This window comes from Lynx rufus, unplaced genomic scaffold (genome assembly GCF_022079265.1).
Source record: "Lynx rufus isolate CCGP_SWC_20201006 ecotype Redwood Valley unplaced genomic scaffold, mLynRuf1.p SCAF_2, whole genome shotgun sequence".
NCBI classification, from domain to species: Eukaryota; Metazoa; Chordata; class Mammalia; order Carnivora; family Felidae; genus Lynx; species Lynx rufus.
This window is the reverse complement of record NW_025814834.1, coordinates 214,943-773,369: the sequence shown is the minus strand read 5'-3', so window position 1 is coordinate 773,369 and position 558,427 is coordinate 214,943. Positions and strand designations below refer to the sequence as shown.

The following is a 558,427-nucleotide window of genomic DNA, read 5'->3' as shown; positions in this document are numbered from 1 at the left end:
CTGCGGGTGTGCAGTGGCCTCAGTCCCTAGGACCCCTGGGATGGGTGTCCCTGAAGAGCATGGCTCCACATACCCCCACGTGACAGCCAGCGAGTCCCCCGCCTGCCTGATGTCTCTCTCCCAGGCACCTGCCTCTCCTCAGGACCCCCAGAGCTCTCCACAACCACGGCCTGGGAGCCCTGGCTACAGGCCCTGCCCGCCCCCCGCCACCGCCCACCCACCTGAGCTCCTGCCCTGTCCCCAGGTGGCCAGTCTGAAGAAGCAGCCGGACCAGGAAGCACCTCGGCATCAACAGGCCCGCCTCGGCCAGGCCTTGCGGGCCAAGAAGTGAGCCCTGCTTGCCCAAGCCCCCAGGGTGGCCCGACGGCCCCAGCGCCGACCCGACAGCGCATCAGAGCCGCCATGGGGAAAACGGACGTCTCACGCTGCTCAGAGGACTGTGATGCCACGGCCCAGAGCCCACCACGCCTCCCCCGGGGTCCTATACCAGCAGGCGCCCCGCGATTCCACAGAGCACCGAGCTCCCCCCGGCCCTTGGGACCTCCGCCTCTGCGCACCCTGGACCGGCCTCCAGGACACTCCTCGCAGGCGCCGCCCTGCCCCTGGCCCTCACCCGGCCTGGCACTCTGTCTCCACTTGGGACGCACTGATCTGGCCAGACCCTGGTCACCAGGCCCCATCAGGCCGGCTCCCGCGGCCACAGGCTGCGTTCCATGCCTTCAGCTCTATAAACATGGGGAAACACGTGGAAAATATTTCCACCAACTAGAGCCAAAAACATAATGTCCTGCGAGGCCCAGCCACCACTTCCCTACGTCCAGAGGCCGCGGAACCTTCCGTATCCAGGAAGTGCAGGTCCGTCACAGTGGCAGGTGGCTGGAAATGACTCAGAATCAAGTCCCTGTGACTCGCCGGCCACGGGAAGCACTGGCCGTGAGAGCTGAAGCTGTTACAGAATCCCCCACTTTTCCAGCCTATAAACTCTGGGAAAATTCCTGGGGGAACCGGCCCCAGTTGCTAGGGAGACCGAGGTGGCCATCTCGGGCCTCTGTGGGGTTCGCCTGTCGGCATTTTTACTCATTTCCCCCATGAACGTCGGCCAGAGTGATTTGTTTTCCTCCCCAAATGGCCTCCCCTGTTTTGCAAGCGGCACGTTTACGATACGCAGGGCACCGGCCAGCCCGGTAAATTCCTGCGTGCACAGGTGCTGGCTGCCCTCCAGGACTCCTGGGGGCGGGCAGGGCCGAGAGCACACAGCCCACCTCCCTGCTGCCCCTGCACCTCGCTGCCCGAACGTGCGATCGCCGTATGTCTGTCTCAAGATCGATCCAGGGCTTAAAATAGGCCATCCTGTCAAGACCTTGCTTTCCGCTTGGATTTAGCAACGTGTTCCCACAGCCGGTCACGCGTACGAAAGCAGCGGCTAGAAGGATGGGAGCAGACGGGCTTCATTCCGCCCTCAACTCAGCCTGCTCACCGGTGGCTGTGTGGCTCTGAGGCCCAGCCCAGGCTCGGAGGGAAGCGCCGGGTGACCCACTGGCAGTGGCTGCCTTGGGCCCGGGGGGCCGTACTGGTGCTATCTGCGGCCCGATCCGTGCCACCGGTGGAGGCCAGCGGGCAGGAGCACCCCTACTTCAGAAGCGTGCTCTGCCACAGGGGAGAGGCTGGGGCCCTGACAGGGGACGCGTGGCCCTCGGGGCCTGGCTTTTAGTAGACAGACGCCCCCCAGCAGAAGGACCCCAGGGCCGGGCCGGGCGGGGGTGTGAGGAGGGAGGAGCAAGCAGCCGGAGACCCGAGTCCGTGCGTGTCTGCGGCACCCGCTGGCGTCGTAGGTGCTCCCAGCACAGAAGAAGCAAGTGCACGCTCACGGGTGAAAGAGGAAAACGTATCTCAGATGCGGAAGGGGTCGGGTGACTTCTCATTAGTAAAATGAAAGCCCCCATGTTTTGACCAACATCCTGGTGACTTGGTGTTCTCCTTGCCCCCGGCTGCACATGCGGGACTTTCACAGCACCTGTGAGACCTCTCGATTTTTGTATGTTGATAGTTCAACCCATGTAGGAGATGCTAGTTTTTACTCACTCAACATAAAGTCATACACTTAGGAAAAAGAGGATTTTTCTAGTGGAAATAAATTGGTGTTTCCTTGAGCATCTCCAGCACAAGGGCCTGTGCGTCTGACAACTACCCCGGAACCCGGAGGAGCCTGGCTCTGTCCTCCCAACGGCGCCCTGGGACACCTGTTGACGGGGGACTTCACGGGGGCTTCCCTGACCGGGCTTCCACGAGGTCTTGCTTCTGGACCAAGGCCACAAGGCAGTCCGCAAGAGGTCAGAGTCAAACCCAGAGGCCAGCGAGGCTGCAGGCACAGCGTCCTGCCGACTGGAGGACAGAGACGGACTGGGGGTGCTGAGCAGGGCGGGTCCCAGTGCCTGGGGTGCCGGAACCCTGCCGGGCATCCACCAGGCTTCTTCCCTGACCACCCCGCACGGAGGCCTCCAGCCTGTAAGAGGCCCCGCAGCCCCCACATCAGTTTGGGACTCATCAGCCTTGGAGGAATCCTAGCTCCGCCCCTTCCAGCTGTGTGGTTCTGGACAGGCTCTCTAGCCTCAGTTTCCTCATCTGTGAAATGGGCGAGCCCACCCCCGAGGGGCACGGTGAGCCCTCTATGAGGTATCGCCCACACTGACACCGGGCGCATCGTGAACCCTCAGCGACAGGGGTGGGGGCACCATCACCACCCTGTAGCCACTGCAGGTGGGGTGTACGAAGGAGGAGAGCAGGGATGCCACAGAGAAAGGGCCCCCCGGGAGCCCAGGGAAGGCCGTGATTCCCACCAGACAGACGAGGCGGCGGAGGGAGAACGAACACCCTGAGGACACGGGCCCCAGCCCCCCGCAGCACCCCAGCTCTCGAGGGAGGCAGGGGCTTCACCTGGGCCACAGCTGGAGCAGGAAATGGGCCAGCTGGAGCCAGGGTCACTGATATTCCGGCTTCTAAAACATTAATTTGTTCAACTAACTGCAAATAAAAACTGTGACGACGAAACCTATGAAAAAGAAACCCGCCACCGCCCGTACTCCGTGACAGCAGATCCTCGGGTAAAATCGGAACATTGCCGATGGTTGGGGGCTGCTGCGCGTGCCACGCTGAATACCCTTCTGAAAAACTTTCACTTGACGTTTTGTCATGAGGCTTTTCCCCACGTCATGAAAAATGCCACAGAAGCTTGATTTTATCAGCTGCCAAACCTCTCAGCAAAGGGTCATGCGGGGGCCACCTGAGAGCCCTTCTGTCGCACCTGTCCCTGGCGCTTGTGGAACACTCAGGAAGCCAAGCCGAGTCTCTGCCCTGTGCCCTGGGGGACAGCGGCGGGGCGGGGAGGGGCGGGGGGGTGGGGGAGGCTGCCGTGGACGGCAGAAGGCATCGTTCCTCACCCAAACCACGGAGAGAGGCCCAACCTGAGCTCACCCGTAACCATCTTTGGCCTCTCCCTGCAGATTCTCCAGCTCGAAGGGTTTCTAATTCCTCTCTAGTTTTTTCAAAGAAGAAAGCAGCAGTGAACTTCCCAGGAAGTAAACGTTGAACCCTATTCTGATCATTTCTCTCCGATAGATAGCAGGACACCCGTCAGGGGTCCAGGTGTGGGGGGGGGGGCTCCCTGGAGGCTGTGCCCCCTTGCTGCACGCGGGGGGGCGGAGCCGAGTGGGCCCAGGACCCAAGGACCGTCCCTTCCGCTCATCCTGAACCAGGCGTTCCCACCTGTGACAAGACCCCGTCCAGCCTCACAGTGAAACAACCAGGTAGGGTGGGCTTCCGCAAGGGCGCAACCCAGCCTGAGCCTCGGGCCCTGTAACTTCCTAGCCTTGCTCCTGGGGCAGGTGAGGGTTACCTGGGGCAGGGGCTTCTGCCTGCTCTGGGGAGATGTGTGCCCAGCTAGCTGCCTCTGGAGAGAAAGCGGTGGGAGGCACAGCCAGCCGGGCCCTCTAGGGCCCCGGCCGGAGCCCTGCTCAGGGAGCCCCACCCAGCCCTGTAGGGACAAGCCCACCAGGCCAGGTGCGCTGTGGGGAAGGACGCACCACCTTGCCCCAACAGAGCCCCAAGTCCTGGGGTGTCCCGAGGTCGGCTCCAGGGCTCCCCCATCTAAATTGCACACATACTCAGGCCCTAAACTAAAATGTCACAGGCCTGTTGGGGAGGCTCAGGTTTCCTGGCCGCAGAACATGAGCTTGCTTGATAAAACGATTTTGGTGTTGATAAATGTGGACTTTCTGTGGCAGAGACAAAGGCGCCCTTGAGTCCAGAGGGGAACCTAAAACGGCACATTGCTGAAAAGTATTTCCTGATAATATTTTTAGCACCTGAAAAAAAAAAAAACACACTTTTTTCCTCTTTTTTGCTGCCTGTGGAGGTGTGTGTGTGTGTGTGTGTGTGTATGTGTGTGTGTGTTTGAAATGTAATGCCCAGCAGTGGTGGGGCCTCATGTTAACCCCCAGTCTCCCAGACCAGGCTGCAAATAGGCAGCAAGGCCTGGGCCCCAGGTAAGCGTGGCCTCACTGGGGCCGTGACCGAAGAGTCGGCCTGTGGCTGGCTCCAGCCTAGACCCACAAGCACCTGCCGTCCAGGGTGGGGCCCGGGCCTGAGCACCTCACAAATCCACCCAGGGGATTCAGTTGAGTGCCCTGGTTGGGACCCCCTGTCTAGGCCAACCACTCCCACCATGTCTAGAGAAACAGCCCTTCTCTGGGGCAGCCCTACTCCCTACAAGCCCCCAGGTGGACCCATAACCTAGCCCAGACATGGGCCTTTACTAGGATCCCTTGGGGCAGAAGGTCAGCAGTGAAGAGGGGCACATAGGAATGTGTGCGGTGTTGTATGTGGGAGCACATGTGACCGAGTGTGGGTGTGGAAGTGTGAGTGTCGTCTCTATGTGTGAGCATGCACGTGGAAATGGGAGTGTGTGTGTGAGTGGGGATGTGCATGTGTAAGTGGAGGGGAGCAAGTGGGGACGTGCCCCTTCTCCCCAGGTTCCTGCTGACAACGCCGTGAAGATTCTGTTCCCAGCACAGCCCCGCAATTCGATGTCCTCTCTGACCTTTCCTAGAGACGGGAGGCCTTGACCTTTCTCGTCCTTCCCTGGAACCACACGGTTGTCCTGCCGTCCAGGGTTCTCTGAGGCAGGAGCCCGGCCCCAGGGCTGGCCTTCTCGCAGTTGAGCACAGGGGAACCGGAGAGAAGTTGAAGGGGAACCTCTCTCGGGCCAGTGCCCCACAGGGGCTGCCTCCTTGAACGACGAGGCCGCCAGGATACTGGCCGAACGGGACCTGTGTAAACCTTTGGCCCCCAGAGTCACACTCAGAGGACCTTTCCACTACTTCCTAAAAGTCACATTTACTATTTCTTGCTGACCACAGAGCAACACCTGTTCACTGAAGACGTCTTAGGACACACAGAAAAAACACGGAGCCCAACGTAAAAGCGCCCAGAAACTCAGTGGCAGCTGCTGCTATCTGGTGGCTGTTTCTGCTGACCTCTGACGGGAACACCGCTGTCTTCAGGGGCTCCGGGCTGGGCCTGCACTCGCACATTCCCTAACACTAGGATTCTGAGAGCAAGGGGGGTGGGGGAGGGCCTCAACCCCAGGAGTCAGGCCCTGCACCTGGGGAGGGACCAGGTGTGCGGCCAGTGGTCTCAGAGACGGGAGAAGCGCTGGGATGGCCACAGCTGGGGATACGGAATCTGAATTTGGGCTCTGGAGGCCCTACTGCGGTCCGCCAGGCCCACTAACATCCGTCCACTTGCCCCCCCCCCCCCCCGGCCCAAGAGGACCAGCCTTCCCTTAGAGCCCTCCTTACCCTGGAGTCTGCTAGAGACTCTCTTGCTGTGAAGTTCCCTTAGGGCCCTGAACCCATCAGAAAACCTCCCGGGGGGTTTCTCCCTGATGGGTCAGTGCAGGATGCAAACACCTGTTTAGTGCCCTGAATTCCCCCAGGCCAGGGGTCCTCACATAAAATCAGACCAGGAGCACCCCCCCCCAACAAGTGTTCACAGGCTCAGATCTTGGGGAGCAACACGGGGATGGCCCCTGGCCACTTCCATAAGGGTATCCAAGGCACTGCTAAGCCAGGGTGGCCCCGACCGAGGACACTCTGCGGTAGAGCAGCGACCCAAGCCCAACATCTCAGGCAGGCAGGCCTTAGGGTCTGTCTCAGAACTGCGCCGTGAGCAAGGCGCCTCCTCTGGGCTCGCTCCAGTCTGGCAGCTGGGAGCCCACGGAGGAGGAGGAGGACGGTCCCCGCCGCAGGAGCGCGCCCGCGAAGCGCTCACCTCGCCAAAGCCTGGGCCGGGGAGCCCCTCCCCGCCGTCGCGGGGCGGCCCCAGGCGCGCAGCGAGCGCCCTCGCCCTCCCGCGGGGCCTGGCGCTTTAAGAGCGGCCTTATTTGCATGGCCCCGCCCAGGCCCCGCCCAGGCCCGGGGACCGCCCGGGCGGGTATTTAAGCCGCGGCCCCTGGGGCGGGGCCGGCCCTGAACGCGGTCCCGCCCGGCGCCTTCCTTCGCGGAGCGGCGACCCGAGCGCGGCCCGGCCGAGCGCGCGGGAGCTCCCCGACGGCGCGCCGCGCCTCCCGCACCGCACCCGGCCCCGCAGGCTCCGGCCCCACACGGACCGCGAGGCCCCTCGGTCCCCGCTCTGTCCCCGCTGCGTCCGGCTCGGTCCCGCTCCGTCCCCGCTGCGCCCCCCGCTCTGTCCCCACTGCGCCCCACTCTGCCTCCACTGCGTCCCCGCTCCGTCCCCGCTCGGTTCCGGCAGTGTCCCCGCTCTGTCCCCCGCTCGGTCCCCGCAGTGTCCCCCGCTCGGTCCCCGCGGTGTCCTGCTGCGTCCCGCCCGCCGATCCCCGGCGATGCTGCGCGGCGCCGCCTGGGCGCTGCTCCTGGCCGCCGCCCTGGGGCTCGGGGTGCGCGGGGTGCGCGGCGCGGTGGCCCTCGCCGACTTCTACCCGTTCGGCACGGAGCGCGGCGACGCTGTCACCCCCAAGCAGGACGACGGCGGCTCGGGGCTGCAGCCGCTCTCCGTGCCCTTCCCGTTCTTCGGCGCCGAGCACTCCGGACTCTACGTGAGTAACCTCGGGCCGCGGGGGCGCCGGGGCGGGCGCTGCGCCCCCGCCGCTGCCCGCCGCCCCGACTCGCGCCGCCGCCGCCAGCAACTTGGCACCGCGGCGGCCAGAGGTGGAATGAGGACAGCGCTTCCTCCCTGCGGCGGCCAAGGCCGGACAGCGGCCCGCGGGAGAGGCGGGCGGGGGTGGGGTTCGAGCTGCGGCCCGGCCACCTGGGCGAGCGGAGCGCGGGCCCGGCCTCACCCGCCCCCGGGGCTTGGGCAGCGTGCGCACACCGCGTCCGCCCAGCCACTGGCCCCCCGCAGAGCCCTGGCCCCGTCCCGGTCCCAGACGTCAGTGTGACGGCAGCCACGTGCTCCCTGGGGCCTCAGTCTCCCGAGCGGGGCACCTGGCCTGCAAGTACCCTCTGGCAGCCACCTAGACCCCGCCCCGCCCTCCTTGACGCCTGAGGCCCCCTGGCAGGAGGCTGGGACCCCTGGCCAGGTAGTCAGGGCAGGGCCTGCGTCTGGGCAGAAGCCCCCCTGGGTGTGGCAGCAGCTGGGCGGAGTGTCCCCGCCAGCCTTTCCCTCCCTTTCTCCCTTCCTCCTGAGTCCAGGAGCCACTTACTCAGGCCCGTGCCTCCCGAACGGGACTCCCAGAGGGAGCTCTGGGGCCAGGCACTCAGGACAGCAGGAGTCCTCAGGGCGAGGGGCAAGGGCGAGGGTTCTGTGTCTGGCGCTCCCGGTGTGGGAGCCATTTGTGGGCCACAGAGGGAATGAAACGTGATGGCTCGTCACCGCATTGCTCTGTGGGTGGGCCACTGGGCACCTGCCGTCCCCTGAATAGAAAAGAGTTAGGCCGGCCGGATGCACTGTTACCTCTACAACCGCCGCCCCAACCACGACCTCAGCCACTTTCAACTCCATCCACTGCCACTTCCACCACCTGTCCTGCCATCTACCCGCCCCAGCACCCCCCGCTGGGCCACCACCTCCCCCTTCACCACTGTCACCCACTCCATCGGCCCCTCCTGACATGACCAGCACCCTCCCCACCACCTTCAAGGCCACCCGCACCACCACTCCCATCTTTTGCACTATTGACACCCTCACGGGGCCCTGTCCGAGCGGCCACCACCAGCCCCTCCACCACCGTGGCCACCGTCATGTGCTCTCTCCCCCGGCGACCACGGCACTCCCCATGCCCATGCGGGAAGCTTCCGCACCTTGGCAGCAGCATTTGGTGACATGACAGTGGTAGGAGGGGGCCGCCGTCCCCTCCGTAGGCCAGGACTGACTTCCAGAAGTGCGTCGTCTGCAGGGGCCGGAGCAGCTTGGAAATGGGAAAACTCACGCTGGCACCATTTGAACAGAACACCGTCAAAATGCTCCTAAAGCATCTGGGCCAGGCTCAGCTTTCCCCCTCACAGTCACGGGTGAAAATATTCTTAAAACGGTTGACCTTCTTAATAGCCTCACCAAAAACATCTACTCTTACCAAAACAACTGGGAGAAATGGTTCTAAAGTGGAAAGATCTACTAGGAAAACAAACAGTTTCATCAGAAATGAACATTATGGCCGCTAACAAAACATATATCTCCGTGAGAGCTTTCTCCGGAAACAAAGATAATATTGGAAAACCAAGTGTCCATGTGGACATAAGTAGCCACGCTGTGCCTTCTCTTCCCTCAGCGAGAAAGACCGTGGGATTCCAGAGGGTGCCATGCCCGGACAGCTTGCCTGACGGCACCGGGAGGGCGCGGGGGTCCCGCACGAGCAGGCCGGTGGGTGGCTCCGATTAAAGCTAAGTGAGAGAAGGGAAGGTGTTTATTCCAAAGCAGGTGATCTGGCCAGTGCCTCCCATGCCTACCTGGTGGCTACGCCTGGATATCAGAGGGCAGATGGGGAAACTGAGGCTCAGAATGCAGATTCAGGGGCCTTTAGACCACCCTGTCCGGCTGCCTCCTTAGCATTCCATCTCAAACTTAGCAGGACCCAGACAGAGGTCCTGCTTCCTCCCTAGGGCCACCGTAGCCTTTTGATGCCTCCCTCCTTTCCCTTGTCCCCTCCTTGTTGGAGGCTTAGAAATACATCCCACTCCTCAGCGCCTGCATGGCCACAGCCCTGGGCAGGGCCACCGTTCCCACCCGCCTGGATGCATGTAGGTGCCTCCTCGCTGGCCTTTGTCTCCCGGTCCTGCCCCTCGAGCCTGTGCATCAGGCGGCTGAAGCAGCGTTGTTACCAAACGTGAACGAGACCCTGGCTCTCCTTCCAGCCCGTACCTGCTCCTGGCCCTGAGGCTGGGTGGTCTGGCCCCCTTGTCCCCACCACACCCTCCAGCTCTGTCTCCTGTGCTGGCCCCTGACCCCACCTCAGTCGTTGCCATTTGGTGTCCCCTTCCTGCGTGTGGACGTGTGCCCTGCGAGCCACGGAGGGATGACCTCACAGCACATATGTCCGTATGTCTACGTTTACATCTTATGGTAGCCGGCTGTGGACACAGGCCCTTGCACATGTGTCTGTGCACACAGCTCACTCGTTTCCTGGCTCTGTCCACTGAGGGGGAGCGACGCTGCGACACCCCCGTAGTGCCAAGCACTCCTGGTGCTCAGATCCTGCTTGCCAAACACCAGTTCTCCCTGGAAGGAACCAGACTCTCTGGAGATGATGGAGCCCTGGCAGGGCAAGTGCAAAATGCACCTGGAAATCAGTCACACGCAGGAGGAAGAAGAGTGCTCCAAGAACGGCTGGGATGTGTCCAGAGGACACAGAGGCCATCAAACAGGCTCCCTGGCCATACGGGGGTGGGGGGGGGGCAATCTGAGCATTAAAATAATGGTAGTAATAGGTTTTAAGCCATTGGATAAAGGGGGAGCCAGTGAGCTCGCACTGGTAAAAGGAAGTAAACGATTAAGTGTGTAAATGGGAGGAAGTAGTGTGGACGGCCTCACATCAATCTCTAGCTTCCCGACCTGGGTCCTGCGTGTGCGCTTCCAGGAGAGAGCACTCTTGTCTGCCCTTCACTCTCCAACAGCTCAGGAAACATTGCATAGAGACAAACGGACAGACAGAGGGGGGAGAGCGAGTGCACGGGGCAAATCCGAGCAGTGGGAGCGTGTGGATTAAGAGTGGGAGGACATTCCTGGCTGCGACCTTGCAGTAATGCTGTCAGCTTGACTTTACGTCAAAACTGAGCGAATGCCTCCTGGTGAGAACACCCTTGTGTCTGTGCCCAGAGCACCTGGCCACACACCTGGCCAGCCCCACTGGGAGGCAAGCCTGGCCGGCTGGGAATGAGTCCGGGGTCCCCACTCCTTAGCTCTCGGTGACCGTATGAACTTTGGAGCTAGAAGCGACCAGCTCACCAAACCCTGTCCTTCCAGACAACTCACCATGGAAACCTCGTGCACTCCTTCGCCAGTGACTTGTTCCCTCGTTCATTTATTCATTCACTCATTGATTCATTCCAAAACCTTGACTGAGCCCTTGCTCGGAATCGAGGAGTCCAGATGCACTAGCAGCAGTGTTTTGGTTTTAGTATTACCATCATCCTTGTCTATTTTGTTCACCGCGCTATCCTGGCTTCCGAAAGAGAGCTAGCTCCTAGAAGCTTCTAGGTCAATGTTGTTGTTCTTCTTCTGATCAGTGGGATGGTACAGGTATAATCCCACCATCCAAAAACAACACTTTTAACATTTTGGTGAAATTCTTCTTGATCTGTTTGCAAGCATACCTAGGGTCCCACGAGACAAACCTGGGGCTCCCATTTCGTGCAAGTTTCTATTTTGCATATTTCTTTCGGTACTTTAGGCTGTGAGCATTTCCCATGCCTTAAATTTATAGAAACATGCTTTTAGGTGACAGTGTAATATTCCTTCCTGTGGCTGCATCATAATTATTTAAGTCGACTGCTCTGTTGACTGTTGCCCCTGTGGCTGGTTTCAGTGTCTCCCGTGAATTGACGGTGCGCTGGTGCGCGTGCACCCTATACACGCCTTGTTACGGGTCTCTCGTCCTTTCCTCACAATAAATTCCCCCAAGTGGGCTGACTGCGTCCGAAGGAATGTCTGCTTACTGCCCCGGCCATTCAGAAGGGCATCCTCTTCGACACCTTCCTCTGCTGGGTCAGGTGGCCGCCTCACCTGGCCTGGCTCAGCCCGGGGGCAACTGCTCTGCACCCCCCCCCCCACCTCCCTCAGCTCCAGCAGCCATCAGGAGCTGTGTGCACCTGCAGGGCACGACCCCAGCCTGTGGTGCTGCCGGTCGCCAGGGGGCATGGTAGAAATGTAGATCCCCGGGCCCTCCCAGAGGCTCTGATTCCAGAGGCTTGCATGGGCCCGACTCCGCATTTTGACCAGGGGTTCCTGGTGCCTGTCCAGAGTCCCATCTGAGAAACGCTGCTCTTCCTGAGGAACCCACTGACCTGCCCTCCTGCTCACGGCTGGCCCTGGACACGCCTAGCCCCGCAGGCTTGGGTGTTGACTGCCTCCCATTTACTGGTACAGGGCGGCCAGGACAAGCCTCCCCAACAGGGCCCTGGGCACGGGTGCTCCTTGTGATCTGTGATGGGGGTGGGGCAGTGAGTGGGCCCCAGGACAGAACAATCTGGAAGAGCCTGAGCCCCAGGGATTCTGCTGCTATGGGTCTGTGAGCAGGCAGCTGGGTGAGGGCACCCGGCTGGTTTCACCCCATACCTGGTCTCCAGGGAGGCCCAGCCTTAGGGCCTCAACATCCAAAAACTGGTTCTTTACAAAGTGGGGCAAGTTGTTCATTAAACACCTACTGTGTGCTTAGCCACTGCCCCGCTCCCCAGGCCCGAGGGGACTCAATAGGTCCAGAAGTCTGAACTGCACAGGCCGAGTGTGGGAAGGAGGAGTGAGAACAGGACGGGGTCCAGGCTCGGGTCCCTGACCCCAGCCCCTCCACACCGGGGGGCAGCCCAGGACCACACTGTCCCCTGAGCTGGCCTCGGGGTGGACCAAAGCCAAACGCAGTCCCTCGAGCCTTGCTGGCTACTCTGGGCAGAGGGGGCATGGGCAGAGGCAGCTTCAGAAGCTTGCTGGGGATGGGGTCTGGGGTGGAGCTGGGGTCCCGAAGGAGCAACTACTGTCCCCAGAAGTGAGTGTGAGTGGAGGGCAGGGACACACCAGCTGCATCTCCAGCTGTGGTGGCTGCAGGATGACAGTGGACCCCATGGTGGTCACAGAGATGCAGGGTGGCCCAGGGGTGCAGGGTGTCCAAAAGGAGGGCCCCGGTATCTGAGGAGTGGACCAGGCTGAAAGGCAACATGGTCTCCAGAGAGACGGGGAGGCAGCGGCTCGGGCTGGTAATGGATGCCGAGGGAGGGCAAGGGTGCCCAGATGCTGTGGGACTGTATTCCACGGGGAGGCGTGTCCAGGAGCCACTGGGGAGCTGGGCTCTTGCCCTGGGGGGGCACCTGGTCCTGGTGTACCAGAGGAGAGGCGGGGGGAGGCTTTGCCGGGGAGGGGGAGGCGGGAGCTGCCATCTACACAAGGATGAAGGAGGGACAGGTGCTGGGACACCCGGAGAGGCAGCCTCTGTTGGTGGGGGAACAAGGGCCTGGACTGTGGGGCCCCCCAGGAGACCAGAGGGTGGCCACAGGGCGGCCCTGGAGGAGGACAGAGGAAAGGGAGAACACAGCAGGAAGCCCAGTCCCGGGGCCCGAGATCCAGGCGGGCTGGGCCTGTGGGGGCAGAAGGGACTACTCCTCCAACACCAAACTCTGCTGTCCCAGCCTCGGGGGGACTCCCTCCTGCCCCAGTTCTGGTGGGGGCACTTCCCCCGGAAGTGGGCCCTGGGGCCACTCCCTTGAGTCTGCCTGTTTGCCGAGGCTCAGCCCGGGGCGGGCCTCCCCTCCTTCCTGGGTTGGGCGTGCGGCAAGTTCTGGGTCTCCGGGGCTCAGACCTGACCTTGCCCGGGAGCCCCAGGGGCCCTGCCCACTTGCTGCCCTGCAAGCCGGACTCCAGCCCCCAACTGTGCCGTGGGAGGAATCCTAATTACCCAGAAAGCTGCCAGGAAATAAAAAACATGCCTACATTTTTCAAAACAAGCTTATAAAAGGCCTCAGGGGCTTTATTGTTTTATTTTTGGCAGAGAAGTCAAAGCAGGAACCAAGGCCCCGCCCGTTTGGATCTGATGTTTGCAGAGCAGGGGTGCTATGGCCTCGGGGGTCCCTGGCTCCCCTCCAGGCCTGCCTGGCCCGCTCAGAGCAGCCCCTCCACCCAGCAAGGGTGGCACTGGCGAGCCCTCAAACTCCCGGCTCAGGGACCCGCCAAACACACGTCACATACTTTGGGCTGCAGGTCGCCTCCGAGAGGCTCTCCAGGACATTTCCGCTCTTTCCTGGTTTTATCCAAGTCGGAAATGCCACCGGTGCTGTCCTTCTGTGCTTCTCAACAGGCGGCGTGGGGGGGGGGGGGGAGGGGGCTGGTCCTGCAGAAAAGGCATGGGCGCCCTCTGGCCAGCCCCCACACCGCACTGCACACCCAAGGCACACACACACGCTCATGTGCATATACACACTCGTACACACTCATCACCTACACACAGCCACACACTCATGCACGTACACACACATGCTCATATGCATATACACGCTCATATATGTACACACTCATACACACATATACACACTCATTATATACACACTGTCATCATACACAATCACAATACACACTCATAAACATGCAAACACTCATGCACATGTACAGTCATACACACACTCATCTCATATACATCCTCGTACACACATACACGCTCATTCATACATACACACACTCATACACGCATATACACAATTATACACTCATACACACGTACATATTGATACACATGTACACACAGGTACACACTCATATACACAATCACCACACGCCCTCACACACACACATTCATACACAAATACACATCCTCATACACACATACAGACTCATCACATACACATTCATACATATACACACTCATACACACATATACCCTCATACACATGAACACACTCATACACACTTGTACACATACACTCACACATACTCATTACATACACACACTCATACACACACATACTCATACATACTCATATACATGCACACACTCTTATACATATATACACATACGTATTCATACACACAAGCACATTCTTACACATACATATACTCATATACATACACACACATCATATATACACACACATACACACTCATCACATACATATGATCACCCATTCACCCTCATAAATGTACACACACTCATACACACACACACATACATATTCATACACACATATACACCCTCATATATACACACTCATACACATACTCATTACATATCCACCCTCATACACACACACTCATACACAATGTACACACTCATACGCACGCTCATCACATACACACTCACACACTTATCACATGCACACACACATACACACATTCATCACATACACATTCATACATGTACACACATATACTCATACATACACAGTTATACACACACTCATACTCATATACACTCATCACATACACTCATGCACATACGCATACTCATGTATATATATACACATACTCGTACACACGTGTACATTCGTACGCATACACACTTATACACACACTCATACACATACATATTCACACACACTCATACACACATGCACTCACACACACAATACACGCATGCACACAGACACATGCCCTTCCCCCAGGTCAAAGAGGGGCCTCTCCACCCCAGGGCCACCTTGCAGTTCACAGAGTCACTGCAGTTTCCTGTTACATGTGGCTTCGGGGCCTCCCTCAGAGCGACCACCAGCAATTCCTTCCCTAGGACCATGAGCCAGCTCAGAGGGGATTGGAACACCCCCTCCGCTGACTGACCGCAGGCCTCCTGCACCTGCCTGGGGCAGGAGAGTGCGGGGGGATGGCGTGGAGGGTGCCACTGCCAGTCACCCACCCCTGCACTCGGTTCTGTGCTCCACGCAGGCCTCACAAGGTAGCCCGTGTGCAAGTCCCACCCAGGGCTGGGACCCCCAGTGGCAGCCTTGTTCTCAGCAGCAGGTGCCTGGACACCAGAGAGACAGCCGCTGTGTGGGAGAGGAGAACTGACCCCAAGGCCTGGCTTAGGGACACCACAGGGTGGCCGCAGGGAGGCCTGGCCGGTGGGGTCTGCAGGGAGGGGCTGGGAGCGACAGGTCCTGCAGACCAGTGCAAGCAGGTGCCCTGTCCCCACTGCTCCTGGGGTCTCCCTGTGTCTCTGTGAGAGTGCCAGCGGGCTGGGCAGTCCCCTCATCCGGCCCCAGATCCTCATGGCCAGCCAGTCGGGGGTGGCCGTTCCAGGCCCCGGGCTCCAGCAAACACTCAGGCCCGTGGCCACGTTTCTGGGGATTCGGCGGCCCAATAGTGCCGGTGGGTCCCCCTTCTCTAAGTCACAGGTGCAGATCAGACCTAAATGATTCATCTAGGACATTCACGTGGCGACAGGGGGGCATCTGAGGGGGAGTCTGGGCCTAATCCTTTCTCCTCAGTTTCCATGTCTGCATCGCATGTTTCATAAAGTACTACTGCACGTAGAAAAATAATAATAAAATTGGAATTTTGCGGGAAGCGGCATTTGCCCCACCCTGAAGGAGGGGAGGGACCCCGGTGTGGGGTGGAAAGCGGCGGCCACACGGCTCCCCGCACCCCTCGGCTCCCTGCTCTAGTTCCGCCACACCCAGCCCTCTGGTCCAGCTTGCCCACTCCCCAAACCCTCACCGGACGAGCAGATGCTCTCATCTGGGGAAAGGAAGTCCAACAAGGTTCCTGTCCAGGTGACAGCGCCTGCCAGCAGCCCGCTTGCTCAGCCCCTGGGCCCCCACCGCCTTCTCGGCTGTGGTCCTGGCCCGGCCCTGCCCTGGCAGGGAAACAGGGCCGGCTTGTTCTGCCTCCTTCCTGGACCCCTGGGCTCCAGGCCCACACCCGGGGGGTGGGGGGGAGGCGGGCAGCGTCAGTGTGGGATGGGGGCACACACCACACACACCTGGGGGCTGGACTTGGACTTCAAAGACAGGAGGAAACTCAGTGGTCTGTCTGTAGGAGCCACAGTGGGGAGCAGACCAGCTAAGGGATGCAGGGAGGGAGGTGCAGGCCAGTCCCACCCCGGCAGGTGGCCCATAGCTGCCTGCAGCTCCAACCCGACCCAGGGTCCCCCGGTACCTGCTGCAGTGGCCTCTGTCCCATCCGCAGTCACCTTGCCCACCTGTGACTTCTCACCCTTAGCTCTCTTCCTAAACGCATGTGCCACAAAGGCACAAATGCAGTGCAAGCCCCTAGCCCCGGCCCCTCGTGGCGATGCCCTCACCCTCCCCCCCCCCACCATGCACCCCTAAGACCGTGTGCAGACTCGGTCTGACGGAGGCAGGCGGAGCCCGTTCTCTTGCACCTGTCTCCTTTGCTCCAAACCGTGCGGACGTTCGCCCACCCACGTTTGGCGCGGCGTCTTGGTTTGTCACTGCTGATAATTACGTGAAGAGATCACAAGTGGTTTATCTGCCGCACCGTGGGGGACATTTGGGGTTCCTACTTTTAGACTATTTTTAACAAGGCTGTTTATGAAACTCTGGAACATGTACCCGGGTGTCCGTCCACAAGGGCACGTCTCACACGAGAGCGAGAGCGTTGAGCCGGGGGACGCGCCTGTCTTCAGCTTCATTAGATGTGGCGGCGACAGGCGTCCCCACCGCATGACACCCTAGCCGACGCTTTTACCCATCTGGCAGTTGTGCACTGGTGCGTTAATGCGGTTTGAATTTCCTTTCTCTTCCACGAGGCTGAACGCATCTTGTGCGTGTTCACCGACTGTTGGATTTCCTCATCTGTAAAGTCCTTCCCCTCTTTTCTACACAGTTGCCTTTTTCCTGTTGATTTGGGGGAGTGCTTGACAAACCCAGGTCCCAAGTATCGTAAATCTCTCCTCCCATTCTGCGCCTTATTTCACCCTCGTTAATGGCGTCTTTGGGTGAGTAGACGTTCTTCATTTTAATGTAATAAAATGTGTCCAGGTTTCTTTTTATGGTTAGAAGTTTTTGTGCCGGATTTTAAAAACCACCCTCAGCAGTCAGGAATATATTCTCCGACAGCGTTATTGCCGGATTGTTTTGTTGTTCACACTGAGGCGGCTAACGCACCTGGAGCTGGGCTCCGTGTGTGGCACGAGATCGAAGGTACACGGGTTCCCATCTTACAAAAGAGGAACCACCCTGTCCCCCTTCCCAGCGCTCCGCCGCGCCCCCTCTGTCCAAACGGATTGTCCTGCGTGTGGGGCTGCCTCCTGGCTCTCTGTCCCTGAGCCAGCATCGCCAGGTTACCGCGGTGTTGTGGGAGACCTCAGTGTCTGTCACAGCAAGCACCTGCCTCGTTCTTGAGAGAGTCATGGTCACTCTTGGCGTCGCATTTTCATTTACAGTTTAGAATTGGCTTATCAAGTCACACGAACACACACATACTCGCTGGGATTTTTTGACACTGCCTTGAGTATATAAATCCGCGTGGGAGAACTGGTATCTTTACAGTACTGAGTCATACGGTTCAGGAACACGGTGTGCTTTTATATTGATTTAGGTTGTCGTGAATGTTTTCAATCCAGTTTTAGAAGCGATTGCGGACAAGTCTTGTGCATCTCCCGTTTAACTTATTCTTAAGCACTTTATATTTTTACTAGTGTCAATGCTGCATTTTCTTTCATTTCTTTTCTGCTTATTGCTGGTATGTAGAACCACAGTTGACTTTTTTACATTTTCTAATTTTATCTCTAACAACCGAACCAAGCCTCTTATCAGTTTTACTAAACTATTTGGGGATTCTTTCAGATTTTCTCCAACCATGTTCGTATCCTACACAACTCATAGCAGCTGTGTTCCTCCCTGTCTGATCCTTTACTTTTTGATTCCTTTTTTTTTTTTTTTGCCTTGCTGTGTTGGCTCAGGTCTCCAATGTGGAAATGGTGTTAGAAGGCTCCTTGTCTCGTTCCCAGTCTCAGAAACCAAGTCTGTATGTCACCACTAAACATGATGTTTGTTCTTGTTTATTGTGAAGACACTCTTTACCAGATGAAGGGTGTTCTCTTACGTTCCTCGTGTTCTGAGAAGTTTGATCACAGATGGATGCTGACTTTATTAACTGCCGTCTCTATACCTAGTAAGGTGATGATAGGACTTTCTCCCTTACTCCGCTAAGTGGATCATTTACATTACTTAAATTAGTTGGTTTTCTAATGTAAAGCCTAGCTTGTACTCCTCACAAAAATCCAACTTGCTAATGATGAACTGTTTATCCTATTCATACATCACTGGGTTCAGTTTGCTAATTTATTGAAGATTTTGGCAACGTTTTCGGTGAGTGGAACTGGCCTGGTTGCTGTTCCTGCACGAACTGGCCCTGTTAATCTCAGTGTCATGATCGTGCCCGTCTCATGAAGTGATTCTTCTGTTTAGAAGGGCGGGTGTGTTTCTGGAGTTACCCCCTACATGTCAGCTGGAACTGACTGGGGCTGCCGTCTGGAGCAAGCTTTCCTGGGAGAAAGTTTTGTGCCGATTCAAATTTCTTTAACGATTATATTTTTTAAAGTTTTCTATTTCTCCTCGCATTCGGTACGTTGTGTTTTTCTAGGAAAATTTCCATTTTACGTACAATTTCAAAGTTGTTAACGTGAGGTTGTCAAGGCCTAGGATTTGCTGTGCCCTCCTTACTGGCTCATGTTAGCCTGTTTCAGATTGTGGGGTGGGGGGGACGCTGGCAGGACCCTGGACTCCTGGGTCAGAAGCACAGACCCATGGTGCAGCAGGCAGCACAGAGCAGTCATCCACATCAGGGTCCCTTGCTCCCCGAGTCCCACGGGGCAACACAGGGGTCTAGGTACATGCTCCCCCCACTGTGGGTTTGTGTCACGGCCAAGAAACACTGAGCTTGGGGAAGCCTGCCCTCTGTGCACAAGGGAGACACTTCATCCCTCAAGCTGGTCTCTGCAAACACAACCCCGAGCCGCAGCCCGGGGACGGCAGACGGAGCCTTGCGTTCTTGGCATACCCAACAAAAACACGAAGGCGCTGAGGACCCATGGCAGATTGCCTCTCTCCACAGTCCGCCTCCTCGGCCCCACACGTTCTTGGCCCAGCTCAGATTTTCACATGAGTCTGCCATTCCAACAGTCAATCTGATCAGTTGGACCACAGAGGCCGGGACCGATTCTGTGTGATTTGCCTCATGACGCGTTTCCCGCGGGCTGCCCCCCACGGGGCTCCCAGCAGCAGCGTGAAGCCCTGCGGTGTGGACTGCACCTCGCCGCCGGGTTGCAGGTGCAGCCGGCTGTGCGTGAGTCCCGGAGAGGCTGGCAGGGGCTACTTCGGCCAGGGTGCGGCCTGAGGCCAGGCTACTCCCCCTTACGACCCACACGAGGAGCTCGGACCGCTGACCTCTGGTGCCACCACCATAATTACGGGGACAGCAAATGGGCCAAATAGGTGATTCCCCTTAGGGCGACCATCTCATCCTGCTTTACCAGAACTTTCCAGGCCTCGGCACTGGAAGGCCCAGGAACCCCCTCGGTCTCAGGCCGATGGGGCACGGTTGGCCCCCTCATCTCCACCCTTGTGGAGGGACATTCCGTGGCTCACCCTCCCCCGAGGGGCACAGGCCACTACGGTTTGGGATCTGCCGCTAACCTGATCTGGATCTCTGCCTGAGGTCTGTGGGCCGTGTCCCCAAGCTCCTATGGCCTTGCTCGCCACACACGACATAACCCAAGGCCAAGTGTGGACTTGTGTCTGAAGGACCCAGACAAGGTCGCACGACACGTGTGGTAGCCCGTGAGAGGCAGGGGCCCATGTTGGGAGTCAGGCCCAGCAGGATAGTTGTGACTGGCCAGGTCCACTGTTTCTGCTGCAAGCAGGGGTGCAAACCCAGCACAGGCCGCGGTGCTCCCTGCCTTGCCAGGTGCCGGATCCAGGGGGAAAGAATCGTCACTGCTTCTGACCCCCGAGCCCCCAGGCCTGAGGTGGCCCCTGCCGGTGCCCAGGTGGGTCTCCGCCTGCACAGTGTGCCCATCTCAGTATCTCGTGCCTTCTCTCCACCCATCGCCTGCTCGCACACAGACCTTTCACCTGCAGGCTTTAGGAGAAAAAAAGCAATGGGGGCATCTGAGTGAAATTTATATAGACTCGTCACACCCCTACTTCGGCCCCCGTGGACCACCACAGATGACAGTGAGGGGGTACGCAACCAAGTGACCTGTGTCTCCAGGACCTAGGGACGTGTTGGTCCACCAAGAAAATCCAGGTGGCTGCACCAGAGTTCAGTTTGAACCCCGAGGCCCCTTTCGGCCCGGCGGCACCCGGCAGGCACCCCCAGGGGCTGGCCTGTCCTGCTATTGGTAGGGGGAGCTGCACCATCGTGCCCAGGAGCAGTGTGGGCGTAGGCCCCAATTTTCAAAATAGGCCCGCACAACCCCATATCAGTCTCCTCCCTTTTGTCCCGGTCATTACCCAAGGGCAACCAAGAGGAAGCAAATCCTGGCGGGGGACGGCCACATCCAGTGAGCAAGCTGCCCAGACCAGGGCCACGGGGTGTCAGGGGCGGAGGTCTTTGGGGTGGGGTCTGGGGAGGCTGATCCAGAGCTCGGCAAGGCCCGATGCCAGTGGATGGTGGGAAGCATAGAATGGTCCCTGGACAGTTCTGCTGCTCAGTGGCCTGTGACACAGAGGGAGCATCTCTGTCGGGCACAAATGGCCCAGGAAGTTGACAGTGATGTGGCCGGAGCAGGTGGTTGGGCTGCCACAGCAGCACTGTCCCCTAGATGCTGGGCCTGGGGGCCCACGGTCCTTCTCGGCAAGATGGAAAGTGGGCCAGCTTCCATGGGGACAAGCCCGGTGTGTGGGAGGGGCTTCCGCACCAGCAACACAGAGGCCTTTCCTTTCACTGGGTCCCTGCCGTGGCCGTGGTGCCATTTCCGGTATAAGGAGGGATCCCGGGGGCAGTGTCGGCCGGCGAGAGGCCTCCATCGGCAGCTTGGTCCCCATCAGCGCCATCAGGGAACGCTCCTCCCTGTGGACCCCTCTGAGTGACCCAGACTGAATCCAGTGGCCGCACCGTGCGCCCACGTTAGCAGGCCCCAAAGGTGGGCGTCTTTCGTCTGCCAGGCCGGGCCCTTCCGAGCAGCAGGCCCGATGACAGATGGCAGGCTTTCTCAGCGGAGGGCCACGAGCGAGTATGTGGGGCTTTCGGGCCGAAGGGCTCTGTCTGGACACTGAACTCTGAGCGGCCATAGGCGGAGTGGGGGTGAGCGGCGCCCCGGCGTTCCGGCAGAGCTTTGTTTACAAGACCAGACTAGGGGTCTGCAAAGGACAGCCTAGGGACTGGCCCATCGTCTGTTTGCGGATGGCCTGTGAGCTAAGAATGCTGTTTATATTTTTAAAGGGCTATAAAAACAAAAGCACAGAACAAAGAAAAATATGTGATAGAGACCGTATGTGGTCCACAAAGCCAAACACGTTTACTAACTGGCCCTTCGCGGAACAGCGTGCTGACCCCCAGCTAGACCATTTGCAGCAACTCAAAGGTCAGTAAAAATCTGGCGTGCCTGGTCAAGAGTCCCTCCTCAGCCAGGGTGACCGCGTCCGATCCCACCCGAAGCACCGGCCGACCTTCCCACAGGCTGTCCTGCCAGAGCTGGGGCTCCGGGGCGGTTCCCCAGGCTGCTGCCCCCCCGGGGACACCATCGGGCCCCAGCTCGGCCAGAGCAGTGGCAAGCCAGGCAGGCTTTCTGGGGACCCTGGGTGACTCGAGGGCCCACTGAGCCGGCACCTTTGCTTTGGGCACCGGCCTGAAAGACGAGGTCCCCCAGGGGTAGCTGCCATTTTTTCACGTAAAGCCGAGATGCCTTAGCCTCTGTGCAATTTCCCCTTGGCCGCCCAGCCCGTCGGGCCCTTCCCGAGCTCGTGGGCACGTTCAGAGTCATGAGCCCCCATGGGTCACCTTGGCTTCTGCAAGCTCCCAGCTGGGCCCTGCCTCGGGCAGGGGGAGCTGCTGCATGGGAGCGCCTCTTGGGCCCGCAACGCCCGGACTCCACCAGTTTCTGCACAAGAGCCTGCAGACAGGGCTCTGCGGTGTCCTCTTATCTCCCAACTACAGTGGTCCCTGAAAGGAGAAGCCCCAACCCTTCCTGGCGGAACAGCAGGCAGCAACTACACACTTAGACACAGAGGCCGTGGGACTTGAATCCCGGCCACGGGGTTCCCTTAAGCTTCCTGTCTCCACTGCAAGTTTGTCTTCCCCTGAGTCAGAGGCCCATGCTCTGCCTCTAGAAGCCAGGTGGGCGGGTGGGGGGTGGGGAGGGGGTGGTGTGCACAGGGGAAGCTGCTCGCTTGTGTGGCCTTTAGCTTCGGGTGATGCCCAAGCCCCAACCCCTGCCCGCCTCCCTCCCTTCCTCCCTCCTTCCGTCCACTTTATTGAGATATACTTCACATACCCTACCTTTCACTCTCTTACAATGCAATGGGTTTTCATAGATTTCAAGTATTTGTTCGTCCATCACCACAATTTTAGAGCATTCTCCTTACCTCCAAAAGAAACCCTGACCCCGCGCTTGTCACTCTCCAGCCCCTCAATTCTGCCCTGACCTAGGCAATCACAAATCTACTTTCGGTTTCTATTGATTTGCCTCTTCCATACATTTCATAGAAGGGGGATCATACAGTTTAGTTTGTCTGGCTTCTTTCACTTAATATAATGTTGACAAAGTTCATTCGTGTTGTGGCAAGGGTATTTCATTCCTTTTTATGGCCAAATAATATTCCATTTATCTTTATCCATTCGTTAGTTGACGGATACATGCGTTGGCTCCATTGTTTGGCTATTGTGAATAATGCTGTTATGAACATTTGCGTATAGATTTCTGTGTAGATGTGTTCTCGGTTCTCCTGGATATACATGGATGTATACCTGGCATGGAATTGTTGACGTGTGTAGTTATGTTATGTTTAACCTTCTGAGGAACTGCCAGACTCTTCCAAAGTGGCTGTACTATTTTACATTCCACTAACAGTGTATGAGGGTTCCAATTTCTTTACACCCTCACCAACACTTGTTACTGTCTCTTTGTTTTCGTTACGGCCATCCTAGTGGGTGTGCAGTGCTGTCCCATTGTGGTTTTGACTTGCATTTCCCTGATGGTTAATGATGCTGAGCATCTTTCACACTATTTGTGTACCTTCTTTGAAGAAATGCCTATTCACTATTCAAGTCCTTTGCCCATTTTTTATTGGGTTGTCTTTTTTCTAAGACTTTATTTTTTTCAGAAGAATTTGAAATTCACAGCAAAATTGAGAGGAAGATAGAGATTTCCCATATATACTCTGCCTCCACACATGCACAGCCTCCCCATTATTAACGTCCCTACCCCAGTGCTAGCTTTGTTATAACTGATGAACCTACACTAATACATCCCAGAGTTGTAAAAGTATAAGTCCTTCCCCTCTCTGAAGTCTCCTGCCATATGTGGCTTTTTCCTTAAAGCAGCTGAAGTCAGGATAGAGGAGGAAGCAAGGATCCAGGGACACAGCAGAAGACAGTGACTCTGCACCAATAAGCAAGGCTTTGCAGTTGTCACTCACGCAGCTCAACCAAATGGACTTCCAATGTTTCGGGTCCCCTCAAAATTCTAAATCCTTAAAAAAAAATTCTCTAAATCCTCATTGTTAAAACCATTTATCTCAGCTTTGGGAATCTTTACTCAGTCATCAGGGCCCTTCTGCTTTTTCATTGGGGCGTTAGAGGGTTGCTACCCCATTGTCATGATAACAACCAAAGTTCTGATCGGATGGCTTATTTCAAGCCTAGCTCTCACCGCTCTGCTTTATTACAGGTAAGACAGTGGGCACCCTCACTTTCCACCCCCGACTCACACTACACCTCACTTGTGGAAAACACTATCTGCTGGGATCCTGGGGCATCTTCTCAGTTTCTCTTGTCCCAGTCCACGGAGGCCCTTGTCCATCCTCTTCCAGAAAGTCAGTTCTCTGTTATGCTAACATCCTTCCTCCTTTATTTCTTCTTAACCCAGTTCTTTAGAAATTTTTTTCATTTCATCTAAAAATTTAAATGTATTGTTATTATAAAGGTATTTACAGTATCTTCTTGTTATCTTTTTTGAGAGTGTCAGAGTATGAAGCCATATTTTCTTTTTCAGTCCTGATACTGGCCATCAGTACCTTTTTTTTTACTTAACCAATTCCAACAGAAGTTTATCTATTTTGCTGGTAGTTGAAACAAACCAAATTTTGGCTTTGTTGGTTCTCTTTTTCAGTGTTTGTTTTCTAGTTTATTAACTTGTGCTCTTAATTGTTTGTTTTTCTCTTCCCCTGTTTTGTTGTTGTTGTCGTTTCTTTCCTGTATGTGGATTATTTACTAAATTTTTGGTTTCTTCACTAAGTATACACACTGAGATAAGCATGCAAGGGTATAAATTCCCCTTTTAAGTTTGCTGGCACCTCACCCTCATGAGTCTTTTTTTTATTTAAAAAAACTTTTTTAATGTTTATTTATTTTTGAGAGAGAGACAGCATGAGCGGGGGAGGAGCAAAGAGAGAGGAAGACACAGAATCCGAAACAGGCTCCAGGCTCTGAGCTGTCAGCACAGAGCCCGACGTGGGGCTCGAACTCACAAACCGCGAGATCATGACCTGAGCCAGAGCTGAAGCCGAAGCTCAGCCGACTGAGCCGCCCAGGTGCCCCACACCCTCACGGGTTTTTTCTAAATAGCACTTTTGTTATCTTTCGCTCCCAAGTTATTTATAACTATATTTCTTAATTTCCATATACATAGAAATTTCCTACCTTTTGGGGGTTAATATTTTGAGTGTAATTGCGCTGTGGCCAGCGAACAAACTATTTTTTGCAATCACTTGAAATTTGTTGACACTTGCTATGTGATCAGTATATAGTAAATTTTTAAAAAGATATTTGTATTATCTATTAGGTCACTCACTATTTTCATTGCTCACATCTTCCGTATCCTGCCAGATAATTTTGTCTGCCTAGTCCATTTTGCTAAGGAATGTATGTTGAAATGTTCCACAGTGGTTATGAGTTGACCTATTTCCTTTTGTCAGTTTTTCACTTATGTGATAACTAACGTTGTTATTAGGCATGTAAAAATGCAAACTTGTTATATCTTCCTTTATTACCAAGAAGTGGCCCTTTTGGTTTCCACCTATACTTTTTGCCTTATGGTCTATACCAGGTTTCCTTTGGTTAGCATTTGGATAGTATGTATTTTAACCGGAACATCTAATTCATTTTTATTTAAAGTGTTACTGACGGAGCTGGGTTCAATCTAAGATCTTCTGTGCTGTCTGTCCCACTTGCTTTATATTTCCTTCTCTCTCCTTTCTTGCCATCTTATACATCAAGTATTTTAATCATTCAGTCACATCCCCTCTATCGGTTAGGATGATATACACTGTTCCTATTCTTTTGGTGATTATCCTAGATAGTACTGTATTCATTTTTACTTACCAATATTCACTAATAAGTGAATGCCTTTACCCTTCTGGAAAATACAGTGACCTTCAAACACTTATGTATTCTCCCAATTTATAAGCTATTATCATTAATCTTAATTCTACAGATTTTTTTTCACACAACTACACAAAGCTTTATTTATATTATTTCTTTATATGGTCAATGTTCATTTAGATTTATTCTCATGCCTTCTGGTTTAATCTGTTCTGGCTGCTATGATAAAAATGCCACAGACTGGGCAGTTAAAATTTTTTTAAATGTCTTTTTGTGAGAGAGAGCTAGAGCATGAGGAGGGGGAGAGACAGAGAGAGAGGGAGATACAGAATCTGAAGCAGGCTCCAGGCTCCGAGCCGTCAGCACAAAGCCCGACCCGAGGCTTGAACCTGCAGACAGTGAAATCATGACCTGATCTGAAGTCGGACGCTTAACTGACTGAGCCCCCCAGGCGCCCCTAGACTGGGTAGTTTAAACAACAAACACTATTTCTCACAGTTCTGAAGGCTGAGAAGTCAAGATCAAGGGGCTGGAAGATTTAGTGTCTGGTGAGGACCCACTTCCTGGTTAATAGACAGCATCTTCTCATCGTGTCCTCACATGTCAGAAAAACAGAGACAGCTCTTTGGGGTCTCTTTTATAAGGACACTAATCTCCTTCATGGGGGATCCACCCTCATACCTAGTCTCCTCCAACAGGCCTCACCTCCTAACACCATCACAGTGGGGGCCAGGTTTCAACATAAGAATTTGGGGGAGATACAGACATTCAGTTCATAGCACCTTCTTTCACCTTCTTTGCCCTTTTCCCCTCCTTGCATCTCTGACTTTACATTTCCCTTTGACTTGGCTTTGTTTATGTGGATCTGCTATTTAGTTCCTACTTATTTATTATTTATTTCAATTATCTTTCTTTTGCCTTCAGTAATGAAGGATATTTTATCTGGGTATAAAACTGCAAGCAGATTATTTTCTTCCAGCGTATTCAAGACACAATCCCACCATTTTCTAGTCCCCACTGTTGCTTATGAGAAATCAGCTGCCACTCTATGGGAAAGACCCTTGATGATAATTCATATATTTCTACTTTTATAACTGTCTCCTTATCGTTGATGTGCATTTACAGCAGTCATTTGTTGTTGCTATATTTTAATTCTTCCAGCTAGGGAATCACTGGGATTATTGAATATGTGGCCTGATGTCTTTCATCAGTTCTGGAAATTCTCAGCCATTGCCTTTATATACCTCCCTACCCTCTGGTGCTCCAAACCATACCTGTATTTGACCATCCTCCTGCTTCACATAAATCTTCTTTTCTTTTCTCTACTCTCCATGTCTTTGTCTCTGTTCTAAATTCCAGATGGTTTCTTCTGACCTGTATTCTAGGTCCAGCTCACTAATTCTTCCTTTAATTGTGCTCTTAAATTATCTATTTAAATCTGCTCTTAAATTATCTACTTAGTTCTTAATTTGTTATTTACTTAGTTTTAGTCCTAGAATTTCTATTTAGTTCTTTAAAATGGTTTATTAAAAAGTGAATTTCCATTCCTGATTATTTTTTTTGTCCCAGACTTTGCTTTAGTCAATTTTTTATATTGTGGACAATACACATAATATAAAACTTAGCATCTTGACCTTTTTTTTTTTTTAACATTTATTTATTTTTGAGAAGAGAGAGACAGAGCATGAGCAGGGGAGGAAAGAGAAAGATGGAGACAGAGAATCTGAAACAGGCTCCAGGCTCTGAGCTGTCAGCACAGAGCCTGACGCAGGGCTCGAACTCATGGACTGCAAGATCATGACCTGAGCTGAAGTCGGATGCTTAACTGACTGAGCCACCCAGGTGCCCCTACATCTTGACCATTTTTAAGTGTACAGTTCAGTGGTATTAAGGACATGTTGTTCAGTCATCACTACCTTCACCTCCAGACTCTTTTCATTTTATAAAACTGAAATTCTGTCTACACTAGACACGCCCCCACCCCCGTCTCCTCCAGCCCCTGGATACCCCCATTCTATTTTCTATGAATGTGACTACTCTAGATCCCTCATATAAGTGAAATCACAGCATGTGTCTCTTTGTGACTGGCTTATTTCATTGAGCATAAGGTCCTCAAAGCTCATCCATTTTGTAGCACATGTCAGAATTTCCTTCCTTTTTAAGACTGAACCATATTCCATCATACGGATGGACCACATTGGCTTATTCATCCATGCATTGGTGAACCTTGGGTTGCTTCCACCTTTGGGCTGTCGTGCAGAATGCTGCTATGAACACGGGTGTACAAAGATCTCCTGAAGACCCTGCTTTCAATTATTTTTGAGTATCATTGTGGATGAATTGTGTCCCACCCAAAATTCTTATGTTGGATTCCTACCCCCCAAGGTGATTGTACTTGGAGATAGAGCCTTCAGGAAGGTAAATTGAGGTTGTATGGGTAGGGCCCCAATCTGATAATAAGAGGGACAGACACCAGAGAGCTCTCTCCCTTCTCGTGTGCACACAGAGGAAAGGCAGTGTGGAGACACAGTAAGGAGGGAGCTATCTACGAGCCAGGAAGAGGAGCCTCACTAGAAACCAATTCTGACAACACCTTCATCTCGGATGTCTAGCTCCAGAACTACAAGAAAACAAATTTCTGTCGTTCAAGCCACTCAGTCTGGTATTTTGTTATGGCAGCCACAGCCGACTAATACAGATATATACCCAGAAGTAGAATTTCCGGATCATATGGTATATCTATTTGCAATTTTTTGAGAAACTGCCAACTGTTCTCCACAGCGACTGTGCCATTTTACATTTCTGTCAGCAGTGCACAAGGGTTCCAGCTTTTCCGTGTCCCTGACCACACTTGTTCTTTTCTAGGTTTTTTTATGGGAACCATGCTAATGGGTGTGAGGTGTTAGCTCATTGTGGCTTAGGTTTTCATTTCCCTAATGATAGTTATGTTGAGCATCTTTTCATGGGATTATTGGCCATTGGTAGATCTTCTCTGGAGACAGGTTTATTGAAGTCTTATGCCCATTTTTTAATCAGGTTGTTTGCATTTGTTGTTGTTACTGAGTTGTAGGAGCTCTCCATATGTTTAAGATATTAAGCCCTTATTAGATACATGATTTGCAAATATTTTCTCCCATTCTGTGGGTTGCCTTTTCATTCTGCTGATAGAAACAAATATTTTTAATTTTGATGAACTCCAGTTTGTCTGTTTTTTTTTTCTTTTGTGGCCGGTGCCTTTGGTGTCATATCCAAGAAATCATTACCAAAGCCAATGCTGTGATGCTTTTATCCTATGTTTTCTTCTGACCTTTATATGTTTAGCCCTCATGGTTAGGTCTTTGATCCATTTTAAGTTAATTTTTGTATCTGGGGTGAGGTAAGAGTCCAACTTTATTCTTTTGCATGTGGACGTCCAGTAGTCCCAGCTCCATTTGTTGAAAAGACTGCCCTTTCTGTTGCCCCCCTTGATGAAAATCATTTGCCCATATATGTGAGGGCTTATTTCTGGGCTCTCTATTCTCTTCTATTTGTCTATATTTCTGTCTTTAAGTCAAGACCTCACTGTTTTGACTGCTACAGCTTTGCAGTCTATTTTGAAAGCAGAAAGTATAAGTCCTCCAACTTCGTTCTTTTTTCAAGATTGTTTTGGCCATTCTCTTGAAGAAATTTAAAGCTTGCACTTGGAACACAGTAAACTTAGTCATTTTATAGTCTCTGGTCTGATAATTCTGATATCCAATGTTTCTTGCATTTCTGCTGATTCTTGTGAGTGGTACCTTGTTTCCTTATGTGCCCGATTATCTTTGTGACCTGGGTTTTGTACTTGAACAATTATTTACAGTAATAGCTTGAGGCCTAAGGTGATGCCAGCTTCCACCAGAGAGGGTTTTCTTTGCTTCTGGAACCTCAGGATGCTATCCATTGGGAACTGAGAATCCGAGCCTTGATCCGAGTCCCGGTTCAAGGGGCCCTGGATCGCTTGGGTGAGGGGACGGCAGAGCGTGAGGCCGCATGAGGACTGTGTACTTCAAGTTCACCCAGCTTAGTGTGGGGGCTTACCCCCAACCCTGAGTGAGTGCCGAGCTTTGATGTCTCTCTCTCTGTTCCTCCACGAGGCTGCAAAACTTTAGGTCTTGTTTGCAGCCACTGCTCCTCAGTGTGCAGGTGCCCTCACTTGGGCGGGAAGGAGCTTTGAGAGCCGGGCTCGCCTTCGGTCCCTCCCTGTCCTCAATTTGGAATCCAAGCCCTGAAATACTTCACTTGCTCGATCGCTCTCGGTGCCTTTAAGAAGAGAGCTGTGCTTCTCTGGGTTACTGTGCCACCCTCACCTAAAGGGCAAGTCCAGAGTCTTTTCTGAAAGCATAGTTCTGACCACGATCTTCCCAGGAGCAAATCCTGACAGTCTAGGGCCCAGCTCTGTGCTCACTAACTCGTTCCAGGCTGCCAGCATCCCAGAGGCAATAACTAGTGTTATCCCCATGTCACAGGTGAAAACCCAGAGCACAGAGAGGTGAAGGCTGAGCTGCCTCCTGGTTGCGCGGCTAACTGCACTGGGACCAGTTGCGTCTTGCCGCACAGACGCTGCCTGCCGCCCCCCACCCCCCCTTCTGCTTAGGAGCCTTCTGCAGCTCCCTACTGTCTGAAGTCCTGAGCACAGACCCTCCCCACCAACCAGACACCCAGGCCTTTCCGGCCTCCCCTCAGCCCACCTCACGCGGCTCCAGCTCACCTGTCCGGACCTGGATCCAAGGCCGGCAGCCTACGGCGCCTCCCAAGGTGCCTGGTTAGAGTGGGACCCAGGACCCTGAGCGCCCCAGTTGCCCAAGGCCAGGGCCCACAGCGGGAGCTCCCTGACCCCACAGCAGCAGCTCAGGTCTGGGCGCCGTGCGGCGCATCAGGTAGAGCAAACAGGTCAGAGCCTGCGCCTGAGCGCGCAGCCTGTCCGCAAGGGGATGGGACGGGCCGAGGGGTCCCATATCAGGGACCAGGAACTGTCAGGCCGTCCTAGGGTTGCCCGGTTCAAGGCCGGCTCCCCCTTGGAGGGCGCCTGGCGGGTGAGGCAGGGGAGGCCGCCGGGCCCACCCACCTGTCCCCAGGTGCCCACTGGCCCCCCGTCTGGCTTCCTGACAGGTGAACAATAACGGAGTCGTCTCCTTCCTGAAGGAGGTCTCTCAGTTCACCCCCGCGGCCTTCCCCATCGCCAAGGACCGCTGCGTGGTGGCAGCCTTCTGGGCAGACGTGGACAATCGGCGTGCAGGTGACGTGTACTACAGGGAGGCCACGGACCCTGCCACGCTGCGCAGAGCCACAGAGGACGTCAGGCGCTACTTCCCCGAGCTCCAGGACTTCTCCGCCACCTGGGTCTTCATAGCCACCTGGCACCGTGTGACCTTCTTTGGAGGCAGCTCCTCTTCCCCCGTGAGTTTTCTGTCCTGGGGGAGGGAGGACGTCGGTCTGGGGTCCAGGCTCTCCCTCCAGGGACCCTGCCTTGCTGAGGTGGGTCAGACATAATCACTGGTGCACGGCCGAGAGGGGAAAACTGGGCTCAGGGATGGAAGTTACTCTCCCAGGGTCGCAGAGTCAGGTTGGAGGAGGGCAGAGCCCTGACCTTCCCCAGCCCCCACCCCCCTGGAACCCATCTGCCTCTAGGAAAACGCCAAATGCCCCGATACAGGAGTTCACACGCTAGGGAGATACCGATCATGTATTAGAAGAGTCTCCTCTTGGAATGGTTTGAAACTCAACAGGTTATGCGGGAAGTTTATTCTGTTTTATCCTTTATTCTGCGATAATGCCAGACGACGAAGGCACTGGGGACCCGTGTCTCCTATGCGGCACATTCTAGACGCCAAGGGCCGAGAAGCACTCAGCCAGCACAGCCCGTGGGACTGCTGTGCCAGGCAGAAGGTGGCGGCTTAGCCACAGGAGGCTCCAGGGCTCGAGGGACAGGAAGGCTCAGAGCAGCCCCGAGGGATAGATGTGTCTGCACAGTGGACCGCAGGGGACAGGCACGGGCACAGCAGTCAAGGGCAGGGCCTGGTTTCCCGTCTCTCACACACACACACACACACACACACACACACACACACAAGTGGGTGGGCAGAGGGTGGGAACAGGTGAGGTCTTCACTCGGCGTGGCGGTGCGGGGTCCCCAGTAGCGGCGGCTCGGGAACACAGCGCAGGTGGAGAGCGCTGGCCGAGTTCTCCAGCAGCGGGGGGACCGAGCACGCCCGGAGCGAGGCAGCCGCTGAGCGACGCAGCCGCTGAGCGACTGTGGTGCTCGCTTCCTAAAAGGAGGACGGTCAACAGGGAAAGATGGGCTTTTTCTGTAAATATTACTACGGATGAGCGTTCACGCTGGTGAACTTCATTCATGCAGAGCCCACTCATCTTTCGCTAAGTTTTGTTTTTTCTTATCACCAATTTGTAAGAAAAACATCTGTGTAACAAAAAGAAAAAAAGAACCAGAGATTCCACCACCAAGAGGTAACTCCCAGTAAACACTTCCTATTGTATACTGACACCCACTTGAAGAAATAAATAGAGCCACGGAGAACACGCCGTTTTGTGGTTTTGTTCGCTCAACAGCGTCCGCCTTCCCCACGGCATCGCGGAAACCGTGATGTCACCTGTGCCCTCTGTTTCCTGAGCCCCTCCTGTGTTGCCAGAGAAAACCTTACTGCTCTCCGGTGTCCGGGCCCAGGGGTGCGAATGTCTGAGCAACACAAGAATTCTTATAAGGGCTCAGAGTTCTGAGTTTGGGCTGGGAGCGGGGCCGGGCGCTGGCGGACCCGGAAAGCCCTCCTCTGGGAACAGGCCGCGTGACAGGAAGGGAGGAAGGGACGTAAGCCCCACGCCCGGCCTCGCTCTCCTCGCACACCGGGCCTCAGCAGCTCGCGAAGCCCCGCCGCTGGCCTTGCTGGCCCTAATCTCGCCCTCCGTCCCCCCTCGGCTTTCCCGCCTTCGTGGCCGCGGCGTCCTGGTCGTATTAGCTCCAGGTCTGCCATCCCGAAGGGGAGCACTCGGTCTCCCTCTTGCCAATTCTTACGGAAGTAAGAAGATGGACCATACGATGCCGTGTCGGGCGGCACCTGTGCCCCGAGGCGGGCACCGCGCGGCCCCGCTAGACCGGGGACCGTCTCCCGGCACGAGGCTCCAGCAGGGAGGCCGCTGCCCGCAGAGCTCTGACGCGCCTCTCAGACTCGTGGCCTCAGACGTGCGAGTGAGCCACGTGTGGCCGCGCGGTCTCCCTGGGCCCAGCAGGACGCCCGTGGCTCCCCTCCCTCGCCAGCGCCACGGGCAAACGGGGAAGGCCTTTTCCTTTTACTCCAGGCCTTTGGCGGCCAGGGCTGGCGAATCTGTTCGGTGTGACCGGGCGGTCGCGCTCTGCTGTAACGCATCTGCTCACGCGACCCTTGCCAATCCTGTCACCTTTCTCGTCTTTTTCTTGCTGGCCCGTACAAGTTGTGCTTGAATTAAAGGCACCCACAGTTTCACCGGCCACCTATGTTGTAGAAACATCTTCCACTTTGCTGTTTGCTATTCAGTGTGATCTTACGGCACTTTTTATACACAGAAGTTTCTGTAGTCAAACGTACAAATCTCCTTTCTGGCTTTCACGGTCGACAGACGTTATGCTTCAAGTCCTTCCCCGACGCAGCTCTGCAGACTCGAGTGCCCATATTTTCCTCTAGGGCTTTGATGGTTCCATCCATGACCTTACTTGACGTGGGCTTTATTAAAGTGAGGTAAAGATGTAAAGCTCCAATTTTATCCTCTTTCAGAGAGTTTCCTACTAGTCCCGAGATCACTTTTTAAACAGCCCCCCTCCCTGCCCGATCTGAAATAACGTCTCCTATACATGCTACTCAAGCATAGTTTCATGGAAGAAAATTCCATGAAAAACAAGAATTACTAAGACCACTTTTTCTTGTTTCCTTTTTTTATCTCCCTCCCGCCCCCCCCCCTTTACGTTTTTTTGTTTCACACAAGGCAGTGGTGCGGATCTGGCCCAGTCAACGCTCACCCTTGTGCCCCAGCCACCACAGGGTGCAGCGTCTGCTCCTGGCGTCCGTGGGCCCTCATGACCCCTCGGTGTGTCTCACTCACCAGGCGACAGATATTGGGGGTCTGGCCCGTGCCGGGGCCTCAGACGCTGGGGACACGGTGGAGGACGGGGACGAGGCCGTCAGCTTGACGGCAGATGGCTGACCACCCGGTCGGGAACACAGCCGGTGGATGAGGGCAGTGCGCGAAGGGATGCCGGAGGGGGGCAGGGCCTTGCGGCGTGGACACTGGGGTGCAGAGCCCTGTTCAGACCTCCCTCCTCGGCAGGTCAACACGTTCCAGACTGTGCTCATCACTGACGGCAAGTTCTCCTTCACCATCTTCAACTACGAGTCTATCACGTGGACCACAGGCACACACGCCAGCAGCGGGGGTGACACCACTGGCCTGGGAGGGATCGCGGCCCAGGTAGGGGCCCGGCTCCCCACCGCCACGCCTGTCACAGCTGACAAGGCGGGCGGACCCTCCCTGCACACAGCCAGTACCGTGAAGAGGCCAGTGGTCCTCCGTGCACTGACTGTCCCAGGGGCTGGCCCATGGCCCACAGAACTGTGGCCGGCAGGAAGTCTTAAGTGTGGAGGGCGTGGTCAAGTGCAAGTCCCCGAGGCCAGCCAGGGCTCCTGCACTGTGTGAAGGCCCCCACCTCCTCCCGGGCCACCTACTTTCTCCTGAGCTCACACTTGCCCCTGGCCCCTGGTCCTTATGGGAGCTGAGACTCCAAGGGAGTGAGCCCCGCAGGTGTGTGTGTGGGGAGCACGCCAGTGCTCAAGGTTGGTGGCTGGAGGGACTGGCGGCTGGGGTCAGGATCTGGCTGGGAGGTTGCTGATCGGGACAAGGACAACATGGGGGGTGGTAGGGGTACCCCTAAACCTGTAAAGCTCCAGAGTTACAAAGCTGCCTTCCACGTGATCTCTTTGACCCTGGCCACTGGGAGGGGGGGCGGGGGGGAGACGTTATGTGGGTCTCAGGAGCCTCAGGGGGACCTGGGGACCCAACTGGCGCCTGCCCCCCACTCTCCCCACCCCAGGCTGGCTTCAATGCGGGTGACGGGCGGCGCTACTTCAGCATCCCCGGCTCGCGCACCGCGGACATGGTCGAGGTGGAGACCACCACCAACGTGGGCGTGCCCGGGCGCTGGGCGTTCAGAATCGATGATGCCCAGGTGCGCGTGGGGGGCTGCGGCCATACAAGTAAGAGGATGGAAACAGCGGCTCAGGGCTGTGGGGGCTGGGGTGGCTCAGGGAGTCGGTGGGGGGTGACAGGAGGGGACCGGAGCAGGGAGGAAGGGATTGGGATGCTGGGGACAGGGAGGAGGGGGCAAGAAGAAGGGGGCTGGATGCTTGACGGGGGAAGGACAGGATGGGAGAGAGGGCGGGGAGGACGAGGCTGGATGAAGGGGGTGCTGGACGCTGGGGACAAGCAGGCAGCTGGAGGGCATGGCTTTGCCCACCCCCTCCCCCAGCCAGGAACCTGGGCTGGTACCGGCTCGCCCCTTGAGCCCCATCTTTTCCTGGGGAGGCTTTCCTATTCCTGCTCTGGGCGCCGCATGGGGGAATATGCTGGAGACCACGGAGAAGCCGGGGTCGCCCGTCCTGGGTCCAGGAGCTGGCACTCTCCCCTCATTCTCCCCCAGCCTGTGTCCTGGGCCGGGGAGGGGCACCTGTCCCCAGGATCGCCTGGGAGGCAGGCGCCCTTTTCACTCATCTCCCCCTGTTTGCCAAGGACTTGATGCTTGGTGGGATTTGCTGCCTGTTTCACACCCCCCGCATCTGCCTGACCAGAGGGATCTTCCCGACACCCAGGGGGCCTTCAGGCAATGACCACGCATCAGACGGGGCGGGGTGGCGGGTAGGGTCCATCTTAGGGCAGACAGTCGGGACTAGCCAAGGAAGGATTTGTCCCAGCCCCTTCCCCTGTGTGGCGCTGGCCGAGGTGCAGACTTTCCTGGAACGTGCTTAGAAATGGGAGAGGGTGTGTAAATGATTGATGTGGCCACTCTGAGGGGAGGACTAACCACAGGCCTGCAAAGGCTGAGGCCACAATGACGCCCACGTGGGGACCGCCTTCGCGGACTCACCTCCCACCCACAAGGAGACCGAGGCCACAGAGAGGACCCTCTTCCCACTTCTCCCAACCTCGTAGCTCGGCGAGCGAACCCAGCGCGGGTGGATCCCACCCAGACCTTCCAGGGCAACAGGCGCGCACTTTGCAGGGACGGGGGCAGGAGCCGGGGAGGGCGGGTGTGCACCCCAGCGGGCAGGAAGACTCACCAAGGCCTGAGGATGGTGCCCCGGTGAGAGATGCCTGGGGAGGCCGAGCCCACCCACTCACTGGAGCACCAAATAGGCCCCAGCCAGAGCCTGAGCTCAGAGGATGGGGAACCCACAGGCCAGGGAGCCCAGGAGCCAATAATTTTGCCCCTTCCCCAAAGTGGCAAGCGGGGCACCCAAGAACACAAGCCCTCCTGCAGCCCCTGGGCGGGCCAGGCCAAGCCCGCGGCCTACTCTGCCCATCTGGGCTCTGGGCGGTGGTGTTTCGGGGGTGGGGACACCGCTGCGTCTCTGATGGCAGGGAGGTCTGTTGCTTGTCACCCGCCAGTAGCCAGGGGCTTAGGCTGTGGTTAGGGATCAAAGTACGGGTGCAGGTGTGGGCTGCCGTGAGCGGTGCGGCGTGGACGCGAGTGTGGGAGCAGGTGTGAGAGCAGGCGTGTGTCTAGCTGTGGCCAGGCCCATGCTCCCCACCAAGGCTGCAGGCTGTGACCCTGAGAAATGATCTTCAGAAGAGGGTCTGGCCAGTCCCTCGGGGATCCTTTTCCCACGGTGACGTGCTTCTCTCCACGATCCCAGGCTCCTGGGGGAGTAGACGGAGGAGGCAGGGCTGGGCCTTCCAAACTAGTGTGCACAGAGGCCCACAGGAGCCCCCTTGCTTCCCCGCGGCCACGCTGCGGGCCCAGGAGAGGGAGCCCGTGCGTGTCAGTCCGGGTTGCCTACACACGGGCCGTGCCGGGACGGGAGGGTCAGTTCACACGCGAGAGGCAGCGCCTCCACCGTTGGAAGGCTCACTCCTGAGGAAGGCCGGTCCAGAAACGGCTGGTGGACACAGCCACCACACAACGGCCGGCAGAGTGACAGTGTGACCGAGTGAACGGAGGAGGGGTACGGGTGAGGGGCGGGGGCCGTCCGAAAAGATACCCTTAGCTCTGATGGTGTTCTGGGCCACGAGGTCCTTCCGGGAGTGTCCCCCGCTGGCTCTCCTTCATACCACGCCAGATCTCCCGGGGCCCTCCTAGTAACAGGAGATCCGAGACCTGGGGGTGCTCTCGTTACCTGCAAGCTGTGCTTCTTCATCGCAGATTTCAGTGGCCCTACTTCTCCAGAGGGGTACGGCCCCCTGAGCTGAGCTCTGTGGGCTGCACGTCCTGCGAGGCCCTGGCATGGGGTTGGGTGGCCCTCGGGGACCGCTGGAGACCCCCTGGCCAGGAGGCCATGATGTGAGAAACCCTGACTTCAACAGCCCTGAGTGTGGCCCTCCTGTTTCACGCGGGGAGACCCGGAGGGCAGCTGGGCGTGCGTTTCCGTAACTATCAGGGGCGGCCCTGGGAGCAGACTGCATCCCCTCAGAAAGGCCCGAGGGACCCCCGCCACCGCCTCTGGCTCCCACAGGGGTGGGTCCCCCTCGTCCACACCTGCAGACGTCCTTCTCATCAGGCTCACTCATGCCCGCACACCTTCCTGTGTCGCTAGGCACCCTTGGGCCTTGAACCTTGTTAGTTCCTCAGACAAGTTGATGCATTAAAGAGATAGGAAGTGCTGTGGGCTTAAAGGATTCTGGGAAAGCCTGGCCTCCAGGGAAAGCCAGAATCACAGCGTAGGAATCTAAATGTCAGCAGGACAGACGGCAGGTGCACTGGGCACCCTGGGAGACCTGGGAAGTGAATCGTGGATGCTGGGTGGCCAGCAGACCACCGGCGATCCTTCAGAGACGGGCCCTTTGGGTCAGGGGAGGGAAGGGACGGCTCGGCTCCCTCCTGTGTCCACAGCCTCCGTGTGCCTGGCCCTGCGTCCCTGCCTCAACGGCGGCAAGTGCATTGACGACTGCATCACGGGCAACCCCTCCTACAGCTGCTCCTGCCTCTCAGGCTTCACCGGGAGGCGGTGTCACCTGGGTGAGTTTCACTGCAGCACAGCCAGGGGCCCCAAGAGCCCAAGGTCAGGGTGTCTGTCCCCACAGTGTGGGCGATGGAGGGGGACCACACAGAGGCTCCCTGACAGAGAGCATGGCAGGCGGGGCTACGGCTGCCCCGTCTCAGCCGACCCCCCCTGAAGCGAGGCCGGGAGGGCGCCCGGGCAGAGTCTCCCCAACCTGGCTTCGTCCACTGAGGCCCCAGCCGGCCCTGTTTTTCAGATGTTAACGAATGTGCTTCCCATCCATGTCAGAACGGCGGGACCTGCACACACGGCATCAACAGCTTCAGCTGCCGATGCCCAGCCGGCTTCGGGGGGCCCACCTGTGAGACAGGTGAGAGGAACGCCAGCGGCTGCAGGGCACCCCGAGTGGTCCTGCCCGGCCAGGGACACGTGGTCAGCCCGGTAGGGGCACCGGGTCGGCATCCGCAGAGGGCTCGGCGGTAGACTCGGGCAGCCCCGGGGCTCGTGGGGGCAGGAGCGGAGACTCGAGAGGCAAATCCAGAGCGCCTCCTGGGCCCTGGTGCGCACACCAGGGATGACACGTTGGAGCAGTCGGTGCCCGGTTCCAGCCGGGCCACAGGGCCTGCACGAGGGCCGCCCCAGGTGCTACAGGCCATCACTTGCCTCTCAGCTCTGGACTGGCTTGGGGCGAATGTGGGGCCTCCTGAGGTCAGACAGGCCAGCTGTGGGGTGCAGAAGGGCACAACCCCCCACCCTCTTCCTCTCTGTACCCCCAGGACCCCAAACCCCAACAGCCCCCAACAGAAGGGGAGGCCCCCAGGTCTCACAGGCGAGGGTTGGGGTCCTTCTTGAGACCTCCTTGTTGCTGCACCCCACCTGCCTCCCTCCTTCCAAACACCACCCCCTGCCCTTCCTCCAGCACCTCTCTGGGGTCCCTTCACCCTGGCCCTTTGCCTACCTGGTGCCGGAAGGGGGGCCCCCACTTCCACCCCCAGTCTCACTGTGGGAAGCTGCTAGGGGAGCCCAAGAAAAAGAGCCTGTTAAGATCAAAGCACCGTGATCCCTAACGCCCCTGGGCTGGACCACACACCCATTCCCCTATAGAAGAAGAACCATTTTTCAGGGAGACTTATAGCCACAAGGAATGTCTCAAGGTCTGTGACTCCAGTGCACATACACGTGTCTGGGCCCAGGGAGGCCCCTTGGAGGGCCTGGGGCTGGAGCCGGTGGCCCCGCGCCTCAGATTCCTCACGGCCAAGACGGTGACACCGACGAGTCCCAGGTCCCCACCGACGCTCGCTGGTCTCAGGACCCACCTCAGCCACCAGGGCACACGACAGCAGGGACACCCAGCAGCGTCCAGACAGGGACACCTGTGCTGTTCACCATGAGCCTCCCCTCCCCACGGGTGCCCAGCCCTGCTGTCTGGTGGAGTCAGGGTCCGGGAGACGGGGGTCACCTGGTGCCGTCAGCCATCAGGGCCCCTCCACACCGCCGTCTCCTTCCTCCCACTGTCCCCCACGAGGCCCGGGAGGGCCACGTGCTCCCGATGTGTTTGGCGCCCACACTGAGTCGTTTGGGGAATGCGCTGTCATCAGGACATGTGTCATGGCTGAGGGAAGGCAGTGTCCCCCCACCCCCGGGTCAGCCACCGGAGCTCAGGGGCCAGCAGCCACCAGGGAGTCTGAGAGGCCAGCACGCTGGGTGGAGGTGGCCAGGAACAGGTGCCACCTCGGCTCACCCCCACCTGGTGGGGCTGACAGCCTCTGCGGCAAGACATGCCTCCTCCCCCCCTCGCCCCTTCCCCTAAGGGCCATTCTCCTCCTGCACCCCTGCCCGCTGCACCCCTTCAAGGCTCTGGCCCAGAGGAATCCCTCCAGCCAGTGCCCCAGAATCCCACTCTGTGCTGGCAACTGAGAAGAAGAACCACAGGGAGGGTGGAACCTGGGCCCACTCACCCCTGCGCCCCCCACCAGCGCGCACAGCCTCCTTCCACCCCAGATCTGCTGCCACAACCCCCGCGCGGACGAGCTCGAGGCCGATGGGTGGGGACCGTCCGGGCCAGGCCCCCCACAGCCAACACCCTCCAGAGCCGCCTGCAGGGTGGGGCTCCACGGGACTCCCCCCACCCCCGCGGCCACAGCGAGGGGTCCGACACCTTCCCCCTCTGCACGCGCAGCACTGTCTCCATGTGACACCAGAGAGTGTGAGAACGGCGGCCGGTGCCAGGCGGAGAGCGGCTCGGCGGTGTGCCTGTGCCAGGCCGGCTACACGGGCACGGCCTGCGAGACGGGTGAGTGGCCTGCCCGGGGGAAGGGAGAGGCTCCCGCCCGGCCACACCAGGTGCCGGGGAGCCAAAGGCTGGCTCGAGCAAGCTCCCACCTCCTCTGCCCGCAGATGTGGACGAATGTGCCTCGGGCCCGTGCCTGAACGGAGGCTCGTGTGTGGACCTCGTGGGGAATTTCACCTGCCTGTGCTCAGAGCCGTTCGCGGGACCTCGCTGCGAGACAGGTAAGGGCACGTGCCCACAGCCCCCGGGCCCCACAGCGACGGCGGTCCAGCGCGGGCACCCAGCCCCTTTACCTCACTGTCCAGATCGGCTCCACTGCGGTCTGGGGTGGGGAGGGTCACCTCCCCAGCCTGCCCGTGCCAGCCTGTCCCCAGAGCTGCCGTTGTGGCCCCGACTCTGCCGCCCACGTGCCGTGCAGGGTCCTCTCCAGTCCCCATGTCCATCCGTAACATGCAGGGAAAGTCGGCCACACCCTCAAGGCCCCTCCTCCAGCTCAGGAGATTCTTGGCTTTTTCACATCCTTCTTTCCGACTCCAGACCGCTCACCGTACAAGGGAATAAGCGACGGGAGTCGGAAAGAAAACTGATCTTTACTACATGTGATGAAATTTGCTGGTTTCTATTTCCCATTGTTTTAAATGCTGATTACGACTCGGTAGATCAATGTAAAAAACAACCAGATTTTACAACCCACAGAATAAATCCAGGCTGTCAGCGTCTGACATTGCTCTGACCTCCAAAGGGTCTTGCTCGGCCACTGTGCCAACGAGAGCAGTGTGCACGGCATGGGCAGCTGCCCCCAGGGGGCCCAAGACAAGCTTGTCAGGTTTCCTTGGAGTCTAAAAACTTAAGAAGGAAATGACATTTTGCCCACAAGTAAGATGCAGGTGGATGCTCTGCCCTCCATCAGTCTTTGGTCAGACGGCCACACATAGGACGGGCCACGTCCTGAGGACAGGGTGAGGCTCTGCAGTGCAGAGGGGAGGAGGGGAGGGCAGCAATCTCATCTGTCTGGTTGCTTAAAATCACTGTGAGGGGTCACAGCTCACCTTGCCCAGATTATTATCTAAATATCTGTGTATTTAACTAAACTCATGTCGGAAAACAGATTAACGATTTTAAAAGATTTCGCAAAGAAACCACATTCGGTATGGGAAGAATAGCGCAAATACAAGCAAATAACGAGGAAGGACAGAACCGACACCTCCATCCCTAATGTACGCTCATCGGTCACGCTGCAAGATGCCAGCCTTGACGTCCTAATCAGATTCAGCAGGAAGGTGACCAAAAGGTGGAGGTAATTTTAAAAAACAGTATCCACTCTTCTGCTTCTGGCCAAGGGAATTTCCCTCACCGTCCACGACTGGAAAACCGGACAAGATACACGAAACAACTATTTTTGGCCTCTGGACAACAGACGTCCTGGGACTGTTCCCCTGCGAGGAGGGACTGAAGTGCAGTACACCCCACGACTGCCCCGAGTCTGCCTGCAGGAAGCCCCCCGGCCCGTTGCAGCAAGGGATCCAGGCTCCAGCGGTTCCCTGGAGTCTCGGAGTCTCGGAGACTGGGACTCGAGTTTGGTGGTTGCAGTTTGTGGGGAGAATTCCACAAGGGGCGGAGCTGCTAAGCAGGAGGTTGGAGGAGATGTGAGAAGCGGCTCTGAGGATGCGCAGAGGGGGCCCCGACGCTGCTCAGCACAGTCCGGGTGGGAAGGAACCCCCTGGAAGGAACCCCCGGGAAGGAACCCCCAGAAGTGTGAGTCAGACAATCCTTGGAACTCCACAAGGCTCAGAATAACCCGCTTCTCTACAGCCAGGGTGCAGAGAGCTCTTCACAGCCAGGGCCGACGCTGAGGAGGGTCGCCGGTGGGGATCATCTTGCTGGTGTGGATACATAGATGCTAGCGTAAAGGCTAATCTGACCTGTCCTAACAAACACTGAAAGAAAGTCTGAAAGGCTCAAACCAATGACAAGTAGTTTAACCACATGCCAGAATCAAATCCTATACTCCTTAAAGGAATGTAACAGAATCCAGGACCCCAAAATGCCCAGCCAAAAACTACCAGGCATACTAAGCATCAAGAATATATGACCCCCAGGCTCAGTCGGTTGAGCCTCTGACTTCGGCTCAGGTCAGGATCTCTCGGTTCGTGAGTTCGAGCCCCACGTCGGGCTCTGTGCTGACAGCTCGGAGCCTGGAGCCTGCTTCGGATTCTGCATCCCCCTCTCTCTTTCTGTCCCTCCCCTGCTCGCGCTTTGTCTTTCTCTCTCAAAAATAAATAAACATTTAAAAAATTGTTAATTAAATAAATTAGAAAAAAAGAATATTATGACCCACAGCCAGAAGGAAAATAGATCAACAGGAACAGACGGCAGAGACGATGAAATTAGCAGATGTGCACGTTTAATCATCTCATGTGAACATGCTCTGTACGCTCAAGGCTGTGGAGGGGAAAAGACACAGTGAGAAGAAGATACAAGGAACTTCTAGAGGTACAAAACGTAAAATCTCTGTATTAAAAACACACTGGACATATTAACCACAGGTTAGACACTGCAGAAGGGAAGATCCGTGCACTGGAAGCAACGACCCAACAGGCAGCACAGGAAGGAGAGAGGCTGCGACCAAGGCCGAGTCTTCAGTGACCCGTGTGACACATACCAGGCAGTGTAGGGTCTACACATGCGGGGCCCAGAAAGATGGAGGGGCTGCAGGGGCACAGAAAAAGATCGAGGAAATAACAGCCACGTATTTTCTAAGTTGGATGAAAATTAAAACCCACGTATCCAGGAGAAGCGTGAAGAAAATCACACAAAGCACATCGTAATCAAATTGCTGAGAACAAGTAACAGAGAAAATCTGAAATGCAGCCCGAGGACAAAGACCGGACACAGGACAAAGAGAAACAAGAATGGTAAAGACTTCTCATCAGAAGCGGCGCCAGCCTCGAGACAGCGGGCCGTCCCCCTAGCGGTGTACACACAGGAAAACTGTCTCTCAAACATGAAGCAAAGACCTGTTAGATAGCAAAAACAGAGAATTCAGCACCGGCGTATCTGATCTATAAGAAATGGGGGGTTTTTTAAGTCTATTTATTTATTTTGAAAGAGGTGGGGAGGGGCAGAGAAGGGGAGAGAGGTCCGGGGGAAGAGAGAGAATCCCAAGCGGGCTCTGCGGGGTCAGCATGGAGCCCGACCCAGGGCTCAAACTCATGAACCGCAAGATCATGACCCGAGCCGAAACCAAGAGTCAGATGTTTAAGCGACTGAGCCACGTAGGCACCCCGCCTGCCACCCATTTTAAAAAATAAAGTTTTATTGGAACACAGCCATGCCCATTCACTCATGTATGTCTATGGCTGGCTGCTTTTGCATTACACTGGCAAGTTGAATATCTGTGGTCGCATGGCTCTTAAAGCCAAAAATACGAGTATGTGGTGCTTCACAGGAAAAGCTTGCACACTCTGCTTTAAGCTATTAAGGTCATACATTTATTTCTATAAATGCTACAAAGCCCAAAACATACTTTTATTTTTTGTGTTAAAATTATCTTTGAAGAGATTAAAAAGAAGAGAAGTATTTTACAATTATACCTTGGAGATACTGTGGGTTCAGTTCCAGACCACTATAATAACATGGATATGGCAATAAAGGGAGTCAAATGAATTTTCTGGTTTCCCAGTGCCTATAAAAGTTATGTTAACATTACACTGCAGTCTATTAAGTGTGTAACAGCATCACATCTAAGAAAATATACACACCTTGATTAAAAACTACTTTGCTAGGGGTGCCTGGGGGGGTTCAGTCGGTTAAGCATCTGACTTTGGCTCAGGTCATGATCTCGCAGTTTGTGGGTTCGAGCCCCACGTCGGGCTCTGTGCTGACAGCTCAGAGCCTGGAGCCTGCTTCGGATTATTTGTCTCCCTCTCTCTCTGTCTCTCCCCTGCTCACGCTCTGTCTCTCTCTCTCTCAAAAATAAATAAACATTAAAAATATTTTTTAAAAAACCTACTTTGCTAAAAAATGGTAACCATCATCTGAGCTTTTAGTGAGTTATAACCACTGATCACAGATCACCATAACAAATATAATCTCAATTTAAAATTTTGAAATACTGCAAACTTACCAAAATGTGGCACAGAGACATAAAGTGAACAAATGCGATTAGAAAAATGGCCCCAGGGACTTGCTTGGTGCAGGGTTGCTACAAACCTCCAATTTGTAAAGAACACAGTATCAGTGAAGCCCAGTAAAACGAGGTATGCTTGTACATTTACCCACATAGTTAGCGTTTCCAGAGCCCTTCATTCATTTGTGTAGATCCGGATGTTCATCTGGTACCATTTTTCTTTAGTCTAAGGAATTTCCTTTAACGTTTCTGCCTGTGCAGACCCTGCTTGGGATTCTCTCTCTCTCCCTCTCTCTCTGCCTCTCCCCCCTCAAAATAAATAAACTTCAAAAAAATAAATAAAACAGTGGTGGAAATAAAACAGAATCCTAAAAATACTCAATCCAGAAGGCAGGAAAAGAAGAAAAAAAGGAGTAAGAAATACATGGAACGAGTCACAACCACCAGCACGATGGCAGGTTTGATCATACTGCTAGTTCTGTTAACATGTGACATGGGTACACACACCACTTAAAAAGCAGATGTTGTAAAACTGAATTGAAAAGCAAGACCCGACTAGATACTGTCTACAAGAAACCTACTATAAATATAAAGACACAGATAATTTGAAAGTAGTGGAGTGGGTTTCTGGTTTGGGGTAAGATGGAGTAAGCATGCTGAGCCCGGTTTCTCCCACTGGATGCAGCCATAAATCCTGGACAGAATGCGTGGAGTAGCTCTCTGAGGACTCGGAAAAATAAATAGTAGCAGGCGGACTGGGGAAGAGGACCAAGCTTCGAAGCACCACAGAACCAGCGGTGAATTTACCATTTCTTTCCTCTGGTGCCTCCCCTGCCTGGACTCAAAGCATCTCCCAGGCCACAAGTGAGCATCAGATGGACAGAAAGAGCTCCAGGAGTAGGCACTAGTCGGGCACGAGAAGCAGGGCCAACAACAGCAGCAATGGGCGGGGGCGGGTCCCTCAGGGGTCCAAACTGACAGGAGGAAACTTCCTCTCCACCTGGAGGTCCTATGACTCCACAAGGATGGGCAACTTCCATTGCTTTTCTTTTTCTCTGTCCACCCACCACTTGGCCCAGACTTGAGAGCGCACTCACAGGATGGAAGTAGCAGAATGGGGTCAATAAAAGCCCCAGATTTCTTGCCAGAGGACTCAGGGGTCGCCCCAGAGCACTGGGAACTATGGGGAGATTGCAGAGAGGGGGATCTGGGTTCAGCAACCCCATAATCACTTCTGAATTCCAGAGCTCCTTAAGTTGGGCAATTCGATCGAAAATGTTAAAAACAATACCATTTATAATAGCTTCTCCCAAATTGAAAGACTTAGGCATAAATCTGACAAAACACGTACGGGACTTGTATGCTGAACACCACAAAATTCTGGTGAGAGAAACTGACGATCTAAGGAAATGGAGGGACATCCCATGTTCATGGATTGGGAGACTCAACATAGTAAATATGTCAGTCCTCCCCAAGGTGATCTATAGATTTAACATGATTCCAACCAAAGTCTCAGCAGAGTTTTGTAGCTATGCATAAGCTGGTCCTAAAATTTATATGAAAAGACAAAGGAATTAAGACAGCCAAAACAATTTTGGAAAAGAATAAATGTTGAAGAATCACACTACCTAGTGTTAAGACTTAACTATAAAGCTACAGTGATTAAGACCCTGTGGTATTGGCAAAGGGATTGACACATACATCCCTGGAATGGAAGACAGGATCCAGAAGAAGACCCACACATATATGGCCAAGTTTTTTAAAAGGTATGAAAGCAATTCAGTGGAGAAAGGATTATCTTTTCAACACATGGTATCGGAACAATTAGACATTCTTGTGCAAAAAATGAACTTCAGCTTCAACCTCACACCTTATACAAGATTAGGTCAGAATGAATCATGGACCTGAATGGAAAACCTGAAACCATTATATTCCTAGAAGAAAACATAGGACGAAAATCTCTGTGACCTAGGGTTAGATGAAGGTTCTTAGGTAAGACAGCAAAAGCGTATCCCAGCAGAGAAAGACAGAAACAGTGGTCTTCATCAGAATGAAACACACTTCTCTGTGAAAGACACGGTCCAGAGAATGAGGAGACAAGCTGCATGCTTCAAGAAGTCCTGTCTGACAAAGGAGTGGTGTCTGGAACACATAAAGAACTCTCCATGCTCAACTGTGACCAAACAGCCAACCAATCACAAAATGGGCAAAAGACCTGAACAAGACATTTAACCATAAAGGATGCCCAGAAGGCAAAGAAGCGCATGAACAAACGTGGTGATCTGTCATTATCATTAGCCATTGGTGAATTGCAAATTAAAGCCACGATGAGGTACCACCACAAAGCTATCAGAATGGCTACGAGAAAAAGTGCTGACTGGTGAGGACACAGAACTATAGGAACTCCTGCATATGTTGGGTGGTGATGCCAAATGATTTAGCCACTGTGGAAACAGCCTCGCAGTGTTTCATAAAGTTAAACGTGCACTTATAATATGACCCAGCAATCCCATTCCTAGCTATTAACCCTAAAGAAATAACAACTATGTTCACACAAAATACACAAATGTTCATAGCGTGTCTATTTATAATCACAAAAACCTAGGAATCCAAATGTCCTTCCCCGTTCATGGAATACATGATTGCTGATCATACAACTGAGACAGATCTTGGAGGCCTGATGATGAGTGAAAGATGCCAGTCTCAAAAGATCACATACTGTTCATACGTAATCTTCCACTTCTCTCATTCTTAGACAAAACTGTGGTGATGAACAAATCAGTAGTTGCCAGGGGCTCAGGAAGGGAGGGAGTCTGTGACCCTGAAAAGATAGAACAAGGAAGCACTTGAGATGACGGAGTGCTCAGTGTCCTCATTGTGGTGGGGGCAACACAGATCTGTACATGTGTTAAAAGTCTACATCGAGCAAAAGCCAACTGTACCATATGTTACTTAAAAGATAAATTCTGAACCACATGAAGAAATCAAACATCTAAACAACGAAAAGGAACAGGTTGGCAAACACTGATTGAGAGAAGCTGGAGTGGCTATCTCCATGTCAAACAGATTGAACTCTAGAGTAAGGAACACTGCCGGAGACAGATGGCTCTTTTATGCCTAAGGTGTCAACCCATCAAAAAGGCAGAGCATCTGTAATGTACTTGCACCCGTGAACACTGAACACATATCAGGACAAAGGAAGCGAAAGCAAGGAGAAATAGATAGATCCATAACTACCGGGGTGGCTCCAATACACCACTCTCAGTGATTCACAGAAATCAGTATGGACCTCAAAGATGTGAATAGCACCGTCGGACCACCTGACCTAAGTGACATTTACAAACCCCCACATCCTTTCCAAGTGCTCATGGAGCACTCACTATGACAGACCATCCCGTAGGACACAAAATAAATCTCACCCCATAATCCAGCAATCGCACTACTAGGTATTTGCCCAAAGGATACAAAAATGCTGATTGGAAGGGGCACATGTACCCCAATGTTTATAGCGGCACTATCAACAATATCCAAGCTATGGAGAGAGCCCAAATGTCCATCGACTGATGACTAGGTAAAGAAGATACGGTATATGTAGACAATGGAATATTACTCAGCCATCAAAAAGAAGGAAATTTTGCCATTTGCAAAGACATGGATGGAGCGAGAGTGTATTGCACTAAGTGAAATAAGTCAATCAGAGAAAGACAAATACCAAGTGATTTCACTCATCTGGAATTTAAGAAACAAAACAGATGAATGTACAGGAAGTGGGGGGGGAAGAGAAGAGAGGGAAACAAACCACAACAGACTCTTAACGACAGAGAACAAACTGAGGGCTGATGGAAGGAGATGGGTGGGGAGTGGGCTAGATGGCAGATGGGTACTAAGGAGGGCACTTGAATAAGCACTGGGTGTTGTATGCAAGGGATGAATCACTAGGTTCTACTCCTGAAACAAATATTGCACTGCTTGTCAACTAAAATTTAAACAAAAATTAAAAAAAAATAAAGTTCAGTCAGTTGGAAAGGACTGTGTTCTCTGATTACAGTAGTTAAACTAGAAATCAACAAAAACTGTATGTGGAAAATCCCAACCATGTTACTAACAGAAATGTGTGATTAGAAACATTTGTTTAGAGCCTCTGGCCTTAGCTGTGCACACCATGGGGCGCTTACTCTTGCTTCCCCTTCTGCTCCCCACAGAGGGGGCTCAGACGGTGACAGGCAGCTAGAAAGCAGTTTCCAGAAAGCGAGCCTCAGACTCAAATCCCACTTGCACTGAGACCTGAGCACTGTGGGGCCCGAGCAAGGAGGCCCTTGGCCTCACTCTCCACCCCACCCCACCCCGCCCCGTGCTCTCCGTGTGGCCTCTGGTGACCTCTGTCTTTCTTTCAGGAAGCCACCCAGTGCCCGACCCCTGCCTCTCAGCCCCTTGCCAGAACGGGGGCACCTGTGTGGATGCAGAGGAGGGCTACGTGTGCGAATGCCCCCAGGGCTTCACTGGCCTCGACTGCAGGGAGAGTGAGTCTGGGCTGGGGCTGCCGGGGCTGTGGTTCAGGGCAAGGTCCTCCTGTGGTAGTGTATGCAGGGAGTCAGGTAAGTGTGCATGCAAACACCCACGAGGGGGTGGGGGGAGGGAAAGAGAGAGAGGGAGGGAGGGAGAGAGGGAGAGAGAGAGAGAGAGAGAGAGAGAGTGTGTGTGTGTGTGTGTGTACACAGCAGCACTCATGGGAACAGGGGAGGGTCAGGCGTAGGAGGGGGTCAGGCGCAGGGGAGGGTCAGGAGCAGGGGGAGTCAAGTGCAGGGGTGGGTCAGGCTTAGGAGAGAGTCAGTTGCACAGGTGTGTCAGGTGCAGGGGAGGGTCAGGCGCAGGAGGGAGTCAGGTGCAGGAGAGGGTCAGGCGCAGGGGAGGGTGAGGTGCAGGGGAGGGGGAGGGTCAAGAACAGGAGGGAGTCAGGTGCAGGGGAGGGTCAGGCTTAGGAGAGAGTCAGGTGCACAGGTGTTGTCAGGCGCAGGGGAGGCTCAGGCGCAGGAGGGAGGCAGGTGCAGGAGCGGGTCAGGCGCAGGGGGAGTCAAGTGCAGGGGTGGGTCAGGCTTAGGAGAGAGTCAGTTGCCCAGGTGTGGCAGGCGCAGGAGGGAGTCAGGTGCAGGAGAGGGTCAGGCTCAGGGGAGGGTGAGGTGCACAGGTGTTGTCAGGCGCAGGGGAGGCTCAGGCGCAGGAGGGAGTCAGGTGCAGGAGAGGGTGAGGTGCAGGGGAGGGGGGAGGGTCAAGAGCAGGAGGGAGTCAGGCGCAGGGGAGGGTCAGGCTTAGGAGAGAGTCAGGTGCACAGGTGTTGTCAGGTGCAGGGGAGGCTCAGGCGCAGGAGGGAGGCAGGTGCAGGGGAGGCCTCTGCCTTCCAGCACTCCCACATCGGAGGCTCTTCCCTCCCTTTGTCTACGGCAGGAACCCCTGAGCACTGTGGGTGCCGCAATGGTGGCAGATGCCTAGAGGCCAACACCACCCTCTGCCAGTGTCCCCCAGGGTTCTTTGGGCTCCTCTGTGAATTTGGTAAGTGCCCAGGGCTGTGGCGGGGGCACCCCTTCCGCCTTGCCCCTAAAAGTCCCCCAAACCGGAGGATAGGTGGTGGCTTGGGTCTGGGCCCACAGCATAGACCCAGACCCTTAACCAGGGGTCCCATGATCCCCCGCTCCCACCCCAGGGTGTGGGGCTGGCCACCTGCTCCTTCCCAAGGACTCCAAGTCCCCAGGGAAACACCCGGGCCTCTTCCTTCCCTGCAGAAGTCACAGCCACGCCCTGCAACATGAACACGCAGTGCCCGGATGGGGGCTACTGCATGGAGTACGGGGGGAGCTACCTCTGTGTCTGCCACACTGACCACAACGTCAGCCACTGTGAGCTGGGGGCGGGGCTACCGGCGGCGGGGGGGGGGGGGGCGGTGTTAGGAGGAGGAGTGGGGGCACAGCAAGCCGAGGCCACCAGAGGCCCTGTGTGTGACGCCACCCCCTACCGTGTCACCTTCTGTAGTCTGGGCCAGGCGTCCACCCCTCCACCACAGAAGTTCACAGCTGGAAAGTCATGTCTAGATGCTTGCGAGCTCTTCCCTGAGCCCCTGGCTCGGCTATGAAAATCCTTCACACAAGCCTAATTCAGTATGTGTGATTAAATACTTACTCCTGTGTGTGTGTTGGTATACAGAGAAGTCATGGCTTACGTACGTAACGTATAATTACACGTGATGACGATGGTGGTGCTCGTATAGTAACATCTACGTACCACAACTCGTCCTAGCTCATACAAGAGGTAGGATGAATTCTGGAAAATTTGAGAATAAAAGAATTTCCAGGGAAGGGCCTTAGAGCCTGATGTAAAGAATTAAGACCCCCCCACCCCACAATCCCACAAATTGTATATTTTAAGTGGCCTCGGTTCCAGCTGGGAAGTCAGGGTGACCACCCTCTGTCCCCCCAGCACTGCCATCACCCTGTGACTCAGACCCCTGCTTCAACGGAGGCTCCTGTGACGCCCATGAGGACTCCTACACTTGCGAGTGCCCCCGAGGGTTCCATGGCAGGCACTGCGAGAAAGGTGGGGAGGGCAGGGATAGGAGGGCAGGGGAGGGGTGGAAGGGCAGGGTGAGGAGGAAAGGGGAGGGGCCGGAGGGCAGGGGATAGGAGGGCGGGGGGGGGGGGGCCCGGAGGGCAGGGGATAGGAGGGCGGGGGAGGGGCCGGAGGGCAGGACAAGGCACAGAGGCCCTGCTCGCCCTGAATCATCTTGGTCACTCACGCTCAGTGTTTCATGCCAGCACCATCTCCCCACCCAAGTGTTGCTTATTTGGTTCGTAGTTCTACTCCGTGGCCTCCTGGCCACTCCCTTGGTTTTCCTCGGAATAGGCTTCATTTCCTGCTCGGCATTTTTTTGAATGGATTTTAGAATCCTTGATTTTTTAATTTAATTAGGATTTTATTAAATCTAACTGAACCTGGGAAATGTCAACATTTAGCCACTTAAGAGCGCATAAGAACACATAAGAGTTGTATAAGAACGTGGTGGGTGGGGCACCTGGGTGGTTCAGTCGGTTGAGCGTGGGACTCTTGATTTCGGCTCATGATCTCACCGTTCATGAGTTCAAGCCCCATGTTGGGCTCTGTGCTGGCGGCACGGAGCCTGCTTGGGATCCTCTCTGGCCCTCTCCCCTGCTCGTTCTCTCTCTCCCTCACAATAAGCAAACAAAAAAGAACGTGGCAGGCATCGCTGTCCTCGCCCGTGCCCAACCTGGACTGTCCTTTCCGTGCAGGCAGAAGCCAAGCTCGGGGCTGTACAGCGGCACCCCTCGGTCAGAGCCGGGCCGGCCCGGGGCCTCTGTCCCGGTGCTCAGTGCCTGGGCCACACACAGCCCTCTGGGCCTCTGCTGCCCTCAACTGTCCGAACAGAGGCCTCGGTGGCTTTACCTGGAAGTCTCTTCCGCTCTCAAGGGGGCCCCGAGGGCAGGTCCTTGCCACTCTGACCCAGGGAACCCCCACAGCTTTGGCCTCCCCTGTAGGAGGAGGGGGGAATTCCCAAAGAGAAGCCCCGGGCTCAGCCCTCTGCACGTGCGGTTGAGGTCCTGTGCCTTTGACAAAGGCGCCCCAGAGGGGGGTTGCGGGGTGGCTGCTCTCAGCGGTGGGGTGGCTGGAATCTGGGCATGCAGCCATGAGGCCGTGCAAGGTGTGGGGTGGTGGGGAGAGAAGGGCTGAGTGCGGCGGGCAGGCCCCCTTCCCGCTGCACACTTTTCCCAAAAAAGTGAGGGAAGCTGAGGCTCTGACTCCTCCCGGGGCCTGTGAAGGTGCCACTCTTCAGGGTGGAGGGACCCACGTGCCATTCGATTCACATCCGTAAATCGTGGACGCCTCAAGCGCAGGCATGGGCATGTGGGCCCCTCGGGGCCCTGGGAAGCTGTCGGGACCCAGAGAACATGCGTCCGTGCCAGAGCAGGCACAGAAAACAAAAACCAAAATGGACTGCTGTGATTCAGGCCTAGATCAAGAAGTGAGCAAAACTCACACCTAGAGGAACGAGAAAAGGAGGAGCAAATAAAGCCCACAGCCAGCAGCAGAAGGGAAATCATAAAGATTAGAGCGGAAGTAAACGATATAGAAACAAACAAAACAGCAGAACAGATCAATGAAACCAAGAGCCGGTTCTCTGAAAGAATAAACAAAGTTAATAAACCCCTGTCCAGACTGGACCCAGATAGATAAACTCATGAATGAAAGGGGAGAGATTACAACCAACACCACAGAAATACAAACAATTATAAGAGAATACTATGAAAAATCATATGCCAACAAACTGGGCAATCTGGAAGAAATGGACAAATTCCTAGAAACTCACAACTACTAAAACTCAAACAAGAAGAAATGGAGTATTTGAACAGGCCCATAACCAGCAAAGAAACTGAATCCATAATCAAAAATCTCCAAACAAACAAACAAAAAATCTCCAAACAAACAAAAGTCCTGGGCTAGATGGCTTCCCAGGGAATTTTACTAGACATTTAAATTATTTTAATGTGTATTTATTTTTGAGAGGGAAAAGGAGACACAGGATCTGAAGCAGGCTCCAGGCTCTGAGCTGTCAGCACAGAGCCAGACATGGGCTCAAACCCACAAACCACGAGATCATGACCTGAGCCGAAGTCGGATACTTAACCAACTGACCCACCCAGCCGTCCCACTAACAGACACTTAAAGAAGAATTAATACCTACTCTTCACAAACTGTTCCAAAAAATACAAATGGAAGGAAAGCCTCCAAACTCATTCCACGAAGCCAGTATTACCTTGATTCCAAAACCAAAGACTCCACTAAAAAGGAGAATTATAGGCCAATATTTCTGATGACCATGGATGCAAAAATTCTCAACAAGATACTCGCAAACTGAATTTAACAGTACATTAAAAGAATTATTCACCATGATCAAATGGGATTTATTCCTGGGCTGCAGCGTTGGTGCAATATCTACAAATATCATGTTGGTGCAACATGATACATCACGTTAATAAAAGAAAGGATGAGAACCCTATGATCCTGTCAATAGATGCAGAAAAAGCATCTGACAAAACATAGCCTCCATTCTTGATAAAAACTCTCAACAAGGTAGGGAGAGAAGGAATATACCTCAAACACCATAAAGGCTACATACAAAAGACCCACAGATAATATCATCCTCAGTGGGGAACAACTGAGAGCCTTTCCCCTACCGTCAGGAACAAGACAGGGTTGTCTAGTCTCACCATTACTATTTAACATTGTACTGGAAAGCTTCGCCTCAGCAATCAGACAACAGAAAGAAACAAAAGGCATCCAAATCAGCAAGGAAGAAATCAAACTTTCACTATTTTGCAGATGACATGATACTCTATGTAGAAAACTCGAAAGACTATCAAAAAATTGCTAGAACTAATACATGAATTCAGCAAAGTTGCAGGATATAAACTCGACAGACAGAGATTGGTTGCGTTTCTATACACCAATTAGCAAAGCAGCAGAAAAAGAAATCATGAAATTGATCCTATTTATAATTGCATTAAAACCAATTAGACACATAGGAGTAAACCTAACCGAGAAGGTAAAAGATCCATACCCTGAAAACTATAGGACACTTATGAAAGGAATTGAAGAAGACACAAAGAAATGGGAACGTATTCCATGCTTATGGATTAGAAGAACAAACATTGTTAAAATGTCTATACTACCCAAAGCAATCTACACATTTAATGCAATCCCTGTCAAAATACCCTCAGCATTTTTTGCAGAGCTAGAACAAACAATCCTAAAATTTGCATGGAACCAAAAGGGCCGAATAGGCAAAGCAATTCTGAAAAAGAAAAACAAAACTAGAAGCATTATAATTGCTGTATTACAAAGCTGTAGTCATCAAGACAGTATGGTACTGGCATAAAAACAGACACACAGATCAATGGGACAGAGTATGGATCCACAACTGTATGGTCAACTCATCTTCGACAAAGCAGGAAAGAATATCCAATGGGAAAAAGACAGTCTCTTCAACAAATGGTGTTGGGAAAACTGGACAGTGACACATAGAAGAATGAAACTGGACCACTTTTTTACACCATACACAAAAATAAATTCAAAGTGGATAAAAGACCTAAATGTGAGACAGAAAACCATCAAAATCCTAGAGGAGACCACAGGCAGCAACCTCTTTGACCTTGGCCAGAGCAACTTCTTGCTAGGCACATCACCAGAGACAAGGGAAACAAAAGGAAACATGAACTGTTGGAACCTGGTCAAGATAAACAGCTTCTGCACAGCAAAGGAAACAGTCAACAAAACTAAAAGGCAGCCTATGGAATGGGGGAATATATTTACAAATGACATATCTGATAAAGGGTTAATATCCAAAATCCATAAAGAACTTCAAATTCAACACCCAAAAAACAACCCAGTTAAGAAATGGGCAGAAGACATGAACAGACACTTTCCCAAAGAAGACATCCGGATGGCCAACAGACACGTGAAAAGATGCTCAACATCACTCATCGTCAGGGAAATACAAATCTAAACCACAATGAGATACCACCTCACACCTGTAAGAATGGCTAAAATTAACAACACAAGAAACAACAGGTGTTGGTGAGGATGCAGCGAAAGGGAAACCCTCTTGCACTGCTGGTGGGAACGCAAACTGGTGCAGCCACTCTGGAAAACAATGTGGAGGTTCCTCAAAAAACTACAACTAGAACTACCCTACAACCTAGCAATTACACTATTAGGTACTTACCCAAAGGATACACGAATACGAATTTGAAGGAGTGCATGCACCCCAATGTTTTATAGCAGCATTATCAACATTAGCCGATACAAAGAATCGAACTATAGAAAGAATGCAAATGTCCATTGACAAACGGATGAAGAACATGTGATATATATACACCTACACAATAGAACATTACCCAGCCATCAAAAAGAATGAAATCTTGCCCTTTGCAACAATGTGGATGGATCTAGATGGTATTATGCTAAGTGAAATAAGTCAATCAGAGAAAGACAAATATCATATGCTTTCAATCCTATGCGGAATTTTAGAAACAGATGAACACAGGGGAAGTGGGGGGAAGAGAAAAGAGGGAAATAAACCATAAGAGACCCTTTTTTTTTTTGCAATATAATTTATTGTCAAATTGGCTAGCATACAGCGTGTAAAGTGTGCTCTTGGTTTTTGGGGTAGATTCCCGTGGTTCATCGCTTACACACAACACCCGGTGCTCATCCCAACAAGTGCCCCCCTCGATGCCCATCACCCATCTCCCCTCTCCCCCACCCCCCCCATCCACCCTCAGTCTGTTCTCTGTATTTAGGAGTCAACCATAAGAGACTCTTAACGATAGAGAACAGACTGAGGGTTACGGAGGAGGAGGGTGGGGGAGGGGCTAGATGGCTGACAGGCATTAGGAGACCACTTGGGATGAGTCCTGGATGTGGTACGAAGGGATGAATCACTGAATTCCCCTCATGAAACCAATATTGCACTGTATCCTAACTAACTAAAACTTAAATTAAAAAAAAAAAGAAATTAAAAAAAATGGACCGCTGTGGATCCCAGTGTCGGGTCACCTGCAACCGGGCTCCTTGCTGGCTGTCGCTCACCTGCCGTGCAGGAAGCAGGGCTGCAGTGTCTGCTGCACTGTGGGGCCAGATCCGCACCAGGAAGGGCCCAGTGGGCCCCAGAACCTGGGCAGAAAGAGAGGAAGGGTGGGCAGGGGGCCCCCAAGGGCCTGGGCCTTCTGGGCCCCTGGGGCCCGCAGGCCAAGAAGAGGTGAGCAGGGTCTCACGGGGGCCGCAGGGCTGGAGGCTGGCCCCTGTTCACCCACTTCTGTGTGTGTGTGTGTGTGTGTGTCTCTCTCTCCCCCCAACCCCATGCAGCCCGGCCACGCCTGTGCAGCTCGGGGCCCTGCCGGAACGGGGGCACGTGCAAGGAGGCAGGCAGCGAATACCACTGCAGCTGCCCCTACCGCTTCACCGGGAGGCACTGCGAGATCGGTGCGCTCCTGTCAGCTGGAGTCAGCCTGGAAGGGCTGGGGGGGCGCAAGGCCCACCAGCTCTGGGGTGTGGGAGGGCCAGGGGAGGGGCGCTGGGCGGTGGGTGCAGGACACCCGACACCCGACTCTGATGGGGCCCCTTCGTTTCCAGGGAAGCCAGACTCATGTGCCTCGGGCCCCTGTCACAATGGCGGCACCTGCTTTCACTACATCGGCAAATACAAGTGCGACTGTCCCCCAGGCTTCTCCGGGCGGCACTGCGAGATAGGTAAGGCGGGTAGAGGCCAGCGGGCCAGGGCACCTGGGGCAGCATGTCCTCCCAGTGGGCAGGGGTGGCCCCGCTCTGGAGGAGTGGGAGGCAGAGCTCCCGTGGAGCCTAGAGGCCGTCGGGGAGGTCCCAGTGATGGTGACCCCTTGTGTCCTTGCAGCCCCGTCCCCCTGTTTCCGGAGCCCCTGCTCGAACGGGGGTACCTGTGAGGACCTAGGCACAGACTTCTCCTGCCGCTGCCGAGCAGGGTACATGGGACGCCGGTGCCAGGCGGGTGAGAGGGCTGGGGGTTGGGGTGGAGGGACGGGATCTCTTCCAAATCCCGAAAGAGCAGAGGAGGGGAGGGGGAAGAAGGAAAATCCGACGGGCGGCCAGCCCTGGAAGTCAAGGCACTTCCACCTGGAAGGGCTGTGCAGGGAGAAGGGTCCTAGGCCCTGTGGCCCAGCGGGGCAGAGGGCAGAGTGGCGGGGCAGAGGGCAGAGGGGAGGGGAGAAGGGTCCCAGACCCTGAGGCCCGGTGGGGCAGAGGCCAGAGCCGGCGGAGAGACCTCCGGCAGACGAATCTCAGTGCAGGACAGGGCCGCTGTGTCCTTACAGAGGTGGACTGCGGCCCCCCAGCGGAGGTGAAGCATGCCACGCTGCGTTTTAACGGCACTCGGCTGGGCTCGGTGGCCCTGTACAAGTGTGACCACGGCTACAGCCTGAGCTCCCCCAACCACGTCCGAGTCTGCCAGCCACAGGGCGTCTGGAGCGAACCTCCACAGTGCCACGGTGATCCGCAGGCCCTCCGGGGCAGGGTGGGCGGGTGGGTGGGCTCAACCGGTGAGGTCCACAACCCCCTCATCGGGGCCACCCAGAGGAGCACAGGAGCCACGGTTCTGACCCTGGTCCTCCCCTTCCTCCCTGCAAAGTCAGGTCACGACCCTGGTGGAGGCGCTGATGACTGTTCACTAAGGGCCTCCCTGTCCTCAGAGCGAGGTGTCCAACTCATATGCCTGCTGTGCAGATGAAGCAGCTCAGACCAGGAGGTGGCCCCAGGGCAGGGTTCTCCAGGGGCAGATTGGGGATTCAGGGCCTATCTCCTGCCTCTGGCCCTGGCCTCCCCCCTGGAAGCAGACCCTCCTTTGAACAAGGCCCCCAGGACACCCACAGCTGGTGGAGGAGGTCCGCTCCAGACAGCGTCACCTCCAGGCTCCCAGAGTGCGCCAGGTGCATGGCCTGGGGGCGGCCCCTGTCTGCCTGACGCCCCTGCAGGCATGGGTCACTTACACAACTGCATGTGTATTCCACTGCATCCCTAACCCTGTCCATCAGAAAATCTGTGTGATGTTAACACATCTTCACAAAGCCAGGAGTTTTAAACAAAGTAGCTCAGGGACCATGACAGCACCCAGAGATGGGGTGGGGAGGGGGGGGCGGCACACAGTGCCGCTCTCTCCCAGCACCCTGCAAAGCCCATGCCGTGCGACCCCACACAGGTGAAGAATTCTGGAGGATGGATGGGGCTGCCTAGCCCCACGTGTCTATGCTTTCCTCCTATCCTTCCAAGCGCACGGGGCCGGTGGTTACTGTCTGGGAGAACACCCCTCTCCAACAATAACGGCAATAAAGTCCAGACAACAAATATTTAGGAGCAAAAGAAAGAAGGTGGACGAGCATAGAGATAGGCATGGCAGATATACAGAAGAGAACATGGCACTGGTCGTAAAAAAACAGGGTCGATAAATCATTTTTAACAAAAGAAAGTGGAAAAAAGAAGACTGAAGAACCCTAATAGTGGAAACAACGGTCACAATTTACAAATGGATGCAGATGAAGTTAATGAGTTGATGGGTCCATTGGAGGAATTTTCCCCCAGAGAAGCAGGGAGGCGTGTGCAGATCAGAGAGAAAATGCAGGCGCTGTGGAGGGTGGAAGCAGACGTGCCAGCACCGAGGCAACGGGAGTCCAAGACGAGAGAAAAATAAAAACACAAGGAGACGTGTGACCAACTGTGGAGCTCAGTTTCCAGAATGACAGGTGAGCCCCACGGCCTGACGGGCCTGGAACATCAAACGGGAGAAAAGAGGAACATTAGCGCATTACAGCCAAATTCAAGATTATCAGAGACAAACAGAAAAAATCCTTAAAATAATGACCACGTGAGCAAGCATGATGGGCTGGCATCAGGGGTCGCAGACGCAGGGCAAGTGCTCGGCACCCGCCAGTTCTCCCCCACGGCGCTTTTACGAAGTGCACGGGAAGCCAGGAGCTGGTCTGGAAAGCAAAGAGAGATCTCATACTCTCCCAAGGCTGCGGTCTCCAGTCTAGCTGGAGGGAGAGGCCTGTCCCAACCCTCAAGCATCTAAAGCCAGTCGGGGACTGGCACTGACGCGCACAGTGCACCAGGCCCGGCCCAGCTCACTTCCTGAGGATATCAGAGATCAGCTCCTCAGCCTAGCTGCCCAGCGCAGAGTGGAGCAAGCCCATGCTTGGTACGGGGTAGGTATTTTCTGCTTCGGGCTCTCCGGTCTTGTACACAGTATGTGTAAGAAGCAAGAGATCATGACGTATCCTCTCAAGAAGAAACAGGCCTGCGGATGACCCACACGTCTGCATTAGCAGACAAGGACTTTAAAAAAGCCATTATAAATACGTTCAAGAGAAGCAAAAGAGTGAGAGAACAGCACATTTGAGCAGAATAAAGAAAACTTCTTAAAGTAACAAAATTAAAAGTGCAACATCTGAAGTGAAGACTGATTGGATACGCTCACCCATAGGACGGATACAATGGAAGAAAATCATGGACCTCAAGGACAAGTCAACAAAACGATCAAAACTAAAGATCAGAAGAAAAAGCGAACTATGAATTACTTATAAATGAATTTTCAGCATTTTTTAATGCTTATTTATTTTTGAGAGAGACAAGAGCACGAGCAGGGGAGGGGCAGAGAGAGGGAGACACGGATTCTGAAGCAGCTCCAGGCTCCAGCTGTCAGCACAGAGCCCGACGCGGGGCTCGAACTCATGAACCCCACGATCATGACCTGAGCCGAAGTCAGACGCTTAACTGACTGAGCCGCCAATAAATGGTGTCCCCAATAAATGAATTTTTAAAAAAACAACAGAGCATAAGAAATCTCTGATTTGGAAATATCGCGCAAACAAGCACACAATTGGGAGTCCCAGAAAGAGAGGGCAGAAGAGGCAAAAGAAATATTTGAAGAGATAATGACTGAGTATTTTCTAAAAATGAAGAAATATGTCGACCCACAAATCCAAGAAGCTCAGCAAGTACCACAAGATAAATATTGACATAAATAAACTTAAGACCTAAAAATTTTTATCTAGTCAAATTATTCAAATGTGAGGGCATAATAAAAAATATCCTCCTACAAAAACAGCTTCAGAGGCTGACCAAAAAAGAGTATTGGGGGGTGGGGGGGATAGTTATTCAAATAGTAAGATAAACCTAGAATATTCTGTAAGCAATAGGAGAAGGGAGAATTATCACATACTATAGTAAAGTCTGTCACTATCTAAAAGGAGATAGAAAAAAAAGCAGAAAAAAGTGACAGTTAAGATCATGATAGAAAAAATACAAGTCAATACGAAGGAGCTAAATTTGCCATGTAAGAGATTGCCAGATCTTTTACAGAACAAAACGAAACAAGCTATACTTTCGTAGATGAGACACTCCTAAATCAGAAGAACAACAAAAAAGTACAAGTATGGAAAAAATATCACGTAAATACACATACAGAAATAAAGCCGGTTTAGTTACACTACTATCAGCCACAATAGACTGTCAGACGGAAAGCATCATTAAGAACGAGAGGGTCGGGGCGCCTGGGTGGCGCAGTCGGTTGAGCGTCCGACTTCGGCCAGGTCACGATCTCGCGGTCCATGAGTTCGAGTCCCGTGTCAGGCTCTGGGCTGATGGCTCGGAGCCTGGAGCCTGTTTCCGATTCTGTGTCTCCCTCTCTCTCTGCCCCTCCCCCGTTCATGCTCTGTCTCTCTCTGTCCCAAAAATAAATAAAAACGTTGAAAAAAATTAAAAAAAAAAAAAAAAGAACGAGAGGGTCTCCTCCAATAATTGGTTCAATTCACCAAGAAGATCGTTATAAACATTCCAGCGTCTAATGCAATAGTCTCAATACATACAAAGCAGACATTAACAGACTGCACGAAGAAACTGACAGATTTACCTCAACACTGGGAAATTTTGAACCACCTCCCTCAATTAGTTCGGGTTAAGAAGCCAAAAAAACAATAAGCAAAAAGAAGGTCTGAATATTAGCTAACAATTTGAACTAATTCATTCCCTGAACACACAGAAAATATTACGTTATTAAGAAGAAGAAGATAAATTTTAAATCTCCATGTTTAGATGTTTTTAAAGATACTTTAACTAACTTATCGGTAGAGGAAATATGGACAGTTACAAATTTTAAGTGAATATTAACGATCATTTTCTATATAGAAACTTGTGTGATGTAGCAAAAGCAGTGCTTCAGGGGAAATGTACAGCTTTATTTTTTTTAAGATTTTATTTTTAAGTAATCTCTACACCCAGTGTTGGGGCTCAAACCCACAACCCCAAGATCAAGAGGTACGCACTCTACTGACTGAGCCAGCCAGGCACCCCTAGAAATTTACAGCTTTAAATCCACAATAAGAAAAGTCCAAAAATTAATGAATTAAGTGTCTGAGTTTAGAAGTTAGGAAAAGGACAACAAATGATACAAACAAAGTAGAAAGAAAAAGGTAACACAAGAGCCATAATTAATGAAACATAAGTCAAAAGTACAGAGAACACTAAAATCAGTTCTTTGAAAAGCCTATGAAAATGGACAAACTTCGATCAACTGATCAAGAAAAACAAAGAGCACAAATAAAAATCCTTATAAATGACAAAAATTACATAGCCATAGATATAACAGAGATTAAAAAGATAATGAGAATGCTATCAACCAGTCTATACAAATAAATTTGAAACCTTAGCAGAAATGGACATAGTCATAGAAAAATATAACTTACCAAAAAGGACTCAAGGAAATGTAGAAAGCCTACATAATTCTATAAAGGTCTAAAGCTATTGAAGCAGCAGTTAAAGCATTTTCCCACAAAGAAACTCCAGGACCAAACAATGTTATAGGTAAATTCTACCAAATTGCCAACCAATAGATCATTGCATCATCATATAGGCTCTCTGGAGAGTAGAATATAAAGCGTATGTGCCAACCTATTCTATGAGGCCAGCATAATCTCGTTGCCAACACCAGATATGGACAGTGGGAAAAAGTAAGCCATGAGTCTGTTAAACATACGGACATAGATGCAGAAACTCGATGGTCTATGAAGACTATACATACCATTATCAAGCTGGGTTGTTGCCATGAATAGTTCGATATTGGGAAAACCTGCTCTATTAACCAACTGAAGGAGAAAAAGCATGTACGTATCTAAATAAGTGCATAATAAACATTTGGCAAAATTTATACCCATTCATGAAATAAATTCTTACCAAATAAGGAATAAAAATGTACTTCCTTACCAGATAAAAATAATACACACACACACACACACACACACACACACACACACACACACACCTGCAGTGCCATGTGGTATAAAATATATAGGATTTACTGGAGGAAAAGCTTAAAAGAGAGAAGGAGCAGAATCCACATAACCCCCAAAGTGTGCATCGTCCCACAGAGAGGTGTGCTTAGGCTGGGCACAGCCAGACTGGTCATACTGTGTGTGGCCAAGCTAGAAGACTTCACACCTTTACAGAGGAAGGACTACAGGTTACATCAAGAGAGCTGTGGAACATGAGTGTCCTGACCCTTGTTATACAGAGGTAGGATCTGGAATTCAAAAGCTGTGCTTCTGTTGATCTGACTCAAACACACTGAGCGGCCAACAGGGAGAAGGAAATTAGCTTCTGAAGCAGTTTTACTATGCTTCTCCTCAAACCCCAAGTAAACATTATCCTAAATAGACATTCCTCTTAAAATTGGGGACAAGGATGCCCACTGTCACTAAGCCTCATCAAAATTATATTTCAAGTATTAGCCAGTGCAATAAAGAAAAAGAAACTAAAGTCATGAGACTACTAAATAGGGAGTTAAAATGTCAGTATTTGTAGCTGATAAGGTTGTCTTTAACCTGCAGGCAAACCACTGAAAATGACAGGAAACGTAGTATGTTTAGTGGATATAGATTATTATAACACAATTACATTTTAATACCTCAACAATCGAAAATGTAATTATAAAAAAACCTACGCAGAGAAAACCAATGAAACTGAAAGGTGGTTCCTTGAAAGGCTTGATAAAATTGACAAACCTCTAGCTATACTGATCAAGAAATAAAAACGAAAAATTAGCAATATCAGAATTAAAGAAGTGTCATCACTAAGGATCCTACCAGCATTTAAAGGACAACAAAGAGATATTGTGAACGACAGTAGGCCAATGTACCTGGCAAGGGAAAGAAAAGGGACTACCTTGAAAGACACAAATTACTAGAAATGACAGAAAAATAAATAAAAAATACGAATAGCTCTGTATCTACTAAAGAAATTTAATTCATAATTAAAAACCTTTCTGCAAGAAAATGGCAAGACTGGATCGCTTCATGGATGAATTCTAACAAACACTGAAGGAAAGAATAATACTAACCCTACACAAGCTTTTTTAGAAAATACAGGAGAAAGAGTACTTCTCGATTCATTTTGTGAGACCAGTATTGCCTTGATACAAAAGCAGACAGAAAGGTTATTTTAAAAAATGAAATGAGAGACTAATATTCCTTACCAACATGAGCATAAATATCTTAACAAAGTATTACTAAATCAAACCCAGTGTTACATAAAAAGTATGATATATCATGACCAAGTGGGAGTTATCTCAAGAACACAGGTTGGCTTAATACTTGAAAAATGTAATTCACCATATTAGGATAGGAAGAAGAAAACCATATAGTCATTTCAACAGAAGCAGAAAAATCATTTCAAAATATTCAACTACTGTTTAAGACTCTTACTAAGCTAAGAGTGGAAGGGAAGATCTTTAACCTGATGAGGGCATCCATGAAACACCAACTGCTAACAAAGGACTTCACGGTGGGAGACATCTGGCTGCAATCAGTAACAAGGCAACTGTGTCCGTCTCACCAATTCCTTCCAGCATTGCCCAGGAGTTCCCAGACGGTGCCACAGCCAAGGAAAGGAAATAAAAGTCACATCTACTGGAAAGGAAGGGGACATGATCATGCACATAGGAAATCCTAAGAAATTCTACAAAAGAAGCTATAGAACAAATAAGCAAATTCAAGTGGGTCACAGGACACAGGACGACATTACAGAACCTTGATATTTTCATATTCTGGCAGTGAACACTAGGAAAATAAAATAAAATGAACAATATTGTGTTTAACAGCACCAAAAACATGATACATTTTTACATGTGTGAAATGAATTGTAGACATAAATGTAAAAGCTGAAACTATAAACTTCGACAAGAGCATTGGAGACCGTCTTCTTGACAGCTGGAGTAAAATGGTTACGCATTTGGAAAAATATTACATTGTCCCCTGCTTTTCACCACACACAAGAATTCATTCCAGATTAAGGACTTAAATGTTTTTCTAAAACTATAAAATTTTATGTGGAAAGTATAGGTATCTTTTGGCCTTGGGATTAGGAAAGTTTTCTTAAGCCACAAAAAAGCACTATCAAAGGGGCACCTGGGTGGCTCAGTCAGTTGAGCGTCTGACTTTGACTCAGGTCATGATCTTGCGGTCCGTGAGTTCGAGCCCCGCATCGGGCTCTGTGCTGACAGCTCGGAGCCTGAAGCCTGCTTCGGATTCTGTGTCTCCCTCGCTCTCTCTCTCTCTCTCTCTCTCTCTCTCTCTCTCTCTCGCTCTCTGCCCCTCCCCCACTCATGCTCTCTCTCTCTCTCTCTCTCTCTCTCTGTCAAAAATAAATAAACATTGAAATAAAGCACTATCAAAGAAAAAAATGGACAAATTTGACTATATAAATATGAATTTAAAATCATCAGCCCTAAGGAAGAAAGTGAAATATAAGCGACAAACCGGGAAAAGATGTATTTACATAATAAAACTGGTTTCAAGAATACATAAAGAACTCTGTGAATGAATAAGAAAAGAATGATCAACCCAATAGGAAAACTGGCAAAACACCCGAGTAAGCCCTTCATGGACGAGGAGATACTGAAAGCCAACAAAAACAAGGAGAAGTATTAGTAATCAGTGAGCGGCACATCAAAAGCTCACGGAGGCAGTTGACAAACCTAAGAAGCCATCTGCTGGTGAAAACGTGGATGGGCAGGATTTCCTAGCAACGGCTGGAGGGAGTGTAAGTCGGGGGAACACTTTGAAAAGGGTCTAACAGTCTGCCTGTCCAGCTGACCATGCGTATAAGCTGTGTGCCCGTGATTCCACCTGTAGGCTTAGCACACTTATACCAGGAGCTAGGAAAGGGAAAAAAAAAAAAAAAACAGAAGCAGGTTTCTATCATAACAAAAAGTCCACAACCAACCCAAAGGCCCAGCAAACGGCACCGGACAAAGTATAGTGTGGTCACACCACGGATCCCACCGCCGCCCCCATGTTCACGCAGCAGAAAGCAGAGACCCCGGAGATGCGGAGGCCCCTCACGCCTTCCAAGAGAAGAGTCCCTATACCCCAGTATCTTATCAGTAAAGTTCATATGTAGCACAAACAAACCATACATGTTTAGGTGATTCATAAAAATCGAAACACGGAAGGGGTAACGAGATCGTGGCCCTGAAAATTCCATCCCCGGGGGTGGGCAGGGGCACGTGCCGGTGAGCCGGTGGACACTGTAGCTCCCAGGCGTCATTACTTACTCATCTGCATTTTGAGCAGGAACAGTAAACTTTAAGAAGTTGAAAATTTTGAATTCGGAAGTACACTTCCCAGTTTAAAAGAAAAAGTGAGCCTGTGGCAAATACTTCAAAGGGAGGGCCCCGTCCCCATTGCGCCGGTTTCACATGGGATTGCTGTGTATCAAACGAACAAGATTGGGCCTGGCCACCCGAGAGCCACTGGGGTGAAGTCCCACGCCACCTCTGCGAGCCCTCGGGTCATCATGCGCGCCTGCTGTCCCCCGGGCCTGCTGCCACTGCTTCCTCTCCAGGGCGTCCCCCCCCCTGCCTGGTTTCTGGCCTCTCCAGGCACTGAGAGGTGCTGGAGACTTCCGTCTGTCTCCTCGAACAAAGCTGATTTATGTCCATCTTATTCGGCTTCAAGCCACTGCCTCCAATCACAACACTGCTTTATTCTTGGGGTCTCTCCTGGTGCCTGTGCACCGGGGCGCCCCTCCCTCGGAAGCTGGTAGAGCTGCACGGGGGCTCCTGCCAGGTACCTGCGCGTCTGCAGCACAGGGCGCAAAGGGGCCCACTGTGAGCTGAGTAAGACTGCGGGGCGCAGCCCCAGCCCCTCCTGCCCAGGCTGCCGGGCCCACCACTGCCTGCCCTCGGACCCCTGCCTCTCCGACTTCTAGAAAGACAGAGGTTTACAAACATCTCTGCCCCCACCTCCCCAGGGAGACGCACAGCGCAGCTGAACAAGCTGACCTTGACCTCCTCTCGCAGCCCCTCCTTCTGCAGCCTCCGCCTCAGGGGTGGAGGCGGTGGGGTGGAGAGAGTCACATCCTGACCACCCCTGGTCCTGTGCCCCAAGCCAGCAGAGGGAGGGGAGAGGCCTTTGGGGTACACTGACGGACGAGCCCTGTGCCCTCCACACCTAGGTAGGACTCTGACACCGCCCCAGGGAGGGCCAGGCCCAGGATGCCTCCGGGCCCCTGAGAAGCCTGGAAGGGAAATGCTGGAGTGACCTGGGGGTGAGCCTTTGCTGGGCAGACAGCGGAGAGGGTGGGTGTCAGGCTGAAGCCGCAGGGCACGCGTGGAACCCTGGGTGTGGTGGAGGCCCGTGGAGAGCCCATGCAGGGCTGTGTCATCCCGTGCAGGGCCCATGTAGGGCCACGCAGCCTCCTATCCTGTCTCTGCAGAGACAGACAAGTGCCCCTGTCTCTGCAGAGACAGATGAGTGCCAAATGCAGCCTTGCAGAAATGGAGGCTCCTGCAGGGACCTCCCGGGGGCCTTTGTCTGCCAGTGCCCCGCAGGCTTCACTGGAGTCCACTGCGAGACAGGTAGGGGCTGCGCTTGGGTGGGTCCCCTGAGCGGCTGGGCCCTCACCCACGATCGCGATGCCCCGGACACCCCGGGCAAACCTGTTTTCAACAAGCCTAGACCCTGGACCGCTGAGAGGGCAGAGGGAAGGGGCTGGGGCCCATGGCCCAGCTGGACAGGCCCCCTGGTGGGAGGGACCCCAGGGCTGAGGGGGGTTTGCCCAGCCCCCCCACCTGGCATCTCTCCTCGGTTCCCCTTCCCTTCTTCCCGCTGTCCTCTCCTCCCTCCCCCAGACACCCCCTTGCGGCTCTGGCCGACTCTCTGGGTATTCTCCAGAGGTGGATGCCTGCGACTCCAGCCCCTGCCAGCACGGAGGCCGGTGTGAGAACGGTGGCGGGGCCTACCTGTGCGTCTGCCCAGAGGGCTTCTTCGGCTACCACTGCGAGACAGGTAGGGAGGTGGGGGCAAGTCCCTGCTCCCTCTCCAGCGGCCCCAGCTCCCCCCGGGAGCCTCGGGCTGGCCCCTTGTCCAGCCCGGACGGGCGGAGCTCACCACAGCCCCAGAGTCCTCACGGCTCCTTACGGCTGGAGACGCTCCCCACCTTTTCCCCCTTCATAGGACTTGCCACTGTCTGGAGCCGCCTCGTCGATATAACCCCAACTTGCTGACCTCAGCTCTCCTCCTGGGATGGGTGTGTCCTGGGGGCACATCCTGGCCTATCCTGTTCTAGGCCCCAAGCCAGGCCCGGCCGGGGGCACCGCACTGTGTAGGGTGCACGCTGCAGGGCAGCGAGGGCTGTGCTGGGGATGAGGTGTGCCATCCACGCACTGCAGGGCGGCGGTGGGGAGGGGGCCCGGGCGGAAGCATGGCGGGACCGTTTGCGGCCAGGGGATCTCACCGCGCAGGCTTGGGGTGGGCGGGGGCACACCCGGAAGAGCAAGGTTAGTGGCTGTGATGGTGATGAGGGGACACGTTGGTTGTTTGCCATTGTTTCCTGAGGCTCCACTGGGAACCTGCTGACCCTGGCCCTGGCCTGGGAAGCCCAGGTCCACTCGGTGCCCGCAGCCCTGGCGCAGAGGGAGGCTGCAGAGGGCTGGGGCCCATGGATGCCCGGCTGCCAGCTGCCCCCCCAGGAGGGGCCAGCACCGCGCTCGCCCCCGAGTCACCGCCTGCCAGCCCACCTTGGCTTGGAGCAGCAGTGGGACAGCCCGGCTCAGGAGGAAAGACACACTTGCCCAGCCCCTCAGTGGGACCTCCAGCAAGCCCTGCAATCCCCGTCAGACAATGTCCCCTCCTTCACTTCCTAAATCCCTGCCTGTGATGGTACCAGCCACCTCCACCCCACAAACACACCCACACAGGAAGGACAAGGGTCCCGCTGGCGGAGCTGCTAAAACCCCAGCGTTCACCAATACTTTCCCCTCTCCCAGTGAGCGACCCCTGCTTCTCCAGCCCCTGTGGGGGCCGCGGCTACTGCCTGGCCAGCAACGGGTCCCACAGCTGCACCTGCAAAGTGGGCTACACGGGCAAGGACTGCGCCAAAGGTGAGGTGGCAGAGGCACCGGTGTGGGGGGCGGGGCCTCCCTCACCCCTCAGAGGGCACAGGCGCCCCCGGGGACAGGCCACAGTGCTGAGCGGCCCCCCAGAGCAGAGTGTCTAGGCAGCTGCTTACCCAGGCTCTGCCCAAGAAGCAGGGAGGGTTATAAAAATACTCCGGGAGGCATAAATGCAGTCGCAGGTGCGCACGCACCTGAGACCTGGGAGGCACTGGCCAGAGGCTGAGAGAAGAGGTCCATCGCAGGCGACAGGAGCTGGCTCCCCACCCCTGGCAGCTGCCCCACCTCCACCCCCCAGGGTAGCAGGCCCAAGAGCCACCAGGTGAGATATCTGACTGGGGGCCAGGGCTTCCGTGGCCGACAGCTGACCACCCCCTTCCCTTGTTCTCCACCGAAACCCTGAAGAGCTCTTCCCGCCGACGGCCCTCAAGGTGGAGCGAGTGGAGGAGAGTGGGGTGTCCATCTCCTGGCGTCCGCCTGAAGGTCAGGCCGCCAGGCAGATGCTTGACGGCTACGCGGTCACCTACGCCTCCTCGGACGGTGCCTACCGCCGCACAGATTTCGTGGACCGGAGCCGCTCCTCGCACCAGCTCCGGGCCCTGGCAGCCGGCAGAGCCTACAACATCTCCGTGTTCTCCGTCAAGCGCAACGCCAACAACAAGAATGACATCAGTAGGCCGGTGCTGCTCCTCACCCGCACACGTGAGTGCCCGCCTGGACGTGCCTGCTGCCACCTGGAGAGGCACACTGGCCAGGCACCCCGAGGCACCACGGGGACCCTTAACCTGTTCCCTGGGCAGTGGCTAACGGAGATAAGAGCCGGTGGCTTAGGAGTGAGGCTAGGGGAGAAGTGGGGGTCTCCCTGAGAAGGCACCTGTGACGAGCCAGCGCATGTTGGGGCGTCCAGGAGGCCACCCCAACATGCTGAGGGGGGAGACGGCAGCTCGGAGGGGCCGGGGAGGGAGCCTGCTGGTGGCGGGTCTAGAGAAGGGGGGGGTGGGGCAGAGAGGGTGCCTCTAGTGCCGTTGCAGAGTAGCTGGAAACCTAGCCGAGGGAGACCTCGGGGCCTTAACTGGCTTGCCTGTTTCTGGGCTCTACGGGGGAGGAGCCAATGGTGGGCAGGGGCCAGGGGACCCTGGGGACTTTGGAAGGGGGTGCTGGAGGCTGGAGGGAGGAGTATGGATCAGGCAATGGTCCCTTGGGCAGCACTGAGGGGCCGTGAGGGCAGCCAGTAGGGGTTCAGAGTGTGACCAGCACACAAGGGGCTCCGTGCCCGCCACACCAGGTGCTGGCACAGGTCAAAGCAGGCGGGCGGGGCCAGCCACAGGAGCGCCGTGAGGCCAGACAGCCTTGGCCCACCGGTGGGGACTCTGGCTGGGTAAGGAGGGAGGTGAGGACGCTCAGAGGCATGGAGAGGAACTTAGCGGGAGAAGGGAGGGTGCCCTAACATCACCTGCCAGCCCGAGCCAGACACTAACCCTGAGGACATTGAGGGCCAGGTGAGAGAGGAGAAAAGAAACTCAGGACAGGTGTGTCGTGGGAAAGCACAGCCAAGAGGCACCTGCAGCGAACTTGGGCAGCAGGAAGGCCGAGCGAGCTTGCGGGGTGGAGTGGGCTCAGCCTGAGCTTGGCTTCAGGAAGAAGTGGCACCCCTCCCCCTCCCCCATCCGAGTGGGGTCTCCCCAGGAGATCACGGTGGGCAGAGCCAGCACTGCCCGCCAGACCGGGCACCGCACCTGCCCAGGGAGCCAAGGGCTCCCCTCCCAGCTCCCGTGCCGAACCCAGACCCTTCCCTGCGGCAGCCCAGAGCTTTCCCGGCTTCTATGCCCGCTGGCCCAAGCGTCACCCAAACGTTCACGGTCAGTGTGACCAAATCAGACAGACACAGGGGAAGGGGATTCCCAGGGTCCGTGCATGTCCAAACGTGTCTGAGTAGGCAAGACTGCAGGCCTCCGGTGGAGCTGACTGCACCGCCCACCCCAGGCTGGAGTCCGGGGCCTGACTTCCCCTAGTCCCACTGTGGCCAAGGGGTGCACTCAGCAAGCCCAGGTGGGCCCGCACCTCACTTGGGCCACCTCTGTGACCCCCAGCACACTTCCTGAGCCTTGTCTCGTTGTCTCAAGCCCCTGCCCTCCCCTGGAGACGAGGAGGTGCCAGCATCAGCTGAGGGGCCCATTGCCCCCCAGGACCCCGCCCCGTTGAGGGCCTTGAGGTCACCAACGTGACAGCCAGCACCATCTCAGTGCGGTGGGCTCTGCACAGGATCCGTCACGCGACGGTCAGCGGCGTTCGCGTGTCCATCCGGCATCCCGAGGCCCAGGAGGACCAGTCCACCGATATGGACAAGAGCGTGGACAAGTTCACGTTCGGGTGAGAGCACAGGGCCGGCCTTCCCTTCCCTCGGGGCCCCAGAGCTTCCTCCTCTCTCCCTCTGTGTCCTTACCCTGCCATTCCCCAGCTGCCCAGCCTGCCGTGAGAAGCAGGGATGTGTGTGTGTGCGCTCCCCCCGCCCCGGGTCCCCCAGGCACCTGCCCGCCCTGCCTCATCACGGGGCTGCAGAGACTCTCGAAAACTCTGGGAGGTGCTGCCTCCCGCACAGATAAGGAGGGAGACTGGGCCTCCTGGAGGGCAGCACGGCCTGAGTCACACAGGCCCCTCCCCTGAAAGGGAGACGCAGGGCACCCCTGCAGTTGCTTTACATTTTTATGCTGTTTAAATAATATGGTCAAACCTTAAACTGGGCACAGAACCATCTTATGCCGAATGATTACAAATCAGATGCAAACGGAATTACAAACTAGCTCCGAGCGGCTGAGGACTGGAGTGTGCTCGGACAGCCCGCAGCGAAGGCTCACACTCCACGGCCTCAGCCCCCAGCGGCCCCGTGGGCCTTCACCAGCCAGAGGGGCTTCCGAGACCTGCTGGGGATGGTGCTGGAAGACAGGAGGGTGGGAAGGAAGACTAGCTGGCCGCGGCCTGGGGTCCCTGTGCCTGCAGCGCGCACACAGCTCTGGTAGAGGACAGGCCCACCTAACTGCCCACACCCGGCAGCGGCATCCTGCCCAGAGCAGCCACAGGCCACGGCCATGGGGAGGGCTGTCCGGAAGGCAGGCGCTGCAGGGGTCGGGGCAGGAGAGCCAGGCACAGCGCTCAGTCCCCTCTGCACCACCGAGCCGTGTTGCTTCTAGTTTGCGGACTTTCCAACACCGTGTTTTCTATGCCTGCTGTGCTGGAGACAAGACTCTGCTCTCTTTGTCTCTTAAGTGTTGCCGTGACCTTTCGTGATGTACATCCTGCCCACTTCCAAAGAACAGTGTCACAAAAACACACGTGGGGCCCGGGTGGGCACTTGGTGAGTCAGGGTCCCCAAGACCACCCAGCTCGGTGAGTCACTGGGGGCCCCCCCAGACTCAGCACAGGCCGCGCTCCCGGCTGGGATTCACAACACAGAAATGGTAGGGCGCGCAGGAAGGGAGAAGTCGGGGGAGCAGGCCTGAGCTCCCGGGCGCCCTCCCTGTGCACTCACACAGGCCACCACCAGGTGCCTGTGAGAGATGCAGCGCCCAGGGTTTTAATCGGGGGCTGGGCACGGGGCCCCCCGGGCCTGGCGCAGATTCCGGGTGCCCGGGCGGAAGCGGGTGCTCAGCTCGAACCACGCCGGACAGACCGCACAGACGTCAGGGGGCAGCGAGGTCCTCTGATCCGTGAGTGCCAGCCGCGGGCCACCCGGCGGGCGGGCGTTCCGAGGAGGGCAGCGGGGCCTGCCGGTCAACCCTTTCTGCACAATGACCTCCAAGGGCCCTCCCTTTTCCGGCCTCTCCTGTCTGAACACCAGCCTGGGCACTACAGCCGCCTCAGGCAGGCGTGGGCTCTTCTCGACCCTTGCCCTGTTCTAGACAGACAGACCAGGGAGGAGCTCCCACCTGAGGAGCACACAGGTCTCAGCCCACAAATCTGGTCCTTGTGGAGGCCCCCCGGGCCACCTGCAGGACCACTCACACCTCTTCCCCCACCTGTGTGGGAGGAGTCACAGTCTGTAAGGGAGTCTCTCCCCCTCCCCTCCCCTCCCACAGGGCCCTGCTGCCAGGAAGGAGATACACCATCCACGTGACTGCCCTCAGTGGGCTCGGGGGACAGGAGCCTCCCACCGAGAGTCTGGCCTCGGCCCCGCTGCACGTGTGGACGCGTGAGTACAGTGGCATGAGCTCGGCTCTTAAGGGCACTTTGCCAGCCATCACCTCCCTCCAGCCCCAGTCCTACCAAAGTGGCCCTGGTGCCCCAGAGGTCTCTTCCCCTCCAGTGCCAGGGAAGGCGGACTTCCCAGGAAGCCCCCTGCTTGCGCATTCACCCGGCACCCGGATGCTCCTGGGCTCCTACCAGATGGGAGTCACAAGCCAAAGGCCAGAGGGGCACACCGGTGAATGCACACGCTGTCCACTCCTGATCTCCATGGTGTCTCATGGGCAGGAGACCTGGCCCTCACCAGCCCTCCCAGCGCAATGCGTGGGAGGGGGCTAGAGTGCCGTGCGGTCCACACACAAGGGGACCAGTGAACACGGGGGATGAGTGGTGAGGACGGAAGGTCTGGGCGGGGCCTTGCCCAGCGGGGAGGCATATGGATGGCCCCCGTGGGGCAAGGGTGATCACAGGCTCAAGTCCTGGCACTGACCCTGAGGCTGGGACCCTGGCCCATTCCCTGCCTGTCTAGCCCAGCCCCTCTTACGTGTCCCAGGAGAAGGTGCATATGGCCAGGCTTAGGGGATCAAAAGGAGGACACGCTGACAGGCTGCGCAGGCATGGGGGCCTCCGTGGGTGCACCGGGCAGCATTCTGGGGTGCATCTCGGGCAGGAGGACGTGCTGCTACAGACACCCCTCCACACCATCCTTCGGGACCATAAGGTTGTCCGTAATGACCAGACTTGGCTTCGCACAAGGCTTCGGCAATCCACGTCAGATCTGTAAACGTGGCGGTGGCAGGAGACCCCGCCGGCCCCCGTCACCTCCCTCCCCTGCTCTGTGCCTATCAGGGCCCCTGCCACCAGCAAACCTGACCGCCGCCAGAGTCACGGCCACCTCTGCCCACGTGGTCTGGGACACCCCCACTCCAAGTACCTTGCTGGAGGCATACGTCATCAACGTGACCACCAGCCAGAGCACCAAAAGCCGCTACGTTCCCAACGGAAGGCTGACGTCCTACACGGTGAGGGACCTGCTGCCAGGGCGGCGGTACCAGCTCTCGGTGACAGCCGTGCAGAGCGCAGAGGGCGACCAACTGCACAGCGAGCCTGCTCACCTCTACATCATCACCTGTGAGTGCAGCCCTACCAGGGCGGGGGGGAGGGGACGGCCACACACACAAGGCCCCGTGGTCTGCTCAGGACCCGTGGGGCCATGGTGAGTGCAGCCTGGCCCCTGGTGCTCCCCGTGGGCCACCAGCAGGGCAGCGGCCTGGGCTGCCATCCCTGGGGAGTGGTGTCCTGGCCCAGGAGACGGCTCAGCCCCAGGACCCTCTCCCAGCACAGACCACAACTGACCCACGGACATCAGACAGACAACCTCAAAACAGGACTGTGTTAACGCAGGAGAATTGGGGGTGTGAAAATCGGTGGGGGAGGAAGGACTTGTGTGCGGTTGGCACAAGGTCAGTACACTAGGAATTTGGAGACACAAGCATCTTGCTCCTCACCTTGTCCCCGGGGCGTGGCCGTGCAGCCAGGCCTCACCCGTGAGGAGCCGATGGACAGAAGCATGGGAGAGAGAGAGGCCCAGGATGGCCACAGGAAGGGGAGCCTGGGGGAGGCCCAGACAGATGGACGGTGGGAAGAGCTCAGGAACGCAGAGTCTCAGAGAGGCCACATGGAGGACGTGGCCCGCAGGGTCGCCCAGGTCCCTCACAACCCTGCTCACGTTCTCAAGCTGTAGGAAGACGGTACATCCGGACAGGTGCTGCAGTGAGGGCAACGAAGGGAGAAGAAAGAACAGTGGGGTGGACAGTGGCTGAGGCAGAACAGAGCCCCAGAGAGCAGACACGCGGGCACCACGCAGGAGGTGGACGCTTGCTCCGAGAGGTTCACACCCAGCACGGCTGCATGCACCTGCCCAAGGGAGGGCTGAAGGGCACAGTCAGGCGACAAGGACCCACGGAGGCGCCTGGTCCTCCCGCTCTGGGCGTGTGCAGGGTGGGGGCCTCGCTGAGGTGTCCCGTCAGGTCTGAGTGGCTGGCCGTGTCCTGCAGAGCGAGAGCCTGGGCCCAAGGTGGGCCAGGACAGCTTGTCCCGCGAGCCCTGGGATGGGAAGCGGGTGGAGGCGGGGGTGGGCACGGACAGGGCCCAGGGCTTCTCGGAAAGCCGTGAGCCTGCCGCGAGATCTCGGGCATGCACAGGCCCCTCTTCAGTCCTCCCCCTCCGAGGGGCCGGGAGGGTCAGGCCTTGTGCAGCCACCCGCTCCTCCCACCCACCTGCAGCCCCAAGGGACGGCGCTGACAGACGCTGGCACAGGGAGGGACTCCATCCACGGGTGCTCAGAAACAGACCGCCCCCCGTGCGCCTGCCGGAGCACCTGCTCAGTGACCGTGACGCCCCCGAAGCTCAGACCCCGGCCCCCAGGTGCAGCCTCAGCCGCCCCCACCCGGAGCGCGCGGCCCCAGCCACAAGCCCCACAGTGGTGACGCATGGTGACTCCCTTGGCAGGTTCTCGGAGCTTGTGGACGGCAGAGGGCGAGTGAGTGCCAAGTTTGGTGGCTCACCTGGCAAATCGGTCACCGTGAGATCACGTGAGTGCCTCAGCCAGCCCCTGTAGCCTCACTGCCACCTCATCCGGCCCTTGTCCCCAGCACCCTGAGAGCTTAAGGACAACCCTCCCCACCCAACCCCCAACCCCGACACCTGACGCCACCTTCAGCAGGGACCTGGCGCAAGGCCAGGCCCTCACACCTGCACAGGCTCACAGGAGCCTTCCTGACCCGGAGCCGAAGTGCAGGTTGCTGGCAGGGCTCGGGGGCACAAGTCGGTCTGAGGCACAGAAGCTGGCCTCGCTTCAGGAGTCCCCGCGTGGCTTGCGACACTAAGCAGGAGAGTGTGACGCCATCTAACTCGTTGCTGCTCCCAGCACACCGGCCTCGCCTGGGGGCTTCTAGAAGTGCAGGGCCCCACCCAGAGCTGTGCAGCTGGAGTCTTTTAACAAGGAGCCAGGTGACGGCAGGCACATCAGTCAGCGGACTGCACCTCTCCGCCACAGTAAGAGATGGTGTCCCGTGTTCCAGGCAGAGCCTTGGGTTCAGATCCTGCTCGGCCTGGATGGGTGGGATCACCCGTGACAGGCCGGCAGGCCTCTCTGCAGGGCCCCAGCAGCACAGGGCATGGGCGATGGGCCCCGATGGCCTGGCCCCTTCTCACGTGCTTCCGCAGGAGCAGGTGGCCAGGAACCTGTCTGCAACGGGTCCTCCCCAAGACTGTGGCACAGCAGGCCAGGAGCCACACGCCCACTGGCTGCCCTGCCCCGAAGGCCCTCAGGACGCTGTAAACCAGGGCCCGTCCTCATGGATTCCCTGGCAGAGAACCCGATTACCAGTTTAGTGAGGGTTTTCAACCAACACAGACACTCCTGGGCCAGGGAACAAAAGGGAGAGTGATGAGCGGGTGGTGTCGCAGCCCTGGCGGCCAGCAGAGGAGCAGCCGGACGGCTGGCCGCACACAGCGACCAGGAGCAGGAAGGGCCCGGGCAGGTGTCGGGGCAGCTGCGCAGGCTGGGCTGTGTCTGGACACCCTCCTAAAGCCATTAAGCACACAGGCAGGGACCCCTCAGAAAAGCAGACTTACACACAGGGGTGGCCAAGTACAAGGTCCGCCTGAAGGTGGACGGGGGTGGAGAAGGCACCACAGCCCTCCAGAAGCAGGGGTGGAGAGAGAAGAGAGCAGAATTTGACCACAGGAAGGACAGCACAGCATCAGCCACCTGGAGGGATGGGGCCACCGGGTTGGACAGGACATTCGGCCTAGCCTCAGGCCACCGGTGACCTTCACCAAAGCAGCTGTGAGGTTCAGCAGGACGGGGAGGAAAGCTCTCCTGCTGGAGGGAGTGCAGGGGCCCGTGGGACTCTGCCCAAGTGGGGGAGGGGGCAGCAGGGAAGTGGGCACCGAGCGCTCACCACGGCCATCCCTGCACCCTGAGGCAGAGAAGCAGCTCAAGGACACCCAAGAACAATCCTGGGCACGAGGCAGCAGGCTGTGTGGTCAGCACACCGGGGCATTCTCGTTTCTCCTAGAACCCACGGCTCTGGCGCAGCTCGAGAACACGGAGGAGGCCCCCAAGCGGGCGCCTGAGCAGGTCGGCCTGGCCCTCCAGCTGCCTGAACGCAGCAGCGACAAGGACTCGGAAAGTAAGTCAGCAGGAGTGGACTTTCAGAGCTGACCACCTTAGGCGGCCTTAGGGCCGGAGGTGAGGAGGGGGCCGCCCACAGGGAAGAAGCGGGAGACACAGAGCTGCCCAAGGAGCAGCCAAACACCCCGTCCTGGAAAGGGTGGGCGAAGCTCACCACACGGGCCGCGGCGCCCACAGCTCTGTGTACAGAGAACAGGCTGGGAGCACACTCACCCAAACGACCCAGGCCTGCCCTGGAGGGACAGCCCCTTCCCCCCCCAACAGAAAGCACAGCCCTTGCTTCTCCAGAGGACCGTGCCGAGCAGGGCGCAGAAGTCCCGGAGGGGCAGCCGGGACAGCTCCGAGACACACGTCCGTCACCCAGACTCAGACCCCGGCCCCACCTTTCCTCCTCGCTCTAACCCCTGGGGCTGGGCCCCTCTGGGGACCGTTCCTGCAGGACCCAGCGGCCCTTTCTCCCAAGTCACACCACAGGCCCAGGCTGGGCCCTCCCACCAACCAGACCCCAAGGAAGGCGGGAACGGTGAGCCAAGTGCCCTCTGAGATGCCGCCTCCGAGGGCGCGTCTCGCCTGCAGGCCTGCCCCGGGTGACCCAAGGACACCCGCACACATCAAGGGCATCTGCGCCAGAGGGTGTGTGTGCCTGGAGTTGCCCTCAGCCCGAGGAGCCCCGAGAGGGTGGTCTGCATGACCCCGCTAGTTGAGGTGGGTGCAGAGTAAAGTAAAAATTATGTTGCTGTTGTTTTGTAAGTGACATAAGCACCCGTGTCATCAGAGGGTCTGTGTTAGTCAGCCCTTTTCAATATGAGACGCTGCGTTTCATAAAACCCTGGAACCAGAGAGACGTGAATTACCGCTCCTTCTCAAGGCGGGGGTTCACGCTGGCCCCGGACGTCACTGCCATCTGCAGTGTTTGCTAACGAGAGCCATGCAGGCAGGCGGGGGAGGGGCAAAAGGAGGGTTCAGGTGATCAACAGGAAAAAAAATCATTCACATCCCCGAGGTGTGCAAAGCTAATTGTGGCTTTTGGTTCCTGTTACACCTATTTGGGGACCATGACAGCCCCTTTTATTTAGTTTAATAAGTTACCTTTTGCTAAGATAATGAGTGACCTTTAGATGTGGAACCCGACCCGTGAACTAGAACACGAACAGTAACCTGTATCTCGCTGTCGTACTGCCAGCCAGCCATGCCCCTGGACTCCGTGTTAAGTCCCTTTGCTCTGCTGCAGGGTGGGCGGTGGGGAGGGGGCCTCGCACATGCCCACGTTTGCCTCAACAGTTGAGGTTTTTTAGTTACAAGGTGTCTGCCGTGCACATCCTCCCGGACTGTCCGTAAGGTCGGTCAGAGCTGTCGTTCGTGGCCACAGCTCATTCACGCACGAGTGAATCCGCCGCGGCCTTGTCCGCTCTTTGCCCAGAGGGCACCCAGGTCGTGTTGGGCTGTCACTGGCAGCGTCACTATCAAGTCCCCACACGTATCCCCTGGCGCACGTGCAAGAGTGGAAATGCTGGGCTTGGGATGTGTGAAAGCCCAGGTCACTCACGAGGGCGAACCTGTGTTCTGAGTGGGGACGTGAGTTCATACTCCCTCCAGCTATGATCGAGAGTGTGGTTAAGCCAGTCTCCCTAAAACTGACCTGGCAGGGTTTCCAGATTCTGCCAGTGGAATGGGGATGAAGCACACCCCTTGGGATCTGGATTTGTGTCTTGAATGCGGATACGGTCAAGCGTCTTTTCATTGGTCTTGACCAAAGGCTCTGGGTCCACCGCTCTGTTCCACTGTTTTGCCTTCCTGAAGCCAACACCACGATTTTAATGGCGCTATCTTTGGTAAGACATGCTATCCCTCAGGGCCCACCCACTCACTCCGACCTTCAGTGTTGGCTATTCTTGGTCTTCTGTCTTTCTATAAAAGTTTATAACCGGGGCACTTGGGTGGCTCAGTAGGTTGAGTGCCAGACTTCGGCTCAGGTCATGATCTCATGGTTTGTGGGTTCGAGCCCCGTGTCGGGCTTTGTGCTGAAAGCTCAGGGCCTGGAGCCCGCTTCAGTTTCTGTGTCTCCCTCTCTCTCTCTCTGCCCCTCCCCTGCTCGTGCTCTGTCTCTGTCTCTGTCTCTCTCCAAAATAAATAAACATTAAAAAAATTTTTTTTTAAGTTTATAACCATCTTGTGGAGTCCCACAAAGCACTTGGGATTTGGCCCTACATGCCTGAAAATGCTCTTAGTAGCTGTCACATTTGAAAGACAATTTGAGTGGGTATAAAATTCGAGGTTCAAAGGTTGTCTACCTTTCAGTTCTTCAAACATTAGTCCCCTGTCATCTGTCCAGCACTGCTGTCAATGGGTGTCAATCTTATTCCTGTTTCCTTGTAGGATATCTGCTCATTTTCTCCGGAAGCGCTTAGACTTTTCTTTCTCAAGGAAAGGAGGATCCCCAGAGAGCCCTAGACACCCAAAGACTACAATTAACACTCTTGATTGGTGTTTCCTCACCAGGCAGCTCTCCGGGTTAGGGGTGCACCTTTGAGCTCCCAGGGAAAGTTCATGGAGAGGAGGAGGATCCCCAAGATCATAACCTGCCCCTACAGAGGTCTGGAGTGGCCACTGAGGCTAGTCAAATTCTTCCTGTTTTCTCCAAATTCTCACCCCAGCAAGATTTGGGGGTTCTCCCGGTTTTATCCCCTGCATACCACAACCACAGACAGGCAGGCAGTCTCCATCCTCGGGTGACAGCAGCAAGGGCAGAACTTACACCTCTTTACTCTGTGACTTGTCATCACGTAGGAGCCTCCCACTGCCACCACCCCGGAGTACAGCCATACCCATTCCCCACCCCGTTCAAAACAGCCACCTCTGTTAAAGGGGGCGTAGGTCACAATAAACTCGGGATTCAGTGGGCTGACTTCACAAGATGAGGCTACAGTGGGCAGTGCCCTGGTGAAAATCCCACTGCTGCATGAACTGCAGGCTTAGGGCCTCAGCTGCCCAAGAGTGGAGCGAACATCAGTCAGTCTCTGCAGCCTGGTGTCCCGATCACAAAGGGTGAGGGTAGCTGGCAGAGGCTCACGGGCTCTGCACGGGCCTGCGCACTGCCATGTTCCGTAAGCTTGCCATAAAATATCTGTGGACATGGTGTATAGAGTCTAAATTCCATATGGAATTGGAAGGGACCCGGAATAACAAACGCCATCTTTAAAAAGCAGAAAGACCCATACACCCCGTTGTCAAAACTTACCACAGAGCAACGGTAATAGGTCAGTGTGATACTGGCACAAGGACAGGCTTATAACCAACAGAACAGAACTGAAAGCCAAGAAAGAAACCCATACGTCTGTGGTCAACTGATTTCAACGAGGAGGCCAAGACCATTCAATGCGGGAAAGAACAGCTTTTGACACATGGGAGCTGGGAACCCTGGAAGTCCACATGCAGAAGAATGAAGTCAGACCTCAACTTCACACCATACACAAAATTAACCCAACAGACCAACTACTTAAATCTAAGAGCAAAAACTGTAAAACTCTCAGGAAAAAACACAGGGGTAAATCTTCATGACCTTGGATTTGGCAAAAGACTTTAGATAGACACCAACAGCCTGAGCAACAAAAGAAAAAAAAGGCAGATTGGACTCAGCAAAATATAAAGCTTTTTGTGCTTCAAAGGACGTTATCAGGGAGAAGACAGCCCAGAGAATGAGAGACAATATCTGCAAACATATACCTGAACAAGGCATTTGTATCCAAATATATAAAGAATAATTTTGCCTGAATAAAAGATAACCCTAGTAAGAAACAGACAAAAGGATCTAAACACTTATTTCTAGAAGGAAGATACACAAATGGCCAAGAAGCCCATGAAAAGATGTTTGACATCATGAGGCATCAGGGAAACGCTAGTCAAAACCACAGTGAGATGCCACCTCACACCTGCAGGATGGCTAGAACGAAAAGATGACAATGAGCACCGGTGAGGATGTGGAGAAACTGCTGGTGGGCACGTAGAGTGGTGCAGCATGACAGGGGAAGGCAGGTGCAGCACGGGGCGGGGGGGGGGGGGGTGAGGGGAGGACAGGTGCAGTGCGTGGGGGGAAGGCAGGTGCAGTGCGTCGGGGGAAGGCAGGTGCAGCAGGTTGAGGGAAGACAGATGCAGCATGGCGGGGCTGAGGGGAACACAGCCCGGCAGTTCCTCAAAGAGCTGAACAGAATTATATGACCCAGAAAATTCCACCACTCCTAGGTATGTACCCAAGAGAAATGAAAACAGATGCCCACACAGGGACTTGTGCACGAATGCTCATAAGAACATCATTCACCATCCCCAAAAGATGGAAACAACCCAAATGTCTACCAACTGGCGAACGGATACACGGAATGTGGTCCACACAGTGGAACATGATTCGGCCATAAAAGGGAATGAAGAAGTACTGGCACGGGCTACGACATAGGTAGACCTTGAAAACATCGTACTAAGTAAAAGAAGCTAGTCACAGTAGACTCTATATAATATGGTTCCACTCACACGAAAGTCCGGGATAGGGAACTCCACCGTGAAAGCAGAGTCAGTGGCTGCCTGGGACTGGGGGTGCGAGGAGAGGCGAGTAGAGGGGGTGACCGCCTGGGAGTACCAGCGTAGCGTGGGGGATGACAGCTAAGGGATGTGGGGTTTCTTTCTGAAATGACAAAAACACTCTAAAATTGACCGTCGTGACAGATGCACCTATCTCTGAATATGCTAAAAACTATAAACTACACACTTAAAATGGGTGAACTGTATGGTATTTAAATTATATCTCAATAAAGCTATTATTAAAACGTAACGTGTAGACCAGCGTGTTCAGTACCTCTTTTGTGTAGAAAAGTGGGGAAGTGATATATGAACACACCTATTTTCTTATATTTAAAAAGAAATAAAACTAACAAAAATGGTTGTATGAGGAAGGAAATAAGAACAAGGAAGCAAAGGGATGGTGGTGGATGCTAGACTTCCCTGAATGTATCTTTATAGTTTTTATTTTAGAACGAAGAAAGTGTTTTTTTCCCAAATGACACACAGAAAAAGCAACACCTAAAAACTGAAAACAAACTGAAATAAATAAACCTATTTACCATGTTGATGGCATAACCAGGCAGGAAAAAAGTATCATTTCAAGTGATTTTAAAAACAGGATATATTTAATAAGAAGAATTCTTATTATGAGAAGAATTGAGAGAAATTTCAAGCTGTACTCAATGATCTCAATGTCAGTAGACACAGTGGTACTATTTAGAATTGTTACACGTACACCGTGGGATAACGAAAATAATTATGTCAATGCCACCAAGATTTGCAGTGTAGAGAGACACAATATAAAATCAAAGAAGTAAAATCCCTGTGTTTCCCTTCTTAACTAAATATTGATATAAACTCACAATTTGTTTACTTTTATTTTTAAACCTAAGTTCCTAGTTCCGTCCACTGAAAAGGCCTGAAGCACTGACACCCCAGGAGCAGTGAGCACCTAGGCCGCCCAGACTGTGGGCTCTAGACGCCACCCTCCGATTAAAGGAACCAGGGGTCTTTGGAGAAGCGGCTGATTCCAAGACTGAAGCAGAATATGGACAAAATATACCCAGGACATACTTGTAAAACAAGCAAGCTTTCAAAGACAACTGGGGTTTTATCTCCTGAGCACAAGAACAGACCTGAAAGGCTCCCACAGGCAGAGGACGGAAAACCGGGGCATCTGGATAACCGAAGACTCATGGCAGCTGCAGACTGAGTCCCATCAAATACAGAAGCATCCCTGAGTTGGCGACGGCACCGAGAGCAAGCACCATGTGCTGGTCCCTTTTAGAGCTGGCTGGGGACCAATGCTTACTCTGCAAGTGTACAAATAAAGGGCAGGAATGAAGCATCTGTCTGGCCTGGCCTATGTGGACTGTAGTTCAGGGTGACCAGGTAGTGGGCAAGGGAAAGCAGGTCCTCACAGAAGGCCTTCCAGCCAAGGAAGGCAGAAGAGTTACAGTTGGGGTTTTTAGATGCGGCCCTAGTGAGATCACGGAACTGGGACTCGAGATCTCCTGACGCTCAAGCCGTCAGGTGCAGAGCCTACCAGAACTTTCTCCTGGATTAATCAGGCTGCCGATGCTGAAGGAGTGATCCCCACATCGCTAAAACTGGAGACAGAGACATCACACGCCTCCTGGAGTAGCGAAGGGGGAAGGGGGAAGCAGTCCTGCAAAGACCACTTGAAACCGAACCCTACCAAGCCCTCTCTCTGATGATCAGTTTACAGGAAATGTGGGGATCGGAGATGAGTTCGTGCCACAAGAAAGCAATAAGTAAAGTCCAGGAGGGAGATTCTACAGGACAAATGACCTGGTTTCTTTAATAAATGCAGACGGGGGAAAGACGAAAAGTTACAGATTAAAAGAGAGATACATCAAACTAAGGCAGTGTGTCCTTAGGACTCCTAATTAGATCAGACCAGCTGGAAATGACATTTTTAAGATGATCAGGGAAAACCTGAACAAGGACTGCGATTTCTTACAGTACTAAGGAGCTACTGCTGATTTCGCAGAAATAGCGTTGTGCTTACGTAAAAATTTATAAAAATCTGTACCTATCAGACACCTGCTATATTTATAGGTGAAATGGTTTCTGTGAACTGCTTCAAAATTCTCCAGTGAGAAATGGGAATAGATTAAATGAGATTGGCAAGATACCAAAGATCCCTGAAGCTGGGCGATGGCTCATGGGGCTCTTCATACTCGACATTTTATAGATTTCTAAGTTTTCAACAATAAAACTTTCTTGTAAAAGCTGACGGCTCACCTTTAGCACACCAGGAAAGGCAAGAAGACAAGTCCCAGAGCAGAGTCAGGGGAGGAAGGAGGAAAAGTGGCGTAGATACAGGGAGGAATGAGAACCGGCCAGCACAGAGCCCCCAAGGGCCAGGAGGGCCCAAGGGAGGTGTGAGGCCTGCGGTCAGCACCCGGCCGCGAGGAGGTCTTGAGAAGGGGGCGTGGGAGGAGATGCAGAGGGGACGGACGGGCCTTCTGCTACTGGAAGTGGTGGCTGTGCACAGTTCTCCCTCTTTCGTGTTCCTCAATTTTTTAAGTTAAAAAGGAAAACAACAGATCTTGACAAAGCTAAAGAAAAAGAAAACAAAAGACAGGTCTAAGGGAAAAAGCCGGGCCTGGCCCTCCCGGGCAGCAGCACGGACACCCTCTGCCTCCAGCCGCCAGCAGTCCGGTGAGGCTGCAGGGGAAGACACCGGCATGGAGGCCTGCAGAGGGCTGGCTGGGGACTTGGGGACAGGCGCTGGAGGACAAGGAGCGGGCTCCAAGTGCAGGGTGGCAGCGGCGGGGACCACAGGCCGGAGCGGGGCTGGAGTGTCTCTGTACCGCGGGCCCCAGAGTCATCCCCCTCCCTGGAGGTGCAGGGTCAGGGACAAGCACACCGAGGCCAACCTTCCCACCTCTGCTCTCGGACCGCTGGAAAGCGGACCACCCCCAGGGCCCAGGAGCGCTGCGGACGGCAGGAGGCAGCCACGGGGCGATGTTGGCAGCCCTTCCTCTGGGGTCCCGGCAACTAACTGCTCATGGCTTGTTCGCAGACACTCCTGGGAACTGTTCAGAAAACCCCTGTCAGAACGGAGGCACCTGCGTGCCAGGTGTGGACACCCACAGCTGTGACTGCAGCCCAGGGTTCAAAGGCAGACGCTGTGAGCTGGGTAAGTCGGGGGGGGCCGCTCCCTCCTGTGGGGACCCAGGTCTCAGATCACCTGTCACAGCCGACTGTGATGGGAGCCCTGGGCCCAGGGTGGGCTTGCCACAAGGACCTCCGACCTCCAGGTGCCAGGACGGGGGCCCAGCTTTGGTGCCCCAGACTCCGGTGCCCAGGTAGGGACGTTGAGGCGCAGTGGGTTCCGAAGCCCCAGGGTGAGGGGTGCTGCCCAGAGAACGGGGGAGGCTGGGGACAGTCAGAAAGCAAGGGACATGGAGCATTCCCAGAGCCAGACACGGCAGCGGGGGGGAGAAGAGCCACCGGCCTCCCCCACGAAGAAGAATCTGGGACTGAAGGTGGGGGGTGGGGCGTGGACGAGGTCTCCACAGCAGCTGCTCAGCCCCGCGGCCGGGCAGAGCCGACAGCCTGGGGCTGCCAGGGGCCAGGGCGACCCCGCACTTGTGGGAGGCGTGCGGCCTCAGCGCCAAGCCTCGGCCCTCTCCCTCCCTCTGTGCCGGCAGCCTGCACCAAGGTGCCGCAGCCCTGCACCAGGCTCTTCTCCGAGACCAAGGCCGTGCCCGTCTGGGAAGGAGGAGCCTGCCACCACGTGTAAGTTTCTCTCCTGCTCTCACCACATCTGTGGGAAGCTCCCGGCTTCCAGAAGTGCTTTCACAAAGCCCAGCTCACCCACCCTTAGAAGCCCCGAGGAGCTCTGGGGGCCGAGGTCACACAGGGGCTTGCACCCACTCCCCCCACGTTAACACGTCAGGAAGCTGAAGCGGACGGCGGAACAGCTTGTCGAGTCCGTGCAGGGAACCCTGGTCCCCTGGCTCCTGACGCCTCGGACCTTCCTCTCCCGCACCCCTCAGTGGCATCACCCCACCCCCTCACTGGATGGCAGGGCAACACGTACATCGATGTCAGGAAATGACGTCCCCTCCTCTCTGCCTCCGAGCCCCCGGGAAAGATAAGCAACCGCACAGGAGAACGCAAGTCTCCGTCCTGCCATTAGGTCATGACGTTCACGCCTTGGCTTCCCCATCTGTAAAATGGGCTGCAGAGGGAGAGCTGGCCTGGCTCATCTCACAGGACCTTTCTTGCTAACACCCTGTGGCCCTTTGGGTCATACTTACAATGCATTTGGTTAACAAACACACTCGGCACATGCCCGCGAGCAGAACTGGCCAAAGTCCTGCCCTCGCGATCCTTCCACTTTCGACGAGACAGGACACCAGCAGCAGGAGCATGTTATGTAGGGCTGGGGAAAAGATGAACAGGTGGGGCCAGGAGAGCCAGGGTTGGGGGACGGGGAGGGGCCGGCTGCAGCATCACACAGGGTGTCAGGGGAAGCCTCGTGGAAACACGACATTGAACAGACACGGAGGGGGTGAGGGATACCTGAGGGGCGAACATTCCAGAAAGTCAAAATATCAGTCGCCAAGGCCCTAAACCAGGAACATGTCTGCCTGTCTGAGGACCGGCAAGGAGGCCAGTGGGGCTGGAGGGGAGCCATGGGAAGTGGTGGTCAGGTGGGCCAGCAGGAACCCAGCAGGGTTCCGGAGGCCCTTGGAAGGACGCTGGCATGTGTCCTGAAACGGGGAGCTACTGAGGATGCCGAGCAGAGGAGTGACCTGTTTGGTTACGTGTCTAAAGATCACTCTGGATGGGACGCGGGAAGGCCAGGTAGGTTTGCTCTGAACGTGGACAGGAAGCCAGGCCTCGCACACGGCAGGAGCTACAGGGGTGCTGAGCTGCACTGGCGCCCGTGGACCCATGTGCGCAGACCATGTGAGTTTGGTTCTGCGGAACGGCAGCCCTAACCTGCAGCGTCCCCCATCTTCCAACTGAGCCAGAGACCCCAGTGCCTGCTAGGCCCACCCACCTGTCAACAGCTCTCCATCCTCTCACCTTAACCACGTGCCTGGAAGTGACTTTCTTGTGTTCAGCACGTGGGGGTCTCGCTTTACATCCAGTCTGACGCCTCTGGTTTTTACTGGGGTGTTTACACCATCTACACGTTGCCGTGATGACCGGCGTGACTGGGTTTAAATCCACCATACTGCTGTGCGTTTTCTATTTGTCCCATCTGATCGCCGTTCCTTTCTCTCTCTTTTCCTGCCTACATTTGGACCAATTACTTCTTAGGATTCTGTTTTACCACTGCGGTTGGTTTACTGGTAATACTTGTTCGGTCGAATGTTCTGTGGTGACTATGCCTATGGGATCCACAATATGTATTTTCAACTCAGCACAACATACCTTTAACTGCTGCCACACGAGCTCAGGGTGATGGAAGGCTCCGGCTACGGCAGGCTCACTTCCCCTCGGGCCGTCAACGACCGTAGCTGGACGTTTTACTTCCACAGTCTGAACCATACAGTACAGTGTGCCAGCTCTCAAAGGACAGTTACCTTTTTAAAACCTGTTGAGAGTCAAGTCTCTTGTTCTCCCTTCCGTGTTCATCCCCAGCACCTGGTATTCCTTCCTACAGACCTAAGACGCCCTCGGGCACTATTTGCCTGAACAACTTCCTGTGGCCCCTCTTACAGTGCAGGCCTGCTGGCGATGAACTCTCTCTGCTTTTGTCTGGAAAGGGTTTATTTCACCTTCGTTTTTGAAGGATGTATTTGCTGAATATAGAATTGCTGGCTGACAGTTGTGTTTTTCCTTTTGGCGCTTTAGAGTGGCCCCTCCTTGTCTTGTGACTTGCATGGTCTCAGGAAGACTGCACTCATTTTTTTTTTTTAATGCTTATTTATTTTTGAGACAGAGAGACAGAACTCAAGTGGGAGAGGGCAGACAGAGAGAGAGAGAGAGACAGAGAGACAGAGACAGAATCTGAAGCAGCTCCAGGCTCTGGGCTGTCTGCACAGAGCCCAACACGGGGCTCGAACTCACAAACCAGGAGATCGTGACCTGAGCCGAAGTCGGACATTTACCAGACTGAGCCACCCAGGCGCCCCAGGCTGCACTCACTCTTCTCCCCCAGTGTGACGTGACACCCCCCCACCCCCACCCACCTCGGCTGCTCTTATTCTCTTCTGCCGTCTCTGGGAAACTTGAGTGTGCTGCATTTGGACGTGCTCGTGTACATGGTTTTGCTCTCAGGAGTTTGTTGGGCTTCTTGGATCTCTGGGGTTCGGGCCCTTATTCTTCAGGTATTCTTACCGTCCCTCCATTTCTCTCCTGTCCCGTGACTCCAATCATGCAGGTGCTAGACTGACATAGTCCCTTCAGCTCCCCAAGGTGCTTTTCATCATTCCCAGCCTTTCTTCTACTTCACTGTAGATCGATTCCACAGCTGTGCCTTTGAGCTCCATGATCTTTCCTTCCGCACGGTCTCACCTGCCATCAATCCCACTCACTCAGCAAAATCTTCACTTCGTCATCTCTGGAAATCCAATCCAGTCTTTTCACATGTCTTTCCTCTCCATCCTCACTGCTTCTGTATTCCTTCAGATCACAGAACGTATGGGAGCAAATCTGTGACACGTTTTATGGTCCTTGTCTGGTCTTCCTGCCATTGTGCTCCCGTCTGAGTGTCTTTCTATTCAATTATTGTTTGCTGTTCACGGGTCACATTTTCTTGATACTTTGTATGAGTCTTTGAATGTCTTGTAATTTTTTGTTGGATGCTGGACATTGTGAACTTTATGTTACTGAGTGCTAAGTTTTTTGTGTGTGTATTTCCAAGAACCTTAGTTATGTTCTACAAGGCAGCTGATTTTAGTTTGATCTTTTTGAAGGCTGTTTTAGGGTGATTTGTGTTCATTTTTCCTCCTTCTAAACCATGGTCTTTCTGGAGCTTCTAGTTTATGGATAGAAGATTGCTCTAGCTCAGTTGTTCAGCTTCTCGGTAGTTCCCCCTGCCCAGCCTCAGGGGACTCTACCACATGTGTGCACAGCTTAATTTTCAAAGGGACCCTTCTCCAGGCTTCAGCTCGTCCTCTACATAGCTCCCTCCTCCCCAGTGCTCTGCCCCACAGACCACAGCTGCCTCTACCTCCTCAATTCTCACCTCTGTTCCCTCAACTCAGTGTCACCACTGCTTGGCTCCCGCGCGCCCCCCCCCCAACTGCCACCACCCTGCAGTGCACCACCCCCCCCGCCGCCACCCTGCAGTGCAGTCCAAAACATGCCTCCAGACTGAATTCAGGGGTTACAGGGCTCATTTCATGTGTCCCTTGTCTCAAGGACCACAGTCTTGCACTGTATGTTTTCTAACATCTGAAAACTGCTGCTTACATTTTGTCCAGTTCTCCGGTTGTTCGTATTGGGGGGTTCACTCCAGATCTTGTCACTCCCTGATGGCCACAAGTGTGAGACTTAACCAAAGGCTTTAAGTCCCAAGGGCTCTCCTAGACTGAACACGAGTTGGAGGTCTGCCCATCACACTCCCTGGATCTCCCTTTCCAACAGCTCTGACATTTGAGAGCTTTAACAACAAACACTTTCCTGTTCATTATTATCTACAAATCTGTGAGAGGGAACACGAATAATTCCCGTTTCACACAAAACTGAGGCCTAAGTTCCAGACACACACTCCAAGTAGACTAGTTAATAAATGGGAGGCAGGGCTGGAGTCTACACTGTCCGTGACAAGCACCTGCATCTTCAAGGCTCTCAAACTTCTCCAAGAACTGCCCCTAAGACAGAAAAGTCGTACTGTATCAAGGCCTCAGCAAAACACGTGCTTGAAATTTCTCCTCTCATGTCTTAATATCGTTATTTTGCCCACATTTCTCAAAATGCACATTTAAAACGGGTGTATCTTATGTAAATTATGCCTCAGGGCAGTCAATTTTTTTTTAATTATATGACTTTTATGTTGGACATTTTATTACATCCACGTGAGATAAAGTTTTATTTAGAAAACAATGACCTGTCCCTCGAACACGTGCACGGTCACTGCGGGCCCGTGAAGCCTAGGTGAGGCAGCTGGGCAACGTCCTGCTCTAGTTTCTGGCTTCACAGAACCTTCTTGTGACACAGGTATAAGAGAGTCTACAAGGTGCACCAGGACATCTGCTTCAAAGAGAGCTGTGAAAGCACGAGCGGCAAGAAAACCCCGACCAGGTGCCATCTCAGGGAGGAGGCCCACACAGTGTTCTGCGTATAGCTCACAGGGTAACGGGGCAAAGGTGGCCCTGGGGACAGAGCGCTGTGGGCTGCCACAGTCCTGTGGGCTGAGCCAGGCTGTCTTGTGTGTTTGTCCAAATGTCCAGCCCCGTATGGACACTCCACTTAGAAACTGGGTGCACGTACGTGTGCACCTGAACACGCACAGACTGGTCAAGCCAGGCATGGTGGGTGCGGGGGAGACCACACAGTGGGAGCTGGGGGTCACACGGTGGGTGCTTAGAGGGTCTCTGGTTATGCATGTTCACACAGTACCTGTGGTTCACACAGTACCTGTGAATTGGGAAGCAGGGGACATCACTGACAGGTGCACATATGTAACTGCAAATACAGTAAATCTCTACTTTTTATTTACTCACAGGCAGGTTCTTTCCCCAAAGGGCCCCAGGGACTCACAGGAGTTATTACATAACGTACTGCCCGAGTACATTACGTGCTTTCCAAACAGAAGAGTCCTCACCCCAGTCGCTCCGACAGACCAACCAGTAACCACACACCTTAGCTTTTGCATTACTGACTGTCAGGGAAAGACCGCAGTGTGCAATTCGACACCTGCTTGGCCAAATATGTGTCTGTCCCTTCCACTCTCCTTCTCCTCCCCGTGACTCACAGCCGGTCAAGTGGGTGCACAGACACTAAAATGCTCGTCTCTGCATCAGCGCCTCGCTAACGGTGTTCCAAAAATGGAATATACCTGAGCCCAAGAAGGGACCCCAGCAGGCAGCCTGGGCTCCAGGTACACAGTTTCTTTTCTGTTAAACCGCCTTTTTCTATTTCAGGAAACAAAGTAACAACAGTCCGACACTGAAGAAATCTTAGGTACAGGTATGTTTCCCACCACGGCTGGGTGGCTGCTGGAGCCGCTGGGAGGTGGGAGGGGCTGGCCCGGCAGGCGGGCTCCGGGAGGGCTGCCATCTCCTCGGGGCCCAGCTGTACCCTGTTACAAACCCCCAGACCAGGGGGTTCAGAACTCTCTGAGGGGGGCTACAACGGGAGAGAAAAAACAAATACTCAAGGTCTCCGAATACACATAAACCTGGTAGAGATGCACCTGGGGGTGAGCACGAGTCTCACTCTACCTCAAGCAAATGGAGAAACCCCTCCCAGCCCCCCAGCAGCAGCAGTAGCAGGGGGTAGGACTGACGGGGGCTGCCGTGAGGGGTGGCGGCAGGTGGGGAGCTGGGAAGGGAGGGTGGTCAGAGGGGCCTGGGGAGACGCAGACCCGGGGCGCAGGGGTTCAAGGGAGGGCTCCCAGACTCCATGAATGGCGATACGTTGAAAGAAAAAATGGGGTGAGGGACCTTGATCACGTAACTTTGGGGAAGTCCTGACGACTCCCTCACTGGGCAATTCCCAATGGACGCAGAAATCCTGAGCGTTCGGAATCCTGGAATGAAAGAAACTCTCTAGCCCTATTCTTGTTTGATCTGGCATTTCCCAAACTCCCCTGGAAACTCCACGCCACCCGGCTTACTCGCCACCCATAAACTCTGTCCAAGTCTTCCTAACAGTCAGGGACATATTGGGTTGAACCACGAAGACCCGGCTACAGCCCAGAATCAGTCCCACGCTGAGCGTCACCGGGAATAAGGTGGCACCCACCCCCCACCCCCACCCCCACCCCCACCCCCACCCCCACCCCCACCCAGGGCAGCTCACTCCTCCTGCTCCATAAATGAGCCTCCCGAGTCCATCCTCCCGGCGTTGAGAGGAAAGTGAGGCACCTCAGGGAACAGGCAGCTTCAGCACAGGCTATACCGTCTTAGGGACTGAGGAGATGAAGCAGGAATGTTTCTCAGAGCCTTTCCAAACAAGCAGAAGCAAAAGAGCCTCGCAGGGGAGGCGCCACCACAGGAAGCGCGTCCACCCCAGCCAAGCGGGGAAAGCCGAGGCTGGGGTCCGCACAGCGCGGCCTTGGCAGCCGTCCCCGGGCCGACTGCTCAAAAAGCCTCTGCGTTCAGCTCGTCTACCCAAAGGCACCATTCCCCTCCCATTTCATACCCCACAGACACACAATGCGACACACGCCCCACGGCTCGCGAGCAATTTGCTACCAGGACAAGAACCCGCAAGTACAGCTTGGGTCTGAAACCTTTGTATCACAATAAGTCACCTGAGAGAATACCACCTTTCTCTAAAACTCAACAAGTCCACTAGTATAAGAACAGATCAGAAACCCTCAATTAACTCCCAGATCATCAAATACTAGCTTCCAGGACACCCATTCTTCAAACAATGGAGAAAACACCACCAACAGGAGTTCATTTCAATCCAGAGCAACAAGGGACAGCCTGTGTCTTCAGAGCCAAAATCCAAGGGCATCGCCTAACGGAAGGGAGCAGCCGGCGGCCTGCGGTGCCGCCCGAACACCCCTACCGCGGGGTCGTGCAGCCAGAGCTCCTCGGCACACCTGGCCTCCCCCTGCTGAGTGTCGGAGAGCTCAGCGAGGCTCTGATGCGACAGGAACACGGGGCCACCCGGGGGCGGGGACCGAGCACCGCTAAGGGAACAGGAAGCTGCGTTTTAAAGAGGTATGGGTATCACTCTCCTCACGCCCCGTTCTCTTTCTCCTTCAAAGGATTCAGGACGTCATTGTTACACTCCATCAACCTCGCGAGCTTCCAGAGCCCAGAAAGACGGGGCTAAAAGTGGACTGAGACGGGCGCCTGAGACATCAGGTCCTGGCTAGCGCCCGTCCCCTCTGCAGCTTCCCTCCCCCGCCTCTACGAGACAGACGGCCAAGGCCACGCCAGGGACGCCCTCTGGGCTGAGTCACCTCCAGGCTCCGCGACGCTTCTAGCAGCCCGTGCTGTAAGCCCGGCTGCCGTTTCCTACGGGGACAGCCCAGGCATCGGCCCGGATAAGCGAGGCAGCCAGCCAGGAACGCTCCTGTGACATCCAGACACCCGCTCTGGGACTCCGAGGTCGGGGGGCAGTTCTCCCCCGGAGACCTCACAGTCACGCTGAGGACCAGCCGCTCTCAAGCCCCCCAGGCAGAGGCGGCGGCGCCAGGAAGGGGCCGCGATGAGGCGCCACCGCGAGGGAAGCCGAGGGCTGGGTGCCCGCCGGACCCTCCTCCACCATCGCCCCCGCTCGTCTGCTGCAGGCGCAACCCGGCACCCGGTCCAGCAGATTGGAAAGAGAAAGTACAATAAATACGAAGATGGGGTTTACACACTTCCAGCCTCCAACCCTTTCCCAAACAGTGACTATTTTTGGCTCCGTGGACCAGACGGTCTCCGCGGCAACGACTCAGCTCCGCGTTCACAGCAGCGCTGCCACAGACGTGTGACCGGACGGGTGTGGCTGTGTTCCAGTAAGACCTCATCTACCCACTTGGCTAAGCCCCGCTCGATCGGGTCACCCAGGCCTCAGCCTTGCGCAGAGAAAGCCATGCCCCGATGACGCACCTCGGCAGCAAAGACCCCAGAGCTGCACGGAAGCCCCGCGCGAGCCCCCCAACTCGGGAAGCCGAGGGGGTACCCACGGCGCACAGCAGGGGCTCCTTCCTCCTCTCGGGGCCGGGTGCCACGGAGACCCGATCACGCCGGAGATGCTCAGCCCGTGCCTTGAGCGACACTGCTGTAGGCAATCGGCTCGCGGCTGTTCACACACTTCATCTCTGCAAGCAGGGGGCCGCGCAGCCTCGCCACATATGCCTTCCAGAGTCTTCTACCAGCAGTCTTCTCCCTGAGGAGGCCAAAAGCAAGCAAGCCAATCCACCTCGAGTCGCGTACATTTTAGGAGCCGACCCAACATGAACTCGAGCCCCTGGGCGCCTCCCACACTGCCCCAAGTCAGCATTCCAGCACAGAGAGGGCTCCTTCCCGTCATCTTTTCTAAAAACACTTTTTTGAAGAGTTAGAGTATATTTTAGGCTTTTTGTTTTCATTAAAATTTTGTGTGCATATGTCTGTGTATTATGCGATTTGTCCTTTTCAGAAAGGAAAGACGGTCATTTCAAGAGCGTCCCCAGTGACCCAGGCCCGCCTGGAGAAGACGGGGGAGCTCATTGCGGGCTCCGGCACTGGGGGAGTGAGAGGAGACCACGTACAGACACGCGTACTGCTGACTTCTGCTGTGTCCCTGGGACCTGTCGCTGTGTGCCTACGGAAAGCTACAGCATCACCAGCAAGTGGCGAGATCAAGTGATATCACTGGAAAAGTAGATGAAACTTTCTACTGCGATGCTAATGACCTCAAGCCCCTCAGCCGTGAGGCGAACACTAGCGTGTTTCAGTTTTTAACTCAGAAACGTTTGTTTCTACAAGAAACAGTCTACTGAATCCTGAGCTTGGTGCCGTCTTATGATGAACTCGTCGTGATGTTTTACAAATCTAGTAAGTCTAGTAAAAACATCTCCTGATGCTAAAGGAATCACAATTCATCCTGGAAACATTCTAAATGAGACACTGCTTTTTTCACACAGTTCTTTCACAAAACTGTAGCGTCTTCCTCGAACATACACTCAAACTCCACCTGAAGAAATTAGTAATAATGCAAATCAGAAAACTATCAGGTGCGTAGAAATTTATTTCTGCATCAAAATGCAAGGAGCAATCATGAACTGCTAGGTTAGCCATTCCAGTCATAGAAATTTGTAATTCTACTTAGTCCCCCAACTGGACACAAGAGCCCATCTGAGGGAGAGTACTGGTCACTCGGACGCCGCAAAACAGAAGAGTGAAAACGCCAGCAGAGTGAAATGCTCTCGTTTTCACATAACCTTGCCCACGGCCGAGAACCCAGTGAAGACAAAACCTTCCTCCCGCCGCCGCACGTGGGCCGCCACAGAAGCAATCCCTCACCCATCCTGCTGCTCTCCCTCCGGCAAACCCAGGGCCAGCCACCTCCAGCAGCTGCCTTGGCAGGGACGCTCCGGCCGGCCAGCTACTGCCACGACACTGGCCTCCGACACCACCCAGGGACTCACTGAGCTACTTTCCTTCCGCCGAACGTGGCTCTGCATGGTCACGCTCACACATGAGCCCGGAGGAAACAGAAGTACCTTGGTGCTGAGTCCCCACAGCAAACAGAGCTCAGACTACAAGAACATTCCAGTGCATGGGGGAATGGAACGCAAACACGCAGCTACTGACTTTTCTCTTAAATACAAGAAATGTAACAAACATAAGCCTGCTTACAGTCCACCGGACCAGGCTTTAGAGCTGCTCCTTGGCCACAGCCCCGCTGACACCCCAGCTGGATGGGTCTGCAGTGAGGCCGTCACGGGCCTGGCAGGATGTTGAACGGCAGCGCTCGCCTCCACTAGATCCCAACGGCGCCCTCCCTTGGTCCTAACAACCGAGACGTTCTCAGATGCTGCCAGACGTTCCCTGGGGTCAAGATCGCCACAGGTGGGAACCGCTGCCCCACAGGATTCCTGCACAGTCTCTGCTGGAAAAATAAGGCCGAGCACCAGAACTTTCACATGGTTGTTAAAATGCTGCCAAGACCTGGATTTTGGTTGCATCACCAAAAACGTCTTCTGCGTCACCAACCCCGTGCCGGCTCCCCCGAAGGGAGGGACACCAGGACGTTCTGAGGTGCACCAGCCCTCCCTCGCGGAGCCCAGACCATCGGGGCCGGGCCTCTACCTCAGAGATGACTTCTATCACATTCCGCTCTTTAAATCACCCCTGAGGCCCACCGGGTTCCCCGAGGGGACTCCCAGCGCCATGCTGTCGTGGGGCCCCCTGAAGGAGACCAGGTCCCGCCCCGCCAAAGACCCCGTGTGACTCCTCTTCTCCTCTGGTCTCAGGAGCCACTGTGTGAAACGGGCGATAGGGAGACGACATCAGACCGCCCCAGCCCCTTCCTGTTCTGGCGCACCCCAGGCCACATTCCTGTGGCCGCCAGAGCCTTCAGGCCTGGATGTGGCCCACCGGCCGTGAGCTCGGCCTCGCAGGGAAGCCAGCTTTCCTGAGAGGTCAGGGCCAGGGCCTCGTCCTCACAGACATAGAGAGCAGCCCCCCAACCCTCCACTGGCATCAAGAAGCTGTGCGAGATGAAAACACACATCACTAACAACTCCCTTTACGCTGCCGGATGCTGAATGCAGTTAGGAAGCAATATGTGTGGATGGAAAACACGAGTGTTTCTGTGGGAGACCGGCTACTTGTTTTCATAGAATAAAGTGCTGTGATGTACAAAAGCCTCCCTGCCTGCTCATAATTGTATCTTTATCACTAGAAGGAAATATATAATGACTCGAACCAGAGGGAGGAACCCCATTCCCCACAATCATGGAATCATCACCCACGTATGTAACAGAGAAAAAAACAAAACCGGATGTTGAGATACTCAGTCCCCCTGAGTTTAACAGCTCAGAGTAACTCTCATTCAGGATGGAACAGGGGCCTCCCCACAGAGATCCGACGACAGATCAAACTAATGCAGCTCCTTCTCAGTCTGACCTGCTTCTCAGGTGATTTATAACAATGTTTTCACTAGAAGACCAGTTTTAGAAGGAAAAATAACCTGAGAAGATCCAAGTGAAGCTCTCAAGAGCTCTGAGAAAATTAAAACATTCTTGGATATCTATGGGCTCTTCACTCCTGTCCTTCCATCACTCCTCCTCCTCTTCCTCTTTCTCCTCCTCCTCTTCCTCGTCCAGACTTAAGCTTTTATGGTCAGGCATGGGGCTCTCGGACTTCTCTTCCTCCTCCCGAGCAAAGAGCTTCTTAAAAACTTCAAACTCCTCAGCAGAAGAACAGGCTGTCCTGGCCAGAAACTCAGCTTCTGACACTCTGAGGATGTCCTTGAGTAAAGGATTGGGGACCTGGGTCTGGCCCTTCTTATCAGGGGTTTGGTACCGTCCTAGGCGCTCGAGGAACACATGTCTCTGCTTGATCTTGGTGATGGAATATTGCAGCAAGTCGGTCCTCACCACGTCCGCGTGCTTAACCCCCATCCTGAAATAGGCATACTGGAGACACAGACACAGTTAGGAGGCCCAGGCACAGTGACTTACAACCGGCCCTTCTACGGTCCATAATCGCCTCAAGCTGTCCAAACGCACTCACAAAGAGCCACCCAACTAACAGTGGCAGGACACTCCATGACGCCCGGCAATTGTGTGACGGCTGAGTTTTCAAAACATTTTCAAATTCATATTGAGAAAAATTTAGCAGAAAATAAAGGGACAAGGGAGATAAATTCAGTTCTGTTTTTCTCAGGGAAAAAACCGTGAGTATGGAAAGAACAGGCAAAAAATTCAGAAAACATCTAACAATTTGACCTAAGTTGTCATAATTGTTACCCAAAAGTTGGGACAACTGTCACAATTACACTTCCAAAATCAACATGCAGAATAGGTTCTAAAGAAAGGAAGATTTTCAGCTCTTTTTAAATTAGCTATTTCAAGCAGAGGCCCCGTTTGGCCCCCAGGAGTGAGACTGGGTGACCCCCCATCAATGGCAGAAAAACTGCAGAACAGGTCCTACATAAAGGGGTGAAAGACCAGAGGCCGATTCTCTCTGGCTCCTGCAAAGAGGATCTGAGCCCCTCACCTCATCCACTCACCCTCAGGGCGCCTGAGGCCTCCCTCGGAGGAGCGGCCCCTCCCTCAGCTGAAGCACTGGCTGTCCCTTCCCGAACCCCCGACCAGGCACCCTCACCTGGAACTTGTACTCCAGTTCACCGGGGTCCTCCTGAAGAACATACGGGCACCTGTGCAAAATCCTGGTCACCTGCTGTACCGTGAAAAGACATTTCTCCTTGAGAACTCCGACGATGCTGTCGATGTCCCTCTGGTGCATGGTGAAGATTTCAGGGCAGCAGAGAAGCACCGTCTTGAGTTTCCCTGCAGAACATAAAAAAGGGCAAGTGCATAATTTCAGGATAGTCCAGAAAACCAAGGGCTCGCTACACCCAAGCCAGCATTTAAAACACGGACCAGGGTGCTCTCCTCCATGAGTGACAGCGTCCGCTGCCTGCCCAGGAGCACCAGAACGACACATCTCCTCACCGACTCTCTCTCACTTCTGAGACTCACCAACCTTCCCTCCCTGATAGAAAGAGGGGGCCTCTTGCTGGCCTCCCGGCTGAAAGCCGCTAACCTCACATTCTCGGCTTCCTCCTCTCGCCCCCTTCCTCTAAAGAACTTCACGGTGGGGGAGTGGGGGGTTAGTGCACCTGGGTGGCTCATTTGGCTGGGTGTCTGACTCTTGATTTTGGCTCAGGTCATGATCCTATGAGATACAGCCCCCCATCGAGCGTGGAGCCTGCTTCAGATTCTTTCCCTCTGCCCCTCCCCTGCTCATGCACAATCTCTCTCCAAAATTAAAAAAAAAAAAAACTTCACAGGGGATTTACGGAAAGATGAGACAGTAAGATGAGACAGTAGTTTCCCCCACACTGGGGCTTTGGATTGATGTTTCCTTCCATAATAAAATACAAGCACTGACAAGCAACGTTCCTAAGATCTGGGAGCCTAAACTCCATGAAGAGGACTTCCATGATAATAATTAATGTAATAATAAGAATACTCATGATGTGTAGCCATAAACACTGATGTCCTAGTTAGTGAAGTGACCATATATTATATCCAAATTAGGGCAATTCTGAGTGAAAGAGGTCCTATTAACAAATGTATTAGGGTAACTGGTAACTGAGATTACCCTACGCAAACTGGGGCATATGGTCTTTTTTTTCTTTTCTTTGAGGGGGGAGGAGTGGGGAGGGGCAGATAGAGAGGAAGAACATCTTTTTTTTTAATATTTAAAGTTTATTTATTTTGAGAGAGAGAAAGAGAAAAAGGAGGGAGGGGCAGAGAGGGACAGAGAGAGAGAGAGAGAGAGAGAGAGAGAGAGAGAGAGAGAATCTCAAGCAGGCTCCAAGCTGTCAGCACAGAGCCCGACGTGGAGTTCGAACTCACAAACCACGAGATCATGACCTGAGCTAAAGGTGGACACTTAAACCGACTGAACCACCCAGGCACCTCTGAGCTTTGTAATTTATAATCATAACATACAAAGTCTTAAATTTAGCCTTTTAGATTATACCACAACAGGTAATCCAGTAAGAGAAAGAGAGAAGACTACCTTCTTCCTTATCTTCTAGAGGAAGTCCGTAGAGATCCTCTGAAATAGTAGATCCCTAAACCTTCTGTCGCCCTCAACAATATATTACCAGTAACAGTCAAAAATGACAAAAAAGAACAGTGGCCCTCCGCTGGTCAAAGTAGGTAAAGATCCTTGGAGACGCTCATGGACCCCTAACCCCCTTCTCCTAAAGGCCCATAAAGAGATCCAAGGAAATTCAAGAATCCTTGGGGCACCTGAGTGGCTCAGTCAGTTAAGTGTCCAACCTCAGTTCAGGTCACGGTCTCGAGGTCTGTGACTTCGAGCCCTGTGTCAGGCTCTGTGCTGACAGTTGGGAGCCTAGAGCCTGCTTCAGATTCTGTGTCTTCCTCTCTCTCTGCACCTCCCCTGCTTGTGCTCTGTCTCTTTCTCACTCTCTCTAAAATAAATAAACAAAAAAAAAAAAAAAGAAAGAAAGGAATTCTAGAATCCTTGAGGTGTGAATCCTGTTGGGGACAGGGGAGGGGGTGGGGGACGTGGTGGAGGTAACAGTCACTCCTCAGTTTCCTAGGAGTTTGGGAAGATCTCGTCTTCCACAGCAAATCAAGACACCTTGTTGGAATGCACGTCTTTACCAGGGACTCTATAAGCCTTTGGCTCTAAGTCATACAGACACAAAGCACTAAGACCACTTCACGTTCAACATCAAAAATGCCGTATACACACATGTGTCAGTATCACATACTGACATCTATCTGCTGGGCATGAGCATGTAGTACGTGCTCTAGATGCCAAGGGCCCCACGGTGAGCACACCAGACAAGAGTCCTGGCCTGTCCCCCCTTCCCTCCGGCAGTGCCATCCACAGAGGTCACTCCTCTTTCTCACCTCCAAACCAAATCACGTGTTATTCTCAAGGACGTTCCCCAGAAGCCCCCCTAGTCCATCCCACCTGGGCTACTCGTCCCCCAACCCCGAGTCCTCGGCGTCGTCCACGAAATCAGCACTTCCTGTACCTTCTCCAAGCCCAAGCTTCCGCAGGTAACTGGAGCGTTTCCTCATCTGCATTATAGGCAGCTTCAGCAGCTCAGGGCTTTTCTTTAGGGCCACATACACAGGCTCTGGGTTCAAACCCAAGAGTATTAATTCTGAAATGATGTCCAGCAACTGTTGGGGGGGCACACTTGGCCACACACTGAGCAATTCATTAACGTGGATGTCACTGAAACCCATGTCCAGGAGGGCACTGATGACGTTCTCTCGCTCTAAGAACCCTCCAGCCACAGGAGTCCTCTGCTTCTCAAGGGGGTCCGGGGTGAGATCTGTCCTGCACTCTGGTTCCCGCACATACTTTTTGGGTTCCACGCAGGATACCTTCTGGAGGCCCCCTCCATTGGAGGCTGTGGTCAGTAGACACAACAACGATGCAGACGTCCTTTTCTGTTCTCCGAGAGGAGTCTGCCTAGCAACACGCGCCCAGGTGAGGGGGATCAGGCGGTGCCAGTCAAAGACCTACGAGACAGAGTACCAATGGGGAATAAATTCCTCACTACCCCAATGTAACAGACATCACAGGGCTCCTGATCCAGGTTACCTCGTGCCTCGGTGCCACGTAAGCACAGCAGCCTTTGTAAGCAATCTGCAGAATCGTATCTGAACCTAAAAAAGCCTGCAGAGAAGGAAGTTCACGTACAGAGAGCAGAGTACTGCGAGGGCACAGAGGTCAGAGAGCCAAGCAAGTGTCCGTCGGCTTTTGTCGGCTTTTGTCACTGTAAATGAGGGGGCAGGGAGGAACAGAACTAGAAAGGGTGTCTGTGCGTGGGGCACTTTTGCTCTACCCCTAAGGTTCAGTGCTGGGGGGGGGGGGTGTGCAAATTTAACTGAAAACAGACGAACAGGAAGATAAAAACCAAAGTTTATTCATGGGCATGGAGCTGCTCACAGAAGGGGTAGCTTTCTATACGGTAAAATTAGGGCCTAACTTAAGGAGGAGGCAGCGTCTATGGGAAGAACAAAAGGGGGATAAGCAAGTTTGTAACAATGTTTGTTTACGCAGATGCAAGTGGTCTCTCTTTTTCTTCTTGGCCATAAAACTACCCAGGAGAGAAAAACATGAAGCCTGTTTTACCAGTGAGATAAGGGAATCTCCCAGAAACCCTTCTGCAGCTGCTGTATCCTAAATACAACAGTTGAAAACAACTTCCGTGCCACCCCTGGGGGTCTGCGTTGGCGTCCACACCTCAAAGATGTGGACCTCACACTAGTGTGCAGATTCATCGACCTAAGTCCACTCCGCAGAATCAGCCTGACGGCCAAGGTGCACACACACAACTCCCGCCCGCCTCGAACGGCTCGGCGGTGCGGGCCCACGCGAGGCAGACCCCGCAGTCGCCGCCCGCGCACTCAACACCCTCCCCACCCCGACCCGCAGCGCTCGCAGGCGTCCACCGGGGTCGCCGCCCGGCCGCCCGCCCTCCCCTCCGCCGGGTTCGGCCCCGGATCCCACCCCGCGCGACAGCGCGCCGCGGCCCACGCGGGGCACCGGCCCCCGAGTAAGGCTCCACCCGGCGGCGGCTCGTCTGCGACCGCGCGGATCCCCGGCACCGGGCGCCACCTCACCTGCCTGCCGAGCGCCGCCATAGCGCGGAGACGGCAGCGACCCTGGCGCCGGAAACCGGCCCTCACAGGTCCGCGCTTCCGCCCTCGCGAGCCCTCCCGGCCGCCCTCCCCCTGGCAAGCGAGGGCGCGCGAGAGGCGCGTTCCGCCGCGAGGGTTCCCAGTCCCCCGGCCTGCCCTCCTCTAGCGGGGACGCCCGGTCGTGCGGACACGGAGCCCCGGTGTCTTTCAGGGCATCCTCCGCCCTCCCGAGCCCCGAACCTTCGTTTGTACGAGCTTCCTCTTTTTTTTATCTAGCACTGGCTTCTGGACTGAGAAGGGCTTGGAGCACCTGCTCCGTGCCCGGCACTGGGCTGGGCGCCGCCACAGGTCATGTGACGAAGGACGTTGTCCAAGAGAAGGTTGTAATCTGTGTAGAACCAAAGCATTGGTTGTTTTTCTTGTTTGTTTGTTTTTTTACTCCAGTTTTCTTGCAAAACTACCCAAGTGTCGGCCTCTCAGGATAAGAGAGATGCTTTTACACCCAAAGCCTAAGAAAATCCCCGTGTGCTGCCGCCACTCCCTGGAGGGAATCAGTCAACGAGCCCCAACAGGTAATCCGGCTGGAGAGAGAAAGTCGTGGCCGAGATGCAGGCCTCGCTCTAGGAAGCCAACAGCATCTTCAGTCCTCTGAAAATGCCGCTCTCTGGAATCGCACCGGGAACACAGAGACAAAGATCTGCTAGCCTGTCTCAGCCTCAGCCTCTCTCTGCAAAGAACGCTCTCAAAACGTCAGACCTCCTACCGCCATCCAGAAGGATGAGTTTTATTTTTCCTCAGAAGTAACAGTCCTTGGAGAGCTAGGACTTTTCCCTCTTAGCCCATTGCACCCGGGTCTGAAGAGAACATTCTGTAACCTCTTACATGTTATAAGTGTCATGTCTACTACAAGCAAAAACGTGGGGCTTTTTTTTCACTCTGGAAAAGAGTTATCAAGAAACTCATTCAAACGCAGAAGAGTAAACATTACTTTTTATTACACACTTTAAAAAAAATACACACCTAAGAACCAGGCCTTTGTGGTCCTTGATGGAGGAGGGCGTGTCCCCCTCCCCCTGTCAGTCTCTGGTGACAGCAGGGACTCAGGCAGCAGTTTGTAAAGGAAGGGGATAGCAATATCCCATATCCCCACAGTTGAGAACGAACCACTGCTCTCTGGGTGTCCCAAGATACTGGAAGACAGTTGAGTGCTCCCTAATGAGCCCAGGGCTTCACCAGAGCTGTGTGACCCCTGAGCATCTTCCGGAGGACAAGGCAGAGGAACCGTCAACCTGCAGAAAGGGGTGACGTGCTGGAAGAAGGGTGGGGGGGGGGGCCTCGGGGTTTTTCGTTTTCTTCTCACCATCTTAGCAAAGAGAAGAATGAAAGAGTTCCCTCTTACTCCCAACCACTCCCTCCCCTCCAACACAGATAAAAAAGAAAGGCTGCTTTTCACGTGCTCCGTGAGCATCTGGATTCTGCTCCGGAGGGGGATGGGTCAGAGCCATCGGAGTGAGAGACAGCCCGGCCTGTGAACCGGATGGGAAGTAAGACAGGCTGGACGCCCCGGCCGAGGTGGGGCCTGGGCTGGACGCAGGCTGTCGGGGAGTGCTGCCAGGGCGTCTGGGTGGACAGCAGGGCCCAGGTGGGCTGCAGTGCTGGGGGGTGGGGGGGGAGGGGAGAAAGAAGTGCTTGAGCATCAGTGCCCACCCGGCCTCCTTAGACTGAGCAAGCTGCAGGGCTCCCGGCTCACCCGGGGGAGGCACCCCCAAACTGACAGAGGCTGAGCCCCTCTCCAGCTGCAGCAAGTGGGCGTGCACAGACATAAAAATAAGGAAAGGAAACGCTTCCCACACTGGCGTTGTGGAAGAATTCAGACAGTCCAAGTCAGGATAACTGTTTACTACAAAATTGCTTTAATTTGGAAAATGTTCAAGAAAATAAGTTAATGAAATAGTCTGGTCAGTTGCTAACCAGTTCTACAAACTCCACACATCCGATGGGCGCTTGTCCAGTCAGAGGAGACAAAAACACATGTGTATCTACAAAAGCAGAAAGACTAAAAAACTTTACGCCTTTCCGAAGTCCACAAGTGAAAGCCCTTTAACAGTACAAACTCAACCCGGGACTAGAACGCTTTCCCGAGGTCATGACAAAAGTGAATTCCAAGTCTATTTATAAAACTAAAATCTTACAGCATCCCTGGCTTTTGTTCTAGCATTTTTTTTAATGCTAGAGAGCTTTTAGCATTTTGCATGTGAGCTTTTAGAACGTGAACTGGGCCTAGTTCTTGAGAGTTTACTTTCTCTGAATGGAAGAGGCCCGAAAACAATTCAGTCCCCCAGAGTGATACAGAGGAGCAGGGAGCTGGTGTCCGCTCAGCAGGGTCCGCCCCTAGGGCACAAGGCCCCGCAAGGCTCTGGGGCCACTTCCCTCGCGCACCTGCTCTCCATCTCCAGACTCAGCGCCGACAGACCTCCACTTTCTGAAGAAAGAAGAAGACGTTGTATCATTCACACAAGATTCTAAGACACTTGCTTCTCGCTGGGAGAATCCCTAGCCGCAGAGACATCAGGGGCCTTCAGAACCGGCCTGGCTCTGCCCGAGTCCCGGCCCCTGCCGAGCTGCTGCGCGGATTCTAAGCCTGGGGCCGCCAGCACCAGCTTGGTCCGCCCGCTTTGAGCACTGGCGACCAGACGCGCTGGCTGCTGCCCAGCTGTGCAGCCAGAAGCCTTCTCTGAAGAGCCAGGGCTCCTGGGTCCCCTCAGAGCATCCCACTCCCACCATCTGCAGCCTTACCCTTTCCTTTAGCTGGCTCAGGCCACCACCGGCCCTTTGCCCCCGATCCTTCTGTGGGCGCCTCCTTGTCAGGGGCTCCCCCGGGTGCTCACCCACCTTCTAAGGCCCCGGTGGTGTTCAGGGGCCTCTGGAACAGAATCAAGCTCCACTTTTTCCACAGGTGACAAGCCAGCTACAAGGCCTGACATTTGTGTCCAGGACAGCATGGAGGAGGGAGCGTCCTCCTCAGACCCAGGAAGGCAGCCTGGGGAACCTCCTTGCCTTCCTGGCACACCGGCCATGCCTCTCACCTGGCTTGTTCGCTCGACACACCTCATCCCAGGTGTAGTCAGCAAGGTTCACAGGCTGTGTCACCCAGGGGTCTGTCACCAGCTTCTCCAAGGTGGTGCGCTGCTCGGGGATAGGCTGCAGCAGCCCAGACACGAGGTTCGTGAGATCTGGGGACAGAGAGACCCACCCCACGTGTGTGGGTGGATCCAGGCCAGGCTCAAGTAGAATATGTCTCAAAACCACAGGTCCTGGGTGTGCCTGCCATGAGCACCTCTGAGCCCCGGAACCTCCATTTCTGACAAGAACCTGGGGTCCCTGGCACACGGGCCCAGCTGCGCCCCAGACAGGCTGCAGGAGACGCTTGTCCCTCTGAAATGGAAGCATGGAGCTCAGGGTCCCGCCTCGCTCACCTAACCAATGTGCGGAGCTTCGTCAACTCGACCTGTTCTTGGGGCTCTGGCTGTGCAGAGCTTTGAACGACACAGGGTTTGTGGGACGAGAGGAGAGGGACGTGGCCAGAGCAAGCCCTGCGTTGTCCCCCCCCAAAGGAAGCACAGGCTCCGGGAAGAGCCCCAGCCTTGGGTCTGGATTTGGGCCCCATTTCCTGTAAGAACGTGGGGTCCCCTCAACCAGGGCTACTCTGAGCCTCACCATCCCAGAGGGTATCCTGAGAACCTGGTGAGTGAGCGTGTGGAATGGGCGCTGTGGGTGTAACAGCTTGTGCTGCGAGCGGCGTGGTTCGTGGGAATCCGGGACTTCAGCAAAGCTCTAAAGATCCTCCTCCAGGCTGTTAGGGACTCAGTGTCCCCACACCTCCCCCCATCCCTGTCCCCCACTGGGACAGTGTCAGGAGGTGGAGCCCTCGGGAGGTGACGGGGGCGGGGGGTGTTATATGACGTCTTTCATTTGAGTGTGCGGCCCTGTGATAGGGTCAGTGTCCTCGCAAGAAGAGAGACCGAGAGTGGCGTGTGGGCACTCTCTCTCATCGGGAACCGAGTCCGCGGGCACCCTGATCTTGGCCTCTCAGCCTCCAGACAGAAATGGATGTCTGTCTGTCGTGTAAGCCCCAATCCGTGGCGTGTTTTCGTGGCGGTGCTGACTCTGGCTTCCAACCTAAGCGGAGTTAGGCTGGACCCCAAGCTGGTTCCAAACGGACTCTGTGCACGAGATGTTCATGCTCGTCACCCCGCCACTTGTAAGGATAAACGAGTGCCGTAGAGTCACAGGATGCCAAGCCTGGAAGGGACCCCGGAGCCCACGGGCCAGCAGTGCCCGTGAAACTCTTACCAGCCCCCTCCCTGGGGCTCCTCCGCTTGGGGTGCCAAAGGGGCCGACTCCAGGCACAGGAAGTCACTTCCAGGCCACTGAGCCCACTGGTCCTTCCCCCAAATGCACACCACCCCCTCCCCCCCGTGGCCCCGACAGGAGCCGGAGGTGCGACAGAAACCCGCAGGCTTCCCAACAGCTGCTAGGGGGCCGAGTCCCACCACTGCCCCCAAGTGATGAATGTCTGACCCCAGTGCTGACCTTACAGTCACTGCCACAGCCAGGTTCCCAGGCTGCTAGCGTCTGTCTCAGAAGCGGGCCCCCCGGGACCCAAGGGGGATTCTCCTGCACATAATGTTATCATGACGGTTTAGTCATGGTCACGTTACCCTTCTGTCCACGTCGGCATTAGCGGCACAGAAAGAGCAATGAGGTCGTCAGCGCGGACAAAGGGGCGCTGTGCCCGAGGCAGGGGACTGAGCCGTCTCCGCGGCACCTGCGGCGCAGGCTCACCTTCTGACACCAGGTATGGCGGGTGGATCACGGCCTCCATGGTCTCCTCCAGCTCGCAGAAAGGGTTCTCCTCAAAGATCAGCGTGTACAGCGTGACCCCCAGTGACCACATCTCCAGCTCCGGCCCCTTGTACCTGCAAGGAGGTGGCGGCCACATTCGGGGCACGCCCGGGCTCAGCCCAGAGCCACAGGCCCGCCCCACAGGACGCCCCCGGCGCGTCCTACAGCCCTCCTCAACTACGCCCTCAGCTCCGGCTCCAGCCACGCGCTGGGGAGGGAGAGAAAAGCAAACCTTCGTGCTCAGGCAGCTGAGAGATGCCCACTGCCAAACGGGAGGGTGTGCGGCATGTGAGGGTGGAGCACCTCCTGATGGGAGGGCTTCCTGGAGGAGGTGCAGAGAAGGCCCAGCAGAGTAGAGGCTCTAAGCTGCACGGGAGCAGGAGGAGGGCCAAGGTAACAGCAGCGACCCAGAGGAGGGGGCGGGGGGGGGGGAGGGGGTGGAACAGGGATAGTGCTTTGTCGCCATGTTTCATCATCGTAAGGACCTAACCTGGCTTCCACTCGTGGGCACCTGTGAGATGCCAACACTCCGCCAGGCATTTTATGGGACCCTGCCCCAGGCCCCACAGCTGGCCCGAGAAGCAGCGCCTCCACGTGACACAGAAGGTGGGAGCTGCCGCTGAGCCGGCCCCAGAGCCGCGTGGTCACGGGGGTCTGGCACTCGGGGGACGGTCCGGCCCGGAGAACAGAGACGGAGTCAGTCACACCACGTGGCTGAGAGACACTGGTGAGCGGTAAGAGGGTCCAGGACGTCAGGGCGCAGGAGAGCGAGTTGGGGGGGCCCTGGACGCTGAGAGGTGCCGGGAGGACAGGCCTCAGGCAAGTGCGGGGTGAGAGACTGCACAAGCCAGAGCGAGGAAAGCAGGTTCGACACTTTTTGTTTTGTGTTGTTTTGCAAAGAAAGATTTCAAGAATACTGGAGACTGAAGACAAAAGTCCAACGGGGTACCACAGGTGGCAGTGAACATTTTCTGTAAAGGGCCAAACACAAACGTTTTCGGCTTGTGGGCCACCCAGCCCCTGTCGCCGGCACGACACTCTGCCACAGCAGCGTGAAAGCTGCCACAGACACTGCATAAGCAATAAAAGTCTGCATATAAAACCCAGCGGCGGGCCGGTTTGGCGGAGAAGGATGCAGAGACAATGAGGAAGGAAGCAGAGTCCCTGAGGACGGGATCTAGAATCAGAGCTCAGCAAACCCCTGGTGAGGTGAGATGGGGGAGCACGCAGGAGGGCGCCCGCAGGCCAGAGAGGAGGGCGCAGGCACGGCGCAGGGCCGGGGCCCCCGGAGAAGGCGGGATCGCCCTCGGGCGGGCACTGAGGTGCGGCACCACCCCGCGCTTCCCTGTGGGAGCTTCCCAGCCCGGGTGCAGGGGGTGGGGTGGGGGGCAGACAAACCACAGAGCACATGCCGTGATCCCACGGACAGGACGTGCAGCCCCCGCTACAACTCTGACGACCTGTTGGCCACCACAGGACAAGACAGCAGCCAAGAGCACGCTTGGGGGCACCAGGTGCTCAAATTACATCTTCAGAGAAACTCCAAGGCCCTCTTAGACTATCCCCCTTCGATCTTCCCTCCCGTCTGGTGGCTCCAAGTGTGCCGGCTGACAGGGGAAGGGCTTAGTGAGCACTGGCTGGAGCCCCCTGTGGCCCGCAGGCTCCGGGGCAGGAGCAGGAGGCCTGGCCAGGCCCCAGGCCACTCGGTCCTCTGCACCAGTACGTCCCATTGCTCGATCCCCAACAGTGGTTACTAGAATAGCTGTTATTCCTGTCGTCACAAGGAATAAGCCCAACTGAGGAGAGACCCTCTTCATTCTTATGCTTATCTTGATCTTTCATGTTTTCTAGAACTCCAGACCTACACACAAGTTGAGAAAAGACCACAACAGATCCTGCAGCCACCGCCCAGCATCCCGTAACCAGCCTTACTTTGCCTGCCTGCCCACGGACCACAAAACGCTCGTAATCAGTCGGCGGCCCTGTCACCAAGAGGCGCAAACTGAAACAGTTTCCCACCTAAACTCCCGCGGGTGGCAGGGCCCCGACGGAAGGCGCGAGGCCGGGCTGCCGCGCAGCACGTACGTACGGGTTTCCCAGGAGCACCTCGGGCGCACAGTACTCGATGGTCCCACAGAACGTGTGAAACAGCCTGCCCTTCTCCAGGTAGGCAGCCGAGCCGAAGTCGATCAGCTTGATGGTAAAGTCCTCCGCGATCACGATATTCTCGTCCTTGATGTCCCGGTGAATGATGCTCTTGGAGCGCAGGTAGGCCACTGCCGACACCAGCTGCAATCGGGGCCACAGGGACTTTTTAGAAAAGCAAGTCAGGTAAAACATGCATTTAAAATAAGGATTAACCGCAAAGAAAGAAACAGTAACGAAGCTAAGAGCCTATTGTCTGGTTTATCAAGCGTGGGTGACAAGAAAGAAGGCTGGATGCTGCGGACGCCGCCCAGCTCAGCGTAGGCAAAGCAGGTCCAGGTGGGGTGCTTGGCGTGGCCGGCCTGTCCCACCGCTGGCAGGAGCACCAGCACCTGATTCTTCTTTAAAATCTCGGAGCGCCTGGGCGGCTCAGCTGGTTAAGCGTCCGACTTCGGCTCAGGTCACGATCTCACAGTTCATGAGTTCGAGCCCCACATCGGACTCTGCGCTGACAGCTCGGAGCCTGGAGCCTGCTTCAGATACTGTGTGTGTGTCTCTCTCTCTCTCTGCCCCTCATCCAGTTGCGCTCTGTTCTCTCTCTCTCTCTCTCTCTCTCTCTCTCAAAAATAAATGTTAAAAAAAATTAAAAAGCAGGCGCCTGGGTAGCTCAGTCAGTTGAGCGTCTGACTTCGGCTCAGGTCATGATCTCACGGCTCATGAGCTCGAGCCCTGCATCGGACTCTGTGCTGACAGCTTGGAGCCTGGAGCCTGCTTCGGATTCTGTGTCTCCTTCTCTCTCTGCCCCTCCCCCACTCGTGCTCTGTTTCTCAGGCTCTCAAAAATAAAATATAAAAACGTTAAGAAAAAGTTAAAAAAAATAAATGAAAAAATAAAATTTCATTATTATTATTTGTGACAAGGACACTCTCAACATAAGATCTACACTAAACCAATTTCTGAGTCTGCACTACAGTATTATTAGCTATGAAACAGGACTTAGTCATCTTGTGTAGCTGACACTTTGTGCCCCCACCAGACAAACACTGATTCTCAAGTTCTCTCCACGCTGAGAAGCCTTCCCAGCAGACATTCACTCACCCCTCAATACACATCGTGACAATCTCAGGAGGAAAGACAGACCACGAGCAGAAGCTACAAAGACGCACGGTGGGCACCTTACTGAGGGTGGTCTGGGCGTTCAACGGGAGGAGGCCCTGGAGAAAGACGGAGTCTGACACCGTCGGTCCACGGGGAAGGAAAGGACCCTGCCCAGAGTTCACGCAGTGCGTGGGGGCAGAGCTGGGAGCGGAGGCCAAGTCTCCAAACTCCTACTTCTGGGCTCTAGCAGCTTCCCAGAGAGCAGCACCGAGCATCAGCCACACTGTGTGGGGCTCTCACGGAGGCAGACGTAAAGTAAGTCCACTGGAAGTGGGCTTCATTCCAACAGGCCTCATGCAATAGTTCCTGCTCTGAAAGGGTACGGTTGTGACAATATACTGTAGGTCCTCCCTCCCCCTCGCTGCATAGGAGAGCTGGCCGCTGAGTGCGGTGGATTTGGAGCTGAGAAGCAATTCACTGATAACTGGCTCTCTACATACATACGCTAATATATAATGGTATTTCTCTATAAAATCATGAATCCATACGCACATACATATGTAGCACTTACGCATGTAAATTTACAGAAGGGCTATAGATACTTCTTGAAAAATTATAAAGTAGAGGACACTATATTTACCTATGTCAGTTGCCCCAGAATTAACAACTGAGAGACACCAGCTATTAACAAGTGACTCCTGTTGTCATAGGACTGCCTGCCATGAAGATTTCAAAAACAAATCTTTGCTATGCATTAAGGTAGATGGGTATGTAATCTTGCAAAACAGGAAGAGGGGAAAAGGGGACGACGGTCTTTGAGCAGAATCATGATGCCTGAAATTTATAAGTAGGTGCCTGAGAAAGTTAATTTCAGAAATCCAATAGCTTCTGGGATTTTATAGCTCTAGGTACAAAATGTCAATTTATGGAAGCTGTCATTAGAAATTAAGTCATCACCAGGAAACAATCAGAGAGCAAACCTGGGACTTGTTCACTCCCCTCTGCCCCCGGCCTTCCAGATTATTTCTCCACTCTTTCCAGGGTGCTTGGAACAGTCTAAAATGAAATCACCACCGTCTCCTCAAAACCAGAATTACTGTCTCCTCTCCACCCCCTCCCCAACCTCTCTGTCTCCCAGCATGCCTTTCTATTTCGCTGATCAGTCTCCTGTTCCAATAAAAGAATAAACGGACAAGATCAATACATAAACAGATATAAAGAGACCAAAACAAACACTGTAAAATGAGATTGCTAGAATCTCAACCTTTACTGATTACTTTAACTGACTGGACAGCTACTATTTATCGAGCATTTACAATGTGCGGGACACCGTGCCGCACAAGTGCCTCAGAGGCTCTGATCTAACCCTCCTAGCCTTCCCATGCCAGCACCATCATGATCCCTGCTGCACAGATTAGCGATGGTTTCCTGCTGGGAGACGAGGATTCAGATCAGAGGCACAGGCCTCAAACCTTAATCCAACAGCTTTGCTGGCCAAGTTTTGCAATTGGCATGGGTACTGTAGGAATATTCCTGGCTAAGTTTGCAATTGGCATGGGTGCTGTAGGAATATAAATAAGCTTCCATCTCCGAATGGTCCAGGACGGCATCTGGCCTCCAACGTATATCTTATTATGTATCTTACTCCGTCAAATCCAAAATCTAAAGGCTAGACCCCAGCTTGCGAGAGAAGTGCGTGTGAAGCCACATCTGCGCGGCCTCAGAGCCCCGTGCCCAAGCCCGTCACCTCCCCAGCACGGCGCCAGCCTGCTCACCTGTCGGAAGATGTAGCTCGCCAGGGGCTCGTCCAGGCCGGGGTGGCGGTCGATGAACGCAAAGAGGTCCAGGCCGGAGCCGTGCTTCTCCATCACCAGCTGAAAGAACTCTTGGTTTTCAAATACGTCCACCACCTGCAAAAACACAAAGTCAGGTCTGGGCCTGCCGAGACACCTTCAAGACCACGTATTTAAGAGCTTCTCCCACAAGCAACGTCGGGACACCGCTAAGTGAGAAACAGCACTCCACCTTGATGATGTTGGCGTGCTCCACCCTGGACAGAATCGCAATCTCCAAAGTAACTTTTCCAAGTTTGGGATCCTCAATCCAACAATCCTCCAACACCTTCTCCTTCTTAATAAACTTCACCACCACCTGCGAGGAAGACAGAGGGGAGAAGTGACCGCCAGCGTGCCTCCGCGTCCCCTCAAGCCTGGTGCCCACTGCTGCGTCGCAGTGCAGGGGAGGGTAACCTCCACGCGTACCTCCCCTGAATCCAGGGACGGGAGAGAGGAACCTAGCAGTGACCCCCGCCCGGCACGAGGGACACACAGGCACACCAGCAGCTGGCCAGCAGGGCTGAGGACACCTGCCCACTTAAAGTGGATGCGAGGGCATGATGGAGGGGCCGGGAGCTGAGGAGCCACAGCCTGGGCCAGAGACCTTGCAGCAGGTGCCCCTCAGAGGCCCCAGCACCCCCATCTCTCAAGTGAGGACAGGTGCCCTGACCCAGGAGACGAACGAGGAGGCCTGAGGACTGGGAACACGAAGGCCACCACTCACATGAGCTGGAGCCCAGTGGAGTCCAGCAAGCCTGACGGACACAGGCCAACACAAGAGAAACAGCATCACTGCCCAGGACGATGGCAAAGGTCACGGGGAGGAGACGAGCACTGTGCCGGTGAGGGCCGGGCGCGTGGCCGAGGGGCCAAGCGGGGAGCAGAGACGGCCGGCGGGAGACCCCACAAGATGGCCCCCGAGCCCCACCTCACCGGCTCATCGGCTGCGGGGGGCACGGCCAACACACAGCGTGCCCAGTGCACCGGGCGAGCAGGGAAGCAGGTAGGGAGGCTCCCCGAGAAGGGACAGCTGAGGGGACCCGCCGGAGGGGCAGCGAGCGGGAGGGGAACACGCAGAGGCAGGAGGAACAGCAAGGAGCACGTGCAGCACCCGGTCAGCCCTCACGTGACCTCGAGGAAAAGGTGATGGGTTAGTGCTGGCCATCAGTGGTGACAAGTGGTCAGATCCTAAGGATCCTGTGGAGGGAGGGCCCCGTGATCCGATAGGCTGGAGGAGACACGTGAGGGAAGGCAAGAAAATGAGGGAAGCAAGGCTGAAGCCCTGTGCACCCAGGGGCGCGGCCAGCAGGGGGGGGGGGGCACGCAGAGGCTGTGGCCATCCCACCACAGGGTTCGAGCAGACCAGCGGGAAGCCTGCTGCCACGGGCTGCAACACACACGTGAGACGGGGTTCAGGGGAAAGTACAGAGCGAGAAAGAAGGAGAAGAAAGAATTAACAGAACAAAAGAATACATTCTCTTAAGGTAAAGAAAGCTTTAAACATTCAGATCAAAGTCTCACCAAGCATCAAGCAAGAATAAACAACACACACGCGCGCGTGCACACGCACACACACACGCAGAAATACATCCTGGTGAAACGTATGAAGTCCAAAGATTAAAAGAAAAAATTCCGGGGGCGCCTGGGTAGCTCCGTCAAGCATCTGACTCTTGGTTTCAGCTCAGGCCATGATCTAAGTTCAAGCCCCACGTCGGGCTCTGTGCTGTCGGGCTCTGTGCTGACAGGCCCCAGCACGGAGCCTGCTTGGGATTCTCTCTCCCTCTCTCTCTGCCCCTCTCCTGCTCGCTCACGTGCTCTTTCTCTCTCTCTCTCTCTCAAAATAAGTAAACTTCAAAGAGAATTTTTAAGTAAATTAAAAAAATCATAAAGGAAAAACATCAGATGGCTCTTCAAATAAATGCTAGATGACAGCAGACGTGGGCTCACACGTTCGGAGAGGAATAGGGAGGGCGCATCGCCACTGAAATGGAAGGGAAACAAATCAGAAAACATGTAAGAACTCAAAGTGTCCTTCCTAGGAAATTAGTAACGCACATTCCAGCAAAAGATAACTAGGCACGAGAAAGAGAAGAGACTGGATATAGAAATGACACCAATTTAAGAAAAGGAGGACAGGATTTGCACATGGAAAACCACGGCATGCGGCTGAAAGAAACATGCTGGTCTGAACACGCGGAGAGACACCGCGGGTCCTGGGTCACAAGAGCCACTGTGTCGGGATGGCAGTCCTCCCGTCCTGTCCCGCGGACTGAGACTGCAGAGCAGCGCTTGGCCCTCGAACGGGCACCTCACCCGTGCAGGGCTGTTTTCCGATTGGCTGCTTTCCTTCATCGTTTGCTGGCCTAGTAATATTTAGGCTGACATCTGTGTTCTGAAAGGTGAAACTACTCATGTGTTTCTTTTCAAACCAAGAGAAGGACTCTCGGCAGCTTCTTTCCTCTTCCTTTAGGCAGAGCGGTCCAAAGAAAGCCCTGTGGTCTGTCGGGTCACTGACCCAACCAAGAGCGAGACCCGCCTCACGAGGACTAGACAATGAAGCCCCTGCAAACACAGGTGGCAAGAGCGGCCCGCGCCACCACCAACCGCTCTGCAGGGGCCTTGTCACTCAGTAATGGCTCCACGAGACACCTCCAATCTGATAAGCTAGAAATACAGCACAATTAACTCCCAGGAGGTACAAGAAGACAAGTTCAAAGAAAACAAAACAAATATCTGGTTAACAAAACAGACACTTCTTTGGCAAGTCTCGCAAAGACGAGAGAGGGCAAACACAAGAACTAGGATGGCCGAGCGAGCAGACGCAGCTGCACGTCACCTGCACACGGATTTGCACACGGAAAACCACAGCATGCGGCTGAAAGAAACACGCAGGTCTGAACAGGCGGACAGACACCGCGCTGACACGAAAGCGCTAACTCCACAGGCCTCGCGTCACGCTGATGTCAGAAGAGAGGGAAAACTCATGGATGGAATATAAATGAAAAAGAATCCCAAGTAGCACTATCAGCAAGCCAAATTCAGCAATGCGGTAAGAGAATATTGTAACAGAACCAAGGGCTGATTCTGGAAAACACAAGCTGACCGGTGTTACTGACCAGAGAAACCAAGGGTGTGATCGTGTCAGCCACTCACTACCAGACAGAACTCAGCACTCGTTCTTCAAGCCAAGTCTCAGCGAGCTGCAAACAAATGAAACACCCTCCCCAGAAGGATCCATCGAGAAGGGAACGGAGTGGCCGCGATGGCAGGGACGCAGCAAGCGGCAGCCTGCTCCTGAGCCGCTCACCTGGAGCTCTGGGGGACCCACGAAAACACGTCAGGACCGCAAGGGTCTCGCACAGACACACGATGTGTCAACCCCAACATGTGCTGGTAACAGCCAGCAGGTCAAAGGACCCCCTGAGTACACGGTCTCCCAGAAACCAGTAGGTGGCACGGGGACACCTGGGCAGTGTCAGTGTTCACAGGGACAGGCAGGACGGTCACCATGTCGATTCCCTCAAATCACAAAACGCTGGGCAGCTACACCCGCAGTCTCAACAGGATGTGGGAGGAGGGGCAGCGAGGCCTCGGCTCAGGTGGACGAGGAATAAGTAAGAATGGCCACGCCCACTGAGACCACAGAAGGAAGCCTGGCGTGTCCCAACCTGAAAATCAACAGACATCAGCCCCCGAGGGAGAGGCACGAGAGAAGCCCACATGGCCCCGAAGCGGCGGGCAGGATGGCCAAGGGGGGAACGTGTGCGCTGCCTCGGGTGCTCTCCGGGCCAGCCGGTGTGCTCAGTGCTTTCCACGGAGGACGCCTCCTGCCCCGTGCCACGGCACTGAGGCCACGGACGCACCGGAGCGGCCCCGTTGCTGCGCACGGCCCAGGAGCCACAGTACCTCCTTATTCTCCTCTCTGTCCACCGCGGTCCACACGAAGCCGAAGGCCCCGCTGCCCAGTGGGCTCAGCGTGCTGTACTTGCGGGAGTACGCGCCCTCGCAGGCGGCCAGCCCCTCCACCTCCAGAGCCGTCGGAGGCTCCTCAAACCAGGGCTTGCTCCTGAGCATCTGTGAATGAAACGGACGCCCGAGGGGCCACGTGTGACCAGCAGCAGGCAGGCTCGCGTCATCCGGTCCCCTGTCCCCCCTCCTCCCGTGTCCTGGGGGTACCTGGCCTGAGAAGTGCCCTCCCGGTTAGCCCAGATGGGCACACACACCCGAGCGTGTTTATACCCCGCCCTGCACACGGGGCAAACTCAGGTCTAAGATTCCACGTCTGGCTTCCGACTTACCCACGAACTTAGAAGACAGGCCCAAAAAGGCACAACAGGACCTCCCTCCCGTCGCAGAGGAAGCAGAGAGAAAGAGAGAAAAGCCGGGCAGCACCGGTTCCCACACCACGCGGCGGGTGCAAGGTGGGAGCTGACCGCAGACACCCACCTCCCCTGTGCTGGGTCCAGAAAGCTCGCACATGGAGTGGCTGGAGCTGGGCAGGCTGGCCAGGAACAGGCGGGTCCGCGCGGCCGAGTCCCCGTGGCTGCGTAGCAGGTCTTTCACGAGCCAGCAGCAGAACAGGGTCGCAGAGCCCTGGAGCTCCACCCGCTTCACCTCAAACTGCACACCTGGAGGGGAGGGAGGGTCACCACGACAGCTCCACCGTGCACCGGGCGGGGCGGGCAGGGGCACCCACACTCGGACGACGGGGGAAGCCTGGAGACAGCTGCCAGGAGTGTGAGCGGCCTCAGTGGAACGCGTACGTGCCTATGGTGGTTCCTGCAACCACACGTGCGTGTACGTACAAAGCCCACGTGGTTTGGATACACGTCTGTGCATTTTTACACGGCCTCCAAGGTACACGCCAAAACAAACGGGGTCATCTTGGGGGAGGCGCTCACAGGTGGCTTTATTTTCTTTTTGTTTGTGTTTTCTAGTACATCTACAGATAACACATGTTACTCGTAGAACCTTTTTAAGGTTAGGGAAAAAGCCTTAGTAATCGACGCTGTGAAGTCAGCAGTAAGGAAACGACTGGTGAAAATGATGTGGATCTGCTAAGAAATCAGGAGATAATGTGCTAAGAAATCACGAACATAATCGACTCCCAGGGGCAAAGTGAAGGGGCCCGACAAGAACATTGCCTCCTAGCGCACACAGCGCGTCAGGCGCCAGAGCCCCAGCGGCACACGCGGGGCCACGGGGCACCTCGCTGCCCAGGGTGACCATGGAGGTCGGGGCCGGCAGAACCCGTCCCCCGGTGCACGGAGCAGCTCCCAGGAAGGGACCGCAGGCTCCACCCTTCCCTAGCACGTGCACTCGTCACCCTACTTTTCAAGAGATAAGCTCTCGCTGCGGACCCTTTAGCGCACCATTTCTGCCCAAACTATTCAGGGGGTGCAGCCACGTCAGACTCCGGGACGAGGCAGTCCCTGCACCGGCCATGCTGTGCTCCCACAGCAGCCGCCCGCCACGTACTCAGCCACGAGCCGTCTCGGTGGTAACAGCTGCCGGAATAGGTGCCCTCCTGGATCTCATGCTGCAGAGGGGCCCCGGGCATCGCCGGGCTGTCCCCTTTCACAGGCGTGGAGGTGACCTGGAAGCTCAGCCTGGGCTCCTCCAACGGGCACACCTCCACGGAGCCAGCTCCCGGCGTGGGAAGAACGCAGGTTGGGTTCTTTCTGCTGCTCACTTTGTAGGGTCCTGAGGACACCACACGGGTCTCAGAGGGCTCGGCCGGGCCGCGCCCCAGACAGCTCTCGCGAGGCTGCTGAACTTCACCAAGATGCAAGCAGGTGCCCGTCAGGAGCAACAGCTCTCTGTCGTCCAGAACTTGTGACCCGGGCCCGTGCGGACCACTCAGGTCTGCGTCAGAGCCCGCCAGCGAAGGAGAGGCCATCTCCACGAGCTCTGACACGGTACAGGAACGGTTCAAGGACGTTCGGTCTGTCTGTTCACCGAAAAAGAGTTCCTTGAGATTCCAGGAAAATGAATTCCCATCGGCCTCCCGGGCCTGCACCGCATCCAGGACCCCGGGGAGGTCTGTGGCCAGTGCGTAGTAAGCCGCGGAGCTGCCCACACGGCTGCGTGGGCCTCCACCTCCCGGGTCACACAGCGACACAGGGGCAGAGAATAGGGGGCGCTCTGTGTAAGAGACGCCCGGTGGCCCCACGACGCTCCACTTGGACAGCTGCTCCTTAATTAGGCAAGTCTGCAGCTCATCTCGGTCACTCTCCCCTGCCCACGGCTCATCTAGCACAGGCTTCCAGAATGAGGGTGGCGCTGCCCTGGGGGCGCTTCCGGGCTGCGTGTTCTGCTCACCCCCATACCTGGGGTAGCACGGCAGGAGGCGCTGTCCCGCCGGCTGGCCTGCAGCATGGGGCACGGGCATGACAGAACCAGCCCGATGGTTTGAACCACCGGCACTGCTCACACCTGCCCCCTCCAGCTGTGCCTCCTGGTGCGGGCCACACACCCCAGGGTTTCTGCTCCCACCCTCTGCTGGAGCCGGGCCTTCAGGGTCTTCACGTGAAGCAAACGTCCACGTGTCCCTGGGGCCAGACCCACTTTTTCCCTCAAGGTCCCGTATGAGGCTCTCTGGGGCTGCACGCTCCTCCTTCTCCAAGACAGTGTCCTGCTGGGCCTCGGGTAAGGACCACTGGCTATGCGCTGGCGGGCATCCTTCTGGGAGGTTCCGCTGGTCCTTGGACAATGAGTATTCCTGGGTTGTCGGGCTTCTTTCCAGGGTGTTCTGCTGGTCCTTGGACAATGACTTTTCTCTGAGGGCTGCCAGGCTTCCTTCTGGAGTGTTCTGCTGCTGGCCCTCAGGAAGTAACCACTTACTGAAGGCTAGTGAGCTTCCTTCTGGGATGTTCCGCTGGTCCTCAGGCAAGGACTGTTCCTGGGGTGGTGGGCATCCTTCTGGGATGTTCCGCTGGTCCTCGGGCAATGAGTATTCCTGGGATGGTGGGCATCCTTCTGGGATCTTCTGCTGGTCCTCAGGCAGTGACTGTTCCTGGGATGGTGGGCATCCTTCTGGGATGTTCCGCCGGTCCTCAGGCAATGACTGTTCCCGGGATGGTGGGCATCCTTCTGGGATGTTCTGCTGGTCCTTGGGCGATGACCGTTCCTGGGCTGGCAGGCTTCCTTCTGGGATGTTGTCCCCTCTGAGGATTGTAACACAGATGATGTAATCACTTAAGAGCCACAGAAGAACCAAAAGTAAAGACCACACAGATCCTCCTCTATTAAAGACAAGTATAAAGCAGTCACCACCATAAGCTATGAGCAGCTCACGTATTCTCTAGATAAATCCTCATTTAACAATGATTTAGCAAAGACAGCCCCGAACACCCAGGACCCTACGTTCAGGGCTCCGGTCAGCATCGTCGCTTCGCGGGGAGGGAGCCTCCCTGTAGCCGTGCGGCCCTGTACGATGTTGACCTGTGATCGGCTACAAATGCTGTCAGATGTCACAGCCAAAGACAGACGGCTCTGAGAGGCTGGCACAAGGAGGGGCCGTGAGAGCAGGGCCTCACAGGGGTGGGAAGAGCTGGGACACAAGCCCAGGAACTTCGCATGGAGGCAACCGAGGGAGGGGCCGCCTCCAGGCAGGGGGGCGATCACAGAGCCAAAGGCCCCAGGTGAGGACCCCCGCCCCCACAGCTGGCCCGGCCACTGTGGCCCCACGTGACAGATGACGCTGAGCTCCTGCCCGGGGCCAGCCGAAGCCCGACGCCAGCACCAAGATGCACAGGAGGTGGCCGTGGCCGGCCTCGCTGGGGCGTGTGCGCCGATGATCTGGCAAGCGTCACCGCAGAGGTCTGTAAAGAGGCACAGGTTAGGAAGGAACCCACACAAAAGGGCAGGTCCCACAGAGGAGGGAACCGTGAGTGGGGTTCTGGGAACAGCAGCAGTTTTCTGGGGAAAACGAGGGCACGGGCAAGGGTGTGTAGAGGCCAGGCAAAAATCATCTGCGTCTCTGGCTATATCTCTCCATCTCTGTCCATTCACCCAGGCCAAGAGACCAGCCTGGAGCTGGCCCCCAGGAACCGGCACGTCCTCTGCAAGGTCCAAAAAGGAGGCAGAAGGTCTCAATCCCCTTTCTAAGCAGTGCGGGCACCCTCGGAGGGCACGCAGGGTCAGGCCCCGGGGAAGGGTAGGGCACCCTCCCGTGTGGGCACGCGGGGCGAGGCCAGGGGCAGCACTGTACCCGCGTCCCGCCACCATAGCTCCCAGCAGCCAGGTTTCATAGTGTCACTGCATTCCAGCCAGGGTAAACTGAGGAAGTGACAAGGAGGCTTCTGGGGGAGCCTTTAAGTACAGAGAGGCTCCTGTCCCCCTCCCACCTCCCCTCCACCCCGCTGCCCCAGCTGGCACACGGCAGGGCGCGCACCAGTGCCTCCGGGTGGTTCACGCAGGGTCACAGGCTGGTCTCCAACACAACAATCCACTTGGTTGTGTTAGCAACTGCCTCCGGGGCTCCTGGGAGAGCTGGGAGAATGAGGAGCAGGCACGACCCTTGGTCCCCAGGCACCGAACACTCCCAAAGTCATGCTGCAAACCTGCCTTCCCACTTCCCAGTCTCACCGTGTTTGCTGATTTAGCCCATTTTCTGCTACAAAGTATTTCTTAGGGATGATCCTTAGCATTCCTTTTGCAATGCTTATTTATGGAGTGAGTGATGAGTGACTGAGGGAGTGATGAAGGAGTGAATGACAGAGTAAATGCAGGAGGGAGCAAGGGAAGGAGTACGGGAGGGAGGGAAGGAGGGAGGGAGGGAGGGAGAGAGGAAGGAAGGAAGGAGTGAAAGGAAGGAAGGAAGGAGGGAATGAAGGAGGGAAGGAGGGAAGGAAGAAGGGAAGGAGGGAAGGAAGGAGGGAAGGAAGGAAGGAAGGAAGGAAGGAAGGAAGGAGGGAAGGGAGGGAGGGAGGAAGGGAGGAAGGAGGGAGTAAAGGAGGGAGGGAAGGAGGGAAGGAGAGAGGGAAGGAGAAAGGGGGGAAGGAGGGAGGGAGGGAAGGAAGGAGGGAAGAAAGGAGAGAGGGAGAGAAGAAGGAGGGAAGGAAGGAGGGAGGGAGGAAGGAAGGAAGGAGGGAGGGAGGGAGGAAGGAATGAGTGAAGAAAGGAAGGAAGGAGTGAAGGAAGGAGGGAAGGAAGGAGGGAGGGAGGAAGGAGGGAGGGAAGAAGGAGGGAGGGAAGGAAGGAAGGAGAAAAGGAAGGAGGAGGGGAGGGAGGGAGGGAAGGAGGAAGGGAGGGAGGAAGGAGGGAAGGAGGGAGGGAGGGAGGGAGGGAGGGAGGAAGGAAGGAAGGAAGAAAGTAGGGAGAGAGAAAGAAGGGAGGGAGGAGGAAGGAAGGAAGGAGAGGAGGGAAGGAAGGAGGGAGTGAGGGAGGGAGGGAGGAAGGAGGGAGGAAGGGAGGAAGGAAGGAGTGAAGAAAGGAGGGAAGGAGTGAAGGAAGGAGGGAGGGAAGGAAGGAAGGAGAAAAGGAAGGAGGAAGGGAGGGAGGGAGGAAGGGAGGAAGGGAGGGAGGGAGGAGGGAAGGAGGAAGGGAGGGGGGGAAGGAGGGAGAGAGGGAGAAAGGAGGGAGGAAGGAAGGGAGGGAGGGGAGGAAGGAAGGAGGGAGGGAAGGAAGGAGGGAGAGAGGAAGAAGGGAGGGAGGGAGGAAGGAAGGAAGGAGAGGAGGGAAAGAAGGAGGGAGGAAGGGAGGAAGGAAGGAGTGAAGAAAGGAGGGAAGGAGTGAAGGAAGGAGGGAGGGAGGAAGGAGGGAAGGAGGGAGGGAAGGAGGGAGGGAAGGAGGGAAGGAGGGAGGGAGAGATGGAAGAAGGGAGGGAGGGAGAGAAGGAAGGAGGAAGGGAGGAAGGAGGGAGGGAGGGAGGGAGGAAGGAGGAAGGGAGGAAAGAAGGAGTGAAGGAAGGGAGGAAGGAGTGAAGGAAGGAGGGAAGGAAGGAAGGAGGAGGAAGGAAGGAAGGAGTGAAGAAAGGAAGGAAGGAGGGAAGGAAGGAGGGAGGGCAGAAGGAGGGTAGGAGGGAGGGAGGGAGGGAAGGAAGGAGGGAAGGAGTGAAGGAAGGAGGGATGGAAAGAGGGAAGGAGGGAAGGAGGGAGGGAGGAAGGAGGGAGGGAAGAAGGAGGGAGGGAAGGAAGGAAGGAGAGAAGGAAGGAGGAAGGGAGGGAGGGAGGGAGGAGGGAAGGAGGAAGGGAGGGAGGAAGGAGGGAAGGAGGGAGGGAGGGAGAAAGGAGGGAGGGAGGGAGGGAGGGAGGAAGGAAGGAAGGAAGGAGAGGAGGGAAGGAAGGAGGGAGTGAGGGAGGGAGGAAGGAGGGAGGAAGGGAGGAAGGAAAGAGTGAAGAAAGGAGGGAAGGAGTGAAGGAAGGAGGGAGGGAGGGAGGAGGGAAGGAGGGAGGGAGGGAGGGAGGAAGGAGGGAGGGAGAGAAGGAAGAAGGGAGGGAGGGAAGGAGGAGGGAAGGAGGGAGGGAGGGAGGGAGGAAGGAGGGAGGGAGGGAAGGAAGAAGGGAGGGAGGGAAGGAGGGAGGGAAGGAGGGAAGGAGGGAGGGAGGGAGGAGGGAGGGAGGGAAGGAAGAAGGGAGGGAGGGAAGGAGGGAGGGAGGGAGGGAAGGAAGGAGGGAAGGAAGGAAGGAAGGAAGCAAGCAAGCAAGCAAGCAAGCAAGCAAGCCAGGGGCAGTGACAAGGACAAGCACACCTACAGGGCCTCTAGGAGGGACGTCAATTTAGCACTACAACTTGAGCTCAGCACATCCAACCCGAGAGAAGCGTCGGAAGCGGCTCACTGGCGGGACTCGCTTGTCGCACAACCTCGTCCCAGAAAATGGAGCGTGCGGGGCCCAGACGGGAGCTTGGGGCAGAGCAGATGAGAGCCACCGCCGGGGTCCCCCACCCCGGGACTCGCAGGCCAGGAGCCCAGCGGCTTGTAGCAGCGACCACCCCTGGGGCCAGGGGGTCACGCCTCAGGAGGCCCCGCCGGGGGAGGGTCCCCCCGTCCACAGATGGGCACGTGGCACAGAGACCATCCAAAGCGGACCCCAGAGCGAAGTAGCGGAAAGCCAGGGAATCCAAGCCAACGGCAGGAAAGCAGCGAAACCGCAGAGCTCCCCGGGAGGTGACGCGTGGAAAGGGCTCGGACGCACACGTCTCACACACACACGTCCAGGACAACACGCACGGGGTGACCCGGTCTGTGCCACAGGGGCAAGAGCGGCTGCCCACGAGCACCCGCGGACGCGGAGGACACGCTAGGAAGGTGCCCCGCTCCGAGGACGGGGACGTGGCGGGGCAGCCCCAACGGCTGACGGCGGCTCCCGCGGGAAGAAAACTAGTTGAGAAACTCCAAAACGCTGTGTACCGTGGGACCACGATAACTAAGCAGGGACGAACGGTGAGTTTCTCTCTATGCCTTTCTACATTTTCCACGTGTTCTAACGTGGACTTGACCGCTCTACATACAGTATTTCGTTATTTAAAAGAGAGCAGACGCAAATGGTTTTTTAAATGAGGAAATCCTGCTATGTTAACTCCCTGGAACCCCACCCACACAACGGGGCTGGGTCTCAAGGCCACCACCGGGGACCACGCCGGGGACCACGCCCAACGGCCGACTCCGGGTGCTCGAGCAAGCACTCGGTGGCCAGGAGCTAGCGGCACGCTCCTCGACCGCGCCCGCCTACCGCCGCCCCACCCCACCTCCAGGGGACTCACCTCGGAACAGGCGAAGGCGGGAGGGCAGGAGGGAGGTGGCCTCCTCCGGGGTCTGCCTGGCCCCCGGTCCCTGCGAAGGCTTCTCGGCTTCCCGCTACCTCTAGGGTCTCGCCTCGTGGCAGCTCGTGGTCTCCGACAAGCGAGCCGTCAACCCTGGAATCTGGCAGCAACAGAACAGACCGTTTCCCACCTGCTGACCGAGTCTCCCCCCACGGGACTCGTGAGCAGGGGGGGGCCCCGACCTGATCTCGGAAGCCGTGGCGAGCCTACGTCCGCAGCGTGTCCCGGGCCACCCCCTCGCCACTCCGCAGGTGCCCAGTCGGGGCCAGCGGCCCCCACTCTCCCTGCTGCGGTGTCCCAGGCCCTGCCCTCAGCCGGCAGGATCCCACCACCACCACCCCCGGGGCTGCAGCGCGTCCCTCCATCTGCCGAGAGCCCCCCGAGGGCTCTGCTCTGACTCCAGGTAAAAGCCCAAATCCGTACTGTGACCCCCACGGCCCTGCGGCCCGCCTCCTGACGCTCCGCCCAGGGCCTCTGGCCCCCGTCCCTGGAACGCCACTCCTGCCTCCTTCGGTGCCTCACCAAAAGCCACCATCCCAAGGGTCCCTCCCAGGCTCACGGACCCTGAGACTGTACGTCCTCCCCCCGCCTCGCTCTTCCTCCTGAGGGCTGGTCACCTACGCGTCAAGCCTATACTTGCGTGTCACGGCCTCCCCACCAGCTCCCCGGCCCGGTGCCTGTCCACCCACATAGGGCCGAGCACACAGCACGGGGGGTGGGAGCAGGCGGGCTGTCCCTGTAAATGGCCGTCTGGATCGGGGCCGTGGGGAAGAAGCCCGGCCCCCGGCGGTGGAGGTGGCCGGGCCGGCCGCATCTTTCCAGTGGACATTCGGACAACAGCCGGCAAAAGCAAGCATCCCCACGTGCCCAGAAATGCCACTTCCGAGAGTTCATCCTGAGGAGGCACAGGGAGAGGGGCAGAAGCGACCCCCGCCCCCTGACCTTCCACAGAGAACGTGCGTTAGACACACACACACACGGGAGAGACGGCGGAATGGTGGGAAAGGGAAGACTCGGAACTAGCGACGGAGAAAAGAAACTGAAAAAGGGCCGTCTGTGTAGACAGAACGCAGGTGCGACGGAGGAAGCCAGCGTGGGAACAGTGGAGACCCCAGCAGAGCCAGCAGCCCGACAAAGCACCTCGTGAAACAAAACGCCACGAGGTCACCTCCAGTGCCTGGAAAGCAACCCTCAGGGCACGCACCCCACTCCCAGCCTCGGGTCCGAGCCACGCGCTGCAGAAACCCCCGCTGGGGTTCAGCGCCCAGAACACAGAGCGCTGCCCCACGACACAGCGGCTCCCACGTGGCCCCTCCACTCCCTTGGTGACTGTGTTAGACCCCCGTATGTGAGCGCTCAGACAGCAAGTCGGGCCACAGGCGGCAGCACGGGGACAACGTGTTCCAAGGTACCCTGAGCCTGCCCCGTGCGCACGGCATCACTACCACGCCACCCTCCAAGAGGGCCACGGAGCCCTGGACACATGCGGCCGCCTGACGCCTGCTGCTGCCCAGCAGCCCTCTCGTTTCATTTCCGGTGTCCCCTCCCACGGGACGGCAGAGACCAGGGAACGTGAGGACCGCACCCTGTCAGCGGGCAGTGAGGGAGCGGGCGCTTGCAGAGTGGGGCCCTGTGGGCTGGGAGCAGAACGGGGCGCAGCTGCTCCTCGCTCCTTGTCAACGGAAAGGTGAGCACTGAGGAGGCTGCCGGGCGGTCTCGTGCTCTGCGGTCCCTGCTCCTGGTGCCCCGAAGCCAGAGAGGAGCCCTGCCAGGGCGGGAGCCGTGCTCCCGGCCTGTCCTCACACACCACGGCACCTACGATGTTCACGTCTTGGGGCCTTGGGACATTTGCTGAAATAACACTAAACGCTAAACTAAAAGTACAGAGGAAAAACACAACGAGCAAATAGGCCTAGAACTACTTAACTTAGGGGTTAACGCGATAGGCTCCACAGATCTACTCGTAAAACACCACCAACAAGCTACCCCCGGGACCCTCTCTACGCTCACGGCTGTCAGACTCACGACACGTCCCATCCCCTGGGAACACAGAAGGCCCACGACAGACAGGGTCTCCACGAATGCCCGGCGGCCACTCGCTTACACTCTCCATCCCGCCCAGCACGCCCGTGCCCCCTCCCTCCGAGGTGTAGAGCTGTGTGTGGCTGGGCAGCCACGGACGCACCTGGGAGGAAGAGGCTGGGCCGACCCTTGGCCTCGCCGGCCGGGTCCCAGCCCTGGTGGGGGTCCACAGCACTCTCCCCAGGCTCACTCTGGTTGCCAACGTCCAAGCAGTTGGTCAGGTTTGGCCGTGGTAAGGAACTGTCATATGCGAGCTCCATGTAGTCGTAGAAACCGGGAATCAGAAAAGTGATATTCTAGAAAAGAAACCATGACATTTCAGATCTGGTGAGGATCCACCCTGACCCACGGGGCCGGCGCACCATCCGGTCTGCAGACAAAATGAATGCGACGCGAGCACATCTCCGGGCAAGGTGAGCAAAGACCCCAGGTCGTATTCCTTTCAACAGACCCACAAAGCCCCTCTGACACTCAACATGGAATTCGTGACTTTTCCTCCCTTTTCTTACGAAAAAACAAAATCAACAACTGAAGCTACCAATACCAACACCTCCATGTCTCCCGGGCAGATGTTCGCCCCATGTTTTCCTTAGGCATGAAAGCCACGTGTGCAAATCTCACGTGTGCAAACGTGGCTCTCAGGGAGCGATGGGTGCCCAGGATAAGACAAAGGACCTGGGGCGCCTCTGCTGTGCTGGCCAGCGCCTCAGCATGAGGGTCCCAGGCCCCGGAGCTGCAAGGACACGTGCCCTCTCTGAACCCGTGTGCACCCCCTACTCACAGCCGTGTGAATCCGGAACACGGTCTAATCCAGAGGCAGGTCCATCCACCCCACACGCAGACCCTACAAAGACGGGACGCCCTCGATGTTCCTGCGGGAACCCCTGGTCCAGAACTCACACTGACTGTGCTTTCATTAACTTCAAACTAAGTTTACCTTCGTTTAACTAAGTTTCAGCTCACTTGCTCCTTAATATTTCTAATTAGAAAACAAAGAGGGACCTGTGTTTGGACCTTGTCACCGGGTCTGAGAATGACAAGAGGGAACAACGTTCCCTTCCTCTGCGGCAGCGTGTGGTGAACAAGGTGCTCCGTGAAGGGCTGCAGGCACCCAAGGGCCGAGCCGGCCGGGCGCACCGGCACAGCGGCCACTCGACGTCAAAAGCGATGCGCCAGCCGGCAGCCTCTCCCTCCCCCGTGACCCTCCTCCCACTGAGCAGAGGGCCCGTGTCCCCTTTCCGGGACCCAGGAGGACCTGGGACCATGTGAGGAGCATGTTGTGGCTGCCTGAGATGCTCACCTGCCCTTGGAGCCCGGCCACCACACGACACGCAGGGGCTCTCGACACCGCCCCAGCCACAGAGCCAGGCAGCCAGACCCACGGGTAGGCGCGCCTGGGGACGACGCCAGCCCCGGCTGACACTACGTCAAAGAGAATAGGCCATCCCGCCGAGCCCAGCCCAAAGGGCCCATCTGTGACCTGAATATGAGATTGTCGTGTTTTAGGCACCAAGCTCACAATGGTTTGCAGCAACAGATACAGACTCTCAGCACGGTCTTAGATAGAAACTGGCAGTTGGCATCCCAGCTGGGCCTGGCTCTTGGTGTGTGGAGATTTCCGCCTCCCCGTGTTCAAGAAATTCAGAGAAAGCTCCGTCCAAGGAAGAAGTTCATAAACACTTTCCTCTGACTCTGACCGCACAACAGACCCCCCCCAAGATGGCCCCCAGGGCACAGGAGGTGAGACAAGCCCCGAGCTCCACGCGCAGAGAAAATCCCCACAGGTGGGACACACGCTCTGCTCGGGACAGGTCTCAGGGTGACAGCCCCTCCCTCTCCCAGGGCAGCACCTCGAGACAGCCCAGGGGGTCATGGAGGGCTCGGCGTGGGGTCCGGAGAAAGGAGTGCAGACAGGGAGCACGCTGCCCGGCACCCCCCAGGGGCAGCCAGGGGGCCGGCCCAGCAGACAGGGAGGTACGAGGCCTGTGGCAAGCACAGGTCCTCACTGTGGAAATGGACCGGCCCCCTGCAGGGGCACGCAGGCTGGCCACCCACACAAGGCCCACCTTGCCCAGGAGCTCCGTCTTCCCGTAACCGAACAGCATCAGGGCAAAGCTGTGGTTGATGCCATAGATGGTCCCGTCGGGCAGGAGGGTGATGAGGCCGCTGATGGTGGAGAACACCCAGACTGACGCCGAGTAACCCCGCTCAGGCACTGCCCTGCCGTCTTCCACCATCTCGCTTCTGGGCTCGGATTTCAGTTTTAAGCTCAGAGGGAAGGTGGTGCCATCTTTGGCCCTCCCGACAGACCTCTGAATCTTGAGATTCTGGAAGGAACACGCACCACTGAGCTGACAGCAGCATCGCACCCAGCCCCAGCTTTGAGTCTTTGCAGCCTGAGAAGTGAACCCACCCACATGTGCTGGGGAGCACCCCCGAACATCACACTCCCCACACCGGCCCTCCTTCCCTGAGCTCCCCGCACCCCGCCTTTGCCCCAGGCAAAGCGGAAGCTGGCCAGGAGCTGTGACCGGGGGCGAGGGCACCCCAGCACGGCAGCCGCTCACCACTCCAGAAAGGCCCGAGGGCAGCAGACACCAGGGCAACCAAGACGCGCGCGAGGGCTGGCGTCTGGGAGGGAGGGCCAGCGTTCCTCCCCGCTCTCCACCTCGGACCGCCAGTATCCCCAGGGTGCCCCCTCTGCGGACGGCCCCACCCCTCACTCCGTCCCCCATCCTTCGGCCTGAGGGGCAGTGGCTCCCTGCTGTTGCTGACTACTGGGTGGCCACGCCCCATCTGCCTCGTCGGCACCTCCACCACCCACGAGAGCACATCCTTGCTTTACGTTTCCCTTCTTGAAGACTTGGAATGTATCCAGTTTCAAGGAAACCTCGACCAAGGCAGCATCCTCACCAGGGGCTTTGAGACTGTGCGCCCTTTCAGGTTTCAAGATGAGGCCCAGGCTTCTGTGCCCACCCCTCGCCCTATCCCAGCCACCCCTTCGAGGGGCCACCTGGGAGACAGAAGATGTGAAGGGGCCCACGTCGTGGGCACCCCCCTGAACGCAGGAGGGGAGCTTCACTCAGCAGCACTGAACCCTCAACAGGGTCGGGACTCCACACGCCAGGCTCCCTGTGCCAAGGCCGTGGGCCAGGCGCCAGGTCCCAGGGGGCCCCACAAGGAATGAGGGGTGCAGCACCTGTCTCCACTCGCTGCCGGGGAGTCGGGGACTCTAGTTCGAGGCAATTACAAACGTGCCTTCTAGAACATACTTCTCTTGGATGCGTGCCTGCGTTCAGACTGAGCAGGTGCTGACACGCGAGCTCCCAGCGGGGCTGGGCCAACAGGCGCCCCCCACCCCCCGGCCTTGGGGCAGGGGAGAGGACACAGAGACAATAAGGACTAGGGATGGGGGCAGGGGGTTCCCATTGAGCTGGAAAGCTGAAAAATAGCCGATGACTGCTCAGGGGGTTCGGCTCTTGGCCTGAGGCCAGCCAGAGAACCAGCGAGCGCCTTTGGGTGGCCTGAAACCACCTGCGAGTGCCTATGGGTGGCCTGAAACCATCTCTGATTTCTTACAGCGGCAGAGGTGACTTCAGGCAAAAATCAACCGTCCAGTCTGATCCTGCAGGTCACTGGGGTGTGACATGAGGTGAACTCACTGCAGTGTGGGTCACTGGTGTGGAGGCTGCACACTAGTACGAAACGGGGCTCCTGGGAACTGGGAGGATTCGGTCGGCATCAGAACCTCCCCCCGACCCCAGACCGCCACTGACCCCAAAGCTGCCGGCCCTCCCCCATCTGACTGCCATCCTGCCTTGAGGGGACACCTGCCATCAGCCCGTTCTCCCTGTCCCTCAAGACCCCAGACCTGTCAGTAAAGAGAGGCAGCAGGCGTTCCCTACCCCAGGCTCCAGGGAGAGGACCGAGGGGACAGGGCAGTGAGTTGGAGAGCCACACGGGCCCTGACCGGGTCAAGGCTTCTGAGCCCAGAGAGCAACAGGGGAACGGGTGCCACTGAGCACAGGTCCCAGCCTGTGTGGCCAGGTCACGGATTCCAGTCTGGGAGATGAACGGTCACCAGTCACTGGATAGACAGACTCCCTGCGGCGGCCAGAGGTCCCCGGGGTCCTACCTGTGGGACGAGCTCGCCGGGCGGAGGCAGCTGCACAGAAGGGATGAGGTCTGCCATGTGCTGCCCGAGCACCTCCTCCCCGGACGCGTACCCGTACAGGAGAGGGAAGAGGCTGTCGCACGACGTTATGGTTCCCTAGGAGGAAATACCAGCATTTTTAAGCCTTAGGATAAAACTCCTGGCACCTCAGCTTCAAGCTCCACCAAACGCCAAGTCTCGAGCTTGAAAGTTCGCACCGCGCGCGGCAGAAGTGTGCGAGGCGCGCACAAACCCTCCTGAGGCCCAAATTCCTGACTTCTCGAGATGTTCCGCAGAAGCCGGCACAAACCACACCCACAGCTCACAGCCCGGGGCTGTGTACCACACGCGGTGCGGAAACAGTCCTGTGAGTGGTTCTGATTATATCCCAGTAGTACACATGAGGAAACTGAGGCACAGGGAGATTGGATTCCTTGCCCAAGTGCACACAGTGGGGGGTGCAGCGGGGCCTCCCACAAGCCCCAAAGGCACACAGCAGGCCACAAGGTGAGCCGGAGCTCCGGGAGCAGCGCCACAGGGTCAGGTTACGTGCAGCTGAGACGCCGCGGGCACACTCACATCGCTCTGGAAAGCGACCCAGGCCGAGACGCGCTCCACGGGCTCCAGCATGACCACACAGCAGAGGCTGCGTTCCCGCTTCACCTTCTTCATCCACACAGAAACTGGAACCTTCTCCCCACTGCGGCTCACGATGTCCACCTGTGGGGACAGACGGGCCTGCACCTGGCCCTCCCTGGACCCCAGGCCCGTGGACGTCTGCGGCCTCTGCTCACCTGCCCCACGTCTCGGAAACGAACCAAAGTATAAACAAGGTTTCGGACACTTAACCTAACAGTCTCTGAGCCAACGTTCTATGGGAAGAGAAGGGTTTTTGGCAGCTTCGTTCAACACCGCAGGGGAGACAGCGTCCGTAACTTCTCGAGGAAACAGACACCAACGTGCGGTGAACACGCCAACTTTTTCTTCACGACAGCCAGGTGGCCTTTCAGAAGTAGCGGACCACATCTCACTCCCCTCGGTGCCCGGGGCCAAGGGCTCAGCATCTAACACGCAGTTCAACCTGTCAACTGCCAGCTGATGCGCCACACGGGGAGGACCGAAGCCCCCGGGAAACCTTGGCAGCCCCGCCAACGAACACCGACACACAGAGCTGGAGATTTAGGGGTGGGGACCCCGAGACGAGAGCATCCGCACCGCATCCTGCAGGCCCGCACACCGCTGACTGGCCTCCTCCCCCATCAGGTGGTACCGCCCTCACGCCAGCCCAGCTGTCCCCCGCACCAGCACCGAGGGGGGGACGGCCGGTGACCGACCGTGTTCGTACGGCCCCGGCGGCACACGCCGGGCACTCACCACCGTGCCAAACACAACGGCGGCGTGGCCGTCGGCCTCCACGTGCTCTTCGCTGAGGGCCTTCACCACGTCGGAATCTGGCTTCAGGAAGAACTGCGTGAGCTTCTGGCCGATCAGGTCATGGCTGCTGTACCCCAGGAGCTGGCAAGCCTTGTCGTTGGCGACCAGGATCTGGGGGTCACGGAGAGGAGAGGGCACGAGCATCACCGGCGGCGCCTCTAACCCCCGGGAACAGCAGACGAGGCGGCACGGTCCAGCATCCTCCTCCCAGTGTCCTGCCCTGGCGGTTCACAGCAGTGACGCCTTGGGTCCTCAGAGGCCTTGGCCACAGAGGGGGACACAAGAAATGGCAGCGCCACGACCGGGCGCCTCACGTCATCAAGACTACGTGGACGTGTGGGGACTTAGGCCATACTCCTGCCCACCGAACAATTTCAGTTCTCTGTGCCCCTGAGCGCTCTGCTCTCACGTGGGGGATGTGTTCTCACTCTCGGGCGGCCAGTGCCTTAGACAGCACGAGCGCGCGCCTCGCCCCCTCCCTGGGGTCTCCACCTTGGTGAGAGGACTGTTTGGTGTGGTTGAGTCTTGTTTATGTCGCTTCTGCAACTACACAGGTGAAACCCAACGCTTTTCTGATCGCACTTAACGCAAACACCTCTGTTTGAGGCCACGGGTTGAAGACACGGGCTACACGCTCATGGCAGGGTCACAAATCGAAGCAAATACCTCTGTGGTCTTGGCATCCACGGTGAAAACTGCCTTGTTCGGGTTGGACACGGGGGCCGGGAGGAGGGGCGTGGACCGCCCCGAAGACAAGCCCCGCAGCAGGGAACAGCAGGACGCGCCCCCCAGGGACCCGGCCGCGTCCGACCGCTCCAGTGCGGCCAGGCAGTGCGGCTTGCTCGCGCACATATTCTGGGCAGCCAGCGAGGACAGACAGTAGGAGCTCCATCTGCCTTCTGGAAAGAGAAAGAAAGGAAGCCTTAGACCTGCCAGGAGCGCACTCCTCAAACACACCGCCACACACAGCCCCCGCTCTCAGTTCCTGCCAAAGGCTCCAAGGGCTGGTTTGCACCCCAGGGTGCGTCTCAAACGTCCCCAGAGCCCAACAGAACAACACCTGGGTGTGTCTAGCCATGCGGAGTTGCACCTATGGGGAGCAGGCCCAGCCTCAGTGGTTCTGTGTAAACACACTCTGAGGTCCCTGTCCACCCAGCCCCCCAAGGGGTGCCCTCCTGGGTCTGTCCTAACGCCCCTCGATCCCAGAAAGTCTCCCAAATCCAAGAGCTGCCTGGCTGTCCCGGCCCCTTCCTCCCTCCCTCATTCATTGGTCAGGTTCACTCACGACCCCTCCAGAAAACCCCCTCCCGGTAACAGGTCCAGTGGCTCCCAAGATGCTCAACCCCGTGGCCAGTTCTCAGGGCTCCTTCACCCCCACCATCAGCAGCCCTGGGCCAGGGGGCAGCTCCCCAGCTCTTAAACCTCTGCCCTTGGCAGAGCTCCCTCCCCCCTCCACCTGCCTGAGCTCTCATCACCCTGGAACCCTGGGGATCAAGCTCACCGCCTCCGCTCCGTCCCAGCCACTCCTTGGTGGCTTTAAATACACTTCACCTAGGAATGTGCTGCGAGGCCCCTGCTTACACCCCTGCCCTGCCTCTCCTTTCCCATCTCAGTAAATGTCAGCTCCATCCTTCAAACAGCTCAAAAACCAGGCAAAGACAAGTCTTCCCCCCCTTTCCCCTCCTTAGCTCATGGGCCCACCCCAGACCATTCTAGGAGCCTAGAAACTGCACAGCCCAGAGCCTCGGCCCTCCTCTTCCAGGCTGCCCCAGGCCCGGCCTGATCTCCTTACAGCACCAGACAGGCGCTGCGGCCCCAGCTCCGCCCCCTGCTCCCCAAGCAGACACCCACCCATGCTCCCTCCCAAGGCCGAGGGCGAGGGCGGCTACCTGCCTGCCTCACAGACCTGCCCAGCCCACCCCCACAGAACCTCCAGCCCTCACCTGGAGGACCGAGCCTCTGCTCCCCTCTGAACAGCCCCACCCTGTGCCTCCGGGCCAGCATGTGAGCCCCCTTCTTGGGCTCCAACCCTCCTCCTCCGTGGGACTGTTCCTCACCTCCACCTTTCCTCCAGCACCAGCCCTTCTATCAACCTAACAGACTCCCTGTGTCCTAGCCCCGGGCTGCAGGCATGCACCTCTGTCTCCCAAAGCACCCCCTCCGACAACGAGCCCCTCGGGGGTGTCTGGGCTCTGGAGGCACCAGTTAACTTGGGGAAACATGAGTGAGTGGGTAGCAGGTGCCTCGACCTCCTGCCCCCTCCCCCCACCACACCGGGCACCATCTTCTGCACTGGAAAGCTAGCTGCCCTCAAGCCCGTGTTACTCGTCTGTACCTGGGAAGAAAGCATGAGCCTGCAGCCCAGCAGCTGGGAAATATTTACCGAACTAAAGCCGCAAAACTGTATCTCACTCGCAAGGCAGCCCAGCCCAGGGTCGCGCTCACACACGCGCCGCAGGACAGGCTCATGCCTAAGAATCACCGCGGCGCAGCAGAGGCTTCAGCCAGCACCGCCGCCGCACACAGAGCGCGTCCTCTCAGCAAGAAGAGAGAGCGTGGCCAGAGCCCAGAGCGCCCCCTCGCCTGCGTTTTCGACACCGCCACCCACGATGCCCAGAAGGGGCGGGTACCGGAGAGGGCCATCCTGCTCTGGCACAGCTTCGCCAGCCCATTCCTTCTGCTCAGGTGTCTGTGCGCCGAGGACGAGGACCTGCGGGGCTCGGAGGTGGTCCGCACGGCAGGGCTCTCGGCGGGGCCTCCGCCCTCCATCGGGGAGCTGGCAGGCCAGGAGAACAACTGGAAAACAAAGCGAACGCCATCAGCATCTGCAGCACAAGAGCCGAGAGGCAACCGATCCCCCCGCGAGGCTGAGAGCAGCTCAGCCCCACGGCCTCCCCCAGCTTACAACGCGAGCCCAGAAGGACCGAAGTCCTGCTAAGAGAAGTCCTTTGGGAGAAACGCGGGGGAAGAGATGGGAAAGAAAGAAGAAAATGAGGAGAGAGCAGAGCAGGCCAGGAGGGACCTCCCAGGAAGGCCCAGGCTGCAGCGGCACACCGACTACAGATGGCCCCAGGCGAAGGGCGTTCCCGACGACAGGAGCACCTGCCAGCCAGCGAGTGAGGCTCTGTGTGGCCCCAGCTTTCCCCGAAGCCGCTGCATCTGACCAGCCACACCCAGAATCATCCATGGGGCTTCCAACAAAATAGCAACGCAAAGCCAACATACAGACTCTGGAGATGGGCCTGGCACCAGACATTTGTGTTGTTGACTTCTTATTTTTAAATACTTGCAAGCAGTCGTAAGGAAAGCAAATACAGAAAAATCTCCTGCGTCCTTCACCATTTCCTCCAATGGTGACGTCTTGCAGAACCACTGTCTGGAGGTCCAGGCCAGGGTATGTGGAACCTGCTTCCAAGACCCTCGTGGGCCTCTCCCCCCACCAGTGCTCCCTCGTGGGCACACACAGGCCCAAGGACTGGCTGAGGGGCTTCCTTTCCAAGGAAGACCAGGCTTCAATAAGCAGGCGGGGGTGCCCCACAGGATGGACCTGCTATGGAAAGGGAAGGCAGTTGCCCCCCCCCCACCACCACATTGCGGCTCCAAACTCCAAGGAGGCCCCGCCCACACGTTCTATTCTGGCTTGAAGGCCTTCGTGAAGATTCACCACCAGGAGAGGAGGGCAGTGACTTTCACAGTTAACGGCTTTGAGCCCAATCTATAATTTTGCATACAGTGGTAACAGCATGGGATCTCCAGTATGTTCACGTTCCAGGCCCCTCAGGTGTTAGGGCCCGGCCAATGCTCACCTCAGCTGCCAGCTCCTGAGCACGGTGGGGCAGGGGCCCCCTAGACAGACAGAAAACTGAAGGCCCTCCTATCACCAGCATGGAAGGCTGCTGACATCAAAACATGCCAGCGAGCCACAGAAATGGAGGTCGGGACAGCAGAGGAACAAAAAAGACGACAAAACAATCAATTTCACAAACAGACTGATGTTGTGATTGATGTCGGCACCCGGTGAAGATGGGTGGGGGGTGAACGCTGCTCCCCGGCACAGCCCCCTGGCCTGCCAGCATCAGCCCCTTCTGTGCACAATGTGAGCAACGATAATGCACAACTCTCAGCACGCTTGTGACGACCCAAGGGTCTCAGCTGCTACCGCGAATTAGAAATGCCTAATAGCCTTGAGCTGTCAGTTTGGGAGTTGGCGTAATTAGGGGCAAAGTGGCACCTCTATGACTTGCCATGTACAAAAACTAGTTCCAGGTGAATTTAAAAACAAAACATAAAAGTTCTAGGGAAAAAAAAAAGATGACGCATACAGTGGCCTGGGTAACTTGAGCGGGCCCTGTATCCCAGACCAGCTAGAGCTCATTAAGAATATTGCTGCTGCGGCATCTCGGAGCTACCCAGAAAGACACGACCTTTGAAAGATGCACACGAGCTGTACAGAGCTGTAAGCAGGTCACCCTAATGAGGCAGGGGCTCCCCGAAAGGACGCCAGGGCCCCAACAAGGGACAGTGTGGCCCTAGCTCAGGAGCCTGGGCCCTGGCAAAAGCAATCTTCCTGGTTGCTTCCAAGATCAAGAACAAGCAAATACCTTCTCTTCCAACAAAAAAGACAGGGAAACAGGTACCTTCGGTGAGAGTCTACAGAAGAATCAAACAGATCCAGACCCACAAGAACATCAGATGTTAGAAGTACCCAGGTATATGTTTAAAACGTAAAAGATGTGAGTCAAAAAGTGAGAACAAGAGTTTCTCAAAAATAACTACATACTGAAAGAATCGATTTCAGCATTATACAAATGAAGATATAATTTAAAAACTTTCCCACAAAGATCTCTAAGCCCAGATGGCTTCACTGGTGAATTCTATCAAACGTTTAAGAAGGAAATAACAATACTATACAAACTCCTCCAGAAATTAAAAACCAGTGGAGCACATCCAGCCCAGTGTTTGAGAGCAGCATTACCCTGATACCAAAACTGGACAAAAACATCGATAGAAAAGGAAACCACAGGGACACCTGGGTGCCTCAGTCGGGTGAGTGTCTGACTTTGGCTCAGGTCATGATCTCACGGTCCATGGGTTCGAGCCCCATGTGGGGCTCTGTGCTGACAGCTCAGAGCCTGCAGCCTGCTTTGGATTCTGTGTCTACTTCTCTCTCTGTCCCTCCCTGGCCTGTGTGTACTCGCGCGCGCGCTCTCTCTCTCTCTAAAATAAATAAATATTAAAAAAAAAAAAAAAAAGGAAAGGAAACCACAGACCAAAAACTCTTGTGAACAAAGATGCAAAAATCCTCAACAAAGTGTTAGCAAATCCACCAGGCAATAAGTAGAAAGGAGAATACGTGACAATCAGGAAGCGTTTATCACAGGAACAAAAGGCCAGTTTAACATTTGGAAATCAGTCAGTGTAATTCATCATATCAACAGGTTAAAAAAGGAAAAAAAAAAAGGAAGAAAAATCACACAATCATATCATATCAACAGATGTTGAAAAAGCATTTGACAAAATCTAACACCCCTTTATGGGAAAAAACACTCGACAGTTAGGAGTTGAGAATGTCCTCTACCTGATCCAGAGCATACATGAAGAACCCACAGCTAGCGATATGCTTGCCTTCCAAGGTCAGGAGCAGGGTAAAAACGTCCATTCTAGCCTCTTCTCCGGCGCTGTCCTGGAGGTCACAGCCAGGACACAACGGCAGAAAAAGAAATAAAAGGCACGTATACTGGAAAGCAGAGCATAAAGCTGTCTCGATTCACAGAGGACATGAGAACATACATAGAAAATCCTAAGGATTCATAAAACTAATAACCTGATTATTTTTAAAGAGGGTGGAGGATGTAGGTTTTCAATGGACACTTCACCAAGGGAGGCACATGAATCACAAAGAAGCACATGAGAAAAACATTCACCGTCATTAGTTACCAGGGAAATGCAAGTGAAGCCCTTAAGGAGCTACCATACACCAGCACCGGGCACTAGCACAGACAGGCCCCGCCTGTAGGGGCAGCAGGCCGAGCAGGGGCTGTGGGGGACCAGGGGTGGGAAGGGCAGGGGTGGACTCAGAGCACAAAGGGGATTCTGAGGGCGACGGAAAGGCCCTCAGACTCAGCTGTGGCTGTGACTGTGAGGTTGGGTAAGCCTCCCGACACTCCTGAACTATGTACTTAACGTCAGCACGTTTTATTGTCTGTAAACTCTCTCAATAAAGTTAATTTTTAATGTCATTGGAGGAGTAAGACAGGCAGGTAGCCACAGCTGAAAAGAAAATCCGAGGATTGGAAGATCTATGTGAATAAATAACCCCGAAGCAAGGACATAAAATCATGAGAGAGAAGTTAAGAGATTCAGGCTGAGATGATCTAACAGGGGGGAGAGTGGAGAGGAAGAAACATCAGAGGAGGTAAGAGCAAGTGAGCTTCGGTAACACAGAAATGAATGTACAGGTCCACACCCCTGAGGGAGGGGGCACCTGGGCCTGCCAGGTGTGAAAGATGGACAGGAAGCTGTGCTCACCGGGCGGGTGTGTCTGGGCAGGAATAACCAGACCCATCAAAGGCGCAGGCGGGTGCCCAGCCGCAGGCCCGCGAGGGCCCGAGCCCCGGAGCCGTGTCCCGGACCCGCGCCTGCGGGAGGGCCCGTGGCTGGAGGAACCCAGCCACCAGCACACGGGGAGGCCGAAGTGGCTCCACCTCCAGACCAGGACGGTCACAGCAGAGCTGGCCACACGCCAAACGCGCAAAGCGGTGTCCAGGATGTGAAGGACTTAACTTGTCAAAGTCAAAACACTAGGCTTTTAGAAGACAATTAGAAAGACCGTCTGTAAGTTTTGGGCAAGGAGAGTTTTCTTCAACAAGACACACAAAGCTCTACCTGCCACAGAAGATTGAACATTTAGCATTAAAGTTGAGAACACCTGTTCACATACAAACACACACATATAGACAGACACACACACACACACACACACACACACACACACACACCAAATGATAGAAATAAACCACAGGTTGGGAGAAGATATTTGCCACACATATATCACCAGAAAACATCCAGTATAGTTTAAAAGGTCAATCATTTAAAATTTACAAAATTCTAGGGCACCTGGGTGGCTCAGTCAATTAAGCGTCCGACTTCGGCTCAGGCCATGATCTCATGGTTCGTGAGTTCGAGTCCCAAGTCCGGCCCTGTGCTGACAGCTCAGAGCCTGCTTCAGATTCTGTGTCTCCCTCTCTCTCTGCCCCTCCTCCCCTCCCAAAAATAAACATTTTTTAAAAATTTACAAAATTCTAGAAGACACACCCAGTTCTATAGAAAAATGAAAACAAGGATTTCATTCAACAAGAAGAGGAAGCCCTAATGGCCAATAAACCTATAACAAAAGTTTAATTTTATAAGCATAATCATGACAATTGTACACCGACTACATCAGCAAAACGTAATAATTCTAACATAGAGATGCTGTCCTCTGAGAGCACACGACCTGGCTTCATCAACCTTCAAACGCTCCTGTTTTCACAGGTTTAACTCAAATGCCAACCAGAAACACCTGCAAGTCCAGCCTTATGTTTTCAGGATCACTTTTCTGGGTTTTGCTTTGTCCTCTGTACCTGCTCTGAGCAGAAGATACAGGAAGTTGAACCAGAGAGCACCTGACGGTGTCTAAGAGTAATTCCACTGCTGTTGCTAGTTTTGATTTCAGAAGGCATGAGTGCCCCCCTCCACCCCGGACCCCCGAGACCAAACAGAAGCAAGAAGAGATTTGCAGGGAGCCTCTGGGAAAGTACCCTTTGCTCTTATGGGTGAACCTTTGGAAACAACCATCTTTCTCCCACTAGAACACAAGCTGGGAAGCAAACAGCTCCAACTGATCCCACCACTGCTGTACAACCGGGTGCAGAACCGGCCTCAGGGAGAAGCCAACATGATGGAGAGCAGAGCAGAGGATGGCAAGGATGGCATTCTGAGCCACTGGATAAACCCACCCTAAAATCCTCCTTCCTCTGGACTTCAGGTTTGGGGCCAATAACTACTCGGAGCCTTTCCAAGACCATCTGTGTCTCTCCCCTGGAGGCATCCTAAAGAATATCTAGGGTGACAGCTGCTGCGATGAGGCGGGGAGGGGGAAGCAAAAGACACTTCCCAGACCTGAAAGGGCAATAAAGGCTTCCCGGAGGAGGCACCAGCAGAGCTGAGCACTGAAAACTGTGATGAAGAAGCCTTCCAGGCAGACAGAGGCACCTTAAGACAAAGATTCCCACAGTACCCCGGGGAGTTTGGGACACAGGAAAGTGGGTGGAGATGGCCTGGAAAAGTCAGGCATAACTCCCAGGGCTTCCTAAGCCTGCCCAAGCAGTCTGGACTTCTTACCAAATATTGTCTACGCTTGGGAGTAACATGACCAGATTGGCAGTTTACAAACATCACTCCAGGAGCAAAGGAGGTGGGGGATGGTGGGGAGGCAAGTAATACAGGCAAGAAATACAAGGTCTTACATTAAAGCAGTGGCAGAAAGAATACAGGAGTCCCCAAATATATAAAACAATTACTCACAAACATAAGCAACCTTATTGATAAGAATGTGGTAATTGCAGGGGACTTTAACACTCCACTTACAGAAATGGATAGATCATCTAGACACACGGTCAATAAAGAAACAAGGGCCCTGAATGATACATTGGATCAGATGGACTTGACAGATATATTTAGAACTCTGCATCCCAAAGCAACAGAATATACTTTCTTCTCGAGTGCACATGGAACATTCTCCAAGATAGATCACATACTGGGTCACAAAATAGCCCTTCATAAGTATACGAGAATTGAAATCATACCATGCATACTTTCAGACAACCTGGAAGAAATGGACAAATTCCTGAACACCCACATGCTTCCAAAACTCAATTAGGAGAAAGTAGAAAGCTTGAACAGACCCATAACCAGCAAAGAAATTGAATCAGTCATCAAAAATCTCCCAACAAATAAGAGTCCAGGACCAGATGGCTTCCCAGGGGAGTTCTACCAGACGTTTAAAGCAGAGATAATACCTATCCTTCTCAAGCTATTCCAAAAAATAGAAAGGGAAGGAAAACTTCCAGACTCATTCTATGAAGCCAGTATTACTTTGATTCCTAAACCAGACAGAGACCCATTAAAAAAAGAGAACTACAGGCCAGTATCCCTGATGACTATGGATGCAAAAATTCTCAATAAGATACTAGCAAATCGAATTCAACAACATATAAAAAGAATTATTCACCATGATCAAGTGGGATTCATTCCTGGGATGCAGGGCTGGTTCAACATTAGCAAATCAATCAATGTGATACATCACATTAATAAAAGAAAAGAACCATATGATCCATATGATGCAGAAAAGGACTTTGACAAAATTCAGCAACTTCCTTAATAAAAACCCTCGAGAAAGTCGGGATAGAAGGAACATACTTAAACATCATAAAAGCCATTTATGAAAAGCCCACAGCTAACATCATCCTCAATGGGGAAAAACTGAGAGCTTTTTCCCTGAGATCAGGAACACGACAGGGATGTCCACTCTCACCGCTGTTGTTTAACATAGTGTTGAGAGTTCTAGCATCAGCAATCAGACAACAAAAGGAAATCAAAGGCATCAAAATTGGCAAAGATGAAATCAAGCTTTCACTTTTTGCAGATGACATGATATTATACATGGAAAATCCGATAGACTCCACCAAAAGCCTGCTAGAACTGATACATGAATTTAGCAAAGTTGCAGGATACAAACTCAATGTACAGAAATCAGTTGCATTCTTATACACTAATAATGAAGCAACAGAAAGACAAATAAAGAAACTGATCCCATTCACAATTGCACCAAGAAGCCTAAAATACCTAGGGATAAATCTAACCAAAGATGTAAAAGATCTGTAGGCTAAAAACTATAGAAAGCTTATGCAGGAAATTGAAGAAGATATAAAGAAATGGAAAAACATTCCATGCTCATGGATTGGAAGAATAAATATTGTCAAAATGTCAATACTACCCAAAGCTATCTACACATTCAATGCAATCCCAATCAAAATTGTACCAGCATTCTTCTCGAAACTAGAACAAGCAATCCTAAAATTGATATGGAACCACAAAAGGCCCCGAATAGCCAAAGTAATTTTGAAGAAGAAGACCAAAGCAGGAGGCATCACAATTGCAGACTTTAGCCTCTACTACAAAGCTGTAATCATCAAGACAGCATGGTATTGGCACAAAAACAGACACATAGACCAATGGAATAGAATAGAAAGCCCAGAACTAATACCCACAAACGTATGGCCAACTAATCTTTGACAAAGCAGGAAAGAACATCCAATGGAAAAAAGACAGTCTCTTCAACAAATGGTGCTGAGGGAACTGGACAGCAACATGCAGAAGATTGAAACCAGACCACTTTCTCACACCATTCACAAAAATAAACTCAAAATGGATAAAGGACCTGAATGTGAGACAGGAAACCATCAAAACCCTAGAGGAGAAAGCAGGAAAAGACCTCTCTGACCTCAGCCGTAGCAATTTCTTACTTGACACATCCCCAAAGGCAAGGGAATTAAAAGCAAAAATGAACTACTGGGACCTTATGAAGATAAAAATCTTCTGCACAGCAAAGGAAACAACCAACAAAACTAAAAGGCAACCAACGGAATGGGAAAAGATATTTGCAAATGACATATCGGACAAAGGGCTAGTATCCAAAATCTATAAAGAGCTCACCAAACTCCACACCCGAAAAACAAATAACCCAGTGAAGAAATGGGCAGAAAACATGAATAGACACTGCTTTAAAGAAGACATCCGGATGGCCAACAGGCACACGAAAAGATGCTCAACGTCGCCTCCTCATCAGGGAAATACAAATCAAAACCACACTCAAATATCACCTCACGCCAGTCAGAGTGGCCAAAATGAACAAATCAGGAGACTATAGATGCTGGAGAGGATGTGGAGAAACGGGAACCCTCTTTCACTGTTGGTGGGAATGCAAACTGGTACAGCCACTCTGGAAAACAGTGTGGAGTTTCCTCAAAAAATTAAAAATAGACCTACCCTATGACCCAGCAATAGCACTGCTAGGAATTTACCCAAGGGATACAGGAGTACTGATGCATAGGGGCACTTGTACCCCAATGTTTATAGCAGCACTCTCAACAATAGCCAAATTATGGAAAGAGCCTAAATGTCCATCAACTGATGAATGGATAAAGAAATTGTGGTTTATATACACAATGGAGTACTACGTGGCAATGAGAAAGAATGAAATATGGCCATTTGTAGCAACGTGGATGGAACTGGAGAGTGTTATGCTAAGTGAAATAAGCCATACAGAGAAAGACAGATACCATATGTTTTCACTCTTATGTGGATCCTGAGAAACTTAACAGAAACCCATGGGGGAGGGGAAGGAAAAAAAAAAAAAAAAGAGGTTAGAGTGGGAGAGAGCCAAAGCATAAGAGACTCTTAAAAACTGAGAACAAACTGAGGGTTGATGGCGGGTGGGAGGGAGGGGAGGGTGGGTGATGGGTATTGAGGAGGGCACTTTTGGGGACGAGCACTGGGTGTTGTATGGAAACCAATTTGACAATAAATTTCATATATTGAAAAAAAAATAAAGTTGCACATGTAAAGTGAAAAAATAAAAAAATTAAAAAAAAATAAAACAAAGCAGTGGCAGAAAGATGGAGACAGGAACACACAGACAAAACTTGGCACAGAACTGACCTAGATACACTGGGTGATGAGCACAGAAGGAAAGGCATCAAGACGGCATCCCAAGTTTCCCGCTCAGGCCGCTGCCATGCTCTGGGAAAAGAAAAGCCGGTGAGGACAAGGTTCAGGATAAAGCCAGGTTTGTATGCGACACCCAAATGGAGATGGGGGAAGCAGTGGGCGTTCATGCCACAAATACCCGCTGGCAGGCACTGTTCTCGACGCTGGAGAGCAGCCGAGAGCAGGAGGCGGCCCCTGTTCTCCCGGACTCGCCATCCAGAAGGGGGAACAGGCAACACGAGGTAAACAAAACACTCGCGGCCAACTCCGGGGTGGACGGCGCGCCGGTGGGGTTAGGCCCCGGCCGGGTCCCAGGGCCCTAGGGCCCCAGGGCGCCGCAAACGGCGGCAAGGCGGCAGCGGGCCACCACCAGCCGCAGCCACGCGAAGGGGACGCAGGGCTCGGGTGCGGCTCGTCCCCGGGCCGCGCCAGGAGCCAGCGGGTCGCGGGCCGGCTCTCTCCAGTGCAGGCATCTCACCTGGGGCCTGCCAGGGTCTCCCAGCCAAGTTCGCTTCACCCGCCGGGAAGGAGCGCATCCTCGCCTCCGGCCCCACCGGCCAATCGCAGAACGACTCGTGCCGATTGACAGGCCCTACGAGCCAACCACGAGTGCTTGTGGGCGGGACTCGGCGAGCTTGCGCGGGGAAGCCGGCGCTAACGGTTGCTAGGGACGCACCGGACTCCCTTTACGGCGCCGCGGAGGAGCCAAAAAAGACGGCGCCTCCGCCCGCGGGGTCTGACCGACACCGTTTCCTCGGGTCTCCGAATCCGGAAGGGTGAGCAGTGCGCAGCTCGCCTCTCTGCGGCCTCGGAGGTGGGGGGCGCGGGGGGGGATCCCTCACGGGCCACGCACGCCCGAGGGGCCGAGGGACCGAGGGACCGACAGAGGCTGCGGCTCACAGTGGGCTGGGTCGACGTCCTGGACCCCCGAGAGGCTGTCCCCGCACCTGCGGGTGGAGCTGGCCCCCGGTGCTCGGGCCCCGGCCCCTGGCCTCGGCTCCGACTCCGGCACGAGAGCGGGCGCCCTGCGCTGAGCGTTAACTGGAGGCCATCCCTTCACACGGACTAAATCCGCGCGGCGACATCGGGACGAAATTGGCCACTGTACAGACGCAACCTCTGAGCCCCGGAGGGGCCGGCACGCCCTCGACTGGCCCGCACTTTGCAGCCCCACGCAGAGACCCTCGATGAGCCCCAAGCATTTCCCAGATTCTTCTCTCCGCTCGCCTGCAGCCACGGCTCCGTGCATGAGGCCCCGACCGCCCCTGTCTTCTTCCCCGCTCCTCGCCTCCAGAAGCCTCCGGTGCGCTCTCAGATTACCTGTCCCTGGGAGGTGAGGCTGGCTACTCCTGGGGCTGAGGCCCGCATGGCCTCGCGAGTGGACTACAACTCCCATGAGGCGCGGAGACTGCGCAGGCGCGTCGGGGGGGTTCAAACCTGGGCTGGGATTCCATTGGCTGAGCAGCACTGAGTCGGGAGCCCTGATTGGCTGAGGGGCCTGAGGCGACAGATTCCGGAAAGGGGAAGAGCAGCCAACATGGCGGCGGAACGCGGCGCGGGCCAGCAACAGTCGCAGGAGATGATGGAAGGTGAGTGGCTGCGTGGGGCGGCGGCCCAAGGGCCCCGCGGGCGGGGAGGCAGCGGCCCGCGCCGGTCCTGCCTGAGAAAAACGGGACTTCCCGCCTCTAGCCGTGGCCTGGGCCCCGCCGCGCGCCCTGACAGCTGCCAGCCGGCTCCGCGGGGCAGGGTCGGCCCGGGACCCCGGGACCCCGGGCCGAGACTGCGGCAGTCAGGAAGGCGCTGGCGGCCAGGAGGCGCCGGACCCACGGCCGGTGGGAGGGGAGAGCGGCGGCGCAGTAGAGTGGGTGGGGACTGACGACGCGGTGGTTCGACAGCCCCGGCGTCCACCAGCTGGCGGGAGCCTCGTACCGAACCTCTCTCTGAGCCTGGCCCATGGGGTCGGTCCCTTGGGCAGCTACCTGGAAAAGTAAGGCGCACGGCCCCATGGGACCTGCCCCAGTCGGCTCGTGGGTGAACGTGGTGGAGGTGGAGAAGAGTCCTCTCTTAAGCAAATGTGTTGTGGGGAACGGGTGGCAAGGAGCCGAGAGGTTGAGTTCTGCAGAGGGGATGCCTGGTTTAAAAACTATTCTAGTTCCAAAAAGACTAAATTCAACTCTTTAGCTTTGTTGAAAAAAATCACATGCATATTGTGTGTGCATATAGTTATATACACACAGCAGTTGGAGAGTCAGTCATGTTTTCCTAGTGCTTATATGCTTTGGGCTCTGCTGGTTTGGAGGGGAAGTGGGGATGAGGTCAGAGCTCCAGAAGAGCAGCTACTGTCTGATGTGTAAACTAGTAGGTAAGAAGGGAGGGGGGGTGCGAAGAGGAGCTGGCCTGTTTGGAGTGATGGCTGCCCAGCCAAAGCCACCTCTGAGCTGAGCCTTGACAGATAACTACAAATCACCAGGTTGGGGAAAGATCAAAGATCATTTCAGGAGAGAGAAAGACAAAGGCAAAGAGCTGTGAAAAGAATGCGGTCTGCCTGGAAGAAAATTTGACCAAGAATAACAGTCCTGTTGGAGGAGGGTGGCAAGAGAGGGTCATGGTGGACCTTGGTGAAGGGTCTTGGATCCTTTTAAGCAAGAACGTGCCTCTTCCTGTCTGCTCTCCTCGACTCCCCGCGTCCCAGTCTACTCCTTTCTCTTCAACTGTTTTCCATGTCTTGGTAAAAGGAAAATACAAAACCTAGGTGATCCTCTCTCTCCCACTCCCAGCCATCCAATTAATCAGTTCTGGTGACTCTATATCCTTAGTATCTCTTAAGTCTTCGGTACCTCTTCCGTTCCCTCTGCCAAGACTTTGAACCACCCCATTTCCCAGTGTCCCAAAGTCACCTTATATTCTGATCTACTGTCCCATGCTCCAGACCCTCTGCTGCCTTCAGGATAGAGTCCCAGGTTTCATTAGCTAGGTCCCTGCCACCCTGGTCTCAGCCACGCCACCCCATCTCCCAGTAGAACTTGCTCTCCCTTCGCCATGACCACAGAGTGCCCTGTGCCTGGTGATCACTAGTTTACTTAGTGTTGACTGCGTGTCACACACATGCTGACTGCTGCTTTTGTGCCTTTTCAACTTTAGCCCTGACAGCGCCTCTGGTAAATGGGTCCTAAACTAGCCTTCTACAGATGAGGAGAGTGAGGCTGGAAAAGGAGAGAGCCTGCCAACGCTATGTCTCTAAGGGCAAATTGAAATCTCAGCTGGAGCCAGAAACATTCCAGAAACTTGGAGTCAAAGATCAGATTTGGATTTTAGAATCAAGTCAGATTCTCTGGCAATGCAGAATGGATTCGACAGAGCCAGAAAAGCCACCGAGAGACCAGTCGGGAGGCCTGGCAGTTGCCAGGGAGGGGAAGAAGGAATGGATTTGGAGGTTTGGGAGCTGGATTTCGTAAGGACTTGGTTTTATCCAGCAGTCCTTTCCTGGGTACTGTTTTCCTAGGCCCAGGAGGAGACAGAAAGGAGAAGTAGAACTCCTGTCCTCAAAGAGCACACCCCTCTGTGGATAAGCCGTAGGCAGGAAAGAAAATGCTTTCAGTATGGTTGATAACTCCCAGTAATTCATTAGTGTTTCAGCTCTTCCAGATTCCAAGACAGGTCATGGAAAATGTTAGGAGAAAGGAAAATGATGTGACAGTCTCCCCAAAGAATTTTTATCAGTCTGCTATACTTAGTCATTGCCTTATTTATTAATTCAAAAGATATTTATTTACCAGCCTTTCAAAACTCTCGGCTGGTATCACTGTGTGCTGGTGTTTGGCATCAGTGACCTCTATGTGGGGCAGTTGGCACTACTGGCTGTCTTCTCCTTTGTCATTACAGCCCCCCCCCCCTCCCGCCCACAGTCTGATTTGAGTTAGTCTTGATTTCTTTCAGAACGTGGGCCTGTGACGGGGCTGGTTTTCTTGGCCAAATGGATAGTGGAGCGTGGATGAAGGTATGTGGTGGGAGGGTCACACGGTCCCCTGTACACGGATGTCCAGGCTGAAAGTGAGCCGCGCAGGAGGTACTTCATTGCGTCGCTGTCAGTACGTTCGGTCACAAATGACCCAGGGCCTTCAGAACACCTGGTAATTCTTCAGTCTTCTCGAGGGCAGGAACAGTATGTTACTCATCTTCGGACCCCTGTGTCCTCCCTGCTCTGCCTTCCCCCACTCAAGTTGTCCCCACCTCTGTGCGCTGCAGGTGGCGCCCAAGAAATGGAATACAGGTGTTTGTCGAACTGAATTCAACGAACGATTCTGAATGAAGTCTTTTTGAGTTACAACTGGATATCAGTCTATTCTGTGTTCTTCAGAAGGTCACATAAAGTGGCCGTGACTTCTTACTGATGTGTGTGCGTTCAGTTGACAGGCGAGTCGAATCTGAAGAGTCTGGCGATGAAGAGGGGAAGAAGCAGAGCGGCGGTATAGTGGCAGACGTCAGCGAGCACAGCCTGAAGGACGGAGAGGAGCAGGGGGAGGAAGACCCAGAAGGTACCAGGCCGAGTTAAGAGCCTTTCACTCACCAAGGGCGGGAGCGGGGCGGGTGCGGCCATGTGGCACGCGATCCACCCGACACCCACCCCACGGTGGGTGTTGGGGAGGCAAGGGCGGCGGGAGGACTGCTGTGCGAGAGGGGGTTCGTTTGGCGAGCTCTCGTTCCGCTGATGCAGCGTTGGAGGCCCTCTGGGAGCTGGGGGCCGTGTGCTCTGGGGGCGTGCGCCCTCTGTGCTACTCCCTTAGTGAGCTGACTCGTGGACGGCATCCGCAGGCAGGATGCATCTCTTTGGGATTGCACTGAAGGCAAACACGACTACTAATGTTACTGGTGCCAGCGTGGCATCTGGAGCAGGATCAGAAAATCGCGTTATTAACCGTATATTCGGAAAGCAAGACGTGAAATAAATATTTTGGCTGGTGATGCTTTTGTTTCCTATCGTAGTAACGTACACTAATTTCAGAATAGCACTCTTAGTATTTTGGAGAAGTCGTTTGAGTCCTGCTTCACCATACTTCCAGGCAGGAATTGACTCCTAAGATACCTAGATGTTTGAAAAATTGTCTTAGGTGGAAACTATCTCCATAGCCTCCTATTGTTTTAGTGGTTAACAGCAACAAAATTAACTTACAGATGAGAAAAGTAAATTCTCAGTCCATAATGGGTGGTTTTTCACCCTACCAACCATGATCTTTGGTTAGAAAGTAGATTTACATTGAAAAGAAGAGAGACAGGGGCGCCCGGGTGGCTCAGTCGGTTGAGCGTCCGACTTCGGCTCTGGTATGATCTCAGATCGTGAGTTCAAGCCCCGCGTCGGGCTCTGTGCTAACAGCTCAGAGCCCGGAGCCTGCTTCGGATTCTGTGTCTCCCTTGCTCTCTGCCCCTCGCCTGTTCGCACCCTGTCGCTCTCTCCCAAGACTACGTAAGCATTAAAAAAAGAAGAAGAAAAAAAGAAGTGAGACAGAGCATAGGAGCAGACAGAAAGATGTCCAAGGTATGTTATTAGGTGAGAGTAGCAAATTACAAAACAGTATGCACGTTAAAATTTTATTGTTAAAAATATTAGTGGGGCGCCTGGGTGGTTAAGCGTCCGACTTCAGCCAGGTCGCGATCTCACGGTCCGGGAGTTCGAGCCCCGCGTCAGGCTCTGGGCGGATGGCTCAGAGCCTGGAGCCTGTTTCCGATTCTGTGTCTCCCTCTCTCTCTGCCCCTCCCCCGTTCATGCTCTGTCTCTCTCTGTCCCAAAAATAAATAAAAACGTTGAAAAAAAAAATTAAAAAAAAAATATTAAAAAAAAAATATTAGTAATATGTAAGTTTTAACATACTTAACAGAGAAAACACATCAAGTTTCAGTTGAGGGTCTCCGAACAGCAGGTGTGAGAGGGTCTTGTACTTTCTGCGTCTTCTAGATTTATATACAGTGTGTGGACTTCTAAGGTGTTAATAGTCATGTACTACCCTTATGATAACAAGAAAACACAAATTTATAAGAAAACAAGACTAATTTTTAAAATAACATTGTGCTCTGTGCCAGTGAGGATGATTGGTAACTATGGCAACCTAATTTTAAGGCAAAAGGAGATTACCATGAAAGTATCAGCCACGTTTACTTTGGAATGCCAGAGTCGATATTCTGGAAGTGATGTGGGTGGAATACGTACACGGGAGTGATGGATGAGAGCTTTCGTTACCGTCTTAACTGAGTCACAGACGACCGAGAGAGTGGGAGCGTCGCCTGCTCTCGGCGTCTGAACACCTGGCGCTCATGGAGAACCGGAGAGGCGGTGGGGCCCTGTCATGGGGCTCCTCTCCCTGGGTGGTGAGACCTGCTCCCTGTGGCCTGCCCAAGGGCTCGTGGTGACAGAGTAGAGGAGCTGGACTTGAGCGCAGCTTGTCAAATCCAGAGTTCCTTCCTCCAGACCGCTGGCTGATTAGAAGCGCTCTGGGAATATATATTTTTATAAGTCCTTAAGAGAAACCAGGACTCACTCCCACTTGTATTTGTCTAAGTGCTAAGTTCAAATAAAACAAATTCAAACATGTCGACTGTTACCTTTCACTTATTTTCCCTAGCTTTTTTTTTTTTCAAAAGATCAATAAATACATGGTACATTTGGGAAAACATTCTAGGCTGGCGACTGTTTCAGAGGTTAAGCTGATGTTTTGAGGGGCCTGCCCTATGTGCTGGATGGACAGACAGAAGCACTTTACGCTGTGTGAGCACCTGTCCTGAGGAGAGCCCGGGCCCAGTTTCCACCCACGGGCCCTGCTCCATTGTCTGCACCTGCCCTGGACTCTCCTGGCGCCCTGCTTTGGACACTGGGTGGCCTGGACACCTGCCTTCGTTGCAGCTTCCTGAGTTCATGGACACTGCATTTGTGCTGCCTTGGGCTGAGGGGTAATTTGGCTATTTCTCTTGGTTTTGCCCAACTCCTTTTACTTCGTTCCTAGGTTGGTTGATATCCTCTAAAGTTACAGCAAGTGACTCTGGCTCCACTTGCCCCCTGTGCTGCTGCCTTTTCTCACGTTCTGCTCTGCCACACCCTGCACTGAGGTGACATACGCACCATCTCCCCCAGCAAGCGGGCTCGGCCTGCGGAGGACACCGCGAGGCTCTGCTTCGTCCTGCCCTCGGAGCACGCCACCGCTTTGACCGAGGGGTCTGCGCGGGCTGCGGGCTATGACCTACGACCTGTGCAGTGCCCGTGATTATACAGTACCACCTATGGAGAAAACCCTTGTGGAAACACTCTTGCTTCCGGGTGCCGTGGAAGGGTAGCTCACCATTCTGGCTTAGCTGCGAAGCACTTCATGGATGTAGAAGCTGGCGTCACGGGTGAAGATTATAGAGGAAACGTGGCTGTTGTACGATTTAATTTTGGCAAAGAAAAGTTCAAAGTCAAAAAGGGTGATCGGATTGCACGGCTCATTTGTGAATGGATTTTTTTATCCAGACATAGAGGAAGTTCAGGTTTTGGATGACTCTGCGGAGTTCAAGACGTTTGAGTTCTACTGGGAAGAATTAAAATTTGTGCTAAGAATAGAAAATGAAAAGACATTTTTTTTTTTTTACAGAGTTTTTGCTAAAAGTGAAAAAAAGACTCTAGTAAATGTCAAACCATACTAAACGACATACTTTTGAACTGGCCGTTGTGGATTGTTGTGGAACAGGCACAGTTAGGAATCTGAACTCAGCCGGTGCCAGCCAGTGCTTACGCTGCTGGGTCCGGTCCGAGTGGCGTGCACCTCTCTGCTGCCTCCAGTCAAGGGGCCAGACTGAGCAGCAGACGGACCTTGGGAGGCCTGAGGGCTACAGCCGTGAGCCACCACAGAAGCCAGCACAGCTCCCCCACAGGGCAGAGGCGGCGGTAGGAGCCCGGCAGGACAGCACTGGGAACGACCGATTTGCGGGAGATCTGGGAGAGCGGAGGTTACACACTCCCACAGGAGTGTCACAGCCAGGCGGCCCAGTTTCTTCGACCAAAAATTGCAAGAGCAGAAAGGGACATTAAAGAAATGTCATCCAGTCACAATATATGCCCTTATTCAGATCCTGATAAAAGCAGACGGGGCGGGGGGGAGGGGAATGGGGGGAACCGTAAGACAATTGATGAAATCAAAGAACGACTGTTACTTTTTTAAAGCATCGAATCCTTTCAGACACGCATGCTTCTGCAGTTCAGAGGAAATGAAGAGGGCTTCTTGGGGCTCTCCTCGGGCACCGGGTGGGCTGGCCTTCTGCTGGGCCGGGCCCCCAGTGGGGGAAAAGCGTGCTTCCCTTGTTAGGGCTCTCCGGTCCGTCTGTTGAGCTGTGCTCTGTTGTGTTTTCCTCTTGGCAGACGAGGGTTTAGAGATACCGGGCCACTTTCGAAAGCAATAAAAGGCACATCCTAGCACATCTGACATGCCCCGCATGGTCCATATTCAGATGGTCTGACATGTGGCCACAGACGAGAAAGGAAAGGTCAGGGAAGAGCAGGTGCTGCCAGCTGTGCAGTTCTGGGCAGCCACCACCCCCACCCCCGTCCCCCCGCCACCGTCCTCCCTGCAAGCAGCTTCAGACTACATTTCCTTCCCTGGCAAGTTCGCTGGCACAGATGGAAATTTGGAGACTTTTGCCAGTCACCCAATTCAGGAAAGTCAGAATGCTTGAATGGTGACCATCATCGGAACTGGTGTTAAGCCGGCCACACCATCCGGGGCCCCCGCACCACCCATTGGCGTCGCCTCTGCACTGATTCAGCTCTGTGAGCCAGGCAGCCTGAGTCCCGGCTCCACTGACATTCGGGCTCTGAATGGGCTTTTTTCCTTATTTTTCCAGAAGGACAAGAGCTGCCCGTGGATATGGAAACCATTAACCTGGACAGAGATGCAGAGGTAATGCCACCTGCTGGAGCCAGCCTCAGGGGGCCTGGTGACGGACCGCTCTGGCCGTCAGGGTATCTTCTATGGAGGTGCTGGATTAGTAAGTGATTACCCTAGGCGAGGTCGTCTGAGTCCCCTTGGTCGGGTCAGATTCTTTCTGTCCTTGTTTTTAATACCCGTGACTGAAACCCATTTCTGTGTGACCAGAGGGCTGGGCAGCAGACGAAACGCCCTTGGCTCCTAAATGCCACCAGCGGGTCAGGTGACGACTTTGTAAGTCGTGGGGGTCCTGGCCATCCCGGCATCTGAAACACACTGAGCGTCAACAGCTCAGTGTGCAGGAGACCGCCAGGGAGGGCAGACTCATCACAGCTCCTGCCCACGGGGCTGCTGCGGGGTGAGAGAGGGGCTTTACGTACTGCTCATTGTTTTGTAAAACTGCTGAGGAATATCTCACAGTGCTCCTGCACGTTGCTGTGGCCGGTCCGCTGCAGGCTCACCAGCCCTTCCTTGCCCGCCCCTCCGCCCGCCAGGCCGGCCTCCTTTGGTCCTAGTCCAGGACACGGGTCTTCAGGCGGCTGAGCCGGATTTCTTCTTCGTTTCAGGATGTTGATCTGAACCACTACCGCATTGGGAAAATCGAGGGATTTGAGGTGCTGAAGAAAGTAAAGGTATGAGGGGCTCTGTCCTTTGTCTCCTGGGGACACACGCACCCCGGAGCCTGTCCTACCCAAGGGACACAGGCACGTGCATCACTGAGACTCGGTTCTGCAGAAGGGGCTAGCCTCTGTCCAGAACTGACATCAGCACTTGTATCCTAAGCGTGGCCGGGTTTACAGAGGCCGATGGGCTCTTCCTGATGCCTGGTAGTGGTCCAGGGCAGGGCCTGCCTGCCGTTCAGCACACCCCAGCCTGTGTGGTCCTCAGCTCATTTCAGTTAAGTTTGTTCAAATTCAAGCCCTGCAGAGGTCGGCCAGTGCAATCCCTGGCCAACGACCCCCTCACCGAGGAGGTGCACTCCATGCGGGGCCTGCCTCCAGCCTCCCTTTGGGTATCTGCCCGTCCTCTCCAAGGTGGGCACATTTCTAGAAAACAACAGAAGGATGAAAACCGCATGCCCTGTCCCACGGAAGGTTTGTCCTGTAACACAGTTGGCACTTCCTCGTGACCTCCCTGCTGCCTATGTCACCTTGTCCTTTTTCATCCCTCAGAGTCTCTGCCTCCGTCAAAATTTAATTAAATGCATTGAAAATCTGGAGGAGTTACAGAGTCTTCGAGAGCTGGACCTTTATGACAACCAAATCAAGAAGATTGAGAATCTGGAGGCGCTAACACAGTTGGAGTGAGTCATGAGTCCAGGGGACAGCTGAGGGGCCTGTCCAGTCTCCCCAGAACTGCCCTGGGCCCCATGCTCAGTCCTGGAGGGCCACCTTTGCCACAGGGTCCCAGCCAGCGCCTGTCTCCATGGGTGGCGTTGGCTTGCCCACAGTCCCAACCTGCAGGTTAAACCTTTGATTGCGGACTCCAGGCCGGTCCATCTAGGGGCCGGCGCGATTGCTGCCGTCGGGGCGCCTGGAGAGTCGGGGTGGGTCGCTGGGTGGTGCCTGGCCCACCGGGTGGGGCGGTGCCTTTAGGTTGGTTGCATTCAGAGCTCTGTTCCACCTGTTCTTACTAAAAAATTAACGCTCTGCTTGTCCCAGGATTCTAGATATTTCTTTTAATCTGCTGAGGAACATTGAAGGAGTCGACAAGCTGACACGACTGAAGAAGCTCTTCCTGGTTAACAACAAAATCAGTAAAATCGAGAACATAAGCAGCTTACACCAGCTGCAGATGCTGGAGCTGGGGTCCAACCGCATCCGGGTAGGTGTGGGGTGCGGCTGGCGGTGGCAGTTTCGAGATGTGTGTTTGGCTGTGGGTTTCATACCATATGATTTTATTTTCCAGGAGAAAAGTGCCAACTGCAGGTCAGTGTTCACAAGAGCGTGTGCTCACACCACTCGGTCTGGCCCTTCTGTGCGTGTCTCTCACTTGCTCTGCATCCAGGTCACGACCTAACCTTAGCAAAGCGTCCCTGTGACATTCTGCCCCAGGTGAACGGGTCAGCCCCAAACACTTTGCTTTTGAGTTGCTGAGGCTGTGTTCTTTGGTGGCCCTCTCTGAGGCGACAGTGCCCCAAGCACAGCAGAGTGGTGGCTTGCAGTGACCTGACCTCCACACGGGGGCCGTAGGAGGCACATTGCACCTTCGGGTGCTTGGCCAGCCCGTCCTCCCTGGACAGCCGCGTACCAGCGGAACACGCCCCATGGCAGCCTAACATCGCGCCATTTACCAGGCCCTGACCTCTGGGAGCACTGGGCAGAGCAGGCAGGAGACGCTTTGGGAAAACGGTCTGGGGTGCTATAGGAGCAGTCCTTTACCCACCTGACTCATGGGTGCTGGGCACTGCCCGTGGTGGGAGCCACAGATGGGGTCACAGAAGGACTGACATGGGGGGGGGGGCCTGCCGGCAGAGAAGGGGAAGGGTCACCAGGACGTGATGAGGGTACCTGCCAGCCAGAAGACCCCTCAGTGCTCACCCCACATCCCAGTGAAGCCATGCTACCGAGCCCGGGGCTTCCCACTGGCCTTGTTGAGCAACTAAGAGCCGGTGTTTCCAAGCACTTCTTCACCTGCCTCTGTGTTGGGAGTAGCCCTGTGCCTGGCTTTGTGTCTACGGCACACTGTGATCCATCCCACTTGGCCCTGGAGAGCTGGGCAGGATGCAAACCAAGGAGGGCCTCTTGTGACGGTTGTTAGCAGGGACATGGCCCACGTATCAGAGCACCATGTTTAAAACTAAAGAGTGAAAAAAAAAAGAAAAAACAAAACAAAACAAAAAAAAAAAACTAAAGAGTGGCCCGGACGTCAGCCCTTTATATCAAGTATATCTCTGTAGAATGTTTGTAGGCAGCACGGTGGCCCAGGAGCCAGGAGCAGCTGGCGGGATCCTCCTGCTCTGTGCAGGCAGGAGCAGCTAAGGATCCATCCCCCTGGATCCTCCCCCCTCATAAGCACCCCCAAGCCCCCCAAGTCCCGCTGTGAGGTGCAAGGGGGGGTGCGGTCTGCACCCAGTGCTCATTCAGTGTCTACGGGAAAAGCTGGCAGTGAACTCAGGAGGAGGGAAACCGGTCCAGGCAGTCAGTGCTTGCTAGAATGCCTGCTCTCCGCAGGGCCCTGGAATTTACAGTGAATAGAGGAGCACAGGATGCTGGCAAGGGGGGAGGGTTGTGGAAACTGAGGCAGGGGACAGAAAGCCATGGAACAGAGGCGCCTGCTCTCAGGAATCCTGGGTGGCATCCCAAGGTCAGAGCTGCTTCTGGGGAGACCTCAGCTCTTGGAATGCATCGTAAGGAACCCTAAGTGGGACGACAATAACCTATCGACTCAACTTCAGCACTGAGAGGGACTTGAGAAATGTCCTCATCTGTGGGTTTCAAACTGTGTACCCTGACCTTGAGCTCTGGGGGTGGGGGGGCACCCAGGAGACAAGGCCTTGGACTAGCCACCTTTTCGCATTCTGTACTTTCAAGTGAGACTTCATGGGAGAATTTCCCGAGTGGATAAGTAAATTGCCCACGTCCCAGGGCTCAAGTCCAGATAGCTGTATCTCCTCTCCCGGCACCTTTCCCTCTCCAGTCTCGCTGGTCAGCCACACGGTGCTAACTGCTTCTCTGTCTTTTTCGTAGGCAATTGAAAATATTGACACGTTAACCAGTTTGGAGAGTTTGTTTTTGGGGAAGAACAAGATCACTAAACTTCAGAACCTGGACGCACTTACCAACCTGACGGTCCTCAGTATGCAGGTACTGACCCACCTTTGCTCCCATCTGGCCAAGCCCCGGCCGGCGCACCGCTGCCGAACAGCCTTCACCTTTGTCTGCCACCGCGTCCGGGATCGACGCTACTTTTACCACCAGTGAGCAACCGAAATGTTAGGTTTCAGAGACTTAGACGTACGTGTGTGTTATATGCACACACAGCTAAAAGTTCCCTCCCTGGGCGGTCTCTAGCCAAGGGGGCTTCTTGAGAAGGCTGCGTGTGCATGCTCTCAAGCCTCCTGGAGTGTCGGGCTCAGTGGTGGGAGCACTCCTTGCACACCCGCACAGAGAGCACAGCCCTGGGAGGGACTGGCAAGCACGCCCAGGTTCAGGTTCAGGCTGCCTCTTCTGCTGGAAGCGAATGAGTGGAACCGGACCCTCGAGGTGAGGTGCAGGAGGGCATTCTGGCTGTGGCAGGTCCACCAAAACCACCTGTGCCTTTTGTGAAGCAGACATTCTGCAGACTCTTAAAAAAGGAGGGCCTTGGGGGCGCCTGGGTGGCGCAGTCGGTTAGGCGTCCGACTTCAGCCAGGTCACGATCTCGCGGTCCGGGAGTTCGAGCCCCGCGTCAGGCTCTGGGCTGACGGCTCAGAGCCTGGAGCCTGTTTCCGATTCTGTGTCTCCCTCTCTCTCTGCCCCTCCCCCATTCATGCTCTGTCTCTCTCTGTCCCAAAAATAAATAAACGTTGAAAAAAAAAAAAAAAATTAAAAAAAAAAAAAAAAAAAGGAGGGCCTTGTACGTGAATTTGAGTCACAGTATGTCCTGAAAGAAATGAGAAGTGATTTATTTTAAAGCATTCGGTATATTTGACATTTTTGAATTACTGAATTAACTGGGGTAGGCCTTCCCCGGGCACACCTAAAAGAGTGAATTCCTCGCCTAAAAGCCCCCAGCCTTCACACACGCATTCTAGCCAGTGCAACAGCCTCGAAATTTTGATCTTTTTCTCTATGTGAGTTCCCACCCAGCGCACTTAAAGTGTCAGCTCCTCAAGAGGAGAGCCCTCCTTTCCTAAAAGCCGTTTTTTCCATACCCTCCGTGCTATCCTGATGGTTGTTGCTCTCCCTGTCACAGAGCAACCGGCTGACCAAGATGGAAGGTCTGCAGAGCCTGGTGAACCTTCGAGAGCTGTACCTGAGCCACAATGGCATCGAGGTCATCGAGGGCCTGGAGAACAATGTAAGACATCCGCTGGTCCGGGGCGGTATGGGCATGGGGACCGGGCAGCCGCCAGCCTAGGCCTGGTCGGAAGAAGACTCGCTGCCTCGAGGGGCTCGTGGTAGAGACCTTCCCAAGTCTGAAAACAGAGAGCTCCGTCTTCACACTAGCACGTGCATAAAACACACACAGTGCTCCCCCTCCCCTTGGGGGAGCACGGAGCTGGCGCTGCATGCCGTGCGCACCATACAGTCACCAGCGGCACCGCAGCCATTTGGGAAGAATTTTGGAACACAGACCCCGCGCGTTCCTAGGTGCCCCGTGCTGCAGAGGGCTGGCAGGTGCTGGCTGCCGTCTCTCCCCCTCCATTCTGGCCGCCGTACTCCGTGGCAGCAGCCTTTCGGCACACGGGGGCCACGGGGGCCACGGGGGCCACGGGGGCCTCCAGGCCTCAGCTGCTCTGAGCTGAGCTCCTGCGCGTTTCCTGCTCCTCCCTGCTTTTCACCAGCCCTCGTGAGGCTAGGGAGGGCCTGTCCGCCTCCCACGGACGGCCCCGTTCTCACTCAGCACAGGACAGCCTTAGATGTGCTGAGCGGGGAGGCGGGCCAGCGCTGGCCCCGGCCCTTTCCAGCTGCCTGCGGGCAAGCCTGCTTTTCCTCACTGCGATACTCAAGACAAATAAAATACTTTTTCTCTTTCAGTTTTACTGAGCTTTTTTTTTTTTCTGTTTTATTTTTAGCAAAGGTAACCGTATTGGTCACTTTTGTTACCGTAAACACAGCGTTTCAATCTTAGTAAAGGCTCCGTTGGCCTCAGCCCCTGGGCCTGGTCACCGTTAGTAACGTCTTAGAGGGAACGCCACATTCTGAATTTCCTTTTACCAAATTTTAGACAAGGCAGAATGGGCCTCTGGTAAGTTTAGTTGTCTTCCTCCGCCTTGCAGTCAAATTCAGAGTTTACCAACCTGGCGTGTAAACTGGCTGTACGCTCAGGCAGCGCAGGGTGGTAGCTGGAGGCCTGGTTCCGAGACGTGGGACTGTGTGCGGAGGCCATGGCGTCAGAGCTGGCAGGGTGTGCCCACCCCGCGCGATGACCAGCCTACGGGGCCCGCGATCGTGGAGAGCTGGGGGTCTCCCCAACTCCCAGGTCTCCCCAGGGTGGGGGAAGTGTGTCTGCAACAGGGCCGACAGAGTGGCAGGTCCCTGGGCCAGCAGGAGAGGAGCTAGAGCTTAGAATTTTACCAGCAGGAGTGGGCACTGTGGTCAGGGTTGAACTCCAGATCATTCTTGGGCCTCTGCAACAAAACAGAAAAAAAAAAAAAAACGGTTGTGGTTTTGAAGGTAATTATGTGATTAGAATATTTATCAAGGTCCAGTGTGACAGTCTGCTCGGGCTTCGTTTAGTTCGAGGTCAAATACTCGTCTGTATTTTCTCTCTCAGTTTATCTGGAAGTTATTTTTGTTGTGGGAAGTAAAGAATTGAGTGTATGTTTTTCCCAAATGGCAAATCCCCCGTCCGAGCACCAGAGACGCCTTGCCCAGCATTCGGGCGCTCCCCGACCTCTGTGTCTGCTCCTGGGCGTTGGGTTTTCGGGCGCTGGCGACCTCTCACCCACTGCTCTCTGGCGCCGTGACCGCGGCACTGTGTGTGGCCCCGTGTGCTGTGCTCGCTCCCACCCTGCCTGGCTCCTCTCTTTATTTTTTTATTTTTTTAAGTAGCTCTCACCGGTTTGCTTTTGGATGAGCTTTCAAAACACTGTCCAGCTCCCCAGAAAAAACAAGACAGTGTCGAGCACATAACTGAGTCCCTGCGCCAGTGCTGTGCACCGTGATGCCCCTGGTGCTACGCCCTTGGACGGGGCCCGCGCCGTCATCGGCCTGTCGTGTGTCTCCTCGTGTGCACCCCGTGATACCGAGCATTGCAGGATGGGGTCAGAGGGCCAGAGACCACCGCCGTGGAGGACCCGGCCCTCTTCTGCCAAGTTCTCCTAAGTCCCCGCTTGCTGCGGTCCCACCAACCGCCCCCCAGCTCCCATAGGCAGGAGCCTCCTGGCACACTGCAGTCACGTGGCAGTCTGAGCACACACGACGTGCCCAACACAAGCTACTCAGAGGAGCTGCTCATCTGCGTGCCCGTGCCCAGCTTGCATGTGACCTGACGTGGCACCATGTAGCTTCCTGGAAACTGACTGGCCAGTGCTCTTGCTGGGTGATGTGGGTGCGGGATGGGCGGCGGGCCCTCGAGGAATCCGAGACCAGGACCAGAGCGCTTCTGAGTCAGCACCGCCGCTGGCTGGGGACTTCTGTGTGTGTTCGTGGATTTCTTTTTATTTTATTGAGACGGTTTTTAACCTTCCCTTAAAACTTGGGAGGACCAGGACTCGGAATCCCATGAATACAGTAGAAAATGTAGGAAGGAATCCACAGTGAGAAATGGGCAGACAAGAAGGGAATGGACTTCTTTGGGCGGCTGTGAACCAACTTCTAAATGTTTCCTTTTTGATTTTAGAAAAACTTCGCCAACTGGTTTGATTCAACATACTTCAGCAAGCGGCGGGAGCTTTAACAGACTTCATTTTTACTACAATGTTATTCAACTCTGTTAAATCTTTAAACCCTGAACTTTAAAAAAATATCACTCAGGCTTAGCTCATATGTGTTAGAAAAACCGTATCTGCTGGGCATTCTTAGGATAGGGGATTGTGGGGTACACGCTAAAGCAGATGTTGTTGAAAACAAAAATACCGTTCTGAGGACTCCTTTTGATACATCGTGCGTGTCCTCAACAGAAACTAAATAGATGTTGCTACAGTGGTTACCCCTTCTTCGGGGTCCACACCAGATGCCCCCGTGCAGCCTCCCGGAGCCCCAGGCCTCCCCTGCTTCTAGGGAGGTGTCACTCTGCTCTTCCTAGGACTACACAGCCCCCTGGGACACCGATCCTTGTAGATGGGAGTCTGGGAGCCTGTGGCGGAGACTGTCAGATGCCAGTGTTAACGGGGGCTCTGCCGAGGTGGTGGTGAGGGTCTGTGTGCGAGTAGAACGGGTGGGCCGCAGGGAGTGGCAGGTGACCCCGTCCTGTTAGCCTGCCCCTGTTCCTTGAGGGTAGGGAGGGCGGCTCGCCCCACGGCCGTGAGCACGGCACCCGACAGCATGTGTGTGGTCACACGGTCATTATTGAACTGAGGTAATCCAGGAACAATCTTATTTCCTTATTTTAGAACAAACTCACGATGTTGGACATTGCATCAAACAGAATCAAAAAGATTGAAAACGTCAGCCATCTGACAGAGCTGCAGGAATTCTGGGTAAGTGGAATGACCGCCGGGATTGGTTCTGCCTCCGCTGAAGTGGCGCCACCGAGCGTAGCACTGAGTGCGTGCGGAGCGCCAGCCCCGGGCGCCTCCTACGCCGTGAGGTGGGGGGTGCTGTCGCAGAGTTTACTCTTGGCTGTGTGCGCCGGCATCACCCAGGAGCGGAACTCGGGCCCCACGTCATCCCAGACGCACAGACGCGGGCTGTAGCGGCATCCGCGTTTTCACAGATTCTGGGGATCGCAGCGCACAAGAAGATGTGAGAGGCCCGGGTCTGTAGGGTGAGAGTTGCCTGTGACCGAGAGCTTTCCAGACCCGGCCCGGGAGCTAGTGCGTTCAGTGCAGATAGACCGCAGCAGCACAGGAGAAGCCGCAAGGCTCTCTGCACTCAGTCCTCCCGGGCTCTGCCTCGTGTTTTCTGAGGCCAACAGGTGTGGGTTGGGGAGTGGTATCCCAGAGCCGGGAGGAAGAAGTAGGAAGAGAAGCAGCACGTCGCAGGTCCTAACTTCTTGACTCCTCTAAAGCGTTGCACGACAGTCACCGAGCTGAGGGCCGCAGTGTCGGGATTCTGTGGCGTGCCCTCCTGACGTGTGTGCGCTGCCTGTCCCCAGGCTGGGGGCCCGTGCACGGATCGTGGCACACGTTTCACCCTGAGATCCTTTGAAGCGAGCGTTGTCCTGGGCGTGCTCAGCTGACCAGGCTGTGCGTGGAGTCTGAGACGTGACTCTTCCTTCCATAGCCGTGCTGCTGACTCTGCTTATGTCGTCTTAAAAACTCCTCCAAGTTTCCCGACAACACAGGTAGCCTGCTGTGAAAACGACCTTTGCCCCTTACCGATAGCACTGGGTCTTGGGTCCTGTCAGGTTGTGGTGCCAGAGCAAATCTGGGGAGACCAGAACCAGAAGTAGAAAGGTGGGAAAAGGGTGTCAGGCTGGAGGCACCGGTGAGCTGCCACGAGCCTGGTGGGTCTAGCGTGCAGCCCACCCCCGAAGGAAGGTGAGGCTGCGGATAGGCTGGTTGGATCAGAGCAAAGAGTTTTGGCTCTGGAGAGGTGGGGGAACCACACAGAGAAACCAGACAACCAAACGAGTCCAGTGGCAGGGGACCTGGGTGACAGGGAAAGGGCTCCTGGCAGAACATTTCAGGAGGTTTGGGAAACCAGCTGATACTGAAGCAGTGTTTCTGAAATGTGTGATTGCTTCTACATGCCCTGCCAAGGGACAAGAGCATGGGACATGGGGTGCTGAGACCACAGGTAGAGGCCAGCTGGGCACCCTGGCCACCGGGAAGGCAGGCAGGCAGGCTGGCACTTGCTGGAAGGTGGATAGTGCCCTGCCCTGTAACACACAAAGCAGATGAAGACAGTCAAATGAGGCAGAGCCTACAGTGCCTGATGGTGTCCAGACTGCTTCCTCTTCTGATCTGCTGATCATAGCAACCCTGCGAAGCAGACGGTATTATGCCATTTTACCAATGAGGAATTGCATTTCAGGAAGGGAGGTTGCAAACTGGGAGCTCTCAAACTCTTCTGTGCTCCTATCACATGTAGGGTTCGCTTAGCTATGAGCTGGTCTCTGAGAGAGAACTAGGAAGCCAGGCTTAATAAAATTTTAATCACCCAAATCCTATGTTTATTGACGTTCTGCTTGTCCTGCCAGTTACTGAGAGAAAGATGTTGGAATATCCCAAACATAACCGTGGGTTTGCTTTCTCCGTTCAGTTCACCGGCTTTTGCTCCTTGTATCTTTAAGGTTTTTATTGGTTGCATACACATTTAGGATCATAGTGTCTTCTTGAGGCATTGTCTTTTCGTCATATGGAATGTCCCTTTTCCGCGCTGCCCTCTTTGTTCTTGTCCTGAATTCTACCTCCCGTGTTAATCTGGCCGTTCTATCTTTCTCCTGTTACTGTTTCCATGGGTATCTTTCTCCATCCATTTACTCAACCTCTGTCTTCATGATAGGTAAAATACGTCTCTCGTAGACAGCACATCGGTTTTGCTTTTTTATCCAGTCTGACCATCTCTGCCTTTTAAGGGCAGTATTTACCCTGCTCATGTTTAGTACAATTACATTCACTTACACTTTGTGCAATGGTTGGGTTTAGGTCTGCCATCTTGCTATTCGGTTTTTATTTGTCCCATGTGTTCTTTGTTCCTTTTTTTTCTCTTTTCTTGCCTTCTTTTTGGATTAGAAAAACATTATTTTTGGTAGTCTATTTTATTTTCACTATTGACGTAATTTGCTTATATCTGTATGCTGTATTTTAGGAATCACAAAATATATTTTCAATTTATCACAGTCTGCCTTCAAATGATATATCGTGTCACAAATAATGTAAGTCCCTTACAGGAGTGTGCTTCCATTCCGCTCCAACAGCTGACATTGCCCTATGTTTTACTTTTCATAGATTTAAGCCCCGTGACATGTTGCTGTATCAGTTATCTTTTAAGGAAATTTAATAACAAAATCCACTTATTTTACCATTTCTGGCATGTTTTAATTATTTTATGTGGTTTCCATTGTGCCATTTCCCTTCCATCTGAAGAATTTTAATAATTTTTTATTGTGCAGCCTGTTGTAAACCAATTGTTTCAGCTTTGATCTGTCTGGAAAAGTCTCTTTATTTTGCTTTCATTTTTGAAGTATGGGATTACAGCTCTACAATTCTAGTTTGCCAGTTTGGGGGGTTTGTCTACAGCACTTCATACGTGTTCCATTGTGCTCCAGCCTGCACTGTTCCTGATGAGAAATCGTTAGTCATTCTCGCCCCTTCTGTGTGACATGTCTCTCTCCCTCCAGCTGCTTTTTTTTTTATATATAATTTTTTTAATGTTTATTTTGGAGAGAGAGAGACAGACAGCGTGAGTGGGGGAGGGGCAGAGAGAGAGAGAGGGAGACACAGAATCCGAAGCAGGCTTCAGGCTCCGAGCTGTCAGCACAGAGCCCGACATGGGGCTTGAACCCACGAACCATGAGATCATAACCTGAGCTGAAGTCGGATGTTCAACCGACTGAGCCCCCCAGGCACCCCTGTCTCCCTCCAGCTGCTTATTTATGTTCTATCGTCACTTTTGTTTCTTGCAACTTGAAGGTCACGTGCTGTTGAGCCTTGGGGATCTGTGAATTTATAGTTTTCAAAATCAGATGCAGCAAACTTCTGAAAATAATTTCCTCCAAAATTTATTCTGCTCCCCTTCCCCCAGTTTCTTCCTAAAACTCCAATTATGCATATGTTGTCCAGTGCTTTGTCACTGGGTCACTGGCTTTTATGTTGTGTGCTTGCGTTTGTATGATTTCTGTTCCTATGTCTGTAAGGTCATGATCGTCTGCAATGTTCATATGCTGTTAAGCTCTTGGAGTCAGTTTTTTAGCTCAGATGTTACATTTTTCAACTCTAAAAAAAAGTTTGGTTCTCTTTTTATAGATTCTGTTTCTCTCCTTAATGTTTGTGTTTCCCTTGAAGCCTTCCTTTTTCACATGGCTAGTAATTTTTGTATTAGATGCTGGCCATTAGGATGTTAAGTTATTGGGGCACCTGGCTGGCTCAGTCAGTAGAGCATGCAATTCTTGGTCTCAGGGCTGTGAGTTCAAGCCCCACACTAGGTATAGAGATTACTTAAAAATAAAATCTTTTTTTAAAAAGATGTGAAGTTATTGACTCTGGATTTTTTTTTTTTTTTTTTTTTTGCTTTCCTTTCCTTTAAAGTGTATTGGCCTGTATATCTGGCAGACAGTGAACCTGATCCTTTTGAGGCTCACTTTCAGCTTTATCAGCGTGAATCTACGAAGCCTGTCCTCTAAGGCTACTCTGCTCTGTTTCTAGGCTGTGACCCTTCTTGGGTCTCTAGTGAATGCCCTGGGCATTTAACGAGGTCTCTGCCTCTGATTGGTGACGGCGCAAACATGTCCTTTCCGTGCATGAGCTCTGGCCTTGCCCAGTTCATTGCTTCTGGCGCCTCGTGGCTTCTATGCTGTGGCCAGTCCTGTAATTTCACGCCACCATCCACACTCAGTTGTCAGTCCAAGATTCAAGGAGACACTGGGTGCCCTTCTGGAGCTTTTTTCCTATACAGCTCACTCCTCTCCAGAAATCCCAGCTGCCTCTGCCTTCCCAAAACAGATTCACTGTCTCAACTCACTGTGGCCTCCAGGCTCTACTTGGGTTCCCCTGTGGTCCACAGCATGCCTGCAGACAGAAGGCCAGAGGCACACAGAGCTCACCTCCCTCTTTTCCCTGCTCTCTGGAGTCACTGTCCCGTGTCACCTGTTGTCCAGTGTATGCAAACAGCAGTTTCATGTTACTTGTCCTGTCTTCCAGTTTACGACAGAAAAGTGGAGTCCCGCTCCAGTCCTTCCCTCGCTTGAAATGGAGGTCCTGTGACTTCATGTAATTTTTCACTTTTCTCTCACTCCTCCACGGCACACCGTGAGCTTCGCGGGGCAGAGGAGTCTCTCTATTTTGCTCAGTCTTGCCTCACCAACCCCTAGAACAGTGCCTGGCACACGCTCGGTTGAATGAGAGGCAGGAATTTAGGAGAGGAAGCTTGGGTAGCTGGGTGGAGACCAGCTGTGGATAACATTGAAAATGACGCCGTGCAGGTACGTGAGCTGAGGGTTACTGTATTAAAAATGGCTCCTAGAGGGTCACCATTTGAAAATGGGAGGTGGGGGACAGAGCACGAATAGGCATGTCACAGAATAAGAAGTAACAGTTGCTCGTAGATACATAAAGCGTTTCCTACTTATTAATTTTTAGAATACACTGAAACAGTGAGATGTGGTGTTTTGATGGTCAGGTTGACAAAGCCTTTGCTAGAATGAGGCGTGCGTTGTGGCGAGCACTCCCTTGGGCGCCGGCAGGACTCTGGTTGACACGTGTTCTGTGGGGCATTCAGAGCCTTGGAACTTTCACATCTAAGACCTAACAAAATGATGAGAAAGTCAAAGATTATGTACAAAAATACATAGACATCAGGATTTGGGTTTGTTGTTTTTTTTTACAGTGGAAATAGCTTTGTTGTATTTTCTAACGATAAAAGTATTTCTGTTCGTTGTAAAAAAGAAAAAGATCAGATTACAGAGAAGAACGAGAAATCTGTTTTTTCCTTGGTTTTCAGCGTTTAGTGTCAGTTTAGAAAAGGTCATAAACCCAAAACTTATAAAAACAATTGTCCAGATTTTCTTCTGAAACTTTAAATTTGTATCATTCATATGTTCTCTCCAACTTAGGGAATAATAAATTATGATATGGCCACATGATGAAATATTATGCTACTATAAAGCAAGGCTTCCAAATGACATTTGTAAAGGGGATTTATTTTTTTTTTTTTCAACGTTTATTTATTTTTGGGACAGAGAGAGACAGAGCATGAACGGGGGAGGGGCAGAGAGAGAGGGAGACACAGAATCGGAAACAGGCTCCAGGCTCTGAGCCATCAGCCCAGAGCCCGATGCGGGGCTCGAACTCACGGACCGCGAGATCGTGACCTGGCTGAAGTCGGACGCTTAACCGACTGCGCCACCCAGGCACCCTGTAAAGGGGATTTAATTACAGGAAAATGCTCATAATGTTGATGGGAAAAAAGGAAGGTGCCAAATATTTGGGGGCAGATCCGGGTGTTGGTGAACTCAGTACCCGTGGACGCTCGCACACAGAGAAAGGCCAGAGGAACGTGGGTAGAAACGAGAAGCCCTGCTGTCTGGATTGCACACATACAGCGGTTTCCTTTTTCTCTCTCTACTCTGCGGTTCCTCCAAGTTTTCCATGGTGAGCACGTATGTCTCTCGCGATTGAAAACCAAAGCATGGAAAAGTACATTGGAAGAGAAACAGAGGTGAAGCTGACGCCAGTGCCTCCCGCCAAGATCGGCTCTGTGGCTCCCAGAGAAGGCTGAAGAAGACAGAACAGAACATTAACAGCAGTCTTCCTTTTGTGGCGAGACCGTGCATGATTTTTATCTTTTTCTTTTCCTCCCTTGCTGTATTTCCCACTCCTCGGCAATGAACATTTTTATCTTGGGAAGAAAAAGAGAAGGAGGTGTATTTCCACGCATGCTTGTCAGCAGGGGCCGAGCAGGTGAGCCACATGGCCGCCTTGTGTGCTCCATACTGGCGGGAGTGCAGGGGCCAGTGGAGGCCAGCGGAGGCCAAGACCCTTCTCCTGCTGCCCCACAGGTGACTGAGGCCATGTGAGCAGACCTGGCAGGTCGTAGCGGGGTGAGAAAGAAGGGAGTGAGTTCCAAATGAAACATCGATGGTGAGTCAGCAGAAACCGGTCACCAGCTGAGGGAAAGGCGAAGGTCACGGGCAGGGAGATGTGTGGGGCCGAGCAAGAAGGCAGCAGTTGAGCTGGGAGCTGTCTAGACAGCCTCCCCTTCACCAGATCATCCCGGCTCCCAGAAGTCGGCGTGGACGAGCCCAGATACGTAGCGTGCTGCGCAGAAGTTAGTGCGTGCGTGTATAAAGTGTATAAATAAGAGCGGGTACACGTGTCCCTCCTTTCTGCAGAGAGAAACCCCAGAAGCATCAACCTGCAGAAACGGTCGCCCGTGGGGCCCGAGGGGAAGGTGGAGGGTGTAACAGCAGACCGTGTCTTCTCCAAACACATCATTTTGCAGAGTTTTGGTTTTTGAAAGTGCTTTATGCATTTTTTTAAACATTTTTAATTTACGATTCTAAGTGGACTGAAACAAACGACTCAATATTTCAAATTCCTACAATAACGACACAGAAGACAGTGACGCAGGAAAGAGTTCTCTGACCATACGACCTTTGGGAGCTGCATCCTAAGCACAGAAAGAACTCCTAAAGGATCTTGAATGTCCCTTGGTGGTTTTATTAGTGATAATATTGGTGTTATGATTTTGAAACTATTTTAAATATGTTCCAGGATAAATATACTAACGTGAGTAGGATCCTTCCGAATACTCCACATACAAGAAAATAGGCACAAATACAAAGTCACACTAGTGTGGCCTGTCGTGTTGGATTTGGATCTGGGGCCAGGTTTAGGCATGGAGGAAGGGCCGTCAGTCTTCCCATCTCGCACAAACAGCTATCACATGGGCAGGCATAGGGAGTAGCTGTTTCCAGGCCATGGGCTCGGGGCGACCACCGTGTCCACACCGCGGCCCTCAGCCAAGGGTGCTCGCCACACACAGGTGGGCCCAGACATAGAGCTGCGGTTTCCCCAAGCAAAGGAAGCAGAAATCGGAGCTTGGGCTCCCGGGGCTGAAATTTTCAGGGCAGGCTCGCAGCGGGGTGATGGCCACACGGAGACAAAGCCAGAGAAGTCAGCCTGAGGATCCCTCAGCCGAAGAATGAGCTGCACATGGGCAGCAGGCCTGTCAGAGGACAGCTGAGGACGTCAGGCCGGGCGGAGATTCCGGATGCCACGCAGCGTGTGGAGGCACCGCGTTCCAACCTGCCAGGGTGGGACGGCTGTGCCCGACACCCCAGAAAGCGCATCGACAGCCCAGCACAGCCACACGTCAGAGGCACATGCAGCACTCTCCCGGAGCCTGCGACCAGGCCTTCACAGGACCAGGAGGCTTCGCAGAACACCGCTCTTTAGAGGAGGACAGCAAAACGCGGGCTGCAAGAAGTGTGGCATCCACAGCAGCCAGTGTGCAGAGAGGCAGGAAAGTGCCACCCAGAACAAGGAGAAAACATCCATAGAAACCACAGGAGATGACCCATGATGTGTCCCCCTCACTGAGGTCCTGGCGTTCGTGCCCACGTGACCCCTGCCCACAAGTGTGTGTGGGCCTTACCAACTCATTTCCAACAAAACGTGGCAGAGGCCACAGGAGCCCACCCCTGCGCTTGGGCTATGAAGAGGCTGCCCTCGGTCCCAGGGACTCTGTCTGGCTCTCCCTCTTGAATCCGTACCTGAATACGAAGTAACAGACACCTCTTCTGACGCCAGCAGCACACAAGGCACACGTCCCCTTTCTTGAAATGCCCTACAGATTGTCCACAAATAGGTGGTTGTGATATTCTACCAGTTACTTACAAGATGTACCTTGAGAATTCTTCCACACCTCTGTTTTCAAGATGTCACTGAGTTTAGGGGAAATTAAATGTAAATCTTCTATATAAACATCAGCCACAAAAAACCATCGTAATGGGAAATACGTCCTGTGAAGTTAGGGTCTCAAAAACCACAAGCAGTCTGCTGGGAAGATGTCGAGCAGGGAGACCGTCAAAAGCAGAATTCCAGTCGTGGACTCAGGCCGCCTCATCACCGGATGCTAAAATCACTGAAGAGCTGGATGTCTGCCGTGTGTTGCCCCACGTAGAATTTGCTAAATGCAAAGGGCAACTTCGTCCATATGACCAAATTTACCATCCCTAACACCAACAGCCTGATGCTGTGTCTCCCCGCCCCCCATGTGAGTCATCTATAAAGCGTACTTGCCAAAAATGTTTATTTGCTCTAACCAAGCATTCAGACCTAACTTTGAGTTTACAGGAAACACGGGGGCTAGAAGAACACGCTAGGTGACACCAAAAGAGAGCCAGAGGGTACGTCCAAACGAGGGGCATTCCAAAGGAAACTTAACTGAGTTTCTTCACAAAGTCAATTTCATTTAACAGAAGAAAAAAAAAAATGTGAGTTGAAGGTGGGAAATGTTCTAGATTAAGAGACTAGAAGTTGTACCTTCTGGGGAGACATTCTCTAAGGGTCACACCCCACCCTGTTCCTTTACGCCCCGGTTGTAAAGAACGTAACGGGGAACAGGAGGTGCCGTGTTTTCCCTCAGTGAGTATAACATCTTTGCCCCGGCCTGGGCTCAGGAGACTCCGAACTGTGTGTGGAAACAATACAAGTGAATGGTTTTGCGCTCCATTTTGGAAACGTGAAGATAAGACTCTAAAAGTTATCTGTATCCAAGACATCATTCCAGTGTTCCAGTGGGGAGGAGTGAAATCTCCAGTTCCGCACCGATGGGATCCTGGAGGAAACTGGCCTGAGGCCGACTGGATCACCCGAAATGCTGGAATCTGGACTTTATAGAGATAGTCTCCCCCCCCAGAACTGGCGGCATGCTGGTGTCCGCGGGCACCGTGACGTGCAGGACGGCAAGCGTGCGGTGGGCAGATAGGAGAAAATGTGTGTTTTGAACCAGAAGAGGACCGGGCGCTGTGCGGCCGCCTGTGCCAGAGCTGACAGCCTGAGTCCACCACTGTGATGTTATGAAAGGGTTTTTAAGCAGACTGTGTTGCAAAAAACCTTATTTCTTCTAAAGAATGCTGTACTGCTACTTTTATTTTGCTGTGTTAAGGTCAAAGCGTAGGTACGTGTGTGCACCTTTTCGGTGGCTGTCCACTTGGCGGTGGATGGACTGCTTCCCCGGCACTTCTAATCGTGCCCACTTTGCATTTGGCCGTGTGAGCGGCTCACGGGTGGGGAGATTTATGCTTCATCGAATAACACTTGAGAATGCGTCCTGAAGGAGCTGTTGTTCTCCAGCGTCCCCTCCAGGGGATGCACCACTCAGGCCGACGGCAGAGCGCCTTCTCAGTGTCCGGGCCCTCTTGCAGGTTTCCGTCCCTTCGCGGGGCCGAGACCTGGGTTTTGGAAACCTAGACTTTCCGAAGCAGGTGGCACCCTCGGCCCACAAGAAGTCCTGTGAAAAGAGGGTTCCTCGCCCAAGTAGGTCTGGGAGTGCGCGGCTCACGGGGAATTAGTGCGGACGTTCCGGCCGTGGCCGCCGAGCGGGTAGCGGGCTGGCCTCCAGCCACAGGCAAGCACAAGATGTGGTCTGGCTCTACTCGGGCGGAGCACGAGGCTGTGGCCCCGGGGAGGCGTGGCAACCGTGGAGCCAAGAACAGGACCCGTGGTCAAAGTTTATGGCAAGACAAGGCATCAGGCACTGCAGAGGGGGTAGCCGTGCAGAGAAGGGGCCCGGCACACCGTGGCCGAGGCCCGAGCCGTCTGGGCCCAAGGCCGCCCCGCTCAAGGCTCACGCGGCGGCCATGCCGGGGTGCGGTGCCCACGTAGAGAGAGCTTGCCTACACCATCAGCATCCAGGCCAAACTCCACAGAGGCCGTTCCTGACGGAAGGACCCCAGGCTCAGATTCGACCTACCGCAGACCACCCTAAATAAAGCCGAAATCAAGCTCAAACTATCTCCAGAGGTGGAGTTTGGAGGTCGGTCCCCACCGAGTCGGAGGGACCCTGACAAAGTGTGAAACCGGGTTCACGCAGGGCGTGCTGAGCAGCTGGTATTAGAACAAAAAATCCACTCTCTTCAAAGAATCCAGTGTCGATAGCACGTTATCCACAATGTCTAGCGTTTGGTCTAAAATCACAGATCTGTAAATAGGAAAATATGATCTGTGCTTAAAAAGAAGTTGTCACAAGAAACCAAACCCTTGGTGCCAATTAATCTCTGGGCCTGGAGGGGGGGTGTGGTGTCTTGTTCTCATGCCCGCCTCCAGACGGCGCTTCCTCCTCCCTAAAGACCTCCCGCCACGCAGCCTGGTGTGCTCACTCCACCCCGGGGGCCTCACCCCTCCCTTCCTTGAAGATGTCAGGACTCGCTCCCACCCAGCACTGCCCCTGCCACGCGCGGTCCTTGCTGCTCTCCGAGTCCGTGTAGGTGTCCCAGGGGCCTGGCGCCTCCTCACCCCCCCGAAAGTCACGGTTGCTGACACCCCCCCTGACGGACCCCGAGCCCTGTGGCTGCCAGCTCCGTGCAGTCCGCTCCATCCGCCAGCATTCCCATCTGCTTGCTGCCCCATCGAGACCATCACCAGGGACCCCGGCCCCCTCTCCGTCTCTCGCCTTCTTAGGTGCTCACCCCCACACCACCCCTACATCAGGAGGCTGCTATCGTCACCCCCTTCTGCTCGACCGGCTCACCCTGCAGAAGGTGTTAACTTTGCCTTGGCTGAGCCCGCCGTGCTCCCCGCAGTGCCTTCCTGCCTTTCGAGCAAGCTTAGCCCATCTTCTCCGGGTCAGCTTCCTCCGCCCTCGCCGGACGTCCTTGCGTGGAGAGAACCTCACTCTCGGCCCCCCATCACGGCGGATGTAGGTGGTTCTCTGCGGCCACCTCTTCTTCGTTCAAGGACACCCGCCAGTGACGCCCCTGCCCCAGCCCGTAAAAGCGTTTCCACCCGTGCACAGACGGGCTGCAGCCTCTCCTGTCCTGAAGGCTGCCCTCTCTCCTTGACCATGACCCCCTCCCCCCAACCCACCCCCCTCCGCCATCCCTGCCCTCCTTTGCAGGCAGCCTGCTCAGGAGACCTCTCGTCTGGCTGGCTGTCACTCACCTCCACCCTCCACCCTGGGACTCACTCAGCAGCAAGCTCTCCCCGTGGCCTAGGACGGGCACGCACCCCCAGCCACGGTGTGGCCCACCAGCCAAGATGGTCTAGCGGTCGGGGCCTGTGCTACACCTGGCGTGTTGGAAGCTTCCCTCCACCAGCAGACACGTGGCTGGATTCAGTGTCCCTCGCACCCCTCACTCTACGCTAGAGTGCCTGCCCGGGGTCCGGTCTTGGGCCTTCTCTCTGCCTAATGAGCCTCTCCAGTCCAAGTACCCCCGTCTGCTCCCAGCACCCATATTTATATTCCCAGCCCGAGTCTGTCCTGGGCTCCGGATTTGCAGCAACAACTGTGTGCCCAGTGCAGGACGTCGTTGGCTGACTACCCACCCCCAAACCCAGCAGCACGTCCTGAGCCCGTGAGCCTCCCTCCCCAAGCTGTGCTTCCTCCATTTTGTTCAACAGCCTCCCAGTTCTTTGAGCCAAAAGTCTCAGAATCTTCCTTTGTTTCTCCTTATCTTTTACACATCACATGCAAGACGACGTCTTCCCTCCCCCTTCTACCCAGAATCCAGCCTCTCTGCACCGCTGCTGTCAACACCGTGCCACAAAGCCACCATCATCCCTGACCAGCACCATTAACACCACTTTCTAATGTGCAGCACTCTCCACACGACCGTGACCAGATTCAAGTCCATAACCCTTCCAGGGCCGCCATCTCAGTCCTTCAAAGTCCCCACCGCCACCCCCATGTCATGTCACTGCCGAACCCCAGCTCCTAGAACAGAGCCTGGTACGTGGGAGGTTCTCACGCATTCGCCCAGATGCTGAGCCGCCGTGTCAGTGTTTCAGACCCGAAGGCAAGGCAGTGTCCCAGAATTCCATGCCGACTAACGTGCTCTTGGCTCGCAGCGCTTGAACTCCCCTGGCGCTCCCGCCGAGGGGCCACAGGTGGGTTCCTGGAAAGGCTCCGCCTCCTTCCAATTGCGTGCGCGTGGGTCGCTCCTCTGTATGCAGAGGTGAAGATGAAAGGGGCCACGCTGTCGCCTCCACCCACCCCGGCTCCCGCTGCAGGTTCACAGAGGACAGACCTGCCCCTGCCCTTCGGGAGGAGCGCACCTGCCCTCGGCCTGTGTGCGCTTGGAACTGGGGGGTGGGTCAGACCAGCAGGCCGTGAGGCTGGTGTGGCACCCCCCTGTTAGTGATGCCTACGCTCCCAGCGGCTTTCCGGCTTGCGCCTCGTTTAAACTTGGTCATCGGGGCCACCTGGCTGGCTCAGTCGGTGGAGCATGCGACTCTTGATCTTGGGGTCACGAGTGTGAGCCCCACATGGGCTGCAGAGATCACTTAAATAAAAAGAAAACTTTACAGTTCCTGTCATCCAAAACCCTCCAATGACCTGCTGGAGTCAGGTTGCCCTGCTTGTCAGAGCCAGCTGTGCCTCACCCCGGCGCCGCGGTCTGGGACGCGGCATGGGTAGCGTAAGATTGGCCACGGCGGGGTGTTTACACCACAGAATCTGGCGGACACTACCCATCAGGGCTCTTTGAAATCTCTTGGAGCTGGTTGCTGAGGGCGCCTGCAGGACCGCCCGGCCTACGCCCTCGCCTCCGCACCCCCCGGGGCGGATGGCTGTATCTAGCCTTCAGAGACTGTCCCGCCATCTGTGTTCACGTGGTCCTCTGCCAGATTCTTGGGGAACTGGCAGAAGCCAGGGTGGCTCACCCTCTGAGCCTCCTGTCTCGCCCCCCACGGAGGAGCCACCACCATCCACAGGACAGGTGTGGACTGAGCGTCATAAGCACGTGCTGTGACAGGCACTCTAAATCCAGAGGCCCACCATGCCCTCGTCTTGACGCTGGTTCAAAGAGAGAATTCTCCCTGGCTCTGGCGGGTCCTGTCCAGGTGGGCCTTGGCAGGATCAGGAGGGTGAAATCTAACCTGCTTTGAGCCTGTAACTCAGACTTCTGAGCCCCTCCTCCAGGTTCATATCCTGGGGCCATCATGTCAGCCATGCAAGGTGAGCGGTGGCTGGGCATTTACGTCACAGACCCCAGCAAGGGGCATCCCAGTGGGACAAGCCAGAGGCAACTTCGGGGACAGATGGACGTTTAGTCAGCGTGGCTGCTGCCCTGCTGACCACGTCACAGGCAGAGCGTGCCGTCAGGCCGTGGGGATGACTGAATGGGTCTGAAACAGAAACCGAACCTACTGTGACACGTTGCCAGGAGATGGGGCGGGTTTGTCCTCGGTGTTGCTCTGATCGTTTCTCCGCTGATGTTAACTTGGATTAGCCCCTTTCGTGGTGATGTGGCCCAAGTCCTGGGCATGAGCAAGAGCATTTCCCTTGGGACGCTGCTGGAAGGTGGCCGGGAGGTACCGAGCGGTGACAGGGTTCCATGAGGGCACCAAGAAGACTTAAAACCAAGTCACACTGTCTTCAGAGTGGGGAGGACGGGAGCACATCTGTGGCCTCGTGCCCAGGTGTGGGGGTGGGAGGCTCGGGCCCTTCAGTCCTACAAGCTTTTCTAACGCACTTGTGTGTGTGTGTGTGTGTGTGTGTGTGTGTGTGTGTGTGTGTCCTCCAGATGAACGACAATCTCCTCGAGAGCTGGAGCGACCTCGACGAGCTGAAGGCAGCCAAGAGCCTGGAGACGGTGTACCTGGAGCGGAACCCCCTGCAGAAGGACCCCCAGTACAGGCGGAAGATCATGCTGGCCCTGCCCACCGTGCGGCAGATCGACGCCACCTTCGTCCGGTTCTGAGTCCTCCCGGCTCCTCGCCCGGGCCCTCTCTTCACAAGAACTTCCCAGCCACGGTTTTTATCTGCCCGTTGCTCCTCGAGCCGTCACTCTCAACAGTCACAAACCCAATGGCAATAAAAAGGCACTGAGTGATAACCGCCGTGTGTGACGCCCGCGCCGCTCCGGGATGCCGCCACGCGGTGTTCTAGTTAGACGGTCATGGTCCCACCTGTGGTGTTCCCGCCACATCAGTCTCCTCCTTCCTCTCCGGGAGGTCTCGGCCCTCATGAGAAGGGCGGGCCGGTGGGTATGAGGGCGCTGCCCAGGGTGGGGGCACTCGGTGGCCGGCCTGGCCGCCAAAGCTGCTTGGTCTTAAACACCAGGTGATGCCTCAGTTTTTCTAATTGCATGTATTTAAAAAACAAAACTGGGCACAGGATGGCTCAGCCCTGCGTGCTGCAACCCTCCCGGCTCCTAGATGGTCGCAGCCATGCACCAGGCCCCTGCTGACCGCTGCCCGGGCTTGCCCTGCCGACCCAACCTCAGCTCTTCGGGGCCCGGACCGCCCGCAAGAGGAGACGCTTCCCACACGCACGGCTGCCCGTGCCGCTGGCAGTGTGGACCTGCCCAAGTCTCTGTTCAAGACTTTCTCCAAAGAGCCCACTTCCTGGCAGATTCTGACATCACTTCCCGGTCTTTCCGCGTCATGTTGGCTTGTTTCTTAGAAAATTTACGTCAACACTCACCCAGGGTCTCTCGGGGTCTCAGATTTCCCTTCTGCAGAAAAAGCACTGAATCATGGTCACCATGGTCCCTTCTCCAAGGTTCTAGAGCTGCCCTGTCCAGTATGGGGGCCACTTGCCATCACGTGTGGTTGCTTCAACGTAAACTTAAATTTGTTAAAATGAAATAAAAGATTCAGTTCCTCAGTTGCACTTGGCACATTCCAGGTGCTCAGTAGCCACGTCTCACTAGGGAGACCCGTTCCCGTCGTCACAGAGAGTTCTGGAAGGTCCTGCTCTAGATCCTGATGAGTAGCCTGCACAGGCCACTCTTGAGAGCCAGGGAGCAGGTCAGAGGTCTCTGAGCGACCAGGTGACCCCTGCCAACATTCGTGGACCTGCCAGTTGTTGGCCTGAAGTTTAAGGTCACGTCTAGTTCCCAACTCACCTTCACCAGGATAAATCGTGTGGCCTGTCCCTGTGAGTGCCTGCCCACTGGAAGCAAATTTCTGGGAAGGGGTCGAGAGGGCGCGGCCCCAGAAAGGGTCTTCAGGTTACAGCCCTAGAAGTAAGAAGAAAGACAGTCTAGACACAAGCATTCGGGACTTGACTGCCACTGCTGGGAGCATTATTCACAGGCATCATCCACCCAAATACAACCCCGTCAGATGAACCACAGAACGATGGAGGTGTCATTTCGGAGCAGCAGGCCACACCCGGCGGGACCTTCATTCATGAGCACACAGCTGACAAAGAGCCCTCTGTGAAGCAGAGACCGCATTCTTGCCCGGGCACGAGACGCGCCCCGAAAAGTGGGCCATGTGAGCCACGAGGTCACCGCTTTTTAATCTGGGAGCTAGAGCGTCGCGGGTAGCGGCAGACGGCACATGTGTTCACCATGGCATGGAAGAAAAGGAGCAATCGTTTATAAACACGTGCATGGGGAGCCATGTGGTGAAAGTAGCTGCGAACAGGATAGCTTTGTCCTCACGGGTAGGAAAAGAAACCCAGAGAGCCTCGGGCAAACAGGACAGTAAGGAGATAAGCCTCAGCCTCTGGTGTGGATGAGGTGGGGACACGTGCCCAGAGCCAGTCCCAGTCCCACTAACATCCGGCCTCTGTGCTTTAACAGACCCAGGAAATGTACAGGGGTGAAGGGGGGGAAGGGTGTGCAGAACCGGCAGTCCCAGACCAAGCGTCACTTGAATATTTGAGAAGCTCATTAAACTTAAGATCCACACTGAACCATGAAACTTTGGACAAGGGTCGAGGGAGGCAGCTTCCTGCTGGATCCTAAAAGCTACAGACCAGGCTAGTGGGGTCCCGGCCCCAGACGGTGCCGAGCAGCATTGCTGTGTACAGGACGCCCCCTGCGTGGCCCGGGGTCAGAAACCTCGGAGTGACCGGGAAAACGGGTGGCGGGAGGAAGTGCGGGAACCCCTCTGTGAGCCGCAGTGGAGGAGAGCATTGATGGCCGCAGCGCAGCCACAGACACGGTTTTGATGGGTTCGTCTACGCAAAAATAAAATCCCTGTAGAGCACGGAACACCACGGGTAGACCACAGACAGCAGGTGAAGAGACGTGCTCCCAGTGTTTACAACTGGCAGAGGCCTGATCAAAGAGCCCACTAGAAACCCGCCGAAGGCGACAGCAGGCAATCCAGGGAAGCCAGAGGGCCCGGCGACCACCCCCGGCGCGCCGGTCTTCGGAGAGGCACACACGGGATGGGCCGCTGCTGTGCCCCTACCCAAAATTAGCCGGGTCGAAAGCTCCCGGCGTCGGGTGTCCAGGAGGGCACCGCACGTGGGCCCCGGGCGCAGTGCCGTCACGGCCCAGGCAGAGGGACCCCAGGGGCACCCTGAACCTCAGAAGCGCACCCAAGCTGGGTCTTTGGCTACGGTAAACGTTCTTCGGCCGGAAGCAGCTCGCGGCGCCCGCTGGGCAACCCCGAGGAGGCTGCGGCCCCGGAAACCACGTGTGCGTGAAGGAGCGCCGTGCGGGGGCGCGCGCGCAGGCAGGACGGCCTGGGGGGGCGCGCGCGGACTGGAGGGCTCTCAGACGCGCAGGGAACGGCGGGAACAGCCAGGAATGAGGCGCAGCCGGGAGCCCCTCCTCCTCGCGCACGTGGTCCGAAACAACCCCTAGGAGGCAAGTTTGGAGCGAGAGGGAGGGAGGTGAGGAGACGGCACAGACACCGGCAGACGCAGACGTGGCCATACTGCTGATCCCACGGGGGGGGGGGGGGGGGGCGGAGTGTGGCTGCAGGGAAGAGACGCGACCGTGCGCACTCGACGCCTCCGCCCCTGTCCGTCGGCCTTCCCTCTTTCAGGTGCTTGGGATCATACAGCGGTGAGCCAGACGACCCTTTGTTTCTTCTCACAAGATTTTTAAAAACCCGCCCTTGGGAACTTCCCGGGGAGCGGGCGTAGGTTCAACAGCCACCGGAAGACAATTGTATGGTTAGAAGGTGACTCCACGTTTGGGAGAAACGTGCCTTTGGCCAGGCTCCCTGGTGGCAGGGGTGGGGTGACCTCGCTGAGGGGCAGAACCGGTCCAGAGCCACACTGGGGGGTGGGGGAAGCAGGCCGAGGGGGCAGCAGAGAGGAGGAGGCAGAGCGGAGGGAGGGGAGAGTGAAGCCTCGGGCAGAGCATTCCGGAACCCCAACCCCCCCGGGCTCGGGGCGCTTGGCGGGAAGAGCCTGGATGGGGAGTAAGCGCTGGCAAGACCCCAGCAGGCTGCAAGGGAGAGGCACAGAGGGAGGGGGAAGCAGGGAGGGGCAGGGGAGGTACCCTGAGGTCGGGGGGGGGGGGGGGGGGGACGGGCAGACAGACACGCTGGACTCAAGGGTGGCGTCCTACTGCAGCAGGAGGCGAGCAGAGAGGGCGGTGGCCACCTGGGGGAGGGGGTGCTTGCTCTGTGCAGAGGGAATGTTTGGGAGAGAGGTGGAATCTGGGAAGGCTCTTGAGGGGCAGGGATGAGTCCTGGATGGGACAGAAGGGTCCTGGGGAGCAAGAGAGGGTCCTGGGGGACGGGGGAGTCCTGGGGAGGAGAGAAGGGTTCTGGGGGCAGGGGTGAGTCCTCAGGGGGCCAGGAGAGGGTCCTGGGGGTAGGTATGAGTCCTGGGGGAGGGGGGCAGGAGAGGGTCCTGGGGGTCAAGAGAGGGTCCTGGGGTCAGGAGTGAGTCCTGGGAACAAGAGAGGGTCCTGGGGGACGGGGGGGGGGGGAGTCCTGGGGAGGAGAGAAGGGTTCTGGGGGCAGGGGTGAGTCCTCAGGGGGCCAGGAGAGGGTCCTGGGGGCAGGTATGAGTCCTGGGGGAGGGGGGCAGGAGAGCGTCCTGGGGGTCAAGAGAGGGTCCTGGGGTCAGGAGTGAGTCCTGGGAACAAGAGAGGGTCCTGGGGGACGGGGGGGGGGGGGAAGTCCTGGGGAGGAGAGAAGGGTTCTGGGGGCAGGGGTGAGTCCTCGGGGGGCCAGGAGAGGGTCCTGGGGGCAGGTATGAGTCCTGGGGGAGGGGGGCAGGAGAGGGTCCTGGGGGTCAAGAGAGGGTCCTGGGGTCAGGAGTGAGTCCTGGGGACAAGAGAGGGTCCGGGGGGGGGGAGTCCTGGGGAGGAGAGAAGGGTTCTGGGGGCAACGGTGAGTCCTGGGGGCAGGGATGAGTCCTGGAGGGCAGGGGTTGAGTGAGCGGATAACACATAGGATACAGGAAGACTGCGAACCATTCGTGGCCCACCCCTCAGACTGTGTGCAGGACGGGTGACCGAGGAGAACAGAAGAGGCACCCAGCTGGCAGTCACTCCAAGGGCCATCAGCCCAGTGATTTTGTTCAGAGCAGCAGTGTGCCCACCCCAGGGAGGAGGCACATTTGGTTGTAAACCAGCTGTCAGATCTGCTCCCTTTCCAGGCTGCCCCACGGCAGGGGCGGGGGGGCGGGGGGGGCGGGGGTGGAGGGGCTGGGACTCGTGCTTAGCTGGTGGCACCTGCCGTCTGGAGGGGAGGGACAGGTGCAGGTGGCACAGGCTGGAGTCTGGGCCTGCAGGTGCCCCACCTCCCTGTTCTTGTGAGGTGACGAAGATCCTTTTTCAGCCACAGTTGGAGGTCTTTTCCCCCTGCTTCCACCGATGTATTTCTGAATGTTCAACACATGAATATAAAAGGTTACAGTCAGAAAAGGCCAGTGTGCAGTGTGGCAGATCCGGGCCCTGGGCTCTTCCTGGCACCTGGGACCCAACAAAACACCTGCGCTCGTTGCTTGCTTGCTTTTTTTTTTTTTTCTTCTTCTTAATTTTTAGAAAGGGCCAGAATAACGCAACTTGGAAAAATGTCAAACCGTGAAACATGGTGTAAAGTGAAAATCTAAGCTTCCCGCTCTTGAAGGTGTCCTGCGTGCATGTGTCCCTCCAGGGCTCCAGCCGCGGGGCGCGGTGGCCCCCCGCGACCTGTCCCCGCTGCCCTCCTCAGGTAGACATCCCTGAGGCCCCAAGAGCAGAGAGCCGGGAGCCCCTGACAGCTGGCCTCCTCCTGGAATGCTCCTATGCAGTGTCTGGCCGGAGCACGGGGCAAAGTTGTCTCCGGCTGGGAAAACTCTGGGCCACACCAGACAGAGGCCCTGGGGGCTCAAGCCGAGCTCCCCACCCCCCGGGTGTTCCTCCTGTCTCCGCCTGCCTCACCCCTTTCCTGGGCTCTGGGGCATCCCATCTCGGCGTCTGTGTGGGAAGCGCTTGACCCTCAGGCTCAGGGGGTCCCAGCTGTGGCTGGGCCCTGCGTGTGGGAGCTTGACCCGCTGAGCAGGGTCTCCCTGGGAGCAGAGTGGGGGTCAGAGATGCAGCCAGGACGAGGGTGCGACTCGGGGGTTTCAACAGGTGTCTGGTGAGGAGGGCTGAGCGCGGGTGAGCGGGATCCTGGGAGAAAGGCCCAGAGCAGAGAGGGCCCGGGGGGGGGCCCGGGGCCCTCCTCCCTGCACCGAAGTGGGCCCTGAGCTGACGTGGTAGCCTGAGGCCACACCCAGGAAGTGGCAGAACGGGCTCTACCACCTGGGGCCCCCATGTCCCACACGGGCGCCCTGCCAGGCAGAGACCACAGCCCACATCTGTGGCCACCCCCGCCGGATGCCACCTCTCCCTAACATCCCACAGCAACGGCCCGACAGCTGACATGGGCCCTGGCATCCCTGAGTACAAAGGGGAGCACAGTGGCATTTGCATGTGCGCTGGGTGAGGGCCCTAGGAAAATAGGCTGCCTCTGTTTGCAGACTCAGAGCCCCACACCCCCTCTTCAAACAAAGGCAGATCCCATTCCAGGAGCTGGGGGGGTGGGGGGGGGAACTTGCCCCAGCCACTCTGCTTCCGGGCCCATTTGCCAGGCGAGGGGAGGACATGTGAGTGGCCATCGCCCACCCCCACGCCGGGCAGGGTCCCTCCCAGTTCTCTGCCTACGGGACTGGCCCGGACTCAGCTGCCCAGACCAGGCTTGTGCTGAAAAGCTGGCCATGACCTCGGAGGCCTCTTCTGGAAGCCGCCGTCCCAGGTGGGAGCCTTTTCTGATGCAAGGGCCATGGGGAGGAGGGGGGAGAGGGACTCCAGGGAGGCTGGGTGAGCACCCCCGGGCCATCAGGGCTCCAAATGCCCTGAACTACGGGTTAAGCCCCGAGGTCCCCCTGCTGCCCAGAGGCCTGCCCGGGCCTCGGGGGTGAGAAGAGCCAAGGCTCGGTGTGGCTCTGGGCAGGGCGCCTCCAATCGGAGGGACGGCCAGTGGAGCCACCACGGAGGAGGTCACTGCTGTGGCCCATCCCCCGTCCTCTCTGCACCGAGCGCTCGCCACAGTGGGGAGGCTGCCAGCTTAAGATCCCTGAGACTTCTCCTCCAGGAGGGCCTCGTGGCCCACACTGTCACAATGCCAGGCCCTGGCTCAGGGCCGTCTGGCACCTCAAGGACTCCGGGCTGCGGGCTCACACCTCCGCCTCCCCCAGGTTATGTGGCCTAGACGAGCTCTCCCCAAAGCCCCCCGCGGCTTCTCCACCTCAGCCCTCCCCGCCTCCGTGGGCCTGGTGGTGGCCGTCAGTGCCTCACCCGCGCTGGGGCGGATGGCTGGCCCCACTCAAAACCACCCCTTCTGGGCCACAGGGTTCCTCTTGTTCTTTGCCAGCCTGTCAACTGGGAGAGTGGCATCTGTCCTCCCCACGGAGGGGTCCTGAGGCCAGATGGGGAACACACAGGGTCAGCGTGGCCGGGCCAGCCTCCCCAACGGGTCCAGGACCCTCCCCAGCCCCCGCCACTGGGAGGAGCTGAGGCCTCGAGTCTATTAAAGGGTGTCACCCACTCCTCCTGCTGGGCAGCAGAGCTGAGCCCACCCCACTGGGCCTCCTCCGGCCCCCACCACCCCGGGCATTGCTGGGAGGGAGGGAGGCACACGCTGGACAGGTGCACAGACGGACAGCTGCTGGGCCAGGCCCCTGCCCCCTCCCTCCTCCTCCCTGGCCGGCCCCTGGGGAACCTGCCTGTGCTCTCAGGAGGGACAGTGCAGCCTGGCGCCGGCCCCGGCGCCTGCCCCAGCCTGTGCCCTTGCCTGTGAAGTGGGTTCACGTGGGCCGCACAGTGGTATGGGGACCGAGCCTCATGTGCCTGCTCTGCCCCGTCCCCACCCCGGTGCTGTGAGGTGCAGGAGTGGGATGCTGCGGAGACGGTCCCCGGAGGAGGACAGTACCGTCCTGATCGACGTGGCCCCCGAGGCCGAGAAGGACCACACTTACGGGAGCACAGCCCCCACCTCAGAGGTAAACCTCGAGAGGCAGCGTCCTGCGTCCCCTCCCGGGGACCCAGGCCCGCGGTCCGCTGTAGATTTAGGAGGTCTCTCCCTGCCTGGGCCTGAGCCCCCAGCCCCTGGTTGGACTCAAGGACCCTGAAGACAGCGGCTGCAGCCGGAGCCCCGAGCCTGTGGGCAGACGCGGCACCCACAGCCCGCCTCGACGCCCGGACCTCCTGCGCCCTCGAGCTGCCCCAGTGCTCGCGGTCAGGTCACCGCCCAGGTCACCGGTCCTCGGGGATGTGCAGACGACCCGGGGGACGGGCTGGGTGCAGGCTGGGCTCGGGCTGGACCGGGCCGGGACTCAGCAGCGGGAAGGACAGTGAGAGGGAAGCATCGGGCATCAGCAGGTAAACCAGAGACGCTACTGAAAATGCCGTGGAGCGCGCCCCGTCCGCTCAGATGTACACGCAGCGTTGGGGAGCAGCCTGGAAGCAGGCACGCTCCCGACAGCCCTTGCCCCACGGCAGGGTCGAGGACGGCAGCTGTGTCCACGCTGTTTTGTCATCTAAAAACGTAGACTGGGCACATCGAAGGTTATCAGTGCTCGCTCTGGCGGGGGGCCGGGGTGGGGGGCGGGGGGAGGGAGTGGCTTGTGGGTGCGTGTGGCAGCACGTCTGCACGTGAGGATGGTCAGAACTCAGAAGTGACCCTGGAGGAGCCACAGCGGCCCGAGGGCAGACGCGCTTTAGAGTTCAGGTCGGGTCAGCGTTACTGTTAGCGCAGGGTTCAGCGTCAGCGAAGGTTACGTTCTGCTGGGTCCCAGGCTAAGGTTAAGCTTGCGGTCAGTCAAGGTCGATGATTGGGGTAGAGGACGGGGTCTCCTGGGGCTAGTGAGTGTAGATGCCTCTTACCAAGGGCTCTGGTCCCCGGCAACTTCAAGAAACCCAAGCTGATTCCACTCTCTGGGTGCCATGACTGCCTCTGGGCGGTGCACAGAGCACTTCCAGCCCCCGGAGGCCCTCGGTCGCGGGCTCCCCTGGGTCGTGCCCAGGTCACCTACAAGCCTGACCGTTGCCCACAGCCCAGCCAGGTGCTTGGAGGCCCGTGTGGTCTGCGGGAGGCTGGAGGGGACGTGGGGCTGGCCTCTCCAGCTGGACATGCCAGCGCCTGTGAGCCCCTCTGCCCACACTCGGTGGCTGTGTTCTTGCTTGTCCTCCTGTGTCCCAGAGGAGGAGGGTGCGGGGGGGGGGGGGCGCGAAGTGCGGAGCAGTTGTCAGATGCTGCCATCTCTCTTCCTTTCCTTCCAGCAGAGTGGACACCGGGAGGCCGCCGGCAGGGTGGGGAGCCCCTCCAAGCCCCGAGTAGGTGAGCCCCTCCCAGTGTCTGCCAGCTGTGCCCGTGTTGGTCCTGGGGGTGGGGACGCAGACGGGATGCCCACGGGTGGTGGCAGGTCACCGTCCTCAGCAACCAGGCCGCCCCTCCCTCGCCCGGCACTGTCTCCTGAGCCGACTCGGTGCCAGCCGCCGTGCCGGGGGTGCGGGGAGGGCCTCGTGGTGAGCAGAGCACAGCCAGGGAGATGGTAGGGAAGTGGGGGGAGTCCGCCCTGAAGGGGGGTGGGCTGAGAGGCTCTGGAGGGCCGGGGGGGGGGTGGCCCGCCTCTCTCCTGCTCTGGCCTCAAGACAAACGCAGACTGTCTCTTGTAGCCCACACCTTTTCTAACCTCAAAGTCCATTAAGCTCCACTTATCCTCACCCCCCGCCCCCACGGTACCGTCTGCCCTGAGCCCAGAGTGCCAACCACCCCCTGCCTGGGCTCCCTGGTGCCACCTCGCTCTCCCTGCGGCCCAGAAAGTAGACACCGACCAGGACAGCTATTATTAAAAATAATAAAATAAAACAGAAAATAACCAGCATCGGCAAGGATGTGAGGAGATTGGAACCCTGTGCACAGCTGGAGGGAAGGTGAATGTACAGCCGCCGTGGGAAATGGTGTGGTGGTTCCTAAAAATTAAACCAAGAGATACCATGCGCCTGGGGGCCTCGGTGGGTTGAGCAACTGACTCTTGGTTTCAGCTCAGGTCGTGATCTCACAGCTGGTGGGATCGAGCCCCGCGTCGGGCTCTGTGCTGACGGTGCGGAGCCTGCTTGGGATTCTCTCCTCCCTCTCGCTCTGCCCCTCCCCCGCTCATTCTCTCTCTTCTCTCTCTCTCTCAAAAGAAATAGATAAACTTTAATAAAAATTGAAAGAAAAAAAGAAATACCATATAATCCAGCAATCCGACTTCTATGTGTATCCCCGAAAGAATTGATGGCGGGTGTTTTGCTTGTTCCCCTTTTGTGGCTTTTGTGAGGACCGCAGCAACAGTGGCCATTCGTGCACAAGGTTTCACGTGGATGTGCTTGATTTTCTTGGCCATGTACACTTGAGCGGAATCACAAGGTCAGATAGTAACTCAACGTTAAACTTTTTTTAGTGTTTATATATTTGAGAGAGAGAGAGAGAGAGAGCACATGCACGAGCAGGGGAAGGGGCAGAGAGAGAGGGGGATGCAGAATCGGAAGTAGACTCTGGGCTCTGAGCTGTCAGCACAGAGCCCGACGTGGGGCTCGAACCCATGAACTGCGAGATCATGACCTGAGCTGAAGTCGGACGCTCAACCGACTGAGCCACCCAGGCGCTTCAAAGTTGAACATTTTTGGGAAACCACCAAACTATTTTCCAGAGTAACTACCACTTTACAAAGCACAGCAGTTGCGCGACATCCATCCTAACCTGCCTGTTGTCTATCTGTGTGCCGACTGCCCTAGTGAGGATGAAATGGCATCTATCTCATTGTTTTGACTGGAAAGTCCCCAAGGGCTGATGATATTGAGCATCACTTCATGGCCTTATTGGCCGTTTACACACCTTCTTTAGAAAAATGTCTATTCAAAACCATTGCCCATTTTTAAATTGGGCTATTTGTTTTTTTAATGTTGAGTTAGAAAAGTTCTCCCTTGCCAGATATACGGTTTCTAATATTTTCTCCCATTCTGTGGGGTATTTTTCACTTTCCTGGTGATGCTTCTGAAGCATATGTGTTTTTAATTTTGATGAAGTCCAATTTATTAGTATTCTCTCTTATTGCTATGCTTTTGGTGTCATGTCTAAGACATCGTCACCTACACCAGGTCATGAAGATGTACCACTGTTTCCTCATCAGGGCTCTATCATTTTGGTTCTTATACTTAGGTCCACCATCTTTCTCTGGTTATCATAACTGCACTTTGTATATGGTGTGAGGTAAGGGACCAAAATCATTCTTTTCAATCTAGGTATACACTTGTCCCAGCACCATTTGTGGAAAACACTTTTTTTCCTATTGAATTGTAATGTCCCCTTTGTAAAAAATGGATTGACCATAAATATGTGGGTTTTTCAGAATCTCAAATATACCATTCATCTATATGTCTGTCCGTAGACTGGTACCACACTGTCTTGGTTATTCTAGCTTCATAGACAGTTTTGAAGTCAAAAAGTGTGAGCCCGACAGCTTTGTTCTTCTTTTTCAACATCGTTTTGTTCATTCGGGGTCTCCTCTTATTTCCAAATAAATTCAATCTTGTCAATTTCTGCAAAAAAAAAAAAAAAAACCCAATAATAATAAGCCAGCTAGGATTTTGATAAGGATTGTGTTGACTCTGTAGATTAACTCTGGGAGTGCTGCCATCATGATAATATTAATCTTCTGATTCATGCACGTGGAATGTCTTTGCATTTATTTGCTCTTTAATTTGTTTCAACGATATTTGGTGGCTTTCAATGTCTAAATCTTGCACATCTCTTGTTACATGTATTTGTAAGTATTTTGTGTTTGGTGCCGTTCTACACGGAAGTGGTTTTCCTCATTTCATTCTTAGCTGGTTTATTGCTAGTGTATTGAAACCCAGTTGATTTCCATATGTTGATCTTGCATCCTGGAACTTTGCCAAACCTGTTATTAGTTCTACTAGTTTGGGACTTTGGATTTCCTGCATACAAGATTGTGTCGTCTCTACATAGAGACAGTTGCGCTCTCATATTTTCCTGTGTGTTTCCATTTGGGTTCCCTCCCTGCACATCAGCACTTCCGCCCAAGATGATCTTGTGCAGACGGAAGAATTTCCTTCAGTAATTTAGAGCAGGTGTGCTGGAACTAAGTCTCTGATTTGTGCTGTTGCAGAACGTTTTCATGAGCCTTCGTTTCTGAAGGACATTTCCGCGGGATCAGGAATTCTGGCGTGTGGCATCTGTCCCTCAGCAGGTCAAAGATGCCATCCCATTGTCCCTTTGTTCCTGTCGAGAGATCAAGTGTATGTATCACTCTTGTCCCCCTGAAAAACAGTGTGTTCTCTTTACTCTTGCCGCCTGTAAGATTCATCTTTCCTTAGTTTACAGCGGAGGTACGCTGTATCTTGATTTTCCTGAGCGCAGCTGCTTTATCCTGTTTGGGAGTCGCTCTGGAGTCAGTTCTTTCATCAGGTCGGGAAATTCTTGACCGTTTTTCTTCAAAGACTGCTGCTCTCCTACCCTCTCCTGGTCCTCGGCTTGCAGCGCATTGGGCCTTTTGACCGGGACCCCACCCTTCAGGTACCATGTTCCGTTCTTTCCGTCCTTTTTACTCTGAGTCCAGTTGGGACGTTTTCTGTCCTTGCTGAAGGACCGGTCTGTCCTTCGGTCCGCCAGAGCTGTCTTCCGTTGTGTCAGGTGCTGCGGCATGCTGTTCTCGAACGTCTACCTGATTCCTTTTCATAGATCCGAAGTCTCCCTTGAAGTAATCCCACTCTCCAACCATTGCCCGTCCTGGACTCCTTTCTCGGCTTTACCTCCATCACTGTTCCTCCTCTCGGCCCTGTTCTGCGAGTTCCACCATGTGGCTCGTCTCCGGGTCTGTTTCTGCTGATTTTATCAACTCTGCCCCCCTCCGGTGTGCCCCTTAACTCCTGTGGTGGAGTCCTGGCTCCTGGGGTAGGAGCCGGAGTGTCACCTGGAAAGCCAGGGCCCCCACCCGCTGCCCCCATTCTGCCGCCGGAGCCCCAGCGCCGTGCCTCCTCTGGGGTCTCTGCGCGTCGGCAGCTCCGGAGCCACAAGGGCTCTGTCCTCTCTGTCGTCTCCACATGACACCCCTCGGGCCCCAGGCCCCCCTCCGCAGCCCCCAATTCTGACCTCACTCATCGCTCAGCAATGCCTCTTGGGCTCTGTTGCCCCACCCCGCAGTTTAGAAACAGCTCTTAGGGAGAACCCCCAAGTGGGTCTGGGCTCACCCCTGTGCTCCCCTGCTCTCAGATCTCAGAGGCCTTGGCCCTGCGCCCGCGGCTGTCTGGTGCCAGAAGACCAGGGGCTTGCCACATTGTGTCCAGCCTTTGCAGTCTCTGTGGCCGGGAGGAAATCCTGTGATGGCTTACACGTGAAGTCCTTAAAGCCCCCTGTGGGGGGTTGGCACCTACCTGCGGGAGTGGGAGCCACACAGGGATCTCAGGAGCAGGCCCCAGCCCGTCTCCAGCCCGTCCCGCCAGCCGGCGCCCCCGGTGCTCCCAGCCCTGGGCGGGACCAGAGTGAGGGCCCAGAGGGAGACACCCAGGAGCAGGGCGAGTGTCTGAGAGCTCGGGTCCCACTTCCCACTTGGAGCCTGGGTGTCCTGGCCGGAATGCCAGCCCTGCCTCCGTCCCTGTGGTTTCTGGCAGACTTCGTCCTCGTTTGGGAGGAAGACCTGAGGCTGGGTCGGCAGCAGGGTGGCGCCGGCCGGGACGAGACGGACACGCGCGGTGCCTGGAGGGAGACCTTTCTGGATAACCTCCGCGCCGCTGGGCTACACGTGGACCAGGTACTTGGGGTCCGTTCTGGGCACTGCATCCGTTCAGTGATCCACCACCTTCCCGACAAAGCCCGAGGGCGTGGGGTCCAGAGCCCTGGGACGAAGCAAGAGCCCAGTTCCTGCTGGGAGCCCGGCCCCTGTGCCAGCCCCCTGTGCCTATGGGACCCCTAGCACAGGCCGGCCCAGCACCTGCCCCGGTCCCGCCCCACGCTCGCTCGTGGGAGCCAGAGCCCGTCAGACCCACCGGTCTGACCCACCTCCGCTGAACCGTCCCGGTGTCACACTTGTGATGATGACTGTGTGTTTCTAGAACTGAGCAGCTAAAGCAGCCCCTCCCTCACTGTGTCCCCTGTGCCAGTGACCCCACTTAGACCTCTTCCAGCAGTGGCAGGGCACCCTCTCGTCGTCTCGTCCCCGAACCCTGGCTGGGCTCGCTGCACGTGTGTCCTCCGCCCTCTGCCGTCCCCAGGAACGGACTCAGCCATCGGGTGCCCTCTCCCCGCCCAGAGCAAAGCAGCCCCGAATTTCACATTAATCACATTTTCGTGTGTTGCTCGTCATGTTAGCACCAACTTTATGTTGCAAACAGTACGGCTTGGTTTGTTTGAACTTGATGGAACGGACTCGGGCTCGGTGTAACCCCTCCTGACACCATGCTTGTGAGCTACACCCATGTACTCGCTGTGGGGCTGCTGCCCTTGCCCAGAGAACCCCCGCGTGAATGTGCCCCCACTTACCTCTCCGTTCCTGTGGGAGGACGTGTCGGATTTGCTGACCTTCCCCACCCCTGAGGCCCCTCCAGAGGGCTGTAGCTGGTGGCAGACATACCCACAGTGGGATGGCGGGGGGACAAGAGCAACACCCTCCCCCCTTTGAGTTTGGGTCCACCTGACAGTCGGTGAGTGGGGATGAAAGGTGTCCCCCCCCCCCCTTATCTTGGAGAAAGCTTTGGCTCACGGGTGTGGCCACATGAGATTGCAAAACCTTTTCCCAGAATGGGCGGTCTTACCTTCTAGTGGGGGTCACAGGAGAACAGCCACAGGGGACAGCAGTGGGCGGCTGCCCCACCACGGTGACTGACGTGCCCCGAGTCTTCAGTCTAGGTGGCAGCTCCCGGCGCACAGCACAGCCAGCCGGTCGCCCGAAGCACCCATCCCGCCCCGGGCGTGTCTGCTCCAGTGGGCCCTGGGCGGGGGCTGGCCATTGGCATTCAGGGAACCCTAAAGGCTGTGACGCAGGGCAGGCTGAGAGCACCTGAACTAGGCAAGGTTCTGGAAACCAGGCCCCAGACCGTGTGCACCGGACCGGGGTGCCCCAAGTTCCCTCTCAGAGACCCAAGAGGGCCTGCGACGTGTCTCCACATGTGCGCACGCATATGACAGTCACGCGCATGCACTAAACACGTGTGCACACATGTGCACGCATAACATAGAGGCCCAGCGGCCCGTCAAAGGACAAGACCATCGTTCAGTCTCTGCAAACCAAAAGCTGACTCTATTGCCTGCTGACATCAGGAGAGTGGGGCGGGTCAGCCACAGTCTCTGGACGAGGCAGGCTTTGGGGAAGGGTGTGTTTGGTCCTGCCAGTTCCCAAGGGGCGTGGCTGGCGCAGGCTGGGTGCCGTGTCCCTCCGTGGCCGCTGGGCTGGTGGCTGAATGGGGGCGGTCACTGCCCGGTCAGCTTTCGGAGGCACATTCAACAGGCAAGTTGTCATTTATGGAACAGACTTAAAACCGGTGCTGGTTACTTGTTACCATGGCTACAGAAGCATCTGTCTTTCCCAGGAGTGTAAGTGGACACACGTGCACGCACTCCAAGCGTGCACACACACACACGCGTAGGTGCACACGCCCCTCAGGCTCTCATGGAGCCCTTGGTCTCTGCAGCGTGCTGTCCAGGGTGAGAACGGAGCAGTGCACTACGTCCTCCTCAGGGCCCCCTGGGCCGTGCTCTGCTACTACGCCGAGGACCTGCGTCTGAAGCTGCCCCTGCAGGTGCCCGGGTGTGCCCGGGGCGGGGGGAGGGGGTCCTCCGCAAGCGAAGGTCACTCACGATTGCGCCCTCATACCACGGCCGATACCAACACCCCTGGAGGCTCCCGCTCGGTGTCCGCGAGGGTCCCTCCCACCCGCATCACTGTGCCCCAAGAAGCCTTGGTGGGCAGAGAGGGTCGAGGTACCGGGCTCGGGGGGTAGGGAGTGTGCATAGGAGCCAAGGCTCTGAACTGGCCGCCTGGACTCCTCCAGGCCCAGACCCCAGAGCCCCCCCCCAACCAGAAACCACCCACTGGGGACAAGCCCCAGCCTGGGGGACACGGGGCGAGGGGCAGCACTTTCCAGGTGACCTCCGGATGATATGCCTGGGGGCTGCTCCCGCTGCCCACCATGGCCCAAGGCCCAGAGAGCGCCGGGGGCTGGCCCGGTCGATCCGCGCAGGCTCCAGAGCCAGGGGAGGGCGGGCAGGCTCCCTCTGCCCACTTTCTAAACCCACGCACCCCCACCCCACACGTGGTGCCCGCCTCTGCGTCCGAATCCGCTCAGGAGTGCAACCGTGCCCTCCAGGAGCTGCCCAACCAGGCCTCCAACTGGTCGGCGGGCCTGCTGGCGTGGCTGGGGCTCCCCAACATCCTGCTGGAGGACGTGCCCGACGTGCCCCCTGAGTATTACTCCTGCCCGTTCAAAGTGAGCAAGCTGTCAAGGTGAGACAAACGTCCCCCAAACCCGCTGGGCGCTTAGGTCCGTTTCCCTCTCAGCTGTTGGTCTGTGGTGGGTGGGCAGGTCCCTGCTCTGCACGGTCTTCAGGGCTCAGGCTCCTTGCTTCTGAGGCAGAGACAGGGGGCGCTGTCTCGGCTCGGGAGGCGCTGTCCGCATGCATGGGACAGCCCAGCCGCACGGCCACCCCAGCCACGGAAGAGGGGAGTGTCCAGGGGCGGTGGGGACCCCTGTCGGTGACCAGCACCGAAGCTTCGCAGGTGGTCTTCCTGCCCGTGCCGAGCTCCCCTCCTTTCGGGGGGAAGCCAGCAGTTCTGGGGCTTCCCAGGATTCCGCGGGCCCAGGGAGGGCCCCTGGCCGATCGTCCATCCGCACAGGCCACCACCAGGCACCACCCACGAGGCCATTGACCCCCTGCTTAGAGTCTCAGGGGGAGTGTGGAAGGCTACGGGGCTCCTTGGTGAGCCTGGTGCTCCCACACGGGCTGTCGGGGGGTGCTTCCGTGCTGTCCGGGGACCCGGCTGTGACCTCCTGCCCCCAGACTGGAAAAGGCAAAGCAGGAGTTGATTGTGCTCCCAGGTTAGGGGTTGTCTTCCCAGCTGCGGGATGAGGCTGTGCGTGTGCGCCCGTGTGCACCATGTGTACTCGTGTGTGTCCCGTGTCATGTGCCCGTGTGTGCTCTCCTGCGTGTGCGCAGGTTCTCAAGTTCTGCCCTTTTCCCGCGCCCTCAGGTTCCTCGGGAGTGACGACCAAGAAAACTTCTTTACCAGCACCGAGCGGCACCAGATTGTGAGTGTGTGGCTGTGGGCCTCAGACCTCCCGGCCCCGAGCCGGGAACAGAGGGGAGCCGAGCCGTGGACGCAGGAAGACTGTCCCGTGACCGGGGCTACCCCCCACCTCACGGCACGGCGGGGGCCCCGCTCGGCACGCCTCGGGGCCCCCAGGACCCTGAACGGACGCCACAACTGTGGCTTGCGGGGCAGACGGCCAGAGGCACCAGGCCCGGGGGAGGGGGGGTGGTGGTGTGGGTCCTGCTGGCTGGTGAGGAGGGGCCGAGGGCCAGAGCACCGGCACAGCCACAGCACCCCCGACAGAGGCCCTCCAGGAGGCCTGTTCCGGTGGCCTGTGGTGGGGAAGACGCCACGACAGGCCTGCCCCGCGAGTCCCCCGCTGACCACCAAAGAGCAGGAGGCCGTGTGGGCTGCCCGGGGGCCAGGGGCGGTGCCCACCCCTGACACAGGCACCCGGGTGGAGGCTGTGACCCTGAGTTGGGGCCTGGGTTCAGATCCAGACTGGACTCCTGTGACTGTGGCCAAAGTAAAGTGGGGCGTCGGGGACGGTGGTATGTGGGAGCCAGCCACGTGCGGAAGGGCTGGACCCACAAAGTCTCGTCACTGCTTGTCGGCAGAGGGCTCGGCCGGGGATCAGCGGGCCGGGCTGGTCCTGCCTGCTGGCACGTGACAGGTAACCGGCACTGTTCCCACCACCCCTAGCTGTTTGCGATCCTGGCCAAGACCCCGTATGGCCACGAGAAGAAAGGCCTGTGCGGGATCGACCAGCTGCTGGCGGAGGGTGTCTTTAGCGCGGCCTTCCCCCTGCATGATGTGAGACCAGGGGCTTGATGGGGTGGGGTGGGGCCCTGGCCTGGGCATTAGGGTGGGTTCCTGGTTGAGGAGGACCGCCGGGTCTGGCCGTCCACCTCCGGGCATGTGGGGCAGCGGCCCCCTCTGTGCTAGGCAGCTGTGGTCAGACGGGCGGCCCAGGCCACGCTTGCCACGCGACAGGGCCACACGAGGGCCTGTCTGAGGCTGCGGTGGCCAGATGCCACCCTCCTTGCCATGTGACAGGCCCAGTAGCCCTCCCTCCCTGGACAGCTTCGGTCTTGGGGAAGACGGGGAGGTCTTCTGTGCCCCTCTCGAAGCCAGGTAAACTAGGGCGGTAGCAGGGAGTGGCACCTGTTGGCCTGACCAGGGTCCTGGCAAAATGTCCACCGTGTAGGTCTGGAAGCTGTTTTCCGCCCGGCCCCCTGCGCAGTACCCACCACGAGTCCTCAGAGCTGCACAAAGAGGGTGGGGCCTGCAGGGCTAGGGCAGGCCGGTACCCACAGCTGTGTGACCGTGGGGACTGTCCCTCCTCCCCAGACGCTGCCTAGGGGTACATAAGGCAACAGGCGGGATGGCGAGTGCCGCCTGGCTCTGGGAGGCACTGCTTTTCCACAGGCACAGCCCGCCCCACTTGCCCTGTGGTTGCTGTGGGCTGCACATCTCTGGGTGGCAGGAGCCCCTACCCAGACATGCCTCCTGGTGTCTTCCAGACCCTTCCCTGCCCTGGCCCCAGGCCCCAGGAGCCCTGGCTGAGGGGCTCAACGCAGATAGCCCTTCCTCAGAGGCCTTCCTGGCCCCTCGCCCCCCCCCACCCCTCTTTCCTTCCTCAGGCAGCCCTCCTGAGCCCCACACCTACGACAGTGCCCGGTCGGCCAGCCTGGGTCTCCCCACCCGACAGCTTCTTGTCCACAGGGCCCGTTCAGGACACCCCCAGAGGGCCCTCAGGCCCCGGGCCTCACCCAAAGGCAGGTTCTGTTCCGGTACTGGGCTCGCTGGAGCCAGTGGAACAAGTACCAGCCTCTGGACCACGTGCGCAGATACTTCGGGGAGAAGGTGGCCTTCTACTTCGCCTGGCTTGGTGAGTCCTGCCCCCCCGGGGAGAGCCACCTCCCCCTGGAGGAAACCCCCTCCTGGGGAAACCCTTCCCGATCCCCAGCCTTACCTGCCCAGCGACCACCAGCCCCAGTACTATTCCTGTGGCTCTTCTGGGCCCTGACACCCCAGCAAGGGACTAGGAACACCCCTCCGCAGGTAGGGCCCTCCTGACTCCGCCCCCAGTGTCCCCAGCCCACCAGATGCGGCCCACGAGGCCCTGGGCCGCTCCAGGAGCTCCCGACCAGCTGAGGTCACCCCTGCCTGGGGTCCAGGGCCAGCCACCCTCTTCTCACCTGCAGGCAGACTGGCACCTTTGGAACGACCTTCTTCCCTGGGCAGCCCGGGGTCCTCGGCCCCCTCACAGGCTCACCCCCATGAGCATGGCCCTCTCCCCACTGTTCTGTGCCCCAAAACTTCTGAAGTCCTTTCTCATCCCTAAACACAGTACCCGTGCCCTCCAGCCCCGGGCACGGGCAGCCCTTCAGTCGTGCATGCATGCATCTGTTCAGGCCTCAAGCCACGCTGGGGATGCTGTGCAGCACGCAGGGACTCTGCTCTCATGGAAGGCACCAGCCATGGGTGACACAGAAGGAGAGGCCACCCACAGCCTCTGTGGCCCCAGAGAGGGCTGGGAGGGTGGAAGGGTGCACCGGGCCCAGGCATGCAGCCCAAGGCATAGCATGTGTGCGAGGACCCCAAGGGGGCCGGGGGGAGCGGGGTCCATGGGACAGCAAAGCCAGGTTGGAGGGCCGCAGACGGCACGAGGACAGGGTCTTCATCTGGGTTCCAGACAGGCCGGCCTTCTACGGAAGTCCCTCTGCCCATGCAGGATGGGGCTGGAGGCAGACCCATGGGAGACGGTGGGGTGACCGCTTGAGGGATTGGGGGTAACAGGAATCTGGCCACAGTGGGTGGGCTGAGGCAGAGGGAAGCATCCAGAATGGACCGCCATCGGTCTCCCAGGGTGGAGTGCAGTGAGCGGTGTGCTTCCCACGATGGGGCCGTCCATCCCAGGCATGGTGCTTAGAGACCAATTGGACTCGGGAAAGGGGTGTCCAGGAGGTGTCGCCACACTGGGCTGGGGCTCTGGGGGAGTCAAGTGCCGAGGCCAGGAGCAGGGGGCTCTGCTCAGAGCTGCCAGCAGAAGGTCTGACTCTGCTGGCGGAGCATGGGTTCCCCGGGGACAAGTGTGGCTGTGCAGACCCCACCCACTGCTTCGCTCTGCGCTGGGTACACGGGCCCACTCGGGGCACCGACGGCGGACTCCCAGGGTCCCTCCGCCCAGTCCCGGAGGGCCAACTCCAGTGTTGCCCTGCAGGGTTCTACACGGGCTGGCTCCTGCCGGCAGCGGCAGTGGGCACTCTGGTGTTCCTGGCGGGCTGTTTCCTGGTGTTCTCAGACATACCCACGTAAGTGTCATCTCCCAGCCCCCGAGCCTTGCCCTGTGTCTCCTGAGGCGGGCGTGTGGTTCAGGGACCCACAGGTGCCAGGCCCTGTGCAGAGCTGGGGATGGAGGTGAGCACTGAGCATGACCATGCCCTCCTGTCGTAGAGGACACCGTGGACCTGGCTGGAAGGCTGACAGGTGCACGGGTGTGCTCCCGGATTGATTTTATTGGTACTTACCCTCGCTTCTTGTAATAGTATAAGCTTTTCTTATCAATAAATGGCCTTGGGTTTTACTTCATTATGGAGCTAAAATTTCAAAAAGTTATCTCAAAAATTATCAGCGCATAGGAGCACCTGGGTGGCTCAGTGGGTTAAGCATCCAACTTTGGCTCAGGTCATGATCTCGCAGTTCATGGGTTCGAGCCCCACGTCAGGCTCTGTGCTGACAGCTCGGAGCCTGGAGCCTGCTTCGGTTTCTGTGTCTCCCTCGCTCTCTGCCCCTCCCCTGCTTACTCTGTCTCAAAAATAAACGTTAAAAATATTTTTAAAAATTTGCATTGCATATATCTTAAAGCAATTTTTTATTATTTTTCAATGCTTATTTTCGAGGGGGGATGGGGGTAGGGGCACAGACAGGGGAACCGAGGATCCAAAGGGGGCTCCGGGCTGACGGCACAGAGCCCAGCACGGGGCTCAGACCCACGAACCGTGAGATCGTGACCTGAGCCAAAGTGGGGCGCTTACCGACCGAACCACCCAGGCGCCCCTTAAAGCCGCTTTTTAAAGAAACGCTGAGCCTGGCGAAGGCAGCTGGGGGGAGGCAGAGGGCAAGGGGTGGGGCTGGCGTGAGCCTGCTCCCCTAGGGCTCCTGCAGCCTGTCCTCGTGCCCGGAAGGCAGGAGTTGTGCAGCAGCACCGATCACTTTGAGATGTGCCCGCTCTGCCTGGACTGCCCCTTCTGGCTGCTCTCCGGTGCCTGCACCCTGGCCCAGGTACGAGGGTGACGGGGGAGGGGAGGGCCCCGCCTGTCGGTAACACCAGCTCTGGCACCGTTGAAGGCAGGCCCGCTGTGGCAGCGCTCCAGCTGGAGCCGTGCCAGCTTTAGCTGCGTTGTGTTGTGGCGCATGAGTAGCCAAGGTCGCCTGGAAGACTCCCCGAGGCAGACAAACCCCGAAACTTTTGGGGCACAGACCGCCCGAGCGGGAGGCGGGAGGAGGGAGGCTCCTTGGGTCCCGGACCCTGTCCGCCCACACGTCAGCACCGCGCACTGCCCGGGCACGTGGGCTTTTCCACGGGGACGGCGGCCCTGTGGCCTTGCCTGCGCGCCACCCACATTGGACCGGGCGCCCTGGTGCCCAGGATGGACCCGCAGCCCAGACACACTTTTGGTACACCCCTGGGACCCCCGTCGGAATCAGCTTCCCAGGGCTGCTGGATGCCGAGGGGCTTAAAACACCAGAACCGTTTTCTCACAGCTCTGGGGGCCCCAAGTCCGAGACCAGCGGCCGCAGGGTCTGGTTTCTTCTGGGGCGTCTGCTCCACGGCCCTCTCCTAGTGCGTGGGGCTGCAGGAGTCTTCGGTGTTGGTTGGCTTGCGTCCCCCAACCTCTGTCCCCGTCTTTCCTGTTTCCCCTTCTTTTCTAAAGCTGTCACTGGGCTTAGGGGCCGTCCCGAGTGCTCCCACCCAGAGGTCCTTACCTTAACTATATGCGCGAAGGCCCTCATTGCAGATGAGGTTACGATCCGTGGTTCCAGGGGGACGTCACAGTTCAACCTATCACCGTCCGCCCTCTGGCCCCCGAAACTTCACATCCATCCCGTGTGCCAAATACGCTCGCCCCAACCCAACGTCCCCCAAAGTCTCAGCCCGTAGCAGCGTTGAGGCGGAGTGGGACGTCCCGCGTCCCGTTCCCTGAATCGCGGCGATCAGGGGCCACCCCGGGGCGACGCCCTCCCCGTCCGTGGGCCTGCGCGCGGAGAGACAAGCAGGGCGACGGGCAGGCACAGGAGAGGTGTTGCCTTCCAAAAGGGAGCACTCGGCGGGACGCAGGGCCCAGGGGTCCCACGCGAGTCACAGCCGCGCCCGCCCGCGCCCGCAGGCCGGCCGGCTCTTCGACCACGGCGGCACCGTGTTCTTCAGCGCGTTCATGGCGCTGTGGGCCGTGCTGCTGCTGGAGTACTGGAAGCGCCAGAGCGCCACGCTGGCCTACCGCTGGGGCTGCTCGGACTACGAGGACATCGAGGTGGGTCCCCGGGACCGGGGCCGCTCCTCCCCGCGCGCGCGGGCCGCTGCTGAACGCGGGCTCCCTTCCAGGAGAGGCCACGGCCCCAGTTCGCCGCCTCGGCCCCCACGACGGCCCCGAACCCCGTCACCGGGGAGGACGAGCCCTACTTCCCGGAGAGGAGCCGCGTACGCCGCGTGCTGGCCGGCTCCACGGTGGTCGTGATGATGGTGAGGGAGCCCCTGCCACCCTGCCCTCCCCTCCCCGACGTGAGCCCCGTGGGGCACCTTTCGTCACCCCTTCTCCCCTTGAGGCTGGGAGCCCGAGGCTGCTTCTGGGACCCACGAGACTCTCACGGCTCCCAGAAGGCCCCAGAAGGCCTCTGTGTGCCCGGGCTCCAGACAGGGGACCACGCCCGGGGCCACGCTCGGGGGTCCAGGCTGTAGGAGGCGGTGTGTGCCAGGTGGGGGCTCTGGGAAGGTTTCCCGTGGACGCGGGCCTGGGGCAGCCTTCAAACGTGGGGGGAGCATCCAGCACGGGGGCCCACCCCCCCCTGCTCTCCAGCCAGAGGGGCTTCCAGACAGGACCACCTCCCTCTCCCTCCCCTTCCGAGACGTTAGCAATCCCCAACGTTCGGTTGCCGAGGGCGCAGGGTGGGGGTAGGAGGGACGGCTCCGTAGCATCGAGGGCCCAGAGCGACGCACGGCGGCCTCTGGCCATCCACGTGGTGCCCACCCTCCATTCTGAATGACCTTCCTCCGCACCCTCCCCCTCTGCCCCCCAACTAGGATGGGCGGGGACCACGGCCAGCTCTAGAGGGCCCTGCGGTGCCAGGCCGCCGCACGGGGGCTCACGCACTTGCCTTGCCCCACAGGTGGCCGTGGTGGTCGTGTGCCTTGTGTCCGTCATCCTGTACCGGGCCATCATGGCCATCCTCGTATCCAGGTCGAACAACACCCTCCTCGCAGCCTGGGTGAGCCTCCACCGCCCGCTCCCGCTGGGTGGGGTGGAAGGCTCTGGACCGCCCCTCCCGCGCTCCACTCTGACCCGCCAGCTCCCCTCAGGCCTCGCGCATCGCCAGCTTCACGGGGTCGGTGGTGAACCTGGTCTTCATCCTCGTCCTCTCCAAGATCTACGTGGCCCTGGCCCACATCCTGACGAGATGGGGTGAGTGGCCAAGGACGCTGGGCGCTGACCCTGGGACCCGCCCAGCCCTGCCGGCCAGAACTCGACTTTCTGTCCTACCTATGGGCCCTTCTGTCTGAGCGAGGCACCGACGGGGCATGTGGGACCCTGCCCAGGGGCCTCACACATAGCACTGAGTGGGGCCTCCGTGGGCGGAGAACGGGAGACCCTCACAGCTGAGCTACCCCTCCGGGGCCCGGGACATACCCAGCCCCCTCCACTTTCCTGAGCCCCTTCCCTCTGCTCTGCCCTTCCTGCCCCTCTCTCCATCCCCTCTCTGCCAGCCTCTCTCCTCCTTTCCCTGACCCCCATCTCCTAAGGACAAACGCTAATGAACCAGTCTGTCCGTTCCACACAAACTGCTTACCTGTTACCAGCCTGGCCTAAGAGAGGGACAGAGGACTCACCTGGGGACGGTGGTGTGGGGACAGCAGTGGGCAGGTGTCCAAGGAGAGGCTCCAGGTGTGGGGACAGCAGGGACGGGCTCTGTTGCCCCGAGTGTTTCTGCAACAGCAGGCTTCGTGCGTCCCCCCTTTCCAGCCACGGGTGTCCCCCTCGACTAACATTGTATGTCCCCAGCCCCGGACACCTCCTCCGCCCAGCCCCCAGGCTCTCTTCTGTCGCTCCAACCCCTTGTGCCCACCTGTGCGCACCGTGGTAACAGCGTCGGTGCCACCTCCCTTCCCTTCCCCCAGCTCCTCCTCTACCAATGCAATGTTTTTAAGTGACTTTGAAAATAGACATTTAGGAGTGCCATACTCCACCCCATTCTCGAGTGAGTTTCCTTAAAGCATCCGGCAATGCGACCTTCTCCTCCCTCCCTGGCTGGCCTCACGCGGGGGACTGAGCGAGGCCCCCGCCCTGTGCCGCAGAAATGCACCGCACGCAGACCAAGTTCGAGGACGCCTTCACCCTCAAGGTGTTCATCTTCCAGTTTGTCAACTTCTACTCCTCCCCCATCTACATCGCCTTCTTCAAGGGCAGGTCAGCACCGCTCCCTCCACTCTACCCTCCTGTTCCCCCCGGTGGGCACGGGACGCCGTCCAGACGCCCAGGGAAGGGGGCTGTTGGCACAGGAGCCGAGGGTGGGACCGGGGCCAGTCCTGGCCTCGGGCCTCTGAGCAGACTCGGCTTCCGGCCCACCTGGTGTTCCTCCTGTCAGGCGGGCGAGGGGGCAGCAGCCCCTCCTCACTCATGGCCTCCGGGCCCCAATTCTCCTCCAGGTTTGTGGGACACCCGGGCAACTATCACACCTTATTTGGGGTCCGCAACGAGGAGGTGAGTGTGTGGGGAGGCCAGCACCCGCCAACGGAGGCGGAGACCCTGGGGCGCGCCTCCTGAGTCTCCGGGGCCTCGGACCTTCCTGCCCCGCACGACCCCGCACCGCTTGCACACCTAGTCACAGGTCCTGCTCGTGCCTCCTGTTCCCGTGTGGCTCGGTGCACACCTGAGCCGGGTTCCAGCCCTGGCGAAGGACCCGAACCACCGTGGGGGAGCGGGGGTGCAGGGGCTGGACACCCTCAGGGGCTCGGTGCCCGTGGCCAGGGCGGCCCTGGCTTCTCCCCGCGGCCAGCCCCGACCCCATTAGCACAGGCTGCTGCGAGAGCCAGGCGTGAACCTGGTGGACGTGGAAGTGGGTTTGGTGCAGGATGAAGCATCGCTATCGTGTGGGGTCCCCCAAGCAGACCCCAAAAACTCAGGGGCAAGCAATTGTTGTGGGCGTTACCCCAGCAAGCATGTGAGGGGTGGGGGCGGGGCAGGAGAAGGGAGCGTGCCTGCATTTGAGGGAGGGGTCACTGCTATGAGCCCCTGGGTGCGACTCTGTCCTGGACCTTCTGGGACATTGGAGGAAATATCCAAATGGTCCTCGTGCATCCGGTTCCTCACCAGGGCAAGGCCAAGCACGCCCGAGCCCAGAGGTGCAGGCAGCATGAGGGGCGTGCCTGGGACGGTCCACAGGTAGCTTCCGAGCTGGGTCAGGGGACACGGGTGGGGGTCTGATAGCTCCTGCTGAGCTCATCACCTAAAAGACCCGCTTCTCCTTTCTGAGAAAAAGAGGGTCTCCTTCCTTCCCGCAGGTTTGGGCTGGGACCCAACCCAAGAGCTGACCGCAAAGTTGCCACCTCTGAGGGACACCCTCCATTTTCCATGAGATGGGAGGAGCTTCCTAGGGACAGGCAGCTGGGACCCCGACCTGGGGGCACGACTGTGCACGACACGCCGTATCAGTGAAGCGGCATTCAGTTGTCAGTGGGAAAAGTTCCCAACTCAAACTGGCTTAAGCAAAACAGGGAGTGCCACTGGCTCTGGTACCGAACACATTCAGGGCCCCGTGGGCTCAGGTATGGCTGGATCCAGGTGTCTAACCAGTGCCGAGCTGCTTTCCCCATCGCTGGCGTGCACTCAGGCAGGTTCTCCTTAGCTGGTGGGGGAGACCCTGCAGTTGGCCTGACACCCTCGAGCTCAGTACCCCTGTGCCGCCTCAGGAGCCCCCGTAAGAGCCCCAGCCCGACTCTCACTTGACTCGGGTCACCGATTCGTGGGGCCTACATCTTGAGTCCTCCCTGGAGGCACAGGTTAGGGTGAGCCCCACATAACCCACCTTTGTGTGGGTCCCCAAAGGAAAGCTGGGGTGCTACAGGGCAGCACCCCCGTCATCTCTATGCACAGTCTGCCAGCTGGATCTGGGGGAGACTGGGGGGTGGTTGCATGAGGTCGAGGAGAGGGAGGGACAGTCTCTGCAGTCCTGGGTGTGCTGTGGCATGTCTGAAAGGGAGAGGACGGCGTGGGAGGGGACGCCTTCGAGGCACAGAGAAGGGTGGCGGAGATGAGCCCGGTCCCTCCCAGAGCTAACCTGAAGCCTTGCTGCTGTAGTGTGCGGCCGGAGGCTGCCTCATCGAGCTGGCACAGGAGCTCCTGGTCATCATGGTGGGCAAGCAGATCATCAACAACGTGCAGGAGATTCTCGTCCCGTGAGCCACCCCACCCTGCCCTGGGCAGCAGCCAGGGGCCGTGGGATTTGGGAGCGTCTGGGAGAGCAGCCCCTGGCCCAGCCCCAGCCCGGAAGAAGAGGTGGAGAAGGCGGGTCCAGGCCCCGCCGGACCTCGATGCCTCATCTGCAAGGGAGGGGGAGGGTGTGCCCCAGCCACCGCCCCGTGTGGCGCGTGGTCGCCGGGCAGGCTCACGAAGGCCTCTGGCCCTGGGCCGGCTCTGGGGTGGCGGGGAGGCCTGGGTTCCCGGGCCCTGCCCCACCCGTGCTGGCCCATCACGTGTGCAGCCCACTCTAGCCGGGCCGGGGCATTCTTGAGCATCCCCAGCCTCGAGGCCAGCACCAGAGGGAGCAGCGAGAGGCCCCAGGCTTCAGGTGCCCCGACCAGGGACGACTGGGGTTCCATCTCCCCGGTGCCACCCCACTGGCACCACCGTGGCCCTCCTCAAGGCAACGGGGTGCCCCTCCCAGGCTGGAGCCGACCCGGACACCCTCCCGTCGGCCCCTGCACACCTGATCTTCCCCCACTAGCTGACTCCCCTTAGCTGTGGGGCCGTGACCAATCCACACCCCCCACACCCCTGGGTGTGGCCTTGCTTCTCTGGGCAGTTGGTGCCCTGAAGCTGAATGTGAGATTACAAGGGCAGCATGCACCTCGGTGCCTGGCGGGGACAGGGGCTGGACACCTGACAGTGTGGCAAAGCAACAGACACACCCCCCCCTCCCCGAATATGATAGAGCGACGCACACATTTGCCCCCACTGGCACCGCGGTGTCCTTTGCCCCCTCCCGACCTTGACTTAGCGCTCGGAACCTCTCTGCAGTTCCCCAGGGCGCTGTGGGTGGGGGGTGGGGGCGGTCGGAGGGGGGGTTGCCCCCATGGCGGGGTGGGGGGGGGGGATGTAGATGCTCTCAGCCAGTGAGTTCCACGAGATCTTCACCCCTGTCCTCCCTATGGCCCAGGCCCTCCTCCCCCTGCTGCCCCTCACCCACAGAGCAAGCGTGGCCAGGCCTGGGAGAACAAGGGCCATTTTCCTGGATGTCTCCTCCTCTAGGAAGCTACAGGGCTGGTGGCAGAAGTTCCGGCTGCGCTCCAAGAAGAGGAAGGCGGGGGCTTCTGAGGCAGTTGGCCAGGCACCTTGGGAGGCCGACTACGAGCTTCTGCCCTGTGAGGGTCTGTTCGACGAGTACCTCGAAATGGGTAGGAGCCATGTTAGCGGCCACGGCCTCGGCCGGCACCGGCGACTTGGGGGGGGGGGAGGGGCAGCCATACCCCGAGAGGGGCTCCAGCCTGTGTTCCTCTGGGTACATCTACCTTGAAAGATGATGTGGACGTGGGGACAGAGGGTCCCTGGTGGAGCTGGGCCTGCAAAGGTTCCGGAAGGGAGATTGTGGGGTTTGGAGAGGGGAGATCTTGAAGAAGGATGGCCGAGGGTGGGAAGGGACGGTGCCCTGGGCACGGGGGTTCAGAAGAGGGCCTGGGGGCAGTGGGTGGGGTGCTCCTTAATCTCCCCCAACCCTGGGAAGCATGGGCCAGGGCACATGGAGGGAGTGAGGAGAGGTGCACAAGAGACCCGGCCCTGGGGGCGGGAGGTGGTGGGCTCGAGGAGCTGATTTTCTTGAGAGCTTGTCGATGCCCACACTCTTCACTGGACCCTCAACTGTGCCCTAGCCAGGTGGTGCCCATGCCTGCGGCTCATTCCCCACGTGGGGTGGAGCGCTTTCGGAGGGCAGGGGCTGTGTCTACTATGGGTAGTGGTCCCCTGCCCGTCCAGGGTCTTACCCAGAGACAAGGGAGGGGAAGCCATCACGGCACACTCCTACTCTAAAGCACTGCATCTGAACCCAACACACTGAGGTCTCCGGAAGCCAAAGCAAAACGAGTGACAGTGGTGACGTCGTTCTTTGCATAAAAGGGAGCAGGACAGTTCTTGGAGAGTCATGCTTTTTCATAGCATGTGAGTGGGGTTGATGGACCTCATGTGTCCCTATTTCACTGGACAACAGGAAGTGGGACCCAATGCTCTCCTTCAGGATTTCACATGAGACCCAGGAACCCCTTTCAGGAAGCTGTGGTGGGGGTGGGGGTTGCACCCGGCTGGCTCAGTCGGTGGGCCGGTGACTCTTGATCTTGTGAGTTCGAGCCCCAGGTTGCATGTTGAGATTACTGAAAAATAACCTAAAAACAACAAAAGCCATTCCCTAAAGCTCCCCGACCTCCAGAGGGGTGAATGGTGAAATCGGCTCTGAAATCAGAAGGTTTCTGTTTCCATCGCTGCACGAGCCCCCAGGGTGTCTGAGCACCCAGGTTGGAGAGTTCCAGAGTCCCTGACCTCAGAGAGCCAGGGGAGGCCCAAGCTCGGCCAGAAACGCCTGCAGCGCTGTGGGAGCAGTCAGGGGAGAACTCCCGGGGGCGGGGGCTCTGCAGCTGAGTCTCAGATGAGCCGAGCAGGAACAGCAGGTGTCCCCAGAGCCTCCGGAGAGGAGGGCCTGCGAAGGGCTGGCGGGCGGGGCAGTGGCACCCACTGGGGGCAGGCGCGGGTGGCTCTGCTCACCGGCCTCAGCGGGCGGACAGGGCTCACACAGTGCGGGCCGGGGGCCCTCGCCCACAGTGCTGCAGTTCGGCTTCGTCACCATCTTCGTGGCCGCGTGTCCGCTCGCGCCGCTCTTCGCGCTGCTCAACAACTGGGTGGAGATCCGCCTGGACGCGCGCAAGTTCGTCTGCGAGCACCGGCGCCCGGTGGCCGAGCGCGCGCAGGACATCGGCATCTGGTCCCACATCCTGGCTGGCATCGCGCACCTGGCGGTCGTCAGCAACGTGAGCGCGCGGGCGGGGCGGGGCGGGGGCGCCGGGGCCGCGCGGACGGGCCCGCGCTGACCAGCCGCCCCGCGCCCAGGCCTTCCTGCTGGCCTTCTCGTCCGACTTCCTGCCGCGCGCCTACTACCGGTGGACCCGCGCCCCCGACCTGCGCGGCTTCGTCAACTTCACGCTGGCGCGCGCGCCGCCCGCCTTCGCCTCCGCGCACAACCGCACTTGCAGGTGGGGCCGGGGGCGGGGCCGGGGAGCCGGTGGGGGCGGGGCCCGGAGGCGCAGACCCGCGTCGGGGGGGCGGGGGCGGGGGCTGGGGGAGGGGTGGGGGTGGGGAGGAGGTGAGAGCGCAGGCCGGCGTCTGGGGACACGGCGACCCGGGCCGACTTGGTAGGCAACACTGGGCCCCTGGGGAGGCGCCTGTTACTTCCATTGCCATTCCCTTCATGGGCATAGGTTTATTTCCCGTCTCTGTTTCTTCTCGGTTTTGGCAATTTCATTTGCAGAAAACTGCATTCCAGCTACTTATTTTATTTTTGTTATTTTTTAAAATGTTTATTATCTCTGAGAGAGAGAGAGGCAGAGCGCGAGCGGGGGAGGGAGATGCAGAATTCGAATGGGGCTCCAGGCTCTAAGCTGTCAGCACAGAGCCCGATGCCGGGTTGGAACTCATGAACCGCAAGGTCATGACCCGAGGCGAGGTTGGCACTTAACCGTGAGCCACCCAGGCGTCCCTATTCCAACTACTTTTAAAAACAGAATGACACAAACTTGTTCATAGTATTCTACGATGATTTGCTTAAGCTCTGTTTTGGTAGTTATCTCATTTTCTTTCCAGATAGTTTTCTTTCCTCTTAAAAAGTCAATCTTCTGAACTTGACATCATAGCTCATTTGCTTTCAGTCTTTCATTAAAAAAATTTTTTTTAATGTTTGAGAGAGAGAGAGCATGAGCGGGGGAGGAGCAGAGAGAGGGGGAGACATAGAATCCAAAGCAGGCTCCAGTCCCTGAGCGGTCAGCACAGAGCCTGATGCGGGGCTTGAACCCACGAACCGTGAGATCATGACCTGAGCTGAAGTCGGATGCTTAACCAGCTAAGCCACCCAAGCGCCCTTTTCTGTCTTTCATTTTAATAAATGTATTTATGTCTATAAGTTTACTTGACCCTACTCCTTAAAAGCCTCATTTCGTTGATAATACCTGTCCCTTCACTTCTGAATCTCTTAACTGCAGTTGTTATCCCCCTACTTATCTGTGAATTATTTAGAAAAGTTCTCCAGTGTGGAGGTTTGTTTTTGTTGTTTTTTTCTTCTACTTATAAAAAACCATTCTGGTTTAACTGCTTGGTGATCAGAGAACCTGAAGAGTCCATATGATACAAATCTCTTAACATGTGTTGTTTTCCTTTATGATCTGCTCACTTGATTTTTGCTGGTTCAAGTGAACTTGAATCTTGTATTATCTGTTTTAAAGTAAGGCTGTCTATAAACCTCTGAGGTAAGGCTTCTTAACTTTCTTGTTTGGATTTTTTCTGCACCCCCCACCTCGCTGCGTTATCAGATTCTGATACAGGCGAAGTGAAAATCTTTCCAGGAATGTAGAGTTATCAGTTTCTTCATGTAGTTCTGTCACATCTTGCTTTATGTATCGTGAGGTTCTTAGTTGCATAAGTTCTTATTTGTGATCTCTTCTTAGTGGATACTTTTTCCATTCATTTTTTTTTCCTTTTTCTTCTCTTGCTTTCTGGTGGATGACTAGAATTTTTTTTCTTTATGCTCATTTAGAACTGATGGTGTATATTTTTATTCTTTGAGAGATTATCCTTACATTTTTAGCATACATTCTTAACTATATAAACTTTCCTATCAGACTAAAGGAATTCACATGCTTTTTCGCCTATTTAGCATCCACCACTCCATCTTATTGTTATACAGAGTTTTAGTATTAAAAAATAAAAACATTCTAGTCATTTGTTAATCATGTCTATATGGTATGTTTTGGTAGCTTCTGCGGCTACAGGGGTTTCTTACGCTTTGCCTTCCCTCTGAATTCACTTTCATTCTTGCAGAAGTACATCCTTGACTAGCGCTTTTGGGAATGGTGTGTAGTTGGCAAACCCTTTTGTATGTTGCCTTTTATATCGGAAAATCTCTCTTTGTCCTTCCAATAGCAGGTATACAGTTCTCCATTGAGCTATCTTCCCTTAGCTCTTTGGGACTATTACTCTCTTGTGGAAAGCTCTGGTAAGCATAGAAGGTTTTCCTCATCTTCCTTGACTTGTGTTACTAATAGGTCTCTGCCATCGTAGAGTTTATTTAAAAGCTTCTCACTGGAAATCAGTTACGTGCTTTTGATCTGAAAGGTGATGTCTGTCTTTAGTTCTGGAAACCTCTCCGTTTCGGTTTCTTTTTTTTTTCTTCTTTTAATGTTTATTTTTGAGAGAGAGAAAAGTGTGAGCAGGGGAGGGACAGAGAGAGAGGGAGACACAGGATCCGGAGCAGGCTCCAGGTTTCGAGCTGTCAGCACAGAGCCCAGTGCGGGGTCCGAACTCATGACCTGAGCTGATCAGACATTTAACCGCCTGAGCCACCCAGGCGCCCCGTGGAAACCTCTCCATTTCATTTTTCAAACAGAGCTGCTCTCACTTTTCTTTGCATTCATTCTCCGCTTCTGGAACTGCTATGTTGGAGCACCTCTGTTCTCCCTTCACCTCCCAAGGGCACCGATACGTCTTGCAATCTTTTGGCTCTCTGTGTTGCGTTCAGGGTGACTTCATATGATCGTCTCCAAGTCCCCAGTCTTTCTTCTGTTGTGCCTAGTTAGGCCACTTAGAGTTTATTACGTGCTTTGAGGATTTTTCCTTCAGTAACTTTTTTTAATGTTCAAGAATTGTTTCTTTTTCTACAAAGCTGGCCCTAATACTGCTTTCCATGGAGGGTCGCATGGCAGTTTATGTCAAAATGGAACGCCGAATCTAACCGGAAATACAGGAAGTTGTCAGAGGACGACAAGATGACAAATTGGAAATAGCAAGCAAAACTTAACATCAGCTTATTCTAGTCAGCGAGAGCCATGCAGGACAGGTGTCTGGGCACAGCTGACTGATCTCCAAATGGCAGGTTTTCAGTGTTGACGAGGTTGACATCACCGGCGGAAGCAGATTCATCGTATTATCACATCCATGACACTGACAGGGCATTTGCCACTCTGGGGCCCAGTGCAGGCTGTAGGGAATGGGACAGTCCAGCCCATCCATCCCTTTGGAACCCCGGAACCCCAAGAATTAAAGCCGAAGGCACTGTTCAGTACCGTTGAGGAATATTCCCTCCTCCAGGCACTCTCAGGCAAGCCAGGCCCAGAACTACACGATCAGGGAAGGAAAAAGTAGAGAAGCTACGAAGGGCCCCTGCCAGCTCCTCAGCTGACCCTCAGCCCCAGCTCCCCACACTGAGTTCCGTGTCTCCTGCAGGTATCAGGCTTTCAGGGAAGATGATGGGCAGTATTCTCCAACATACTGGAATCTTCTGGCCATCCGCCTGGCCTTCGTCATAGTGTTTGAGGTTAGCCAAGTTCCTAGTTCCCGCTGGCTCCCCCGACTGGCTCTCCTGGCCTTAGCAGGACACCCACCCCTCCCCCAGGATGCTTTGCCTAATCCCACCATGTGGGGGGGGTGTGTGTGTGTGTGTGTGTGTGTGTGTGTGTGTGTGTGTGTTGGTGGGGGTAGGGGTGGGGAGGTGTGCAACCAAGCTACTACCCGGTCACAGGGCCACTCTCCTGTGCACTGTCGTTTCCCCGTCTTGGAAACTTTGTCAACCCCTGCCTGGCCTAGGTTGTGTGGATACTGAACTGCTCTGGGCACTGCTGGGTCCGGGGAGGCTCCACAGGCCGCGAGACCTGGGGCAGGTCTCCGTAGCGGTGGCTTCTGCCTCCAGGGCTTTCCTTTCCTGCACCTGCTCCTCTCCAGCTCAGCTCACACCTGGGGAGCAGGTGTGCACCCGTGGCCCCATTAAGGCCACCGCAGGCGTCTGTCCTACCGAGGGGTGGGCGCCCTCCCACTGCTCGTACTGTGTCCTGCCCCCAGCACGTGGTGTTCTCCATCGGCCGGATCCTCGACCTCCTGGTACCCGACATTCCTGAGTCCGTGGAGGTCAAGGTGAAGCGAGAGTACTACCTCGCCAAGCAGGCGCTGGCTGAGAATGAGGTGAGCCCTTCTGCCCCCCGCTTTACCTTCCCTCATCCACCGGCGGCACGGTGCCCGGCCGAGCACTCTACCCTGGCCTGTGACAGGGTAGCCAGTCCAATCACCCCTCCTGTACCCTTCCCTGGAGACAGGCTCTCTCTGGAACAAACGGAGCAAAGGACAACTACTCCCAGAGCTCAGAGAGGAGTTTGGGCCCACAGCCTACACTGCCAGGAGGTGGCCAGGCCTCACAAGTCCCTTCTCTCTGAGGTCACGGGGGTCACCCCAAGCCAGCAGTCCCACCTGGAGGTGAGGGACTCTGCCGCCACGGAGATGTCAAAGGCTCACTGCGCTCAGAGGCCACAGCCCACCTTCTGCCCCTTCTTGGCCCAGAGCCGTGGTGCCCTCGGTGACCCTGGGCCTCTGCTCATGAGCCCTAGCCCCTCAGGTGCCGGCTGCCACCCTCCCAACCCCCTGCCCGCAGCAGCACCTGGAGCTTCCCTGCCACCTCCCTCCCAGCCCCCAGGGCAGGTGGCCCCGCACCAGAGATGCTGGCCCCGACACTGTGGCTCAGGGCCCTCCCCACCCCCAGCTCTCTGCATGCGGGGCACAGCTCTATCTCCCATGTGCCACCGGGAGAATCGCACTGGAGACTAGAACTATCTATGGGTCTCTAGTTATCACTCAAAAGCATGTTGAAGACACCCCTGGTTCCGCAGAACCGAGAACCGACATGCCGCGTGATAAAACGAGTTCTAGCACACTACATCTGGTTTTGGGTTTTATTTTAGAATTTATAAAATTCCAGTGTCATCCATATTCATAAGCCTTTACACACGTTTGCATATAATCTCCAGATTCCAAAATTAAGGCCAAGGGACGGATCATAGCTATGGAAACACATAATATGGAAGACATTCAACAAAGGAAATGGACACGCACACCCCACCCTGCCCAGGGCTGCCCCAGCAGCAGGGGCGGCCACAGGAGACCAGGCCTGGGCAGGGCCACCAACAGTCTTTACCAGCAACAACCAAAAACAGAGCACGCGAGATCCCAAACACAGTTCAGGGGAAGGGGGGATTCGTATCTACAACATTTAGCGATAAACGCAGATGTGCAAAAACTTGTGAAAATTTAAAATTTACGTTTGGGGAAGGGCGGGGGACGTCGAAGGATGCCGTAGAAAAGATGAGGGGCAAAGAGGGCTGGGCAGACGCCGAGGGAGCCAGAGGGGCAGGCAGAGGGAAACAAGACGGCCCGCGGGAAAGGCTCCAAGCCTCATGCAGGTGGAGAGGCGGAGGGGCCCGCCCTTCCCAATCAGGCTCCCCGAGAGGGGAGGGGAGGGGGTGCCTCCCCTTCCTGCGTCTCCTCACAGGTCTACCCTGGGCACACCCAGGCCGCCTGCTGGGGTGGGTGCTCTCTCCTACCCCCGCGGCTCGCTCCCACAGATGGGCACGCCGGAGGCTGCCGTGGCAGACGGAAAGCTGGCAGGGGCAGCCGAAGGTACACTTGGGTCGAGCAATTCTCAGTCTACTTAGAATTTCAGAGTCTGGAGATCACCGGGCTTGAGCTACCGAGTGGAGAGTGAAGGACGGGGGTGCAGGGGCGGCGCAGGGTGTGCACCAGACACGAGCTGGCCCCCAGGAACTCCAGTATCCCAGGCGGGGTGACCCGACAGGGCCCCATCACCTCCGTGCGGGCAGAGGCAGAGATGGGGAGGCCAGGGGGCCGACACCAAGGGCCATCCTCGTTCCCTCACGATGCGACACACGGGCGCCTCTGTACCGCCCGGGGCCACCTCTCCTCTCCAGAGCTGACCTTCAACAGTCCGCTGGGGGGCAGGGCACGTTGTGGTCGGGCCAAGGCCCGTGGTCCGACACCCACAGTCACCCAGCACACACCTGAGAAAGAGCGGCCCCTCCCTCACCAGCGCCGGGTCCTCCGGTCCAGGCCAAGCGACCACCTCTCTCTGCCCCAGGACCACGATGCCTGCCTCTCTGAGACAGCTCCCGGGGGCTCACACGCAGCACCCCAGCGTGCGTCAGAGGACAGCCTGGCTGAGCCCCAGCACCGGCTTCCCGCCCCCAGGGCTGCAGCAGACGCGCCACCACCAGAAACATCTACGCCGAGAGGCTGAGCGCCAGGGTGGCACCACCCTAAGCACGAGAGCAGCCACACTGGCTCTGAGGTAGAAAGGAGGACGCTGCACACCTGGCCTGGGGCGAGGGGGCCACAGAGCGGCGGCTAGTCTCTGCTGCCACTCTGCGGGCCGCCCCTCTCCCTGTCCCCACGTCTCTCAGGCCACACCAGGCCACCACGACAGCCACGGCTGGCCCAGACGGAGACACACGGCCCTGCCTTTGGGGTCTGCTCACCACGCTCGGGGGCGGAGACGCTTGGCTGCTTTCGGACCCCGACACATGTGAGGCCGAGACAGCCCAAGAACCCAGTCACCCTGCTGCCTCTCGGTCCCCTCTGGCTCCACCACGGCTCTCCTTTGGGCCCAGGCACTCCCAGTGTGCAAACCGGGTCTCCCTCACCACCCTGTGGTCTGGGCCAAGTGGGCTTTTGACAGCTGGAAGGTGGACTGCATTCTGGAAGGAGGGTCTGGATGGCAGGCAAAGGGAGGAAAGGAGGTGGGAAAGGAAGAGGGCAAACATTTTGGCTTTTATAAAGTCAAGGAAATTTATTTCCTGAGGTCATGACACAGGAAGTAGACTCCGCCACAGCTGTGGAGCTCTCCTAGCGGAGGCCAGAGCCTTACGGACATGCTGGATGAGCCAGGACGCTTACGGGGAAATGTCCAATTACCTCGGTTAGTGTTCACGACAGTGGAGAGCCGTCCCAGAGCGAAGGTGTCAGGGAGCAGATCCTGAGCGCACGCGGGGTGCTGGCGCGCCTGGCTTCACTGCGAGACCTCGGGGAGGGGGAAGCGTCAACAATTTATAGAGGCTCCAGCCGCCGGGTCAGATTGAGACAAACCACGTGTTGGTGGGGTTTGGGTCAGCAGGCTGGAGAGATTTCTGCTTTTCGGTCATTATCGCTTGGGGCCCCATGGCAGGGTCTTGGGGGCCACCTGAGCCCCAAAACTGGGAAATTCTTCAGAGCTGCTCATGTCAGGAGCCTGTAGGGGGGAGAGGGCACAGCCTCAATAAGAGGTCCCGCGTGAGCCGCTTCCCAGCGAGAGGCGAGTGCCGGGGGCACCCCCACCTCCAACGGCCTAACAGTGTCTGACCTTCTCGCTGCTGCTGGCGGTCCAGGGAGCGTCCCGTACCACAAAGCCCTTGGATGGCGCCTTGGACTCCTCGTGGGCTGGCGGCTTCATGTACACCTGCAACGCCTCGCTGTCGACCACGTCAGCCAGCTGTGGGCACAGGTGGGGGCGTCAGTCTGCAGCAGGCACACACGACGACCACGCCTGCCTGGTCTCAAGTGTTGAGGGCTCGCTTAGGGGGACGCCCTGCAACCGGCGTGCCTCTGGGAGCGGACGCACGTACATGGCCTGGCTGCTGCCCCAGGCCAGTTAGTGGCAGGCAGGGTGCCCCAGGCACAGGCCTGCTGCCCACCCATGACTCACGTATTCCTCCTCTAGGTTGAGAATGTGGTCGATGGCCTCCTCCACGTTCTCTGGGAGCCCCGTCACAGTGACGCAGTTGGGATCTGGGGCCCCACTCTGCGGGAAACGAATGTCCACCTGGAAAGACAGCACACGCGGCCGCTGAGGTGTCTGAGGACACTCCATCTGGAGTCTCTGGACCAAAGGGTCATGGTCATGTGTGGCTGAGAATGGTGGACCTCTAGGGAAGTTTTCCCAAATTAACCTTGTGTTCGGGAGCCAAGGTCCTGTATGTCAGAGCTAACACATCACGACAGTACAGGACCCTGCCGCACCGAGGGAATGCCGTCTCCTCCAGGCCAGTGTGGGACGCTGACCGACGGTGTCGCGTATACGCAGCTGGGACCTCCACATGACCTCACCAACTCAGGGACGGGCACCAGCGCCTCAGAAGTCTCCTGTTCCAGACCCCAAGGGCGGTCAGCAGCCGAGGCAGGAGACCTGTGGTCCCAGGCACTCACTCCCCCCACAGCATGGGAGCACACACCCCGCTGCACCCACCATGCTTCCAGGACTACACGGCACCCTTCGTGGTGGGGCTGGGGACCCACCTTGAATTCATCCATTATTTTGCGGATGGCTTTTCCACGGGCACCAATGATGCGGGCGTGAACACGGTGGTCCAGCGGGACGTCCTCAGAAACCATCTGCTCAAGCTCACCCACGATTTTCAATATAGCGTCCCGGGCGGCTTCTGTATTCTTTTCATAGCCTGTGATGGTTATTTGGTCCTGGGGCTAAGAAAGGAGAGCGCAGTCAGAAGAGGGGATGCCCCTAGAGACCCCGGGCTGGGAGCCTCAAGCCAGCAGATGCGGCTCCACGAGGCGGCAAGAGGCAGTGCTGGCGGAGTGAGGCAGGCCTCAGCTTGAGGGGAAACACTGACCCGCTCAGGAGAGAAAGAAGATGGGGGAGACCGCCAGAAGCTGATTTAAAACAGGTCAATGATGCCCATTAGCTCCTGCGCCCCCGCCTCCCCCCAGACGTGTACGGGAAAAAAAAGGACACGCGGCCACAGAGATGGCTGCAGGCGAGGAGGGTGCCGCGTCAGGGACCACACAGGGCACGGGGAAGGTCACCTCGGGCCCTGCATCTGGAGGCGTCTCTCTGGAGACAGACCCGCCTGGAGAGAAGGGGCGGGACACTGCGGCTGCACCGCACAGCCCCAGCACGCCCCTGCGCAGGACTTCCCTCCCACAGCACACGTGGACGGGTGACAGCACCACGCATGCACAGCGCGAGCAGAGCCAACACAGGACTCAAAGCGAAACGACGACAAAAAAGAAGAAAAAAATCACACACGTAAGCTATGTTCTCTGAGACAAAGGAAAAGTTACACCCACGAAAGAATGGAACAACAGAAAAGGACCAGAGAACAAAAACGCCTGGAAACAAAGGAGCGGACGCTTCGAGGTCTACCCAGAAGAGAGAGAGGCCAGAATGAGCAGGCGGAAGCAGAGCAGCAGCAGGCCCCACGGTGGCAGTGCAGGGGTGGGGGGCGGCGGGCTGTGCCTAGAACCTGCCTGGCGGAGTCCAGAACCCGCCAGCAGCCGCGAGCGCGGTGCCAAATGCAGACACAGAACAGACTGCAAACGGAAGCATAATTCTCACAGGAAAATGCTGTGTATCAAAATCGCATGGCCACCCAATCCTACTTGGCTCTGAAACACTAGCCCGAGTGGCTTGAACCCTAAACGATGCCTAAAAAAGTCACGTTTCCTTGGGAAAATTAAAGAAAATAGAAGGTAGCGAAGGTGCGGAGTTTAAAGGAGCTCAATTCTCAGGATTCAACATCAAAAATTAAAGTTAAAGGGACGCCTGGCTGGCTCAGTCAGCAGAGCAGGCAACTCTTGACCTCAGGGTCATGAGTTCAAGCCCCACGTTGGGCACAGAACTCACTGAAACAGAACAAAAATCACAAATTAGCGTAAGAAAGATCAGGAGCATAAACATGTTTGTTAGAAATGCAGCGGGAACAGAAGGATGCACCCGGGGAAGGTCAGGACCAGGCAGGAGGCGCAGAGGAGAGGTGGGGGCTCCAGAGGGAGCCCTGCAGGCCTGCCTGCCTTTCTGAACTCAGGTTAAGTGCGTGGCTTACAGACTCGGGCTGAGCAGAGGAGGAAGGTGCAGAAACAGGAAGTCTGCCACAGCACGGGAACACGGGGCTGAAAAGGCCAGAGTCTGCAGAGGCATGTTGGGACTTGCTGACCAGAAGGTTCTAGAGAACCATTTCTGGGTGCCTGGCTGTGTACCATGGCCAGAGATGCAGGCAGAGACCAAGGCTCCCACAGTGGGCAGTGCTATGCTGGAAGGGGGCCCTGATGGGAGCGGAGAGGAAGACGGGCTGGGGTGTGATAGGCAGGGGGAGGGTGCCCTCTGAAGGACCGCACCTGTGGGTACAGATGCAAAGAAGGACTCAGCCGGAGCCAAAGCCTGCCTGCCTACCACGAACAACCAGGCGGGCGTGGGAGAAATGTTCTGCACTCACGCGGCAGCCAAGCACAGGGAGACCTCGCCCAGCTGGCACAGACCGAGATGGGGCCCCGACGCCCAAGGCAAACTCAGACCCTCAGAGACCTGCCCCTCTGCGCTCCACCCTCCCCGCTCACGGCTCCCAGGTCAGGGTGAGGGTACGAGAGTCCACCTGCCCCAAAGCGTTCCAGCCACAGAGTCTGACCCAAGCAGGCATTCTTACCTGGTTCCCGTCATCCTTATCGGGAAACTGGATGTTCACATCATGTTCCAAGCGGATCTGAGTAATCACTGCCCCTTTCCTCCCAATAATTTTGGGATGGTATTTGGGGTCCACAGTGACGCTCAGCTTAAAGCTCCTTAAAGCCTGCAGGTGAGACAAGGGTGGAGTTTGGGCTTGACCTTCACCACGTGCAGCCACACGTCAACCCCACTCTGTCCTCGACCCCAAAGATCTCCTCAGTGACAAAAGCAAGATACACTTTCCCGTTAGCCTCTGTGCACTGCCAGCTGGAGGGCTGACCCGGAACGAGTGTGCACACCCCTCACAAGAGCATCGTTCAGGCGCTGACAAGACTGGCACCGTGCGTGGTGGGCTCTGAGCTGGCTCTCCAGTGAGTTTCATGGGGACGTGATGAGGAAGCATAAACACGTCCTGGGGTCTTTAAAGCCTGGGGTATGAAAGCAGGCCAGAAGGAAGAGGGGGCACGAGAGTGCTGAAGGATGGCCGGCCTGGGACATCTACGGCCAGAGGCTAGACCACAGGAACCAGGCCCCAGAGGTCTGCGGACCCTTTGCATCAAGACTCCAGAAAGTCCTCCTCCTCATGGGAAGCCCGTTCCCTACAGAATCTCTAGCAGGGCTTCAGAGCCTGTAACACCCAGCCTTGCCGTGCGCTTAGGAAGCCCTTCGAATGCCAGCTCTCCAAAGCCGGGAGATGGGTCCCCAAACCTACTCAAAGCAGGGCAGCTCCGGAGAGAAGGTCCGCATGGGCCTGCTGACACCGACCCTGGACCACACCACTCACATTCGGGGTTCTTTTCCAGCAATAGCTCCCAGGCCTCTCCAACCTTACCTTACCTATCGGGTTGGGGACACCACACGTGGCAGGGTTACTTTGAAAAAAAAAGTGCTAATTAATGGGAAATCTAACTCTGCCCCTGTTACACTGAAGAGAAAAGTGCCATGCTCATAACGCTGTGTCTGATGGAAGGCTCCCCGGGTGGCCAGGTCCCCCTGCAGCCATGCGGCCGAACCGCCTGCAGTGTGGCCGGGGACCGTGGCTCTGGAGGACACCCCTGCGGGCCCGGCTGACACCCACTCGGTCCTCCTGCTCAGCCTGCAGCTCCTTCACTCGCTCCAGCAGCCCAGCCTTGGCCCGGTCCAGATTCGCAGCGAGGCCAGTGATGGCGATGACGTCAGACTGTAGTTCTGGTGCCGGCACGTGGATGTTCACCTGCAGGGGACACAGATCTGATATAGGCGGGGGTCCCGCACAAGAACCGGGGACGGAGGACTGCTACGGGGCACGACCAGGATGAGGCGCACTGCCGAGGGGCTGAGCCGCCAGGGGCCCGTGGGAGGGCTCGCTCCCAACACTGGCTCCTGGGGAAAGACTGCAAATCCCAGTACCTCAAACTCATCCATCATCTTCCGGATCCCGCTCCCCTTCTGCCCGATGATGTACCGGTGAAGGTCAAAGGGCACCTCCACTTCGATGGTGACGGGAACCAGTGCCTGCAGAGAAGACAGGGTCGGGCCTGAGAGCAGCTGGCAGGGAGCCAGTGACCCTGTGAGAATTACAGGGCGCTTCCTGGAACCTTCTATGATGTTCTACCTCAACTGAGAGCTTCACCCAGACTTTTAACTCAACAGAAAACACAGGAAGAGAATCCAGAATCCAGTTTTAAGGTTAACGCCACCAGAGCAAACTTTCTGGCCCTCACCCCAAGCCTATGCCCTTAACCGTGGCAAACCTCTTACAGAAACAAAACAAATCCAGGAAAAACAGAGCAACTGGAGAGAGACCGGTGGGGCTCAGGGACAGAAGCTGGCCTCACTGACATCAGGAACAGACTGTAGCCAAGCCTGTGTGGGTTGCTGGGTTAACAGCGGGGGACGTGGGCTCCCCTGCTCTCTCTCTACCCTAGCCCCTGACCACCTCTCCACAACCCCTTCACTTCCACATTCCACTGTTTTTAAGCACCACCTGACACATGACCTGTTTCTGCTTCTTGTCTGTCCATTCCACCTAAGCACTAATCTGCACACCGTGGAACACAGCATTTAGAGCAGCGCCCAACAGGGAGGTGGCTCTCAGGTAGGTGCCCCCCACACAAAAGACTCCTCCTCACAGACCTGAGATGGCAGTGGTTATCACTAGGCCACAGAGGCTACAGATCACGTTGACCCCGCTGTCACTGAAACCTGCCGGTTCCACATACTTGCCCAGCCCCCAGTGCCGGGCTCTGTGCCCGGGTCCGGTCCAGCACAGCCCGCGGTGCAAGCCAAGGTGCTTGGGGCAGCCCCACCGGGACGAGGTCCAGTCACACACTGCATGAGGGCACACCCACCTCGAGGGCTTCCTTGGCGGCCTCGCACTTTTCCTTCCGGCCAGAGATGATGATGATGTCACATCTCCTTGGGGAGCCAGGGTCGGTGTCTTTGGTGTCCCTCCCGTCTCCAGCATCGTCACCGTTCTCCTGGACTTGCGGCTCCACGCTGTGAACTGGGGAGAAGGGCAGGGCAGCTCAGAGTCCTGGCGGGAGAGGCAGGGCAGACCGGCGCCAGCCTGGCTCGCAGCCTGGCCTGGGTGGCAACAAAGGCCCCACAGTGAGGCCGGGAGTGGAGCGCTCTTCCTCGGAGGCTGGAACGTGATGCCCGGTGAGCCCAAAGGGTACGGAGCCTAGAAACTGAGCCACGATGCTGGGACACGGCAGCGAGAGGGACGGGGGAAGCCTCCAGCGGCCTCGTATGTCAGGAGGCAGGCAAGCCTCAAGAGTGAAGGGACACGAACACAGGAGTGGGCTGGCGGGGGACAAGTGTGGACCCAACACAAAAGCAAGGTTCGCAGAGTGGGATGGAACCCAGGAGTCTGGACGACATGAACGCGAGCGAGCGAGCGAGCATCAGGCAGGGCCGTGCCGCACAGACCAGGGTAAGAGGTGGACGCTGCAGAACTGCCGGCACCGGAAAGATGTGACCATCGACCACGAATTCGGCACCAGCACACGGAACGCCAGCTCCGCGGATTCTGGGGGATGTGCCACAGTTATCGCTAATGACGTTAAGAAAACATCCTTATTCTTAGGAAGTAGCCACTACAGACAAAGAACGAGTCTGAAAATTACACTCCAATGTCTCAGAAACAACAACTGTGTGTGCATAGAAGAGGAGGTGCAAAACAAAAGAGACTGAATTTCAATAATGAACATACAAAATATGTCTTTATCGGGTACGATGTTCCTTCAAATATACTCCAAACAGCCCATGTTCTAAGGAAACAAGAGCTTCAATGGCCACGAGAAGCTCCAGAGAGGACAGAGATGGGCGGCGGCGGCGGCGGCGGTGGGGGGGTTCGGGTGGGGGGGGGGGGTCGGGGAGGACCCAGGGTCGGTCATCGACCAGACGAGACCGGAGACAGCACAGTGGGCTGCAACCTAGCTGGGAGCCTGGCGTGACCAAGTGAGGTCTGAGACACAGGCAGGACGCTGCTCTCATTGACCCCACAAGCCAGTCACCTCCTGGCTGCCTAACCACCCTGCCGTGCTCCCAGGACACAAGCAGGACCAAGTGACAAGCAGGACATGGAGCTGGGGGAGGGGTGTCACAGAAGGGCAGCCAGTGGCCACCTTTACTGGAGCCGCCTGCCTCACAAGGGACAAGACCCGCCAGGTAGGGGTGCTTGGGGGAGAGGCAGCTGCAGTGGACAGAGTGGGAGCAGCCCCGTCACACACATCACTTGGGAATCTGTAAGTAGCCTCAGAACCAAACCCCTGCATCAGAGGCCGCAGCTGCTTTGCCGTCCTTGGCCTTGTCACCCTGCCCGAAGGCCACCTGGTCACCCTGGGACCCGGGTGTTCCAGCAGCACGCCAGCACTGACACACGACGCAGCACACGTGATGGCCACCTGACGCCCACCCTCCGTAGGGGAGGTCCATTCACACACCCCCTGGCTCCCCACTCAGCACAGAGCTCACCGCTGAGACCCACCTGGGTTCTCCTCTCTGTCTGGGAATTTAATCTGAACGTTATAGTCCCGAGTAATCTGCTGGATTCTAGAACCTTTGGGGCCCATGACAGATCGATGGAACTTCTGGGGTATGGCACATTCTATGGTCACCTGGGCTTCCTGGGGAGGGGGGGGTGGGCAGGGGGACACAGCAAGAAAGAAAAAAATAAAGGCAAAGGTTAACTGCTTAGGCTCGACGCGTATTTTCACCAGCTTCCACTCAATCCTCTACAGAGACCCCCAAATGCACAGATGCACGCCCCCCCCCACCCCTTTTCCAAGTGCTCAAAGTACAACAGGGTGGACAGAGGGAGGGTGGGGGCAGGACTGACAGGGAGGCCTCTTTCTGAGACATCTCCCAGTGACTAAGTACTGATGACCTGTCTGTACAAAACGGCACCAGCACTCACTGCTGCCCAGAGCACGTGTGACCATCTCCTGTCTCCATGCACAGAGCCCCCACCCCGAGCACAAAGCACGCGGCACTGTTAGCCACTGTCCCTGTAGGGTGACTGCACTAGCCAGGTGACATTCAAATGCTGTGGCTGTGACTCTGTGAGGAGGCATCAGGCTTAATGGTCAGGACAGTACTTCCAAGGCCCCAGCAGGGGAGGGCTGGGAGGAGCCCTGGAGGGGGGGGTGAGGCTCTCTAAGGGCTGGTTGAGAAAACCCCACAAGTTTCCATGTGGATTTGCTGACACGCCCTCCCCTGCCATCTCTTTTCTTCCCGTTGGGAAGGAGAGGCAGAGAGAAGGAAGCCGGTTCCTCATACAGATTTCATTTCATAACGTGTTTTTAAAAGCTGCTGCTCAAGGGCAGTGTCCTGCCAAGAGTAAAGCCAGAGAGGCTGAGAGTCCAAGACTGAGAACCAAAGAGCCCCAGCCTGACTGGAGCCCTGCCACCCTCCCAGGCACCTACCAGGTCCTCGATGATCTCCTGAATGCGCTTCTTGGCCGCCTCCACACAGTCCTTGGCGCCCTTGAGGGTGACCTTATCACTCTGCGTGCCAGAACGTGGGAAGCTAACCATCACCCCACCATACTCTTCAGCAATCTCCCGCAAGACCTGGCCTCGTCGGATGACAAAATGGCGGTGGTGCTTGGGGTCCACCAGCATGCAGTCCTCCACCACATTATCCTGCAGCATTGGAGGAAAGGAAAGGGAGAGGACTTATGTCAACCACGCCGACAGGATGGACAACCAAGGGGCAGCTCCCACTGGGCCTTACCAGGTTCTGAATAAGGGCCTCCAGCTCCTTCTGTGCCTCCCTGACAGCATCCTCCTTCCCAATGATGGTGATCAGGTCCTGATCCTTGTCCTCAGCCGTTGGGAATATGATACGGGCTCCAGTGTTGTCACGCACCTTGCGTATTTTGCCACCCCCTTTGCCAATGAGGAACTTGTGGTATTCCGGCTTGGCGCGGATGTCAACAGTGAAACTCTTGGTTTGCTGTGGAAACCAACCGCAGATACATTGGTCTGATGCTACTTGCCTGGTCCCCTGGGCAAGTGAGAAAGAGGGCCTAGAGAACAACAGCGTGGGGCTAATCGAGCCTCACGGAAACTAATGGATGGACTCCCAGACAGGAAGTACTTACATGCCATCTACCATGACCACAGACACTCAGATAGCCAAGAGCATGTGGATTGAGAGCCCCAGTCCTGCTGCTTCCCCAAACTGACCGAACCCCCGCCAGTGCTCTCCATCTACAGAGGGGACTTGGTGAGTGTGGCCTCGGGGTGCTAGGCAAGTAGGAGGCAACTGCACAGCAAGTAAGCCCACAGCACTCCCGGTACTCCCAAGTCGAGCAGAATGCTCCCTGTCTAGGCTTTTACCTGCTCTCGCCACAGGGGAGCCCTTCCCAACAGGAAGGCCCCATCTCAATCTCGGAGAGACCGAAGCCAACCAAGGCCCTAGTCTGACACCAAGAAGCCAGGGCTCAGCAAAAGCCCCGACACGACGACCTTGTTGAGGATTCATCTGGAGCACACACTCTGCCTGGCTGACTCAGACCCATACAATGCTTCCCCCTTCTTCCTTGTATCCTGAAACTTGGCTCACAGGCATGAAGAAACACAAGAGGAGGGGGAAAAAAAAGAGGGTCTACCAGCATGCTAAACAGAGTAACAAACAAGTGAATTCTGTTATCTTTTAAATGCTGGTTTCACAAAACATCCCTGAGAGAATCTTCTACTCTTCAGACAACGACATTGGCAAACAGCACCATTATTAAAAAACCTATGAGCAGGGGTGCCTGGGTGGCTCCATCAGTTAGGCATCCAACTCACTGTTCGTGAGTTCAAGCCCCACGTCGTGCTCTGTGCAGACAGCTCAGCTCCTGGAACCTGCTTCAGATTGTGTCTCCCCACTCTCTGCCCCTCCTACCTCCACCTGCACTCTCTCAAAAATAAACCAACGTTCAAAAAAAAAAAAAAGCTAATGAGCAAGGTGAGCCCAGCTTAGCAACACGATAAAAGATGACACACTTAAACCAGTGGGGTCACCCAAAAACACAAGGTCGGTTAAACATTAAAACAAACAAAAAACAACCACTAGGGGCACATGGGTGGTTCAGTGGGTTAAGCATTGACTCTTGATTTTGGCTACAGCAGTGACCTCACAGTTCATGAGCTCAAGCCCTGTGTGGGGCTTTCCACTGACAGTACAAAGCCTGCTTGGGATTCTCTCTCCCTCTCTCACTGTTTCCTCTCCCCCCAAATAAATAAACACTAAAAAAAAAAGAAAAAAAAGAAAAAAAAGAAAAAAGCTAACCAAAAAAATCTAATACATATGCTTAAAAAACGAAAAACCATGCTACCATGTCAACAGATGCAGAAAAATCTTCCTACAAAACCCAACACCTGTTCCCGTAACGACTCTGAGCAAATCGGTAACAGACGGGAACTTCCTCAACCTGATAAAGAGCAACTTTGGAAGACAGTGTAACTCCCACTTCATGGTGAAGGACTGAGCACTTTCCCCAAAGGCTGCCAACAAGGCAAGGCTGTCTGCCCTCCCCACTGCTACGCAACGCCATACTGGAGGCCCGCGTGGCGCATAGGACAAGACCTACGGGCGTATAGATCAGAAAGAAACCCAACTGTCTACGCAAAGACAACATGTTCTACACATAAAACTCACAACAAAAGCTACTAATACTAGTAACTGAACTTTAAAGCAGATGCACAAAACAAAGCCACTACAAAAAAAAACTTATTTCAATACATGACACTAGCTGGAATTTGACACTGATTTAATTAACAACAATGCTACAAAGCAAAATAGCGAGAATATGAATCGAACAAAACACGAAAGAGAACCACATGCTGAACATAACAAAACACCAATTAAGAATCAAAGACTTAAAACAGACTGGAAGACTGAATTCCCGGGAGGTCAGTTCTCCCCAATTTGGTCTACAGATTCAACACAGTCTCGGTCAAAATCTAAGCAGGATTTTCCCCTACAAATTGGTAAGCAGTTTCCAAATGCAGAATGGCAAAGATCTAGAACAGCTAAAGTGGTTCTACAAAAGCACAAAGCTAAAGGGCTCTCCCAGCCCCCCGACCCTATGGTGTCACTGGGACGCACAGAGTCCGGCAACAGACCCACACGTGGGTTTTGACAAAGGGGCAAAGGTGATTCAATGCAGAATTTAAGGTGATGGCCAAAACATTTTCACTGCAGTGGTGGTCATGTCAGTGTGTGTATGCTTGTCAAAACTCAGAAAAGTGGATTTTATGGTCTACGAATCCTACTTTAAAAAGCCAATACGCCAAACCGCAACTTTTCTACATCGTTCAGGTCGGCATTCGACCTGCCAAGGCCCTTTGTTCAGCAATGGCAAAATCAGAGACATAAAGGTGTAATGAAGCAGTTTTCTGACCTGCCACAAAAACAGGGCAAGGACTTCTAGCAAGGGACAGACACGGCACCATCACTCCTGGGCGTGGGGCTCACCTTCTCCTCTGCCAGGTGCAGGAGCTGCTTCTTGGCCTTCTCCACATCCGAGGCGGGGCCCCTGATGACAACTGTGTCACTCCCCGAGCCCTCCACAGGGAAGTGGATGTGCACCCCGCCGCACTCCTCCATGATGGAGCGGATCAGGCGCCCCTTCGTGCCGATGAGGGAGTTGTGCAGCCTGGCGGGGATGGAGACCTCCACTTCGGCGATGTTGGCCTGGAATCACACACGGTCCGTGAGGTGTGGGACACAGGACGGCACGCCCGCCGCCCAGGGACCCGGAGCCTGTGTGCATGAGCGGGTACATGAATATGGGTGTGGGATGGGGCGGGGGCAGTGGCTCACACAATGTGGAAGGGAAGCCTCCGGGTTACACCGTCAAAACAGTGCTTTCCTCCTTTGGTTCTCTTGGTGCCCAAGCAGAGATACACCGATACGCCCGCGGGTCAGCACCTATCCTGCCTCTAGTCAAGGTGACACAAGGACCAGGTTTAACTCCCACAAGGACACAATGGTGTTCAAGACACTGGAGACAGGGAGGAAGGAAGGTGAGCCTGCTGACTGCCCCCTGGCCAAGTCCCAGCGTCAAGGACACAGGGCCGACAGGTCAGAGCCTGAGGGGAGGGAGCAGCGTGGAGGCAGAAGCCCCCGTGAACTGGACATTGCTCCCATACTGACGTGCGGAGGGAAATGGCCGAGGCTTGGGAAAGAGCCCCGGATCACTAGAGGGAGCAAACCACAGCACACAGCACTGTCCACATGCCAGGACGTGGGCACAGGAAAGCCTCACTTCAGTAGTGGGAAGTAATGCCCCAGACTAGGCACTGCTGTGACGCCACCTCATGTGTCTCAAGAGCAAGTCCACAAAGGAGCAAAGTATTTCAAAGCACCTTAACGAAGCTGAAAGACACTTACAGGAATGCCAAACTATCCGGCATCCACCGAAGTAAACCTCCTAACTTCTGGCATCCAATGAAAAAATAGCAGATAAGCAAAGAAACAGGAGAAAACTACCTCACTGAGAAAAGCACGGAAAACAGCCCAGAAATGACACAGACACTAGAACCGGTGGGTTGAGGGGCGCCCGGGTGGTTCCGTTGAGCATCCCGCTGTGGATTTCAGCTCAGGTCGTGACTTCACGGTCCTGATATCGAGCCCCACATTGGGCTCCACGCTGGGCAGTGGAGCCTGCCTGGGATTCTCGCTCTCTCCCTCTGCATCCACACCTCAGATTAAAAAAAAAACCATAAAAAAAAGAAGAACCGGAGGAGACCGATAACACTACAACAGGCATTTTCACGACCCTGCATATGGTCAAAAAGGCAAAGAAAGACTGAAGGTGTCAATGTAAAACCTCCAATATTCCAACTGAACCCCTATAGGTGAAAATGTCCAAAATGACAAATACACTAGGTGGGATACAGACAGATTACACACTGCAGAAAATTAATGAATTTAAAGAAACCAATGGAGGAAAAAACACCACTTCACCTTTCCACTCAAATAAATAGCGTACCAGTGAACCACAGGACAATCTGGCTGCCTATCACCAGGTAACTGGAGTCCCTGAAGGGGAGGACAAAAAAAAATATTCAGAAATAGTGACCCCAATTTTTCCAAATTTGATGACAATGCTAAACTCACGTATCCAAGAAAGCTCAATGAACTCCAAGACACGCGAGGAAAAGGACCCCCAGACATGTCGTATGTCGCTCAAAGCCTACGAGACGCTCCTAAAAACAAGAGCCAAAGAACGTGTGTGGAGGAGCAAAGTAAAGGAGGACCTCAGACGTGTCCTCACAGACACTGTGGGAGGTGCCAAAACAGAGTCAGGTGCAGAAAGAAAACCTCCAAGCCAAGGTTGCAGAGCCCCCGGATGCCCACCCTGCCACTGGGGCAGCCTCCTGGGAAGACGGGCTGGCACTTTCTTACAAAACTAAATACATTCTTGCCACATGACCCACGTTAATACTAAGGGAAAGAAGCCAATGTCCAAACAAGAAGGTGCCGCAGGGCCACAACGCAGACCAGGGAGGCCGGGCAGCAGCGCTGGGACGCGGGATTCTCAGCACCTCCAGCGACACTGCCATAGCACGAAGTGACCCGGAGGAAGCGCACGTGGAACGTGTGCCCGGACAACTCTGAAACCACCACTAAAGTAAAAGCTATAATATCCAGTAAGCCATAAAGGGAGATCAAAGGAAAAACAAAGTTCTATTAAATCCAAAAGCAGGCAGAAAAAGAGGACAAAGACGAGACACACAGAGAACAAGTTCAAGGCGGTGGACTGAAACGGAACCGCACAGAACAATCACATCAGGGGTGACCAAGGGCTGTGGAGGGCCAAAGGAACTTGTTTATGGGGACAGTTTGTTTGGGAAGATGGAAAGTTCTGGAGACTCATGGTGGTCATGGGTGCACAGCAAGTGTGAATGCACTTAATGTCCCGGGGCTGTACACTAAGATGGCAAATCTTGTTTACGTGAATTTTAACAGAATTTTAAAATTAAAAAAATTCACATTTCCTCACACTTACTAAAAATATGGATTAAAACATGGATTAAAACAGGATATCTACAATTACTAATGTAATTAGGTACAATTAAAAGGCAGAGATGGTCAAATTGAGTAAAAAAAAAGCAAACTGCTTAAGAGAAAACTACTTTAACGAGAAAAAGTAGATTTCAGAGCAAAGACTACTACCAGGGTAAAGGAAGATGATTCTAGAATGACACGAATTACAGGCATCAGGAATGCAAAAGAGACCACCACAGTGAAAACACACTATGGGAATACTATGCAAAATTCTACGCTAAAAAATTTGACGACTCATTAGATAAAAAACCCCTTCAAAGAAAAACTACAGGTCTCAGACCAAAAGGAAAATCATCAGTGCATACAATGACAGTATTGCGCGGCCATTAAACAAAACAAGGTGCTGACACACAGAGCAACACGGATGCTCGAGGTGAAAGCAGCTGGAGATGGGGGAGCAGACGCCAGGATTTCTTTTAGACGGAGATGCAGGAAACCCACTCTAATCCCCTGTGGCCGAAAGCAGATCAAGGGGATGGCCAGGCAGAGTAGGGGGCGGGGGCTGGCATGGAAGAGGGAGGGACTGAAAAGGAGCAGGAGGACATTTCTGGGGTGCTGGACACGCTCGGCATCCTGACTACGGAAAGGATTCCATGGATGTACACGTGTCATAACTCACCAAAGCGCACACTTTAAACATGCAGTTTTTTACACGTTAACTTTTCAGAAATTGAAAAAAATTATTGTAATGCCTTCACGACCTGATTTCCAAGCACTCAAGTCCAGTGCTACCGCTCAGACCAGCGGGGCACACCGCCATAGCCAGGCGGCAGGTGGCTGCTCGGAGGCCAGCACTGCTGCGGGGAGGGCCGGCCTGCCTGACCCCGCGTGCCTGAACAGCAGGCTAGCGCCGTGGGGGCTGCTGAGACAGGACCACAGGGAGCCTGGCTAGCGTCCTGTCACAAAACACCCCATTACCAGGTCTTTCTGGATGGACAGGATGCGGCTCCGGGCAGCCTCACAGTTGGCTCGCTTGCCTGTGATGATAATGGTCTCTGAATTGCTATTCTCTGCTGGAAGGTCGATCTTTGTGTTGCTTTCTTCTCGGATCTACAAGCAGATGGGACACCATGAAAAGCAGACGTCCCAGGTGAGACAGCTGGAGCCCAGGGCTGGAAAGGAAGGCTCCCTCCTTCAAAGCTCAGCCGGAATGGCAGAGGGCTTTGGGGGTAGGCTGAGGAGAGCCAAGGTTCAGGGGACAAACTGGCTGGTCACCTTTTTAATGTTTGCGCCTCCTTTCCCAATGATGTTCTTGTGAAATTGTTTGAAGATCGGAACAGAAATTGAGTAACTATTTTCCACCTTAGAGACAAAAGGAGCGGCACAATTAGCCAGCATACTGGAGTGAGGTATCCCATCATCCATGAAAGAGTATGAAATGACAGGTCTCATTATGGGAAAACACACACTTGGATCCTCCTGGTCTCCTGCTATCTGACCTCTGACCTTCAGAGGCTTGTCACAAGAATGGGGGATAACTTACTCAGCAATTAGCTAACTGGGCAAGCCACAGTTAACTGATGCAAAGCCACCTTTATAAAAAGTGGCTCGCAATACAACCTGCCATCTGTTCGATGCAAGTTCCACAATCCAGAAGCAACGGAGTGTGCCAAGTGTCCTCAACCGACACTCTGGGTACGAGGGGGTTCTGGCCACCTCCAGGACCAGAGCTGGCCGAGGGCCAGTGGAGACCAGGACACCAGGCTGGGAGAAGTAAGCCCAGAGCACACCTCAAGGTGACACACAGACCCTGCCACTCTTGGGAACCCCACCACTCCAGGGCAGCGTGAATGTGCTCAGGGCTGGGAGAGCCCCCATCAGTGATTGAGGCAGCTGTCCGCTCGGTCCCAGCCCCATGAAGGACCACACAAAGCATGAGCCCACCTGGAGTCCTCCCGTCAATAACGACCCTCCTCGGCACTTTCCAAACTACCTGTTCCCATTCCAGCTCTCAAGAAGGTAACAAATCAGTAACTGACTCCCCACACTATCTGCGGACATCCCGCTCCTTACCAGATGGCACACGTTATCTAGATACCCCAAGACCCCTCCAGGACACAAGGAACCTGGCACCCCACTTTAATTCCACGCAACACTGAGGCCCTAACAATTTCTGCCAGTCTAAGCACACGGGGTTACCAGAGACGGCATCACTATGGAGACGGCAGACCAATCCAGGGTCCAGGTGTGCTCCCCAAGCAGAGGTACTGACGGGACAAGTCCCCCAGGCCTCTCCGCCACCAGTAACATTGTATCACAACCAAGGAGGGAAAACACCCCCTACCAGGTCTGCCACCATCTTCTGCATGTATTTGGTGCATTTTTCCACCTCATTCTTGGGCCCTCTGAGTTGGACGATATCACTCTTTTGTGCTGGGTCTGGAAAGTTGATGATAACCTGGGACAAATCACCACAAATGCAAGTTCAGTTATTGGTAATGACCGGATTCCACAACAGTGCCAATCAATCCCTCCTAGAGGACTCGAGAATGCCTTTGGGAAACCCTTACCTCTGGGAATTTGTCACGAATTTCACGGATCCGTTCACCCTTCTGGCCAATGATGGTGCGATGGAATCTCTGCTCAATGATCAGATCCTTGGTACGCTCATTTTCCTAAAAACGCGGTTTGAGGAGATGATGTAAACAGCAGGAGGCCCCCCGGGGGCCTGGGGAGCTCCAACAGCCTCGTAGCACCACAGGGAGTCGGCAGCCAGCAGAGTGCCCTGGAGAGGACACCCACTCTCTCTAACAACATGGGCTGGGTGTCATTTTCCTGAATGAAGTACGATTCCACAGCAGAGTTCAGGACCCCTCAACCAGAAGTGCCAGTGCAGTGGCCTCAATCCATGGGGATGAGAACAAGAGACCATGAGGCACAACGCCCTGCAGGCAGTGATCCTTCCAGAACACAGTGTGGTTCAACCACTGCCACACGTGGATAATTAAGAAAGGTTCAACACCAGACAATAAACCTGCATGGTTCTGGTTCTCACCTACCCCAGCGTCTCACTAAAACACCAAAGAATACAAAAGAATAAACAGAGGTAGGATAAAGAAAAAATACTAGCAGCTAACCATTCAAAATCTTGGGGGAGATTCTGGATCAGACTGGCACCAGGCTGACAGAGAAACACGGGTTCAGTAATCCCACAGAAGCACCAGATACCCCAGACCAAGGGACCCCCCCCCCCCCGCCCCGGGCAACAAGAGAGCTGGCTGAGTAAGGGAAGAGCTGGAACCCTCTGCTGAGCTGTGAGCTCAGGGATGGCCAGAGAATGGCAGGAGGCCGCATGTGTCGGCTTGCAGCTGAGGAAAAGGAAAGGCCTACTGCCCAAAGGGGGCCTTGAGGGCAGGCTCCAGGCCTGGGCACCAGAGCCAGGCAGTGACAGGGTGAAACAGACATGCAGCTCACTCCCTATCCCGATGAGGCACGCACACTGCCCTGCCCGAGGCTTCCTGACGTTCTGCAAGTGTTTACGCTGAACCGTAAACTCTCACTCAGCACGTGCCTCCTCTGGATGCTGAAAGGCATCCCAGTGACGCTTCGGTGCAGCCCAAACCAACAGTCACAGCTGCATGGCTATCTGCATATGAATCACACAATCAAGATAGACACACCAGCGCTGACAGCTTAGACAGGGGAGTGCAGAACTTCAGTCTGGCAGCAGGAACAAGCCCCGCCAACCTTTAGAGTTGCAGATAACCACACAGCAGGAATTTTCAACCTTGGCTGCACATGGGAGTCACCTGGGTGCTTCTAAGAATCCAGAAAATCCATCACAGTCCCTGGAGTCAGTACTCAAAGCATCCCAGACTCCCGGGTTTCCCCAAGGCCAAAAGCCCTGCTGCAGAGCCCCAGTGCCTCCAGCACAGCACCTGGGCCCCTGCAGGTCAGAGCCACTCCTAAATTGAGCGAGTCCCATTCTCCAGGACCACACATGAAAACAGAGGCACAGAGGGTACCCTGCAGAGTCACCCAGCAGGCACAGGCGCACCCCTCCCCAGCAGGGCCTGGCCGCAGGTCTCACCATCCGAGAGGCAAGCTCCAGCAGCTCCCGCTTGGCCTGCTGCACACCCTGCGGGTCCCCCTCGATACGGATCAGGTTGCTCTTCTCACTGTCAGGAGGGATGCGCACGGACACCTTGTACTGGTCTTTGATTCTGTTTACTTAATAATACAACAAGAAACACGTTTTAGACTCAGAATCTATTATGTTCCACTAGTGATTAACCACCTAGCGGAACAGGACTAAAGCCCCCACTCACCAGTCACCCAACAAGTAAAGAGGGTGATTAAGCCTTCAGTGCAAGACTCTCCATTCTCTCAAATGTGTTGGGTATGGTCTTTACCTAGACGGACCATGTGGGTGTCACCCTGAGGATGTCACCTGACGGACAGCTGGGGCCTCTCAGTGGATGAGGTTTCCCTGGCCTGGGCTATGGCTGGGGCTTTAGAATACTTAAAAGATCCCAGGGGTTTCTAAGGTGGAAGCAAGTTTGGGAACCGAACCACTGTGTTCTCACGTCATAAAATTACTCTCAAAAAAACAAAAATAACCGAAGGGCACCTCCCAATGACCACCTGAGGCCTCCACGGAGGTCAGGCTGCTGCCCAGAGAGACCCCACCATCAGCTGGGATCCAAATCAAGACTTCACTTCTTTGCCAAACAAGTTGAGTTCAAAACCCTCTGTCATCTTCTTTGAACAGAGACCCAAGCCCCCACACCCTGGAGAGACCTTATCCCCAGAAACAAGGCCTGCATTTTGCCCAAGCTCCTTAGGGGTCACAGAGGAGGGCTGCGAGCACACACAGAGACAGCCAGGACATGTGCTATTTCAGGGTGAAACCACGTAGGACAACAAGAGCCAAGGACTCAGAAGCCAGGTGGGAGGTTTCAGATCGTGAAAGAAAAGGAGGGGAGAAACAGAACCAGAAAGCGAAGAGAATTAACCTGAACCGCACTGGGGGCTCCACACTCCTGGGGAGCAGACACGGGCAATTTGTGTCAGAGCTACGAGTTCTTACGTTAAGACACCCCAGAGTTCATCCACACACACACAAACAAATCGAGTTACATTGTGCGCGAGGCTTCAGCAGTATGTGCAAGGAAGCTCCATCAGGAGGTGTTCTGTGTCTATGGACTCTCACTGGTGTTTAAAATACCCCAGAACACAAGACTGACACCAAACACGGCACAGCTGACAAGCTCACGTTACTATGAACAAAAACTGGACCGTATCAGGCAAAAACCAAAGAGGACACACTCACAGGGCATCCTGTCTACACGGCTGGGGTCCCTACAACCTAGGGATGGACCCAGGCCGGGATGTGTGCTGCCCTCTCACCTCCTACTACAGAGGAAACATAGGGACAAGGAAAGCACTGTAATGTGTTGGGTGGCCTCACAGTAAACCAGGCCAAGGAGTGGGTTTTACAAAACATCCTTCATTTGGGCACAGCCCTCACTCAACACACTTCTGAGGAACCACGCTTGCGCTCCTGATCAGACAGAGCTCACCTGGGCTGCCGTGATATCGCTTGCCCAAAAGAACCCCTCCCTGTGCCCGTGAGCCCAGACATTTCCTGCTCCTTGGGGAGCCCTGCTAGGCACCCATTCGGTAGTGACTAGAAAACCAGTGATGTTACCCCATCAGGCTCGGCAGTCCTTCACCGTGACCTCTGACCAGGATGGTCATGGTTACCTCCAGACCAACCACAGCCCGGCGAGAAGAGGAGTTCGAAGCTGTGTGACCCAGCCTCAACCCCAGCACCACCCCCGGCGCCATCAGCCGCACTCACTGTTGGCCCCGCTCTTCCCGATGAGGTGCCTGTGGAACTTGTGGTCCACGTTGATCTCCACATAGTCCATCCGGGTAATCTGCAGGAGGAGCACAGAATGGGTCCGGAGACAAACTCTTGAGGCCATGGGATGAGCCACAGTCTCAGACACCAGCAAGAACCAAAGTCCAAAAGCCGGTAGCTGTTGCCATGTTTTGTCACTCAACTGTCGGGCATTGTTCCAAGACTGTCCTTCCGGCCCACTTCAAAGACCCTTCTTCAAAACAAAGTCTCCTCCATCCATGAACCTCCTGGACTTGGCCAGGTTCTAACCGCTTCAGAACCTGTTACTCGCCCTGGGCTACCCCTGGGTAGCCAGGCCCACCCACGTGATGTCTGACTGGCAAGCGAGGACATTCCAGCCACGGCCCTACTTCACCAGCACCCACAATGTGCAGGGGGGCACCTTACCAGGTCTTTGACCATGGCTTCAATCTGTTCCTGGGCCACGTTTACATCCTCTGTGGGGCCTTCCAGAGTGATCTTATCCTCACCTTCTGTGAACTCGATGTGAACCTACCACATCAAAATGAGGAAAGAGATGGCCAAGATGGCACGGCACAGCGGCAGTGCCCTGAGAACCTGCGAGTGCTTTCCTGAGGCAGCGGCCAACCCCACCTGCTTCATATAAACGCACGTCCAGAGACACCACAGGCGGCTGAAGAGGGCAGCTGGGGGACACCCATTATTTCGCTACTACTGTGATCTAATCATCTTTGCTTCAGTAAATGTGGGAACTGTAAAATCCTCCACGATATGCCTACCACCCAAACCACAGACCTAGAGCACCTCAACACCACTTTCCCCACTGTTTCGCTGTGGCACTTTCCCTGTTACAGGCCTACTCCTCTTCGCTTACACAAAGAATGAGACATGAGACAAGTATTGGGGCACCTGGGTGACTCAGTCGGTTGAGCGTCCGACTTCAGCTCAGGTCATGATCTCACGGCTCTTCAGTTCGAGCCCCGCGTGGGGCTCTGTGCTGACAGCTCGGAGCCTGGAACCTGCTTCAGATTCTGGGTCTCCCTCTCTCTCTGCCCCTCGCCCACTAGCATTCTGTCTGTTTCTCTCTCAGAAATAAACATTAAAAACATTTTTTTAAAAAAGTCAAACAATGAGGACAAGCATTAGGGAGGAAATCTGAGCCCATGGAGAGCTGCCTGAAGGTGGTCCACAGGCAAGGCCAGCCCTGTCCCTGCTTACGACACACCAGGCAAGAAGGCAACGTGTGACAAGGGCGTTAAGGGAGAGTGGCCCCAGGAAGCAGCTGCATTTGTGTGAACCAGGACCCTGAGCCTAAGGGAAACATGAAGAAGTCAACTGGAAACCCGCTGTGAGTCGGAGGGGGGTACGAAGGATGTGCTCCCGCGCAAGTCAGCCGGGGTAAGTCCACGGGGAGCTGTGGTCCCCTCCGGAAGACCAGGAAGACGTCAAGGACGGAAGTGTAAAGCATGAAAAGGCTGTAACACCGCACTTCAAACAAACAGCGCACGTGTGCTCTTCCAAGTTTACAGACATAACCATTGTGAAGTTACTACGCCCTAATACATGAGATCTTTCCTAAGGTATCCACGACACCTAACAATACACACAGCTTCTGATTAAAAAGATCAAAAGAATGACAGATACATTAAAAACTTTATTATGTTCTTCCTCAGCCACCCATGTAAACGGACTGTCACAAACAGCAACTGACTTTTAAAAACTGTGCCACAGTCTTCAGAGGCATGCCCAGAATAAACAACAAATGTCAGCAACGGGATGACAAGATCAAAAACTCAGAACGAACACATCCGCAAGGCCCCCTCACCTTAGGCATCTGCTGAGTGATCTTGGCCAGGTTCTGCCCTTTCTTGCCAATGATGAATCGGTGAAGCCAGGAAGGAGCGGAGACGGACGATACCGTAAAACTGTTGGCCTAGGAAACCAGGGGGCAGAGCAGCGGGTTTGCGGGGGCCAGCTCACGCGTGTTCATGCTCGCCAGAGCCAGGCGTGCGCTCCCCCGACGCGGTCCCTGCACCCAGCGCCCAGTGTCGTACGCGGCAGTTACCTTGGCATAGACTTCAGTCAGCGCCTGCCCCAGCTTTTCAGGCTCGCCTCGAAGTATCACAGTCTCGGAGATGCTGTCTGAGGGTGGGATCTCCACAGACACGCCTGTTCTTTCCAGGATCTCCTGTAAGGAATTGCCCTTGGGCCCGATGACATACTTGTGCTGGGACTTCTTTACCTCCACAGCGATGGTTGTGGTCTTCTTTTTCTAAGAGCACCATGAGGGAGTCAGAAGGGAGGACTCAGGAGGAATAGGTGGGAACAGAACACTGTCATCAAAGAAGGAGGGAGCAAGATGCAGAGCCTTACATACTCGTGAGCCCTCGCAAGTGAAGACGGGGACCAGCCAACCCCCAGAACCTCCTGTGATCAAGGGCTGGGTTTCGTCCTCACAAGAATCACCTGAGAATTTAACTCAAGCCCAGACTGAAAAGTGCAAGTCCATGAGGTGAGGACACCAAGTCCTCCCCCTACCTCAAGGAGTGAGTATGGGGACTCCATGACGGGGACTCACAGCGGACAGCTAGCTCCAACATGTGACTGGATCTGGGTGCTACATCCAGCCCAGACGTCTAGCTCCAAGCTCTGTCCACTCTTTCCCTGCCCAACAGCTCCACCTGCTAACTAACTGGAAACTGAACTCATCTGGGCACAAGAGGGGTAAGAGGCAGGGGCTAGACTTCAGCCACACCTCCAGATGACAGTCCCCACACTCTCTGCCCAACCACTACCTTCTCCTCATAAATCTTCTTGATGCGAGCCACAGCCTGGGCCAACTGCTCCTTCTCTCCAGTGAAGACAATTTCTGTCCGGTTGACGCTGGGTGGGGGGATGTTGATGCGCGTCCCTGTCTCCTGCATGATCTCACCAACAAGTCGGTTATAAGGCCCAGCGATGAAGGGGTGGAATGCCTTCTCCACTTCCAGCCTCTCGACAGCACGTTTGTCCTGGAAAGGACAGAACAGAACCATGAAGGCACAGCTCTTGGGCTGAGGCCAATGCACACACACCAAGCCCTCACCTGGCCCCACCTGCTCAGCGGAGATGAGCAAGACTTCATGGCGAGCTTTCTCGATTCCTTCTTTGGTACCGGTGATCCTGATCTGATTGCTGGCGTCATCTGGGCGTGGGATCTGGATTTTGGTTGCAGTTTTGAGCTCTAAGTCTTGCAGTTTCTCTCCATTTTTGCCAATAACAAAGCGATGGTGTTCTTTGGGAATGGCAACAGTTGCTGAGGCCTGTAAGAGGAAGAGAGGCAGAGAAAACAATAGTATTTGTAGGTCCTGAAAAAGCATTATTTCTCCACGATATTCTCTCCGCCTGAAACGCCATTCTTGCCTGCCAGTGCCAGCCCATCCCTCAGAACACTCCCAGGTTAAATAAACATCATGGTCTTGGGGACGCTTACCCTGACCCCAAGGCTAGGAAAAGTTCAAGTGCAATACACCCCCCCAGGACCCCATGACACATGCTCTGCTGTCATAGTTAGTTAGAGGTACTGATTTGTTCAATAGCTTCTCGACGCAATGAGCCACCACGAGAACAGGAATATTCAAGAATGCTGTCTTGTTCTCCACTTCCATGACTGTCAACACCATCCTGGGACATGGTAGGAAAGCAGGTACATAACTGACTAACCACATTAATTTTTGTTTCTGGAATACTAAGCTATTTTTATTTTCAGACATAAGACCTATATCCCTAATAAACTCTTTTTCCGCTCTTTTACAACCAGTTAAAACAGACGAGTTGTCTGAGAAAATAAAATAGAAATAGTCCAAAGCCTTCATCCAATGAGTCCAACTGCCAGAAATCAAGCAGGTTCCTGAAGTCCCAAAGAGCCAGGAGGACACAGGCTCCCAGTCTTCCCAACTCTGTGCAGAAAGTAGGCAGTAAGACGACTTAAAAAAGAAAAGTGTTAAAGCTCCCAACCCTGGTGTAGCAGAAACTCCCGTATCAGCCACTTCCCCCTTCCCCCAAAATACCGTCTTATAGCAGACTACCTGACGTTCAAAACAAAAACGTCATAGAGACCATATAACAGGACCTCACTTCCCAACCAGCACAGAAAAAGACCACCAGCTTGTTACACATTCTGATCAGCTCACGTTTGCTCCAAAAATGGATCAACGAGGAAATCAGTTTATGTAATTCATCATACCACTGACGTGTCATGACGTTGACGTAAGAAGAAAAATCAAACGATCACCTCCAGAAAATTTAAATCTATTTATGATTTAAAATGTGCAAGAACATGAACATCAATGGATGTGTTACTCCTGTAACATGACAAAAGGCATGCACCCTACTCAGCCTGTACTTAACGGGAGGTACCCACTGAGGTCTGCGCCCCCAACCTCCACTGCAGGGGGTCACCACAAAAGGAAACCCAAGGAAGCAAAGCAGGCACAAAGATGAGACAGGGAAGAGGCACGGGCCTGTGCCTTCCGGAGCCCCGGGAAACTACAACTTTATTAAACGTCTAAGGTCTATAACAGGGAGAAGAGCAGCACCAAAGCAGCTTTATCTTATGTTAACGGCAACTGGTTAGAAGACAGAATGCAAAAGAATGGCCATTTCTGACAGGCCAAAAAAAAAAAAAAAGACAAAGTAGCTAAGTAGACACAACCCAACATAAGAGGTGGGGTCCCTGCACTAAAACTCACAGGACGGGGGCGCCCAGGCAGCGCAGGGGGGATCCGAGCACTAGAACTCACAGGACGGGGTGCCTGGGTGGCGCAGGGGGATCCGAGCACTAGAACTCACAGGACGGGGTGCCCGGGCGGCACAGGGGGGATCCGAGCACTAGAACTCACAGGACGGGGCGCCCGGGCAGCGCAGGGGGGATCCGAGCACTAGAACTCACAGGACGGGGTGCCCCGGTGGCACAGTCGTTAAGCATCTGACTCAAGCTCAGGTCATGACCTCACGGTTCATGAGTCCGAGTCCCGCGTCAGGTGAGCCCCACTTCTCTCTCTCCCTTTCTGCCCCTCACTCATTTGTGCCCTCTTTCAAAAAAAAAAAAAAAAATCACAAAACACTCCTTTAAAGCTCTAATGCAATCTTGAGCAAAAGGTAGATCATAAAGTTTTGCATGGCAGAACAAAAGAGAAAGGCACAAGGAAAATCTTCAAAGAGGACAGTACGGGAAGGGTACCAGTAACTGTACTAAATATAAATAATATAAAACTACTATCCTTAAAACAGAACATTAGCACACAGAAAGACAGACCAACAGGTCAGAACTGAAAACCCACAAACAGAAACAAGTTAATACGGAAACGTAGGACTTCATAAAAACAGCCACTCAAATCACTGGGAAAAAACTCTTTTAAAACTGGTGTCGACAACCTAACAGCCATATGGAGAAGGATGAAACTGGATGTGCCCCTCCCCCTGCTGGTAAGAAATTCCAAACATCCAGAACAAAAAGGGAAGAACACCCTTCCAGGCACCAGGAAAAGATGAAGTTTCTCCTAATCCAGAAGTGAAACAGTTTCCCAGTGAGGACTCAAAATAACAACAGTAATGAACATGACTACACTTGAATAACCCGTCACACAGCAAAACACACCAAGGTCAAAAAACAAATGGCCAACTAGGAAGCGTTATTCATAAGGTGTATTACTGGTGCAGGTTTTTAAATTTTTTTTTTTTAACGTTTATTTATTTTTGAGAGACAGAACACGAGCAGGGAAGGGGCAGAGAGAGAGAGGGAAACACAGAATCCGAAACAGGCTCCAGGCTCTGAGCTGTCAGCACAGAGCCCGACGCCAGGCTCGAACTCATGAAACGAACCATGAGATCACGACCTGAGCCCAAGTCAGACACTCAACCGACTGAGCCACCCAGGTGCCCCTCTGGGGCAGGTTTTAAGAGCCCTAATACACTGAGCAAGGTAGACTCTTTAACTTGACAGTGAAGGCCAAAGAACAAAGAGCACACAGAGCAAATGCAAAGTCTGTATTAAACAGACACTCAATCCTGAGCGCCTGGGTGGCTGAGTTGGTTTAGTGTCAAACTCTTAATTTCGGCTCAGGTCATGATCTCCGGGTCGGTCGTAAGATCGAGCCCCACGTCAGGCTCTGCACTGACAGTGTGGAGGCTGCTTAAGGTTCTCTCTCTCCCCTCCCCCACTCACACTTTCTTTCAGATAAGTAAATAAAACAATTCTGCTCATCTGAAAAATCCAAATTAAAAGTACACTCAGCTACTTTCCAGAAGGCCAAAAGCCCAAGCATCTGACAGGCGGGGCAAGCCTGTGGGCGAGGGCCCCAGGTGCACCTGGGGGCCAGGGCTTGGCTGCTACAGGGAAATTAAGTATGCACTGCCCTCAGACCAGCCCAGACCAGCCACCTCACTGCTAGGAAACTCATCTTCAGACAGACAGGGTAAAACAGGAAATCCCATATGTACAAGGTTTTTAACCAGACACACTTATAACAGAAGTCAGGGAGGCACCCAAATGCCCATCAACAGGAATGCCTGAACAACTTCCAGCACACGCACAGAGCACCACGCACCCAAGTAAGAAAGGAGGAGAGCCACTGTTTGCTGATACGTATACATCTCCAAAAAATACGCAGGAAAAAACAGGATGTAGGGCAAGGTTTATTACAGCAAGTTATCTTTTGCTTCTATTCTCAAACCCAAACAAGGGAAGGATAAATCAAAGACTAAGAATGGTCACCTGGCAGGGGAGGGAGATTTGGGGGGGGGGGGGGGCTGCGGAAGCTGTCTCTGACAGAATCTTATCACACAGCTCTGACTCTGTCCCAACCTAACTGTATCTCAGGATGAGAGCATGAACTCCTTCAAGCAATTTTAAGACTCCATCACCTTTCATCTTAATTAGAACTACCAGTTTGCACTCATGCAACTTCCTAATAAAAAGGCACAGAAGGGCACCTGGGTGGCTCAGAGAGTTAATCGTTTGGCATCGCCTCAGGTCAGGATCTCGCGGTTCGTAGGTTCGAGCCCTGCATCGGACTTTGTGCTGAGAGCTCAGAGCCTGGAGTCTGCTTCGGATTCTGTGTCTCTCTCTCTCTGTCCCTGCCCCCTCATGCTGTCTCTTCCCCTCTCTCAAAAATAAACTTCAAAAACAATAAAAAAAAAAAAAAAAAGGCACAGAGTTCCTGGATGAACAGCTGACTTTACGTCTGTGGCTACAGTTGGCCTGCACGTCTCTGTGTTCGAAATCAGGGCATGATGGACACGAATGATCACTCCAGAAGACGGCAGGAGGCCAAACCAAAGGGGGTCCCAGTGTCCAAAGGTGATGCCAACTTCACCATAAAGGACTAAATCAACACATCAAAAGTTCATAATGACAGTGAGAAGATTCCCGGGTCCCCCGTGAAGATGCCAGGGTGCCAACGTAGTCTGAACACTGACTCAACAGGTGGCAGAGGAAAGTTCTTCACAAGAAGACCAAGTTAATGGGGAGGGAGTTAGAAAACTGCCATCTGCACCCCACTGAATTTAAGCCGTCTGCAGATGATAACAGTACTAAGCAAAAGATCAGGAACTTTATTAATGGATGGATTTGCTGAAAACTGGAGTCTAGTCTTGGAATCAATAACAACCACACAGGACCACCCACAAGTTTCCTTGCCAAACAAGTTGAACATCAAAGTAACCAACCCCTAGATCTAACCCCCAGTTTACAGGAAGTAACAGTGGACGGTGGGACAAAGCAAATACCTGCTTATCCCAGAAAATCAAAGGCACCAAGAAGAGGAGGGGAGGGCACTACTGAGGAATCAAAGAGGGCATGAGCACAAGACGCCCAGCAGGCAGGCCTGGTGTGGATGCGGATTTGAACTCCAAAGACAACTAGAGATAATTAATGTAAGAAGTCCACAGACTGGGCTTAGTATGTATATATTATGAAATTACTATTACTTTTAGGGGTGCCTGAGCGGCTCAGTCCCTCAAGCGTCAGACTCTTGACCTCAGCTCAGGTCACGATCTCACAGTTTGTGGGATCAAGCCCCACATCAGGCTCTGCTCCAACAGCATGGAACCTGCTTGGGATTCTCTCTCTCCCTCTCCCACGCACACTCATGCGCTTTCACTCCGTCTCTTAAAATAAGTAACAAACTTAAAAATTACTGTTAACTTTAATGAGTAACAGCCTGGTAAATTATACTTTTAAAAAGGTGGGGGGTAGATTACAGATGAATGTATCTGGGATCTGCTTTAAAGTAAAGAGAGGTGTAGGGGGAGTGGAGTGGGTCAGGTCTTCTCCCGCCCAGTGCTCACTCACAAAATACTCAAATATTCACTGACCAGTAAACAGCAAGTCTGAGAACTGATTACATGTCAGCAGCAAGGTGAAGTGCTGCCTGTGTTTCGGGACTTCGGTCCCTGAAGCTAGTGGAGAGTTAGTGACTTTCCCATGGCCCACAGGACGGGGTGAGTGAGAGTGTGGACAGCACAGGGCAGTTCCCCTCCTCCCTGCTAAGTCCCTGCTCTTGCCCCACAGCCCCTCATCTTTTAGCCACAACATTCTAGAGCCAGCTCCCCCAGGAGTTTGCAGAAGATCAGTGGCAGGTGGGGAGAACCCCCATTTCTTTTTTTCTCTTTAAAGACTATATTTTTAAGTAATCTCTACAACCAATGTGGGGCTCGAAATTATAACCTGAGATCAAGAATTGGATGCTCTTCCAACCGAGCCAGCCAGGTGCTCCAGGCTGCCCCCCCACCAACCTTTTTGTTAGAGTGAGAGACATTGAGAGATTGAAAGAGAGTGAGAGACAGAGAGAGAGAGAGAGAGAGAGAGAGAGAGAGAGAGAGACACAGACAGACAGACAGTGTGAGCAGGGGGCAGGGGCAGAGGGAGAGAGGGAGAATCCCAAGCAGGCTCCACACTCAGCATAGAGCCTGATGCGGACCTTAATCTCATGAACCTCGAATCATGACCTGAGCCAAAATCATAAGTCAGACGCTCACTGAGCCACCCAGGCAGGCACCAACAGAACCCCCATTTCTTTTTTTTTTTTTATTTTTTTTTAAAGTTTATTTATTTTTGACAGAGACAGAGTGTGAGCATGAGCTGGGGAGGGGCAGAAAGAGAGAGGGAGACACAGAACCCGAAGCAGGCTCCAGGCTGTCAGCACAAAGCCCAACGTGGGGCTCGAACTCACGAACTGTGAGATCGTGACCTGGGCTGAAGTCGGACACTTAACCGACTGAGCCACCCAGGAGCCCCCCCTTTTTTTTTTTTTTAAAGTTTATTTGTTATGAGAGAGACAAAGAGAGCATGAGTGGGGGAGTGGTAGAGAGAGAATCCCAAGCAGGCTCCGTGCTGCCAGTGCAGAGTCTGATATGATGTGGGACTTGAACCCACCCACAAAGCTGTGAGATCATGACCTGAGCCAAAACCAAGAGTCGGACGTTTAACAGACTGAGCCACCCAGGTACCCCAGGACCTCCATTTCTAAGTAAACCCACCTAACGCTGTCTCTGTCACAAGACATTTTAATTTTAGTAAGATTCTCTGCATTGACCTTCACCTTTAAGTGACACTGCTAATGGAGAAACAAAAGGTATCATAGATTTATTTATTGTAACAGTTCTCCCCAGTCAATTCCAAGTAGTGGTATCAGACTACTAAGAACTATGGAACAGGTTCAAAACAACATCCGAACTTGTAACCTCCCAAGTTCAGGACCGAGAAACGTGTATTTAACCAGCAATGCACAGACCCTTGAGCCAGGCCCTGGGAACGAGTGCCCTGTGGTGGTGTCTGCACTACACCATCCAGTGAGCCCAGCTTCTCCAAGGGTCTCCACCCTCGGGACAAGCCTTTACCTTTCAGTCCATTAGGTCAAATAGCAAAAACAGTAGGTGTCCCACTTCTACCCCCGATTTAGTGGTTTTTCAAATAAAAATGCCAGGAGGCTCCACATGTTGCTTCCCCAGTGGGGGAAGGGTCTGACGAAGCCAAAGCCGTATCTGCAGGAGCCAGCGGCACGGTCCAGGGCACACCTGCTCAGGAGAACTCATCTGGGGACCCACCTGAGTCTGCAGTCTAGCAACAATGTCCTTCCGGGCTTTCATGACAGCATCCAGCTTCCCCGACACCATGATGGAGAGGCCCTGGTCTTTGGCGAGAGACAGCTCCAGATGGGCGCCGGTCCTCTGCATGATCTCCAAGCAGATTTTTGCTTGTTCACCCTCTCCAAACTGGTTCATGTCCTTGTATTTTCTCTCCTCCAGGGGCACATGGAACACCTGCTCAGGAAAAGACAAAAAAGGGAAGGTAAAGAGATCAAGAGACGGAGAACACTTGGGTGCGTAGGCACCGAATACAGAGCCAAGAGCCTGAGTCCGCAGACTCCTAAGTATCCCGCCTCCTCCCCTCCCTTGCTCTACGGCCAGAGAGGGGGTGCCGCAGAAAGCACCTCAGGGCAGGAGGCCGCCCTCCAGTGAAGACAACTATACCCCGATACAAATGGACAGCAAGGAAGCACCAGGTAAGAGCGCAGTGAAAGAAACACACAGGGAGGTAAGAGGGGCTGAGGGACAAGGAGACAGAGAAAAGCCACACTCGGAGGGGAGAGTGAGCAAAAGGGAGAGGGCGATAAAAAGGGGGCACATAAGGGAGCAGCGTGAGCACAAGCGGGTGTTGTCCAAGCAGGAGAAAGGAAGGAACCGGATCCCCCAGCCCGCTCTGCAGCAAGATGAGGGCAACGAAGGGTTCGGGCAGAGGTAGGCACGTGGACTGATGACTCAGGACGCTCCAGCTGCTGGACGGAGAAGGCACTGAGCAGAGGCAAGAGTGGAAGTGGAAGGAACCAAAATGACTCTTGGTTTTGGGCCTGAACCCCTGAGTAAAACATGGTGCGTTTAATAAGACTGGGAAGACTGGGGAGACACCAGGCCCGTGTCAGATAGCTGCCGGGAAGGTGGAAAGACCCAGGATGCAGTCGGTTAGGAGGTTCAGGCTCAGGGGACTTCTTGGCACATGGGTGGCAGGTAATCAACAAGCACGACCCGACAAGTGTTCACATGGGAGACGGGGTTCACCTCACCAATGTCCCAGGTCAGGAGAGCAGAGAGATGGACTAGTGAGATCAAAGAAAGCCACGGAAATGGGTGTCCCGGAGCCAAAAGGAGAAGACTTGCTTTGACATGGGGGGACAGAAGGCAGAAAAGACAGACAAGTTCCTGTTGGAGCTGGTGATGCGGAAAGCCACTTTCAGCAGTTAGGAGCGGAGACTGGATTGCAGCAGAGACTGGAGAGCCAAGGGACCCGCTCCTTCTGAGCGCCAGGGCTACGCGGTGGGCGTGAGGACAGCGGCGCCAGCAGTGGGGAATGATCTACCCTGAAAGCCGCCCCCCCACCGCATGCCCAAAGCATTCCCGTTTCTGTGTGTTCAAAACCCACTCCCTCAGGTGCTACCACTTCCTACTTGGAGGGGCAGAGGAAGAAAGAACGGAGTTTCTACCTGAGTGATGACGGAAGCTTTGATGGGCCGGATCTTGTTACTCCAGGCGCCAGCAGGCTCCTGGGCGCTTTCCAAGCAAGCCGATTTCTCAGGGAGTGGAGGGAAGGCATCTTTGTAGGTCGGAGGGTCGCTCTCCTCTTCTGAATTTAAAGTAGCAACTGGACCAGCCGACACAGATTAAAAGGAAGCACACCACTTTCAACATTAGACGAAAAAGACACTTGGAGGGTTTTAATGTCAAAATAAATCAACAAAAGAGAGCAACAAAACATTAATTGCGAGTGACACTCCACCCCCATCTCTTCATTTAGTGACGGTAAAGGGCCGTGAGCTCACCAGGCCCAGCACCCTCAGGTTCAGCATGTGGCCTGGAGGGGCCAACCCCGACAGCAGGTGCCTTACTCCTCCCTGAGTGGGGTGAGCCCCGTGAAAACAGGCCTTACCACAAAGAATTTGAGCCCAAGAGTCTTCTAATCCTTGCTTACAGAATCACAACTATGACAACGCCTGGCACATAATCAACCCTTAAATATGCAGAACAGAATAATGTCAGTGCCCACTCAGCACTGCCCACGAGACCCGCCTCCGCGGCAGACCCCGGCCGATCTCCCACCGTGCTGACAATGACTTGTGCAGGAGCTGCCATCTCTGACCACCCCCTCCCAACTGCACGGGAGCCAACAAGCCTGGTGGAAACCGGGCCCCGGAGCATTCATCACCTCCATCCCCCACAGAGCCCTAATCATTCACGGTTTTTTTGTCCCATTCACCAGAGCTCCGTGAAAGCAGGAGCGGGGCTGTTCTGGATCCCCCCCGGGCGCCTCGGCAATGGTAGCGCCCCGCAAAAACCACTGTGAATGGATGTGCACACAGAGCAGGGAGATGACCTTTGGAATGAGACAGGCCTACGTGCCACTCCGGGCTCACCACTTCTGGCCACGTGGCTGTGCTATCCCAGGACGCCAAAAAGCCTCCGCGCTGACAAGCAGCCGGGTCCTGTCAGTGCCTGGCGTCCCTCATCTAGAGAGGGAAACAACCCTACGGGGCAGCTGGATGGCGCGTGGCAGTGCTTGGGTCTCCACTGCCCTAGCAATAAATGAGCACTCGAAACACGGCCAGTGGGACTTACAAAGTGAAATTTTAATTAAACTTAAGAACTGATAGTTGATTCAGTTATTCGAAAACGTTGAAAGTTGAGAACAGGCTGGAATAGAAAACCCTACTCTCTCACCTGAAAATTTTATAGAATCTGCATACAGACGAAGGATTATAAATGAGAATTTAGCATTCAAATTAAATTATCCTGTTTATGTAAATACACACCAGATCTTGAAGGATTTTAGCTCAACACAACTGGGAAACAGCAACTCTGAAAAAGAATCCCGTTAATTCCCAGTGACCACAATCACCGGCTTTCCAGAAAGCGGTCCACAGTTTGAGAGTTTCTGTATCCAGAAATACTGGCAGAAAGATCTGACAAAGATGCCGAAGGAGCGACGTCTCAGAGTGAAGGAGAAAGGCACAAAAGGGGCCGTCACCTTTGATCTGCTGCGGAACCAGCCCACTTCGGTGTTCAGCAAAGCTCTCTTGGGTCAAAACTGCAACGGAGCTCATGGTTGATCTCGCGCCCGCGCACAATCCGGGTGAGCCACTGAAGCAGGAAGGAGGGAGTCAGAGAGAAGAAAGTCAAGGCACAGCGAGACCGTTAAGCTTCGCGTTTCGGCCAAGGGTTTAATTGTTTCACCGGCAAACCACACCATTGTCCTCACAACCTGTGAGGTACCAGGACACTCAAACTTTCACCAAGTGATGAAAGGCAAAACGCAAGTGAAGGAGGGTCCGTGGACAACTCTCCCCTCCAAGTTTAGCTGCTAAGTGAGGAGGCGGAGGCTCCAACTGAGCGCTCCAGTCCCATGAAGCCCAGGGGCGGCAAAAGCCTACAGCCCGACACCTGGATGGCCATCCTAACATCTGCCTCAGATATTCCGGGGGTTGGTTCACCCGCATGCCTCCTGATGCTCAAGGGATCACGTGACAGCTGCTACCAACAGCCAATCAAACAGCGTCTGCAGGGATCTCGGGCACCACGGGCACTACAGGCAAGGCCCAGGGCACCGCACAGCTTGGCGATGCGGTCTGGTCCACGGTGGGGGGTGGGGTGGGGACGGGGAGCAGCTTCTTTCACTGATCAGCAAGAAGCAGGATGGGCAAGTGCCTCTGACAGAAGTCCTGTGTCTCAGGGGCCACAGGGGACCCGCAGGTATAGAGTTCCTCAGTCCAGGGAAAGAACCATGCAGTCTCTGCCTCCAGACCTGCTGCCGAGCACCCCGTACTCAGCGGGACTCCAGGGCTCTGAAAGCCACAGCCCCTTATTTGGAAAAGGGGGCTCTTTCAGCACGGAAGCCGTGGTGTTTGCTTCCCCCTTTCAACTCGAGGCGAGCTCCACGCTGCTGTGAGAATGAAGAACCCACTTTTTTCACACAATGACGCACCAATCTGCACGTACCACTGTGGCAAAAGAGTAGTAAGAGAGCCAACTGATGTAAAAAAGTGAAGTTTTTGTGTCATTCTCACAACTCAGAACCCTTCCTAAATCCAAGAAAATTAAGCTCTACATTCCTAAAGAGAACACAACCCAAATTCAGACGATCTTGACTAAACACAAAACTTGAACACAGTCGTGGAAGCCAGATGACACACCTGCAGGGCACACGTGCATGCCGCCCGAGTCGCAATGTGGAGCCACAAGTCTCTCTGAACCACTAGAAACGTGTGCGCGCGTGGCTCTGGGACGGGAAACCTTTGGAAAAGATGGTCAAACTTACCAGCAAAGCGGTCAGTAGCCAGAGAGTCCGTCCCGAGGCCGCCTCTGTCAGCCTGCCAGTTTTTGCTGGTGTGGGACAGGAAGGGAGCGGGAGCGAGAAGAAAACCAGAGAGAAGTTACTTATCTGTATTCTACAACCCAGATCCGTTTACCTCCTAAACAGAAAAGGGCACGACATCATCTACACTTTGGTATTACCGCCAACATTTAGACAAGTTTTTTGGGAAAAAAGGGGAAGCTCTCTGCCCTTAGGCTATCAGTTTCAAACAAAACCTATTACAGTAAAATGTAAACCATCTAGAACTTTTAGGGGGCAATTTTTCCCTGGACCGGAGTGAGCCCTTAACACCGAAACTTTTCAATTGACCCATTTTGAAGTAAAATCCTTACAAACTTGATGGTCTGTTCTCTTGCGTGGTTGACGAATTTCTCCTGCACCCCTCTTAATCTCTGACTGCTAACCCAGGAGGAAAAACATTCTGTGACACAAAACAGAATGTGGACCTCGGGGGGCTCCTCCTGAGCATCTCGGGGTGAACGAGAGCTGCTGTCTTCATGAGCTCGCTGTGCCTTGTGGTTACTCTGTTCCCGTTGTTATCCTGTAAAAGTCCTTTGGTCCCTTCTAATCCACTGGGGATTTAGAAATCAGGCCATAAAATAGCAGGGTTGGAAGGGACCTTCAAAGGCCATCTGGGGAGGACCGAGAACCACTCTGTGAAGTAAGAGGGTGTGGGTCACCTTGCCTTAGGGACTTTGGGAGAGTGAGGCTGCCAGGTAGGTTACCTGCCACTTTACGCAAACCAGCACACACACAGGGACAAGGTGCGAGAAGGTGGACTTTCCAACAAAGGTTGGGTATGTGTCTGAGATGGGAGAATCGACAGCAATAATAAGAACATCCTGCTACCTAACTGTAGAATAACATCCCCAAATTCTTGCCTGTGATACGTTTAATTCAGGAGTTAGGAAGACAATTCATGGCAATCAGGGGTGCACCAATAGACTCAGGTCTCATTGTCCAACAGCATTTCAGAAATTAAAACAGAAACAAACAAAACAAAACAAAAAACAAAAAAAAAACAACAACTCTAAATGCAAGGCTTCAGTCACACGGGGCAAGTGCCACAAGCCAGAGGCCAGAGCCTCTCTGGGGCCCCAGTCCCACCAGATCCTGGTGTGCACCCTAAGGCAGAGGGAGAAAAGTGGAGACAAAATGACCAAAACAATTTTATTTAAGAACTTGTCTCCAATAATTCTAACCCGCAAGTCCTACTGAAGACTAAGGCTCTTCCATTAAATCAAAGTACCAGAGCAGCACGTTCACATGTTGATTTTGACAAGGTACAGGAAGTGAGCACTCCTTGCAATCCCACATGTCTGGCCAGGGCACACTTAGCTAGTCCAGGCACAAGATGGAGGTGTTCTAAGTCAAAGCACCGACAGCGAAGCCAGGACCCAGGCATCCACCCTGCCTCTGTCGCTCAGAACTCCCACGTGGGTTGCACCTGCCCTTTTACCTGCCAACCTTGCATCTCAACAGCCTCCCTCCCACTCCAGGTCATGAGGAGTCCCTGTTACTTCCTAAAACCCTCAGACACCCCCCTAGTAACTCAGGTTCCCCACATGATCGACTAGACCCACACCCTCTTCTCTGTGCACCTACTGACCGGTCCTCTTGCCTTCCCTGACAGGACAAATCTTCCGTGCCTGGTGAAAGCCACACAGCAACCCTGCAAGGTACAGTCACTGTCCATATCCCCTCCAGCCACAGGTCTGTGACAAGCAATTCCCACTCTGCACCTAGAGTCACGTTAGAGGACGAATTCCTGAAGGTCCCTTCTGAGATAACTCACACACCTTTCAAAAATCCATTCCAGCTCGCTCTTCCATGGGACCTTGTAGTGCGAGAAACACAAGAAAGGATCGCACACCTACTAACGTACCAGAGTGAGAGCCTGTCCCAGAGCCTCTAACACCCCCACGTGCACACAGGCCCCCGGGGCAACAGAAGGACAAGTGGATCTCCAGAAAACTCCAGACTTGTTTGACAGGATACACTGGGACTCGTCTCCAGATTTCCAATGGTAGTTTATCACAGCTGGAAATGAATGGATCACAACCAACAACAGAGTTAACATCTGGGGTTTTGATATCCTCAGATAAGATGGCTTTTTTTTTTTTTTTTAAATAAACTTCTCAAAACCCTGTCTTAAGAATCCATTTTAAGCACATACCTGATGACCCTTCTATTAAGGCTCTGCTCTAAGATTTTATAAAAGGCTGATCTCAGCCCTCCTAACGTGCTCGCAGCATGACGGTCTACCTGCCTCTACGTCTACAAATCAGCACCAGAGAGACTGTCCCCCACAGCTCTATGCCCGCCCCAGCCTGCTCCCCGCAAGCCCTCACTCTGCCTTCACGGACAGCACACAACAAGAGGACTCCCACTCCAGAGTCCTTGGACGACCGCACAGTGACCACTGCTATCTTAAGTTCGCAGGAGCCCTGACACAAGCCCCACCATCAAGGAGTACAGGCCAAACACATGCTATCACAGGTCCTCGACTGATGTACTAACACTACTCAAATCAGGCTTGAAAGGGACCTTCAGCAACCTCTGAATACCACCGGACAGGCCCCTGCACTGCCTTCCAAAGGAGCCTCGCTCCACCTCTACACAGCTATCAGAATAGCGTGCCGTATATAGTGGCAAGATCCACAACTTTATTCCCCCTTCTCGCCACAGAGAACAAGCCCGCTCTTTTCTGCAAGATCACTTCAGACTCATGCAGCGGTCTCCTCCGGGTTTTCCCCAGATCGCCCCAGACCCTACATCATTTTGCTTGTTCTCAACTACTTTCCCTGCAGGAAGCATTCAGATCCACTTAATGCAAATCTTCAACTATTCTCACCCTGGACTTTAACTCTTGTTTCCCAGAGTTTAAGTGTCCACAGGGGGGAAAAAGGCACCTCTCAAAATATAACTGTGCAGCAGCAGAGCTAGAACCAAAGGAAAGGGGACAGACAGAAGCAAAGAGAGAGAGAGTGTGTGTCCTCCGTGGCAGGGAGCTGCAAGCACTCCTGACTGCTGCGTGGGAGAAACACAGTCACAACGTCAGTGGATCACATCTGGAACTCGGTCCTAACAAATACACCACAGAAAATCTTTAAAGAGAGAATTTTACTTCCTTTGCTTCTGGACAAGTACGTGTGCAGTCCCTTGTGACCTTGTCAATTACATTTCCCCAGCGAGAAGTCTATGCAGGGAGAACTCCCAGGAACAGACCACAGAGGTACGTCCGGGCCACCTAACAAGCTCCTGCTTCACGCGCCAAGACAGGACTGAATGTGCTTAGTACTAAACACCCGCAGTGCAAACTCAGACTTCTTTCCTCTTCTTCCAAGATTAAAACTATTTACTTTTACGCCTACAAGGAAAACCAATTTTTTCTCCAACATACTTCTCAAGGCCCACACGCCGAACTTGAGAACAAAAACGTGCTCCCCACGGGCCAAAAGTTCGAACGAGGGCCAGGTGAGCGGCTCCCCCAAGTTCTGAAGTCGGCACCCGTCCCGCAGGAGGAACTTTCGCAGATGCCACCTCAGCAGGCCCTCCCACAGGCCACGCGAGCCCGCGGGCGGGGACAGGCTTAAAGGGGCAGTAACGCGCTCGGCCTCCCCGCCTTTCATCCAAATTCGGTATTTTTCCGTAATGCACTTTTCGTGCGCCGACCCTGGGGTGCGTCCAAGTTGCACTGCAGCCCCCCAGGGCAGCAGACCCACCCGACCACGTAGGCAGGCAGCAGGTGAAGGTGCGGCTAGGCCTGCACGGGGCCCTACCGCCCTGCTGGCCCCAACCCTGCCCTTCGGGACCCGCGCTGCACCCCCAGCCCTGCAAGCCTCCCCCCAACCCGAGCCGGGGGAGGGGCGCGCGGGGGGTGGTGGGAGGGGTCAACTCAGCGGCCGGACGCCCACGTCAGCGGCCCGGGCCCAGGTCGGCCTCCCCTCCCCCACCCCGGGCTAGGGGGCTGGGGGGGGGAGTGGGCGGCACGGAGAGAGAGGGACTTCGTGGGGGCGGGCGCCGCAGAAGGCGAGGGGTGGGGGTGGGGTGGGCGCGGGCCGGCATCGCGGACTCGGGAAAGTTTCTCACTCTTCCCAAGCCGGCGCTGCGGCCCATGCGCAGTGGTGACACGTAGCCGCCCCCCGGGCCGGGCCGAGCGGCGGAAGGGGAGGGGGCGCCCGGGAAAAGGAGGGGGCGCCCGGTTGGCGGCGGGGGAACGGGGGAGGCGGCCGCGGCCCCTCCCCCGCCCGGCGCTCCACGTCGGCAGCCCGCGCCCCGCCCGCCCCGCGCCCCAACTTCCCCGCGCCGCCGACCCCCACCCCTGCTCGCGCCCGGCCCACCCTCCCCCCCCGCCCCGGCCCGCGCTCACTCCTTGGGGTCGGCCCGTCCGTCCCGCCGTCCGCTCGCCGCCGCCGCGGAGTAGCCGGCCGCGCTCCGAGGCCGGCGCCCGGGCCCCCGCGGCTATATAGGGCGGCGGCTCCAATCCCGCCGAGACACGTCAGGCGGCGGCCGCCCCGCCCCGTCCCGCCCCCCCCCGCCGCCGCCGCCGCCGCCGCCGCGCCCACGCCCCGCCCCCGCCGCCCCCCGTGGGGTCCCCACTCGCGGCCCCAGTCCCGCCGCGCAAGGCCGAGCAGCCTGCAGACCGGGCTCAACTCCGAAAGAGCTCTGCGGCCCTTGGGGCGGGGGTGAAAGGGGGTCGGAGAGTTGAGAAATGCATCTGCCCACCCCACCCCCCACGACCGGCCAGCCGAGCCGCTCCAGAAGCGAGGTCACTAGCAATACTGCCTCCCCACCCAAGAATAAAACAAGGGACCTCGAAAGGCACCCCAAGGGAAACTGTTGCCCGCCGCCCCCGCCCCCAGCATTTACAACTCCCCACTCTGTCCTAACCAAACTCCACGCAAACACGGCCGGCCTGGCCCCAAAGTTCGGGCACAAACTTTCCTTCCCTCTCACTGCCAGGTGGTTCAGTTCCTTGCATCCCTACTCTATTCCCTGGCTACCAGTTAAATCCCCTTCACTGAAACTGGTAAGAATGGGTGTGCCTACTATGCGCAACCCTAGATCCATCAGGAGAGAAGATCCCTGCCCTCAGGCAGACTTCCACCCTAGAGGGGGAGAATGGCAGGTCAGGTTTGCACTGTTTTAAATCAAGGGTACAGGTCTCCTGCAGGAGTTTGTATATATTAGTTTATATCTCTGATGGAAATGTCAGGAACAGATTCCTGCATCAATTATGGAAGTGCACCACAGATACCTGGGGCCACAGGGGGCAAGAGGCAGGGAGGGACATATGAGGGATTGTGGGTACCGCCAGGTGGGCTTAAACAGGAACCAGGTCAGCACAGCCTATAGTTCTGGTACAGGTGTTGCTTAGGTTCCGAGGATGACTTAGAGTTCTGAGTGGCAGGTTTGACCAGATGTACTTTTTGAGTAGAATGCAGTCAAAGTATGTGGTTGGGGGGCTGAGCTACTGCAGTGGTTCAGTCAGAAGATGACACCAGCTTTCCACTATGGTTGGCAAGGGTACATGAACTAGGTGGCCAAATTTGGAAGGCAGCACCAAGAAGTCCCTCATTGATTGGAGGCAGAGCACAACAGCGGTTACGAATGGCAGGGAGGTTCTTGGCTGCCCTCACAGAGATGAGGAGACTGAGGAAGACTTGAATGGAGAGGGGGAGTGTGCTGCAAAAACTCACAATGGAGATGTGATGTGTGAGATGCCCACTGGTTGGTCAAGTAGGCAAAACTGTACATACAAGCTGAAGGCTAGGGAAGAAGCCAGGCCCAGCCCAGACACCGGGAACCCTTTAAGACATCACTGGGGGAGAGAAAACCATGGAAGGCAGACAAAAATCCACCACTTGGAGCCAAGGACTCACTGCCAAAGCAGTACCCAAACTCCCTAGAATAGGACATGGACAGGTGCCATGGCCTTAGACTTGGGAGAAGCTCTTAAGCACCAAGGAATTCTGTAGCGTCCCTTACTACATTATTAGCGTTTGTAAGGTAGGCCTTCTGTCCAGACCAATCAACCAGCAACTCAGACAAGTGTGTTGTGCTGTTGTTTTGCTTTGAAGTCTCAGGACTGGGGAGGGGGGGGTGGGGTAAAGGGGGAAAACAGGAGGGATTCGTGAACAGCTGGCAGGTCCACTGTCCAGGAACTTCCAGTGAAGCTTGGAAGTCACCACAGACAGAAGCTCATACAGTAGCTGGTGCATGGAAGGCCTTGAAAGAAGTTTAAAAACATACAGTTAACAAAAAAATATTACATAATACAATGTTGAATTTGTGCTACAAACCATCCCAGGGTGCTTCTTTGCTGATAATTATGACCAGCTTTTCTTCCCAGCAAGCTTCAGTGTATTGAAACTAAGTTTGTAGAGGCAAATTTTGAGAGGGTTGCGTCCAGCTACAGTCACGCCGGATAATGTGTGAACCCCCTATGGCTACATCAAGAAGTGAACATCAGTCTGTGACATTTGGGTTTTCAGCCCTCAAAGGGACATGGGAGATGTGGGCCAGTTCAAGGTAAAAAGAACAGAACTCTACCCTCCCACCCACTTAGAGCCATGATCCCCAAAAGGACTAACTCTCAGCAGGAGGTAGGGCATGGGGGTGGGGTGGGGGTGGGGGGACAAGCCCACCAGCACAGATCCTTTCCCATCAGCTTGTATGAGAGGTGGGAACTCCCACTGAGCAGTAGCAACCACGAATAAAAGGCTCAGGGCTCAAATCCTTATAACCCCATTTTTCCAAGACCCCCTAGTCCAAACCTAGAAATCAGCAAATCAGAAACCAATCTCACTCAGCAGAAAAACCTCATACCAGGCTACAAAGGATATCCACAAATCTACCCACACTGTAGAGAGGCTCTAAGTCCAAAATTCAAAAAGTAATAAGACTGAAATTGGAGTGGACTCAAGAACTTCAGATGACAGAACTATCCGATTGAGACTGTAAAAAAAACAAACAAAAAACAACAAAAAACCCTAAAGTGATTAGAGATGTAAGACATAAAGATGGCTTAAAAAAAAAAAATCAAGAAATAGAATAAATGAAGGAGATTAAGAACTATAGATAAGAGGATGTGGAAGTCCAACATCTGTCCAATAGAAGTTTTTTTTTTTTTTTTGATCTTTATTTATTTTTGAGAGAGAGAAAGACAGCATATGAGCAGGGGAGGAGCAGAGGGAGAGGGAGACTCAGAATCTGAAGCAGGCTCCAGGCTCTGAGCTGTCAGCACAGAGCCCGACGCGGGGCTTGAACTGTGAGATCATGACCTGAGCCGAAGTTGGACACAACTGACTGAGCCACCCAGGTGCCCCATAGAAGTTCTGAAAGAAACAATTATAAAGAACAGAGCAATACTGAAAAAATAGCAGAGAATATTCTAGAATGCAAAGACACCCATCCAACCCCCACATAGAGAACAGGTAGCTAGCAGCACCATTTAATCCATACTGAAATGCACTACAGTGAAACCTCAGACCACAAAGACAAGAGTAGAACCTATAAGCAACTAGTGACAAGACAGGTTATCTAGAGGAACACCACAAAAGAGCATACTGCCCACCAGGGGACAATGAAATAAGACCTGAAAACTATGCTGAAGGAGGCACCTTCATTTCATTTCAGGACAAGAATGAAAGAGACACATGTAGACGAAGAGAAAGCCATTACTATTAGTGGATAAAGTGCTGGAATAACTATTTGAGAACATATTCTAGCAAGAAGAGTATGAAAGCAGGAGGGAATACTGGGAAAGAAACCAGTACCTAGCCAAAGTGAAACAAGCATTGACCATATACTAATAACAACAATACAATGTGGAAGAAATGAAAACACAAAATTCAATTAAAATTGTAAGCAGCAATAAGACAGGAGGTAGAAGGAGGAAACTGAAGTTGCTGTATTTCAAGATTATTTGAGAAGAGGTCAGAGATACTAATTTTAGCCCTTGTTGAATAAATGATACAAACTTAAAGACAATCTAGTAAATGCACAATTTTTAACTTTCAAACCAAAAACCAAACTCTGATCCAAACAGAAGTTACCGGCAATGTTCCAGACCTTGAATTAGGTGGTAGGTACAGAGGTAGTCATTACAATATACGTGATTGCCAGTTACATACTTTGTATCAATATTATTAACTAAAAGAGAGGAAAAAAGAAAGCGGAGTAGGAAGCAGAAGAAGTGAAAGACAAGCAGCGAAAAAGCAAGACAAAGGAAGCACAAAATATGATGGAAGAATCGAATCCAAACGTGGTAAAAAGGTAATATGAATACAAAATCCAGCTATAAGCTACCTAAGCGACCTAAACCATGTGGACCAGAGGCTGAATAAAGGGTGGTTGAATACTCCCAGCAAATTCTAACTTGACGAAACCTGAGCTAGCCATACTGACTAAAATAGGCTGTAGGATAAGAAGCACTATTAAGGTCAAGAATAAAAAATCCCAATCAATTGATTATACATGTATCTAAAAACACAGCTACAAAATATATACAGTAAAAGCAGGAAGGTTACTAGAAGCTGACGTATGGAGGATTTACAGAGGAAGACAGACTCACTCTTTTGGTAATACAGATTATGAAGATTAAAAATGTATAGATAATTACAATAATGCAGTTAATAAACCTACTTTATTGGAAAAAATTTCAACAATTTTCCCAATTATTAGAAAGAACATGTTCTTTTCAATCATAATGGAACTTTTATAAAAACTGGCCAGCAGCTAAGGCAAAACAAAAACAAATGGCCAAGAATTAATAGCGTAACCAACATTCTCTGACTACGATGCAATCGATTAGAGACAACTTAAAATTTTAAGAAGCCTAGAAATTTAAAAGCTTTCTTCCAAATAACTCATGGGACAAAGAAGAAATCTGAAAATATTTAGAACTGAACAATAAGCAGTTATATATCCAAACTTGTGGAATCAAGCCAGAGTGTTGCTTGGAGACAAGTTTATAGTCATAAGCCATCATACTAGTGAAGAGAAAAAAGTTAAAATTTAATCATCTTCTCCTGAAATCAGAAGAATAGAAAACCTAAAGAAAGTTGAAATAAATACAGTTAAGAAATTAATGAAATAAAAGACATACAAGGGAGAGAATAAATACAACTTCCAGCTGAGTCTTGAAAAAAAACAGACCAAAAAAAAAAAAAAAAGACATGGAAAAGAATAAGAACAAGTATAAACAGCCAATACTAAGAATTCAAGGAGGCTGAAACTATAGCCACGGCACAGACTCTGAAAAATCATAGAAGAACTCTACAGAAGTCTGCAGAGTTCAAAAACTTGAACACACATGCACACACGTACACCTTGAAAAACAGACTACACAGGCAACTTCCAGAAAAACAAGTCACCCAAATTGAGTCTGTTAGAAACGGAAAGTTCACACAACCAATTCTCCCCCAATTTTCAAAGAAACAAATATAAAAACCTCAACACAGAGACAGGCCCAGATGCTTTTTTTTGTAAGGAAGCCCTGAGAAATTACCTTCCCAACTCAACTCACAAAGCTAGGGGACTTTAATACTTTCCCAGACAAGGCTAACATGACTGTATGAATTTTGTCTACTTAATAATCTAGCAAATTGATCTAGAAAGTCAAAACAAATAATACATAATGATAATGTCAATTTTATTCCAATAATGCAAGGTGCTGCAGTATCAAAAAGATGAAGTAATTCACCATGTTATTACACCAGGGCAAGAATGATTTTATCCCCTCAAAACATTCCAATAAAGAATCTGATAGAACTTGCCCATTCCTGATAAAAAGGAGGAATACAAGGGCACTTCCTTAACCAGATGCTAGTTCTGGTGTCTACCAGATGCCCTCATTAGAATCATTCACTTCAGGATCATGACAACAACAGGTTGAAACAGAGCACTTTCTCTGTGCAAATCTACACTTGAGATCCTAGTTAGGGCAGGAAGGCAAGAAAAAGAAACATATGAGAACCGTAAACAACAAACTGCAGTGCTCACAGGCAGTACAACTAAGTACAAGATCCAGGAGGATCTACAGACACACTATTAGAACTAAAAGTTGTCTGGAAATAAGATCAGTACACAAAATCGATTATGCTCCAAAACATCAGCACCAAACATCAGCAATAAGTCTAGTAAGAAAATAGTAAAATTTGTAGACAATATTCTAAAAACCTCTGTCAAAATACAGAAAATATCTAACTGAATGGAGAAATGCCACATTTACCTATGTAGGAAGACTCAATTGTAAAGACTGTCCTTCTCCCCTAGTCAGACTGGAAACTCAGTGCGAGTGCAACTTGTACCTTAAAAGGGGTGTGCTGTGTGTGTGTGGAGTTTTGCAACTAGATTTTATGCAATTTTTATTTAGACAACAGTATTTCTACATACCATTTTTATAATACTGTATTTCTGTAAATAATTTTTAAACTACTTACATATGCAACTGTATTTATGCAACAAATCTTCTACGAAAGATCAAAGGCCACGAACAGCCGATTACGGCTCGGAGATTTTACAGCTACAGTACTTCAGACAGTGTGGTGTTCGTGCAGGGACAGACACAGAGAACAATGACATAGACAAGAGGCACCGAGCCTGGCCACCTTAACAGACAGCCATCACTTTTATCAGAGATGGCCTTGTGGATGAACTGACGATTGATGCCCCTGGGAAAACTGGTTATCTAGATGAGGAAAAAGCATAGGCCCTTACTTTATATACCACTCACAAGGCCAACTAAGACCAAAGATGCAAATACCACGGGACACAACCCTACTGTCAGACTTCGACTTATGGAAAAAAGCTCTCCCACGTGAGTAAAAGGAAGTGTATGCAAGGATGTTGGTCATCACAGCACACTGTTAGCAACAGCCAACAATTTTGAACGACCTGTCAATGGATAAACACAGATAAACAAACTAAGGTGCATAATGTAGACTACTTACCCTCTTCGCTTTCACTAATTACCTGACAGGACTCAGTGAGGTGGGCCATGCTGACCAGGGTCAGGAAGAACAGTGGATGTCCTTGGAGTGGACATCTCCAAGGCTGTGGGAGCCGCTCAGGTTTGGTAACTTGTTCAGAGGCCCCACAGTCCTGTAAGAAGTTGGCACTAAGGGACGGGAGTGTTCACAGTCTGCTCTCCCATAATGAGTGTGGTAGGTGGGCCAGGGCAAAGAAGAGTATGTTCTCATCCCCCTCGATAGCTGAAATATACTAAAAAAATCCTTGTACGATGAAGCTTATTCATGCTCGGCTATAAACTGCAGTGTCAAGTTGACTGGTAGCATATTCTAATAACACATCAAAACTAGGTTCCTTTCTTTGGCTCGGAAATAATCTTTATTACGATAAGTACATTCAACTTGGCAGCCTTGTTTCCCTAAAATAAAGTAGTCCAAGTTCAGACGACAGAGAAATACATAGCCACCATCCACGCTTTCCACTGCCCCCCTTCGTTCTCTCCCCACTAAATGCATCGGTGTCCTGTCTTTTCAGGAAGTGACAGAGAGGGTAACAATTGTCTTCAATGACAGTGGCACCAGATTTCATGTATTTCTCTTTAACCTATGTTTTAACTAAGTCATAATGGGCACCCACAGTGCAAACAGACTGTATAAAGAACACCAAGCTTGTTGTCAGGACGGAAGTTCAGAATCTTGCTCAGATCCTATTTGGGTCACCTTGACAAGTTGTTTAAGCTCTCAACATTTACAAGTTTCCCATTTATAAACCTCTGAGGCCTTTGTAAATTGCTGAAAAGATCAAGAAAGATAAACTCCCCTACAATAGGTATCTCACTGTATGGGAATATCCGCATTTAATTTCACTAAATGAAATCTACTACATTAATTTTATGAATACTGAAATGATCAGCATTTTTTTTTAATTTTTTTTTCAACGTTTTTATTTTATTTTTGGGACAGAGAGAGACAGAGCATGAACGGGGAAGGGGCAGAGAGAGAGGGAGACACAGAATCGGAAACAGGCTCCAGGCTCTGAGCCATCAGCCCAGAGCCCGACGCGGGGCTCGAACTCCCGGACCGCGAGATCGTGACCTGGCTGAAGTCGGACGCTTAACCGACTGCGCCACCCAGGCGCCCCGATCAGCATTTTTTTAAGTTTGTTTACTTATTTTGACAGAGAGAGCGAGCATGCACACACAGGGGAGGGACAGAGAGAGAGAGAGGGAAGGAGAGAGTCCCAAGCAGGTTCTGCGCCCAACGTGGAGCCCTACGCAGGGCTCGATCTCACAACTGTGAGATCATAACCTAAGCCGAAATCAAGAGTTGGACACTTAATCGACACAGCAACCCAGGTGCCCCACCAGCATATCTTTATACAGATGAGTAAAGAGTAGCATTTATTTAGAGTCTAATTTAAGAACATGTGTCGGGGTGCCTGGGTGGCGCAGTCGGTTAAGCATCCGACTTCAGCCAGGTCACAATCTCGCCGTCCGGGAGTTCGAGCCCCGCGTCAGGCTCTGGGCTGATGGCTCAGAGCCTGGAGCCTGTTTCCGATTCTGTGTCTCCCTCTCTCTCTGCCCCTCCCCCGTTCATGCTCTGTCTCTCTCTGTCCCAAAAATAAATAAACGTTGAAAAAAAAATTAAAAAAAAAAAAAAAAACGTGTCAGATAAGCACACCTTATAACTCTTTAAAAAGCAGATGGGACAGGGGTGCCTGGGTAGCTTAGTCGGTTAAGCATCTGGACTTGATTTCGGCTCAGGTCATGGTCTCACGGTTTGGGAGATCAAGCACCACGTCAGGTTCTGTGCTAATAGCACGGAGCTTGCTTGGGATTCTCTCTCAACCTCTCTCTCTCTCTCTCTCTCTCTCTCTCTCTCTGCCCCTCCCCTGCTCGTGCATGCACGCACACACACGCTCTCTCTCAAAATAAACAAACATTTAAAAAAAAGCGGACGGGACAAATGTTAGGTTCAAAAGAGTAAGTTAATGGATTTCCATAGAAATCCAATGAAAACTACTCTTTAGAGCCATGCTGGCCAGCATATACCGGTGACACGTGGCTACTGACACTTGAGACGTGGTTAGTTCAAACTGGTAAGCCCTCTACACCTCAAATACACCCTGGATTTGGAAGACTTCATGTGAAAAACGTAAAACACTTTACTGATAATGTTCTATCGATTACATGAGGAAACAATGTTTTGGAGTGAGTTAAACAAAATACATTATTGACTTGATTTCACTTGCTTCTTTTTTGCATTTTTAAGGTGGACAACAGAAAACTTTAAATCCTACGTGAAACTCTTACTTGAATTACAGTGCTATAGAGCTGGCTTTCCAAACCAAAGCAGAAAGGTAATCTGACAAAAAGTTTTTTCTTGTTAATAAACTTTATATCAGCCTTTTTTAAAAAGTCCCTAATCAATTTACTACAAATTTATTGTTTAAAATAAATAGATGAGGGGAAGGAACACAAAATGGGTACTATGTCGCGTCTCCACGGCCACAAGCGCCCTGGGGTGTGTGGCACAGGGAGCGCTCTCAAGGACTTCCAGGGAAGACGTGACCAAGTTTAGTTCACGGCATCTCTTCTAAGGACTCCAAAAACCCATTAACAACCAAAAAAAAGAGCAAAAGATACAACCATCTTTTACAGAAATGCAGAAAACTTTGATTTGCACAAAAGAAAATGCAAGTTCAAAGTAAGAAAAGATGCTACATTACGCCTCTCAGTTTGGCAAAAATGGAGTTTCATGAGTGTCGGAAAAGGTACAGGAAACTGCTATGGCTGGAGGAGTAACTGATGGAAAATCTTTGGAGAGCAATTTGATTATATATTGTAATTTAAAATACGAATATTCTTTGACCCCGCAATTCCTACTTAGAATTTCTCCCACATATGCTCACATACGTGATAAAAAACAAATGTACTATAGCATTTCTGCAGGAGCAAAAGATTGGACATTGGTGTTCTTTCTATTAGCAAGGGGCTGCATAAACAGATGATGGCGGGGCCCAAAGTCTACTCTAACTAACCTGCTGAGTGAGCCAGTCCCCACCGACCAGAAGACAGAGGAACGGACCACCCTCCATGCACTGACGGCCTCCAGCACGCCCTGAAATCCAGCCCCCACCTGGGATGGTGTACGCTTGCTCCCAAAGCTGTTTATGCCAGTCTTGACTATTAACGTACGTAACCACATAATTTAAAAATAATACAATAAGGAAAGAAGAGTGAAATGGTTCTACGGATATTCAACTTATCACACTGAAGTTCTCAATGAGGGCAGGTTGCTTTAAAGAATTATGTCAGTTAGGTGAACAGTTCTTAAAAACCTCAAGGAATGTGATATTCTAATTGCCCTGTGTCTTAAGTTCTTGATCCACTTAAAAGAAACTGATGCTGAATGTCCTAGGTAACACATGTTTGGTTTGTATAGACAGAGATTATGTAGCATCCAGTCAGCAGACCCTCGGATACTAGCTTGCAGCCCTGCAACCAATGATGGGGGAATGGGGTGGGGGTGGGGGGTGGGGGGGGGGGGGGGGAGGGACGCGCCCGGATGGCTCAGTCAGCATCTATGTGACTCTTAATTTCAGCTCGGGTCATGATCTCAGTTTGTGAGTTTGAGCCCCATGTTGGGCTCTGCACAGACAGCTGCAGAGCCTGCTTGGGATTGTCTCCCTCTCTCTCTGCCCTCCCCCAGTCTCTCTCTCTCAAAAATAAATACACATTTAAAAAAACAAAGACTGGTGAATGAATAAGTGTCCTTCCCTCAACCGTAGGAACAGTGTCCGAGTCAACTCCGGAGAAAGGGGTAGCTCTGTATCCTATTGCTACGTAGCCAGCAGTGTCATAGACAGAAACATGCTTGTATGTACATAAAATACCCACGAGCTACTTCTAGGGTAGCCGAGCCACCGAGGAGAACAGGGAGCACAGAGCCAGGCACCAGGACACACGAGCATCAGAGCTGGAGAGAGGAGAGGGGACGATACTTGCTGACTTGAAAAGGGAGCCATTTTATGAAGTTGGGAGGTGAGCACACGTAAAAAGAACACGTATTTCTTTTAACACTTACCCAAAAAAGGTGTATTTTAAAAGGTTTAGAAATGATGGATGGACATATGCTAAGTGCTCATGTGGATTACCTGCAGGAGAAGCCTAGTTCTGTATCAGATGATGCTCCTTACTTTTTCCACAAAGACACTTCCATTTGGAGAGGGAAATAAAGAGGTATTATTAAGTAGCATTAGCTACCACAAATCAGTGAAAGACAGAGTCACAAGAATTATTCTCTTTGCTGTTTTATTAGACCGTGCTATCAGCAAGAAATCTGAAGTAAGACTTTTCTGTTGTTCACTTCCTTGTGAGGGACTGCTGACTGCAGAGAGAGGAGGCCTTACACGAACTTATCAAAGGCCCCGGCAACTGGAAGGTACCCAAGCCGGTCTTTACATATTCGAAGAGCAGGATAGAAGGGGTGAGTTCTGCCCAGCTCCCGGCACACACAGCTAGGAAAAGTGAGGGGCAGGGAGAGACTGCAGAGACACGTCTCCCCTGGGCAGACAGAAAACCGCCCCTGAGAGTGAGCACAGTCACTGGAGCAGGCACGCCCGCCATGTGGCAACCGCCTGCTCAGACAGACCCCTCTTGAGGGTCGCCTCCATGTCCAAAACTCTTCGTTTCATTACAGGAACCAAGTACTTCCAGGTGGAAATGCATCCAGTGACCGTTGGGTCATTCGTGTCTCCGAATGCCACAGGTTTCACAGTGGTGACAGACTGGGGACCACGGCAAGCACCTCAAGGTCATGGTGGTTCTGGGAAGAGGACAGTAAGGGCATGACAGCGATGGAATGCCTATAGAGGAGGGCTCTGGCAGTATCCCCCCTCAGTCCTACGATTAAAAAAAAATACTTTTGATCTTCTGCCTAGAAAACCCATTAAAACTATAAGAAACAAAATAATTACAATTTGACCAAAGGCAACAATTTACACTTGAAAGATGTTTTTTCTTCCTACAATCTACATAGAAAAGGTCTATGAGCAGGGCGCCTGGGTGGCTCAGTCGGTTAAGCGGCCGACTTCTGCTCAGGTCACGATCTCACGGTCCGTGAGTTTGAGCCCCGCGTCGGGCTCTGTGCTGACAGCTCGGAGCCTGGAGCCTGTTTCGGATTCTGTGTCTCCCTCTCTCTGCCCCTCCCCCGTTCATGCTCTGTCTCTCTCTGTCTCAAAAATCAATAAACGTTAAAAAAAAAAAATTAAAAAAAAAAAGAAAAGGTCTATGAGCTAGAATGAACTTAGGTCATCTCTATACAACACTATGCTAGAGTAGAGATACCAAGTTAGCTAAAGCCATGGGTAAAATACCTAAACCGGAACCAGTCCTATCCAAATGGAAATGTAATGCTTCTCCACAAGGAAACAAGTATCAGAAAAAGCAAGTTTTTGGATTCTCCGTTTAGGGTATTAAGCCCTGGTGGACACTCAACGTAGACATGTCACACCTCTTCACTTGGCCTGTTTTCTCACTTGTCAAATGAGGAGGTGGGACTCCATTATCTCTTCCAGTACCGTCTTTCTGAGTCTGCTCTAGGGAGCAAACCTCACTTTTAGATTTAAAGAATTCCTGGCATAGCTGTCGCCCTAAAGAATTCAACGTAAAGGTGCACTAATACAAGTCCAACGCACAGAACAAAGCAGATACATCTTACTCTGTCCTGAGTCAGACACCTGATACCCTGGACTCCGAGCAGGCCACCATACCGTAAGGGCCTCTGGGGAGCAGGAACTGAGACATTTCACCTGTTGAGAAAGAATGGTATGCAGGGCAAGAGCAAACTATTAACCCCGCTACTAGAAAATCAGCACCAACCAAAGAGGGATGTAGGGTAAAGACACAGGGAGTCAAGGGTAAGAAGCAGTAGGGCAGATCAGCGTGGTGGCGCCAGACTAGAGAAAACCGAGGCCAACTCCAAGCGGACACTAAGCAGCGATCTGGAATGGACTCTACCTATTGTGTGAAGGAAGGATTACACAGAAGGGCGGCAGCAGAAACAGTAAGAAATAAAAAGGTAACAAAGTCTGGAAATGACCAAAACTTCCATTGAGGAGGAGGCTGACTAAACGAACCATGCTACATCCATGCCATGAAATAACATGCAGCATATAAGGCACGGGAGAGGTTTCCCACACTAGTATATGTGATCTCCAGGGTTTACAGTTAATACCAAAGGCAACAGAGGACAGCAAGCAGGTATAGACAGTATGCTGCCTTCCTCTAAGAAAGAATCAGAAATACTGCCTCTATACACACACACTTGCGTGTGCGCACATGCACATAGTATATACTTATCTGTTCATGTTTTTAAAAAGAGAGGATGGAAGGAAACAATGTCCATAGAAGGGAGGGGAAAGGGATGGAGGCCGAATTCATCTGAATACAGCACAATTCATAGGTTTTTTTAGTCAGACAAATCAGAGACATACAAACTTTAGAAATAAAGTATGTCCTTCTTGATGCTGGTTACACGGATAGGCTCAGAGAGTAATAATTCATTATGTTCCTCTTCTCTGTCGGACTCGCCTACCCTTTTGCTATAGCTTGCACGTCTGCGATTGTAATTCTGTTATTCTTCAACAAAATCCATTTTTAACATGCTGCTTTATTTTTATGGTTAACACAACACAGTGGCAGTGAGCATCCCTACCTAGCATATGGACTGTGGCATCCAAACACCACATGCCACTAAAAGGAGCCAGGGCTCCTCAGAAAAACCTCAGGTCTGCTAAAGAACATGGACAAGGTGGGACACCTTGCTGTGACAGAAAGGAAGCAATTACAGACTCACAGGGTCACATCCAAAGAACACAGAGCCAACTTGGGGAAATAACACGAGCTTCAAAAAATGGCTTTAATGGGTTGACACACAACTATATACATATCCATAAGTTTATGAGACTAGAAGAAAAAAGCCACAAAAATGCTCTGTCACATTGGAAGGTGCTAGTCCTGGTGCACACTAAACAGCGATAAAGACGAGCAGGAACTGTACTACAGAGTAACCAGAACTGAGATGGGAAACCTTCTTTATAAGAGAATGCTAATAAATGCAGAAATAGAAAAATCTTCATTTTGCACTTGCCAATTATAGGCTAAATCACTGTCCCCCAAGATACCCAAGTCATTACTCCTGAAGCCTGTGAATGTCACAGATGAATTAGGTTAAGAGCACTGAGATGGGGGGTAGGGGGGAGTACCTTGCATTGCACAGGTGGGACCTAAGTGTAATCACAAGCATCCTCAAAATCGTGTACTTTAACCGAGTCTCTCCTACAAGCCTGCAGAAGGAAACCCTGACAACACCACGACTTACCCCAGTGAGACGGACTTCAGCCGAGTCTGTGGTAATTTGTTACAGCAGCAAAAGGAAACTAATACACCAATGAAATAATAATGGACACAAGCAAAAAGGCAGTTAAGCCCATTAGATCCCTGGTTGGTAAAGAACATAAAGGAATCAGCCTGCTGACACGGTAACCACTGATCAATTTTAACATCACAAATGATCGACGTGATGATGCCTCCTGGTATAATGCAATATGGTCCACAGCACAGTGTAGGGTATACTCTTGACACCTCTCCTCCCTCCCACTTCACCCCTCCTCCAGGGGGGCATCAAACCCAAAACAAATTAAGCATCTAGACATAGCCACTGGTTTATGGGAAATATGAGGGTCACAGAAACATACCACATACCACGATAGAATCAACCAAATCCAGAATTATGGGAAATTCCACAGCACAAATGGCCCTGTTGCTTTTGTAAATAAATGGCGTTAAAAAAAAATAAGAAAATTGTGATATATTTTAAAAGAGACAAAAGAGGCACCAACGAAATGCAGTGTGTGGAGAGACCTTCTTTTTAGGTTTTGATTCCAACCAACCCTAATATGACATTTGGAGAAAACCAAACACAATAGATACTGGATGATATTAACAACATACAGCTAATTTTGCCAGCTATGACTTCTTGAAGCCCTCCTCTACTAAAGATACATGCCAAAGTATTTATTTACAAGTAACACAAAATCTGAGATTTGCTTTAAAATAAAATACTCAAGGGGCGCCTGGGTGGCTCAGCCAGTTAAGCATCCGACTTCAGCTCAGGTCATGATCTCACAGTTCATGAGTTCAAGCCCCATGTCGGGCTCTGTGCTGACAGCACAGAGCCTGAAGCCTGCTTTGGATTCTTCATCTCCCTCTCTCTGTCTCTCTTCTGCTTGCTTGTGTGTATGTTCTCTTTCTCTCTCTCTCAAAAATGAATAAACATTAAAAAAAATTTTTAATGAAATAAAATGCTCAAAACTAAAAATGTTTTGGGGGGGCAGAGGAAAACAAACCAAAAATGGCAAAACGTGACAATTGTTAAAGTTGGTTTATAGGTGCGGCACCTCGGTGGCTCAGTTGGTTCAGTGTCTGACTCTTGGTTTCAGCTCAGGTCATAATCTTGTGGTTTGTGGGTTCGAGCCCCACATCCAACAGTACAGAGCCTGGTTGGGATTCTCTCTCCCTCTCTCTCTCTGCCCCTCCCCCACTCATGTTTTTTCCCTCCCTCTCTCTCAAAATAAATAAACTTTAAAAAGATGCTGCCAAAGCCGTACTCAGAGGGTGAATCAAACGTATAAGTTTTATTATAAGGAAAAATGAAGATAAATGAGCTAAGTATTCAAGTCAAATGTTAAGAGAAAATCAAAGAAAGTAGAAAAAATAAAAGAAGAACTGGTGAGATAGAAAACAAAAACAAGAAATAGCTGACCTGATCAATCAAAACCAAAATCAGTTTTTCTGAAAATAGCAATGAAAGAGCAATTAACTCCTGCTAGTCTTACAAAGAAAAGAACACACAGAGAATACAATGTCACAATGATACAATACTATCCTTGCTTGGTTTTGAAATAAGAATCATTACAAACGGCAGTAATTATGTCTTCTGGTAGCTCCCAAGGAAGTAAGAGCTTCTTTGCCCCATGGGGCCCCAACAAATTTATTTTTGTATCTCACTGGCATTAATTGGGTTCTAAGCCCACCAGGGGACCAATAACCATAGTTAAGGGACCAAGGGGATAGGATATGTCTATTAGCTGTGGCCAATCAGGGTCCACCCATGCAGCTGGGCCCTTTCATCCAAAACACACAGTTTGTACGTGGTGAAAAGGGTGGCCCCCAGAGGCAAATCAAGGCACTGTTTGCTTCCCCAATCAATGAGTGGGTGCTGCAGAGAAAAGATCTTAACTACAAACCAGTTTACAAACATGAAAAGTTGTCAACAAAACACCAAACCAATAAATCAAGCACTTAGTTTATAAAATAAGACATCATGACTAAGTAGGGTCTGTTCTAGGGATTCACTAAGGATTCAATGTCAGGAAATGTATGCATCTCAAATTTATAGCTAAAAAGAGAACATATATACATATACGTACACATATACATACATACATACATACACACACACACACACACACACACACACGACCTGATAGAGGGCCATTTAAAAAATGCTCAAAAGAATGTGGAAATTCAGTGTCTGTTCCTTGTTTCCTATTGAATTTAACATCAGCAATAGAAGGAAAAGGCTATATGAAGAATATTTCCAAGAGATAAAATATATCATGTTTGTGTAAAGTCTCCAAATGGCAAGGATGTCTACTATTGTCACAGAGTGTCAAATGTGCAACCTAAGTAGACGTAATTAAGCAGAGACAAATGTCACTATTTGCAGATGACCATCTTAGAAGTCCCCTGTATTATAACAAAAAGCTAGGAAAACTAAAGGAAAGTTTAGTACATCAGCCATACAAATCACACACAAGCACACACACAACACACGCTAAAGGCCCATATCACGGAGATGATGCCAGGTTTCAGTCCAAGAGACTTCTCACAAAGATGTCTGTCCCCTCCAAGTTCATCTACACCCTCAAGGAGATGCCCAGTAACATCTGTAGTAGGCTGAAAACGGCCACCCGGAGGCACCAGCTCCTAACAGGTGGAACGCAAATGTTAACTTACTTGGAAAAAACAGTCTTTCCAAATTAAGTTAAAGATCTTAAGGAGGCTGCCCTGGATTATCTGGGCAGGTGTTAAATGCCACTGTTAAGTGCCCTTATAAAAGAGCAGCAGAGAGACCCCACACAGAAAAGGGAGCTGTAAGAGGACAGAGGCAGAAACTGGAGTGATGTGGCCATAAGCCAAGGAGTGTAGAGGCAGGCACCAAAAACCACATGAGGCAGAAAACAGCTTCTCCCCCAGAGCCCACAGAGGGTGTGTGTAGCCCTGCCAGATTTCAGATTTCTCACCTCCGGAACTGTGAGAGAGTAAATTTGTGTTGTTTGAAGCTACTAAATTTATGGCAATTTATTAGGGCATCCCTAAGAAACTAACCCAACATCCCAGGAGCTTTTTTTTTTTTTTTTTACTGTAAAAAAAGTTCCCAAATCCACCTAAAATCTGCCTAGATTATTTGGCCTCAAAAGAAAAAAAAAAAAAAAAAAAGAGTTGAGATTCAAAGACTAGCAAAACACATGACAAAGCGATAGTAACTAGTACTTGGTGTTGGTTAAGAAAGAGGGAAAAGTATGAATAAAACAGTCTCATGAGTACTATGAGTTTACCACTTGATACAAGTGCCCCTCCAAATTAGTAAGGAAGGATAGCAACAGACAGAAGTGGGCCAATAACAAATTTCCATTTTGGAAAAATATAAAAATTGGTCTCTATCTCATGCTATACACCAAAATAAATTCCAACTGCTTTAGAGATCTGAAAGTAAAAAATCAAGCCTTAGGGAGTTAGAAGATTGAGAAGAAAAGCCAGTGATTTGGGGGCGCAAAAGTCTACTGAGGATACAGACTGTAGACACCATCAAGGAAGGTATTGACTCATTTGACCCTCGTAAGAGGTTAAGAATTTTATATAGCACAGATCATCTACTAGAGAAGTTAGGATACAAGTAAGAGTTCTCTGTTTGGCAAACATCTCAACAAGCTAGGATGTGATCACACAGTTCATAGAAAAGTAATACAAACCACACATAAACAGGAATGGACGTTCATCTTCACTCAGCCCTTTATGAGATCAACAAACATGAATAAAAGTGGTGCAATTTTGGGGGCCGCCTGGTGGCTAAGTCGGTTGAGCATCTGACTCTTGATCTCAGCTCAGGTCTTGATCTCAGGGTCATGAGTTTAAGCCCCCTGCTGGGCTCCACACTAGCCATGAAGCCTACTTAAAAAAAAAAAAAAAGTGGTACAATTTTCCAAATGGTGAGGAAAAACAGGCTACTTGACTATTGAGGATGTGTAAAAACCAGAAGGCAATTTAAAAACACATCATGAAGAAACAGACACACAATCCAATTCGGCAATCACACTTCAAAGAAGCCACTCTCCAGAAGTACCTGCAGAAGAACGCAGAAGGCATAGGTGTAACACACAGAAGAAAACTCACAGAAGCTCCGTCAAAGGCAAAGAACTAGAAAGAACACAAGTTCGCATAGGTGGGCAAGTGGTAACTACACGGTGACATGTCCAAACCACAGTAGGCACGGTCTCAAACAATGAAACGACGGTTCAGGTAATGACCTGGAGAGAGCAAAAACAGTATACAGGGCTTTATTTTTTAAAAATAGACTATGGGCTTCCCTGTAAGAGGGTGTCCACATCACTGGTGTTTTCACAGCCCAGGTGAAGTGGCAGGCCACTTCCATGGGGTGGGAACGTTGCAGAGGCTGAGTGAGGTGAAGAGGGCAGAAGACATCTGTGGAGGAGACTGGTAACACACAGGGTTGACTACTCAAATAAGCAAATACATTAAGGGATACCGGAATCAAGGAGTATCATCGTTGGAAAAGACAGCTACCAATTTAAAAGGGAGAAACTGGAATGGACGCCAACATATCTGATCGGAGTTGGAAGTATTGGAATGAACTCATGTGTTTCAATAGAGAGAAAAACTCATGTTTTGCAATTGAGAGATAAAAGTAGACATGACTGTGTTATAAACACACGTGTGCATATGGGTACCTGTGTATACATGTGTGCACGCACACACACACACACACACACACACACACATACATTCTGTGGCTCTCTCCACCGAGAGGACCTGGGTCAGTAATACTTCAACAACAACCTACCTGGTGTCCAGACTCTGCTTCTCTTAGTACCACTTGCCATAAAAGGAGGTCTCTGAAGAAAAAGGCTGATTCCAGGTCCAGGGAAGGGAAGGTACGTGAAGAGCCCAGAGTGTCTTGCTGTACCAAAAAGTAAGAGTTTCTAAACAAATATGGGGGAAGCTTCAGAAGGACACAGGAGCCAGCTTTAAGGGGGGCACTCTCCAGTCAATATGAACATTACCGTAAGTAATGATAAAGGTGGTTAATGTAAGTAAAATGGGCAACGGTTAGCCTATATTGATACAGACACATGACCAAAATGAAGATTTGACAGGAACAAATATTTAGCTTCGTAAGTAGCTCCCCAGCATGTACTTATTAATGACACAGACTCCACAATGGAGAATCTGGCAGACACCACCTTAATCAGCAATCAAAGTGAACACCACTGCTAATGGGACAAACTGAACCTGTGTGTCATCTGACAGAATGCAGAGAAAACCCAGAATTCCTTCTGTGCTATTCCAGCCAAAATAACAAAGCCTGAATCCAATCAAAATGTAATACACACTGAGGGACATTCTACAAAGTAAGTGTCTGTACTCATTAAAGGACGAGACCAAGAAAGCCAAGGCAAGATGGAATAAATAGTCCTGTTTGTTGGTTTTTGTTTTTTTATGCTTGTTTTATTCACTTTGAGAGAGAGAGCGCGAGCAGGGGAGGGGCAGGTGGGAGAGAATCCCAAGCAGGCTCCACACTGTCAGCACAGAGCCCCGACGCGGGCTTGATCTCACAAACCGTGAGATCATGACCTGAGCCAAAGTCAAGAGTCGGACGCTTAACTGACAGCCACCAGGAGCCCCATAAATGTTTCAGTTTGAAGACTACAGAGACCCAGCAATGAAATGTTATTGTGTGCTTCTGAGTGGATTCTTCTGGTGAAATGTGAATGGGTCTGAAGGTAGCAAAGCATTCTTGTTAACATCCTGATTTTGATGGTTGTATTGTGGTTAAGGAGGAAGAGTATCTTATTTGTGGGAAACACCCCAAAATATCCAAGGGTGATGAGGATTCATGTGCCCAATTTACTCTCAAATGGTTAAGAAAGTGTTTTCTACCAGTCTTACAATTCCTCTGTAAGACAGTTAAAAAAAATTAAACATACTTTTTAAATATCTTTTTTAAATTAAATTTTATTTTTTGTGAGAGCACTCACGGGGCCTCGTGGGGGACAGGCAGAGAGAGAGGGAGAGAATCCCAAGCAGGCTCCAACCCACGACCCTGAGAGCATGACCTAAGCCGAAATCAGGAGTCAGATGCTTGACTGAGCCAGTCAGGTGCCCCTAGAACTACTTCTTAATTTAAAAATAAATAAGTAGGGGGGCGCCTGGGTGGCTTGGTCGGTTAAGCGTCCGACTTTGGCTCAGGTCATGATCTCACAGTCCGTGAGTTCGAGCCCCGCGTCAGGCTCTGTGCTGACAGCTCAGAGCCTGGAGCCTGTTTCAGGTTCTGTGTCTCCCTCTCTCTCTGCCCCTCCCCTGTTCATGCTCTGTCTCTCTCTCTCTCTCTCTCTCAAAAATAGGTGAACGCTAAAAAAAAAAAAAAAATTAAAAATAAATAAATAAATAAATAAATAAGGGAGCCTGGGTGGCTCAGTCGGTTAAGTGGCCGACTTCGGCTCAGGTCATGATCTCGCAGTCTGTGAGTTTGAGCCCCGCATCGGGCTCTGTGCTGACAGCTCAGAGCCTGCAGCCTGTTTCAGATTCTGTGTCTCCCTCTCTCTGACCCTCCCCCATTCATGCTCTGTCTCTCTCTGTCTCAAAAATAAATAAACGTTAAAAAAAATTTTTTTAAATAAATAAATGACTGATCTTCGAAATAAACAAATGACACTGATCCTTCAAATTCAAAGTTGATTACATGTTTATTTGTTGGGCTTGGTGTCTATCTCACTCATCTTCTATGTAGCACAACAAAGTTTTATCTCCATCTTACTAATCTCCATTATACGTCATCTTCTCGAAGTTCATAAACACAGATTTTCAAACCATCACAAAGTGTCAAGGAAGCTGCTGACAGCACAACCTGAGACATGCACAGCTGCTCATCCCCGACGACAGCAAGGTCAGCATGGGTCCCACACCAGCCCCCCAACAGAAGGCAGGAGCCCCTCGGTGCTCCTCAGGCTTTTCAGACATCACATCCACAAGGGAAATGCACAGAACGCCCCATCTGAGCTCGCACTGGGAACCCCAACAACAGACCCAGAGACATCAGCAGATGGGGTGAGCCACGTCATGTAAAAGGAGCACTGCCCAGGGCGGGGTGAGGAGAGCGACCATGTCATTTAGCCATGGCTTACAAGAGAGGAAAGCACACACACAACCCTACCACTTCAGGACCAGTGAGGAGAGAAGACAGACGAAAAGTACATTTTGGAATTAAAATATTCTTACCAAGGGGCACCTGGGTGGCTCAGTCGGTTAAGCGTCAGACTCTTCATTTTGGCTTGGGTCATGATCTCACGGTTTGTGAGTTGGTTTGGGAGTTCGTTGGGCTCTGCACTGCCAGCGCAGAGCCTGCTTGGGATTCTCTCTCTCCACCCCTACCCCACTCACGCAGGCGCATGCGCTCTCTCTCTCGCTCACTCTCTCAAAATAAATAAGTAAACATGAAAAAAATAAAAAATAAAATTCTTACCAAATAAGGGCTAACCAGGCTACAGCCTTCAATAAAGCCACATGCCTGCATGATAGCAGACAATCACTATCCAAGTCAACTCTAGTGACCTCAGATGGAAGGGAAAGACCCACAGACCACACTGAATCCTTCACATGCATTTCCTCCTTGGGGATTTAGTCCTAAAACTACCAGCACAACCTGAAACCAACAAGACTGCATTGGAAGGAAACGGAAAGGCTGGAGGTTTACACACACACAGTCTGCGGCTCAGCAGTATCTCCAGCATGAAGCATACCCGAAACCCCAACCACCCCAGAACAAGGTGAGGCTGACCTAGCAAAGGCCACATGTCTTTCACGGATCAAAGGCTTCTACCCACGCTTCTACAAATTGACTGCTGACTCTCCCCGAGCAACACCATCCTTTTCTCTCTGTTCGCCCAATCTTTCAGAAAAGAATCGCCCTTACCGATCTCAAGGGGACACGGTGATCATCTTCAGCACCTGTATAAACTAAGGAGGGGCCCCGAAAGCCCCGAGCGCGACGGGTCCCTCTGGCTGCAGCTGGCTCTTGTCTGCACGTCCCAGACGCTGCTGCGCTGAGCACCGGGAGCCAAGGGGCCCCGCGCACAGGCAGCCTGGCAGCACTGCTGAGCTCACTGGCGGGCGACAAAGGCAACACAGAACTTTGGTCTCATGGGCTGGCGAGTCAGCGCCGAGCATAAGCAAGTGTATCAAAATAGAAGCCTTGTTTCAAAAGAAAAAAATTGTATTCTTAAAATTGATCTCACAAACACTGCTTTAAGCTGGTACTTCAGGACCACCTAGCTAATATTCTCTTTACCAGAAAAAGTCAAAACGGCACACATAATTCAGCAATTCCATTTGAAAGGTAGTTCTAAATGAGCTAAGTAGCAATAAAATCAGAAAGCACACAAGAGTGTAGAGCAGCACATACTTGTGATTTTGTGCACAACAGCTGGCAAGTGCCCGGAGCCCACACTTGCCCTCACCGGATGCCCGGCGTCCAGGAGTCAGTACACTGTCTCCACCAGGAAGAACACAAAGACAAAAGTGAGCGTCAAGTCCCAAGCAGACACGCTCCAGCCCCTTCTCTAAGTCATGGGCACCATCAATAACATGGTTCACAACTGTCAGAACGGCACAACAGAAAGGTGGAAAGGTTCACGCAGGGCTAGCTTTTCCTCTTATGTTATTTTTTAATTATAAAACTAAAGAAAGTTAAACAGAGGGCCAAAAGTTTTCAACCCTAGATAATAAGGAACCAGAAACCACACATCTGACACTGAGGGGTCAGCCCTGGGAAACGAGAACCCTTCTCGTCACTCACCTCAACCAGATCTTAAAAACAGCAACAAAAAAAAATGCCAAATACCTGACCCCCTTTCCGAAATGATTTCTTCTAGCTCTCTCCGTCTGGTGTTGTTCCTTTTCCTTCCTACCTTTACTTGTTCCGAGAGGTCTGGTCCTTTCAGAGTGTCGTCTCTAGCCTAGCCACTTCCCCTAAGGCTGTTTGTGGAGGCCAGCTCTCTCTGGAGCCTCCAGATGCAAACCTCCTGGGAGGCCGGGCACGGTTGCCACGCAGGTAGCTGCCATCAAGGCACCTGCATGCAGGCTGCTTCCCCTCTCCCAGGAACCATACGCACCCAGAGGCTTGCAGGGTGCCTCAGAACCAGGGATTAGAGGAACTCGGCCCCCTCGATGGAGTCACTGGCCCACAGCGCCTTCCCTCCCAGCCCCATTTACTGAACTGCAGCCACACGGGGCCAGTGACGCACAAAGGCCTGACACACCATACCACCAGCAAGTTCCCACAGCAGAACCTCCCTTGAAGGGCAAAACCATTTCCACAACACTTTCTGCGTGTGGCAAACGACAATACTTGCTAAATGCACCAGGCTCAAGTTATCTCCCCTCTCCAGAAAGAAACCAAAAGTAGCACTGGTCCAGCCTGCACTGTATCTAGAAGCTTTAAGCACTGCCATCATCAACCTTGCTGGTTGATGGCGTGTCCTGCTCCTGAGTGGGGGGAGAGAGCTGAGCCGTGTTCACAGGGTCCTCTCTCACCCAACACAGCAAGGCCAAGAATTGCTGCTCTGCTTCATAAATGTGGTCCCCAGCGCCATCCACATGCCCAAGGTGCGATGCTAGAAGGTTCGCACAAAGAAATGAATGCTGATACAGACACAGTCTAGAAGACGAGCACAAGGAGACAGCTTCATGCCAGAACCCCAGGCCAAGCAGCAGCTGGCCCCTAAACGGTGTGCTACACGGAGAAGGCACAGGCTCTGAACACTCTTGGATCACAACAGTTTGTTAATCCGAGCACGTCCAAACCTCAGGAAAAAGTTACTCCACGGTCGGCTGAGGCCACAAATTCAACAGCAGCTTGAAGAACACAAGAGCAACACGTTGGGACCTGGCCTTTAGACTGGCTTGTTGCTCTGTCCAGCGTACCCCCGAGTCTAGAAAGCTATTCTGGAATTCAGCAGCCCACTGTGATTCACCAAAAGTTAGCAAAAGACAAGCGTTCAGCATATTCCCATTTTAGTAATCAACGCTGTCCTGCCTATTCATTCCCTCACAGCACACACAGGTTATCTGCCACAACCCCGTTACTCTGCTGTGTCACAGGGATCCAAAACAAGCAAAAGCCTACCGATGGCTTACCCTATAATGCAGACAGGGACGGGGCAGGTACAACCAAGAGAGGACTTACTCCACGAGGCCTGCACATCCACCAGATGATGTCAGGGAGCCGGTGGTGCTGGGTTGCCGTAACAGGACGGAAACACCAGACCAGAAGGAGTTCAGAGAAGAAAGCAGATCCCGTACAGCGGCCACAGATGGACGGACAGCAGCTGTCTACAGGTTACCGCAGAGATGGGCCCTGCACGACTGCGCACTCTAGGAGTGGAACTTCCATTTCCCTGCACTTCCTTACCTGAAACTTGCTGATGGATATGTACTTGGTGAAAAATTAATCTTTGATGACTGAACCAAGGAAAGAGATTCAAAAGTCTAAGGGGTGCAAGACAATTTTAGTATTTATTTCAGAGTAGACCATCTATCTTGCTGCAAAGGCTTGGACGGCCCCACTCTTGGGCTAGAAAAGAGTGTGTGGATAGGATACTGCCTTCTCCACCCCAAGCTTTGGAGGAGCCCTAGAGACAGCAAGGAAACACCAGATAAACAGGTCAAGGCTGAATGTTTACATGTGTTGAACTTCTAAAACTGGCGTCAAAGACAAGGATGGAACAATTACGGATCTTGATTGGGCCCTGTCTCCATTCCTGTAAAAAGGAGCTGCTCTCAATGGTGGTACCACTGTGAGGATTGAGTCAGCCCATACGTAGTGCTCCACCAGAGCACACACAATAGGCTCCGTGAGGACGGTCTGTTACCACCACCCTCCTGGAGATCTGTGATGTGAGGGCTCCAACAGTACGGGCAACGCGGCCCTAAACCAGCCACTCGTGCAAGGAGCTTCGTCCAGGCAGCCTCCACTCTTAACTGGAAAATGGAGCCTATGACAGCTACAGCCCAGAACCCTTCTAAGGACTAACCCTGCAAAGCAGGCCTTCTCAACCTCAGCCCTGCTGACCTCCTCAATCAGACAATTCTTTGTCACGGGCTGTCCTAGGCACTGTAGGATGCCTAGCACCTCTGGCCTCTAACCACTAGATGCCAGTAGCACCCGAGTCACGACAACCAAAAAAGTCTCCAGACACTGCCAGATGTTCTCTGGGGGCCAAAATCACCTGGTTGAACCACTGCTGGAAATAAAGGGCACGGGGCCTGTTGCGTAGGAATCAGCAAATAAAAGCTTTACTAGGCAAAGCTTTTCCTATCACTTGTGCATCCTTGAAATGGATCACAGAATGTGCTACATGAGTGACTAACAGCTCCAAGTGCCGTCCTTCCAAACTTGAAAACTGAGTTTCTGACAAACTGAGTTAGTTGATCAAGTGTTCTGTGCTATCAGAAGGGTAATAACAACAAAATCTCAGATTCAGCTTTCTTATCTTTAAAAAGAAGGAGCTAAAGTCCTATAGGTCAAGAAACACCCTGAGTCACAAGGGTGATTAAGAATGGGCCCTAGGGGCACCTGGGTGGCTCAGGTGGTTAGGCGGTTAAGCACCAGACTCTTGGTTTCAGCTCAGGTCATAATCTCAGTTTCACGAGTTCAAGCCCTACGTCTGGCTCTGCGCTGGCAGCACAGAAACTGCTCGGGATTCTGTCTCTCCCTTTCTGCCCCTCTCCTACTTGCTCTCTCAAAATAAGTAAATAAACTTAGGGGCAGCTGGGTGGCTCAGTCGGTTGAGTGTCCGACTTCGGCTCAGGTCATGATCTCATGGTTTGGGAGTTCAAGCACTGCATCAGGCTCTGTGCTGACAGCTCGGAGCCTGGAGCCTGCTTCAAGTTCTGTGCCCCCCTCTCTCTCTGCTCCTTCCCCAGCTTGTGCTCTCTCTCTCTTGAAAATATAAACATTTTTTAAAATTTTTTGAAAAATAAACTTCACAAAAAAAAAGAAAAAAAGACTGGGCTCCAACCTGAAGTCCAGGCCTCCTGACTCCTAGTCTGGTGAGGACCACCTCCCTCACTTTACAAATGTCTCAACACTTTGTCCAGTCTGGCAGAAAGAACAAAGGCCTCACCATCTATACTAACGGACAAGCACTGCTGTTACATCTCACAAGGTCCACCTTCAGCAATGTCTAAAAATATCAATTCATACAAATAAAAGGAAAACCTGAAAGTTTTCAGAAAACACTTACTTGTAAAAAAAAATTCATACAGATTGCCGAACGGTACCTGCTAACTAAATACTGGCTCCCTACTCTCCTTGCTCCAGATGAGGCCTGCTATTCCCATAGCAGGTGGGGTCTCAGGGTGCAGCTCAGCCTCCTGAGAAGCTCCTACACCCATGACAGACCCTGGGATAGGATGGGCAGGGGCCAGAAGGCCACATTAATACTGGTTTTATTACCACTATAGCGAGCCTGCTGCAGTGCTGGTCTACCAAGGAAAAGGACTTTCATCATAAACAGACTGTAGAACATGGGGGCACCTGGGTGGCTCTGTCAGTTAAGCAATCGACTCTTGACATTGGCTCAAGTCATGATCTCGTGGTCATGGACTGGGCCCCATGTCAGGCTCCGTGCTGAGCGTGGAACCCACTTGGGATTCTCACACTCTCTCTGCCCCTCCCTTGCTCGTGCTTTCTTTCTCACTCTCAAATGAAATAAACATTAAAAAAAAATTGTAAAACACAACTACAATAAGACAACATAAAAACTGGCAATTTCTCCTGATTCTTGTCTAAGAAATATCTCCAAAATTGTTTTATCTAAGGGTTTTTCTTGGATATGTAATACATGATTTAAATAAAAATATGATCATAGTATACGCATTGTTTTACCACTTGCTACACTTAATTCCATTTAAAATGCATCATGGCTGTCTTTCCAAATTTTACATGCAAATTTCCCATTTATTAATAACTGGACGTTGAATGAAAACAAATTCTCTACTGATACTGCATGCTTTGTGTATGTATCTGATTACAAACACTGCTGGAAAACATATTCTCTGCTCACTAGAGCCAGCTACTCTACACACAGGAAAAATTCACACAAATTCAATGATAAGATTAGAGGGGGGTACATGGATAGTCATTATAGAGGCAAAATTACCCTCCCAATGAGCTAAATTATTTATACCCCACAACACCTGAGTACACATGCCCCCCTCACACTTGATAACTAAAATGGTCATGTTTACTTCTTCCAACTCTAGGTGAAATATGCATTCAATGTCAATTCTCTGACATGAGCAAAACTGAAATCTTTCTTTGCTTCCCGGCCATTTCAATTTCTTGACTGTGAAGACTGACCTTTTTCGCCTCTTCTTTTCTGCTAGGGCATTTCAGCACACAGGTAAGACAAAGGAAAACCCACATGTAGGCTACAAAGGAGTAGTAAAGAACAGAAGAATTACAAATGTAAGTGAAATTCATGTTGTAAGCTAAAAGTAACATTGCTGATGGACACCCAGGAAGAAAAATGATCAGAAAATACTATTAAAAAGGGCTTTTTTTTTTTTTTTTTTTTTTTTTGCCTTTCACACCCTGGTTAAAGGCTGTGATTTTCCCCTGGAAAGGGAACTAGAATCTTTGGAATGGGGGTACCCGTTACAATGGCGGGTGAGGCACCATTCTGAAGACACAGAAGTTAAGTTCATCTGTAGTTACGGCAAAGATTGTAGCCTTCTCCCAAACTTGGCCCCCTGGACACAGGCAAAAGGCAGGAAGGTATTTTTGTGGAAAATCTGGAGAGACAGAAGGAAGCTGACAGAGTGCTGTAAGGAAATGGCCCAGCCAGTGCCTCTGCAGTGAATGCCACAGCTGGCAAACCCCACCTACTGCCACATGAGCACAGGGAAAATACCACCAGATACCACGGAAAGGCTTCGATGTGAAAGCCAAAACCTCAAACAAAAAGCAGCCTGAAGTAAACTGTGACTTCGGCAAAAGAAAACCTTAACTCAGAAATGTCCTCAGAGAGATAAGGGGAGGTACAACAGCTATGAAACAAAACCAGGGTGTCAGAAGACACAGCGAGTAAGAGAACATTCCTAGAGAAATAAAGTGAGAACTCAACAGCACGTTCAGAATAAAGCTGAGAATATATTCCAGAAAGAAGGTGGACAACCTGAGCAAAACCAGAGTGTCAGTCCAGAAGGTACGATAGTCTAATTCTACAGAGAGAAAGTGAATGGGAACAAATCAAAGCAATAAATCAAGAAAAATGCCCAGAGTTAAAGAACAGGAGTTTCCAAATAAAGGAACCTAAAGAAAGGCAAGACATTAGATGAAAACTGACTCCAAGGGACATTGCTGCACTGGGTGTTTTGAACTTCAGAGAGAAAATCCACTAAGCTTCAGAGAAGAAATAGCCACACATGAAGACCGAGGAATCAGAATGGCTGAAGCCTTCAGTAATCACCTTGGAAGTTAGAAGATGGAGCAAAATGGTGTCCAACTCTGACTCAGATACATGGGTAGAAAGAAGTAAAGCACTTTTCAAACACACGTGTTCTCAAAACATTCTCTCTCATGCGTCTGTTCCCAGACAACTTCTTGAGGAAGTGCTTCATCAAAATGAGAGAGTAGTAAGTCAAGAGAGATGGAGACATGGGTTCCAGGAAACCAAGGACCCAATGCAAGTGGGTGGTGAGATCTTCAGGAAGATCCCAGCAGATGGGAGCCTGGGGGAGATTTATTCAAAAGGAGATTAATGAAATATTGAATTTCACCAGATAAAAAAAGACTCCATTCTTTCTTTTTAAAATTTTTTAACATTTATTTATTTTTGAGACAGAGCTTGAGCGGGGGAGGGGCAGAGAGAGAGGGAGACACAGAATGCAAAGCAGGCTCCAGGCTCTGAGCTGTCAGCACAGAGCCCGAGGTGGGGCTCGAACTTGTGAACCATGAGATGATGACCTGAGCCGAAGTCGGCCACTTAACTAACTGAGCCACCCAGGAGCCCCCAAAAAGACTCCACTTCTTGAAAGAAATTTAGACAACTGTTGAATTTGGGGTTAAATTTTAATGACAAACATACAGAAAACTAAACACACAAAAAACAAGACTCACAAGAACTTCAGGGAAAACAAAACCTGATCCAGGAAAGGAAAAGCAATCCCATCACACCAGTTGCCTAGCTGTGAATGGCACTATGCAGTAAAAACTCAAACACTAAATACTGGACTAACCAAACTAACGGTGCATGTGCTTTAGGCAGCCGTGTATTTACACAGAGAAGGCAGAGCAGTGAAAGAAAGCTAGAAACTTCATATCCATTGAGTCAAGTAAGGAGACAAGGTGTGCAACAGGAGAGAAAAGAGCAATAACTGAGCAGGCGAACACGTGCTGTTTAGAGTCAGAGGCAAAGACCAAAGAAACCCACCAAGAGATGGACGTGTATGCTCTGCAGGAGAGGAGACACGACTGGGGAAGGAGATTCATAGTGTCTTCGTACAAGCCTTTCTACGTTTATTTCTCCTTTTTTTTTTTTTTAAACACTTATTTACTTTGGGGAGAGCAGGGGAGGGGCAGAGATGGGGGACAGGGGATCCAAAGGAGGCTCTGTGCTGACAGGCTGACAGCAGCGAGCCCAATGTGGGGCTTGAATTCACCAACTGCGGGATGATGACCTGGGCTGAAGTCAGACACTCAACCAACTCAGCCACCCAGGGGCCCTATTTCTCCTTCTTGAAACTACTTGAAGGTATAACCTTGATTGAAATAAAATTCATTTTTAACTTTAAAATTCATGAATGCCAATAAAAAGTATTAAGGCAGAGTACACACAATGTATCGTTACCAAATTAATGGCAAGCATCAAAATGACTAACACAACATGATGCCCGGACATGTCTGGAACAACACGTCTGGCTCGTCTCTAGCAGTATTCGAGGAACTTTAGTATGCCTGGCAGAACAGCCTACTAGGGCCATTGCTTCTAAAATGTCTCTGATTTTAGCACTATAAAACAACAACAAAAACACACAAAAAAACAAACTTACTTTAGCCCAAACTAACTTGTGTCAATCAATTTTTAAAATGTTATACCGATGAAAAGAGTTTGGTTTTCTTGGTTTTCAAATGTGAAATGTTGTGGTGTTTTCATAACTTAAGGGAAAAAGCATTTTGACTCACTGATGCTCTCTGGCTGTTTTTCCACTTGGCCCAAAACTTTTCCAATATGCATGCCGGACTTCTTGCTACCATAACGTGGCAACTGAGAACTCAGCTGTGTGCTGTGTTTCTTCCAGGAGCTTGGTTATTTTTTAATAGGAAAGGGATGAGTCTAGCCCTGTGAGATGGATGTATGCTGAATGGGCCTTATCAAATGTAAGTACCACTTGGTACTTCAAAAAATGTGTTCTCTGCTCAAACCCTTTCGGTAAATAAACAAGTTTCAGATGGGAAGCATTAATGGAGAACCTATCTCATCCACTTGTCACTAAAGCTCATATAAATCATCCAGGTGGACAATGTAATCACTTGAAATCCTGTCCAAGTTACAGTGCCCTAGATTGGGCTGACTGAAGGGCATAAAGTCCTTTACAACAGGACCTCGGGCAAGCCCTCTACCACTTGAGATGTTATTAGCAGCATGCCAAATTCTCAACCTCTTGCCCATTTGTGCCACCAGCTATGGCCGTCACGCATCCCCTTGGCATAAGCTAGTCTTCCTATTTAGAACACCTCATCTTGGAAAAACTCTCATCCCCTAAACCCAGTTCAAGAACCACATTCTTTGTAAAAACTTTCCAACAGTAACTACCGCCTCCTCCTTCGCATCTCTGTATCTTGTATGTATTTCTACTACTGCACTTAAAACTCTGTAACCTAGTTACTTTACAAGTGAATCCCCCATACTAGACCATAAGCTGCTTAAGGAAAAGAAAAAAAAGTCTATATCCTCTTTATCTTTATGACCCTAGAACACTTAAAAGTATCTGGCACACAATTCCCAATAAATGCTTTTGAATTGAACTGCTGAAGAAGTGAAGTCATGAGGCCGAACCAGTAGCCCTAAACAAGAAAAACGAAGCAAAAGAAACACATAAAACTCGATGACCTAAGTTCTCCCATCAGGCTGCCGAGAGGCGGAGCTTGGCCAATGAGAAAGGGCCCTGTGCAGAGATGCAGCTGGGGTTGGCCCCAGAGGTGCCCAGGAACGTGGGCTGATGGCACCTTAGGAGCGCTCTCCTTAAACTCACTGTACATTTATCCAAGTGAGGCTAACCTGATTAGAGAAAATCAGGTAAGCCCATCAACAGTGCTTGGCACACAGAAGATCTAATGGAAGTTAGCGTAGGAAAGGAAGTTTAATCCTCGCTGTAAATTATTTATCTGGCTTTTGAATGTTGTCCCTCAAGACTTGAAGGGGTGTGCTCCATTTTTCCCTAGCCTAAAAGTCTCATGATAGGTTGATGGTTGATGTTTCAGACCCAGAGAACTGGGAGTTCAAGCGATGGAAGCCTTTTTTAACCAAATATCTTTTCAACTATTTTAAAACAACTCTTCCAAGTACCTTAATATTAAACGTACTTAACAAGGTTAGCTTGGGGGTCTTATTTTTATCAAAATCGTTCAACTTGAAGACGAGGTTTCATTCAATGTTTCGATACCCCAGGTTTGGCTCCATACACGAACGCTACAGTTATTCTGTAGGACAGCACTACCAGCTGCTTCAGACAAAAATCTGCTTGTGACGTGCCCTGTCCTAACAGGACCTCAAAGGGGCACCTGGGTGGCTCAGTCGGTTAAGCGTCCAACTTCGGCCCAACTCATGATCTCACGGTTCGTGAGTTCAAGCCCCGCGTCAGGCTCTGAGTGCTAACAGCTCGGAACCTGGAGCCTGCTTCAGATTCTGTGTCTCCCTCTCTCACTCTGGCCCTCCCCAGCTCACGCTCGCACTCCGTCTCTGTCAAAAATAAGTAAACTAAAAAAAAAAAGTTAACAGGGCCTTGAAACCAAACTCAAAACTGAAGGACAAGTCACCCTGTTCCTGGAGATTCCACTCACCTACATCCCCGCAGAGGTTTCATCTGATCATAAATATTGTTTTGTAAACAATACACGGGGAGGCTTTCTCTTTGGATGCACACGGCGTGCAAACCCTCCTACAAAGTCTGACTCTCTCATTTTCCGAGTCGATGGTAGAGAACACTTAGCAAGTGCCTAACGTGCCCTGTCGGTATCCCCCAGCGTCCCCAACACTGTGCCGTAGCCCATCAGAGTCTCAGCAACTGAGTTTGCGTTCGGTCGGGGTCTTGAAGAAAGGCGCCCTGTGCGAAGGCACTTGGGTCCGACAGCTGTGGGCCTGCAGGCCGCCGACGGGGAGAAAGGGCACCCGGGCCGACGCGGCCCGGGCCGGGCGGGTCGCCCTCCCGTCCCCGAGCCGCGTGGCCGCAGTGGGCTTGGGGACGTGCCCCAGGTCTCACCTCGCGACCAGACAAGTAGACCACGAGGGGCCGTGCCCGCCCCTCCCTCCCCCCGGGCGCAGGCCCCAGCACGGGCGCACGAAGGCCACGTCCCCGGGGACGGGCGCCCAACTCGATGGTCCGCGCACAGGCCCGCCGGCCCACGTGACCCGCAGCAGCCAATGGAGGCGAGGCCCCGGCACCACCGAGACGACGGCGGCCCGGGGCTAGACCAGCCCCACTCGGCCGCTCTCAGTATCCTCCGCTGTCCCGCTCTGGTGCTCCCAGCTCGGTGCTGCCGCCATCTTCCCGGAGGAGAGGGCCAGAGGCGAAGGCTCCCGCCCCGTGGTCGCTCCGCAGTCTTACTGTGACCTGCCCTATCCCCGTCCGCCTCTCTTCTCCTCAGCAGCCACTTAGCTCCTTGTAAAGAGATGCCCTTCACCCCACTCTAGGTACTCACAAGGCAAAGACTCACATTACCTCTTCCACTTTATCAGCGTAAGGAAACCAAGCTCATAAGGTAGGAACTGTGGCGAAACAGGGACAAGCCGCCATCTTGGTAAAGGAGAAGAGGCTACGCTTGACCTCCCCCCCCACCCCCAGCCTCTATATGGCCAACCGCCGTGGGAGGGGCACGGCGCCTGCGCAGAGGCGGAAAACGCGGATGGGCCTGCGCCTGCGCACTCGGAAGCCGGCGAGTGGGGGTGGGGAGGGAGGCCAGGTCGCGCCAGGGCGAGGACAGCGTTGACAAGGGAGCAGGGAGCGGGTCGGCGTGATGACGCCATCCGCGCACGGGGCGGGGAAGGGCGGGGCGCGGGCGGACGTCGGGCACTGGGCGGGTCCGCGGCGCGGTCGGTTACTGCTGTTCTTTGGCTTCTCCGCGGTGAGTGTCTTGCCGTGGGTTCCGCGGTCGCAGGGGCGTGAGCTGTGGGCCGATGCAGAAGCGGTGGGGGTCCGCTCGGGGCGGCGGTCGACCGGCTCCGGGAGCGCTCGGGCGGGGCGGCTTTTTGGGTGTGGGGGAGGGGCGGCAGGATCGGTGTGCCTGACCCTCCTCGACGCTCCCGGAGTTTCCGCGAGCCCTCCCCGCCCCTTCCTCACCTTCCGGTTCTCCTACTCCTCGGGATCCCGGGCCCTCCCCCACCCTGCCCACCCGGGGTCCCCGGCCCTCCCCCACCCTGCCCGCCCCGGGGTCCCCGGCCCTCCCTGGCCCTCCTCGGGCCCTCACGGCGGGAGGTGTCCGGAAGAACCCGAGCGACCCCTTGCGCATCCTGTGCAGAGTGCGTGGACCACTCTGTTAATGGGCCTGGGACGCTGGCGGTCGTGGTTGGGGAGGGAAAGTCCGGGCTGCGTCCTGCGGGGCGGGTTTTGTCGTGCGGCTCTCCCGTTGTCCACCCCGCCGTCCTCTAGCCGAGAGTAAGCCTCAACAAGTCCTCGTTGTCTTGTTAAGTTTCCAGGGTCTTCCTGGCCGCCGATTAGAGCTGGGGCGAGGAGGAGGAGGTCCCGGCCCTGTGCACAGCCAAATCCGGAAGGATGGAGGTGGGGAGGGGCCGCCATTCCCATGAAAGCCTGAGATGTGGCGACCTGTGGCTGCCGTTGCTCTCAGTAAAAGCTCAGCTGGGATGGCCGCAGGACCCACAAGACCTGGCCACCTTTTTACCTTTCTGGACTCATTTTTATCAGCACCAGCCCCACCTTCTCTGTCCTCCCCCTTCCACAGACGCCTGACCCAGCGCCTTGAACTTTCCGTTCAAACTGTTGGGTCTTTGTCAGCTTTGTTCTTGGCCCAAACCCTTCTTTTTGCTTGAAACCCGGTTACCTCCCCACCTTCTGCTCTGTTGTTAGAGATTCGGCCCAGAGTCGATTTCCTCTGGCTGGGTTAGGTTTGCGCCTGGTGTCAGCCTTTATTCTCTGTGGTAGCTTTCTACCGGATTGTTGGTCTTTTGAGGGGCAGGAGATGTGTGGGTCTTGTCACCCTTACCCGTTGTCTAGCACGATGACCAGCACATAGGAAGTTCTCAAGTGTTTCTTGAACGACTCAAATCGTAATATCTCAAAAGAAGTCTAATGTTCTAAAATAGTCTTGCCATCTTAGTGATACGTGATAGCGTAGGGGTCACGAAAGCTGTTTCCCAGTGCTTGTAATTTGAGGTCCCATTGTTTTCGGTTTTGGTAGCTCCCACTCGGACTTTCTTTGTACCAGCCAGTACCCTGACTCACAATGTGCGCTGCTCCGTCAGGTCTTGGCAACATACGGCTGTGAAGGTGATCCTGATGTTTTTTCCTGTTTTCCACTTTGATCTCTCGCCTGACACAGAAGCCCAGTGTAAAGAACAAGGGCTTCTCAATCAGATCGTGTTTGCATTCTGACTGCTTTTGAGCTAGCGGGGTGACCCAGGGAAATGGCGAGGGAAGGAAGGACCACCCTCTGTTGTCATTCCTAAGTGTGATTCAGGTCTTTTTTAATTTCAAAAGCAGAAAATGCTTTAAAAATTTTTTTAAATGTTTTCCCCCACAGAGATGGGAACATCATAACTCATTTGGCAGTGGAATTGGGTTGAAGCCATTTTATATTTTGTATTTGTGCCACTTTATGCTAACGGTCATATATGCCACTATAGAAAATACGTTTGACTGTGGAATGTGCTGCCCTAGAGGCCGTTGAGGATGTTGTGTTGTATACTATACAAGTACCTTCCTCCAATCCAAAGAATCTGAATGCCGAACATTCCAAGAGTTCTGGATACGAGATTATGGATATTTGGAGTCCTATACTGCAGGGTCATTTTGTGGATTGGGGTAATGTATGCAAATATAAGAATAACATGTCTGTGGTTGGCAGTTATGGACAGTCCACTAGTATAAATACCACTAGCAAAAAAAAATGTACGTTTATTGCCAAGAATCCATTTTTATCCATCTGTTTTTCATCTTTTGTTTTGGAAAAGTTGATTTGTTCTATGTGAATTGGGATGGGAGTATTGTTCTGTGGAAGCCATGTTCAACAACAAAAAAAATGTTTATTAAACAATTGCTAGCCTCTAGAATGAGCACAACCTGAAAGAATAAAATTTTCATTTGACCACATTGAGTTTGGGAGAGCCAATGGCCTGCATTCAGTGTTTAAATTAATCACAGTGGTTGGCATCCCGTGTTCTGGTTCTTCAAAAGTTCAACATTCCTCTTTCAACTTTCATTTTACATTAGTTAGTTCTAACCTGTATTGTTAGAAGATCACAGTGGATTCAAATTATATTTCAGGGAAAAAAAACAATATGGAAGAAATAGGATATGACAAGAAAAACTTGATAAATTAAAGAATTCACAGCCTGTTCCAATAGTGGTATTCTCCGTTTCCCAAACTTGTACATCCATGTAGCTCTTACATACCAGGAAACTGATAGGAGCAGTGAAAGTCCCCCTTTTCTCCTATGGGACATCCTCAGTCCTGCTCCACAGGGTAACAAGGTAAGGTGAACACAGGTGGGCTCGAGGTACAGCATCTTCAGGGTGCTTGCTGAATGAAGTTGTTGAGAACCCAGGCTTCAGTGAGGTGAAGCAGGTCTGTGGGAGATCAGGGGAGACCTCCGTGATAGTCGTTTGTGCTACTGGGTTGGTTTGAAGTAAGATACATGTGATAGCCTATAAGGCAAGTGCTCACTCTTTTCCACCTTCGGGCACTTATTCTTTCATATGAACTGAAGCTCATTTTATCCAGTCCTTTAGCGAAAAAGCCACATCAGAATTCCACTTGGGGTTGGACCACATTTATATACTAATTTGGGAGAAATAGAAATGATTTGATTCACATAGGGTCTGTTTTCTTTTTTCTAAGTTTGTTCTTACGTGTTTGGTTGCTTTTTGTTTTAATTCTGTTGTAAATGGCATTTGTCCCCTGTTTCCATTTCTTTATCTTCATAACTAGAATGGAGAGAAATTATTTATTTTATAGTTGCCTTATATCTAGCTACCTTACTAAATTGTTATTTTAGAATTTTTGGACTATCTATGTTTTCTGTGTAGTCTTATCAGTGAAAAAGGTTGTTTTCTCATTTTGTTGTTTCACTGAATTCTCACTAAACTTGTCAAAGTGTAGTAGTATTCCGTAACCATGGTGAGATTGCAATTTGAAGATCTTAACTGGGATCTTAAAGGAACAACCAGAAACTGAGACAATCAGAAATAGGAGTGCTGATTGGATATTATATTCAAAATTTGTTCATTTTCCTTAATAATATTTGTCATTTTAAAAAGTCCTTATTGTTAGAAATAAGGGATTCATAATCAAGGACGATGACAGTGGCAGAGGGGATATTTGAAACATTGAATTGATCATTGCTGAAGCTGGATGATGGGTGGTACATGGGGATTTTGTTCTGTTGTGTAAGTTTGTAATTTCTAGTAAGTATTTTAAAACAATTGTGGTAATGGACATCCCTGCCTAATTAGTGATTGTAATTTAAATAGATTTAGTATTCTGTTGTTGAGAGAATAATATTTGACATTAATGTTTGGAAACACCCTTGATTATATTTAAGCAGTTTCCCTAGAGTTTATATTAGAGTTTGTTGCTGAATTTTATCATATGACTTTTCAGCATCTATTCATATGTGATTATCTCCTTTAGTTTGTTGTAACAGCTTTATGTAGGTAGATGCTTTGGGTATATTTCTGGAACCTAATTGCAGGCAAATATTTCATTCAGAATTTTTGCATTTATATTCATGAGTGAGATTGACATACCACTATCTAGCCAGCTTGCTTTCTTAGGTATCTCTCTGGGTTTGTGGTTGAAGTTGTAGTGTCCTCATAAAATAAATTGGAGTGCTGTCCCTGTTTCTGTAGTGGCTTAAGTGACATGGGTGTCGGATAGAACTCAGCTCTAATTCTGTCTGGTTTTGGTCCCACCCCCACCTCCTTTTTTTTCTTTTAATGTTTATTTATTTTAAGAGAGGAGAGAGCGTGTAAGCAGGGGAGATGCAAAGAGAGAATCTCAAGCCGACTCCGTTGCTGGCACAGAGCCAGAGGCAGGCTCCATCCCACAAACTAGGAGACCATGACCTCAGCTGAGATCAAGAGTCAGATGCTTAACCACCACCCAGGCTCCCTAGCATAGTAAAATTTCTGAGGAAAAAAAGAGCCAGTCGCTTAACGGACTGAGCTGCCCAGGGGACGCGCTCCCCCTACCCCCCCCTCCCGGTTTTCATTGGTATATTTTATTCAGCTGTTCAATACTATTAGTCAGATTTTCCAGTTCTTGGTTCCATTTTGGTAATTTATAGTGTCTAGGAAATCATCCATTTCTTTCGGGTTTTCAGATTTGTGACCATGTTTTTTTTTTAAATTATTATTTTTGTTTATTTATTTATTTTTGGGAAACAGAGAGAGAGTGGGAGAGGGGCACACAGAGGGAGACACAGAATCTGAAGCAGGCTCCAGGCTCTGAGCTGTCAGCACAGAACCTGATGCGGGGCCTGAACCCACGAAGTGCTGGATCATGACCTGAAGTTGGACACTCAACCAACTGAGCCACCCAGGCGCCCCAGATTTGTGACCATCTTGATACATGTCTCCTGAGTCTGTGATTATAGCTTTTTTTCCATATTTGCTTTTCTTTTTTCCTTAATTTTGACTTGTGGGGAATTTATTTCAAACAACTAGCTTTTGGATCTGTTTATCTTCTATTGAGTTATTTCATTCGTTTCTTCATATTGTGAGAATCGAATTTATTTTCAGTGTTCTTTAATGAAAATATCTGAAACCCAAATTCTCACTTGAACCGGTAGAGCTTTTACCGTGTCCCATAGATCTTGCTTTTGTCTTCCCATTGCTTTCTGGATAGCTTGTGGTTTTGCTTTTGTTACCCTCATTGATCCAAGGGTTATCCAGGATTGTCCCAAATAATTGGGAGTTGTATTTTATCTTTTTTCCCCTAGTTTTAGCAGGTCAGAAGTTGAGAACATAAATTGTTAAAATATTTTTTAAAGTTTAAATTTTCTCTATAGTAACATGATAATTTTTAAATTTTTTCTTTCACTGCTTTTCTTCTATTACCTCAAGATTCTCTATATCAATTCTAATTTATTGGCTGTATTACTCAATCCTCTGCCCTTGCTCATACTATGTTTACTGAATCTGTACCATTCTGAGGGGCGCTATTAAAGTCTCCCACTTGTCTTTTATTTTTACCAAGTCACCTGGTATTTTTCTTAGGCTTTCCTTGTGTGTTTATCTGTTGTAATGATTTGCATGTGCAAGTTTAGGAATGTTGTATTTTCTCCATCCTTTTATGATCATGATTACATTTTAATCTTAAATCTCACCCGGGGTTAATACCAGTAATGTCTGTCCTGCTCTCTGTGTTTGGCTAGGCTGGTATGTTTCAGCCTGTCCCTTTGTTTTCAGCATTTTTGCTACTTTAAGAATGTTCTTCCACTTAATGATTGATTTTATTACTTTTTCTTTTTCCACAATTTTGCTATCTTGATCAAGTTGCTATTCCATATTTTTCTCTTAATTTGGAAGTTCCACTATAATTTTTCTTTAATGGTTACTTTTTCTTTTATAGTCACTTAATTTCTATATTTGAAAAAAAGACTAAAGCTCCTTCTTCCGCTGGGACCATCTGTATTCCATCTAACCCCTCACTTCCCCTTTGGAATGTTTTACTTCTGTGTTCTCACTCTTGCCCTCAACTCTTAAGTAGTTTCATACTAATTCTATATTATTAATACAATTTTCCTAGGATGTCCCTTTCCATTCAGGACACCTTAATTCATTCCAGATAGTTTGTTAATGTATGGACCCTGCTCTTTGTTCTTCTCAGGAAAATATTTTATTGTTATTCTTTTTCTCCCTCTATTCCTTTTTTACTGACAAGAACTCTTATTGATTGCCAACGGGGCACGTGGGTGGCTCAGTCAGTTAAGCATCCCACTTCGGCTCAGGTCATGATGTCACGGTTCATGGGTTCAGGCCCCACATCAGGCTCTGCAATGACATAGGGGAGCCTGCTTGGGATTCTCTCCCTCTTTCTCTCTGTCCCTCCCCTGCTCACGCTTTCTGTCTCTCTCAAGATACATAAATAAGCTTTAAAAAAAAAAAAGTTAAAAACAAGGTAGATTGCCTAGATTGTTTCTCCAAGACTATCTTTTAAATCATGATTTCCTTCTCTGTGTTTTTGCCCTTGCATTAAGTTTTCTAATATTTGATCTTCCAAGGTGAATCGCAGCTGTGACCGTTTGTTCAGTTGAGTTACCAAAGTCTGAGTTTGAAAATCATGTTTTCTTTTAAGTAGTATACTTGCATCTTTATCGTAGCGTTACTGTTTTTTTTGGTTCACGTTATTGCCTTCCTCTTCCTGCAGCTTGCCTGTGGAGCTCTTCTCGGAGACAGGGAGTTGGGGTCACTTATCATCTTACTCCTGGGGTCCTCACACTCAGGGACTCTGTTCTCCAAGCTTTTCCAGGATGCACTATATTCGTTTCCTTGCCAGAAGGTTCTTCAGAATTCACTTCCTGCTTTTGTTCTTCCTAACATTCCTACTTTCCTTTAAGTTTACTTTAATTCCACCACCTAGGCTTGGAGCTACCCACTCCTCCTCAATCACTGCCCTTCCCTTTTAGCCCAGGCCTTACCTCATACTCCCTTCTGAGCCATAGAAGCAACAAGCGGTTTACAGACTGCGTGTGAGTTCTCAACTCTCCTCTGCCTCCCTTCTTGTTCCAGTGGGACACATGAGGGTAAGGCTTCCCATGGGCCACTAAGAACGAGAACGAAGACTGTAAACTTACCTTCTGTGAAATAATGCAAATCCTACTGCTGTTGGCCTTTGTTAACCAAACTGTGCATGGGGGTGCAGGAGCCTCACGTCTTCAGAGGTGGTTGGGAACATTTCCATTCAGAAGGGAAACAGTGTGCAGTTTTCAGGAATGTTAAGGTTTGGGGATGGGGAAGCAAGAACACGAAGGGCATAAGTTTCTAAGCTCCAGAGGGAGTCAAATCTGACCTCATTCATATCTTTTGACCTTGTTACCAAGGACTATTAGCCGACAGACTCCATGTTCCCCCAAATTTCAAGTCTTCTAAAATTCGTATTAAATTCCAACTATCTCTAAAACTATTGTCATGTTCTTCAAACACTCCAATGCCTTCAGTCCTTTTTCCTTTAATTATAAATGTTGCTCTGAGTGCCCCATTGTCTAAAACTAGTTGTCAAGAGCTCAGAGAACCTCCCAGCAGCAGACATCGCTCTAGAAGTACGCTTTCCTTGTTGAAAGGTTTCGAAGAGGGAAAGGAAATTATAGAATTCCAGAGGTCATGAGATTTTGTCTTTTTCTCTTGTTGTGTCCCTGGTGCTTAGCATATAATCAGTACTAGAAAAACGTTCAGACTTTGTTGGAAATAAGGAACGTCTATATGTGTACATACGTATATGTGGTTGACTTAATTGACCTAATTTTTTATATCTAATTTTTAATGAGATGATAATTTTCACATTTCTGTAATTTGATGCAATTAACAAGTAAAACAGGAACTGTTGATGCTTTAGGTGTTAAGTCTGTGTACATGTCAATTCATACTAAAGTGTGTGTACATGCATATATGTATATGTGGGTTTTTTTCTTAACAGATTGAGAAAACTTCACTGAAGATGTCTAAGGTAAGAGATCACACTTTTTTTTTTAATTTATTTTAAATTTTATGTGTTTGGTTTTTTTTTTTTTTAATTTTTTTTTTTTCTTTTTTTTTTGAGAGAGCGCATGCACAGTAGCTGGGGAGGGTTAGAGAGAGAGCTGTCAGCACACAGCCCCTCGCAGGGCTCAAACTCACAAGCCATGAGATCATGACCTGAACCAAAGTCAGATGCTTAACCAATCGAGCCACCCAGGCACCCCCATGTGACTCATTTTTAATATGACTGATGTATTTGATTTGTTGAGGCAGTGTGTAATTTAATTGACATTCTAAAAACTTTGAACTTTATTTTTTTAGATTTCCAATTTGTTTCTCAGTACATCAGTAACAATCCATTTAGCCTCCTTTACATCATTTTCAGAACACCAATCAAATAATAATTTAAAATTCTAATCATATTTCATCATGAAACTTACAGGGTTCTTAGACTTGATAAATTGGCTTATATCAGCTGTTGCAGATTAGCCCAGAGCCCTGAAGTAAATTAGTTTTGAAAGACACGCTGAGAAAAGCAGAACTTGTGGTTAAAATTGCAAGATTATTACTTTCCTTTGCCTTTTATTTTTGAATGTTTCAGTGTTCATTACTGATGCATAATTACCTTACTAATTTTTACTTTTTATGCAAGTATGAGTCGGGAACACTGATGAGCAAAAAACCAAATAAAAATTAACCATAATTTCATCACCTAGAAATAACCACTAGTAACATTTTATGAATATTTTTACATCTGCTCATGTGTGCATATGAATATACGTTTCCAAAATCCTAAAGGAAAAATACTATCTTATGTCTTGGCTGTCAAAATTAATAAAGCAGTTGGTGTATCCTTTTTTGATTTCCTCACATTTTTAGTATGCTATGCCTAGATTCTATAGCTTTGATATACTTTATGGCATCTCCGGTTTATTCCACCTGTCCAGGAATATTGATGCTTCGTTGTCCTCAGCTGTGATTCATTTTTCATTCCTAGTCTTCTCTTTGATCTTTGAAGCCCGATGTTCACATCCCACCCCTAAATGGCCTGCCTCAACCTTGATGGCACTGTTGCATAGAGCTGGGAATAAACAGGAGACACGGCTTGTTCCTGAACACTGTTCACAAATGCATCACACCTGATACCTAGAAGGATTGGCTTTTAGAAACTATTCTTCTGCTAAGTTTGTTCTGTGAAACCACTTTCAGTTGTGGCATTACTTTGTAAGTTTGACTGATTTTCCTGCATGTAATAATAGTAGATTGGTTTATCTTTTTAAAAGTGTTAAGTGAATACAATCAGTTTTCTGATACAGGTGATTTTTTTACAAAAATGTGGATTTGTTTGTGTATTTTTTTTAATTTGTGGGAACTAATGATACCTATGTCACAGGTTTGATTATATCTTAAAAGCAACTAATAAGGTGTTTTTTTGTTTTTTTGTTTTGTTTTGTTTTTGTAAAATCTTATTTTAGCAACAACCAACTCAGTTTATAAATCCAGAAACTCCTGGCTACGTTGGATTTGCAAACCTTCCCAATCAAGTTCACCGAAAATCAGTGAAAAAAGGTTTTGAGTTCACACTAATGGTGGTCGGTAAGAAATTAACCTTTACACCTTACACCTTTGAGCTTATTAAATATGCAGGTGTTTCCTCTTCTCAACCTTTAGGGTATAATTGTGTGACCTATAAAGTCAAAGGGAATATTTCTTTATTGTCAGGATCAAATAACTGGGGAATTTGAAAAAGATTCTTTAGAAAATTTTTCTGAAGAGTAAAATCTTAATATTTCTGTCGTTTCCTTATTTGTATGTGGTGGAAGTATTCACTCATTATGCCAGTGAGCCTCCAGAATGGCCCCAGTGATCCTTGCCTCCTGGAATTTGTGATACTTTCTAGCCCCTTCCTGCATTGAGTAGGACTTAACCCGTGTAGCCAGTAGAACATGGCAGCAATGAAGGTGTGTGACTTTAAGACTGGGTCATAAAAGACATTGCAGCTTGCCCCCTATCTTTTTTTGAATCACTCTGGGGGATGCCATCCACCATGTTGGGAGGACCCTTCAGCAGCCTTATAGAGAAGTCTCACAAGGCAAGGAGCTGAGGGCCACCAGTTGCTGTGTGTAAGCTGTCCGAGACCTTCCCTAACAAAGTTATAAACAAGCTTTGAAGGATCAAGCTGGGTGAAAAATTAGCTGCTTGTCAGGACGAAACCCATCATTCATTAAAGATGGAAATCAAAATCCAGTGTACAGTGTAATATTTACACTTGTCATCATCCAGTAAAAAGTTGTAAATGCGAAGAAGCAAAACAGTGTGGCACGTAACCAAGAGAAAAATCAGGTAATAGAAACAGATCCAGAAATGATAGAGATGATAGAATTAGCGAACAAGACCTTTTACTATTTTAAATGTGCTCCTGCTACCTAAAGGAGAACATCAATATAAGAAGGAAATAGAAGATAACCAAAAGAACTTACATGGAACTTTTAGAGATTAAATTTTTTTCTGACAGAGCTAACAGCAAATTTTATACTGCCGAAGAGAAAGGGCAATAGAAAGCATCCAGACACCAAGTAGAATAAATAAGAAAAGCACACCAGGGCACACAATAAACAGTTGGTGAAAGCACTGATAAGAAGGAAAATCTTATAAGCAGGTGGGGGGCGGGGAACAAGCACATTACATGCAGAAGGTCAAAGGTGGAAAGGACCACTGACTTATCAGATATGAGCCGTATGCAGTGATAGTTTAAAGTACTGAAAGAATAAAACCATCAGCTTAGAATTCTGAATTAATCAAAAATTACCTCGAAAAATGGAAATTTAGAGAAAGATGAAATATAAACATTTTTAAGTAAAAGCTGAGAATTTGTCACTGTCAGATCTACACCAAAAGAAAGATTAAACCGGGTTCTTCAGGTTGACGGAAAAGGTAGAGCACTGGAAATGGCAAGTGTGTTGGTAAATGTAAAACACTTTTCTTGGTTTTTCATTTCTGTCGAACATAGTTTTAAAGCCAAGTTAACAGTGTTTAACATGGAGTAAGATGAATGAGGGCAGCACAGGACGGGAGGGTGCTGAGCTGATGTTACATAAGGGAGGGCTGCTGCGTTAGTGGTGCGTGTTATCAACTCCAGAGCAGCCACTAGGAAAGTCAAACAAGGGTTTGACTCAAAGCCAATAGTTTTGATAAAATAGAATACAGAACCCTGTTCAATCCAGAAAGCAGCAAAGAAACAAGAGATGAGACAAATGGAGAGAGGGCAACACCCTAGCAGAAGGGGCATAGCCGTGACTGGGACAAGAAGTCAGAGGGAGAGAGTATGAGCCTGAAGGACCAGAATGGAAAATCATCATGCAAAGCCCAACCATAAGAAACCCAAAGCAGCTGTATTGATACGAGACAGAGTAGACTTTGTGTCTACTACCTGGATATTCCCAGAGATAAAGAAGTATGTATCCTAATGATGCAGGGATGAGTTCAAAACAACATCATTTTAAACGTATGTGCACCTAGGGGCGCCTGGGTGGCTCAGTCGGTTGAGCGTCTGACTTCGGCTCGGGTCATGATCTTGTGGTCCGTGGGTTCGAGCCCCGTGTCAGGCTCTGTGCTGACAGCTTGAAGCCTGGAGCCTGCTTTGGATTCTGTGTCTCCCTCTCTGCCCCTCCCCCACTCATGCTCTGTCTCTCTTACTCTCAAAAATGAATAAATGTTAAAAAACAAATTTAAAAAAATAAATGTATGTGCACCTAATGATGGAGCTTCATAATGCACGATGCAGAATCTGCAAGAGAGAGAAATCTGAAGGTTGATCCAACTGATGTCGAGAGCACTGTGCTGAGAAACCCCACGGTATACATTCTTTTCAAGTGCACATGGAGGATTCACCATAGATACTCCTGTGAGAATATTTTAGTAGGCCAACATTACCCTGTAGTCAGTGATGAGAAAGTATAGACAATTCATGAGCGTAGACACAGACATCTCAATAAAATTTTAGCAAGTCCAGCAATACATAAAAATGCTTAACACATTAAGTTCTACTATAATGCAGTATACACGTGTTCCTTAAAAATCACCATGCCGTGGGGCACCTGGGTGGCTCAGCCGGTTGAGCGTCCAGCTTTGGCTCAGGTCACGATCTCACAGTTCGTGGGTTCGAGCCCCGCCTCGGGCTCTGTGCTGACAGCTCAGAGCCTGGAGCCTGCTTAGGTCTCTGTGTCTCCCTCTCTGTCTGCTCCTCTCCCCACTCATGCTCTGTCTCTCTCCTTCAAAAATAAATAAAAACATTAAAAAAATACCACCATGCTCTGCAGTAATGCACTTGAAGCCATAGGCTTCTGGAGAAAATACAGGCACAAAAGTTGCCTCAGGGACCTATTAGGAAGAAGTGAGGAACATAATAAAAATGGTTTTTACATGGTAAATGGTTTTACACTTGTTAACTGGTTAAAATAATCATACTATACTGAATATGGGCACTATAGCTTGACCAGTCTCTGAAGTTTGTCAAAGTGGGTGTCGGGAAATGGTGGATGGGAAGCTGTGTCAGGAGAGGTGAGTGGGGATGGTCCACGATAACTGTTGAACAGAGGTCACTGGTGCTGAGGGGTGCACATTATTGAAAATGTTCTTTCATGGCTTGATTCTACTGGATACAGTTTTTTACGTTCACCTAGTTTGTCACCAGTGAAATCACACGAGCAGATACAATGCTTGTATTATGTTGAAGTTGTTCCCAAGTATATCAGTTGTGTTGGAACAAATTCTCACCTTCAAGGCATCTGTTAATGGCAAATCTGTCTATACATCCTAATGAATGGGGTTTACCTCAGGAGCACATGGGTTTTGGGGGGAGGGGCTTTTGTGTTTTTGTTTATTTGTCGAGAGAGCATGGGGGAGCAGGGGAAGAAGCAGAGGGAAAGAGTGAATCTCCACGACCTTGAGATCACTACCTGAGGCAAAATCAAGAGACCAAAATCAAGTGACTCTTAACCAACTGAGCCACCCAGGCGCCACCCCTTGGGAGTGCATGATTTAACATTAGAAAATTAATCTGTATGGTTCTAAAGGGGAAATTTATGCTGTCATCTAAAACATGCAGTCGCAACAATTCAAACCCATTAAAGATTTTTAAACTTTGTAAACTAAAAAAATCAAGGAAATTTTCTAAAACATTCTTAATTGCAAGTGAAATGATTTGTGTATGTTAAAAATTATAAGGAATCCCAAAACTACTATGTTTAATAAGTAAATTTTATCAAGTTGCAGGTTCTTTTTTTAATGTTTTATTTATTTTTGAGAGAGATAGAGTACAGAATCCAAAGCAGGCTCTAGGCTCTAAGCTGTCAGCACAGAGCCCGACACAGGACTCAAACTCGTGAACCACGAGATCATGGCCTGAGCTGAATTTGGACGCTTAACTGACTGAGCCACCCAGGTGCCTCCACCAACAAATAATTTTAAAATGAACTTGAAAAGACTGTCAAAAACAATGGTAACAAAAAACTTTTATTTAATGTATGTTTGTTTATTTTTGAGACAGAGGGAGACAGAGCATGAGCGGGGGAGGGGCAGAGAGAGAGGGAGACACAGAATCTGAAACAGGCTCCAGGCTCTGAGCTGTCAGCACAGAGCCCGACACGGGGCTCAAACCCACGAACCGTGAGATCATGACCTGAGCCGAAGTCGGACACTTAACCAACTGAGCCACCCAGGCACCCCAACAAGAAACATTTTAAAAGACAGTACCATCCATAGTAATATAAGAAATGCATCATGCTTAGGCTAACTTAGCAGAATGGGTGCAGGACCTTCACTGACACCATGGCAGCACTGCTGAGAGAAAGACAAGCTGTGAGACCTGCCAGTGCTCTGGGTGTGACCATGCACACCGTGCCCGTGACTCTGCCCCTAGAGTGACCCATCGAGTCAGCACATTGCCAGAGTCACACCAGGCTTTTTAAAATAGAAATGAACAATCTGGTTCTAAAGTGTGAATGTAAGTGCAGAGGGCCTAGAACAGACAGAACCATTTAGAGGGCCTGTACTATCTGATTTCAAGCCTTCCCAACAGGAACCATGACAGCGTGGTGAGGGTGGAACTCCAGATCAACTGAAAATACCAGCCCGAAGACCCGTGTACACGTGATCAACTGATTCATGACAAGGGTGCCAAGGTGACACAGAGGGGGAGAGGTTAGCCATTTACAAACAGTGTTGTACCAAGTGCGTGGTCGTGTGGTGGGCAGTGAACGTGAACCTTCCTTCACACCGTACAACACACTTAACTCCAAGTGGGTTGTTGGCTTAACTGTAAAGCTGTAAGAAGTCTAGAAGAAAATGGGCAAGAAAATTTTCATGACTTGGAGTAAGCAGATTGCTTAGGACGTGAATAACACTAATCACAAAATAAATGAAAAGTTCCACTTCGTTAAAAATTCTCTTCAGAAGACAACAAGAGAAGGTCATAAACTTGAGAAAGCGTTCACAGCACCACGTGCAACGTAGGACTCCTATCCGGAACATAAACCCGAACAGCTCAGAAAGAAGATAGGCTACCCAGTTACAGAAAGGGCCACGAGATTGGGACAGACATTTCATAGGAGATCCTGAATGGCGAGGACCCACAGGATCCCACCACACGCTCACTGGAATGGTGAAATTTGCAAAAAGTCCGGTAGTCCAAGTGTTGGCGAGGATGTGGACAGACGCACCTCTCCTAGTGGCTAGTGACAGTGTAAAGTGATAACAACCACTTTGGAAACAGTTCGGCGCTTTCTTAGCTGTTACTCCCTGTGTAACTAGACCGTCCGCTCTTAGGCAGATACACAGGAGAAATGATAGCATGACCACAGAGCCTGTGCCTGGATGTTCACAGCTGCTCTCCCTGCAGTGGCCCAGACCGGATGTAACACAGGTGTACCCAGCAAGAGGGTGATCAACATGTCATGATGTGTCCACATGAGAAAAGGAAACGGGCTGCTGATGGATGACGTGACGTGGATGAACCTCCAGAGCTAATTGTGCTGAGCCAAAATAGCCAGATAAAAGAAGGCATGTTGTATGATCCCATGTTTGTGAAGTTCTAGAATAATCAAAACCAGTCTGTAGAGACAGCAGATTGGTGTATGCATATAATGACACGAGAGGGGTAGAGCTGACTCTGACTTAGGCAAAGGAGCTCTCATGGTATGGAGATCCTTTCTATCTTGAGTTTATTTATCTGAGTGTGTACTTGGTCAGACTAATCCGTCAGTACAGTTCAAATGAGTGCACTTAACTGTTGAACTGAGGTGTATGTGAGTTACACCTCAGTAAAGTGGGTTTCAAATAAAGCAAGTAGTAAGGGAATTAAAGGTGAGACGGGTAGTGAATAACCCCTAGAAACTTAACCACGAGAACCCTCAACTTTTAAATTGTACCTGTTAGAAGCACAAGAAAAATGATACACAGGTATCCCCTGCTTTCTGAAAGTTCCTGGCGTGCCGCTTTTATGAAAGGCCTGTCGTAGTGCCTGTTTTCAATAATAAAAGACCAGCAAGAGCTCAGCAGGTTTTGCAGCAAGCCGTTGCAGAGGCAGCACGCCCGCCCGCCGAGCCTCCTTGCGAAGCGTTTCGGTGTCCAGCTGCCAGAGCTGTCAGAGCATCTGGACTTTATCTCGACTGATTTTGTGCACCTGTTATGATGTGTTCTAAGGTATCAGAAAGGCTGAGAGGTGATTTTTTTTTTTTTTAAGCTAGGAGTGTCAAAAAATGTTTCCATCTAAGTGAGTGGTCTAATGCTTTTTTGCTTTGTACCATTTGGGCTTAGGAACAGTCTACTTTCGGGTAGAGGGAGAACCTGTATCAGGAAAAGGCCAGTGCACCCACCTCGTAAGTCAGACGCTATTGAAAAAGGTGTTTTCAGAATTGCAGCTAACATCTAAGGGAATAAGAAATTTCATAAAAAGATCATATATGCAAGTGAAAAACTACAAATGTTTGGGCAGCAATCTGGAAGAAACTTAAAAATCACAAATAAGTTCTTTAAAGACATCACAGATCAAAGCCCAGTGGCAAGTTGCTCGTGAGGGAATGTGGTGCCTGTGCTGCTGAAGTCTGGCCAAATGGTGATAGTTGGTGATAGTTCATATCAAGTTTCCAGCCTCCCCACGAGTATTGGGGGTGATGGGTCTGTTCACAAGAAAAGCAAAATTAAAAATAGAAAGCCTATTGTCAAATGTATATATTACCTGGTAGAAAGTCCGAAGAATGGATAGTGTGACCAAATTCACAAGAAGGTTACAGAATGAACACTTCCGAAGACTTCAGAACTAAGCTAAGAGAACGAATCCTTGTAGGTTCACGCGTCCTGAAAATGCACACTTGTGTCCTGGTGGACTCGTTCATGAGGGCACATGCACCTGGGACCTTGGCCACTCTGAGCCGGGCCTGCTTGCGCATCCTTACCCCGTGAAATGGCTTGGCTCTGGGCAAAAAAGGGATCACTTAGAGTGCTGCCCTTCGGGGCCCTCCCAGGTGGCCCTGGCTGCAGGGTGTTTGAGAAAGCAAGCGCTTTCTTGTGTTGGTTAAAATTGAAAAGTAAATGTGAGGAGGACACCCTCCACCCAGGTTAGGAGCTTTTTGTTTCCTGGCATTCCTGGCTTGGCCTAAGTTTTGTGGGGGGATGGGAGGGTTCGCCTAGGTTTTAATTGGAAGCTTCTGGGATCTCTGGGACCCTGAGCCTGATGGGATTTCAGGATGCTGTAAACCCAAGCTCCCTTTCCTCCTGTGCGTATTCTTCATGTGGCGGCGCCCCCTTGTGCCTGGTGCTGTGTATCTCGATTGGTGAGAACGTAAGCCGTTTTGTAAACCCCGAGTACCTCCCATCCCAGCCAGCTTCTGCTGTCGTCACTGGTGCAGGACAACTACATAGGGTTGCTCAGCCCCGTGCATTTTATGCTGTGAGATACACACTCCAGGGCCTCTTGAGCTCTTGTGTCTCCCATGTGTAGGCGCCTGAGAAACGCCTCTGGGACAGAGATACTGGGGAACAAGAAATCACAAAGCTAGCCACTCCCAGAGATTCGGCCCAACAGCAGCATCATGTTCTGAGTTTATGAGTTAATTACTTGTAGGTGCTGCCTGAAAGCCATTCCAAGGGAAGATGCTTCCACCCTTATAGTGAAGATTTGTAATTCAGAATCAGACATTGGAATGTTGCAACTGCTTTTTTTTTTCTTTTAAAGAAGGTGTCTCTACTCAAACACCTCTGCTGAGATGTCTTCTGAGCCCCATTCCCTTTCAGCTTCATTACCCACAGCTGTCACCACTTCACTGATGGCAAAGTAACCTTGCTCGTTTGTCGTCTCCCCCACTGGACTGCCAGTCTGCACGGGAGCAGGAATTTAGCTGTCCAGCACATGGAGCTGTGCCAGGCACACAAAAAGACTGAGCACTCGCTTACTAGCAAGACCTCTTTGTTTTGTGATAAAGACGTAAACTGCTGGGCAGTTTGTTAAAAGGATAATTTGGTGGCATATTTTTATGCTCTTTTATTTGGACGTGTCCAGCGTGTAATTCTGGTTTTGTCCTCTTGGTGGTCCTTTCCACGTATGAAAATCGCCATCCAATTAAAGCGCAGTCCTGATTTTATATGTCTACTCATTTCAAATTTACTCTTGTACTTCATTTTACCGGAAATAATTTTCAAAACAGATGTGTGCTCCTTCCACGTGCTGCGCAGGACTTAGCAGAGGGAGGTTCAGACCAAGATGCCCAGGAGATAGTCAGGCACCGAGTTCAGAAGCACTTCTCCACGCAGAATGTAGCCTTAGCTGATAACAGCTACAGTGAAATGATGGCATCTGTGCATGCTTCCTTAAGATGTAATATTTCATTTTGTTGGGGGGGGGTGGGGAACGCCTGGGTAGCTCAGTAGATTAAGCTCTGACTCGATTTCGGTTCAGGTCATGATCTCACGGATGATCAGATCGAGCCCCGTGTTGAGCTCTGTGCAAATAGCACAGAGCCTGTTTGGGATTCTCTCTCCCTCTCTCTATGAATGACCCTTCCCTGCTCGCACTCTCTTTCTCTCAAAAAAAATAATAAACATTTCTAAAAGATATTTCATTTGTGGTGTTTTGCATCCTTGAAGTTAAGTTGCAGATGCTCAGAATACAAACGTTACTTAACTCAAGAGTGTTCAGCATTCAGGTATTATGGTAGTTGAAGAGCATTATTAACTCATTATATATTCGAATGAGTATGTGTTTCTCTTAATTGGTCATGTCACACTCAACAGTGTTGCGTGGGCGGGCTGTCTGACCTGAGGCAGCTGCCAGGCCAGTGTTGGGGCACAGAATGTATGTAAAGCAGGAAAGGGAGGAGGTGGCCTGCCCCTGCCTTGGCGACAGGAGGAAGAAATGCAGACTGCGACGCAGCCTTGGGTGTGTGTTCTGGTTCAGGTTCCCACAGCTTGGTGAGCCATAGTGCACTTGACATTGGTAGATCAGTTTCCTGAAAATTGGGAACTTTAATAATTACCAAAACTCATAACTGAAAACCTTTGCATTCTATTTATCAAAAAATAAAGACCCACCTCTAAAAGTCCATCGTATACATTTGTGAAGAACTAAGGGTATGTTTCTGATCTCACCGTATGGGAATTCTGGAGACTCAGAGACCTTGATTCTAATCAAGGCCCTGCTCTGGACAGCTCTCTGAGCAAACGCTACTTAGTAACCTTCGAGCACCCATTTCCCCATCAATGAAGTGGGGAGAGTCGTGCCAGATTGGTAGTGGTCATATGGAGTGCAGAGAATGGGGTTTGTGAGGGCTTAACCTAGTGCCCGCCCACACATAAACTCAGGAGATGAACCGTGTCTTACAGGTCAAGTCATGACAATGTTTTCATTTTCATCTAAAGGTGAATCGGGTCTAGGAAAATCGACTCTCATAAACAGCCTGTTCCTGACCGATCTCTACCCAGAAAGAATCATACCTGGAGCCGCAGGTACAGAAGCCCCCGCAGGACTGTTAAGTGTCGCGCTACACGAGAGCTGCTGAGAGCACATAATTGGTGTTTTTGCCTCAGCTTGAAACACAAGGACGAGCGTTCTTTCGGTCGGGAAAGGTGCTGACCTGCAGCCCTTGAGTCTTGGTTGTAGACTCGGCATTTGTCCACGGGTCCATCGTCTCCGAGTTTGTTTTCCTTTATGGTAAAGTAGAAGGAATAGTTTCTGCCTGTATTCTGTGTTTGACGGGAGGGCTGGGGGACGGTGTTTCCTCATGTGAGAGTTCTGTAAGTGGCTGACTGCCACGGGTGTAGGCATCTGCCTGCGCCTGCTGTGTGAGCAAAGGTCATCATTTTCGGTGTTGGCATTTTAACTTTTCCGAGCTGCCGTTTCATCTTCGCTTCCAGGTCTCCCTTGCCAACTTGGGGGTTATTTTTACACAGTTCTTGTGTTAGCTCGGAAAACCTTCCTCTAGGAAAGGTAGTGAGGTTCGTTTGTATCTTAATAAGAAGGTAACAGGTCGTTTCTCCTGTTGTGAACTGGGTCGGTTTTTAGGTACGTCCTCTCATTAAGTTTGTTTCTTTTTTTAGAGAAAATTGAAAGAACTGTCCAGATCGAGGCTTCGACCGTGGAGATTGAAGAGCGAGGGGTCAAGCTGCGCCTGACAGTGGTGGACACACCCGGCTACGGGGACGCCATCAACTGCAGGGATTGGTACGCTCCTTGGGGACACGGGGTCCTGGAAGTACTATGGTTTCTCTAACGTATTCAGGTTTCATAGCGTTAATGAGTGATGACTAGGCTTGAGGTAGCTGTGTATAATAATACAGTGAAACAGTTTACAAGTGTGCCGATTATAACATTTGAAGTGAGGAATTTCAGAGAGAAGGAGTATTTTTTCTGGAAGAGCCAACCATCCATCAAATGCTAGTGTAAACGAAACCCCTTGATCTGAATCGACCCTGGCCAGTGGGGAAGATTGTGGTCTAGCCCTTTCCCTTAGAGACTCGGTCCTTGACATCATGAGCAAAACCAAGGAAAGCTACAAGCAGAAGAGCAGTCTGTCCCTGCGCTGCGCAGAGAGCACCACGTTCGTGGTAGAAACTGCAGTTTCTTACGTCATCAATGGACAGCATCAACTTGCCAGCGTCTGATGAGGGAAGGGAAGGAAGGGGAAGGGTCTCCCGTCTCCTTTCTTTGGGAGTCGCTCCCTTCTCTCCCTGCTCTTTGGTTCACACTTTCCCCACCGTGTGTTCTGCTGCTGCCCCTCTGCCCTCTGCACAGTTACAGTCCTTGCGAGAGCTGGCGGCCCTCTGTCCACTCAGTCACCTCAGGTGCTTTCGTTCACTTTGTGTGTTTGTTTTAAATGTTTATTGAGAGGGTGCACGCTGGTAGGGGAGGGGCAGAGAGAAAGGGAGAGCGAGAATCCCAAGCAGGCTCCTCAATGTCAGCACAGAGCCCGACACGGGGTTCAGTCTCATGAACTGTGAGGTCATGACCTGAGCCAAGGTCAGGAGTTGGACTCTTGGGGTGCCTAGGTAGTTCAGTCTGTTAGATGTCCAGTTCTTGATTTCGGCTCGGGCCAGACTCCCAATGGAGCCTGCTTGGGATTCTCTCTCTCCTCTCTTTGCCACTCCCCACCTCCCATTGGGGTGTGCATGTGTGCTTTCTCTCTCTCTCAAAATAAACATTAAAAAAAAAAACAACCGGATGCTTAACTGAGCCACCCAGGCACCCACCTCGGGTGCTTTTACTTATTCCCTTTGGGCCTTTAAGCCCCCTGTGGTTGGGGGAGATTATGCTTGGCACACTTTCCAAAAACATCGATCTTGCCAAACATAGGAGTGAGTTTTCCGTCCCCATCTTATAAGTGATTGTCAAATTGTATTTGGTGTGGAGGCAGGGGACAGAAAAAGCCTGCGTCTTTGAAGTTTGGGACTGCCTGCCTTTGGAATCCGATAGTCAGTATTTGTGTTTCTCACAGTTTTAAGACCATCATCGCCTACATTGATGAGCAGTTCGAACGGTACCTGCATGACGAGAGCGGCTTGAACAGGCGGCACATCGTTGACAACAGGGTGCACTGCTGCTTTTACTTCATCTCCCCTTTCGGCCACGGGTATGTGGGCCACTGGCCGCAGAAGCCAAGTGTGCTAGTCTCGTCTTTACTCTGTGGGCTGATCGTTGCCCCCAATTGCACAATTGAGATAATTTTGAGAGAACAAAAATGTGTGATCTCCCTGCTCTTCCCCTAAATTCGTGGCACTGTCTCACTCCTCGCAGACTGAAGCCCTTAGATGTTGCATTTATGAAGGCGATACACAACAAGGTGAACATTGTGCCTGTCATTGCCAAAGCCGACACCCTCACACTGAAGGAGCGGGAGCGCTTGAAGAAAAGGGTGAGTGTATTTTACTCAGGGTAGCTGAAGGCCAGGTGCCTCGGAAAGAGAGTGGAGGGTGTCCTGAGATGTGGGGGAGCAGGTAGGGAGGCTGGTGGTTTTTTGAAAAACACCTAACAGTTGTAGCTTTTTAGTATTTTGACAAAGATGTCAAGTTCTTATTCTTTGTAATTCACCTTAGATGAAAATACTGTCCATGAGTAGAAGGGACGCCATGTGTTACGAGAGTGGAATGAGTATGGAAGTGTGATCATCTCTGTGAAGTTTTGTTATTTTATCCAAACATTTTATTGCAGCCAATTCATTTAGGAATGTATTTCAGTTGTAATCGTTTGGTACCATAAACGTTTCAAGGGCTTGTGTTTTGGCCATTTAGAGGTTGCCTTGAACTTGTCCATCTTCCAGCCTGTGTGACTCTCACCGCCCAGCAGCCCTATGCCGGTCATTGGTCTCTGGTGTGTCTTTGTTGATTCTTTCGTATATATTTTTTAATTACTTGTCTTTTTATTCAAATGCGCATTAAGAAAGTCCAAGTTTACGAGCGCCCGGGTGGCTTGGTTAAGCCTCCAACTTTAGCTCAGGTCATGATCTCACTGTTCATGGGTTCAAGCCCCAAGGTGGGCCCTGTGCTGACGGCTCTGAGCCTGCAGCCTGCTTCAGATTCTGTCTCCCTCTCTCTCTGCCCCTCCCACCTTGTGCTCCATCTCTCTCTCTCTCTGAAAAATACACATTAAAAAAAGTTTTAATTGCTAAAAGAAAGTCCAAGTTCATATGCTAAATTCTATAAATAAAAGTTCTCTGAATTATCCATAAAAGCAGTTGTTGTTTACAGCGACATACCTATTTTTCCAGAACATAGTTTACCTATGTTTTTGTTTTTACAGAATGGGATCATCGCGTACATATTATTCTGCCGTTTTCACTTTCTAAGAATACCCAGCACACACAGAAAACACTCCCCTGCATCCTTACTCAGCTTAGAGCAACACACGCGCGCGCGCGCACACACACACACACACACTCTCTCTCTCTCTCTCTCTCTCTCTCTCTCTCTCTCTCTCTCAGGAGCATTCCCGGCACAAACTCTCTCTTCAGTGTGTTTCTTGGCTTCCCACCCCCACCCCTCTATTCCTGGCGTCAGGGATCTTTGCTTAGCTCGCTTGTGTGTTCCAAAAGTTTAGAACAGTACCTGGCACATTGTAGGCACCTGTCTTCTGACAATTGTAGAAGTCAGATACATTCTTGGAAAGGAAATCGATTGGCTTTTAAAGTTACAAAAGATAGCTGAATTTCCCTCAAAACAAATGTGTAACGACTCACATTCTCAAAGCAGCATGTGCGCATGCTCCACCCCTGCCAGAACTGTCCTAGATCCGGCACCAGGTTTTCTAAAGTGTCTCCCATCTGAGAAATGGGAAGCGGTGTCTGGTTTCCGCGAGTGTTTTCCACAAGTGTCTGGTTGCTGATGCGAGTGAGTATGTATCCTGGTGCCTAATGCCTGTTAGTGTGCTCTCTGAGGTTTTTAGAGCCTGTGTTGCGTTTTTATTGCCTTTTTATTAATTAACGGATATTCTTGTGTTTTTGGACCTAGTGTGATTTTTGTGTTTTCACATTTTTCTTGATGTCTTCTGTCATGGCAGAATTCTTCAATTGTATGGACTATGTCAGCCTTTTCCTTTGTTGTCTCAGTGCCTGCCAGCCTTTTAGGAAATATCCAGGCCTTTGGAAGAGCCCCTGAAAGCTTAGGCATGCTTTTGCTTGACAGTATGTGTTTTAGTAATGCCCACTTTTATAATAGGCGTGTTACGTTGGATTTCAGAGAGGTGGGGGAACCAGGGTCAGGGTTAGAATGTTTTGTACGCCCATCTCTAACCCTGGGCCCAGAACTCTTAGGGCTTGATTTCCAAGTCTGAAATGAATTGAAATCCTTTTCTGCTCTTTTCTCTTTCATCTTGGGCCTTTGTGATCCCTTCTCTTTATCTGGTTTCTTCCCTGTGCCTCCTGCTGTGCTCCCGCTCCCTCATCTAAAAGAGCCTCTGGCAGATCTGCTGTAGCCCTACCCTTCCTTCGTCTCTAACTGGCTCCACTTCATCCAGCAGCAGGTCTCCTGTCTAGGGTCCGGCTGCAGACCCTCCACCAGCCTTGGGCCTCCCCAGTGGGTTGGCCGCGCCCTCGGGAGACTGGGTCTTTCTGCCTGCTTTACCACCTATCTTCCAAGCCACGAATGTCAGCGTTGCTTAGTATCGTTTAGATCGTGTCATCTCCTGTGGCTTCTGCTTTTCCTTTCAGAGAATCTTTCTCACATGAACTATGTGTGTAAACAGGAGATAGCCGCGCCACCCCCACACCCCCCACCCCACCCCCCCTGCCATCCCGGTCCTGAGCTGGTTACCCAGCTTCCCTGGCTCCACCTGCACCCCCATCTTTGGTGTGGCTGCCCAGACAGGGAAATGTGTGACTGCCTTTGATTCATCACTTTCTTCCTCTTTTCCGGTTGGAAATCGCCCATTTACTGCATTTTGTCAACTCGGTTCTCGTCATTGTCTCGTAAGCCTTGTCCTGATGGGGCAGCAGGGATGGATGATGGGCAGGAAAGAGGAACAGATGGAGGAGGTTCTGGCTCACTGCTGGGCTTCTCCCACCAGTGAGATGGTTCCTCTGCTTCCTCTAGGAGGGAGGGCTCTGAGAGCACAGATGGTCCAGTTGCAAGGGGAAGGATGTTGGGAGGAGGGAGAAAGACTCTTTGCGAAGCCTGAATTAGTGCAGACAACTCGTTAAGTCCCACGATCTTTGATCCCGTAATCGTAAAGGCCCCAGAGTTCCCGTTAAGAACCACCAATGCCAGAGCAGGGTTCAAAGCAGGGATATTTCTGCCCACTCGGCGGAGGCGAAGCTCCAGCCTGCCCGTATCTGCTGGCGCTCCCTGCACAGAAGGCGCTTGGGGGCTGGGCGCGGGCTGGCCAGCGGGTGCGCAGCTGCTTCCTTCATCTCCAGCCCAGGTTTTCGTGCCGTCTGGGCCACTCTCCCGCTTGCTCAATTGGTTTGAGTGTGTGGTTCTATGGCTGCCACTTTTTGCCTCTTGAACAAAACCCAGAACCCAGCTTGGCTTCCAGGGAACTCTCCACTTGGTAACTCCAGTTATTCTTCTGTCTTCCCCAACCTGGAAGCTGACTTCCTGGCCACCCTGGGTTTCGTGGTCCCTAGAGGCCCCTCCCTCCCTCCAGCCCTCACACCTGCCGACTCCTCGGGCAATGCTTGTGGCTCTTCTGGGGCCTGCGGCGTCTGGGTGTGCCACTCCCTGGGTACGTGTCATTCCTGAAGCTGGTTGTAGTGTGTTTCCTGTTAGCTGCTGTGCTGGAGTGATGGTCTGCCTGCTGCTCTGTGCCCTGAAAGCAGCGGCACACCGTTATTGTCATCCCTGGGCAGAGGGGGTCCCCTCAACATGCAAGCACGAGGCCTTTCTTAACAGGAAATCGCTTGGCAGTCAGTGATCAGCTTGATTCTGTGTTGGCATTTGGATAGTTCTGTTTATTGGGGGGTTTGGGGGGTTTATCTGGTTTGGTTGGTTGGTTTTTTTGAGAGAGAGGGGAGAACATGAGCAGGGGAAGGGCAAGAGTGGGAGAGAGACTCTCAAGTGGGTTCCGTGCTGTCAGCACAGAGCCCAGTGTGGGGCTCAATCCCACGAACCAGGATCATAACCTGAGCTGAAATCCACACTTAACCAACTAAGCACCCCAGGTGCCCCAGGCACCCCTGTCTTTAATATGAGTTGTTTGGTAAAATTGCTCCTGTCTTTGTCATTTTTCCAGATTCTGGATGAAATTGAGGAACATAATATCAAAATCTATCACTTACCCGATGCAGAATCCGATGAAGATGAGGATTTTAAAGAGCAGACTAGACTTCTCAAGGTAAGAACACCTCTCCGGGTGCCCAACACGAGTCACTCCTGCTCTGTCATGAGCACCCTGGAAGGAGTTGGCAAAGGGCCATATCCAGGATGGCTGACCTTTGAGAGATTCATAGTGTTTTGCTTTAAATATATTTTGATACAGCTGCCACCTGAGGTTTAGAAATCTTATTGCGGGTTTAATATGTTTCCATCTAATTTGTCCCGTGTGGAAAACACCTGTCCTTCTGAGTAAGATGTCCTACACCATTAGCTCTCCGAGGAGATCTTGCAGTAAGCTGCAGCGTGCTCCGTCTGTGCCCGTGTTCGTGTGCTCACGGCGAGAATTGGGCTTCCCGGTGGGGCCCCGGTCTACCTCATGTGTCTCTGTCTAGGCCAGTATCCCATTCTCCGTGGTCGGGTCCAATCAGTTGATTGAAGCCAAGGGCAAGAAGGTCAGAGGCCGTCTCTACCCGTGGGGCGTTGTGGAGGTGGAGAACCCGGAGCACAATGACTTTCTGAAGCTGCGGACGATGCTCATGTAAGACACCCGTGCGTTCCCGTTGGCAGTGCCTATAGCAGGAAGCAGAGCTTTTTGACCACAGGGTGTGCGTGTGGCCTCGCAGACAGCTGCCGGCACCACAGGTATTAGGTGGTGGGGCCGCTGCACCTGTTATGGAAGGCCCTCACCGGGAGCTCTCTGTGGTTCTACAGAACCAACCTGTCCCACTCGAGGCCTGTGGCTTAGCACCCTGTCCTTTTTCATCAGCCAGCTCTCTTGACGCGGAAAGCAGACTGGTCCTAAACTGCGGCCTGGCCACGCCCGAACACCTGCTCTGGGCACAAAGGCTCAGGCGCTGCAGGATGGCAGGCAGCCTCCCTTCCCGCCCTGGGGCCACCGGGAGGATCCTCAGTGCACTCTCAGCACCTCCCACAGGCCTGGCTACAGCAGCACACGTTTTCCCTCTGAGAAGTAGAGTTCGCATTTAGTGACATACATGCACATGCTATTGCTCTTGAATCAGGCTGAAAGGAAGAGTGTTCCTAAAATCTAGAATCTCTTTAATTAGAAGAATTCAAAGAACAGATGAGGTACATTTTGAGTAAAAATTGATGTACATGCTCATCGACGTGTGTCTTGGTTGAGCAATTTTTAATAAACAGAAAAAGCACCAAAACTAGAATTAGAACGACGCCACAAGCTTTCTCAGGCATCATTTAGGTCACTCAGGATGGGTCCTTGTGGTCATGCTGCTGTTTGCTGGCAGCTTCCTGCGTGCTTCTTAGAGTGACGGAGAGCCCGCCACCCTCTGCTGTCACTGGTCCCCTTCTCTAGACTCTAAGCAGCAGACAAGAATGCTTCATTGTCACTCGTTCCTGGCAGTTTATGTATTTGAAAGAGCCGAGCCAAAAAAATGATGAGTGTTTTCTGAGATGATTAGAAGATGCAAAGTGCTATCTCTAGTTTTTCCAAAATATTAATACTTTGTTTTATGGTCTTGCTGATAGCTTACACTGACCAACTCTTTAAGCTTGAGAAGTCAGGAATAGTCGAAAGAGAGAAAACAAAAAGTACGTTGTGTTTCAGACATTGTTTACCTAAAAGGGTCTGCTAAAATCTCTGCCTCTGTGCACCGGTGACAGTCTCATGCAGAGGTGGGCAGTGCCTGGGGGAGGCATCCCACGGAAGGGCCTCTGTACCTGACCCTGTGCTGTGTGCTTGTGCGCCCTTGCTCGTGGTAGGGAGGAGAGAGAGGCCTCTGTAGCTTCCTTCCTGTATCCAAAGCTCCAGCAACTTCATGTACGATTTAGAAGTAGCAAGTGGGGTTTTAGTTTCTCCGTGCAGATGGCTCCGCACTCAGCTGGCCTTGCTGTGCCCTTTTCTCCTCCAGCACCCACATGCAGGATCTCCAGGAGGTGACCCAGGACCTGCATTATGAAAACTTCCGTTCCGAGAGGCTCAAAAGAGGTGGCAGGTTGTTACCCCCAATTTATACTGTCCTTCTGCCCATACTGCGTCACAGAGTCCCACTGGCCCCCCCTTCCACCTGTCCTACTCTGTCTTCCTGACTCTAAGCAACATGATTTGGTTTCCTACTCAGAAGCTCTTTCCAGGTACCTGTTGCTCATGTCACTGTGTCGTGCTTTGTTTAATCTGTCCAAGGTAGCTTTAATCATCTGCATGCAAAGAACAGCTTTAGGTGGAAAGGCCAGCGACTGGTCCCAAGAACATCACTCTGTCAGTGAGGACAGACTTCACGTGATGTTACGCAGCCCAGCTCCTCAGTGACACAGGCGGCTGCCCTCACCTTTCCTGTTTCACCACCGTAGTGGGTTTTTACTCAAGGTCTGTGTGTTGTGACCTGATTTGTGTCTGGTCACATCACATCTCTGCCCAGTTTAGCTATCAAGGTAGTGACCTTCATCACTTACAAAAAGAGTTTTCTGTACAGTAGTTGCTCCCACATACCTGATCCACAGGAGCACGTTCCAGTGCCCCCCGCAGATGCCTGGCCGCGGATGGTGCCAAATATTCTACCCATGCACCTGTTTCCTGTATGTACGTGTCTGCGATAAAGTTTAATCTATAAATCGGATGCAGTGAGGGAGTAACAACAACAGTAATACGGTGCCACAGTTACAGCCACGTACTCCAATCAGAGTACACGAACGAGCTTCCTGCCCTGCTCTCACCACGCCCCTTGTGATGCTGTGAGATGCTAGGATGCCCATGTGATGGATGAGGTGAGGTGGGGAGAATACCTGGACGGCGTGTCGGAGCCCTGGGCCGCTGCTGACCTGACGCTTGAGAGGGTCGCCTGCCTTCAGATGACAGCCGACCACGGTCCACTGAAACCGCAGATAAGGGGGAGACTGCCGTGTTGTAGTTTATTTTAAAGTACTCACATTCTTGACATCTGGTGGGTTTGTGTGTGTATACAGGGTATATGTTAAGGTCTGCTTTATCATGTTATTTGTTTGGGGACCAGACATTAAGACGGGTTTTAGAAGCCACAAGAACATCCCACTGTGAGTGAGCCAGGCATGAGTTCACGAAGAGCTATGTCCTCATCGCTCAGAGGGCCTCCCTCACCGGCATCTTCTGTGTGTGTGCTCAGGCCCTGCTCCCTCCCTTTTTTAAGTGAACTTGTTATGATCTATGTCTGTAAAGAGCTTACCTTAAAAAAGAGTATTCTCCTGATAATGTCTCATATTCCTTGAGTAAGTAAAGACCAGAGTGTCCCAGCCCCGCTTGGAGTTAGGAAAGTTTCTTGAATTTACCATTTCACGATGTGCATTTTTCCAACATTGTCTTCTTACCTGTTTATGTCATTAATCAGAAAAATAATGCATGTGGGTAATTTTAGATAGATAACATTTCTCAGAAACATAAAGTGAAATTTTACTTTGGACATTTGTCATCAGAAATAACCAGCTAAATTAGTTGCAATGTGATAAATTGTAATTTCGTTCAACTCTTAGAAAAGTGGACAATGAGGACATGAATAAAGACCAGATCCTGCTGGAGAAGGAAGCTGAGGTAAGTAGAAAAGGGTTCCTGTTAAGTCTAAAGGCCTATAGCGTGCATCCGTACATCATTACAGTTTTCTTTCCTTACTCTCTTAAGGGATACATCATAGGTCACTAATTTATTTTATTACATGTACATCGGTATGTGTTGTAGATTAGTGCTTTACATGTGTTACTGTCTGATCTCCAGTAGCAATTTAGTGGGAAAAATTGGGGAATAGTGCGAATTTAGTGACTTTAGTCACTAAGGCTTATTAGCAAATTTGATAATTTAGTAATATTCAAAATTTAGTAGCTTTCCTATACCTGGACAATAACCAGTTGAAAATATAATGAAAGAGACTGCCGTTTACAACCATTAACAAAAACTTAAGAAGAAATACGTAGGACTCCTACAGAAAAGAAACTAGAAAACTCTACCGAAAACAATTTTCAAAGTGTAAATGGACACATCACTTTAGGTAGGACGCTCAGTGCACAGATCACAGTGCTCTCTAAACTGAACTCCATTCCAGCAGAATGGTGGGGTTTGCGAAATTCTTCTGGGGGAAGCTTGCTGACATAGTTGTGATGTTTGATCTGAAGACTGAGCACAGGAGGGTCAGGGAGACTAACCCAGGAGGGCTGGCTCCACTGCTCGTGGAAATCCAGAGTGGGGCACAGGCTTGACGGGCTGATGACATTCACAGCTGGAAATAGGTCTGAAGTTTAAACAAGTGTCTGTGGTAAAGGTGGGTTCTGTTAGGGCTGTGGAATTCAAGCATATCCAGGAAATCCTCAAACAGGCAAGCCTTTTCGAAACAAAATTAAACTCACTTCTTTGGCTCTAATAATTCAGTATGGATTAAAATACTTAAATGTTAAAAACATGACTACAAAGTTACCTGGAGAAAATTTAGGTAGATACTTTATAATGCTTGCCTGGAGGCCTTTCTAAACCAGTGGAGACCGTAATGATGAAATTTGATGAGGGTGACAGGGAAGGCCCACTCAGCACTGGAACAGTTAGGGCCTTGCTGCCTTCCAGAAGAGCCCAGTCCTACTCCCCACCCTGAAGTGGCAGCCTCTTTCCCACCCTCTAGATTAAAGAATATCTCCTGTTGCCTTTACTGAATTCTCGTGTTTATTGATCGTTTCTGTTTCTTGCTTGAATTGCATATTATCATTTGCTTGGTTTTCTATTGAGTTGTTGGTTCTTTTACTGATCTGTAGGAGTTCTTTGTAAATTCTCTACAATGTTTTGGGAAAGCATGGAGGTTGAAGTTTTAGGAATCACGAGAACACCTCTAAAGAATGTCCAGGGAGAACGGACCTGGAGAAGCAATAACCTGTCTGCCCATCCTTGCCCACAGCTCCGCCGCATGCAGGAGATGATCGCCAGGATGCAGGCGCAGATGCAGCTGCAGCTGCAGGGCGGGGACGGCGACGGTGGGGCCCACGGGCACCACGTGTAAGGTAACAGTGAAGCCTAGAAGACACGCGTGGTTCCAGACACCTCAACCTAAATGTAATGGCAGGCACCTCCTCCTTAAGTCTTACTAACGTTTTGCGTGTTGAAGCTGTCTTTAACTTTATTACCGACCTTAAAGGAGACAGTGTGGCCTCTGAAAGATGGAACCTTCTCCCCTGCCAATGTAGAAAAGATTTTCCATATTTTCTGAGCTGATAAACGTGACTAACGAAAATAAGTTAAATATTTTAAAATAAGCTTTGCTAGGGGGCCCTGCGTGGCTTAGTCAGTTGGGCATCCAGCTTCGGCTCAGGTCATGATCTCACAGTTCATGGGTCCAAGCTCCACGTCGGGCTCTGTACTGACAGCTCAGAGCCTGGAGCTGCTTTGCATACTGTGTCTCCCTCTCTCTCTCTGCACCCCCCCCCCCCCACACTCAGTCTCAAAAATAAATAAAGCGTTAAAAAAATTTTTTTTAATAACCTTTACTAGTCATACAATTGGAAATTTATTGCAGTTGAAAACATCTCTTCAAAGAGAATTTCGAAGTGTTATTAAAACAGTTTTTGCAAACCAAAGGTAAAGGTGACATGAAAAGGTGAATTATACCAGGTAGGCCAGGGGTTCCTTGATCCAGACTGCTGATCCCACTGCAGCCCTGCTCCGCCCCGTGGTAATCAGTGAATCTCGTAGATGTCTAGCCCGGTGTGCGCTCGCCTCCCTGTTTGAAGGGAATCTGCAGACAGCAGGGACCCAGGACCAGGAAAGGGCAAATGTTCCCCTGTATTCTGTGGACAGGTGTCTGTGGAACTGCTGTCATCACCTCCCAGAGGAAGGAGGGAGAGGTTAAGTCAAATACAGGCCCGAGGAGGAAGCAGCTATGTGGGTTTCAGGCAGAGGCTCCATGGAAGAGAGATGCTTAGCGCTGGCACAGGTCTGGGGGTGCTGCAAGTACAGAGTCCACTACAGGTGGGGCCTGATTGCAGAGGCAGGAGAGTGTTGATGACAAGAGGGAGATGATGTGGGGACATAAGTGAGCTGAAGCTTAACTGACATAGGGTAGGATTGATGAGACAGAAAGCGAGGAACCTGGAGGCTGGGAGGAGTCTACCCACTGTCAGGAGCCCACCGTGGCAGTCGCACGCGTGATAGAGGAGGCCCTGCAGGCTCACCCTGGAAGCATTGGCCACCAAAACAAAGCCCTGCCCTTGCGGCTTGTGGGGCAAGGTTTCAGTTGTGAAGCAAACAGATACACCTGTTTGGTGTCCCCGGTTACTGGAACGGGAGTGTCCACATATCCCCACTTGGGGTTGAACGGCAGCCCAGAGTTGGTTGTCGACACCTCCCGGCAGTCGCGAGGCCATGTGCTGAGTCTGCGCTGCACTGCCGTGGACACCGATCGCGTGCCAGGGTTTCCAGTGATTTGCCTGTGCGCCTCTCACTGGGGAGATGTCAGCATCGCCCAAGCTCTGGAGGCTGATTGTGCGTGAGCAGGTTTGGTGCCTGATGGGGAAGTGCTGGGGAATTAGCAGGAAACAGGACTTCTGATGGGGAGGGCTCATTTGAGGCAGGAGGGAGTGACCGATGTTTGCTCATTTTCTCTGATTTTCCTGCTTTTCTTTTAAAGACTTTAATTATGAAATCAGGAAAATTCTACTTTAGGTGTATGCAGCCAGTTTATATTTTTGTATACTTTTCAGTTTGGTGGTAACTCCCAAGTTCCCAAGAGCCTCATCAATGCTGTTTTGATTTAGTTAACTCTGGTCACGTGAGCCAGCCTTCTGCTCAATTTGTGCCCTTTGTGATACAGAAAATAATGTGGTTGATGATCCTAGCAGGAGCATCACACTGCTCCCATCTAAACATGTTGTGTTTTGTTTTTCCAGAAAACACATTGCAAGATGAAGAAAACATTCCGCATGAGTAATACAGCTGCGTGTTTCCGACAGATTATTGGAGGGGTGCCCGTCCACATTTTACAGTACCTGTGCCTGAGAATTTAATTTTTTTTTTAAACTTTTGATGTTTTGTATGAAGTACTTTTAACATTTGTAATTTTGTTGCTCTGTTATACTTCATATTTTGTGAGGTGAACCTTTCATTTTTATCTCTCTTCCACCTTAACTAACCACTAATGTTGGAACTGATTTCCGGGGTCAGTTAGAATGTGTAGTTAACATTGAATTTCTTTGGTTTGGCTGGCCTAACTGACTAATGGTTGAGGAGCACTCTTGATTCATTTCTAGAACATTCAGATCGAGCCAGCAGTGTTCCTGGGCGGTGGCAACGTAGACCCAGCAAGTGATCTGGAAAGATGAGCTGGCCTGCAGTAGGGCATTTACAACACCTAAAACCAGTTTTGCTGCTGTAATTCGATACTGTTCATTCATCTGCACATTCACCTTTCCACCACTTGAAACAATAGAATTATCTAATGTGACATGTGCATACTCAGCTCTTTTAAAAACAGGCCATTAGGAGCAAATTTTAAGAATTCTCTGGATTCTGATGCTACATTTTTTAAACTGCTCTGCAGAGAACCTGCCACAAGGCACGTTTTGTAGTGTTCTTCACTGATACTGGTTTATACTCTGCTGTGGACAGAAGGTGTCCATGAACTCCAGTTTTCATATTACAGTGATGACTCTTAACGCACACATAGCCAATAAACGATTTTTACTCAACTAACATAAAAAGTTACTTTTTAAGGAAAATTAGTAAGTTGATACATTTAGAAACCAACTTTTTTATATTTTTGTACTGCACTTTAATGTGTTTTCTGTAACTGCAAGTAAGATCTGCCTGAGCAGTGGAAATCGGGGTCCTCTGGTGGGTAGGCCTCTGAACCCCCAGACCTGTCATGGGCCCTGAGGCTCATGGCCCCATGAAGCCTCAGTGCCTACCAGGTTTTCTTGATTTGGCTTTTCTTTTGTTTCCTTGAAGTTTTTTTAATGGTTTTCTGAAAGCCAAATAGCAGATCATTTTTTTTTTTTTTTAATGTGCAGACTGTTGTCCATTTTCAGCCACTGTCATTTCCATCATTGTGTGTAATACCAATTTCCCCATGTACCGAGTAAGACTGAAAGACATTTCAGATGTGCACCACGATCTGACTGGTAGATGCCACCAGTCAGGTCCGTTTTCTGTGCTCTGCGGCCTTGGCCCTTCCATTCCCTCCTAGTGTGTCCCCCTGTCATGTGCTCCGAGGGGCGCCGATGCTCCCGGCATGCTGTTTTCAACATTTATACTGACATTGGGAAAGCAGTTCCCAGAAAGAGAGGGTGGAAGGAGACCTGGAGGGGGCAGGTGCGGCTTCAGTGTTTTCATTTTGCTGTAACAACAGGGGTTAAGATGCAGAAATCGCTTCCTCTGAGTAGGAGAAGAGTTTTTGTTTTGGCCAGACACAATATGGTGACATGGTCAAAATATATTCACTCCAAAGGTGTATTATGGAAAATAATCGGGTGTTGTCAACAACTTTGCCTTTTCACTGTCACTTAATGGTGAGCAGTCACAAGCTGTTAGGTTTAGGCACGTTGTACCGAGTTTTTACCAGGGGAAAGTGCTCTAAAGAGCGCGTCCGTGCAAGGCCAATTGTTTGGGTTATTTTGGCATGAACTACACTAGTAAAAGCTGTTTAAAGGGTGGAGCTGGGGGCACATGTGCAAGTGGTCAGTGCAAGCCCTGTGTCTGCTTGAGTAAGACTACTAGGGCCAGCTGCCATCCCATGAGGCTTCTGCGGGGGCAGGTGGACCTACATTGTCTCCCCTCTAAATCCCCTTTTGTTGTGCTGCCCAACTCTAAATAAATACTTTCACTATAGATAATTGCTCTTACTAAGAGATAGTCTTTACCTATAGAAGTGTATTTTGAAAACTTATTTTACACAGCAATTTTGTATCCATTGAAACTAACCTTTTATCAATAAAGCACTATTGTTTGGCTATGAAGTGAATAGTTATTTTTGGTTCTTTATGAAGGTGTAATGTCTTCTGGGAAAGGTTCAAAGCCCTACAAAACATCTGTGTACAAAATCAGGAAGAATTATTTGCACCAGTAATATCAGTACCTACCTTTTGTATTGGCGATCCCAGCCCGAGGGAAAGAGCCATAAAGACTAGGAAGGAAGGAATTATGGGTGACCTGCTCACCTACCTATAGTGAGTGTATGCTAAAAATCAGCACTATTACGGGGTGCCTGGGGGGCTCAGTCGGTTCAACATCCAACTTCAGTTCAGGTCATGATCTCACGGTTCATGAGTTCAAGGCCCGCATCAGTTCAAGGCCTGAGTTCATGAGTTCAAGGCCTGGAGCCTGCTTCAGATTCTTGTGTCTCCCTCTCTTTCTGCCCCTCCCCCACTCGTGCTCTGTCTCTCTCTCTCTCTCTCTCTCTCTCTGTCTCTCTCAAAAATAAATAAATGTTAAAAAAAATAAAAATAAAAGTCAGCACTATTAGGAGTCCAGTGGTGCCTGGACTAGATCTAGGAAATCATTTCTGTTCTAAATATCTCTGAGAAGAGACGGATAAGGAACACGCGGCCACTTACAGAGGAAACTTTGAACCTGAACTGCAGGCCTGATCTGGGTGGCTGGATGCTCTTTGCTGCCTCCACCACTGACCACCCAAGGACCTTTAGTGCTTCCTGAACCACCTGCACAGACCCCAGGGTAGAAGATACACCATCTCCACTTCCTTCCCTCAGGTCAGCCTGTACCCTCCTGTTTGGCGCTAGTAGAGGCCCTGCAGCCTCCGGGGAGTCACCCATCCCTGGGACCAGGCTCTCTGTTCCCAGCCCCCACTTGCCCTGCGGCCAGTCCTGAGACATGTGCCACCCTGGGGGCAGTGAGGACAGTTCTCTGGACTCCAATTTTGGTGCTGGGGGCCGGTTAGAGGAAAGGCCTCAAGGGAGTGGTGGGAGACATGGGGCCAGGAGGTGGAGGGGCCGCTCCCTACAGAGCTGTCTGGATGGCCTGCCAAGCTGGGTCTCTGCTGAGCCTCAGACCCTGAGGCTGCCCTGTGGGGAGCATCAGTTCCTCGAACCTCTAGGAAACCTGAGGGGTCTGGCTAAGCTCAGGAGGTGAAACACTGTGGGGGTTGGGGGTCCCCTTGAGAACGAACCCCAGTTGATCCTACCTTTATTTCCTTGACAGCAGCCGGTGGCACTCCTGGTCTGCCCCAGGAGGGCGGGTGTCAGGACCTGGTGCTGAGGGCAAGTTGGGTAGGGCTTGAAGGATGCGTAGGAGTTCACTGAACCCCTAGAAGAAGGGGTGTGTGCACCTAGTGGTCGCGGGCCTGGGAGACCCAAGACGTACTGTCACATTTCCGTTCCCGAGTGGTAGTCGCGAAGCTAAAGGGGGAACCACAAGGCTGAGAGGACGGGGGCCGCCTTCCCTTGCCCACCGCAGCAGTCACTGTTCAGCAGTCAGTGCCCTTAGGAGCCCCAGGAGGAATGCATCCGGGGGTAGGACAAGCAGGCGGGCTGGGCTGGAGCCGGGAAGAGAGGAGCCGCGCCCAGAACCGCCCCCGACCCGGCGAGCCGCCGGGGCCCAACTCCGGGTTCAGAGCCCCGCCCCAGGCTGAGGCCCGCCTGCCGAGCCGAGCCCCCCCCCCCCCCCCGCCCGCCCCCCAGGACCTAGCACCGTCCGCCTAGGCGAATCTCCGCTGATTTGCATTCGACTCCGCCTGTCGATTTAGCTCCGCCTCCTCCCCGTTCGTTCACCAATCAGAACTCTGTGCCGCACTTCCAGGCCGCGGGCCGTGGAGGCCCCGCCCCAAAGGTCCGCAGCCCAATCGACGGCGCGTCCGCGGAGGCGGGGGCGGGCCCCAGCGGGGCTCGCGGCGCGGGGCGGGGCGTGCGCCGTGGAGGCGGCTGGCTGGCAGTCTGGCGCGGCGGTCGCGAGCGGGCGGAGCTGCCGAGACCTGGAGTCCGCTACGGACGACGGCGCGGGCCGGGCCGGCGGGTGAGGACGCAGGGCCGCGAGCACAAGGGCCCGCGGGCGGGCGGGGCCGCGGTTTCGCGGGCGAGGGCAGGGAGCCGAGGCCGAGCTGGCGCTGAGGCCCGCGGCGGCCCGGCGCCTCAGGAGCCGCCTCAGGACGGCGGTCCACCAGCGGAGTCAAGCCCGGGCTCGGGAGGCCTTCCAGGGCGGCGGGCCCCGCGCGAGGAGGCCCCGAGAGTGCGGAGCCTGCCCGCTGGCGGCCTGGACGCAGGAGGCCCGGGGACGGGCCGCGGAGGTCCCGCGTGGGGGCCCGGGGGCGGGCCGGAGAGGGTTTGCGTAAAGACCCGGGGAAGGTCCCGCGTGGGGACCCAGGGACCCTGGGGAGAGCCTTGCGTGGAGGCCCTGGAGGTGGCCCAGGGAGCGTCTCGCGTGGAGGCCCGCGCAGAGCCACAGGTGGTAGCTCATGCTGGTTGTGACCACGCCCTTCTTGGCCTTTAAATGGTATCCTAAAGGTGGTTAACTAGGTGTTGGGTGTTCATGCTTGTAGTCCACTAAGGTTTAGTCCACTAAGGTTCCCCCAAGGCCTTGGGAAGGCGTCTAAAGGAAAACTGGGGCCGGGATACGGCCCAGCGTATCGCGCCAGCACTTTTTCCACTTGTGCTGGTGTCCACAGCCTCCAGTGTGGCCTTTGGTGTGCTGGTCAGGAATGGCTGCGAAGAACAGAAATTTAATCATGTGCTGAAGGAAATAACGCCAGTACGTCCTATAAAGAGCCGATGGGAAGATTTAAGACCCAGGGCTAAGTCTTTAAAGGGTGGTTTTTCTTTCTTCGTTTGTTTTGTTTCCATGAGATGGTTTTGGTCGGACCACTGTGGAAACGTTTGATAACCATCTGGCGGCATTGGGTTCGGGTGTTGGTTGAGTGTAGACGACGTACCAGCAGACAACTCAGATTTTCTCTCTGCCAGACAGACTGTAGAAGACACTAAGGCAGGCAGACAGGCAGGCATGGAGTAACTTTACTCGTAGCTCAAATGTAATTTTAATTTCCCGCATCTGCTGTTTGTTGAGATTCGTGCGAGCCCCTGTGCGCGAAGAGAATTTGGTGCAAAGAGTCGTGAAGTGCTCCGGGCTGGTCTTCGTACTTGGTTCTCTCAAATCCCGAGGTGGAGACGTGGCCAGGTCGCACAGCCCCATCTGGAAGTGGAGAGACCGGTTTAGGATCACACCCTGGCCATGCATCTTCCGAGCTTTATTGCAGCTTCTCTCCTGCGAGTGTGCCCTGAGCCGTTTGGACTAGATGCTGCTGCAGTTCCCTCAACTGGGGAGGTTTGCTGGCTCGTTTACATGATGGCCATCCTTTCCTAGGTTTCCAGGGTCCTTCTGCACTAAGTCATTCCCCAGTTTATGTGAGGAAGTTTATGTGATCTATTCATTTGTCTTTGCTCCTTATCGATAAAAGGGGGTGAAAACTTAGCTACCCCACATGGTTGTTGTGACACCGAAGTGTCTGTATATACATGGGCCATGTGTGAGATGTCTGGCACACAGCAAGCGCTTAAGTGACGTTAGCCATTGTTCTTCAGGTGGAAGAATAATCTGAGTAGATAGTAGAGCGAGGTAGGCAGTATTTTTTTTAATTTTTTGTCAATGTTTTATTTATTATTTTGAGACATAGGGAGCAAGTGGAGGTGGGGCAGAGAGAGAGAGGGAGACACAGAATCCAAGCAGGCTCCAGGCTCTGAGCTGTCCGCGCAGAGCTCAACACGGTGCTCGGACCCATGAACCGTGAGATCATGACCTGGGCCGAAGTCGGACACTTATCCCACTGAGCCACCCAGGCGCCCCGGGAGGTAGGCAGTATTTAAGCAGAGTTATACTGCCTTGGGGGGAAAGATAGGAGCCGATTGGCAAAGCAAACATGGACACGTGGGTAATCCCTTCTGTCCACACACTGGCCTCTGGTCACCGTGGCACCCCCTCTGTAGTCAGACAGTAACTTACTGCTGCTTACCTGTTCCGTTTTGTTCCTGTTTTTCCTTCACCCACTTTCTCATCAGCTCACCAGCTGCCCCTTTCACTCGGTGGGTGGCCAGCCTCCTACACGCAGCAGTGGCAGTAGGCATTCAGGGAAACCCCACTGTAAAGTTGAGTGTTGATCTGAGGGCTCTTGCGTCGTGGTCTGAAATCTGGGTGTCCACAGGGTCACTGGACTATAGTATATTTGTCTACTCCAGGTTTTACCTTGGCAACAGGGAGTCAAAGAAGTGAGGATTACACAGAACTTAATATGGTAAAGCCCACTCTTGTGGGTTTCTGGGATTGGTTACTTTGGTGGTGATTCTATAAATTGGTTTGATCTTTTTGGAGAGCAGTTAGCGGTGTGTGCTAAAGATTTTCATTTTGTAATCCCAGTTCTGAAAACCAACCCTGATACACAAATCCTGCATGTCGGGATGGTACAGTTCTCCACAGCTAGTGAGCATGCTCTGGGAATCCTGACAAAATGCGAACCTTGTCTCCAGACAAAATGTGAACCTTTGATTTATGGAAATCGGTTCAAAAACATGCCTTCACTAAAAAGGTGAAACCATGGGTACATAGTAATTATACTGTTGTAAAAATATGTGAAGACGTGGACCAGGATGGAAAGGGATGTTAGGGATATGTGTAGTTTTATTTTAGGGTCATGGGATTATTTCTATCCTGCCAAACTGGTGTTTTAGTTTATAGCCTTTTTAAAAAACAGAAAGGTACTGTAACGTTGTAGGATGCAGTGATGACTCTCCCAGCTGCAGAGCAGAAGGAGACCTAAGATTACATCCACACCTCTCGGTAGGCCCACAAGATCCCTCAGGGCCCAGCCCCTTGCGGGCATCCTCAGGACCCACACCTACCCACATTGTTCTTTGTCCTGACCCCTGCAGGGTCCCTGCCCTGACTTCTCCCAGGAAGCCTCTCTGAGTCAGGCAAGCACCTTCTTCCTAGGTTTACCTTGTACTTTCTGCTCCTGGTTACTGTTGTGGAGAGGTGGTACTGGCCACTTACAGAGCTGTCTTTTATTTTATTTTTTTAATGTAAATTAGTGAAGTGATCTACAGTCAACTGGAATATAATCATACCACAATTTATTTACTTATTTTTTTTAAAGTGTATTTATTTGGGGGCGCCTAGGTGGCTCAGTCAGTTAAGCATCCGACCTCAGCTTAAGTTAGGATCTCGTGGTTTGTGGGTTCGAGCCCCATGTCGGGCTCGATGCTGACAACTCGGAGCCTGAAGCCTGCTTCAGATTCTGTCTCCTTCTCTCTCTGTCCCTCCCCCGCTCGCACTTTGTCCGTCTCCTCTGTCTCTGTCTCTGTCTCTCTCTCTCTCTGTTTCAAAGATAAAACATTAACAAATTTTACAAAAATAAAATAAAGCGTAGTTACTCTGTGAGAGTGCGCACATGAGCAGGGGAGGGGCAGAGAGAGGGAGAGAGAGAATTCCAAGCAGGCTTCATGAGATCATGACCTGAGCCAATACCAAGAGTCAGATGCTTAACCAACTGAGCCACCCAGGTGCCCCCAGAGTTGTCTTTAGATCTTGTGGGCCTGTGCTTGGCCTGCAGGGTCACGTAAACCAAGAGGAGATAATCCACTGTGGAATCAGGGTAGGGTTGGTGCCACTTGAGGAACTGAACAACCACCAGCAAGTCACTAACCTTTCTGAGCCTGAGTTCCTCGATCTATGTGATGGGGATTGTGAGGATTAAATAAGATGATGTGGGCCTAGCAGTGGCCATCCCTTGGGACACTGTGGCGTTGGAGTGTGTGCCAGAACCTTCTTTTGGCCTGATGCAGATGCCCTCCTGCAGAGGGCTTCTCCCTCTCTTGCAGACACCAAATTCCTGTCTGCCAGCCTTGCTTTACTTTTTCTGTGGTGCCCACCACCATTTAACACACCATCTTCTCCTGCTGTAATAGGGAGGGGTTGTCTCATAAACTCCCATGTCCTTATAGGGACACCTGGGGGACTCAGTCAGTTGAGTGTCCAACTTCAACTTAGGTCATGATCTTGAGGTCTGAGAGTTTGAGCCCCACATCGGGCTCTGTGCTGATACCTAAGAGCCCGGAGCCTGCTTTGGATTCTGTCTCCTCTGTCTATGCCCCACACCCACTCACGCTCTGTCTCTCTCTCAAAAATAAATTAACATTAAAAATAAAAAACTTAAAAAAAACCTCCCATGTTCTTACAGACCTAGATTTTCCTGATACTGAGCACGTGCTCAATACGTTTGAATAAATCAAATTTCAAATTTCATTTGGGGCAAGGGCAGATGCCAAGTTTTATGTGGCCTGAAGCTTATACATACAATTTGGGAGAGGGAGCCTTTCTAAGAAAACGAATACAATGTTGTAAATAATTAATTGGAAAGTGAATATTTATGTAGAATAAGAAAAAGGTACAGATTCACAAAAGCTGAGAATAACATCACTAAATGGCATATTTGTTCAAAAGTAGCATATGTGTTTTTTAATTGTCTCTTCATGTGATAGAGAATAGAAAGAACTCAATGATCCCTCTCACACAAGTGATCAAAAATATTTATCGATAGGATGCATAAAACATGGTTACACCTATGGACAATATATGTTTGCTGTTTCTAGTACAGCTATAGGTGTGTGTCTCAGAAAAGCAGGAGTTCTGATAAATTCAATTCTGTACAATTCCATTCAAAAAGTAAAAAAATAATCTGTGCTATGTTGATAGACCTACTACATTAACATTTATTTTTCTGACAAACAAGAACGTCGGTTTTATCTACTTACAGTTTAACATGTGTGACGATAATTTTCCCACAGGTGAGCATCTGGCTCCCCTTATTTCAAACCTTGTTTCTTTCCCATAGCCCATGCACCGCCAGTGCTGGGCACCATCAGATGTGTACAGATGGCCTCAGGCCCCCAGCCCTGCACCTTTGTTTCATGTGCCCCTGGTGGGCAGGCGTAGTGGGTGACGCCAGTGTTCCCAGAAGCCCTACCTGCACTGAGATGGCAGGTGGTAAGTGTACAAGAAGTAATTGCAAACATACACGTATCCCACCAAATCCAAGCTAAATGTGTCTCCAGCTCCTTGTGCCCTGAGCTGCATCCCCAAAATGCCAGCAGCCCCTACTAAGCTGCCTGACATAAAAGGAACAAGGTTGTAGTGGAAAGCGGCAGCAGCCTAAGTTGATTGCAATCAGAATGTGCTCTGTGAATTTTACAGAAGGCTACAACCATAGGCACACTTTGCATAGGGCCTGTCCTAGGACCTTGGAAGGGGCCAGTGCATGTGGGGGGGGGGGGCCCAAACCAGAGGCAGAACAGCTTTAGAGGTATCAGGCTTTTGCAAGGGCAGTTGTGTCCCTGTGCTTGATGCCAGATAACACGATAGAGGCACGAGGGTTGAGGGTGCTCAGCGCACCTTCTAGCACCCAGCGGAAGTGTGTTTGAGAAGCAAGAAGCAGCACTAGGGAATTTTACAAGTTGTTTCAGTTACTAGGCTTTAGTAACTCTTGCCTCCTTCATAATGAAAGCCCTAAAAGCTTTTGATAGTAGTTGATAAGATGCATGTTGGGGGAACAAGTCTCAGTACCTGAACAAGAAATCGATTCCAGGGAGTGCTTAAAGATATTTTTATTTCAGGGGCACCTGGGTGGCCCAGTCAGTTAAGCATCCATCCGACTCTTGATTTCAGCTCAGGTCATGATCTCATGATTCATTGGATCAAGCCCCACATCTGGGATTGATTGGGATTGATTGATGCTTGGGATTCTCTCTCTCCCTCTCTCTCTCTCTCTGCCCCCCTCCCAAAAATAAATAAACTTTATTATTTTTTTTAATTTTACTGAACTGTTTTAGAAGAACAAGTACACTTCCTAGACTAGAGATAATAGCTATTGCATCTTTCTCTTGGAAGGTGAGCAGTGACATACCATAGGTACCCCTACCGTTTAAGACTCCTAAAGCAGGTAGTACTTGTGCAGTAATCTGCAGAAAAGCCATCTCATTTAAAAGTAATGTATACATATCACTGGAGGCAATTTGAAAATTATAGAACGTTGGAAAAAGAAATAAAAATCAACCTTCTTTCTCTCCCAAAGATAACCACCATAACCATTTTTAAAATGCATGGATATCAAGTCTGGCTCCTGGACAATGGACTAAGCATGCTCCACCCTGGCTCTCCCACTGCCTGTGGCTATAAAGCCTGGACAGCTGCAGGGAACTGGTGTTTGAGGACTCTGACAAGTCAATGGTGACAGGAGGATTGGGAACAAAGGCCAGAATTTGAAGAACTACTGCACCAGTAAAGAGTTTCCTATTTTTCCTCCAGGATTCCCCAGCCTGGTCTCAGAGTATCTGAAACCCAGAGGTGGGCACCAGATGCAAACAGAAAGTGCTGTAGGAGAGAATGGGAGAAAGCTGCTGGTTTCCTCCCCTCTCCCCTGTTCGCCAGTCAGGCTGTGGTTCTGGAACCTGCAGACACCTAAAACTCTGAGGGAGTCCAGAAACCCCCATTGCTGTTTTCTCCCAGGCAAGGGTGCAGGCACAGGAAGTGCACAGCGGAGCCAGTAACTAAAGCCCCAGGTTTCTGGCTGAAGGACTGAGAAGGGGAGCTCCAGGCAGCTGGAAAGTATACCAGGGAGACTTGGGAGAGGGAAGAGTTCAAGAAAGTGACCCCTGAAATTGCTTTGAACTTATGGCCTCAACGCTGAGCTGGGCACGTATGAGTCTGACCCCGAAGAACTTGCCAGAGGCTTTGGGAACTCAACTAAGAGGTAGGCCACGGCCTGGGAACCAAGCTGGCCTCTGGATGATGGTACACAAGGAGGATGGAGCCTCTGAACATGGAACTGACGCTGAGACCACAGCCTGCGGCCTGATCCCAAGCAGACCTGTGTCTACTAAAGCAGAAATACCCCAAGTCCACACAGTATTAAAAATGGCCACAATCCGGGGCTCCAAAAGTCCACAATCCTATCCAAAATTACATAGCATACACAGAATCGGGAAAATATCCCCTCCGAAGACACAAGACAGGCACAAACCAAGGTGATACGAATGTTGCAGGTCTCCGACAGAGACTTTGGCAGAATTTTAGCTCCCGTGACCTTCACCTCCTGATGTTACTTCTAGGGATATGCCATGGTACAGCAGCTCAGTGCCAGCAAGGACAGGGGTCTCAGTTCTCTACCCAGACAGCTGAGCGGGCCTGGAAATGCATTCTTCCGTCTCAGACCCCACACCAGCTGTCCCCTTGTGCAGACCTTGTGAGACCTTCAGCAGAGTGCTCTGCGGGTGTACATTGTACCCAGACTTCAGATCCACAGAGACTGACACAATAAAAGGCTCTTATTTAAGATGCTCAACTGTTAAAGGCTGCGATAAAAAGCTGAAACGCACTTGAAAACAACTGTTACTAAAATGTCCTGAGAAGCAAGGGTATTCTTGAAACAAATGGAAAGGTGGAAAGTGAACTTAAAAAAAAAAGATGTAAAGGAAAAACAAGTAGGAATTTTAGAACTGAAAATACAATAACTGACGTAAAATGGAGTTACAGAGTTAACAAATGACAGTGAACGTATGATGCATGGATGTGCAATATTTTAAACGTTTATTTATTTATTTTGAGAGAGAGGGGAAATCCCAAGCAGGCTCCGTGCTCAGTGCAGAGTCCGAGGCAGGGCTCGAATCCACAAACCATGAGATCACAACCTGAGCCAATCAAGAGTTGGATACTCAACTGACTGAGCCACCCAAGCGCCCCTGGATGTACAATTTTTAAAGTCAAATTGTTTTGTCCTTTAAACTTGAAGAATTTGCATTATATTGTATTGGACTGGGAGTCAGGACACTGGGCCTTAGTCCTGTCTACACAGGTTGGATCTGTGGCCTTCAGCAAGCGGCTCCATTCTCAGGCTGCTGTTTCCTATGGAAACTAAGAGGCTGGGCCAGCATTTCATGGTGTACACACACTCGCCCTCTCACCTGTGAACTGTTCTAGCGGTTTTCTGGATCCTTAATGTACGCTGAAAATTGTCGCCAGATCTGTTGTTTGTTCTTTCATTTGTTCTTTTTTTTTAACTCGTAGAAAATTCCAAACATCCACAAAAGTGCATATATCAAAAACAGCTCCAATGATTAACATATGGGCAATAATTTGGGGTTTTTTTGGGGGGGAGGGACTATTATCTTCTTGACCCCCACCTCAGTGGATTATTTTAATGTAAATCCTAGGTATTATTCCACTATCCAAAAATAGTTATGTATCTCTAAGAGATGGGGTGTCTTCCACCTTCGTATATACACAATACCATTAAAACATCTAGGAAATTAGTGGTACTTGTTAAATCACCTAATTTGAAGGAAGTGCTCAGATTTCCCTGATTGTTCCACAAATACTTGATTCAGGATTCAAATAAGGTCCATGGGGAGCATTTGACAGATAATATCTTTTAACAGTGTCTATCACCTTCCTCCCACCCCGTTGCTTGCTTGCTTGCCTGCCTGCTTGCTTGCTTGCTTGTTTTTTTTCTTTGCCATTTATTGAAGAAATGAGATTGTTTTTCTTGTAGAATATGCCACATTGTGGTTTTACTCGTAGTCTTTAATCTTTAGGATGTATTTCACTAGTGATGGGTAATGAGGTTACTGAGTTTGAAAGTCACTTGAAGTAATTCCTTTTGTAGTTTAGCTGCTGTCTGAATGTACAGTGAGGATCATTTATTTCATTTTTGAGTTTTGGGGCTTTTCTAAAACACTGATTTCATTTTGCTTTCTAAGTATGTAAAACATTCGGGAGGTTCCCAAGTCAACCCATGGAAACCTTGTGCACTGGAAGAAGAGGTTTCCAGTGCTGTATTCCCGGTGCATTCCATCCCATGGGCAGCCACTGTCAGTACGTTTGGGTTTGTCCTTCCATTGTTGTTTGAAGACAAGCAAATGCACATGTTTCTATTCCAACTCTCTTGTTCATGCTAGAGAACCATAAAGACCTTGCTTTTGTCCGTGAAGATTTTGGTGTTAAGTTGGGCAGCTTCATACCAAAGGAAAAAAGGGTTGAGAATCAACCTTTTGATTGGAGGAGGTGGGTGTGTTTGTGCCACCAGTACACGTGCCCATGCATGCGGATGCCCTGCCTGCCCTCCATCTGGCCAGCTGTTTCTTGTCAGCTCTTTGAGGCGTTGCCTTACGGTGCATGTTCTGACATTTTTCTCTCTGATTCCTTATACTGATTGAATTGTTTAGTTGCTTGTTCTAAAAAATACTAGTCATGCTTATTAGGGAATAAAAGGGCCTACCTCTTGCTGTGCTGTAGTGAAGAGGTGATGTAGTCCAGGGCCCAGGAGCCAGGTGAGGACTCCATCTGAACATTGTCAGCAACGAGCATTCTTGCCAGCGCTGTCGTATGCTCTAGGTGTGTTAGAAAGATGTCGTCGAAGTGAGTGCCATGTTCTGCTTCCTTAATTGGTCAGTATACACTTAGGTTTTATGATCCTCCTGAAAGAGGCAACCAAGGAGGGTGGAAGAGGCAACCAAGGAGATCTTTTGCATAACAGAATTTTTAAGCAATTCCCTTTATTGTGGACCATGACTAGTGGGTGCTTTTGTCTGGGGAGCCATGTGCTCATTTTCCAGTAGACAGCAAGGCGGCTTAGTGGCCAGGTCCAGGCCGGGCTTAGGTCCTGGCCCAGTCATTTCTGAGTTATGTGTTCTGTGGCAGACTTTTTTTTTTTTTTAATAGGCTTTATGTTTTAGAGCAGTGTTGAGTTCACATCAAAGTCAAGTTGCAGGTACAGAGATATCCAAATGCCCTGTCCCTCTTATGCCTTTCCCACCATCAGCCCTCCCACACACACACACACACACACACAGAGTAGCACATCTGCTACAACCCGCATTGACATGTCATCACCCAAAGCTTGGATAGACTTTTTGTTTATTTTGAGGAAGAGAGGGCACAAGTGGGGGAGGGGCACAGAAAGAGACAGAGAATCCCAAGCAGGCTCCACGCTGTCAACACAGAGCCGGATGCAGGGCTCAATCTCACGAGCTATGAGATCTGATCAGTTGGACACTTAACTGACTAAGCCACTCAGGCGCCCAAATGGACAGACTTTTGAGCTGAATTTTTCCAACTTTGAGATAGAAATACATCACAAGGTGGTTTTTTTTTTTTTTTCAACGTTTATTTATTTTTGGGACAGAGAGAGACAGAGCATGAACGGGGGAGGGGCAGAGAGAGAGAGGGAGACACAGAATTGGAAGCAGGCTCCAGGCTCTGAGCTGTCAGCCCAGAGCCCGACGCGGGGCTCGAACTCACGGACCGCGAGATCGTGACCTGGCTGAAGTCGGACGCTTAACCGACTGCGCCACCCAGGCGCCCCACAAGGTGGTTTTTACAGTTTTTCTCGGAATTCTCTCTCTCTCTCTCTCTCTCTCTCTCTCCCCCATCTCCCACTCGCTTGTTGTCTCTCTGTCTCTCTCAAAATGAAAATTAAAAAAATTTTAGGGGTGCCTGGATGACTCAGTTAGTTAAGCAGCCGACTTCAGCTCAGGTTATGATCTCACAATTTGTGAGTTTGAGCCCCACGTCGGGCTCTGTGCTGACAACTCAGAGCCTGGAGCCTGCTTTGGATTCTGTGTTTCCATCTCTCTCTGCCCCTCCCCTACTCATGCGCACGCGTTCTCTCTCTCTCTCTCTCTCTCTCAAAAATAAATTAAAAAAACATTAAAAAAATTTTTTATTAAATGAAAATATGTAGGTAGGAACGGAGTTTTCTAGTAGGTAGTGCTAAATGTCAGTAGTGGAAATTGTGTCCAGCTACCAGAAATATTTTTAGGAATGAAATCTGCAGAGCATTTCATTCATGGAGGAGGATGACAAAATCTGGAGCCCGTGTAGGGCCTTGGTTCTTCACACCACTGCTTCCCTCTGGATTTCTGGGAGGCTCTCTGGAAGCAGGAGAAGTGAGCAGGGGCTAACATCTAACATTTAGGGCTCCCAGGACCGAAGAACCGCTCACGTGGCCTTGCTGTGTTTCTCATCTGTCTTGCATACTCTTGCCCTTTAAATGTGTATTTAGAAGCACACAAGGCAAAACAAAGTAATTTCTGTTAGGTCGTAATTGATGTAAAACAGATTCATTCAGCGCATACGTTTTTCCTTTCGTTTTCTCCCGCGGTCAGCTGGAGGAGGCGATGGGCAGGGCACGTGACTGAAAGAGTGGCCTCGCGTTTCTGCAGGGGTCCGGTTACACTGTTCGTTCTGGGGCAGATGGGTAGTCTCTGAGGGCAGCATGGGGGTTCTGTACCTGTTTTCTGTTAAGTTCCTCATTTTCTAAGATTTCTTAAACTTTGAAGCCAAGTAAATATTAAACGTGTAATTTATGCCACATACCGTTATGTGATAGCAACTGTATTTTTCTTTAGAACATAAGCAGTAGGGTACTTCAGGGCCATTTCCTCAATGACCTTCCAGAACAAGAGTGTCTGATGACCCCGAGTCTTAGCTTAAGCTACATTGAGGTCTTTGGACTAGATGAAAATAACTAGGATGTCCATTTGCTGCTCAAAAGGCATGCAGACCTGCACAGATCTCTTGTGGACCAAGAAGTGGTCTTTTGTTCTTAGAAAAGATGAAATAATGTTAAAAGTATGCTGTTTTTAATTTATTTATTATATAAATAAACAAAGATCTAGAAAAACCACATAAATCGAGTATATGGCTTAATGATTATAAAGTGAACATGGTCTAACCAAGTGACGTAACCATGCTGACCATGCCAGAGGGCCCTTCTGAAACCTTATCCTGGAGACAGAAGCCCTCCCACCAAGATGGACCACTGCGAGTTTTCTAGTACGAATCTCCTTGCACAGTCTTCTTACAGCGTGCCCACCCTGATGTGCCCCTCAGCACACTGGGGGTGAGTCTTGCCTGTTTTGTTTTAGAAGTATGTGTCTAGACAGGACTCTCTTATTATAATGAGTAGAAGATAATCTGAAGAAATTTTTTCCATCTAAAATTATTAAGAAAAAAATCTATATCAGGAAACCCTGGGTGGCTTAATCAGTTAAGCGTCCGACTTCAGCTCAGGTCATAATCTCACAGCTCGTGAGTTTGAGCCCCACATTGGGCTCTGTGCTGACAGCTCAGAGCCTGGAAGCCTGCTTCAGATTCTGTGTCCCTCTGTTGCTCTGCCCTTCTCCTGTTCCTGCTCTGTCTCTCTCTCCCCACCTCTCTCTCTCTCTCAAGAATAAATAAACATTTAAAAAATTTAAAAAAGAAAAAGTCTACATGAGAATATATAATGGAATAAATAAGTGACTTGTTAAAATATGTTTTGGTTGTACAGAAATTTTCAGAACAGTAGCTTAAAAAGGGAAGGATCAGTTTGGTGCCCAGGATTAAACGGCCCATAGTTTCTCAGAAGGACCTGCTCTCAGTGCCTCAGGGTCAGTAAATGCTGTGAACTAACCAAGAACTTGTTCTCCTCTGTGTGTACATTAGAGACGCCTTACAGGTGGTGTCTTCTTTGTTCACATCCCATCAATTTTGCATTAACTACTCACATCGGTGAAATTGAAAAAGCTCATCCTTCTGGTTCTCAGAATCTCATCCCACATTTAATATTAGTGGCATGAATATTAGTGATTTTCCAGTGTTTTCTGTTTGTGACCATAGTCTGTCTTTCGCTGCTCAGGCCTGTATGGTGCATTGCCTGACAAGGCGGTTCATGTTCCTTGATGACACTGCTGTGAATTAAATAAATACTTAGCAAACATTCACAGTAAGAATTTAGTTCCTGCTGTCAGGGTGCATACAACCGGAGAGGGGATTCGAATATGGTGGGTAACTGCTAACCTGAACCAGACCTGTGCCTGTCCACGAGGGGCAGTCCGTCCTTGTGCAAGAGTGGGGGCGGGAGGTGTATTTGGCGAAGTGACACCACCTTGTCACTTTGCTCATACCGTTCTTGGTTCACTGTCCCGGGAGGTTTTAGCTTTCTTGTGCTTTGCCTGCTTGTTCGACAGATCACACGTGTGTGGAAGTTCTTGCCCACGTGGGCTGGAGACCTTGTCTTTGCTGGGGAGGGTTTAAGTATGTGGTAGAGGTGGCTCAGCGGGTGACTGAGAAGTTTTTAAACTTAATTCAAGAGACAAAACATTCATGAAATGGTTCTTCTTGATAACAAAGTAAGCATGGAACGGATAAAAGGGCCGGGGAGCCAACAGTTAGGTTGGCACATGAGGGAATGGACCGGAAATTTAGATTAATTCTCTAAGAAATTTACCGCACATTAGTAGAATGCTTGTCAGAGGTAAGGGAGTGAGGTAGTTTTCCCAGCATCTCCACTCTTTCTTTTTTTTTTTTAATTTACTTTTTTATTTTTTTTAATTTACATCCTAATTAGTTAGCATCTAGTGCAACAATGATTTCACGAGTAGATTCCTTAGTGCCCCTTCCCCATTGAGCCCATCCCCCCTCCCACAACCCCTCCAGTAACCCTGTTTGCTCTCCGTATTTAAGAGTCTCTTCTGTTTTGTCCCTGTCCCTGTTTTTATATTATTCTTGCTTCCCTTCCCTTATGTTCATCTGTTCTGTGTCTTAAAGTCTTCATATGAGTGAAGCCATATGATTTTTGTCTTTCTCTGACTGACTAATTTCACTTAGCATAATACCCTCCAGTTCCATCCACGTAGTTGCAAATGGCAAGATTTCATTCTTTTTGATTACAGAGTAGAACTCCATTGTATATATATACCACATCTTCTTTATCCATTCATCCATCGATGGACATTTGGGCTCTTTCCATACTTTGGCTCTTGTCGATAGTGCTGCTATAAACATGGGGGTGCCTGTGTCCCTTCGAAACAGCACACCTGTATCCTGTGGATAAGTGCCTAGTAGTGCAATTGCTGGGTCATAGGGTAGTTCTATTTTTAGTTTTTTGAGGAACCTCCATTCTGTTTTCCAGAGTGCCTGCACCAGCTTGCATTCCCATCTGCTCTTTCTTGAGTAAACGTCTCGAATTTGTTTTTTGTCATACTGTGCTTCACTGATCAAGATTTTTCTTTAAGTTGACTTTCAAACGTAAATACACATATTTAAGAAGTAAATTTGTCATAAATAGAGAGTAGCTAGATTAATACAAAGGAAAGCAAGCTGGTATTATTAGATTCTAGCTGATACTCAGCCTCTTCTTTCTTTGTAAAAACAATGACGTGGTTAACCCTGTTCGGCTTTCTAGCTTGAAGCTAGAGAAGTTTCCATGGCATGCCATGGAGTACTGGAAAGGGCGGAGGGCATCGCTTGTGTGCTGGTGTCTGCTTAGCGGGCAGCGGGTGCAAGAACATCGTGAGAACAGGTAAGTGGTGCTGGGAACGGCCTGGCCTGGGGCCAGTGCCCCTCACATCAGGCACACAGCCCTCATGTCACTCTGATGGCCTCCGTCTAGCCCGGTAAGACACCACTTACAAAACTGGGAAGCCTGAACCCGGCCCAGACAAACCTGGGCTGTCCTCACCTGGCTGACCTCACCCAGCACAGGGAGTGGCCTACTGAATGGTGCCCGTCGTGCACTGCACTTGCTGTGTGGCACCTGCTCCTCTTTGCTGAAATGTACCATCTGGCATTTAACAGTGTACCATCAGCACAGCAACTCTCTGGGCTGCTGGAGCCCAGAGGATGTACCGGGGGACTCCAGGCGGCCAGACGAAGGCACAGGCCACTGTTGGATGAGGTCTTGTGAGTTACATGAGAGGATGCGTTGCCTGGCTTGCAGAAGCACCAGGAAATAGTGTCTTTGTGAACAGTGCTTGTTATTTTGTGATCCACCGATCCATGTATGAGTAGAAGGTAATCTTGTTTAACTCTTTGCTTTAATGTAACTTAAGACACCTAGAAGTTGCAAAATTAGAGCAGAGAATTCCTGGGCACCTGATTTTTTTTTTAATATCTAAATAACTTCGGGGGCGCCTGAGTGGCTCAGTCGGTTGAGCATCCGACTTCGGCTCAGGTCATGATCTCACGGTTCATGAGTTCCAGCCCCACGTCAGGCTCTGGGCTGACAGCTCGGAGCCTGGAGCCCGCTTCAGATTCTGTGTCTCCCTCCGTCTGCCCCTCCGCTGCTTGCACTCTGTCTCTCACATTGTCTCAAAAATAAACAAACATTAAATGACTTTCAATGACTCTTTGGGGTTTTTTGTTTTGTTTTAGAGTGCTCTTCATTCTTAGCTGATGAAGAATGGGGGAGATAGAAGGAACATACAGAGTCTTGCAGACTCCAGGGACACGCTTGGGCGCCCAGACCCCAGGGGGAGTGAGCACCCTCGAGCCTGGGCAGAACCTCTTGGCAACCGCAGCACGGGCATCAGCCAGAACACAGGAGAAGCACCTTCACCTCCGAGTGAAGCTGCTGGACAACAGCATGGAAATATTTGACATTGAGGTAAGTAGTGATATTTGGAGGCATATTTCCTTATACTTTCTAAAAGTCAGGTATGATGAACCACATTCCATTTTGCTGATCAGACTTGGCCTATTTATCAAGCTGACCAAGGGTGGTGTTGGTAACACTAAGATCCTTGGAAACAGTGATTCTGAGTTTCTCCTTTTATTTGAAAAGTGATATTCTCCTGTCTTTCCTTTGAAATTCTGATACAACATGGCCCTTCTGTTCTTCAGAGAGGCTGGCTGACTGCTGTGGAGCACGGACTGGACCCGTCCAGATCTGCCCACTGTGTGTCAGCTCCTCTCTGATACATGGCGGTGATTGTAGTCCCCTCTTCTCAGGGGCTGTGGCAAGGACGCGTGCAAAGAGCCTGGCACACAGGTGGTGGTGCACAGTAACATTCAATTTGTTTTTCTGTATCAACAGATACAGAAAACATAATAACGTTTTTATTTTGAAAATTTCCTAACGATAGATTGCACTGATAATGTTGGCAAAAACAAGTGAATATAGCAAAAATGTGTAAATGTATCATATAAGTGTATGTGTGTATATATGTATCTAATCAATACTTTTTAGACCCACATAATACTTTAGAAAACACTGATTTTCTAAATGGTGTTAGAATGAGTGTGCTTTTTAAAATTATTTATTTTATATGTAATGCACAAAGATAGTCTCTCTTCTCTAATTTTTTCATAATGGTTTAAAGTAATATCTTTAGAAGTTTTTTCTGCTCTTAATGTCACAAAAGGAAGGACAAGAGAATGAATTTAAACTTTAGCAAGAGGCTTATTTGTGCTTAGAGATTTCTGTCAAGAAGTCAGGATGCTACACAGAAACTAAGATTACTGAGCTGGGGGCCAGGCTGTGATGACCCTAGAGGAAACTTCTTGGGGGCTCTGGTGGTGCCTAATTCAGAACGCATTGCATGGGAAGGGGAGGAGGGAGTGAGGGAGGGGGTCAGTGGTGGGGAGCTGGAGGTCAGGGCTGTACCCCAGTCCTCTTGCCTGGGGTCCCAGGCACACCAGCCTCTCTTGCCTCTCCTGCTTGAGTGTTTGATGGTAAGCGTCTAGTGCATAGATTCATAGTATCTGAATTCAGAGGACCCCGAACACTCCTTTTAAGGTCTTACCTGAGGAGGAAATTGAGTAGCATTTCATCAGGGCAGTAGTAATTGAAACTGGTAGGACCTGTCTGTCCAGCTTCCCAGGTCACTCCCGTGTTGCCAGAGGCAGCCTTTGCTGGGAAGGTAGTCCAAAACAGGCTACCTTTGAATGCTGGAGAGCTAGAGACTTGCTGTGGGCTCTCTTTGGCAGCATTTCCCAGCCCCGCAAGGTGCTCTTTGATGAGTCACCTGCAGGAAATGGGTTAAAGGTGTGCAGGGCTAGCTGGACTCCCAGATCTTTTCCAGCCAGTGCTCTCAAGAGTTCCACCGTTTGGCCGTCTTCTGATAGACACACCCACTATGGTCTAGGCTTATAACACTCTCAGAATGTTCAAAAGAAAGAACGGAGGGGAGGGGAGGAGAGGAGAGGAGAGAAAAGAACACAAAGAACTGAGCTATTCAGAGCTTACTTTCAGAGCATCTTTTTTTATCCTGCCTAATAGTCTTTATCAACTAAAACTAGGCCCAAAAAAGAAGAAAGCACATATTTATTGTGGAGTCATAAATAACACATAGCCCTTCTCTGATATACACGCCATCGCTAAGTGTCTGGATTGCTTTATTCGTCAGCATTCAGAAGTGGCATTTTGTAAAGGTTTCACCATATTTAGAACTTGTCAGAGTTGAGTAGGTTGAGATTATTGTGTTGGGGAGGAAGAATTTTCTCTGCCCTTCCAGACCTGTTTGGCTAGACCAAGAATCAGACTGACAGGAGCAGATCAACCGGCAAACATCCAACTTAATAGCATATGTATAGGGAATCCACAGAGATGGAAATTCCTAACACAGGCAGCACGATGCTTATATGAGCTCAGGAGGGGGGTTGGGTCTGGGACAGGAAGGGGAGAGGAGATGTCTGGGAATAGGGGTTGACTGTCGTGCAGATAAGTGTCTCAGGTGAAGAGTCTTTGTTAATAGTTCTCTTCCTGGTGCAGACAGTTAGTTGGGGGGTGGGGGGGGGCGGTGAAGAGCTTTTCCTGAATCTGCTGGGTTTTTATTGCTTTTAACTCAAAATAGTGTTCATGCCACAGTGGCCCATCTTGGGGAGGCCTGCCCTTGGCCCCTATAGTTGCTTCTGTTCATCAGATGGAATCATCATCTTCATTTCCCTGCAGGTTGATATTTTGGTAAGCCTGTCGGAGTCACCAGAAATTGCAGAATCACACTGCTGCCACATACCCCGAGTTGGATGGAGTACTTTTTGAATGATGTTACCCACTAACGCATGCCTTTTAGGAGGAGTTAGAATTCAGTATATTTTTTTGAGTCATTTGTATTCAGCTTCCAGGTACCCTGTCAGTGGATTTTGTTAAGTAACAGACCACTCTAAAACCTTGTAACTTCACACAGTAAATATCAAATGTTTCCTGCATGTTTGAGCGTTGGCTTGGGAGGGTCTTCTGGTCTGGGCCGGCCTGGAGGGCCTACCATGTCTGGCACCCCAGCTAGAACCTCTTTCCACCCTCCAGGGAGCTAGCTTCTCCTTATTTGCACCGTGATGGAAATGTTCTCAAGAGTGGAAGCTGCCAGGTCCCTGGATGCTTGGGGTTCATGTGCTGTAACGCCTACCAAGTTTAACTGATCAAAACAAGCCACCAGGCAAGCCCAGATTCAAGCAGGGAAGAGTGGGGAGCAGTAGAGCTACCTTGTAGCGGGAATGCCAAGGAATTTGTGACCCTTTTATTCGGTATACCACAACGGCTGTTGCCAGTGGATCAGGAATGCATCTCTGGAAAGATGACTGTCTCTGTGAAGTTCTAGTATCTCCCATCAGTGGGCTGGTCTCGTTTGCCCGGCAACATGCTTTGTGGGGCCTGCCCCAGAGCGAGCCACGTGGCCTTCTCTGGGGGGACATGCTTCCCCCATACCCCTCTGTGAGATTCTGGTCCAAGAACACAGGCTTGTCCTGATCCATTCTCCCCAGTGTCTCCCATGAGCCATGGCTCCAAAGATGTAAAAGATCCAGAGATGGAGGCTGGTCGCCCCTGGGGCCCCATCACTGATCCACCACTGCTTGTTCCTTGACCGCTGGTCACCAAACTGACGTGAGTTCCCTCCTTGGTGAGTCACACGTAGAAACTCCACCAGGTGAGTTAGCACACAAAGAAAACTTTATTTGCAGCAGAGAAGGAGATCACGGGAAATAACTTCCAAAGCCGTGACCCTCGAGCAAGGGTGGCTGGGTTCCTTTCATTTAGGGTTAGGATGGAATATTCAGAAAGGGGAGCCTCGTCATCCCGTGTAGAGGCGGGCACGCGGTCACACACGGGCCTTAAGGAAACCTTCCGCGTACACACACGCTGTGTGTTGTAGAAATGAGGCTTGGGCTCTTCCTTGGATGGAGGATGGAACGTTACAATGAGGTGAGGGTAACTGTCGGCGGCTCCGTGGGTCACTCCGTGGTCCGTCGGCGCAGGCGTGAGCCGGGCGTTGAGCTCACACTGGTCTGGGTGGTCTGGGCGGTCTGGGCCCCCAGAGCTCTTCGCCCAGACTGTCGTTACTGCTTGGGGGAAGTTTGAGTTTCCTCCACGGGATGCTTTACCTGTCGGGTCTTGTGCCTGAATGAGGAGATGAGGGGGAAGGAAGAGCTTTGGGAAGAATGGGGGATGAAGGTCAGGGGACAAGCGGGTGGCAGTAAAGGTCAGGGGACAAGCGGGTGGCAGTAGAGCTCAGGTCTCAGGGTCCTGCAGGTGACACTCGCTCCTCCACCCTCTGCCCTTTATATCTGAGCTAAGAGACACAGGTTGTTGTCTGGGATGGCGCACACTCGTGGTATGGGCAGCAGGCCCACAGTGCACAGATACCCCCGGCTGGGTCTTTGTTGGCAGCACAGAAGGAAGGTCTTAGTGAAGCCACCCCCTGCCCCAGAGCTTGTCTGAGGTCTCTCTCCTCCTGGAAGGCAAGTCCCAGAGACAAAGTTTTGTCTGAGGCTCTGCCGAGATATTGGTGTGGCACCGTGCTGGCTCGGTAAATACGTGTTGAATGAAGGAAATCGAAACATAGATTGGGTTAACATCCTTTCTTCAAGAGTGTCCTGAATTCTCCCCTAGAGCAGAGTTTTCTGACCTCAGATTCGAGTGCGTGTGTGTTTGTTTGGGGGGGGGGGGGGAACACGGCCACTGGCTCCTGCACACAGGGAGTTTGAATCACTGGCATTGTGTAGAATCCCTAGTTGACATTGAAGGGACCTTTTTAATTTAGGGAAAATTTTGACTTTTAGTTATTTTCGAAATGCTTCTATGTTGTTCAGTGAAAATACAGAGTAGCTCAGCCCGAAGACCTCCCTGTTGGGGTTCACGTCTCTTCCCGAGCAGTGTGTGCTGTTTCGTGTCTGTCTTAGTAAGTAAGATGGCATTGGCCATCCTCGTTACAGTTTCTTAAGAAAGGTGAGCTCTGCAGGCCCCCAGTTGTATCTCTTTCTCCGCTGTCCCTGGGTGTGCGGACGCACTGCGTGTCGCGTCGCTGTGTTGACCGCCGCAGTGACAGCCCATGTTTCCAGCACTCCAACTGCCAAGGAGGAGCTGGGGGGCTCGCTGGGTGTGGGGAAACTTTGTTCCGGCCCCTTCTAGGGCTGGATCACGTGAGCTTGTCCAGTGCTTGTTGCCCGCGAGTCCAGAGGGCTTACAGCCAGAAGCCAGGGTCTGCTCTTGTCCAGACAGGTTTTAGTGGCGTCGATGGTAAAGTCTTCAACAGCCTCGTTGAAGTAAAGTTCACGTCCCACACAAGTCACCCATTTGAAGTGTGCGCTTCCACGAGGCTTAGCGTGTTCCCAGACGGGCAGCTGCAGCGGTCAATTTGAAAACATCTTCGCCGCCTCAGGAAGAAACCTCACAGCTTTTAGCTGCCACTTCGCTGCCCTCGTCTCCTCTCGCTTCAGCTGTAAGCGGACAGTAGTCTGCGCCCCTCCTCCATAGACCGCACTGTTCTGGACATTTCCTGTGAGTGGGACTACGTGTGTTCTTTTGTGACTGGCTTCTTTTCCCGAGCGTCACGTTTCAGAGGTTTGTACGTGTGTAGAATGTGTCAGCACTGCTTTCTTTTCTGTGCCCGAATAATGCTGTGTATGGATAGACCACATTTTGTTTATCATTCGGCAGCTGACGGACACTCCACCTTTTAGCTGTTAGGAATCGTACTGCTGTGAATATTCATGTGCAGGGTTTTGTGTGGACGCGTGTGTTTCTCTTGAGTGTGTACCCAGGAGTGGAATTGCTGGGTCACATGGTAACCATTAGAGGAACTGCCACACCATTTTCCAGAGTGGCTGGCTGGGTCTGGGGCTCACCCACCAGCAGTGTGTGGGCCTCCAGTCTGTCCGTGTCCCCCCCTGCACCTGTATTACCTGGTCTCCGAGTTCTAGTCATCCTGGGGGGTGTTAGGTGGTAGCTCATTATGGTTTGAGGTGAAATTCTACAAGTTTATTTTGAATGGTTATTTTTAATGGTTAAGGAAGGGAAAGTTTTGAGCCAAAAACATGAGAACTGTACCAGTAAACAGTTATCTCCAGAGTGGTTCCTTGGGTAGGTTTTGGGTACTTACGAAGTTAACCCTCTTGCAGAGCCCTGGTACACATATGGAATGAACATTTTTTTTGTTTGTTTTTAAAGTTTATTTATTTTGAGAGAGAGAGAGAGAGCATGCACACGTGAGCAGGGGAGAGAGAGAGAGAGAGAGAGAGAGAGAGAGAGAGAGAGAGAGAGAGAATCCCAAGCAGGCTCCAAGCTATTAGTGCAGAGCCCGGCATGGGGGCTTGATCCCAGGGACTGTGAACCACGAAATCATGACCCGAGCCAAAATCAAAAGTCAGACGTTCAACCGACTGAGCCACCCAGGTGCCCCCGGAATGAACGTTTCTACATTGCAAGGTTGTGAGGACCACCAAGAAAGCACAGCTGAGGGCTGGCCACAGTGTCCCTGAGATGAAGCTGGCGAAGAGTGGACGCTGACTTGGAAGATCTGTAAAACATTTTAAAGTTCCGTTTAGAGTTGTCTTGTAAATTTAAAGAACTAAGGACTGATACACTGTATTTTTAAATCAGTTATTTCTCTCACTTAATTCATTTATAAGGAACCACTACTTTGATTACCCTTGTCCATATAAATCGTTTGCTGCCCGCGACGTATACTTACCAGGACTTTGTAAGATAGGAGGTGAGATAACACTTTGTGGCTCTTTCTTCTGATGACTAATGAAGATAAGATACTTTCTGTACAGAAGGCACTTATCTAGTGGTTCCGGGAAAGGAGAGCAGCCTGCACAACGGAGTCTGGGGAGCCATCTGCCTAGGCTTCCGTCGTGTCTCATTTTAAGTGACATTTGACATCTATTGATGGGGGTTTTAGCTATGCGAAGGTCAGTCAGTGGCCGGTTTTTTGATCTAGTAAAGTCTTGATTTATTTTCAGTGAGTTAAATGAATTTTGTGGTTTTGAAAACAGAAATCTGGCCTCAGCTCTAGAAGGTCTTTTTTTTTTCTGAGCCATAAAAGAAACCATCTGGAAGCCATGTGTCAGCTTGTCTTGTCCTGTGTGCAAAGTCACAGAGTAGAAATGCTTTCAGCTCCACACCACGTTAAGCGTGGAAAGTGTCTGAGTGTTGGTGCGCTAGAGGGAGAGGCCTTCTGCTAGACTTCAGGGCAAGATTTCTAAAACAGATATTCTTCTAATTGATAATTCACCACCAGGTTTAGGAACTGATGTGAATTTTAGCTTTTCTGTTATCTGGAAGCTAATAGTGTGGAAAAGGTGATACTTAGTGATTAAAAGAACAATCTGGGGTGTAGTTTGGGTGTGTGAGACCTCACCCACAGAAGTGAATGTTCTGTGCCTTTGCTGGCAACTGGGGAGCAAGTTCTAATGAATATGAGGTTTCTTGATTATTGTTAATCTGTTTGCTCACATTCCCCTTTTCTTTATCATACTCAGAATTTTGGGAGGAGGCTTACTTTTTTAAAAAATTGGAAAAGCTTTAGTTTAAATATGTGACAAGTTGGAGGACAGTGTCTCAGTCCTGAAGTTCCGTGCTAGTTGCTATTCCAGTAAAAAGTTAATGTTTTCCTTCTGGCCAGGAAGAAATAGTCAAAATTCCAGAAAGTATCGTAGCCAGATGTTTGTCATTGCTCCCACATGAACATCCTAAATATGGCAAATAAACCTCCTTAGAACTTATTTTGGTCTGATCTCAGAAGAAAAAGTCAGTAATTCAGCATCTGAATTTGGAGATAATACAGGCTTTATACAAAAGCTCTTATGTATTTCGAGTGTATACAGCTATTATAGGACTCTGTCCTAGCCTCAGAACCCTGTTATTTTGTCTGAGAAAGCTGATCTGTTTCTTTGACCATGATGCCCAGGAATATGGCCAGGTGGTACAGGGCAGAGATGTGGATGTTTTTGTCCTCAGTGACTGAGACGTGTCATCAAAGCTGCTGGTGCCGGCTCCCCCCGCCAACCCTAACGCGCGTGCGTGCACACAGCTCGAGGTCGGCATACACAGTCTGTTGGATGTGATGTCGACGGAGGAGAAGCCAGACCAGCAAATGGAAAAGAAAAGGGAACTGTTGTCCTCCTGATCTTTGTACCGGTGAGAGTCCCATCACCATGGTTACGTAACAGAGAGTGACCGAGATCTCTCAGTGTCTTGGCGGAGGGTCACCTGGACGTGGAATGCCACTTCTTGGGCACCTCAGTTCTGGTAGTTGACAGTTTTATCTCCTATCATCAGCAGCCCCAGCAGGATATGGGAATGAGATGGAATGAGCCCCCAGGTGACACAGGTAGCAGCTAACCTCTCCAGCTGGGAGCCCGCTCTCGTGACCACCCCCGTGCTGTCTCCAGAAACCTTGTGCTCTCTCTCTTTTTTTTTTTAATTTTTTAAACGTTTTTATTCATTTTTTGAGAGACAGAAACGGTGCAAGCAGTGGAGGGGCAGAGAGAGAGAGAGAGAGAGAGAGAGAGAGAGACAGCAAGACAGAATCCGAAGCAGAATCTCGAACTCACGAACCATGAGATCATGCCCTGAGCAGAAGTCAGACGCTTAAACTGACTGAGCCACCCAGGAGCGCCACCCTGCCCCGTGCTCTCGTCTTACCCCAGTGATACTCTCATTTCTCATCCCGAATGGTTCTGCTTTGGCTTGTTCCTAGAAGGCTGAGGAGCTGAACATATACCTAATTTACTGACTTGGCCTTTGACCCATGGCTCCCTTCAGTTCTTTTCACCTCTTCCCCAAAATTTCAGATGCCTGCATTCTTGGCCCACCTCCCCACAAGTAGGTGACCCACTTGAGGGTGATGCTTGCCTGATGAGCTCTTCTTTGGGGCCCCCTTGCCCAGCATTCTTGGTCCCCCTTTCCTCGGCCAGCTTCTTTCTCTCTGTCCCTAAAGAATCACCACACAGGGGCACCTGGGGCCTCAGTCAGTTGAGTGTCGGACTTCAGCTCAAGTCGTGATCTCAGTTTGTAAGTTCGAGCCCCACGTCGGGCTCTGTCCTGACAGCTACGAGCCTGGAGCTGCTTCAGATTCTGTGTCTCCCTCTCCGTCTGCCCCTCCCCTGCTCGTGTTCTGTCTCTCTCTCAAAAATAAATAAACGTTAAAAAAATTTTTTTTTTTAATGAATTGGTTAGTCCCTGCAAGGGGCAGCCTTTAAAAAAGAAAAAAAATCACCACACAGGGCAAGTTAGGACCAAGTTTTAAATCTCAACCCTAGGCCTCTTGACGGCGTATAGAAGTGCCTTGTTCCAGGTCTGGGGACAGCTTTGATCAGGTGACCCATCCGGAACTGTGGGATGACCTGGTCCATGTCTCCTCCCACTGGGGCCATGTGGGTTGCAGTTGAGGGCAGTTCCCAGAGGCCAGAAAGGCCCGAAGTCCTCCAGTGCAGGCCTTCCCTCGGCTGCCCTGCTAGTCCCTGTTGCCCTGGGCTCAGTGCAGTGTTTTCTGGATGCACTAGAATTCAGTCTTGTTCTGTTGGGAACACTGAGGTTGTATATGTTGTCGTGGGGACGCGTGTGGGTTTCTCGAGGGTGTGTTCCTAGCATAGACTTTGTGGTTGTGAGATGTGCCCACTCTGGCCCTGCCCAGGTCATGCAGGACGGTTCTGCCAGCCGGTTCTCCTGTCATACGTTCCCTTCCTCCACACAATGCCCCCCAGACTGTGTGCCTCTCTCCCCTCCTGTCGAGCTGTCCCCTCCTCCTCTGTGGAGGACTCTTACCCTCTCTTACCCTCCAGTTCCATCCTCCTGCCACCGGCTTGACAGGAGGGACTTGTCCCTCCTTCCTGCTGCTACAGCCTCCAGGGGCCTCGGCACCGAGCCGCAGACTTGGCTTACAGGGTATTGTTGGCAGGGGTCTCAGGTGATTCTGGGCAGGACCAGGGCCTGTGGCTTTAAGAAGAGTTGGTATGTTCTGGAACGTGTACCCTCCCCACCTGATTCCAACCTTTGTGCCCTTTTCTCCTGGCCCTGTCCTTCGTTCGTTCGTTCGTTCGTTCGTTCTTCATTCACCCACCCACCCATCCATCACTGAACAAGATTCAAAAACCCTCTTCTCTGTACCAAGAAGGTCCAATGTTGTTTCCACAGCCAACTTGGAGTGTCTTCCTGTGGAGCATTTCTAGAGCACACCAGCCCCACGGTTTTAATGGTCACTTCCAGATCCAGAAAGAAACCAAGATTCTCCAGAAAACTAATTGTAGACTTATAATTTTCTCTTTTTTCAAAGAGAGCATTCTGCTTTTTTACTTCTCGTATTTTTTAAGTGTATTTTTTTTTTTTTTTTTAGTAATTTCTACCCACAACGTGGAGCTCAAACTCACAATACCAATGTCAAGAGTTGCACACTCTTCCAACTGAGCCAGCCAGGCACCCCTGCATTTTCACTTCTGTAGAGTGTTTTGTACATTTTTTATTACTCTCGCACGATGACGTGCTCACTGGGGTCAGCGTCCACAGAGGAGCTGTGCTCTGGCGAGGTCCCTCTCGCTTCTCTGCTGCTTGCTGAACTGACTGTGGCTGCAAGACCAACCAGGATGTCACTTGGGGTTCCTGATGCTCCTGGTTTTAGATGGAACTCATCTGCAAAGTAATTCAGTTTCTGCCATACAAATAATTCGTTGTAGAGAAATAGACAAATTTAAGTGATCCATGACCCAAGATAACTACCCAGAGGGAACAGCCATTCACATTTTTCTGAATATCTTTCTTTTACTTTTTACCTACCACATATATTAAATAAAATTGGAATCAGATTTACATGCATTTTTGTAGTCTATTTTTAAATTTAACGCACTGTGAATATTTTTTTGTGTAATTACTCTTTAAAAAGTCTTTAATGGCTACAAAGTTTTCTGCTTTCAGTTTCTCTATAATAAGTCTTTATACACATTCTTGATTGTTTCCTTTAGATAAATATGTACAGTGGCAGTCCTACACCAGAGGGTGTTATGTGTCTTTGTGAGGCTGGGACGGGTGCAGTGAAATCACTGTCCTCCGCACCCCCAGTAGTGCTCACCAGCGCCTGCTTCTCCCCCTTCGGCAATGTTTCTTACAAGATTTTTTTTTTTTTTTTTTTGCTATTTCTTTCTTTTTTAAATATTTAGTTAGTATATAGTACAACAATGATTTCAGGAGTAGTTTCCTCAACGCACCAGACCCACTTAGCCCATCCCCCCTCCCACAACCCCTCCAGCAACCCTCAGTTTGTTGTCTATATTTAAGAATCTCTTATGTTTTGTCCCCCTCCCTGTTTTTATATTATTTTTTCTTCCCTTCCCTTGTGTTCATCTGTGTCTTAAAGGCCTCGTATGTGTGAGATCATATGATAATTGTCTTTCTCTGACTAACCAATTTCGCTTACGATAAATACCCTCCAGTTCCATCCACATAGTTGCAAATGGCAAGATTTCATTCTTTTTGATTGCCGAGTAATACTCCATTGTATATATATACCACATCTTCTTTATCCATTCATCCATCGATGGACATTTGGGCTCTTTCCGTACTTTGGCTCTTGTCGATAGTGCTACTGTAAACATGGGGGTGCATGTGCCCCTTCGAAACAGCACTCCTGTATCCTTTGGATAAATACCTAGTAGTGCAATTGCTGGGTCATAGGGTAGTTCTATTTTTAATTTTTTAAGAAACCTTCATACTGCTTTCCAGAGTGACAGCACCAGTTTGCATTCCCATCTTATAAAAATTTTTAATAAAATCTCCAGTTTAATGGGCAGGAGCCTGGGGTGCCTGGGTGGCTCAGTCGGTTACGCGTCCGACTTCAGCTCAGGTCACGATCTCACGGTCCGTGAGTTCGAGCCCCGCGTCGGGCTCTGGGCTGATGGCTCGGAGCCTGGAGCCTGCTTCCGATTCTGTGTCTCCCTCTCTCTCTGCCCCTCCCCCGTTCATGCTCTGTCTCTCTCTGTCTCAAAAACAAACATTAAAAAAAAAATTTTTTTTTTTAAAATGGGCAGGAGCCTGTTTTTTATAAAACTTCTGGTTTTTTGTTTTGTGGGTCTAGGGAGGATTTTTCTGGTGTTTGATCTGCATCATTTGTTTTTTTTTTTTTATTGTGGTAAAATACATGCAACAAAAATGTAGCATCTTAGCCACCTTTTTTATGTTTTTAAATTTATTTTTGAGAAAGGGAGCACATGAATGTGGGAGAGGGGAAGAGAGAGAAAATCCCAAGCAGACTCTGAGCTGTCAGCGTAGAGCCCGACGCGGGGCTCAAACCCACAAACTATGAGAACATGACCTGAGCCAAAATCAAGAGTCAGACAATCAACTGAGCCACCCAGGCGCCCCTTAGCCACCTTTAAGGGCACACGGCTCAGGGGCCTTAAATACATTCACGCCGCAGCACGGCCATCACTGCCATCCTCTGTGCAGCTCTTTTCTTCTTGTAAAACTGAAACTCTGTCCCCATGAGACACTGACTCTCCATCCCCCACCCCCAGCCCCTGGCGCCCACCCTTCTGCTCTCTGTCCCTGTGAATCTGACGACTCTGCGTGTCTTCTCGTGACTGGCTTGATTACGGAGCATAATGTCCTCAGGGCTCCGCCATGTGGAAGCAGGCATTAGAATTTGCTTCCTTTTTAAGGCTGAACAATATTCCATCGTGCAGGTGGACCACACTGTGCTCCTCCGTTCATCTGTCAGTGGTGCTTCCATATTTCAGCTGTTGGGGATAACGGTGCTCTGGACGCGGGGGTGTAAACACCTCACAGAGACCCTGCTCTCACTTCCTTGGATGTACACCCAGCAGTAGAATTGCTGGATCATGTGGTAATTCTGTTTTTAATTTTTGAGGAATCCCCGGGCTATTTTCCACATTGGCTGCACCAATTCACATTCCCACCCACAGTGGATGAGGGTCCCATTTCCTCACATCCTCTCCAACACTTGTTTTCTGTTATTTTGATAGCAGCCATCCTAATGGGTGTGAGGTGGTGTCTCATTGTGATTCTTGTTTGCATCTTCCTAGTGATTAGTGATGTCACACATCTTTTCACGTGTCTATTGGACGTTGGTAGATCTCTTATGGAGGAATGTATACTCAAGTCCTGTGCCCCTTTTTAAATCAGGTTGTTTGGAGTTTGTTGATGAGTTTTAAGAGTTCTCTATATATCCTGGATATTAACCCCTATATCAGATACATGATTTGCAAATATTTCTACATTGTGTTTGAAGTTTAGAAAAAAATAGGAGGTTAAGAGTTAGGGAAATAGCATATACATTGTATTTAAAGTTAAAAAAAGAGATGGAAACAAGAAGGAATGCTGGAGACTTCACAGAAGTGACATCTACAGTGACGAAAAGGACAGGAAATGGTGGAAATCACACATGAGAATTTGAGACCTAGGAAACAGACTCTCAGTGTGGGTTGAGCTGTGCTTACTGACCCAGAGGCCCATAGGGGCCGCCTTTGTTCAGCTGGTATGTTTCCTCAGCACCTGCCAGGCACCCTCGTGGAAGCCGGAAGTGCATAGGTCAGCAGGATGGACAGTGAGCTCAGCCTTCTCGGTGCTTGTTCTGCAGCAGGAGTTTGACAATGACCACGGCGAAACAGAGAACACTTAGTGCTCGGGAGAGAGACAAAACGGGAAGGGGACAGGAATGTGGGGTTTGCACTCTGAGATAGCAAGGGAGTGGGGCTCAGACCTCTCTTCTCAGGAAGAGTGTTCAGGGTGGTTGGAACAGTGGCCTGGAGGTGCAGGCAGAAATGCCCCAAGGGCATGATGACTGGACCAGAGCCAGGTCAGGGCTGGTATGGAGAGGAGGAGCAGGACAGTGCTGACCATCAGTTTCGTCCTGGAAGGATTTTGAAGCAGGAGCCCACAGGATTTGCTGTGCAGAAGATGTTGGCACAGAAACCAAAGAGCCAAGGTGATGCCAGCTTGGGCCTCAGATAGGGGCCATGAGGAGAGCTGCTTTGGGAGGACGGTCGGGAGCTATTTGGGGACACAAGGAGCCTGAAGTGATCCTCAGCATCTGAGTGGAGGGTCCTTGCCGTGTCCTTTAGTGACCTGCACTCTCATACACAAGGGCAGGGACAGCCATTGCTGTGACCTTCCCGAGATGCTAGTATTGCCCTTGTGTGGTGCTGTGATTGCGTTCATACTGGTTCATGTCAAAGGACAAGTGTCACAAGTGTCATGCTGTGGGCCAGGGAGGCAACTTTTTAAAACTATCCTCAGTCTTTGACTCCTGGTTGCAGTAATTATGGGGCTTTTATTTTTAGAGATTTTGACTAGTCATTAAAGAGAAACATGAAAACATCTGTTGGTGCTTCCAAACTGCTGTTGTTGGAATGCTGTGGAATGTTCTTGTGCACACGTGTTATGCTTTTATGTGTATAATTGTATAGATTATATAACACAGCTTCATTTTGCCACAGTGGCAGAGAGGATCCCAGCCCTTATTCAAGAGCTTTTTCTGATGATGGTGAAAAAAGAAATATTTTCTTCCTTAATCCACAATCTTAAACACCTGCCTGGAACTAATAACCTTCTCAAAAGCTTCAGTTTAGACTTCTGTGAAATAAGTCCATTGATAAACTAAAATGTCTTTCTGAAATAAGTCTCATGTTCCTGATTATGAAAAATACGTTCTTAGTTTTCTGTACTTAAATATTCGTAATGTTTCTTCATATCATCATAACTTTACTTTTTAAATTTGTTTCTCACTAATAGGTGGCAGTATGCTTTTGGCAGGGGGGCATGTATTGGTATTTGAAACTGGTAAAGTCAGATTTTTATAGCAGAAGAAAAACCAGTTTTTTCCTATTAAAGTAATTTTTGTTAAGACAACTCAGAATCACCTGAAGGCTCTAGACGTTGCTGTTCTCCTGGAAGATATGCTGAAAGATACATGTTAAAAATACATAGTGGGGCACCTAGGTGACTTAGTTAAGCGTCCGACTTCAGCTTGGGTCATGATCTCATGGTTCATGGGTTCGAGCCCCACATCAGGCTCTGTGCTGACAGCTCAGAGCCTGGAGCCCGCTTCAGATTGTGTCTCCCTGTCTCCATGCCCCTCCCCCCTCTCAAAAATAAATAAAGATTAAAAAATTTGTTTTTAAATACATAGTGAGCTCTTTCAAATCAAACTTCTGTTAAATCAAGAACATTCAGCTCTGTAGTTACTTGCTTTTGGCTTTAATTTACATCAATCTTCCATCTTTTAAAACCACACAGAATAATAAAAACATGACCTAAATGTCATTATGAATGCAAATTGTAATATGAAATGAAATTATAAATTAGGTATAAATAGTAACATCATAAAAATTGAACTTGTTAGTGTATTAACATAAAAATAAAAATTGAACTTGTTAGTGTATTAACATAAAAAATAAGGGGCGCCTGGGTGGCGCAGTCGGTTAAGCGTCCGACTTCAGCCAGGTCACGATCTCGCGGTCCGTGAGTTCGAGCCCCGCGTCGGGCTCTGGGCTGATGGCTCAGAGCCTGGAGTCTGTTTCCCATTCTGTGTCTCCCTCTCTCTCTGCCCCTCCCCCGTTCATGCTCTGTCTCTCTCTGTCCCAAAAATAAATAAATGTTGAAAAAAAAAAAATTTAAAAAAAAAATAAAAATAAAAATAGGTACGGGGCGCCTGGGTGGCTCAGTTGGTTAAGTGTCTGACTTCGGCTCAGGTCATGATCTCACACTCTATGAGTTTGAGCCCCACATCTGTGCTGACAGCTCAGAGCCTGGAGCCTGCTTTGGATTCTGTGTCTCCCTCGCTCTCTCAGCTCCTCCCCCGCTTGTACACTCTCTCACAAAAATAAATAAACTTAAAAAAAATAAAAATAAAAATAGGTACCTTGAGAGAGGACAGACTCTTGCTGAGAACACAGGCTTTACAGGGGGTCAATTTTTTTCTTACTGGAATTAAATGTGGAGACAAGTAAGAGCACTAGAGAAAGTAAATTGTTTTTGGAACGTTGTTTCCATAAAGTTCTGGAAAAACAAAATTTCCTATTGCTGTAGATTTTCTGCAGTTTAGAAATTAATGCTGTTATTGTTAATTATCCAAGTCAGTTGGGTTTATAAAATAATAACATTTTGTGTGCTTTTTTGTGTTGTCTTTTTGTTTTGCATTTTCTGCCCCAGGAAGTTTCTGTATGTATTTTTTTAATTATAAAATTGATACATGCTCACAGTAAAAAATTCAGTCAATATAAAAGAGTACAGAGGAAAAGAAAATTTCTTACTCTTTTACACCCCAAAATAGCCTCTTTGACGTTTTGGTCATATTATCCGTTTAATTCTTCCTGACCATTTTTAGTCTTGTTTATGCACTTATTTGCACACGCACACATCATCCATAATATCACTTCTGTCCATGTGATTACTTTAGCACTGAGGAAGTAAATTAGCCATTGGTAATGTGTTCGTGTCTATTCCTCTTCTTATCTCCTGTAATTGTTGTTTTATGAATGTTGACACTAGATTCACTTGTACAGAGATATTCATGGTTATAGCTTGACGAGGACGGCACTGTTTTCCTTTTATAAAATGTCCTCTTTCTTTTGTTCTAGTGCCTTTTTGGCCTAAATGCAACTGTGTATTCTCTAAGTTCAGGTTTCCCTTGCTGTTCTGTTGTTGTTGTTGTTGTTGTTGTTTACAGTATGCCTGGTACACTCATTGCATAGTTTTATTTTTCAATCTTTCTGAATCATTTGCTTTAGATGTCCTAACCTAATGGCCAACATTAAGTATTTACCATATTCTGAGTGCTGTTCTAAAGTGCTTTGCAGGATGTGTTACTTAATTTCATCCTCACCGTTTGCATTATAATTAGTTTTATACTTAAGAAAACTGAGGTAAAGAGGTTTCTTAAAACTTACTACTATGGGGCGCCTGGGTGGCTCAGTTGGTTAAGCAGCCGACTTCGGCTCAGGTCATGATCTCACGGTCCGTGAGTTCAAGCCCCGTGTCGGGCTCTGTGCTGCCAGCTCAGAGCCTGGAGCCTGTTTCAGATTCTGTGTCTCCCTCTCTCTGACCCTCCCCTGTTCATGCTCTGTCTCTCCCTGTCTCAAAAATAAATAAAGTGTTAAAAAAAATTTAAAAAAAAAAAGTTACTACTAGAATTTCTAGCCAGGACAATTGGGGAAGATAGAAAAAGAAGAAGAAAATTTTTTAAAAAGGCATCCAGGTTGGAAAGGAAGAAGTGAAACGATCTCTGTTTACAGATGACATTGTCATAATATGCAAAATCCTAAGGAATCTACCTCAAAAAACCCAAACAAAAAACTATTAGAACTAATAAACAGATTCAGCAGGGTTTCAGGATACAAGATCAATATACAAAGATCTTGAGGCACCTGGGTGGCTCAGTCGGTTAAGCGTCCGACTTCGGCTCAGGTCATGATCTCGTGGTTCATGAGTTCAAGCCCCGTGTCAGGGTCTGTGCTGACCAGTCAGAGCCTGGAGCCTGCTTCAGATTCTCTGTCTCCTCTCTCTGTCCCTGCTCATAATCTGTCTCCATCTCTCTCAAAAAAATACAACATTAAAAAAAAAATTTTAATGTATAAAGATCACTTGTATTTCTTTATAATAGTAATGAACAATTCCAAAATAAAATTAAGAAAACACCTTAATTTACACATCAAAAAAAAATACTTGGGAATAAATTTAACAAGAGAACCTCAAAACTTCTACACTCTCTGGTTATCAACTACTAATTTCTTAAAGAAGAAATCTGTTATAACCCATAAGAAGAGAGTTTTAAAAAGCTAATTAGTGACCCGGAGATTTTGAATTAAGCTTTTTTTTTTAATTGAAGTATGCTTGACACACAATATTACATTAGTTCCAGGTGTTTAATTAAACTTTTTAGGGAGTGTCTGGATGTCTTGGTCAGTTGAGCATCTGACTTGATTTTGGCTCAGGTCATGATCCCAGGGTCATGAGATTGAGCCCCACGTCCAGCTTCACACAGCATAGAGCCTGCTTAAGATTCTCTCTCTCTCCCTTTGTCCCTCTCTCCAACTCGCTCACTCTCTCCCTAAAATAGAATAAAATAAAAAGATTAAAAAAAAAACTTTTTAGGAAAGAAGAATCCAAAGAGAATAACCCAGAGAGGCTTTTTCTCCCTCCCAGTATAATTATCAAAATAATTACAAATTCATGAGCCCAACAAAATTCTAATCAAAACACAGTCCACTGATTTGTTTATAGGGTCTAATTATCCTTCCTTTACATTGTCCATCTATTTTCCTATGTTTTAGAACTTAAATTACAGTTGTAGAGTATTTATGTTGAATCCAGCTGCAAAATTATTTACTGGTTTTCACATTGCAGTTTTTTCTAAAAACTAAACATGGTAATACATGTAAAGTCCTAAAATAATTGAATCACTGTTCCTATCTGTATTTACATTTGGCCTCTCTACTAGAAGTACTGATATATGAGATAGAACCAAATTTTATATTTTCTCTGGAAACCTATATTAATTAGAAAAAAAAACCCTACATACTACTAAAAACAAATCCAATAAATCTCACTCTATATTTATGAAAAACATGATTTTTAAAGAGAAATTTTAAACACTAGAACCAAATGTCAAGACACTGAGATTTTTTTTCTTCAACAAATACTTAAAGATTAAAGGCAAAGATTGGGCTAAGTGAACATATATTATTCATTTCCATTTTAGGATGGTGTTTGCCAAAATATAATACATACTCATTAGCAACTTTTGCTGGTGCTTCTAGCAAAAGACAGTAAAATGAAACCTAGAGCTCAGCTGTGGAAGTCCAGGAATTTTGCTTTGCATGTTATCACTCCACTTCATCATGCCATGTTCAGGACAGCCCAGATTCCAGTGATCATGAGAGACCATAAAACAGAATTCCAAACACAGATATTATGAGCTCCGGTGAAACTATTACTTTTTTTTTTTTAATTGTGCACTGAAAACTGTAAAGCAGGACGCCTGGGTGGCTCAGTTGGTTGAACGTCCAACTTCAGCTCAAGTCATGATCTCACAGCTCATGAATTCAAGCCCCACATTTGGGTCTCTGGTGTCAGCACAGAGCCTGCTTCAGATACTCTGCCTCCGCCCCCTCAATCCCTCCCCAGTTCGTCTGTCTCTCTATACCAAAATAAATAAACTTTAAAAAAAAAAAAAACAACGTAAAACTGTTGCAAGAAACTAAAGAATAGCTAAGAAAAGACATCCCATGTTCGTGTATCAGAAGACTTACCATTAATGGGGTACCTGGGTGGCTCAGTTAAGCGTCAACTTCAGCTGAAGTCATGATCTCATGGTTCGTGAGTTTGAGCCTCATGTCGGTCTCTGTGTGGACAGCTCAGAGCCTGGAGCCTGCTTCAGATTCAGTGTCTCCCTCTTCTCTCTGCCCCTCCCCTGCTCACACTCTGTCTCTCTCAAAAATAAATAAGCATTAAAAATAATAATAGTAATAAAAGGAGACTTACCATTATTAAGATGGCAGTACTCCTCAGTTGATCTACAGATTTAATGTGATCCCCATCAAAATCCCAGTGGGCTTTTTTTGCAGAAATTAACAAGCTGATTTTTAAATTTTATATTTAATTTTACCTAGGGGTGGGTGCCTAGGTAGTTTAGTCGGTTGAGCGTCCAACTCTTGATTTCAGCTCGGGTCATGATCTCACAGTCGCAGGATTGAGTCCCACATCTGGCTCTGCCCTCACAGCATGGAGCCTGCTTGGGATTCTCTCTCTGCTCCTCCCCACTCACACTTGCTCTCTCTCAAAATAAATAAACATTTAAAATAAAATTTTATATGGAAATGCAAGGGAACTAAAATAGCTAAAAATAATTTTGAAAAAGAATAAAGTTAAAGTACTCACACTTCAAAACTTACTATAATGCTATAGTAATCAAATCATAGTGGTACTGACGTAAAGATAGACATAGATATCAGTGGAATAGAATTGAAAGTCAAGAAGTAAGTCCTTATGTTTATGGTCAGTTGAAGAAAATACCCTAAAAAAAGTGCTAAGCCAGTTCAACAGAGAACAAATGGTCTTCCACAAATGGATGAGAATGAAGCTGAACCCTACCTAACACCACACACGAAAACCAACTCGAAGTGGATTAGTGACCTAACTGTTGAGTTAAAACTATAAAACTCTTAGAGGAAAACCTAGGAGTAAATTTTCATGACCTTAGGTTAAACAGTGGTTTCTTAGGTATGGTACCAAAACCAGAAATGACAAAAGAGAAAAATGGATAAATTGGACTTTATTAAAACAAAACAAAAAATGTGCTAGAAATAATACTATTGAGAAAGTAAAAAGAATGAAGAAAATATTTATAAATTCTGTATCTGAAAAATAGTTTAAAATGACTTACAACTCAATAATGAAAAGACAAGTGACCCAAGTTCAGATATTGCCCAAGGTCACACAAGTAGAAAACAGGTGCAGAGGAACTGTCACCCAGCTGATCCTTTTTCTCAGGATAGATGTTATTGTCTTCTCTAGAGCTCTTGTATCTCTTCTTTCTGCTCTTAATTTACAGAGGCAGTTGCTCTATGAACTTTTCTTTTTCAGTTCAAATTTCAGTCACAGCTGCATGTGCTAAGAGGCAACATTTTTCACCTGAGTGTTCATCTTACATTTGTTTTGTATTTTGTTTCTTTTCTCCTTTTATCTTGAGTATCTTTGAATATTTGCAATGATTTTAGTTTGACTTCTCATCTTTGGGGCAGATAAGTTGTTCGTGGATGGCTATCTTCAGGAGGTCTTGTATGGGTGGCTGGTTATAGCCTAGCTGAAATTTGAAATTTATCCAGTGACCTGAGGTTTGTATGTAAGTTAGCTTTGCCTTTACTTCTTCTTCGCCTGTGGTTGTGGGGGGTGGGGCAGGGGAGGGTGGGTCTCACAGTGTCTCCCTTGTGCAGCTCACATACAACTTCTTGTTTGGCTCTGGCTCCTGTGCAGCTCTGCTCCTGATGCCTCTTGCCCCTCGTTTCTGCAAACGACAGATTTAAGTTTTACTCCCCGGGTTCTGTCTTTCACTGTTGATCTGTATTCTTTGAGGCTTCTCCTGAAATTTGCTTCCTGGCATCTAGTTTGAGCCACCCCTATACGCCAGCACCCTCTGGCTCTGTGGCTAGTGACACTCCTCCCCCTAAGGTTTTTGGGGTTTTTTTTTTTTAATTTTATTTTTAATTTTTTTTTAATTTACATCCAAATTAGTTAGCATGTAGTGCAACAATGATTTCAGGAGTAGATTCCTTAGTGCCCCTTACCCATATAGCCCATCCCCCCTCCCACAACCCCTCCAGTAACCCTCAGTTTGTTCTCCGTATTTATGAGTCACTTCTGTTTTGTCCCCCTCCCTGTTTTTATATTATTTTTGTTTCTCTTCCATACCCCTAAGGTTTTTGATTCAGGGTTTAGCAATTTTCCTGAAAATGGAGTTTACATTTTTGTTTGTTATTTTCTTTTTTGATTTTGAACGATTCTAGCAAGAGATTGAGGAAATGACAACTCAGACTACGGTCTTCAAGAGGCAAGCCACCGGGTATTGTCTGTAGCACCACCCACACCCCCTGTACCCTTTACCATCTCCATCCTGAAATCCTTCTCACACACATTTCTGAATCCAAACTCTTCTCTCCTTACCTCTATCTCCAGAAGTTTGCCTCTGTTTTTCATGCCATCGGTTCAGATTCATACTTGATTCATACTGTGATTCAGGCCTCCTGAGTTGAGGTTTAATTTCTGGAGTGCTCTTTTCATGTCCCCTCTAAGTCATTAGTTGCCTCTCTTTTCCCCAGAGTCTCCTCATTTCATGAATGCAGTGGCCTGTTACATTGGCCTTTTTGAGGACCTTAATTTTTTTTACTGCGGTTTCTTTGGTGTACCCCACTCTTTCTGTTCACTGGGGTCAGTTCCTCTGCTTTTCAGGCTGATCCCTCTGTTTCAGGAATTTCCTTCTCTGTGTCTGCTCATTCTTGGTCACCCATGTGTTTTTGCAAGTGAGGCTCCAGACTGCTCCTATTGGCTTCGTTGGCCTTTGCAGTGGCCACAGGTTGATTTTTCCCAGGCAAGCTTCCTTTCCGAAAATGACAGTTGCCTGGTTGCAGGGCCACGGGAGTAGTCAAGATCCTGGCTGGGTGAGTGGGTAGGGCACGCTGACAGACAGGTTTCCTCTCTGTGTATGCGTTTTCACAAGTACAAGTAAGAACAGGCAAGCCGCCCAGAGCCCTTCTGTTGACGAGGAAAAAAGAAAGGAATTACCTGTGAGGCCGACTGCTCTGAGAGATCTACTGCCAACCTAAGATGCTCTCCCTTTCCTTTGCTTTTTCCCTGATGCTAAGGTAAAGACAAGGAATTAGGGGGGGAAGGGGGGGCGGGGAAGAGTAGGTTGATTGCCCAACTTCTAAAACTTACCAGAAATAGCAAGTTGCTTCTTTGGCTGCTGGTCTATAACTTACTGTGCACGTATGTGGTGGGGAAACCATGAGTGTCACAAAACCGGGCCTCATTCACTTGGCATGTATCCTTTTGGAGGCGCCCTGGCTCTGACGTGAGGAGACTTTAACGGGACTTCCACGCAACGGCAGAGTCTTTTACATCTATCCCCTTCTGTGTTCACGTCTCAGCCCCTCTGTGCACTCCACCAGTTCCTCTGTTATGAAGCTTGTTACTGACTGTGTATTCTCAGGCAGAAACCTACCTTCCCTCATTTATGAGAGCCGCTTGAAGGCACAGTGTTTTCTTTTCCTGACGAATCGGGAACAAGCAGAACAGGCACCCACGCGAGCCCCCCGTAGTTATTACTCTTGCGCTGGTAAGCGTCACCTGGCCCTGCCAAGCCTGTGCGCCAGGACATACAGCTTGAGCTTGGACAGATTACAGGAGGGCCGCTATAGATGCGACATTTTTCTCCTCAGTTACAGAACTCTTCCTTCCAAGTTCCAGATAGATGTGCCAACTGTCAGCATTTTCCAGGGTCTCCCTGTTGACGTATTCAGGGTCCCAGCCAGGATCTTGGCCACTCCCACGGCCCTGCGACCGGGCAACTGTCATTTTTGGAGACAAAATACATCAGGGAAGCCTGGGTGGTTCGGTCAGCTAAGCGTCTGACTCTTGATCTCGGCTCAGGTGATGATCTCACAGTTCGTGAGCTGGAGCCCCGCATCGGGCTCTGCACTGACAGCAAGGAGCCTGCTTGGGATTCTCCCTCCCTCTCTCGCTGCCCCTCCCCCCTCGATAAGTAAATATATATATATATATATATATATATATATATATATACACACATATATATATATGCCAGTAATTTGAACTGGGAAATGTAATAGGAGTGATTATTAAGTAGTATAAGGATTAACTACTAAGGGGAGGAGAGAATGCTGAAGAATACAGAACCGGAAATGCAGTAAAGAGCGGCCAACACAAACTTGGAAGAGGTCTCCTTCTCTAGGGTCAAGGTTCAGACCTACAGTTGGTGGAGATATTTGCTAAGGTGCCACGGGAACAGGCTGGCAGGCAGGAAACTGCCCCCTGGCAGGACTGGAGTAGAAGAGGGGAGACCCAGGAGGGCACAGCCATGGGGTCTCCTGCACACAGTGGACAGGGAAGCTATGGACTGGCCATAGCAGCACAAAATCCCAAAGCCCCAGAAACAGGGAGAGAAACTCCTTCTTCTCATAGTATCCCTGGCACCCTTTCCTGACAAGGCAGCTTGTAAAAGAGAAATATCTACAGGGACCTGCCCCCGTGTCACAAAGCAAGGCAAAGAAGGGTAGATTTGGAGAAAATAACAGTAAATGGATACCTGGCTCACCCGTGTTAACAGGTTCAAATTTGGTAATTTTAAGTTGTCCTGTTTCCTTGAGTAATTCAAGAGAAACCATTGTGGAAAGAGCTAAGGTAGCAGTGGATCCATTGATAAGTAGGCTCTCGCGTTATGTCCATGTCTTATGGTAGAGATAATTTACATGCAAGGTGATCTCCTCAGTCTAAGAACACTGAATGCGTGGGGATACATTTCTCCTTCCAGGACATAGGATCCCCTCTCTGATAAGCAGAAGTGGCAGTTCCATCTTTCAGCGCTCAGATTTAACACAGGTCCTTGTGGCTTTCCATGCAGTTTGGAGGAGTTCTCTGGTGCACAGCATTTTAGGGAGATGTGAGAACCTAAGACTTGAAAGTGTGCCAGAGTGGGAATGAAATGCCTATCAAAAATGTTGGTGACCTTTCAAAGAATCTAGAATGAATGTAGCTACAGTTTCCTGTGAGCACTCAAGATTATATTCATTGTACAACATAATATTATAAAAGGAAATTTGACATTGATGTAATTATTAGACAAGAAAATTTTTTAAGTAATGAAACAGTAGAGATATGAGTTGTATAATAGGAGTAGGCATCTGGATAGATAGATGGAGGAGTTATAATTTGGCAAATGAACTGTAAATGGGCATGTGAAACAAGTTGAAGGACTAAATCAAGCTTTTTCCAGAATTTTCCCACAGTGCTTAAGACAAAGAATAAAGAAGTACTTTGTGAGCTGAGATTTTGTAGCCCATTTCCATCCAGACAAAATCTTTAATGGTACTTTTGTCTATGCAAATTTCTAACAATATGCTTTATGTCTAAGCTTGGAGAAGAACTTGAATACTGTGGCCAACTGGAAGATGGGAACACCAAACAGAATTTTTGGTTTTTAATCTATATTTTGTATGTTACATTTTTAATGCTGTTTCTTCTCCAGTCTAGTGTTTGAAACACAGTTCTAATTTGGGTGGTTGCTTGCCTCAGTGGGAAATGGGTTGTGAAGACCATTTTTCTTCCATTGTGAGTATCTGTCCATGATGCCAGTGTTTTCAGTGTCTGTAGAGCCTAGACCCTTATGTAGTTCAGAGAGAGTCTGGTTTCCTTTGCTACTTCGGGAATATGCAGTGGGCATGGGTCCTGTAGTCCACCTGATGGTGCATTTCTGGATTTTTAGGAGCAGATGATGCTCACACCAAGCTTTATTGCTTTGCCTCTCCGTGATTCATGTTGAATTAATATTTGTGTATGGTGTGAGGTAGGAGTCGATGTTCATCTTTTTTCCCATATGGTCATTCACTTCCCTTGGCTCCAGTTGTTGAAAAAACCACCCTTCCTACACTGAATTACACTAGTGTCTTTTCTTTAAGTTAAGTGAGTGTGTGTATAGGGGTCTCTCTCTGGGCTCTTGCACACTCCACAGGTCGGTTTTTGCACCAATAGCATACTATCTTAATTACTGCTGCTTTAGAATAAGTCTTTTTTTTTTTTAAGTTTTTATTTGTTTTGAGATGGGGAGAGAGAGAGCAGCAGGGGAGAGAGAGAGCGCGAGCGAGCAGCAGGGGTGAGAGAGAGACTCCCAAGCAGGCTCCATGCTGTCAGCACAGAGGCCAACACAGGGCTCAATCCCATAAGCCACAAACTGCGAGATCATGACCTGAGCAGAAATCAGACACCTGACTGACTCTGCCACCGAGGTGCCCCAGAATAAGTCTTGATATCTGGCAATGTAAGTCCTCCAACTTTCCTCTTCTCTAAAGTTGTCTTCACTTTCCAGGCTTTGGTATTTATATTGTTTTTTAATCTGCTTTATCAATTTCTTTTTTTTTCTTTAATGCTTATTTATTTTTGAGAGAGATAGAAAAGTCGGGGAGGAGCAGAGAGAGGGAGACACAGAATCCGAAGCAGGCTCCAGGCTCCGAGCTATCAGCACAGAGCCTGATGCTGGGCTTGAACCCACCAACTGTGATATCATGACTTTAGCCGAAGTCAGACACCCAACCAACTGAGCCACCCAGGTGCCTTAAAAATTAACACCTTGTGATGTGAGCTATAATGTTTTCTCCCTGAGTGTTTTTGGCTTTATAGTAGTTTCGTTTTGTTTTCCTTTCCTTTTTCCTTTCTCCTTTCCCCTTTCGCCTTTCCCCTTTCCCTGATTGTATTTTTTAAGTAAGCTCTCTGCCCAGCATGGAGTCACATGCTCCCCCAAAGGAGCTGGCCTCCACAGCAGTTTCATCTCGTGCAGACGTTTCTTGTTTGATGTCCCAATTTCTCAAGCCCCTCTTACAGCTCTTAGCTTCTGGAGTGTCCTGACCATGGCCTTCTCTCCACCCAGAGTATGAAACAAAACGGTCTCATTGCCAGGACCTTGATGGGTGCATGTTTTTGTGTTTAGGTATTTTACTCATCTTGAAATTATTACGTGAGGTAAGGGTACACCTTATTTTTTCCAGATGGATACTAAGTAGTTTTTATTGAGTAATCTGCTTTCCTCCCACTGATTGACTTGAAACATCACTTTTATCAGACACTCCAATACCTTATATATCTGGGTATATTTCTTCACCTCCTAATCTGTTCTATTTAGTTTGTGTAGACATGTACCAGTACCAAACATTTTAATTACTGTGGTTTGAATGTCTGCTAAGGCTAGTCCTCCCCTATTTTTCTTTTTCATTGGCATGCTTGCACTTAAAAAAAAAAAAAAATACCAGCTGTAGAATTAGTCTATCAGGTCCATCAAAGAATCCTTTTGCTCTTTTTATTAGGACCATGTGGAATCCGTGGCTTACTTCAGTGAGCAATGACGCCCCTTTGGAGGCGTCCGTGTGCCCTGCACCTCTCCACGCTCCTTCTGTGTCCCCCTTTCTGTCTCATCGCAGTGGTTTTAAATTTTCTCCATGAAGCTTTCTTTTGTTAAGCTTACTCCAAAATACTTCAGCTCTTTCGTGATTGTTACAAATGTGGTTGATTCCTTCCTTTCTGTCCTGAGGATGGTGGCTAATTGTGTATAGGGGAACGCAGCTTAGACGCATGTATGGTATTTTTCCCCCATCACCTGACTCAGTTCCATCTCTTCATGATAGTTTTCTGGTTGATGTTCTCAGGTTTTCCAAGTGAATTATCGTTTCTACAAATAATGATCGTTTTGCTTCCTTTCTGATTTTTTACGTCTCATTTCTTTCTGTTTTGATGTCAGTGTCACATAGTAACTATTTAGTGTACTGCTGAGAGTGGCCTCTTCCTCTTGTTCAAGAATCACTTTCTTCCTGTTCTATGGGCACCTGGGTGGCAGCTGACTCGATTTCGGCTCAGGTCATGATCTCAGGTCCGTAAGTTTGAGCCCCATGTCAAGGTCTGTGCTGATAGCTCAGAGCCTGGAGCCTGCTTCAAATTCTGTGTTTCCCTCTCTCTCTGCCCCTCCCCTGCTCATGCTCTGCCACTCTCTCTCTCTGAAAAATAAAATAAACATTTAGGGGCACCTGGGTGGCTCAGTCGGGTTTAAGCATCCGACTTGGGCTCAGGTCACGATCTCGCGGTCCGTGAGTTCGATCCCCGCGTCAGGCTCTGTGCTGACTGCTCAGAGCCTGGAGCCTGTTTCAGATTCTGTGTCTCCCTCTCTCTCTGACCCTCCCCCGTTCATGCTCTGTCTCTCTCTGTCTCAAAAATAAATAAACTTTAAAAAAAATAAAATAAAAAATAAAAATAAAATAAACATTTTTAAAAAAGAGTACATTTATCTTGATGATTACTCAGAAATGTATGGAATTGTTGAATCCTTACATTGTACAGCTGAGAATAATATAATGACACTATATGTTAATTATACTTCAATTGCAAAAGTAAAGGAAACTAGAAAAATACCAAAAAAGATGGGGCGCCTGGGTGGCGCAGTCGGTTAAGCGTCCGACTTCAGCCAGGTCACGATCTCGCGGTCCGTGAGTTCGAGCCCCGCGTCGGGCTCTGGGCTGATGGCTCAGAGCCTGGAGCCTGTTTCCGATTCTGTGTCTCCCTCTCTCTCTGCCCCTCCCCCGTTCATGCTCTGTCTCTCTCTGTCCCAAAAATAAATAAACGTTGAAAAAAAAAATTTTTTTTAAATAAAAAAAAAGAAAAATACCAAAAAAGAGATGACATATGGCCCCTGCAAAAAAAAAAAAAAAAAAAAAAAAAAAAAAAAGAGCGCAGGGGAGAGGCATAGAGAGAGGGAGACGTAGAATGCAAAGCAGGCTCCAGGCTCTGAGCTGTCAGCACAGAGCCTGACGCAGGGCTTGAACTCACGGACCTGAGATCATGACCTGAGCTGAAGTTGGACGTTTAACCGACTGAGCCACCCCCAGGTGTCCCAACATTAAAATTATTACTTATTATTTTTTTGCTGAACATAGGATAGTTGACTTGCGAAAGCTTTTTTACTTTGGTAAAATTTACTCCAATACAGGAGTTAAACACACATATATATACACGTATGCATATGTGTGTATGGATATATGTGTATCCATGTGTGTGTCCATACATATGTATGTATATGCGTGTACATTAGCACAGAAACCTGTGTAATGAAGTGTAGTTTTATGCCCAGATTTATTTTTTTTTTTTAATTTATTTTTTCAACGTTTATTTATTTTTGGGACAGAGAGAGACAGAGCATGAATGGGGGAGGGGCAGAGAGAGAGGGAGACACAGAGGGAAACAGGCTCCAGGCTCTGAGCCATCAGCCCAGAGCCTGACGCGGGGCTCGAACTCCCGGACCGCGAGATCGTGACCTGGCTGAAGTCGGACGCCCAACCGACTGCGCCACCCAGGCGCCCCTATGCCCAGATTTAAAAACCCTGTTCTGGATTTGGACGCTGGTGCATCATGGATGTGTGCCTGTGTGTCTGCACACTTGATACATGTTGGCATCCCTCGGTTCGGCAGGCCTCCTGGGACAAGCCAGGGCTTCACTGCCCGTGGGTGGAGAGCTTGGATGGGGCTGTTAATCCCACCATCGCCCCTTACCGCGTGGGGTGACCAGGCAGTTGAGAAGGGAGAGGGGAGGACTGGAGCAGCAGAGCAGTTGTGGACGTTCTGGGCCTGTCGGTGGCGCATCTGCCACATTGCTGGGCCTCGAGATTCAAGATGGATGATGCAGTCTCTGACCCTGTAGTAGTAGGAATGCACCCAAACAAGTAAATGTGGGAACGACAGTGCCCTAAGCACCGTGCTGGAGAGAAGCGCCAAGTGATGTGGCGGTTATGTGGAGCCAAACGCAATTAAGGGGACCTTCCCCATGAGGCAACTAACTCACCAGGTTCTCAAGGGTCTGCTCGTGGCCGCCAGAGGGAGAGGGGGTCTCCCTGTGAGGGAGCAGCCAGGTGTCCAAGTCGCCCCCGAATGGGCAAGGCCAGGCCTTGTGGGGCCCATGCGCACACACCTTTGGGGCCTTCCTCGTCCTCCTGTGGAGCCCCCCACCCCGCAACAGCCCTGCAGTCCTGCGGAGGGGACACAGCTGTGGGAGAGCTTCCTGGGGAAGAGTGCTGAGTGTGAGAGGAGTTACAGCAGACCCCATGATTTCTGACCAGCTCACCACTGAGGGGATTGGGCCGCACGTCAGGCTGCAGAGCCTGTCGTGGGTGCGTTCTCCCAACAGCACGGCCGGCACGCGAGCCCTCACCGTGATCCTTGTCGGACGTGATCTTATGGTACTTCGTCCAGAACATTTGCTCTTCCCTCCTCTACGGATGGCGTTGTCTGCATCCCTTTGCGGCTGTGACTCGCTGCATGCCGCTTTGTCACCACAGAGGGCAGCTATTTCCGTCTTCCCATAAGAATGCTCGCTTTACAGGCGTCTGTGGGGCTCAGGCGGTTCAGCTGCTGACTCTTGATTTCGGCTCACGTCATGATCCCACAGTTCGTGAGTTTGAGCCCCTGCGTCAGGCTCTGCACAGAGCCTGCTTAGGATTCTCTCTCCCCCTCTCTCTCGGCCCCTCCCCCACTTGCGCTCTCTTTCTCTTTCTCTTTCTCTCAAAATAAACTTAAAAAAAGAGAAAAGAGGGGCACCTGGGTGGCTCAGTCAGTTAAGCGTCCGACTTCGGCTCAGGTCACGATCTCACTGTCTGTGAGTTCAAGCCCCGCGTCGGGCTCTGTGCTGACTGCTCGGAACCTGGAGCCTGTTTCAGATTCTGTGTCTCCCTCTCTCTCTCACCCTCCCCCGTTCATGCTCTGTCTCTCCCTGTCTCAAAAATAAATAAAACGTTAAAAAAAAATTAAAAAAAAAAAAAAGAGAAAAGAGTGCTCACATTAGGAGCACAGCCACTTCTTGGGCACACAGTAAGAAAGTCCAGTGTTTAAACTCACGGAAACTACCATCCTGGGGAGCCATGGAGGTTTGCCTCTCCTCCCCCTGCAGATGTTATCTTTGCAGTGCGAAAATGACATGCCCGCTGATGAAAACTGAGACATCGCAGAAGTTAGAAAATAAGGTAAAAGTGAAGGCCCTGGTCCCTGTCCCCCACCCCCATTCAGTCCAGAATGGTGATTTCCTCTCAGGATGGAGCCTTCCAGACTTGCTTCAGTTAAGGTAAATGCAGCATGCACATTTTATGAAGTGGGCTTCTGTCACGTACACTGGATAGGAAGGGAACCCTTTTTTCTTCATGACTGAACTGTAGTCTTGGACTTCATTCCACGCTGGTACAGAGTCCTAAGGGCTGTGACAACGGAGGTACCGTTGTTCGTGTCATCAGTTCTCTGTTGGGTTTGTCCTTGCATCTTTAGCTCTGTGCAGTTGTGTGAGAATATCTGTAGGAGAAAGTTCTAGAAGGGGAATTGCTGGAGCAAAGGTGTATGTGTACACTTTAAGTTTTGGAGGTGTTTTCAGATTCTCCCGGAGGATGGGACGAACTGGAGTTCTCCCAGTAGTGCGCGGACATGGCTGCCTTCCCCCAGCCGCACTACCCCATGCTCCCAGCCCTCTGAGATGGACAAGAAGTGGTGTCTCACTGTTTTATTTCATTATTAGAGGGCTTGAGTACGTTTCTATGTGCCTAAAAGCCATTTGTATTTCTTTACCCAATTCATGAGAGCAATGTGAGAGAGAAATCACTTGTTTTAGTATGATTCTGGATGGTAACTTTGTTTGCTGTTTCTCTGTTCAGAAGTTTTTCACCTTTAATTAATCGAGTCTGTCTTTGTGTGGTACTTAGGAACACTTTACTTAACCCCAAAACTGGAGAAATATTTTCCTGCTTTGTTCTGTTCTTTAGTCCATAGGAGTTTATTTTTGTGGCCAGTGCAGACCAGGGAGCTAACTTCACGTTTCTTCTGAATGGAGGGCCGATCGTCCCACCTCTAGTCTGAGCAGTGCGAGGTCTCCTCGCTAATGTTATTACCAAATAATCAAGCATTCACTGGGGTCTCAGGCAAACATGGAGTATGAGACCCACCTCTGTAGTAAATACCAAGTTGATAAAGTGTTCAGTGAGGCTAAGAATGGGTTCTGTCATCTAATGTTGCCAAGAAAAATAGCTAAAGATGCACCTGAGAAGGTAAGAGTGAAGGGGTTGTCTGGCTTCACTTTGGTGTCCGTTTCTGAGCACTAAGAGCCTTAGAAGAAGGCAGAGTGAAGCAAGGAGTTAGGAGGATGGATTTTACGTGCGGAAGCCACATCTTGCCACGCTGTTTCATGAACCCGGGTTGTTGGAAGGCACCTCATTCTCCTGTGCTCCCCTCCCTGCCTCTCACAGCCTAAGCGCGATGGCCAGACGCTGCTGACTCAGGTGTGGAGGCGCCTGAACCTGACGGAGTGTGACTACTTCGGGCTGGAGTTTCAGCACCCCCGGGCCTACTGGGTACGTGCTCTTGCCTCACTCTTGCAGACGGGCTGTGGGTACGTGGTGGGTGCTGGCGATGCACGTGGCCATGGCAAGCCTTGGAGGACCTGTGGCAGCAATGGGAGCACGGAACCTGATCACAGGGCTGTTACTAGGGCTGTCCCGTGGAAATACGGAGTACACGTGCCTGTTAGCTAGGCTGAGTTCCCATCCTCCCTGAATTTGTTCTCCCTGCCAGTACGTGTGCCAAGGAGATCCAGAAACTCCCTCTAGTACATCTGTTTGGTGATCGTTTTTAGCAAACTGTGCTACTAAATTGTTTATCCTTTTTGTTACTTGATAGATGAGCCTTAAAAAGTGTGGAGCTTTAATATTTACAGGTGGAACTGTTTTAAAACCCCAAATCAACCTGTTCGTTCAATAAGTATGTCAACGTTAGAGTTCCATCCACCCCTTCGTGTAGTGGTGCTCTTGCCATTGTTGTTTACAAGTGCAGCATGCACCACATAGTTGTTTGGCCTTAACAGATGCCCCCCCCAAAAATAATTATTGGTACCTGTTCTGTGCATAGCAACAGCAGCGTGCTGTGGCCTCGTGGTGGGGTCCCATACAGTGTGGCATCTTGGCCTCCTGCCACACTTCTCGAACCAGGTGCTCCTATACCTCTCCCAGGTGTCTTTTTTTTTTTTTAATATTTATTTATTTTTGAGAGAGAGAGAGAGAGAGAGAGAATTAGCAGGAGAGGGGCAGAGAGAGTTGGAGACACAGAATCCAAAGCAGATTCCAGGCTCTGAGCTGTCAGCACAGAGCCCAACACAGGGCTCGAACTCACAGACCGTGAGATCATGACCCAGGCTGAAGTCAGACATTCAGCTGACTGAGCCACCCAGACACCCCACTCCCAGGTGTTTTATCAGCATTAGACTGGTGTGTGAGCGGAGAACCAAAATAGGCCCGCCTTAAATATCTCTCCTAATTATAAACAGTTCTGTATTTTGTAACATACTTATTAAATAGAGAAATCATTGAACACATCTGATCTCTTTTCTTAAATTCTCTTTAGATTTGGCTCGAACCTATGAAGCCCATCACTAGGCAAATACGGAGTAAGTCCTTTTTTTAAAGTCCTTAAAAATTCTGTTCATTTTAGATGCTTTTGTTCTTGACTGTTCAAATTGAAGGTATGTTCAGATGTTCATTGTCACTGGATAGCAGCAAGGTGATCGACAACAGTACTTGAACTTGAAAGTCATTTCACTACTTAGTCTTATCCTATGTTAGCTGGGGGTGGGCAGTAATTTAACTCACTTCATTCTCAGATGTGGCAGTAACAGGATATGTTCTTTGATAGCACTTTAATTTTGGACCAATATGCAAAGACAAATATCGTACGATTTCATTCATATGTGGAATTTAAGAAACAAAACAGATGAACATATGGGAGGGCAAAGGAGAGAGGGGAACCAAACACAAGAGACTCTTAATGACAGAGAACAAACTGAGGGCTGATGGAGGGAAGTGGGTGGGGGACGGGTATTAAGGAGGGCACTTGTGATGAGCACTGGGTGTCATATGTAAGTGATGAATCACTGGGTTCTACTCTGGAAACCAATACTACACTGTATGTTAACTAATTTGAATTTAAACAAAAAAATAAGAAGGCAGTTTCTCTCTGAGTTATGAAAAGACATTGAGGTCCAATTAGCATTTGTAATTTTTTTTAACAATTTTTTTTTCTAGAGAGAACATGCATGACTGGGGAGAGGGGTAGAGAGAGAAGGAGAGAATCTTAAGCAGGCTCCATGCTCCACACAGAGCCCAACACAGGGCTCGATCCCATGACCCTGTGGTCGTGACCCAAGCCAAAATCAAGAGTTAGATGCTCAACCGACTGAGCCACTCAGGCACCCCCATTTTTTTTTAAACAATTTTTAAAATTTTATTTTTTGTGATTTTTTTTTCTGAGTATAGTTGACACACAGTTTACATTTTTAATAAAATAGTTCATACTATTTTGTAATTTTAAACATTATTTTTGTTAGTCTCTATTAAATTTGTTAAATTGAGGCACATAGTGATGCCTCTTAATAATTTTGTAACGCACAGGGTCCTTTCTAGGGGTCCAGATTCACCTGCAACGTTTTTAGTCCCGAATGGGAGAGAAGGGCATGCACCAGTAGCTTCATCAGTCACTGGTGACGTCAGGCCGTGTGGGGCATCATCACATTTAGCAAAACAGCTCCTCTTTCCTTTTTGGTGAAAATTACATGGGTGTGTTACTATAAAATTTCAGTAAAGCTAAGATACTCAGATGAGCTAATAATACCTTGTGCTTTTTCTTTACAGCAGTCATATTGTTCTGGTTCAGTATAGTGAGCGATGGTGACATTTTTCTTTCACTAAAGTGTACAAAGATCTCAAAAAATAGTGGGATTGACCTAATATTTGTGAAGTTTAAAATGTTTCTTTTCATAGGGCCAAAGAACGCATTGCTTCGTCTAGCAGTCAAATTTTTCCCACCTGATCCGGGTCAGTTGCAGGAAGAATATACAAGGTAAAGAGCCCCTACTAAGCCACAGCTGCTGTCAGCGGGATCTAGAATTCACCTGTATCTCCAGCAGCGCCTGGCTCATCAAGTGCTCAGGCTCTAGTCAAAGAATGAATGAAAAAAAAAAAAAAAAAAAGAATGAATGAATACATCTTCATTCACCTAAAAGGTGAACAGTATACACATAAAAGGTGCGGTCAGTGTCTAGTATTAAAAGAAGCATTTAACTCTTGCACAAACACAAATGCCAGCAGAGCTTGGAAGAGTGTTTATGGTGCAAACTGGGGACAAAGGTGGGGGGACTAACACATGTTAGTGTGCTGTTGACCTGATAGCCTCCTGCTGACACAGATTTACGCATGTGCATAAAGTTGTCAGGAGCCTAGCCCGTATGCCCAAAATACTCTCAAGTGGGAGAAGTGTTGAGTTTGAGAGTCCTTATGAATATATGAGCAGAAGTATTTTAGGTGATTTCTTTTGTTATCACTCTCTCGAATTCGAGATTGATTCTTCGTAGAAATGATTTGAAGAAAATGTTTACAGTTGCTTCATCTGGCCACAGATTATGGAATTTATTTTCCTTGTGTTTTATGTACCAATTCAAAACCCAAGATCAGATATAAGATAAAAGAGAACTGTGATATCATTGTGGTGGTACCAGCCTTTCTGAGCAAAAAAATGTATTTATACCTGCATCATGGGCATCTTATGAATCTCTCTTTAGAAGGTTCTTACAGAACTCTGTAACATCACAGAATCCCAGGTTGTCAGCTGCAGGGAGATGTAGAGATCCCATTAGCCCAGCCGCTCACTTTGTGGGTAAGGAAACAACCCCAAGGGCAGCAAAAAATGTTGTTATGAGTGAATACAGAGCTCATCTTCTTAGCATATTAAGTACCTGGCGTTTCCCAAAAAAGTCCTCTTTGAGGGAATAACAGGTAACGGAAGGTGTTACCTAACTGGGTCCAAGCCAACTTTATGCAGAAGGTGCTTCTTTTATTTATTAAAAAAAAAAAAAAGTAGTTTATTATAAAAGAAGAAAATCTTCAGAATACAGCTACATGGAATAAAAAGCAAATGTTCCCCTTCACTCCCTGCCCACCGCGCTGTCCCCAGAAGTAGTTACACTTGAGGAGTGTCTTCCAGACGAATTCACAGCAAATGTATAAATGGAGCCAGGTCTTTAAAGAAATGGTAATTTACAAAGCAGTATCACACTATGCGCCCAGAACTGTGGGTTGGATGGCTTGTTTGGTCTTGTCTTGTTATCCACGTGTCCGTCTTTGTACGTATAGTGCATGTGCCTGTATCTGCTTTACTATATTATTCTTATATTAGTGCATACTTAGATCATTTCCAATTTTTCTCTGCTATATGGCTGCAAACAAACAGCCTTGCCCACACATCTTTGTAAGCTCTAGAAAATCTCTCTCCTGAAAAGTTTCATGAAAGTGAAATTGCTAAGTTAAAGGGTAGCCACATTTAAAATTTAAGAGAATACAGTAAATTTTAACAGCTCGCTCAGGTATAAATGGCAGCAAGGGCAGAGAGAGTTTGTCTTGTCCATCGTAGCTCCAGCTCCAGAAATAGTACCTGGAACGTGGTACAAGCTCAGTGATTATTTGTCGGTGGAATAGATGTGCATATGAGCATATTAATACTGCCTTCTCTAGCTACATTCAGGTGTGCCTGTTTCTCAGATCCTAGCCAAGGCTGAATATCATCGATCTGTCTCAAACTTCCATAGCCACATTTTAAGCTCTATCTGAATTGGATGTTGCTGATTCTTTCACAACAGAGTAATTAAGTGCAGTTGTGTGTGTGTGACAGAAGTGACCTGAACTTGTGAGCTTGCCCTTGAAGGTGCGGTAGGGTCCGGGAGGCGAGCATCTGAGTGCTCTCGTGTGTGCGGTGACTCTGCCCACGGAGCTGCCGCCTGCGACTTCGCCTCTTTGTCACTGTCTGCTCTGGTGTCCCTGGTCACCGCTGTTTACGGGTGCTGGCCTGCGACGGAGATGCGGGGGGTCTGCTCTAGAGCCTTCGGAGCTGACATTTGTGCTGTTTGAACTCCCTTCTAGGTACTTGTTTGCCTTGCAACTTAAGAGAGACCTCCTGGAGGAGCGTCTGCCCTGTGCGGACACCACGGCGGCCCTTCTGGCATCCCACCTTCTGCAGTGTTAGTGTCCCCAGCCGCGGGCGGAGGCGCATACGGTGTCCTAGGTGCACGGCCCTCAGGACCGCCAGCACCTGATGTACCTGCACAGTTAACGAATGTGATGAAAGAACAGGCCTTTGATTTGAGTATTTTCTCCAATAAGCTGAAGATTAACATCTACAGAGTGGAAGTCCTTGAGGCAGACAGCCTCCACCAAGAAAGGAAGGCTCCAGGCCAAGAGCTGCAGCCACACGAATCCTTTCCGAACGTCTCTCCTTTGTGTCTTCCCGCATTTTCCCCATAAATGTCTTGCGTCTGGGAGCCAAGTGGCAGCCCTGACCCTCGGCACCCCTGGAAAGAGACCTCCCTGGGGTGACCGTCACAGCCCCTCTGGTGATAAGTCAGTCATCAAACCCTGAGGGAAAAGAACACATTTCTCAGTATGTCACACAGCAAGAGGTAGCTCAGAAGAGCGGGAAAATTTATATTGTAGGAAGAGGTTCCGAAAAACGGGTGTGTGTCTTGCTGGGGCTTTACAAAGCCCCCCCCGACAGGGTAGGACGAAGGAAATGCTGCTTCTGGACTAGAGCCCCTGACACAGAAGTGATGTTTCTGAAATTTGAGCACAGAAAGTAGAATGTAGAAAGTGTGGGGGATCATAGGAACGGCTAAGTACGGGGGTTAATTTGTGGTTTGCCAGGTCCCCTCCCCTCCCCCACACACACCTTGCACAAATAGCAAATTTCCTCACTAGGGGCCTTGCTGTCACTTGTTGATATAAGTTTTCAAAGTGACGTCGTTGTTTTTTATTGGGTTTGAGGTCTTCTCAGAGAGACAGCTGGCTTTCCGGTGCCAATGTGGTGTGATAACCTGTCGAGCCGTCGCCCTGCCCTTGGACATGCGCTGCGTCCACTGCGGGAACCTGCAGAGACAGGGCCACCCGCTGCAGCGTGACTCTGAGCCAGGACGTCTGGCTGTAGGAGACGTGACAGAGCAGCTGCTGACAGCATGGTGGGGTCTGAGGCTCGGATCCCGCAGCAGACCCGGGGCCCGCCTGCTCGGGGGCTGTGCCCTGCTCATGGGCGGCCGTGTCTTATGTGGACACAGCACACCCTCAAGTGTGGCACAGTGCAAGCGACGTTTCTGTGAACTTGAGATGGTCTCAAAACAAAAAAGATGTATATTGTTTAAGATTATTGGGCTTTAACTACAATTCTTGAAACATTAGTGGCCTCTCAAGCTTCATGAAATTAGAAAGAGACATTGTTCCTCAAGAATTTGAGAGGCCCTGAAGGAAAAAATGATTTCAACTACATTGTCCTGAAACAAACAAGATACATATTCCTGGTCACAACAGTCTTGAGACTACAGACAAATAAAGCGAGGTTTAAAACACAGAAAACTCAGGATAAACTGGCGACTGAGTGTCAGCCTCCCTGGGGTCACTCACCAGCATCTTTGTTCTTCAAAACTCAGGAAAAAACTTCTTTACCTGCCTTTATATTTGCCTTTAGTAGCTTAAGATGTGTGGGAAAGTAAAATACAAAATCTTGTTCATAAAATAAAAATATTTATATATTCTTTTATTACAGATTTAGGATAATTTTTTTCTTTTAATTCATGCATTTGCATGTACAAATGCTTGTATTTTTCTTTATTTGAGAATTAGAATTACTGACTGTTGTTCTCTCACTTCAGCTGAAATAGGAGATTATGATGAAACCCTGGATCGAGAGCACCTTAAAGTGAATGAGTACCTACCCAGTCAGGAGCGTTCTCTTGAGAAGATTCTAGAATTCCACCGGAAGCACACGTGAGTCTGTCAGAGTCAGCCGCTGGCACCCTGTCCCTACACTATAATGATGAAATAGTGTATTTAAGTAACAGGAGCCACCACTAAGGCTTCTGCAAGGCTGACTAAAGTGACCGCCGTCCGCTCCCTGGGAGGGCACAGTCTCACTGCTTTAGAAAGGCCGGAAGGGACGTCAGGGCCCTGGTAAGAGTGACCAGAGGGCAGAGCGTCAGGGGCAGCCATGGGGTCCCACCACATGCATGACACTCTTAATGGTGAGAAGCGTGTGGTAGCCCGCCGAGCAGCAGGCGGCCCTCCTGTGAGGTGGGGTAGGGCTGGCGGGCCTGCTCTTTGACTGACTTGACGCTGGTACGTCCTTTCAGGTGAAGAGAGGTGCAGGAGGGAGGGCCAGGGCCGAGGGCCTGGGGGGAGTTAGCTGTGATATTGAACTCCCCAAAAGGAGAGTGGACAGGAGAGAAGCCTTGCCCTTGAGAAGGTGGACCAAGATGCTCACCTGGAGGACCTTACCCCGGCAAGACTGTGTGCTTCTCATGCATTTGGCCACTCACGGCACTTGGGGAGCTCCTCTTGTGTGCCTGGCATCGGGACGGGCACTGGATACACGAGTATATTGTTGTGCACTCTGGTGTGCAAGCTGAGGGCAGACAGAGCGGCCAGGGTGAGAAGGGTGAGTGGCCGGGCTGCTTGGGCCAGCAGGCATCTCTAAGGAATTGGCCACGTAGGGTTGGTGAAGGGGGAGTGCCAGGCGAAGGCAGCAGCCTGGGAGGGTCCAGGAGACCCAGCATGGTGCCCGCAGTTGCACCTGAATTTCTGGCTTGGCTGGTGGGGCGAGTAATAGTGCCCGCTGCTCACAGGAGGCTGTGTGACTCCACTGTCATGGTGAGACCAAGCAAAGGCCCCAGCCCCCTCTCGGTGCACGGTTGGGGGCACCTCTCAGTGTCAGGGTTCAGCACACTGGGGCAGAGGAACAAAGGGTCATCTCCCAGCGCCAGTCCCCAGGGAGATGATCGCCTGTTTGGGATTTGTTCCTGGAGTTGGCGTGGGGCACTACAGGGTCAAGGGTCCCACCAAGGCATCGGTGCCAGCAGGTGGATGGGTCTGGGATGCGGGCAGAGTGTTGTCAACACGTAGGGCACATCAAGCTGTGCAGGTCACCCGGGGAAGAGAGGGTAGACACAGATGGGAGAGCAGGGCCCAGGACAGCCTCCTGAAGACTGGCCTTGAAGGGAGGAGTGAGAAAGGGGCTCCGCCAGAGGACATGAGAACAAGGCAGGGTGTGTGGGGGTCTCGGGCTCTGAGGGACGGGTACCTCAGGAAAGGGTTGAGGCTCCCCACCGGGCCCGGCGAGTGTGGACACAGGCATGTGTGTCAGGTGATGGAATGGTGCAGGTCTATGAGCAGTCACTTTGAGAGCCGCGTGGGAGGGCGCCTATGCTCACGTGTTCATGAGCTTGCACGTGTGTGCGTGTTTGTGCGTCTTAGGGGTGTGTCTCAAGGTGGCTGCTTTAAAAATTCGTGAAAGCCAGTTAAAGAGAAATCAGGTGATGTGCTTGACACAGGACTAAACCTGGGTTCTTTCCAACAGAGTGCCGCCATCCCTGAGCTCAGCTGTCTCTTGGCTCTCATGATCTTTTTCTTTTCTTTCTGTCAGATATTTAGGGGGCGCCTGGGTGGCTCAGTTGGTTAAGCATCCAACTTTGGCTCAATTCATCATCTCATGGTTCGGGTCCTGGGTTGGAGCCCTGCATCGGGCTCTGTGCTGACAGCTTGGAGCCTGGATCCTGCTTCAGTTTCTCCCTCTCTCTCTGCCCCTCCCCCACTCTCTTGCACACATGCTTGCTCGCTCTCTCTCTCTCTCTCTCTCTCTCTCTCTCAAAAATAAACATTAAGATATCTATTGTTCAGTAATCTCTACACGCAAGGTGGGATTCGAACTCATAACCCTAAGGTCAAGAGTTGCACACTCCTCTGAGCCAGCCAGGTGCCCCTCTCGTGGTTCTGATGTGCTAACTTTGTCCTCCACGGTCATCATATATTTACTGCACTTTTATTTCTTTTAATCATTTTTTATGTAGGATTTTTAGAGACGATGTGGTACTTTCATTTTAATCAAGATCTAGTTCTTACATAGTTATTTATAATTATCTTCCTTGACCCACTGGAAACACCCTTGTAATCACCCTTCAAGAGGATATTGAAGGAGTGGTTTTTTTACTTTTATCACAGTTCTTTTGGATCTTTGACATTGAAGAAAAAACATTTGAAAACTGCTGTCTTAGTCCTTCGCGGCTGCTATAACAGAACGACCCGAGCCAGGCAGCTTGGGGACCACAGACTGTGATTTCCCACACTTCTGGAGTTGGGGGTCAGACATGGAGGCACTGGTAGATGCGGGTGTGGTGAGGGCCTGCTTCCTGCGGCACAATGGCATCTTCTCGCACATCCTCATGGGGCGGGAGGGGCCAAGAGCTCCCCGGAGCTTCTGTTAGGGCATTCTTACTCGTGAATCCCCTACCCAGGCCCTCCCAAAGACTCCCCTCCAAATACCATCACCCCAGAGGTTAGGCTGAAGCATCTGAATTTTGGAGGACACAGACATTCACTCTGGAACGTTCCACCCTCCACAGTTCATGTCCTTCTCACATGCAAAGTCCATTCATTCCACCCCAACAGCCCAAAAGCCTTCACTGCTCTAACACCAACACTAAATCCTCTGATTCCATGGCCTTACCTGAATCTCATCTTGATGAGATCTGGCTGAGACTCCAGGTATGGTTTGCCTGAGGCACAGTCTCCTCTAGCTGTAAAACCAAAGTACTGTGGTAGGGGATAGGCGCAGGGTGCACATTTCCCTTCCAAAGGGAGGGACTAGAAGGAAGAAAAGGGTGACGGGTCTCAGGCAAGTCCAGAACCTAGTGGAGCAAATGACATAAACCTTAAGGCTCAGGAATAATCCTCTTTGGCTCTGTGCCCTGCCCTCCGGGCCTACCATACTCCTCAAGTATACCCTCCTGCGGCTCCAGGCAGCCCTGGCCTTGGAAACCTGAGCAAGGGCCAGTTGTGTTCCCAACCCCCACGCTCTTCCACCGTGGCCTGTGATGGGAGAGGCAGCCCTGATCCAGATTGCCTTTGGGATCCTCCTTCCCCCGTCCTGATTTCCATTGCGGTGGCCGGTCCATACTGACCTCCTGCTCAGCCTCTTAGCCACACCTCGGTGTTCTTGTTTTCTGCAATATGGGCAGGCTGAGCACTTTCCACGTCTTAAAATTCTGCTTCCTTTTTGCTTAAACTTCCATGTCTCGGGCATCTCTCTCCTCCTGCATTGCTATCAGCAGTCAGAGGAGCCCAGCCGTACCTTCATCACTTTGCTTAGAAATCTCTTCGGCCATGGGTGCCAGGAGGGCTTGCTCAGTTAAGCATCCCGCTCGATTTCGGCTCAGGTCATGATCTCATTGTTCTTGAGATCGCGCCTGCATCAGGCTCTCCACAAAACACTAGGACACGAATGTAACTCAGCCAGGTGTTGGGCCACTTTATAAAAAGGATCGCCTTTCCTCCTGCTTCCAATGACATCTTCCTCACTTCTGAGACCTCGCCAGAATGATCTTTACCACCCTCGTGTCTACCAAATTTTGTTCACGAAGGCTTAGGGCTTCTCTGAGAAGAAAGGCTTTTTCTCTGCTCTCTTTTCCTTCTTAGCCCTTACCAGAATCTCCCTTAGCATCCCTAACCCTAGCCTCCCCTCAGAACTCCTCCTCTTCCGCCCAGTGCCCCGTTCCAAAACAGAAGCATTGGGACACCATGGAAAACGGTTGTCACACCCTGGGTGTTCCTGCTTGATGATGATTTATCAAATATAAGCTGATAGTCGGGTGTCCATATCAGACTCAGAGAATGGAAGTTTTAGTCTAAGAAGAGAAACTGTGGGAAGGGCTGTTCCTTAAAGACCCAGAAGCTCAGACATGTGGGAGTGAGAGGACGGGTTGTTGATGGAGAACCCCACATGCAGGGCTCAGGCCTTGTGTAGGGGTTCTCCTAACCAGGACCCTGTCTGTCCCCTTCGCCCAGCTGTGCCCTCCCTGAGCGGCAGCCTCCTGGAGGCTGGTCAGTGTGACATGGGCCATGGTCCCTGCCCAGGTCACTGCCCTGGGAGCAGGACTGTGGACTGTGCACTTGGGAAACATGGTTTTATTCCGTTTCATAACTTTATCCTTATAAAAGTATACTCTCTCGGTTAGAATTGTACATCACGAAAACGGTTTTTTTAAGTATGAAATGGGTTTCATGAGATACCGGTGTTATCTGTGGTTTCCCTGCATTTCGTACCTGTCTCTGCGTACAGTGTTTGCATGTCACCTCCTCGGTATTAAGAACAAATTACAAGGCTGAGCACCTCAGCTCGTTTTGTGCATACAAAGAAAACATTCTACCCATCAGGAAGTGGATCACAGGATAAAAGGAAATGGACAGTTTCTTTGGCCTGTGTGTGCTCTGCTGCACTTCTAGTGGGTAAATACACTCACAAAAGCAATCCATTCTCTAAAAAAGCCTCCTGTGTAGGTTTGTTTCATTCTGCTTTGTTTTCCTGATCAGTTTTGTTACACACCTTGGCTCTTTTAGAAATCAAGTTGTTTTCAGTGCTGTGATCATGCCGTCCTTTGTCATAGGGGCCAGACGCCTGCTGAGTCGGATTTCCAGGTGCTCGAAATTGCCCGAAAGTTGGAAATGTATGGCATCCGTTTTCACGCCGCTTCTGACAGGGAGGGGGCCAAAATTAACCTAGCCGTTTCCCACATGGGTGTCCTCGTGTTCCAGGTAGGGAGAGGGCAGGGGTGTGCGAGGACTGGGTGGGGGCTGATTTTACACGTATTGGTAAATTTTCGTTCTGATGCTGAAGGTCTTGGACTGGTCGGAGGAACCTAGCGTGCCTGTCTCATCCCGCAGAGCACTTCTTTCCCTGTCCTTGCTGTCACAGAGCCCTCTGCCCCCCAGGGCACGCGGTCAAATGCCACCATTCTAATGCTGAGCCACAGTTCACGTCCATAGAATCTTCAACAGAAACACTGGCTCTTCCACGCTTCAGGCATGGACCTGCTGCAGGTCTGGGTGTGCCGCTCTGTGAGGTGTCATTTCAGTACATGAAATAGACTGGAAAGTATCAGAGTCTGTTGCACGTGATAAGCGTCAGTACAGCCTTCAGGAACTTGTGTATTAGTTATGTATGGATATGTAATTAGTGACATAAAATGGCCACTAAGTTCTGCCTGCAGTCACACACGTGTGTGCTTGGGTTTTTGCTGTGGAAGCATCCGAAGCAGAGGAACGCAGACCCTTTGTGCCTGGACATGGTGGAGGGCTCCCTGCATCCTCTCACTCGGGCTCCGTGGCCCAGGTGCATGCAGCCGACCTGCAGAGACCTGCTCGTTGCTGACCGCCATGGAAGGTTGCATCCTGGGAGTCCAGGGAGTCCACTCTGTGGGCTCTTTTTTTTTTTTTAAGTTTATTTATTTATTTTGAGGGGGTGGGTGGAGAGACAGAGAGAGAGAATCCCAAGCAGGCTCTGCACTGCCAGCACAGAGCCTGCCCGATGAGGGGCTTGATCTCATGAACCGTGAGATCGTGATCTGAGCCGAAATCAAGAGTCAGACACTTAACCAACTGAGCCACCCAGGCGCCCCATCTCTGGGCTCTTGTTAACCTGTGTTTGCCTAAAATGGCTTGTCTAGTCCAGGCCTCTGTAGTCAAGCTACACTTGCTTTCTTTCCCTTTCCTTTTTTAACCTAGCCATCAAATTTCAATTGCCTACTGGGGAAAAAAATTAATTTGTAAACAGAACGCTAATTGTGTTATATCGTACACTGACTGACAGGCAATGATCGTGTCAGGCACACCCAGTGAGTTGGTGGACCCATGGCCTCCCACACCTGCTCACTCAGATGACAGTTCTACCATCATGCGTGATGAAAATCACATCCATCCGAATCCAGCCAGTGTCATTTTCCAGAAAAGGATAACTAGTTTGTAACTGGAAGAAGTTAAAACCAGAAATTAGAGTCTTCAAATTAACCACGTTAGATGGAATTCACTATTACTCTCTCAATTGTTGATGCAGGGGCACCCCGTGGTGACAGGCCTGCGTCCCTACTCCAGCCCACAGAGAGCCTCCTCTTTTAAAGACTTTCATTTGGAAATACTTTCAAACTTAGAGAAAAACTGTAAAGAATTAGAACAGCACATTGAGCCCCCACTTGCCCTTTGCCCAGATTGACGCGCTCCAGCATTTCTCACCTGTGCTTTATGGTTTGTGCTTCCCCCAGCACACATTCTCCTCCCCCAACTCTCTACATGCACACGCACATGTGCACCTGCAGATGGTTTTTCTGAAGCATTTGAGAGTGAGTTGTAGACTTGAAGGCCCTTGACCACTGAAGGCACATATTTCTAACAAGAAAGGGCTCCCTTACCCTCCTCACTGACGCAGCTGATCCACTGTTCATTTTCTGGTCTTGTCAGCCGGCAGCGTCCTCACAGCTGCTGTTCTCCCCAGGATGGGACCCAGTTGAGGACCAGATGCAGCACTTAGCGATCGTGCCTGCAGTGTCCTTTAAGCTGGAACATTTATTTTTTTCTTTATCTTTTACCGCCTTGACAGTATTGAAGAGCACAGTCCTTTTTCTCTTTAATAGGATGTTCTTGACTTGTGGTTTGTCATCTGGTTTCCTGGGATTAGGTTCAGGGGACACATCCCCAGCTGGACCCCTACCCGGGTGTTGTCACGTCCTTCTCAGGGGGTCACGACAGAGACGCCACCTGGCCTCACTGGTGGTGTGAATCTTCATCGCTGCTTTCCGGTTATTAGCTATCAGTTACTATAGTTACTAGTTTTTCTCTTTCAACTAATAAGCAATCTGTGGAGAGGCATGTTAAGACCTTTCAGTTATCCTGTTTCCCTCCAGATCTAACCCTAACCAGATGGTCATAGGCTCCCGCAGTCCTGGGCCTCACTTTCAAACTCAGATAACCAGGGATCGAAATCCTCTCCGTTCAGAAGAAACAGAACCTATGCCAGGGACGGAAGAGGAGAAACAAAGCCCATAGAATCCTCAGAGAGGACCCCACCTTTTGTCTGTCCCATGGGCAAGACACAGAAAATTGCTTTATGCTGGGTGATGCTTATGAGGAATAGGAATCCGAATGTACAGTTTTCATCTTGTTATGCGAAATTCTAGTCTAGTCATTTATAACAGTAAAACACTGGTAATTCATCAGGAGGCTGGTGCATCCATACTGTGGAGTATCAGGCAACTGCACAGGAACGTAGAGGCTTCCTGTGTCGTGGCACGTGGGACGTTCTGTCGGACGCCCTGTCCCTGTTGTGTGAGCAAAGACTCAACAGGTGTGTGTGGGGTTTGCTGCTGCCCGTGGGGAAAAAGGAGAATTACACCCCATTTATGCCATAGAAGAACCAGGTGGTATTCGTGGCCACGGGGAAGGCAGCTGTGGGTTCCGGGAGCCAGTGAGGGGGCTTTTCCCTGTGGACGCATTCTGGTGCCTGCGAGTTTGAACCTTGTTGACGTGTTACTGTCTTACGCTTTCCGGAACGCCCTGCAGAAGTCAGAGAGGACCTTCATCTCTGAAACACGAGCAGTGTCCAGTCACAGGGACACACGGAGAACAGGAGCGCCTGCAGGTCTGAGATGCGGTGGCAGAGAGTGCGGTGTTGGCGGGATGGGACTGGAAGATGAAAGTGAGGCAGAATCTCCACCAGGAGGCTTTGACTGAAGGTGGAGGAGGGGAGCGAAAATTCAGGGAACAGCTCAGGAGGCCCAGCACCCAGCACCCAGGAAGCCCAAACCAGCAGAGGGAGCCTTTAAGAAATTACCTGGGGAAAATATCCAGAACTGAATGCACAAATTTCCACGTTAGAACCATCTACACGTTCCTCGTATAACCCACAAGGAAAGATCACCACAGAACACACCGGCGTGAAATGTCATAGTAGGGGATGGGACCAGAGAGCTTCCAGGAGGAGAGACCAGGAAGCGTGTCAGACTCGTCAGGGGCAACACTGGAAGCCACAAGACGACCGGGCAGGCGGTCGTGCAGAACACAAAAGTAAGTCAGTTCCCACCCAAGGGCCTGTGCCCCGTCCAGCAGGACTTCCAGGACTTCCGTGCAGAGAAAATAAGAGAGTTTTCCAGACACGCGGTTTTGCAAAGGGGTGAGTGCTGAGCACCCCTTAAAGGACAAAAGAGACCAGCATGGCGGCGGTGGGGGGGGGCCTCACGCTGGGGGCCGGGGCCCGGAGAGCACCTGCCAGCGCGCAGGCAGCGGGGAGAAAATTGTCTCGTGGATCAGACCCATCGAAGAGTTTAAATTCCGCATGGATGGGGCGCCTGGGTGGCGCAGTCGGTTAAGCGTCCGACTTCAGCCAGGTCACGATCTCGCGGTCCGTGGGTTCGAGCCCCGCGTCGGGCTCTGGGCTGATGGCTCAGAGCCTGGAGCCTGTTTCCGATTCTGTGTCTCCCTCTCTCTCTGCCCCTCCCCCGTTCATACTCTGTCTCTCTCTGTCCCAAAAATAAATAAACGTTGAAAAAAAAAAAAAAATTCCGCATGGATGGTTTAGGCTGAATTAGTGATGGGAACATAGAGAATTGAGTAAATGAAAAGAGGCACTCAGTAAGTCAAGAAAAAGGAAAGGAGCAAAATATAGTTAGAATTCACCATAGCTGAGCCTGTGAGTTGTACTCACGTGATCAATAGTATGGAAACCAAATTTAAAATTCAGCGGCCATCGAGGGGTGCGGGAGGGCTCAGAGGCCAGGTCTCCCACAGGCACCCCGGGCGGGCGTCAGAGCTGCTGGGGAGGGTGGGGGGGTTTCTGTCCCAGCAGGAGTGCTTGAGCATGGGGCCCACAATGCCTGGGTTCTGTCTCAGGCCCTGCCTGACGTTTCTAATTACACCGTGGGTCATTGCATACAAATCGGTGTGAGAGCAGTGCTGCCGGCTGCTCAGGTTTAAAAGTTAGAAAGTCTCTGCTCTCTTTCTCACTCTTTCTCTAAATAAATAAACTTTAAAAGCGGGGAGGGCTTCTCGGTGGCTCAGTCAGTTAAGTGTCCCACTCTTGGTTTCGGCTCAGGGCATTATCTCACAGTTGGTGGGATCGAGCCTCGAGTCTGGCTCTGCATGCGCGGACAGCGCAGAAGCTGCTTGGGATTCTCTCCTCCTTCGCTGCCCCCTCCTGCTTACTCACGTGCACGCACACTCTCTGTGTGTAAATATACTTTAAAAAATAATAATAGTAATTTGTAGGAGAGCCGTATCAAAAACATCAACTTTTCCTAAAACAGGCAGATTTGTATGTTTAGTGTTGACATATTAATTCAGAGTCATTCCAAATATAATTGTAAAGTATCAAGTGGGTTGTTGTGCTATCTGGTAAGTTTGTAATTTAAACATTTCTCTGTTTCCGGGCGTTTGAGTGGCACGGTCGGTTGAGCATCCAACTTCAGCTCAGGTCATGATCTCACAGTTTGTGAGTTCAAGCCCCACGTTGGGCTCTGTGCTGACAGAGGCCCTCCCCACCCCACCTTCCCTCTCCGCACCTCCCCTGGTTGTGTTCTTTTTCAAAAATCTATATTAAAAAATAAAAAATCTTCTCTTTTCATGAAAAAATGTGTGTGTCTGTCTGGATTATAAATGCGTCTGAGTGTGCATCTCTTGGATTTCAGGGCACCACCAAAATTAACACTTTTAACTGGTCCAGAGTCCGAAAACTCAGCTTCAAGAGGAAAAGGTTTCTCATCAAACTGCACCCAGAGGTCCGTGTAAGTACGATTTTGAGCACTTTCTAAATTTTAAGAAAATTTATTCTGCTAGAATATTGACTTTTCAAATTATAAAGCACTTTGGCGCCATGCACACAAGAGTTTAAGGATGGGATCTGGAATTGTGCAGAAGGGCTTCTGGGTAACCTGCCCTGTAGGGCTGCCGTTGAGGATGGGTCAGCATTCTGGGCAGGGACCACTTACACAGCTCTTCCCAGCTGGCTTTCGGGTTTAGCCGGGTCTGGGGTGAGAGAGAGAAGCTCCCAGGGGCTGCTGAGAACAGTCTGTTTATTGAGCCTCTTTGTTCTCTAGGTAAGGAGGCTGTGGTCTGAAGGCCTACAGCACATTAGCATTAGAGCTTCTGTCACAAGTAAGCTGAGGGACGTTCCCAGTATTCCCTGTCTCTTTGATTCAGAAATTGACCTTTTACGTGCTCTAAATGGAGAAGTCTTGATTTTCAGAAAATAAGTACTCCTTTCATTTGAGATTGTCTGTCAATAAAGTAATAATTACATATGAATTTACTGAAATGGGTAAAGATGGAAAAAAGTAAATGTCTCTATAAGTGTGATAGTTAGGAAAAATCCAGTACTTGAAACGATTCGAAGATGTCCACATTGGTACGTTCCCAGTGTACAAAGGAGGTTAGGAAATGAGAGTAGATTAGCCGAACGCTGCGGTTGAGGCTTAAGAGGCTGTGTCAGCGAAGACTGGCTTCCAGTGGTGGGAGATTTAGGCCCTGAACCAGCTGAGAAGAAGGCTCTACTTAAGCTTTTAAAAGGCACTTGATTAGCAAGAGCTTTTGTCCAACAGCAGGTTCCTGGGCTGCCTGGCTGTTTCCTTTCTGTAGAAGCCAGGAAGGAGGGCTTGTTTCTTACTCAAGTATCTGCTGTAGGGATGGGAGGGAAGGATAAGGGATGCTGAAAACGTACACAAAATCAGGTAAAGGGCTGCCGTTTTCTCCGTGAGTGAAAGAAAGGGTTCTGGGGCTGTTGGGACAAGTTGGAAAGAGGAGCGTCCCTGCCCAGTGTGCTGGAGCCACAGCGTGACACTCCATCAGGGCTCAGGGCTGCGGCTGCACCTGCCCATGGCAGTTACAGCTTGTATCCGTCAGCACTTAGATTTTAAAGACAGAATACAGGAGTCTGGGTAGGATAGTCTTTCTGGAAGATAATTTAGTAATATGTCACGAGGTTCAAAAATGTGCATTGTGGGGGCGCCTGGCTGGCTCAGTCGGAAGAGCATGTGACTCTTGTTCTCGAGGTCATGACTTTGAGTCCCCTGTTGGATGTAGAGATTACATAAGTAAATAATTTTTTTTAATATGCATTGTTTTAAGCTCAGTGTAACAATTCTAGGAACTTATCCTGAGGAGTAGCTATGAGAGAAGGCAGTAGTTTCTTCAAGGCGATGTGTGTGAGGACATCCAGCACATCCCAAAACTCCGCAGGCAACAGCATATAAATAATTGCCTCACAGACAAAATGCCCTGGTTTGCTGGGTGGGATGTGTCGCAAGGATACACTTATAAATGTTAGCAGTTGTGCGATCGTGGGTGACTGTATTTTTCTGGTAATTTCTACAGTGAAATTTCTTCTCAAATATAAATGACACCAGAAGTCTTTATTGATAATTCAGAATAAAAATCTTCCTGAGTTTTTTAAGTTTATTTATTTAAATTTTTATTTTTGAGAGAGAGAATGTGCCCGTGAGCAGGGGAGGGACAGAGAGAGAGGGAGACACAGAATCCGAAGCAGACTCCAGGCTCCGAGCCGTCAGCACAGAGCCTGATGCGGGGCTTGAACTCACGAACCATGAAATCATGACCTGAGCCGAGGTTGGACACTTAACCAACGGAGCCACCCAGGCGCCCCAAGTTTATTTTGAGCAGGAGTACGTGCACATGCACTCGCACTTGAGCACTTGAGGGGCAGAGAGAGGGGGAGAGAGAGTCCCGTGCCGTCAGCGCAGAGCCCAGCTCGGGACTCTGTTTCATGAACCGTGACATCATGACCTGAGCCAAAATCAAGGGTCAGACGCTCAACCCATGGAGTCACCCAGGTCTCCCAAAAATATCTTCCTAATTTTTAACTTTGAATAAAAAGCCTGTTGCCTGAATACTGCCTAAATTTTCTTCTTGAATTAGTTACTTGAACCTTTGTGTTTTGTTTCTAGGGACCTTACCAGGACACACTGGAGTTCTTGTTGGGTAGTAGAGACGGCTGTAAGAACTTCTGGAAGATCTGTGTGGAGTATCACACCTTCTTCAGACTCTTTGATCAACCTCAGCCCAGAGCTAAAGCTGTCTTCTTCAGCAGGGGCTCCTCCTTCAGATACAGGTGGGGCCACACCACGTGTCGGCGGGGCTCTGGCGGCTTTTAGGACTGAGAGTATGCATGTCCCTGGTCAGCAGGCAAGCACTGTGAAATGGTTCAGAGAATTACATGCAGAACACAGCTACTGTGAAACTGGAGGGAGCAAATCCAGTAAGGTAGTGGAAAAAACAGTTGTGATAAAAACTGTGCGAAATCGGTTATGTTTATCACAAACAGAACTTTACAATGTCTCTGGGAACTTAGAGGGCTGGCACGTGCTATTTCGCCTTCCTGGAAAATTAATGCTGTGAATTGCTGCCGATTCTTTCCTTTAAAATCTGAACTTTTATTCACAGTGGAAGGACTCAGAAGCAGCTGGTGGATTATGTCCGAGACAGTGGGGTGAAGAGGGTTCCCTATGAGAGGTGAGCACCATGGTCTTTGTGATGGAGAGTATGTGCTTTTAAAGTTAATATTTTACATAGTTTTAACCTTTACGTAGTCACCTCAAGTACGTAAACATGTATTTTGACACTGGAGTTCTCTTTCTTTTATTTTTTTTAAATAATGGATTAATATCTGTCTATAGTTACTCTGCGCAGATACGGGTAATTACTTTTTAGCCTCTAATCTGTATAGCGTATCTTATAGATAATGTTTTTATATAGTATGCTTAACTTTGAATCTGAAAATGCATGGGTTTTTTGCATGTGAAATTTTTCTTCAGCGTGAGGGGATAATTTTACCTCTTCTGCGACATCTGTTTTATCTGAATTCCTGCTTTTTGTCACTGCCTGTTTCTAGCCAGGTGCCTGTGGCATGTTATCAGAACCTTAGCCCCGTTCTTACGTGCACTCTTCCTCGGGGCACAGCTGCCCTCAGAACAGGTGCTGGGAGAGGCAGGCCCGGTGGCTCACAGATTGTTCTCTGTTTGCAGAAGACACAGCAAGACTCGGATGTCTATTCGTGCTCTGACTGCAGACTTGCCAAGACAGGTTAGTCCTTCCGGTTGAAACATACGTGATATTATCACCCGTACTCTTTTGCAGAATCACCTGGCAGTGTTGTAACAGGACTCTTAGAATCAGTCCTGTTGTTTACATGGCACTCCCAGCCCGGGGGCTGTTTGCAGAAAAGGAGTCCTAAGTAAGGAAAAAGCTTTGTGCATTGAGACGCACCACGGTGGTATTGTAACGCTGCCTGTGCTAGGTGACTCACTAGCACGGTTTTGGTTTCAGGTGTGCCCATTCGATGGGGAGTACCCGGGAACCGCCACAAGTCCCGGGGCAGGAGAGCGGTGTGCAGCCTGGGACACACGCACAATGTGTTGGCAAGGGGAGCTAGCAGGTTGCGGAGCAGCCTGTGTGATGAATCTAAAGTGACAGATGCACAGAGAGGACAGGCTAGAGGCACAAACCTAAGTGTCCCGTGTCGTCTCTGGGTGGCAGGGTTCCAGGCAAGTTCTACTACTTGCCTATCAGGAAGCTCAGCTTGCTTGTCAGGAAAACAGACACTGAATGTTACCTTTATAAAAGCGTGAAACTGTAAAATGCCAGCTTAGGGCGCTAATTTACTTAAACTATATTCACAGAGTGAGATTTTTTTTGCTAATATGTTAAGGGTGAAAAGCAGGAAACAAATTTATATCCGTGTTTGGCGTGATTACTACTATACTAAGCATGGGCATAGCCAGAGGCACGTGCAAATGCTTCACAGAGAGACATTTGACCACAGAATCCAAAATGTGATAGCAGAGCCGGCGTGAGGGGACGTGGCTGGTCCTGTGCTTCCCGTGTGCTTGACTAGAGTCTTCCTGTCTGCAGGCTCACAGGTCAGCTTCCACATATGTACTGTATGTAGACTCTTGCTCTCTTCATGTGATGCTGTCACTGTCTCCTCGTGCAGCTCTGTAGTTTCACATTTAGAAGTTTTTATTCCCGTTCGATGTTAGTCTTTGTTGACAGTTGGTCATTTATATTGTTACAGTATTTCCAGAAGCTGCACTTGCACCTCATGTATCAAAGCTCGTGTTTCCCAAACTTTGTTTAATTGGATCTTTTAAATAAAAACATTCCTTAACTCTTCTAGGTATGTTTCACATTTAGGAATTTTTTGCTGAATCAATGGATATTAAAAGACTTCTGTTTAAACAAAGTTAAAATTTATGAATGGTTTCTTTTTTTTAATTTTTTTAAAGTTTATTTATTTTGAGAGAAAGAGAGCACACAAGCACAGGAGGGGCAAAGAGAGAGGGAGGCAGAGAATCCCAGACAGGCTTTGCACTGTCAGCACAGAGCCCAATGTAGGGGCCGATCCCATGAACCGCGGGATCACGATCAGACCTGAAATAAAGAATCGGAAGCTTAACTGACTAAACCACTCAGGTGCCCCTGAATAGTTTGAAATAGTATGAATGGGGGCACCTGACTGGCTCAGTCAGAAGAGCGTGTGACTCTTGATCTCAAGGTTGTGAATTCAAGTCCCACATTGGAGCTGCAGCCTACATTAAAAATGAATGAATAAAATCGTATGAGTAGGGGTGCCTGGGTGGCTCAGTTGATTGAGTATCCAGTACAACTCTTGATTTCAGCTCAGGTCATGATCTCAGGTTTGAGGGTTTTGAGGCCAGAATCAGGCTCCATGCTGACAGTGTAGAGGCTGCTTGAGATCCTCTCTCTCCCCCTCCCCCACTCGTGCTCTCTTTCCCTGTCTCAAAATAAACATTAAAAAGATAATATGAATAGTCTAAAAATTACATTTAAACTTTCAGTTCTGATACTGTCTTTTAAAAACCACAAGAGCATGTTGAGTACAGTTGGATGATTGAAAAAGCGATGGGATGTACACCTGTGAGAGACTGACCTGTGGACTGAAAGCTACCATTTTCTTTCTGGTCGGTCACTGCTGTGGCTTCTACCGCTGCGCTCATATCGCATGCCGCTCCTTGCGCAGAAAATCATTCAGGACTGTCTGGTGTTACCTTGGTCTAACCACCCTCTTGACGATGTTGTGTGTGTATACGTCATCTGAAGTTTCCTGGAGGCATGACTGTCTTGTGGCACGTGAGCAGTGACGGAAGGAGAAGAGAGGGCTCACCCCGTCTCCTTGCGTGTGGGACTGTAAGTGAGGACAGGGTCCTCCTGCCCCTGAGCAGCTGCTCACGCGAGCTGGGGGCGACACCAGTGCTTCCAGAAGGCCCCGGGCTCCTGTGCTGCGGGCGCTGGCAGAGTCCCCAGCCGTGCGTGCCCATGTGAATGTACTACCGACACGCTTCATCAGTGCCTGGCCATGACCTCCGAGGAATGAGCGTCATGTGCAGCCGTGTGTGTCGCCTTATTGGTGCTTTGCTTTGGAGTCTCGTTAGCTGAATGGAGTGGCTCACACCCTCTGTCCTCTGCCCCGGAAATGATGAGTATCCAGCACGCTCTCCTGCAACCTCAGGGTGGCACGGGACACTCTTACAGCATAAGAGAAAAAATGAAACTGTAAGGGGTTTTAAACAGATGATCCTGGGTCCTTCTGAAATCCTATCTACGTTTACAAATCTTCAGTTCTAATGGGGAAAGTCTGGTCAGTCGCACTTCTCAGTAGAGGCAGACGTACGAGCTTGGGTCCGTTAGCTTTGCAGCTTTCTAATGATGATTTGTAATCTTATGTGCGCCTCTTTTCTGCTCTTCATCTGTGACCCACAGAGCGTCTCCTTCACCGAGGGCCTGAGGACCTCTGCGTCCCCGTCTTCAGCAGACGCCTCCTTCTATTCCGTTCCTACCTCCCCTCTGGCCCTGCGAGGCCTGCCTGATTTCAGAGACAGCAGTGGCTCCCTCACCGAGCCCCAGGCTCCCGACACCAAGAGGCCAGCCGCAGAGAGGAGCAGCACAGCAGCGGCCGACGGCAACACCAGACGGGCCCAGTCCCCCGGGCCCCCTGCACCGCAGCCTTGTCAAGGTGTTGGGTTTTGTCACGTTGTGAGGAGTTGCAGCCCCAGTCGCCCCGTGGGGCAGAGTCACGACACTGCCACAGACCCAGACGCAGGGGGTGCTGGCGGGGAGCGTAGAGCTGCTGGTAAAAGTGACCGCGGGGGTGGCGGTGGCTTGACCGTGGGTTTGTCCCCCACCAAGGGGGAGCACCCACATGGCCGGCAGGGCAGTGGTGGTGGTGGGGGGCCTGTTTTCACATTGACAAATGCCCGGCTGCAGGTGTCTGAGGAGTTCATAGACGATGACCCGGCAGACATCTCTTTCTTTGCTGGAGGCTCGGAGGCATTTTCCTTCCCCTACTGTGCATTAGCCCCGCAGGCCCCTCCCTGTGGTCACCCCAACTCCACCCCCTCCAGCCCAGACAGGTACCCCCCGGGGGTCATACACATGCACGTAGAGCACGGTTTTGAATTTGAGGGAGAGGATGGCTTTGGTGGCAACGTGCACCCCTCAGACACCTCAGAGCTGTTTGAGGTGAAGGCACAAGCCAGCCTGATGCAGAGCCTGCTGAGCGCCTCGGAGACCAGCTCGCTGAGGAACAACCAGTCTGAGAACAGCTCCCTCAGCAACCTGCCGCTTCACAGCGGCCTGTCTGTGCGCACTCCCAGCTCGGCCAATCAGTCCGAGGCCAGCTCCATGGCCAACTTCCCGGCCTGCTCGGTCCGCTCCGAGGCCAGCTCAGCCTTCCAGCTCTCAGACATTATCGACCAGTTAGAGCAGCTCAGCTACCCGCCCACCACCGCTGAGGACTCCAGCAGCACAGACACGGATTCGTGGGGCGCCGAGGCTGGGGCCCCACTAGACATGAGCCTTTTTTTCAGCAACCCTTTTGCACAGACAGGTGGAGAGAGAGTCCTTTTTGATCTGCAGACCATAAAGAATTTGACTCCAGGAGAGCGGGTAGATAAACACCCTTCCTGAGCAGCCCTGGGCCCCCTTGCAGGGTCACCCCCCACCCGCTCAGTGTGGTGAGAGCTCAGACTGGTGGCTTTACACCTAGGCAGCGAGTCTGTGTTCGAGGCTAGATGTTCTTCTTTTTCTAGTTTTCTGCTTAGTCTGTTCTGAATATCAAAGGATTAAAACTTTTGCTTAGAATGGTGTGTTAAAAGGCGTAAAGTAGATGAGTATTTCCACCTAGAGGCTGATGAGTCAGTCTTCGCAGCTTTATCTCTGGCATACGCGTTGACTCGGCGAGAAGCTGGCGCCCCACTTTTGGAACGGTACGCGGTTCTGGTCCACGTTGGTCTCTACTGCAGTGTGCATTGTGCCTGGTGCTTCTTCTTTAAGATGAAGCTTGCTGCCTGAGCTTCATCAGGACGGCAGTCTGGTGGGATTTGTCCAGGCCCCGCACAGAATTTCCAGTAAGCCCCGCAGAACCCAGCTCCTGGGAAAGGCCCTGGAGGCCGAGGCCCCCTGCCTGCCCAGCCCTGCAGCTGCACGTGGCGGGGTCCCTGGCCCTGCGGCAGCGCTCTCTGCGCCAAGGGCATTGTCTACTGACTTTAGATCCAGAAATGGTGCTGTGTTTAGATAGTGGGCTTGGAGAAGTTTGGTTTAAAATGCAATGTAAGTTTGAACTGCTTTCTTCCATCTGGCTTAATCGGGATATAAAATATTTGGTTGCAGAAAAAGCAGAACTGGACACACCGATCCGCCTGAAAGTTCAGTTGTGTAAGCTCTCACCAGAGCTCTCTACTTCACACCGATGGGGGGGCTGTTCACTAAAAAGCAGCAGCACCCAGGAGCTCCACACACGTCAAGGGCTGAGATGTTCACTCTTCGTTCGGGAGTGTCATTTCCTTCAGGTCGGGTTGCGTGTGGTACGTGGGCGCCAGCCGTTTCTAGTAGTGTCTGTTTCTGAGGCAGACGGAACGGCCACGGGAATGGACAGCCTGAGGTGGCCGTGCCCACCGGACGGGCACACTCGCAGGTGCCTTGGTCTGTGCCACCGTGAAGCCCGGGCTGCTGCCCACTTCACAGATCGGACTTTCGTAGCTTATCCTTTCTGGTCTTACCTAGTAGAGACAGGCCGTGTTAAAGGCTGTGCTTCTTAAACGTCCCTTGGTAACTGCAGGCCTCCCGTCTGTCCCTGTGTGCGGATGGCGGACCCTCCACCTGGCGGGTACGTGTGCACACGCCCAGCAGCCAGCGGCCTCTCGCCAGGGGCCGTCTTTGTCATCCGCATTCACCGGATTACCAGCAGAGGCTTTTTGCCAAATGTGTTGATGTTCCATTTCTGTACCTGCCTTAAACCTGCGGCACCGTCTCATCACTGTGGCCTGCAGGTCCTTCTCGCTTATCCTATCCCTTGTTCCTGAGACCTGGCCTGTGTCCAGCGTGGAGGCAGCCTGGTGCAGTGTCGTTCGTGTTGGCTGACCAGTACCTGTGAAGAGACGGTGTGAGCGAGGGAGAAGGTGGTAGGGTTGCACAGGTAGGAACCACAAGTTAGAATAGCATGTTCCAGACACTTTGTCTTTCCCTTGGGGTCACTCAGAAACAAACCCTGCCTGTGTCTGTGCAGCGAGGAGTTAATCTGTGTTCCATGGAAAATGCTTTTCCTGGGCTGTGGTCGTCCTGAGGGCTGCCTCTCTCCTAATGAAAGTGCCTGGCATTGGGCTCAGCGAACCTGAGTTGTCCTGTTTCGGGTGCCTAGGCAGCAGCCCCCACGTGGGTGGGTCGGAGCCAGCCAGGGCGGGTGGGGGAGGACCTCATCACACCACCCTTGTCCTGCAGATTCCAAGTAAAGGCTGTTCTCCGACAGCTTCTACCAGGCCTTCCTGTAAAGGAGTTCTGTTTCCCCGGTGAGCCTTCATTTTCTAGAGTTGATTTTTTAGCTTTTTATTTAGAATGTTTTCAAAATACACAAAAGCAGAAAAGGGAGTAGACATACCCCCGTTGCCACCCCACTCAGCGTTACCAGAGTCCGACCGTGCCTGTGCCGTCTGCCCCTTTTCCTTCTCCGCGTTTGGTGCTCTAATATTTTCTTGTGGGCCCTGACATGCCGATGCCTTTCCTCAGAATGTCTACGTGCATCTCTGAAACGTGACCCCTTCTCTCATGGGGCCACAGACAGTCATGCAAACTTAATAACCCCGTGGTATCCTCAATAACCCTGTGGTATCCTCCAGTACCAGGGATGTACTTGAATTTGCCCTGGTGCCTGAAGGGCCTGTTAATACCTGATCTGTTCAGATCCGGCTCTAAACACACTCTGCTCAACACATGTGGCAGTGACCGCTCTTCCACCTTCTCTCGTTGACAAGACCCACTTCGTGCCAGTGACTTGTAGAAGGAGCCAGGCCCCTGGTCCTGGCTCGCGCCCCTGCCTATGCTGTCACCTGTCTGCCCTTCCCCTGATTCTCTGGGGGCTGAGCCCCGAGACGTGCGGACCGCTGAGCACGTGCCCTCACCCACCAGCCCTCATCCCGCAGCCCCACGAGGCTGGCACCTCTGTGCCATCAGCACGTGGGGCAGCACGGCTGAGAAACGAGCCCGGTCCCAGACGCTCTGTGGATACCACTGGGACAGCTGTTACGTTCAGATTCAGGTTTAGCTTTTTGGCAAGATCTGGAGAAATGTATAAGAGCTTTTCTCTTCCAGAGTGTTCATACTATGTTTAGGTTGGCGGGTCTCCCTTTCTAGTGAAGTCAGTGACTTGGAAACCAGTCGTGGCTCTCCTTGGAGGCGCCTGCCATTCACGTCTCCACCAACCCCCTTTGCTTCCGGGTGGGTCGTAACCCCCACACATAGGGAGTTCTTTAGAAACCCGGGGAAGGGGAGCCCGAAGGACGCTTCCTGCTACAAATTATGTCCTTTCTGCTTGTAGCAGATAGTTCAGGCAGTGACCTTGTTCTGTTTTATCTTAGTAAGAGATGCTTTACCACAAATATCAAAATATCTGGAGCAGTTCGGATTGAGCGTCAGTACTTCCTGAAGCATCGTTGGGTCTTTCTTTTGTTTGTTTATGACCATCGTCTTTTCTCTGGAAGCCCTCATGTGCACGAGGCCGTCTTGGGAGGGTGGTCCCTTATTCCTGGATCACAGGATGGATGTTCGTACCTGAGTGAGCTGTGCAGAGTTGTAACCAGCACTTCTTATGTCAGTGGCCACTTTGCTGAGAGTGTGTAGTTGAAAAGTGCCTGCAGTGTAAACGGTTTTCTCCTTTTATGTGCTGCCTGCCTTGGCCAGATGCAGGCCTGACCTCCCACAGGAGGGCACCCACCAGCCCCATCACAGACGGGAGTGTTGGGGCCATAGACAGTGCCTGTTACCTCCATGAAGTCCACCTCTGAGAGTACACCTGCTTGAGGCAGAATATTTATTTATATTAGTTATCAAGTCTATTTTTGTATTTAAGTTTCCAAAGTCCAGTATTTTACATACACCACTATATGAGTATCTAAAGTCTAATAGTAAGGTTTCAGGTTAGCAAGATTGACCGCACTCAAATAGGCAATGGTGTGTACTGTGTAACTTTATGAGTCGCTAGGTCTGGTTGTGTGCCTTTTCTGTGTTCCAAGGGAATTCCCTGAGTATGGAGTTAGGTCAGGATCCCCTTTTCCAGTTAACAAAGTGTGTTGTGTCATTGACACACGATGTTACGTTAGTGTCAGTTGTACAACAGTGATTGGACAAGTCTGGGCATCGGGTGTGCTTGCTGTGAGGAGGGCCGCCATCTGTCACCACCCAACCTCATCACAGTACCTTGTGTGTGACAACACACATTTTAGAAATAGCAGTAATGGTAGATGGATGGACAATAAAAATAGGACATCAAAAAGCTTACAGGGAAACCTGTACATCTGTTCATCATAGTTGTTGGCAAAGTCCTTTCTAACTGGGTCCTGTGTGGACATACGTGGATTTTCAGTGACGATCTCCTCCACCTGCCGCCCCACATGAGTCACCACGAGCGCCCCTCGTGTCGTGGCTGCAATCACGTAGGACCCACCTGGCACGTGGGCCATCTCCCCATGAGCCATGGGTTTGTGTGACATTTGATGCCAGTGCCTGTGTCTTCAAGGTACCATTCTCTCCTGGTTCACGGAACATCAAAAAAGAAATCCATTTCTAGAACAATTACTTCACAGACAAAAATGTTAACCTTCTCCAGGCGCGTACAGTTGAGAATTGAGAATTTCAGTGTGTGTTCTCAAGGCATGGAGTCACGCTGCCAGGGTTTTTCTTTGGCCCTTGTCCTGAAGTTACAGAGCTTGTCACAGCTGGCTGGAGTGCAGGTGGCCTGGTTGGCCCCTCTGTGAGGTCTGGTGGCTGTGCTGTGAGGTCCCAAAGTGCTATCTTTGGCCTAAAAACATCTACTTTCCCCTAGGAAATGCAGAGGAAAGGAACCGGTACTTCCTGACGCACTTAATTTATTCATTCTCTAAAGAAAACACGGATGTTGCCTCCTTTGTGGTACTTAACAGAATTTGTTTTCCACTGAAATTGCCATTTATAAATTCACAGATATGTACTAATTCAGAACTTAATTGTTTATTCAATAAAATAAGGAAATATTTACTATGAACTTTTAAATGGGATTTTTAGCTTCCTTTCCCTCTCCTTTTTTTATAGTTTTGGTTTATATATGTTAAAGATGGTCTCGCGTATTAAACGAATCTCCGGAACAGCTACATCTTGTTTCTACAACCTCTTCACTGGCGCCTCTTTCACTTCGTAGGCTTCTGAGCAGCGAATAGGCACCTTGGCGGGATTGCTTCAGGTGTGGACAGGCGGCCCTCTGGAAGGCCAGCAGGGGAGGGTGCCGTGCACTTTCGCGGGGGTCACTCCATCTCAGGGCCTGACGGGTGCGGCCAGCATGCAGGCGGACTTGGGGGGCCATGGCCTGCTGCTCGGGGCCCCGCACCGCACCTCTCGGGTGGCGCTGTCTGCAGCGTTGGGGACAAACACGTGGTCCTTAGGCTTAGACTGCACGCAAAACACCTGCTGCGGCTTCTTAATTCTGAAGGTGAGAACGTTGTGCCTTTTCTTCCCCGAGTCAGCTGGAACCCTGTGAAGTCCCCGACCCAAAGCACAGCAGCTACACAGAGTCTGAACTTGAGTTTCGCCTCTGGCCAACACGAGCTCTTGCTGCCCCCACGGAGCCGCCCGCCCCTGTGCAGCCCCCCCCCCCCCCCCCGCTGGGTCCTGGAGCTTGGCAGATGCTGCTCTCACCTCTCCCTCCTGGTGCTCTGAGCAACACGGGCCCCTGGGAGCGGCTGCCGGTCTCCTCCCTGGGGCTTCGCGGTGCCTGGCGCCTGGTGTGGCCGGAACCGGGGGGCCGTGGCAGCAGCAGCAGCCTTCTAGAAAAGCACCTTGGCACACACCCCACAACCCGCATGGGTGGTCCCTTCCCCACTCAGAGGGTTGGTGTGCCACAGGAAGTCCTTCCCTCCCGCGACACGTGGGTCCCCAGGAGGTGTGTCATTAACAAATCCAGATTTCAAGAAACTGCTGAAAGCTTTCTCTTTTCCATCTCATCTCTAGGATGACTGGTTAGAAGGGTGAAAACCGTCTGACTTCTATTGCTGAATTATGTCAATCTCGGTTACATTTGTTTCCTAACAACATCACATACAGGCTTTTTTGTGGGTTTTTTTTTTTTTTTTTTTGAATAGTTGGTTGTGGGTACCTTGTCCCCGATGCTGCAGTGGGTTCAGAAGACCCATGTCCTCCGTTAGAACCCAGATGCAGGGCACCCTGGACCACACGCAAGAGACCTCACCCCTGCAGACGCCCAAAATGTGACTGTGTTGTAGGCCACAATACCTGTTTTCCTTAACAGGGAAAGAGTCCTGTTTATTTAGAACAAAAGAAAAGATTGACAGTGCACGATGGCGTCTCCCTCTTCACTTCAGGTCACCACAGCCACATCCACACCCTGAGGTCCCCCTGTGCCGGACACCGGCCCACAGCCTTGTGGGTGAGCACCACAGCGCCGTGGAAAGGTGCGGCACAAGTCAGCCCTCCTCTGCCGTTTGGCGGTAACACGGCGGGCGACGAGCTGGTGTTTGTGCCCCATGCGCCCGCCGTTTTCCTTCCACTCTTATTTTTGAGCCAGATTTTGTGTAAAAGTGACCCCCGACATCCTAGTCCAAAAGCAGAGCCAGAAGTGGTTTTCTGCTAACTTGTGATGCTCACATTTACCTGAATTCTCTGTACAGTTTAGCCTTTTCCATTTATGGAATTAATGATCCATTTTTCAAACGAAAGGAGTTTCTAGATCTTACTTTCTTGCTATCGTATTATCCTTCAGACTTGACCTTGTATTTTCCAAACCGAACCTTGATTCTTCTTCCACCTTAGGCAGAATTTTCAAGAGAGTTCATTACGGGGTTTTGAAAAAGAATTTAAAGGTACGAAATGAAAATAAGCCTAAATTTTGCTCTGTGCTGTTATCTCTCCCCAGCTAGTTAGATGGATAAGGTGAAGATGATCACAGAAGTGTAATACTGTGCTTTTTAAAATGACATTTCAAAAATTACAAGATAAATAGTTAGAAATTTTTGGAAATAAAGAACATCACCTGTCAGAGTTGCTTCCTGTTGGCAGTTTGAGATGTTTTGAATGTGTGTTTTCAAAGATAATCAAACCTTGTACGTTGGCCCTTTGAGTGCAGAGCTGTCTTGAACACTGGGTGGACAGCGTGGAGCCACTCCAGCAGGAATGAGGAGCTCAGTAGAACGTAGCTGTCATTTTTGTCTATCAATTTCAAATAATTTGATGCTGGAAATGGAAGAATTTCTGAAAATTCCTCATGCACAAGTAGAAGAATTGGTCATTCTTTTTTTTTTTCTTTTTAAAGTTTATTTTGAGAGCGTGTGAGCCGGGGAAGGGCAGAGAAAGAGAATCCAAGCAGGCTGTGCTGATAGCACAGACGTGGGGCTCGAACTCGCAAACCGTAAAGTCATGACCTGAGCCGAAACCAAGAGTTGGATGTTTAACCAGCTGAGCCACCAGGTGCCCCGGAACCGGTCATTCTTGATGCTGCGGTGACACAGTAGAGCACCACCTTTGTGTCTGAGTAGATCAATGGTAGGGACCCTGTCACTCAGAATAGTACTCTCGCGGTTTTTCCGTAGAGGACCTCGGACACGGGAGTCTGTTTTCACAAATATTGAAGACTCTTTCCGTGTCCGTTAAGGCTAAATGTGTTCCGTGGTATCTGAAACGACGGCTTAGCATTTCAAAAATCCCTCAGATCTGCATCCTGGTATGTCAGCGATGACAGGGTTTGCTATGGCAGGGAGCTTCTAACGTGAGTGCCCTTGCGCGCTGTCAACACAGGGTCCAGAGCAGCAGGCCGTGGACACCACTGGCTTCTGTCACTCCGGAAGAACACGCCACAGAGCCACAGCCCACGCCTGTGTTCTCCGTGTGCAGTGTACGCGTTGGTGACCTCAGATGCAGTACTAAGGCTGACCCACACAGGATAGGGCATGGAGCCGTGGCGCCCACTCCAGCAGCCTCCAGCAGCAGTGTAGACGGGTTCCATGCTCACTGCCACTTGCTTGGAAAAGTGTCTCCTGACAGATTTGCTTTGTCGTGTAGGATCTGTGTTCACATAATTTGAAGTAGGTATGACTTCTGTTTCGATGTAGCTGACAGATTTAATAAAAACAGGTGTTTAATAGCAGTTTGTGGTACTTTTTAATCTATTCACTAAATTGTGAGGTGACGACTTTTGTCAAGTAAGTGTCCACAGTGATAATATCAAATGACGGCTTGTACCCTCCCTGGAACCACAATGCTTTATTCCAAATGAGCGGTCCGTCCTGGAAGGGTGGTTCCTCTCACAAGTTCATCAGAAGGGCCGTGTATTGGAAGCCGCATTCTCTAGTTTGATGGCCCGACCGGCCCGACCCCACGGGTCATGGCACCCATCCGTGACACTTCAGGGAGGACCACCTCCTCCAGCATCACCTTCTGCTGTTTAAACATGAAGTCAAGTTCACAGTGACTTTCTGGGAAACCGTCCACTATGACCTTGTGGTAGGACCACCCATCTTTGAGGGAGGCGCTGCGCAGGGCATGGGGCGGGGTGGGGGGCAGAGCGGAGCAGTGGACTTACCTTATTTTCATAACCAATGAGTATGAAATATCTCAGTTCTCACACTTTGAACAGTACAGTTGTGAAAAATAAGGTATGTTGCTAGGAGCTTCTAGACTTTTTTGTGAATTCTCCTGTGTGTAAAAGTATCTCCCGACACAGTTCTGAGCTTGCTTGAGACAAAAAGGGTTTTGGATAGGAGTCCTAAAATAGCTCATCTTTGGAAACACCGCTTTCCCTCGTAGGGGTCCTCCGCACCACAGGGGCCGGCAGAGCCCTCGACCCCATCTGACCTCTTCAGAAGCGACTAGGCTCCTGCACATGAGTAGGGCACGAAGGAAGCCCATGTGATTTCAAGGTTGCTTTAGCATGTTTTAAATGTGTAATAAAAGGAAATTCTAATTTGTTTAAATTAATGTGGAATAAAAGCACATTCTGATTTGATTAATAATTTCATGCTCTTAACAGCGTCCAGGTTTTCTTGGTCAGTGAATGTTTGCTTGAGTTTTCACTCTCCGTCATGGTGAGAGGCCCACAGGAAAGTTCTGCCCTCATAGCATTGGTAGCTCCCCTCCAAGGCGGGACCCCCTCCCTGGGCGAGACCCCGCCAGCACCAGCAGCCTTCCAGAACTCCACCTTTGTCAATGTGAAAATCAAGCCTGCCGGCCGCGCCCCAGGGCTCCCTGGTGCCATGCTCACCCGGCCCTCCGGGCAGCCCTCTGCACTGACCTGCCTGCACACGTGCATGTTTGAGGTCAAATAAGCCAAGGTTTGGTTTTATTAGCTGGTCACTATAGGTGACTGCTTTTGAAGTCTCTGTCTACGGTGTAAGAGGATCTCGCCTTGAAGCCAATGGTGGATGGGCTGAGGTGGGGTGGGGAGGCACCAGGGGTCCTGGCCAAGTCACTTAGGTGCCCGCATTCCGTAAGCCCACTTAGCCACAGTCAGGAGTAATAGTAGCATAAGAGCTAAAATGCCCATTTGTAAACCTGAGGTAAATTTCAATTATAAATAGCTTCTAAACTGGTTCAATTTCTTACATACAACTCTGCTTTAAGGATACCTCCAAAAGTTGCCATTCAGTAGTTGACTGATTTCCCATAGAAAAACATTAGAAATAACCCTTTCAGACTTGAAGGTCTCTTGATAACAGAATTCCTGTATTGCAAAACGTGGGATGGGGCATGCCTCGTCAACCCTCTTAGGACTCGGCCATGCTTTGGCCTCTGCCCAGTTCCAAGCAAACCCTGTTTTAAGAAGAAAAATAGTAGTAGTTACTGTTGTGGTATGAATCTAGAAAGCCAATATAAAATCCTTGTTAATAAAAAATTCAAGGAAGTAGAAAACAGTATGATGAGTACATGATCCAGTTTTTTGAACGAACGATTAAGTGAGGAGTGCGACCTTAAAGCGCACTTTTGTTTTTCAGATTCGTTAGCACCAGGTCGGTACCTTCCATCTAAGCTCCGCAATCTGCCTTCCGTTAATGTGCGCACAGAAGCGCCCTACTCAGGGTGTGCCTTCTGCTTCGCAGGCCTTGTGCTGCTTATTCTCATCACAGTTGCATCTTGTCTAGAACCGAGAAAAAAACCCAGAAACTCAGAGCCCTGGGGTGTCCAAACCACCTGTAGGTTGGTCTCTGAAATCGGGTCGACCGGCCACCAACCTGTGTTCGTTTCGCTTTCTGTCATATTGAGAATTGCACCTGATAGAGGCTTTGTTTACATGCCTCCCAGAAGGTGCCCGGTGGTAGCGTTAGGCTAATGTTGGCTAAAACACGGTAAGAACTGTGGTGTCTGGCCGATGTGGCGGCCCTTTCTCATTTCTTGCTCCATCCCCCGCCCCATTCAATTCCAGGCCTTTCCGTGGACAGTCCTCAGCCTTCTCCCTCCACCCGGAAGAGCCCGCTGAGCCTGAGCCCTGCATCTCAGGTGACTCTGGGCCCAGCTGAACAGGGCTTGTTCCCCCTCCTGAGCCCTGTCCTTAGCGACGCTGGCGGAGCCAGGATGGACGGCGAGGAGGAGCCAAAACACAAGGTGGGCGCCGCCCCAGCAAGAGGCTAGCCGCTGGTGGGCCTGGTTTGCAGGGAAGCCTGGGGGGCCCAGGGCGAGCTCTGTCCCAGGGGGCTGGCTCGCCCAGTGAAATCTGTCCCTAGAGCTGCACGTCGCTGGGGACTCCTCGGCCACCTTTGCGCACAGGCAGGCTTCCTTATTCATTGAATGGCCGTTCCTGGCACCTGTGGGCTTCAAGTGGGGATGTGGTGGGAATGGTAGGGCCTTGGGGGACTTCTCAGCCTCCTGCCCTCCCTCCCTTGTTGGGCACTCGATCGGGTAATTGGGAGGGTGACCAGGAACCCCCACCTTTTTGGTCTCGTGGATGAGTGGGTTCTGAAGGAGTGACCGGGTGGGGTGGGGTCCACACGAGGGGGCGTGATAGCACAGGAGGAGGGTTGTGTGGGCTTTGCGGTGGAAAGTTGAGGGGATGCCCACAGGTTTCTCTTTGCTCTCAGGGACAGGAGGCCGGCAGGTCGGAGAGCCCCAACTCGAGGATGAGGCATTGGCCAGAGGCAGTGGCACCTGTTGCGTGGCCACCCCCACCCTCCTGGCCTGTGCCCCCCCCCCCCACCCGAGCAGCAGCATAGACCAGGTGGTCCTGGCCGGGCAGCTCTGTGGGCGGGCACACAAGGGAGGACAAAGGGGCCAGGCAGCTGGAGGCTTGGGGAAGAGAGTGGTTGAAATAACGGGCGGTGGACTGTGGTGGCCCAGAGGGCACCTGTCCCCCTATGTAGAGTAGGGTCCCCGAGGAGCAAGCTGGAAGGAAGCCAGGCTCAACTGGGCCGCCAGCAGGTTGGGACCCTGCCTCACAGGTGCCTGTCACGTGGGAGGGCTGTCGTGGAGAACACCTTGTCAGGCCGTGGGTTTCATCCTGAAGTTGTTCCGAGGGATGCCATGCGTGGGATGCGGGAGATTCCTCGCGAAGTGGGGTCGACCAGTCGGAGGCCTGGCGAGGCCTCAGCACACACTCCTTCCCGGGGCCCCTGTCAGAGAGAGCAGGTCCTGAACCGGAAGACGGGATGTGCCGTTGGGCGCCTGGCAAGGGCAGGGATCCCAGGACCCCGGCCCCGGGGGCAGGGCTCACAGTCCCCGCCCCTCAGGCCTCTGTTCACATCGGGCTGCCTGGCAGAGGTCACTCTGGTCCCTCGAACCCGGTTTGGCAGCAAGACTGTTGGCTTGGGGTGTTTATTGATTTTGCAAACCTAACAATTATCTGTTTAGCTCACTGTTGCTTTGGTGCATAAACAGAATGGCCGGAAAGCTGCATAAAAAACTAAATTTTGTTTTGTTACTCTTCCGCACTACAAAAATAGTCATCCTTTAGGCGGTTCTGTAGGGAGACTTGCGAGGGTCACCGGCCGGATTCCCAGTGGGTGGCCGTGGCCTTCCCATCCAGACCAGGCCTCAGAGATGGAACCTGGGAGCCCCACCACAGGCTCACAGAGCCATGACTGGGCCCTGCACCTGGGGACCCCAGGCCCTGCCTCCTCTCCTGTCCCTGGGCACTTTCCTCAGTGCTGCCCACGGCCAGCCCGCAGGCCGGCGCTAAGACACATGGGCCACAGACCCACGAGGACTCCCTGGCAGGGCCTCAGCGGTGGCTAAGCGCTGGGAGGGGCTTCTGCGTTTGCCTCTGGCTGCCGGACTCCCCCTCCGTGGGGAGCAACCCGCCCACTTGTTTCCTGGCGTCCCTCCTCCCCAGTGTGTCCCACTTAACTGGCTGTTTCTCCCCCTTTCCAATAGAAATCCTTGAGGACTGACAGTATTCGGGAGGGACGAAGACTGAGGTGCTTTGTGGGGCACTCCCTGCCCGGGGCTCTTGGGCTGCTTCCTGTGAGGACAGGTGGCAGGGCTGGGCAGAAAGTACACTCCTCGCGGGGTGGTGCCGTCCCAGCCCCACCGATCTGCAGCCAGGCTGGCCGGGCTTCTGCTCCCCTGGGAGTTTCCCTAAGAGGTTTTTCACTGCATTGGAAACCTGCGGACCACCCTCGGTACGCAGGCAGGCTGTCCGTCAGCCGCTCCTGACTGCCACACCCCTGTGTCCCGTCACCAACTGGTGGCGCCTGTGACGTGATGGTGAGCTAATCAGTGACACTGCCGTGGCTGTGTTTCTGAGCATTTCTCTGTGGGTACTTTCATCCCCCTCAGAAGAGGAGTCGGTCTGGAACCTCAGGGTGACCCTGCTTCTGCAGGATCGCACTCAGGGCTAAGGCACTGCTTGGGACCCCACGCAAAGGAAATGTGGGTAGGAAGCCAGCTTGCCTGCCCTGGATCCCCCACCCAGAACCCCCGGGCCGACAGCGTGCAGGTGGAGGTGTCCAGGATCAGGGACACTTGGCCGCACGGGGGTGGGCAGAGGCTGCAGACCCGGAACGTGGGCCTCCTTCTCGGCTCTGGCCCCCGAGAGCTTGCTGGGCACTTCGAGCTCAGGTGGAGATGGGGTGTGTCAAAGAGACTGGACTGAATCAGGATTTGGAAAGTCATGTTTCAGTAGCACAAAGCCCAGAAAGAATTGAAGAGCCACAAAGGTTGCCACTCTGCAGGGAGGGGGTCTGGAGCTCTAGGAACAAGGGGTGGGCACTCCAAGGAGATGCTGCTGGGACCCCGGTGTTGTGTGACCGCAGAGCAGGCTCACCGGGGCTGCTGGGACAGAGCAGCTGTTGACTATTTGGAAAGAGTGGGCCGCGGGGAGTAGTCCCTGTGGGTGGAGAGGTCACGGCCAAATCGGTGGTCTCCGGGGCACACAGGAGGCATGAGACTGTGTTGCCACCGTGGGAACATGGCAACCTCTGGTCAACTTCACCTGGGGGCGGGGGCACAGGGAGGAGAGGGACCCCCAAATAGCAGCCTCTAGCCCAGCCTCCCCTGTCAGCTTCTCGCCCGCGTCGAAAGCCCATTCCAGACTCGTGCAAACCCGACTCCTCACCTTCCTCCCCAAACCTGTCACCTCGGGGATGGCAGCTTTGTCCCTGGGCCTGGACCCAAAATTACAGTCAGCTTTGTCTCCTCTGTCCCTTGGACCTCCACCCACACCAGAACGTGACCAGGAGACTCTTTCCGGGTCCTGCTGCTCCCCTCCCCACTACGGACGGAGACTTCTGCCGGGCCCCAGCCCCCCATGCTGCTCTTGGCGCGGCATCCGAGCCCCTCCCAATGAGCTCCAGTAGGCCCCAGAGACGCCCTGCCTCCCCCACCAGTAACCAGCTCACCTGTCTCTTGCCCGTCCCCCCCATCCTTGACCTCCAGCTGGTCTCCCACTACCCGACCCCCTGTCTCTGCCGGCAGGGGCTGCGGCCGCCCCACACCTCCGGCCTCCACCCTCCCCGCTCTGCCCTTCCTCCCACTGCTGTCGCTCCAGCGCGGGGGCCTCTACTCCTGGGGGAGTCCCCGGTGCCTGTGTGCCGTTGGTATGTGCTCTGTAGGTGTTTGCTTGGTGGCCTCAGGGACAGCCAGCCCTAGAGAAGTCCTCGGCCGGGTGGGGGAGCTACAGGGGAGCGTGCAGGGATAGAACAGAGCAGGGTGTCAGCCAGGTGGGACAGGACGGAGGAGGGACCTTCGAGCCGGACCTTGACAGAGGCGGCTACCTGAGGTGCTCATGGCGTGGAGGAGCCCCGCAGGGCTGAGCAGGGCCACCCACGTGGGGCATGCGGCCTGTCCTTTGCTGGCCTGCCGAGAGCTGGGTGTGGTGTGGCCCAGGTTCCCAGGGGGGCCTGCGGCAGCCCTTCCTGCTCCCGAGGGTCGGGTCCCCTCCCTGCTGATTTGGCTGCCGGCACCCGAGAGTCAGGCAGAGGCCGTGACGCCGGAGAATTCGGAGCTCCCAGGGCGGGGTCATCTCTGGCCCTGCACTCAAAGCGTGTTAGCCGGCCTGGTGCTCTGACACTGGGCACAGTTAGAATGTTTGGCAACTTTAATGACTTTTTTGTGAGTTCAGCTTAATCGTTTCTAGTCACATACATGCGTGTATACGGACACATGTATCTGTTAACCAGCTACACCCCTGGCAGCGATACCAGAACAGTAATTTCATTACAAAACCAGTAATAAGCTTCAGAACATGTTGATGTTTGAACAGTGATTTTTTTTTCTCCCTCCAAAAAAATAACATAAAATGGGAAAAACATGTGAAGGAGATCCATCTGGGCTTATGTTTGGACTCACAAGTAAATCCCTTCAGGAATTACAGATGAAAGGCGCACAATGATGTCAGCTTGGGCAGAAGAAAGCGAGAGCTGTGAGCGTGGGCGACGTGGCCGACAGACACACGCTCACACTGTCTGTGCCTCTTGCAGAGCGTGGCAGCAGATGAGGCCTATTTCATAGCGAAGGAGATTCTCGCTACAGAACGAACATACCTGAAGGATTTAGAAGTTCTCACTGTGGTATGAAACCTAAATCCTTCGTCACTTTGTCTTCTTTAATATAATCGGCACCAGAAATAGAGCATCTGTCCTGAGAAGTAGCTCTTGGCCACCATGAGATGTACATGTTTATGTTCTATTAAACATGTTTGCCTTCAAGCCTGTCTAAGAATAGAGTCAGAATAGCGAGTCCAAGTTTTTTTGTAAAACTAGTATCCATTTGAAGCTTTTCACCCAGAACTGTTTTCGTATGTTGTGAAAATTGGGTGATCAGCCAAGAGGATAGCTGTAGCACTGATTTGAACAATGGGGAATCTGGGATCGGTGCCGTGTGTCCTATGGCTACAGACCATCGGGGGCGAGGTTCCTCGGTCACCCTGAGCTCTTCCTGCAGTGGTTCCGCAGTGCGGTGGTCAAGGAGGACGCCATGCCTGCAGATCTGATGACCCTGCTCTTCTCCAACATAGACCCCATCTACGAGTTCCACAGAGGCTTCCTGCGTGAGGTGGAGCAGAGGCTGGCACTCTGGTAACACCCTGCACGCTTGGGCGGCCCCTGCCCTGGACCCCCACACGGCCAGCTCCGCCGATGTAGCTGTATCACTGCCCTCAGGAAATTCCCAGCTTCAGAAACTAACTGACAAGAACCATTGTTTGGTCGAAGCATATTTTTAGAACTTGTGGGAGGGGTAGACCTGTAACAACAGCCACTTTTATTCTTCCTTTTCCGTAAGAGAGAATGAAGTAAAGGTAGATCCACTTTTTTGCCTCATTACCGTCTTCTGTCAAATACGGGCCTCCCACCTTGAAGCATCTCACTGCCATTCTAAGACTAGGACAGCCAGGCACACTAGCGTCAAAGTACAGCTCGCAAGTTTTAACAAGGTTTTGACCGCATTTGTCCATCTCTGTCCACTCCAGGGAAGGGTCTTCCAGTGCCCATTCCACAGGCGGCCATCAACGAATCGGGGACATCCTGCTCAGGAACATGCGTCAGTTAAAGGTACCACGTGTTGGTGTGATAACTGCATACCTAGCAAATGACAGTGCGCCCTCAGCGTTGCCCTCAGAGCAGTTATCCCCTCAACACAGCTTTCCCCTCGGGGAAGCTTTCCCCTCAGGACAGCGTTCACATCAGGACAGTTTTGTAGGCAGGACATATTTCTCCCCAGGGCAGTTTTCCCCTCAAGACAGCGTTCCACTCAGGACAGCGTTCCCTTCAGTTCTCTTCAGGACAGTGTTCATCCAAGAATAGCTCCCCTCAGGATAGCGTACCCCTAAGGATTTGCCCCAGGGCAGTTTTCCCCACAAGACAGCATTCACCTGAGAACACTGTTCACCTCAGGATACGATTCCCCTAGAACATGGTTCACCCCAGGTCAGTATTCCACTCAGGACAGATTTCCCTTCAGGTGAGTTTTCTCCTCAGGACAGCATTCACCTCAGCACAGTTTTCCTCGCAGGACAGACTCCCTTAGAATAGCTTTCCCTTAGGACTGCATTAGCCACAGAGCAGCATTCTCCTGTAAAGAGCGTATGCCTCATGACAGTGTTCCCCTCAGGACAGCATTCGCCTGAGGCAGTTTTCCCCTCAGGATTGTGTTCCCATCAGGACGGTGTTTGCCCCAGGGCAATTTTCCCCTCAGGACTGGACTGCATTCCCCTCAGGACAGCCTTCCCCTCAGGACTGGACAGTGTTACCCTCAGGATAGCCTTTCCCTCGGGACAGCCTTCCCCCTCAGCACTGTACTGCATTTCCCTCAGGACAGCGTTCCCCTCAGGACAGTCTTCCCCTCAGACCTGGACTGGATTCCCCTCAGAAGAGTGTTCCCTTCAGAACTGGACAGTGTTCCCCTCAGGACAGTTTTCCCCTCAGGATAGTGTTTGCCTCAGGACAGAATTTACCTCAGGTCATTTATCCCCTCAGGACAGCTCTTTCCAGGGGAGTTTTCTCCTCAGGATAGTGTTCACCTCAGAGTTTCCCTTCAGAAAGCATTCCCCTCAGGACAGCGTTCCCCTCAGTACCGGACTGCGTTCCCCTCAGGACAGCGTTCCCCTCAGAACTGGACAGTGTTCCCCTTAGGACAGTGTCCTCCTCAGACAGCCTTCCCCTCAGGAAAGCATTCCCCTCAGGACTGGACTGCATTCCCCTCAGGACAGCGTTCTCCTCAGGACAACGTTCCCCTCAGGACTGGACTGCATTCCCCTCAGGACAGCGTTCCCCTCATGACTGGACAGTGTTCCCCTCAGGACAGCGTTCCCCTCAGGACCGGACTGCATTCCCCTCAGGACAGCGTTCTCCTCAGGACAGTCTTCCCCTCAGACCTGGACTGCATTCCCCTCAGAAGAGTGTTCCCTTCAGAACTGGACAGTGTTCCCCTCAGGACAGCCTTCCCCTCAGGACAACATTCCCCCCAGGACTGGACTCCATTCCCCTCAAGACATTCCTTCCCCTCAGAACCAGACTGCATTCCCCTCAGGACAGCGTCCCCCTCAGGACTGGACAGTGTTCCCCTCAGAACAGTTTTCCCCTCAGGATAGTGTTTGCCTCAGGACAGAATTTACCTCAGGTCATTTATCCCCTCAGGACAGCTCTTTCCAGGGGAGTTTTCTCCTCAGGATAGTGTTCACCTCAGAGTTTCCCCTCAGAAAGCATTCCCCTCAGGACAACGTTCCCCTCAGGACTGGACTGCATTCCCCTCAGGACAGCATTCCCCTCATGACTGGACAGTGTTCCCCTCAGGACAGCGTTCTCCTCAGGACAACGTTCCCCTCAGGACTGGACTGCATTCCCCTCAGGACGGCATTCCCCTCATGACTGGACAGTGTTCCCCTCAGGACAGCGTTCTCCTCAGGACAACGTTCCCCTCAGGACTGGACTGCATTCCCCTCAGGACAGCGTTCCCCTCAGGACAACGTTCCCCTCAGGACTGGACTGCATTCCCCTCAGGACAGCATTCCCCTCATGACTGGACAGTGTTCCCCTCAGGACAGCGTTCTCCTCAGGACAACGTTCCCCTCAGGACTGGACTGCATTCCTCTCAGGACGGCATTCCCCTCATGACTGGACAGTGTTCCCCTCAGGACAGCGTTCTCCTCAGGACAACGTTCCCCTCAGGACTGGACTGCATTCCCCTCAGGACGGCATTCCCCTCAGGACTGGACAGTGTTCCCCTCAGGACAGCGTTCTCCTCAGGACAACGTTCCCCTCAGGACTGGACTGCATTCCCCTCAGGACGGCATTCCCCTCAGGACTGGACAGTGTTCCCCTCAGGACAGCGTTCTCCTCAGGACAGTCTTCCCCTCAGACCTGGACTGCATTCCCCTCAGAAGAGTGTTCCCTTCAGAACTGGACAGTGTTCCCCTCAGGACAGCATTCCCCTCAGGACTGGACTCCATTCCCCTCAAGACATTCCTTCCTCTCAGAACCAGACTGCATTCTCCTCAGGACAGCGTCCCCCTCAGGACTGGACAGTGTTCCCCTCAGGACAGCGTTCCCCTCAGGACTGGACAGTGTTCCCCTCAGGACAGCGTTCCCCTCAGAACTGGACAGTGTTCCCCTTAGGACAGTGTCCTCCTCAGACAGCCTTCCCCTCAGGAAAGCATTCCCCTCAGGACTGGACTGCATTCCCCTCAGGACAGCATTCCCCTCATGACTGGACAGTGTTCCCCTCAGGACAGCGTTCTCCTCAGGACAACGTTCCCCTCAGGACTGGACTGCATTCCCTTCAGGACAGCGTTCTCCTCAGGACAACGTTCCCCTCAGGACTGGACTGCATTCCCCTCAGGACAGCATTCCCCTCATGACTGGACAGTGTTCCCCTCAGGACAGCATTCTCCTCAGGACAACGTTCCCCTCAGGACTGGACTGCATTCCCCTCAGGACAGCGTTCCCCTCAGGACAACGTTCCCCTCAGGACTGGACTGCATTCCCCTCAGGACAGCGTTCCCCTCAGGACAACGTTCCCCTCAGGACTGGACTGCATTCCCCTCAGGACAGCGTTCCCCTCAGGACAACGTTCCCCTCAGGACTGGACTGCATTCCCCTCAGGACAGCGTTCCCCTCAGGACAACGTTCCCCTCAGGACTGGACTGCATTCCCCTCAGGACAGCGTTCCCCTCAGGACAACGTTCCCCTCAGGACTGGACTGCATTCCCCTCAGGACAGCGTTCCCCTCAGGACAACGTTCCCCTCAGGACTGGACTGCATTCCCCTCAGGACAGCATTCCCCTCATGACTGGACAGTGTTCCCCTCAGGACAGCGTTCTCCTCAGGACAACGTTCCCCTCAGGACTGGACTGCATTCCCCTCAGGACAGCGTTCCCCTCAGGACAACGTTCCCCTCAGGACTGGACTGCATTCCCCTCAGGACAGCGTTCCCCTCAGGACAACGTTCCCCTCAGGACTGGACTGCATTCCCCTCAGGACAGCGTTCCCCTCAGGACAACGTTCCCCTCAGGACTGGACTGCATTCCCCTCAGGACAGCGTTCCCCTCAGGACAACGTTCCCCTCAGGACTGGACTGCATTCCCCTCAGGACAGCGTTCTCCTCAGGACAACGTTCCCCTCAGGACTGGACTGCATTCCCCTCAGGACAGCATTCCCCTCATGACTGGACAGTGTTCCCCTCAGGACAGCGTTCTCCTCAGGACAACGTTCCCCTCAGGACTGGACAGTGTTCCCCTCAGGACAGCGTTCTCCTCAGGACAACGTTCCCCTCAGGACTGGACTGCATTCCCCTCAGGACAGCGTTCCCCTCAGGACAACGTTCCCCTCAGGACTGGACTGCATTCCCCTCAGGACAGCGTTCCCCTCAGGACAACGTTCCCCTCAGGACTGGACTGCATTCCCCTCAGGACAGCGTTCTCCTCAGGACAACGTTCCCCTCAGGACTGGACTGCATTCCCCTCAGGACAGCATTCCCCTCATGACTGGACAGTGTTCCCCTCAGGACAGCGTTCTCCTCAGGACAACGTTCCCCTCAGGACTGGACTGCATTCCCCTCAGGACAGCATTCCCCTCATGACTGGACAGTGTTCCCCTCAGGACAGCGTTCCCCTCAGGACAACGTTCCCCTCAGGACTGGACTGCATTCCCCTCAGGACAGCGTTCTCCTCAGGACAGTCTTCCCCTCAGACCTGGACTGCATTCCCCTCAGAAGAGTGTTCCCTTCAGAACTGGACAGTGTTCCCCTCAGAACAGTTTTCCCCTCAGGATAGTGTTCACCTCAGAGTTTTCCCTCAGAAAGCATCCACCTTAGGACAGTTTCCCCTCAGGTCATTTTTCCCTTCACAGCAGCGTTCCCCTCAGGGCAGCATTTTGCTCAGGACAAAGTTTTCTTCATAGTAGCCTTTCCTTCTGGGCAGTTTTCACCTTAGAATGACACAAAAGTCAGGATGAAATTCCCTTCAGATCAGGGTTCTCAGGTCACCATTCCCTTCAGGATAGCTTTTCCCTCAGGGCTGCAAAACCTCGGGATGCCTGGGTTGCCCAGTCAGTTATAAGTCAACTCTTGGTTTCAGCTCAGGTCATGATCTTGAGGTTTCATGAGTTCGAGCACCGGGTCAGGCTCTGTGCTGGCAGCACAAAGCCTTCTTGGGATTCTGTCCCTCTCTGTCCCTCCCCCACTCGCACTGTTTCTGTCTCTCTCAAAATAAATACACTTCAAATTTTTTTTACTTCATTTTTTTAAAAGTTTTTTTTAATGTTTGTTTATTTTTGAGAGAGAGAAAGAGAGAGCAAGCACGAGTGGGGAGGGGCAGAGAGACAGAGAGGGAGACACAGAAGCAGGCTCCAGACTGCAAGCTGTCAGCACAGAGCCTGACACGGGGCTTGAACTCACGAACCGCGAGATCATGCCCTGAATGAAAGACGCTCGACCAACTGAGCCACCCAGGTGCCCCGAAAAATTTTTTTGAAAAAAGGCTGCAGACCCTAAAGACAGGGTCCCCTTAGTGCAGTTTCCTCTTCAGGACATCAGGACATCATTCTCCTCAGACCCCCTTCCCCTAAGGACAGCATTTCCCTCAGAGCAGTGTTCCCTCAGGACAGCATGAGAGGCAATAGCGTGCTGAGGGCTGGCGCTCCCGATGCCTGCTGATCCGTGATCCACAGTTGACCCGTATAGTTGTCGCTGTCCTTGCTGAGCTCACCAGCTGCGGTAGGATGCGCAGGACGTGTCTAGGCCGGCAGTGGGCCTTTGCACACAGGTCTGCTGGCTTATAGTTCAGGTTTTTCCCCCAGACGTGTTAGAGCTCCCTGAAGGGAACGTGCCAAGGAAAGTACAGAGCGCCTCTGGGGAGCCGAGGTCGGCGACATGGCAGAAGCAGCATGTCTTCTCGTAAGGACCAGTTGTCACCGGTGTGGAAGACAATGGGGCCAGCCGTGCTCTCGCTGTTCAGGGGTCTCACTCCGGCTAAACACACCCGGGACAGGTGCCCCGCCCACATGCTCATCCTGGCATCCTGCCCGGGACTCAAACCCACTCGTACTGCTCTGGGCTTCCGAGCCCTCATGGCCTCTCGCTGGGCTGGCCGCCGCCTCCATCCCAGGCCCGTCCTGCCTTCCGGCCAGTCCAGCCAGACTCCTGACATATTGTAGGCCCCACTCCCAGAAGCCCGGGGGGCCCACAGATCCCTCAGTTCTGTCTTCAGAGAGCCCTGCTCGCAGCCCCTTCTCTTACCCTGAGACTTGTTTGGTTTTCTGAGCCACGTAGCAAATTCGTCATTTCTATCCCAAAAGCACTTGCACAAATTTAAAATCAAAACACACACAAATCTGTTTGAGGTTATCGTACCACAGACGTTATATGTAACGTTAGTAAAACGAACTGATTTAATATTGAAACCTTCTAGAAGGTAGAGAGGGACTGGCTGGGATTATCTGTGTAATACTCAGAATCCATACACGTGTGCTTTGATTTGTGCTGTAAGAATATTAGGAGTGATCATTCCCACTCCAACGAGTGGCTCGAACACCCGCTCTGCTCTGCGCGTGGCTGGGACCTACGGCCTCTGCGGGGCTGAGGGCAGAGGGGGCTTGGTCTGTTTCCCCGCCGCCCAGCACCACTGTGTCGTGTGACGCAGGTTACGGCCCTCTCAGCCCCAGCCCTTCATCTGTAAAGTGGGGCTAACACCCCGTGTCCCCTCACCACACGTGGTGGTGACCCTGTGGCTGAGCCCCGCACTCCCGTCTGAGTGCCGTCTGGTCGCACGCGCACCGGCCGTTCTTTTCTGTCTTGCCCCACTGAGGTTTCCGGCTGACCAGGCTGTCCACGCGGGCCCCCCTCTCCCGCCCTCCTAACCTAAGGCCCTCCCTTTTATGCCCCAACAGGAGTTCACCAGCTACTTCCAAAGGCACGATGAAGTCCTGACGGAACTGGAAAAGGCCACCAAACGCTTTAAGAAGCTGGAGACGGTGTACAAAGAGTTTGAGCTCCAGAAAGTCTGCTACTTGCCCCTGAATGCGTTCCTGCTGAAGCCCATCCAGCGGCTGGTGCACTACCGCCTGCTGCTGAGCCGGCTGTGCGGCCACTGTGAGCCCGGGCACCGTGACTACGCGGACTGCCGTGGTGAGCGTGGGCCGGACGGGCGGGAGCCGGTGTGGCCCAGAGCTGGTGTGGACGGGTGCCAGAGGCCCGGCTACGGGGCAGCATGCTGGCTTTCTTACTGGGAACTGGGGAGTGCGTGGCTTCCCCCCTGGGAGGGCTGGTCTGGCCGCAGTCCCCTCCCCTCCCGCCCAGCTGCCGGAGAGGTGGGTGCCTGTCCTTTAGCTCTGCCACTCCAGGGCAGGGCTCTTCTCTGCACGTCTGCGCAGTGTAGGGAAGGACTCCGATCGCCTCGCAAAGTCACAGTGGCCTTCTGCTGTGAGGGGTTCCCCCCCCCACCCAAGTCCACTGCCGGTAGAGAGCAGCAGAAAGCTGACCCTTTCTGGCCTTGAAGCCTTGGCTCTAAAAGTCAAGCATTTGAGCCAGCATGGCCCATCAGAAGCTTCTGATATTAATGAGCTTGGTCATTTTTATTTGTGTTAAAGGGACAAAGGAGCATAAACCCAGAGCTTTTAAGCCTACAGACGACCTCTAGTTGTGCGCTTCTGGTGCCAGCCTTTGTGCGAGTCCCCTACTGTCATTGGAAGATGAAAGATTATTTAGCTGGTCCCCACCTAGTCCTGAAGGGAGTAAATAAGATACTTTCTAATGTGTCATAGGACACTGACATCTCCCTTCCTCTTCATTCCAAAAGCAAGGGCTTTCTGCTCGATAAAAGGACAAACTTGTGGGAAATCCTCGCAAGCACATTTAGGGTGATACAAGTACAGAGCGTTTATAAAAGTCCGTTGGCCGTGGGGTGGGCGGTGCCGGCAGGGGAGGCCCGGGCTCCAGGACACGGCAGGGAGGCCAGTGCAAGCGGAGGGGGTGGGGCCCGCTCGCTACCACCGGCTTCCCACTTGGTGGAACCCATCCCCGGGCTGATGCGTGAGAGGGCTGGGGTTTTGCTGATGCAAAAACCCAGCAAGGTTGCGTGTCTGAACGTGCTGTGTAAATTGTTAACATGACACAGTGTTGATTAGCCGACAGCCTGGATGGGTTTGCCTCAGAGCCTGGCCATCTCTAGAGCACTGGGAAAGCCACGGACGAAACACATGCTTAGCTGACAGCAGCGGTCAGGGCCCCTTCCCACCTGTTCCCCGACCTGCAGGGCCTCCTTGAACCTGTTGGGCAAAAGGGGATCCCTTTAGGTTGAGGCTTGCGTTGTGTTTTTTTATTTTTATTTTGTTAATGTTTATTTATTTTTGAGAGAGAGAGACACACACACAGAGTGTGAGCAGGAGAGGATCAGAGACAGGGAGGCACAGAATGCAAAGCAGGCTCCAGGCTCTGAACTGTCAGCACAGAGCCCGACGCGGGGCTCGAACTCACAGACCGCGAGATCATGACCTGAGCTGATGTCAGGCGTTTAACCGACCGAGCCACCCGGGAGCCCCTCGTGTTGTTATTTTATCTTTCATTCAGTAAGGGTTTCCTGAGGGCGCTGCCTGGCACTGGCTCGGGGCCACACGTGTGTGTCTGATCCCTCGACACCACTGTGATTCTGTGGAGACTCAGGCACAGGTGGGCCTGGGGACATCAGTTTGGCAGTGGGTCAGACACGTGTCCCCAGCTTCCACAGCCAACAAAGGTGCGGTGCGAGCCCACGTTCCGGCCCTGTGCTCCATGCACACAAGGCGTCTGAGAGCGAGGGACACCGGCGAGGCAGCCCGCGGTGCACCGGCAGAGCAAAGCAAGCATCCGTGCGCCCCGCGTCCAGACTCTACGGGAGCCCGGCAGCACAGCAAGGCCGGATGCCGCAGGCGCTCAGGGGCGTGCACCGTCCCTGGGGCTCTCCCAGCGGTTCCTCCGGAGGAGTGGCTCATCAAAGCGCGTGCTTTCTTATCCGATTTGATCCTCTTAAAGCTGTGAGGCAGGGGTGGGCACCCCGCTGGGAGCAACCGACCTGCAGGGGCGGAGCTGAGGGCGCAGACAGCTCCCGCCGTGCCTCTTGGGCGCACCAGGCAGTGGCCAGGCTGTCAGCGGAGGTTCTGGCGGGAGGGTGGAAGCTTCTCTGAGCCGTCCCCAAAAGGAAACAAAATGTGGCCGCTCTGCTCTGGCCAAGCGGCTGCTCCCGGTGTGGCCTGGTCAGGGCGGCGTGGTGAAGGCCACCCTCCGTGGCTGCTTTTGTGCTTTGTCTGAATGAGTTTCCCGTCCTGATGATAAACCTTCATATCCGTACTGGAACTACAAGACTGGCATGTGTTTCTCGATTCAAGGAGAAAAAGGACAAAGGTTTTGAAGATGCGAATTATTCACCTTTCAACTACAGTAGCTAGTTCTCCGTAAAAAACAAATACGGCCGTGCCCAGAACGGCAGTTATTCACAAAGACCATTCTTCCTGTTTTCCAAGCCGGAGCGTTAGCTAGTCAGTGGTTTGGACGGAACAGGTCCAAATTTCGAGGCATCTGCAGGGACCCCCACGTGCTGTCCCTGGCAGCTGCAAACCATGGACGGCAGTCCCGTGAGGAGTTGGGAGTAGAATGTTCCTTGGGTTAAAACTGCCTTTTAAAATGCCAGTTCCTGTTGCAGAGGTGTGGGTGGAGGGTTCCTCTCATGCCCACCTTCCCCGGTGCCTGTACTGAGGGGTCTCTCCTCACAGATGCCCTCCAGGCCATCACAGAGGTGACCTCCACACTGCAGCACAGCCTTGCCCGGCTGGAAAACCTCCAGAAGCTGACGGAGCTGCAGCGGGACTTGGTCGGCATAGAGAATCTCATCACTCCCGGCAGGGTGAGTGACTTCGAGGAAGTTTTTTGAGATGGTCACCTAATTGTTTGGTTTTTATCCAGTGTAGTTCACAATACGTTGTTGTGTTGGCTTCGTGTGTGCGATACAGTGATGGTTCTGTGCTCCTCACGGTGAGTGGGCTCTCAATCCCCCTCACCTGTTTTACCCATCTGCCCACCCACCTCCCCTCTGGGAACTACCAGTGTGTTCTCTATAGGTAAGAGTCTTTGCGGGGTGGGGGGGGGGGGGGCGTTGTCGCTCTCTTTTTTTTTTTTTCATTTGTTTCTTAAATTCTACGTACGAGTGAGAGCATATGGTATTTGTCATTCTCTGACTTCTTTCGCTTAGCATGATATTCTCTAGATCCATCCACGTGTTCGCAAATGGCAAGATTTCATTCTTTTTTATGGCTGAGTAATACCCCATCTTATCTATACACCACGTCTTCTTTATCCATTCATCCGTCAGTGGACTTGGGTTGCTTTTATATCTGGGCTATTGTAGATGATGCGGTTGTGAACTTAGAAGTGCAGATATCTTTTCAAATAGTGTTTCCATATTCTTTGGGTAAATCAACCATAGTGGAATTACTGGGTCGTAGGGGAGTTCTATTTTTAATTTTTTGAGGAACCTCCACACTGTTCTCCAGAGTGGCTGCACCAGTTTGCACCCCCACCAGCAGTGCACGAGGGTTCCCGTTTCTCCACATCTTCATCAACACCTATTGTTTCTTGTGTTTTTAAGTCATTCCAACAGGTGTGAGGTAGTATCTTGTGGCTTCCATTTGCACTTCCCTAGTGATGAGTGACATTGAGCATCTTTTCATGTGTGTTGGGATTCCGGTTTCATGTGTCTGTTGGCCATGAGGATGTCTTTGGAGAAATTTCTGTTCATACCTTGGATTATTTTTTCATGTTGAGTTGTGTAAGTTTTTATATATTTTCGATACTAGTCCTTTCTCAGATATGTCATTTGCAAATATGTTCTCCCATTCAGTAGATTGCCTTTTGTTTTGCTGTTTCCTTTGCTGTGCAAAAACTTATTTTGATGTAGTCCTAATAGTTTAGTTTTGCTTATGTTTCCCTTGCCTCAAGAGAGATATCTAGAAAGATGTCGCTAAGGCCCATGTCAGAGAAATTATTCTGAAGTTACCTCTTCTAGGATTTTTATGGTTTCAGGCCTCACATTTAGGTCTTTAGTCCATTTCAAACTTATTTTTGTGTATGGTGTGAGAAAGTAGTCCAGTTTTCCCGGCACTGTTTGTTGAAGAGACCGTCTTTTCCCCACTGTATATCCTTGCACCTTTTGTCAAAGGTTAATTGACCATATAAGCATGGGTGTATCTCTGGGCTCTATTCTGCTCCACTGCTCTATGTGTCTGTGTTTGTGCCGGTACCACACTGTTTTGATGGCTCCCTCTTTGTGGTACGTCTTGACATCTGGGATTGTGATGCCTCCAGCCTTGTTCTTTTTCACTTCATTGCGTGTAATTGAGACCTGGGTCACATACTGCAGAATTCATCTTTCCAAAGTGTACAGTCCAGTGGTCTTTAGGGTGTCCACAAGGTTGTGCAATCAGCATCGCTAATTCTAGAACATTTTCATCCCCCGTGAAAGAAACCCTGCACCTGTTAGCCACTCCCCTCCCCCGTCCCCAATCCACGGCAGCTACTAATCCACTTTCCGCGCATTTGCCTCTTCTGGACGTTTCCTCTAAGTGGAATCACTGTGTGGCCTTTGCGTCTGGCTTCTTTCACTGAGCGTCATGCTTTCAGGTTCGTGTTGTAGCACGTCAGGGCCTCACTCACTTTTGTGGCTGTAAATTCTGTTCTCTGCATACAGCATGCTCTCTGTATCCGTTCATCTGCTGGTGGACTCTTGGGCTGCTCCCCCTAATGGGGACCGTGAGCAACGCTGCTGTGAACGTCTGTCCCTGCCACACGGGTCCATCTGTGAACACGTTTCCAGTTCTCCTGGGTAGACACTTAGGGGTGGAACTGCTGGGTTGTATGGGAACTGGGTTTAACCTTTTGAGAAACTGCCAGTTTTCCAAAGTCTTTCAGAGTTACCGGACAGCTTTACGTTCCCACCAGGGGTGTGTTGGGATTCCGGTTTCTCTGTACCTTGTCCCTGTGAGTCTAGGCATCGGGCTGCTACACAGGGTGTCTCACCGTGGTTACGATTTGCGTTTCTCACACAGCGGATGCCAAGGTTTTTGTTGTGTGTTTGTCGGCCATTTGTGTGCCTTCTTTGGTGAAATGCCACTTCAGATCCTTTTCTCCACCCGGGTTGTCTTTTCGCTGTTGAGTTGTGAGATTCTTTATCTGTTCTGGATACCAGACACTTACCAGAATAGGATTTGCAAATATGCCCTCCCATTTTGTGGGGTGTTTTTTCACTTTCTCAATGGTATCACAACACAGAAGGTGTTGGGTTTTGTTTTTAGGGATTTCTTAAATTTTTTTATTTATTTTTTTTAAATGTTTGTTAATGTTTATTTACTTTTGAGAGAGAGTGACTGTGAGTGGGGGAGGGGCAGAGAGAGGGAGACACAGAATCCAAATGGGGCTCCAAGCTCCAAGCTGTCAGCACAGAGCCCGACACAGGGCTCGAACTCACGGACTGTGAGATCACGACCTGAGTGGGAGTTGGATGCTTAACCGACTGAGCTACCCAGGCGCCCCCAGAGATTTTTGATTTTCACGAAATCCAATTTACCTATTCTCTCTTGGGTTGCTCGTGCTTTAGGTGTCACAGCTGAGACATCACTGCCCAGTCCACAGTGTGAAAATATACGTCTGTGTTTTCTTCTAGAAGCTTTCTGTGTTTCAGCTCTTATATTTGTTAATGTTTATTTATTTTTGAGAGAGTGCATGAGCAGGGGAGATTACAGACAGAGGATCCAAAGTGGACTCCATGTTGACAGCAGATGGCCCGATGTGGGCTCCAACTCACGAACAGTGAGATCATGTCCTGAGCCAAAGTCAGACGCTCAACCAACTGAGCTACCCAGGCTCCCCTCAGCTCTTATATTTAGATTTGATCCATTTTTAGTTCATTTTTATGTGTGGTGTGAGGTAGGGGTCCCACTCCATTCTTTCCCACGTGGACATCTAGTGTTCCCAGCACCATTTGTTGAACTGTCCATAGACACAGATATGCAGGTTTCTTTTTGAACCCTAGTTCCCTTCCGTGGGTCTACATGTCTCCTGGCTGCTTGCTCCTTGCTTCGCCACTAATGCTTTTTGCTTTGAACTTAGTACTGTCAACCTAAGAAGACGTTTTTAAAGGTTGCATGGGGGATGTTTCTCATCTTAACACAAATTAGACTGTGGTGTGTAAGTCATGTGTCCGTGTTAGCCTTGTTAGAAGGTATGGAGAATGTGGGATCACAAAGAAAAGGAATGAGCTACACTAAAATGTATAGGAAGGGGGAGCCTGGGTGGGTCAGTCTGTTGAGCGTCCAACTTTGGCTCAGGTCATGATCTCGCGGTTCCTGAGTTCGAGCCCCGCATCAGGTTCTGTGCTGACAGCTCAGAGCTTGGAGCCTGCTTCGGATTCTGTGTCTCCCCCTCTCTCGGCCCCTCCCCTGCTCGAGCACTGTTTCTCTCTCTCTCTTTCTCAAAAGTAAATAAAACATTAAAAATTTTTTTACGTACAGGAAGGTTCTGACCTCCTGGAGTCAGGGCTTTGGTTGGTACCCAGACAGCTCTGTGTCCTTTCTCTCCTTGCCACGTGGCTGAGGGTTGCAGCTGGCTGTGAGCTCCTGGAGGTCAGTAGGGCTCTCAATACAGGCTGTTTCTCTCGGTGCTCCACGCAATGGGTTATCGGTGGTGGCCCAGGGGACCGTCACTACAGGGACTGGAAAACCGGGCGGGGTCTCTGTGTGGCCCGGCAAGTTGCTCCACGTCTGGGGCCACAGGGGACTGATGGCAGCTGCTTGGCTCAACGCCTGGCACGAAGTGGCTGGTCTGCAAACACTTGCTGCCATAGTTTTTTTAGCCCAAACCTCTAACGTCTTTATGACTCAGGGCTCCTGGTCTCCCTGCTTGCTAAATGCTCATGTCAGAGACAGAAGCCACACCAGAGACGTGAGCAGAGGAGTTTAAGAGCCAGGGTTATTAACTACGAAGAAAGTTGATAATGAGGTACCAGAGGGCCAGCAGGGCCCTGTCGGAGAGGCAGGACGCAATTGCCACCCGGGGCGAGCCTGCAGCGCCGCAGGCAGTGTTTGAGGGAAGGGCAGCCACGGACCTGGGACACGCTCCCCGGAGAAGGAGAAGGGGCTGCTGCCCTGCGGCTCCCCGGGGCAGAGGGGGAGGAGCCCGCTGTGTGAAGGGAGGAGCCCTGCAAACAGGACTGGGGGCCGCAGGAAGGGGCTGGGCTCCCCGCTCACCCTCAGCCGAAGAGTGAGAAGAGTGCGTGCGGCTGGGCAGGTGGGTCCGCAGGGGTTCCGCGAAGTCTTCCGTTTTACGCCCTCACTCGGTCCATTCGAGGGCCGGGGTCTCTGGCGAGTGCTCAGGGTGTGAGGCTCACGCTCCTGCTTCTCTGAAAGGAATGACAGATGGCAGCAGAATGTCTGGAAATTGTCCAAACCAGAATTCTTCGGAATTACCAGGACCGACCCTTCCCGCCATTGGTATGGGCAGTCAGGCCTGTGTGGACGCCCGAGGGCCTGGGAAGTGCTGCTTCCGGGGCAGGTGGGGAAGTGTGAGGGTGTGCCTGGGGCCTGGTGGTGCCATCAGGCCCTGGCGGCCGAGGCCCCACCCTCTCCTCCTCCGTGGAGGGACAGCCCAGGACGAGTGTGGGCGGCTCCCACCAGGGCCTCATTCCTTTGGGGTGGAAAAGCCTGCGTGGTTTGGGGAATCGTTTCTCCAAATGCCAGTGCCCAGGTGGCAGCTGACACTAATTACCTGTGAACCTTTGGTGGGAACCAGCTGTCCCTTCCTGCCTCCCATTCTCAGGCTGCTCTGGCCGAGTTTTTCCTCAAAGCTGAACTCCGGTATCTCTGTGTCTGAACCTTCCAGAAGCTTCCCCTCGACAAGAACAGTGCCCTTTGCATTCCATGAAGGCTCTCAGCATAGCTGGCCGGTGGCGAGACGGGGCTGCAGGTGTTCAGCAGACAGTCTGGGGACCGACTTGGATGCCAAGGGAGGCAGGCGGGGGAGGGGGGGAGGGGAAGGGAAGAGGTCGGAAAAGCATGGAGCGTCCTGGGTAGGAGGGCACTGTCGAAGGGTCGGACGGGGGCCTGTGAGTGGCTCATCCAGACGGGCTCAGAGAAGTATAAATGGTGACATCACCTGGCCCTCAGCCCCGCCAGCACACCACCTGCAGAGGTGGCCTTCGGCACAAATAGGACCTCATCTCTCTCTTTCAGGAGTTCATCCGCGAGGGCTGCCTTCACAAGCTCACCAAGAAAGGTCTGCAGCAGAGAATGTTCTTTCTGGTAGGTGGGGTGGGTGTGGTTGTGTCCGGTGAGCCAGTGCTGAGGCCCAGGCAAGCAGCCCCAAGTCAGACAGGAGCCCGCCTGGGACGGCACGAAACACTCGCAGCGAGGCGCCTGCCTCGTTCTGTGTTCTGGGAGCCTGTCTGCAAAGGCCATCAGAAAACCAGAAGATAGCAAAGTCCACATTCCCGTTGCTGCAGGAATGTTCTGCTGAGAGCTGGCTTTGCCTCAGAGAGGCCCTCCCGGCGGGTCCCCTTGATCGGCTCCCTTCCTCCTGCCACTTAGGAGACCCCAGCCTGAGCCACCCTGGCTGAGCCTGACCGGAGGACCAGCCAGAAGTCGCCACCGCCTCCAGCTGGCGGGCACTGGGCATGCGGGCCTAAGAGATCTGCTGCCTCATGTGGTTACCAGCTCGTCAAAATAATCGTGTGACTGAAAAAAAAAATCCCTTTTTTGCCCCAAATCTCCAGCAAGCTGAGCAAATTTGATAACCACATAAAGGCCCCAGGCGCTGAAGTGGGTCTCTTAAGACATTGAAACCTGTCGCTTGCTTTTAAGCTTCCCGTAATAAAGCCTGTCGTCTTCAGTTCTCAGATATGCTGCTCTACACAAGCAAAGGGGTCACGGGTACCAGCCACTTCCGGATCCGGGGCCTCCTTCCTCTCCGTGGCATGCTGGTGAGTGCCAGGCACCGCGCCGGTGGTCGTTACTATCCCTCCTCACGCTCCAGCCCACCTGCCGTTCCCCTGGGGGCCTGTCCTTCCTTAGACGGCACAATGGGAGACCCCAGTTGGGTGCTCAGGGAATGGGGCTGACCCAGCTCTTGAAAAAAAAAAAACCCGATCCCCTTTCACTGCTCTTGTGCTCATCCCTTCTCACGTGGGCCGTTCTCTTCACGTCGTCTGATCGTTCCTAGTCCTGTCACACGTGCACATGCGTGCACAGCTTCAAAACCGGAAGACAGCACCACCAACAAGTCGTCAGGCTGTAGCTGGGGGCTGGGCTCGGGCCTTCCCTCCATGTTCTAGGAGCTGGCCACGGGAAATGTCGCACCCCGTCTATGCGCCGCCGTAGCGGGCCTGGGCCACCGGTGACCCTGTTGCACAGCGTGCCCTCTGTCCACACCACACACCGGTCAGCATGTCTGTGTCCCCTCAGCACAGGCTCAGCCAGACACTTCAGTGTGGTCTCTGACGAGCCCTTCGTTTTGACGTGACCCAGTTCCCCAGCCTTACCTTTTGTGGTCGGTGCTGTTCGTGGTCTGACGACCCTGCGTGAAGGTCTCAGAGAGGCTCACGCACACACATCGACTCACTGTCCATTCGCCCTTGAGCGTAAACCTGCACTCAGCCTGGACCCCGTCTTTGGGAACAGTCAAGATGGCTGGCCAGGTTCGGGTGTTTGCCACAGAGCTGTGCTGTTGGTCCAGAACAGGCCACACTGCAGTGAGCGTCTCTCCTGCAGCCCCGCCAGCCTCCCGTCCAGGTGCCCACGGGTGGGGGCTCAGACACCACTCTGCTACACTTGCCTGGTCTGCCTCAATTTCCCCACCCTTCTTCGAGGGTGTTTTCCCCTTCCCGGCCCTCCGTGTTCCTGGGCACTGTGCCTCCTTCCACTGGGCACCCGAGCCTGTAACATTTGGTGGTTTTCCCCACCCTCAGCAAAACGGGGCCTGTCCGAACACAGTCCTCTGCCCTCGCTGGAAGCAGACCCCATCTGTTCTAAAGTGTATATTTTTTTTTAATTTTTTTTAACGTTTATTTATTTTTGAGACAGAGAGAGAGACAGAGCATCAATGAGGGAGGGGCAGAGAGAGAGAGAGACACAGAATCGGAAGCAGGCTCCAGGCTCTGAGCCATCAGCCCAGAGCCCGATGCAGGGCTCGAACTCACGGACCGCGAGATCGTGACCTGAGCTGAAGTCGGACGCTTAACCGACTGAGCCACCCAGGCGCCCCTAAAGTGTATATTTTTTAATTATACTTTCATTATAGAAAAAAATGGAAAATATAAAAATCTCTCATAACTTCACCACCAAGTAACACGCACTGTTGGCATTTTGCAACGTGCCCTTCAGGCTTCGTCTGTACGGGAACATTTCCGTGGGTGGCACGGCGCAATCACCTACAAGCTCTTCTGTAACTCGTTTGTTCTTGCTCAGCGCTTCATCCCTAATGTCTCCTGTGCTTGTAATAGGTGGGCTCCGTGCACATTTAACGGAGACGGGCAGTGGACTGGGAGGCCAGACTCTGGCTTTCTGAACTGTTTCCCGACATTGGACATTCTGGCTCCATTTAGTTTTTCGAAATTAGAAATAACCCCGTTGGATTTTGGTCTTTCTACACATCTCTATTCCCGGCACGTGTTGTTCGAGGCTTGGGCACGCTCGTTTTTCTGGCTCCGAATATCAGCGCCACATCACTGCCGGAGCATACGCACGACCCGGCCTCCCACTAAGTGCATCCGAGCCTCTTTCCACGGCGCCGGGGGGCACTGGGCACTCACCCCTCATCCTTCGCAGTCCGGCCAGTGGCGCAGCTTTTGGACGGTCGTGGAGGCTGACGGAGTCCGTGTCTCCTAGAGTCTGGGGCCTCCCCGAGGAGACACGCGGGTGTCTGCTGCCACGGTCTCTGTCGGTCTGTTGGCTCTTCGTACACATTTGTGCCGCATTTTATAGACGCCACCCGCTCGCGGAGGCCACGGATCCCTTCCGCGGCTGGCAAGTCCTGTTTGTCTCGCTTGCGGTTTGGTGTGATCTGGTAGAATTGAAAGTCCACCGGACAGTGATCGTGTCTTCCTCCTGGGACGGCACCTGGCACAGAGGTCCCAACAAATCCTTGCTGAAGGAGGGAATTCAGACATTTTTATAGTCAGATCAGTTCATCCTTTCCATCAGGGCTCCCATCCTTAGTGCGGGCTCAGGAAGTCCTTCCCTGTGCCAAGATCACATCGGCGCCTTTTTGTTCTTCTGATACATTCAGTTTTCCTTAAGTCTCCCTCACAAACTGCCTGAACGCGTTTCCTTGCGGGCCGCCAGATGGGGACGTGCCACATCCCCCCTTGCACGCAGCTTCCTTTGTCGAACCTGTTTCTCTCTGACCTCCAAGGCTGCCCTCGTCACGGAAACACTGTGGTCTTCACACTTGGGGTGCCTGCTGGGCCTCCCGTCTCATTTCTCCGGGCCAGCCTCAGTTCACACTGTTCGGTCATGTGGGGGGGGTTGCTGTGTTGGGAAGCTCCACCCCTTATTTGTCCTCCTTTTTAAAAAGTTCTTTGCTACTTTCAAGTATTTAATTCTTCCAGATAAACTGAGGAATCATTTGGACAAATTCCTTCCAAAAACAGCACCGGGATTTCTAGTTCAATGGCATTACATTTACGTGCTGACTTACAGGGAGACGAACATCGTGACCTTCTCTTGCTGGCCACTGCTCACACTTTCAGATCTTTTGTGTCCTGAGTGAGGCTTGGTGGTTGGCATCGCATGGGCCCCCACACAGGGAAGCCGTCTCTTCGGGGGTGGTCTGTAACCGGCTGGTTCCGGGGAACAGACAGCCGGCCCTCATCCTGAATGCAGAGAGAAGGGGGACAGGTCTTGGCTTCAGAAAGAGAACCTGTGTCATGTTTACGGCTTCCTCCTGTTTCCATGTGAGAGACATCAGAAGTCACACGTTGGATTTTAGCTGAGGTGTATGTGGCATTGCAGAAATGACCGCCCTCCTCCCGACAGGGAGACCTCTGCTGGCCGGCTTCCCAGCATCAAAGCACCGTTGCATCCCGGGAGCACCCTTCCTCGGTCACAGGACAATTTCTTGTCTGTGCTTTGGGTTTGATTGGATAGTATTTTATTTGGGAGTTACTTCAGTGAGTCACTTAGAACCGTGAGCAGTCCGTTAGGTTTTTCTCTGAAGCTAACTCTGTCAGGTTTTGGTACCAGGTTTATAAAGCGAACTGTCCATTTCCCTTTTTGATAATGAAAATGCTCAACATTTTTTCCTGTGCTTGACTTTCAGCTAATAGTGCTGGACCCACCGGTGAGTAGTTCGGTGCCCTGCGGCCCACAGCTCGCCCACCTGGGTGGCAGGTGCCGTGGCCTGGGGATCCCCATGCCCCCTGTAGCCCCTGGTAGTCAGCAGAGATTTGCCCAGCACAGGGCTTCCGAGGCACCTGTGTTGTGCTGCAGGCGCAGGCTCTGCCGGCCCCGGGCTCACTCCACACGCCCGCCTCTTCTCCCGCCACAGGTAGAAGAGGGCGAGAGCGAGCGGTCTGTTCCACACTGTTTCACCATTTGTGCAGCTCAGAAAACAGTCGTGGTGGCAGCCAGGTAAGAATGTTCCACTGTGCACCCAGCGGCCCGGGGCGGTGGGGCGGGGCAGGGGAGTGCTTCCCCGGCACGAGCGAGGTCGTTGTGGGGCGCGTGCCCCCTTGAGCCCTGCTTCAGTTATGTGACCGGAGAGCAGGTTCTCCTGTGGTGGGAAGCGAGTGACCTTTGAGAATGTCCCCACGGAGCGGCCACGGTGCTGTTGAGCTGCCTCGACCAGGGGCAGCCCACGTGGTTAGTGGCACTTAGGTGCCCTCAAGTCGGGGAGGGGCCCGGCCTCCACCTGCCCCCACGGCCGAGCCACTTCCCCCAAATCACCCCAGTGTGAAGGAGGCCTGAGCTCAAAGGTGAGCAGGTGGCTCACTGCCCTGTAGGGGCCGGGCGGGGGTCCCTGGCCCCTTCCAGAGGGGAGGCGTTTCTCCTCCCGGGCGGGCACCTGGCTCTGGGCTTCCACCCCGTCGTCATCGTGTCACGGCTGACGTCAGAGAGCACAGGACACTTAATGCCCCACCAGGAAGCCGTGGCAGCTTAATCATGAACCAGGAATGGGTCTGGTATTTCAGCGGCAGAGACTTGAAAGTTCTGGTTTCGGGAATAAAGTGTCCCTGGAGAAGCCCCCCCTCCAGGCCCTTCACCTCCCAGGGGGGTGCGGCCCTCGGACCTTCAGTCAGAGAAGCCGGCACAGCAGGGAGCCCCTGGTGGCCCGGGTCCTGTGATCCGGGCGCTGAGCCTCGGCCCTCCCCCACCAGCACCCGCCTGGAAAAGGAGAAGTGGATATGTGACCTGAACACTGCCATCGACGTGGCCAAGAGCGGGGGTGACCCGTCCCTGGTGCTGCCGGGTAGCGTGCTCTGCGCTCCTCCCTGCAGTGAGTTCCGGCCGGGTCGCCCCCTCGGGGACCCCGCTGCACCTAAGCTTCCCTACAGATCCCTTTTCTTGGTCACAGGCCTCCTGCCGGCCCACAGGCTCTCCCTCCACAGAGGACGGTCCAGGCACCCCGAACACCAGGGGAGAGGTTGGGAGGGGCGCGGGGGGGGGGCACGAGCTCTCCTGGCAGAAGCGCCGCGTGACTGCTCTCCGCCCATTGCTGACCCGGGCTGCAGGCTTCCCTCGTCCCCCAGTCCAGAGCGCTGGACCAAAAGCACCCCCCACCCCCGCCCTACTCGCCCCGCGCTCCCGTTTCCCTCTGAGCAGAGGGCCGACTCCTTCCCCAGGGTCCTCTGAGGAGGTCTCTCCGGAGCAAGAGTCCGAAGACACTCATGGCGTCCACGGGTCCCTGGAGGGGCAGGGCCAGCACCGGGCCAACACCACAGTGCACGTGTGCTGGTACCGGAACACCAGCGTCTCCAGAGCCGACCAGAGCGCGGCCGTCGAGGTACGGCGGCCCCAAGCGCCCTCTGCTTGCGCTGGCTACAGGGGAGGAGGGCTGGACCGGGCAGAGCAGGGGGGCCACCAGGCTGCGGGCTGACCGTGACCATCAGGGCTTGTGCAGGCCCACGAGATTAGTTCCGTGCGGGAGGAGCCGGGCGGACGGCGTCCCTGGGGTTCTCCGGAAAGGGCGGTCTCGTGGGGGCTGCCGCCTCCCCTCCCACCTCCATCACCCGGAGCGGCCACTTCGCGCTCCAGCCCTTCGGCCCCCAGGCCGCCTCCCATTCGCTGTGGGTTTTGGGCTCCTGTCGTACCTGAGGCAGAACCAAGTGAGGAAGCCGTCAGAGCCCCGGGCTCCCCCGTCAGCTGGGGCCCGAAAGGTAGGGCCCACAGAAAGGGCAGAGCACCGCCAGCACGCCAGGCCCCACGAGCCCGGGGCGAGGAGTGCGGGCTGAAGGCCCGCACGGTGACGGCGTCCCTGCAGGGCCCTCGTGAGCACAGTCAGGGTTACAAGGAAGGGGTGGGGCCGCTGGCCACAGGGGCCATCCTGGGTCAGGACGCCACGCTCAGGGCCAGGCTGTCTCGTTGGGACTGTGCTAACTTGGCTCCACGTGGCCTGTCACAGCATCGGGTTTACGAGGGTCATGGCTGGGGAGGTTATAAACAGGGAAAAGAAACTTCGTGTCCTTCTACTTAGCGCCTGGGACCTCACCCCCCACATCTGTAAACATCCTTCTGTCAGACTATGAACAGACTGACGACCCAGAGCCCTGGCGAAGGAAGCTGCCGCTCAGCAAAGCGTAGTCAAGGCCACAGCCAAGAAAGCCCTCGGGGGCCGATGCGCGCTTCGGGGTAGCGGGTGCTGCTCCGGGACAGAGTCCCAGGACCCTAACCAGTACCGGTGTCTTTCTTTCCCACAGAACCAGCTTTCAGGGTATCTGCTGAGAAAATTCAAAAACAGTAACGGCTGGCAGAAGCTCTGGGTGGTTTTCACCAACTTCTGTTTGTTCTTCTACAAAACTCATCAGGTAAAGGTGCTGGACGGAGCCGGGGCGGGGAGGCGGCCGTGCCCGTGGCGCTGGCAGACAGCGGCCCCTGCTCCTGGCACAGGAGAGCACGGCCTCCCGGCCCCTCCGCCCGCTCCCACGGGGCATTCAGTCCCGACGGGGAGAGTGGGTTGGGCGGTGGTCGCGGGGCGGGGGGGGGGGGGGAGGGGGCGCACCCGCCGAGCCGCGTGCCACCTTGCAGGACGACTACCCCCTGGCCAGCCTCCCGCTGCTGGGCTACAGTGTCAGCGTCCCCAAGGAGGCCGACTGCGTCCACAAGGAGCACGTCTTCAAGCTCCAGTTCAAGTCCCACGTCTACTTCTTCCGGGCTGAGAGCAAGTACACGTTTGAGAGGTAATCCTGTGGCAGGCGGCCACGGTCGGCCGCTGTCCCCGCGGGTCTCCTGTTGTTACAGAGGGTGCCGGAGGCAGGCGCTCTGAGCCCTGGAGAGAAGGGCTGGCTGGCCCGTTCGCTCCGTGCCTGGGGTTACCCCTGGGGAGTTATTTGAGCACAAGGCCACTGGTGTGACCAGGGCACAGCCTGAAATCCGAGCGAGCATCTTGGGAGCTTCTGACGGCCCAGCCTCTTCTCCAGGTGGATGGAGGTGATCGAGAGAGCCAGCAGCTCACCCGGGAGGGCCAGGCGCCCCGAGGACGAGGCGTGAAGCCCGCCCTGCCCGAGGAGGGCAGAACCAAGGAGCAGAGCAGGGTCAGCACATCCCCCGTGACTGCGGGTGCCGTCTTCCCAACGGCGCAGGGGTGGCTGTGGTCTCCTCGGGTCCCCGGCGTAGGATAGGTGGGGTAGGATAGCGTGGGGACGCCTCACAGTGACCTCTGGGAGGGTCGTCATCCCGAGACCCAGTGGGCACCGGGAAGGACACACAAGTAAAAAAGCGGGCCCGGCTCAGGGACGGTGGCCGCACCCAACGCTCCCCTGCCCTCTCCTCTTCCAGAGCAGCGCCCCGCCGAGGACCGGCCCGGAACAGGAACCAGGGTGGGCCCCACAGTTGCACGCCAGGTGACACGTGTCCACGCAAGTCCAGCAGAAGCCACTCTGGAGCCCGCCCCACAGACCTCTGGAGGAGAGGACACCAAAGTTCCCACCTGGCCCCGGGAGGGCAAGGGCCTAGAGTTTCTCGGTTCCCCCGGGTTTCCTCACAAATCAAAGTAAATGGACACGGGCTCTGTTAGTCTGTCCATGCAAACGTGCGTGCGGTCCAAGATAAAGAGTTTCTCCCCTGCTCTCCTGCCAGCGGGCCACAGGGTCACCCTGTGCCATGATAAGGACTCAGAAGCCAGAACTGGGGCCCCCCCCCACCACCAGCATCTGTCCGATTCAGGTTTTTATTGAAAGTGGCCCGAGCCTCTCGATGTTCTATGAAAACTAACACCTTAACCTCAGAACATTTAGGGAAGCAGGAAGTTCATTTTCTTTAAAAAAAAAAAAAAAAAAAAAAAAACAGTCCTGGCCGAAACGAGTCCTTGGGAGACACGGTAATGCGACACGAAGCAAACCTGGGCCCGGCGCGGCCTCGGTGGGCCCCAGGCAGGGGAGGAGGCAGGGCTGCCCCGACAGTCTCTGCTCCTCGTGCCACGTGGTCGCCCGTCGGTGCTCCGCTGCCAGGAGGGGACGTGGAAGAGGGACCCTCTGTGCGGGTGGGGGGCGGTGACCCGGCAGTGAGGCCCACGTGGCCACGACAGCACAAGGGGCTCCACACAAAGACCCTTCTCCCCACTTCTCAAGCAGCAGCGCCTTCAGCGGGATGACGTCAGGTGGTTTCTGTTGTGGGAAAACCTGCGGAGCGGGGGAGACGCGGTCACTCCCGGCCAGGAGGGGCGCGGCCCTGGACAGGGTGGGGGCTCCGGGATGCCGAGGGAGGGGGCGGCCCGCCTTCTGACCCGAGCCTCTGAGCACAGCCCGCCGGGGGCCGCAGCCTCTCCTCGCAGGCCCCGAGGCTCCAGAGGAGAGAAAAAGAGAAGCCGACGCAGACAAGGCCGGCGCCCCGGGCCTCACCTCTGCACCCGTTCCACCAGGTGCGCCATCAGCTTGTCCGAGATGCCAGGGCAGGACTCCTCGGCCAGGCTGAAGGCGTTCTCGAGCTCCTCCAGCGCCCCCACGCCTCCGCCGCTCTGCCTGTGCTTCTCCTTGAGCTGTGGAGAGACCACCGGGAGCCTGAGTGGAACTGCCGACCCCGGCGCCCTCGGCTCTGACGCTCCCACGAGGAAGCTCCCGCGGGAGGCTTCCCGGCCCCTCGCTGTGACCTGCGTTCGCGGGACCCAGCCGTCGGTCCACCGCAGAGCTAGGGTGGGCCGGGTCCCCCGGGGTTCCTGGGATTGCTGCTTGGGCCAAACCCGGGGCTCCCGCAAAGACAGATGCTGCCCCACCCCCACGCCTGAGGGAATCTCCCAGCTCCGTTCTCGAGAGGGGTCTCTACTGGCCTGTCACCGTCACGCTACAGTGGGCCGGGCTAACCACGTGGCTTCCTCCCAAGGGTCACAGAAACCCCGTGCCTCAGGCCCCGCAAACTTGAGAGAACAGCCCAGAAACCCCCCCAGTGCGCAGCACAGCCAGATCAAGGCATCCTGACCCTGGGCCCCACCACCACCGGGGACTGTGAGAACCAGATGGAGGCATCACCGCCCTGGGGATTAGAAGCAGGTCACCCGGGTCCCCTGCCACACCCCTCACAGAAACTACAAGGGTGCCTCCTAGCACACCCCGTCCAGCGGCCTCCACCTCAGGCCCCGCCCACAGAATCGGGCCCCACAGGGGGGCCCCGACCACCTGGATGAGGCTATGCTTCCCCCCCCAACCCCCCCACACACACGCCATCACACACGGTGCAGGGGCTCCAGCAGCCCAGGGCCCCACCCCTCCACTCTACACATTCCAAGCGGCCCAGGGCGCTACAGCCCCGGCCCTCCTGTGACACTGGCTGCCTCCCTCCCCAGTGTGGGGACGTGTCCCAGCTGAGCCCAAGCTCCTGGTCCGTGGCCCGACAGTACCGCTTTTGCCACCTGCTCCTCCCCAACCTCCTCCCCTGCATATCAGGCCCCTCCAGGTGGGAGCTCTCCCGCCTCTACCCATTGCCCCCCAGCGGATACCCAAGGGCCCGCTTGCCTCAGGAAGGCTCTCAGCACCCCGTTCCTCCCTCTCTGGGCCTGCGGTGGGAACTGGGCCCCTGACCTACTGCCAGCCCCAAGTCCAGGGTGTGGGGGTCCCTGGGGTGCTATCGACCCCCCACTGGTAGGTGACATGCAGGGTCGCACGACCCTTGAGGCCTCCCTGCCCTGGGCCTGACATCCAGCACTGAGAACTGAACCTCCCAGGCTCTGTCTCAACAGATGACCATCCCATGCGTTTGCAGTTCAAAATAAAAGTCACAGGAGTTTTCGATCAAAGCCATCCTGAGACCCCAAACCACCACAGCAGGGGGAGAACTCGGGGAGGTCACATTAAAGTACTTTCTCCCGGCCGCTTCTGCTTTGCTCAGAAAGCCTGGCCCCCAGGTCCAGGTCCAACCACAATGGGCTTCAAGGGGCCCAGAAGCCCCACACGGGGGGGGGCTGGCCAGCACACCTCCTGATAAACCTGAAGGTCACAACGTGGGGACAGCGTGCGCAGGGAAGCATGATAGCCTCCTGCCCCAGGGGACCCCCTGACCTGGCCCTTACCTCTCCAAAGACAGGCCGGACCAGCGTGGACAGGCACTGGGACCTCGGCTGCCTCTTGGCGGGCTCCGCAGACTGCCAAGTCAAAGCCCCGGCAGGGTGATGAGAGCGAGTGTGCCCCAGGGTCAGGCGTGCCCCGCCCCCCTCCCAGCTTTCTGACCTCCTTAAAAGGTGCAGCCCGTGAGGTGTCCAGGCCTGGGTGCCTGCCCCCCACCCCCCAGCCAGGTCAGACCTTCTGGGAGCCGTGCAGGGCTGTGCCCTTGTGCACCTTGCTGTGGGGGCTCGGCCGGATGGTGGGGGGGAACGTCCAGAGGGGGCCCTGCTCTCCATCCTCAGTGTCTCCGTCACTACGGTGGAAGGTGAGAAGGGTCGTGAGGAGCATGGGGGCTGGGATTTGGGGGTCCCAAGGCCCACACCTGCCCTTAGTCTCCCCATTGATTTTGGAGGCAACCTCATGGCCCTGAATGTCGAGTAGGCCCGCCCCAGGGCCCACTGACCCCCCACCCCCACCCCCGCCACGGAACAAGGCCCATGGCCATCAGGGGGCGTGACCCCCGGAAGGGCCCTTACATGTCGGAGTCCTCGGAGCTGGACTCCTCGCCGTGCCCCTCCGACTTCCAGCGCTTGTAGCGATCAATGAGCTCAGTGAGGAAGGAAGTCTTCTTGGTGTAGCGGGTGATGAACTTGTGCTTCAGCAGCTCCTTGGCGGTGGGCCGCTGCCGAAGGAAGGGCACAGGTCGGCGGACGCCAAGGACGGCTGAGCTCTGCCTTTACGCTCCCGGGGCTCACGGCTCCCCCCGGGGACCAGAGGGACGAGGCCACCAGCAGGCTGGGGTGGAACACATCCCCTCCACACCAGGTAAACACCCGCCACGAGCTCCCCCAGACCTCAGCCCCTGGCCAGGGCCCGCTCTGGATCAGGAGGCGCTCGGGGCTGGGCGAGGCTGGGCGCAAGGAAGGGGCCTCAGGCCCCGTCCCCTCCCACGGGGCCGTTCTCTGGGGCCCGGTCCCAGAGCCGCCCCTACCGCCTTCAGCCGCTCAGGCCTCCTCCCGGCCCACCCCACAGAGCCAGGGCCCCAGCGGCCAGGGTGAGACAGGCCTTACGAATCGGGGGTCTTTGTTGAGGCAGGCTTCCACAAACTCCTTGAAAGGCTTGCTGTGGTGGCCCTCCAGGGTGGGCGGGCTATTCTTGGGAATCAGGAACAAGACACGCATGGGGTGGAGGTCAGAGTTCGGAGGCTCGCCCTTGGCCAGCTCGATGGCCGTGATGCCCAACGACCAGATGTCAGCCTGGACAGAGACCCATACGGGACTGTTGCCGCCAGGGGGCCCCAAGCCACGCGGCGGCCCCCCTGCCGCCCGCCATGCCCACCTTGAAATCGTAGGCCGACTGCTTGATGACCTCGGGTGCCATCCAGAAGGGGGTGCCCACAAACGTGTTCCTCTTGATCTGTGTGTCTGTGAGCTGCCCCGCCACACCAAAGTCGGCCAGCTTCACGTCACCCTGCTCTGAGAGCAGCACGTTGGCGGCTGCTCGACACAGGACGGTAGGGGGTCACCCTCAGCGCCGCGCGGGGCCCCTCCCCCTGCACACAGCTGCCTGAGGAAGCACAGGGCTACCTGGGGACGCCAGCAGGTCTGGCTCAGGGACCTTAGCTCTCCTCGGCACCCGGCAGGCCAGGCACCCAGGACCACGCGCACAGCCGCGGGGTGGCTGCGGGAGGGGCCCACCTGGGCACGAGGTCCAGGCCTTCCCAGAGTGTGCCTTATATGACAAACCCCAAGAACGGAGCCGCCGCCCTTTTCTCACGAGCGGCAAAGCAGGCAGAGGTGACTCTGGCCCTCGCCCTCACACCCCCGGCTGCCCTTGGCAGGGCCGGCTCCCACAGTGGGGCCGCTGGAGCACACACTGGGCGCTCAGGAGACCACGAGCAAAAATCCACACGTCTGCTTTAATCAGGTCCCTTCCGACCCGAGGAGCAGAGGTGGTGTCCCCACCTTACGGGCACAACATACTCGGAAAGTTCTGTTACTGGCAGCGTCTTCAGGAACAGAGCAAGACGGCACCGCTCGGCGTCGGACGGCCCAAGGGAGTTCAGGCCAGAAGCGCCGAACTACAAGGGTCCCCACATCCCAGACCCCCCAGCACCGCCAGCCGCACACCCCTCGCAGCGACCTCCACCTCGCACCCTGGCGCTTCTAGGGTCTGGAGGGGACGGGGACGAGGGACAGGGGCCGCGCCCCCGGGGACCTTTGATGTCTCGGTGGATCTTGCGCTCCGAGTGCAAGTAGTCCAGGCCCTTCAGGATCTCCCGCAGGATGGTGGCGATGTACGTCTCCTCCAGGGGCCCGGGTTTCAGCTGCAGGCACAGAAGGGACGGCAGGGCCTCAGGCACCCGCACCGGCACACGCCAATCCCAGCCCCACGGCCGCGGCCTCCACCAGGGGACAAGTGGACTTCAGATGCTGAGTCAGGTGGGAGTGGGGGAGGCTCTCTCCAGACTGCATCTACCGTTCTCTCCGCTGGCGTGAAGGGGGTCCCGGCCACTGCCGAGCCCACGTACCTGGGGGCGCTGACCCGCCTGCACCCACCAGCCCAGAACCCCTGGGAAACCAGTGGAAATGGACCCCAGTTCACTTCTGGGCTGAGAAGGCTCTTAGCACGCACCACACCGAAGCAGCCAAGGACCGGAGGCCCACAGGAGCCGGGGGTCCTCAGGCAGTGGGTCCAGGGCTGCTGCCCCAAGCCCCACAGCCACCTCCTGTGTCCACTCCTGCCCACGACAAGCCGCCCACTGCCGCAGCCTATGCCTCACCAGGTCCAACGCGGAGCCTCCGCCCAGATACTCCATGATGATCCACAGCTTCGTGCCCTGGGCCCAGAGAAACGCCCATGAGCTCAAGGCCACGGCCCCAAGACACACACACGCTCCCCGGCAGGGGAGACTCAGGCCTCCGGCCCTCAGGGACCCTCAGGGACCCTCAGGGACCGACCCTCAGGGACCCACCGCAAAAAGGCCCCAGGGGCCCCTATCCAGCCCCCCTCCTGTCACAGCCCTGATGTGGTTGTGTGTAGATGGACCCAGTGCTCAGGCCGGTGGCCAGGTCCCCCATGCCAGTACCCCAACGGGAACCAGGCTGCAGGCATGACGTGTCCAGCCGGCACTCGGCCTGCGGGCACCTGCACCCAGGCGGCCCCCTGGGCGGGCCCCCAAGGGCAGAGCGGGGGATGGGCTCAAAGACGCTGTGCCGTGGGGCTGCCCTGGCCTGGGAGACGGCACAGCCAGGAAGTGAGACACCACGGCCACTTCAGAGCCAACTAGGTCGCATTCATGTCCTACATGCCTACCTGGCCCTCGGGACTGTAGTTTCTTGAGTGCCCTCATCCTTCAGACCCGGCCTGTCCCCACCGTCCCCGTGTGGGGGCAGACCCAGCCCGGGCCTCCCGAGCAGGTACAGGGACTTTCTGCCTCTCTGGAGGCAGCCTGGGTGGGGGGCGGCGGTCATGGGCATCTATCCAAGCACAGGCCTGAAATGGAGCGAGCCCCCACCCCACAGGCACCTTCAGGTAGGAGCCGAAGTAGCGGGTGATGTAGGGACTGTCACACTGGCTGAGCACAGTGATTTCCTGCTGGATGTCCTCGATCTCATCCTCGGCCTCCTCCAGGTCGATGATCTTGATGGCCACCACCTCCTTGGTGCGGTTGTCGATGCCCTTGTACACCTCCCCAAAGGAGCCCTTGCCGATACGGTCGAGCTTGGTGAAGAGCTCCTCGGGGTCCACGCGTGAGTGCTGTAGACACACGGAGCAGGCAGACTGAGGGTGACCCTGCTGGAGGAGGTGGCAATCCCCAAAATGAGGAGCTAGGGAGCCCACCCACATTTTTTTTTAAGTTTACGCTTTTTAAATAATCTCTACACCCACTGTGGGACTTGAACTCACAACCCCAAGATCAAGAGTCACGGTCTTCTGACTGAGCCGGCCAGGCACCGCTCTCCTTGCTGCTTTTACCTCTTTGTTCAGGAAACCTAAACGTACCCTCCCCACAAAGGAGCACAGAGGCTCCCGCAGCAGCCAAGGGACCAGGCTGTGGAGCAGGTGGAGAGACCGTGAAGGTCATGCCCTACCTGCCCACACCCCACACGTGGACACGTGGGGAGGGCCAAGTGAGGCACAAGGACAAGTTTAAAGGGGATACGTGGGTAGGAAATGGGGATTTAGGGGCAGCGAGGCTATCCCATAGGATAGCGGGGACAGTGGGGACAGCACCGACGCAGTCTCGCGGACCAGGGGCCTAGTTCGCAAGAACGTACCCATGCTGCCTCTTCGTTTGTAACAAACACACCCCAGCTAGACTCGGGGGCGGGGGAGGGAGGTACCGGCGCGCTCGGTTCCCCGGACCCCCCCGAAGTCCTCCTGAGCAAGAGTCTATGGCGTCAGCCGGTTCTCCCTGCACACCTGGGAGCCACACCCCCCGGAAATGGCTTCCCTCCTGGTCCCCAAATCAGTCCTCAAGACAGCTCCACCCTCACACCAGCGGGGAGATGAAAACTGATGCTGTCTTGGATGCTTAATCCTAGATATTCAAGTACCACGCAAAACCAGCGCACTGTCCTGTCCTCGGACTTCAATTCAAAGCCTGAAAAAGAGCGCCCAGAGGTCTGAGCACCAGGGCGCGGCCGGCAGAAGGGCGCCCGCCCGCCTGCGGGCCGACACTCACACGCCTGACACTGACCTTCCACACGTCAGGGGCTGAGATGGCGCTCAGCCTTCGGGGGGCTGCCCGAAGGAGGCAACACCCCTGCGCACGTGGCCCCCCGGGCTCCCGAGAACAGCACTCTCTTGGGAACGCCAAGCCACTGTGTCCTCAGAGAGCCAGCAGCAGTCCACACAGCCCCAGAGCGACGCAGGGGGCCAGGAGGGTGGGAGCCTAGCGTCTTGTCCAGGCAGAGGCAGAAAGGGTTTTCCAAGGCCCCGAGACTCGGATCCACCAGGAGGCGCCTCCCGGCACAGAGGCCGCTGCCACAGCCCCAGCACCACCGGCAACAGAGCATCTTGGTGCCGGGTACACGAGGGAGAAAAGTACGGCTTCCCGTGCCTCATCGGCCCGAGGGACGGCCCATGCTGCGGTGGGTGGGCGCCCCCGGTCCCGAGCAGAGCCCTCCACGCATGGACTCGGCACACACACGGAGCCCACCTTGGGCTCACCCCCAGCAAAGCTCCACGTCGGGCCTGACCGGCTCCAGACAGAGACTACGCGTCAACAGAAACTGCTAATTAGCCTCCTTCCCGAGGTGTGTGACCGGGAGGGAGGGGGCAGCACGCAGGCCCACAGGTGAGCAGCCCTGATTCCGAGCACCCGGAGAGCCGGGACAGCAGGGGCCGTCGGGTGCCAGGAGCCCCACAGGACAGCAGATGGAGCGGGGCCTGGCCGGGACCAAGGGGCAGAGCAGCACTTCAGCAGTCCCCACAGACGGGGCGGGCTGGGCCGGGCTCCACCCATACGCTGGCCCAGCTGGTTCAGGAACGTGGCCCTCCTCGCTTCCTCACCAGAACCGGCAGCCCGGTCCCCAAGCCAGTGCGTGTAGAAGACAAGGCACAGCGGGTGCACACGGTCAAGTTACCACCGAGTCCCCAAGCCAAGGCTGAAGGCTTCAGCAGGACAGAGCTGAGCGCCACTCGGGTCCCTCGGGCCCAACCGCCGGGCATCTCCATTCCTGCCGCGCGTGTCAAGAAAACCAGGACAGGTTAGGCATGTGGCCGCGAGTTGCAGCCAGTCGGCTGTGTTCGGGAGGGGGGTGGCGCGGATCACGTGGCCAGAACCCACCCCCACCCGAAAGAAAGGCCCGGCAGGGCGCCTGCGCCATCCCGCCAACCCCCCGCCCCACAGGCGACCCCACACGCGACCGGCCCCCACACGCGACCGGCCCGGCGGCCGGACGAGAACACCTTCCTGCCGGAGGGCCTTCTCCGCGAGCGGGTGGGGGACCTCGCTGTTCCCTGGCTGCCGCGGTGGGGCACGGTCTGGGACACGGCCCCTCCCGGACCTGCTCCTTCCGCATCGGCCCAAACAGCACCTTCCCAGAGGCTCTTGCCATCGACTCAGCCGTCACCGCCTATTCGGTGCCGGGGGCGGCGGTCCACCAGACCGCCAGCCTGTCCCCTGCCCCAGAAGGGCTGGCACAGCCCTGCAGGACACCCCACGACGGCTGTCCAGTAACTCCAGTCCAGCTGGTGCCCTGACCTCGTGTCCTCTGTCGCCGAAGAGAGTCCCTCTCCTAAGGTGCCCTGAGAGAAGAGCTGGAGGAGGTGGGACGGACAGCAGGCAGCACCAATCAGCGGGTCCCCTTCCCACCCTCAGGCAATTGCTGGCAACACGTCCTCCTGCTCTGCTCCCCTCAGCCCTGCTGAGAACACCGCGGCCCCCTCCATGCAGGGCCAGCAACCCAACAAGGGAAACCCCCAGACCCCCACTGCCCGGGAGAACACGGTGGACCCTAAGCCAGAGTTCCCGGCTTGGCAAGGAAGGCGGGGAGCCCCAACCCCCGACTCTCATACTCCTTGAGTCCCCCCGACTGCAGGCCAGTCAACTCAGCAGACAGTGTGCCACGTGCACACGCCTGGCTACGACCCTGACACTACAAGAATGTCACAGGGCCCACCTGTTCCCAGCCCCGCCGGGAGAAGGAAAGGCAAGTAGCTCCTGGGTCTGGGGGCCTCGGGCTGCTTTTCCAGGCGATGCTGTAACAGCTCAAAAGCTCGACTGGCTCTGGGGGTTGACACCCTTGTCCTCCAACCCTGAGGCTGCCAGGTCTGTGGCCGCTGCCTGGCAGCGTGTCTGCCGTTAATGTCACCTCACGAAATGAGGGGAGCGAAGCCATCCCCACCCACCACACGACAGGTGGCAGCACAGGAACAAGCGGGGGGTGAGGGGGGGGAGATGGGGAGGGCGGGAGGGCAGGCTGTGGGGGAGCACAGCCTACTGCCCCAAGCAGGGACTGCCCCACGGAGCCACAGTGACAACCGTCTCAAGAGAAAATGATACACTGACAGGCTCCCTGCCACTGGCCTCTGAAAGGACAAAGGGGGCTTCGTCCCTGAGGGGTCCCTTCTCCCCGTCTGATCTGGACGCCGAGGGCCGACACGAAGCACCAACCGCACACGGGGACGGGGGCAGCTCAGGGCTCCGATTTCCGGGACCCACGGGAACTACTCCCACAGCTTTTTTTCCTTCCTGTATTCTAAGAGGGAAAAGAAGAATGGTAAAGGGTATTTCTGATTCATTGGGAGAAACAATGAAGCCGTGACGACAGACACATCCTGCCATCGGATTGCAGGACGGTTGGGAGCGTCACCCCAGGTAGACTTGGATTCGAAGCCTCGATCTGCCACTTTCTAGCCAACTAACATCTCTAAGCACCGAGTTTTTAAACCCAGGGTGACGACGGCACCTGTGTGGTGAGGCTGAGGGGAACCACGAGGCTACACACGCAAAAGGCTTAGCGCAGAGAGACTGGCGGCAAGTGCTCTATAAACGTTTACTGAACGAGTAAATGTCACCCAAAGTGTTTTGTTTTTTTTCCAAATCAATTCTCCCTTTCTAACCCGCACCTTTCTAACCGCCTCTCAAGTTTGACAATGAATGTCAAAGCCCTTCACACATGGGTTTGGGGCTTTCTGTGCACTTGGAGCTGCAGCTGTGGAACTTACAAGGTGAGCTTCGATACAGTCACTTCGTGATCGCCCGGCTTGGTTCTCCAGTGCTTTCTCTGCAGCTTCTGTCACTCAACAGCGGCAGGATGGGGGGCGGGGCGGGGTAAGGCAAGGGAGGCTCCTTCTGGGTGCAAAATGTACCCTGTGGCTCTTGAAAATAAGCTCGAGGCCGAGTTTTCTCTGCGCACCAGTAATGTGACTTACCACACAGAAATGTCAAAGCCTAGAGAGGAATCTGCTAGCCCCATTCGGCATCAACCAGCGAGGCCCGGTTCCCATCTGTGGCCACAGCTGGTGCAGGACGCGCTGCTCGATGGGAGCCCCACAGGCTTCCCCGTCCACACCTTCCCGGGGGCAGATGCCAGCGAAGGGGGGCTAACGGGCCATCCCATCACCCTGCAGCAGCCAGCCCACTGAGGACACGACCACACCGCCAGCACCTAGGAAAAGTCTCCTTCATGCTGCCTCCATCGCCCTTGTTTTGAGACAACAAAACGGGGAGGGGAACCCACCACAAGCCCCCACGCTGGCTGCCGCCACCACGTCCCAGCACCAGCAGCCGGCCCTGGAGCCGGGCAGACTCCGGCCGGATGTGGGGGGGGTCCCCCAGAGCCGGCCGGTGACGCCGCAAAGTGGTTCGGGTGGGGAAGCACAAGAACCTTGCAGGCAGGCACTTCCGGCCCAGGTGACGCGCTCCTAGAGCAGCCTTCCCAAGAAACCCCGACAGAAACACACTGGGGCCCTCAGCTCTCCCGACACACCAAGTCACCCGAGGCGGCTTCATCGCGCCCCCAGGGAGGGGACCCCCAGCCTCTGCCACAGCCCGGCATGCCCCCGGCCCGGCCCCGGGACCCCGCAAACGCAGCCACCCAGGTTCCCAGACAAACCCACCGGCGCCGCCCGGCCCCGCTCTGCTCCCAAGGTCAGCCTCCGCACACCCTCCACTCCTGCGCGGGGCGGCGGGGGGAGGCGCTTCTATTCTGAGAAGTCTGCGCGCATCTGCCCCCCAAAACCCGCACCAGCCGCCCCGAGGCAGCAGCCCCTCTGCACTGCCCCCTCCTCGGGGTCCCCGGAGGAGCGGGGTCCTCAGCGGGCGGCTCTCCTGAAAGCCCAGGCGCTGTTCAGGTGACACGCTCGTGGGTGAAATAAACGTCTTCCCGGGACGTGGCGGTCGGCGCTCCCACGTGCGGGGGCGAGGCAGGCACGCTGCCGCACACCCCCCCATCCTGGAACCAGCCTTACCTGGTTGGCGAAGCCCCTGAGGTGAGCCATGTCTGCGATGCCCTCAGACCATCGGCTGCAACCCCACGAGGCCCCTAGATCCCGCCTCGAGGCTCTGGAAGCCGGCTCCCTCGCTTCAGTCAACTGCAAGGACAGCAGGCGCGCTCGATGCTGGTGCTGCTCGGGGTACACGGGGCTCCCCGGGGCCAGGCGCCCCCACCGTCTCGTTCCTTGATGGCCTCACCAAGCGGGGCCCCCTTCGTAGCCTCTCCCGCCCGCGCTCTGGCCTTCGACCCTCCACCGCTACTCCCCCCCGCCGCCCAGGACCGGGTCCCCGAGCCCCTTCACGCCCCTCACACCTCCCCGCCCAGCGCTGAGCCCCGCCCCCAGCGCCCTACCCCACCCCGAACCCCACCTCCAGCGTCCTCTCCCCCCTCCCCGCGCCCTGCCCCCACCGCCAAGCCCCGCCCCCAGTTCCCTCAGCGCCCTCCGCTCGCCCCACGGTCCGTAACTGCCCGACACCCCCCACCGCCCGGCCCCCTCCCCAACCGCCGCAGGCGCGGGCCCACCCGGCAGCGCGCCCACCTCCGGGGGGCTCCATCCCGGCCTCCCCCGGCCCGCTCCTCAGTGCCCACGAAGGCTCCCACCCGCAGCCTCCTCTCGCCCGGGGAACGCCCGGACCTCCAGCCCGCGAAGGAGCGGCAGTGGCGGCGGCGACCGGAGAAAGCCCAGCGGCGGCGACGGCGAGGGCGGTGCGCGGTGTCGTGGCCCGGCGCGGGGCTCTCTGGGACACCGAGTCCCGCCGCTCGCTCCGCGCTCGGGTGCCCGCCGGCTCTGGACTACAAGTCCCGGCAAGCCACGGGGCAGGGCGGTGTCGCGGGGCTCGCCGGGACTCGGAGTCGGGCTTCCTGAGCGGCTCTACACTACGTCTCCCAGCAGGCCGCGGGCCGGGCCGGGGCGGGGCCGGGGCCGGGGCCGGGGCCAGGAGGGGGTCCTGCGGCCGGGGGTTGGGGGGGCCCTTGGGCATGCGTCCTCCCACCCGTGGACTCGCTCCCCTTCCCGCCCACCCCGTCCCCGTCTGCCTCCTCCATTACCCCCGCCACCCCCTCTCCGTCCTCCCTCCCAGTCCCGTCCATCCCCCTCCGGCCTTCCTCTCCCCTCCCCTCCTCTCTTCCCCTCTCTATCCTCCCTCCTGGTGGTCCCTTCCACCCACCTCCCCGCTCTCTGCTCTCCCTCCTCCCTCCTCCCCTCCGCCTTGGAGGGCTTCCGCCGATGCCCTGTTTTGGAGATGCTGCCCAGTGCAGCAACTCAAGTAACCGTGGAGGGTGGGATGGAGAAACAAAATGTGATGTAGCAAAGCCGTGGAATACTAGTCAGCCTGAAAAAGGACATTCTGACAGCTGCGACAACATGGATGAACCTGGAGGGCATTATGCCGCGTAACAGAAGCCAGATACAGAAGACCAGTTACTTCATGGGTCCACATACGTGGAGTCCCTAGAGGGGGTAGATTTACACAGAGTAGACGGTGGGTGCCAGGGTCCGGGGGAGGGGAAATGGGGGGAGTTACTGTTTAATCGACACAGAGTCTGTCTCACAAAATAAAGAGTTCTGGAGATTGAGTGCACAACAATGCTAATGTACTTACAACTTTTAAGATGGTAAATTTTATGTGTGTTATGTCACAATTTAAAATAAAATACAATAAAATAGAAAGGGAATTACGTTCTGACACGTGTTACAACATGAACTTTTAAAAGCATCATGCAGGGGCTCCTGGGTGGCTGGTCAGTTAAGCATCCCAATCTTGATGAGGTCAAGTCCAAGTTCTGTGTTGGGTGGTGTGTTCAAGTCCCAAGTCCACACCCAGCATGGAGCCTATTTAAAATAAAACAAACAACAACAAACACATTACGCAGGGGACATACGCCGGTCACAAGAGGCAAATACTGCATGATTGCACTTACCTAAGGCATGGAGAATAGGCCAATTCAAAAGACAAAGTAAAATACAGGTTTCCAGGGGCTGAGGAGGGGAACAGGGAATCATTACTTAATAGGGACAGAGTTTCTGTTTGGGGTGATTTTTAAAAAGTCCTGGAAATAGTGGTGATGATTACACAACATCGTGAATTTGTTAATCCCACTGAATTGTACACTGTATAGTTTGTTATGTGTATTTAATTTTTTAAAGTTTATTTTTGAGAGAGAGAGAGAGAGAGAGAGAGATAGCACAAGTGGGGGAGGAGCAGAGACAGAGGGAGACAGAGAATCTCAAGCAGGCTCCACCCTGTCAGTACGGAGCCCTATGCAGGGCTTGAACTCAGGAAACTGAGATCGTGACCTGAGTTGAAACCAAGAGTCATACGCTTAACTGACTGAACCATCCAGGCGCCCCTACGTTACGTGTATTTTAACGCAAAGAAAGAAAAGCAGTGATAAAGTGAATGTCAACAAATTTGTTAAATTTTGCTTTCAGAAAGATACTGTTGAGAGAAGGAAAAGACATGCTACAAGGCTGGGGGAAAAAACTGCAAAGCACATATCCAAATACATACATACATACATACGGATGTATGTACATGAAATATGTATTTATACTATACACATACTATACAACGTATATACACAGAGCTCTCCAAACTCAACAGTTAGAAAACAACCCAATTAAAAAAAAATTGAGAACAGACTTGAATAGACACTTCATTAAAGGGGGTGGTGAGGAGCACCCGGGTGGCTCAGTTGGTTGGGCGTCCAACTCTTGACTTCGGCTCAGGTCATGATCTCATGGTTCGTGGGTTGGAACCCTGAGTTGGGCTCTACACTGACAGCGCAGACCCTACTTAGGGTTCTCTGTCTCTCTCTCTGTCTCTCTCTCTCTCTGCCCCTCCCCTGCTCATTCTATCTCATAAATAAATACATAATTAATTAAGATGGGTGAATGGCAGTAGCACGTGAACAGATGCTTTACGTCACTAACTATCAGGGAAATGCAAACAAAACCATAGCGAGGTACTGTCTACATGCCTGTTAGAATGGCTAAAATAAAAGGTACTGATAATAGGGAGTTTCCAGTTCTGGCACTGAAAGTCCCACATCCCTGGAAACCCCTCTGCCTGAGGCAGAGCTGAACAGTTGGTCATTCAGGAGGAGGATGAAAACCCGGAACTCTCATACATCCTACACGGTGCGGATGCAAAATGGCACCACCGCTCTGGACAACATCTGGATGGTTGCTTCTCTCTCTAGGCCTCTCCCAGCCTCCGTGGCCTTGAAAGATCCCACTGGCCCAGTGCCCCTGGGTGCTGAGTTCTGGGTCAGAGTTCTGCGGGGGGCCCCCTGTTCTGGGGCCCCAGGGGTGGGACAAGGCGGGCCAGAAGCTTCTGCTCTAACGTGCGTGCTCTCCTGGCCAATGTCAGCGTCAAATGGACTCATCTTGGGAGGGCTGCAGAAGCTCACGCCGCCCAAAGGGGCAGGGGCAGTGTTGGGCGGGGGAGGCACCAGAACCGCCCCCTGGGTGGGAGGGGACTGAGCGGTCTGGGGGCTTCACCTTGCCCTGGTAGTAGGTCCCAGAGGGGAATCCCCAGGCTTCTCAGACCCTAAACCAGGCAAGGATGAGAGGGTGCAGAGCCCACGGCGGGGGGGAGGGGCGCGGGGAGGGCCTCACCGCCCCTCCTTGGGACCCAGGTTGCCGTGGGAGGAGGGTGTGGATGGCTGAGCCGGCCCCTAGGGGCTCCCGTGTCATCCAGAGGCGCCCATCAGCCTGGATCCCGGAGTCCAGGGGTTCAAAAGAATGGAGAAGGGGAGGGTGTTCCCGGGCCGAGGACAATGCCTCCCACTGGTGGCTGTGGACGGGAGGCAGCACTCAGGCAGCGGGTGTCACAGGGCCACAGGGGTGTCCTGGGATGTCCGGGCAACCGAGAGACTGCAGGGAGAGTACCCCGCACGGGCAGATGGCATGGCCGCCGGGCTTGGGTGTAGGATGGAACCCGCGTGGGGAGCACCCAGTTCCACACAGGCCCCGGGCTCCCTGCGCTCCCTGGGCTCCGCGCCTCCGCCTTCGATCCCGCTCTCCGCCCGCCAGGCTCCGCGCCTTCAAGTGTGACCCCCAGGAAGCCTCACTTTCCAGCCGTGACCTGGCACCCACTGCCACCACCAGGAAGGCCACTGAGAAGGGCAGGAGTGTCCTGTCCACGCCCGTCTGTGGACGAGGCCGACGGCTCCTGGAGGGCGGTGGAGGATTCCAGCCGTGGGACGGAAGAGATGCCACGGACACATGCTCAGGGATGGCGTTAAGTGAAAAACCAGTTTAAATTTTTTTTTTTAATGTTTACTTATTTTTGAGAGAGAGACAGAGCGGGAGCCGGGGAGGGGCAGAGAGAGAGGGAGACACAGAACCCGAAGCAGCTCCAGGCTCCGAGCCGTCAGCACAGAACCGGCCTCGGGGCTCGAACCCACGGACCGCAAGAAGTCCGACGCTTAGCCGACTGAGCTACCCCGGCGCTGCGAAAAACCAGGTTTTAGAACTACACGCTAATTGTGTATACACACGGGGACTATTTTGAACTGACTGGACACAGCCATGTGGATCTTAAGTCTTATTTTATTTGCTATCCTAACTTTCCAGGTCCAGTAGACTTCAGTGACCAGATTTTACTCCTGTATTCAGAAAAACAGGCTTATCTGTGTCTGCTGGCTGACTTTGAAATCTCAGAACAATGAGGATTGTTTCAAAACAACACATTCAAGGCCTCAGGATCTCAGGAAGGAGGTTAAGGTAGAAGAAAACTCGCTCCCCTCAGGGCAAAAACAAACAAACAAACAAACAAACAAACAAAACACCAAGTCTGGACTGGAGGTAAAGGGCCCACGGCGACGCGGCTCAGGTGACTTCCTGGGCCTGCCCGGACCTGCGCCCTGGCCCACTAGGCGGCAGGGTGGGAGCCCTGGCTGGCCCTGGGGAGGTGACGGCCCCCAACCGCAGCCTCGAGGATCCTCAGGCTCTCCCGGGTCGAGGTCTCCTCCACCCTCACAGACAGCAAATCTTCACCTTCTAAGACTGACTTGAAGTTCCGGAAACATTCAAACCCAGTTTGGTGGAGACTGGTGCATTCAGGTGCCTCCGCATTAGCCAGCAGCCTCTGCCTCCCGCCCAGCTTCCCGGTCACCAGCAGCCAGCACAGCCTCTCTAGACACACCCTGGGTCGTGTCAGGCTCCGGCCCCAATAAGTGCTGCTTTGCCCAGTGCCCACCGGGCAAGCTCAGACTCGGATGGGTTCGGATCCTGGCAGTGGGGTTCGGGGGCGGGCGGGGGGGGGGGGACAATGCTCTCCCGCATAATATTACCCAGGTGCAGAGCTTTAAAAAACGCCCCCTCCTGCTGACCCGGCAACACCACCTCCAGGCATCAGCACTGAGGAAATCGAGAGGCGCGGGGCACCTGGGGGGGTCGGTCAGCTAAGCGTCTGGCTCTTGATCTCGGCTCAGGTCGTGATCTCACGGTTCGTGGGATGGAGCCCCGCATCGGGCTCTGCACTGACAGCAAGGGGCCTGCTTGGGATTCTCCCTCCATTCTCCCTCCCTCTCTCGCTGCCCCTCTCGCGCACACGCGCACACATGCTCACACACGCTCTCTCTCTCTCTCTCTCAAAACAAATAAATATTAAAAAAATAGGCACGATTTAGCTCAAAGGTGGGAAAGTGGAAACACCGCAAAAACCCAGTGATACTAACAGTTGAATAATACTTCCATATATCCTTGGGACGCGGTGCGGTCATCCAACTGCTGTTGCTAAGACACCATAATGACAGGAAAGTGTTCCCAAGGCAAGTGGGAAAATGGAAAAACTGCTCCTGTTGCAACCCGGCCCCCCCCTCCCCCCTTCCCTCTCTCTCTTCCTTCTTCCCTGTTGGATAGAAATAAATGTATTGAACGTTTACAGTGCTCGCTTGCCTGTGAGCAGATTATGAATCTTCCCTGCAAATTCTTTAATTTTTTCTGTACTTTTCAGAGTTTATCAATGGCCATGTATTACTTATAGACTAGGTTTCCCCTGGCGGAGGGCAGCAGCTCGGCTCCCAAAGTGCCCCCCGCAAGCTCTCCCTGGGCTCCCTGAGCCTAAACAGAGGCGAGCTCACAACCGGAAGCGCCAGGCACGCGCCTTTCCCACGGCTGCTCTAACAAGATGCCCCAAACCGAATGGCTTCAGGCAACGCAGGTATTTGATGGTTCTGGAAGAAAAAGTCTGACAGGGGTCTCACTGGGCTACAGTCAAGGCGTTATCAGCGCTGTTTCCTTCTGGAGGCTCCAGGGCGAACCCGTTTCCTCGCTTTTTCCAGCTTCTAGAAGCCACCCGCAGCCGTTGGCTCATGCTCCCTCCCCCATCTGCAAAGCCAGCCCCTCTCTGACCCTGCTTCTCCCAGACCCTGTTACGGATCTCCTCTCTAGGCCGACCCTCCTTGGTCCCAGTTACAAGGACTCTCGTGAGGATACTGGGCCCATCTAGACGATGCGGGGGGGTCTCCCCGCTCAAGCTCTTCAATCCAACCCCACCTACGAAGTCACTTTTGCCACGTGAGGCAGCTCACGTGCAGGGGTCAGGCAGAGCACATCTTTGGAACTGATCACTCGGCACGCCAAGCACGGACGGCGCACACAGTCTCACACACGCACACACCCGGACACACACACACTCGGACGCTCAGGCAGATACAGACAGGCAGGCAGGGGCAAACACAGACCCGCAACCACTCAGACCACATGCATGTGCGGAGACACACAGTAGGCAAAATTTCCCCAAAAGTGAAGAGAAATGTGGGTTTTCAGGTTAGAAGAGGAAATAAAGTCTTGACCTAACACATTGTGGTAAGTTTTAGAATTCTAAGGATAAAAACAAGTCTTAAAACCCGAGAGGGTTGGGGCGCCTGGGTGGCTAAGTCGGTTAGGCGTCCGACTTCGGCTCAGGTCATGATCTCACAGTTCGTGGGTTCGAGCCCCGTGTCGGGCTCTGTGTTGACAGCTCGGAGCCTAGAGCCTGTTTCAGGTTCTGTGTCTCCCTCTCTCTGCCCCTCCCCTGCTCACGCTCTGTGTCTCTCTGTCTCTCAATAATAAATAAATGTTAAAAAATAAAAAAAGAAAAAAAAGCTGAGAGGGTTGAATGGCATCACCCAGAGAGACATGTTGAGTCCTACCCCTGTCTCTGTGAATGGAACCTTGTTTGGACAGGGAGTCCTTGCAGAGGACGTCAAGTTCAGATGAGGTCATGCTGGAGTAGGGGCCTCTGGACGGGAAGATTTGGACGCAAACACACAGGGAGAGGGTTAACCCACAGTGAGGACAGAGGCAAGGACAGACCCTCCCCGAGAGCCTCCAAGGGAGCCAGCTCTGCCCATACCTGGGGCTCTGGCCTCCTGGCCTCCAGACTGTGAAAGAGCCTGTCTACTGTTCTAGGTCAGGTTTGTGCTGCTTTGTTAGGAGCCCCGGGAGATTAATGAAGATTAATAAAGGAGAGGAGGAAGGGACGGAGCAGGGAAGAAGATTACGGGAGGGAGGACAATGGAAATGCACAGAGACCGTGGAGTGCTGTCTACTTGTATTCCGAGTGGAGTCACAGGCATCTTCAAACACACAGGGACCCAGGAGTCGGAAAGAAGGATCGGACGGCGTCGCCCAGAACAACGATAAAGAGGCACAGGACACAAGTAGCAGAATTGCACAGAGGTCAGCGAAACGTGTTGGGAAGTAGGCATAAGTGTTGGCTGTACCACTGGAAAGCAGGCAACCACAATCCCAGTTTAAAATGGCTCAACAGCAGGGCGCCTGAGTGGCTCAGTCGGTTAAGCGTCTGACTTCAGCTCAGGTCACGATCTCGCAGTTTGTGAGTTGGAGCCCCGCGAGGGGCTCCATGCTGTCAGTTCAGAGCCTGGAACCTGCTTCAGATTCTGTGTCTCCTTCTCTCTCCGCCCCTTCCCCGCTCCCGCTCTGTCTCTCTCTGTCTCTCAAAAAATGAATAAACGTTAAAAAAAAAAAAAAAAGGCTCATCAGTCACATCTCCTCCCCACGCCCTTCTAAAATGGCAGTGAAAGAACTGTACAATAGGGAAAACCCTCAAAAACAAAGAGAACTGCAGAGAAGGCAGAGAAGGCAACAGTAGATGAGAGATTTGACTGCTTTCCACCACACTGTTAGGCAAAGAAAGATGGAAGGTGGTGTGTGACTCGGCACACGTAGCTGTCAGCTCCGGGCAGTGACTCCCAGTAAGGAGCAGCCCTTGAATCACAGCCCCTGGCGGCAGCCAAGTTGTCTCTCTCCTGCAGGCACCCTGTGCCCCCTGGCTCCTCCCTGCAGCCCCGCCCACACACGTTGGCTCCTCCCTGCAGCCCCGCCCACACACGTTGGCTCCTCCCTGCAGCCCCGCCCACACACGTTGGCTCCTCCCTGCAGCCCCGCCCACACACGTTGGCTCCTCCCTGCAGCCCCGCCCACACACGTTGGCTCCTCCCTGCAGCCCCGCCCACACACGTTGGCTCCTCCCTGCAGCCCCGCCCACACACGTTGGCTCCTCCCTGCAGCCCCGCCCACACACGTTGGCTCCTCCCTGCAGCCCCGCCCACACACACTCCTGTTCCCGCTGCGGTCCAGGAGTCGGGGGGAGGCGCAGCCTTCTCTGGGGCAGAGCCTGTGGCCGAGTCAGGAGGCAGAAGCGCGTGCTGGCTCTTCAAGCTTCTGCTCACTCATGGCCCTCGTCACCCTACTCACGTTTCATAGGCCGAGGCAGGTCTCGTGGCCCCGCCAGACGTCTGGGGTCCAGGGCCTGTACCCACCCCGACGCACACAGGCAGGGACTGTGAAATCGATGGAGATCACGCTGACCCCGAGGGTGTCTGAGTGTCACAGCCCAGTCCCTGCCAGGGAAGGCAGCAGGGCCTGACCCCCACGTCCCTCACCCACGTCCCGCAGCCAGGCTGGGTGGCCTTGCCCAAGCATCCTGCCCCCAGGATTTGTCCTCGGGAAGAAACTGGGTCTGAGGCATTCCAGCTGTGGGAATGTCGAGGGCGGTGAGGCCCAGGGGAGGGGTGTCAAGGAGGGGCTGTCTCCCAGCCTGCAGACCCTGGTTCCCTTCACGAACGCTGCTCCGGGATGCTGCCAGAAAGACAGGGAGTGCCCCCCCTCACCCCAAGCGGGAGACCCGACGAACCTTCTCAGGAGAAGCCAGACTGCCCAGGAAAAGGACCTCGTTTTAGGGTTCCCAGGAGAGAAGCAGGCCAGCTACCAGACTTGGTTGGACACCCACAAGGAGCTGCCGGACCTCCCTGTCCACGTGGAAGGACAGCCAAGGAGCCCCTCCCTCACGAAAGGGGAGGACTAAATCATACAGAAGAGTGGGGGGAGAGGGGGCAAAATAAGAGGCCTCCCACCAAAAAGTCCCTTAAAGTTATAATCCTCAGAAAGAGAAGATACTGTGTCCACAACACCGAGAACAGGAAGCTTTGTTAAGGCAATGATCAAAGAATAAGAAAGAAGCATTGGAATAGAAACGCATGAAGATAAAATTAAGGAACTCTTCCAGAAGCCAGAACCAAAGACACAGAGATGGAGCAGAGAATATGGACGGGGGCGGGGGAGGGGACACTGGGAAGCTGGTGCCGGCCCCAGGCCATTGGCATCACCTGCACAGGGGTGAGACCCACGCACACGGGGGAAGAACGCAGAGGGGGACCTCCAGGACAGGACAACGGACAGATGCACTTGGAACAATGACTGATAACGATGACAGGACCACAAAGTGTCCATCAGCTGTTCGTACCAGGCACACAGAAGCAGTAGGAGGGGAGGCAGTCCTTAACTCCAGGCAGGGAAGCCTGTGAATCAGAATGGCTGCTTACAAGCCATGTCCAAGGTGAACCTGTGATGTGACCATATTGGGGAAATGGAAGGCAGGGGCGAGGGGTGAGCCCGAGAAGGCCCTGTACCTCTCCTGGGGGAATCCCCGCCAAGCTCTGAGGTCAGAGAACACTATAGGATCGGTGTGGCCTGGGTTTCTTCACATGAACCCATCAGACTGATCCAGAATGTTGTTTTCCTGATGATGTCACTGGGGAGTGGCAGGCTGGACCAGCGACGAGGGGCCCCAGAGCTCTGGGTTATCTTCCTCTGGGGCAAGATTGGAAACGACTGGAACTGGGCAGTCACAGACCAAGAGTGTGCACTGCAGGGCCACCACGGGACGCCAGGGCTGTGAGCATGGCTCTGCCCTATGGCACAGACACAAACCTCACCCAGTCCCAGAGAGTGAAAACGGGAAGGTAGAGCAGCCGGGAAGTAGGTGTGGGGCTGGGGGGCTGATTCCTCACCTTCCAAGGCGGCAAGTGAGTGGGCACATCTCTGACAGAGAACCCAGAGCTGCCCAGAGGCGTGCCTTGTAGTGAGGGTTGGAGATGCTGTGTCTGGGGAGGAGGCCCCGGGGACAGCTGCTTTTCACGGAAAATCTCGTAAAGCTACTGAGTTCTTTAAATCATGGACGTGCATGATTTTCGTTGAAGTGCACAATAAATGCAAAAAGAATGCATGAAAGTCGAATTCACCGTGCCAGATGTGAACACATACATGAAGTAGCCAGGAGCATGAGGAATTGAGGCAGGGCCCGTCCACGGTGAGTCCAGACTTGGACTCAGGTTCAGCTTTGAGTTTCAAAGTCCTGGAAAACACCAGCCTCTTCGGCAGGAAGTGTTGGACAAACCTCCAGCCCAGGTTGGAGAAGACCAAGAAAAAGAACATCTTTCTTACTAACATCCACAAAACTGGCGCTTTTTGTTAGAGAGAGAATCTCTCTCTTTTTAAAGTTTATTTCTTTATTTTGAGAGAGAAAAGCCACGAGTCAGGGAGAGGCAGAGAGAGAGGAAGACAGAGAGAATCCCAAGCAGGCTACCGGCTGTCAGTGCTGAGCCCTGGTGGGGCTCGAATCCATGAACCATGAGACCATGACCTGAGCGGAAGTCAGACGCTCAACTGACTGAGCCACCCAGGGGCCCCACAAAACTGGATTTTAAACACCACCAGAAGGGCAGGAACAGAGCCTGGCAGCAGGGGTAAGACAGCGGGGTGGGCGGCCCTGCCCCAACAAAGGCCCCAGGGAAGGGCGGCAGCCTGGGGGAGCGGGCAGATATTTGCAACATTTATGTAAAACAGACGAAAGATTAATACCCAGAATATACAAAGAATATGGACAAGCCAAGGAGAAAAAATAAATACCTGAAGGAAAAGGGCTGATTCTGTGCCTGGGAAATTGCAAGAGCCCGGATGGCTCACAGCTGGTGCAAAGTTGCTCAGTTCTGTCGGCAGCGGGCACATTAACTGGGCTCTTCACCTGGCTGCTTGACAATGTCCGCATTTAAAAAAATTTTTGTTTATTCATTTTGGAGACAGGGAGAGAGAGAGAGGGAGAGAGAGAGCGCACGAGCAGGGGAGGGGCAGAGAGGGGGAGACACAGGATCTGAAGCAGGCTCCAGGCTCTGAGCTGTCAGCACAGAGCCCGACGCCAGGCTCGAACCCTCCAACCGTGAGATCATGACCTGAGCGGAAGTCGGATGCTTAACTGACTGAGCCAGCCAGGTGCCCCCAAATACTTTATAGTTAAACAGCGGAGGGGCTGGCAGAGGGGCAACGGGCCCTGCGGGCGGATGCAGCTGGTCCGGCTGAGCCCGCCGCCCTGAGGCCGCCTCCCAAGGCTGGAGCCCACCCTTCCATTTGTGCAGTGGGGGAGGGAGGGGGCACAGGGTCAGGCATGTAGAACCCCCTCCCCCCCCCCCACCCGCGTCTCTGCCCCCTGGGTGTTTATCCAGCACTTACCCCAGTGTATACAAAACCCTTCTGTCCGGGCTTTGATCCTTCCGGAAGAAGAATGAGCTACTAGAGAAAAACAGGGAGGGGCCAGAGCGGGGCTCACAGCCTCCCCAGGCCTCAGCCCCAGGAAGCTTCCAGGTGCCGCCTCTGTCCCACAAGCCCTCCTATTACTGCAGCATCGCTATGGAAGAGCCGGAGTGGACGCCCACCCGGGCAGCTTCTGCCCACGCGGCCTTCCTGAAGGGGTAGTGAGGGCCACCTGCCCTGGGGTACTACCTGGGGGCCCCGCCCACACCACGGCTCCGCCCCGCAGGGCTACCTGGGGCCCCGCCCACATTACGGCTCCGCCCTGCACCGCGCTCCCCTGCTTTGTCCCTGGGGTGGGGTGGGGTGGGGAGACGGGCCCGGGGAACCAGCCCCTTCAGACCTCGCTCAGCACCCCCAAGGGCCCCTCCTGGGGTGTTCCCATCTGGCAGCAGGGCGGGGACCTCATCCCAGAGCCTGGGCCAAGCCACAAGTGTCTGCAGATTGATGTCCACGTGACCACCTTATCGGCTTCTGCCCCTGGGACTCTTGAAACGTCTCCAGGGTTCAAGGATGCTGTGCATTTCTTCTGGTGGGGACCCTCTGGCTCCTCTGCTCCGGTTTCCACCGGCCTGGCTTGGTGCAGTGGCCCCGTGCGGAACCCCCTGCAGAGAGGCTGGTGCCTGGGGGGCCATTTCCCCTCGTCTGTCTTTTCTGAGGCTCCTGACCTCCTTCCAGTAGGTCAGGTACATCAGTTCGTTTCCCGTCACAGAACCTTGAGGGTATCCCATCACCACCCACGAGGTGCACATCCTGGACCTCAAGAGAAAAGGGGCAAGAACGCCTTGGAGAAAACAGAACCCCTAACAACAGAGCTCCAGGGGATCCGCCGACAGGGATGGAGGGCCAGAGTCGCAGCACCCCCCACTCTCGGCTCAGTCCACACGGGCGCTCCGCACAGACCTCTGCCCCTGCGTCCAGGAGGAGCAAAGCACCTGATGAACACCTGAGCCAGAGGAGGAGGGGAGCCCCGAGGTACCCGGAAGGACGGTGCGCCGTGCCCCGTAGAACGTACACAGAGTGATACTCAATAAGGATATCTACCGTCAGTGAGGCTTTGGACTTCCGAGACGGCAGACTCGGGTATGTGAGCGGCAGGCTGTGTCACACCTCTCGGGGACTCCGCCTCGTGTCCTCCTGGTCCACCTTGTCCTGGGCTACCCCTGTAGGGACCTGCTTTGCACAGAGGTTGTGAGAGTGAGGAAGACTGTAATGGGAGTGGCGGGAGAGTCAGGATCCAGGAGTGGGCATCTCTGATGAAATGTTACGTGAGCAGAGCCGTGAAGATAATGGAGAAGAAGGCACAGCAAGTGCAAAGGCCCTGAGGCACAAGTGTGCCGAGTGGTTTTGATGATCTACAAGGAGATGGGTGGCCGGAGCTGAGAGCAAGGCAGAGGGAGGGGAGAGGAAGCCTCGGAGGTCGGGGAGGGTAAAAGCAGGTGCCGGGGGGCCGGGCACTAATGAAAATGGTTGGGTTTGAAAAGGCACTCCCCACGCACAGGGTAGCCTAGAGAGGTGTGGCTGAGAGGCAGGCATTCCGGAAGAGAGGGGCGCTGGCCTGGGTCAGGGTGCTTACAGCAACGGAGGCAGAAGCAGCTCCCGTAGGGTGTCTTCTGAAAGGAGAAGGAAGAGGCTTGGTGAAGCCCCACCCCACCCATGGGTCACGGGTCCCCGGACAGCGGGCACGTGTCCCCAGCCTGCACACGGGAGGACTTCAGCAACGACTTAATGCAACATGCAGGCCCCCACCTTAGACGAGCAGCCCCATGATGTCCTGGAAGGCCTGGACGGGGTCCAGAAGATCAGAGTCCCACAGGAACCTCACGTGGCCTTCTCGGCCACAGCCAGTCCTGCCCACGAGGCCTCACGTGAGCCCCACGTATGCAGCCCTGTGCAGCCACTTCCATGCCCATCCACACGTCCGTGACCGTCCACATCCCTGCAGACTCCAGCTGCTCAGTCTCCTCCAGGGCTGGGCTCGGGGAGAGGCCCACACAGGCTCTGTAGGTGGCCGTGCTAGTGTAGACAGGGGTTTCTGGAGGCCTGGGCATTGGCTCTGCGGGACAGGACACTGGCCTGTGTGCCTTCCCCGTTGCACGGCTATAGGGGACCAGGCAGGGACCCTGGTCCATGTCTGTGCTAGTATGACCACTCACCTTTCAAACCTGGCATCACTGGGTTGTGGACCCCCTGCTCCCCAAATCGTGACCCCCACAAAGGCCTTGAGCAGGATCTTATGGAAAGCCAGGCTCCCTCTCCAGGTCATGAGCTCCACCCCTATCCTTGCTACCTGGTGGCACTGACAGGCCCCTGCACCCCATCCAGGGCCATGTATATAATCAGACCTGACACCGTGGCACCTTCCCTGTCTCCAGCCACAGCTGGTTCAGGGAGGGGCTTGTGACAAAAGCTGCTGGCCCCAGGGCATCCTGGAAAGACTGGGTTTTTTCCCTCTGGGGAAGCCCGCATGGCTGAGGTGAGTGCAGTCACTCAGGGACAGCCCGCCTGAGAGTGAAGCCACCACGAAGGAGCACAGACAGACCCACGGGCGGAAGGAGAGCCTCCTTCAGGATCCAGCCGTGCCTGAAACCAGTGGACCCCTCCCTGGACATTTTAGTCGCACGAACCAAAAGCCCCCCTGTGCTCAGGCCAGTCTGGGGCCGCAGAAGGCCCCTTGCCAACCAGGCACCAAGGTCCACACTTGGTCAACACCAGGGCAGACAGAGGGGCAGAAGCAATACGTTCTCCAGAGGCAGAGAATCGGGGCCGAAGGTGACGGCGGAGTGTCGGAGCACTCATGGGGAACTGCGACCAGGACTGGGTGGACAAGGCCAGCTTCCTCCAGGCCTCGAGGGACAAGAAGGCCTCAACTAATTCCAGCATGATCCAGCCTTTTTAAAAAAAGATTTGTTTTTTAACATTTATTTATTTTTGAGAGACAGAGAGAGACAGAGCATGAGCAGGGAAGGGGCAGAGAGAAAGGGAGACACAGAATCCGAAGCAGGCTCCAGGCTCCGAGCCGTCAGCACAGAGCCCGACGTGGGGCTCGAACTCACGGACCGCGAGATCATGACCTCAGCCGAAGTCAGACGCTCAACGGACTCAGCCACCCAGGTGCCTCCAGGAGCCAGCCTTTTTAAGGTCTGGATAAGGGTTTGTGCTCTAACCACTCAGGACTGCTTTAACCTTCTCCCCTAGGGGCGCCTGGGTGGCTCAGTTGGTTGGGCGTCTGACTTCGGCTCAAGTCATGATCTCGCGGTCCGTGAGTTCGAGCCCCACGTCGGGCTCTGTGCTGACGGCTCTGTGCTGACGGCTCGGAGCCTGGAGCCTGCTTCGGATTCTGTGTCTCCCTCTCTCTCTGACCTTCCCCCATTCATTCTCTCGGTCTCAAAAATGAATAAATGTTAAAAAAAAAATTTAAAAAACCCCAAAAACCTTCTCTCTTAATAAGCCTTTGGGGGCATTTCCAGTCCCTCACTGTTATCAATATTCTGTACTGAACATCCTGAGACATGGCTTTGATCTGCTATAACAGGTCCAGGGAGGAGTCCACTGGTTTCAGGCATGGCTGGATCCAGGCGTGGCATCTCCTGGACTGAAGGGACTGTGCTAAACATAGGCATCTATCAGTTATGTGCAGTGATTTGTCACTTCCACGTGGGGGCCTAGCAAGTCTTTCTGCACCCATCCATGCTCCCCAGGAGGAAGGAAGCAGAGAATGGGATCTCCCGTTCTATAGGAGGCTGTGAGTGGGGCCGAAAGTTGCCTGAGGCCACGTGGGGGGAAGGTGGCAGGAGGGGGCATCCCTGTCTCCTGGGTGCAGACATAGGTTTTCCCTCTGCCAGAAGTACATTCCAGGGGCCCCAGGGGTGGACCCCAAAGTTCACAATCTGATTATGCACAGTCTTGCGGAGATACCGGGGGTAAATCCCTTTCCATTCTGAGCATCCATATTCCATGTTCCCATCTTTAAAACACAGGGAGGTCCCAAACCCGAGTGCTCTGCAGAAATGCCAGGGCAGACTCTGTCCTGACACTCCAGACCCTACACTGAAGAGGTCATTAAAATGCACACTCACATTTGAGAGCCCCGTAGCTTTTCTATGTGACAAGCAAGTTTTTACGTGGATTCACTAGTCCAGGCCTCTTGACAACCACACAAGGTAGGTAACTGTTCTATAGATGCAGAAGCCAAGGCAGCAGAGGTTCGATAGCTTTCCTCGATTCTTGTAACGTTCTACGTACGTTTGGGTATCAATGCTTTGTTGGCCTTGCAAAATGAGGTGGGAAGTATTTGCTCACTTTTCAGTCTCTGGAAAGGTTTGTGTAAGGTTGGTGATATTTCCTCAACTGTTTAGAGGAATTCCCCCAATGAAACCATCTGAATTAAAAAAAAAAAAAAAAATGGGGCACCTGGCTCAGTCAGTAAAGCGTCCCACTGCAGCTCCGGTTACGATCTCATGGTTCGTGAGCTCAAGCCCCTCATGGGGCTCTGTGCTGCCATCACAGAGCCTGCTTGGGATGCTATCTGTCCCTCTCTCTACCTCTCCCCCAGTTGTGCTTTCTCTCAATAATAAATAAATAAATAAATAAACGAACTAACTAAAAAAAAAAGAAACCATCTGAATTAGATTTTCTTTTGGGGAATATTTTAAATTATGGATTAATTTTATTTAATTGGTATAGGACTATCCAGATTTTCTATTTCTTCTAATGTCAGTTTTGGTAAATTGTGTTTCATTTAAATTTCAAATTTACTGTCTTGGAGTTGTTCATACTATTCTCTTATCATCCCCCTTTTTTTTTTTTAAGATTTTATTTTAAAGTAATTTCTACACCCATGTGGGGCTCAAACCCTGAGAGCAAGAGTTGTGTGATCCACTGACTGAGCCAGCCAGGGTCCCCTTATTATCCTTTTAATGTTTGTAGTATCTGGTTATGTCCTCTTTTTCATTCCTGATACTGGAATTTCTGTTTTCTTTTTCTTACCCAACATTTCCAGGGGTTTATCAATTCTATTAATCTCTTCAAAGAACCAACCGTTGGCTTTGTTGATTTTCTCTAGTTTTGCTTTATTTCATTAATTTTTGCCATAGTTTTTGTTATTTCCTCTCACCTCTGGGTTTAATTTGTTGTTCTTTTACTAGCTTCTTGACTTGGAACTTAGGGCATTAATTTTCCACCTTTCTCCTAAAGCTACAAGTTTTCCTCCAAGCACTGCTGTACCTGCGCCCCTCAGTGTTTGGCAGGTCATATTTTCACTTCAAAATATTTTACAGTTTCCCTTGTGATTTACCATTAGATCCTTAATTATCTAGAAGTGTAAGGTTTAAATACCAAGCACTTGGAGGCTTTCTAATTGTTTTGTTGACATTGAGTTTTAATTTAATTCAAAGAGGACACACTTGCATGGTTTCAATCCTCTGAAATTTGTTGAGGTTTTATGGCCCAGGATGTGGTCTATTTTGATTAACATTCCATGTGCACGTGTCAGAAACATGTATTCTACAGCTATTGGATGACGTGCTCTATGTATGTGAATTAGGGCAGGTTGGTTAATCTTGTTGTTTGAACTGTGTGGTGTTGGTTCAAGGATAGAGGAATTGACCAGTGGGACGTAAGAGCATCTAGAACAGGTCATCACATACACCATTACTTGATTTATGATGGGGGCTCTTGTCCAATTCAAGAGGAAAAGGATGGTCTTTTCAGGAAATGACGTTGGGTCAACTGGATATTCATATGAAAATACAAAAAAGAGCTCTGTCTGGTCCCTAGGACGCCCTTCACAAGAACTGATCTGTGATCCATCGATGTCACCGGTAAAACATTTATGCTATGAAAAGGAAACGTAGGAGACTATCCTAATGAAAAAACACCAACCTTATGAGAAAAGACAGGGGCGCCTGGATGGCTCCTTGGGTTAAGCGTCTCACCCTTTGGTGAGTTCCACCCCCGCATCAGGCTCTGCACTGAAAGGGAGGAGCCAGGAGCCTGCTTGGGATTCTCTCTCTCTCTCTCTCTCTCTCTCTCTCTGTCCCTCCCCCCCTCACGCTCTGTCTCTCTCAAGATAAACAAAGTTAAAAACATTTTTTTAATAAAAAAAAGAGAGAGAAAGACAAATTGGACTTGGCTGAGAATCACTCCAGTTCCTTGTAAGCAACAGCACCCCCCCCCCCCAGCGCCACAAGATTTTTGTAGGGTCTTCAATGCGCTACGCGGCCAAGCGTCTATCTACAGCGCAAGGCCACGTGTCAGACCAGGGGCACGTCCCCGGGGCACATGGAGAACGTCTGGGAACCAGTAAGAAAACGCACTGGGTGCGAAGCCAGGGGCCCGCGCGGGGGCCGCAGCTCCAGGTCCTGCCCGGTGGCGCCGGTGGCGGCGAACTCGCTCGGTCCTCCTTAAGCCGGGAGGCGGCGGGGAGGCCGGGCCGCGGCTCCGCCCCGGGGGCTGCCTTTTCCTTAGAAGGCGAAGCCCCAAGCCTCGCCTCTCGCCGGCGGAGAGCCGCGCCGTGCGCCCCCGGGAGCGCGGACCTGCGGGGCGAGGGGCGGGCGCGCGTCCCCGCCGCTGCGGGGGGAAGGACCGAGGCCGGCGGGGCCCGCGGCCCGCAGACGCTGAGGCCAGAGCCCCCTCCCCGGCCCCGCGCCCGCGCCATGCCGCGGGGGAGGTGAGCGGGGCGACGGCCGGGGACGGGCGCGGGGGACGCCGCGCCTCCGAGGCGGGGCCCCAGGGGCGCATCGCCACCTCGCAGCGGTCCTTCTGGCGCGGGCACCCTGGGGAGCCTTGTGATGGAACCCGGAATCTCAAAGAGCGTGGCACCGTGATTTCAAAGATTTGTCCCTCCCCGCTTCACCAGAACGAACGGCCCCTCGCGGCCGGCCGCGCCCCTCCAACCCCTCCCCGCTGCGCCCCCTCCCCGCGCGCCCCCTCCCCGAGCGCCCTCCCCGCCGCCGGCCAGGCCGGGGCGCTGAGCCGGGCTCCCCGCAGGTGCCGCGCCCCTGGCCCGCGTCCCCGCCATGGAGGTGCTGCGGCGCTCCTCGGTCTTCGCCGCCGAGATCATGGACGCCTTTGACCGCTCGCCCACCGACAAGGAGCTGGTGGCCCAGGCCAAGGCGCTCGGCCGGGAGTTCGTGCATGCGCGACTGCTGCGCGCCGGCCTCGCCTGGAACGCGCCCGAACGCGCCGCTCCCGCCCCCGGAGGCCGCCTGGCGGAGGTGTGCGCGGTGCTGCTGCGCCTGGGTGAGTGCGGGCCGGGGCGGGCGGGTGCCCGGGAGAAGCCCCCCGCTGCTGGCCCGAGGGGTGTCTCGGGGGCGACCCCCGTTGCTGGGCCGAGGATGCCCGGGAGAAGCCCCCCAATTCTGGGCCGAGGGGTGCCCCGGGGGCGACCCCCGTTGCTAGGCCAAGGGGTGTCCGGGAGAAGCCCCCCGCTGCTAGGCCGAAGTTTCACTTGGGGGCGGACAGGGGGCGGGCCGGGAGGGGAGGAGGAGGAGGGCAGGAATAGCCTTGCTTCGCTAGGCGGGCCCACCCACACTCCCCTCTTTAGCCCCTGGGCTCTCCGGCCCACCCGCTGCAGAGCTCCCCGGCATGCCAGCTCCGCCCAGATCTGAGACATTCTGTTCACAAAGACTAGAAATCTCTGGGAAACAACAGTGTTTTGGTGGCTAAACTTCCAGAGTGACCCTTGTACTGAGCTGGGCACAGAAATCCTTTGTGGGACCACGTGTCCCGATGTTTGTTTTGGAAAGTAGGTCTTTGGGGTTGCTGCCTGAAATCCCCGCTGCTCTTTCCCCTTGATGTGGAGGCCTGGTAGGGCTCCCTGCAAAAGAGGCTCAGAGGCTCAGAGCCACCAAGGGGCCAGCCCGTGTGTATAGACACCTGGGGGCACTTATGGGGGGGGTGCGGTCACACGCAGCCTAGTAACTGTTTCCACCTTCTCCAGGGTCTACACCCCAGAGGGGGACCAGCCCAGCTGATTCAGTGTACTTCCCCCAGGGACTGAGCTCGCTTATCTGGTTGCTGGCGGTGGGCACATGGGCAGGGGATGGAGGCCTGATGGTGCGGCTCTGCGCAGAGTGTGGGTCCAGGCTCGCGGGGAAGTGCTGTGTGAGAGGACGCTGCCTCTTCTCCGGCTGACACCGGTGTCTGCTTGTCCCTGTTTTGTGTGGACTCAGAGCAGAGCTGTGTAGACCTGGGGTGTGGGGAGACACACAGATTCCCTGGGGCGTCAGACAAGGCTGCCAGGAAGGGTGGTAGCCCTCCGGGGCCTCAGGGGAGGGGAGAGCCAGTGGGGTTTGGGAAACCAGGCAGGGGTCCAGAGGGCCTAGACTCCCATGAGGTCAGCCACCCACAAGCCGTTTCTTCAGCTGGCCTGTGGGGATGACACTGGTGGAGCATTCTAGAGGGCCCTGGAGAAGGTGGTTCCTTGGCCTCCCTGGGGGAGCCAGAAGGAAGTCTTGCCTCCGTCCTGGCCTGCCCTGCAGTCCCCCAGCCTCCAGCCTCTGTCTCCTTGTCTGTGAGCGGGAGCTGGGTGCTGCCTCTGCCCTGGGCCCAGAGTGCCTATTGTCTGAACTTGTCTGAAGAACTTTGCTTCGGCCTCTCCCAGTCTGACCAGGCTCGTTCCTGTGCCCTCAGTCCTCTGTGTCCCATCCTGAGAGCCCCGGCATTTCCGGCCTGGGCTTGGGTGCCCAGCACCAGCCATCTCAGGAGCAGGGCCTTCGAGGCCCTTCCCCGGCACCAGGCTATGTCCGGTGGCTGGGACTCAGCCCTGCCGGGTGGCCAAGGAGGGAGGAGATGGCCTGGCCCCCCAGGGTGCTCTCCTTCTTGTCTGTTCGCTGCGTTCTGCTCTTGGTGCCGCTCCGCACTAGCCCCTTCACGGCCGGCGCTGCCTCCCTGCCCCCCAGCACGCCCCTCAGCCCCTCCTCGGCACAGACGCCTAGCTCCCGGGGCAACGGCACACAGGAAGAAGAATGGGTTGCGTCCCCGTGGTCAGTGTCTTGGGGCCGGTCCCCAGCGGCCCTGAGGTCTGTGTGGGAACGGCCAGGCCGGCCCTGGGGATTTCCATGCCACCTCCTCCAGCTGCCCGCCAGCCTCGCCCGTTTGTGCTCTGCATCTAGATCTTAGATCATTAGACGGAGTGCAGCTGGCCTCGGGAATGACGCAGACACCCCTGTCGCTCCGTGCTGGCCAGTCCCCGGCATTTCCCCGTTGGCCTTGGCTGCAGAAGTCCCTGGGCTGGGGGACACCGGTCGGAGGGCCGTGCGGGATTCCCAGCACGTCACTGCCAGGGGCGCTGCAGCGAGCGCAGGCCGCGGGCAGGGCTGCTGAGAGGGCATTTTCTCTGCCCAACGTGGCCGCCCGTCCAGACACACCCGCTTGGCACCAGGAGCCCAGGTTTGAGCCTGGGCGGTGTCGGCGGCTTGGGGCAATGGCTCCGCTTCTCGGTTCACAGAGCAGGGCCTGAGCGAGGATGCCCCTCGGAGGCAGCAGCCAGGGGCCCACCTGCGTGGGGTCGTTGGCACAGCCCCTGCCCGTGTCGGGCTCTGGCTGCCTGCCCAGTCCGCCTGCCGCCCGGGCAGCTCACTGTGAGCCATGAGTCACCCATCAGGCACGGCCCTTGTTCCTCCTTGGGATTCCCACCACACCGGCCCAGCAGGCTTGGCCCTGGGTGGGAGTGGGGGGTGGCTGGCTTGTCGGAGGGGCGGGACGCGGAGGTAGGTCTGGGGGTTCCCAGTGTACCTCCTTGGTCTCCTGTTCCCAGGGGCCATGGTGGGGCCAAGTCAGGGTGGGAGTTTGACGGGCTGAATCCAGTCGGGGATCAGGCATGTTCGGTGCCAGCTGCGGGCCGTGAGGAGTGGGCTGGTCCCAGGCCCGTGTGACGGTGGGACCAGGGTCGTGCAGGCACGGACCACCTCTGACCCCGCTGTGTGACTGCGCAGGAGATGAGCTGGAGCTGATCCGGCCCAGCATCTACCGCAACGTGGCTCGTCAGCTGAACATCTCCCTGCAGTCTGAGACAGTGGTGACCGACGCCTTCCTGGCCGTGGCAGCACAAATCTTCTCCGCAGGTAGGCCTGGGTACCCCCTCCCCCAGGGCGCCCACAGGGCTGGGGTGGGCCGGGGGGCAGGGCCTTCAGCACCGGGGCAGCCCTGGAGCCACCTGGTGGTCACGTGTACTTTCTTGCTGCACAAAAGAGCCCAGAACCTCGACTCGAACGGTGACGTGCAGTGCCTCCCCCGGTTGTGAGGACGGTGGGCCTGCTGGGCAGCTGGTGCCAGGCCTCTACGAGGCTCTGACTGGGCATCGGCTGGGGTGGCAGCGACCTGAAGTCTTGTCTGGGCCGCGTGTCCCAGATTGCCAGTCGGTGCTGGCCGTTGACTTAGAGGGGGGGCAGCGTGTCCTGCGTGTGGCCTGTGGGCTTCTCACGGCGTGGTACCGGGTCCCCAAGGGGAGTGTCCCCAGCATCCCGGGTGGAACTGCCAGGCTCTCGGGATGCAGCCTCTGCAGGCACGGTGTCACTCTGCCGGACTGTGTTGGTCAAAGGCGCCTTGCAGGGCGGCCCCACGTGGAGGGAAGACCCATGAGGGCAGGAGCCCCGCAGCAGAGGCTCCCTGGGCGGTCTCTGGGGAAGAGCACCACACCTGTCTCAGCTGGCTGACCCGCACTCCCCTGGGCGTCTCCTGGTGCCCCAACTGTGCGCAGGTGACGTGTGCTCCTGCCACCTCCTCTCTGTGCCCTCACCTCTGAGTTCAGCTCCTGCTGCTACCCCCAGACTCACTGGAGGCGATGGGGCTCGTCCCCCTAAACCTTCTCCTGTCCCCATGTCCTCTCCTTGGAACCCTGCTGGGCTCCCTGCCGTCCACGGACCTCATATCCCCACCTGTGACACCACGTCCTGGCCTGGCACCCACACTCTGTGAGTCCGTCCCTGTATCCTTGTATAACAGGTGCCAGGCTGTGCGTCTAGGTAACCAGAGCCCCAGCCCCAACCAGCACCTCCTGCCTCAGCACATCCCGTGGGTATTTCCCCGGCACCGGGGCCAGGGGACCCCTGATGACGGGACAGCCTGCCCTGGCCCTCGGCGGGGGAAAGCTTGGGGGCCTCGGAGCCAGAGTGTTCCAGAGGCTGCATCCCAGCTGGAGTGGGGAGTGAGGTGAGCGGTCATGTGGCTAGTGGAGAGGGCCACCCTCCCTCTGGGGCTTTCTGGAAGGCATTCCACTGCAGGAGGAAGGGCCCCAGGCAGCAGGGAGGCCTCGCACCCTCCTCTGGGAGGCGGTCCTGGCTCTGCTGCTGACCAGCTATGTGACCTTGGCCTGGGTTTCCTCATCCATGGGATGGTTGGGACAGCAGCAGAGCAGGGCTTTAGGGTGGAGGCTGCGGGGGGAGCCACGGTCCCCACCACCCGCAGATGCAGCCCACACCCTGCAGGGAAAAGAGATAAAGCAGAGGGCTGCTTCATCCCATCAGAGATGAACCCCTAGCCCAGCTGACCCCACCCTCTGGGGTGACCACACGTCGACATCCGGTATCCTCCCCCAAGGAGGCTCTACCAGCTCCTGGTGGGCATAGGCTTCCCTCAGTTGTGGCCAGTGTGGTGGGGATGCAGGACAGCCAGGGATGGCCAGGGACGCGGGACGGCCAGGGACACAGGACAGCTAGGAACGCGGGACGGCCAGGGACGCGGGACGGCCAGGGACACAGGACGGCCAGGGACACAGGACAGCCAGGGACGCGGGACGGCCAGGGACATGGGACAGCCAGGGACGCAGGACGTCTAGGAACGCAGGACAGCCAGGGACGGCCAGGGACATGGGACAGCCAGGGACGCGGGACGGCTAGGAACGCGGGACAGCCAGGGACGGCTAGGAACGTGGGACAGCCAGGGACACGGGATGGCCAGGGACGCAGGACGGCCAGGGACATGGGACAGCCAACCGTCGAATCTAGCTTCTTCCAGGGCCACCACCAGGTCAGCACTGACCTCCCAGATAGGAGTCAGTAAGGCTAGGACATCATGAGGCAGGTGCCTGGATGGGCTGGTGGGAGGGCCAATTTCCTTCCGAATGTTCTAACTGTCCTGACCTGGGGCGGGGGGGGGGGGGGGGGGGGAGGGCGGTGCTGGGCTGTGGCAACCTGCAGGGGTGGGCTGGGAGGGCACGTTGTGGAGAAGGAAGCAGGTGGGGCCCAGGAAGGAGGTGGGGCCCAGGGGACATCCTGGGCTGAGGATGCCCCTCCCCCTCCCTGGGCTCCTGTGTCCTGGGCCTGATGGCTGGCGCGTGGGTGGCCGCCTGTGTCTGACTCCAGGCTGGCGGGCGGCTGGTTTATGAGCCGAGGTCTGGCTTTAAAAGGAAGGCTTATCTCTGAGAATGCGGCTCTGCTCTGCTGCTGGCTGTGGGTCTGAGCGGGAAGGCTGGGCTAGGCTCCTGGGTGGTGGCTGCTATGTGGGCAGGGGACAGGGGACAGAGGGACCACTCCACCTGCCCAGCCTTGCTCAGGGAGGTGTTCGGAACGACTGGGACCACGAGGACAGGGGAGGGGCAGGGAAGAACGGGCACAGAAGCCCGGAGGCTCGCTCCGCTTGCAGAGGTCAGTTAGTCTTGTGGTTTTCACCGGAGACTGGGGCGGAATATACCCCCTCGTGTTCAAGCACGTTCGGCCCTGGCCCCCACCGGCCCCGTCCCCTTCTGGGGGCAGCCTCCACACCTGACCTGCCCCTGTGGGCTCTGCGGCAGCTGCCCCTCATCGGCTGCGGCTCCGTGACCTGCAACTGGTTTCTTAGCTTCTCTGAACCTCAGAGCCACCTGAAAAGAGCAGGGCTGCACGGAGGTGGGGTTGCAGGGCTGGCCCTCTGCTGCTGCCTGGCTCTCCGGCCACCCCCTCACCAGCTGTGGGTGCGCCTCCCACCACCCCGCTTGCTGCCCAAGGCTTCCCCTTGGTCCCTTGTCCATCCTACGTCTCAGGTCCTTAGACCCTTTCGCCACTGGGTCGGCCCCAGCCGTGAGGTCCAGCCTTGAGGTGCTCGCCAGCCCCGTCCGTCTTCCCGCGGCCCCTCCTTGCTCACACGGACCCTCCCGCTGCACCTCGCACCCCCTCCTCCCCTTGGCAGGCCCCCCTGGGGTGCAGGCCCAGTCAGGGCTGTGGCCCTGGATGGGGCAGCTTGAGGACTACAGGGCAGGACCTGTGGAGGCATCCCCTGGGTGGCCGTGCCTCTGTCCCTGCCCTTTGTCTGCTCAGCTCCCTTCAGGGGAAAAACTGGTTTTTCTCTCCCTGGTTAGAAGTTGGCAGGGTTTTCAGTTTTTTCTTCTTAGGACGAGAGCAAAATATTTTACCACAAAGAGATCAGAAAATAGAAAAGATAACCAACTCTTAGAAAACAGTACTAAAAAGACCACCCAACCTAAAAGAAGCGAAGAATCTGAGTAGACGCTTTTCCAAGGAAGATGTACAGATGGCCCGTGAAAAGCGCTCTCATCAGCCAACCAGGGAAGAGCCACCACCGCGAGGCCCCAGCGCCCGCCCACCAGGATGGCTGGGATCAGAGGCAGGTGCACACGCCACGGTGGGGACGTGAACAGTCGAAGCCTCATTAGCTGCTGGTGGGGCCCCAGTGTGGCTCGGCTGCCGTGGAAGACGGTCGGCCTCTCTAGCGGTTTGACTCGAGTGGCGTTACCGCGGGGCACACCGGTCCTGCTCCTGGGCGTCCACCCGTGAAAAATGGAAGCACACGTCTACGCAGACGTTCAGAGCAGTGCTGTTCACAGGCAACCCAGACGTTCGTCATCTGATGGATGGATGAGCAGAACGTGGTCTCTTTGCGCAGGGGAACGTCATTCGGCCACAGAAAGGGAGACATGCTGACAGGTACCACGTGGATGAACCATGGGGACGTTGTGCCCGGTGCAAGCAGCCAGACGCAGAACGGAGTGTCGTGTGTGAGCCCTTCCACAGGGAACACCTACAGGAGGGAGATCCGCCAAGGCAGAAGACGGGTCTGCGTGCAGGGGTGGGGAAGGGGCCTGACTGCCCGTGGTGAGGGCGTCCTTTGGGGGCATGAAAATGTGTTAGGGCGAGACAGAGGCGGTGAGTGCATTAAGTGCCACTGTAATTTAGGGTGACCTATTACCATCCCTGGCTTTTCTCTCCAGACCTGAAAATACAGCCATCACGTGGAGCTCGCCACAGTGAGCACCTGTCTCCACGTGGGGCACCACAGAACGTGGTGTTCGCCTCCTGCATCCCGTGGCAGTCACCCCGACCCTCGCGTGTCAGTCCCTTCACCTGCGTCCCGGCAGGGAGGGGTGCCTGTCAGGTGCCAAGGGCACCACGTGAGCGGGACGGGCATGGGGGGGAGTGCTATCACCACGAGCTGGCGCCCTCACGGCCTGGTCTGTGGAGCTGGGGAGCACTACCGGCAGCAGGGAAGAGGCGGGAAGAGCACACGCGGGGCCGGGGTGGTGGGAATGGGGCCTAGAGGGGGGTGGGGGCTCCCATGAGATTTCAGACTTGGATTTATTTTTAAGTCATCTCTACACCCAGCGCGGGGCTCGAACTCACACCCCTGAGCTCAAGAGTCACACGCTCCACAGGCTGGGAGCTGGCCACGGGGCCCCGTAACTTGGATTTCTTTAGAAAGAGATGCAAAGTAACAGTAACGGGAGGTTTTTACGCAGGGGAATGATGTGGTCCGATTTATGGGGTTTAAAATTTTTCTCTTTATTGAGATGAAACTTACAGAACAATGAACCGTTGCAAAGCGTACAATCGAGTGGCCGTTGTTAGTGCATTCACAGTGCGTGCAACTAACACCTCTGTTTTCATCGCCCAGGACACTTGGAGCCCCTGAGCACCCCCTCCCCGCCCCTCCCCCGGCCCCCAGCAACCGCCGACCTGTGTCTGTCTCCATGGATTTACCTGTTCTGGACGTTGTGTGTAACAGATTCATACAGCGTATGCGGCCTCTTGAGTCTGTGGCTTCCCCTGAGCGCCGTGTTTCCGAGCCTCCCCGACGCCCCATCCCTTTTCGTGGCTGTCGTGTTCCCTGGCACGGACGGACCACAGTTTGCGCTTCCGCTCACAGTTGATGGCTTCTTTTGTCGCTTCCACCTTTTGGCGATTGTGAGCAGGGCTGCCGCGAACACGGACGAGCAAGGGTGGGTGGGAGCCGGTCTATGCACCGGCTGCTCCGCGAAGGTGCGTTGACCCGGCAGCACCACCATCCGCAGATGCCGCGTCCTCAGGCTAATTCCTGCCGTGATGGTGGCTGTCTTTCCCGTCAGGGTGACAAGGTGCAGACTCACCTGGATCCTCGCTCACACTGACATTTAGAGTTTTAATCTGACAGGGGCGCTCAGTCGGTAGAATGTGCAGCTCTTGATCTTGGAGTCATGAGTTCAAGCTCTGTGTTGGGGCTAGAGTTTACTTTAAAAATGAATAAATAAAGGGGCGCCTGGGGGGCTCAGTCGGTTAAGCGTCCGACTCTTGATTTCGGCTCAGCTCACGGTCTCACGGTTCATGAGCTCGACCCCCGCATCAGGCTCTGTGCTGACGGTGCGGAGCCTGCTTGGGATTCTCTCTCTCTTCCTCTCTTTCTTCCCCTCCCCCACTCACGCTTTCTTTCTCTTTCCAAAATAAACAAGTAAACTTAAAAAGACGAAAGAGGAGAGTCGATAATGTACTCACATGTACTCGCTAGACCAGAGTAATTGTAGTTTTCTGCTGTTTGTGAAGAATCTTTACTTGTAGAGGGGCCCCTCGTGTTGGGAGGCTGGAGGGCTGTGACTCTCGTAGCCTGGCAGGGAGGCGGGCATGGTCTCTGGGCCTTGGTTTCTGGGACCCCGGGGCCCTCCCGTTTGCTTCCTGACTGGTCCAGTCCATGCCATGGGTCAGAAGTTTGCTGCGTGCACAAGTCTGAAGCTGTCAGAGTTTCCAGCCTGGGGTATCTACCTGGTCCTTGGCTTTAGGGGCTATATCCTGTGACTCTGCACAGAGCACGCCCTCTCCTCAGCTTCCAGAGTCACTGTTCAGACCTGTTCAGTGTTATAATAAATCTGGACACGGGACACACTAGATCCCAAGGGATGATGCTGTCTGGCCATTGTTTTGTTTTTCCCCTGGGTCGTATGACGCTTCCTCGGTTATATCCAGGTAACCATAATCCTCCCCTGCTACAATCTGTTTTAAAGATTCTTCGACATATTCTATGTTTTCTCATGGTATCTTTTATAATTGATATTTTAATGAGCATGAGGAAATTTTGGTACAAAGAGGAATGACTAATAATTATAATTACAATGACAACGGTAATACAGCCACAGAAAATAAAGTGCCCCCACATGTTACAGCAATGCTCTTCCAAGTGCTTTGTGTTCGTTAGTTGGAGAATTAAGGACGGTGGGTTGGGGGAGGAGGAAGATTAAGAGAGGTAAGAAAGAGGGGAGGCTGGGTGGCTCAGCTGGTTAAGCATTCGACTCCTGACACCCGCTCAGGTTGTGATCTCCCGGTCATGAGATCAAGACGCACGTCGGGCTCTGCACTGACAGCGTGGAGCCTGAGATTCTCAATCTCTCTCTCTCTCTCTCTCTCTCTCTCTCTCTCTGCCCCTCCCCCCCAAAATAAATAAACTTAAAAACAATAAAGTTTTAATCTGACAGTTGCAATCTATATCTTGTTTTCATTGGCCTTTCTGTGGTTATTTGTGAGGTGGGCATTTTTCAGATGTTCCATGTATTTGTATCTTTTCTTCCGTGAAGCAGCTGTTTATTCTGCGTTCATACTTTTGAAAGGTTTCTCTTTGTTCTGGCTGAGTTGTAAACTCTCTTTATACATTAAGGGAGCCCACACCCTAGAATTTCGGGCATTCTTTCTCAGACTCCGTTCATCGGCCTTTTCCTCCCGGGCGGCCCCATCTTGGTGCCACTGCTCAGGAGCTCTGTGGTCTGGGGAGGGTCACCCCCCTCGTGGGCCTCAGCTGCTTCGTGTAGGGAACGTCCCGGTGCTTTCACACGGCCGTTCGGGAGACCGGACGCGCCCGGGGCAGGTGTGGCTTGACGCCTCTTACTGGACACAGTGTGCAGCTCCAGGTCACTTGGCCACCCTCGCCCCTGGCCTCCGTTTCCTCCTCACTGAACTGCCTTGCTGTCTTATCGCCTCCTCCGGCAGACGGTGGGCCGTGCGAGGTTGTCCTGGGCGCTGGCACAGGTGTGCGGGCGGATAACGGGGGCTTCGAGGATCTCCACCTAAGAACTACCCATGAGGGTGGCAGGACTGACCTGTGATGGAGGGCGGCTGGGGCTCGTGCCTGGCGGTCAGCTGGCAGGGCACCTGTCCAGGTGGGGTGGAGGCTGGCGCCCTGGGTGCCCACCCCAGTCATCAGTGGGAGGACGGCAGGGGGCGTGGCTCAGAGAGGCGCTTCCTGCGACCCCGAGGGCTGGACTGGAGCCAGGGTTTGGGTGGCCTTCTGCTGACCGGCGTCTGTCTCTCTCCCTGCAGGCATCACGTGGGGCAAGGTGGTGTCCCTGTACTCAGTGGCTGCGGGGCTGGCCGTAGACTGTGTGCGGCAGGCCCAGCCCGCCATGGTCCACGCTATCGTCGACTGCCTCGGGGAGTTTGTGCGCAAGACCCTGGCGCCCTGGCTGCGGAGGCGCGGCGGATGGGTGAGGGGCACCTGAGGTCCCGGGAAGGGGTTGCTGGGTGGGGCAGGGGTGAGGCCCAGCTCCCTCCAAGGCCGGAGCCTCCCCCCACCTCTAGGGCTAAAGTCCTGCTGTCCGGGAGTGCCCCGCAGGGCAGAAGCTGGTCTGCAGCCGTGACCCCTCTGTCCAGGAGAGGTGGGGCACATCGGCCCAGCCCGCAGGGATGCGTGCAGGCGTCCTACCCATCAGTCCCCACGCCCCAGCCGCCCGCCCAGCCCTGGCCAGGCTCCCACAGGAGATCTCAGTTTTCTCCTCTGTAAAACGGATGGTGAGCAAGGGTGTGCGAGGCCGGCTGTGGATGACAGCGCTCAGCCCTCCGCCGAGGTTGGAGCCGAAGGCCGAGGTCGGGCGGTTCTGGGGCCGGAGGCTCATCTGAAGTTGGCGCTGCGGGAGGCAGGCGGAGGGACACCGCCTCCAGGGTGACTTGTGGCTGTGGGTGTCCCTCAGCAGGGACCCCGGGGCCTCTGTCCCTCCTGCTTCCTCTCCGTGGAGCCAGCAAGGCCGTGACCACCACGGTCCAAGTCTGGACTGTAGAGAAAATACTTCATTTCTTAGCAGGAACAGGAAGAAATAGTGGCCGTTCCCTGGGGTTCTGGAAAGCTGTGTCCACTTCTGTTTGAAGGGAGAGTCTGAAGCTGGGTTTGGCGTTTCCTGGCGCCCCAGGCTCCACAGGGCCAAGGCAGAAGGAGGCCGGGGGTTGTGGGGACGTGGCTGCAGTAGTGGCCACGGGGCTGGCGGTGGAGTCCTCACGTGGGCACCGCAGGCTTCTCCCGTCGGCTGGCCGCTCCCTGCCTCCACCTACCTCCTCCCTTCGCTTCTCGTGGCCGGGTCGGCCCCACGCGGGTCTTCCGTCCGGAGTGGACCATGGGCCTTCCCTAACGGCCTCGCGCACCCCCTCGTGGGTGTCGGTGGACATCCGTGTGAGGTGCCCTGCCCTCTAACTGTGCCCTCTTCCCTCCCAGACCGATGTCCTCAAGTGTGTGGTCAGCACCGAGCCCGGCTTCCGCTCACACTGGCTGGTGGCCGCACTCTGCAGCTTCGGCCGCTTCCTGAAGGCCGCCTTCTTCGTGCTGTTGCCAGAGAGATGAGCCGCTGGCTCGGGCAGAGGCCGAAGCCAGGCTCTCCGACCCAGGAGACCCCCGGCCCTCGAAAGCGCCAACGTCCTCCCCAACCAGGCTGGGAACGCTCCGATCCTCAGAGCCCCGCCTCGGTGCCGGAGGCCCTGCCCTGAGCCCCTCGTCCACAGACCCTGGCCCTCTAGAAGGGGAAGCAGGGGGGGCCTCCCTGGCCTGGAGCTGGGTTTCAGTGCCTTCCCCTGGAACCCCTCCCTGTCCTCTTCCATCTGGAGCCATGAAGCCAGGGTCACCATCCAGGTCCCAAAGGAAGGGGGCTGGGAACGCCAGGCTGTCACTTGATGCCCGGGTCCCGTCCGTGAAGGGTGGCCACGTCAGGACGTGAGCTGGGCCGTGGGCCCTGCACATCCAGTCGGAAGGAGACCCTGGCCTGGCCAAGGCTGGAGGAGCCGTGGGGTCTTACTGACCTTGTAAACAGGGCATAGAGCTCATGTGCTGGTTGCTTGATCCATTTCTGGAGGGAGCGCGTGTCCCCCTCCCATGGCAGGGAGGCTGTGTTGTGGGGACCAGGGGTGTGGGCTCCAAGCCGGCACGCCTGACCTGAGAGCACAGGCGCCTGTGAGCAAGAAGGCTGGTGTGTGCGCGTTCAGTCCCAATAAAGTTTCATGGCCACGGAGGTGACCCATCTGCTTTCTTGGTGCCTCTGCCCTGCCCTGCCGCCCAGGGACGGGACAGGAGGCAGGTGAGAAAACACAGGTGCGGAAGCATCCCAGCACGCTCCCTGATTAGGGCGGCCTCTGCTGCCACGCACCGTGACAGGGAGCTCCACACGGACACATTCGTGCGTGCACGGCGTCACGGGCACACGCGCACGCACACACCAGGAACAAACGCTCAGCGGTCCCGCCCCGCACGACTCCTCGGTCCAGCCCGGCCGTTCTCCTCCCCTTGCCTTGCCGGCCAAGGCCTCCTTGGCCTCCGTGCCCCTTCCCGGGCTCCCCCTGGGCCCAGAGGCCTGGCTGCTGCGTGTCTCCCTCAGGGCCGGCTCCGGGCAGTCCGCACCCCCCGCTTTCTGGTGAACGGACATTCTCCCCACGGGGGCCCGACTCCTGCTCAGGCCACAGGCACACGGTGCTGGATTCTGCCACCCAGTCTCCCGTGGTCTGGGTTTCCCTTTCTGTGCAACGTACGGCTGAGCCAGAGGACGGCTGACGTCAGCTGGCCCGGCCCTCCCCTCCAGCCTCCCAGGGAAGCGGCACGGGGTGGGCGTCGGCTGGCTGTAAGGATGCTGCTTCCTCCAGCCCTGCCTGCCCTCCTCTCGCCCTGGTGCCCGTGACGGGGGCAGGCGATGCCGGTCAGGTCTTCGTTGCCCGCCGGGCCTGCCCCAGCTTCCTCCCTCACCCCCTGGCCCCAATCCTGGGGCAGGCTGGCAGCACAGGACAGCAGCAGGGTCCGAAACCAAGGGAGATCAGACGGGGGCTGTCTTCACACACCTCTGTTACAGGACGCGGTAGGAGAGAGGCTCTGTTTCCAACAGCAACAAATGGATAAGACTCCTCTGCATGAACCCAACAGTGAGAGAGCCTGTGTGCGGAAGGCTCGTGTGCCTTCAAGACCCCACACGGACTTGAGCAGACGGAGGCACCGTGTTCCGGAGAGGAAATCCATCCACAAAGAAGACAATTCTTCATAAGCAAGTTTACAAATTTAATGCATCCTTGTGGACGTATCAGAATGGCATTTTTTTTTCTAGATTTAAACAAGCTGATTAAAAATTTTTTTTTAAGGTTTCTTTTGTTTTTGAGAGACAGAGCACGAGCAGGGGAGGGGCAGAGAGAGAGAGGGAGACACAGAATCCCAAGCAGGCTCCAGGCTCCGAGCCGTCAGCATAGAGCCCGACACGGGGCTTGAACTCCCGAACCGTGAGATGGTGACCTGAGCCAAAGTCAGATGCTTAAACCGACTGAGCCACCCAGGCGCCCCCGAACAAGCTAATTTTAATGGGAGGAAATTTTCTTAAAAAGCAAAAATAGGGGCGCCTGGGTAGCTCAGTTGGTTGAGCGTCCAACTTTAGCTCAGGTCATGATCTCACGGTTTGTGGATTCAAGCCCCACGTCGGGCTCTGTGCTGACGGCTTGGAGCCTGGAGCCTGCTTGGGATTCTGCGTCTCCCTCTCTCTCTCTGCCCCTCCCCTGCTCGTGCTCGGTCTCTCTCTCAAAAAGAAATAAAATGTTAAAAAATTTTAAAAATGAAAAAAAGTACAGCCAGAATGAATCTTTTTTTTTTTTTAATTTTTTTTTTAAATGTTTATTTTTGAGACAGAGACAGAGCATGAACGGGGGAGGGGCAGAGAGAGAGAGGGAGACACAGAACCGGAAGCAGGCTCCAGGCTCTGAGCCATCAGCCCAGAGCCCGATGCGGGGCTCGAACTCACGGACCGCGAGATCGTGACCTGAGCTGAAGTCGGACGCTTAACTGACCGAGCCACCCAGGCGCCCCCAGAATGAATCTTAAAAAGGAGAAAGGTGAGGGAGAAGCCCGCCTGTAGCTGAGCCCGGTGTGGCGTCTGTCACGGAACCGCGAGCACGAGGCCAAGTGCAGGCAGGCAGTCCGGGGGACCTGGGACAGCCAGAGCCAGACCCCAGTGCCTGCAGAACTGAGTCCGCGAGTAAGGTGGGGGAAGAGACGAGATGGGACCCGAGGTCACAATATACACGGGGACAAATTCCAAGTGGATCAAAGACCTAAGTGAAAAACGTGAAATAAGTACTGGAAGAAATGGGTAATTTTCTCCATAACTGGGGAACAGACAAAACCTTCCTAAGTAAGACGTAAAATTCAGGAACGATGAAAGACAAAACGCATAGTGGATAAAAAGGCATTTAACATTTTCAAAAATACTTGTAACTTGAGACAGAAAAGAGTAGTGGGCACCAGGGCCAGGGGTCGGGGGACGGGAGTGACCATCATGTGGTCGGGGGCTTCCTTCTGGGACGACAAGGATGGTTTGGGAGAGGGCAGAGGTCACGGTTGCCCAGGAAGATGAAGGTACTAGATGCCGCTAAACTGTACGTTAGTTACTGGTTAAAATGGCGAACTTTATGTCATAACAGTGTGTTTTCCCTCAATAAAAAAACTGTAACTGAACGTTCATGTCAGGATTAATATTCCAAATTCAAGAGTGCATCAGCTACAAAAACCCAGAAGAAAAAAATAAAATGAGAGAAATGCAAACCCCAGCTAGCCCAGCTCCCGTTCCCTGACGAGCGCCCGGCTGGTGGGGCAGGCGGCCTCCCACAGCCGTGGGGGTGGAGGGCACAGCCCCCAGGGGTCGGGTCCCCTGTGCCGCTGGCCTTGGGCTGGCAGCCCCCCTCCTGGACGTCCCGCCTGCGTGTGCCGGCAGAAACCCAAAGCGGCAGGTTACTGGTGGGGACATCGTTAGGCCCGCCGAAGACCGGAAGCGGGGTGGGCATCCGGCGGGAGGGGACCCGCTTGGTGAGCCGTGGCCTGGCTGCCCCAGAAGCACCTGCAGCTGGGGGCGGGCAAGTGGGCCCTATTTTACGGTCCTGGCAATAAAGTCACGTCGGGGGTTTTGCGTAAGCAGAGCCACCTTGCGGAGTCAATCAGAGAGTTACGCAGGGAGCTCGTGTGGCGAGCCGGTGCCGGAAGCACCAGGGAAACCGAGGAGTCCAGTTCGACTGTATCTGGACTCGCTCTCTCTGCTGGGAAGGGGCAAAACCAAAAGGAAAAACTGCAGACGTCAGGCTCGGTCCGTTGTCACAGTGTTACTCCTCTGAAAACGCTATGTACCTGGAGACTAAAGCAACTAATATTGCAAAGAACCAAGATTTTTCACCTTAGAAGAGGTAAGATCGAAGAGTTTAGGTGAAAAGTTCTGCGCTCCTAGAGCGCGAACTGGAGACGGCACGGATGCTACGCTTTTCCCCGTAAACACGAACGTGAGTCCCCTGTGCTGAGGCAGCCACGGGGAAGGCGCCGACTGCGTGGCGACCTCAAACGGGCCACGGCGGTGCCGAGACCATGAAGTGTAACTCCGTTTCTGGCTCTGCCCACGCAGGCGGGAAGCAGGGCAGTGGGCCTGCGGCCTCTGAGCACCCCGCCACCAGAGCGGAGGCCACTGGACACGGCTGTGCGCTCTGGCCTCTGAGCACCTCCCACCACCTTTGACCTCCCACCCTCGACCTCCTGTCCTCTGAGCACCTCCCGCCCCCTTTGACCCGAATCACAGGTTTCGGGCAGCAGGAAGAGCAGAGGAGCCTTGGGTGTGGGCCTCCACTTGAGGTGCTAGGGCTTTCTGACGCAAATGGCGGCCGGCTTTCTGCTGGGAAGTTACTTCAGGGCGACCAGGCTCAGCCTGCTGCACGCGGAAGGAGTTTCTTCCTGACGATTCATCCCCCAGTGCAGGAGTGACTGCTGTTGGGGTGCCTGGCCGGATCAGTCAGGGCAGCATGTGACTCATCCCAGGGCCGATATTTTGTTTTTTAAATGTTTATTTTGAGAGAGAGAGAGAGAGAGAGAGAGAGAGAGAGAGAGAGAGAGAGAAAGTGTGTGTGTGTGCGCGCGTGCACGGTGGAGGGGCAGAGAGGGAGAAAGAGATTCCCAAGCAGGCTGTGCTGTCAGTGCAGACCCCGACTTGGGGCTTAATCTCGTGAACCGCGAGATCATGACCTGAGCTGAAATCAAGAGTCGGATGCTTAACTGACGGAGCCACCCAGGTGCCCCTTGGGGTCGATATCTGGAGCCCCGTGTTAGGCACAGAGATTACTTAAAACAAGGCAGTTAGTGGGGAGGCCTGTCCCTTCCGCCTCTGAATGCCTCTCTCCGGGTCTCTGACAAGCCTTTCCATTCCTCTCTCTCTCTCCCATCTGCCGCTCACACCACGGCTCCAGGAAGAGAACAGTGTGAGGTCCATGCAGCTCTCTGTCATGTAGCCAGTCCTTCAAGAGAGGGAGTCAGGTGTCCTGGGGACCATGCTCTGGCCCTAGTGGTGGCAGGACTTGTCCCTCTCTTCCCAGCCCTGCTCTGGGGGCTGTAGAAGAGCCTGGGGATTTAGTGGTCCAGATGGCTGGAGCTAAAGGGGCCAGGGAGTGGGCAGGCAGTGTGTCCGTGGGGTGTTCCCCACTCCCAACAGCTCCCACCCCTCCTGCCTGACAGCGGTGCTGAGGGGGCCCCTGCGATAGGAAGTGAGTGGTTCTCCGCCGCCCATCCCCACTCCAGAGACTACAACACTAGACAGAATGTCTCCTGCTGTGGTGCTTCCCCATCCGTGATCTCATGCATTTCCCCTACGATTTCCTTCTCAGACAGGCTACTCTGTCCATGGCACTGACTGGCCTTTTAGACCAGGGCCTCTGAGAGCCTTGTAGGAGGGGACGAGGATGTGGAGGATGTGTTATTTATAAAAAAAATAACATAAATGTGTCTTGTTTATAATATTACGGGTAGGTAATTAGCGGGTAGGTCGCGGGTGGCTGGGTTGAGCGCAGAGAGGCCTGGAGGTGGTCAGCAGCTCTGCGATACGGACTATGGCTCTGCGCCCCCGCCACCCCAGGCTGTCAGAATAGGAGTTTCCAGGCTCTTCTGAAGACGCTGTCTCCTTGGAAATGCCCCAGAAATTTCCACAGTCTCCTCAGTTTCCCAGGAGAGCCTGGGATCCCAACGTCTGGCTTGTCCCTGGAATCCCTGCCTTTCCTTCTCCTGTTTGTGTGGGTGGTGGCAGGGCCGCTGGGGAATGTGGTGGGAGGCGCCCCGCTGACACCTGCAGGAGTCTCAGCCTCCCCCTCCGACGGCTGCAACTGGTTTTCCTTTCTGTCCACCCAGCGCTGCAGGCACGAACGAGTCACAGAAGGGGAAGGAGGGAGGCAGGCATGGCGTCCAAGGTGGGCATCCGCTGGGATCTCTGATCTACCCAGGAGCTGACTCCTCAGCTCCTACCTGGGGTCTCCCTGACCCACAGATGCCCCTGAACACACGCAGAAGGCAGGAGTCGCAGGACCCGGGTCCTACCCGCTGTCAGCAGCCGTGCTCGCTCCATGCCGCTCACCTCCAGTCGGGTGGGAAGGGTCGGAGGGAGCGGAGCCCCTCTTCCCATCAGGACACTGCTGACCGCTTTGCAGTTTTGGCTCCTCTATTTTGTTAAATAAAAAATATGCCAGACCCGATAAAATACAATGGCTCTGTGAAAAAGGAAAAAGAAAAGTGCCCGGCTGCTGGGAGGAGCATGCCTGCTGATCGGGGGACTGTGAGTTCAAGCCCCATGTTGGCGTGGAGATGACGTAAATGTGTAAATAAAGAAACGACCACAGTGGTAAGGCGGCCAGTCTGCAGCGCTGACCGTGGGGCTGGCTCAGGAAGAGATCCCCCATGGTGGCGGACTCCCCGGTGAGAGATGGGGTCAGCCCCCCACCACTGGGGCCTCTTAATTTTAGCATCAGCAAAGGGCGGCAGTTGGACAGGTGACCGCCGGAGTGGCGCCAGAAGTTCTGGGCACACACAGTCCAGTGAGAACTTCCATCCACGGGGACAGAAGGGACGGAGGAACAAGACAGACACACCCCCAGTTCAGCCTGGGGAACACCTTCCGGGCTTAGAGACCCCGTTCCCAAACAGCACGGGGGGAGGGACCAGACCCTGCCGGATGTTTGCTTCTGGTCCTGGGCTCCGAGCCCACCCCAAAAGCAGCTCTGGGTGGGAGGGCCGCGGGTGGAGGCCGCCCTGCCGGCTTCCGGGGCCTCCGGTGCTAAAGTCCAAATGTTTGTTTTCCCCAAAGCCCAGATGCTGAAATCCTAACCAGAGGGGCTCTGCTACTTCCCCCTAGACTTTGGAGGGTGAAGTGGCCCGGAGTCTCGGCAGAGACCCACGTCCCACGCGGGTGGAGCCGCTGGTGTGATTCCAGCCGCAGAGACCCCAGAGAAGTGCATATAATCTACGCGGCACAGCCGCGTAATCCCACAGGAGCGCGTCCCAGGGAGCCGCGTGCGGGCTGCGTCCAGCAAAGCTGGGGAGGCAGGGCCTCCACCCTGCGGGCCTCCGGGCAGGCCCGGAGCCAAAGAGTGGGCTTCTGCCGCCTTCGGGTTTTGGCCCTGCCGGGGAGCGTCCACGCCGTCCCTGGCCTGCCATGTTCGGGAAGCACCTCAACTGTCTGGTTTCACACGCAGCTAGAGGGGACTTCACCTCAGGATGACTTCATACGAGTCTCCTGCCCTGGATTTACTCGGCCTGCAGCAACCTCCCTGGCCCCTTGGTACCTGGGTCACCAGTCCTGGTCCCTCCTGAGCTCCTAGGTACTGGCCACCTCACCTGGTGCCGCCTTTGTCCCCAAGCCCGGGGTGGGGGGGTGGGCGAGGCTTGGTCCTCCTCTCCCTGGGGCTGGGGCACCACCTCCCTTCACGTGGGCTCCACTTCAGGGCTGGGCTTTTAAGGTGGGGTGTTAGGAAGAAGCAAACGGTTTGTTTTGCTTTGATATGCACACTAAAGCAGTTGGTGGAAACGCCGGGAATTTGTTTAAAAATACTCCAGCGAAAAGAAGGGAGAAGGGACGAAGCCCTGGGAGAGGGATGGCTGGGTGGCTGGGAGACTGCACAACACACACAGAAATGAGAGCAGCGGTCCGCACAGAACGGCGGGGGGTGTGAGGGACTCACGGCCGCGGGAACGCCCTTCACCTGTGCAGATGGGGCCCCGAGACCGTCAGCTCTAAAGTCATAAAGTAACTGATCCCCTTTGTGACGCGTTGGTTGTCGGCTCCCCCACTGAAGACTTATAGGTATTTTAGATCTTGCCAAAACTACCAGAAGAAAAGGTGGGGGAACACGAGAGTCACTCCTTAATTTTTTTAGGGAAAAGACTGGAAAACAAGCAGCCGCCGGCAGATGGAAGAAATGCACAGTCTACATGAGGGACAATATTCAAAATGCTCCGTCATAAAAATAAAGGCCTTTTATTTGGTTTTTCTACGCCGTTACAGGAACACGTGGCAACACACGGGAGCCCACGGAGACCTGCGGCCACACCCACACCTGCTGCGGGCGTCCACGGGGAAGCCGAAGGGTCACAACACACGCTCGGGGTCACGGGGTCACCTTCTTGTAGGTGACGTGAAGATGCTGAGTCATGGGCTGGGTAGTGGTTGCCATGGAGACCGTCTGTTCGAGTTTGCCGTCAGAATTCAGCCGGAATTTTCGGGTGATCTGAGCAGGACAAAACAAACGCAAACCCCTTAGTTCTGTCTTCCAAGGGCGACCCTGCCACAGGCCAAGCGTGTGGCACAGGCCGCAACTTGCCGCCTCCGTCGTCAGGGGCCCGTGGGCCTCGTGGTGTCCCCGCCAGCAGGTGGGGGGCGTGGGGGGGGGGTGGTGGACACGGGGCCCACAGCTGCCACGGGGCGTGCCGGGGTCAAGGCGTCCTGACCTCTGCTCCGGCCCCTCCCTCTGCCCCTAGGCTGTCCCCAAAGACCAACAGGCAAGTGTGGGACTTGGTCTCACCCCAGCCTACTTAGAAGCCAGCCATCCTTCTCTTTCCTGCTTTGTCACTGTTCACTTTCACACCCACGACTCGAACTGACGTAACACGCGTTCTCGGAAAGCTCAGTACGAGCACTTTTGGAACCACGAATTAGTCAGAACAAAGTATGGCGGCCGGTGAGAAAATGCTACCCGTCTGGAACGTTTGCCCAAGAGCGTGGAACACGCAACGGCTGAGACACGACCCCGTGGCCGGGACCTTCCGGGTGTTCCGGACGCGCCGGGGGCCGCAAACGTACGAAATAGGACCTTTGCCGCAGGCCGCAGCCAACCGCTCTGTAACTGACCACCCGGCTCCGAAAAACCAGAAAAGCCGCATTTCAGAAAGTCCACTTAAAGGCATCAGGGAACCACCCCGAAGCCGGGACAAAGGTCCCGGAGAGAAGGGCGTGTGGAGACCCAGCCCGGGGCGGCCCTTCACCCGAGTCGTGTGCCTGCCGTGAGCGGCTGCCTGGACCCCGAGGGGACGGCAGCTCCGATTCGTGGCGCACTCTGCAATTCCACGCCCACCGAGGAGGAGAGGCTGTGGAAGCACCCCGGACTTTGGGCTGCCCCCAGCACCGAGAGTTAACCGGCTATGGGACAGGGAAGGCCAGCTTCGAAGCGACTCAGCCTGCAACGGGCGGGGTCCGCCCCACAACACCCCTCGGTGGGAGACAGCCCCACACAGAGCCTCATGGCACCTGAGGTTTCCACACACAGGGTCTAGGGTCCAAGAGGGAAAGAGAGAAGAACTGGCTTAGCAAAGGAGGTAAGAGCAGGACCGGCACCCCGGGGTGGGGGTGGGGTGCCGATACCGCCCCCGGTCAGGAGGCCACACGGTATTCCCTGCGGACAATTTCAGCAGAGAATCGGATCTGCCAGAAAGAATAAGGTGGAAGTGCTGTAACTGCAAAATGTGATGATGAAAATTAAAGCCCCCAAGGTGGACTCGGCAGAAGAGTCGCAGCTGGAAAGCGGCTGGCAGAAAACACCCGCTGGACCGTGAGGACAGACAGACGGACGGACGGACGGAAAGTCACAGCTCACACGTGTGGCGGAAACCCCAGCACACAGGACAGAACGATACGGCCAGATGTGAGCAGGTCGCAGCTGTAAGACTCGCATGCAAAGTGCATCCGGGCCTAACACTGGCTGTCCCGGGAGAGCAGGAGCCCCCCGGGGCAGGGGCAGGGGCAGGGGCAGGGGCAGGGCGGGCGCCAGGACACAGCGGGACGGCACCACAGAGAAATGACAGAACCGCCACCCAAGGTGTTCTCTTCAAAACTGGAGGCAAAATAAAGACGTCTTTGGACAAAAGAAACTCCACAGATTTCGTATCCCCTTAAACAGAAGACCAGAGGGCCCCCCGCACGGAGAAGCAGGGGCAAACGAAGGGCAGGGCGAGAGCAGGCACGTGGGTGGCCACGTGCAGCGAGGCGCGGGAGCGTGTGAGTGGAGAAACTGAGGCAGCAGCACGCTTTGCTTCTGTGAACGGGGGATCGTGGGAAGGGGCTGACCCACGTCCGGCTCATGGGAGGGGTACGAAAAATGCCTCAGATGGCGATGTGTTTGAAAATACCTTCCCTATATTCAAAGTCACACGCCGCTGTGTCAGACACGGTTTCCTTCTGGTCTCCCAGACTCTAACTTGTGACTGAAGGGCGCCAGCCGCGAAAGGCGTCCAGTGAACGAAGCTCCCGGGCTCCGTTTTAGCCAAAGGTACTGGTATGTTCTAAGGCGGGACACACACCTGCTCCCCGCAAAGGATGCTCATCTCTGTCTTCGAGTTCGAGGAAAGATTTCCGAGGTCACCTGTGAGGAAATCTCTGACTCCTGCTAAAGTGACAGGAAACACTTGTATTTCCTTGTGAGAAGAAAAAAGATTCCTTTTGCCGTCATTCAGAAAAAGAGTGGTGGAAGATAAAGAGCAAAGTAAAAAGACGACAGGGCAGGGGAGACGCACGGAGTCCGCATCCTGTATCCCGCAACCTGCGTGTCCCCAGCGCCAGCAGCTGCCGCCCGGGGGTGCTGGCCACGCAGTCCCAGGCTGCACCCAGGCTCCAGTGCTGGAGCTCGGGAACCTCGCCCATCTGCAAAGTCCCCCCGGTGGCGGTCACCACAGGGCAGACAGCAACACTCGGGAGGCCGGGAGAGCACAAGAGGCAGGCACGGGGGAGCGGAGCACCCAGAACAGGACACACGGGGACAGATACACAACCGGGGGGCCTCATGTGGCACGTAAGCTTCGTCTCACCGTGTCAGCGTCTGTAATTCTACGTGATTTCTTCTGGAATTTCATTTAAAAATAAACAAGGCTTGGGGCACCTGCGTGGCTCAGTCGGTTAAGCGTCCGACTTCAGCTCGGGTCACGATCTCGTGGTCAGTGTGTTCGAGCCCCGCGTCGGGCTCTGTGCCGACAGCTCGGAGCCTGGAGCTGCTTCGGATTCTGTGTCTCCGTCTCTCTCTGCCCCTCCCCCGCTCATGCTCTGTGTCTCTGTCTCTCAAAAAAAATTAAAAAAAAAAAAAAATAAGGCTGGCTTTAACCTTTGAGACCACTTCTCAGGGGACACGGGTGGAGACGTGGTCTTGCGGTGCCCTCGCTGAGTGCCCGGGACCACGCCGCACAGGGACGTGCGGGTGAGGCACTGCCTTGTGAGCCACGGAAAAGAGCGAGGCTGCTGCTTATTTACTCTGAGCCCGTGAGAGGCTCCTCAAAACATCTAACACCTGAGGACAACTGGCCTTTCCTGAACGGCTGTCTCTGCATGGCTGGAGGGGCTTCTGGAAATACCACACGGCCCCCCACAGCCCGCCTCACGGTGCAGTGATCCAAGTGTGGCCTCCCCTCACCTCTGCCTCTTCGTGCCAAACCTGCGACGGCCATCCTATTCCGGCGTAAGCAGCGTGGCGACGGGCAGCAGGCGAGCAGGAGACAGGCCTGGGGAGCACAGCCCGACCGCCAGTCCAGGAAGGATGCGGGGCTGGGGAGCGAGGGGCCACCCTGCGCCCACCGCCCCCAGAGCACACTCACTGGGCTCTGGTCAGGTCGGGCACCTCCGGCACGTGCCGTGTGACCTCCGGAGTGCTGTCAGCCTGTCGCGGAGATGCCAGCGGTCACAGCGGAGCACTCGGAGCCAAAGCCAGCAACGGTAGCACCAGCGCACAGGCCCCGAGAGTCGCCCGTCAGGTTCCTTTGGAACTGGAGGCCCTCGGAGGACGTTTCTCATCCCCCCCCTACTGCCAGTCGCTGGAAAGATGTAAAGTCGAGGCAGGCTGCACGCTGCCTTGCTCGGTGGTTCCCACGGCCTCTGCCCGTAGACAGCAATCTGGTGAGCTCGCTCAGAGTAATTCCGTGTTCATCCCAAGTCGGCCACGACAGCGAAGGCATCATCGAAGACCCATCTGGGCCACAGACAGATCCTCATTTGAGGAACGGGAGGCTGGAAGGAGCCGCTAGCTTCGACAGCTTCAAAGGGGAGCCGGTCCAGGCGGCCCCGTGATCGCAGACAGCACGCTCAGACCGCGGGGAGCCCGGCTCCCGCGCACACAGCCGGGCCGAGGGCCCACGAGCCTCTGGAGGTGCAGAAGAGTCCCTCTTGACAAACGCCAGTTGTTCTCTTAGCCAAGGGTGCCCATTTTCCCTAGACTGCGCCCACCGCAGGGAAGCGCGCTGCGGCGGGAGGCGCGCTGTGAGAATTTCTTGATGTCTTAATGCTTTCTAAAAGCATGTTTTTCCTTGTTTTGTTCAGTAGAGAAAAGGTGGAAAAGGAAATTCAGGAGGAAGATGGCTTTCACTGTGTGTTAGTTCCTAAAACAAAGAAATCAGGAAGCCACAGTGGTTACCGTGCTCGCCGTAGAGCAGGTTTGAGGTGGAGGTGTGGTGGAGGGTGCGGAGGTGACAGGGGCCGAGCTTCACAGCCGAATCTTCACAGCCGAGATTCACAGGAATCCCGGCGAGCCGACAGCTACCCTACAGCCAGGCCTGTCGTCATTCCTCGGTGGCCTGCCGCCAGTCCGCACGACCGAGAATCCAAGCACACGCACGCTCGCCCCCAGCGTACTGAGACACACGACACTGTGTAGGTGCACAAGTGTGGACTGGACACAGGTGCCTCTGGTGCTAGCTGACCCCCATCACCTCACACAGTTACTTTCTGTGTACGGGATGTGAGATCTGTGAGATCTACTGTATACAATATGGTAGAAACTGCCGACACCATGCTGGGCATCATGTCCCCATGACTCACTCCTCTTCTAACTGGACGTCTGTGCCCTTGACCTACAACCTGCCATCCCTCCGCCCCTAGGCAACAACCAGCAGTGTTTCTTTTCCTGCCTTATTTTACTTTAGCACGATCCCCTCGGGGTTTTATCCATGTGGCAGATGACGGGATTTAATTCATTTTAAAATTCTAACATTCCTCGTGTGCGTGTGTGTGGGTGCACATCGCACACATACTCGCTCTACCCGTCGGTGCACACGAAGGCTGCTTCTGTGTCTCTGTGAACGGGTGAGGCGTTCACAGTGGGTCCGGGGGGCAGTATCTGTCTCACGGCCGTAGACACGCAGCTGCTCCACGACTGTAACCAGACCCCTGCCCTGCTGCTCGCGGGCGAGAAGGAGAGGGGGTTGCCAGAGTAGGGCGAGGGGGAGGTGAGGGAGAGAGGAAGCCAGGAAGAGAGGTCACTTTGAGAGAAGGCACAAAGACAGAAAGATGAAAAACTCACTTAATAGCTTAACTGGAGACAGAAGAAAGACTTGGTGAAATTGAAAATGGGTCGATAAAAATATCCAAATTGGGGGCGCCCGGCTGGCTCAGTGGGAGCGTGTGACTCTCGATCTCCGGGTTGGTAGTTGGAACACCATGTTGGGGGTAGAGATTTCTTAAAAATACAATCTTTAGGGGCACCCGGACGGCTCAGTCGGTTGAGCGTCCAGCTCTCGATTGTAGCTCAGGCCACGATCTCGCCGTTTGTGAGTTCAAGCCCCTAGCAGGACTCTGCCGACGGCATGGAGTCTGCTTGGGATTCTCTCTCTCCCTCTCTCTGCACCTCCCCTACTCCTGCACGTGTGTGCTCTTTCTCAAAAATACATGAACTTTAAAAATAAAACAAAATCTTAAAATTTTTTAAACATTTATTCGTTTTTGACAGAGAGAGTGTGTGTGAGTGAGCGGGGGAGGGGCAGAGAGAGAGGGAGACACAGAATCCGAAACAGGCTCCAGGCTCCGAGCTGTCAGCACAGAGCCCGACATGGGGCTCAAACCACAAACCGTGAGATCATGACCTGAGCCGAAGTCGGACGTTTAACCGACTGAGCCACCCGGGAGCCCCAATACAATTTTTAAAATATCCAAACTGAGTAATATAGAGAAAACAGACTGAAGAATGAACAGCCTCGGGGACGTGTGGTACAAGATTAAATGGCTTGACATATGTTTAACAGCAGTTCCAAGGGGAAAACGGGAATAACTGAGCAGGAGAACAGTTGAAGAAATAATGTCTGAAAATCCCCAAATATGAAAAACTCAATCTTACAGTCCCAAGAGTTTCAGGAGACCAGCCCAGGCCCACAGGAGATCTGAAGGGCCGGCACCCCTTTCCCCCACTTCTTTTCCTTTTCCCCTTTTGGGAACCACGCATCAGCGACTCGGACAAACCAGGGCATACACGGGGAGGTCAGAGTGTGCCTGCACACGCCCAGGGAAAGGCTCAGAAAAGACCTGAGGAGACTTTCAGTTTACGTCTTGGGTGGTTCCTGCGCACAGGCAGTCTACACCAAAACCAAAGCCAAACAAATAAAAAAGCCCCCCCAAAACAGTAAACATAAATAAGGGGATGCCCATCCCACGTTCATGGATTAGACGACTCAGTATCAGTAAGATATCAACACTGCCCAGGGATCTGCAAAACTAACGAAATCCCTATCAAAACCCCAACGATATGTTTTGCAGAAACAGAAAAACCCATCCTAAGAGTCACATGGAATTCTCAGGGACCCGGAATAGCCAAAAAATCCTGACAAGGAAGAACAAACCTGGAAGACACACACCTCTTGATTGCACGATAGCGCGGCGCTGGCATACAGACAGACACACAGACGGTGCACCAGACCAGAGGCCTACAGCAACAAGCCCTCACATACGCGGTCAGTTTTCAACGCAGCCGCCAAGACCACCTATGTGGGAAGGACGGTCTTTGTAGCAAATAGCGCTGGGAAAACTGGACGTGCACACGCGAAAGAACGAGGCTGGACGCTTCCCTAGCCCCACACACAAAAACTAACTCAAAGCGAGTCAGAGACTTCGATGTCACGGCTAAAACAACAAAACCCTTAGAAGAAAACAGCACAAACCCTTCACTGCGCGGGACTTGGCGACGTTTGGACGTGACACTGAATGCAGAGCCAACAACAGAAAAAACAGACAAACCGTAATTCATGAAAATTACGGATCTGTATGCGTCCAAAGACACCAAACAGTAAAAACAACTCACGCAACGAGAGAAACATCGGCCGGTCGCGTCGCTGGTAACAGAAGTCCGGCCGCCGCCCCAACAGCTCGAGCAGCCGGAGGGTGAGGACGTGGAGGAGGGGGCCTCCCGCACAGCCGCCGTGGGGCTCGGCGTGGGCTTCCTCACAAAACCAGAAGCGGGACTGCCGCGCGACCCCGCCAGCCCGCTTTCGGGTCCACGCTCAGAAGAACCGAAAGCGGCGTCCTGCAGATGTCTGTGCACCCACGGTAACCGCATTCCAGCCGCTACAAGGTGCAGGCGGCCCTGGCGTCCGCCACGGATGAACAAAATGTACCACATACACACAACAGAGCAGTCCTCAGCCCGAAGAAGGAAGTTCGGCAATATCCACAACACGCACGAACCCTGGGCACGTTGCGCTACGTACAATAAGCCAGTAACAAAAGACACACAGGGTGTGACTCTGCTTGGATGAGGTCCCTGGAGTCGTCAGGCTCATAGCGCACCGAGTGGGACACGGGGCACCAGGGGCTGTAGGGGGAGATAATGGGGAGTCGTGACTCACGGGGCATAGAGCTTCAGTCTTAGGAAACCCAAGTGTCCTGGGGATGCGCGGTGGTGATGGCTGCTCGACTGCACGAATATACTTAACACCGCGGACGCACGTCCGTAAACACAGGTAGGATGTGGGGCGCCTGGGTGGCTCAGTCAGTTAAATGTCTGACTCTCGATTTTGGCTCAGGTCATGATCTCACGGTTTGTGGGATCGAGCCCTGTGTCGGGCTCTGTGCTGACAGTGTGGAGCCTGCTTGGGATTCTCTACCCATCCCCGCTGCCCCTCCCGTGCTGGCGTGCACATGTGCACTCTCTCTCTCTCAAACAAATACATAAACATGAGACAATTACTTGAAAAACGGTCAAGATGCTAAAGTTTGTTACATGTATTTCACCCCACAGTTAAAAAAAAAAAAAAAAAGAAAAAGAAAAAACAAAGTTTGGGAGTGAAATAGTCCCAAGAGACTTGCTGAGAGCAGACTATGCTGCGAGAAGGGCCACTGATGTAGGTCTTGAGGATGAAGGGAGATGATACCGCTGGAGACGCAGGGCCGCAGGAAGGAGAGGAGAGCAGCACACAGAGAGAAGCAGTGGGTGATGAGAAGAGGGTACTGTTTCCCCTCACTGTAATCTCCCTGCAAATCAACTATTTAAAGCAAAAAGAACAGTACCGTGAAGATTTATGGTGTGTGTGTGTGTGTGTGTGTGTACTTTTGACATCAATGTTTACACAAACATGTTACGGGTGTGACGACACCGTACAGAAGAAACGGTCAGCGGGACTGCAGAACGGGAAGAAGGAAGCATCAGCTGTGAAGTCGGATTATCCACAACCAGTGTGAAGGGGCAAATGTCACGGTAGCCTCCGAGCAACCATTAAAAAAACGAGGGAGACACAGTTGAGAAGCTAACAGCCATAGAAACGATGAGACCTCGTCATTTGTGACCACGTGGGTGGGCCTAGCCTGAGTGAAACAAATCAGCCAAAGGAAGACAGAAACCATAGAATTTTACTTATATGTGTTATCTAAAAAACAAAATAAGCAAAAAAAGCAGGAAGAGACCCATAAATGCAGAGAAGCGCTGGTGGTTGCCAGAGGGGAGGGGAGGGGCTGGAGAGACGGGCGCAGGGGAGAGGGAGGGCCAGGCTTCCGGTTACGGGCCAAGGAGTCCCGGTGCGGGAGGCCCAGCGCGGGGACCACAGCCAGTGGCGCTGGAGGAGCATCGCGCGGTGACAGCTGGGAGCTCCACTCGTGGGAGCACGGCGTCCTGCCCATGCCGTCCGGTCACCGCGTTGTACACCTGAGAGGGACGTGACGTCTTGTGTCAACTATATTTCAATAAGAAAAAGCGGGGCGGGGGGGGGGGGGCACCTGGGTGGCTCAGTTAAGCCTCTGACTCTTGGTTTCAGTTCAGGTCATGATCTCGTGGTTCGTGATCTAGGGTTCGTAACCCTAACCCTAACCCTAACCCTAACCCTAACCCTAAGCCTGTGTTGGGCTCTGCACAGACCATGCGGAGCCTGCTTGGGATTCTCTCTCTGGCCCCCCCTCACTCTCTCTGTCTCTCTAAAAAATAAATAAATAAACAAACAAAAAAAACCCTAACAGAATAAGACAGAATGCCAAATATATTTAACCCAAGAGAATGCAGTAAAGGAACAAAAACAAGAAAGCACAAAAAAACAAATCAAGGTGGCGGTCTTACAACCAACCATACTAGTAATATTGTTCTTAAATATAAGTGGACTCAACATTCCAATTAAAATATAGAGTTTTTTTGACAATAAAAGCAAGCCTACAAGAGATGTACTCTGAATGCAGACAAAGAGGTTCAATGCAGAAAGGTAGGAAGACAGACACGGCACATAGACAACCACCACCGGAGAGCAGGTATGGTTGTGTTACTCTCCAACTTCAAGGTACACACAAGTTACCAAGGGTAACATGTCAAAAACATGAAATATCATACGTACGCATTTAATAACAGAGCTTCAAAGTTGTGAAGCAAAAGCAGGCGGAAGTAAAGGAGAGAATTAGCCTCAATCGTTGTTGGAGAGTTTAACACCCGTGTGCAATCAGATAGAATCAGACTCCCTCCCCCAAAAAGTTCAGTAGTATGCCAGAAATCTGAATGACGCCATCAAGCGACCTGACCCAACAGTGTCAGGTCCGCTACACCCGACAACTGTCGACTTCTTACTCATCTGGACTGTGTATGGTATATTCACCAAGTTATAGCACACATAGTGGCATAAAGTAACTCTAAGAACACGTCCTCTGGGCTTTACAGAGTTGAATTAGAAGTCACTAGCAATACGATAAGTAGAAAATCCTTAAATATTTGGAAAGTAGTAGCATACCTTCCAAATAATCCAGTTCCAAGAAGAAAGTCACTAGAGAAAATATTTTGAGCTAGGAGGTCGTAAGAACACACTCTACTAATACCTGCGGGAGGCAGCTGAAGCAGGGCTTACAGGAAAATTCATAGTTTCAAGTGTTACAAACTAAAAATGGGCTAGATATCAATGATGCAAGCTTCCCATTTAAGAAATCAAAAAACAGGAGGAAATTAAACTCAGGATGATTAGAATAAAAAATAATATGAAGCAAAACTTCTCCAATTTATGTACTTAAGCAATACAAAAATTCAGCAATAACTAAAAATGATAAATCATTACAATCAGGTGGGGTTTACCTGAAGGATGCAAGGTTGGTTCAACATCTGAAAAACTGTTCCTATAACGAATCGCATTAAGAGAATAATATAGCAGGGGCGCCTGGGTGGCTCGGTTAAGTGTCTGACTTTAGCTCAGGTCACGATCATGCGGTTCGTGGGTTCGAGCCCTGAGTCTGTGCTAACAGCTCAGAGCCAGGAGTCTGCTTCAGATTCTGTGTCTCCCTCTCTCTCTGTTCCTCCCCCACTCGTGCTCTGTCTGTCTCTCTCTCTTTCTCAAAAATAAATAAACATTAAGGAAAAAAAAACAACAAAAAAACATCAATTCCAAAATCATAAACCTTAAAGTAAAAGAGAAAACCATAAAAACTCTTGGAGAAAATGCAAGTTACTCACCTCTGCTGCCTGGCTTGGGCAAAACAACTTACGAAAGGGCATTAAAAGGACAAACCGTAAAAGACAAGACTGGTAACAGAACGTGAAAAGTAAGACACCTTGTTAACGAAACGAAAAGCTAAGTCATCAGCTGGAACGCTGTTACCGTGTCAACGTGCAGACCTTGCGTCCAGAACGCGTAACCTTCAGAGCTGGGCGACAGGGGCACAGGATGCGGGCGCTGGCTTCACAGATGAGAAACGGGCACCAGGAGGGTGCGACCCCGTCAGGCATCCAGGAGTGTGTTTATCAGCACAGGGAATGCCGTCCGCGGCCACTCAAGGACCAGTGCCGCGGAGAGGGCGGCCCGGGGACCGCGGTGCGGTCGCGCTGGGCACCAGTAAGCCTGGCGCTCGCCACGGGACTGGGCGGTGGCAGGCCAAGGTCGTCACCCGAGAAGTGAAACCACGTGTCTGCGTGCAGGAGCACACAGACGCTCGTGACGGCCCAGAGCTGGAAACAAACCAACCCACGTCCGTCAAAGAGAGTAGACAAAGCTGTGACGGACGTGCCCTGGGCATCAAAACACCCAAGCTTCCGCTAAGAGCAATAGCAGGAACGAATCTCAAAAGTGTTTCCCTGAACGAAAGGAGTAAATACTGGATGGTTCCGTTCATAAGGGGTCCCAGAAGTCGCACACCTAGTCTGTGGCAACAGAAATCTGGCCCTGGTTGGGGGGCAGGGGCTGGGGGCCGGGCTATTATGGTCTTGACTTACGGGCATGGACACCTCAAGTGTATGTGCTAATTCTATGTAACTATACTTCAAAAGAGTTGATTTTTTTTAAGTAAAAAAAAAAAAAATTCTAGTAATCTCTAACAATTAAAACACAGTGGACTGGCCCAGGGTGGACAGGCAGGTTGCCTGGACGGGGAGGGCAACGCAGGCCTTTCCGGCTGGGGCTGGGACAGCGAGCCTTTTATCTGCATGAAAGTCTAGGTGCGTTGATGAGCTGAAGGGGAGGTTTTAAGTCAAGCTGTAATGCTTCCGGAAAAAAATACATAGAATACGTATTTTCTGACAGTGTTCAGGGAAGACTGCTTAATTAAGAAACACCAAAACCAATCCAGAAAGGAGAGCCTGGGAAATTGAACCACATATAATTAAAGTTTAGTAAGAGGAGGAAGTGATACAGACAGGAACGGATACTGGCACCACAAGTAACTGACAAGGAGCTTATATCCAAATTATATGGGGACGAAGAAATTGTATCGGGATGAAGCCGGCGGGACAGACACAGTGGACGCGGGTCAGAGGGCCGGGTCAGGACGTCCCAAAAGGAGGGACCAAGCAGGCAGGGATGGACACTGCTCAGCCTCACTGGCCGTCAGAGCAGCCTGACCTCACAAGTCAGCACCTCAGGACGCGGGGAGTTTCTGGAAGACAGGGCCTCTCTGATCCTCAGTGTCAGATGGGGGCAGGGGCTAGACCCGCTGTCTCAGAGCCGTGTGGACAGTGTGGAGTCCTGAACGACCAAACACAGATGGCAAGTAACAGAGAAGGGTGAGGACGGGGTTGGGCTTCGGTAGCAGACAGGCAGGGACCTGTCCCGACACCTGCCACTCCCAGGGGTCTGCAGAAGCCAGGCGTTCTGCCTGCCAGCTGCTGGGAGGACAGACACATACTTCCAGTCCCCGCCCCCCTCCCTTCTTCTGGCCCCAAGTGTAAGCTTCTCACTTCCAGGTTCTGTCCATGTCGAGCCAGCGGGGAGGCCAACCCAGGCACCCACCAGCCTTCGGTCGGCCGGGTCACTCTGCGGGGCTGAGCCTTCCTCTGGCCCTGCCCCCACAGGCTTCACCTCGCCTCCTCTGTCCTGCAGAGAGGGGCTCCTCTGTTTCCTAAAGCCCAAAGTCAGTTCTCCAGCAAAAATAAAGCTCCCCCCACCTCCACAAAACCCTGATAAAATAAGTAAACTCTGGCAAGTACCGGCAAGAAAAAGAGAAAACGGTCATACGCAAAAGATCAGAGATGTAAGGTGGACACAGAATGGCAGAGAGAGACCAGTATGTGTCACTTCTTCCTCAAACTTGAAAACCTAGAAGAAAGGGCACCTTTCCCGGGAACCGTGAGGGGAGGCTGCCAACGGAGCAACGAGGGAGAGGGTCGGGCAAGCAGGGAGGGAAGCAGGGGCCGCCCAGGCTGGGCCCAGACACTGTCCCCTGGACACCCACCAGGAACAGGCAATTTCCATGGGGCTCCCTCCTTGTCAGGGAACGGAAACCACTAAAAAGCTCCCAGCTCACTCTGTGAAAAACTGATACCCAAATGGATAATAATTCCTGAAAATCACGCAAGTAGGAGCTACCCTAAAAAGCAGGCACGCCTCAACACTTAGGAGTTATTACTCTGATTCACTGCGTCAACAGCTTCAATGAGAAAAAACACAGAATCCTCCCAAAAGAGGCTGCAAAAGCATCTGATGAAACTCAAAACCCCTTCCTGAATATAATTCTTACCATAGTAAAAACATAGTAGAAACAGGATGTCCTTACCCGACCAGCCCGCGAGCCCCTCACGGGGTGAGCGCCAACACACGTCTCTGCTCGGTCAGGGTTGTGCCCAAGAACCAGCTGTCAGACGTGACAGACACGTCCCAGTTCAGCACAGGTGGACAGAAACCAGAGCCCGCCCACCACCAACAGCAATCAGAAGGCGAAGCCACATGCCGTCGGTACAGCCATGAACGCTAGAGAGGACCACGATGTCACCTGCCATGAAATGTCCAACACCTACATAATTACACAAGATTATAAAGAAAGAAACTTGGTGCCCCCGAAAGAGCGCAAACTAGACCTGAAACCATGACAACACAGCCCCGAGCCGCTGTGTGCTGCTGCAGACGAGGAGGCCGCTTCTCCCCGGATTCATTCGTGCACTTGTGCAGCCCAGCACATACGGCTCATGCAGAAGAGGAAGTGCTGAAGAATTCACCAAGTAAACTTAGAGAAAAGAGTATCGGGAACCTACGTTATTGAACAATTTTAAATTACTGTCAGTGAGGAGGCGGACAGACAGACGGACACTTCCTCTCCCATCTGTGGGATGGGCCCAAGCCAGGTAGGACACTTCAGGTCTGTGGGGCACTGGTCACCACGTGTCTGTACACGGCAGCATGGGAAAACAAATCTGGGACGGACTAGGGTCTGAGTGTGAAAAGCTACAAGAGCGTGGGGAAGGGAGGGATGCTTGGATACTTTGATCATCTGAGCAGAAACACCTCCCAGAGCCAGAACCCAAATCCAGACGCCATGGAGGGAAAGACCCCTGGAGGGAGCGACAGGAAAGCTCACAACAGGTGGTGGAGCACGGGACAAACCAAACTACCACGTGCCACCAAATGGGGACTGTGTCACATAAGCAGCAGACACGGGGGTACCAGCCACGCACACAGAAAGCTCCCGTAAATGACAACGCACACAACACAGGCAAGGACCGCGAACATCAAGCATGAGAGGAGACGTGGGGACGCTCCCTGCATCCACGAGTTCAACGTAAACACAGCCGAGATGCCGTCTTTGATCCGTCAGACTTGTGAGGGCCAGTAAGTCTGCGAGCAGCGCTGATGGAGCAGCAGTGAGCCGGGTGCCCTCGCGCAACGCTGGTGGGAACGCAGCGGTCAAGAGAAGCAATTTAACGGAATGTGTCACAATTTAAAATGTGCCTTTGACCCAGCAACGCAATCGGGAGAAATCTCGCAAAAGCGGACAGCACAAACGCAGAAGGATGTGTGTGCCAGAAAATCGGCAAACCCGAGGCCCCCGCCCACTGGCCAGGGACCAGGCGTCTGAATGGTGGCACACCCCCACATGGGCATGACAAAGCACGGGCAGACAGGCTCGGTCAAGCAGAAAGGCAGACTTTAGGCGAAGGGATGGGCCGTGACCCTGGCCCAAGTGCGTGACGGTGGCGAGGGCACCCGCGAGGGGACTGCGGTGTGGACTCACCTGCTCCACGTGGGGCTCCTTGGCGAAGGAGATCCTGGCGACGGAGTGGGACGTGATGCATAGCTCCTGCCCGTTCACCTCGCCCTCCTCCACCTCCACGATGCCTGTGGGACCGCCAGTCCTCAGTGTCCCACCCGCGGCTTCCTACGCCGCTGCTCCCACCAGCGGCCTTTGCACCCCAGGCTTCAACAGGTCTGAACTTTGAAGCCATCGAGGCAACGACCTGTCCCCCTGGCCAGCACAGAGACTCCCAGGCGTCGAGGGGGAAAGACTCACGGGTCCTCTTATAGCCGGGGCAGGGGGTCTGTGGAGGGTCATTCTCTCCGGGGGTGCCCTGACCCTGGCCCTGCCCTCGGCCCCATGAAAAAGGCCAGGAGGCATCCCCCTCCCGGCCGTTCGCTGCCCCCCCCCCACCTCCAGCTCACTACTGCCTTGGGCAGGCCCACCCCAAGTCGGGCTGGTTCTGTCCGCCTGCTTCTAGGAAGCGAGCCTCACTTGGACCAGTGAGCAAGGTTAAAGGTCAAGCAGGTGTGATTTGAGTAATTTCCAATTAATCAACCCTGTGAGCCATCTTAGGGTGGCCTGGCACTGGGGGCAGTGCGGGCTTCCAGAGAACCTAGGGCCCCGTGTGGGCCTCCTGGTCTGGTTCCCTCCACGCAGCCCCAGCCTACAGGAAACACCCGTGTGCAGCTCAGGGGAAAAGGGGACCCGCAGCCCCTGCCACCAGCTCCCTCCCGCCAGCCCCACTGGGCCTGTCCGAAGGCCTGATGCTTCCCAGAGGTCACTTGCAGAGTGGCAGGCGGGACGCAGATGCCACCTCTGGCGCTGGCCACCCCTCTACTGGCATGTGGGCAGGGGGCGGGCCGTCCAGGGACAGTACCTGTGTTCTGGGCGCTGACGAAGGCCACCTTGTTGGTGTCGGGCTTGAGGCGGATGAAGCCACACTCCCTGTGCATGGGCTTGTGCGTGTCCGGGTGGAAGGCGTTGAACCTAGCGGGCAGGAGGGTGAAGGCCCAGGTAGCGGATACCCCCGAGACAGGGCCAGGCTGCGTGCACGTGCCTGTCTCACTGTATGAAGCCCCCACCCACCAAATGTAAAATAAACAGCTTCTTGTTCACGTGGAAAATGCAGAGACACATAAAAGACACGGCCCAAGAGACACGAGAGGCCACGTGTGTGGCCCGGCTGCCAGGTACGTCAGGACTTTCTGTCTCCAACCCACAAGCCACTCCTCCAGGTGCCACCCGCCCTCGCTCTCGTCTGTGTCCCCATCTTCCCGACCATCACGACTGACAGCGACCTTGATGACAGAAACTCGGTCTCCATAGTTTAGGCACACGCCTCCCGCAAGGCCCCTGCGTGCTTTTCGGTCCCACGCACCCCACGAGCACAGTCAAACCCCACCCTCACCCCAGGCTTTGCCTCTTGGGAGCTATTATCGTGCTCGGGGGTCCCACCAACCCCCACGTAAGACACAGCAGGCACGAAGTCAGGGTGCTGACAGAGGACCTCAAAGGCCGTGCGCTTGGCTGTGTGGCACGAATCTGAGACCCACAATACTAACCGCTTCTCTGAGACCTCACACGGCTCAGCTCGGGGGGGAATTCTGGGAAAGGCATGTTCGTCATTTTATTCTCAGTGACACGGGGGTGGCTGCTCTCCATACAGGACCGCGGCAGGCACGGGGAACTTAACTGAGTGCCGGCACCACTGATGGTGTGTTTGCATCAACATGCCCGAGGCTTTGTGGTCGGCCGCGCGTCTTCAGAAACGTGACCACCAGAAAGCACCTCGTTACCCACTGTGCGACCAGATTCGGGGCAGGGAGAGGGCGCGTCTCCGAAATACAACCAAGTTCCTTTGCGTCTTCCCACCCGGCGCCCGCCGCTCCGTCCCCGGCCCGGACCTGCCCTCGCACGCGGTCGGGGGCACACTTACGAGAAGTTCAGCACGGGCTGGCCCACGTGGGAGATGTACACCTCCTCCAGGTACCGGAAGGGCTGCAGCGTCGGGAAGGTGCCGGCTCCCGGCGGGTCGGACAGCCAGGTGCCCAGCATCCAGGACAGCGGCTCCACCACTGGGTTCATCGTGGGGGGCTCTGAGGACAGAGGGAAGAGGCGGTCAGTGGGCTCCGTGTCCACGCTCGGTGAGGGAGCACGCCCTCGTGCAGACAGCAGAGCTGGTGCCACCGTGAACGCGCACCAGCCGGCCGTCGAGCCGGGGAGAGACAGCAAATGTCATCTTGTCAGACGCAGCTCCCACCCGGGGGAGACAGCAAGAGGGCCTGGGGGTGGGCGGGGCTGAGGCCAAGTCCAAGGAAGACAGGACCTGCGGAGGAGGGCTGCCCTGCGCCAGGCTGGTGGCAAGAAGTGGGAGCAGCTGTGGGTGGAAAACGGCGGGTCGCCCCTCCACCGTGGGAGCCCGTCCGGGCAGACACAGGTGGCCGGGGAGGGGTGGGGGGGGGGGAACCCGCTCCTTCCCCCAGCTGGCCGGCTCCTCCCAGCCTCTGCAGATGGCCTGTGGACAGCTGGGAGTGAGGATGGCCATAAGACTTTCGTAGTTAGACGACAAGAGAAAAGTGAAGTCGGGACTTCGGCTACCACCTATGGTGGAGACCAGGAATAAAAGCTTCATAGTCAAAGGTCTGGAGCGGGACAGAGCAGACAAACACCCTGCTCACAGGGACACCGGTGTCCCACTGAGGGAAGAGAGCAGTCCACCAAGAAATAAGAAAAGGATGCTGAGTGTGTGGCGAAAGAGGCGACAAGCCGAAAGGGGGTGGGGCTGTGTGGCATTTGAGCTTGAAACTTCGAGGGCGGAGGACGGCTCCCTGAGACGCGTGCAGAGGCCGCGGTGGGAGTGGGCCTGTGGCCGCTCTGGGACACGGAGGCTTCCCCAGGGCCGGCCGGGCCAGATCCTGGAGGACCCTGGGGAGGTCTGAGCGGGAGAGGCGGGGGCAGCACGTGCCTGGTGGCGGAAGAGGGCGGCCTGGGCCCCGTGTCGCCGGTGGAAAGGGCCAGATCCCAGGGGTGCCCTGCAGGGAGAGCCAGCTGCACGCACTGATGTCTGGGATGCAGGGCTGGCGAGCAGCGCCCGAGGTTCAAGGCATCAGGGAGACAAGGGGAGAGCAAAGCTCGGATGGTTTGGGCCTGAGGTTCTCAGAATAAACAGAAATCGCTGTCTTCCAGCCAGCCAGCCAGCCACAGCCTCCGAGATGCTCTCTGTCCAGCGGACCCTGTGTCGCGTCCAGGGCAGCACTTGGAGCCGCTGTCCAGGCCCCACCTGCTGGTCCAGTCCCCTCTGAGTGAGAGCAGTGCCCGCCTGGGCTGGTGAGCGTGGCCCTTCCCCGGGGCACATAGCCTAGGGTGGCGGTGGTGGAACTGCAGCCAGGCCCCGTGGGCCTGGGATGAAGGGGAGGGAGACAGACAGGGAAGGACCCGGAGACGGAGGGAGGCAGACGGACAGACACAGACATAGAGACAGACAGGGAAGGACCCAGAGACGGGGGAGAGACAGACGGACAGACACAGACATAGAGACAGACAGGGAAGGACCCAGAGACGGGGGAGAGACAGACGGACAGACACAGACATAGAGACAGACAGGGAAGGACCCAGAGACGGGGGAGAGACAGACGGACAGACACAGACATAGAGACAGACAGGGAAGGACCCAGAGACGGGGGAGAGACAGACGGACAGACACAGACATAGAGACAGACAGGGAAGGACCCAGAGACGGGGGAGAGACAGACGGACAGACACAGACATAGAGACAGACAGGGAAGGACCCAGGGACGGGGGAGAGACAGACGGACAGACACAGACATAGAGACAGACAGGGAAGGACCCAGAGACGGGGGAGAGACAGACGGACAGACACAGACATAGAGACAGACAGGGAAGGACCCAGAGACGGGGGAGAGACAGACGGACAGACACAGACATAGAGACAGACAGGGAAGGACCCAGAGACGGGGGAGAGACAGACGGACAGACACAGACATAGAGACAGACAGGGAAGGACCCAGAGACGGGGGAGAGACAGACGGACAGACACAGACATAGAGACAGACAGGGAAGGACCCAGGGACGGGGGAGAGACAGACGGACAGACACAGACATAGAGACAGACAGGGAAGGACCCAGAGATGGAGGGAGGCAGACGGACAGACACAGACATAGAGACAGACAGGGAAGGACCCAGAGATGGAGGGAGGCAGACGGACAGACACAGAGACAGGGAAGGACCCAGAGACGGGGGAGAGACAGATGGACAGACACAGACATAGAGACAGACAGGGAAGGACCCAGAGACGGAGGGAGACAGACGGACAGACACAGACATAGAGACAGACAGGGAAGGACCCAGAGATGGAGGGAGGCAGACGGACAGACACAGACATAGAGACAGACAGGGAAGGACCCAGAGACGGGGGAGAGACAGACGGACAGACACAGACATAGAGACAGACAGGGAAGGACCCAGAGACGGGGGAGAGACAGACGGACAGACACAGACATAGAGACAGACAGGGAAGGACCCAGAGATGGGGGAGAGACAGACGGACAGACACAGACATAGAGACAGACAGGGAAGGACCCAGAGATGGGGGAGAGACAGACGGACAGACATAGAGACAGACAGGGAAGGACCCAGAGATGGAGGGAGGCAGACGGACAGACACAGAGACAGGGAAGGACCCAGAGACGGGGGAGAGACAGATGGACAGACACAGACATAGAGACAGACAGGGAAGGACCCAGAGACGGAGGGAGACAGACGGACAGACACAGACATAGAGACAGACAGGGAAGGACCCAGAGATGGAGGGAGACAGATGGACAGACACAGAGACAGGGAAGGGCCCAGAGACAGGGGAAGCACAGACGGACAGAGAGACAGACCGGGAAGGACCCAGAGATGGAGGGAGACAGACGGACAGACAGACACAGACATAGAGACAGACAGGGAAGGACCCAGAGATGGAGGGAGACAGATGGACAGACAGAGAGACAGGGAAGGACCCAGAGACGGGGAAAGACAGACGGACAGACAGAGAGAGCTGGGTTATGCTCTTTCTTGCCTCAAAATCTCTCTGGGGATCTCTCTGAGGGAACAGGGTTGGTAGGTGAGCATTATCACCTCTTTCAGAAAGGAATAAAAAACGACAACAGAGATAATTGAAAACGCTTTCCCTGGCCTTGGCTCTCAGGGAAGTCAGGTCACAGACACAACCCATGGCCACCAAAATGCGCAGGAGGGCTGTGTGGGGGCTGGGGTGGCCCTGGGACCCTGCCCGTGTTCACAAGCAGCAGGAAAGGAGCCGGGCCCCTGGCGGGTGCCACTGACCTTCAGGGACACAGGACCCCCCCGCCCCCCCGCTTCATGAGCACCCTGCATTCCCGTCAGACTGTGCCAACCGCGGGAGCCTGAGAGTGGACGTGGGGCCTGGAGCCCGAAGACTGAAGGAGCACTGACCCCCACCAGGGCCCAGAGGAGGCTGTGAGTGTAGGCTCTGCACACAAGTCTGCACGCACGGGTCTGTACCCAGTCTGCGCACACGGCTCTGTGCCCACGGGTCTGCGCACATGGGTCTGTACACACGGCTCTGCGTGCCCACTCTGTGCACACGGCTCTGTGCCTGCTTTGTGCACACGGCTCTGTGCACGGTGAAGCAACCACATCCAGGAAGAAATGCAAGAATGTGGGAGAGAAGCGGCAGGAGAGCAGGAGAGGTGAAACTCCAGCAGAAAGAAGTCGGGAGAGACGCATCAAGAAGCTGGGAGTGGAGGTGGACGAGGACAGCATGGGACTCACGGCAGACACGCGCTACAGAGGACAATGAGAAGAGTAAAACGGAAACAAAGTCAAGAGGTTTGGAGACTTGGGCTGGGGGCGTGTGCAACGTGCAGCCTGTGCAAAGACAGGTGGGGGGAGAGGGTGGGGGAGGGGGGAGAGGCTATGGCGGGGGGGGGAAGGGGGAGGGGGAGAGGGGAGGGGGGACCTGGGCCGGGCGCGAGTCCCACGGCTGGGTGTCCTCCTGTGAGAGGACGACACGCGTCCACGTGGCTGCTGTTCACAGCTGCTGGATGCGGAAACCTCCCAGCGGCTTCCGGCTGACGAGTGGGTGAGCACGATGTGGCACAGCCAGACGGAGGAACAGTATCCGTCATAAAAAGGAATGAAGAGGGCACCTGGGGGCTCAGTCCGTTAAGCGTCTGACTCTTGATTTCAGCTCAGGTCACGATCTCATGATTCGTGGGACAGAGCCCCACGTCGGGCTCTGCAGTGACAGCACAGGGCCTGCTTGGGAATCAATCAATCAGTCACACTCTCTCTCTCTCTCTCCCTCCCTCCATCCCTCCCTTTGCCCCCTCCTGCGCCTGCGTGCTCTCTCTCTCGTAAATAAACTTAAAAGGACTGAAGCACCGACAAATGCTACCACGTGGATGAACCAAGAAAAAGACCACGCACCCTGATTCCACTCATATGAAACGTGACAGGCGAGCCCGCAGAGGCCCAGAGCGGACCAACGGTTCCTCCACAGCAGCGTCCGGCAGATGCTAGTGCCACACTTACAAGATGCATGGGGAGAGTGAGCGTCACGGATTTTGTAGCTGCCACAGGTGTGTCTGACACAGCCGCTCACGGCCCCACATGGACATCTGGAGGCGCTGGTCCACTGAGATGTGCTTTAAGGCTAAGACACACATGGATTTCAAAAACTCAGCACAAAAAGGACCTCAGACATCTCAGTAACTTTTAGGTTCCGATGGTTATGTACTGAAATAACGTTTCAGATAATACTGAGTTAAATAAAATATAGCATTAAAGTTCACTTCACCTGTTTCTCTTTACCTTTTTATTTCTAAGCAGGTTCCAGGCCAAACGTGGGACTTGAACTCCCAACCCTGAGATCAAGAGTCGTACGCTCACTGACTGAGCCAGCCAGGCGGCCCTCTCTTCACCTTCTCAGTGTCGCTACAGGACAATTTCAAACCATGTCCGAGCTCACGCTGTGCTCCTGTTGGACGGTGCCGTGATGGATGGTCTCTACACTAACACTCAGGGATCTCTGCTACAGCGAATTCTGAGGACACCACCAAAGGACAGCCTTCGCCAGGCAGCCACAGGGAAGTGACAGCAAAGGGATTCCCAGAAAGTCATGGAAGCGTTCCCCAGGAGAACTGGTCCCAGGCGGTAGCCGCCCTGACCATGCCCGAGGTCTACCCCCGAGTGGCGACGTCACGGAGGCGGGCAAGCCAAGCACAGACCAAGTGGGGAAGGTTTTATTCTAAAAACATACGCCAAGGTACAATATAAAAAATAAGGCAGAACTAAAGCCACACGTACCGGAACTCACCTATGAAAAGGAAAAGCTTTTCACACTGGATCACAGAGCAAGACCTTCAACTCTTGCTGCAAAGGAGAGATTCACCAGACAGAATCACTCAGAAAGGCATTTCAGAGCCAGGCAAAGGCGGGCCCAAGGGAAAGCTAGCATCGTGCTCCCGTGGTGAGGGAACATGAACTTCCACCCAAGACGCGTTAGAACAGACAGAGTACGGCTCTCCAGAGCGCTCAGGGTCCCGGTCCCGGCGAAGACCCCGCGGTCAGGAAGACGCAGGCGACCAGCGGCAGCCGTGACAAAGCAGAAACTACTGACGACACACAGATGCTCACAGGAAGAAACCAGCAGGAGCCGTGGTTCGCGTGGGTCCGAGAGAACAGCACGGCACGGAGGGCTCACTCCGCACGACTAGAGAGCTAGTTCTGAGCGAGCGACGCTGTGCTCCGCGCCCGAGACTGCAGAATCTCCTCTCCAAGCCTCACAAAAACTGACCTCGTAAGTGGTCAGAAAGTAAAGAGAGTCCCCACCATGTCATCCGACCACAGTGCAGCAAGGCTATGAAAACATGATCAGATTTCCCTCAAAAATGTCATGCCACAAAAGAGACCATGTACGTAATCTGCGTTTCTATCTGCATGAAATTCTAGAATAGGTAAACGGGTGTGGGGTGGGGGCTGGGGCAGGAGGGCGTGGAGATCCGGGGACGCTGGATGATGGCGTCGCATAGGAGACACGGAGGGACACCCAAGGGCTGTTTTACTTATATTAACTGCACCTCAGTGAAAACATTCAGATGTGAAACTTCCACAAAGCAAACAAACATGAAAAGAAAAAACAATCCGAGCCTGGGAACGCCTTCCCAGGACCTGTTTACTGTCACCACAGCACAGGTTCATGAGTGGCCAGGTGACTCCAACCTCAGCTGGCACTTCAGGGGGCAGCCTAGCCTCCCAGGGCCTCTGGTCTGTGCTGGCCGACTGCTGCCCACAGGGAGACAGCCTTCTCTTGCAGATTGTTTTGGTGTTTTAAGAAAATCTAGAACTACTGACCTGGGGGTAAAATACCCCAATTTCTGAAGATGCGTTTGAATGACAACAACTGCAGCTTACAGTGTGAGGTGTGGTTCGGTGAGTCAGTGGTCAGGGCCCGGGCATGTGGACATCCTCCCGACACCCCTGCAGGGGCCCGGGGGTCTGCTGGGCCTCCTCCCCCCGCAGGTGCTGGCCCTGGAACCACTGAAGGTGATCCTCGGAGGATCTGGGGGCTTTCTGCGTCAGCCCTCACTTGCCAGTAGGCAAGACAGGTGTCTGCAGGAGCAATTCCGACAAAGTGACACCAGAAGGGGGGGATGGGGAGAGGGAGCGAGGGAGGGAGGGAGGGAGGGGGAGGGGGGGGAGAGAAGACAGGAACAGCACACAGGTGGAAAAGGTGCTCTGAGATCTTGTGAAGGGTGGGGGACGGGGGACTGTGACCGCCCACCCAGCTAACGCAGGCAGACGCAGGCGGAGCCTGGCCCATCCCAGCAGCCCTGGACTGCACCCTCTCTACCTCTGGGGTGCTGATGCAGGGCCTTGGGACAAGACAGCAGCACCCCAGGTGGTCTGCTAGCACGGGTCTGGCCCATTCCCTCTTTCCTTGGTGACGACGACTGCAGGCCAGAGCGCAGGTGCTGTGCTGTGGGGGCTCGGGCAGGGGACAGGGGACGGGGGCCCGGGTGGAGGGGCTGGAGTGGGTGACTACGGCTGGGTGAGGTGACACAGAGGGACAGCCTGCCCAGGGTGGGGACCAGGGAGGTGGGCTGAGGGGACTCATACTGGAAGCCCGGAGGACAGAATCACCGGAACCACAAAATGGGAAGAGGGGCTTAAGAGGTGATGCAGGCCAGGAAGAGTGGAGGAGAACAGGGATAGGTGGGCGGGTGCGGGTCAGGGGGAAAGTCCAGCAGGGGCCGGTGTCCCAGGCTGGCAGCCTGGAGGGGGATCGGGGCCAAGGGTGGACATCACCCCAGGACAGGTCAAAACCCCCAGAGGGGTGGGCTCAGCAGGGTCACAGCACCGGGACCCGGGGTGAGAGGGTGTCTTCAGGAGAGCAAGTGGGAGAGACAGCTGAGGGTCTAACTTCTGCCTCTAACCAGTTCTGTGTAAACCCGTTCAGTGGGCTTTGCAGCGGTGGGAGGGTGCACAGTAGGTCACGCAGAGCCTCCGTACGGGAGGCTCAGCAAGCCCTCGGGGAGAAAAGACGCACTCAGACACCAGTGGTTTCTGAGGCCCACAGAACTCGCCTGATGGACCCGCAGAAGCTCCTCTGACGCGTCACATTCAAGTGGAAGGAAGCAGTGTTTCTTTGGCAACGCAAAGTTTCTGGAATGACTCTTCAAAGAAACACCATTTTGAGCAGCAAAAGTTAGAACCTGCGTGGAAGGTGCGTGCCATTAAGTCAATGTCAGGAGACTCTGGGTCGCCTCGCCCAGGGTCCACAACCAGCACGCACGTCCGCCAAACCTCCAGCCCCAGGAGGCGTGGAATTCTGCCACGGAGAACCTAACTGCTCTGAATTAGGTTCTTCAAGCGTAGTTCTCCTGGCTTCCTGGCAAGTTGCTCTCGGCTGTGACGAATTTTAATCGAATAAGGATGACGGGGCAGGCGCTAACCTGCCGGTGGTGGGCAGGGGGATTCCACGCCTCCTGCCAGGTCTAGTGCCCCCGGACGCCGCCCCCCAGCACGGGGTGAGCCAGGTCCTCGGCACCTGCACCCCTGCCCACGGCCCTGCCGCCACCGTGTCTCCTCCTGTTTTCAATGAAGCGGTGCAGGCGACGACCAACAGGGAAATTCTAAGATCCAAATGTCAAGTTACGTGAAATATGTCAAAGTCCATCCAATCACATCCTTAAGACTGGTGTCTTTCACTCCATGTAAATCATACTTCATTAGAAAAATGAAAGTAAGGTAAACTCGAAAGTCAAACAAATGAGCATAAGAAGTAAGGGGCTTAAGCCTATTTGCCACTTTCTACCTCTTCGAGTAAATCAGACAGGCTTTTAGTTTCATTTTTTTCTTCTTTTATTAAAACCTCAACCGAAATGCAAAAACAAAAATTTAAATCTTCTCCAAGAAATTTAAATTTTCGTTTGTTGGCCCAAGACAGCAAAAGCAGGCTTACCCATCACTAAGTTTTCTGAACTCCAGACACCGTCAAGGTTCTTCAAGGTTGTTCTCTGCCAACTGACGGAAACGTTTGCACCTGGTTACTAACGGCTTGGCAGGAAGGGAGTGCCAAGCCGAAGAGTGCATTCTGGGAAGTGTAGTTCCAGCCGGGAGAGGACAAGGACACCCGGAGGTGACCGAACTGGGATCTGGGAGGAGATCATTCCGGGGCTTAGGAAGGTGGGACCCGCCAGGGAGTGAGGAGTGGGGCCTCGGCCCTGCACTGCCTCCCCCAGGGGCCACGGAGGGAACCCCTCCCTTCAACGGGGAAGCAGGCGGAGCCAGGCACATGGCAAAAGCTGTTTCTGTAAGTCACCCTGGAAACTCCTGATGCGTCCCTTGCATCTATCTCCCAGTGGGCCGGTGGACCCTCATCTTGGCTCTGACACGGGTGCTCGAGACTGCTGTGCCTCCTGGCAAAGGTGTCAGCAGACGGGCCCAGGACCCCAGCGACAGGAAACAAGCAGACACGCTCGCTGGGGACGGACGCCTTCCTGGCGCCTCCCACCCTCCCTCTGCTTTGTGTTAGCAGACGGCAGTGTTTCCGACACCGGCTGCAAAGCACGAGAGAGAGAGGGCCCAGGCTGCCGTCGCCTGGCTGGCGCTGGCCGTCCCGGCGGAGCAGACACTGTCCTGGCCCCGTGACCGCTCGTACCGCACCTGCCCGGCGCCTCAGGGGAAGCTGTTCTTTTGAGATGGTGGCAAGGCCCTCACTTTATGACCCGTCAGATGAAAAGGTGTTCACGCACACAGGGAAAAAAGAAAGGACAGGAAATAGGGCAAACGTCCCTGTAAAATACAGAAAGACACAAAAGGAGACCAAGTAGTTATTATTTGCGAGTATTATGGTTGATTACCTAGTTAACTCCAAAGCCTCAACTGAAAAACTATTAGAATAAGTGACTTTGATAAGATGGTTTGTTTTTAAAGTTAGCTTTCCTACATATTAACAATAACCAAATAACAGAGGAGGGAGATTCACGGTTCAACTCTGACCTGTAAAGAGCTTAGAAGCCCTATTTCCTGTCTTTACAACAAGAAAAACATGGAACGAACTGAAAATCAGTGACTGCCTGGACCCATCAGAACTGAGGTCCCAGTCTCCCAGAACTTGAAGGGACATGCTCACCCGGGGCAGATGTGAGCTGACAGGGACGCTGGATGACAACTGGGCAAGAGGCTGGAGCTGAACGCAGACGAGCAGGAGACAGTTTCCTGGGGGCCCCACGCTCCCTCGGGTCTCATTTCCAGGAACCCACCAAATTCTCACTGTGAGAAACCAAGGAAAAAAACCCCCTGGTCTCTCTCTGGCACTGGAAGGGGAGAGAAAGTTCTGACCGGAGCTCAGAGCATGCTCCAAAGGAAAGGGCTGTTGTGCAGTGCAGATGTCACCTGAGCTTTACTCTGCTGGGGACGGCTTCCCCCACGAGCTCCTACGGCCTCCCCCCCTGCCGCCCCCGCTCCAAGAGGACAAGAACGGGAAGGTCACAGCCCAGAAACACAGGCCACAGAAGAGGAACCCCACAGAAAGCTGACTGCAGAGTGTCCCCCTCCGCCACGCCCTCCTCAGGGCTCCAGCAGGTGAGGGGATCAGAGCAGAAAAAGCCGCAGATGCAGGGGCTGGGAGGGAGTCCGGCAGACAAGCCCCAGGACCACAGTGGAGACGAAGCGTAAAGACAGCAGAGGAATCTGAGCCTGATGCAGGAGAGATCAGACACAACCCACCTGCCAGGCAGGCCAACTTGGCGGCTCAGGTTCCATTACCATGTCCACCTTTTAGAACGATTATAAGCCATGCTAAAGGCAAGAAAAAATTCAGTCTGAAGAGACAACATCGGAACCTGACTCCGATAAGGCAGAGGTTCTGGAACCCTGAGACTCGGAATTTAAAATAACTATGATCCATCCGCTCAGGTTCTGGCAGGAAGAGCAGACAGCATGCATGAACTGAGCTCTGTAAGTGGAGCGGAAGCTAACAAGGGTCCGAAGGAAAGGCTGCACACCCAAACCAGCGCGAGACAGGTGAAACCTGGGGTGCCTGAGGTCCAGGAGAGAGCCAGCGAGCTCGAAGGCAGGCAGCAGAGACGTTCCACAGTGAGATGCAGAGAGCAGAAGGCACACAATACCGGGGGGTTGGGGACAATTACAAAAGATATGTGGATGCATCATGGCAATGACAGCCAGAGGACAGAGGGAGAAAGTAGGAGAAATACATGAAGTAGCAGCTGAGAAGTTTTCAAAATTAATGACAGACACCAAACCACAGACCCAGGAAGCTCAGAGGACACCAATCACAGCAAATACCAAAAAACCTACACCTGCGCATTTCATATTCAAACTGCAGAAAACCAAAGATGGAGAGTCTTGAAAGAAGCCAGAGGAAAGAACTCTTACCTATAGAACAAAATGGGGAAGAATCACAGAGGGCATCTTGTGCAGGCAACAAGAGTAGAATTCCATGCCCAGAGACACTGTCCTTCAAACACAACACTCTACGTTAGTTGGGATTAAAATGAAAACTTAAAAGGCCCCTGGAGGGCTCAGTCAGTTGAGCCTCTGACTCTTGATCTTGGCTCAGATCATGATCTCACAGTTCGTGGGTTCGAGCCCCACATCGGGCTCTGTGCTGCTGGCGCAGAGCCTGCTTGGGATTCGGTCTGTCCTTCTCACTGCCCCTCCCCCACTTGTGTGTGCGTGCACTCTCTCTGGAAATGAATAAAATGAAAACATAAGAAGAAAAAAAAAGAAAAGAAAAAGAAACTGTCCTTCAAAAGTAAAAAAGAACTGGGGTGCCTGGGTGGCTCAGTAGGTTAAGCGTCCGACTTTAGCTCGGGTCACGATCTCACAGTCTATGGGTTTGAGCCCCCCATCAGCCTCTGTGCTGACAGCCCGGAGCCCGGAGTCTGCTTCGGATTCTGTCTCCCTCTCTCTCTGCCCCTCCCCCGACTTTTCTGTTTTTCTCTCCAAAAAATAAATAAACATGAAAAAATTAAAAAAACAAAAAAACAAACCAAAACACTGATTTCTGGGTGCCTGGATGGCTCAGTTGCTTAAGCGTCCGACTTCGGCTCAGGTCATGATCTCAAGGTTCGTGAGTTTGAGCCCCACGTCGGGCTCTGTGCCAATAGCTCAGAGCCTGGAGCCTGCTTGGGATTCTGTGTCTCCCTCTCTCTCTGCCCCTCCCCAGCTCACACTCTGTCTCCCTCTCTCTCTCTCTCAACAAACAAACAAACAAACAAACAAACACTAAAAAAAGTAAAGAAGAACTAAAGACAAAAACTTTTTCAAACAAAACTGGAGGGGATTCCTTGGTAGACATGCCCTATAAGAAATATTAGTTCTTCAGGGAGAACGATGAAACAGGTTGGAAACCTGAGTCTGTACAGACAAGAGCACTGGGGAAGGAATATGTGAAAGATAAAATCTTTCCTTTTTCTTAATTCACCCAACAGATGAATGTGTTCAGATTAATGGTAGTGAGCCCAGCACATGTGCAAGTGAAACGGAGTACCGGTTTTATAAGGGACGACACGGGGGTGATGGGGACACCCAGGTCTCAGGCCCCTGTGCTACCGGGGACGCAGCAATGTGTGAAAGTGGATGTACTTGAGTTGTAAACGTGGGGCGAAAACCCCAGGGCCCCCACGAACAGAGGTGCGGCGAGAAGTCAAGTCAGTGTGCTGAGAAAGGGACACAATGAAATCACACAAAATGCTCAATCAAGGCCAGAGAAGGTGGAAAAGGGGAGAACAGTAATGCGAAGCAGTCACAAATTTGAGCGCTTAGTCCCACTGCAGCAATTACCACTTCAAATGTGAACGGGAGGGAGAAGACAGTCAGGAGACTAGAAAACACCCAACTATATGTTGTCCATAAGAAACCCACTTTAAGTATAAAGATAGACCAAAGGAAAGGGACAGAGAAACATCTATCCCGCTGACACAAATCAACAGGAAGCTGGAGGAGCAATGCTAACTTCAGAACAAAACAGACGTTAGGATCAAAAAAATTATCAGCGACAAAGAGGAACGTTACATAGTAACAAAGGAGTCAATACTCTAAGACGACATAATAATCCCTAATGTCTATGTTCCTAACAAGGGAGCAAACACACGAGACAAACGGACAGATCTGTAACAGGAAACACACAAATCCACTGTTACAGACGACATAATAATCCCTAATGTCTATGTTCCTAACAAGGGAGCAAACACACGAGACAAACGGACAGATCTGTAACAGGAAACACACAAATCCACTGTTACAGTTGGAGGCTTTGACACTCCTCTGTCAGAAATGCACACATCCAGCAGCAGAAAATCAGGAAGGACTTGGCCAAACTCAAGGGCGGCATCAATCAGCTGGATGTAAGTGACGTCCGTACGCTACCGAGATAGGTAATGTCACATGTTGGTCTGATGCAGCTAAGAGATGCCCAGAAAGCTGGTAAGACATTACTCGTGTGTGTGCCTGCGAGGGTGTTTAGGGAAGATAGGAGCATGTGAACTGAGTAAAGTGGAGGGCCCTCCCCTAGGTAGGTGGGCACTGAAGGCTTGAATAGAGCAAAAAGGCAGAGGAAAGGTGACTTTGCTGCGGTTAGAGCTGGGAGGTCTGCGGTCCTGGGACATCAGTGCTGGTCCAGGACTCACGCCCTCCCGCCGCCCCTCCATCCCCCAACAATTCTCAGGCTTTTGGACAGGGACTAGACTATGCCTTCAGCCTTCCTGGTTCTCCAATTTTGTCATTCTTAACCACGGGAGCCAATTCCTGTGATAAATTTCCTGTCGTGTACGCGTATGTATACATCCTGCTGGTTCTGTTTCTCTGGAGAACCCTAACAGGTCAGCGTGAGGCTAGGTTAGGATGCTGCTTCATCCAACAACAGCAGAACACTTAATCTTCTCCAGCTCACATGGAACATTCACCAAGACAGACCACATTCTTGACCATAAAACATATCTTAACAAATTTAACAGAGTAGAAATCATACAAAGTATGCTCTGAGACCACAATGGAATTAAACTGGAAATCAGTAACAGCAGTGTAGTTGAAAAATCCCCAAATATTTGTAGATTAAACGACACTTCTAAGTAACAGGTGAGTCAAGAAGGAGGCCTCAAGAGAAATAAAAAAATATTCGAAGTAAATAGAATGAAAAATATACCTTATCAAATTTTGTGCAGTGCAGTAAACGCAATCTTTAGAGGGAAATTTATAGCACTGAGTGAGTACATTAGACAAGAAGAAAGATCTAAAATTGATAATCTAAGTGTTCACCTTAGGAAAGTAGGAAGAGAAGAACAATTAAGTTGAAAGCAAGCAGAAAAAAAAAGAGACACCGATGAAACTGAAAACAGGAAAATAAAGACAACAATAAAATCAACAACATCAAAGGTTTTTTAGAGGATCCATAACACAGATAAACATCTAGCCCAGTTAACTAAGAACAGAGAGACAGAAAGAGAAGACATAAAATGTCAATATTATAAATAAGAGAGGGCCATCGCTACCAATCCTCTGAACATGAAAAGGTCAATCAGGGTTACTATGAAAAACTCTATGCCCACAGATTTGGTAACTCAGGTGAAATGGATGCATTTCTGGAAAGACACATACTGCCAAAATTCACCAAGGGAACTAATAATCTGAATAGGCCTACATCCATCAAAGAAACTGAATCAATCATTGATAACCTTCCGAAACAAAGCCCCAGGCCTAGATGGGCTTATCAACGAATTCCACCACAGAATTCAGGAAACAGTTGATACCAGTTGTCTACAATCTCTTACAGAAGGTAGAAGCAGAGTGTCAACTCATTCTGTGAGGTGAGCCCTACCCTGACACCAACACCAGACAAAGACATACAAGAAAGGAAACTACAGATGGGTATCTCTCATGAACAGAGACACAAAAATTTTTAACAAGCATTTGGTAAACTGAATCCAAAAATATAAATAAATGAGTTATTCACCATGATAACACCCAACACCCATTCCTGATAAAAGTTCTATTCAATAATCTAGGAACAAATATTATTATTAGGAATAATAAACAACATCGTTAACAAGACCCTACAGCTAACATCATACTTAATGGTGGGAAAGCAAAAGCTTTCCTACTAAGCTCAGCACCACTCACAGTCAGCATTGCACTGGAAGTCCTACTTGATGTAATTAAAAAAAAGGAAATAAAAGGTATACAGATTGGGACAGAAAAAAAACAAAACAAAAACAAAACAACCATCTGTGTTTGCAGATGACATGACTGTCCATGTAGAAAATCCCAGAGAACTCACAAAAAACTCCAGGAATTAGTAAGCAGCAAGGTTGCAGGATACAAGGTTAACATGCAAAAGTCAATTGTTTCCCTACACACCAGCAGAAACAAAACAAAACAGAAACCCACAAAAAACCTGGAATATGAAACTTTGATGAAAGAAATAAAAGATCTAAATAAACGGGTGGATTTTCCACGTTGATACACAGGAAGACTCGGTATTGTTAAGATGTCAATTCTTCCCAAATTGATCTATAGATTCAACACAATCCCAATATCAAAATCCCGGCAAGCTATTTTGTGGAAATCGACCAGCTGATTCTCAAGCCCAAAGACCCAGAACAGCCAACACAATACTCATGGAAAAGAATAAAGCTGGAGAACTCGCAGTCCTGTTTCAAGACTCACTAAAAGCTACAGTAACCACTACAGCATGGGACTGACAGAACAACAGATACACAGATCAAGTGACACAACAGGGTGCAGAGACAGATTCACACACAGGGGCGCCTGGCTGGCTCAGTCAGAAGAGCACATGACTCTTGATCTCAGGGTAGTGAGTTCAAGTCCCATGTTGGGTGTAGAAATTACTCAAATAAATAAATATTAGGGACGCCTGGGTGGTTCAGTTGGTTAAGCGTCCGACTTCGGCTCGGGTCATGATCTCACGGTTCGTGGGTTTGAGCCCCGTGTCAGACTCTGTGCTGACAGCTCGGAGCCCGGAACCTGCTTCAGATTCTGTGTCTCCCTCTCTCTCTGCCCCTCCCCCACTTGCGCTCTGTCACTCTCTCAAAAATAAATGTTAAAAAAAAATAAGATTCACACAAATTCATGAATCTGATTTTCGACAAAAGAGCAAAGACAACTATATGGAGAAGAGTCTTCTTGATAAACCGTGCTGGGACTGGACATCCATGTAATCAGAGATAAATGGACATATATCCTCTGTTCATGTGAGGCTTAATGTTGTCACAGTGTTGATATTACTCAAAGTTGCAGATTCAATGCAATCCCGATGGACATCCCAAGGACACTGCCTGTAGACAGAATTCACACGGAATCTCAGGGACCCAGAACAGCGAAGAAAACAATCCTGGAGAAGAACAAAACTGGAGGAATCAGTTCCTGATTTCCACACTTACTACAAAGCCACAGTAATAAAAACAGTGTGGTATTAGCATAAAAACAGACATAGAAATCAATGCAACGTAGAGCATCCAGAAACAAACCCTTGTTTGTATATGGTCAACTGATTTTGACAAGGTGCCACGACCATTCAATGGAGAAAGAACGTTATCAACAAATGGTGCTGGGAAAACTGGACGTCCTCATGCAAAAGAATGAAGTTGGATCCTTACACCATAAACAAAAACTCACTCAACGTAGATCAAGGATCTAAAACAGTAAAACTCTTAGAAGAAAACAGCACAAAAGCTTCACGACCATGGACTTGGCAATGATTTCCTGGATAGGACACTAAAGGCACATGTAATGAAAGAAATAGACAAATATGACTTCGTGAAAATAAAATTGTACATCAAAAGGCACTATGCATAGAATAAAACGGTGCCCCAAAGAATAGGAGAAGATATTTGCAAATTATACTTCTGATCAGAGACTGAGGTCCCCAATGTACAGAGAAGTCTTCAAACTCAGCAGTGGGAAGACAACCAACCAGACTCAAAAATGGGCAAACGAGGCTCTTCTCCCAAGATACACGCAAGTGGCCACCGAGCACAGGACAAGATGCTCATCACTGATCACCACTGATCACCAGGGAAATGCCGATGCGAACCACGAGGGCCCACCTCACACGCCCTAGGACGGCGGGAATCAAGAAAACAGAAGACAGCAAGCGATGGCGAGAATGCAGAGTCTGGAGCCCATGCTCCATGGGTGGGAATGCACACTGTTAAAGCCGGTGCCGAAAACAGTACTGGAGCGCCTCGAAAAAATTAAACGCAAGATACCCCGTGATCCGGCGATTCCACTTCTGGGTGTATGCCGAAAAGAAGTGGAAGTAGGGTCTCGAAGAGAGATTCGCTCACAGCAAGCAGCATCACTCTCGACAGTGAAACCGTGGAAGCAACCCACGTCTCCCGACAGATGAACGGAGGAGCGAAATACGGTGCGTCCGCGCAGGGCAACGGGATGGTTCCGCTGGCATCAAATTCTGCCATGCGCCACAACGTATCCGCGTCATGTTCGGCGCAACACGCAGATTCCTCTTCCAGGAGGCGCTGGGAGCCGACAACATCACACAGCAGACATCGGAACGGCAGGGAGGGGAGACAGGAGCGTTACGCTTTCACACGTGTCAAGCTTCAGATTAACGTGAGTTCTGGGGGATGGATGGTGGTGGCTGCACGACCAGGAGAACGCGTTTAACGCCCCTGAACTCCACACCTAAAAGCGGTCAATCGCTGCTATGTACGTATGCATTTTTAAGTTGATTTATTTGAGAGAGAGAGAGAACAAGCAGGTGAGGGGCAGAGAGAGGGAGAGAGAGAGTCCCAAATAGGTTCTGTGCGGTCTGTGCGGAGCCCAGCTGTGACATCACGACCTGAGCCTAAGTCAGGGGTCCAACGCTCGGGCCACTTAGCCACCAGGCGGCCCTTGTTGTGTACATTCTAAGTCAGTGCAAAAAAAAGGTGAGACGATGCGCTACCGAGCCACAGAGAGGAGCCTGAAGCACACGTACCGCTGAGTGAGGGAGGCCACCCTGAAAAAGCTGTGCCTGCGATTCCACGGCATCCGTGTACTCCGACCACAGAACACTCTGGAAAAACCCACACGACAGAAACACCAGGAAGGCCGGTGGTGCCAGGGCTGGGAAGGGAAGGGGCGACCACGAGAAGAGCAGGGATGCTGAGGGACACGACTCTTCTGCGCGGCACCGCACGGGGTCACCGCGGGCACCCACTTGTCAAAATCCAAGGGGTGTCTGGGCGGCTCAGGGCCCACTCGGGCCATGATCTGATGGTCTGTGAATTTGGGTCCCGTGTCGGGCTCTGTGCTGACAGTACAGAGCCTGCTTGGGATTCTCTCTCTCTTCCCGTCTCTCCGCCCCTCCCTGACTCCTGCTTTCTCTCTCAAAATTAGAAAAAAAAAAAAAGAAAAAAATCCAAGTACAAGATAGTAAACCTCCATGGGAAGATGGCTGGTAACGATGTATCGATGTCAGTTCCCAACTGGTAAGGACGAGCAGCTGGGCTCACAGAAGTCCTCCTGGAGGCTAGAAACAGCAGCGGGAGGCGGGTGGAGGAGGGAGAAAGTCCTCCCTGCGGACACCCTGTGAGAAGGCCAATCAGCATCCGCCTCCTGGAGGGCTCTGAACCCAGAACCTGCAGACCCCTGGCCCAGCTGCCCCGCTGGAGGTAATCTGCCCAAAAATAAAGGGCTTGGCTGGCTAAAGACATTGGGCGGAATAAACACGCGTATGCCTCTTCGACATAAAATCCCTAAGAAGTTTCCTTCGTTGACCGACAAACTCACGACAGCCTGGGAGGGAAACCATTAAGGGAGAAGACATTTTGAGTGGGGGGCTCCAGGCACGTCTCCTTGGAGACGAAGCCAGGGTGCCCGCTGTCCCTCCCACTGCCGCCCCCCAACACCTCTCGCACCCTCCCCTCCCCTGCCAACCAGCGACCAGCCCCACCCCCCAGGGAGCACTGGGCAGAGGCGCTGGGGCACCCTGTCCACCAGCCCCCTCTCCGGGCACCTCCCCAGGGCCCAGCACACTCCTCCTTGGCCCCCACGACTCCTGCTCTCCATCCCACCCACGGGCAGCACAGACACCTGCTTGCTGACCCCCACTTCACAAACACAACTCTCCCCTGGAGCCACGTTCCCCGGGGTTTCTGCCCACAGTCCACTCCTTCACGGCCAACCCTCTTAAAGTGCCCCAGTGCTGCCTTTCACCCGCTCTAGACCGAACCAGCAGTGTTCCCACTGCTCCAAGGACACCGCGGTCACCAGTGACCCCATGTGGCTGAGCCCAGCCATCTTTTCCCCACTCTGATCAGAGCTGGGTCCAGCCCAGCTGCTTACCCTCATCTCCCCTCTGGGCTGTCGTGACCCCACGCTCCCTCTTTCACTCTCCCTTTCCGGGGCCCTCTTTGGCCCTCTTCAGCCGCATCTCCGCAAACAGCCGGCTCCCGGGCCGGGCCTGGCTCCTTCCCCTTCCCCAGCTACAGCTTCTCCAGGAAACCCCATTCAATCGTGGCTTTAAATACCCCTGACCTCATCCTGACACCACACGCACACACATGCACACACACGCACACACGGGCAGCTCTGAGAGAATGGATGGTTTCCTGGCATCAGCATTTCAAACTCAACCCCTCTCAAAATCTTACGAGGGTAGGACTTACAAAAATACCATTAACTCTTTCTGGAAAGGAAGCAAACAGCAAACGGTGGTGAGTGAAGTGACCCACCAACCGTGTGCTTGCACCTCATTACGGCCCCTAGGCCCCTGGACAGGAGACCTGAGTGCGGGAGTAGAGGATACACACAGTCCGGGCGGGTGGGGGAGGGGGACGGGCCAGAAGCGCGGAGGCGCTGGGCTGTGGAACCCAGCAGCCCAAGCTCTAAGCACCACAGGAAGATGGGCTTCAACAGTTAGCTTCGAAAGCCGAGAGACATCCACCAGAAGCACAGAAAAAGAAACGAAAAAGCCTAACAAATTAAAACATAAAACCACAGGCACAGATTCCAACTTATCAATAATCACAATTATAAATGGATTACTCTAAAGGAAGGAAAGACAGGGTGCCTGGGTGGCTCAGTCAGCTCAGGGCACGACCTCACGGTTCGTGGGTTCGAGCCCCATGTCAGGCTCTGTGCTGACAGCTCAGAGCCTGGAGGCTGCTCCAGATTCTGTGGCTCTCTGCCCCTCCCCAACTTGCACTCTCACTCCCTCTCTCTCAAAGATAAATAAACGTTTAAAAAAATTTATTAAAAAAATGCAAACACTCTCAGATTGGGTTAAAATATAGCTAAAAGATAGAGGAATATAAAAAGCTTTCAAAGGTAAGCAGGTAAAGAATACTCAAATTGGGACAGAAAGGGGCATTCCGTGGTGGTAACAGTCAGGACCACTTGGGCGTCTCACACAGGGCCGCGGGACGCATGGCAGCACCAAGCAGACGCCCAGGAAGGATGGGCACGTCACCCTTCTGTCCCTGAGATAAGGGATTCGGTGAGTCAGGACACAGACCTGTTAACAAGCCAGACGGAGGCTCAGTGAGACAAGAGAGCCATGGAACCAACAAGCGGGGAGGATACATTCTTCTCAAACCACAGCGAAACAGTCACGACAACAAGCTGCATATTAAGCCACAACGAAATCCTGAAAGGGGCCAGAAACCAAATATGACCTTAAAGCAATAAAGTTTAAAAATAATCACAAAAAAGGGGAGGAGGTTGAGGGCTGGGAGAAACGGGGAGGGGATCGACAGGACACTCGTCCTGATGCGCGGAGAAAGTACACGATTAGGGAACCACTGCCCCGTGCATCTGAAACTCGTGCAACCCTGTATGTCAGCTACGCTGGAATTAAAAACACACATTTTGAAAGAAAGAAATGGAATATTTAAAACCGCCAAAAAAAAAAAAAAACCTACAACAAAATTAGCTCCCCTCCCCCAACTTGAAAAATGTCAACGCCCTACTAAATAACTCAAAGAGGGAACACAGACTGAAATTAGAAACTATTTAGAAACGACCAGCGATGAGGGCTGCAAGAGACAAATCCTCTCGGGCCAATGGGACGGACACACCTCCACCTGCAGGCATCCGGAAACACCCTCTTCCCCCCAGGAGCCAGAACCACCAAGAAAACCAAGTAACAGTGGAGAAAGCAGAAAGAAGTGAGGATTAATGAAGCGGAAACAAGGCGGCCTTGCTCAATGGAGCAAAGGAAAGACCCGAAACAGTGACGGCCCCTGGGAGTCTGGCCAGGAGGAGAAGGTACCGTAAAGTAGTGAGCGGGTCTACCTCCACCAGTAAGCACATCGGCGACCCTCAGCTGGGGCTGTCCCTCCCCCAGCGTGCACTTTGCACAGGATGGGGCCGCTTTCTTGCTTTGGTTTCATATTGTGCGCGGCTGCTGCCCTGGGATCCAGGATGTCCCAGCCCGTCACGTTAGGAGCCTCTTCCCAAAGAAGTGTTGGTTACGCCCAGGAAGACAAATATTGATCCAGATCACATGAACAACAAGTAGGAAAACGTTTTCCATGTGTACTTAACAGGTAAAATACGGAACGCTCAAAATGTAGAGAATATCTAGAAAGCAGTTTTCTACAAGTACTAAGCAGAAAGGTAAGGTGAAAAGTAGAAACGTAGCTGAGAAGCTTACAAAATATATATCCAACCTGCCTGTACCTGTAGGTTGAAAGACACGTGTGTAACAACACAGACGATAACCTAAAATATCATACAGGAAATTTTAACAAGGACCAGAAATCAGAGAGAAGTGAGAAATAGGATTTTTCACCACTTCTGAAGCCCCCTTGTTTCCGTAGCATCTTAATTGTTATAAGACAGAATATGTTCTACTTGAATAGATGTTTAAGTTTTTTTTTTAATGTTTATTTACTTTTGAGAGAGAGCGAGCAGGGGAGGGGCAGAGAGAGAGGGAGACACAGAATCCGAAGCAGTCCCAGGCCCTGAGTGGTCAGCACAGAGCCCGACGCCGGGCTCGAACTCATGGACCGTGAGATCATGACCTGAGCCAAAGTCGGCTGCTTAACCGACTGAGCCACCCAGGCGCCCCTAAGGTTTTTTATTTTGAAAGAAAGCACGAGCAGGCGCACTAAAGCAACTTGACGTTCAAGACGATTTAACTTCAAGGATATTCCTCAAAACACTAATGGAAAGAAACTCCCCACGATTTTAAGAGTCTCCTACCGCTTTTCCAACAGCCTGCTGAGCCTACTGCACTCACGTCAAGAGGTCAACTCGGCTGGAACCGTGGTTCGTGTGAGGGGTGCAGGAGCGGATGCCCCACCCCCACCCCCGGCCGGTGGGAAGCCACGCACCGGGGGTTCTGGCTCCCCCAGCAGACGGCACAGGCCTCCCTTCCCATCGGCCGAACCCTCAGAGCCACAGACGCCCTTCGGGTGCCCTGGCGCGAGGCAGGGTCCTAACCCGGCTCTCCGTCTCCCAGGGCAGCTCCGATCGAGGCCTCCTCCCGAGACGCGCGGGTGCCCGGGGCCCGGCGGCCACGCGGCGAGAACCCCCTCCCACGGCCGGGCGGCGCGGGGGCCGCGAGGCCGGTACTGACCGCGGCTCAGGGGCAGCAGACTGCTCAGGTAGGGGAAGCTCGCTCTCCGCAGCTCGTCCAGCTTCTCCTGCAGCTTGCGCACCTGGCTGTCGGAGCGGCTGACGCGCTGCCGCAGGGTCTTCAGCTCGCCGTTCTTCTTCTCCACCTGCTCCCGCAGGCAGCACACCTGGCTCTTGTTCTGGCGGGACGAGAAACAGTAGGAGTGCAGCGAGTCGATGAGCCTGCAGGCCCCCGACGCCGACAGGATGACCTCGTTGATGGACATGGGGCTGGCGTCACTGTGCTCGCTCTGCACGGCTTCCGCCGCCGGCTTCGGGGTGACGTCCGTCGGAGGGGCGGAGGGGCTCTGGGAGGGCTTCTGAGGCGTCGCCGTGAGCGATGAACTCGGGGGGCTCTGGGCCAAGCCCTTGTCGGGCCCCAGGCTGGTCCCGCTGCAGCCGGGCTCCACGTCTCTCTTCGGCCTCTTTCGGTCAACGGGCTCTCGGGGCACAGACGCCCTCTCGCGCGCGTGCTTGGAGGAGAAACTGTAAGAATGAAGTGAGCCAATGAACTTGCAGGCCCCAGACCCTGGCGGGGTAAAGTCATCCACGGAAATGCCGCTCTTGTCCACCAGGCCTCCGTCGGGCGCGGCGGCGCTCTCACCGCCGGCGTCTACCGCAGACGCCTCTGCTTCGCCCTGACTGCTGGCGGCGGCGGCGGCCGAGCCATCGGCCGGAGTTCCTGCTGGGGCCTGCGGCGCCCGCTCCCGACCGGCGGCTTCCTGGGCGGCCCCGGGGGCGGTCTCACCCTGCGGCGGGGCCTGCTTCACCTTCCGGGCCCCGGGCTTGGCCATTGGGTTTGCACCTGAGGACGACGACGCACCTGCAGCTCCTTTTCCGTCCGCCCCGCTCGCGTGTCCCCTCAGGCCCCCCGAGGCCTTTCTGGTGTCCTTCCTCCTCGTGCGGCCATGGCCTCCGGTGCTCCTCTTCTTCTCAGGCAGGTGGAAGATGGAGGGGACGGCCGTGGGCTTGAGCAGGCGATGCTGGTCCTCCAGCCTCTTGGAGAAGCTGTCTTTGGTGAAATGTTCACTGCAGAGAAAAGAGTACTTGGTGGGGGTCCAGTTGTCCCTCTGAACAGCTTTTAACCACTGGATCAGACGCTTTGAGTCCTTCAAGGGGAACCTGCAGGAAGAATGACAGAGAATTAGAAAAAAAGAGCTAAACGTCTCCTCCTAAATTTATCAATCACGAAAGCAAAACAAGCGGTTTTGCAAATACCCAATGCCGCGTTGACTGCACTCGTTTAAAACTTAAGTAAAAACATAAGGGACACCTTCTGCTCGTAAGTGATTGTGAGACAGGAGCCAGCCAGCCTCACCACCTGCCCACAAGGAGCTCACAGTTTGTAGGGCAGAGAACGAAGGTAACTCCTCCCAGGCTGTGGTGAATGTCCTGTAGGGACACAGAATGCTCGGAGAGATCGCACAGGAGAGCGTCCAACTACAGGAAAGGCTTGGGGAAGCCCTGGGAATAGTTCCTAGAAACGCACAGCACAACTGCCCTCCTGGTGTGCCTCGGAGGCAGGATGCCAGGTGCGAAAACAGGGACGGCTGGTCTCCTAGTTAGGGGCCAGGTCAGGCGCTGGCCAGCAAGGGGTCAGGAGAGCATCCCAGACGGCCTGCCTGATGCCCGACCCTCACAGCTAGAGCTGTGACTCCAGCAACTGAGGATAATTCAAAGCTGCAGTCCTGGGTTTCTACTACATTTCCATGGTCAGGAGCGAAAGTGTCTTTTAAAAAGCAACTAGCTCCTAGAAAACACTAAAACACTTAGCAGTCGTTTCTTTTCGTTGTTAGACAAGATCCCTATTTACAAAAGTCAGACCAAACTCTGCCCTGGGGGTGGGGTGGGTGGTTCCTCCCAAGGGCCGCCTCTGCCCCACCTGAGGCCACTGTGGACCAGGACCAGGGCCAGGCAGATACTAACGCGCCCCAGGAAGTCCCATGCAACGCGACCTTCCACACTTCCTCAATGCTTTGTGAGCCCATTTCCCCAAGACCCTGATCCCCATACCCTTTGCCCTTACCAGCGAAGACCACTATGGATGCCGGCCAAGAGAAGCGACTCTGCACTGATTTGCCTCATCTGTGAAAGCAGTATCAAAACTTTCCGGACACAGGGTCTGAGCAAAACTCCAGAAAGCACGGTGGCTGACCTCTAAAACAATCTGCTATCAGCTCTTTTGATAGATTGTAACAACTGAAGAAAACAAACCCCTGAGAACTCCCAACGAAACTACCGGCAACCAACGGGATTCAAGTTTTTAAAACAGCAAACACAAGTGTCTGCGCGGAGGCTTTCCAGGGAGCGAGTCGAGGGAAGAGGACGGGCTGAGAGCGGCCCATTTCCAGAATCCCTCAGAGAGGGGGGCCAGGCCCGGCCAGGAAGAAGCGGCCAGGAGCGCCCGGTCCAAGAGTGGGCCCGGGAAGCCCCCCCTGTGAACAGCGGGCCTCGCCCTGCTTGGTGCGCAGGATGCAGCCAGCACGACTGTCCAGGGACGCACCTGAGCGCGGCAGGGCCACCTCTCGGCGCGACCGCCGGGACCCTGCTGCTGGCAGAGCGTGTGGCAGCGCGTGTCAGTCCTCGAGGCACAACTTGCATCTGCTCGGCCCCAGTCCTGACCACTCGACTCAAGGCAGGCTCCCTCGCGATCGAAAGAGCACAAAAGTCACAGCAAACGCAAGAGGACAACTAAGCTAAGAGCGTCTCCAGGACACACTGTCTGGAAACCGGCGGGGCCAGCCCGAATCAATGGAGCGCAGGGTGGCCGCGGGGCGGAGGTGAGAGAGGGTGGTGGCGGCCGTAAGGTGGGCGCCGGGCGGCCTCCACGTTGGCGTGGGGTAGGTGCCCGGTGGCGGAAGGGCGAAAGGCCGGTGGCCGCAGAGCGGCCGCCGGTGGGCGCCGGGGTGGCCGCGGTGGCCCGAGACGCCCGGCCCAGAGACGGCGGCCCGGGCCAAGGTCACACAGCGCCCCGCGCTGACTCACTCGCGGGACCGGCCCCGAGGCCCGGCGCACCGAGGGCCGCCCGCCTCGGGCCGGCACGCGCGGCCTCAGTTTCCCCGCGGTGCCGGGCCGGGCCGGGCCGGGCCGGGCGGGGGCGTGGCCGGCCGGGCCGCGCGGGCGGCCGGCCGGGCGGTGGCGGGCGGGGCCCCGTTACCTGTGGAAGGAGACGGCGCGCTTCTCCCCCTTGCCCTGCCGGTTGGAGCAGTTCGCGGCCGCGCAGCAGATCACCATCTCGGGCCTCAGGCCGCCGCGCCGCCGCCAGGCTCCGGCCCTCGCCTCGCCGCGCCGCGAGCGGGACCGCCCCGAGGGGAGGGCGCGCGGCGACACGGCTGCGGGACGTGGGAGCCGGCCCCCGCGGCTCCCGTACGGCAAGATGGCGGCGCGCGCCCGGCCGCCCGGCCGCCCGGCCCCCAGGCCGGGCCTCGGCGTGCCAGGGTTCCCCAGCACCAGGCGGGGCGCAGCCCGAGGCTCCAGGCGTCGAGGGTGGGCGGGGGCGCCTCGGGCCGGTGGCCCCGTACGGCGGCATGGCGCGCCGGCCGGTCCGTACGGCAAGATGGCCGCGCCGGCGGCCCGGGCGCACGGCGGGCTGACGCGCCCCCCCTACCCCGGGGTCCCGCCGCCCGCCCGCTTCTGCTTCCGCTAGCCCAACGGGTCGCTGCCGAGGTCCCTGGAGCGAACGGTGCAGGCCGCCAGGGAGCCGAGCGCGCGGGCCCAGCCCTCGGCTTTGGGCCCCGCCGTACGCCAAGATGGCGGACGTGCGCTTCCACCCTCACTTCCGGCCCCGCCCGCTCCCGCTAGGCCCGGATTGGCCCCGGCAGCGGCCCGTCGCGTCGCGCTGCGGAACCGTCGGAGCGACGCCGCTCTCAGTCGGCGGCCGGAGAGGGAAGATGGACGCAGGTGAGGGCCCGAGCGGGCGCTGGGCTACCCGCGGGCGGCGCTCTCCTGGCCCGTCGGCCGCCGGGGTGTCGCCCGGCCTCGGCGGGCGTGAGGGCTGGGCGCGGGGCCGCGGGGCGGAGCTGGCCTTCACGCGGAGCGGGGCGGGGACGGCGTCCGTGGGAAGGCCGGCGCGGATGTGACAGCGGGTGTTTGCGTGTCTCGGCGCCTTCTCGGTCCCGCCCGGGCGCCCGGCGACAGGCCCAAGGCCAGCTCGGACGAGAAGGGGCGGCGTGGCGTCCCAGACGGGACACCGCCTCGGTGTCGGGCGCTTGCTGGGGGTCGGGCGGAGCTGGCTCTAGAAACTGCGGCCGGAGAATGCCTTGTCTTCCCCCACCCGCTCCCCATGCCCCGGGAATTAAGAAGTGGAGGAGACTCTTGAACTCTCTGGAGGCCAGAAACATACTCACGGCACGCGCTTCTTCTTCTTTTTCTTCTTCTTCTTTTTTAAATTCAGTGACCAGTAGATCATGCCAGCTTCCTTTCCGTGGTTGAAGAGAGCACCTGAATTCATCTCATCATAACTTAACTTCTTGGGGTCCTAATGCAAAGTATGTGGCCGAGCGGGAGGGTGTGTGTATTATCCGTGTGTACACGTACATGTGCGAATATCCGCATATGTGGTGTTTTGGTCTGTCTCATCGTGCTTCTGTTCAGAGGAGAGACCGTCCCTTCATTTTTGCTGGCAAGCTATTTTGGGTCTTTGTTCAGTAGCCTTGAAAGCATTTCCAGGGCAGTCTTAGCCTTTTCGTTCATTATAGGGAGTGATTGGCCTTCAAGCACCGCTCCCCTCCCCCGCCTGGTTTCATCCCACCTGTCATCCTGGATGGCATTGTTTGCTGTGTCTTTCTTCTGGCAATGGCAACACAAACTTACTGAAATCTCAGTTTGGAAATGAATGCAAACGTGTATGGCCAGTATTTCAATGATTTGTAGCATTTTGTCCTTTAAATGTGTTGGGGAGGCTCAGTCAGTTAAGCCTGCGACTTCAGCTCAGGTCATGATCTCAGGGTTGTGGGTTCGAGCCCCGTGTCAGGCTCTGTGCTTCTGTGCTGACAGCTCGGAGCCTGGAGCCTGCTTTGGATTGTGTGTCTTCCTCTCTCTGCCCCTCCCTCGCTCGCGCACGCGCTCTGTCTCAAGAATAAATAAAAACATTAAAAAAAAATAATAAACGCGTTAAGTTGTGGTGGAGACTGTTGCCCAGATTCCCAAAAGAGCAGGTTAAAGAGGTTATTTTTTGTGAGGTTTGTTTTAAAAAGAAGTGTCAGAGAGTGTTTTACTGTTTGCTGGGGGCAGGGGGCACAGGGTGGAGAAAGGAATAGAATTATTTATCCACTTTCTTGAAGTTAGCCCTGCTCAGAAACTGTAGACCTTTGACATGGGAGAGTTGGTTAAGGGGGAAAACATGGTTTAATGCTGGTTGTATTGCCGTGCACGTGAAAATCAGCAGGTTAAAGTTAGGGGTAGCCACGTGGTGGTTCCCTGAAGTCATCTCCAGGGAAAACACCAAAGCTGTTTCAAAGTACCAGAAGGTGTTCGCATTTGAGGGCCTCTGTTGATGCTGATAAAAGTACGTGTGGTATCTGTAAGCTGCAGTGGAGGGTTTTTTTCCTGACGTGATGTTGTGCATCCTTTTAGGGATGATTAACGACCCAGTCTCCCCTGATCCCTGGAGTCCTTACGGATTCTGCCTTCTTTGACCAAATCTTACGCAATTCCTGGTGGTTCTGTTTTTACAGTGATCCATTTGATAAACTACATTTATTGTTGAGTGAGAGGTTTGTGTTGGGCATTGTTCTAGGCCCTGGCTAGCGAAGTGAACAGAATAGACAAAAGCCATGCGGCTCACGTGGGAGCGGGATGTGGGCCAGGAGGGTTGGAGTCATGGGCAGGGTGTCTCTGCAGACAGAGGTGAGTTTTAACTGAGACCCAAAAGCAGCGTAGGAGGAAGGGCAGGTGGCCCAGTGTGGCTGGGGTGCAGCAGGTGGGATGAGAGCTTAGGAGCTGAAGGCAGAGAGACGAACTGGGCCCAGGCACAGGACTGGGCTGTTTATTCTAAGCAAGTTGGTGACTCTTTGGGAGGTTTTGAGTGGAGGAGTACCGTGATGGGAAATGTGTTGCACACGCTCACTCTGGCTCTTCCATCCGGGAATGCTGCTCGTGCTGAGAGGGGCAAGGGCAGAAGCCAGGAGGCCGGTAGGGAGGCTCCAGTAGGGACCCTCTGCTAGGGACACTCTGGTTGGGAGCCTGTTGCAAGGAAGCCCAGCGGACCTTACTTAGTTGGGTCAAATTCTGGATGTGTTGGAGGCTTGAGACAACAGGACCTTCTGTGGGTTGGAGGTGATGGGGCGGTAGGAGGGGACGAGAGGCAGGAGTCGAAGGTGGGGCTGAGGTTTGTGGCCTGAGCTGAGAAACTGCCGGGGAGGACCTTGGGAGTGGTGCCGGTGGGGAAGCTGTCGGGAGTTTGGCTTTGTATGTGTTGACTATTGTTCGACATCTGCTTTGCGACGTCCGGGGAGGTTTGGGTCCCCGGCCTGGAGCTGAGGGCGTGGGCCTGGACTAGAGGTTCAAGTGTGTGGGAAGCCACTTTGGAGGAGTTGCTGATGGTCTGAAGAGAAGGAAAAAGAAGGGGCCTAGGAGGGGTGCCCAGGGCTGCCGGCCGGGGCATAGGGGTCCAGAAGGCGGCAGGCTGGCTGCGGGCCCGTTGTGTTGTCCCCTGAGCCCCCAGCACTTGTGTCAAGACACGCTCTGGGTTCAGGGAACTGACCGGTGCCAGCGGTTAGAGAGCTGCACCGCCCGTCCCCTGAGGACAGAGCCAGCACCTTGTGCGCGCAGGCCTTCGCGCTGTGTCTGGTGCGTGGCTGGTAACTGAAGCAGAGATTGAATCTGTGACACTTTCCCACTCTGCACTGTAAGGACTTCGGTTTGGAGAGTTTGCCACGTAAAGCTAGCCTGTTGTAACACAAAGGTGTAAACGGCGAGAAGGGGCTGCCGATCCCTGCGGGGCAGCAGGGTTCAGAGTGGCCTTCTGTCTGGTGTGCTCATGAGCGCGTTATTTTCCAGTTCTTGGTGTCGCTAACGTTCTGGGTACTTTTCCTGTCTCTTCCTTCTATTCAGAATTGAACCGCCAACATCTTCATGTAAACTATTTGGGATTTTAGAAAGTAACTACTTGCAAACCTGCTATTTTAAACAGACATTTTCTGGGGTGCCTGGCTCAGTCGGTCGAGCATCCGACTCTTGGTTTGGGCTCAGGTTGTGATCTTACAGTTCATGGGTTTGAGCCCCATATCAGGCTCTGTGGTAACAGCGTGGAGTCTGCTTGAGACTGTCTCCCTCTCTCTCTGCCCCTCCTCTGCTTTCTCACTCTCTCTGTCTCTAAAATTAAAAATTAAACGGGGCGCCTGGGTGGCTCAGTCGGTTAAGCGTCCGACTTCGGCTCGGGTCACGATCTCGTGGTCCGTGGGTTCGAGGCCCGCGTCGGGCTCTGGGCTGATGGCTCGGAGCCTCGAGCCCGCTTCCGATTCTGTGTCTCCCTCTCTTTTTGCCCCTCCCCCGTTCATGCTCTGTCTCTGTCTCAAAAATAAATAAAACGTTAAAAAAAATTTTTTTTAATTAAAAAAAAAGATTTAACTGTAAACATTTTTTTTTTTATTATTAAAAAATTTTTTTTCAACGTTTATTTATTTTTGGGACAGAGAGAGACAGAGCATGAACGGGGGAGGGGCAGAGAGAGAGGGAGACACAGAATCGGAAACAGGCTCCAGGCTCCCAGCCATCAGCCCAGAGCCTGACGCGGGGCTCGAACTCACGGACCGCGAGATCGTGACCTGGCTGAAGTCGGACGCTTAACCGACTGCGCCACCCAGGCGCCCCAACATTTTTTTTTAATGTTTATTTCTAAGAGCCTTTGAGAGAGATGGAGAGGCAGAGCACAAGCGGGGGAGGAGCAGAGAGAGAGGGAGACACAGAATCCGAAGCAGCTCCAGGCTCCGAGCTGTCAGCACAGAGCCTGATGTGGGACTCGAACTCACGAACCATGAGATCATGACCTGAGCTGAAGTCGGGGCTGAGCCACCCAGGTGCTGCTTAGCATAAACATTTTTAAAGGAAAGGGAGAACGCTTCTTTTGATTTTGTTTATAAAACATGATCTCTCAGAAGCTGTAGGTATTTTGGGGAAATGTCTTTGAAACGTGATGCTTTAGAATAAGCTTGAAAGGAGCTAGTGGTGCGTGTATTTTGTATTTCTCCCTGGTTGGGTTACAGTGTGATTGGTACTAAGCGGAGAGAAATTGGTGACATTCGTTGAGCACAGTTCCCTATTTTTCTGTCAAATTAATAACATAAATCAGAACATTTCTTTCCTGATGGAATTAGCATGCTATCAAAGGGTTTTCTGCTCCTTCTTCCGGATGTGATCAGGGAGGAAAACGTGGAAAATCAAGTGTCTGGGACTCAGGTGACCAACTGAAGGCAAGTGCCTCTGAAGGAGCCCCTTTCTCACGGCGAATGGCACCTGTCAGCCCTTCTCGTCCTGCGCGTCACCTTAGTGGGGGTTAGTCATTTCCTGGGAGTCGGGAGACTGGCGGTCTTTTCGGGATTTGACCCTTTTTAACGTGGAACGTATGTGAACTGCTTCACACAGGATTGAGATCACACGGGATGGTGATGAAATTAGATAAAGGGCTCATCAGTTTGCCGCAGCCTCTCTGGGAAGGAGGCAGAGGCCGCCGGCCGGTGTGAGCGGAGTTGGTAGACGAGTGGCCTCCCGTGTTGGCCACTTTGTTCAGGCGTTGCGAGCCGAGTTTTAAAGGAGGAAAGTGCTGGTTTGTCTATTGAACTGTTTTCTGAACGGGTGTCCTGTAACATTTTCCGTTCTGCAGGGTCATTAATATGTGTTTTGACCAAATTAACACGAACGGCAAAAGTGTTCTCTGAGGGGAAGGGAGATTTAGTTCCATCCCATGAAACGTGAGGTCCAAGAGGATATGAAAGAGAGGAAGAGGGGGTGCTGAAAACCACGGCTGGGTGCCGCACATGTTGCTGGGACCTTGCACCAGCCTGTGTCCCCACCTGCCCTGGGCAGAGCCAGTGGCAGTGTCCCCACTCCGTGGTCAGGGGACCCGGGCGTGCATCCTGCAGCCAGCAGGTGGGCTCTCTGTGCCTAGAACCAAATCTTCCAGCAGCTACAAAGTTGAACTTCGGACGTGCATGGATTTAGGAAAACATTGTCTTTGTTGGAGAGTACAATCTGGAAGGGCCAGGAGCTTGCTGGTATGGTCCAGGCGCCGTGAGGGTGCCGGGCTGTGGGGACACCAGGCGGGTCCCGTCCTCCGGGGCAGGGGGGATTGCCGGGCAGGACTCTGGTGTCCGCACGGGGACGAGGGGTCCTTCGGTTGCATTCCTGGGCTGAACTGCCGCAGGTCCATGGGACTCGTCGCAGTGGCTGGCATCTGCGCTCTGAGCACGGCCCTGCGTCTGTGAGGGAGGTTTGGGCCTTAGATGCAGTTTCGTGCTCCTGCGGGTTGTGTTCCAGGCCAGCTTCCTGCTCACATGGCCCTGGGGGCCACAACTCAGTTACAGAGCGTGGGGGCTTCTCGTTCCTGGCTGTGGCATTGCCAGCGTGGCCGTCTCGGTCGCTCTCAGGGGACCCACCCTGAACCTCGCTTCCTGTCGCCCCTTGTGGCACAGAGCCTTTCAGGTTTCCTCCTCACACCGTCCCTGTTTTACCGATGAGAGGACCAAGGCAGAGAAAGGTCACCACCAAGTGAGGGTGAGCCTTCTGGTTCCACACGGCGGGGAGTGTGTTCGACAGGCAGTGTCCCCCAGGACCGGGAGGCGACCACGGTCCCTGTCTGAGGATGCCGCGGTGCACTGGGGGCAGTGTGTCTGCAGCTGGTTCCAGAGGCGGATGGGATGTGACCTGCACCCCCCCGGGGCGGTCACTGGAGGGGCAGGAGCAGGAGAAACAGTGGTGTGAGGGGACGTGGGGAACAGGGGCACGGCAGCGCTCTCTGGGGACCCGCAGATAACGTGTGCCCTCGCTTCAAGGCTCCTGCTGATCTGGCAAGAGCTGGGGTCACTCCCTGGTGTAGTTCATTCCCTTCAAGTGTCTGGCTCCTTGCTTGCTTTTGGCTGGGGCAGTAAAGGATCTGAGGGCACGCAACCCATAATTTTGTTAGCTCTGGGACGAAATTTGGTGACCGGTGTTAAAGGGACGCCTCTTACTCCTTTCCCTCTGAAGTTGGCGTGGTTGCCTATAAACTTGGCTAGTAAACCTAAGAAATACACCTGCTTTGCGTTTTGCCACCTCATTGATGAAAACCTCTCAACTTCAGAGGGGCCCCGGCTTTCACACGGAGTGGCGGCCCTTTGACGTGTGCCGCACCCCTGACGCGGTGCACGGGGGAGATGCCGCCCGGAGTACTCGGTAGCTCTCAGGGTCATCAGAGACCCCTTCACCCGTAGTTGACGGCTGCGGCCGTAGGAGGACCTCAGACGTTAGTAGGGCAGGATGAGAGTGTGCTCCTGTGGTGGTGTCACTTGAGACCAGACAAGCTGTTTGCCTCCTTTCTTCTTGAGAATAGCTGAGTGTCCGCGTGGGTTACGACCCAGAGGTCCTGATGAGAGAGAGAGAGAGGTAACAGGCATGGCGGTGTTTGCAGCCCCGTGAGAAGGTGGAACGCGAGTCCATTCCCGCGTAGCGTTTGCAGTTGTGTGCGGAGACCAGAATCGTCCCTAACAAAGGAGGGGGAGGTAGCCTTGGGCTGGGGCTCTTCCTCACGGTGGAAGCGTGGGCAAGTCACACGCACCGAGCGGGGCCCCTGCATGTGCCCGAAGCCCAGCGAGTGACGCCCCGGTGCCTGCATCCTGCTCAGGCGCTCTGGGCGGCGAGGCTTCTCTGGAAGCACAAGACTGTTCTGATGCCATCTGATTCGGGGTGGGAAAAAAAGGCAGGGCTGGGTCTGGGTTCCTGACAGCCAGGGGATTCTTTAAGTAGCCAGCACGGGGTCTTCTGTTGCTGTGGATGTCTCTGTTGGCGGAGCACTGGCGGCCAGCCCCGTGACTGGCATTAGCGCGCCTCCAGCGCAGCCTCGCCTCGTGGGGGGAGTACAGTTGCGCGCCTTTGAGCCTGCAGGTCTGCGTCCTCGTCCTCGATATTAATGATGCCAGCTGACCTCGGAGCCCTTCAGTCTGCCAGCTTCTGTGTGAGCGCCTCGTGGGGAGGATTTCACGGACACTTTGCAGTCGCACTGCAAGAGCATCCTGTTACTTTCCCCCCTACCCCTCCATATTATGGGCAAGGAAATTGCTACACCAGGAGGTCAAGGAGCCCAAAGAACTTAGAAGCTGTGAGTGCCTGAGCTAGGATTTGAACCCCCACTGCCAGCGCCACACCCCCGACACCCCCAGGGGATCGCACACAGCACAGACCGATAGGCTGGGACGTTCACGCAGGAAACCGGGCGCTTGAGCGCTCAGGGCATGGACATCTGTGCAGTGGGACACCGTGAGACTGGTAGACATTTGCTGGAGCTCTGTGTCTGTGTGGACTGACCGCGTTGTTGTCTAGAACAGAGAGGAGGAAATCAGGGGTGTGGTGTAGTTCCTTTGTGGGTCCACACGTAGACTTCTGGAAGGAGATTCACCGCTGGGTGTGAAGCTGCAGATGATTTTTTATAATATTTTTGTAGTCTTGGGGTTTTAAAAATCAATATATCGTTGTTACCAAAAGGTGGGGCTGTTGTCAAAAAGTAAATTCAGATGCGGGAGAAACTATTATGATAGATTTTCCAAAGATTTTGGGGAAGCTACGGGTGAAGGGTACAAGTGACTAGGTGCCACTGAGGGGTGGGAGCTAGCAGATGAGAGCTCTGCATTTTTGTTCCATGAGGAGCAGCCACAGAGTTGGGGGGCCCGGGACCTACTGTGCACCTTGCCTCGCGGGTGTCCGTCTGTGCTCTGCCGGGTCTGCAGACTGTGTGCACAGGGTTTCCTCATCCGGGTCCAAGGACAGAGAGGGACCCTGGGCCTCTCTAGTTTCTTAGCTGAAGCAACACGGTATTAAGTGGTGCTCAGGACTTGCTAGCTCCACACACGGCAACTTCCTTCGCAGGTGGGAGCCGGTGGCCTTGTTCTCAGAGCGTCAGTGAAGTGGAAACAGCTTGCAGGGGCCTCTGGGTCTGTTTCTGGGAGTCTGTGTCCCGCCCTCTGCATCTGGCTTCGTCGTCCAGGAGCTTGTTTTCTTGCCCCTGAAGTGCCTGCCTTCCCCCACGGCATCTGGACACATGCTCCTAGGGGACATTTACTCCACCGTCTGTTTAGTCTGCAGGCCCCCGTGTGCACTGAGATGCCAGGGCTACTTTTGTCCTGTAGGTTTAAATTTAAAACAAGTACTTAATGGGGCACCTGAGTCTAGATTTTGGCTCAGGTCATGGCCTCAGCACGGGACCAAGCCCAGCATTGGGCTCCATGCTGAATGTGTAGCCTGCTTGGGATTCTCTCTCCCCCTCTGTCTCTCTCACTCTCTGTGTCTCTCTCTCGGAAAAACAAACACACACACACACACACACAAAAACAAAGACAAAAAACTCTTACCAAAAAAAAAAAAAAAAGAATTAAGTTCTTCCCTGCCCTGGGCCTAGCCCAGTGGGCCTCACCTACGTGTCTGCCGGAAGGTGAGGCTCGGGCCGGGAAGGGGGTGGGGGGGGGACAGATAGCTGGCACGACCCTGCGGAGATGCAGAATTCCACCTAGCTCTTTATACAGAAATGCTAGAGATAGTCTCTGATGCTGTTCTCTGAAATTATAAAAATGGGATCACTGTGTGTTTGGTTTCAATAGCTACTCTGACCTACGACACTCTTCGATTTGCCGAATTTGAAGATTTCCCGGAGACCTCAGAGCCTGTGTGGATACTGGGTAGAAAATACAGCATTTCCACAGGTATTAGCCGTGGTGAGGCCTGCTGTGCTCACGGGGCTCAGTCTACAAAAAGCGTTTTGTGGTAATAATAGTTACCTGCTAAGTTTCTGTGACACGTGATCTACCAAGTTAAGGCTGTGTTTTCTTCTTTTAAATAATCCCTAGAAAAGGATGAGATCTTGTCCGACGTGGCGTCCAGACTTTGGTTTACATACAGGAAAAACTTCCCAGCCATTGGTAAGTACTCTGTTACAACCTGTGACGATACGTACGTCGTATGAGGAGGGAAACTTGACAGTTAACTTCAGGATGCTAGTTGTTTGTCACTTCGTTTTTTTTTTGTTTTTTTTTTTTTAATTTTTTTTTTTTTCAACGTTTATTTATTTTATTTTTGGGACAGAGAGAGACAGAGCATGAACGGGGGAGGGGCAGAGAGAGAGGGAGACACAGAATCGGAAACAGGCTCCAGGCTCTGAGCCATCAGCCCAGAGCCCGACGCGGGGCTCGAACTCACGGACCGCGAGATCGTGACCTGGCTGAAGTCGGACGCTTAACCGACTGCGCCACCCAGGCGCCCCTGTCACTTCGTTTTAATTGTTGTAGCAACCTGAACTAAATATAAGCCGGCTGAGGGCTCGCCCCTGGTGTGGCAGAGTCAGGGGCCAAACCCAGGACTCCTGATTCTTCCGAGGGCAGGGATTATCGGTGTGCAAGTCAAGGTTTCTTCCTGGGACCTGAGATCAGGATAATGAGTCACAACCGGCATTTAAAAATGCAGAACAGAAGGGGACACGAATTGGTGTGTTACCGTAGCGCACAGCGTGTCAATCCAGGAGGATCTAGTTTGTGTGTCTGAGTGTTGTCCCCGGGCCGTGGTGGTGACAGTTCGCTTCCTGCTGTGGGGCCAGCATGTGTGGAAGCCATTGCCCTGAATCTGACACTTTTTAAATTTTTTTTGAAGTTTATTTATTTTGAGAGAGGGAGGGAGGGAGGGAGACAGAGAATATCCCAAGCAGGCTCCATTCTGTCAGCGCAGAGCCCAACACGGGGCTCAGTCCCATGAACCATGACCTCATGACCTGAGCCAAAGTCCGACATTTTACCAACTGAGCCACCCAGGCGCCCCCCTCACCCCCGCCCCCATCACCTTTTCCGATGTGTTCCGCACTTAGCCGTGGGAGAGCTGAGGGGCAGCGTGCATACGTACGTGCCTACATACGTAGCACGAGTGTACGTCCCACTGAGAGTGACCCTTTGTTGTCGGGACCCTGGGGGTGGACAGGTTGGGCACCAGGGCTCGGCCTGGCCTTTGCCGTTTGGAGAACCCGACACTGGAGGTGGCGGGGCACCAGAAGGCCAACGGGTGGCTGGTCTCAGGCCCCTCACCCAGACGCGGTTTCCTGCGTCCCTGGAGTGAGGTGTGTGTGGCCGAGCCATGGTGCCTGTCGGGGAGCGTTGCAGAGTGCGGACCCGAGGCCTGTGCCACCACACACCACTGTCTGATGAGCCCTGTCGGCTGCGCCCTGGGATTGAGGCGGGGTGGGGGTGCCTGGCGGTGCTGGCAGGACCCCGCTGTCCTGCGGGTCTGCGGTCTGGGCACAGAAGGACAGGCCAAGAGGAGCCTTGTGCGGTTTGGTGAAGTCATCGAGAAGGACGCGGCCTGCCTGTGAGGGCCACCGTGGTCTCTTTCCTGCCCTGGCTACGCGGAGAGGACTAGTTTGTCTGGGGCGTTGCGCTCTGAAAGCCCGAGAGGCTTCGTGGGAGGGGCTGTCCGAGGCTCTGAGGTGACCTGGGCGGGGACAGTGGAGCCAGCTGGGGCGACCCTGGCATCTCTGCTCCTCCAGCACCTGCCTGTGGAATTGCGGGTGGATAGGACGTACAGGTGTCTCCTGACGTGCCAGGGCCCATCCCGGAGGGCACGCAGAGCTGCTCTGCCTGGTGGCCACACCCTCTGTGCCCCGGGGTGGGCCTGCTGCCAGGGCACGGGGTTGTTGCTGACCCCCCGGTTCTGCTCCTGCCCTGCGGCCGACGCGCCCCTGCCCGCTCTCGCAGCACCTGCGTCTCTGCCCTTCTGGGGCTTGGAAAATGGCTCCTGATTCAGCTTCAGGTCTCCTAGATTACTCACGAGGCTTCCTGTCTTTTCATGTGTTCCACACACTCTTAATTCTCTGCGACTGACTTGTTCACATATTTCACCCATCTTGAGAGGATGGCGGGGTGCGTCACTGCCCACTAAATGTGCCCTTGGCATGAGCAGGCTCTAAATGGCCTGTCACCTGGGGTGCAGCTGAGGTGGCGTCCGGGCCTCCCGCCGGTGGCCTCCTGGCCCGCCGGGCCCTCTGACAGCGAGGCCTGTCTGTCTGTCTGCCCTGCCAGGGGGGACCGGCCCCACCTCGGACACAGGCTGGGGCTGTATGCTGCGGTGTGGACAGATGATCTTTGCCCAGGCCCTGGTGTGCCGGCATTTAGGCCGAGGTGAGTCATGGCGCAGGGACGGCAGCGTTCTCAGCAAAGGGGACTGTGGGGTGAGGTCACCCAGAGTGATCACTGGTGGAGCAGAGACTGGGGTTCAGGGTTTCTTGAGTGGTGACCCCCTGGGTTTCGTCAGCTCGAAAAAGTGACTGTAAAGGATACTGATGAGCGTTTGTCTTTCAAAAACTCTGTATGAAGTCACTGAAACCACGTCTGTCTTCTGCGTGGATTTGTTCCGGTGGCTTAGCTCATACGTATTTGGAAGCTTGGAGAATTTGTTAACGTCAGGAAGGTTCAGGGAAGGGTATCCTCTGTGGCTTGGGTGTTCTAGAAGCGTAAAGGCCTCTCTCTGCTATTTGGGTACCGCTGACCTCTGCGTGTCTCCGATAGATTGGCGGTGGACGCAGCGGAAGAGGCAGCCGGACAGCTACTTCAGCGTGCTCAACGCGTTCATCGACAGAAAGGACAGTTACTACTCCATTCACCAGATAGGTGGGAGGCTGCGGATGTGCGGGGTCCCCCGAGAGCCGCTCTGCTGTGGGGTGTGCGAGGCGTGAGGCTGTATGTAGGTCACTCCGGCCCATAACCGGCGGGGCTGTGAAAGCCGGACCCTGCCCCCGAGGGTTCGTCCCGCGCTGCACCCTTCGCGGGGTCCGAGTGCTCCTTGTGTTGATTCGTGTTCTCCCGCGGGCAGGGCAGGGGAGAGGCAGAGCTCTGAGAGACCCGGCCCTCCTGCTCCTCACCGAGGGGCTGGGGTCCTGGCTCGTAGTGAAGGGCAGCCCTGGCGTGGCCTCCGCGCCTCTCGCGAGGAAGCGTCCTGGTGTGCGTGGGGAGGGCCCGGCCCGCTGGAGGCCGGGGTGGGAGCGCCCGTGCGGGCTTCCTGTGGAGCGTTGCTGCTGCCGCTTCGGGGGGGTGGGGGTGGGGGGGGAGGGCTGCGGTGCCCGTCACTCATCCCGTCTTGTTTCCTGCAGCACAAATGGGAGTCGGCGAGGGCAAGTCCATCGGCCAGTGGTACGGGCCCAACACGGTCGCCCAGGTGCTCAAGTACGTGCCAAGCTCTGTCCCTCCCGTGTCCTGGGGCGTAGTGGAGCGCGAGACTCCGCTGAGTCTCGCTTGCTGAAGGCCGTGGGGGGGTCTTCCCCTCTTCCCCTCACGGGCGGCCGCACCAAGTGGTCTCCTGTGTGGAATTTCTGTTTCCCGATAAATGAACATCTTCACCCAGATGGCGCACTTTGGGTGGGGCCCGTGTGTGTCACCCGGACCACCCACTGGTGCTTTCTGAGGGTCTGGGAGGGTGACGCTGGTCTGGAGCGACGGCAGTATGGCGTGGGCACCGTGGGGCTCTGCCCCTTCCTGGGGCCCCGTGTCTGCAGCTGCGGCTTTCCCTCCACGTCCTGACTCGTGCACGTGCTGCCCACCCCCCGGGCTCTTCCCAGGCTTCTCGCTCAGCGGGTCTGAACCGGCCCTTGTCCCTCGGCCCCAAGCCCGCTCCTCCTCGTTGCGGCGACGGGCTGCCAGTTCCGCCCGGCTGCCCTGGTCGCGTTTCCTGGGTTGGAGGAACCCAGATGCTGCCTTCTCTCGCACGTCCGCCTCCTAGCTGAGCCCCGAGCCCGCCCGCCGTCTGTGTTCTTCCCCAGCCCCCCATTTGCTCAGCCCCCACCACATACCCTCAAGGGCCCTGGGCCCAGCCCCGCGTGCCTCGGGAGCCTCGTCTGCGGATGGTCAGTCTCCCTGCATGGTGCGCGCGTGTGGTCGGTCTGCGTGGCCCGTGTGCCTGGCCTGTTTGTGCGGTCAGCGTGTGTGGCCTGCATATGACTCTGTTGGTGTGCTCCGTGCATACGGTCTGTCTTTGTGGTCCGCGGTGCACGTGGCCCGTGTGTGCCGTGGCTGTGTGGTCCGCGTGAGTGTGGTGTGCTGTCTGTGTGGTGTGCGTGGTTTGCAGGTGTTCTCTGCGTGGCCTGTGTGTGTGGTCTGTGCGGTGTGCTGGTTTGCGTGGGTGCTCTCCACGTGCTCTGCGTGTCTGGACGCGGGGTCTGTCCGCGGGCTCTGCATGTGGACTCTCCCTGTCTCAGCTGTTCCCTCGCTCTGCGTCCCCACTGCTGCTCTGAAGAGCTCCTTCGAGGTTGCTGTCAGTCTAGTGGTCACATCTGAAGGCCAGGTTTGGGTCCTCTGTTTACTCCGCCGTCCAGCAGGTGGCCCTCGATGCAGGTGTTCTGTCTTGGAAACCCTGGGCCGCACGGTCATGCTGTCTGGTCCCTGTCGATGCCTCCATTGTGGCCGCTTCGCCCCATCGGGGAGCACCGCAGGCCCGGCCTGGGCCCTTGGCCGCTCTCTCCCTGTCAGCACCGGCCTCAGCTGCTGTGTGCACGCAGCCGGCTCCCAGAGCCACGTGCCCAGCCTCCAGGCCCAGGTCCACATGCTTCCTCAGCATCACCCCTTAGGTGTCTGAGGGGCAGGTCAACCTAACAGCCAGAACCCAAAGCCGGCCCCCCTGCCCCCCCTCCCCAGCCTGTTCCTCTACAGGGAACGGCAGTGCTGTCCTTCCTTCCAGAACTCAGGCCAACAACTGAGATCCTGCCAGACTCTTTCTCGGCACACCCTGTCCCAGTGTGTCCAGACTCTAACCAGGGGTCACTGCTTCCCTGTCCTTACCCTGGCCCAAGCCCCGTCTTTTGCCTCCTCCTTGGTCTTCCTTTTCTGTCATTCTTGAGTCTCTGTGGAAATAGCAGTAGGTGACGCTTTCACAAAGTGCAAGTTGACCACCTGCCCCTTCTCTGCTCGGAACCGTCCTGGGGCTTCCCAGCCGAGTCCAGGGAAAGCGGTGAGCACACGCGGGGCCCTGCCTCCACTGCCCACCCTGTGCTCGCTCCCAGGCACTCTGCACCTGCCCTGGAAGCGCCCCCCACTGCTGCTCCGTGCTTCTCCACGACGCCTGCTGCCCACACGCTTCTTCGGAACGTCAGCCTCACGAGGGGCTGCTCTGTGTCTTGTGCGTCCGTGGGTTTCGGGCCCGCACCTGGCCCTCGGCAGACGTGAGAGGGAGGCAGCCAGTGGCGTGTTGCACGCGCTCCCCCGGCCTCCACTCTGGCCTCCCATCGAGAGCGGCTCTCTGTGGCTGCCCCGTGCCTTCCACGTGCGTCCCCAGACACACCAGGTCCTCCCTGTCACCTGGGCGGCCCCACCCCGTCACCCAGCACCCAGGGTGCACTCGCCCGCCTTCCTGCTGCACCTTCGGTTGCTCTCTGGGTTTCTTCAGAATCTTGTCTTTGGCCTCGGTTCTTTTCCGCTGCTGTTCGCAGTTGTGAAACCAGATGTCTGTGGGAGGACCCGAGTGCTGGTCAGTCCAGCACTTTTGGAGCTGCGTGTGCAGGTGCTGGGAGAAGCGGGGGGCTGGGCCCGCCTGGGTCGGCCACACCCCCGGTGCCTGAGGCGGGGCTTGCGCCCCAGTTCCCTTTCCGCGTGCAGCTGGGTCAGGAGGTGATGCCACGCAGGGCTCTGGCGCGGGGACTGTGTCCGCAGGTGGAGGCTGCGGGTGATGGAGGGTGTCCTGGGCCCAGGTGGGAACAAGCGGGCCGCAGCCTCGGCCTTCCTCCCGCCTGCGGTGCTGACCATCTCGGTCGTCATCTTTCTCATCCGCAGAAACCGCTAGAGCGTTTGATGCTCTTTCCTTCACCTGCCCCGCACAAGTGAGATGTCTTTGATCGTGAAGGCTTATTGGTGTGTTCTCCCCTTTTCCGTCAGGAAGCTTGCTGTCTTCGACACGTGGAGCGCCTTGGCAGTCCACGTAGCGATGGACAACACGGTGGTGATGGAGGACATCAGTAAGTGAACGGGCGTGCGGGGCTGTGGCTGGTGGGCCTCGGGGGTGGCTCCCTGGCCCACGCTGGGCGCCCCCCCCCCCCCCCCGGCGTGCAGGTCGGCGCCCCACGCGCAGGCCAGGGGACCCCTTGTTCTCTTTCAGCGCACACCAGGCTCGGGGGAGGGCCTGGATTCTCTGTAGAGCTGGGTTGGGTCCCTTAGTGCCCCGTGCTGTTTTGTGTCCTCGTTGCAAGCGAAGTGTTCCGGTGTGCTGGGTCAGCCCCTCGCGGGCATCCGTGCGCCGCAAGGAAAGGCAGGAATGGCTTTCTGCTGCGCCGGCTCGGGCCAGCGTGCAGCAGGAAAGGGGAGCGTAGCTCTGTCCCTCCCTCTGGAAGGATCCACGGGAAACCTGGAGGCGTCCAGGCATGCTGAAGTGGTAGTCCGGGAGGAAAACGGCTCCATCTGGCAGATAGCCTCTAGAGAGTGAGTTTTGAATTTGGAGTTGACATCCTCTTGTGCTACCAAGCCGACAAAACTCTTTCGAACGTCTTAGTTTTCTCCTCGGGAACGCCTTTTCCCCACAGTTTCCCAGCCCTCCCTCCCTCTGGTCTTGTTGAAGATTGTCACATAAGAAAGAGCCTTGTGAGCCAGCTGATCTGCGGGAGGAGGTCTTGTGCTGTGACGGCGGGTGGGGGGCCCCCGCCACAAGCGCACCTGGGCCCGAGGCATCGCTGCTCCCCGCTGCCGACTGGCCCTTCCCCTCTTCAGCCGGGGGACAGCGTCCATGAGGTGTCGGGGGAGCCAGGGTCGGGCCTCCAGCAAGCAGCGGCCCTCTGCCCGGCCCGCCCTCCCAGCTCACCGACCCTGTGTCCCCTGAGGGCTGGCCGACCAGGGCCCCCACAGAAGGACATGTATCTTTTCCCTCTGCCTTCTCCTCGCATTCTGTTTCTAGAAATGTTTGTGACACGTTGGAAACTATGGAAACGCACAGAGAATGAGGGAAACGACACTTGATTTTCTCACTTGGAAATGGTTCCTGTTGGCGTATAGACGGCCCCTCCCAGTGTGTGTCTCGTTTTTGAGAGCGGTCCTTACAGTCGTCAACAGCGGCCTCTTCCGTCAGTGAAACGTCACAACCATCTGTTGTCTCTTCACTTCCCAATACACATCAGGGTTTTTTTGGCCCCGTTGTTGGGGGGAACCGCTTACCTCAGGGTCTACCCAGTCAGCCTCCCAACCTGCCCTCAGACGAGCGCGGCTGGCTCCCTGGTGCGGTGCCAGGAGGGGTGAGGGACAGGCTGCTGTCCGGAACCTCCATTCCTCGGTGGGGAGGGTGCTGGCTGGCGCCTGGAGGAGACTCAGCCACGTGGCTGGACGCTGGCTCCCGGCTCTCAGGGTCTCAGGTTGCCCGCGGCAGCGCTGCTGGAGACGAGGTGTGGATCCGGGGTTTGTCTGAGGACGACATGGGTCTGTTCTGGGGAGGGCTCCTAAGCGGGGTGAGTGTGGCTGCCCGGCCGTGATCAGGGCCCCGTGGTCCTCCCCTCCTGAGTCAGAAGCGCTGTATGCTGCTCACGGGGACGACTGAGGAAGGACAGCATCAGAACCCAACCCACAAGGACACTGGGGCTGAAGAAGTGCAGAGACCTGAGGGGTGAGGGGTGCGTGGAGTAGACGGAGGTGCTTCCCAATGGCTGTGCTAATGCTTTTGGTTTTAGGAGCCCCAGGGGAGGCCCCGTGGGCTGCAGCAAAGGCCTGAGGGCAGCCTCTTTGTAGTCACGGGGGCTGAGGTCGCGGGCGCAGGAGGGAAAGCTCTGATTCAGCAAAGCAAGTGGTGGAGAACCAGCAGTGGCCGAGCAAGGGCCGACCTAGTTTTCAGAGCCGCTTCGGGAGTGGTCAGCCGGAAGCACCCCGGGTGTGCAGGGTCAGCCGGAAGCACCCCCAGAGCCCCTCCCCAGGGAAAGCACGGGGTTCCCACCTTCCCTCCTCTTCAGGGGAAGTGTGCGGGGCGAGGGGAGGCCTTGCTGGTTGGGATGTCCCCACCCACCTGCCCACCCTCCTTGGGGGGCCGGCCAGGACACCCAGAGCAGCCTCTGCCCCTGCCAGCGCTTGCCGTCAGTGGGTTTAGACCCTCGTGAACAAGCAGACAGTGGGAAGTCACTGGATCTGGGGAATTACAGATCGACAAAGACAATCTGGTGTTGCGCACGAATGAAGGAAAACTAAACTCGAGCACACCGGAGAAAGCATGTGGCGGAAAGACCCTGGTGGCAGAGATAAAACAGAGGTGGCTGTGGATAGAATTTTCAGGGGGCAAGGACAGGTGACCGTGAAGGAACGGGAGGAAAGCTTCCCCGCTCCAGAGCAGGTGTTATCTGTAGAACCGGAGACCTCCGACTTTTTAACCAAGAGTTGTTCAGATATGCGTGTTCCTGGTGACACTTCCAAGCTGCAGAGATAAAGAGGCACTTTTATAAGCACCCAGTTGACGATGATAATAAGCTGCCTTTGAAGAAAGGTGATCCTTTTGGCCTGGCTGTCTCCCTTCTGCCACAGGAGATGCTGGCGGAGACAGGTCAGCATTCCGCGGCAGTGGCCTGGCTTGTGAGCTGGGGGCCCAGGCAGCGTTCAGCTGTTGTCACTGATAGAAACACAGGGGGCTTTTACATGGTAAGGATGTTAGAGCAGCACGACAGAATTGCCAGTGGGTGCCTGGTACAAATGAAAACCCGTTGTTCGTTAACAGCAGGACGTTTGCAGTGTTTGGGCCACGTGCAGCCTTGGTGGGTCCCCAGAGTGCAGCAGTGACAGGCCCTGCTCCCGTCCTCTCTTGAGCCCATCCACGTGAGATTCTGTGCTAGTGATGAAGATGCAGTGAACCAGGAAAGTGTCACAGAGCAGTAAACAGACTAGGTGACAGGTTGAATATACGGAACATGGAGTCACGGAGCGGCCCGATCACACCGTAAGAGAGGTTAGCGGATACACATTAAACTCTAGATTCTGGCCACAGAACATACCTTTTTGAAGTGTCCGTGTGTATAAACTAATGGAGACTAAATAGAAGACACGATACTACCTAGAAATTTGAAAGCGGCCTTAGCTTTTGGATCAAAAGAAGTGAAGTTTACAGACTCCGTATCAGAATGTGATGCATTCTAAACTCAGGAAGAGCCTGTATCTGCAATACTGCTTGCCAGATACTAAAAAGTGAAAACACACGAAGTGAGCATATACTCAAGAAGTTAGGGAAAGAACAACAAAATTAGCTGAAGAAATCCAGGAAGAGTGGTATTAATAAAGACCAATTGATGATTAATGATTTAAAAGAAGGAGTTGTAGAACTAATAAATTCTGGAGCTGGCTTTTTCAAAATAGCAATAACACATCACCAGGTAACTTTATCAAGAGAAAATGGGACGGGGCACGTGGGTGGCTCTGTTTCGTCATGACCTGACTTTGGCTCAGGTCATGATCTCAAGGTTCACGAGTTCGAGCCCCACGTTGAACTCAGTGCTGGCGCGCAGAGCCTGCCAGATCTTCTGTCCTCCCTCCCTCCCTCCCTTCCTTCCTTCCTTCCTTCCTTCCTCTTTCTGCCGCTCCCCCACTTGCAGTCTCTGTAAAATAAATATTAAAAAAAGAAAATGGGAAAAGCCCAGAAATCTGCTTTCAGAAATTAGATGGTAAGATTCTGACATCAGTTCTGTTACGTGGGCTTGCACCCCCCACACCAAGCAGTTCTGCGACACCAGCTGGGTGTAACTATGCTACGTTGTAACCCAGTTGGACACTGAGCTGAGGCAGCGTCAGACCCTGTGGGCCGAGGGCTCGGTTCCACAAGACGATGCCCCTCCTTCAGACCCCAGCGCCAAGACCAGCTTGTGGCCTGTGCTTCTGAGCTGTAGATGGGAGGTTCTGACCACCCCTTCTTCGGGTTCGGTGAACTTGCTTGAGCGTCTCTCAGAACTCACTTAGTAGATTCCCGGAGTGTTGGAAGGGACGCAGCTCAGGAACAGCCGGCTGGAAGGGGTGTGGAGCCTCCGTGCCCTCTCCGGGAGCACCACTCTGCCCGAATCTCCACGTGCTCACCCACCCAGAAGCTCACCGAACCCGGTCCTTTTGGGTCTCTACACAGGCTTTGTTACACAGGCACGGCTGATGGAATCATTGGCCGTTGGGGATCGATTCCGCCCCAGCCCCTCTCCCCAGAGGTCAGGTGTGGGACTGGAAGTTCCAGCCCACCCGTAGAAGCTTTGGGGAAGTCACCTCATTCGTACAACGAAAGACACCTGTGTGGGCCTCATCACTTAGGAAAATTAAAGGGATTTAGGAGCTCTGCTAGAAAACCAAATACGTGTTTCTTACAATAAATCGCAATATTAAACAAGGATTAGCCAGAGATGAAAAGAAAGTTGAATCCCTTCCTCACCCGTTCTTTCATCTTCCAAGTATGTATTTTTAAAGTAAGAGCCAGCATGAGCACCAGCAGGGGAGGGGCAGAGAGGGAGGGAAAAAGTCCCAAGCAGGCTCCCTCTGCGTTCAGTGCAGAGTCCCTGGGATCATGACCTGAGCCGAAGTCAAGAATCGGACGCTTAACCGACTGAGCCACCCGGCGCCCCAACTACGCATTTTGAGAAATTCCAATCCCGGGTTCGTTCAGCCATCAACCTCCCTCCTGCATCCCCAGTCGGGGTGTCCTGGCACACCCACTCTCCCGCCGCTCCGCAGCCCTGGCCTGTGGTCCGGGGGCCTCGCGGTCTCCTCTGACCTGACGGTTTGCCCCCTTGGTTTATTTTCCTGGGTTTTGATAGCACTGACCTGTTGAAGAACCTGGGCCGGTTTGGTACAGCGCCCCACACTCAGTGTGTTTGCTTCCTCGCACTCGGATCTGAGTAAACATTTGCCTACGAGCAGACCCCGGGGCCACCAGTAGAGCGCCGCCGTGGAGGTTCTGCCCAGCAGCGGTGCTTCCTCAGGGCACCCGCTTGGCCGCGTCTCTGCTTCTGCGATCGCTGAGATCTGAGGGTGATGCAGAGTGTGCTCTGAGGATTTTTGCCTGGAACGGTGGCTCTGTAACCGTCCTTCCTCCACGTTCCCCGGCCGGCTCACTGGCTGGCCTTCTCGAGAAGAGCCCTCTCTGCCTGCCTTCTCCTCATTTAACTGAGCCACCCAGGTGCCCCTTTCTCCTTATTTCGATTTGGAAACTTTGTGAGTCACTGGACTTGTGGATTCTCTTTTTATTCAGCGGGTTATGCATTACACGTTATGGTCCTTACTCATTGTTCCAAGGACGGTGAGTGGACACCCCTTCAGGTTCGTGCTGTTTTCTGACGTGCTCTGTCATCGTCATCGTCCAGTCCTCCATTTGGGCGTTAACTAGATTCAGGCTCATCTTGCACTCTCTCTGCCCCAGGCCTGGGGTCGGTGGTTTCCCTGAGGAGCCCCGGTTCCGTGTAGTGGGGAAAGGTGTTCAGAAACCACGGACCGGGTGCTGCTGGAGCATCCCCGTCCACACGACCAGCCAGCCCCCTTGTTAGACGTCGGTTAGGGGTCACCAGCAGGTGTAGACGGCAGATAGCAGCGTTCATGAGGGAGGGAAAGCATCTCGTTGCTGAGGGGCCCCGTGCCTCCACGGAGCCGTCGTCGCTGGGCGCACGGCTGTGTCTGCCTGTACGGTTTCACGGGACACTTTACTTCACAGTAACAACTGTCTATCGGACGTGCATAGAAAACGTTTGATTCTGTTTTTTTCTCTGTGGGCGGCAGGATTAATCGTCGTATTTTCCAAGTTTGAATTGCGTTTAAGCCCTTGGCTTTTTAGCCCCTTTTCCTAAGACCAGATGATTGTGTACTTGTTTTTGTCGGGTTACCGTCCGCCTGCCCCTGTTCGGCCCTTGAAAGCCCGTCTCCATCTTTCAGGAAGGTTGTGCAGGGGCGGTCTTCCGTGCGCGGGGGCCGCCGCGCTTCCTGCGGATCCCGGCCGGCACTGTAACGGCTTCCCCGCGGGAGCCGAGGTCAGCAACAGGCTGGCACCGTGGAGACCCCTGGTGCTTCTCATCCCCCTGCGCCTGGGGCTCACGGACATCAACGAGGCCTACGTGGAGACTCTGAAGGTGGGTGGGGGCCGGCGTCTTCTCGCCCACCAGCAGGGGGCTCGAGATGCCGCTTGTTGCTAAACCCTGCTGTCGTGGCCGTGCTGGCACCCCGTGGACTGCTGGCCCCACTCCCGGCAGTCCCGACCGCCTCTCCACTGGCCGCTGCGCCTCTGCTCCCCTGCTCCCCCTGCCTCCGGTCTCCGCCAGCACCCAGCCTCGGGGCACCGCTCCCCCCCTCCCCCCCACGCCTGTCTGCCCTGTGCACGGGCCACCGAGCCCAGTCCGTACCTCCTCCCTGCGCCCGCGTCCCCCTTCCGCAGGCCCGCTGCCCCCACGGAGCTTCCCCGGACGCGACCGCGGATTCCTTCGTGGCTAAGCTCTGTGGGACCACGTCTTCCGGCTCTCCTTCCCGCGTCCCGCCCTCGGGCCTGGGGCTGGCAGGGAAGGGGGCTGCCCCCTGGACACACAGGCTGGCGGTCGCGTGGCTTGTGCTGCCGCACAGCATATGCTGAGCCGCCCCGCCTCCCCTGTGTCCCGCAGCACTGCTTCATGATGCCCCAGTCCCTGGGCGTGATCGGAGGCAAGCCCAACAGCGCCCATTACTTCATCGGCTACGTCGGTGAGTGGTGGGTGTGCGGGATGCTCAGGCGGGCCCGAAGCTGAGGAAGAGGGGGCAGGCTGCACGTCCTTAGGGCGTCGGCTCGAGCCGGGTGTCCCGTTCCCGCGGGTGGTCTGTGTCCCCTCTTGGCCGGTGCCGGCCTCCCCAGTGGGCTGGTTCCCGCCCCGTCTGCGGCCCACCAGCTCTCCCGGCCTGATACACCCAGCCAGGTGGGTCTCGGTGCGGCGGGTCTGAAATGGGACCCCGGGCCGCTCCCCGTCTGCTGACTTCTGTCCTCCGACGCAGGCGAGGAGCTCATCTACCTGGACCCGCACACGACGCAGCCCGCGGTGGAGTTTGCGGACAGCTGCTTCATCCCGGACGAGAGCTTCCACTGCCAGCACCCTCCGAGCAGGATGGGCGTCAGGGAGCTCGACCCGTCCATTGCCGTGGTGCGCCCCCACCCCGTCCCGCCTTCTCCGGCCACGTGGGCTGGCGTTCTGAGTCGTCCTGTGCTCAGTCCCACTGTTTTAGAATGGAAGTTTCGGAAAGGCTTCGGATTCTCGTGATTTTTTTTTTTCCCCAACGTGTCGGTTTAGAATGCAAAGGGCACAAAAGGGTTCACGGTGTCCATGAGCTACTCACACCCGCCAGAGGCCGTCATCCTGCGTGGCCCTGCGCGGCCCTCACGGCCTCGGTGTGAGCCAGAGCGCGGTGAGAGTGAGTGAGCCCCCGTAACACAGCGGCGGCAGCGGCGGCCTGCCCAGCCCACTGCCCTGCACCACCTCTGTGGGCTCTTTGGGTTGACTTTTAAGTTTCTTGACTTCTGTGCCTGTGAGATCGTCCTTAAGAATCAGTTTCCTTCTCTCTTGATTCCAAGGCTGGGATCTGGGGTGGTGATTTCTCTGAACTTGTGTGCTCTCAAAATGTACTTGATGGGGAACGAGGCCCAAGATGCCTGCAAGTAATGATGTCCCTCGGGGGGTGATTGAGTCACAGATGAGGCAGATCGGTCCCGAAACAGACATCTGGACGCAGGGTCTGTGGGTCTTGTGTCATGTCCTGAGGTTGGTGGCCCCGGGGAGGATGCCTGAGGGTGGCGGGACGTGGCTGGAGCGTGGAGGGTTGAGTTCCCGTCTGGCTAGCGCGAAGTACGCAGCTGCGCGAAGTGCTCGGTACCCGAGCCACCTGGACAGCGAGCTCCGTGGACGCCGTGTCCTCGCCTGATAGGAAGGGTGCTGCACGTGGGCTCCTTAGGAGAAACTAGACCGTTTCCCTGCAGGGTGCTGCCCGTGCTCCTGTTCGTGGTAAAAACCTGCGATTCTGCTGGCGCGTGGAGTTTCTCGTAACTCGTCAGCAGGGTTGGCGCTCTGTGCGCGTGGCTGCAACTGTGCGCCGTCCTCACTGGCTCCGTGGGACCCAGGGCTCCCCGTGTCGAGGTGCCGCTGGGCGGGGGAGGCCCACTTGGGCCGCACGTGGTGGGGTCCCAGGGGCCTTTGCTGCCGGCCAGACCGTTAAAATGTGCACGGCCTCTGTGTCTGGTCAGTTGGGGCAGAGCCTCCAGAGGAGGGTGGACGCCCCTTCGCGGTCCACACGGCGTCTGAGGGGGCCCCGCTCTCGCGCCTTGCCGCGTGCTGCTCACCGTTGTTTCTCTTGCAGGGGTTTTTCTGTCAGACCGAGGAGGACTTTGACGACTGGTGCCAGCGCGTCAGAAAGGTGGGTAGCGGGTCCCCCGCCTGCGGGGCAGGGGGGAAGGCCGTCTCCGGTCTGGGGTCCCACCTCGCAGCGTGCCGTGGCCCTCGCGTGGTCGTGGCTGTGGCGTCGGCCTCGGACCTCGCTCGTGCGCCTCGGTTTCTGGCTCGCCGCTGTCGTGTCGGTGAAGGGAGGCGGTAAGTGGGATTTGCCCCCGAGGCTGCTCGCCAGCCTCACGCTTGCCGCCCCCCGTGTGGCCGGAGACCTGATGACACGTGGATGCCCGAGGGGCGGCGGCACCTGCCTCAGCAGAGGGTCGAGAGCCTCTTGTGCGGAGGCTGCCGCCCCTTTCTTGTCCCCAGTTCCCTCTGCCTGGTGAGCGGGGGCGCTGGGGCCGTGTCTGACGGCCGGCCGTGTCTGCTGACAGCTGTCGCTGCTCGGGGGCGCCCTGCCCATGTTCGAGCTGGTGGAACAGCAGCCTTCCCACCTGGCCTGCCCCGACGTCCTGAACCTGTCCTTAGGTGAGTGTGGGGGGCCACGGGGCCACGTGTCAGGTGCGCCGTCCTGTGGTCTGTGTGACGTTCTGTCCCTGTCTCTCTGCTTCTCCGGTTGCCTTTGGCCTTTAAGATTTGTATGACCCCAGATGTGACCGCTTGTGGTGTGTGTGGGACCAGGGGTGCTGCCCGGCAGCCCGTCCCCTGCCCCAAGCGGGCTGTCCCTCGCCTCACGCGCAGTGCCCGGGGGTGCTCACGCGGCCCCTGGGTTCCGTCAGAGCCGGGACACGCTGTGTCTCCGAGACGGCACGGCGCCAGCTCTGGGACGGCAGGCCGCAGCTGGACGCCCGTTTCCTGCTGCTCACGGGCTCTAGGCCCAGGCCGCCTCCCTCGCTCAGGCCCTCCGCGTCTCCGACGTCAGTCAGCCTGCAGCGTACCGAAAACCCGGCCTCGGCAGGAAGGCCGGGAGCACATCCGGTTCCTGAAGCCGTCTGTCTCCGTGACGATGACGGGGCTCGTGTCCTTGTCCCTCTGAGAAGATTCTGGAGGCTGATGACGGAGTCCACTGTCTGACAGAACCCAGAAGGGAGTGCTGCCCGCCCTCCCCCAACCCCGGGACGGGAATCCCTGCCCACCCAGCCCCCAGCCTCTCTCTCTGCTCCAACGAGAAGCGTGTTCTCCTCAGATGAGCCTCAGGGACTCTCTGGCCCGCCCTCCCCTGGTTGAGGCTCCGGGCCGGCCGAGACACGCAGCGGCCCGGTGTCCTCTGGGCTCCTGCTGCACCGAGGGCAAACCGGCCAGAGGCAGGGTGCGGCGGGCGGTGCGCACAACAGGCGCTGGTCGCTTCGTCCCCACGCCCCAGGTGTCCCACGCCAGGCACCTGATGAGGCGTTGGCTCGTTTCTCCTAGATTCTTCTGACGTAGAGCGACTGGAAAGATTCTTTGACTCAGAAGATGAAGACTTCGAAATCCTGTCTCTTTGAAAATCCCGGAGCTGGGGGACGGTTTCCACTGGCCCTCACTGGGGGCACCTTCGAGAGCCCAGACCCGCCCTGGGGCGCTTGGTGCCGCCGCATTTCATCCATCCAGCCTGCCCGTCCGCTGAGCGCCCGCGCCCCGTGCCGCCTCTGCCCTCACACGGAGCCCCCCCGTGAGCCCTGCTGCTGCTCCGGCCCAGAGGGTCTGTCTGGGCGACAAGGCGCAAGCCAGGAGCCACCGAGGGAAGCCCAGCGCGGCCGGGCCGGGAGCCCCCGAGAGCAGGGCCCGTCACACTCGCGAGAGCTCTCCCTGCCACACTGCCGGCCCCGCGCTGGCGCGTCGCCTCTGCCTTGCTTCCTCCTGGGCGCTCGGTTCTGGGTTTGCTTTGGAATTAAAATCCTGTTTGAAGTCACAAGGACGTGAATTTCTGTCCTGTCCGCCTCGGAAGACCTGCAGGGCAGGCGTGTGCGGCGGGACGCCTGTGGACTTCGCCTCGGCCCCTGCCTGCTCCGCGGCCTCCGCCCTGCCACCGTGCTTTCTCAAGGGCTACCTCGGGGGGAAACCGGGCCGGAAGAGTCAACGGCAAGGCTTCTCCTTGATTTGGGAGGAAAAGTAGCAGAGTGGTGGGGCGTGGTGGAAATCCAAAGATGTCACCGTGCATGTGACTCGCTAGGACAGGGACAGCCTCGGAGCTGCAGGTCACGCCCGAGTGGGGCGTGCCTTCCTCATGTCTCCTCTGTGGGTCCTGGCGTCGAAGACACCCCCCCTCCCCCCGCCGTGCTGCTGCTTTCCCGTCGCCGGCTTCCCCTGGGTCGGATCTGGGTCGGGGGGTGGGGAGGGGGCTGCCCTGGGGCCCCCAGGCCCTTCCTCCGGCTCCCTGTCCTCGGGGTTGCCTCGTGGTGAGGTTTTAGGTGGTTTGGGGCCAGAGAGCAAAGCCTAAGGCTTGATGGTGCGAGACTGGCGCCCCATCCTTCTGCACCAGTTGGAGACGTCTCCAGACCCTTCTCGGCTCTAACGTCAGCACCTGTAGCCTTCAGCCCCCGTGTTCCGGGCCCAGACTGCGCCGGGCCCGCCGGGGCTTGCCAGGACGTGTCGCCAGGGCTCCGTGTCCCTGCTCGTGTGGGCCGTCTGTCCTGCGCCCCATCCGTGAGGTAGAGCCTGGGGAGCCGGGAGGGCTGGCTGCAACCCTCTGGACCACACATGTGCCGCCGCTGCCGCGGGCTGGGGGCGCGGGGCGCTGCCGCAGCCCTGCCGTCGGTACGAACCGGGGGCGCGGGCGATGGCCTGACCCACGGGGAGCTTTGTTTCGTGTGTTTTGAAAAAGGCTTACTGAAGAAAATGTTCATTCCTCGTAGCGTAGTTTGCAATTCTTAATGGCAAATAATAACCGTTTCAGTAGAAAACACTTTGTCGTCTGTGTCTTGATTTCTACTGGAGGTCTAGGTGCTGTGATGAGAGCGTTTCCTGGGCTCACGAAGCCACAGAAAGATCCTCGGGGTGGGGCTCTGGTAGCCGGCAGGTGTGGGCAGCTCTCGTCCCCAGAGCGGCGCACGAGGAGCCCGTCCTGCCCCCACCAGCTCGTGGGCTGTGATGCTGCCCTCGGCCTCGTGGTCCCCAGAGTGAAAGACAAGGACCTCGATTTTAGGACGACGCACAGCGGCTCCTCCTTCGACAAGAGAGGCTGTGGAGAGCGTCTCGCGCGTGGTGTTAGCCTTGGTTTGATTCTTTTTTTTTTTTTTTTTTAATTTTTTTTTTTTCAACGTTTATTTATTTTTGGGACAGAGAGAGACAGAGCATGAACGGGGGAGGGGCAGAGAGAGAGGGAGACACAGAATCGGAAACAGGCTCCAGGCTCTGAGCCATCAGCCCAGAGCCTGACGCGGGGCTCGAACTCACGGACTGCAAGATCGTGACCTGGCTGAAGTCGGACGCTTAACCGACTGCGCCACCCAGGCGCCCCTGCCTTGGTTTGATTCTTAATGTTCACTTTATTTTTGAGAGAGAGACTGTGAGTGGGGGAGGAGCAGAGAGAGACGGAGACACAGACTCTGAAGCAGCTCCAGGCTCTGAGCTGTCGGCACAGAGCCTGATGTGGGGCTTGAACTCAAAAACGGCAATGCAAGATCATGACCTGAGCCGAAGTCGGCCGCTTAACCGACTGAGCCACCCAGGCGCCCCATCCTTGGTTTGATTTCTGAAAGCAGTGTCCTTCCAGGTGGGCTGAGCCCACTGGCCTCGTCCGGTCACCTCGGCACGAGTCACACAGCGCCCCCACCTGCCATCCACGGCAGCTGCCAGGGGACGAAGGCAGACAAAAGCTCCCCAGGTGAGGAAGTCCAGGAGCCTGCGCCACGGCCTCTAGGGGACACCCAGAGTAGCTTGAGCTGGAACGGTCGAAGCAGCAGCCGCCTTCTTCCCAGGGGCCCTGAGAAGGCTTCTGCAAGGCTGCTTCTGGCTGGAGGCCCGGGCCGTGCTGGCCCACCTCCTCCCGTCTCCCGGAAGCCACCTGTGCTCCCCGGGGTGGGGCCCTCCCTCCACCCTGAGTGCCAGCGAGGGCGCGCCCTCTGAGCCCTCCTGGTGCCGCCCACTCCCCTGACCAGGACTGCCGCCTCCCCACCAGAGACCCTGTGACAGCACCGTGGGGTTTCTCCGGTCCCCTTGCCGTGCGGGTGCCCCACCCAGCGCCTGACAGTCGTCTTTAGGGAGAGACCGGAAACCACCGGAGAGAAGGGTGCTCTGGACCCTGTCCCCGCCCCCCCCCCCCCCCCCCCCCCCGGTCAGGCCTGCCCCTGCCGCTGCCACCTGGCCAGATGTTTGAAGACCCACCGTATTTCCTGGAGAAAGTTGGAATCTGTCAGACCATTTCTGCCTCCACTCCAGCCCTTCTCTTCCCGAATTCCTGTCCACCTCCAACCCCACCACGGCCCGGCGCCGAGCAGGTGGCTCCCCACGGCTTGAGTTCTAGCCTGGGGTGCAGCTGTCTGCAGCTGAGAGGTCCCCTCAGCCGCCATCGTGGCCTGGGTGTTCCGGGCACAGCCTCCACCCACCACCCACTCCGCCTGCCCGACAGTCCCCACCTCTCACTAGGTGTCAGTCACCCTGGCCTGCCCCACGGCAACGGGAGGCACATGGGATGCTGGTTTGGGAGCTTCTTAAGTCTACTATTACTTATTTTGAGAGAAAGTGTGCATGTGCAAGCAAGTTGGGGAGGGGCAGAGAGAGAGGGAGAGGGAGAGGGAGGGGGGAGGGGAGAGGGAGAGAGAGAGAATCCCAAGCAGGCTCCATGCTGTCAGCACAGAGCCCAACACAGGGCTCGATCCCACCAACTGTGCGATGATGGCCAAAACCAAGAGTTGGATGCTCAACGGACTGACCACCCAGGGGCCCCCAGTTGGGGGGGCAGCGACTGTTTTCATCACAGGGCATGAGGCCTCGATTCTGTCAAAGAGCACAAAGGCAGCTAACGATGGTGAGGCCAGGCCACCACTGGGGGGCGCGGGGGAACACCCGGCACTCCACAGTCTATCCCTGTTCCCGACAGCTCTTGTTACCCAATGGTGACCTCAAGGGTGCGGCGTGGTCTGAGTGGACAGAACCAGCACCTTCTGATGGACAGAGGCCTGAGGCTGACACCGTGCTGTCCCCAGGCCCCTCAGCAACCAAAGGACACAGAACCCATCATTTCCTCCGTCCCCTTTGAGACGCCCCCTGAGGACCAGGACGCAGGGCCGGGCTGCCTTGGGCACGTCCGGGCCTGCGCCCCCGGCCCGGGGACCACAGACAAGAACCCAGACAAGCACGACCCTGCCCAGCACAGGCAAGTGTGGCCCTGGGCGCTGCCGCTGCGCAGGACCCTTGAGGCCACCGCCAGGTGCTGCCCAGGCTCCTCTCGTCACCTCTTACAACGTAGTGGTCACCCAGATACCACACCTCGGCCGCAGTCCCTCTGGATGGGGGCCCCCGCTGCACTGCCCTCAGCCCCGATTCTCTTCGTGCCCTCAGACCACGCACAGCAGCTTACGACGGGCCGGCACGCAGGTGCTCAGGGCCCAGCGGCGGCTGCCGGCAACGCCAGGCGGGAATCCCGAAGGCCCGGCCGGGGCTGGCCCGCTACAACCGCCTCTCCCTCACGCCCACGGCTGCTAAGGAGACGACTGCCCCGCAGGACGTTCCCCAAATCATTTTTATTAGTTCCTAGAAAAGATTCAGGAGAGTTTCAGCTGACTGCCGTTTCAATGAAACCGCGCGGATGTGGTCCCTCCAGAAGAGAAAACAGTAATTTACCGGGATCTCGGGGTAAAAGCGGGCGGAGGAAGACTGCGCGCACAGGGTCTCCGCGCCCTGCCACCTCACGACGGGCTGGCCTGCGGCTGCCGGCGCTGGTCCATGCATGCGCACGGCGTCGGGTCGTCCACCTCCCCAGCAGCTCCGCCCCGAGGGGCCACCGACGAGGGGCGCTGCGCGTCTACTTCCACAGTTCCCCCAGCGGCCTCTGCGTGACGGCCCGGATGGTGTCCACGGAGAGGGCGTGGATCTCCTTGTGGACATCTTCGATGCTTTTGGAGGCGTCGACCATCTGTTCCCACAGGGGAGGCAGGGAGAGGACGGTTAATGCTTCTCACCGTTCTTGCTGCGTGCGGGGACTCCAGGCGGGGCTGGGCTCCGGAGGGGCACCCCACGCCGCCGGGGTCCTTCACCCTCCCCTCTGACCTCTGGTCGTGGCTCAGGAAGGTGGGCTTTGCTCGTGTCCTGAGGACCAAGGCGTCCCGCACTCCTGCCGCGGCCCCGACACAGGAGAAACACGCAGTCCTGCTCCCCATCAGCCCCCTCCCCTCGCCTGCCCACCCCGACCAGTCCAGCTCAGAGCACGCGCAGGGACTGCAGGGCCCGCCCGGCCGCAGCCCTGCCCGGTCGCTGCTCGGAACTCGGGCAAGTTCTGCAAGAAGTCAGGCCTGGGGAGACGGTTTTGTCCTGACACAGCCGGGCTCCTGGGAGCACAGACCCACTCAGCTGTGGAACGATTTCGTGAGGTCTGGTTGCAGGAGTCAGAATGACCTCCTACACAGCCCGAGAGCCCACACCGGTGACACCCTCCTGAAGGCCTTCTAGACTGCATTCTGCACCCTGCATGCCAGGTGTGAACTGGCATACGGGCATGTCTCACACACGTATGAGCTCGCACACGGGTGTACCCCCCATACATGTAAACACACACAGGTGTACCACACATGTATAAACACACACAGGAAAACCACACACGTGTACCACACATACACACACACACACACTGTATAAACTCACACATGGCATATCACACAGAAACTTCTACATCTCTAGTCCTCTGAGGGCCTGGGAACAGACACAGCACAGCACCAACAAGCGCCCTGGGTCCCTGGACACGGATCTAGAAATATCTTTCGCCACAAAAAGCAACCAGGGAAACCTGGGGAGGCAACCGATTCTAGAGCTGGGCTGGAAAAATACAGGACAAATCCAGAAAATGTTCACGTGCTGGGGAGCAGAAGTGTAACAGGAGCCGTGGGGAGGGGGGTCCCGTGGGCCAGACCTCGGCGGAACAGACTGCTGGTGGTAAAGCAGGAAAACACGGGTCTGTTCAGATACAGACTAGAGGTGAACTGAAAATGTGATGAGTGATGAGACTCTTTGGTGGTTTTGAAGAATCTCATCACAAAACACGCATTAGTTACAGACGGAGAGTCCCCTCGCAGTGGGGCCCGGCAAGCACCCTGGAGGTGAACGTCACTGGTATGCACACAGTGGGACATCGCTCAGCTGAAGGGCGGAAGAAGCTCCCGCCATATGCAGGGACACAGGTGAGCCCAGGGGGTGGCAGGCTAAGTGAAGTAAGCCAGAGACAGACACCGTATGATTTCACGTGTACGTGGAATCTAAACAAACAAAAAGCAGGAAGAGCCGCATAAATGCAAAGATCGCACTGGTGGTTGCCAGAGGGGAAGGGGTGGGGGGGTGCAGGGGAGAGGGAGGGCCAGGCTTCCGGTTACGGGGTGGAGTCACGATGTGGAAGGCCCAGCCTGGGGACCACAGCCAGTGGCACATGCGGGTCCCATCACTGTGGTGCACACTAACCTTAACAGTGTGTGTCAGCTACACTTCAGTATAAATACCCGACAAAGCAAGCATCACCAGAAATGGGACAAGCCGAAATCCCACATGACATGGCAGGGTGCACTGGGAAGCCGACAGCCCGCTAATGCTACCCTGCTAGAGATGCACGACCTGAGTCCAGCCGTGGGCAAACAGGAGAGGCCATCTGAGACTCACTACCACAACTGCTGTGAAACTTCCGAAGTGTCAGAGTCGTGAAAGTCACAGGCTAAGGCCAGACACATGACTGTACACGGAGTCATTTGTTAAAAAGGACGTGAGTGGGGCGCCTGGGTGGCGCAGTCGGTTAAGCATCCGACTTCAGCCAGGTCATGATCTCGCGGTCCGTGAGTTCGAGCCCCGCGTCGGGCTCTGGGCTGATGGCTCAGAGCCTGGAGCCTGTTTCCGACTCTGTGTCTCCCTCTCTCTCTGCCCCTCCCCCGTTCATGCTCTGTCTCTCTCTGTCCCAAAAATAAATAAACGTTGAAAAAAAAAAAAAAATTAAAAAAAAAAAAAAAAAAAAAAAAAGAAAAGAAAAAAAAAAAATAAAAAGGACGTGAGTGGGAACCCGAACGGGAGGTAACCCACATGGGCCTGGGGACCCAATGGTGTGAAGTCCCAAATCTGACAGGACATGGCAGGGGGCAGGTGTTGGGTACAAATTCATTCTCGAATGGTCCTGGGAGGGAGTCTTATATACTATACTTGCAAGTTGTAACTTCTTGTTATTTGCTTAAAAACTTTTCAAAGATAATGCTAAAAACGTTAATTTTCAGATAAACAAAAGCTGAGAATTCTATGCCAGGAGACCCACCCTACAGGGAACATTACAGAATGTTCTTAAGGCTAAAGGAAGCGACACAAGATGAAAACTCAGGAGGTCGGGAAGGACAAGGGCACCAGCGCTGGTCGGTAGGAAACGGTTTCCTCTCCATTCACATTCCTGATCGCAGACATTTCTGTCTTATTCCTTGCAGATTTTGAAAAGTGTTCTAAATTCAGAATAACTTAAACCATGTAGAACTGATTGACAAAAGAAAAACAGAAATGGAACAGAACTTTGGAATTTCTGCATACGATATAATCGATCAGTATAAAAATGAGTTTAAAAGCTTATTGATATTAAACAAACTTAAAAGGATTTTATCTGGAGCTTCCATTTGTAGAAAGAAACACGCTGCTCACACCCCCAGCTCTGACGCGGGCACGTTGAACAGAAATGGAATGGTGTCCCCCGCTTTGCAAAAGTCTGTGTCAAAGACCGATGTTAGTACCTGTTTCGCTAACCAAAAGAAACCAACGAGGATTTTCGCTTTACTGGAAAGGGCGAAAAGGGTGCTCAGCGTTGGTTTTGCAGCAAGGAGGCCCGCTGGGCTCTTTCCCCGGGACGGCCCTCCGCGTCCCCGCACCCCGCTGCCAGAGCTCTGTGTCTGCGAGTGTCTGGGCTTCACATCCATGGGTTATGGGCGCTCGTTAGCAAGATGGGTCACAAGGGCCTAGGAGAGGTGATTTTCTGGGGTCTGGGAACATTCAGAAATGTTCCATATAAATTAACGGTAATCGCTCCTTTGCTTTAAGCCACTTTCCCTTACTGCCAGTCTCACAGGAACGCTGTCCTTGCACAGCAGGAGAAAGCACCCTGACAAGAGAGGCAGAATTCTGTGTGGGGGACGGGATGAGGCCACAGACAGGCAGCTTGAGGGAGCAGCATGAACCAGAGAAGATGGCCGAACTGGGAGCCAAAGCACTGGGAGCCAAAGCGACTCCCTTAGACCTCCCACAGCACAGCAGGGATGCAGCCCCTCTCAGCAGTGGAGCTTGTTGATGGTAAAGAAAACCAACATTCTCCTTCCCGGGCAGCCTCTGACCACACAGGGATAAGGGTGGGCCCGGGGAGCAGTGGGGAAGGGGCCGCTTTGGTGTCCATGGGGAGGGGGAAATGGGCCAGGTGAACGGGAGCGGTGCACTGAGGTGGAGGGAGCAGGGCTGAGGGGCACCAGGCCTAGGTAGACAGGGGCTGAGCTGCATGGGTGTGAGCCTGCGGGTGAGAGGAGGACATCCTCACAAGAGGAAAGGAAGAAAGGCCCCTTCCGGGGCTGGAACTGGTGGGACAGGGCTCGGAGGGAGGTAGCAAAGGACTCCCGGGTGTGGAGGCAGAACAGAGGGCCGCGCCCAAACCTGCCAGCTAGGACTTTCGAGATCAGAGGTGGAACAGACACAGCAAGCCAGAGTGCTACTCTGAGGTTACAAATGGAAGGCGGGGGTGCCCGAGTGGCTCGTCAGTTGAGGGTCTGACATTTGGCTCCGGCTCAGGTCATGATCTCACGGTTCGTGGGATAGTCTCACGATGAGGCCGGCGCCAACAGTGAGGAGCCTGCTGGGGATGCTGTCTCCCCTTTCTCTCTGCCCCACCCCTGCTCGTGCTGTCTTTCAAAATAAATAACCTTAGGGGCGCCCGGGTGGCTCGGTCAGGTCAGTTAAGCATTTGACTTCGGCTCAGGTCACGATCTCGCGGTTTGTAGGTTCGAGCCCCACGTCGGGCTCTGTGCTGACAGCTAGCTCAGAGCCTAGAGCCTGCTTCGGATTCTGTGTCTCCCTCTCTCTCTGCCTCTCCCCTGAGTGCACTCTCTCTCCCTCTCAAAAATAAACATTAAAAAACAAAAATTAAAACAAAACCCAGAATAAAAAAAAAAAGGCGAAGCAAGGTGTGACTTGTGGGTGGCATGATGCCAGCAGGGGAGCCCTGACCACACGGGACTGCACTCTGGGAGCTTCCATCTAGTAAACTCTCCCCGACTCACCCGCCAGGCACCAAATTCCCTAGTTGTGCACAACCCACAAAGGACTGGGGTCTGCTGTGCACAGAAGCCCTGGAGGAGCCCCAGGCCCGCCAGGTGTCTCGGCTCAGCAGCAGGACTGAGGTGCTTTCTGGCGGCGACACCGGGAGACACCCTCACCTTCCAGTTCAGAGTCTTATCCGCCATCAGCTGATGGAAGCGACGCAGCGCCCGCTCCTGGAAGTTCCCATTCTCATAGCGTTCACGGCCAAACTCTCCCCGGGTGGCGGCCTCTGCCAGCCGTAACTGAAGGAACACCACGAGGTCCGGCTTCGGGAGGCCCACGTCCGGCTGCTTGCACCAGTCCAGGGAAAAATTCTGGCAACAGAGAACCCAACAGTTAGAGAAAGAAGCCATGACGGGGTCAAATTTTTGGTTTCAAAATTCCTAACAAAGGGGGAAAAACAAGCTAATGTGTGTCTGAGACAGCAAAGGGATCTCACTTCAAGTACGGCCCTGAAATGGATTCTGATTCAATCTATGTGTGAAAACACAAGACCAATCAAACGGTTCCGACAGAACTGGCGACTGAGCACGTGACTGAATGATGGCGTCAGGAAAGGGCTCCTCTTTGCTAAGGTGACATTATGTTAGTGAGAAGTTATTTTGGGATGTGAACTGAAATGTTCACCAAGGAGCTAGTGACGTGCCCGGTGGGTCAGCTCAGAGACCAGAGGGTTCTGAGGCAGGTGATGGTGCTGGTGGTTATCGTCTTCTCTGCTGGTGCTTATGTGAACATTTCTAAATAAAAAGCAGAACAAACGGGCAGCACGGTCACTGCCGTTCTCCCCGTAGAACGACAAGTACATGGCACTGGGGGGGGGGGGGGGCGGTGGGGAGGAAAATTAATAGAAAACACCCAGACACCCACCATGGAATGGAGGCGCTAATATGCTATCCGAGCAACACAGAATTCTGGCAACAATCTGGGTGCTCTTCTTCCCGATAAAGAGCCACTTAACCCAGCAAAGAGAGGGACCCTAGCAGTCCTAGAAGGCATTTTATGAACACATGGAGTCTGTACCTGCCACGATCACACTGGGGGCCAGGAGACACTCACCTCCTTGGCACTGGTGAAGGCGACACCAGAAAATGCGTATCTGTCAACAACGAGGGTGATGCCCTGGCTCAACTTCTTCTTAATTAATGGCCTAAAAAACAGAGTGCTTCTGAACCACGGTCCCGGCTTCACAGGTCCAGAGAATATAACTCACCAGTTCAGAAACCCATGCAATGAAGGGATTACTGGGCAGTGATTTGTAACTTTATTCTTGTTCAGAAAAGATCTGGATCTTCGCTTTAAAAAAAATTTATGTTTATTTATTTACTTAAAAAAAATTTTTTTTAACGTTTATTTATTTTTGAGACAGAGAGAGACAGAGCATGAACAGGGGAGGGGCGGAGAGAGAGGGAGACACAGAATCTGAAACAGGCTCCAGGCTCCAAGCTGTCAGCACAGAGCCCGACGCAGGGCTCGAACTCACGGACCGTGAGATCGTGACCTGAGCCGAAGTCAGACGCTTAACCGACTGAGCCACCCAGGCGCCCCATGTTTATTTATTTTTGATAGAACACAGAGGGGGGAGAAGAAGAGAGAGAGGGAGACACAGAATCCAAAGCAGGCTCCAGGCTCTGAGCTGTCAGCACAGAGCCTGACACGGGGCTTGAACCCATAGACCATGAGATCACGACCTGAGGTGAAGTTGGCCGCCCAACCGACTGAGCCACCCAGGCACTCCTGGATCTTCTCTTTAGAAGATGCCACAGGAGGGGCGCCTGGGTGGCGCAGTCGGTTAAGCGTCCGACTTCAGCCAGGTCACGATCTCGCGGTCCGTGAGTTCGAGCCCCGCGTCGGGCTCTGGGCTGATGGCTCAGAGCCTGGAGCATGTTTCCGATTCTGTGTCTCCCTCTCTCTCTGCCCCTTCCCCGTTCATACTCTGTCTCTCTCTGTCCCAAAAAATAAATAAACGTTGAAAAAAAATATTAAAAAAAAAAAAAAAAAAAAGAAGATGCCACAGGAGCGTTCCTGGCAAAGCCCAACGTAGAAAAGACAAGTCCACTAAAGCACCACAGACACAAGTGACAAAGACAGATGAGCAAAGGGAGGCTTGGGCTGTCTGGGTGGGGGTGCAGAGGGGCCAGGCTGCCCTGCTGAAAAGAAGAACCCAGGAGGGCAAAGGAGCAGATGAGGCCAGGAGGAGATACGATGACGCTTGCAGCCTCGAGCCTGAAGGATGAGGACGAGGATGGACAGGTGGCCAAGGGTGTCCTTGACCGGATGATGGCTAGTCAGCCCCCAGCCTTGAGATCTCAGGTAGACAGGCACAGAAGGGAGTAGAAAATGGCTAAATTGCTATGGGAAGTAAAAGAAATCCCTAATTTCCAGGAATGAATTCCTGCATGGAGTGGGAAGTGCCCCTGGAGGACTGGTGGGTTTTGGCAAAGAGACGGGGAAGGAAGTGCAGGGTGCTGCCCCCATTCTGTGAGGGCAGTGCCACCCAGTCTGTGCCCCCGGACTGTACAGAAGCCAGAAGACAAGTATCTCTGGGAACCAGCAATTGAGTCAATTAAGAAGCAGAGCAAAAAGATGGACAATTAAAGGGCTGGAGGAAGTCAGCAGTTTCTTCACAGAAGTGCTTCAGAACAGCTCAGGTTAACCGGGCACTCATTCCCAGGCCTGCCGCCCAGCTGTACTTGATCCTCACCTGGATCTACAAGAGGGGCCACCACGGCCACGATGCTGATGAGGCAGCTGTGGCTGAGAGGGGCTGCACGGGACCAAGGTCACACAACTGGTGGGCAATGGTGCCACATGTGAACCCGGCATCTGACCGGTCACCCAAAGACTTTCACATCTGACTGAGCAAATGGTAGTGGCTGGAATGACCTGAAGGAGGAGTGGTGCCACATGCAGACCTGTGTGCCAGGGACAAGATCACTCACTAGGAAGTAGAGTCAGCATTATTTTTCATTTCTAAGTGGACTTATTTTTCTACAAAGTCACAAAAAGCAAAGTCAGACCGATTATGTCCATGAATTCCTGATGTATTAAAGTTTATAAAAATGATCTCACTTTCTTCTAATACTTGGAGCGGGAAGACCTTTCCAAATAAGACACAGGTGATCCAGAAGAAAGCAGCGTAGGCTTGCTCATAAGGGGGGACAGCGCAAAGCCGTCAGCAGGCATCTAGCTGCATCTACTGTGGAGTAGCCTTTCTGAAAAGCTCCCAAAAGCGACAGGGAAGTCAGAGCTCTGCAGGCCAGAATTAGGAAGCAAGTTAGGAGGCGGTTTGTATGGGAGGATCCCATTTATTTATGTTAGAAAACAAAACAAGCCCACAACACAGGTGTATGTAAATGGAAACAAAAGCACCTAAAAGCATACCCCACAGGCACTGTGTAAAAGTTCCATGTTGAGGGAAGAGGCTGAGTAAGAGGAGGCAAAACAAAAGGGGCGGGAGAAGGTAAACTGTGAACTTCAGTTACTAATGTGTCAACATCAGTTCACCCGCTGTAACAAGTTAACTCGCTGATCTAACCAATAACATGAGAAAAGGAGGAGGGGGTAGGGACAGGGGTATGGAGGAACTGACCTTTTCACCAGCTTTTCTGTATACCTAAACCTACCCTAAATAATGTCTATTAAGAACAGAAAGGTGGCAGGGCAGGAGGAAGGAAAAGCACTAATCAGTGCTCTTTGGGAACTATGGAGCTCTAAGACCTCGGGTCACGGGGGACGAGCCTGACACTTTTAAAAGTGTCATTACTGGCGTTCCTGCCAACACCCTTCAGAATCAAGAGCTGCCGTTCACCCAGGCTCAAGAAGGAAGCACCACACCAGGAAGGGGCGGCACAAAGTTTGTTTTTACACTTGCTCCCAGCGGTTCGCGGAGAAAAGCAGGTGCACCGAGTGATCTTCCACCTCGCTCTTCTTTTCCAAGTAGGAACTCAGAAGTTTGCCAATTTCAGTTGATCTTTCTAAAAAAAGAGAAGAGGGGGTGACACAAAAGTGAGGACAGACTCTCCACCTGAAGTAGAATATAGCTGGGGCTGAGCTTCCGGTCCCACACTCAAGTCGAACTTTGTTTTATGGTACCACGTGTGTACACAGGTTCACACCTCCCCCTGAAGCCAAAGGAGCTTCCCTGAGAAAGGGCAGCAGCGTGCACACACGATGGGACGAAAAATGCTTTAAGAAAAGGAAATGAGGGCACAAAGTAGTTATCTCGAAAGAAGCATTCATAAGATTTGCAGACTGATTAGAACGGTATTCAAAAAAGCATTTTACCCTCATTTCCCTACCCATTTCGTAGGCCTTAAGGTGTTTTTGGATAACGTAAGCACTGACGAAATTTTCGTAAGCACTTTGGAGATCAAAAGTTTTACTTTACAAACCAAAAATATCCCATACCGCCCCCCGCCCCCCCCCCCCCCGAGAGCAAACAGCTATCCAGAAAACCAAAAGCAGACACTGGGGTACGGATTACACATCAGCGCCAGGACACTGCTGGGGGTGACAGATCGGGTCGTCACCTCGCGACACCAGTCTCCTGAGTGTACGACCACGTCACGACCCCGCTTTAGAGAGGGCCGCCGGGTCGTACGTCCACCACAGACCCACGGAGCCGCACAAACACCAGACCGAGCGGGACCGCGCACCGTCCGCCCCGCCGGCGCCACACCCACCCGGGAAGCGGAGCAGCTCGGCACGGTGGCCCGAAGCGCACAGCGTGGCCACCAGCTTGCGGCTCTGCGTGCTCTTTCCCGCGCGATCCACGCCCTCCAGCACGATGAGGGCTCCGCGCCGGCCCGCCATCGCGGCGCTTTCCCGCCACCCGCCGCGGTCCCGGGCCGCCCCGCCTTTCAGAGCGCCCATTGGCGGGCGTCTGCGGCGCGCGCTGTGATTGGCTGAAAGGGGCGCGGTCGCAGTGCGCGCTGGGAAGAACCGGTAGCCGCGGCGCGTGGCGGGCCTGCTGAAATATCTGCGTCAGCGGAGCGCCGCCCGCGCGCGCTCTGGGATTGACTAAGGTGGGCCGTCTTCACTGCCGCACGCTGGGATTGGCTGCTGGCCCGGGGGTGGGGCGAAGGCACT

At 53.5% G+C, this 558,427-nt stretch overlaps 13 protein-coding genes and 1 long non-coding RNA gene across 39 annotated transcripts; 8 read left to right on the top strand and 6 right to left on the bottom strand.

Moving 5' to 3' along the window:
• Window positions 1-6,898: 6,898 nt before the first annotated feature.
• Window positions 6,899-90,360, top strand: SNED1 (sushi, nidogen and EGF like domains 1). Its single transcript, XM_047084933.1, has 31 exons — window positions 6,899-7,111; window positions 30,775-31,062; window positions 33,979-34,119; window positions 34,739-34,901; window positions 37,751-37,876; window positions 38,116-38,229; window positions 40,039-40,152; window positions 40,257-40,370; window positions 48,673-48,798; window positions 49,721-49,825; window positions 50,056-50,169; window positions 50,747-50,863; window positions 56,207-56,323; window positions 56,474-56,590; window positions 56,751-56,864; window positions 57,187-57,394; window positions 65,986-66,035; window positions 66,663-66,776; window positions 67,093-67,206; window positions 68,187-68,300; window positions 68,718-69,014; window positions 70,499-70,682; window positions 72,386-72,498; window positions 73,341-73,622; window positions 74,777-74,918; window positions 75,003-75,085; window positions 76,577-76,690; window positions 84,293-84,409; window positions 84,924-85,011; window positions 89,395-89,478; window positions 90,321-90,360. Exons 1-31 carry the CDS (start codon window positions 6,899-6,901, stop codon window positions 90,358-90,360), a joined length of 4,227 nt encoding a protein of 1,408 aa, XP_046940889.1.
• Window positions 90,361-91,193: 833 nt separating this feature from the next.
• MTERF4 (mitochondrial transcription termination factor 4) lies at window positions 91,194-101,352 on the bottom strand. The gene is made up of 4 exons (XM_047085496.1): window positions 101,183-101,352; window positions 99,580-100,075; window positions 97,161-97,345; window positions 91,194-96,469 (listed from the first exon to the last, which is right to left on the bottom strand). The coding sequence occupies exons 1-4, from the start codon at window positions 101,201-101,203 to the stop codon at window positions 96,110-96,112; spliced, it is 1,062 nt and encodes a 353-aa protein (XP_046941452.1). The 5' UTR covers window positions 101,204-101,352; the 3' UTR covers window positions 91,194-96,109.
• A 1,720-nt stretch (window positions 101,353-103,072) lies between these two features.
• PASK (PAS domain containing serine/threonine kinase) lies at window positions 103,073-142,990 on the bottom strand. Its single transcript, XM_047085472.1, has 19 exons — window positions 142,905-142,990; window positions 142,379-142,459; window positions 133,249-133,414; window positions 131,285-131,517; window positions 130,559-130,729; window positions 129,764-129,904; window positions 129,167-129,301; window positions 127,098-127,358; window positions 125,135-125,327; window positions 122,890-123,049; window positions 116,662-118,349; window positions 115,630-115,811; window positions 115,090-115,257; window positions 111,374-111,499; window positions 111,124-111,258; window positions 108,195-108,394; window positions 106,046-106,179; window positions 104,287-104,433; window positions 103,073-103,682 (listed from the first exon to the last, which is right to left on the bottom strand). The coding sequence occupies exons 3-19, from the start codon at window positions 133,385-133,387 to the stop codon at window positions 103,576-103,578; spliced, it is 4,320 nt and encodes a 1,439-aa protein (XP_046941428.1). The 5' UTR covers window positions 133,388-133,414; window positions 142,379-142,459; window positions 142,905-142,990; the 3' UTR covers window positions 103,073-103,575.
• An 862-nt stretch (window positions 142,991-143,852) lies between these two features.
• PPP1R7 (protein phosphatase 1 regulatory subunit 7) lies at window positions 143,853-173,841 on the top strand. Of its 5 annotated transcripts, XM_047085495.1 has the most exons (11): window positions 143,962-144,015; window positions 146,363-146,423; window positions 146,833-146,961; window positions 151,289-151,344; window positions 151,938-152,003; window positions 152,544-152,674; window positions 153,033-153,195; window positions 155,061-155,177; window positions 156,268-156,372; window positions 159,572-159,658; window positions 173,530-173,841. In XM_047085495.1, the coding sequence occupies exons 4-11, from the start codon at window positions 151,312-151,314 to the stop codon at window positions 173,704-173,706; spliced, it is 879 nt and encodes a 292-aa protein (XP_046941451.1). In that variant the 5' UTR covers window positions 143,962-144,015; window positions 146,363-146,423; window positions 146,833-146,961; window positions 151,289-151,311; the 3' UTR covers window positions 173,707-173,841. The 5 variants fall into 5 exon arrangements, 3 of the variants coding, with proteins under 3 accessions (XP_046941450.1, XP_046941449.1, XP_046941451.1); XM_047085494.1 differs by lacking the exon at window positions 146,363-146,423 and having other exon boundaries at window positions 143,853-144,015; XM_047085493.1 differs by lacking the exon at window positions 146,363-146,423 and having other exon boundaries at window positions 143,853-144,015; window positions 146,833-146,973.
• A 4,533-nt stretch (window positions 173,842-178,374) lies between these two features.
• On the top strand, window positions 178,375-207,921 carry ANO7 (anoctamin 7). Of its 9 annotated transcripts, none has more exons than XM_047085483.1 (24): window positions 178,375-179,929; window positions 181,064-181,175; window positions 182,458-182,512; window positions 186,850-186,989; window positions 188,866-188,973; window positions 189,541-189,677; window positions 190,422-190,479; window positions 191,184-191,294; window positions 192,207-192,372; window positions 193,708-193,798; window positions 194,672-194,768; window positions 195,875-196,018; window positions 196,090-196,227; window positions 196,872-196,970; window positions 197,062-197,164; window positions 198,055-198,166; window positions 198,406-198,460; window positions 200,057-200,154; window positions 201,227-201,372; window positions 202,784-202,989; window positions 203,069-203,211; window positions 206,450-206,540; window positions 207,062-207,181; window positions 207,313-207,921. In XM_047085483.1, exons 1-24 carry the CDS (start codon window positions 179,892-179,894, stop codon window positions 207,427-207,429), a joined length of 2,685 nt encoding a protein of 894 aa, XP_046941439.1. In that variant the 5' UTR covers window positions 178,375-179,891; the 3' UTR covers window positions 207,430-207,921. The 9 variants fall into 9 exon arrangements, with proteins under 9 accessions (XP_046941439.1, XP_046941434.1, XP_046941436.1 ...); XM_047085478.1 differs by having other exon boundaries at window positions 192,125-192,372; window positions 194,641-194,768; window positions 195,805-196,018; XM_047085480.1 differs by having other exon boundaries at window positions 182,455-182,512; window positions 194,676-194,768; window positions 195,805-196,018.
• Window positions 207,922-207,928: 7 nt separating this feature from the next.
• On the bottom strand, window positions 207,929-281,705 carry HDLBP (high density lipoprotein binding protein). 2 transcript variants are annotated; one of them, XM_047085474.1, is made up of 28 exons: window positions 281,610-281,705; window positions 244,211-244,275; window positions 242,924-243,036; window positions 241,386-241,543; window positions 239,953-240,168; window positions 232,962-233,168; window positions 232,662-232,877; window positions 231,932-232,138; window positions 231,692-231,799; window positions 230,293-230,397; window positions 229,843-229,921; window positions 228,070-228,209; window positions 226,550-226,654; window positions 226,324-226,437; window positions 225,255-225,341; window positions 224,958-225,089; window positions 221,442-221,660; window positions 218,709-218,930; window positions 218,399-218,617; window positions 217,462-217,600; window positions 215,822-215,976; window positions 214,881-214,985; window positions 214,570-214,704; window positions 213,472-213,615; window positions 211,331-211,516; window positions 210,741-210,857; window positions 210,399-210,527; window positions 207,929-210,287 (listed from the first exon to the last, which is right to left on the bottom strand). In XM_047085474.1, the coding sequence occupies exons 3-28, from the start codon at window positions 242,997-242,999 to the stop codon at window positions 210,201-210,203; spliced, it is 3,807 nt and encodes a 1,268-aa protein (XP_046941430.1). In that variant the 5' UTR covers window positions 243,000-243,036; window positions 244,211-244,275; window positions 281,610-281,705; the 3' UTR covers window positions 207,929-210,200. The 2 variants fall into 2 exon arrangements, with proteins under 2 accessions (XP_046941430.1, XP_046941431.1); XM_047085475.1 differs by lacking the exon at window positions 281,610-281,705 and adding an exon at window positions 248,640-248,699.
• On the top strand, window positions 281,626-316,019 carry SEPTIN2 (septin 2). 4 transcript variants are annotated; one of them, XM_047085490.1, is made up of 13 exons: window positions 281,626-281,649; window positions 289,759-289,788; window positions 291,275-291,395; window positions 300,711-300,797; window positions 301,389-301,512; window positions 302,783-302,917; window positions 303,082-303,199; window positions 307,009-307,110; window positions 307,484-307,629; window positions 308,981-309,064; window positions 310,572-310,629; window positions 311,972-312,074; window positions 313,956-316,019. In XM_047085490.1, exons 2-12 carry the CDS (start codon window positions 289,780-289,782, stop codon window positions 312,071-312,073), a joined length of 1,086 nt encoding a protein of 361 aa, XP_046941446.1. In that variant the 5' UTR covers window positions 281,626-281,649; window positions 289,759-289,779; the 3' UTR covers window position 312,074; window positions 313,956-316,019. The 4 variants fall into 4 exon arrangements, with proteins under 4 accessions (XP_046941446.1, XP_046941444.1, XP_046941445.1 ...); XM_047085488.1 differs by lacking the exon at window positions 281,626-281,649 and adding an exon at window positions 281,940-282,012; XM_047085489.1 differs by lacking the exons at window positions 281,626-281,649; window positions 308,981-309,064 and adding an exon at window positions 281,940-282,012.
• Window positions 316,020-317,956: 1,937 nt separating this feature from the next.
• FARP2 (FERM, ARH/RhoGEF and pleckstrin domain protein 2) lies at window positions 317,957-426,746 on the top strand. Its single transcript, XM_047085476.1, has 28 exons — window positions 317,957-318,030; window positions 333,250-333,481; window positions 364,648-364,752; window positions 365,798-365,840; window positions 367,210-367,288; window positions 369,361-369,458; window positions 371,136-371,250; window positions 375,918-376,065; window positions 380,982-381,077; window positions 383,253-383,416; window positions 383,749-383,817; window positions 384,330-384,387; window positions 387,085-387,337; window positions 398,273-398,451; window positions 402,759-402,848; window positions 403,222-403,355; window positions 403,748-403,829; window positions 410,160-410,397; window positions 413,016-413,146; window positions 418,521-418,589; window positions 419,177-419,266; window positions 422,830-422,912; window positions 423,659-423,777; window positions 424,124-424,284; window positions 425,198-425,305; window positions 425,526-425,677; window positions 425,918-426,031; window positions 426,276-426,746. The coding sequence occupies exons 2-27, from the start codon at window positions 333,278-333,280 to the stop codon at window positions 425,985-425,987; spliced, it is 3,138 nt and encodes a 1,045-aa protein (XP_046941432.1). The 5' UTR covers window positions 317,957-318,030; window positions 333,250-333,277; the 3' UTR covers window positions 425,988-426,031; window positions 426,276-426,746.
• Window positions 426,653-438,672, bottom strand: STK25 (serine/threonine kinase 25). Its single transcript, XM_047085487.1, is given in 14 exon segments — window positions 426,653-427,117; window positions 427,337-427,473; window positions 428,998-429,069; window positions 429,227-429,261; window positions 429,264-429,307; window positions 429,309-429,341; window positions 429,565-429,710; window positions 430,099-430,284; window positions 430,367-430,524; window positions 431,246-431,354; window positions 431,811-431,867; window positions 432,557-432,787; window positions 437,951-438,073; window positions 438,577-438,672. Coding segments are annotated over 13 exon segments (1,278 nt in total). The 5' UTR covers window positions 437,981-438,073; window positions 438,577-438,672; the 3' UTR covers window positions 426,653-427,077.
• Window positions 438,673-456,873: 18,201 nt separating this feature from the next.
• BOK (BCL2 family apoptosis regulator BOK) lies at window positions 456,874-469,350 on the top strand. The gene is given in 6 exon segments (XM_047084604.1): window positions 456,874-457,096; window positions 459,793-459,921; window positions 464,681-464,692; window positions 464,695-464,802; window positions 467,344-467,507; window positions 468,506-469,350. Coding segments are annotated over 6 exon segments (762 nt in total). The 3' UTR covers window positions 468,632-469,350.
• A 7,210-nt stretch (window positions 469,351-476,560) lies between these two features.
• On the bottom strand, window positions 476,561-518,692 carry THAP4 (THAP domain containing 4). Of its 6 annotated transcripts, none has more exons than XM_047084186.1 (6): window positions 518,543-518,692; window positions 515,348-516,507; window positions 493,165-493,324; window positions 492,106-492,215; window positions 491,226-491,329; window positions 476,561-476,826 (listed from the first exon to the last, which is right to left on the bottom strand). In XM_047084186.1, the coding sequence occupies exons 1-6, from the start codon at window positions 518,617-518,619 to the stop codon at window positions 476,707-476,709; spliced, it is 1,731 nt and encodes a 576-aa protein (XP_046940142.1). In that variant the 5' UTR covers window positions 518,620-518,692; the 3' UTR covers window positions 476,561-476,706. The 6 variants fall into 6 exon arrangements, with proteins under 6 accessions (XP_046940142.1, XP_046940147.1, XP_046940146.1 ...); XM_047084187.1 differs by lacking the exon at window positions 476,561-476,826 and adding an exon at window positions 479,616-480,949; XM_047084191.1 differs by lacking the exons at window positions 515,348-516,507; window positions 518,543-518,692 and adding an exon at window positions 501,740-502,745.
• Window positions 518,693-519,101: 409 nt separating this feature from the next.
• ATG4B (autophagy related 4B cysteine peptidase) lies at window positions 519,102-545,777 on the top strand. 5 transcript variants are annotated; one of them, XM_047083178.1, is made up of 13 exons: window positions 519,120-519,285; window positions 528,168-528,269; window positions 528,414-528,485; window positions 530,625-530,723; window positions 531,111-531,212; window positions 531,692-531,764; window positions 534,462-534,541; window positions 540,435-540,628; window positions 541,151-541,229; window positions 541,515-541,660; window positions 542,868-542,924; window positions 543,328-543,421; window positions 544,304-545,777. In XM_047083178.1, exons 1-13 carry the CDS (start codon window positions 519,135-519,137, stop codon window positions 544,375-544,377), a joined length of 1,323 nt encoding a protein of 440 aa, XP_046939134.1. In that variant the 5' UTR covers window positions 519,120-519,134; the 3' UTR covers window positions 544,378-545,777. The 5 variants fall into 5 exon arrangements, 4 of the variants coding, with proteins under 4 accessions (XP_046939135.1, XP_046939134.1, XP_046939133.1 ...); XM_047083180.1 differs by lacking the exon at window positions 544,304-545,777 and adding an exon at window positions 519,779-519,872 and having other exon boundaries at window positions 519,203-519,285; window positions 542,868-543,415; XR_006962681.1 differs by lacking the exons at window positions 543,328-543,421; window positions 544,304-545,777 and having other exon boundaries at window positions 541,515-542,647; window positions 542,868-542,947.
• LOC124514857 (uncharacterized) lies at window positions 534,559-537,200 on the top strand. Its single transcript, XR_006962682.1, has 2 exons — window positions 534,559-535,001; window positions 535,103-537,200. It is a non-coding gene; the product is annotated as an uncharacterized LOC124514857 (long non-coding RNA).
• Window positions 545,778-548,541: 2,764 nt separating the features above from the next.
• Window positions 548,542-558,151, bottom strand: DTYMK (deoxythymidylate kinase). The gene is made up of 5 exons (XM_047085620.1): window positions 558,022-558,151; window positions 557,205-557,313; window positions 554,396-554,486; window positions 553,456-553,653; window positions 548,542-548,948 (listed from the first exon to the last, which is right to left on the bottom strand). The coding sequence occupies exons 1-5, from the start codon at window positions 558,149-558,151 to the stop codon at window positions 548,838-548,840; spliced, it is 639 nt and encodes a 212-aa protein (XP_046941576.1). The 3' UTR covers window positions 548,542-548,837.
• Between the last annotated feature and the right edge of the window lie 276 nt (window positions 558,152-558,427).

Bases quoted from the DNA above. Each gene is read 5' to 3' on its own strand.
- SNED1 (XM_047084933.1), top strand. From the start codon at position 6,899: ATGCTGCGCGGCGCCGCCTGGGCGCTGCTCCTGGCCGCCGCCCTGGGG. The intron at 50,864-56,206 runs GTGGGGAGGGCA...AACCCCATGCAG, and splicing joins TGGCAGGCACTGCGAGAAAG to CCCGGCCACGCCTGTGCAGC. The intron at 70,683-72,385 runs GTGAGAGCACAG...CCCCTCCCACAG, and splicing joins GTGGACAAGTTCACGTTCGG to GGCCCTGCTGCCAGGAAGGA.
- MTERF4 (XM_047085496.1), bottom strand. From the start codon at position 101,203: ATGGCGGCGCTCGGCAGGCAG. The intron at 100,076-101,182 runs GTGAGGTGGCGC...TCTGTCTCGTAG, and splicing joins TGGCGGCGCTCGGCAGGCAG to GTCTTTGACTGGCACCGCCT. The intron at 97,346-99,579 runs GTACAGGAAGTG...TATGTTCTGCAG, and splicing joins GAAGCTTGGGCTTGGAGAAG to GGAAACTCAAGACGGTGCTT.
- PASK (XM_047085472.1), bottom strand. From the start codon at position 133,387: ATGGAGGGCGGAGGCCCCGCCGAGAGCCCTGCCGTGCGGACCACCTCC. The intron at 127,359-129,166 runs GTAGGACCCCGG...TGTTCCTTCCAG, and splicing joins CCGGCGAGCTCGTCCCACAG to AATCTCAAGATTCAGAGGTC. The intron at 103,683-104,286 runs GTGAGAGGCATG...TTCTTTCTTCAG, and splicing joins GTGTCGAGCGAACAAGCCAG to AAAGTGGAGGTCTGTCGGCG.
- PPP1R7 (XM_047085493.1), top strand. From the start codon at position 143,964: ATGGCGGCGGAACGCGGCGCGGGCCAGCAACAGTCGCAGGAGATGATG. The intron at 152,675-153,032 runs GTGAGTCATGAG...TGCTTGTCCCAG, and splicing joins GAGGCGCTAACACAGTTGGA to GATTCTAGATATTTCTTTTA. The intron at 159,659-173,529 runs GTAAGTGGAATG...TGTGTCCTCCAG, and splicing joins CAGAGCTGCAGGAATTCTGG to ATGAACGACAATCTCCTCGA.
- ANO7 (XM_047085477.1), top strand. From the start codon at position 179,892: ATGACCTCGGAGGCCTCTTCTGGAAGCCGCCGTCCCAG. The intron at 182,513-186,849 runs GTGAGCCCCTCC...GGTTTCTGGCAG, and splicing joins CCCCTCCAAGCCCCGAGTAG to ACTTCGTCCTCGTTTGGGAG. The intron at 191,295-192,124 runs GTGAGACCAGGG...TTCCTTCCTCAG, and splicing joins CGGCCTTCCCCCTGCATGAT to GCAGCCCTCCTGAGCCCCAC.
- HDLBP (XM_047085474.1), bottom strand. From the start codon at position 242,999: ATGAGCTCCGTTGCAGTTTTGACCCAAGAGAGCTTTGCTGAACACCGA. The intron at 225,342-226,323 runs GTAGGGGGTGTT...TTTGTCTCTAAG, and splicing joins AGAAGATGGTGGCAGACCTG to GTGGAAAATAGTTACTCAAT. The intron at 211,517-213,471 runs GTAAGAATGCCT...CTCCTTTCTTAG, and splicing joins ATAAGGATGACGGGAACCAG to CCCCAGGACCAAATAACCAT.
- SEPTIN2 (XM_047085490.1), top strand. The intron at 300,798-301,388 runs GTACAGAAGCCC...TTCTTTTTTTAG, and splicing joins AATCATACCTGGAGCCGCAG to AGAAAATTGAAAGAACTGTC. The intron at 301,513-302,782 runs GTACGCTCCTTG...TGTTTCTCACAG, and splicing joins GCCATCAACTGCAGGGATTG to TTTTAAGACCATCATCGCCT.
- FARP2 (XM_047085476.1), top strand. From the start codon at position 333,278: ATGGGGGAGATAGAAGGAACATACAGAGTCTTGCAGACTCCAGGGACA. The intron at 365,841-367,209 runs GTAAGTCCTTTT...TTCTTTTCATAG, and splicing joins CATCACTAGGCAAATACGGA to GGCCAAAGAACGCATTGCTT. The intron at 422,913-423,658 runs GTAAGAATGTTC...CTCCCCCACCAG, and splicing joins ACAGTCGTGGTGGCAGCCAG to CACCCGCCTGGAAAAGGAGA.
- THAP4 (XM_047084186.1), bottom strand. From the start codon at position 518,619: ATGGTGATCTGCTGCGCGGCCGCGAACTGCTCCAACCGGCAGGGCAAG. The intron at 516,508-518,542 runs GTAACGGGGCCC...TTCTTCCTGCAG, and splicing joins CGCGCCGTCTCCTTCCACAG to GTTCCCCTTGAAGGACTCAA. The intron at 492,216-493,164 runs GTAAGTGTGCCC...CCTGCCCGCTAG, and splicing joins CAGCCCGTGCTGAACTTCTC to GTTCAACGCCTTCCACCCGG.
- ATG4B (XM_047083177.1), top strand. From the start codon at position 519,135: ATGGCGGACGTGCGCTTCCACCCTCACTTCCGGCCCCGCCCGCTCCCG. The intron at 531,213-531,691 runs GTGGGAGGCTGC...TGTTTCCTGCAG, and splicing joins CTACTCCATTCACCAGATAG to CACAAATGGGAGTCGGCGAG. The intron at 541,661-542,867 runs GTGCGCCCCCAC...TTTCTCTTGCAG, and splicing joins TCGACCCGTCCATTGCCGTG to GGGTTTTTCTGTCAGACCGA.
- DTYMK (XM_047085620.1), bottom strand. From the start codon at position 558,151: ATGGCGGGCCGGCGCGGAGCCCTCATCGTGCTGGAGGGCGTGGATCGC. The intron at 557,314-558,021 runs GTGGGTGTGGCG...CTCTTTTTTTAG, and splicing joins CGAGCTGCTCCGCTTCCCGG to AAAGATCAACTGAAATTGGC. The intron at 553,654-554,395 runs GTGAGTGTCTCC...CTCTGTTGCCAG, and splicing joins CCTTCACCAGTGCCAAGGAG to AATTTTTCCCTGGACTGGTG.